The sequence below is a fragment of the Apus apus genome, chromosome 5 (genome assembly GCF_020740795.1).
Source record: "Apus apus isolate bApuApu2 chromosome 5, bApuApu2.pri.cur, whole genome shotgun sequence".
NCBI classification, from domain to species: Eukaryota; Metazoa; Chordata; class Aves; order Apodiformes; family Apodidae; genus Apus; species Apus apus.
The window spans coordinates 16991325-17568040 of record NC_067286.1 but is presented as its reverse complement, the minus strand read 5'-3'; the positions used below and the strand labels follow the sequence as shown (position 1 = coordinate 17568040).

The 576716-nt window shown below is 40.7% G+C and overlaps 4 protein-coding genes across 16 annotated transcripts; 3 read left to right on the top strand and 1 right to left on the bottom strand.

The window, feature by feature from the left end:
- Window positions 1-34870: 34870 nt before the first annotated feature.
- Window positions 34871-118310, top strand: MUC5AC (mucin 5AC, oligomeric mucus/gel-forming). The gene is made up of 59 exons (XM_051621064.1): window positions 34871-34943; window positions 36693-36764; window positions 38500-38571; window positions 39662-39923; window positions 40935-41049; window positions 41502-41592; window positions 42001-42113; window positions 42612-42828; window positions 43173-43298; window positions 44376-44493; window positions 45295-45433; window positions 47040-47150; window positions 47547-47616; window positions 47940-48077; window positions 48162-48326; window positions 49055-49149; window positions 51056-51182; window positions 51706-51961; window positions 52585-52634; window positions 53239-53339; window positions 53468-53619; window positions 54305-54443; window positions 54535-54648; window positions 54956-55135; window positions 55612-55851; window positions 56445-56601; window positions 57171-57299; window positions 57644-57785; window positions 59008-59051; window positions 59151-59354; window positions 59765-62213; window positions 62295-63026; window positions 63073-63239; window positions 63381-63830; window positions 63925-64930; window positions 65012-65473; window positions 65555-67137; window positions 67285-67645; window positions 67727-68188; window positions 68270-69496; window positions 69875-70360; window positions 70442-71173; window positions 71220-71386; window positions 71528-71990; window positions 72072-72591; window positions 72717-73078; window positions 73160-73608; window positions 73988-74205; window positions 75082-75256; window positions 75437-75687; window positions 77035-77218; window positions 77602-77800; window positions 78907-79085; window positions 82180-82214; window positions 82579-82698; window positions 83602-83730; window positions 84516-84570; window positions 85189-85294; window positions 118109-118310. Exons 1-59 carry the CDS (start codon window positions 34871-34873, stop codon window positions 118308-118310), a joined length of 17943 nt encoding a protein of 5980 aa, XP_051477024.1.
- Window positions 118311-119050: 740 nt separating this feature from the next.
- Window positions 119051-157475, top strand: LOC127385365 (mucin-5AC-like). The gene is made up of 39 exons (XM_051621063.1): window positions 119051-119069; window positions 122581-122628; window positions 123566-123631; window positions 124034-124295; window positions 124695-124809; window positions 125376-125466; window positions 126231-126340; window positions 126548-126764; window positions 127691-127816; window positions 128296-128413; window positions 129218-129356; window positions 130351-130461; window positions 131022-131091; window positions 131890-132027; window positions 132112-132276; window positions 132746-132840; window positions 133637-133763; window positions 134705-134960; window positions 135416-135456; window positions 135848-135948; window positions 137970-138121; window positions 138512-138650; window positions 138738-138839; window positions 139374-139553; window positions 140804-141043; window positions 141707-141863; window positions 142146-142274; window positions 142626-142752; window positions 143434-143477; window positions 143566-143763; window positions 144706-145264; window positions 145472-151922; window positions 152014-152785; window positions 153260-153424; window positions 153648-153898; window positions 154353-154430; window positions 156610-156732; window positions 156840-156938; window positions 157323-157475. The coding sequence occupies exons 1-39, from the start codon at window positions 119051-119053 to the stop codon at window positions 157473-157475; spliced, it is 12534 nt and encodes a 4177-aa protein (XP_051477023.1).
- Window positions 157476-169947: 12472 nt separating this feature from the next.
- Window positions 169948-200482, bottom strand: TOLLIP (toll interacting protein). 3 transcript variants are annotated; one of them, XM_051621056.1, is made up of 7 exons: window positions 200301-200475; window positions 189496-189645; window positions 186605-186787; window positions 184431-184583; window positions 183234-183324; window positions 178424-178444; window positions 169948-173380 (listed from the first exon to the last, which is right to left on the bottom strand). In XM_051621056.1, exons 1-7 carry the CDS (start codon window positions 200331-200333, stop codon window positions 173166-173168), a joined length of 846 nt encoding a protein of 281 aa, XP_051477016.1. In that variant the 5' UTR covers window positions 200334-200475; the 3' UTR covers window positions 169948-173165. The 3 variants fall into 3 exon arrangements, with proteins under 3 accessions (XP_051477016.1, XP_051477017.1, XP_051477019.1); XM_051621057.1 differs by lacking the exon at window positions 178424-178444 and having other exon boundaries at window positions 200301-200482; XM_051621059.1 differs by lacking the exon at window positions 189496-189645 and having other exon boundaries at window positions 200301-200476.
- A 45833-nt stretch (window positions 200483-246315) lies between these two features.
- BRSK2 (BR serine/threonine kinase 2) lies at window positions 246316-569909 on the top strand. 11 transcript variants are annotated; one of them, XM_051622556.1, is made up of 22 exons: window positions 246316-246767; window positions 406736-406830; window positions 456054-456139; window positions 470576-470716; window positions 483203-483319; window positions 493032-493065; window positions 493918-493986; window positions 496892-497038; window positions 506253-506284; window positions 511522-511686; window positions 512365-512462; window positions 518132-518282; window positions 522222-522287; window positions 526235-526258; window positions 532028-532088; window positions 536463-536670; window positions 537792-537840; window positions 543160-543283; window positions 545219-545399; window positions 546091-546180; window positions 554328-554375; window positions 566568-569909. In XM_051622556.1, exons 1-22 carry the CDS (start codon window positions 246674-246676, stop codon window positions 566789-566791), a joined length of 2304 nt encoding a protein of 767 aa, XP_051478516.1. In that variant the 5' UTR covers window positions 246316-246673; the 3' UTR covers window positions 566792-569909. The 11 variants fall into 11 exon arrangements, with proteins under 11 accessions (XP_051478516.1, XP_051478518.1, XP_051478520.1 ...); XM_051622558.1 differs by lacking the exon at window positions 526235-526258; XM_051622560.1 differs by lacking the exons at window positions 522222-522287; window positions 526235-526258 and having other exon boundaries at window positions 566616-569909.
- Window positions 569910-576716: the final 6807 nt, after the last annotated feature.

Genomic DNA, 576716 nt, shown 5'->3' with positions numbered 1-576716 from the left:
TCTTAATCAGGTTATCAGACAGCAGGGCTTTTCTTAATTGATATAGCCTTTTATCAAATGAGGGTGTTATCTCATTGGTGAGGTCATAAAATATGAGTCACACAAAGTCAATAGGATATCTAGCACAAAGGCAATGCTATGCATTATAGAGGCAACTGGTGAGTGTTGTGGCCCTCTTCAACCTTCAGGAAAAGTTTCTTTAACCTCATTTTAAGCTATGTCTACTATTCAGAGTAATTCTGCTAATCATGATTTGATATTGTTGCCTTGGCAATACTGTGTGACAATTTGAACCCAGGGCCTAATTTCTCACAAACAACTGTAGTTCCACTGATTTTCAGTTGCTCCATAGATGAGATTTGGATTTAGCTAAGCTGAATACTTTCTCTGAATACTGAGTTCTGTGTGGTCAAACTGGTAACCAACTCAGTGATCACTTTTATCACCAGATATAGAAAAATTAACATCATGAATTAAATATTTCTCAGTTTTACCAAATTTTATCTTCAGAAAGGCTTCCAGTGAGCACTGGATTTCTTGTCTTGGACACTTGGCTGTGATGACTCCTGTTTTTATACCTGAATTCTTGTATGACTTTTGTCAAGCAGCTGGCTTTGATTTTCTACAACTCTTTGGTACCTAATTCTTTGGTGTTGTACTCCTGCATGAAAAACGGTGCCTTAGAGTTTCCTTAGATTCCTTCTCCCTCCCCCCCCATAAATTAAAAGAGAATGAGTCCATAAACAAAACCTAGGCATTAATTGAAGAGAATTCTATCAAAGCCCACTCATAAAATAATACTGCCATACTAGTGCCATCATCTAGATGCCAATGCTCTAATTCCAGATAGAAGACTGGCATGCAAATACTTTTCTTTCTGAAATTATTTTTTAAACCAAACCAAAATATTTAGGTTAATTAAAACATCTTGTGTACATACTAGAAATGTTTTGCTTTATTTTCAAGCCCTTATTAAGGCTTTTAAATACAGAGTTATGCAAATAGAAAAGGCAAAAAGAAAAGGAATCTTTCTTATTATAGATTATCTCAAGGTGGAATGGACCCATAAGGATCATCAAGTCCAACTTATCGGTGTTTAATTAATCAGTGGTAGTGGTTAGTCACCCATCTTTCAGGAATTAATTTCAACCTGACAAATAGGCACAGGGCTGAATTGCCCAACCTGTTATGGTGTGCTGGGTTTCACTGTACAGCATCCCTAACACGTAAAGTGCTAGGGACTCAGCTTCCCTGTTTCATTACAAACACAGTCAGGGGTTGGTTTACCAGGTACACTGAGACTGTGACTTTTCTCACCTTTCTTCCCACTAGTTACTTAATGCAATAGTCTGGTCAGCCACATCAAGTATAATGTTTTTTCTTATGCTAGAAATGATGTTAAACATTATGTCCAATGCTCTGTTACAAAGGAGCAACAGCAGCAGGGGAATGCTTCCAAGCAGCAGAGCAACAAGAATGACCAGAAGAATAGAAGGTATCAGCTGACACAAGGAATCAATAAGCCTTAAAGATTAAACCAATTATGTTCACTGTAGATTTGCAAGGATGACATTACAAAATGGCCTGGAGCTTCCGCTTCAAGTAAGCAGAAAAAGTGCAAAAGACCATCTCACTTATTAGTAAAGCCAACAGGCTGCAAAGGAGCATTCACAGTTAACATAGGTGCCTTAGATCCCTGATTGTATTATCAGAGAACCAGAATGGACTTAAGACAATCAGAAACCCTAAGCAAGGTGCTTTTCCCTTAAGGGACACCTTAAGGTTATACTAAGCAAATTTCTACCCTTTAAGACAGAAAAATTATCCCAGCTATAATCTTACTGATACTAAACTAATTCTGTGCATACTACCCTCAACAGATCAGGTGGTAGAGCACTGCTTAAGTCATTGACATTATTGATGAAAATATTGTGTGCAATAAAAAAATAGATCATTCAGCCAAGAAGCCAAAGTTTGAATGTTGCTGCTTAGGTTTGAAAGCTCAACTGTATTTACAATGTCCCTCCAGTAAATTTGGAAATCAATTCCCTGATTCATGACATATGCATATGCACAGGAGCTCATTATATTACCGAGTAGCTGTGCCACACTGAAGTCCAGTGTTATAACAAATTTTAAAGAAGATTAGAAGAGTAGATTGACCTAGATGGGCTGGAGAGTCGGGTGGGGAGAAACTTGACAAAATTCAACAAGGGCAAGTATAGAGTCTTGCATCTGGGGAAGAAAAACCCATGTACCAGTACAGGTTGGGGGCTGACCTGCTGGAGAGCAGTGTAGGAGAAAGGGACCTGGGGGTCCTAGTGGACAGGAGGATGACCATGAGCCAGCAATGTGCCCTTGTGGCCAAGAAGGCCAATGGCATCCTTGGGTGTATTAGAAAGAAGGGTGTGGTTAGTAGGTCAAGAGAGGTTTTCCTCCCCCTCTATTCTGCCTTAGTGAGGCCACATCTGGAGTATTGTGTCCAGTTCTGGGCCCCTCAGTTCAAGAAGGACAGGGAACTGCTTGAAAGAGTCCAGCACAGAGCCACAAAGATGATGAAGGGAGTGGAACATCTCCCTTATGAGGAAAGGCTGAGGCAGCTGGGTCTCTTTAGCATGGAAAAGATGAGTCTTAGGGGAAAACTCATCAATGTTTACAAATCCGTTAAGGGGGAGTGTCAGGAGGATGGAGCCAGGCTTTTTTCAGTGATGTCCAGTGATAGGACAAGGGGCAATGGGTGCAAACTGGAACACAGGAGGTTCCATGTAAACATCAGAAAAAACTTCTTTACTGTGAGAGTGACAGAGCACTGGAACAGGCTGCCCAGGGAGGTTGTGGAGTCTCCTTCACTGGAGACATTCAAAACCCACCTGGACGTGTTCCTGTGTGATGTGCTCTAGGTGACCCTGCTCTGGCAGGGGGGTTGGACTAGATGATCTTTCGAGGTCCCTTCCAACCTCTAAGATTCTGTGATTCTGTGATTAACTTGCTTTGTTGGTGTTTGTGAGATAATGAATAAAGATAATATTGTCCAAATAAGAATTAATAATGTCAGAATACACAGGTTTATCCTGGTAATGAAGTACAGATATTGAAAGGCTTAGAGAATTAATACTGAAACCTAAAGTCTTATTTCTACCAACACTGAGGAAACTCTGCACCTCCAAGGAACTGCACTGACTGTGATTTGCTATCTCCTGAGTGCTAAGTGGTCCAGTTCCACCTATGCTGTAGTTCAGTGGCTTTCTATTAGGACAACTGCCATCAAAATACAACATTGCTTACAGCCTTCCAGAAAGGCAGGTCTTTATATGGTCATATAGAATAGCCTAATTTCCAGGTTTCTATTGAGGTGAAGGCAGCTGAGCCTTTCAGGTATGTTGATCAAACTGGTTGCAGAAGATTATAGTGTGAGATCTATTCAATCCACAGGTTTTTATGACACCATCTTTATTCAAGCAGGGTGTGTTTTTTGGAGAACTTCAGTGAGATTTTGAGCTCATTGCCTGACTGGAAGTCACACAGCCTGTGTCAATAATTCCTGCAATAATTCAGGTGATAGCAAAGCAAGACAAGAACAAATAACCCACTCAAACTCTCTTTCACCTCCTCATTCCACAGGCTTGAATTCTTCTCCCACTACCAATGGGACAAAGCATGCTGTTGCTGAAGGCTTCAGCAATGGTGTGGCTGGCTTGGTTGCACAACACTAGCTGTTAAGAGGTTCTAGGTTTGATGCCTTCTTCCAGCTGGCCAACACTGCAGCAGCAGTGAATAGTCACAAAACTCAACTTCAGGGTTGCAAATCAGACACCTGAGGGGGAAGACAAGGCTTTTTCATAGGCACTATATTCAGGCAACTAAATCCTAGTTCTAAGGTCTAATGCAGGATGTCCAAAATCAGGCTGTGCCTGGGAGTCCCCAGTGCTCCTAGACGCAAAAAAAAATAACAGTGCTGAGGGAGGAAGCATTTGTTCTCTTTCCTAAGCAATAACTAGTGTATCAAGTAGTTGGTAACAAGCGACACTTTCCACCGAATTTCAAAAAGAGAGAGGGCACAAGAATGGACAAAACTGTAAAGGAAAAATATGTGATGCATTATATATAACCATAAAAATGGTGCATCATCCGTCCAAGCCTGGTCACATCAGACCCACCATCAACAGAGTCCATGGAAAATTCCAGCTCCTGTTTTCAAGCCACACAGAAAATAACAGCATACATTTCCAAGCTGAAGTTATTGGAAGTCACAGGTACAGAATAATTTATACTTCTATGGCACTATACTTGCTGCACTAGAGGGTACAGCAAGAAGGGGAATCCTGCTTTTGGTATTCTGTCCCACTGGAAGGTATTGAGTGTAGAAGCATAGTAAGTTTCCATGGGCTTTGAAATCTGCTTTGAATTGGGCAGGTATGTCAATGGCTCATACCTGCTGAGCTCGAATTCTCATCACAAATACAAGCCCACTCCCTGCCGAGTCTAGGAAACCCCTTCTGTAGCCTCTAGCAGAAATGCAACAATATCCATGGTTTATTATAATTACCACACAAAAACATAAATCAATTCTATCTACACCATCAAAGCTTGCTAAATGAAATGACCATTCATGGAAAGCAAGCTGGCAAGCAATACCTTTTCCCTTGTCTTACACCAAGAATGTAAGACTATACAGTGTTCCATTATTTGAGCTGGTTGTTTCCGTTTTCATATTACATGAAATAAACAAAACTGAAGTATATTTCCCATTCTTTGGTGTATATTAAAATTTACACCATTAGGTAGCTAGCAGGTGCTACGATGGTATAACAAATTCAACACCTTGGTGTAAAAAGTCTCACATCAACAAAATAAGAAATAGCTCAACTACATGGTAAGTTTCTGTCTAATTCCTGTCAATTAATAATTGGCAGATGTTATGAAATATGGTGCATATAGCCTACCTAACAGAACTGAAGACCTGTTCATTGTCCATATAACTAACAATGAATGCCTTTCTGAATTCTACCTTACTTTTAGGTCTGCCTTTTCTATCATTACAAATGTTTTCCAAATCCTATCTGACTTCACAGTATGAAAGGGAACCTTCAGTTGCTTTAAATTATTTGTGTTAATGAATAAAATGCAATGTTTTCTTTTAGATTGACTCTTGTAAGTGTATTTTTAAAAGGAGGAAATAACATTTTATGGATCAATATCTTTATTTTTCACCAGCTTGTTATTTTTCCCTTATCTGTGTTTATTCTCCTCTTTCAGGAAAAAGATCTCATGAACTCCATATAACCACTCTGTGACAACATCTTCTGATGCGATAGCAAGGCAATATACTTGCTCCTGGTAACCATAAAAATCCACTGTCTCAGAAAAAAAACAGTCACATAAAACAAAGACAGTATTCCTATCTCTATGTGAAAGATAAGGGTTTCTTAAAGATCAGTCTAAGCAATTTTCTACCAAAATGCAGTAGCTTCAGCTTTTAGAAGCCTATCAACATTTCAGTGAGGTCTTCAACCTTACGTTCACGTGTAGCAGCTTGGGTCAATTGGGTGCTGTATCTGACTATGAACTTTTCTCATTAATAAAATAAAGCCTGAAGTCCAATATCAGGCACGAATATCACAAGCACCTCAAAGTTGAAATTACCATGAAGTAGTAAAATTAACATATCATTAAAGAAAAATAATTTCCTCTTTTTCTTTTTTTTTTTTCTTTTTTTTTTTTTTCAGGTCTGGTTGCAGGTAAGTTAAAGAAAAGAACACAACTAAGAAACTAAAGAAGAAAAATAAAGTTATGGTAAATTACTAGGAACAAGAGCTGCTCATTTCAAAACTGCTTGTGTTACAGAGTTGGTATGTTTTACCATGTTTGCAGCCACTAAAAAAAATAGACGTATGTGCACAAAATCCTACAAAACATCTCCCCATTTGCCTCCTCACATATCATGGACTTTATAAGGAAAACTACCCAAACTTTTGAAAGTAAAGCAGCATATTTTTCTTTACTAACAATTCAGAGCAACAAGCTGTTTTAAGAATCTATAGGTTCTCATTTTCAAGTTGTTTCAAATATTTGCTCGTACTTTGACAAAAAGAGATGGAGATTTCCAGGCAGAGAGGTACTTCAATAAACAAGACTGTGTTTAATGATTCAGTGTGTTTGTCACTTGGACAAAATCCACCCAGGGATTTGAAAAGCCCTTAATTACAGACTTAATAAAGACTAATAGGGCTCTGCAGGCCAACAAATGTTGACAGGTAGGCAGTCTGCCAAAAAATTCAACACAAAACAGAAAAAAATTAATGCTGAAAATACATATTGGCAAGCCTAATTGTTCTTTATCCCTGGTGCCCTGAACCTGGGAAGTCAGATGTTAGTTCCTCCCTTACTGGAAATCTAAGTTCTAAACCCTCATACTCTTTCCTAAGTCTTGGTTCCAATTGCTCACTCATGTTGCCTATGTGCCAGCTTACTCCCAGGCTCTTTTTGGAAACAGACTAGCTCTCCCCAGGGTGAAACCTGGATTTGAGGGATACCTCCATTCAGGAACTTCCCTCCTGAGGCAGAAAGGAGAACTCCATGGTAGGACTAACTCCCTCTGACTTACATGGTGTTTAAGCATTACCCACAAATGTTCTAGTTCCATGTCCAAGGTTCGCAACTCAAGTGTTTGGCATCATACTTAATACACCACTCTCCCTTCTCATTAATTTAGACTGAAGAAGGCACAAACTAAACACAGAATGATTATGTTTTAATGTCACAGAAGCTCCACATAGGACTCAGAATAAATCCAGGCCAAGAGTTTCCTAACATGAATGTAGCCAGAGGAAACTAACCTTAGCAGCTGGAGATTGTTCGGATGACATTTTTAGCTGTGAAGGCACAGCATAGTGTTTATGTATACAAACTATTTTCAGTTTCCTCTGTATTAATCACAGAACTAAAACTTGGCATTTCATGTTAGCTTTTCATCTTCTAAAGCCAAATATTTCACTTTTATTTATATTAATCTCTACAGTTTTAAACATGTGCACACACATGCACATACAAGCCTATAAAAAAATGAGACATCTGAAATTGTTTTCCACTGAAGTCCAACATGCTTTCATTGCTTCAAGCATACCTAGAAAATATTCTTTTGAAAGTTTCAGATAATCAGATTTTGTTTTCTTTTTTGACTTCTTCCCCTTCCCTTCCTCATCTCCAAGCACTTATTTTTAGAACAAACATGATATTAATAAAGCAGAGGTTCTTTTACTTGCGTATTTACTTTTGTACTTTTAGGTTTATATCCTGATACTGTTTTGCTCAGTGTTTGTGTAGTGATGTAGCACAGGAGTAGTTTCACTTTCCTTTTGAAGGTTCTGATAAATGTCAGTTAGAAAAAAACAATAAACAAGACCACTTATAATAGACTTTAGAATAACTGGTGGAAAAGGGCTTAAGAACTTTCTGTAATGAAATTAAAGTAATTAGTTTTTTAATATTTTGGTAGGTAACTGAAGCTAACTCTGTGTTCAGGCAGGAACTGCCCCTTGTGGTCTTTTGCTCCACAGGGCTCCTGTCTCAGAGATGGGTATGTGGAGTTGTCATTCAAAATCTCTTCTCAGGTCCCAGCCATGGAACATCTCCAGGCTGCCCACCAGTTGTGGCAGCCCTCATTTGTTGTCATGTGATCATGCACATGAGGAGAATTGATTCCAGCACTATTGTGCATGCCTTAAACCAGTCTGTATAGCTCACCATTTGTTTGTACAGGAGGAAGCATTATGTGGTGTGGGCATCTGTTACTTCCTGTACAGCTGCTCCTCGTCCCATCAAGGGAATGAAGCCAAATAGGAACAACCATCCTGCCAACAGGATGCAAGTGGCCCACTTCTGGGGACATGTTTTAAGTTTTTTTGCAAGGAACTGGTATATAGTCAGTATTAGCATAAAGGAATATGGCTTGCCTCTGGCTGTGGGCCCAGACAAGCTGGCCAGCTGACACCATGGGCTCTGCATTCTGATACCTGCATGGCTCCCAAAAGATTTCCACGTTCCTGTTAACCCCGGATGATGGGAGCTTTCTGTTGCTGGGCATGCCCAAGGGAATCAACATAAAAATTCTTACTGACTGCTTTAGAGAGATCCCCTAAAGTAATTGTAAAGGTGAAACCTTTGCTACTTTGAAGTAAATGAGAATAAGTAAGAGTCTTATTATTTATTTTCCCAAGGCCTCGCCTGGACAAGTCAAGTCAATACTTCATGGAGATGATTTCATTTCTCTGGTTAAAAAATAATGAAAATTTTTATCTTCTGGTGTTTTTTGGTTGTGGTTTTTTGCTTGTTTGGTTGTTTTTTGTTTTGTTTTGTGACCACAGATGTCTATTTCCTGTAATACATTTTATATGTTGTCAGGAATAGAGACTTTTAAAAACTGAACTGGAAGCTTGATTTAAGGCACAAGGAAAACATCTGGAAACTGCTAACTATTCAGTCCGAAGTGTGGTGGGCTCATCACCTTCCCTAACTATACCATTGGTCCTGTGAAGGGTACCATGTAGCTTGTCCCCCCTCACACAATTTACCCAAAAAAAGGTATGTTCTATGATGTACCTGAGTGCAGACTATTTTGCTGATACTCCCTCCTTGCTAACAGGAAGAGGCTGAATGGGCACCAAAAAAGTAGCTTAGGTAGCATTCCTTTTTCACCATACCACTGGCTTTGCCAAACTATGGTGCAAGAGACACAGTGTGGGTAATAAAACAATGTAAGTAGCAATGGGAGGTAAAGCAGAGAGAGGGGTTGGATGGGAGTTTTTATCAGGAGGGGTTGAAGTTTATTAGTTCTTACAGCCAGCGGCATCACATAATCACTGACACAGATTTGTTGAGTTGGAACATCATGCAGACATGGGTTTTGACATGAGTACAGGAAGAACTCAGTAACTCTGAATGGGTTGGTACTCTGGTCATTAACTAGCATTTGAGAGCTGCTAAATCAGTAAATTGTTAGCATATCTGGGTCTGAACTTAGCAAGCTTGACTTGCTCATCCAGTTACTGTTGCATGTGCTTTGCATCAACTTTAGCAGGGAAGAGGATCTGAACCAGGAACTCCTATAAACAATTTTTCTTTTAAATCAGATTACCAAGTCAGAAATGCCAAATAATGAGAGAAGACTTCCCTTCACAGACTTCCTTTAGCAGTCCTGAGCCAATGGCAACAGGAGGACCTAACTCTTCTTATTGACCCCAACAAGTAGAAAAGTTGTTTCACTGTCAACATGAAAGGTATAATTTTATCTATGGAACATAGCTAGAGATAAGCTATGGAACATAACTAGAGATAAAAGGGAAGAAAAAGGTATAATGTGCTTGGAGGTTGTTCACCCCAAATCTGTATGGAAAGAATAATTTGAAAATATATGGGGGAGAGAATAAAACTGTAATGTCTTTGCTTGCTGATTTTTGACATTAAGGTTCTTGTAAGGCAAAAAGTTAGCTGTCCAGGTAAGCAGATGGAAAGCTGCTTCTTTAGGCTGGAGGGGGAGGAATAGAGGAAAGCTGTTTGTTTTTTGGAGTAGACTGGTTGCTAGAAAGAGCTTGTAAGAAAAATTATCCTGGCATAATGTTGCTGACCAGTTCTTCTAGCAGCAGCCTGTACATTAATAGGAATCTAGGAACTGAGAGATGCTTAGTAAGAGAGAGAGCCCCTGTGTTATGGGGTGGTATGCTGACTACATAGCTGCTCATTGGCATCACACCTACAAAATACACTCCTTGAAGACCCAGAAAAACTGAGGCCTGTGGTTCTTCATCAAGCAGGCATGTAAGATATACTGAGGAACATGTGGTGAACATGTGGGAAGGTATTTTCTTCTTCTAAAAATAACAGCAGTTTCCCTTTCTTTTCCTTGTTCAAACTGTGGTGATAATGGCCCATCTCAGACTTGACATCTCTTCTTTGGGCTGGAGCTCCAGAATGAAAATTCAGAGTGAATGTAGGAGGATACTATAAGAAATTTAGGAACCTGCAAGTATCCAAATGTCTCTCAACTGAAAAGAGAGCTGTTCAACTTAAGAATTTCTGTCCTTAAGTCTGTTTTTCTCCATATTTCTCCCCCAAAATTACCTTACAAATATCTTCAGACCATTGCCATTATGAAAACGTTATTGTTACATTTTTAAGCTTCTCTATATAGTAAAATATGACCATAGTTACTCCAAAATGTAGGATATTTCTACTATACGCATCACATAAAAACTCTAGCATCTATGAAACTGGAAGTGTTATTTTTTAAGATGCATTTTTTAACATGCATTCTGGTTTACATTGGTCCAACAAAAGATTTTACACCTAGCCCAGAGCATCCTACACAAAATGGAATTAGGAATTAAACAGAGGAGCTGAAACACTCAGAGAGTGAAACGCACTTCACAGAGTCTCTTAAATCCAGCACTTAGTTTCTTGGTCCTCTTCTATTAGCAGTGGAGTGAGGAATCCCCGGAAGGTCATTCAGCTCATGTAGAACCTGGAACCTGTATTACAGCTATTCTTGAAGTTACTATTCTGTAGCAAACACCATTAAAGCAGCAGTCAGAAGAAGCTTCTGACACCTGACCCAAGAAGATCAGTGTCTTTCTACTTGATTACTTTTTACACAAAAGAGCACATTATACTGCTGGAAAAACTGAGCTAAGCTCTGTACATCCTGTTTTTTCATGCACAGACTCTAGATAGGCCTGTGATCTGTCATCAGTGCCATGTGTCATTAACCACAGGTATGGCATTTCTCCTGTCAATATTTGTTCAAGTCTGCAAATAAGTGTATATCAGCATGTGTATGTCTCTGCGATGCTTTGCATGCTAAATTTGGTATTATCAGATCACAGAGGGTGTAACACAAATTTGACTACATGTGTTTTGAAGAGCTAAGCTCCTTTCTCAGTCTGTTGATTTGTCATAGATTTTTCACAGTATTATCATCTCCAGGACAAAGACAAGATCAGAAGACATAAAATATATGACAGAGCAGGAAAATATTGTACTTATTTTACTTTTCTAGGTATAGTATACAACATATAGTATACAGTAATGTAGTTAGCAATTTCTCATCAGAATCTGTTTTAAAGATAAAAATGGCTTTTTGAGTAAATATTAATTCACTTTAAAAAACAACAGAAACAAACAAAATCCAAAGGAAATAGAGTAAAAAAATCAAGAGAAGTTACTTATTTTCCATTCTCATGTTTATAAACAACTGAAAGGTCAGGGACAACAATATACTGAAAACCATAGACTCACAAAATCAATTAACTGTTTGGATTGGAAGAGACTTTAAAGATCATCTAGAACCAACCCCCCTGCATCGACTGGGACATCTCCCACTATATGAGGCTGCTCAAAGTCCAATCCAACCTTGAACACCTCCAGAGAGGGGGCAGCCACAACCTCCTTGGGCAACCTGTGCTAGTGTCTCACCACCCTCACACTAAATAATTTCTTCCTAATATCTATGATCTAAATCTACCCTCTTTCATCTTAAAACCACTACATCCTTGTCCTACCACTACATGCTCTTGTAAAAAGTTTCTCTACAGCTTTCCTGTAGGCTCCTTCAGGGATGGGAAGGTTGCTATAAGGTCTCTCTGGAGCCTTTTCTTCTCCAGACTGAACAATACCAACTCTCTCAGCCTGTCTTCATAGCACAAGTGCTCCAGCCCTCCAATCATCTTTGTGGCTTTCCTCTGGACTTGCCCCAACAGCTCTATGTCCTTCCTGCCTTGGGAGCTCCAGAACTGGACACGGTACTCCAGACGGGGTCTCATGAGAGCAGGGGAGAATCACCTCTCTTGACCTGTTGACCATGCTTCTGATGCAGCCTAGGACACAGTTGGCTTTCTGATCTGCAAGCATACATTGCTGGACCATGTTGAGCTTCTCATCAATCAACATCCCCAAGTACTTTTCCTCAGGGCTGCTCTGAATCCATTCTCCACCCAACCTGTATTTGTGCTTGGGATTGCCCTGACCCATGTGCAGGATCTTGCACTTGGCCTTGTTGAAGTTCATGCTGTTCACACGGGCCCCCCTCTCAAGCCTGCCAAGGTCTCTCTGGATGGCATCCCTACCCTCCAGCAAGTCAACCACACCTCACAGCTTGGTGTTGTATGCAAACTTGCTGAGGGTGCACTCAAGTCCACTGTCCATGTCAACGACAAAAATGTTAAACAGCACTGGACCCAATACTAACACCTGAGAAATGCCACTTATCAGTGACCCCCACTGGAACATCGAGCTGTTGACCACAAGTCTTTGAATGCCATCATTCATCCAATTCCTTATCCACTGAGTGGTCCATCTGTCAAGTCCATATCTCCAATTTAGAGACAAAGATGTTGTGCGGGACAGTGTCAAAGGTTTTTTACAAGTACACCCCGTTCAGTTAGAGCTAGCAGTAGTGAGTATTCAGAGAAGCACTTGCATGTGCTTGCACCACATTATGATAGCATTGAATATGAAAAAAAAACACACCAAAACCTACTTAAAAAATAATCAAGTGAAACAGGTGAAGGAATGAGGGATTTTGAAAGTCTATATTAAAAAATGTATCTGTCATCTTTACTCCTGTACATTTAAAAAATATAATTGCCCTTAGTTTTTCTTTGTTTTCTGTTAATATGGAAGTAATGTCTTTCATAAGCCACTTCCATTAGTTTTGTTCCCAAAAATATTTATTTCAAATTAAACTATAGTTCTGTTTCTTTTAAGTGTTTTCTTTCCTCTGTCTATATTTTTCCTCCAAAAAAATAATTAATTTCTTTTTTAAATTTATTTTAAACCAGGCAACTTTCTGTTTAATATTTTCTCAGCTTATGCTAACTAATTTTTTTCCCTCATCCTTCTATGTACATTTTTCTTTTTATGAGCTTCTGGCTTGTTTTCTCCTGATATACATACACCTATCTCCAGCCATTTATTGTAATATTTATGGATTTCATATGTGTGTACTTTCTTTATATAGTTTTTGTGTTCTGTTTAAGGGAAAGTGCTTCTGTCTTTGCTTCTCCACACAGTGCTAATATTTGTACTGGCCAGATAGATAATATGACATCTACTTCAGTGTGTCAAAGGGAAGAGTAAATTAGTTTGCTTTTGTTTTATTAGATACTAAAAATGGTTTACCTTTTTATTAAAAAAAAGTTGACACCTTCTTTTCTATATGGCATGCAATTATACTTACCCATGAACTGTCCATGCTATGGCTTCATATCCTTTCTGGTCTGGTCTGCAATTCCAACATGCAAATGGACAATCACCTTAGTGCCAAAAATCAGGTGAAACAATCATAGCTGGTGGGCAGCATAACCTCTGTGTCACCGTTTGACTCAGGTTCCGCAACAATGCTCTCAATCACCTCCCCCTCCCACCCAGGTAGGGAAGGAGAGAGAGAAAAAGAGAGAGACTTTGCGGGGTTGAAAACTAAACTACACAGCTTTAATTAAACACTAATGATAAAAGAAAATATATACAATTATATACAAATATGTTCAGATATGTGCAAAAGCCTCTCACCTCCCCCCACACCCAGCAACTCCCACAGCACTCTCCTTAGCTGGGAACGGTCCCGAGAAGTCCTGGAGCTGCTGGAGAAAGCATAGAGTGATGAGGGTCAGGAGAACTTGAGCCTGGGGGTCGATGGTGATGGATGGATGGAGTCCTCCCTGGACTCCAGCCATGGACAGAAGAGAAGGGAAGAAGCAGGAAGGAAGTTGTCTTCTGTGATCTCTGACCTTCCTCTGAGCTTACAGAGTTATATGGAATGGAATATCTCTGGCCAATTTTGCTGTCTGTCTAACTCAGCCTCCTACTGGGGGGTCATAGATCTCCTCATAGTGTCTGAGCTGGCAGAGTGAAGATGCAACCTTGAAGACCCAGGAGTTAGAAAAACATTCCACCATTATCAATCTTAGCTGGAACACTCTGCTGCTAGTTAAAAGAAAGCTTACTGAAGAAAAAAAAAATCAGTAAAAGGAAAATTGGCTTAATCCTGTCTCAAGCCAAGACACTGTCTTTTTAGACATTTTCAGCACATCAGCAAAAACAATGGTTTAGAGGAGGAGGGTTTATATGCTTCAAGATTTTCTTCTGCTTTCTCTGTTCATCAGTACAGGGGATACACCTATCCCTCTGCTCTGGATACACACACAGAATCCAAACAGCAGGCCCAAACAACAGATGGGGAGCTGTTATGGGTGAGCTCCATAACCTCAGAGCAGCAGGGATCTGTCACTCGATGCTGTGGCAGGTAATAGGCTGAAGTGTTGCTTCTGCTCCTCTGCACTGTGGGTACAGAAATACAGCACAGAACTGCATTGTTTGGAAGGTAAAATTGTTTTATCAAGTAGCTTTGGGTTTTGGCTCACAGTTTTGGGAGGAGCTGCTGGTTAGGACTCACTAATTTTGGGAAATGCAACTATGAAATCACAAGGACTTCAGACATAGTTAAACTGGAGTGTGCCACATCTGTTAAGTTCCATGCATCTTTTTGTTCTATGTAGCATTACTTGGGGCGGGGTGATTAGAGCAAATTTGAAAGGGACAAACCACTTGCAGAAGCTCAGCTTCCTCCCAGAGAGCTATGTATGATCTGCCACACATCTGCATATGCACAGGAAAATAAAGACTTGTGTTGACATGGAGTAGAAATTCTTATTCAATCCTAGAATTGATATAATGGTATTTTGGGAAACCACTGAGCAGAACAAGGATCCCAAACACTATACACCTGGAGATGAGTTATTTCTTATGAGCCACTCTCATTAATTAATCTTTACCATTGAAAGGTATTGTCAGAGCTAACTGGTCATCAGTGAAGAAGGTCATTACAACATCACAGAATAACAGAAACATTCCTGTTGGAGAAGACCTTTAAGAGTCCAACCATTACCTAACTACTGAGTGTGGTGCTGAACTGTTTGTAAGTAACGCATCTACACGTCTTTTAAACACCTCCAGGGAGAGTGATTCAACCACTTCCCTGTTCCAGTGCTTAATTACCCTTTTAGTGAAGAAGTTTCTTTTAATAGCCAATCTAAACCTCCCCTGTTGCAACTTGAGGCACTTTGCTCTTGTCCTGTTGCTTGTTACTAAGGAGAAGAGACCAACCCCCACCTTGCTACAATCTCCTTCCAGGTAGTTGTAGAGAGTGATGAGGCCTCCCCTCCTTTTCTCCAGACTAAGTAGCCCCTTTTCTCTCAGCTGTTCCTCAAAAGACTTGTTCTACAGAACTTTCACCAGCTTTGTTTCCCTTCTCGGGACTTGCTCCAGCACCTCAATGTCTTTCTTGTAATGAGGGGCCAGAACCGAACACAGTATTTGACGTGAGGCCTCACCAGTGCAGAGTACAGGGGGATAATCAGATCCCTAGTCCTGCTTACAACACTATGATAGAAGCCAGAAATAGCTCATATCCCATTGGCTGTGGCAGGGTGTTTTGGAACAGAACTACCAATTTCAAACACAAGTCCACTCTCATTGGACCTGGATAAATCCCTGCATTTATTCTTTGAAAACGTTTAATCAAAGAGTTGTCCTCTGTACATGCTTCATAGAACAGTTGTACTATACCCTGCTTCCACACTTTCTAGAATTTGCACTTGTTTTTATCTAAGACCACTGCCTGTTTTGGTGTTTGTTGTTTTATTCTTTGGCTGCAAGACATTTGTGGCAGAGGGTAATATTTCCCCTGTAATTACATGCCTAGAAGAGTAGAGGTTTGGCCTGACACCTATATACATATATATGTATATATGACAACAGCAGTTCAGCTTCTCTTCATATGTTAATGACTTTATATCACCATCCACTCAAGAATCATCTAGTTTCAATCCCCCTGCATGGGCAGGTGCACCTCCCACTAGATCAGGTGGCTCAGAGCCCCATCAAATCTAGCCTTGAAAACTTCCAGGGATGGGGCTTCCACAACAACTCAAGGCTGGCTGTAGGTCACCCAAATCCTTCTACTTTTTTTCTCAATTCCTTGTTCCTGTACTGGTCCATCTTCCCTCAACTCCCAACACTTAATTTTTACTAGACACATGGTCTGAGACATTATTAAAGAATAACAGACCTCTGCCTACCAAAAATGTGGAAAATGTCTGTAAGCAGAAGAAAGAGAAGCCATGTGATCCAGACCCAAAATTTCTCAGGCTTTTGGAAGACATAAATGATCATTTAAGTGTTAATGTTCTGGTGTACATCTGAGTTGCTACAGTGCAGGCAGAGAATCTGCATCACTTTTAAAGAATACCTCTAGAGCCCACGTGCTTCTCTTTTATAGTATACCATGGACCAGACTCATAATTAAATCAACACAGCTAGGTTTAAGTAGAAGAGCACTGGTTTATAGTACCCAGTAATATACCTTCATTAATTTTTGGTAACAGAACAGAAAATTTCCAGCCAGGTTCATCCAAACAGTTGCTTTATATGATACTTGTTGTAAATATTTATTTAATCAATGTAAATTTTTTAGGGTTTTTTTTCACAATTTATACCAGAACAGTATTATAAGACTGCAGGACTAGGTGTAGGAATAACACCTGCTCTTCTCATTGGCTTAAATTTAATTTTCATGGACAGCAAAGAATACATATTCTGCTAGAATCCTGCTTTAGCTTAAATATTTAGAAGGCTTAAGTGTGAGGCTGCAGTGTAGTACAACCTTTATTCTGAAACTTCCTTTAAGAGACCAATGTGATTCTCTCTTTAGGGAGACCACATTAGAAATACGGGTCTTTTATACCTTCATGTTCAGATCCACTGAATCTGGGATAAAGAATTGCTATCCATCCTAAAGCATTATATCTGGCTTTAAAATTGCCTATACACTGATGTAATAAACATTCCCCTCTATAGTACAGCTTAAGTACAGACCTTGTTCTATGTGCTTGCAAATGAAAGTTGGTGGATTTATGCCTATTAATTTAAAAAAATTGAGTTGGTAAATAGTTATTCTGCCAGGTTTAACTTGCAAGTTTAACTGAACTTTACCTCAAGTCTCAGTTTGACTTTTTTTTTTTTTTTAAAAGATACTTTTTCAGTCTTTTCAAAGGACTCATCTAAATTATAAATATCTTTGTTTTATTTTAAAGTATTACATTATTATACAATTAAAATCTAAATTCAACTTTGAAAGCTGGATTTCCTCTGAGTCACTCTCTGCAAAAATTTTAGAACCAGTCTCCAAGGCAGCAGCTTCTCAAAGGTTACTGTCTCTTACCTCCTGGCTGAAGAGCCAGCACAGTGGCTAGATACCTCTGGAAGGCTGAATGTCAATGAAGATATTCAATGAGATCAGCAAATACCACAGGAAACAATTTCACAAATGCACCAGGGGGTCTGAGCTGGCAGGAAAAGATAGCTGCTCCAGGACACTGCCTTCCTTGCTTCAGCCTCTTTAAGGGTCAGTAAGCAAACAGCAGATGAACACAGAAACCTGAAGAGTTCTGCAAAAAAATCTACTGCCATCCCACCTACTTTCCCCTTCCATTGTTCTTCCTACTTATTCCCATATGAAAAATTGCTTTTCTATGCAATGCTTTTACATGCTTTCATATGGAAACAGCATTTCTCTAAGGTTTTGTTTATTCCCTTCATCTCACTTGAGACCTGAATTATTTTGTTTTCCTTGAGCAAGAGATCTGCATGACTGATGTGCTTTCAGGCAGACTTTCTTGATGCCTCACTGTCCTGGTTTAAGCCAGTCAATTTTCTTTCTAGTAATTTTTATTTCTCAGTTAAGTCTCTTCTAAGTAGCTGCACTTGCTGAAATTAACAGCATGATTTTCAGTCATTGTCTGATTCCCTTCCTTTCCCTTCCCTTCCCTTTCCTTTCCTCTTTCCTTTCCTCTTTCCTTTCCTTTCCTTTCCTTTCCTTTCCTTTCCTTTCCTTTCCTTTCCTTTCCTTTCCTTTCCTTTCCTTTCCTTTCCTTTCCTTTCCTTTCCTTTCCTTTCCTTTCCTCTTTCCTTTCCTTTCCTTTCCTTTCCTTTCCTTTCCTTTCCTTTCCTTTCCTTTCCTTTCCTTTCCTTTCCTTTCCTTTCCTTTCCTTTCCTTTCCTTTCCTTTCCTTTCCTTTCCTTTCCTTTCCTTTCCTTTCCTTTCCTTTCCCCTTCCCTTCCCTTCCCTTCCCTTCCCTTCCCTTCCCTTCCCTTCCCTTCCCTTCCCTTCCCTTTCCCCTTTCCTTTCCTTTCCCCTTTCCTTCCTTCTTCCTCTCTGTTTGGCATCATTTAATTGCCAGCCCAGCATTAAGCTGTGACACTCACCTTTTGGGAGACTAGAGCCCTCTTTCCAATGTTTTGTGCTACTGGCTGCTACAAGCAGCAAGAGATTGAGGTGTCTTGTCAAGTACTCCAGTGCACTAAGTATCCTTAATTATGTGGAGAGATGCAGCATTTTCAGGCAATTTGTCTTTTGACAGCAAAAATCTCTGCTGGGCTCCTCTGCTTATTTTGAATTGGATCTTACTGGTGAATCCTGTTTCCCTCTAAAACATCATTAAATGTTACTCTCCTGTATAATCCCAAGACAGCATTAGTGTGGAAAGCACCACTTCTACCCATTTTCCTAAATTAAGATTCATATTAGAAATATAACCTAGTATTTTTCAGTGATAAGGTTAGCATTATTTGCTGTACTTACCAAAAGCCACTTCCCAGCTGGCACCTTGAACAAATATGGAAACTTAAACAAATAAAAGTAAACAAATATTTTTTAACTCCCAAAGGTGGCAGATACAAACACATGATCTCAAAGCTGTTCATTGAAACAAATAATTGTGAGAGTAGAACCTCTAGCTACAGCTGTCGATCATTAAGTTCATGTGAATACAGAATTTCTTCTTTCAATGGTATTTTGAAATTGAATTTATTGTGGTCAAAAGGGTCAAATCCTTCTTCCCTTGTTTTCTGACTAGAGAAATGTCCCTTTTCCAGTTTGTGCCACAAAAGTAGTCTGTTTCATCCAAACTGTCCAGTTTCAACTCCCTCAGCATCATCTCTCTGTTATCACATCACCTTTGCTCCTTGAATCCTTACCAGTACAGAAAAGCAGCTAGAGGGAGATTCTGCCTTTCCCCAGTTTCAGATAGTCTTGCTGCTCCCCTGTAGCTAGGTGACATGGCCAGGACTCATCAGCCAAATCTCTGCCAGAAATCTGGGAAACAGGAGTTGGAACAAGGCTTGATTTGGACTGAATTTCACTGGAACAGCACCAGAGTATTTTCCAAATTTCTTTTCCAAGGAATGAAAATGCTTGATCTTGTTAACAGGAAGTCACACACTGCAGGTAATCATGTTCTGAAGCAACCAAGAAAACAATCAGAAGACATGGGATAATTACACAGATGTTTGGTATAATTAATTAAAAGGGCGACAAGACCAACATATTTCATGACTTCATCTGTAGATTTTTCTACAGTTAAAGACAGAATATACTTCACAATGTGGGGTTTAACCTGATTCTGATTATTTGGTTCAAAATAGAGGTAAACTTCCTGACTAAAATGTGTTGATCTGCAAGTGAATGAAAAGAATGGGGAAAAAGCCCGGGGCATGCAAGTGGAAAGACAGATCTCCTAGAACTCTGTTTATTTCCTACTGTTGCTGCACCCTAGCTATCAACCAGAACATGATCTTTCAGGTGTGTTGTTCCCTGTTCAGTCAGTTAAGAATGAAGCTCGTGCTGATGTTCAGGGTCATATCCAAGGACCCATGAAAGATACAGTAACACTTGTCTGTCTGTGGAAAAGATGCCACCTGAAGCCCACTCCAGAAGCCATATGCGAGCTGGCATATCCATAGCATATGGCATGCATAATGTAGGTGCTGGCTGAGTGTGATGCTCAGTTCAGTGTATTTAAATTCCTTATTACTTCACAATACCCACCAGAAATAAATTATTCTTCTATTTACATTAGATCGACTAGGAGACCCCTTCAGGTGAAAATGCAATTTGCTTTTTGCAGTCATTGCACGAACAGACTAACCTTGTACTGCTTGATATGTGACATTTTGGATGAACAAAAATTCAAACGATGGGACCTATATGATTATGGGCTGTACAGTTACAATCAAGAGAAAGCCTGGAATTTATATGAGATAAAATGGAGTGGGAAATCTGTACTTTGTTTCTTACTGAACATAAGAATTTTCAGACATCTTCTGCATAGCATAGCTTAATATTAAATGTACATTTCAAGGTGGAAAACAACTAACAAAGAGTATTCTTTGCTATTGTTTCTGTTCTAGATAATGGTTTGAACAGGTTAGTCTTTGTTTTCACAGATGCTTGGCTTGAAGTTGTTCATTTAGTGTTTTGGCAGCACAGAGAACAACTTTCTGGCAATGCTGTGCATTCTTTATGCAATGTACTTGCTAAATATTTTGTGATATTGTGACATAATAAGAACCTCTTCTTCACTCCAATAGAAAATACTGCCATATTGAAACAGCACATATTTTACACTAACTAACAAAACGGGAAATGGCTAAGATGGGAATTCTATAAATCAATAATTTATTAAACTAATATAACAAATTACTATCTTATACTAGCATCACAAATAATTGTAGTTCTTTGTATGAACATCATAGAATTGTCATCATAGAATCATCATAGAATCATCATAGAATGGCTTAAGTTGGGATCTGAAAGATCATCTAGTTCCAGTCCCCCTGCATGAGCACGGACACCTCCCATTAGATCAGGTTGCTCAGAGCTCCATCCAACCTGGCCTTGAACACTTCTAGGGATGGGGCTTCCACAACTTCCCTGGGCAATCTGTGCTGGTGTCTCACCACCCTCACACTATAGAATTTACTCCTAGTGTCTAACCAAATCTTCCCTCTTCCAGTTTTGATCCATTACCCCTTGTCCTCTCACTACAAGCCCTTGTAAAAAGTCCCTCCCCACCTTTCCTGTAGGCCACATTCATGTGCTGGAAGGCTGCTATAAAGTCCTTCTCAGAGCCTTATCTTCTCCAGGCGGAACAGCCACAACTTTCTCAGCCTGTCCTCATATGAGTTTCTGTTCTGGACATGGTTTCATTCCGTGTTTTATTTATGGTTTGGATAATAGCATTTCTTGATGATCATAGAATCACAGAACAATTTAGGTTGGAAAAGACCTGTGAGATCATCAAGTTCAACCTTTAACCCTACTCTACCATGTTAACCCCTAAGCCATGTCCCCAAGCACCACATCTATACAAATTTTCAACTCACCTAGGGTTGGTGACTCAACCACCTTTCTGGACTGCCTGTTCCAATGCCTGACAACCCTTTCAAAGAACAAAAATTTCCTAATGTCCAGCCTAAACCTCCCCTGCTGTACTTTCAGGCCATTCCCTCTTGTTCTAGCACCAGTTATTTGTGAGAAGAGACCAGTACATACCTCTCTACAATGTCCTTTCAGGTATTTGCAGAGAGAGATGAGGTCTCCCTTCAGCCTCCTTCTCTTCAGACTAAACACCCCCAGTTCCTTCAGCCATTCCTCATAAGACTTGTTCTAAAGGCCTGTCACCAGCTCTGTTGCTCTTCTCTGCACCTGCTCCAGCACCTTGATATCTTTCTTGTAAGGAGGGGCCCAAAACTGAACAGAGTACTCAAGGTGCAGCCTCACCAGTGCTGAGTACAGGGGGAGGCTCACTTTGCTAGACCTGCTTGAAACACTATTCCTGAAGCAGGCCGGGATGCTGTTGGCCTTCTTGGCCTCCTGGGCACACTGCTGGCTCATATTCAGCTGGCTGTCGATCGGGACACCCAGGCCCTTTTTTGCCAGGCGACTTTCCAGCCACTCATCCCCAAGCCTGTAGCTTTGCATGGGGTTGTTGTGGCCCAAGTGCAGGACCCAGCACTTGGCCTTGTTGAAGCTCATATAATTTGCCTCAGCCCATCGATTCATTCTGCCTAAGTCCCTCTGTAGAGCCTCTCTACCCTCTAAGCAGATTAACACTCCTGTCCAACTTGGTGTCATCTGCAAACTTACTGAGGGTACATTCTATCCCCTTACTGAGGTCATTGATAAAAATGTTAAACAATAGTGGTTCCAACACTGAGCCCTGAGAAATTCCACTAGTCACCGGCCACCAGCAGGATTTAGCTCCATTTACCACCAATCTCTGGGCCAAGCTATCCTGCCAGAGTTTTATCCAACCAGCCTGATCACCTGGTTCTTCTGTATATGGTACGTTAACAGCACTCAAGATGATCTAGTCCATGACTTTCTCTGGCACTGAGGTAATATTGACAGGTCTGTAGTTTCCCAGATCCTCCTTATGGCCTTTCTTGTAGATGGGTGTCACGTTTTCCACGCTCCAATCCACTAGGACTTCCCCAGCTTGCCGAGACATCTGGTAAATGATGGCAGGAGGCCTGGTGAGCACTTTTGCCAGCTCCTTCAGTACTCTTGGGTGCAACTCATCTGACCCCATAGGCTTGTGTGTGTTTAAGTGTTGCAGCAGGTCCCTGACCATTTCTTCTTTGATTGCGAAGGATTAATTTGTACAGAGGGCCACCCCACCACCTCTTTTTCCTCACCTATCCCTTTTGAAGAGTTGGTAGCCACTGAGTTAAGCACTCCAATTGTGTGAGACATCCCACCAGGCTTCTGTGATGGCAAATAGGTCATAGTTTCCTTGCTGCACAACGACCTCCAGTTCCTCCTGTTTATTGCCCATGCTGTGTGCATTGGTGTAGATGCACTTCAGCTGGGCTAATGATCCTGCCGGCATTTTGGGGAGAGAAATCTAATTGCTGTCTGACCATTCTCAGCCATTTCCGTGGTTACTAACCTATTAGTGAGCCTTGTGTTTTTGTTGCCACATGTATCTCCATCTCCCACCACAATTGAGATGTCAGACTGAAGGCCTTACAAGCACTGTCCTGCCACACACAGGCTTCTCTCCACTCAGCCCAGTCCCATCTTGTTCCCACTTTGAGTCTAGTTTAAAGACCTTTCTGTGAGCCCTGCAATTTATGCATGACGATCTTTTTTCCCTTTTGAACTGAAGGGAACTCCAGTTGAACCCCACCTGTTGCCAGTGTCTTGGAAACCTCCCTGTGATCAAAAACCCCAAAATGCTGTCAGTGATACTAACACTCAATGGGCAGCAATACTCTGGAAAAAAGAACTGGCATAAAAAAATTGTCCACATAGACCAGAAAAATATCTTAAATCAAGACCAAAGCATAAAAACTATTTGAGCAGTTTATTTTGGATTGGCAAAAGGAATTTAGGAATTGCAGAGGGAATTAGATGCCAAAAGTCAGCCAGGAAAGTGGCATACAGTTTGCTTTCATGTCCAGCTAGCACATTAGTAAAATGGCATCATATTACTTCCACTCAGTTATTCTCTGTTTACTGTTGAGTAAGTTAGAAACTCTTATCCCTCCCACTGCTCTCAGTGCTGCACAAACTTCTGTATGGAAGCTGCCAGGAATTTGTATTGCAGCTTCATCCTTATTGGAGAAATCCCAAAATCATACTTTCAATCTGTAAATACCAGTGATTCTTTTAATGATTATGTTTCCCACTAGTAATAGTAGAGTGTCAGGAATCCATCTGACTTATGACTATTCTCAAATAAAGCAGTCTCAATGAGACCCAGAATGTTGGGGACATGAGGAACAATTGTTAGTAAGCTGGATAGCTGCATAGCTCTCTAAAGACATTCTTCATTGTAAAGGGTAAACCTCTTTAAGGTCACAGATGTTACTTGCAGGGTATCATAGCGACACATAAAGAAGAAGTCTGAGGATATGGTTTAGGGGTAAACATGGTAGAGTAAGGTTAAAGGTTGGACTTGATGATCTTAAAGGTCTTTTCCAACCTAAATGATTCTATGAATCTGGGATTCTATAACAACATGTTCCATTCAGCTCAGCCTCTCTCAGTTGCACTTCCAGAAGGCGCTCTTTTATCTTACCTTAACCAGTGTTGTAATAATTTCAAGAAATGGTGCGCTATAAGCAATCCTCTTCTGTGACTGTAGCCAGAGCTGAAGTTGCAACATTACCATTTTGCCAGATACTACTAACAACTGTAATATCTTCAACTTTTCCTTTTTTCTCCCAAAAATCCCATGAGACGGACTCAAGACAATTCTCTGCATGCCTGCTGGGGCACACTGTGCCAGCAGTTTCATGAAGGGTGATTTTATTCTTTGTAGTTATTGGAATGAAGAGAAAATGCAATGTGGAGATCTTTAACTGGAGCTGTTTCTCCAGTACTATGTAGCACACCATTTCTTCTCTAGTTTGAATAGTTGCATGTCAAGAAGGCTGCCAAGAAAAGCATTGTTTAAGACTTCCAGTAGTTGAATAAATACTGTTTTCACACTATGGAATGTGGCTCTGAATTTTAAGTGCCTTGTTTTCAAGGAATGGCAAAGGGAAGCTTGATCTCATGCACCCAGAGAGTGGGTGCTTAATATCATCACCAATGCTCTGGCCTCCTCCCTTTCTTAGCACTTGGCCTGCCATCCTGTGTTTATAAACACTGAGTTTTGCTTTACACTGCTCTAGACAGTGGCTAGGCTGGTTGTGTATTTAAGATTTTAATGGGATTTGTCCTGACTAGTCTTATATGTTGAAATCATACAGTGTAATTGCTCATTACACAGGGAAAGTGTCCTTAGATCCCTTTATTTACCTGTTCATTTACAATTCTGGCTCTGCCCAGGCTTTTCAGGTGTTTCTACCTTATCACTTTTTTTTACCAAGAGAACCAGCACAAATCTCCATCCCTTCAATGCCTCTAATTTTAAATTATTAAGCTAGAAGCCAACTGCATATATATATACTTTTGCTTACCGCCCTCCCTCCCCTCACCCCACCATACCACACCTTCTTTTGCAGTGTAGAACTTACAAAGACTCATATTCCAAGCCCATGAAACTTTCGCCTAGCTTATCTAGTGGAAAAATAGATTGTCAAAGCAGATTGCTTATCAAGGTGGGTCATATCCCAGGACCACTGAATTTCATGCTCCGCAAAACACAGATGTAGTCATTGAGAACAGCATAATACATTTTGCATATATATGTAAAGGAATAATTCAGTGGACAAAGTTTAATTGAGTATTAGAAAATTTTATAGGTCAGATACACTGAAACCTGTTTCTACTGCCTAAGAATTTGTCTCTTTTATTCTGTTGCATGAGAGAAAACGTACAAAATTTCCATTATGAAAGACTTATAAGTTCAGCTTGGAACCAGTAGAGGGGAAAGAAATTTTAATAAGAAAACACCTTTCATTTCTTCAGCTATCTTAATCAGTTTAGATACAATAAATTAATGTGAGCCATGAAAAGCTGGTTCAAACCAGGGATCTAGCCTGATGGTGCTTCAAGTCATAATATACATAAATAGTTCACAAATTACTAAGTGTTATACAAATTGTAAGACAAAGTAATTTAAGCCTTTTGATAGCAGCAGTTAAAGCAAAGTTGAAATACACTACAAAGCATAAAAGAGTATGCTGAAATGACCACTGTACGGCTCCAATGTGGTCAAAACACCTCTGGTTACAGGTGACCCAAATAATTCCTAACAGTGAATTACTTCTCTCACTGTTTTCACCTATAGGCTAGATTTTGTCTTGTTCTGATTCACCTTCACTTGGTGTGGGAAAAAACTGAACTGAGTTCCTGGGAGCTGAAACTTGAAAACAAAGCAGCCAAACTTATTTTAGCTGAACATCAGCCTTTTGGCAAACTGACTTAGTGTTCAGCTAGGCAAGGGTTCAGCTGCTGATGTATGCATGCTTCCTCCCTTGGATTCTTACCTGAGAAATAAAAAGTCCCTGTCATTTAGCAAATTGAGTATATAACAAGTAGAACAACATACAAAAAGATGAAGTCATTTATCTGTCACTGGCATCTCTAAACTAAGAGCAGATGCATGCTTAGATGATTAGCAAATGTAAATTGGTAAGTTACATGAAAAAAGTACAGGATAAGAAGTGTATGAGAGTGTAGTCTGGGTTAAAGAGGAAGTCTGGTTCAACAGAAATTATCACAATGATCTCAGATCTTTGAGTCTTCACATGTATTAGAAGTTATTTGTAATATCATTAAAAGAGCATGGAATTCACATGCAAGTTTACTTCTGCACAACTTAACTGATTTACACTGAACTACTTTGAAAGTACATCAGTGTACAAAACTTGAGTTTCCTGGAGTCTTGAATACAATCCAAAACCTGTAAGAAAAGAAAGCGCTCCCCACCTGTTTGCAAGAGTGATTCAGAGAGAACAAATGAGCATACAAAGGAGTTCCAAAACTGCAGGATCCACACCATAAAAGCAAACTTACTGTTCCTGTTTCTCTTCTTGTTGGACAGAAACAGAAAATGGAGATGGACAGTCCTCAGGACTGTGCTTGTTTCAGAAAGCTTAACAGCTCACCGTCTGCTATAAAACATATGTAAAATTTTTCTATTTATTTCTAAGCATTGTAGTAGACTAATTTATTTTTTCCTTCTTGTAAAGACAGAAGAAATGTCTCCTCATTTCAATAAATTTTCTCTATCAAAAGCGTTATTGCATTGATAAGACTAATAACGGAAGACAACCCTTTCTGTCAATATTAATCTGAGATAAACTTCAATGAGAAATCCTACTACACTTTCAATTTCAAAAAAAGTTAGCCTTTTATGGAAATATGTTTTTCAGCCATTTTTATGATTCTATAATTCATTCTACAATGGAGAAGCTTTCTTCATGTCTCTTCAGCATACACTGCATAGAGTTTGTAGGATTGCAGTTCAGATCTGCATTTGATACATTATTTATTGCATATCTTATTTGCTCTAAAGCAGTGTTCTCTATCTGTAGTGTCAAAAACAGTAAAAATATTCCTGTTTTATTAAAAGGGGAATGGTTAACAGTATTGATCTTAATTTGAGTCCACAGTAAAAAATTTTCCACCAAATTTCTCAAACTTATTCAACAGCAGGGCTCCAAAAATCAGCACAATCAACTATTATTTCAGTCACAAAATGATAATTTATTATAGTATATATTGCAACCAAGAAGTCAAATACATTCTAGCACAAGTTATTCTTGTTCTATCACATAATATATTCTCAAAAGAAGGAAAAAAGTACAGAAGACACATGAAGAACTGACAGAAGGATGTTTCACTAAAGCTAGTCATGGGGTGATATAGACGAGATGAATGCACTTTCTTGTGCGGTACAAAAGGATTAATAGTGCTTCTACTCTGTACCTGGATATTTACTTCAGCCCACAAGCATGTATCAGAACCAACCACACACAGAATAAGTCTTCAGATAACATAATGTAGGACAAAAGTTTCAGGAAGACAAAATTCAACGAAAAAATTTCCACATATTCGACATTACTACAGTGGCCACTGTATCAAGAGACAGATGAGATACAGAAGAAGATCAAGTGCTTGAAAATCTAGAGAAGCAAAAGAAAAGACAAATCAATCCTTTATAAATTAAGTACTTGAATACCATTTTTATTCTAAAAATATTTTAACACTATTCAGGGAGTCCAGAAATATATATATATTTTTTTTTCCTAAGGTGACTATAAAAAGTTTACAATTTAGTCTTACTTTCTTCATCAGAAGCGCACTAAAATCTGATTTTTATCTGAAGTCTATGTAGGATTATGTCTGTTCACTTTATTACAAACAACACTGATTCTGCTTTCATTCAGTCAGTAATATTGTTAGCACCCAAAGGAGCTGCAGAATTAGATCTACTCTGTCAAAATCAGACAATGTCTACAGCAATCACTACCACCTTACAACATCATACTCCTGCTGAAGATTCCTTGACAGTTGAACTACCACTGATAAAGTTTGCTTGATTATGATAATAGAAACGAGCAGTATCATATTCTACTGCTCTGTAACTTTGGCAGTCATTTAAGGTGAAGGGAAGAAATTTCAGTCAACACAGTTCTTACGTACAGAACATAACATGCAGCAACAGTTTTCAGTCACTGGCTGCAATGGATCAAACCAGATAAGAATTTTCATAGTTTTCAGATCAATAAAGCTGGAAACTCTCTATAAAAGAGGTCAACAGACAGTTCATCCACTGACGTATTGAATGTTTAATACAGTACAAATCTAGCTGCTCAAGTTTGACAACATTCTTGTTTTGTATCATACTTTGACATTCCAAAATGATAAGGAGACCGGACAGCTCAGCTTAGCGAACCGTACAGACCAATTAGTCACCTCCATGATGCATATTTAGAGAAAGTATCTAGAAACCACGGTCTATGATAACTTGCAACATAGGGCCCAGACAGATCAGAATTTCTCATAAGAGTTCTCCTCTACCCACCCTGACTCACTGAGGAAGGATTACTTGTGTTAGCAATGAACGCAGGCTACCTGAAGTCATAATGTGCTGTCTTTGTGTATATGCAGTATTACACAATCTCTAAGTATATGATTGAATCCACTGTTTCACTGGGCACGTATCAAGTACTTGTTGTAGGGAAGGTGAACCCGGATTTAAGGCTGAATAAGACCATTTGAGAATGTCTTGGTTGTCCACAGTTCTCTCTTTGTCTGGATAATTGGACTGTTGCAGAGTGAATGTGGCACAGAGATGTCACCATGTTCAAAAGGATTCAATTTCTTCCTCAATTGTAATTTTTCAATGCTGTCCATGTCTGTTTAAACTGCATTTTTCACAATGATATGTTTTCTTGTAGATGCCATGCTGGACACTTCAGCATCTCAGCTACGTATCTGTGGGATCTTCACTCTAAACATGCAAACTATAAAAATAAAGCTGTGAAAAACAATTCTAGGAGTGTTAGACTGTTCACTCAAAATTACTAGATACCTGCAACTTTTCTATCTCTGACTAGCAATATGTAAACAAAAGATAATAAACTCAAAGTATTTTCAAACATATTTTCAATAGCAATATATTACTATTCATGAACTTCTCAGGTACTCCAGTGGTGGGCACCATAGAAAAATAACTGAGGAAACTCATGAGTCTGTATTCAGATTAAGGTTTGAATATCAGACAGTAACAAAGTGCTAGGACATACACTTAAAAATAATTGAATAAATTATTAAAAACATACTAATTATTTAAGCTCTAAGAAAAGCATGAACCCTCTAAGAAACATTTCACTCATGTAATTTAAAACTATCTCATCAAATTGGTAGTCTATAAGGTTTATATAAATATTAATGTTAATATAAAGCATCATACCAATAACCACATAAGTGAACAATGGGATTGTCTTCAAAGTACTTATGGTCCTGATCCCTGTGCTGCAAAAACGTCTTGCAGAACGGATGGCAATCCATTGATACTTACAAGCCTTATCCAAATTTCCAAGTTAAATTTAATTTGTATCCAATTTGTACCTCCCTGCATTTTGTGTAATATCTTCCATGACTAGAAGTCTTTGTACAGTTATCTAAGTTTGTAAACTGAAATAATAAATATAGAAAAGGAACTTCTAAAAGATATTTTAAAATAGAGATTCAGCGCACACGCACTCTTGCCCCCTATCCAACATATTTCCCCCCTCAAGGAAGATGACATAACAGAAACTTTAATTATTAAACTGAATGGCAATATTTGAATTGAAATAAGGAATGCCCACTAACATTTATACCACATCTACAAATTTAATTAATTTATCAAGTTCTTGAATCTTACATGGACTAAAGAATTTTGTTTCTCTCTCCATGTTTGTCTTTGTTTACATGTATTTGATTATATCTTCCATCTACTTTTTGGATAAAAAATTATTTATACTAGGGGTTTATTTCTGAGGCTTCAGGGAAGGAAGAACTGTATAACATCCATTAATTATAAGACTTCCAACAAAACTTGCTAGTGGTAATGGAATATGTATATCCAATTCTTGCCCAGTCTGTTGTTTATATTATTACAAATGTATGAGCGTGTCATTCAGCAGAATGGTGTCCACCAGAGCATTCTAACATGCAGACATGTTTGAAGTTGTGCATCACTAATAGGTCCCTTTGAGGGTTCAGATATGTTACTCAGCTCAGCACTTTTACACCCACTTTTTTACTAGCCATGCAATTTATTTGACCCTGCAAACAGCAATTGCTTCTAAGGAGTAATTTTTTATTATTATTTTTTAATTTTTAAATTTTTTTTTCCTGGGGGGATGGGCAGGGTATGACACTACAATACAGAGTCCAGCTTTTATCTTGCTTAAGACAGTGCTAGTATGACCATATATCACCGGATAGCTCTGGGCAGAGGTACCAGTTCAGATCCCAAGCACAATGTCGCAGTGTCAGTGTTCCAGAGAAAGGCAAATTCTCTTAGCTGTAATGCCATATCAATGTAGTGACACTATTTTCTATCATAAATTTACCTTGACTGTTGCGAGCAGAGGGATCTCTGTGACACGCACCACTGCACAATGTAAATACGTCCTCAAGTATATGTGTGTGCATCAATTTTTCATCTGTAACACCAATTGCAAATATTAGTACGCACAATTGCGGTGCCTGTGTTAACAAGTTATAAAGAGGCTTAAGTGTTTATCCCTTTTATACACAAAGATATCCTGGATGTGTTCACACAACATGTAAACCTCACTCTGGGCCCTATGTTCCTACTCCTCATGGTACAGGATGCACCTTATTTTTTCTGCAGAACCTTCTCTTACTCAAAGCATTGCAGGGATCTTTCTGCTAAAATTGTCTTTAAGATTTCCTGCTTTGTTTGTAGGCTTGTTTGTTGCAAAATTTAAATTTGAAGTGACTGAATAGGGAAAGGCTGAAAAAAGCTAGAGCAGTATCATCAAGCTGCTTGAGTGCCACAAAGTTCACTTGTCATGCCCGTTAAAAGATGTATATTAAATTATACTAATCTTTTTTAAGCTGTGCGTTCTTCACTTTGTAGACAATCAGCTTGCAACACTGAGACTGAATGTGTAGAAGAGCTGAACGCTCAGTTTCTGCTGAAGTCAATGGGAGCCATACTCTGAACATACAGAATTGTGTGTAATGCCAAATACTCTGAAAAAAACACAGACCCCAAGATGTCTTCAACTGCATATGTCAAGTAGAAGATAAAGGACACTGGAGGAAAAAGAGGAAGAGAACATTGCATTGATTGCAAAGAAACAGTAAGGATACCAGATGGCAGAAACAGCCAGTCATGAGAAGGGTTATTCTGTGGTTCTTAGGAACCCTAGTTCTTGGGAATGACAACATGAAATTTGTCACTGGGGTTGCACTTGCACTAAGCAGTGCTGTTTAACATCTGTTTCATTGCAGGGAAAACACCGCATTGGACCAGTGTAGGGTTACTCTGGGAATTTGTGGTAATCTCATATTATTGTGCTAATACTAATACTATTGTCCACTTGACCCAGTCAACACCAGTCATGACATTTCAGATCTTTCCCAGGAAAAAGAATCTTCTTAAGATAAGTGCATGGGTATGTTTGCCATGCAATACTTTTTTTTAAAGTACTTTGCATAAGTGGAGTGTCTTAATACAAGACAGGATATTCAGTGACTGAATTTAATCCCAAAGGAAAATTGTTCAGTAAAATGAGAGATAGTAGATACAATATATTTTACTTCCTAGTCATATTCGTGTAAACTAGATTTTAATTTTGCAGCTAGACAGCTTCCAGTGCTTGATTTGACGTGTTATGCTCTGCTTAGGTCTTCTAAATGGCATTACAACTTTGAAGATTAACAGATAATAGCAATAGAATCACAATCAGAATGCTATTTCAGCTGAATAAAAAGCCTAATGTCCCAGCACCAATTCTGGAGCTTAAGCTGAGCCTCAGAAGTGGGAAAATGACAAGCCAGAGAAAAGCCTAGTAGACAGATCTTTGTTAACTTGTATTTTAGTGCTGGTGCAGAGAGAGTGCCATAGTTTTTACCAATTACGAATATTTTTGTCCTTCCCTTGAAACAAAGCTGCTCCAATATAGCATTAGGTGAACTAGACACCTTCCACATGTCTCTATGTGTCGATTATTATATCTCTAAGATAAATGAAGACACTGATTTCAATTATTACTGCGCCTGAAAGTTAACTATGCTATGACATTTTAATTGCATTCTACAGAGAGGATGTATGAAAGTAAGATATGGTAATCTCGTGTTTTCTTGTGAAGAACCAGATTTGGAATTAATTAGTAAGATGCATTAATAATTTTATAACCATGGAGCATTTGATCAGGAAGCATTAAAAAGAATGGATCTGAAAATGTTAACAGCTCTTTCACTACAGTGTTTAATTCCATTTAATATTGCAGATGTAGGCAGTAGGAATATGATCCCATGAAGAGGAAAAAGAAGCTATAGAAAATAGTGTCAGGATTTTCAGATAAAATTCAATGTCAGAATATTTTGTATTTTGTTAAAAAATTAAAAATTAAATAAATACATACATATATATTTTTTTCAACTATATTAATACTTCTGCTTATGCAGTCAACTCTACACTGATTTGATCATAAACAGTTATATAAATCTGGACATGTTACTTCAAAACAACCTTAAAAAATACTCTCCAATGTCACCTATGTAGGTCTGTTGAGTAAATGGAGGTGAAATAAAATTTGAAGAGGAATTATTGCTTTGAATAAACAGTAATACTATTAAATTAATTTATCCTAAGTATTTTCAAAACGTTTTTGCAAGCCTCATATATTTTGACACATTTTATAATAATTTCTGATAATAATCACAGAAGATAAGGAAAGTTAACATGGCAAGAGGATTAATTAACGAAGTAACCACTTAGAAGTGTAATTAATATGATCCATGATATATGAGATAAGAGACTTTCAGCTGAAAATGCAACTGTAGGGAATCACTTCTGATGGTTCCATAAAGCTTAGTGAAAGGGGTTAAATTTAACTCTAAACCAGCTTCAGCCTAATTTGTTATGACCATACAAAGAGAATCATCAGTAGTGACGAAAGAGGGATCTCTTGAGAGGTTATAGTACTTCCCTGAACATGCAGGAAATGTTAGCCTGTGTATATGAAGCAGCAGCATAGCAACTGTTGATACGAATGGATTTTCAGTCGTAAGCAATGTAATGATTCATAAATTATGTTTTTCTTACCACCAACAGAATCAATGAATAAGCTTATGTATGTTATCCAACTGAGTTTATCATACTTTTTTTATAATTAACTTTACTTATGCACTGGTTATATCTGTTAACATTTTTCTTTTTTAGATCTTCATCCTGGAACTTTTATAATAACTGTTAGAGGCAATAACAATTCCCTTAAATTTTCACTGCATGTATTCCTGTATATACAAGTATCTTGTGGTCATCTTCTTTTCCTCACTTAAGTAATACTAAAGTAAATTCTGCAGACTTCTTTGTCAATGATATTGACAGATGTATAACTCCTGACTGAAACAGACTAATTCTTTTCTCAACGCTTCCAATTTTATTTAGTTATTATTTTTTTTAATATTAATAACCAGTTGTACTTTTAAAATGTTCAGAAAGGACACCAACTTTTCTTGCTTAGAGGAAAAAATATGCTTTTTATTTCCTTCTTAATATTAAATTTACTTCCTCAAATATATCTACTCCAGCAGAGAGAATACATGTTATTTTTCAGAAAAATACTAAAAAATCATATTTAGAGGAATCTCAAATAGCCACTCAGAGTATTCTATCAGTGATGGAAATTTGACAGTCTTCTAGGGCAACCTATATGAGTAGTTCACCATCCTTGCAAAAAGAAATATTCTCCCCAGTGTCTGACCTAAATTTTATTCCCATTTTTAAATCTAAACCTGTCTAGTCATCTTGCCAGATAATCTGGAGACCATTCCAATACCTTTGTATTAGCAGTAATTTTGATCGCATGTGGGATTATGGAATCTGTCCTCCTACTGAAAGACTTTTTCTACACCACATGGTAAAACACTATAGCAGGTTAATTGACCAAAGAAATATAGCTGTAAATAAATACACAAACATATTAATGAAACATTATTCACTCTCTCACGGTTCCTAAGATAAGAAACATTCTGAAGGGCATCCTTGCAAATCAGTCCTTTTTTGTCTCTATGAACAGCAGCCACAGAGAAAACATATTATTTATTTTTATTGTAAGTATAACCAATCAAATTTCCTATGGTGAAATCATGTTTACTCAGAAGGAAAACTGCTGAAGTAGCACTAAAACTGCCCAAGTGAGAAGAATCCCTCAAGGAAAGGTCCATATTACTGATACTACAATGCTGAAGCAGTCACTGCCTGACTGGTGGATAAATGCTGACCTTAGATTTAGTTTGATTTCTCCATTTTCACAGGCAAAGTAGTTAGATATACACACGTGTAACACCATTTAAAAAAATCTGTGTCAGATGGAACTTCCTTGGGTTTTTGAGAAATTAATTTCCTATCATTTACCATACGGCGGAAAATTAAAAGTAGTGAAGTGATTCATTCCAAGCTCCAGCTCAGAAATTACTCAGAAGTGCCTTCAGTTGTACATAATACATAATCTCATAATAAATGACAATTTGGGAAGACTAAGCCAGAGCAAAAATTCTTCCTGCTCACTTCTTGATATTTCATCAAAAAGACGTGTAGAAAGAAGACTCCTCCTAGAGTGCAAATACCTGAGGGAAAGTCAGAGCATCCTCTATTTACCTGTGCACCTGCAAAGGAAAACTAAAACGTCTGAAGCCCCACCTTTTAAGAACTTGTGAAACAATCTGGGAACTGAGCCAAAACCTACTCTTTCAGTATATAAGACTTGGGAGCCGACAGGTATTTCCTCAGAGGCAGGTTGTTTGGTAGTTTCTACCAGACTTCCAGAAGATGGGTAGAGGTGGTGGGACACGAATACCACTATGGATATCAATACTAGCACTTTCCTTCATACACATTAAAGGTAGGAAGATTTACTTGCTTGGCATTTTTACTGTTTTAAAGACTCTATAGCCTGCTTCAGAGTTTGAAACATTTTTTTTCTTGGCTTTGTGAAACGAATGAATCTGTTAGCTTTATGCAAGATTTTGTTCTCTGTTACAAATACTTTCCTTCCTAAGAAGAGGAAACTTAACTGTTTCAAAAATTTATATTGTAGCCCATGCTCTCATCCTTTTTTCTCCAGTTGAAATGTGGCTTTAGGAAAGAAAAATCAGTGGAGCCTGCCTGCATGCATTATTAAAGATTTTGCTTCTTTTATCACCTGATGATACAGTATTGAGAAAATTATAGACTTTTCTCAAAAAACATTGGAGAACAGATTTTAAAAGTTCTTCTATACTTGCACATGAGGTTGCATAAAAGCTTAGAGCATAGCGCTGTTTTTTGATGGGGTGAAAACAAATGGAATTGCCTTAAATATACTAAAGAGGCACTTAATACTCGTAAATGAGAGGAAATATATTTTTAAATCTGGTTTACCTGTTAATGTCCCTTAAATTTTAAGGTAATGATGATGTTAGTTTTTAGTGCATTTTGATCTCAGATGCCAATCTTGTTGTATTATTTTTTTTTTCCCAGTTCCATGTAATTCCACACTAACTTATGTTAGGAAGTGGTAATGTGAAAGAACATCTCATCAAAAGACTAGCTGTAGCATTACCACACTGGGGAACTGGGAATCTGTGATGCATATGGCCTGAGGCAGAGTGTTAGAGCCACACAGTGCATGGAGAGAGCAGCAAAAAGCTCTTCAAGGCCAGGCAGTGGAGAAGAAGAGCCCAGGAGAACTAAATAGCTCCTAGCTTAAAAACGGGCACAATGTGTGCTTCCAACACCAAAAAACGACTAACACAGTTCCCTGCAGCTCAGATTTCAGCATTAGCCCCTCTAGTGGTGCTCCCCATAGACTGCCTTTGTTGTGGGATGCAGCAGAGGGTGAACCTGCTTTTTTTATTTTCTCCAGTCAGCATAGCCTCCCCTGCAACCTGTCCTCTGATGAACTCTCATTAAGTGGTGCATTAAAAGCCCCTTGGGCGCCTGCAAATTTTGTATGTATTCCTATACTGATGCTGCAGTAGAAGTGAATGACAAATGATTTCTTCACTGGAAACAGACATTTTTGCTTTGGGGCAAAATCAACAGTCACAAATGTATCTATTGAAAAGGCCTTTTTCTTTCTGTGTGGCTTGTGCATTTTTTCATTCTGCTGCTTATTACAAAAAGTGCTTGAAATACAGAGTAATTTTGGCTTTCAAAGTCAAGTCCTCTAACTCTAAAATTAATTCTTCCTGTACAAAAGGCACCTATTTTTAAAGCCCTCTGGCTGGACAAAGCATTTTAGTAATGTTTAAAGCACACGCTGACAATAAAAAGTAAGAAAATTAAGTTCTTTATTTGAAAATTGTATAAGGGCATCCAGGGATAATGTGACAATAACAGAGTAAGAATCTACTCAAATTGTCACAGTATTTTTATTTTTTTGTACAGCTTCCCTGCAGCAATTTATCAGGAAAAAAAAACCCAACAAAACAACAGCAGAAGTTGCAGGAGCAATATATGGCCATCATGGTTGCATCTGACCTCCTGTACATGAACAGAGCTTTGCTGATTGTTTTTATATACTGTTACTGTTTAATTAGATATAATCAAGAAATGATGAACTGAAAAATTTAGACATTAACATTTTCCTCCTCCTCTCTTCTTGATGCAGTTCAAGCCCAGGATGATGAACTACAAACAAAATCAAACTATGTCTCTCCATCCATCCTGCAGCGACAAAAGCGTAAGTATTTTTATGATTTTCTATTTCTAAGATTTTGTCCCAAATTAAAGTAATACATAATAAGAATACTAGAATCTTCTTATTCCTAGCTAGAACACACTTCCCCTTCACTCCTGTCCCACACTCCCCCACTCTCCTCCTCCCCTACCCCCACAAAGGAGACTAATCCTCTGTATAACATATTCAATAACCAGTCAATCTCTGACTGTTCCAAACTGGAGAACTTTCTCTGAGAACTGGCCCAGTGGGTCTGGTCTACTGATATGACACAGTTATCTAATGTTTAACTTCACAAAAGGTACATACCTTCTATCTAAAAGTGTATTTTCAGCAGAGGTGTGTATGCATATCACCAAGGTACTTGATAGTAGGTAATAAAAGATACATTTTTGTATGCTGTATCAAGATGACTGCATCACTCACAAGAGAATAAGAAAACTCTAACTACCTTAAACATTATAAGAATTAAGCACTACAAGATTATGCATGACATATAACTGTACAGAGCAAACACCACAAATGTACAGAGCAAAATAAGGGTAGAAGGATACAACACTGAATGATACCTTAGTGATGACAGGCTGAAACAATTAATCATTATGCCTGTCCTCCAATTTTCAATTTTTAAGGTCAAATTAAAATAGTAACAAATCCAAACTGGAAGTGTACCACAAATTATTTAATAGGAGAGAGAGCATTTAATTATTGGAACAGATTGGCAAGAAAGGTAGGATGTGTGCTTTCCCTGAAAATCCTTGAATCAAGACTAAATGATACTGTCTTCCAAAAAACCATATTGGTCTTAGACATTTTTTGGTCTACATGCAGAAGTTAATGGCTGGTATTGCACAATCTACAGTTTGGAAGTAAACAGATTATACAATTTTGGTATTTTTAAAGGAGAAACTGCATCCATTCCTCAGACTCTCATGTTGTGAAAATCACATTGCAGGTTCTCTAAATATTTTATCCCTTCATTTCTGGATCCAAGAGAAAACAATTGGATGTGGACATGGAAAATTTAAGTCTGGATCCTATATTTTAGAATCCTTGATTCTAAAAGCTGGATTCAGTCAAAGTGTTGTATTTTTACATCCTTGAAGTTTCTATTTTCCATTAATTTTACCAGAATAGGATTCTAGTGAGGAATTTTTGATGGCTTTTGTCCTTGCATGAAAAACACATGATTAAAGTTTCATAGAATCTAAACTGCTTTTTAAAAAAAAACTACTTCTAGTTACTTGTGCAAAAGTGCTTGTCTCAGCACAAAAAAAAATATATATGAGCTTCAGATAAAAACCCAACAGTTCTTGTTTCTCTTCATCAGCTTATAATATTATTCAGTAATTTTCTGCTTCTAACTGTACTGAGAGACAAAGGTTCAGACACAGACATTAACACTGCTTCTTCTGTATCACTATTGCAACACTGTACACTAAGGATCAATTGCTGCTTTAGAGTTCAGAACAACAGGGCCAGCACTAGGTGCGAGTCTTCAACAAATAATGCAAGGAAGTACTACAGCCAAAGAGCATGGTCTGTGGGAGTTGCCTGGTTGTGAAATATATAGAAAGACCGAATGAAAGCATTGTGTAAAACCCACCAATAAAACCATGTTGAAGCTTCCCCCTAGAGTCTAACTAAAGTAGTAGGAAATGTTAATCACTAAAGAGACTCTGTAAACTCTATCCATTTTTAGGACTTCCAATAACTTGATTGCTTTTTCCCCCCTTAGATTTTCCACCAGCTTCAAATTCCAGAGAAGTGACAATCATTCCACCTCTTCAAAATGCATTGAAAGTAAAAGGTAAATTAAACCAATTCATGGCTCAGCTATCTGTGTTCTTGTTGATCACACAGGTAGAACACCGAGTGACTGAAGCTGTGTAAGGTGCTTTGGCATCATAAAATAGAAAATGAACAAGAAAAGTAGCCAGTTCATCAGGTAACAAGGATAATCTAAATGTGAATCCCATATACAGGTTGCAGTTTGTTAATATGATGCAGCTGTCAAAGAAAAAAAATTACTTATCTATTATATAATATATATTATATATATTATATATAAAATATATAACATATACAATATATACAAAATATATGAAATATATGTATATATTTCACACATATTACACACATAATGCTGGAATAAATAATGAACAATATTTCCAGTAAAGAGAGGGAAATACTGACATGTTCAAAGCACCAGTGAGATATCTTACAAAGGGTGCAGGCTACAGTTCTGACTAGCCATGTTCAAGCAGGATGAGTATAAATCTGGAAGAGATGTAGAGGACTCTGAGGATAATGAGGGAGATAAAAGAGGCAGCTTGTAAGGAAATGAAAACTGAAAAGGGATACGTGATTTCTATAATGGGCAGGGGTAGAAGCAGGGAGTTGGAAATCTGTTGAGGTGAAGCGTAATATTGGCACAAGAACTAGGCATACATGAGACAGGAATACATTTTAGAAGATGCTGGCAAAAGTTGTCCTGCCATTCAAAGGGTGTGACTATAAGTGACCTTCCCTAGTAGGAATACCAGCTAGTTTAAAACTGACTTTGAACTGGTTTTATGGTGAAACTTTAGAACTTCATACACATAGAAAATTGTTTCTAGAATATGGCTGTCAACAGAACCATATCATTGGATATAGTGAGCTGGTAGGTTTCTTCTGATTTTAGGTCCTATATCCCTGTGCAAAACAGATTAAACACAAAGGATAACTGAAAAAAAATAAATAACAGATTGATAAACAAATAGCTTGATAAGAAGAAAACGAGAAGAGAGGCTTTTCAGACAGAGGCTACTGAAAGAAACAGAAAGGGAAAAGCAGCTGAAGGGAGGGTATCTACAGCATATTACAGAAAATTCTTACTACTTATTTTGAATCCACAGCTGGCAACCCCTATCACAATGGCCGTGTGTGCAGCACATGGGGAAATTTCCACTTCAAGACTTTCGATGGGGACATCTTTTACTTCCCTGGGCTTTGCAATTACATCTTTGCATCCAACTGCAAGTCTCCCTATGAGGACTTCAACATCCAGATTAGGCGCACGAAGGTGGAAAATGCTACCATGATCACTCATGTCATCATGAAGCTGGAAGGCACAGTGATTGAACTGACCCAGGGTTCTGTTCTGCTTGATGGCAAATCGTATGTTCATAACTTTAAAATTACATCACTGCTCTTGTTCCCAGTGGCTTTATGAGCATCCTTTACCCTCATCTGATCTCAGATTGCTCTCAGGCAATGCTCTCAGGTTCTTCCTGAAGTATCAATAAAAGTAAGAGGGCCTGACAGTGAGATAAGCACCATCTCTGCAGATTATTCCTCTGTCTGTTTTGTTCAAATGAGCTGTATCACAGATGTTTCCCCACTGCTACAATTGTGTATGTATATATATGGTTGATTCTAAAAGCTGGATTCAGTCAAAGGGTTATATTTTTACACCCTTAAAGTTTCTACTTTCCATTAATTTTACTAGAATAGGACCGTTGTGAGGAATTTTTGATGGCTTTTGTCCTTGCACTGAACATTATGCAGTTAAGCAATGACTCCAGTTTGTACCTGTGCTCATTTAAATTGAGCTAGTCTGGAAACTTGCTATCTATGTAACAACGGTTAACACTGACTTTGGCATAGGGTGTGAAACTTGTTCAATAGGCTGAATAAATATTTGGGCAGCTATCCCACAGTAAGTTGTGTGTTACAGCAGCTGCATAGAGCAAGCAAGTCTAAAGGTTATCTTGAGTACACATTTGTGTATGGCACTCATGTCACACAAAGCCTAAAGAGTCTATCCCTTTATTATCAAGGGCTTTAAAGGAGTAAATAGCAATATCCTGAAGCATATAGCCAGCAAAACAGAACCTCCCAGCACTTTTTTGAACAATACAACCAAAGACACATGCCAACTTCTTACCTAGCAAAACACCATTAACAGAGATAGGCAAAAGGAACAGCAGGGAAAGCAAGGCTGATCCATTTGCACAATGAGAAACAGCCAAAACATTAACAAACTTGTGTTGTCTGTATTTAGTTACTGCTGTGACTAATTTCCTCATGTATGCATGTTAAACTTCTTAGAATAATAAAGGGTATCAGTGTAGATATTCATGGATATCCTGTCCCTACCCCTGCTGAATGATGCTGATCTTTCCCTAGGGTTCAGATGCCCTACAGCCATATGGGAGTCTTGATACAGAGAAGTAACAGCTATTTGAAAGTTTCGGCCAAGATAGGACTGACCTTCCTTTGGAATGAAGAGGACGCCCTCCTGGTAAAAAAACATCCAAAACATGGCAGAAACCCTGTATTTTGAAAATAGTCTCTTTACATCTTTGCAGTCTTTATCATCCAGGCACACATTAGTTACTTCTGGATTTGTGTCCATTTTAAGTGTACTGTTCTGTCTTCCAGTCTTCTCCCAGTTCCCCAGTTCGCCTTTTTTTTTTTTTTTTTCCTCAGGATCTGCTCAGGATCAATAGATCCCCAATGATAATGTTCCCACCTCACAGAGAAGTACTCCTCAGATTTCAAACAACCCCAGGGCTAGAAAACCACCAAGTCTTTCTTGGTGGTCACTGACTCCCCAGTGGTGCCTAACTTGTTACCACATGTTGCCACATGATACATCAAATTTTGAGTACATGAGAAATACTGATATAGGCTGCGTCACTATCAAGGCTGACATTACTATGAACCTAAGCTCTCTTTCTTAATTTCTTCTAGGTGGAACTAGATAAGAAATATGCCAATCAAACTTGTGGACTATGTGGGGACTTTAACGGAGTTCCAATTAGCAATGAATTTATTTCAGAGAGTAAGTAAAAAAAAATAAATCAAAACATTATTAAGTACTGGTGTTTTGTTTTCCTTTCTTTTAGCAGTACACTGTAACATAGGTTGTGGGTCCTACTAACTGCAAAGATAGTGATATTTCTTTATGTTTTCTATTATGTCAGTTATGTATAGAGTCAGGGCACTGCGGTGTATTAGGCTGCTTCCATCACTGTTAGATCACTGAAGACCTGCCACATGCAACTTTCTATTTGCTTTCAATAATTACCTTGGATACCTTCTTCATTTCCTTTTGCCTTTCATATTATAGTGATATTCTTTGGTAATCACTGTTCATGTCACAGTGGGTAGTGTCACAAGAGAAAATACCTCTGTGCAAAAGCCAGTAAACCAGTAAATATTATCCTACTATTTGAACTTTTTTTTACAGAGGTAAAACTGACTTCCCTACAGTTTGGGAATAGGCAGAAGATGGATGGACCCACAGAGCAATGCGCTGATCCTGTTCCTCCTGCTGTTCTGATGAACTGCTCGGCTGAATTTGTAAGAACATCTCAAAATCTGTTTTCTCACTATAAAATACATTGTTCCTGTATTTGGAAAAAAAATATGTTAGAATTGGAAAAAAACCAAACAAACATGACTATGACTCAAGTGTAGGTCTGGAAATTATTTTTGTTTTTCTCAACTTATTTTTTCATACTTGGCCAAAGTGAATGTTAATAAGTTGCATTCCCCTTCCAAGAGAAGTCAGGATATTTTAATGAAAGAGAAATTCACTGAAAATTTCATAATGCAAAGGAATTGTGTAATGCTTGGGAAGTCACCTGAGCTGAAAGTAACTCAAGATATGGGAAGATATAGGAGTTAACTGAAGGAGTTCTATGTGTACTTGTCCTACTGGTACACTTTGCATTTGCTTAGAGCTACTGCTGGACAGGTTTCTGGACCAGATGGACCTTTGGTTTGTTCTGCTACATGTCAAATAATCAGTTTAGTATTTTCTAAACACTTGTTTTGCCTTCTCTCTTTCCCTCCTAGGCTTCTATCTGTGAGACAGTATTAACCAGTAAAGCATTTACAAGCTGTAATGCACTTGTGAATGTTCAGGACTACATTGAAACTTGCATACAAGACCTATGCCACTGTGACAGCTCTATGGCTGACTTCTGCATGTGCAACACCTTTGCTGAATACTCCCGGCAGTGTGCTCACGCAGGTGGACAGCCTCTGAACTGGAGAACCTCAGAACTGTGTCGTAAGTGTCTTGGGAAAGGACTTTCACTTGTGTTTACTACCCATATCTAGTAAACTTCAAATATGCTTTTTTTTTTTTCCTGAAAAAGACAGCTGCTTAAATATGCATGTAATTTTCACTAAACCAGTTTTAACTTGAGCATACTCAAGACTTTGAGCATACAGAAGTTTAGAGGATTTTGCATTACTCAGGGTTTTCAAGATATATCAGAAAGCCTAAAATGTTGCAGCCTCCACATTAGGTTTCCTCATTGTATCTTCACAGAAAACATCCTAAATTGCAAATAATGTTTTCTCAACATTTCAAAGGAAATGTCAGCATTAAAATACTCTTTCTATTTTCAGCCAAAACATGTCCTTTCAACATGCGATACCAGGAGTGTGGCTCCCCTTGCTCTGACACGTGCAGCAACTCAGAACGATCTGCACTTTGTGAAGATCATTGCACAGACGGCTGCGTCTGCCCTCCAGGTAAGTCTGTTTACTGTCCCTTTCTCATAGTCAAAACCACATGTACATGTGTACATTTACATGTACACATTTCACAACTTTCCTTCTCTGTATCCTTCTCATCACATCATTTTTGTCCTTATCATCAAAGTAATAACTATATTTCTTCCTTGTTACACCCTCACCATTTCTATTTGGATTACTAAAAATGCCCTTTTAAACAATGAATGTGCCTGAGACATGATTGAACTGAGAATAAGACACTTCATTCCTAAGAGGAAGGGGAAGCCTTATAGTCTTAGCATCTGTATTCAGTTCACAGAACGTATGCAATACTTAATCCCATTTTGCCCACAATGGTAACTTCTGGCATCAGCAAAGCAGCAAATTACCAAACCCTTCCTATCCAGTGCTGAGTGTCTAAACAATAAAGAGCTGAGAGAGCACTTGGCAGTGTGTAAAATCTAGCATTTCAGACAAATTACGCATGACAGCTGAATACCAACATGAGACAAACAATGCAAATATGTTGTCTTTGTGCACCTCTCCTGTGAAAACAGGCTGAGAGAGTTGGGGTTGTTCAGGCTAGAGAAAAGAAGGCTCCATGTGGACATCATCGCAGCCTTCCAGCCCCTGAACGGGGCCTACAGAAAAGCTAGGAAGTGACTTTTTACAAGGGCATAAAGGCTTTAAGCTGAAAGAAGGAAGCTTTAGATTACAGATACTAAGAAGAAATTCTTTACTGTGAGGGTGGCAAGATACTGGAATTGGTTTCCCAGAGAAGTTGTGGCTGCCCTCTCCCTGGAAAAGTTAAAGGCCAAGTTGTATGGAGCTTTGAGTAACCTTGCCTAGCGGAAGTTGTCCCTACTCATGGGATGATCTATAAGGTACCTTCCAACCTAAATAATTCTATAATTAAGTAGAATATAGCCCTTACATACCTACATAGCTGAAATTATTAAATTTTTTTAAGCACTTTCTATTAATTTTCTGTGTAATACAGAAAAAACGGAACAGGCTTTCAGGCGTCTGCTGATACATGTACATAAGCAGGTTTTGCAGTGCACAGAATGAGTAACAGACCATTTATTTCCCTAGGAATGGTATTTGATGACATTAATGGTGCTGGCTGCATTCCCCGTAAAGAATGCCACTGTACCTATGAAGGTGAAACTTATGCTCCTGGTGCCTCATTCTCATCAAAATGCAGATCATGGTAACATACTCCTTTTCTTGTACTTCTTTTTTTAGGTGTATTACCTGAACAATTTGAAAACATACAAAAATTACTAATATCCCCTTAAAATGAAATGAGGAACTACTTATCAACCGAAATTCCTCAATTACACATTTTTGGAAGATTATTTATTCATCTTTTTTCTCCTTACACTTGGAAGCAAACATCTGAGTTTAGATAAAGGTGCTCCAGTTTCAAGACTAATCAATTAAAGGAGGCAATCAAATTCAAATACCAGGGTTGTTTGAAAACGTGAACTTGTGTGTTGCATCCTTTGCAGCACTACAGTGTAATAGGATGCTCTTGTAAATGCTATAGAGGACATGACATTTAGGGAAATGTTGCGTTACACAGAATGGGAGATCACATTTGAGAGGCATGTTTAAAAGATATTATATACATATATATATTTCAATAACATTATAATTACTGAAGTACTATTGCATAAGTGTATGCAAATGTACCTCTCTGTCTATGAATACAGGAATCACAAATATGCGTGTTATTTTCCAAGAAACACTTAAACGTATTCCTGCATATGATCCTTCACATGCAACAGAATGGATGCCATGTTCACAAGGATTGAATTCTGTCAAGACTGGAAATAAATACTAATATAAATGTGCCTGCCTCATATGTATTCTGAGATTTCAAAGCAATGTTGGCTTGACACTTCTATCAATGTTTCAAGAGGAAAATCAAGGCATCAGTTGCCCTTATGTCTCTTACTTCATTTACACTTGCATTACCCAAGGTTACTGAATGTCTTCTTCATTTCAGTACTTGTGCTGGAGGTGAATGGTCTTGTGTCACCCAGTCATGCCCCGGGACTTGCAGTATTGAAGGAGGTTCCCACATTTCAACATTTGATGAGAAACATTATTCCTTCTTTGGAGACTGTAGCTATGTACTAACCAAGGTAAAAATTAGTAACGATCCTTGCTAAAGCAATATCCCAAAGGAAATTTTTAAAATATATATAGAGAGAGTTGTTTAATTAAAACTAGTGACAACCACCTCAACTTCCTGAAACTTAGAGGGTTGACATAGAGCCTTAAATGGAATTCAAGGGGCCCTCTGTTAGGGCTATACTAAATAAACATAATGTAGTAGTTTTGCATTCTTTGATAATTGTGTAAGAATGTACTGAGTTTTTAGATTCTATGAAACAATGTTCATGCTTCCCATTAATTTTTAAACTAAATACTGTCTGTCTGGTATTTATAACTATTTCTGAGAAATGTGCTTATTACATCCATTAGTACTGTCCTTTTTGTCACAGTTAACTTAGTTCAATGGCTTATATGATTAACAATATTTATAATGGAATTACTATTATGCAGAATTCATGGGAGAGGTGCTATTTCATTAAGACAATCAACCTTCCAAACTGTCTCTCCCAGTAAACATAGAAGACCTTAGAGTTTAAAAGCAGAAAGCTAAGAAGTCATATATATATACTAAAACCTGAATTAGAAATTGATGACTTACAAAAATACCTAAAATTTACTGCAGTTTTTAGGTTAGTAGGGACTGAATTCTGAGTAAATATATCTAAAATAATGACTACAGGTTTGCAGATTTCAGAATCCCAGGTGCATTTGTTGGTTTTTTTTATTAGATTACAATTTTCCTAAAGCTTTCATATGAAATAAAATCTGTTCTCAAAAAGCTCAAACTGAAATCATCAAGAAAGATAATGTCAAAAATTTAGAAATGAGACAGAATGAGGTAATTTAGAAATAGAGCAATTAAACTTTTTGACAAGATTCACAAACACTGGGCTCAATCCGCAATGGAAGCAAAGATCAGATTTTGCTTGTTAAACTTCCCTTTTGGCATCAAAACATAAGATTAGATTCTTAGAAGTTCTGTAGGTACAGAAAACCCCTAAACTTGGACACAGAAGGTCAAAAAGTCCACAACTTTAACATTAGATTTCCAGATGGCTGTAATTCTGCATCTGAACTGTCCTCAATTTCATCTTCATTACACCAAGGAAGTGATAAGACATGTTCAGAATCACAGCTTTCTTTATGTGTGTCTCCCTGTAACATATTGGCCATTAGACACTCATGGATTGTAGTTCACAGAATACAGCCCAGTGAAAATCAGAGCCAAGAGAAAAAATGAATTTTGCATTTATGCAGTAGCTTAGTGAATAGTGATTTTTAGCTCAATTTTCTCCCATGAGAAGACATTTAAATTGTATTAAACTGGTATTATCTAAATATTAGGAACTAATATTACCTAAACATTAGGAAGTTTCAATCTTCAGCTTACGCTGTCTAACTTGCCCTGAAATGCCAAAAGTAACGGATGGCAACGCTGTGCAGGTTGCATGAATGCCAGTTTACTTTGTGACTGTAGACATACTTGTAAGAACATATGAGCAGGAAGAAAAGAAATAAAGGATATTTATTAAAATGTGGTTTACTAAGAATGCCATTTGAGCATAAATCTTTAGAACATAATATTTTAATATAAAAAATTCTTTCCTTTTTTTTTTTCTTTTTTTCTTCTAGCTCTGTGATAGCAATGAATTCAGTGTTCTGGGAGATATCCACAAGTGTGGCCTAACTGACACTGAGACATGCCTCAAGGGTATAGCCATCAGCTTAAGTGGAGGACAAACTGTAAGTAGCAAATGTAGACACCTGACATTCTGCAGGAATGTGTTCAAAGATAATTGGAAAAGTAGTTTGCAAATGACACATAACAGCACAGACAGGAAATCTGCACCGTTTATTTATTTAGTTTTTAAAAACATAATTTAAATATTTATCAAGAAAAATTAAGAATTAAGTAGGTACTTTGGAAGTCTAGATCCTTGTAGTTTTTTTGTTACTCAGTTATCTTCTGGTTTTTGCTTGTTTTGACAGTTAGTGGAGCACAGCAATAAAGACATTATCACAGCCTCCCCTCACCTGTTTTTTTCCCTTTATCCAGAACAATACTAGATAGAAAATATTTGGAAAGTGTTTTATCTGTTCTAAATATGTTTGATAATCATTGTCTTTTCTTGTGAACAGAACATTGTGATCCAGCCTTCTGGCAGTGTATTTGTGAATATGATCTACACACAGCTGCCATTCTCTGCCGGTAAGTTCCTTCAATAGACTTCTGTGATATTTCTCACTTTTTACTTTAAAATGTTATTTTGTTGATTAATCTAAAGCCGAATTCTACCGCTGTCTTCAGTCTAGCAAACCCAAGGTACTCTAATAGTCATAGTATCTGATTTTTAAAGTAATAGGGTTTGCCTATTCAGCTCCTATTCTGCTAGCAAAATTACGGTCTTATTTTAGCTCTTCAGAATTTATGACAATATAAAACACAGCTGTAGCATCACTCTATTTAATAAAGAGTTGTTTCAACTGCACATCTGATATGAAATTATAACTGTTATGTTCTTGTGTCCCTAGCAAATGTCACAATCTTCAGACCATCATCTTTCTTCATCATTCTGCAAACAACCTTTGGTCTTCAGCTACAGGTTCAGCTCGTGCCTCTCATGCAACTTTTTATAGACTTAGACCCATCACATAAAGGGCAGACCTGTGGTAAGTGATCTTACCATGATTACTGCCTTCATCCATATGCTTCATTCTACAGAAGACTTTCACAGTCCATCTGCTTACTTTTAGGTCTCTGTGGAAATTTCAATGACATGCAGATAGACGATTTCAAAACCACCAGTGGTGTAATAGAGGGTACTTCAGCTGCCTTTGGCAATACTTGGAAAATTCGGGCTGACTGTCCTGATGCCAAAAATACTTTTGAGAACCCTTGTACTGTCAGTATACAAAATGGTAAGTTCAGCATATAGTAACCTCTTCTACTCTCTTTTAATATGGAAAAAAGGAATAAGTTGATCAATCACCAAGCTTTTAGCCAAAATAACAGTGAACCATGTGCATATCATGCTATTTTCCTCAGCTGACTAGAAGTCCTCAATTAATAAATAATAATAATCAGGATAATATATTGGATCTTCAAAAATATACCTTGGAATTCAGAAGTGTTTTTGCCAACTTATTTAAGGAAAACTGGAATCATACAATGTATGAGGAATCTATTCCTGGAAATGAACAGTTGTCATACAGGAAAAACGCTGTGCATAACCCCACTGAAGGCTGGACCCAGTGTGGTCATTCCACTGCTAAACTGAGTACCAGACTTACAATTCAGAGCTTCAGAGCATTCAGGCTCCATTTCAGCCAATGAAGTATTTTCTGAGAATTCACAAGCCACTTTTCTGCTTTCTGAGATGAACTAGAGAATTTTTAATTCAAAATGTGAATTTTCTTTTTCAAAATTCAGCTAAGAATGTCTTAGTTTATTCCATGACAGCTACCATGAGTTAGGAGCATTCCGTTTGCAAAGAGTTCACATTTCTGCATGGAGGAAACGGAAGACTACTTGTGTTTCAGCATCTGCAGAGCTGATCTCTATAGTATATTTCTCTACTAGTTACATTGAGACAAGAGCTTAGGCAATGAAGTGGAATAGAAATTCTTATTGTGCTTTTGATTCACAGACCAGTATGCCCAACACTGGTGTGGACTGCTCTCTGATACCACAGGACCTTTTGCTGAATGTCACTCAACAGTGAATCCGGAAGTCTACCAGAAGGTACTTGGCTCTTAACTTTTTCACATTTAAAATAAATACAGTCAGATTTCTTATACTAACACCTGAGAAAATAACTTACCAACTCAGAGGAGATACATTCGTGATAGCTGTTTTCAAGCCAAGGGTTCCTTCTACACATCATAGTAATTACTCCTTAGTAAAGGTATATTTCTTTCCATTCCTAATAGGGTAAACTTACAGGCGTATTCCTACTGCCCCTATTTTTAGGTACTAACCTAAATGCCTAAATTATCAGGTTAAAGGACAAAAGCTGTCACTCCTGAGATACAAGGAAAGCTTTAGTCAGAATTTTAGCTAGCAGTTTGCATAGTTGCTCTGAATTACTGTCATGGTTTGGGCACAACAACAAAGAAACAGCCCCATGGCCACTCACTCATCTCCCCCCCTCACACTCTGGGATGAGGAGAACAAAGGCCAACTAGAAGCTCACGGGTCGAGACAAAGGACAAGGAGGGTTCTTCACAGATTAAGGTCCCAGGCAAAACAGACTCAGCTTGGGGAAAAAGTAATAATTTACTTTCACACTAATCAGATGCACACAGGACACAGACAACACAAAGAGCAGAGCTTACATATATTGAACCCACCCCTCCTGTCTTCCCAGGCTCAAATCCCTTTGTTCCCAGTTTCTCTCCCTCCTTCCCCCCAGCGGCACAGGGTGACAGGCGGTGGGGTTTAGAGTCAGTTCACAGGCTGGTGGTTCCTGCTGCTCCTTCCTCCTCAGGAAGAAGGATTCCTTACAGTCCTCCCCTTCTTCCCCACGGGGTCCCTCCCATGAGAGAGAGTCCTCCACGAACCTCTCCTTCATGAGTCCTTCCCACGAGGTCCGGAGCTGCTCCAGCCTGGGCTTCCCACAGAGTCACGGGCTGCTTCAGGAACAGTCACCTCCCGTGGTGCCGAGGTCTTCCACGGCTGCATAATCCAAGTCCACTGGCCACAAAATCCAAGTCCACTGGCCATGCTCACACCTCCTGACGCCTTCAGGGAATGTTCCACAACGTTCCTCCATGAGTGCAGAGGGACAGCCTGACATCTCGCCATGGGTTGCAGGGAAACTTCTGCTTGGGCACCTTCTTCTCCTTCCTCACCAACCACCAGCACCGCTCTGCCTCTCCAGCTCAGCTCTTCTTTTCCTTTAAGTGCTCACTCTGCTCAGTTCTTTCATATGTTAATCACAGAGGCACATCTATTGTCCCTCTAGTGGCTCCTTGGCTGGTTTAGTAGCTGAGGGAGCTTCTCAGCTTCTTACCAGACACGCCCGTGGGGCCCTTCCAAACCAGCACAATTGCTGTCAGAAAGGCTTTTGCATACATCCAGGGAGAAGGCAAGAAGTGTGTATAAGAAGCAGCAAAGAGATTTATATAAGATTTGGACAAAAATCTTCCAGGAATTCAAGGTGATGAAGCTCTGGAACAGAATGCCTCAGGACTTTACAAAGTCTGTTTTTATTCTATTGGAAATTTTTAAGATTGTTCCATCTTATGGAATGATAACATCATACTGACTTTGCCTGGCTTAGCAACACATTAAATGATTTTTTGTTTTCTTTATTCCTCTCCTATGTCTAAGCCTTAAAAGTTGGGTGGCATCAGATACTCTCTGCTTGTTGTCTTTATATATATGGTACGAACTGGAAGCAGTTGAGAAACTCATTAACACTTTAAAAAGTAAAAAAATGACAACAAAAAAGAAAGAATAGTATAAAATTTTGGACCTATAATTACTGTCTCCTTGCAAAGATTCTTTTTTTGAAGTGCTTGATGAAGTCTTCAAATCAAAAACACATAATGGATTTCACTCACTTTGAGCTCTAATGAACATGACACTCTAAAAAAGTATAGAACTCCATGAATTTGACACTAATAATAATATCCTCTGTCTCTAGAACTGCATGTTCGACACGTGTAACTGTGAGAAGAGTGAAGACTGCATGTGTGCTGCCCTTTCCAGCTATGTCAGGGCCTGTGCCACCAAAGGTGTTCTCCTTACAGGATGGAGGAGCAAAGCCTGCAGTAAGTTCTGCATCCCTTTACATCTTGAAAATTATCATCCAGAAGACACCAGCTCTTAGGGTTTCCCACAGTAAATGGTGTTAAATGGTGTTTTATGTGTATCATTGACTTTCAAGAATTTGAGGAGGAAGGGAATACCACAAAAGATAAGCAGTAAGCAGAGAGAAATATTAAAAAAAAAAAAGAGGCTTTGTTAGATTACTTGGTCAGAGTCAGCAGAAGCAACATGGACCTCAATAACCTTGCAATAGGAATAAAATAAGTAGAGTGTTTATCGAACTACTTTGACAAAAAATATTAAAATAGCAAGGAAGAAAACACACTATGCTTTAATATAATTGAAGTTTTTCTTTTTTTTAAACTAGACAAAACTTGTATTTATAACATATTTATAGGGGAAAATTGTGCTCTACCATACAACACAAAATATCACACTATTGAGAATTTTACCTCAGATGTGGCATTTATACATGCATTGATTCTTAAATTATTTACAAATATAATTTACCTTTTTACTCTCAAGCAAAATACACCACCTTGTGTCCAAAATCCTTGAAGTACACTTATAATGTCAATTCCTGTCAACCCACCTGCCGGTCTCTGAGTGAGCCTGATGTCACATGCAGCACCAAGTTTGTGCCAGTTGATGGTTGCACCTGCATAAATGGAACCTACATGGATGAAAGTGGCAAATGCGTCCCTGCTTCTAGCTGTCCTTGTTACTACAAAGGAATGCCTCTGTCTTCTGGAGAAGTTATGCATGATAATGGTGTTGTCTGGTAAGAGATTTTTTAAAAAATAATGAAATTGGATATAGGCAGTCATGAAAACATATACATTATGCAATCTATTAAAATAAAATGCATTTCTCTCCCAAATAATTTCAATACAAAAAATCACAGATCCTTAACATTTATGAGAGCAATTTTTGTTTAGAAGATTGTTCTTACACTACTACAAAAATAAAACATACCATACTGTGGTGGGTTAGCCTTCACTAACAGCCAGACTCCCACTGAGTCAGTCAGTGACTCACTCACTCCCCACCTTACTTTTCTTATCCCTGACTGTAAAAGACTTGTCCCATGTTGGAAGATGCTTTCTAAACCTGTTACATGTTATTGCCATTTTGAATGGAATCTGAATTATTCTGAAGGACACTTTTTAACCAGTCAAATGGTCAGAGTAAACCTCTGTTTATATAGAGTATACTTGTATTTTGGTTTGCTTTTACATAAAATATTTTTCAATAGAACAAACTGTTCTGATAAAGGATACATGTCCTCTGTTTTATCATACAGTATTTTTTTATTGTTTAAAATTCGTTAGGAAAGAAGCTAAAACTTAACAAGGAAAAAAAACCTATGTATTTTTTTATTTTATTTTTAATTTTTTTTATTAGCACTTGCACCAATGGAAAGCTAAGCTGCATTGGAGAGAAACCTGAACCAGGTAACACATCAATTAGTATTTTCTTTAATTGTCTCTTTTCATCTTCACCCTTTTCAGTTCTCTTTTTTTTTTTTGGTCATAGTGATGCATATTATACAAGTCTGAAATCAAACAAGAAAATGAACTGATAACTTCTGTAATGTAGAAGATGTTACAAAAGTAAAAAGAAACAGTCTTTCAGATGTCTGAAACAAGTCATAACCCCCAGGGTTACCAAGAGGAAAAGAATACTTTGTCATCTCACTGAATGTGAGGAGAAAACCATCCACATTTAAAAATAAAAGTAGTAAAAGCCTGAAAAACACAAGTAAACCAGGATGCTTTTAAAATATTTTTTCTTTTTTTTCTTTTTTTTTTTTTTTCTGAGACTGCTTCACAAACCTAATTAAACATTAATTTCTATGAGCAGTCCAAGTGTAAGCACAAAAAACAAATTAGCATTATTTGAAAAAAAAAAAATCCGTTTCACTTTCAGGCTAATGCAGAATCATGTATCTCATAAAGGAATATTTTGAATGATTTTTTTTCTTCAGTCTGCATTAAGGAAACACAGAGATTATAAAAACATGGTTGATCTCACCTTTCTCATGGTTTTCTCTTTCAGACTGCGTACCTCCCATGGTCTATATTGACTGTGGCAATGCCACTGCAGATGTGGTAGGAGCAGGATGCCAGAAGAGCTGTCAGACTCTAGATATGGAATGTGTAAGTATAGGCTCTTTATACTCAGTTGAATGCATATTAAACTAGATCTGTTTCACAATTATCAGATACAGATGGACTCTTCCATCAAGGAAATGTTTCAAATCATGTTTTCCATATGGTTCTTACAGTACAAAACCCACTGTGTCTCTGGCTGTGTATGTCCCCATAATCAAGTGTTAGATGGCAAAGGTGGCTGTATAGCTCCAGAAGACTGTCCATGTGTTCACAATGGGAATTTCTACAATCCAGGAGAATCAATAAGAGTTGGCTGTAACAACTGGTAAGAGTGTATTGAAAAATACAATTTTCAAGTATCTGAAATGGAATAGTGTAAGCTCTAGGTTAATTACAGCATTTCACTTTAGCAGTATCAAGACTTATAGAATGGAATAGCACATAAGATGATCCACTTAGTACCTAAAAAGTAGGCTCTGTCTGTTTTTTATAATGGGACACAGCATAGAAATTGCAAATTGTCAAAAGAACAATATATTTTGGATGATGTCATATCAATTTGAGTAAAGAAAGCTTTTTCCCTTGCAGGCAATCCCTACATTTCAGTACCTCCAAAAGGATTTGGAAATGTGAAAGATTTAAAGTGTTTCCTAACCCAAATCACAGAATCACAGATCACTTAGGTTGGAAAAGACCTTTAAGGTTATCAAGTCCAACTATAACCCAACTCTACCAAGTCCAGAACTAAGCCATGTCCCCAAGCACCACATCTGGACAACTTTTAAACACATCTAGGGTTTTTTTTCATGACGTCATGAAGTAGCACAGTCTTTTGGTAAATCCCAAAGCACTTAAGCTATGCTGCATTTCTGAGAATAATCAAACCTTATTTTTTCATTATAGGCTTAACACATTTTAAGATAAAATTGATGTACATGCAAGGATGTACATATAGCTGTATCGTTTGTCTTTCTGGTTTTTACATTTGGAATGCTTTTTGTCTTATGTAGCACATGCAGAAACAGAAAATGGCACTGCTCTGAGAATCCTTGTTTAGAAACCTGTTCTGTTTATGGAGATGGGCATTACACCACCTTTGATGGCAAACGCTTTGATTTTGAAGGGGACTGTGAATATGTTCTGGTCCAGGTAACAGTCCTTCCCAGATTTTGTATGTACCTTGCATTTTACATATGACCATGTAGCATAGATAACACTGAATATCATTCCTCTGTTTCAGAACTACTGTGGTCATCAAGGTATGAATCAGGGAACCTTCAGAGTCATTACTGAGAATATTCCATGCGGTACTACAGGAACCACCTGCTCTAAGTCTATTAAAGTTTTCCTGGGAGTAAGTATTTTCTTTAATATGTTGTACTGTGGGCCTAATGTGCCAGCAGGACTGAACAAACTGTCCCAGTGTTCTCCAAGACAGTGAAGATGTTACTACACTTCTTTTCTCCCTGCTAATGATTCTGATCTTTGCTAGAGAAAGTGAAGGAGGGAATTCTAAAGAGAAATCGCTTAACATGAGGTTGCTGAAGATAATAATTTTGATTATAATAGAGTTATTATTTCAATAAGAGTTACTGGCAAAACATATATGCTGTACCAAACAGGTGACTTTTTCAACTGGCCTCTAACTTTTTCTATCCTAGAACTATGAGCTGGTACTCAGTGATGGACGCTCCGATGTCATTGAGAGGACACCTGGAGGAAAAATGCCATTCCAAATCCGTTCCATGGGCATCTACCTGGTGGTCGACACTACTGCTGGCTTGATACTCATGTGGGACAAGAAAACCAGTATATTCATCAAACTTAGTCCCAGCTTTCAGGTACAATTTAAAATCCAAAACCTGGTTAAGGTTATTTCTGAAACATATTCATTTTACTTCTCAAAGGAAAAAAAGAGGAACTTTACACTGAAATGAGAAGATTGAGAGATCGGCAATGTTACAGTTGTAATGCTTGTAGTGCTGACTTAGATTCTGTTCTGTGTATTTTCATTAAATTATATTGGCATGACAGCAACTGTATCGGTAGCTTTCCTCATTAAAAGCCCTCTTTGCAGGGGTATGTTAGGGATTTGATAAAACTAATTAGCTCAATACTAAGAATGAAAGCCGTGCTTTGCTTCCTATGCTTATTCTTCCTAAAAAAGATTGAGACATCTCTTAACGAAAGGTATTTTATGGGCATGCCCAAGACTGTTATGGAAGAGGCCTAGATAAAAAAGATTCACTCTGAGATCTGTTACTTGCAGAAACTGTACCTTACTGATCTTTGCAATTTTGTGTTTATCTCCATGCAGGGACATGTCTGTGGACTTTGCGGAAACTATGATGGCAATGGAAATAATGACTTCACTACTCGCAGTCAGTCTGTGGTAGGAAATGTGCTGGAGTTTGCCAATAGCTGGAAAGTGTCTTCTAGTTGCCCAAATGCTAATCGTACCAAGGATCCATGCACTGCAAATCCATACAGGAAAGCCTGGGCACAGAAGCAGTGCAGCATTATCACCAGTGATGTATTTGCGAAGTGTCACTCCCAGGTATCACAAAAACTTCAGTCTCTTTAGCCAGAGATTACACTAATTTTTATGTGAGATAGCTGAAAAATACACTAAAATATAGTTTGTCATGCTTCACAAAGCAAAGTCAGAGCAGGTTCTAGGGAGCATGCATAGAAGGTATTTTCCCTTTCATTTTCTCAGCTTGTGCCTTGAAGTACATTAAATAAATTGATAATTGTTGGTTTGTTTGATTTTGGTTTTTTTGTGGGTTTGTTTGTTTGGTTTTAATAGAAGGGACAGTCACAGATAAATATCAGTATATTTTCTAATGACATAATTTTATACTAATATAAATATCAGCCACCTGATAAATACAACTGTGTGCAAGCTTGTAGTAAGGTAAATATTCTTTCTGAAAATATATCTTCAATATCAACTAGTTCTTAGTATTAAGAGCTTTATTCTACATTTTCCTCTGGATTTTTCAAAGCACTCTCATGGTTTCTTCCTTTCTTATTTTTCTCACACAGACAGACTTGTTACTTTCAGATATTTTATTCAGCTTTTTTAGGGCTGTGAATGCCTTTTCAAAGGGGTCAAGTGCATGAAAAGTCAAACATTTTCTCCAACAGGTTGAACCAAATGAATATTATCAAGCATGTGTGGATGATGCTTGTGCCTGCGACACTGGAGGAGACTGTGAATGTTTCTGTACAGCAGTAGCTGCCTATGCTCAAGCATGCAATGAGCTGGACATCTGCATTTCCTGGAGAACCCCATCCATTTGCCGTGAGTTTCACCCTACTACTTTTTGAAGGGATCCAGACGGAAAGGAAACAGAGAAGAAAAATAGAAAACAGAAGGATAAAATTGTATTTTTAAGAGGCACTACTGTATTCTAAAAACAGCAAAAAAGATCCCCACCACGCAAGTTAGTAAATAACTTGAAGACAACATATCTTCTTAAAATTAAATATAGTAACTTTACCAGTAATGTCTTTAGAGTCTGATTTACTTGCCAACCATGATACACAACTGATGACCTTTCATAATATAATACACTCCCACCTACCTAAATCAAGCTCAGTGTAAATAAATATCAGTGCATACTAACTAAAATCAGTGATTCAATTAATTGATTTTTTATGGTTAATGTGTAACTCTGTTCTATGCTTTATGCTTCATTGGTGTCAAAAGATGGTAAAGTATAACAATTATGTTAAATTATAAGCAAGAAAATACACTGTTTACGACCTATGTAACTATGCTGATCATACAGGATTTTTATGAAGCAGAATTGAAAGACTGTAAAGCAAAAAGATTAAAGTATTTTTTTTTGTCATTTCTCCCTCCTCTAGCTCTGTTCTGTGATTACTACAATCCACAAGGGGAATGTGAGTGGCACTACAAGCCATGTGGAGCCCCTTGTATGAAGACCTGCAAGAATCCAAGTGGGAACTGTGTTCATGAGTTGAGAGGTTTGGAAGGTAAACATAATTATGCTTACCTTATTCTACTTAGAAAAAGCTAAAATGCAGTATGATTAACAAAATTTATATTAGTCGATATATGACATCTTTATATTAGAAATTATAAGAAAATATTTTCTAATTAGTATATTACTCCCTCATGGATCATGAAATTGCTTGAAGTAAAGATGAGGACAAAATGCTCCAAAGCTTAATGTGCAATCAAAGGAATAGCAGTAATAGAATGTGAAATTCCACTGATCATATAGGATAATGTGGGGAAAGTACATATAAACAGAGTATAGAGTTATTTCTACTTGTGGAAGACCTGATGTCAGCATAACTCTCATTTTTTATTGCAGGCTGCTATCCACACTGTCCAAAGAATGCGCCCTATTTTGATGAAGAAACCATGACTTGTGTGTCTAATTGTGGTTGTTATGAAAATGGAAAAAATTACAAACCAGGAATGCAGATGCCTTCAAATCAGAATTGTCAGTCATGGTAGGTTTAGTACAGATTTTTAAATGCTGAGTTTCATCATGCATTAAGTTTTTTGTTTGCCAACAGGCACTAGGCCAGTCATAGGCTGCTGCAGAATGCCTAATACTCTTCTGTTCTTAAGGAACTTGACCAAATGGTGGAACATTTTACAGTAGAGACCTTAATTTACTATTTATTCTGTATTCTTGTTAAAGTACTTTTAAATTTGAATTAGCATCATTAATATTAAACAAAAAACATTAAAATAATGATAGTTACAGCAATAGCATGAGAATATTTGTTAAGACATCCCAATAATCTTGATGTGAAATTATTTAGAAGTTAGTAAGAAATTAATCTGAATTGATTTGAGCTTGTTTCTGTTCTTGCACAGATACTTGTATGTTTGCAACATTTAGCAAGTACTCCTGTGCATCATGTCAGAACTGATGACATGTTGGGACAAGTGCTGCTAAGCCTTCTATCAAATTGTACAAAGTTAGCAGAACCAGTTGTGAAGCAGTTAACACTTGCCCTGAGATACCTTTAATGTAGCTACACATGAATAATATAAGCAGTGCAGCCAGAATGGCAAAGATCTTAGCATGAAGCCCATCTGAGCTTACCCAACTTTCATGACATGTTTTACAGATCATACACAGGTTTACCTGCATCGTCTATGTCATTATCAGCACTAAACATAACCCATTAAATACATTACTATATTTAGTTAAGTTTATTCAGTGTACAGATGCCCTGAGTCACTGTAAATAAATATATCAAGATTCAGTTCTTAATAGATAAATAAATCCCCTTTAAAAACAGAATGCATTCTTGCATCTTTTGAAAGTCTGGTGGAAATTCGCCATGTAGAAGGCCTCAGCATCTGTGATACAGTGATTCTTTCTTTAATGCACTTTCCCTTCCAAATTAAAAGTCTACCTACCAGGGAGATAAGAACATTTTAAGTTACCCCTCTCCACTTCTTCACCCAGCCTTCAAAAGTACGAATAAGGATACCACATTGTTTGGTATGCTGGCATAAAAGAGCCGTGTTCTTGCCAGAAAACTGAGTGATCCCACATAACCTGGATTTATAAATCAGAACTGAATATCTAACTCAGAGAGGAAAGGGTATTTCTACATTTAAACACACAACGGACACACAATGATAGAAAAAATGCAACAACAAAATTATATAATGGACCAGTATATTCATAATCTCCTTTTTTATCTTTTCCAGTGAATGCACAAATCATGGCAAAAAATGCAAATATGATGAAAATGGTATGTTGACAAAGTTGTTTTTATCTGAATAGAATGCATTTGAGGTACTCTGCTCTGTGCTTCAGCTACCGGGGAATAACACACTATTTTTATTTACAGAATGTGTCTGCTTTTATGAGGGCCAGAAATACAACTATAAAGATGTGGTCTACAATACTACAGATGGCACAGGAGGGTGTATTGTCGCAACCTGTGGCCCCAATGGAACACTTGAAAGGATTGTATATGAATGTCCAGTCTCATCACCCACAACAGCAACAACATTTCACTTCAGCACTACATCACCCACCCCTTCTTCCACAGGTACATCCTTTATAGCCCATAAGGGCATATTCTGTTCATTAGTGACCATGCCAATATGCACAACATAAATTAATTAATACACTTCAAAATAAATGACAGTCAGATTAATTTGTTATTTAGTTTCAGTCAATATTTGGAAACCAAACTAACAGAAGGAAATCAACATAAAAAATAAATGGCATGCTCTTAGGAAGTGACAGTTCCAAGCATGTTAGTATACTAAATTGTTGGATAATGAATTTTCTGTTCTACTTCATATTAAATTATAAGTGCACTAAAGTGATGCAGTACTGTCTCACAATGCAAGCAAGTGACCTTAGGAAAATTTTCAGCCAAATTAATATAATGAAAAAGACAATATCTACGGGAATTCTTTCTAAATTTTGAGGTCTCTTCTTTTTCTGTTTCAGTGTCACCAACTACATCAGTGTGTGTTCATGAAGTCTGTGAGTGGTCAGAATGGTATGATGGAAGTTTGCAAACCCCTGGCTATGATGGTGGAGATTTTGAAACCTTTGAAGATTTGAGAGCCAAAGGTTATGAAGTCTGTAAAGCTCCACGGGCCGTGGAATGCAGAGCAGAGAAATTCCCTAATATACCACTTAAAGACCTTGGGCAAAAAGTAGAATGCAGTACAACATCCGGGCTTATATGTTACAACAAAGATCAAATTTCAACAATGTGCGACAATTACGAAATCAGAATCTTATGTTGTGTTTTTGTCCCATGCTCTTCCACAACACATTTCAGCACATCAAAACCAATCACAACTGTGGCGAAGACGACAGAAACACCAAGTTCCACTGAAATAACTACAAGGTTTTCAACCACTACATCACCAGTTACTACAACAGTAACAACTTCAACTATTACAGAAACAACCACAAGCACAACCAAAATTACATCTATCACTTTGTCACCTTCAACAACTACTCACTGCATTAAAGAAGAATGTCACTGGTCAATGTGGTATGATGTCTATTATCCAGGGTCTGGATACAATGATGGAGATTTTGAAACAATAGAGAACATTGAAAAAAAGGGATACGAAGTCTGTGAAAACAGAAAGGCTGTGGAATGCAGAGCAGTGAGGTTTCCAAACACCCCATATCCCCTCTTAGAGCAAAATATAACATGTAATACAGAAGAAGGGTTGATATGCTACAACAAACAACAACTGCCGCCCATCTGCTATAATTACAAACTAAGGTTTAAATGCTGCACAAATATACAAGTACCATGTCAACAAACTACAGTACCCATTATAACCACAAAAGAACCAAAAACAACCAAAATATTTTCAACAGTTAAAAGTACATCAACAGAAACAGCAACAACACCACACTTGCAAACTAAATATCAGACAACTACAATATCAATGCCGACACCACAAACTGGACATATTCATTCTAGATATACAACAACAGAGCCAAGAACCACAATGCAAAGGTCTACCACAGCAAGAACCTCGACCAGCGTACAACACCCAACAACAACGCAGTACACCAGCACCGCCTGCGAGCCCGAAATCTGCTCCTGGAGCGAGTGGTTCGACGTCGACTTCCCCTCCAAAGGGCCCAACCAGGGAGACTTTGAAACCTACCAGCACATCCGGGCCGCCGGGAAGGAAGTCTGTCAGCATCCAAAGGAGATCGAGTGCCGGGCGGAGCAATACCCCGACCTTCCCATCCAGTCCGTCGGACAGGTCGTGCAGTGCGACGTCCACTTTGGGCTGGTGTGCAAGAACCAAGACCAGACGGGCAAATTTAAGATGTGCCTCAACTACAGGATCCGCGTCCTCTGCTGCAGCCCCAACTACAACTGCCCCAGCAGCACAACCCTGCCCATCTCCAGCCCCACCACCACCACCGTCCGCAGCACTCCAACCTCCACCGAGGTCACGACCTCCACCTCCACGCCCTTCTCCTCCACCGCCACGCTGCCCACCTCCTCAGAAACCACACCGCAAACCTCCACCAGCACCAGCAGCCCCACGCCCACACCTACCACGCACTTCCCCACCCTGAGCTCCACCACCACCCAGTACACCAGCACCGCCTGCGAGCCCGAAATCTGCTCCTGGAGCGAGTGGTTCGACGTCGACTTCCCCTCCAAAGGGCCCAACCAGGGAGACTTTGAAACCTACCAGCACATCCGGGCCGCCGGGAAGGAAGTCTGTCAGCATCCAAAGGAGATCGAGTGCCGGGCGGAGCAATACCCCGACCTTCCCATCCAGTCCGTCGGACAGGTCGTGCAGTGCGACGTCCACTTTGGGCTGGTGTGCAAGAACCAAGACCAGACGGGCAAATTTAAGATGTGCCTCAACTACAGGATCCGCGTCCTCTGCTGCAGCCCCAACTACAACTGCCCCAGCAGCACAACCCTGCCCATCTCCAGCCCCACCACCACCACCGTCCGCAGCACTCCAACCTCCACCGAGGTCACGACCTCCACCTCCACGCCCTTCTCCTCCACCGCCACGCTGCCCACCTCCTCAGAAACCACACCGCAAACCTCCACCAGCACCAGCAGCCCCACGCCCACACCTACCACGCACTTCCCCACCCTGAGCTCCACCACCACCCAGTACACCAGCACCGCCTGCGAGCCCGAAATCTGCTCCTGGAGCGAGTGGTTCGACGTCGACTTCCCCTCCAAAGGGCCCAACCAGGGAGACTTTGAAACCTACCAGCACATCCGGGCCGCCGGGAAGGAAGTCTGTCAGCATCCAAAGGAGATCGAGTGCCGGGCGGAGCAATACCCCGACCTTCCCATCCAGTCCGTCGGACAGGTCGTGCAGTGCGACGTCCACTTTGGGCTGGTGTGCAAGAACCAAGACCAGACGGGCAAATTTAAGATGTGCCTCAACTACAGGATCCGCGTCCTCTGCTGCAGCCCCAACTACAACTGCCCCAGCAGCACAACCCTGCCCATCTCCAGCCCCACCACCACCACCGTCCGCAGCACTCCAACCTCCACCGAGGTCACGACCTCCACCTCCACGCCCTTCTCCTCCACCGCCACGCTGCCCACCTCCTCAGAAACCACACCGCAAACCTCCACCAGCACCAGCAGCCCCACGCCCACACCTACCACGCACTTCCCCACCCTGAGCTCCACCACCACCCAGTACACCAGCACCGCCTGCGAGCCCGAAATCTGCTCCTGGAGCGAGTGGTTCGACGTCGACTTCCCCTCCAAAGGGCCCAACCAGGGAGACTTTGAAACCTACCAGCACATCCGGGCCGCCGGGAAGGAAGTCTGTCAGCATCCAAAGGAGATCGAGTGCCGGGCGGAGCAATACCCCGACCTTCCCATCCAGTCCGTCGGACAGGTCGTGCAGTGCGACGTCCACTTTGGGCTGGTGTGCAAGAACCAAGACCAGACGGGCAAATTTAAGATGTGCCTCAACTACAGGATCCGCGTCCTCTGCTGCAGCCCCAACTACAACTGCCCCAGCAGCACAACCCTGCCCATCTCCAGCCCCACCACCACCACCGTCCGCAGCACTCCAACCTCCACCGAGGTCACGACCTCCACCTCCACGCCCTTCTCCTCCACCGCCACGCTGCCCACCTCCTCAGAAACCACACCGCAAACCTCCACCAGCACCAGCAGCCCCACGCCCACACCTACCACGCACCTCCCCACCCTGAGCTCCACCACCACCCAGTACACCAGCACCGCCTGCGAGCCCGAAATCTGCTCCTGGAGCGAGTGGTTCGACGTCGACTTCCCCTCCAAAGGGCCCAACCAGGGAGACTTTGAAACCTACCAGCACATCCGGGCCGCCGGGAAGGAAGTCTGTCAGCATCCAAAGGAGATCGAGTGCCGGGCGGAGCAATACCCCGACCTTCCCATCCAGTCCGTCGGACAGGTCGTGCAGTGCGACGTCCACTTTGGGCTGGTGTGCAAGAACCAAGACCAGACGGGCAAATTTAAGATGTGCCTCAACTACAGGATCCGCGTCCTCTGCTGCAGCCCCAACTACAACTGCCCCAGCAGCACAACCCTGCCCATCTCCAGCCCCACCACCACCACCGTCCGCAGCACTCCAACCTCCACCGAGGTCACGACCTCCACCTCCACGCCCTTCTCCTCCACCGCCACGCTGCCCACCTCCTCAGAAACCACACCGCAAACCTCCACCAGCACCAGCAGCCCCACGCCCACACCTACCACGCACCTTCCCCACCCTGAGCTCCACCACCACCCAGTACACCAGCACCGCCTGCGAGCCCGAAATCTGCTCCTGGAGCGAGTGGTTCGACGTCGACTTCCCCTCCAAAGGGCCCAACCAGGGAGACTTTGAAACCTACCAGCACATCCGGGCCGCCGGGAAGGAAGTCTGTCAGCATCCAAAGGAGATCGAGTGCCGGGCGGAGCAATACCCCGACCTTCCCATCCAGTCCGTCGGACAGGTCGTGCAGTGCGACGTCCACTTTGGGCTGGTGTGCAAGAACCAAGACCAGACGGGCAAATTTAAGATGTGCCTCAACTACAGGATCCGCGTCCTCTGCTGCAGCCCCAACTACAACTGCCCCAGCAGCACAACCCTGCCCATCTCCAGCCCCACCACCACCACCGTCCGCAGGCACTCCAACCTCCACCGAGGTCACGACCTCCACCTCCACGCCCTTCTCCTCCACCGCCACGCTGCCCACCTCCTCAGAAACCACACCGCAAACCTCCACCAGCACCAGCAGCCCCACGCCCACACCTACCACGCACTTCCCCACCCTGAGCTCCACCACCACCCAGTACACCAGCACCGCCTGCGAGCCCGAAATCTGCTCCTGGAGCGAGTGGTTCGACGTCGACTTCCCCTCCAAAGGGCCCAACCAGGGAGACTTTGAAACCTACCAGCACATCCGGGCCGCCGGGAAGGAAGTCTGTCAGCATCCAAAGGAGATCGAGTGCCGGGCGGAGCAATACCCCGACCTTCCCATCCAGTCCGTCGGACAGGTCGTGCAGTGCGACGTCCACTTTGGGCTGGTGTGCAAGAACCAAGACCAGACGGGCAAATTTAAGATGTGCCTCAACTACAGGATCCGCGTCCTCTGCTGCAGCCCCAACTACAACTGCCCCAGCAGCACAACCCTGCCCATCTCCAGCCCCACCACCACCACCGTCCGCAGCACTCCAACCTCCACCGAGGTCACGACCTCCACCTCCACGCCCTTCTCCTCCACCGCCACGCTGCCCACCTCCTCAGAAACCACACCGCAAACCTCCACCAGCACCAGCAGCCCCACGCCCACACCTACCACGCACTTCCCCACCCTGAGCTCCACCACCACCCAGTACACCAGCACCGCCTGCGAGCCCGAAATCTGCTCCTGGAGCGAGTGGTTCGACGTCGACTTCCCCTCCAAAGGGCCCAACCAGGGAGACTTTGAAACCTACCAGCACATCCGGGCCGCCGGGAAGGAAGTCTGTCAGCATCCAAAGGAGATCGAGTGCCGGGCGGAGCAATACCCCGACCTTCCCATCCAGTCCGTCGGACAGGTCGTGCAGTGCGACGTCCACTTTGGGCTGGTGTGCAAGAACCAAGACCAGACGGGCAAATTTAAGATGTGCCTCAACTACAGGATCCGCGTCCTCTGCTGCAGCCCCAACTACAACTGCCCCAGCAGCACAACCCTGCCCATCTCCAGCCCCACCACCACCACCGTCCGCAGCACTCCAACCTCCACCGAGGTCACGACCTCCACCTCCACGCCCTTCTCCTCCACCGCCACGCTGCCCACCTCCTCAGAAACCACACCGCAAACCTCCACCAGCACCAGCAGCCCCACGCCCACACCTACCACGCACTTCCCCACCCTGAGCTCCACCACCACCCAGTACACCAGCACCGCCTGCGAGCCCGAAATCTGCTCCTGGAGCGAGTGGTTCGACGTCGACTTCCCCTCCAAAGGGCCCAACCAGGGAGACTTTGAAACCTACCAGCACATCCGGGCCGCCGGGAAGGAAGTCTGTCAGCATCCAAAGGAGATCGAGTGCCGGGCGGAGCAATACCCCGACCTTCCCATCCAGTCCGTCGGACAGGTCGTGCAGTGCGACGTCCACTTTGGGCTGGTGTGCAAGAACCAAGACCAGACGGGCAAATTTAAGATGTGCCTCAACTACAGGATCCGCGTCCTCTGCTGCAGCCCCAACTACAACTGCCCCAGCAGCACAACCCTGCCCATCTCCAGCCCCACCACCACCACCGTCCGCAGCACTCCAACCTCCACCGAGGTCACGACCTCCACCTCCACGCCCTTCTCCTCCACCGCCACGCTGCCCACCTCCTCAGAAACCACACCGCAAACCTCCACCAGCACCAGCAGCCCCACGCCCACACCTACCACGCACTTCCCCACCCTGAGCTCCACCACCACCCAGTACACCAGCACCGCCTGCGAGCCCGAAATCTGCTCCTGGAGCGAGTGGTTCGACGTCGACTTCCCCTCCAAAGGGCCCAACCAGGGAGACTTTGAAACCTACCAGCACATCCGGGCCGCCGGGAAGGAAGTCTGTCAGCATCCAAAGGAGATCGAGTGCCGGGCGGAGCAATACCCCGACCTTCCCATCCAGTCCGTCGGACAGGTCGTGCAGTGCGACGTCCACTTTGGGCTGGTGTGCAAGAACCAAGACCAGACGGGCAAATTTAAGATGTGCCTCAACTACAGGATCCGCGTCCTCTGCTGCAGCCCCAACTACAACTGCCCCAGCAGCACAACCCTGCCCATCTCCAGCCCCACCACCACCACCGTCCGCAGCACTCCAACCTCCACCGAGGTCACGACCTCCACCTCCACACCCTTCTCCTCCACCGCCACGCTGCCCACCTCCTCAGAAACCACACCGCAAACCTCCACCAGCACCAGCAGCCCCACGCCCACACCTACCACGCACCTCCCCACCCTGAGCTCCACCACCACCCAGTACACCAGCACCGCCTGCGAGCCCGAAATCTGCTCCTGGAGCGAGTGGTTCGACGTCGACTTCCCCTCCAAAGGGCCCAACCAGGGAGACTTTGAAACCTACCAGCACATCCGGGCCGCCGGGAAGGAAGTCTGTCAGCATCCAAAGGAGATCGAGTGCCGGGCGGAGCAATACCCCGACCTTCCCATCCAGTCCGTCGGACAGGTCGTGCAGTGCGACGTCCACTTTGGGCTGGTGTGCAAGAACCAAGACCAGACGGGCAAATTTAAGATGTGCCTCAACTACAGGATCCGCGTCCTCTGCTGCAGCCCCAACTACAACTGCCCCAGCAGCACAACCCTGCCCATCTCCAGCCCCACCACCACCACCGTCCGCAGCACTCCAACCTCCACCGAGGTCACGACCTCCACCTCCACGCCCTTCTCCTCCACCGCCACGCTGCCCACCTCCTCAGAAACCACACCGCAAACCTCCACCAGCACCAGCAGCCCCACGCCCACACCTACCACGCACTTCCCCACCCTGAGCTCCACCACCACCCAGTACACCAGCACCGCCTGCGAGCCCGAAATCTGCTCCTGGAGCGAGTGGTTCGACGTCGACTTCCCCTCCAAAGGGCCCAACCAGGGAGACTTTGAAACCTACCAGCACATCCGGGCCGCCGGGAAGGAAGTCTGTCAGCATCCAAAGGAGATCGAGTGCCGGGCGGAGCAATACCCCGACCTTCCCATCCAGTCCGTCGGACAGGTCGTGCAGTGCGACGTCCACTTTGGGCTGGTGTGCAAGAACCAAGACCAGACGGGCAAATTTAAGATGTGCCTCAACTACAGGATCCGCGTCCTCTGCTGCAGCCCCAACTACAACTGCCCCAGCAGCACAACCCTGCCCATCTCCAGCCCCACCACCACCACCGTCCGCAGCACTCCAACCTCCACCGAGGTCACGACCTCCACCTCCACGCCCTTCTCCTCCACCGCCACGCTGCCCACCTCCTCAGAAACCACACCGCAAACCTCCACCAGCACCAGCAGCCCCACGCCCACACCTACCACGCACTTCCCCACCCTGAGCTCCACCACCACCCAGTACACCAGCACCGCCTGCGAGCCCGAAATCTGCTCCTGGAGCGAGTGGTTCGACGTCGACTTCCCCTCCAAAGGGCCCAACCAGGGAGACTTTGAAACCTACCAGCACATCCGGGCCGCCGGGAAGGAAGTCTGTCAGCATCCAAAGGAGATCGAGTGCCGGGCGGAGCAATACCCCGACCTTCCCATCCAGTCCGTCGGACAGGTCGTGCAGTGCGACGTCCACTTTGGGCTGGTGTGCAAGAACCAAGACCAGACGGGCAAATTTAAGATGTGCCTCAACTACAGGATCCGCGTCCTCTGCTGCAGCCCCAACTACAACTGCCCCAGCAGCACAACCCTGCCCATCTCCAGCCCCACCACCACCACCGTCCGCAGCACTCCAACCTCCACCGAGGTCACGACCTCCACCTCCACGCCCTTCTCCTCCACCGCCACGCTGCCCACCTCCTCAGAAACCACACCGCAAACCTCCACCAGCACCAGCAGCCCCACGCCCACACCTACCACGCACTTCCCCACCCTGAGCTCCACCACCACCCAGTACACCAGCACCGCCTGCGAGCCCGAAATCTGCTCCTGGAGCGAGTGGTTCGACGTCGACTTCCCCTCCAAAGGGCCCAACCAGGGAGACTTTGAAACCTACCAGCACATCCGGGCCGCCGGGAAGGAAGTCTGTCAGCATCCAAAGGAGATCGAGTGCCGGGCGGAGCAATACCCCGACCTTCCCATCCAGTCCGTCGGACAGGTCGTGCAGTGCGACGTCCACTTTGGGCTGGTGTGCAAGAACCAAGACCAGACGGGCAAATTTAAGATGTGCCTCAACTACAGGATCCGCGTCCTCTGCTGCAGCCCCAACTACAACTGCCCCAGCAGCACAACCCTGCCCATCTCCAGCCCCACCACCACCACCGTCCGCAGCACTCCAACCTCCACCGAGGTCACGACCTCCACCTCCACGCCCTTCTCCTCCACCGCCACGCTGCCCACCTCCTCAGAAACCACACCGCAAACCTCCACCAGCACCAGCAGCCCCACGCCCACACCTACCACGCACTTCCCCACCCTGAGCTCCACCACCACCCAGTACACCAGCACCGCCTGCGAGCCCGAAATCTGCTCCTGGAGCGAGTGGTTCGACGTCGACTTCCCCTCCAAAGGGCCCAACCAGGGAGACTTTGAAACCTACCAGCACATCCGGGCCGCCGGGAAGGAAGTCTGTCAGCATCCAAAGGAGATCGAGTGCCGGGCGGAGCAATACCCCGACCTTCCCATCCAGTCCGTCGGACAGGTCGTGCAGTGCGACGTCCACTTTGGGCTGGTGTGCAAGAACCAAGACCAGACGGGCAAATTTAAGATGTGCCTCAACTACAGGATCCGCGTCCTCTGCTGCAGCCCCAACTACAACTGCCCCAGCAGCACAACCCTGCCCATCTCCAGCCCCACCACCACCACCGTCCGCAGCACTCCAACCTCCACCGAGGTCACGACCTCCACCTCCACGCCCTTCTCCTCCACCGCCACGCTGCCCACCTCCTCAGAAACCACACCGCAAACCTCCACCAGCACCAGCAGCCCCACGCCCACACCTACCACGCACTTCCCCACCCTGAGCTCCACCACCACCCAGTACACCAGCACCGCCTGCGAGCCCGAAATCTGCTCCTGGAGCGAGTGGTTCGACGTCGACTTCCCCTCCAAAGGGCCCAACCAGGGAGACTTTGAAACCTACCAGCACATCCGGGCCGCCGGGAAGGAAGTCTGTCAGCATCCAAAGGAGATCGAGTGCCGGGCGGAGCAATACCCCGACCTTCCCATCCAGTCCGTCGGACAGGTCGTGCAGTGCGACGTCCACTTTGGGCTGGTGTGCAAGAACCAAGACCAGACGGGCAAATTTAAGATGTGCCTCAACTACAGGATCCGCGTCCTCTGCTGCAGCCCCAACTACAACTGCCCCAGCAGCACAACCCTGCCCATCTCCAGCCCCACCACCACCACCGTCCGCAGCACTCCAACCTCCACCGAGGTCACGACCTCCACCTCCACGCCCTTCTCCTCCACCGCCACGCTGCCCACCTCCTCAGAAACCACACCGCAAACCTCCACCAGCACCAGCAGCCCCACGCCCACACCTACCACGCACTTCCCCACCCTGAGCTCCACCACCACCCAGTACACCAGCACCGCCTGCGAGCCCGAAATCTGCTCCTGGAGCGAGTGGTTCGACGTCGACTTCCCCTCCAAAGGGCCCAACCAGGGAGACTTTGAAACCTACCAGCACATCCGGGCCGCCGGGAAGGAAGTCTGTCAGCATCCAAAGGAGATCGAGTGCCGGGCGGAGCAATACCCCGACCTTCCCATCCAGTCCGTCGGACAGGTCGTGCAGTGCGACGTCCACTTTGGGCTGGTGTGCAAGAACCAAGACCAGACGGGCAAATTTAAGATGTGCCTCAACTACAGGATCCGCGTCCTCTGCTGCAGCCCCAACTACAACTGCCCCAGCAGCACAACCCTGCCCATCTCCAGCCCCACCACCACCACCGTCCGCAGCACTCCAACCTCCACCGAGGTCACGACCTCCACCTCCACGCCCTTCTCCTCCACCGCCACGCTGCCCACCTCCTCAGAAACCACACCGCAAACCTCCACCAGCACCAGCAGCCCCACGCCCACACCTACCACGCACTTCCCCACCCTGAGCTCCACCACCACCCAGTACACCAGCACCGCCTGCGAGCCCGAAATCTGCTCCTGGAGCGAGTGGTTCGACGTCGACTTCCCCTCCAAAGGGCCCAACCAGGGAGATTTTGAAACCTACCAGCACATCCGGGCCGCCGGGAAGGAAGTCTGTCAGCATCCAAAGGAGATCGAGTGCCGGGCGGAGCAATACCCCGACCTTCCCATCCAGTCCGTCGGACAGGTCGTGCAGTGCGACGTCCACTTTGGGCTGGTGTGCAAGAACCAAGACCAGACGGGCAAATTTAAGATGTGCCTCAACTACAGGATCCGCGTCCTCTGCTGCAGCCCCAACTACAACTGCCCCAGCAGCACAACCCTGCCCATCTCCAGCCCCACCACCACCACCGTCCGCAGCACTCCAACCTCCACCGAGGTCACGACCTCCACCTCCACGCCCTTCTCCTCCACCGCCACGCTGCCCACCTCCTCAGAAACCACACCGCAAACCTCCACCAGCACCAGCAGCCCCACGCCCACACCTACCACGCACTTCCCCACCCTGAGCTCCACCACCACCCAGTACACCAGCACCGCCTGCGAGCCCGAAATCTGCTCCTGGAGCGAGTGGTTCGACGTCGACTTCCCCTCCAAAGGGCCCAACCAGGGAGACTTTGAAACCTACCAGCACATCCGGGCCGCCGGGAAGGAAGTCTGTCAGCATCCAAAGGAGATCGAGTGCCGGGCGGAGCAATACCCCGACCTTCCCATCCAGTCCGTCGGACAGGTCGTGCAGTGCGACGTCCACTTTGGGCTGGTGTGCAAGAACCAAGACCAGACGGGCAAATTTAAGATGTGCCTCAACTACAGGATCCGCGTCCTCTGCTGCAGCCCCAACTACAACTGCCCCAGCAGCACAACCCTGCCCATCTCCAGCCCCACCACCACCACCGTCCGCAGCACTCCAACCTCCACCGAGGTCACGACCTCCACCTCCACGCCCTTCTCCTCCACCGCCACGCTGCCCACCTCCTCAGAAACCACACCGCAAACCTCCACCAGCACCAGCAGCCCCACGCCCACACCTACCACGCACTTCCCCACCCTGAGCTCCACCACCACCCAGTACACCAGCACCGCCTGCGAGCCCGAAATCTGCTCCTGGAGCGAGTGGTTCGACGTCGACTTCCCCTCCAAAGGGCCCAACCAGGGAGACTTTGAAACCTACCAGCACATCCGGGCCGCCGGGAAGGAAGTCTGTCAGCATCCAAAGGAGATCGAGTGCCGGGCGGAGCAATACCCCGACCTTCCCATCCAGTCCGTCGGACAGGTCGTGCAGTGCGACGTCCACTTTGGGCTGGTGTGCAAGAACCAAGACCAGACGGGCAAATTTAAGATGTGCCTCAACTACAGGATCCGCGTCCTCTGCTGCAGCCCCAACTACAACTGCCCCAGCAGCACAACCCTGCCCATCTCCAGCCCCACCACCACCACCGTCCGCAGCACTCCAACCTCCACCGAGGTCACGACCTCCACCTCCACGCCCTTCTCCTCCACCGCCACGCTGCCCACCTCCTCAGAAACCACACCGCAAACCTCCACCAGCACCAGCAGCCCCACGCCCACACCTACCACGCACCTTCCCCACCCTGAGCTCCACCACCACCCAGTACACCAGCACCGCCTGCGAGCCCGAAATCTGCTCCTGGAGCGAGTGGTTCGACGTCGACTTCCCCTCCAAAGGGCCCAACCAGGGAGACTTTGAAACCTACCAGCACATCCGGGCCGCCGGGAAGGAAGTCTGTCAGCATCCAAAGGAGATCGAGTGCCGGGCGGAGCAATACCCCGACCTTCCCATCCAGTCCGTCGGACAGGTCGTGCAGTGCGACGTCCACTTTGGGCTGGTGTGCAAGAACCAAGACCAGACGGGCAAATTTAAGATGTGCCTCAACTACAGGATCCGCGTCCTCTGCTGCAGCCCCAACTACAACTGCCCCAGCAGCACAACCCTGCCCATCTCCAGCCCCACCACCACCACCGTCCGCAGCACTCCAACCTCCACCGAGGTCACGACCTCCACCTCCACGCCCTTCTCCTCCACCGCCACGCTGCCCACCTCCTCAGAAACCACACCGCAAACCTCCACCAGCACCAGCAGCCCCACGCCCACACCTACCACGCACCTCCCCACCCTGAGCTCCACCACCACCCAGTACACCAGCACCGCCTGCGAGCCCGAAATCTGCTCCTGGAGCGAGTGGTTCGACGTCGACTTCCCCTCCAAAGGGCCCAACCAGGGAGACTTTGAAACCTACCAGCACATCCGGGCCGCCGGGAAGGAAGTCTGTCAGCATCCAAAGGAGATCGAGTGCCGGGCGGAGCAATACCCCGACCTTCCCATCCAGTCCGTCGGACAGGTCGTGCAGTGCGACGTCCACTTTGGGCTGGTGTGCAAGAACCAAGACCAGACGGGCAAATTTAAGATGTGCCTCAACTACAGGATCCGCGTCCTCTGCTGCAGCCCCAACTACAACTGCCCCAGCAGCACAACCCTGCCCATCTCCAGCCCCACCACCACCACCGTCCGCAGCACTCCAACCTCCACCGAGGTCACGACCTCCACCTCCACAGCCCTTCTCCTCCACCGCCACGCTGCCCACCTCCTCAGAAACCACACCGCAAACCTCCACCAGCACCAGCAGCCCCACGCCCACACCTACCACGCACCTTCCCCACCCTGAGCTCCACCACCACCCAGTACACCAGCACCGCCTGCGAGCCCGAAATCTGCTCCTGGAGCGAGTGGTTCGACGTCGACTTCCCCTCCAAAGGGCCCAACCAGGGAGACTTTGAAACCTACCAGCACATCCGGGCCGCCGGGAAGGAAGTCTGTCAGCATCCAAAGGAGATCGAGTGCCGGGCGGAGCAATACCCCGACCTTCCCATCCAGTCCGTCGGACAGGTCGTGCAGTGCGACGTCCACTTTGGGCTGGTGTGCAAGAACCAAGACCAGACGGGCAAATTTAAGATGTGCCTCAACTACAGGATCCGCGTCCTCTGCTGCAGCCCCAACTACAACTGCCCCAGCAGCACAACCCTGCCCATCTCCAGCCCCACCACCACCACCGTCCGCAGCACTCCAACCTCCACCGAGGTCACGACCTCCACCTCCACGCCCTTCTCCTCCACCTCCACGCTGCCCACCTCCTCAGAAACCACACCGCAAACCTCCACCAGCACCAGCAGCCCCACGCCCACACCTACCACGCACTTCCCCACCCTGAGCTCCACCACCACCCAGTACACCAGCACCGCCTGCGAGCCCGAAATCTGCTCCTGGAGCGAGTGGTTCGACGTCAACTTCCCCTCCAAAGGGCCCAACCAGGGAGACTTTGAAACCTACCAGCACATCCGGGCCGCCGGGAAGGAAGTCTGTCAGCATCCAAAGGAGATCGAGTGCCGGGCGGAGCAATACCCCGACCTTCCCATCCAGTCCGTCGGACAGGTCGTGCAGTGCGACGTCCACTTTGGGCTGGTGTGCAAGAACCAAGACCAGACGGGCAAATTTAAGATGTGCCTCAACTACAGGATCCGCGTCCTCTGCTGCAGCCCCAACTACAACTGCCCCAGCAGCACAACCCTGCCCGTCTCCAGCCCCACCACCACCACCGTCCGCAGCACTCCAACCTTCACCACCATGACGCTCTCAGCCTCTCCTACTTCTTCTGTCCTTCCATTTACACCTTGTTTCTGTAAAATTGGCGATGCTATTTTTTCACCTGGTTAGTGCACCTACTTTACTAAATTATATATTTTATTTTTTGGTCTTTTTCATTTTTAGCATTTTTACTCTGAATTTTTTTATTACAATCTTATATTTTTTAACCTTTGTATGTTATCTTTTATTGTTTATCTTATTTTATGTTCTTTTTTTTTTAGGGGATTTGATTTATAACAAAATGGATAGTGATGGATGTAGATTTTATGCTATTTGTAGTCCAAAATGTACAGTTGAACGTCACACTGTAAACTGTAGCATCTCTACTCCTTCTACTACTACTTCACCTCAGTGGTCCACAACATCAGCTACTTTGCCTACATCATCTGCAACAGTTCCTTTTTACGGTTGTGTTTCTGCTACCTATCCTCCCTTACAGGTATGTAGTTTCTCTGGTATGATTGTTGAAATAATATGAATATTAGGTTGCTAACAGAAAGGAACATCTTACAGTCTTTAAACCTTATCTTTGGGGTTTGGCAGAATACATTTTTCTATTGATGGTCATTATATATTATATAAAATTTTTATGTACCTTCATTATAATTTTTTTTTTCAGACTGAGATATCAAGTTACAGTAATATTTTTTTTACTATAACTTTAATTCTTGTTAAATATTTTCTGTTGTACTTCATTTCACAGATAATAAACTTTCTTGTAATAATAACAATAATAATAGTGTATGTAGAGAGGATATTTTTGTGTATATTTTTTTTCTTCATTAAAGAGAAAAATTAGGAGAATAGGGAGGCCTGTATCTGTTTCTATTCTTCTGCCTTCTTACCTGTACTTCAATTCACATTTTTGAGAGGGTTTCTTTTATTTGATAGTGATGTTCTGTGTGGTACACACATGTACATGGAATTATGGTACATATAGCTAGTAAAAAGGACATCAGTTCCTTTAACCTAAACCTAACCCTCCAAACCACAGAAGACATCCTCATGCAGAAGAAATAACTGGAATTAAGGTTCCCACCTCCTTTTGGCATAAAAGACTGTACAATATTGACACCTTTGTACTATCAGTGAAGATTTTTATTTTAGTCTTTACCTCAGATTCTGAAAGCAAAATAGTTTTGTGCCTCCATATCATGATCAGAAGTATGAATACCTCTGGTCACACATTCATTTTGTTTCCAACACCAGCACTGCTGGAAATAATATGCCATTAAACTAAAAATATGAGTAAAGTCCATTTCTGTTTGCAAACTCCTGTGACAGCAATTTTTTTTTTTTTTTTTTCATTTTGCAGCCGGGTGAAAGATACAAATTATCCAACTGTACAGAACTCCTCTGTAAGGGAAACAACAAGGTAGAAATAATCCCAACACACTGCCCACCTGTAAAGGAAATTACTTGTGCGAATAAATATCCAGCAATACTGGTACCTGATGAAAACGGCTGCTGTTACCACTATGAGTGTCAATGTAAGCACCAGAAGATTGAGGAATATATATTTTTTAAAAAAGCAAAGCTTTGCATGGATTATATGGGCATTTTGTTTTCCTAGGGTTGCTATATAAATTACAGTGTATTCACTTCAGTTTCTAAATCTTTCTTCTACAATAATTTTAATGTTAATATTCTAAATATTTTTTCTCTGCCAGGTGTGTGCAGTGGATGGGGTGATCCTCATTATATTACTTTTGATGGAACCTACTATACCTTCCTTGAAAACTGCACTTATGTCTTGGTGAAACAGATTGTACCTAAATATGACAACTTCCGTGTCTACATTGACAATTATTACTGTGATGCAAAAGATGGACTTTCCTGCCCTAAATCCATTATTATTTTCTACAAATCTGCAGAAGTTGTGCTGACCCGTCAACTCATGAATGGTGTGATGACCAATGTGGTAAAACACACTTTTCATTTCTCTCTTTTTACAGGAAAGAAATAAGATCCATACACTTTGCTGATTCTCCTTTGAAATACAGTCCATAAAAATAGCATATCACAGAGCTGATGAGGGCAGAGGGTATCATTAGGAAAAAAAAACACGATTACACCAATTTCTAAGAACAAAATGTCAGAAACAGCTTAGCACTATGCAGATATGAATATTCCATGTGTGTATACATAAATAACACTACAAAACAGACTAATCCAGCTGATAGACAAGACAGAATGTTTACACTGGTGCTTGATTCGTGTTTCATAAAAACTAAATTATTTGTGCCATTCACTTATGTAAACAAGCACATGAAAAAAACAAATGCAAATCACAAGCATGATTCTTCTCTCTTTGTGAAGATGGATATGTAACCATTATCAGGTGGATGACTAAGGACTGCTTCATCTATATAGGGAACTTTAGGTACCAAAGAGATCCATGACATTACTTCTCCTTCAGTTCCCTGCTGGGAAGAGAGGTATAGCTGAAGAAGAGGGGTGATCGGAGGTGTCACTTCACCTTCATGATCCTAAACTAATGCTGGCAAACCAGTGAAAACAAAAAGTCAGTCCTGCCGTTACACTGGGAAATTTATTAGTTGATTAGAGAACATAAAGAGGTGGGAGGAAAAGTTTGTACCAATATGCACTCTCCCCTTACACAGCCATGGCAAATTCTCCTTAGCTAAAGTCAAGAAAGGCATGCAGAAACAATTAGTCTGGTGATTCTCTGTGGAAGAAAACTGTAACTTACAGTTTTAACTCTTACTTAATTCCGATTCAATGAGAAGAAAGTTACAGAATAATTCCTGGCAAAAAGTTGGTATGCAAGTACGTCCACCTTTATTAGATCATATAAGATACAGACTGCAAATGGAACAGATTAGATTAATAAATAAGTATGACCACTATATAAAACCGGCACCAGGGACATTTGGCTTAATTTTGAACAGAGACAACTCTTCCAGTGCCAAGCCATATGTAGCACAGTGTAACACTGCAGCAAAGTTATTACATTATAATGGCAGGAATATTTCTGTAATAAATAAACTACAACTCATTCTCATACAAAAAATATTTACAATAACCAAAATGACAAGGCATACAAAGAATATACTTGGATTTAGAATGCTGTGCATTAGCATATATATGCTGTTATTTCAATGCCAATGAGCATTGGATGTGATAGATAACAACAAGCAGTTATGTTCAGTAATGAAGATCAGAAAATACTTAATTTAAAACAATCAGGCAGAAGCAGTGCTTACTCACAAGTTGGTTTTGTTGTTTTTTTTAACCCTGTGTTCAGATGTACTTCAACAAAAAGATTGTCAAACCAGGCTTCAAAAAAGATGGCATTTCTTTCTCCACACTCGGCATCAACATGATTGTGGAAATACCAGAGATTGGTGCAACCATCACCTTTAGTGGGATGATTTTCTCTGTGAAACTCCCATTCAGCAAATTTGGCAACAACACCGAAGGACAGTGTGGTAAGATGAATTGGAGGTGGAACGCTTTCCCCAGCCTACCATGGTTATTCTCTCCCACTCTGGCTATGAAGCCTTATGATTGACTGAAATCTTTAAACAACAGTAAAATGGAAATTATATCAGCTCTGCTCTTCCACTTCTGTGGGATCAAAAGACCAAGATTTCAGCAACCTGTTCTTTTTCTTTGGGGCTGGAGTTTTAGGTTTGTTTAGTTTTCCCTAACCGTAATTATAGTTTGTATAATTATAAAGAAAGCACTCCCTATGAAGCAAAGCATCTTATACATTTCATGAGATCCTCACATGTAAACATAGTATTAGCACAATAATGTATTCTGCACCTCTAATGTGGCTTATGAGACTTACATAGCTTGTCTCTTCCAGGAACGTGTACAAATAATAAATTAGATGAATGCCGCTTACCAAGTGGTAAGATAATTTCTTCCTGTCCCCAAATGGCTCATCACTGGATTGTTGATGACAACAAGTCCTGTCATGGCATACCAATACCACCAGTTGTAACCACACCTCCACCAAAGCCGCAGTGTGAAACACCTCCTCTCTGCAAGCTTATCTTGAGCGAGTAAGAAAACAATTGACTTAATTAACTCATTCTAAAGAAAACTGTCTCCATATCTTACAAGAAGAGTAAGAACTATAGCCCTAGCATGTGATAATAGCTGAAAATGTTAGCTTAATAACAGAATATGTATACTAAAAGGTATTTTCGAAAGAAACTGCTCTTCTTTAATGACTTGCATGCCAAAGATAACTGAGCAATGAGAGGTGAAGTCAGAAAATCAGGAATGCAGCAAGCACTGAAATCCCTGCTCCCTGGTTTGTGACAATACAGATTTATGTTATCTTTCTCCCTCCCTACCTTCCAGGGTATGCTCATTTACTAGCTTAGAGGTGGACCTGCTGGAAAGCAGCTCTGAGAAGGATTTGGGAGGCCTGGTAGATAATAAATTATCCATGAGCCAGAAATGTGTCCTTGTGGCCAAGAAGGCCAATGGAATCCTGGGGTGCATAAGGAAAAGTGTGGCCAGTAGGTTGAGGGAGGTCATTCTCCCCTTCTACTCTACCCTAGTGAGACCACATGTGGAGTATTGTGTCCAGTTCTGGGCTCCCCAGTTCAAGAGGGACAGGAGAGAGTCCAGTGGAGGGTGCCAAAATGACTGGGGGATTGGAGCATCTCTCTGATGCGGAAAAGCTGGGTTAGCTGGGACTTTCTAGCCTGGAGAAGGCTGTGTAGAGACCTCATCAATGCCTATAAGTATCTAAAGGGTGGGTAGAAGGAAGATGGAGCCAGACTCTTTTCAATAATTCCCAGTGACAGGACGAGGGGTAATGGGTACATGTTGGAACATAGGAAGTTCCATTTAAACACAAGGAGAAACTTTTTTATTGTGAGGGTCACAGAGTACTGGGACAGGCTGCCCAGAGAGGTCGTGGAGTCTTCTTCTCTGGAGATACTCAAGACCCATCTGGATGCAGTCCTGAGTAATGTGCTCTAGGCAATCCTGCTTTACTGGGGGAGCTGGACTAGATGATCTCTAGAGGTCCCTTCCAACTCTGACGATTCTGTGACTCCGTGATTCCTTCCTGAAGTGCGAAGTCCTGTCTCATAGGAACAGATTTTCTATAAAGACCAGTTAGTATAAAAGGTGTTTTTTTTTCTGTGTGCAGGATTTTTGCAGAATGCCATGCTGTAATACCACCAGAACCATTTTTCAAAGGCTGTGTTTTTGATGGCTGCCGCATAGCTAATGAATCCATGCAGTGTTCCAGTTTGGAGATATATGCTACAGAGTGTGCTTCTAGAGGTGTCTGCATTGATTGGAGAGGCAAGACCAACAATACATGCTGTAAGTATTGCAGAACTCAAAAATGTATGTGAGAAATGGTAGTAATTAGTCTTTTATTCAGAAAACACATCTTACATCTAACACTTGACTACTGTCTACATAAATACAGCTATGTCTTTACTCACAGAAGCTGCAGAAGAAGGTAAAGATGCAGTCACTTTTGCTACAAAAATGCATTCACTGACAATTTTTTAAATATTTTTTTTCTTCTTTTTCCATATAGCATTTAACTGCCCAGCAAGCATGTTATATAAGCCATGTGGACCCATTAATCCTGCTACCTGTGACCCAAGGTACGGAAAGACAAAGAAAGCCACCCCAAAACACCTGCTTTCCTTTTTACTATTTTTACCTATCTACTTTCTTTAGAAAATGGAGTTACATCTTCTCAGTTTGAATAATTGATTCAAGATTTCTAAGTATCAGTCAGCTCTTGGAATATGCACTTCCTGCTGCACTTCAGAAAATGCACATTCTTTTGTCTCCCTTCTATCTGACATGGTGACCTTCTGCATACACTGTACTTTTTCCTGCTTCACTACAAAAATGTTGTACTCAAATACATAAATTCCTCCCACTCCAGGGTTGTTGAGCTTCCCGCCTATGGAGTAACTGAAGGATGTTTCTGTCCTGAGGGAATGATACTCATGAGTCAAGACAGCAATGTGTGTGTCACTGAATGCTGTAAGTTACCTGTAGCTGGTTTGGGGAATAAATTTTTATCAGAATTGATAGTCAAGGGGACTGTGTTCTACTTCCATCTTCTACATGGTCAGGTCATGGCCTCTTTAAGCTTCTTTAGACTTCCCATTTAAAAATAGAATAATACTAATAAATATTACCTTTTTTCCATCTTCTTTCCTTACATGAGACCTACCAAGATGGTAGAAGTCTGCACTTCAGAAGAAAAAATCTTCACAGTATTTCTATTTGAAACTGCCCAAATTTACTCCTTTATGTCAGTTTTTAGTGGTCTAAATCTCCATTATTTATTTATTTGTTTGTTTGTTTATTTGTTTATTTTTATTTCCAGCCTGCAGGGAACCAAGTGGAATATCCAGAGAGGTGAGTATCACAATCAATGTGGTTTGTCAAGCACAGACAAGTGAAGCTTGTATTGAGGAAGACTTTAGGTTTTTTCCAGATGTTCATTACCTTTACTCTTAAAAGTAATTATGAGTGTGAGAGAAGAAATCACGTTACTCCCAAAGAAATTTAACAGGAAGTGATGGAATTTTCTTTCAATAACCATCACCTCAAATACTGAAAAATTAAAATAATAATAATAATAATAAAAGAAAATTAAAAGAGAGGGGAAAAAAACCAAACCAAAACAAAGAGATAGATGGCAGTAGTGGAACTTTGAAGTATGTGCTGCTTATATTTCCACAAATTTGGCTTGCTAAAGTAGCTAGACATCCAGGGACAGACAGATAACAAAGTTTACCTGTTGCTGACGACATTGATAGTCTGCATTCTCGGTTCTTCAGATGCATACAAATTATAGAAATTTTTCTCTGGAATGCTGATGAGGCTGCTGATGGGTAACCTCTACCCTGATGTGAGCCGTTGGCATTCTGCTCAAGCCCCTGGGCACAGAGGACACAAGTGGCAGCTTTGCAAAGAGTAAGGAAAATGTTTTGGTTTGGCACTTTCCCCCGTAGGGCTCGGTAGACTTTTTCAACATTGACTAGCTGTCAGTTATGAAAGAAAGCTTTGTAGTTTTACTGTACATGGTGTATATGAGAAAAAGTTACCATAAATTCCTGCTCTTGATTAGCACAGTCCAACAGGATGGAATATGAGATCCAGTTGCTTATGAATATGCTTGTTGTGCTGTTCTTTCTCCAGCACGTGTTGATAGTCTAGATACCATTGTATCCATGAATAAGTCAACTAGAAACAAACAGAAATACTTTATTTTTTTTTCCTTCTTCTTCTTTCTTTTTATTTTTTATACAGCCAGGAGAAAAATGGACAAAAGATTGCCAGGAATGTGTCTGTGACAAAAATACACTTAAAGTGCGCTGTAAAAAACACCAGTGTTCTCTGACACAGCAAGTATTTTGTGATGAACCAGGTTACGTGCCTGTTCAGATACAGATACCAGAAGATCCATGCTGTACCAGGACTCAGTGCTGTAAGTACTGTCTTAGTTCTTTATTATGGGGAATATATATTCATTTTGGGGAACCAGAGCAAAAAATTACCTTTTTTTTAATACCTTGCCTTGATTTCATAATGCTTTTCTCCCTCATCCCACTTGCTGGGACCTCCTTGCAGAACATTTACTAGATGCCTGAAAATGAAAAGCTTTTACATAGTTAGACACAGAAATGTAAATAGAAATCTCCTATAATCAAACATTCAAAGCCTTTAATGCTGCCACCACCTGAAACAATATTTGAAAAATATTGAAAGCATTTTCTGTTTCAAAGGCCAATATATTTTTTTTTTCTTAAAAAAAATGTCTTTAACATTTAAAAATTGTTAAGATCAGTTCTCTAGCCTCTGAGTGTCATCATATTTCCCAGTTGGTACAAATTTATCTTTGGAAGTAACTTTTTCCAGCAATAACCACTCTATTCTTCTCAAACAATGCTTTGTTTCACAAAGATTATGAAAAAGCCCATTCACTTAAAAAATAGCTGGCTGGGGAAATTGGTCATTTGTCTAGCTCATGTAAATAACACCATGTTGGCCCCATGGAAAAACTTCTGCAGTTCATGCAACAAAAAATTACAATAATTTAATATTTCTGAGTTCATTATTTTCTATATTCTCTTATTTTAAACAGACTGCAACACTAGCCTCTGCCCCGAGGTCACACCCCAATGCTTTGAGGGACAGGAAGTAGTAACAATAATGCAAACTGGAAAATGCTGTCCTACCTTTGAATGCAGTAAGTACTATGCACCTTCTTCATGTGTTATCCACTCCTTTATTTTTCTAAGTTTCTGAATACAAAAACATTAAAAGACAAGTATGCAAATTATCTGTGTTATATTGGGACAACAAAGCAGCAGGATTTTTACATACTGCTGCTTCTTAAAACTTGCATCTCTACGACACCATCTTTCTTCCTTCTTTACAGGGCCTGGCTGTGTCATCAATGAAACCTACTATGCAGTAAGTACACAGAGTAACTCACTATAAAAATACACTTTTACATAGGTTCCCAATGCAAAGTTTTTGAGACTTCTATCACAGACCATATTTTGCAGAAAATCTGAGGTAAAACATCCTTAATTATTTAAACAAGGTTATAGAACAACATCCTCCTTACAAATGAAAACATTTTCTGCTCTCCTTTCTGCATTTAATTCCAAAATGGGTAATACCAAAACAGAAACTCTGATTAAATAAATTAGCTAAAATTGTATTAAGGATAGTTTAGCCCATACGTAATTCAGCTTTGTATTGTCAGTGATGTACAAACACAAAGTAAATTGCTTTACTGAGTAATAATGACTTTTATTCTGACTTCCCCTAGCCTGGAACTGTCATTCCATCAGGCCCCTGTGAGGAATGTACTTGTTCTGAATCCTCTTACTCAGGCCCTCACCACACTGTCAAGTGCAAGCCTGTAATCTGTGACACATACTGCCCAGAGGTGAGTGGTACTTTGCTGTCACTAATTCCTACCTGACTGAGCTCAAATATATGCCAATTAACGTCAGTGTCCTTACTCAATATCATTTATTCTCTATTTCTTTCACAACAGGGTTATAAGTATACAAAGCAACCCGGACAGTGTTGTGGCACATGCAAGGCAGAGGCTTGTATAATGACTGTGGGAAGCAACATTACACGTGTGCTCCAAGTAACTATCCCTGGTTTAGTTCCCTTTTGGTCATCTCTGCTAGTCTTTCCTCTCTTTCCTCTCCTTGACTTTGTCACATTTATTTGCTGCATCTTTTCTGATGTTAGACAAATGCTTATTCAGGCAGAGAAAGGACTTTGACACTGCTTGAAACAGCACCTCGAGCCACGAGACTTCCAGAAGCAGCTGTTACACTGAACAATCATTTTCAGAAACCAACACAGAAAAATACATAGGAGAAAGCATAGGAGAGCCTTCAGCTCTGAAGATAGAGCATCCATTTTTATCAAAGTATAATTTTATCTATATAGACAATTTTCTGCTCCATACAGCCAATCTCAAGTTGGCTGAGAGCTTTAGGACAGGATGTGTCAGTGAAGCCAGCAGAAATTCTGCCATGAATCTGAATGGACATGCCTATAAATTCTGATGACAAGACCATTGACACACATACTGATCTTTCCAGAATAGTCCACATACTTATCCTATCAACACAAAAAGTTTGTCCATATCCTGATAAAATATGGCCTCTTCAGCTGGTTAATAAAAAAGACTTACAGCAGTATGAGAATATGGCAATTGTTCAGAATAACCAAACCACAATAGACAACAATAATAAGACACTGTTGGGTTTTTTTTGTTTCATTTTTATGTAAGAAGATTTTCATTCACTTTAATTTTAACTATTTTCAGGTTGGAGAATTCTGGAACCCACCTGGTGATAACTGTACAACTTACTCATGTGAAAAACGTGATGACCAGTTCATTCAAGTAGTCTTACAGAAAAGCTGTCCTGCCTTTAATCCTGATGAGTGTGATCCAGTAAGTACTCTTCTACCAGTTCTCATGTTTGAAAAGGTTACAGTGGCTAACACAAAAGAAAATACTTAGTAGAAGCATCACACAGGATGTTGCTCTTATTTTATCCTCTCCAAATCTGGTCCTCATTAAATTTCATTTCAGAAAAGCAAATCAGAATTAAAATGGGTGATATATCAATTCTCATTAAGAACTGAGCACAAGAGAAAAGGATAAAGCATAAGGTTTTGGATTCCTAAAAGTGGCAGGTGACCTAGAGGCAAGAGTCTTATTGAAAGTGGGATTTTTATTACTAAATTATTTAAGATTATAAATTCTTTTTTTAGAATTAACTTATTGAGAGCAAAGGTAAAGAAAAATAAGCTACTTCACTTCACAACATCATTCAATTTAGTACAGCTCCAGGTAGATTAGAACCAGCCCCACATATCTGGGGTCAGTTCTTTCATTAACTGTGTAACCCTCTCTCACATAATCTTTCACCTACACTGACTTTGGTCACTCAGAATATCCTACATGTACTACAAGCTTTACAGCTGAAATTTTACTGTTGAACTCTGATGACAGCAAGACAGTTACAGTCCTCCTCAATGTCAGCTTTCAAAGAACTCTTTAATATTGAACTGTAGTAGTTATGTACCCTTAATATTTAGTCTTGCTTGAAATTAGATTCCATGTAAATATAAAAAAACTTTCTGGTGCCAGAGAAACTTAGAAAGCAGGGAAAGTCTTCTCTTCAGTATGCAAATATTCAACCTGACTTATCTTTTTGTGTTTTCCCACTCAAGAATGACATCAAGCTCTCTGATGATGGCTGCTGTAGAGAGTGCAAAAGGATAAAGAGTAAGTAATGGTAATTTTGTTAAGACTGAGTAATGATAATATGTGCCTTAGTAGGTATATTAGTCCATCTTGCATGGTAGATGCATAGACAGAAGAGGTGAACACACCAAGTTTGGGACCACTGCCTCATACTGAGGTAGAAAAGGAAACAGGTGGAAAAAGAAAGGAACAGAACATTTCCAGCATGCACTTTAGGGTCTTGGAAAACACTGATATGGTGAACTTTCCCATCTCCTACTGGTAAATGCTAGTCTTTTTGTGGGAGGAAGAAGATTATTAATGCTCTCCAACTTCCACAGATACATTCTCTTTAAGGGAGAAAATTAAGCCAGTCCTGGGAGGTCAGTGTGCACTGCACAGTTGCCACAGTACTGCTTTTTATTTCTGCATCCTGCACCTAAGTTGCATTAAAAAATGCTGAATTTTTCATTTATTAATAACACAGGCAGGAAAACTAATAGTTTAGCTCTCCGAAATTAAAAAAGAAATGCACTGCGACCTAATTTCTTGTTGCAGCTCCTTTCATCCCGATCTTCTACTATGACCTATTATACACAGATATCTATTTAAATACAGATATATTTTAACATATTTTCCCTTGGTTTGTAACAACTTCAGTTTGTCAGAAGCACAGCACTAGTATGGTCATCAAGTATCATGGATGTGTGTCTCCTGCACCTGTTGAGATGTCATACTGTGAAGGCAACTGTGACGCTTATTCACGGTAAGTGGCATAAAATACAATTGTGGTCTCTTGTCTTCTACTCCTTATACTAGTTACATAAAGCAAATCACAAGTAATTTTGTCATATGTCCAACATTCACCCAGTCATTGGCTCTTTCCATTGTGCTAACTAGGATTTTTAACAGACATGATGTTGTACTAGCTTAATTACTTCAAGACTCACAATGTTTTAATAGCCTGTTCAGTGTCATAGTGAACAGACCTAAGTTTTGATTTTGCTCATGTAAAAGTGAGGTTATTTGTTCTCACTAGTCTCTCATTTTGCACTGGCTTAATATGTTATCTGGATTAATTAATTTAGTTTTTCTGTGCCTTAATGAAGAGCTAGATCCACCCATTTTTACAATGAGGAGCAGCTTATACTTCATCACAATACTTTGAGAATGGTAATATTGGACAAGAGTCCCACATGCAAGGACACAACTTTTGTTTATATTTAGTCTTGGGTGGGAGGGGCAGTGGTATTTCTTCTTAAATTTCTGAATTTTTCTCTTTTATTTGTTCTGTAATCAGATATTCCCCAGAGGCTAACACAATGGAACATAAATGCTCGTGTTGTCAGGAAACTGAGACCAGCCAAAGAAAAGTGACTCTGACATGCAGTGATGGAACCCATCTTGACCACTCATACACCTATGTGGAGAAATGCAGCTGTGTGAGTGCTGAGTGCGTTCCCCAAGCCAGCACCCAACAAGAAACAAACCAGATAAAGGCTTCAAAGGAACAAGCAAATTAGAACTACAGAGAAGTCAAACGAACTCTAAACATAAGACTAAAAAAATAACAAACTTAATAAATAAGTAAATAAAATAATTTTTTTAAGTGTCAAAAGCAGCTAAAATTTGGGATGAACAGATTATATTTTCTCCCTAGAAACTGATTTGTATGTCTACATTATTTCAGTTTTCATTACAAATACATCTCCCATTGTTTTTTACATCTTTGCTTTTACACCTGCAGCATGAGATTGTTTTGACATTTTCTGTTACATTTTTTATCTTCTGAAAAGTGTGCTACCGTAAGACTGAAGCTGGATTAACACATGCACCAATAGACCAAGTCTATTATGAGAACAACATTCTTTGCTGGATCAAAGCTTGCCTGTGTTGACATAATATAGACACTTGACAATATCTAATATTTCCATTGATGTAGACTGACCTTTTTAATAACATTTTTAATTCCAGTTCATTGAGAAAAACAAACAAACAAAACCCAAGGAAAATTGTACCTCTCTGTTTCTTCTTTTTTTTTTTTTTTGCATTAAGGAAAACTTAAACTGCTGAAAGTCATACCTTCTCAAAACTCTAAATGTCAATATTTTAAACAAGTTATGATGGACATAGTTTCCTATATATTCTGGTGAGAAAAAGAAGGAAATCTGATCATAAGAAGCTGCTACACACTACTCTTTGTTTACATAACATCATCAGCATAGTAAGTGTATGAAACTAGAGATTTTTTTGTTTTGTTTGTGGTTAACTGTTTACAGAAGAAGTATATATATATTTTTTTTTGCCAACAGGGGCATATGAAGGATTTTTGTAAACAAATAATAATAATAATAATAATAATAATAATAATAATAATAATAATAATAATAATAATAAAAAAATTCTTTCCTAGGGAGCTTTTAAAAGTTGAACCATTGCTATTTATTTTGTTTTTGGAAAACTGATTTATTGGATCATTTTTTTCAGAATGAATGTTATCCCATTACTTAGTCTTAGTCATGTTCTCTGGGTGTGGTATGTTTTCTTCTATTTTGTTTTGGAATATTGTTTATGTTTTGTTCCTTATTAAACCAAGTAATGATGATTAATAAATTTTAAAGCATTTTACAGCATGTCTCCTTTGACTTTTCACTGAATCCCTCACATCAGAGCTGCTGGCCCCACAAAATACTTGTTTCCCATCATGCTACATTCATTTCTCAATAGCTCTACATCAAAAGTCAATCTAGACTGTGGAACTTAACCCCTTCTAGAGTTTTGATACTGCTTTGAATGACAGGCACTCAAACACAAAATACTGCAAGTGTTCCAACCACCTCACTTCAGATGCTAGCAATTAGTGAGCTTCCAGTAGGCAAGCACATCTTCGAGTCTCTACATATTTTGTAGCTCTGAAAGTTCTTTACCTGACAGACAGAAAGTATTCAAAGTATTCCAAACCAGTCTCAAAATTTAGATCCTATTGCAACATGCTTAAATCTCAAACCTGAAATTAGGCTGTTGTAAAACTACAAGTTTTGACAGTTTGCTATGAAGGTTCAATCACACTGTACTTTGAACCAGCCATAACAGATCTGGCTGTAGATTGTGTAACACCAAGCAAGATGCTTTACACAATTTACAAATTACTACTCTCAGATCAGTGGGAGAACAATGAAAAATTAAAGGATGACCTTTCTCTTTGCCTAAAGTTTGGACAGCTCAGTAGAGGGAGTAACAGGGTAACAACACAGGCTTTCTGCAGGTGTCCTGTAGCAGCTTAGGCTTTCTCACCTGTTTTCTTTTGCAGAACAGTAATAATGCAAATAATCTCCTATTCAGAGGTGAGAACTGAGTTCTCCTTGAGGATCACTAATGGCATCATACTTCTTGCTGGCAAAAATTCCTAACTCCTCCCAGCTTCCTGTTGACAAATTTTTAATTCACTGTTTTTTCAAGTCTTAAGGCCAATGAGGCCCCAGCTGGCATACTGCTCTGTTCCCTGCTTTCCACCTACACCCACCAGGCTTCCCAGTTCAGCAAATGACAGATTCTCCTGCCTTCCCAGGCAAACTAGAAAATTATCCTTCTCCCTCTTTCTCTGCCAAAGGGAAAATAGATTGTTTATAATATAAAAACAACAACCATGCACTTCTTTAGTCCTTGTCCATGGTTAACTTCCTGAAATAACAGATTCCCTGCATGTTGCTTCAGATCACTAGTTGTTTATCCATGCAAAGCCTGTATTTTAGCATCCCGGCAGCTACAGTCTACCCTGGAAAACTCTGTGTGTATTAAATCTGTGCCACCAGCCACTTACTGCAACTCACTAAAAAAAGGAAAAACTAATGTGATAAGGAAGAAGGGAATGAGAGACACATAGTGTGTGGCATGTAGGAAGAATGAAACAGTAGAATGACAGGGACAGCAGAGGCCAAAACCAACCTAGAGCTGGTGGCATAAGAAGAAAAAAGAGAAGCAAAGGGATGGATATACTTTGGTCCTGGCATGGGGAGACAAGAAGGCAAGGAAACAAGGAAGGGAAACATAAACCTTGGCTTATGTTTTCCAAGCATAATAAGACATTTATAAACAGAGAGTGGTAGCCTCACATTTGCCAGCCCTGGTGCCCATGGTGAATTCAGCCACTCCAATATCAGTTGGAGGGACAACACAACAAGGTATAAGCAATCCAGGAGGTTCCTTGAATGTGCTGATGATAACTTCCTTCTCCAATTGATAGAGGAGCCAATGAGGAGAGGTGCTATGTTGGACCCTGTTTCACCAACAGGAAGGGCTGATGGGGAACGAAAAGCTCAAGGGCACCCTTGGCTGAAATGACCATGAGATCAGAGAATAACAGACTCATCACAGAATCACAGAATGGTATGGGTTGAAAGGGACCTCTGGAGAGCATCGAGTCCAACCCTCTCCCAGAGCAGGACCACCACAGGATCTAGGGCAGGTCACAGAGAAATGCATCCAGACAGGTCTTGAAAGTCTGCAGAGAAGAAGACTCCACAAGTCCAGTTATATTTCTGTGTCTAACTATGTAAAAGCTTTTCATTTTCAGGCATCTAGTAAATGTTCTGCAAGGAGGTCCCAGCAAGTGGGATGAGGGAGAAAAGCATTATGAAATCAAGGCAAGGTATTAAAAAAAAGGTAATTTTTTGCTCTGGTTCCCCAAAATGAATATATATTCCCCATAATAAAGAACTAAGACAGTACTTACAGCACTGAGTCCTGGTACAGCATGGATCTTCTGGTATCTGTATCTGAACAGGCACGTAACCTGGTTCATCACAAAATACTTGCTGTGTCAGAGAACACTGGTGTTTTTTACAGCGCACTTTAAGTGTATTTTTGTCACAGACACATTCCTGGCAATCTTTTGTCCATTTTTCTCCTGGCTGTATAAAAAATAAAAAGAAAGAAGAAGAAGGAAAAAAAATAAAGTATTTCTGTTTGTTTCTAGTTGACTTATTCATGGATACAATGGTATCTAGACTATCAACACGTGCTGGAGAAAGAACAGCACAACAGGCATATTCATAAGCAACTGGATCTCATATTCCATCCTGTTGGACTGTGCTAATCAAGAGCAGGAATTTATGGTAACTTTTTCTCATATACACCATGTACAGTAAAACTACAAAGCTTTCTTTCATAACTGACAGCTAGTCAATGTTGAAAAAGTCTACCGAGCCCTACGGGGGAAAGTGCCAAACCAAAACATTTTCCTTACTCTTTGCAAAGCTGCCACTTGTGTCCTCTGTGCCCAGGGGCTTGAGCAGAATGCCAACGGCTCACATCAGGGTAGAGGTTACCCATCAGCAGCCTCATCAGCATTCCAGAGAAAAATTTCTATAATTTGTATGCATCTGAAGAACCGAGAATGCAGACTATCAATGTCGTCAGCAACAGGTAAACTTTGTTATCTGTCTGTCCCTGGATGTCTAGCTACTTTAGCAAGCCAAATTTGTGGAAATATAAGCAGCACATACTTCAAAGTTCCACTACTGCCATCTATCTCTTTGTTTTGGTTTGGTTTTTTTCCCCTCTCTTTTAATTTTCTTTTATTATTATTATTATTATTTTAATTTTTCAGTATTTGAGGTGATGGTTATTGAAAGAAAATTCCATCACTTCCTGTTAAATTTCTTTGGGAGTAACGTGATTTCTTCTCTCACACTCATAATTACTTTTAAGAGTAAAGGTAATGAACATCTGGAAAAAACCTAAAGTCTTCCTCAATACAAGCTTCACTTGTCTGTGCTTGACAAACCACATTGATTGTGATACTCACCTCTCTGGATATTCCACTTAGTTCCCTGCAGGCTGGAAATAAAAATAAACAAATAAACAAACAAACAAATAAATAAATAATGGAGATTTAGACCACTAAAAACTGACATAAAGGAGTAAATTTGGGCAGTTTCAAATAGAAATACTGTGAAGATTTTTTCTTCTGAAGTGCAGACTTCTACCATCTTGGTAGGTCTCATGTAAGGAAAGAAGATGGAAAAAAGGTAATATTTATTAGTATTATTCTATTTTTAAATGGGAAGTCTAAAGAAGCTTAAAGAGGCCATGACCTGACCATGTAGAAGATGGAAGTAGAACACAGTCCCCTTGACTATCAATTCTGATAAAAATTTATTCCCCAAACCAGCTACAGGTAACTTACAGCATTCAGTGACACACACATTGCTGTCTTGACTCATGAGTATCATTCCCTCAGGACAGAAACATCCTTCAGTTACTCCATAGGCGGGAAGCTCAACAACCCTGGAGTGGGAGGAATTTATGTATTTGAGTACAACATTTTTGTAGTGAAGCAGGAAAAAGTACAGTGTATGCAGAAGGTCACCATGTCAGATAGAAGGGAGACAAAAGAATGTGCATTTTCTGAAGTGCAGCAGGAAGTGCATATTCCAAGAGCTGACTGATACTTAGAAATCTTGAATCAATTATTCAAACTGAGAAGATGTAACTCCATTTTCTAAAGAAAGTAGATAGGTAAAAATAGTAAAAAGGAAAGCAGGTGTTTTGGGGTGGCTTTCTTTGTCTTTCCGTACCTTGGGTCACAGGTAGCAGGATTAATGGGTCCACATGGCTTATATAACATGCTTGCTGGGCAGTTAAATGCTATATGGAAAAAGAAGAAAAAAAATATTTAAAAAATTGTCAGTGAATGCATTTTTGTAGCAAAAGTGACTGCATCTTTACCTTCTTCTGCAGCTTCTGTGAGTAAAGACATAGCTGTATTTATGCAGACAGTAGTCAAGTGTTAGATGTAAGACGTGTTTTCTGAATAAAAGACTAATTACTACCATTTCTCACATACATTTTTGAGTTCTGCAATACTTACAGCATGTATTGTTGGTCTTGCCTCTCCAATCAATGCAGACACCTCTAGAAGCACACTCTGTAGCATATATCTCCAAACTGGAACACTGCATGGATTCATTAGCTATGCGGCAGCCATCAAAAACACAGCCTTTGAAAAATGGTTCTGGTGGTATTACAGCATGGCATTCTGCAAAAATCCTGCACACAGAAAAAAAAACACCTTTTATACTAACTGGTCTTTATAGAAAATCTGTTCCTATGAGACAGGACTTCGCACTTCAGGAAGGAATCACGGAGTCACAGAATCATCAGAGTTGGAAGGGACCTCTAGAGATCATCTAGTCCAGCTCCCCCAGTAAAGCAGGATTGCCTAGAGCACATTACTCAGGACTGCATCCAGATGGGTCTTGAGTATCTCCAGAGAAGAAGACTCCACGACCTCTCTGGGCAGCCTGTCCCAGTGCTCTGTAACCCTCTGTGGGAAACTGTCCTTTTCTTCCCCACATAAGTCTAAACAAAATGTCTTTTAAGCCAGCGAAGGCCTCTCCTGATTATCCCCAGCTAACGAACTAAAACAGACTTGCTTCTCAAGGACAACTGAACCCAAAACAACAGATGTGGCCCGGGACAGAAAGGATGGACAACAAGCCATCCTGTGCCCCTGGCAGTCACCGCCTTAAAGTGGGGCTCACGGATGCTCATTGGCTCTGGACAGTGACACTGACTGGACAGGTGGGTCAGGGGGTACAAAAGGTGGCGAGGGCAGCAGGTGGGCCCTTCCCTCCTCCCTGAGGCCCGTTCGGACGCTTTCTGCCTGGGACACCCCCCTGCTGCGGACACTGGTGCTGGGACCCTGCCTGCCTGCCCCGGGTCCAGCCTGAGCCTCAGCGCCGAGCGTGCCGGGGTCCCGAGCCCTGGGGTCGGGGCCGGAGCCCCCTCCCCGTGTTGCTGCTGCTGGAGAGGAAACCGACGGGAGCTGCACCCGCTGCCGAGAGGCTGCCCCTCCGACACCACGGACCTGCCGTCCTGCCTTCCGGCCACCGACCGACGCTGGACAAGCCGCCGGAGGGTAACATCACCTCACACACACACACACACACATACCCACACACACATATTCCTTTCCTCATACTTGCACACACAGCGCGACCTCTTAAGGAGGACCGGCGTCGGGTTTCCTTCCCTCCTCCCTCCTCCCTTTGATCCTTAATCCTCTCCCTTAAAAGCACCTTTGCATCGCCTCCCTAAAGGACACTTGCTCATTACATACATATTGATATCCCTGGTAGCCATTCACACCTGTATTGTCCCCGAACATCATCCCTCGGTTTGTGTTAACCCTTAATAAACCTATTAGTTTGTGGAGTAAATCTTGGCTTTAGAGGCAATCTCTGAGCGTGGTGGGGTGGGGGGGCTTTCTAGCTACCACCCTGAAACACGGTCCCGCGGCGGCCGTTCCTCCGTGAGAGGCAGCGCCGCGTGTGACCCTCGGGCTCATTCACAAACCCCTCCACATTGAGAGGGGGAGTCGCAAAAGTATCCTGACAGCCGGTAGCCCCCCGGTACCGGCTTGCGACACCCTCACAATAAAGAAGTGTCTCCTCATGTTGAGGCGGAACTGCCTGTGCTCTAGCTTGCATCTGTTGCCCCTTGTCCTGTCACAGGGCACGACTGAAAAGAGATTGGCTTCTCTTTCTTGACACCCACCCTTCAGATATTTGTGTACATTAATAAGATCCCCTCTCTTCTCTTGACAAAACAGCCCCAGATCTCTCAGCCTTTCCTCATAAAACAAGTGTTCCAGTCCCTTAACCATCCTCATTGCCCTCCGTTAGACTCTCTCAAGTAAATCTCTGTCCCTCTTGAACTGGGGAGCCCAGAACTGGACACAATACTCCACATGTGGTCTCACTAGGGCAGAGTACAGGAGGAGGAAAACTTCCCTTGACCTGTTAGACACGCTCTTCTGAATGCACCCCAGGATACCACTGGCCTTGGCCACAAGAACACATTGCTGTCCCATAGATTGTTGCCCACCAGGACTCCAAAGTCCTTCTCCATGGAGCTGCTTTCTAGCAGGTCAGCTCCTAGTCTGTATAGGTGCATGTTGTTGTTCCTTCCCAGGTGCAGGACTCTACACTTACTCATGTTGAACCTCATTAGGTTCCCCTTTGCCCAGCTCTCCAGTCTGTCTAGATCTCACTGCATGGCTGCACAGCCTTCAGGTGTATCAGCCAATCCTCCCAGCTAAACTAGACAGCTTTAATTAAATACTAATAATAAATTTAAAAAATGTACAAGCATGTGCAGCAATGTGCAAAATCCTATTGTCTTCCCCCACCCCCAGCAACTCCCCCGGCATCTCCTGAGCTGGGAGCAGTTCTGAAATGTCCCGGAGCTGCTGGAGAGAGCGGCAGAGCAGACAGGAGCTGAGGGGAGAGTTGTGAGGGTCAGGAGTGCATGGGTCTGGGGATCAATGGTGATGGATAGATGGAGTCCTCCCTGGACACCAGCCATGGACAGAAGAGAAGAGAAGAAGCAGGAAGGGGCTTGCATGGATGAACAGGGAGCTCCTGGACAAGCTCAAACACAAAAAAGGAAGCCTACAGGTGGAAGTAAGAAGAGGTAGCCTGGGAAGAACACAGATAAATTGCCTGAGCAGCCAGGGATCAGGTTAGGAAAGCTAAAGACGAGATAGAATTGAATATGGTCAGGAACATTAAGTGCAAGTTAATTTGCTCCCAATTTCTCTCCCTCCTTCCCCCCAGCAGCACAGGGGGACAGGGGATGGGGTTTAGAGTCAGTTCACAGGCTGGTGGTTCCTGCCACTCCTTCCTCCTCAGGAAGAAGGATTCCTTACAGTCCTTCCTTGCCTTCCTCCAGGGTCCCTCCTATGGGAGAGAGTCCTTCACAAATCTCTCCACCATGAGTCCCTCCCACAAGGTGCAAGCCCTCTGGAGAAAGCTGCTCCAGCATGGGCTTCCCATAGAGTCATGGGCTGCTTCGGGAACAGCCACCATCCCTGGCGCACGGTCCTCCATGGTTGCAGGTCCAAGTCCATGGGCTGCAGGTCCACATTTGCCCCTCCTGGCGCCTTCAGGGGATGCTCTGCCATGTTCCTCTATGGGCTGCAGGTAGACAGTCTGCTGTCTCACCATGGGCTGCAGGGGAACTTCTGCTTGGGCACCTCCTTCCCCTTCTTCCTCACCAACCTTGGGATCTCTGCTCTGGTGCTGCTCTCACCTCTGCTCTCCAAATTGGCTGCTCTCCTCTGCTCTCCTCTGCTCTCAGGTTTCCCCATCTTTCATATGTTAATCACAGAGGCTATCTCTCTAATGGCTTGGCCATGGCCAGAGTTTTGGAGCTGGGGGAGCTTTTTAGCTTCTTACAGGAGCTACCCCTGGGGCCCCTCCCCTGCTACCAAAACCCACACCAAACCAGCACAGTTGCTCAGAGAAGTTGTGGATGCCCCTCCCTGGAAATGTCTGAGGAGAGATTGGATAGGGCTTTGAGCAACCTGATCTAGTGGAAGGTGTCCCTTGGCCATAGGGTTAGAACTAGGTGGTTTTTCAAGTTGCTTCCAATCCAAACCGTTCTATGAGTGTACAGCAAACCATGGAGGCACATAGAACCTGTGGCTGAGGGTATGCTGGAGACCCTGCCTCAGAGAAGGAAGGATCTCTCTCACAGATACTGTCCCAATGCTGGGAATGAGCATATGGGAGCCCTCAATTCAATACAAGGAGAACAGGGAACCCCATGCTTTGGGCATGAAAGAACCTGTTGGAAGGACTTGCAGGGACTCCCTGAAACATTACACCAAGTAAGTGAAAAACAGAGAGCTGAAGCGAATGTAGTAGACCAGCTTTACAGGCTTCCTAAAGTTTTCCTTTCATAGGGCCTCTCTTTGCTCTAAGTTATTGCTATCCCAGGCTGAGCAATAGCTTCAAAGTAAGCTTTTCTAAAAACTGGGATGACTGAGATCAGTTCAATACCTGGGAAAAAAAAAAAAACCTGCCAGTTTTTAAAACCATACGTAAATAATGAAGTCAATAAACAGTTAAGTGGAAGAAAGCAATTGGCGAGGTAGCGCTTTATTGCTACAGGTTAGAATACTGTGCAGGTCACACTCAGTAGATAATTAATGTCTATCACACCAGCGCGAACACTAGAGGGCTCTCGGCTCACAGTTTGCAAGCCTGGATGAAAAGTTTTACCGTCCGAAGGGTTTCTTTAAAGGCACTTCAAAATGAGCCACATAACTATTGCCTTACTTTCAAATAATTAGATAAAGTTTGGTCCTAGCTTACTCCTGAATCTGCAGGCATCTGTTCCACAAAACATACCACGATTAGTTTATGCCTCACATATATTTTTTTTTAATCATATTTGAAAAACAGATAAATTGGAGCAAAGAAATAATTCCCTTAGGACAGAACTTATTCCAGCAGTACAAAAAATATTCAAAGGCTGTCAGCAGTCCTTCCTTGGACATTTGAATACTTCCTCCACACTCAGGACTCCTGTTACATAGCCTAACTACTGCATGGCCAGGTTTTGGGGTTGTTTTTTTTCCTCTTTTCCACGCAGTATTTTAAAACTCTGCCATGTAAAGTACAAACCACTAATAAACACTCTTCAGCTATGCTTTGTAGCTATCAGTAACATACAAAATAGAACCTGAAATTGCATGTCTATTCAGACTTATGGCCTAAGAGTCCACTTCAAGTAATTTATTTGACTGTTAAAACATGATAGCCCGCTTTTAAGCCGCAGCAAGCTCTGAAAACAGCTATGAAAAAAATTAGGATTGTTAATGGCTGTTTTGGGTTAGAGCAGTTGGGTTTTGGTAGCAGGGCCACAGGAGTGGCTCCTGCAAGAACCTGCTGGAAGCTCCCCCAGCTCCAGTTCCAGCCCTGCCTCTGTCAAGCTGGTTAGGGAAGCTGGATGAGCCTCTGTGAGTAACATACTCGAGAAGGGTAAAAGAAAGCTGCAAGACAGACCTGCAGGGCAGAGGAGAGAGGGAGGTGAGAGCAGTACTGGAGCAGAGATACCAAGGTCAGTGAGGAAGGAGTAGGAGGAGGTGCCCAAGCAGAGGTTTCTCCAATCCATGGGGAGAGGGCAGGCTGTCCCTCTGCAACTCATGGAGGAGCCCACCCACAGTATAGACCACTTGTTCATGTATCGGCTATTTCACAGGAAATTAGATTATAATTGCACTACATATGTGTTGGCTTAAGACAATGCAAAACAGTACTGGATCACATACCTCACAGCAAGGTGAAGTTGCATAGTATTCATAATAGAGAACTTGTCACAGTACACTTGATCTAACAGAAACATGTAAAAAACATTTACCTTTAGCAAGGAAGCTATAGGATTAATGTAATCCAACCCTCAGTAATGCTGGACAGGATTTTAAAGACCAGTATTTCAACAGTCTTTCAGTCTTAACTGAGATTCCATCAGAAGTAATTTTTCAACCCAAACAATTCTCAGATTTCCAGTATACCCTGCGCTTTTATAAAAGGAAAAAAGGTTTGTCAGTCACTGTAAATGTATATTACATTGCTAAAGATTCCATATATATATATAAGGGGGGGTGGAGTGTGTAAAGACAAGCAAAGGTATATGTGGTACAAACTCATCAAAAATGCTGCCTCTCCTTTATCTTTTTTCTTCAGTCTGAAATGCTTATCACCAGACGTTTCACACATTAGTATGTTAAGCCAGAGCAATTAGTAACCAGAAATAAGAGTAGCCTGCATTTTTTTTTTTTTCAACTAAGTAATCTGGAGGTTCTTAAGAAGGCATCTCTGCACCAAGCTTTCTAGCAGAACATAAACATTTAGCAGAAAATTCTCAAAATATGGCTTTCTACATAAACAAAGAATGGCCCCTTACCATGTTAGCTTATCATTGATTTATATGATCTGTTCTTAAATTCTTTCCTGAAGAATTCCTCTACATCACTATCTCTGTGAGCAGCACAATGGGCTTGAGGAAAAAGGAGTGCCACCAAAAAGGGCAATGAACTTCAGTCAGCCATCAGACCACATGAATTCACATGTGCCTTTCCATCGGTGCAAGAGCTTACCCATGAAAGGAAGCAGTTCCATAACAGTGGGTGACCAAGGCATCAGTTGTATCTATGTAAAACCAGCATAGTCATTGTTGAATCACACCCTGGAGAAGAGAGGAGACTTTTGTGAGATCATAAAAAACATCAGGTTACAGAGGGCATGCAATAAAAAGCAGACCTCATGGGAAAATGGGCTCTTACAGATTGCCTTTATAGGTTCAATGAAGAAGAGATTTACTTGTGCAAAAATTTTGGCCAAACCTTTGCTTATACTTAAATTTCTACTAGTTCTCCTGTGACACAAGTGCACTATAAAATGTATTTTAATCTGTAGCCACTTATTTGGCACAAGGAAGACTTCAGTGGATTAAAAGACTACATGATCTATTCTAATCTGTCCATTCTCAGCTCTCCAGGCCATCTCCACAGGGACAGGGTGAAGAACAGCTCAAGTCTCCTCAACTCTTGCAAACCTCACAAAACTCATGAACTCTTCTACCTCAGTATCAAATAAACCATTTTTGCACTCCCAAAGCAGAAAATCCCACAAAACAGTGATCCTAAGCTACAAGGCCACCAAAGAGAGCCTGCTCTCCAAGAGACACAGACAAACCCATCTGCATTACACTGATGTAACTACAGTGAACATATTAGCAGGATCTCAATACCTCTCACAGGAAAATAGAAATATGCACTATGACTAATCTCTGAAACTTTCAGGAAACTATGAAAATGGCTTGGAGACTCTTTTTTACAGTTCATCCACCCTAACTGAAAGAACATCCCAAATGTCTTAATAAGCACACCTCACTTACCCAGCTGAGCAAGTACATTTCAGCAACACAAAAGGGTTAAAAATAAATGAATAGATAAAAGTTCCCAAAGAGAGGCAGAGACTTTCTGCTACCTTGGTTCACTTGTTCTGGTATGGTCACACTGGTGTTAGTCCATGATTTTTCTAGCACAAAGGCATCAAGCCTTTGTATGCTAGGAGTCAAACACAAAGCAGAGCATGAGGATTACAATCTTTCTTGCATTTATGATACTAAAAATTAAAAAAAAGGGCCATCTTTCTAAAGGCAGGTTAATTTTTTCAAGTTGTCGATTCTCTTTAAGTGATTTGAGATTAACCTGATTTGGTGACATGGCTAAGCTAAACATTACTTCTGTCCTGGTGACTGTGTTTTTTAAAAGCTTGTATCAAAGATAGAATTAATGCAACACACTACAAATAATTTGTCACATGTAAGTTAGTCACAAATACCATTAAATAATAAAGAATCAAACCATTCTGCTCCATGTGATTCTTCAAAAACTCCTTTTACAAGGGCTCAGAGTAAACAGTATAGCATGAAACAAATTTATCTGAATGTGCCACAACCTGTTCATCCATGATGCAAGAGCATTTCAGGAGGAAGGAAAGAGAACAACCATCCAGTGTCTTCAGAGAGCTTTTCCTGTTTAGAACACCACCATGGCTGTCTCAAACTGCTGGAGATAATGCTACAAAAATGTAGTGGCACAGGAGTTGTGAGGAGTTGGGCAGAAGGAAGTTGAGTCCTTTCTAGGGCTTAATGCAAAACTCACTGAGCTCCAACAGTGTCCTCCTGAGAAATATTGAAATACACAACAGCAGGAGAACCACCTTCCTCAGGTAGCCTTCAGGGCCACTGCAGATTGTGGGGTGCCAGTGGCCAGAAACACCCTGTTTCTGGGTAGGTGCCAGTTGAGCAGCTAAGGTGGTCGCTTTGAGGCATGCCACACTTTCTGGCTGTCATCAAGGCTGGGTAAAGTCCCTGGGAATTATGTTCTCCCAGGTGTGAAATATCATCTGCTTTCCAGAAAAAATGCAGCTCTTTTCAGGGGCTGCCAGGCATTATTTACTGCAGCACAGCCCCCCAGATGGAAGGGTGACAAACGTCACCCAGGTAGTGCCCTGTACCACAAACACAGGGCACCTGCTGCTCCAGGGACAGCAATTCACCATAATCACCACTTCTTCAGGAGAAAGGCAGCAAGGTATATGCCTGCAGCACAGTACTCCTGCCTCTTTGGGAAACTGATTCTGAGAAGACATGTTAAGTTTTCTGCATTCTTCTCCTGGGACAGCAATGAAAACTGTGCCTGAAAGGCACTTCCCCCCCTCCACTTTTTTTTTAAAGTGTTCCATTTCATTTCCTTTCATTTCATTTGTCTGACAGGAATTTGGGTGGCAAAGCTCTCACCACACAGTATTTATTCAGGTGGTATAAATACACAGTATTTATACACAGGTGAACAAAGCAAGCTACCCCCCCATTCTTTATAAGGTCCAGTTTTTAACGTCACTGGGGTTTGGTACAGTTTCAGATTCTTTAAAGGTTAAAAAAGAAGAGAGGAAAAAAAATGGCTCCAGCTGTTTTTTTTATTGTACTTTTTCCAACATTTTTTGGTTTATCAGTAGGTTTTGCTCATTGATGCTGATTGTCTGGCACAGCAAATTTGGGTAGGTACTACATTTTAGAGCCATTTGTGTGCCTTAGCAAATGTTCCCCTGTCATTGCCTGGTGCACGTTTCTGCTCTGTTCACAGGGCCTTCAGGCAAGGCTGAGTATTTTGTTAGTTTAGACAATGGTGTGCATCAGGACAATATAGGAGAGGCTCTAAGCTGTACACATTCCTCTCTGTAAGGTGTGCCATACTGTGTTCTGGTCCCATTTCTGAGAAAGTGATGGGTCCTTCCAATAAACTCAGGTATCCTGACTGCAAAAGTAATGACTATCAAGATCAAACAGGTCGACAAGCAAACAGCAGAAGGTATGCAAGGATAGCCTGTTTGCCACCTTACTTAAAAGATCGAGTCTCTCCTTGCTTGTATTTCTTGAGGCTATGTCTGTCTTGTTATTTATTTTTTGTTCCATTCTTAATATCCATGTAGCCTAATGCATATTTGTTCTGATGATTATATTACATTTCTTCTGTTACATGGTATAGACTACTGACTGTTTCATTCTGTTTACTGATTTGTGTAAGTTTTCTTAAAGTTTCAAAATATAATAATTTAAGCACTTAAAAAAAATAATAAAAATGTGCATTTGTATTGTAAATGAAATCTATAAGCCTTACGTTTCCTGAAGAACCTATGTTATTAGTCTCTAGGAAATATAGCAAGCTGCTTTCAGAATCAAATGGGAAGTTTCACAGCTGTGCATTGGATTTATTCACCTATCAGCAGTTGCATAGAGGATCATTGGTCTACCATGTCAAACTTCAACTTGTACAATACAATAGCAAAGAGGGGGTTTTGCGTGAGGCAACATTTTGTTCCTTTCTCCCAAAAAGTTGTGTCATCTATGATGTGACTCAGATATTTCAGCTGTGTTAGGCAATCTGTGATGATATGTACATATGAATTCTCACATTCAGAATACTTTCTGTGGTTAGTGCACAAGGATCCTGACGGGGAAATAATCTACAGGGAAAGTGCAGATTTGTTGTCCATTGTTTGCTATTTCAACCATTTTTTTTCCTCTTATTTTCAGTAATCAAACTGGAGCTACTAGTGCTATTACTTCTCTGAAGTCTGTCCAGCCTTCTCTCTCTCAAATGAAGGTCATAAGTAATACACAGTTTGTAGGTAGAGATAATGTTTTATTGGCTCAGCTGGCATAATTAGGAAAATTAGACAAGCTTTTTGGCACTGAAGCCCTCCAATTAGCTTCAAAAAAAGGTGACTAAATATTTTCCCATCGGAGAGTTATTTATTCGATAAATGTACCTAAGGAAGTGGCGAAATCCAGCCAGATCCTACTCTCCTAGCCCATTCAACTGAAGCCAGGAAGACTGGATTTGCACAGGACAGAGTTTGGTCCACATTCAGCTTCAGGAAAACATTTGCATTCCTGCATGATTTTAGCAACATCTTTAAAGGTTTGCATTCAGCATCTACTTCTGCTCCACTAAAGACACCATAAACAATTATTACTTCTATTGTAACATATATTTTTGTTGCTAGATGTAAAAAGGACTTGTAGGACTCATTCCCACTAACTGCAGTGGCACGACTTCCTTTTTTTACTTCAAGTAGAGCATACTGTAGTGTTACGTTTACCTGTTCCTATTCTGCATGTAAGACATATACATAAGCAACAACCATGAAGACAAATTTTAAAGAAATCAGTATTTTCCCTGTAAACACATTCCAGAAAGGCTCATGGGTCTTGAGGGATTGTTCCCAGCAGAAAAGATTGGTCCCTCTGGTAATAACATTTGTGTGTTTGGGGCAGTGGTGGGTGCCTGTTTTACCAAATATGGTTTCATGGTAGGTTGTTTCAGAGTCCTCTGCTTCTATCCATGCGTGTGACACAGGTAGCTGCTGGTAGTGGGCAAAGTGCTCCTTCTAACTGGAAAAACTTCTTTGCCCTTTAGTTCTACAAAGGTTGAGAGTAGTTGTCATTTTATCCATGATGATAAATCTCCTATTCATTTTTACAAAGGCTGGGATATTTAACAGGCGTCACACAAACTGAATCCATACAGAACAAACAGTCAGACAGAGACTGCCATTGTAGATGGGTTGTATTACCTTCAGTGTTGTGCTAAAAATGTCCTTGAGGTGTGGTCTTGGCTCTACCCCAACACAATGCACATGCTGACAGACCAGAGCTTTGTAAAATAATTGCTGGTAGATAAAGTAAATCCTTACCAAAAATGTACTCTCTGATGAAAATATCAATATACATAATCAAGACAACCTTTTTGGATGCCATGTGAAGGCTACAGGAGCATGGAAAAAGGACTGGAAGTTTTCCGATTGCATTTCATTATGAACATTTCCATTTTGGGGCTGTGGAGTACTGTATATTAGCAGTCAGCTCAGCAACATCATTGAGAATTTATGAAACTCTAAACTCATTAATATCTTTGTTGCAACAACTGGGATTACTTATGTCTGGAACTTCTGTCAGATGCCATTTAATAGTTAATTCTATTCCACATACTTATTCAGAAAGGTAATTTAGGAACATCTGCATTTCAGAATAAACTAGATACTTGCTTTGGCATTAGTGTTACCCTAACAGCTAAGAACCCCACTCACATGGACCAGGATTTTCCTGTTCTAGTCACTACAATACTATGGTCTGGATCAATTCATTGAAATAGGTGCATACATACTTTGCTAAACTAGACTGGAGTTTCATTTGACTTCCATTGCTTACATCTCTCTGCATTGTCCTTTTATTATTTATCTAGATATTTTTTAAGCCATGGTGGTGCTTGAAGTAGAATGGCATAGAATTACTCCCTGCTGTGCAAACATGAAACGTGAGAATTCTTAGAAATAAAAGGTAATATGAAGGCACAGAAGGGAGGAGACACAGAATAGTAATATGCACCTAGGGTTACCTATACTTTTTATGAAGCTTAAAAGTAACAGACAACCACTTGAAACTGGGGTGTTTTAGTATTGTGGCCCCTGCTCTGCTAGCTTTAGAACAGCACTCCTGGTATTCATGGAGTAACCAGTAGTCATCAAACACTGAAGAGAGATCAAAGTTGACTAGGGAAAGAAACTTTAGTGCAGTAAGCAATGTCATTTAAAGGAGACTCTGAGATACAAGGATGTCCGTGCACCACCTCCAAGACAAATAAAATTCAGAAGCATGACGTCCTTTCCATGGCTTGCCTAGAACAGTGCAGAAAAGTAGCCTTTATACCAAGCTGTTTAACACTTTCCACCACAAAGGCCAGCCAGTATCTTCAGTTGTGTTTAATTTAGTTTACCTCCAGGATCTGGAGGTACAAATAATTATATTATCCCATCCATTTCTTCGCTTCCTACCTCACATGTAGTCTCAGCTTCCTTACTCGTGTATGTGCCCACCTCCTTCTGACACCTGTGTGTGTTCTTCCTCTCCCGTCTCCCACAATCAGTGCTCCAGTTTCCATCTACCTTGGGCATCTCTAAGAGGAACTTGACACACTCATAGTCCAGTGGCAGTGACTGCAGAAGGCAAAAAGGGGCAGTAAAGAGGAAGCTCATGCTTGCCACAGCTGAGCTGAAAGTCATAAAGACAATTAAATTGATATCGCTCCAAGGTCTTTTAACTTCTATTTTGTCATGGTTTGGGGCTAACATAGCAACAAAGAAACAGCCCCATGGCCACTCACTCAGCTTTTCCACATCCCACTCCACACATACTGTGGGATGGGGAGAACAAAGGCCAACTAGAAGCTCATGGGTCAAGACAAAGGACAAGGAGGGTTCTTCACAGATTAAGGTCCCAGGCAAAACAGACTCAGCTTGGGGGGGGAAATAAAATAATAATTCAATTTCACACTAATCAGATGCACACAGGACACAGACAACACAAAGAGCAGAGCTTACATACGTTACCCCCACCCCTCCCTTCTTCCCGAGCTCAAATCACTTTGTTCCCGGTTTCTCTCCCTCCTTCCCCCCAGCAGCACAGGGGGACAGGGGATGGGATTTAGAGTCAGTTCACAGGCTGGTGGTTCCTGCTGCTCCTTCCTCCTCAGGAAGAAGGATTCCTTACAGTCCTCCCCTTCTTCCCCACAGGGTCCCTTCCATGGGAGAGAGTCCTCCACGAACCTCTCCTTCATGAGTCCTTCCCACGAAGTCCGGAGCTGCTCCAGCCTGGGCTTCCCACAGAGTCACGGGCTGCTTTGGGAACAGTCACCTCCCCTGGCACCGGGGTCTTCCAAAGCTGCATAATCAGAGTCCACTGGCAGCAAATCCACATTCACCCCTCCTGGCGCTTTCAGGGAATGTTCCACCACATTCCTCCATGAGTGCAGGGGGACAGCTGCCATCTCGCCATGGGTTGCAGTGAAACTTCTCCTTGGGCTCCTTCTTCTCCCTCTTCCTCACCCACCACCAGGCATCTTCACGACAGCACTGCATTTACCTTTGACCACAGCTCTTCTTTCTCTACTAACTGCCTGCTCTGCTCAGCTCTTACCTCTTTCGTATGTTAATCACAGAGGCTCATCTCTTGTCCCTCTAATGCCTCCTTGGCTGGTTTTGGAGCAGGGGGAGCTTCTCAGCTTCTTACTAAAGCCACCCCTGGGGCCATTCCCCCACTACCAAAAATCCAGTCAAACCAGCACATATTCTAAGTTTGCTTCCTCACCATACTGACTGAAGCCATGATCCCTATGCCTTTTTAACTTAATGAACTACAACAAAACCACAGAGATAGTGAACCAAAGGCACCACATCAGGATCCCCTGAGCCACGTATTTGTAGAGTGGTAGGTAGGATGGTACTCTTCTTAGTTACCACTTTGTGCTTGCTCTTCTCTTTCCTTGACATGCTATTTCGGCAACTACTGCAGATAAGGTATTGGGTTGGATGTACATTCCTTCTCATCAGCTGTGGTCATCCTTCTACTAGATGAACAGAGTGGAAGTAGTTGTCATCTGGGTAAAACCAACATCAGCTTGCCTGTGGTTCTTGTTTTACATTCATGTTGGGGGGAAAAAAAAAGACCTCCAACATATTAGCAAAGCAATCATGTATTTATCAGAAAGCTTTGATTCTGTTTTGATTCTAGTTTACTTTTTTGCTGAATTACAGAAAGGTTAAGAGTTTGATTTGGCATCCATTAAATGCTTTTCCACACAATAGAAGTACCGGGATCTCTCTGAAGTAAATGTAACACGTTAGGATGGTATAAGCAGTTGCATGAATAACTATAATTACAGTAAATTCTGATGAACAGTGTTTTGCTTTTCAAGTGTAGTTGTCAAGACATGTTTTTTAAGCAGAAGCAAGATCCCCCAAATTCCCTTATGCTGCAACACATTGATTTGTTAAGTGACATAACAAGTATTCTCTTGCCACATTCTGAATAGTTGGATCACTCTGATTGAAAAATTTCCACCTTCTCCTTCCTCAAATACTTGGCACAAATAGATCAAAAGTCTGTAAAAAGTCAACTGAATTATTAAAAGCTTGAAAGAGGGTTTTAGCATGGAAAATACTGTGTAATCACATCTAGCAGTGCTATAAAGTAATGATATAAGAGAGATTCAGGATTAAATCAGAACTAGAGTCAATCATGTTCTAGCTAATGTGTAACTTATGGTTTGAGATAATAATTCATAGCAGTAGATATGCATTCATTCAGCTTCCACAATACATCACCTTGGAATTGGAAGTATTTTGCCCACCTAGTAAGCCAGCATGTGAAAGGATATAATCATTAGAAAAGTGAACATTATTAAAGGATTAATAAAATTCGTATGAGCTTCCATAGAAGTCTCTTCACTGATTTTAGTAGGATGTGAATAGTGTTCTGCATATGTTAAATTCTCACCTAGCTCTGAAGAACAGAGAATAACTAAGATTAGTCACTAAAATACCAATGCAAATTCTTACATTTTAGCAGAGCAGCATAATTTAAGAAAAATATTACTTTGCATAGACCTTTGTCATCACTTTCATTATCTGTATCTCTGGACCACAGAAAACTCAAAGCAAGAGTGCTTTTTCCAAGGTGTTCTTCATTAAATCAATTCAGATAATATTCTTGCCTGTAAGCCTAGAGAGACAACTTTCCCACATTAACGTTTAACAGCCACTGAATAAAAAAGACCTGAGGAAAATTATTTTTATAGTGAGTTTTGGTGTAGAATCTATCAAATTACCTGCATAAATATACTTGCATTCCTTTCTCTTTATAAGCAAATATTAGCTATAATAGTGATTAATTAGCAGGTGCGCCCAAAAAAACAGCCATGAGAGCTTTCTGACCTTCTATTCCATTCTCCTTGGTTTCAAAATATAACATACCAAAGCTTTTGCTCCATTCAGAACCTCTATATGGTTTTGATCCACAAATATCCTAGCAAATAATCCCAGAGCCAGATGTCTTCTTGGGTACAGCTAATATGTCTGACGTACAGAATGACCTCATTCAGTTCTTTCATGAGAAGTCAAACTGGAAATTGTTTCCCAAAGTCCTACTTGTCTTCGATCTTGATGTATACAGGATGTTGCTTCTTTTAAGAGCAAAGTAGCACAAAATTGAAAAACCCACTAGATCTGTGGTTCAGGTAACCTTAGCCTTCACAATTAAGGTGTGTCAGTTGTTAATCAAACAATATATTTTATTCCATACAAGAGTTTGAATAGGTTCCCTGACAGTTGACATTATTATGTTCAAACCTAATACAATGGGAAAACTCCTTATGAAACTGAAGTACAGTAGAAAAGAAGCCAATTCATCTCTCAGAATTAAGAAATGTGCCTAGAAAGTCCTTGAGCTGGCCACATTTGTGGCTTAAAACTGTAAACCTTAGTTTGAAATGATTGTGTGAAACGTCATGGAACCACTATACCAAACTTAGGGATCCTGTGATACTGACCTGTGAACCACAAAGGATTGATGTAAGGCATTGCATATGCCTCCATGTTTGGAAGGACAAGGTAGAGCAGATGTTTGGCTTAGGCTGAGCATTACTCAATGCAGTCAAAGCAGGAGGTGAAACATTGCTTCCTCATGTGGAACTAGAGGGCTAGTTCCTTTGCTCAGATTAAGACAACCTGAAAGGTACCTTATTTTGCTCCTTGTGCCAAGATACAGCAAAGTCATTGCAGGTGGAAGAGCCCATTCCTACCCTCTGCACACCATAATAAGGGAAACAGAGTTAGCATTTTGAACTAGTAATTTTTCTACAATTAGGGTTTATTACTCCAGTAGCAACCAGTATCAAGTTCCTGTCATGCTAGTATGTAAATATAGAATGTGTTAGTTCCTTCTTGAGACATTTACTTCAGGCAGGCAAAAGACAGAAGGGAAATCAGACACACAGGTAAATTTTGCATGTTGGCATTCTGCAAGGAAATCGTTAAGTTGAAAATAAACCCAAGGTCTCATGCCCATCAGCAAACTGCCATAGCTACTTCTGTAGTAGACTATAGTCCCACTGGATTCCTGTTAATGATTCCACCACTTCTTTGACTCTGAATTAGAGCAAATTTATTTGGATATATTTTCTAATAACAGTCATAAAATATACACCAATATCATTACTGTGAATTGTCCCTATTCACATTAATACTTGGACATGAGCAGAAAGACCCAGCTTTTGTTTCCTAAGTACTTTGAGTTGCAAGTGGTTTGAAACAGTTCAGCTGCTTTACCTACCCCATCAACATATGGGTTGGGAGATCTTGACAGGTTGTTTAAAACACTTTATCTCAGTCCTAAGTACTGGCTATATAAATTTAAATATTATGCTCTGCATAGACAATGAGTTACACTGTCTCAGGATAGTATGGGTATGGGATATCATAAGAAACATAAGAAGATCTGTATCATCATTTTTCATAATGATGGGACATATCAAGCACTTCCAAATATAATGCTATTTAATAAGCTTCTTTGATATTTACTAATGAATTAGATGCTCTTGAAAGAATAGAGTTAACACATCTGAGTAGTTACTTGAACAACAACAACCTACAACTGGGAATTGTTATTAGAGCTCAAAGAGATATCTTTATGGAACACAACTGTACTTCTGGTTCTCCAATTCCTTTGCCACTATTTCCTCTTCATTTATACCCATATTATACCTCTCTCCACTTCCCCTTTTCAGAAGGACAAGAAAATCTTCTGCAGTCAGAAACAGTGATTGATAAGAGCGGCTGCTTCTGGACCACAAGGCTAGCATATGTCCAAGGATTTTAGAAAACAGGCAAGGAGAATACTGGGGTACAAGTAGTGGTGTTGCAAACAGAACAAATTGAGTTTAAAAGGAGGTTGGAAGGCTATCTGGTAATACATTTAAGTACAAACAGGTTGGAGTTGCAGAGGAGGCTCTTTGCTGTCTGTGGGTAACAGGGGGATTGAAGGGCACAGGAGTGAGGATTGTTGAAGAGCATGCAGCTAAGGTGCATGGAAATCCACCAGTGAAGTAAAAATAGAGGGGTAGACAAAATTCACAGCATGTGTAGCCCTTCACACCATTGCCTACAGCTTCCTGACAGAGAACAACAAGTTCAGCAATAAGACAGCAGCAAGAATTATATTCCCAGGTACTGGTCTTTGTATTCATGTCTACCCTTCCTATATAGGTTCCAAAGGGGTCTATACTTTAACCCACAAATATGAAGAGGTCCTATGTGTAGTTACATGAGTTTCATAAAGAGCCTGTGATGACAAGATATTTGCATTATGACCTTCAGAATCTCAGATCACTTCTTCAATATTGTGTAACCCCTGTCTTCACTAAGCCACTTTAATACCACACTATCTGCATTTAACCTGATTCTCAAGCTTCTTATCCTTAAGCAGGGTACCTGAGTACCTTCAGCTGTGATGTACAAGAATGTAAATGAGATCAGAATCATGCTCATTATGTTAAAAAAGGTGCAAGGATGGTTTTTACTGTTCTTTGGAATGCTTCTACAGATCAGTCATCCCCATTATTGAATGTGGACCTAAAATACAGCTTCGTTTGAATGAAATAACATTGTTGAAGTTGTGAAGACTCACTCCCTTTTTACAGATGTATGTCACAGACATGAGAGGAATGAGGCCTGGTTCATTTCAAAGTCTCCTTGGGAATATGAAAGTACAAGTGAAGAAACAAACCCCCTTAACACCTATCAGGATCATCTCCTTCAGCAATTGCAATATATTCACTATGGTAAACTGGCAGAGCAACAGGCGTATACGGGCATACACCAAAAGGTTATGATATGTAAATAATAAATAGAATGGGTGACTAGCAGCCTCACCCAGAGTGAAGCCTGACTGCATGAGATCCACCAGCAGTCTGCTTTGACTGCCCCTTAAATACCATATGCAGAATAGTGATTAGTTTAAACTAAGTGCAAGTTGCTTTGCAAGTTCTTTCTGTTTGTAAGAAACAATACTTAAAACTCACTTCAGCAGTAAAATAATAAGAGTATTTAGTGGAGCTCTATTAATCTGAAACTTTTTGCTGCAATTAGAATCAGCTAAACAGTACAGTTGGAGAAACATCAACACTCTTACTGTGAATTGTGTCCTATCGACATTCATACTTGGACACAAGCAGAAATACGCAGCTTTTTTTTATTAAACTACTTGAAATGAGTTGGCTGTGGTTTAAAACTTAGTTCAATTGTTTTGCTTACTCCAGAAGTGCTGGGAAGCACTTTGCTGTTGCCATGGTTTGGGCCTAACACATCAAAGAAACAGCCCCATGGCCTCTCACTCAACTCCACACACACACACACACTCTGGGATGAGGAGTACAAAGCTCATGGGTCAAGACAATGGACAAGGAGGGTTCTTCACAGATTAAGGTCCCAGGCAAAGCAGACTCAACTTGTGGGGGGGGAAATAAAATAATAATTCAATTTCACACTAATCAGATGCACACAGGACACAGACAACACAAAGAGCAGAGCTTACATACGTTACCCCCACCCCTCCCTTCTTCCCGAGCTCAAATCACTTTGTTCCCGGTTTCTCTCCCTCCTTCCCTGAGCGGCACAGGAGGACAGGGGATGGGGTTTAGAGTCAGTTCACAGGCTGGTGGTTCCTGCTGCTCCTTCCTCCTCAGGAAGAAAGATTCCTTACAGTCCTCCCCTTCTTCCCCACAGGGTCCCTTCCATGGGAGAGAGTCCTCCACGAACCTCTCCTTCATGAGTCCTTCCCACGAAGTCCGGAGCTGCTCCAGCCTGGGCTTCCCACAGAGTCATGGGCTGCTTTGGGAACAGTCACCTCCCCTGGCACCGGGGTCTTCCAAAGCTGCATAATCAGAGTCCACTGGCAGCAAATCCACATTCACCCCTCCTGGCACTTTCAGGGAATGTTCCACCACATTCCTCCATGAGTGCAGGGGGACAGCTGCCATCTCGCCATGGGTTGCAGTGAAACTTCTCCTTGGGCTCCTTCTTCCCCCTCTTCCTCACCCACCACCCAGGATCTTCACCACACACTGTTCTTATCTCAGTTCTTTTGTGTGTTAATCACAGAGGCATCTATTGTCCCTCTAATGCCTCCTTGGCTGGTTTTGGAGCAGGGGGAGCTTCTCAGCTTCTTACCAAAGCCACTCCTGGGGCCCTTCCCCCACTACCAAAAACCCACCAAACCAAATCAGCACAGGTGTCCCATAATTCTTGCTTGATTGTAAAATAAAGGCTGCAGCCTGTTTGCTAACCGCTATTCCTGCATAGCTCCTTCGTCTGATTAGATTGAGGTAAGAGAAATAACACCAAATTCACATCCATTCTTTGCCTCTCTTATTCTGCAGAACATACTCAGAGAGCAGATGTTGTACTCACCACCAGGCTGGACACTGTGTTGAGCATCTAATCCTTACTAGTGCTTTGATGGATAACATACGGAGAGCACTGTAACAGGGTAATACAGCCACAGATAGAGAGCTCACAGCCCCTCTCCTCTATGGATATGGCAGCCCTTGTGATGTCCTATTTACAGGATAATGCCTAGGGATTCAGAAAATCCTACTTTTAGGAAGCCTGTGATGAAAAATTACTATAGAAAAAGAAATTGAACTAGAACACCGATTCCCTGTCCTTGAATATACAGAAGCGTACTTAACAGTCTCATGTCAATTTTTAAACATTAAAGTGGAGCTCTAAAATTAAAATAGGAGTGAGTAAGGAAAATAAAGACTGGAACAAGATTAGCAGGAGTGGGAAAAGGTTTACAGGTGCTCCTGCAACATGTAGATATGCTATGAGAAGAAATGGAGGGTTTTTATTAAGTCCTAGAAGCTCCCTTCAAATATGCAAATATTTTGCAAATATGCTATCTATAGAAGATGTGTTTTCAGTTCATGTACCCAAAGGTTTGGAGGAAAAAAATAGAAAAAATAGATCATAAACCACCAAAAAAAATTATTGGTTCCTATAATTTTTAAAACTTTAGAAAATAATTAAATTCATATGGATAATCTTGCACAAAAGGATGAAGTTTGAAGTCAGGTCATCCGCTAATCTGGTTCACTCTGGGGGTAATAAGAGTTGGAGCAAAAGAGAGAGTAGACGTGTAGCCAGTGCAGGGGGAAAGGAGATAGCAGCAGCTCTGCTTTAGGTAGGTGTGAACTTCTTGGGAACTGCTTCTTAACTCATGGGGTAGATCAGGATATCACAGAAGAGACCAGCAGGAGGAACCACTGTGGTCATCCACACCAACCATTAGCATCAGCCATCCCAAAACAGATGGACTGTGCTGCACACTTGGTAGCCCACAACAAAATACTTGTGTTGAGCTTTATTTGCAAATTGAGGTATTCCAGGAACTAGTGTGCTTAAGACTTTTCTCAACTTGTAGATTTGTCTCATACTCTCTATTGTTGATGGAGAGGGAAAAGGGAAGTATAAGACCTGTGAACTGAAAACTGAACTGTTACATTGCTGTTTCTCAGCTCAGGGTGTATGCCAGGTTCCCTTAATACAAAGAATAGGCCAGTCAAGGAGATAAGGGAAGATGAGCTTGACTTCCTAGGCAGTTCAGCTGAGTCTCTAAACTCAGTCAGTGCTGCAAACATGAGTTAAACTTAGAGCTTGGTCCCCATATACAGTCTTTAGACTGAACTTAAAGTTGCCTAATAATATGGGTATAAACTTAGTCTGTCAAGCATGGAGGATATGTGCAGCACTGAAGAACATAGTCAAATCTGAGCAGTTTTTTGTGGAACAGATGCATAAATGACTCATCAAGTATTACTGAAAAAGTCTCACCACACAAGGAAAAATACATCTAAATGAGTTCAACAGCAGGTTCTGAAGTAGGCAAAGAAATGCAAATTAAAAATTGATAGTGCTTTGGAGGAAAAAAAAAAATCATTAACATGAACAGCTACATGCAATTACAGAGGCAGGAGAAATAATTATGCCAAACTTGTGGAAAAGAAAAGGAAAAGGAAAAAATGAACTGTATCTAAGTTTCCCATTCAAAAGGCCAGGCTAATGAATGTTATTAGTATTCCATGGAACAAGCAATTTATGAAATGAAGAAAAGATGCACAGCAAGGCAAAAGCACAGTTACATACAGGACAGTGAGTGCCAGATAACAAAGCATGAGTGGCAATATTAGTCCAGAAAGACATAATCAGTACTATGAGGAAGGGGAAACCAAAACTGAAATCCAGACAGACAGATTAAACATGAGTTTTAAACACCATTAGCAAATACTGAGGGTGAAAAATCTATTGGTTCAGTTTTCAGATAGCATGTACAATGGAGAAGTTATTGCTTTCAGCAGAATTAAGTGCACAATTAACATAAGGACATTAAACCTAGTAAAAATTATTCACCGCATGCATATATGCATTTTCCCAACTTAAAAAAATGAATAATAGAATCATAGAATAATAGAATCCTAGGGGTTGGAAGGGACCTCGAAAGATCATCTAGTCCAACCCCCCTGCCAGAGCAGGGTCACCTAGAGCACATCACACAGGAATGCATCCAGGCGGGTTTTGAATGTCTCCAGTGAAGAAGACTCCACAACCTCTCTGGGCAGCCTGTTCCAGTGCTCTGTCACTCTCACAGTAAAAAAATTTTTTTGTGATATTCACCTTAAACCTCCTATGCTCCAATTTGTATCCATTACTCCTTGTCCTAAATGACAAGGAGTAACATGACACCAAACAATCAAAAACACTAAGACAAAACAAGGCATGGCAGCTTTCTGTCAGCAGAGTTATTAAAAGTTTTTCCAGATAATTTTAAAGGATGGCAATTAAATAAAAAAAAAATCACTCAGCCAGTACAGGTGAGTACTCACATAGTTAAAGCCCAGGAGCAAGAATCACAGTAAGAAAGAAGGTGTTGAGCTCACCTGGGTTATAAACTGACCATGTAGGAGTCAAGCAAATCGTGCAGTTAAGAAGAGCTACTGCATTTGAAAACCATAAAATGAATGACCACATCCAAACTGGTAGGACATGGATTTGACAGATGGACCACTTGGTGTCTAAGTGATTGCCTGGATGGGTGCACCCAGAGACTTGTGGTCAATGGCTCAAACTCCAAGTGGAGGAGAGTGACAAGTGGTGTTCCCCAGGGGTCAGTACTGAAACCATTGCTGTTTAACATCTTTGTTGGTGACACAGACAGAAGGATTGAATGTATCTTCAGCAAGTTTGCTGACAATAACAAGCTGTGTGGAGTAGTTGACACCCTGGAGGGAAGGGATGCTGTCTCAGACAGATACCATCAAGAGGAACCTTGACAGGCTTGAGAGATGGGCCAATGCCAACCTCATGAAGTTCAGCAAGGATCACAGAATCATAGAATCATAGAATTGTTTTGGTTGGAAAACGTCAAGTCATTTAAGACCAAGTCCAGCCATTAACCAAGAACACTGCCGAGTCCACCACTAAGCCATATCCCTAAGCACCACATCTACATGTCTTTTAAATACCTCCAAGGAGGCTGACTTCACCACTTCCCTGGGCAGCCTGTTTCAGTGTTTGACAACTCTTTCAGAGAATATTTTTTTCCTATTATCCAATTTAAACCTCCCCTGGTGCAACCTGAGGCAATTTCCTCCTCTTCTATCACTTATTAGTTAGACGAGACAAAACTAGTCACTGCTTTGCTGGCAGTTGTAGAGAGTGATAAGGTCTCCCATTAGCCTTCTTTTCTCCAGACTAAACAACCCCAGTTCCCTCAGATGCTCCTCATAAGACTTGTGCTCTAGACCCTTCACCAGCTTCTTTGCTCTTCTTTGGATGTGCTCCAGCACCTCAATGTCCTTCTTGTAGTGAGGGGCTCAAAACTGAGTGCCAGTGTCGAGTACAGAGAGACGATGATCACTTCTCTAGTCCTGCTAGCCACAGTATTTCTGATAAACAGGATGCTGTTGGTTTTCTTGGCCACCTGAGCACACTGCTGGTTCATATTCAGCCAGTTGTCAATCATGACCCCTAGGTCCTTTTCCCATGGGCAGCTTTACAGCCACTCTTCCCCAAGCTTGTGGCATTGCAATGGGTTGTTGTGACCCAAGGCAAGATCCAACGCTTGGCCTTGTTGAACCTCATACAATTGGCCTTGGCGCATCAATCCAACCTGTCCAGGTCCCTCTGCAGAGCTTTTCTACACTTAAGCAGATCAACACTCCCACCTAACCTGTTGAGAACTTACTGAGGGTGCACATGATGCGCTCCTTCAGATCATTGATAAAGATATTAAACAGAACTTGCCCCAAGACAGAGCCTCGGAGAACACCACTTGTGACTGGCCACCAGCTGGATTTAACTGTATTAATGCTACAAATTTGGGCCTGGCTATCCAGCCAGTTTTTTACCCAGTGAAGCATACAGCTATCCAAACCATAAAAGTCAGTTTCTCCAGGAGAATGCTGTGGGAAATGGTGTCAAAGGCACAACATCCACAGCCTTTCCCTCATTCACTAAGTGGGACAGTTGTCACAGAAAGCGATCAGGTTTGTGAAGCAGGACCTGCCTTTCATGCTGACTGGGCCTGATTACCTGGTTGTCCTGTATGTGTTGTGTGATGGCACTCAAGACAATCTGTTTCATAACCTTCCCCAGCAGGGGAGGTCAGACTGGCAGGCCTGTAGTTCCCTGTCCTCCTTTCAGCCTTTCTTGTAGATGGGGGTCACATTTGCCAATCTCCATTCAACTGGGACCTCCCCAGTTTGCCAGTACTGCCTGTTAATGATAGAAAGTGGCTTGGCGAGCACCTCTGACAACCCTTCAACACCCTTGGGGTATGTGGCCCCATAGATTTGTATGTAAGTGGATATAGCTAGCGGGGAAGGGTGTACCAGATCCTCTCCTTAAGTTAATGCTACCTTGGTTTACCTTAGTTACACACTATCATTACTTTACATTATTTTCTACACCACAATAAATATGCTCTTCTCTGATCAATCCAATTATTCATTCATTTTTCCAGTTCACACGGCAAGCAAAGGCTTCACATATCTGAAGCACAATATAGCTTTACCCAGATCCCAGCTAGACCTAGTTTATTGTACTTGTGAGGAAGTAGAAGTTCTGAACACCAGTCAAGTTGTAATTTGAACACAGAAGGCAGATGAATTTTGTTTTCATTAATAGCCTTAATGCTACCACTTCCTAACTTCTGAATGCTTGCCTTTGCCACCCTCATACTATATGATCTACTTCAGGTTGTAATCATAGTATTTATAGTGTATAAGATAATCCACATTGCTTCTAGCATTTGAAATTTTACATTAAATTGGTGTTATCAATGTCTCAAATATTGTCCCTACTTCTATGCAGGAAACCAAGAAGAAAAGGTAAAACTGAAGAGACTATATCCATTGTCAGAATTATGGCTCAAGTAACACATATTTGATTTACTGTTGTAAGAGGTACTTTTAGCGACCAATCCATTGGTATAGATTTTTGATACAAAATAAAATGTAAAGAATATTTTTCAGCCAGATACTTGGCTGTTGTGTTAATTTCCAATAACTTCCTATAAAATGAGCTTGTCTGTATCAAATCTACGTATCTATCTGAAATTAATTGCCATGTTATTTGAAGCCGAGATGTCAAGATAAGTTTCTGAGTTTCACATAGTATTAAAACTGAGAAAAACAGACAAAGATGCAGGAAAGAAACAAAAATGCTTTCAGCACCTTCCTGGACATTACCTCCTGCAAATGAAGTGCTTTCTTTCAGTGCCAGACAATACCAAAACTGTGGTCACTTAGTGGATTCCAGATGCACATTAACTATAAAGATATCTGCTTAAGTTTCTGTTATTAAAATATTTCAAAACTTGCTTTTGGAGTTACTTTCCCCTCACAAAACTGATGAGGAGAACTTACTCCTCCCTACTTATGTAGGTAGGTTCTTTTCATTGTACCTTCTAGGAAACTAAAAATCCTCCAGTTACTTTTTTTAATCTACAAGAACCACTTGGAACAACTACCCACATGAGCAATAAACATGTCTACTTAAACCCTTCAGGTTTTTGTGTTCCTCTCATCTACGGATATGACTCCCCCAGCAATCTCATAACCTGTTAACTTTCAAAATTTCAAAAGCCACCTAACAGAGTGACCTGAATTTCTTCTGTACCTCTTTTGTTATTACCAGTTCTGCTCACTTCTTGTGGTGGAGAGGGAGGAAGAAAAAAAAGGCTGTGTGGTTGGATAAGCTGAACACTGGAACATCATTTATACAACACTACTCTCTGGAGATCAAAAAGTTCAGTCTGAGCAGTTGCAATCATAAGAACTCCAGAATATGCGAAGTTTTGAGAAAAAATATCTGAGCAACATTTTTTTAAGAACACCTTCAGATAAAACTGGGACAACCTTCAGTATGGCTATATAATACTGTGCACTGGTAAATGCTTAGTGAAGTAGCATATTGAAGCTTGACATGCATCTTACTGATCACAAAGAATTGTAATGAGTGAAAACTAAAAACTACCTTGGAAGAAGAAAGAAGTTTTTCATGCTAGCACTCTGCTTAGCAACAAATCCAGTAAAGAGAAAGGGCAAAGGACATAACAGCCTTGACCCCACTGGCACACCTAGTCGTCCTGTGTACAGATACCCTTCTTACCTTCAGAGATAAGTGTGAAAAGCTCTAATTGACCTGTCAGGAAACTCCTCCCTCTATCAGCAGTCCCTTGCTCTAGTATACCCAAAGGGAAGCAAGAAACTCTCTCCAAATATTTTAAAGTAACACAAGAAGATCCTGGTGTTCTGTTATTCCTCTCATGCAGAGAGGTGTAGGTGTAACTGAGAATGGAAGCAAGCTCTGCTGCTTCTGACCGTCACATGTATCCCATTGTTAAAGGTGCGTGCACATCAGTTGCTGAAAGCCTCATTTGTTGGGTGGCTTATTTAATTGCTTAAGAGAGACTAGTGTATATTTATTTAATACAACTAACTGGTCACGTAAACAAGATATCATTTGCCTTCTCTATGTACTTATGAATTTATATTCATTATGAGTATTGGCACAGAATAAAACAACATTCTATGGGCAGGAAATCCGGTCATTTCTTTTCTCCTGGCCTGCTGAAGCATGAAGATACAGATCTAGGGTGTGTAAACAGCTTACTACTGATTATGAAGATGTAACTTCATTAAACATCCTGGATATTTTGATAGATAACATGTTGCATGCTATAACAGGACAATAAGGTGACTAAAGTATGCCAGCCTTCCCACAGTAAGCTACCACTGCTTTCAAAAAATAAAATCCAGGTAACACTTCATAAAGAATCTCTTTTTTGTTTATTTTATAAAATTAAATGAGTGAGGATGAACACAGGGCCAATGTAAAGTGTCTACCAAGTACTGGACTATGCATTGTATTTGCGAAACCTAGCAGTTTTAAAATAATTATTTCACAACCTTTAAACATTTTTATCCATCTTTTTCCATATGAAAGTCAAATCTATTGACCTTGGAAAGAGGCAAAAAGCTGCTCAGAGCAACTCATCCTACCGTCTCTGATGCCAAGTTAAAAAATGAAAAAGTGACATGAAGCAGCAATACTGTCTGTGTTTATTGAAGTATACATTAATTCTGCTTTTGAAATGATAATCCAGTAGAACTGCAAAAAGCCAATGTTCAGGGAAAAAAAGTACATTAAACATTTACTGGCAAGATTTATATGACTGATTCATTGCCTGTTTCTCTAATTTGTAGTCCTCATAACTCCATGGATGTGATTGGAATTAGACAAGAATACGGAAACAATGTCATCATGGTGGCAGACTATAATCCAAGGGCTTTTTTCTCCTACAAAGCTGGTCTAAGGCTATCTGACTATGAAATTATTCCCGACATTTTATATGAGCAGGCAAAATCAGATTACGCAGAGAATTCAGAAGTAGATTTGAAGGTTTAAGCCCACCTCTAATAAACATAGGATACAGTCTAGGTGAAGCTGTCTTAATGCTCCTCAGATAGATGCCAAACACTTGTCAGTGCCACACAGACAGGTTTCCATGGCATGCACACAGTGTAACTATGTGATAATGTAGGACTCTTGAAAGTTATTTGTCAGTTCTTTTTACAGGTAGATTAGCTGTCCCAGGAGTCACAGAGTGACTGCCTAATGCTGGATCCCCACGTATGAAATACTCCACACCTCCTCATAGCTCAGAAATCAGCAGGGGTTTTTGCCAAGTAGGTGCCTGGCATCAGGTACTGTATTGAAAAAAGAATAGTTACTTGCATGCCCACTGCAGAACTGCAAAGCAACACCAAATAATTTTTTTTTCCAGGACGTGTTGTTTGTGGAAGAAGAGTTGTGGTTTATTTGCAATCATGTTATTTTTCTTTATTATACTGAACCTTAACAAAATATACGTACATATATATATATACTCCTCCCGAAATGCAAATACCGTTGGCCCGTCTTTGAAGAAGGAAGAGCATCCTCTGTTTACCTGTTCATTTGCTAAAATCCCCCAAGCCACACCTTTATAGAGTCTCTGAATCAATCTGGGACATAAGCCAAAGTCACCTACTATATAAGAGTAACAGAGAACAGGTGAACTCGTCCTCCAGACCAACTTTAGACACAACATCCTTGTGCCAGACTCCACTCAAGATGAGGTTTGGCAGGGGGATAAGGGTACCAGAATGGGCTTTCCTGTTAGCAGTATGTTGTATCCATCTTACAGGTAAGAATTTAACCTTTTTATTAGGAAAAGAAAAAACACTCTACTTAGATCAAGTAATGTATTTCAAAAAAATGTACTAATTTTATTGTTTCGCCTAACAGATGGTTGCACTTAAACAAGGGGATTTTTTCCAGGTCTTGTTGAATACTTAATATCAGTCTATTAACTGGACTGATTTAATTTAATATTGCCACAAACTATGTTTGGAAGGTAGCCTTGAAGACCAAATTGAAAAGAACCATTATTCATGTCTTAAAATGCCAGTTTTCCAGTATTGCTTATGCCTTACAAAAGCATTTTATTCTGTTTGAAATTTGCATTAGGACTGATTATGAATGTTATGGTTTTTATGAGATTTTAAACACTACATTTTCCAGTTGCTAGATCAGACCACTGGCCAATCCTTTCAGTATCTAGTCACCTACTGGAAGCTAACACCAGATTCCACAAGATTTTTTGCAGTTTCTTTCTAAAAAGACACTAGAAGGGAATATTCATGTGGCAATAATTTTCAGTAACTGTGTATTTATAATACCCTATGCAAAATATTTATATAAATTACTGACATTGAGTGTGAACAGCACTAAGAGTTTTATATGACTCATGCAATCCATCATTTTGTATGGTTTTTTTTTCTCCCATCAGTATTATCTCCATCAGAGCTTGTCTTGGCAGTTTTTATTAATATGAATAGCCCTGTTAAGTCAATGAGACCACTCAAATTGAGATTACTTGCATGAGTACAAGCTTGCTAAATCAGTCCCATTCATGTACAGTAGTTACTTTCCTGTCAGATTGCCTATGTAAATGTATCCTGTATGTGATTTTCAAAACACTGAGAAGTGCAAATATAATTTTAGACTACTTTATAGCTTGTGAAATAAACACTGAAATACCAGGCAAGTTCATTAGAGCACAAAATTCAACAGTCACTTAGAGTATAAGCTTACATTTAAACTTACACGACGTCAGTCAGAAGTGTCTTCAGCCTTTCCTTGAACAGGAAAGTTGTTTGTATTATGTAGTGCCAACCTGATAAATTATTTTGAAAAACAAATAGAGGTTAGACACTGTTCAGCAAATCCCTCGTTGTAAAATTCATACTCTGTGGAAAATATTTTCAGATGTCCCAAGTTACTAAAGAATATTGGTCCAATCCCATGCCATCTCCATGAATATTCAGTGTCTGACTATATTTTGGATCAATTACTAAATTTTACAAGTTGACTGTAGTAATAATTGCATATGTGGATTGGCAGCTAGATACAGACTTAGCAAAAGGCACCCAGAAATATCCTTAATAATTAGGTCAGTTCCCAAATTATCAAAGCGTAAATTATGTTGATTATTCTTACAACTGAGAGATACTTGTTTTTATAATCGCCAGCAATGTGGGATTGTGCAATTTCTAAATAAAGCAATGCTGCTAGAATTTAATTGGGAATGATGTAGTTACTGTGTAAACAAAAGCCCCTGCTGTTTCCTTGAGAAAAAGTAACAGTCCAAAATCCATGTATTTACTATTTTTCTCTGATATAACAGTTTTTATGTTAGAATAAACAAACATTCTGTGATTATCTGCCTGCTGATATTCCTATAGATGTGTTGTGTGAGAGCAAATTCTGGCCTGTTATTAAGACATAAAGAGGCATTTGTCTCATCTGGTCAGTATCAAGCATAGTGATATGAGTACATTTACCTTATGGTATTAACTGCAATACTGAAAGACTAACAGGAAATGGAAAATGCTGAAACTCTGTTCTAAGTTACTTCTTCATACATTGCTAGTGTCATGCAAAAAGTTAAATAAGAAAATAATTACGTTTAGGTCTGAGAGAAACTGCAGACACTAGATGTGGTGAGGCTGGCCTGAACCCTCTTCTCCAAAGTCAGCATTCTCTTGGGGAACTCTCTGGGATTAGGGGCTTGAATCCTTTCAGACAGGCATCCTTCAGCTCTAGAATCAAGTACTCCATCTGCTTACATAGTTGGCACAGCTAGAAATTACATTAGAAAAATAATTTTTAAAAAAAGGTCTCTGGGCTGAGGTTCTTAAGTGGAAGAAATGCTCAGCAAGGAATGTAAGCACGAAAGGGGACTGGAGTTTCTGGCAAACCCCAGACCCCATTTTTCCCTCTTCCACCAATGTGGCTCCCTGCTCAGTGAGATGGGTGTTATGGATCCAGTTGTGAGTCAGTGAACTCTTCCCACCTAGTCTAAAGGGAAAAAGGGGGCTTAATTTAGCACTAAATAACATAGGCACTTCCTCTTTGACTGAGAAATTCTCTAATAATTCTCTCATAATCCCAATCAGGATTCGGATATTAGGCATTTTATCACCTAAAACCTCTGAGGATTTAGATTTGGTAGGTTATAGGTACATGTTAGTCAATATGTTCCGAGCACAGTTATCATATGCTAACAGGATTTAGTCCTTGACAAAATAAAGCTGTAGTCATTTTTCTTTTACAGGAAATGCCTGCCACATTTTCTTACAAAATACAAGAGCTTACTTAAGAGCTCAGGGTCAGTGTTTTTCTAGGCATAAAAGTGTTCAGGTCAATATTTGTCATCTTTCCATAGTCTTTGCCAGTACCTCCTTTGGTATCGGTGGGCCATGCATGGAAAGGAATTAAAAATGTAGGTGTCATGATGGAGAGGAGACCTCATTTGCAAGATGGCTCATGTAGTTGATCCAGTAAGTGTTTGACTGGGGGTACAAAAATAATCCATGAAGCAAGGCACAAGAATAGTATGGCATGATGTAGCCGAGTGCCTTAATCATGTCATCACTGTCACTGTCCCACTGTTTTCAGAACTGTGTCTGAGCTTTAAGTGGGGTAGCAAGTACCTGTGGTCAAATAAACTTACAGTATTATGCTCAATGTTTTTTGCAGAGATGTGATTTTAAAATGTCCTAAAACAAGAAGAGGGGGAGAACAGGAAACCTGGTTCTTCTGGTTACTTCTGGGTTACTGCTCAAGCTATGGGCCCTTGTATTCTCACTCAGACATACTTTCTTGCATCCAGCTGTAAAGCAGATCTAGATCCCTGATTGAAGTCTTTTAGATTTCCTCCAGAAGAAAAGGTCCTATGCTTAGGCACTAAAGAAACTGGCCTATAAATACCTGCAGCCATTATTGGATCAAGTCCTAAGTCCCTTGTTTCTTTTAACCAGTTCAGTACCTTTTCCTATTACCTAATGCAACACAAAAATTTTAATAAAGTACTCTTTCATTTTGTGAATTCTTCCTGTAATTGTTTCATATATATTAGTATATTTAATATATTAGTAAGATTTAGTGCAGCCAGTCTCTTTCTACACTTACCTTTTTGGAGAGCCTGTTTCATTTTCACTGATGTGATAAAGCACTCTTCTTACAGACATGTATCTGGGTCTTTTAATCCTACCTTAGTGCTTAAAACTTTGCTTTCAAAGTTCACATACAGGACATTGTACTTAATATGATTTTTACAATTTATTTACAGGAGCCCAGCTTGAAATCCGACTGGGAATAGGAAGCAAATACAGAAACAGTATGTTTGTTTATACTGTGTATTTGTATTTATTTACTACATCTCTACTAAAGAATAGAAATGCCTAAAAACCTTCTTAGCATATTGCCAGTAATGTCAAATAAAAATAAATGTGTATTAACAAGCCTTTCTTTATATAAGAAAAGTAATACCTTTGTTAGATACCAATAACTAAAAACACATAATATGGTTTTGTGTAATGATAGATAACTAAGAAAATAGGCACTTGTTTGTAGAGGCTGTGTGCACATGTCCATTAATATGTATATATAAAGTCAAAGTGAAACACAGATACAGGATGTTGGACTCCTTGTAAACAAGGAAATGAGACCACTTCAGCAAGCAATAAAGTCAGTGGCTGATGTTGGGAAATCGAGATAGCAACCCAACTTCATAGATTTTTGCCATGTAATTATTTGGGATCATCCTGTGCAACAGATTTGTGTCATCTCTAAGGGTTTTCAGCCCCTTTAAGAAAAAAATACTAAATACAGAGCAAAGCAGATAACTGAAGTTTTTATTCCCTCCTTAGAAAGAGGAAGTGTAATAATAAGACTTTGTACCAGTAACAGGCTACTTTAGTACAGCTTAACCTTTTGTATTGTTCAGTGTGTCTGAAGCACTCCAATATGCAGAGCTGTGAAGTCCCATCTCTCCTAACATAATACAGAGTTTCATAAAAGGGTCAAAATTAAGAGATAGAAAATGTAGACCATCTACTTGCAGAAGTTGAAAGCAATTTCTTATGATTTAACTACCCTGATTTTGAATTTTACTGTAGACTTTTAACCTGATCCATGGCCTGTATTAAACAAAACAGATGAAACATTTAATTGGATCTGGCATATTAACTTTCTAGTTCTTTTAAGGTCAATTTTAGGTGCAAATGTTGGTATTATTATGCTAATTTTTGTTTTCTTTCTTACTTTTTTTCTAGCTTCTGCTACAATTTCAGCCAAATTGAACATCATCCCACCAATGCTGACAAATCCAATAATAACATGTAAGTAAAGAAATGAAATTTATTCAAAGTGTGTTCCATTTTAGGGGATGTAGACAGAGTAATCTAATACAAATAGGGAAAGGCACTAGTAAAAGAATCTGTGGGTAATTAAGAGGAGAAAGAGGGTCATTTAGACACATAATATTTAACTGTTAGCTGAAATGTGGACAACTAATAAAGCTCTACCTGAACATAACTGCAACCATGTAGATATATGAACAACAGATATGAGTGAGGAATAAATCCACAGTTTTATAACGGATAGATGGAGAGAAAATAACAAATAGAGATAGGCAGGTGAAAGCTATTCAACGACAAAATTAAGCCCTGGAGAAGCTGATTTTCACCATGTTAAGGCTGGGAATTTTAAGTCGTTTTTTTACAGCTAGTTTTCATTTACAGCTTCCAATCCTGCTCACAACGGTCGCGTGTGCAGCACATGGGGCAACTTCCACTTCAAGACCTTTGATGGAGACATATTCTCCTTCCCTGGGCTCTGCAATTATGTTTTTGCATCCCAATGCAACACTCCCTATGAGGATTTCAACATCCAGTTCAGGCGCACTATGGTGGGAAATGCTCCAACCATCAACCGCATCACCATGAAACTTGAAGGTGTAGCTGCTGAACTAACAAAGGATGTTGTCATTATCAACAGCAACAGGTAAGTTTATTCATAACACTTGTTTGATAATCACATAACTTTTTTTCAAATTTATCAAGTATTTTGGTGTATTTTTTTGGGAAAAAAAATGTGTTCTTCAGTAACTCTTACCAAATTAAATAATGAATAAGTTGCTATTAATTCCTTTCACAGTAAATCAATCCTTTTCCTAAATGATAACCTCACAAATTTAGATGAAAAATCCTGAGAGATTGGGTCCAAATTCAGATGCATATTTGATGATGTTGGGCCATCTTATTTTTCAGTTGCTTTTATTTTCACACAACTCCATTATTTTAGAATTCCTACATATAATGGATAACACAACCCAATTTTTTTTTTCTCTTTATCAAACATCTGGATCCAAAAATACCTAACATGCTTTCTGTCTTTTCCCAGAGTTCAGCTGCCATACAGCCAATCTGGAATTACAATAGAGAAAAGCAGCGTTTATGTGAAAGTTGCTAGCAAAATGGGCATTCTGTTAATGTGGAATGAGGATGACAGTATCCTGGTAAGAATTGCTCCTGGACCTTTACAGACCAGAGCTAATCTTTGGTTAGGCTAGTCGCTGTCTGTTCAGGGGATTACTATTGATTTCTCATCTCATATTGTTGAGGAATTCTTCCTTAATATATACAGGTTTGGATCCAGGTAGCCCTGAAGAAAATTACATGGATTTACATCTAGTGGATAGCAGACGTCCGCTTAAAATAGGGTGAAAAATCACTTTCATGATATCATTGATATATTTGCATCATTATAGGGCTTACTTACCCCTTAAAATATAATACTCTTGAAGAATTTCACTCTCTTAGGACTTCATTATTTGCTGTGGATCTGATTTTCTTTCTGAAAAAAAACTTAAGCTTGCATCAATAGCATCAATAGCTTAGACTCAGCATTGAAAAATCAAATCCAAGCTAACTCTTCATTCTATCTTCTAGGTTTGAATTAGATTAAATTACACAGATCTGACAAGAAATAGTTAGAGGTTGTAGGTACAGGTGTTTGCAGTTGTCCGGAATAGGTTTTAGAAGGATTATACTAACTTTATCAACTTATTGTCTATCAATTTAGCTAGAATTGAGTGAGAAATATGCCAATCAGACATGTGGACTTTGTGGGGACTTCAATGGCCTTCCAGTTTACAATGAGTTCTATTCAAACAGTAAGTTTTTTAAATAATAAAAATTGGTTTGTGGAGTCTCCAACATGCTTTCTTTTATTATTTAAACTAACATCATCAGCATTTCTCTTCCCTACGATTCACTATGTTGAAAAATACATACTACAGAGATCAGATAATGTGATTTAATACTTTAAGCATAAATTTGGTACTGGTGCTAACAACTGATTGCATATTTCTTCCATGAAATGCCATAAATTTATTTATCTACGCAACTAACTCCATAAAAATAAGCCAGATTTTCACCAAAAACATAAATATAGAACTATATTAAATAGAACAAAAGGAAATTGTATTGTCTGGTCAGTACATTTATTGCTTTATTTCTGTCTGGAAATTAGCATATCCACATTTGCCTGCTAAATAGCATAATCTTAATAAGATCTTCATCATTTTATCTATTGTTAGCTTAAGCTTTTTCTTAAGCCTTGTCTCACAGAAGTCTCCATTGTCCAAATCCATATAATCTGAAAACAGTTTGTTATTCTTCGGGTAAAAATGTTATTTTGCATCTAGATGTAACAGGCTGAGAATTGTTTTCTAATTTGTACTTTTTCCAGTGCTGTGCAAGGTAAATTGAGACAGTGATGTCATGCTACATTTGGAAGGGGTGATGATCAAATTCAAAGATTTAAGGGAACTAGCTGCCTTGGACAGTCTTGAGCAGAATTGTTGAGAGGAGAAAAAGATAATGGGAAGGTGAATTGAAGAAAAAGCCCGATTTTAATTAAATGTCTTTTGTACAGATATTAAAATGACAGCCTTGCAGTTTGCAAATATGCAGAAAATGGATGGGCCAACAGAACACTGTGAAGATGCCACTGCTACCCCACCACCTACTTGCACTAATAATTTTGTAAGCATCTTTTGCCTATTTCCTTTCTTTCAAATTTATCTGTACCTTTCTACAGCTTCAGAGAAGTCAATAGGAAAAGCCCTCAGATGACAGCAACTTAAAGAGGGATAAAAGAGTCTATTAAAGAATAATTATACAAAGTAACAATACAAAAAAATTTCTTCTTTCTATTTTCTGGAAATTGTTGTTTTTTTTTTTTCTCCCAAGGATGACATATGCCAGAAAACACTGACCAGCTCTGCATTTGCGGAGTGTAATGATCTAGTTGATGTTAGAGAGTACATTGTGGCTTGCCAAGATGACTTGTGCCGCTCTAAAGAAACTAAAAATGCCTCCTGTATCTGTGACACCTTTGCTGAATACTCCCGGCAGTGTGCTCATGCTGGTGGGCATCCTCTGAACTGGAGAACCTCAAAACTGTGCCGTAAGTATCACTGGAGAGAGCCTCACTTTATGCTCAGTAACCAACAAGCAACAAGCTCTCAAATGATAGTGAGGATGCATGAAGAACTACAGCCCATGCAAGATTGTATTCTCTTAAGTGTTCTGTTGCTCCAGCATGAAGATTTCAGCAAAATATCTAAGGGTTTTAATGCAAACTGGATTAGACACTAGCAAACACACAGATACTCTAATTAAGAGTCAAAGTGTTACATAATTAACTGGGACAGTAAAGGGAGAAATTAAAGGAGAAAGAACGAGACATGATTGCTTGTTTGTATTCTTGTTTCTCTTCTCACGTTGGCCATGGAATTTTTTATTCTCAGTTAACTGATTGGGTCTTCACAGGTTTTTGACTGGTTAAGCACTTATTTATCTCCTCTTACTTGGTAGTGGGGAGTTCACACCTCTAGAATATTCATAGAAATTTGCACTGAATGAAACACATAGTGTATTATAGGGTGTAGCTGTTGATACTGTCACCAGCATTTGCTCCAAAACAAAACCCTAGGAAGTACAATTTGCCCTTCCAATGGTATCTGAAAAGATGTAAATATACTAAAACTTTAGGCACGTAATGTTATATTTCACTAGCTGTACAGGTGTTCATGAGAAGAGTCTCTTCAGTAGAAGCACAGGCCTTGCTGACTTTGTGGGGTCATTATCTTGTTGTCCCCAGAAATCCAGTCATTGAGCGTGTTCAACACCAGACAGTCATGGAATGCACATCTCAGCTGTAAAATATGCTTCTAAGTGACTGTGAAAATTTTGAGAGCAGGTAGTTGATTTGCAGTTTAGCATTCTTTTATATCTAGCTGGAAAATGTAAATCAATATAAATGTTTTAATATACGGTGAAATAGAAATAATTTTAATTGGAAAAAAAAAAATTTCTCCTTTAAAATATCAGCCAAGAAGTGTCCTTACAACATGGAGTACCAGGAGTGCAGCTCCCCCTGTGCCGACACATGCACCAACCCTGAACGGTCACAGTTTTGTGAAGAACACTGTATGGATGGTTGTTTCTGCCCTCCAGGCAAGTTCTTATGTACTCATCTCTTTGATTCCAAGGAAAACAATAGCTTACCTGGAGGATTTGGGCAGGTTCCACGGGGCTTAAGCCTCCTTTATTTGCATTTTTCACAGCTGCATGTGACAAGCATTTGTCATGTCTCAGCTGAGAAAAGGTATCTGAATTAATTGCCAGTACGAGTGCAACATTCAGAAAGCAGGAAAGCAGAACAGCAAACAAATCAAGACTAGTCTCTCAACAAGCCACCTGTGCTACAATAAGTCCCTCTTTCAAAGCAGGTGGAATATAAGAATACAAATGTTGAATCCATCACTATGCAAATTCTTCTAGTCCTACTGTCCTCAACATGGGTATGTCTGTTCATGACAGCTGCAGATCTATCTCTCAGATGATATTTAGTATTTGTAACAAACAAAAAAGGTGTATAGGAAATGCCTTTTTAGTTGATCAAGGTTTTGTTTATTTATTTATGTTTAATGTAGGGACTGTATTTGATGACATCAACAATTCTGGCTGCATTCCCCAACAGCAGTGCTCCTGTGTTTACAACGGCAACACCTATGCCACAGGAACTTCTTTTTCAGAGCAGTGCCATTCTTGGTAATCTTTGTTACTTTTCTAATTTACTACCTCCTCTCATATATTTAACTAGGTTAATGGTTTATTATATGCAATTGCATCATTGGTAATTTATATGTGTGTTTACTTGACCACTGCAGCTCTGAAACATTCCTAAAGAACATTCTTTGGTTTGTTTAGCAACAGCTTTAACTAGCTTTGCACTCAAACTGAAGGTGATCAAAGCAAGGATTTACAATATTTAGATTTCTCATCAGTCAATTAAAATCCTTCCTCTTTGTTTATTTTATTCAAGCATTTTAACTTCTCTAAGGTGAATGAAGTCCCAGTCATTTAAGTAACTGCAAATATTTATTTTCTCTGGAGAAAGCAAGGGATGACACAATACAACCTCGATTTCACAACTATTCATCCTTTTCCTGTGCACTACCACATCACCTTAGAAAACAGCTATGCTCTGCACCAGGAGTAGATGGGGGATTACATTTCTGTTAGTTTATGATACATTCATATAACAAAACAGAAGAGATTCTAATTCATCATTGTACTTTACGTTAGCTGCAAAAACCAAACAATTACTCATCCAATACCTGTCTGAAGATGGAAAACAATTATATAAGCAAAGTGAATACATACCAGAGTAATTCCTTTAATGCTTTGCATCACATATTCAGAGTGTCTTGGGAAGTCTTAAACCTAGATTTACTGTGCATCAAACCACAGCTTGAAGGGAAAACCAATAGCAAGATAGCTGAACCTACCACTGCTGTCATTTTACTCCGGACCACTGTTGCTGATTTTAGTTAATTGTTCTCTCTCTTCCAGTACCTGTAATGGAGGCCAATGGAGCTGTGAAGACATATCATGCCCAGGAACATGTTCAGTAGAGGGAGGTTCACACATTACCACATATGATAAAAAAAATTACAATCACCATGGAGATTGCACTTACGTCCTTTCTAAGGTGGGAATCTGATATTACTAGGTAATAAAGCCTTACATATTTATCAAAAGAAAAGCAACATTTTTTAAAATTACCTCATTTGACATACAGATGTTAAATTGCCCCTCACATAGACAAATGTTTACTAGAACATGTGCTGCCATTCAAATGACAGTCATTGGTCAACTAACAGGTTGTCATGCAACACTAAATGGGGGAATTTGCAGTTCTGTGTAATAATTGCTGAAGAGCGTTGCATTTTAAAGAACTTGCAAGTCTACATTGCTCAGTGTGATTAATCCAGTTTCTTACTGAATTGCCTAAATTTTGCCATGTTAGTCTGTTGTATGGTACTGCGTCAAATGGTACAAGTCCAAAAAATTGCACTAACAGTTTGGAAAAAATATTAATTCAAATTTATAAGACTAATATTTTTATTTAATTTCTGGGAAGTTCAAATAGAGAAAATTTGTTCAAGGCAACACACACATTTCATTTAGGTTTTAAACAGTTTACAGTAGATTTTAAAATAATTTAAAATAAATAGAAAAATTAAAAGTTAATTCTAATAAAATATTTAATTACAGCAATGTGCAAATGAAATGTTTTGGTCTTTTAGGGGCTTTTTCTGTTTGTTCTTTGCTTTTCTTTTTCCCCATCTGCATAATTCACTAAAAAAAAAAAATAAAAAAATCATGTCTAGCATTGATACCAGTTACAGAAAGATGACAGATACAGTAGAATCAAACCAAACATTTGAAATGGGCATAAATAAACCCTCCAGACATGGACATCCTCAATAGTATGCAAAACTAGATACTAGTTCTTTTGTTCTTTGTTATTACAAAAGGCAAAAGTGAATCTTAAGCCAAAGAAGCCTGGGATTTGGGCAAGTTATACCTTCTCCAGACACATAAATATTTTTTCAGAGTTGAGAATAAATGATACAGGGAAAGTTTCTGTATTTAGCCTTTCAATAAATAACTGTTGGTTTGGTTCTGTTTTGTTTTTTTAGCACTGTAAAGATGAATCATTCACCATTCTGGTAGAACTGCGCAAATGTGGCCTAACAGACACGGAGACATGCTTAAACACAGTGACCCTCAACCTGAATAAAGGACAAACTGTAAGAATGCAAAATAAACGTGGGAAATTACTATTAAAAATAGGGGGAGCAAAGAAGCTAACCTTTAAACAGTAAGGGACTCCATTTCATCTCAAACAGTCAGCATATGTGATAAATATATGTAATTTTTAATCCAGTAAAATGAAATGTACTTTGCTAAGAAAAAACAGCCATAAATCAGGCTTTGTGGAAGTTCTTTGAGGAAAATATACTCACAAAGCAGAAAAAAACTCTTCTGACACTTAGATGGAAAAAACATGAGGTTTTAGGTTAGAAATTACAACAGTAAGAGATGTAATTAATGATAAAGATGTGTTCAAAGAATCCAAGATGATGTAATTCCCTAAAGAGCTGAGAAAGCCTCTTTAGCAATAATTCTTTTATGGAAGAGAAAATCAGTAAAGTATATACAGCGGAAATAGGGAGTAGGTAAAGTCACAAAGAACTCCCCTTTATATTTAATATCTTTTTAATTAATATCACTGGAGTCATCACCATGATTACTTTCTGGATGATAGTTATCCTTCATACCCTTGCCTCTTGTTCCTCTTCCTCATCAGCTCATCGAGGTCAAACGGGATGGTGGTGTGTTTGTGAACTCGATCTACACTCAGCTACCCATCTCAGCAGGTATTTTTTTCTCTTAACAGTCCATAAGCAATAACCTCAGAACTTCAACTCCACACTTGCTTATTTTCTTAAACTATGGAAGATGAAAGGACTAAGGTTCTGAGGTTCAGAACCTGCTTGTTCACATCTCAATTATTTCCTAAGTCACACAAATGCTTTTGAAGTAGAATTGGGATGTTTGTTGTCGTAAAGAAATGGGAGACAGCACAAACATAGGCAAGTGTCCAGACAGAAGCAAACAGCTTTCACACTCTCCTGATTTAATCACTGTAAGGTTTACTTTCTTTACACAGCCCAAAATTGACCACAGAAGACATCTATTTACCTCTTCTACCTCTTCTTTTTCTTATTTTTTCCCCCACCACCCCTATGCTTATATTTCCTCAGAAATTTGAATTTTGCTCTCTGTCCCAATAACTAAGTATTCTATGCAGCATCTCTGACCTCCATATCTGTTTATTTTTACCTTTACATCAGAGGGAGGGCTCTAATGTATGCTGTACAAGCTTAGAAACAAAACTGGAAGTATTCTTTTTAGCACTCAATGCCATATAGTTTTTCCTTCTTATTCTCTTGGAAGGAGTAATCTCCAGCTGCTTAATGTTGAGACAGCAATAAAATTAACATCTTGGTAGCTACAAGTAAATTCTGAACTGTAATTTTTTTATATATTTTGGATTAATTTTAATAAAGATTGGCTTTATTTCATCTCAGTATTTGCAGCAATTGCAATAGAAATTCCAGAACAGTATCATTCGACCTCACTCAGAAAGTGATCATTCTGTTTTTCATCTGTAGCTAATGTCACCGTGTTCAGACCTTCAACATTCTTCGTCATGATGCAAACAAAATTTGGTGTCCACCTTGAAATCCAAATCACACCCATCATGCAAGTGTTTGTGCGACTGGATCCTGCTTTTAAAGACCAGACCTGTGGTAAGTGAATGATATGTAAGAACATCTTGTTTAATGTCTTTTGTCTAGCATGAGCAGTAAAAACTTTTCACCGTTTTTTCACAGGTCTCTGTGGAAATTTCAATAATATCCAAACTGACGACTTTATGGCCATAAATGGAATAATTGAAGGAACAGCAACAGCATTTGCTAATACGTGGAAGACTCAAGCTTCATGCCCTAATATCCAGCACAGTTTTGAGAACCCTTGTGCACTCAGCATTGAAAATGGTGCGTGGTCCTTGGAATTTTTTCAAGTTTGTTTTGGTTTTTTTGCTCTTCTGTAAGGAAAACACATCCATTGGAAAGCAACGATAAGAGAAACACACATCTGAAAGCAGAAAAAAATATTCAAAATGAAAGCACTAGAGATAAGTAACAACGTAGAGAGTCATAGAAACATAATAACTGAAGGAAACTGCATGGTCATTGAAAACAGAGGGGATGTCTAAGATGGCAACTTGGTGCCAGACGAGTGGATTGCAGGACTGTCTTTGGAAATCTTTTATTCATTCTCTTCAGCAAGTCCTCTTCTTTGGTTTTAGGAACCTTTACCCACAAGCTGAGTGCAAAAAAAAAGACAGAATAAGGAGAGATTTTATGTCATTTCAGAACTGGCTTCAGAGACCAGGACAGTGTGTTTTTTGTGACTCATGAAATACAAAGTAATGTGCACTTCTACTGTCTGTTCTCTTCACAGAAAAATATGCTCAGCATTGGTGTGGGCTACTAACTGACAGCAAAGGACCTTTTGCTGATTGTCACTATGCAGTGAATCCCTCTGTTTACCACACGGTACTTTGTTACAGTTTTCCTGTTAGAAAAAATGGAAATAGGATCATTACAAGTAGCTACCAGAAAAACAGTGTTCCAGACATGTCTCTTATGCAGTGTCTACATTTTCATTTCTGCACTGCAGCACTTCCTTCTTTCAACCTGTGTTTCTGATTGTATTGTAACATTACCTTATTTCAATTGTCAGTCTTGGCTTCAGGATCCTGAGCTTGCAAATGAAAAGGCAGCTATTTACACCTGGGTGGAGTACACAAATAGTAGGAAGTGTACGTAAAGGCATGTCAAATGCTTGTTTGAATATCAGTGAATTATTGTCTCATCAGCCTGATATCTCATTAGTGACTTGATACAGAAAGCCCATTAGCTAATTATCATCATTCTGCTATCAATGTCTTGCCAGTCTTCCTTCTCACTATGAGTCATTCAGGTATGGACACTGCAGAAATGACATGTCTAGGCTGCTTACTCTGAGTAGAGCTTTGTATGCTGTTGTGCAGCTTATTTATAAATATGGTTCAGAGGAACATGAATCTGTTAAACGTATAACAGACCTTAAGAACACTATTTCCCAACAGCAACTGCAGACATCAACTGAAGTTCCATTACCTTCATTCTCCTCTGCTAGGAAACTTTGTCAAAGACGGGAAAGTGACAAAGCTATATGAGAGTTGTCTATGTATGTCTATATATGAGCATATCTGTAGAATATTAATGCATAACACCAGAAAGTTCATGGGGTTTTTTAAGATTAACAAAATTACCAGTGCTGAGACCTTCTCTTTCTCTGCATTCTTAGAACTGCATGTTTGACACATGTAACTGTGAAAATAGTGAAGACTGCCTGTGTGCAGCCCTGTCTTCCTATGTGAGAGCTTGTGCTGCAAAAGGAATCCAGCTGCCTGGATGGAGAACTGATGTCTGCTGTAAGTACACTTAACTATCCCCTTTCCTGAGAACACACATCAATAAAAACTGCTGATCAGAGATTCTTTTATACTGATTTCTAGACCAATATAATAAGTGTTGAGGAAGGGATTTTGATAAGTGAAATCTTGGAAGTAACTCTGCTCTTAGAATCCACTGTTAGCAAGAATGAATATGGTTAGATGAGAAATGTATCTTGCTTAAGAAACAGACTGCTGTTATAGAAGTACCTCCACCTATTCCAGTGCAACTTTGGATTTCACTACAGCTTTATGTAATACAAGTTCTTGTAGAGAAAATGTGACATGTTAGAATAACAGTACTGGTAATGCTCATCAGAACACCTGCAAGTGAAAGGTCTCTGAAGCTGTATTTTGGGTTCCACTGATCCAGGAGGTCTGTTTTCAGCTTAGCAGAAGACATTTAGAATCATAGAATCATAGAATCCTAGGGGTTGGAAGGGACCTCGAAAGATCATCTAGTCCAACCCCCCCGCCAGAGCAGGGTCACCTAGAGCACATCACACAGGAAGGCGTCCAGGCGGGTTTTGAATGTCTCCAGTGAAGAAGACTCCACAACCTCTCTGGGCAGCCTGTTCCAGTGCTCTGTCACTCTCAAAGTGTCACTCATTTAGGGAGACATCTCAGACTTCAAAAAGTTTAGAAGTCTTGGCAATGAATGGCAGCACCAAATGGAGGTTTATTTCTGCAATCTCATTTGAAAAATTCTTTGCATAAATCACTTACTCAACATGTACAGAAGCTTTTCAGGTCTAACTTTGGAAGTATTCACAAATACATTTACATGACAGACACAATATAGCCAGAGGTGTACAGTACTGTTTACATATTATTTCTACTGTCTATGTTGTTTGGGCTTTTTTGCCCGTCCATAAATTACCATCTGGAATTAACAAACCTTTCTATTTTCCTCTCTCAAGCAAAATACACCACCTCATGTCCCAAATCCCTAAGCTACACCTACACTATCTCTTCCTGTCAACCCACTTGTCGGTCTCTGAGTGAGCCTGATGTCACATGCAACATCAAGTTTGTCCCAGTGGATGGCTGCACCTGCGTAAATGGAACTTACCTGGATGAGAGTGGCAAATGTGTGCCTGCTACTGAGTGCCCCTGCTACTACAGAGGATCTCCCATACCATATGGAGAAGTCGTCCATGAAAATGGGCTTGTATGGTAAGTGAATATTTTGCAAAACACTCAAGCAATAGTGTATGTATTTCCTCACTGAAATCTGCTAAATTTAAAACTGGATTCACCCTGCCTTGCCTGAATTTTAGCACAACACTCTCATCTTTTTCAACTCTATTTCCAACTTCTAAGAATGGTACATATTCCCCTGAGCTGGAAGACAGGGATGGGAAGCAGAGTGAAAACCCTTAAATTCCAAGGGGAAACAGTTAATGACCTGCTATATCACTTAGACACACCAGTCTATGGAGCTGGATGCGATACCCCAAAGGTCCTGAGGGAGCTGGTGGAAGAGCTCACTAAGTGACTTTTAAACACTCATTAGCAGCCCTGGCTAACCAGGGAGGTCCAAGTTGACTGCAGGTTAGCAAATGTGACCCTCATCTACAAAAAGGGGCAGAAGGAGGAAGAAAAAAAAAATGTTTTTCCCTCTCTTACAGCACTTGCACCCAGGGAAGACTCAATTGCATTGGAGCACCCAGTCCAAATCCAGGTAAAAAAAAAAAAAAATCTTCCACTTATCTTCCTTGTCCTCTGTGCCAGGTTTTGGACAAGAAAAGTTGTTAGAATTATTTTCTTAATGGATTTTTTAAATAATAGAAGTATTTCTCATTTAGTTATCACAAAAAAAAAAGGAGTGAACCTAGATTAATGATAAGACCAGTTTCATAAAGGTTTTTATCTGAAATACTATGGGGGGTTTTAGGAATTAAGTGCTCTGAAGTGAGCATTTAGCAGACTGCATAGCAGTAACAATCCATACTACTTGAAATACATGATTTCCCAAGAATTTCTAAATGGTTTTAATGGCTACAGCTGTGGGATAAACCCTGTGACATTCCTTAGTGCTCTCACTTCTTTCCTTCCTCTAGTCTGTGAATCTCCCATGGTCTACTTCAACTGTAGAAACACCACCGCAGGAACAACTGGAGCAGAATGTCAAAAAAGTTGCCAGACTCTGGATATGCAGTGTGTAAGTATGTCATGGCTGGATGAAATGGTGCTTCCAGGTTTTCTGTGCGCTCTTGGAGCTAATGTAATTGCTCTATCTGATCTACTCCAAATTTACGACACGGATACTGCATTCTTGTAGCAAAAGCCTGAAACCATGTTATGAAGCATTAACAATGGGACTCTTAGACCAAAATATAATACAGAAGTATCCAAATTAATTAATAAGACTAGTGCCTGTATTTCATTCTAATTACTGCAGCTAACACTAATTAGAATGAAAATATCTGGGGCTCTGCCATACATTTTACTTCTATGGGAGAGAATTACTGGTTCTAAACTGGCTAGGAGAAATAATTCTTTCTCATACCATGATGCAATTGTGAACTTCTTGCACATCTAATCGTATTACTCCACCTAGGTGCCTGGTAGCCACATGCCATTTCACAGATAAGTACCATATGAGATAAACAGGTTTGAATGTAAATCAACCAAACTTAAAAGAATACTATTATCTTATTAAAGCTCCATTCAATCTCAAATCACACACTACAAAGTGCAAGGCTTCTTCAGCTATCACAGAGTAAGACTTAAGACTTAATGTATTTCAAATTTCAGACTCCAGCAGAGCAATCAGGATTGGCATATATAAAACATTTATCTTTAGTATCTTTACATTCTATTAAATCACAGAATCACCAAGGCTGGAAAAGACCTTTAAGATTATTAAGTCCAGCCTATGACCTAACACCACCACATTGGCTAGACCATGGCACTAAGGGCCACATCCAGTCTTTCCTTGAATACATTCAGGGATGGTGCCTCCACCACTTCCCTGGGCAGTCCATTCCAATGTCTAATCACTCTTTCCGTGAGGAAGCGCTTCCTAAATATCCAACCTAAACTTCCTGTGGCACAGCTTCAGGCCAAGCCCTCTTTGTCTTGTTGCTAGTTGCCTGGAAAAAGAGCCCAGCCCCTGCCTGACTACAACCTCCCTTCAGGTAGTTGTAGAGAGTGAGAAGGTCCCCCTTGAGTCTCATCTTCTCCAGGCTAAACAACCCCAGCTCCCTTAGCCTCTCCTCGTAAGACTTTCCCTCTAGTTCCTTCACCAGCTTCATTGATCTCCTCTGGACCTGCTCCAAAGGACCTAAATACCCAGAACTGTACACAGTACTGGAGGTGAGGCCTCACCGGTGCCGTGTACAGGGGGAGAATCACATCCCTGCTCCTGCTGGACACACTATTCCTGATACAAGCCAGGATGCCATTGACCTTCCAGGCCACCTGGACACACTGCTGGCTCATGTTCAACTGGTTGTCAACCAGTACTCCCAGGTCCCTCTCTGTTGGGCTGCTCTCCAGCCACTCTTCCCCCAGTCTGTAGTGTTATCTGGGGTTATTGTTGCCAAAGTGCAGGACCCTGCACTTGGTCATGTTGAATTTCATGCCATTGGCCTCGGTCCATCGACCCAGCCTGTCCAGGTCCCTCTGCAGCATCTTCCTATCCTTCGCCAGATCAACACTGCCCCCCAACTTGGTGTCATCCATGAATTTACTAAGGGTAGACTCGATCTCCTCATCCAGGTCATCAATAAAGATGTTGAATAGGACTGGGCCCAGTACTGATCCTTGGGGGACACCGCTGGTCACTGGACACCAGCTGGATGCAGCTCCATTCACCATCATTCTCTGGGCCCAGTCATCCAACTAGTTTTTAACCCCACAAAGGGTGCACCTGTCCAAGCCATGGGCTGCCAGTTTCTCCAGGAGGATGCTGTGGGAGACTGTGTCAAAGGTCTTGCTGAAGCCTAGGTAGACCACATCCACAGCTTTCCCTTCATCTACTAGGTGTGTCAACCAGTCATAGAAGGATGGCTAATAACATGCTTTTGTTCAATTGTCCTTTAAGTACTTCCTAGTCCTCTCCCATTTCAGCTGAGCTGCAACAAGACCATATAAAGACATTTTATGAGAATTTAATCTTCCTTTATCTATTGTGATGACTATATTCTGAAAATGTTATCTTCCTCTTGACTTTTCCAGTATAGCACACAATGTGTATCTGGCTGCGTGTGCCCAGCTGGGCTTGTGTTAGATGGGAATGGTGGGTGTATTCCTGAAGAGCAGTGTCCATGTATTCACAATGAAGCTATGTATCAGCCTGGGGAAAAGATCAACGTTGACTGTAACACCTGGTAAATATTTCCTTAGTTCCATCATTTGCCTTTCCAAAGATCTTATATTAGAGCAATGAGGAAATTTTCGGATTGCACAACCTTTTCATTTTATATTAAAAAGTATAAGCAGGTTTCCTTCTAATGTGGGCAGATGGCCAAAGCACAGATTGGGAAGAAACCTTTGGGACTACAGTGTTCATTAAGTATTTTCCTATTTTGCAGTTAATGCACTCAGAGTAGCAGAACAGAGCTTTGCTGTAATTCTTCACATGAAAAATGTAAAAGATATTTTAACTTCAGAATCAATGTAACATTTACCAGGGATGAGTTGCCAAACAGATACCGAGTTGTTGGATTATGTCTACAGTGAGTTGTATTATTATTAACATGTTTTATTCTCATTCCTAGTGTATGCAAGAATAGGAAGTGGGAATGTACCAAAGATCAATGTCTGGGTACTTGTGCTGTTTATGGAGATGGTCATTATAATACCTTTGATGACAAAAGGTTCAGCTTCAATGGAAACTGTGAATACACTCTAGTCCAGGTACTGATTATGAACAATAGTAAATGAGACGTAACCTTGATAGTGTCTTAAAAACTAATACATTTTTTAATGTTACTTTGTACCCAGGACCACTGTGGGACCAATGGGACCTTCAGGGTTGTCACGGAAAATATTCCCTGTGGCAACACTGGGACAACCTGCTCAAAATCTATCAAAGTTTTCTTAGAGGTAAGAAGATTTTGCAGTTTTGTTTTGTGTATGTTTAGGGCTTAGGAAAAGCCTAGATATCCATTGCTTCAAGGAAGCTGGAAAAATATTTTTGAAAGCAAAAAAAACACAACTTGTATTTAAGATGAAAACAGATTCAAGTGAAATATTTAGTAGAGCTTCCCAGCTCTCCCTTTTTTAAATTTCCCAGTCTATCTTATACCAGTCTGGGGCAAACTGCAGATCTACAGGAAAGTTGTCATTAGCAGAAATTTAGCCTATCACATCAGAAGATTATTTTGTTTAGTGCAATGCAGTTCCTCCATGACTACCAAAAAACTTTTTTTCCCCTTTTTTTTACCTAAGCCATTTAAAATACCTTTTAGGTCTGTTCCAGGAATCAGAGATCTGAACTATAATTTTTTTTATCACCTTTGGATTATTTACTTTTATTGTACAAACTATTTGTAGTATTCTTAAAAGCAGAAGAATTTTTTTGAAAGCACAGCTGCAGCTAGTGAGTTCATTTCTAATCACCTTTTCTTCCTGTTTCAGGGCTATGAACTGATACTTGGTGAAGAGCATTTCAGTGTCATAAAGAGAGGACAAAATGATAAGGTGCCATACACAGTCCGCTATATGGGTATGTACTTGGTAATTGAAACCATGAGTGGACTGATCCTTCTGTGGGACAAGAAAACCAGCATCTTCATCAAGCTCAGCCCTGACTTTAAGGTGCGCAACTAGCAGTTAAATGGCTATTTACAGTGCAGATTTGGACTAGGTGTGAATTTTGGTGAGACTGCCAGTATCCCAACCAGGTGATGTCTCTAGTATTCCTGCAGGACATCCCAAGTTGTTTTTCATTCCTGTGGTGTCTCAGGAAGCCATGTCATCATCCTGCTGCTGCTCTGAGCTCTGAAGTGCTTATTTGGCCTGACAGAACTTGAGTTGGCAAACCCCTTTTTTGGACTTGGCTTTGTTAAAATTACCCACTGAAACCTTGGTAAAAGTTATCAGACTGTATTAAAATTACATAGGTACATGTTTAGAAATCAGTTGAGTAGTCTTGATCTTGAAAGTAATCCATTGTTTCCCATTCCCACTGACACACAAGTTAAACTATCATACTTCAAGAACAAGGAAGTGAAAGCCTCTTGTAAAATACTACCGTGTATTTTTCAAGCATATATCTGCACAGATAAGGAAAATATAGTCACATTGTCATACTTGCTCTCCTAGCCTGTACTAACCACTGTAGTAAATTAGGAATTTGCTATTTATTGCATACTGTAGACACATTTCAATTAGGTATATAAACTAAAAGCAAATTAGAAACAGATATACACACTTCTTTTAGTATCATAGGTTCTTTTGCTGCCTCATCCACTAGCACTTGCTAAAAATAATAGTAATATGGAAAGTATGCACATTAGATTCATATAGAAAGCATAGACCCTATTGTAGCCTATCACAGTTTTACAAATCATTAAATTTAGAGTGAGGAATATTTCTGGATGTGCAAGGAAAATGTCAGTTATTTTTATATCTGTAAGCAGCCATAACAGTAAAGACTCAAAGAGTAGACTATGTGGCAGGACTGGTAGTATTCATGACAGCTTTGTAAGGCTGTTTTTTATATGCACATCTATTGTATATATATTGTATAAAACAAGGCTTAAATGAAAAGCTTAGTCAAATAAGTGTGAGTCCTCATTTGCTTGTTAAAGACATATCTCAAAGATGGAAGGTTACAATGACAAAGATGGTTTTACTTTGAGATTTAAAAGAAGAAAAGTCAACAGCAAAAGTCCTTCTAGCCTTACTGGTTGTGTTGTGTTGCTGATGAAAGAAAGGATGATGATGTTAAGGAATGTTAGAATGTCATGGCACCATAAGAGCTGAACTTCAAGTATTCTTTCAGTCTCAGATGTTGTTTCAAGTTTTCTCCCATCCATTATTATTTTATTTACTTCCTTTTGCAGGGCCAGGTCTGTGGCCTCTGTGGAAATTATGATGGCAATGGCGTCAATGACTTCACTACAAGGAGTCAGTCTATGGTAGAGAACGTCCTAGAGTTTGGAAACAGCTGGAAAGAATCTCCTACATGTCCTGATGCTTTCAGCATAAAGGACCCATGTTCTACCAACCCATATCGGAAGTCCTGGTCAGAGAAGCAGTGTAGTATCATCAACAGTGATGTCTTTGCTGCTTGTCACTCTCAGGTATTACCAGGGCAGAAGTTTACTGTGTGAAGACTAGGTCTGTGTATTATTGAAGATGTTATCTTTGTACATTTTAATATGCCTGCCTAATTCATTTGTATATTTCACTTCAAATTGCATCAGCAAAACTTGGATCTGAATCCCACTCAACGGTACAGCTTTCTAGTCCTGACCTGTAAGAAATAAAAGGACATTTAGTCAATAGGAAAAACTGACCTATTACAAACAAATAATAATTTAATAATTACTATATATTTTTTGTAGTGTGACTTGAATAAAAATTCTCCTATACCATGTACAGAACACAAGTTAAATGAAATACTAACATAGTAATGAAGTATCAGCATAGCCTTAATCTGACACTAAGTACACATCAAACAATACAGGATAATTCTGTGCTCTTCCTATTACTTTAGTTGTTTCCATTGGCAGAGACCTTAATTTTCAAGTGCAGTTGCCTAATATTGCTTGGGAACATGAATCTAATCTTCCCCTGGGACACAAGTATGGCTGTCTAAAAACCTGCCAATAAGTGATTTGGATGTATCATCTGGCATCACCTCTCATGTTGAACAGTGTATATAAACAAAACTACTGATGTAGTAAAGCTGAGAAATATTTAGAAGGCAGTATATATAGTGTTATATTTCTTTTTAATAACAGGTTGAACCAGCAAAATATTACCAAGCATGTGTGACAGATGCTTGCGCATGTGACACTGGAGGAGACTGTGATTGCTTTTGTACAGCAGTAGCTGCCTATGCTCAAGCATGCAGTGAAGTTGGTGTCTGCATAGCCTGGAGAACTCCATCAATCTGTCGTGAGTTTTATGTCACAAACCCTTATTCTGAGAGTGTGGTTAAGTGTACAGTACCTTGCTGATGTCCTTGAACACACACCCCAGGCAATCTTAGATATGTGCAGTGTAAACCCACTGTGTATCCTTTTCACACTAAGGTGTTTCGATGGTCATACAATTTCACATATTAAGTCACAGTTTTCAACACTGTTCAAGTAGCATTGCAGGGATATGATGAACAGACATAAGTCAAAAAAAGCCCTTTTTTTTCCTGAACATGTCCAAATTTCTGTTTCTCCTTAGCACTGTTCTGTGATTACTACAATCAACAAGGGGAATGTGAATGGCACTATAAGCCTTGTGGAGCCACCTGTATGAAGACCTGTAGAAACCCAAGTGGAAAATGCCTCCATAACTTGCCAGGTTTAGAAGGTAAAAAGAGCTGCAAGTACTTTTAAGTGGGTACATTTTGTTGTATTTGTAATGGTCTGTAATTGAGTGTGTTTCCCCCATTATCTGCATTTGCACCATTCATTTCTTTTCAACATCACTGCATTCACATGAATGGAGGCAGAGTTTGCAAACTGGAGTTAAAGCATTTCTAAGACTAAGTCCTTGTGGTTGGGCTCTGCTGATGCTAATACTCTGTATTCATTCCTAGAATTATTTGGGACAATTAAGTATTAAAAAATAAGACTATTGAAAACAAGACGCGCAAATACATTCTGCACAACCAAAAAGTTTTGCTGACTGTATCTCATTCTCACCTTTTTCTTCCTTCAGGCTGCTACCCTAACTGTCCACCAGACAAGCCATATTTTCATGAGGATCAGATGAAGTGTGTTAGTCTTTGTGACTGTTATGATGATGAAGAAGGAAAGATATATAGACGGGATGAATGTAAATTATGGTAAGACTTAACATAGCAGCCTAATCATGTACAAGTAAAAACAATCAAAACAGCAATGGGAAATTGCACATTTCACTAACATGACAGGATTAGTTTATGTAGCCTGTGTAAAAATAATGACTTATTATCTAATGCCAGTTTTCTTCCTACATTATCAGGAAGATGTTCTTATGTGATTTTATGTTCTGTTAAATTTGTTCCTGATTATGATGTCAATCCTCAGAATATAGGTACAACAAGAACAGTGAAATCCTTTATGACCAGGTTTTCTTTTCTTTCAATGGCGGGAAAAATATTGTTCCAGGAATACCAATACTTAATAGGGCTCTGCTTCCAAGGATTTTATCACATTCTTATACTGCTTGAAGTATTTAGACTCTTTTCCTTTAGTAAGAAAACACTGAAAATGCAAGAAAAGTTATATAAACAAGTCTTCATTAAAACTTCTACCTGTAGCTTTGTGCAATATTCAGCTGTATTTCTTTATTTTAAAAGTTTGGGTTTAATAAAAAATGTTGGAAGACAATGGCAAAATAGAAGCCAACATGAACTGGACAGTCAAGGAATAAACACAAAGTGTCCTGTCTTTTAATGCTAGTGTCTGGCAGAAAAATAACTAATACAATTGCCTCGTAATAAAAAAAAAATGTGATTTGTAATATTGATTTTTTTTTATTTCAGTGAATGCACATCAGAAGGCTTGCAGTGCCAGTTTGATGATAAAGGTAGGACAACTAGGAGGAATTACTAAGAAAATGAAATACTGGATATTACCTTTTCATAGATGCCTGACAATAAACTTCTGAATTACAGCATGCAACTGCATTTATGAAGGGAACAGCTATAAATACGGTGAACTCATCTACAACACCACAGATGGAAATGGATGGTGTTTCAGTGCAACATGTGACATCAATGGGACAATAAGCAGAAATATCTTCAAATGTGGCATCGTAACACCAACAACCCCATTTGTATTTTCCACAAGTCAGCCCACAACTACTGCTTCAGGTATGCAACCGTTGCACCCTGGAGAACCTTCTAATTTCCTTGCAAACAAAACCCAGCACTTCTAAACCAACAATTACTGCCATTTTAAAAATTACCAACAATGTTAGTGCAAACTGAAAATAAGAAAATTACTTTGACAAATAGATCAAAATATTTAAAACTGTTCTTTGAAACTTTTCCTAAGTGCATTTAATAACAAAATCAAGTTTCCTTCTATTCCTGCAGTACATGTATACATTATTCCTGCAGTTAACTCATTATAGCCACCAAGTAGCTATGAGAATTTGTGAAAAACATTTTCACAAAATTTCACAATGTTACAGAAAAAACTAAATATTCAGCTAGAAGTTTTCTGTTAAGTAACATTCCACATGGTTATCTTCATAAAGCTAAGAATATGAAAATAAATCTTACTAGAATAAGTAGAATACACTTGATAGATTATATATTTCATATATATGCATAAATGTATATTCTACATTATAATATAGTATATATAAAAACATGTATGTTAAAATCATATTATATACATATGAATGCATTACATGTTATAATATCAAAATAAGTAAAAAAGTCATTCATCTGCAAAAATATTTTCAAGCCTGTGTCATCATGCAGTTAAGTGTAAATAAGTGCAGACATAAGACCAAGGAGAAAAAATCCCTTCTCCTACTTATACCAGAGCCATCATGAGATCACCTTATCCTATTAATTGACATTCAACACAAAGGCACATTAAGTAGCACTAGAAAAATAATCCAGACATGAGATCAAAACATACCTTAAAAAGAAATTCAAGAGTGTCAAAGCAATTAATCCAAATTAAAATACTAAATTAATATATACAGTATTACAAACAACTTTAAATGCATGAAAGATTATTAATTTTTTCATGGCATTTTCTAAAATAAAACCCCATGTATTTCCTCCTTTTAATTACAGAAATCACAACTGTAACACCAGTGACAACAGCATGTGTGAAGAATATGTGTACATGGTCTGAATGGTATGATTCCACACAGCCTGAAAACCAAGAGGACAGTGGAGATCATGAAACATTTGACAATCTAAGATATAAAGGACACAGACTGTGTGAGGACCCAAAAAGTATTGAATGCAGAGCCAAAGAACATCCAGATACAGATATAAGGAATCTTAATCAAACAGTAGAATGTAATATAAGAGAAGGCTTAATATGCAACAACAAAGATCAAGAAACTAAGAATTGCTATAATTACGAAATCAGAATATTATGCTGCAGCTACATACCATGTTATGAGACACAACCCACCACACCAGGAACCACAAAAGAATTCACAACAAATACTGCTGCAACATCAACAGCATTTACATTACAAACAAATATCAAACCAACAACAGAAAACCATGAAAGACAACCTCAAAAATCTGAAGCAACTACAATCCCACCAGAGGACAGAGAACGAACAACACCTCTGAGAGAAACAGCAGCTACATCAACGACAACAAAAGAAACAACAGCGTACAAAACCAAGACAACAGCAGCAGAAACCTCCACTGTGGCCACGCAGCCTCCAACATCACCCTCCACCACCTCCACCGGACCTAAAATAGGAACCACCACTGGCACCACGGTTGCCCCCACTACCACTGCCCCACCAACAGAAGGCACAACCACCGCCGGTCCCACCAACAGCGCCAGCACCACCAACACCTCTCCTCCTCCAAGACAACGCACCACCTCCATCACACCCACAACTACAGTGCCCACCCCAGCCAGTACCACTACCAGCACCTCCGTCTCCACCAAAGAAAGCACCACAGTGTCCACAACCACACCTGCTCCAGCAGAAACCTCCACTGTGGCCACGCAGCCTCCAACATCACCCTCCACCACCTCCACCGGACCTAAAATAGGAACCACCACTGGCACCACGGTTCCACCCACTACCACTGCCCCACCAACAGAAGGCACAACCACCGCCGGTCCCACCAGCAGCGCCAGCACCACCAACACCTCTCCTCCTCCAAGACAACGCACCACCTCCATCACACCCACAACTACAGTGCCCACGCCAGCCAGTACCACTACCAGCACCTCCGTCTCCACCAAAGAAAGCACCACAGTGTCCACAACTACACCTGCTCAAGGAGAAACCTCCACTGTGGCCACGCAGCCTCCAACATCACTCTCCACCACCTCCACCGGACCTAAAATAGGAACCACCACTGGCACCACGGTTCCACCCACTACCACTGCCCCACCAACAGAAGGCACAACCACCGCCGGTCCCACCAGCAGTGCCAGCACCACCAACACCTCTCCTCCTCCAAGACAACGCACCACCTCCATCACAACCACAACCACAGTGCCCACGCCAGCCAGTACCACTACCAGCACCTCCGTCTCCACCAAAGAAAGCACCACAGTGTCCACAACCACACCTGCTCCAGCAGAAACCTCCACTGTGGCCACGCAGCCTCCAACATCACCCTCCACCACCTCCACCAGACCTAAAATAGGAACCACCACTGGCACCACGGTTGCCCCCACTACCACTGCCACAGCAGCAGAAGGCACAACCACCGCCGGTCCCATCAGCAGTGCCAGCACCACCAACACCTCTCCTCCTCCAAGACAACGCACCACCTCCATCACACCCACAACCACAGTGCCCACCCCAGCCAGTACCACTACCAGCACCTCCGTCTCCACCAAAGAAAGCACCACAGTGTCCACAACCACACCTGCTCCAGCAGAAACCTCCACTGTGGCCACACAGCCTCCAACATCACCCTCCACCACCTCCACCGGACCTAAAATAGGAACCACCACTGGCACCACGGTTCCACCCACTACCACTGCCCCACCAACAGAAGGCACAACCACCGCCGGTCCCACCAGCAGCGCCAGCACCACCAACACCTCTCCCCCTCCAAGACAACGCACGACCACCTTCACACCCGCAACAACAGTGCCCATCCCAGCCACTACCCCTACGAGCACTTTTAAAACAACAGACAGATGCCAGCCACAGTGTGCCTGGACTCAGTGGTTTGACTTAGATTCCCCAAGACCGGGTAGCGAAAATGGTGATGCAGAAAATGTCGAAAAAATACAAGCTGCTGGGTATGACGTTTGCAGCAAGCCAGAAGACATCAGGTGCCGTGCAAAAGATTATCCTGACTGGAGTCTGGACACACTAGAACAGGTATTTCAGTGCAGCCTTGACAGTGGGCTTCTGTGCAGAAATAAGGATCAGATTAAAAAATATCCCATGTGCTTTGACTATGAGATCCAAGTGCTGTGCTGTGACCGTAAACACTGTGAGACAACATCAGCAACACCAGGAGGCACTGCAGCATCCACCACCAAAGCGTCTCCATCAGAAACCACCAACGTACAAACACAAACACCTGCACAACAAACTACTACCACCTCCACCGGACCTAAAATAGGAACCACCACTGGCACCACGGTTGCCCCCACTCCCACTGCCCCACCAACAGAAGGCACAACCACCGCCGGTCCCACCAGCAGCGCCAGCACCACCAACACCTCTCCTCCTCCAAGACAACGCACCACCTCCATCACACCCACAACTACAGTGCCCACGCCAGCCAGTACCACTACCAGCACCTCCGTCTCCACCAAAGAAAGCACCACAGTGTCCACAACCACACCTGCTCCAGCAGAAACCTCCACTGTGGCCACACAGCCTCCAACATCACCCTCCACCACCTCCACCGGACCTAAAATAGGAACCACCACTGGCACCACGGTTGCCCCCACTACCACTGCCCCACCAACAGAAGGCACAACCACCGCCGGTCCCACCAGCAGCGCCAGCACCACCAACACCTCTCCTCCTCCAAGACAACGCACCACCTCCATCACACCCACAACCACAGTGCCCACCCCAGCCAGTACCACTACCAGCACCTCCGTCTCCACCAAAGAAAGCACCACAGTGTCCACAACCACACCTGCTCCAGCAGGAACCTCCACTGTGGCCACACATCCTCCAACATCACCCTCCACCACCTCCACCGGACCTAAAATAGGAACCACCACTGGCACCACGGTTGCCCCCACTCCCACTGCCCCACCAACAGAAGGCACAACCACCGCCGGTCCCACCAGCAGCGCCAGCACCACCAACACCTCTCCTCCTCCAAGACAACGCACCACCTCCATCACACCCACAACTACAGTGCCCACGCCAGCCAGTACCACTACCAGCACCTCCGTCTCCACCAAAGAAAGCACCACAGTGTCCACAACTACACCTGCTCAAGGAGAAACCTCCACTGTGGCCACGCAGCCTCCAACATCACTCTCCACCACCTCCACCGGACCTAAAATAGGAACCACCACTGGCACCACGGTTCCACCCACTACCACTGCCCCACCAACAGAAGGCACAACCACCGCTGGTCCCATCAGCAGTGCCAGCACCACCAACACCTCTCCTCCTCCAAGACAACGCACCACCTCCATCACAACCACAACCACAGTGCCCACGCCAGCCAGTACCACTACCAGCACCTCCGTCTCCACCAAAGAAAGCACCACAGTGTCCACAACCACACCTGCTCCAGCAGAAACCTCCACTGTGGCCACGCAGCCTCCAACATCACCCTCCACCACCTCCACCGGACCTAAAATAGGAACCACCACTGGCACCACGGTTGCCCCCACTACCACTGCCACAGCAGCAGAAGGCACAACCACCGCCGGTCCCATCAGCAGTGCCAGCACCACCAACACCTCTCCTCCTCCAAGACAACGCACCACCTCCATCACACCCACAACCACAGTGCCCACCCCAGCCAGTACCACTACCAGCACCTCCGTCTCCACCAAAGAAAGCACCACAGTGTCCACAACCACACCTGCTCCAGCAGAAACCTCCACTGTGGCCACACAGCCTCCAACATCACCCTCCACCACCTCCACCGGACCTAAAATAGGAACCACCACTGGCACCACGGTTCCACCCACTACCACTGCCCCATCAACAGAAGGCACAACCACCGCCGGTCCCACCAGCAGCGCCAGCACCACCAACACCTCTCCCCCTCCAAGACAACGCACGACCACCTTCACACCCGCAACAACAGTGCCCATCCCAGCCACTACCCCTACGAGCACTTTTAAAACAACAGACAGATGCCAGCCACAGTGTGCCTGGACTCAGTGGTTTGACTTAGATTCCCCAAGACCGGGTAGCGAAAATGGTGATGCAGAAAATGTCGAAAAAATACAAGCTGCTGGGTATGACGTTTGCAGCAAGCCAGAAGACATCAGGTGCCGTGCAAAAGATTATCCTGACTGGAGTCTGGACACACTAGAACAGGTATTTCAGTGCAGCCTTGACAGTGGGCTTCTGTGCAGAAATAAGGATCAGATTAAAAAATATCCCATGTGCTTTGACTATGAGATCCAAGTGCTGTGCTGTGACCGTAAACACTGTGAGACAACATCAGCAACACCAGGAGGCACTGCAGCATCCACCACCAAAGCGTCTCCATCAGAAACCACCAACGTACAAACACAAACACCTGCACAACAAACTACTACCACCTCCACCGGACCTAAAATAGGAACCACCACTGGCACCACGGTTGCCCCCACTCCCACTGCCCCACCAACAGAAGGCACAACCACCGCCGGTCCCACCAGCAGCGCCAGCACCACCAACACCTCTCCTCCTCCAAGACAACGCACCACCTCCATCACACCCACAACTACAGTGCCCACCCCAGCCAGTACCACTACCAGCACCTCCGTCTCCACCAAAGAAAGCACAACAGTGTCCACAACCACACCTGCTCCAGCAGAAACCTCCACTGTGGCCACACAGCCTCCAACATCACCCTCCACCACCTCCACCGGACCTAAAATAGGAACCACCACTGGCACCACGGTTCCACCCACTACCACTGCCCCACCAACAGAAGGCACAACCACCGCCGGTCCCACCAGCAGCGCCAGCACCACCAACACCTCTCCTCCTCCAAGACAACGCACCACCTCCATCACACCCACAACTACAGTGCCCACCCCAGCCAGTACCACTACCAGCACCTCCGTCTCCACCAAAGAAAGCACCACAGTGTCCACAACCACACCTGCTCAAGGAGAAACCTCCACTGTGGCCACGCAGCCTCCAACATCACCCTCCACCACCTCCACCGGACCTAAAATAGGAACCACCACTGGCACCACGGTTGCCCCCACTACCACTGCCCCACCAACAGAAGGCACAACCACCGCCGGTCCCACCAGCAGCGCCAGCACCACCAACACCTCTCCTCCTCCAAGACAACGCACCACCTCCATCACACCCACAACCACAGTGCCCACCCCAGCCAGTACCACTACCAGCACCTCCGTCTCCACCAAAGAAAGCACCACAGTGTCCACAACCACACCTGCTCCAGCAGGAACCTCCACTGTGGCCACACATCCTCCAACATCACCCTCCACCACCTCCACCGGACCTAAAATAGGAACCACCACTGGCACCACGGTTGCCCCCACTACCACTGCCCCACCAACAGAAGGCACAACCACCGCCGGTCCCACCAGCAGCGCCAGCACCACCAACACCTCTCCTCCTCCAAGACAACGCACCACCTCCATCACACCCACAACTACAGTGCCCACGCCAGCCAGTACCACTACCAGCACCTCCGTCTCCACCAAAGAAAGCACCACAGTGTCCACAACCACACCTGCTCCAGCAGAAACCTCCACTGTGGCCACACAGCCTCCAACATCACCCTCCACCACCTCCACCGGACCTAAAATAGGAACCACCACTGGCACCACGGTTGCCCCCACTACCACTGCCCCACCAACAGAAGGCACAACCACCGCCGGTCCCACCAGCAGCGCCAGCACCACCAACACCTCTCCTCCTCCAAGACAACGCACCACCTCCATCACACCCACAACCACAGTGCCCACCCCAGCCAGTACCACTACCAGCACCTCCGTCTCCACCAAAGAAAGCACCACAGTGTCCACAACCACACCTGCTCAAGGAGAAACCTCCACTGTGGCCACGCAGCCTCCAACATCACCCACCACCACCTCCACCGGACCTAAAATAGGAACCACCACTGGCACCACGGTTGCCCCCACTACCACTGCCCCACCAACAGAAGGCACAACCACCGCCGGTCCCACCAGCAGCGCCAGCACCACCAACACCTCTCCTCCTCCAAGACAACGCACCACCTCCATCACACCCACAACTACAGTGCCCACCCCAGCCAGTACCACTACCAGCACCTCCGTCTCCACCAAAGAAAGCACAACAGTGTCCACAACCACACCTGCTCCAGCAGAAACCTCCACTGTGGCCACGCAGCCTCCAACATCACCCTCCACCACCTCCACCGGACCTAAAATAGGAACCACCACTGGCACCACGGTTGCCCCCACTACCACTGCCCCACCAACAGAAGGCACAACCACCGCCGGTCCCACCAGCAGCGCCAGCACCACCAACACCTCTCCTCCTCCAAGACAACGCACCACCTCCATCACAACCACAACCACAGTGCCCACCCCAGCCAGTACCACTACCAGCACCTCCGTCTCCACCAAAGAAAGCACCACAGTGTCCACAACCACACCTGTTCCAGCAGAAACCTCCACTGTGGCCACGCAGCCTCCAACATCACCCTCCACCACCTCCACCGGACCTAAAATAGGAACCACCACTGGCACCACGGTTGCCCCCACTACCACTGCCACAGCAGCAGAAGGCACAACCACCGCCGGTCCCATCAGCAGTGCCAGCACCACCAACACCTCTCCTCCTCCAAGACAACGCACCACCTCCATCACACCCACAACCACAGTGCCCACCCCAGCCAGTACCACTACCAGCACCTCCGTCTCCACCAAAGAAAGCACCACAGTGTCCACAACCACACCTGCTCCAGCAGAAACCTCCACTGTGGCCACACAGCCTCCAACATCACCCTCCACCACCTCCACCGGACCTAAAATAGGAACCACCACTGGCACCACGGTTCCACCCACTACCACTGCCCCATCAACAGAAGGCACAACCACCGCCGGTCCCACCAGCAGCGCCAGCACCACCAACACCTCTCCCCCTCCAAGACAACGCACGACCACCTTCACACCCGCAACAACAGTGCCCATCCCAGCCACTACCCCTACGAGCACTTTTAAAACAACAGACAGATGCCAGCCACAGTGTGCCTGGACTCAGTGGTTTGACTTAGATTCCCCAAGACCGGGGTAGCGAAAATGGTGATGCAGAAAATGTCGAAAAAATACAAGCTGCTGGGTATGACGTTTGCAGCAAGCCAGAAGACATCAGGTGCCGTGCAAAAGATTATCCTGACTGGAGTCTGGACACACTAGAACAGGTATTTCAGTGCAGCCTTGACAGTGGGCTTCTGTGCAGAAATAAGGATCAGATTAAAAAATATCCCATGTGCTTTGACTATGAGATCCAAGTGCTGTGCTGTGACCGTAAACACTGTGAGACAGCATCAGCAACACCAGGAGGCACTGCAGCATCCACCACCAAAGCGTCTCCATCAGAAACCACCAACGTACAAACACAAACACCTGCACAACAAACTACTACCACCTCCACCGGACCTAAAATAGGAACCACCACTGGCACCACGGTTGCCCCCACTACCACTGCCCCACCAACAGAAGGCACAACCACCGCCGGTCCCACCAGCAGCGCCAGCACCACCAACACCTCTCCTCCTCCAAGACAACGCACCACCTCCATCACACCCACAACTACAGTGCCCACCCCAGCCAGTACCACTACCAGCACCTCCGTCTCCACCAAAGAAAGCACCACAGTGTCCACAACCACACCTGCTCAAGGAGAAACCTCCACTGTGGCCACGCAGCCTCCAACATCACCCTCCACCACCTCCACTGGACCTAAAATAAGAACCACTACTGGCACCACAGTTGCCCCCACTACCACTGCCCCACCAACAGAAGGCACTACCACCAGCAGCTCCGGTATGTCTTTGTCTAGCTTATGAAATTTTACAGAAAGCTTTTTCCACAGACCAGCAATTGCATTATTTTTTCTTTGTTTCGTTCCACTATCATTTGTTTTTCTTTCAACACATAAATCAGTTTTAATCTATTTCACATTATGCTACTTTTATTTGCATAAGAGAAATGTCCGAGTGGTCTCCCAACGTCTGTATTACATATCCTTACCTCTGGATACAGTTTTATCTTTGAAACTTTTGTAAACATTAGATGTAATTTAGTAGCATTTGTTTAAACTCAGATAATATTTAGTGTAGAATATTTAGTGTAGAACTTAAAGATTTCCACAATCTCCACTTAGCAGTCGGTCTAATAGTTGAATGGAACAAAAACATCATATGAGTTGCCAGAATGTTTAACAGTCCTCTCTAGTATGTTATAATCATGGTATCAAAATCCTTATCTGCAAACTGAACTATGTCTTGTGCTCTACAGTAGCTACAACGGGTACCTCACAAGCAAGTCATATTACAGCAAGCACTTCTGTAGTCTTCAGTTCTACCCCCAGTGTACCTGGCACAACAGAAACGCGTGCAGATGTTACATCAAGCAGAACAACTCCATGTTTTTGTCACGTGTTTGGTAATTTTTTCTCTCCCGGTAAGTGTCTTATTTTACTGTTATGAAAATGTTCATAAGCAATATAAACCCTTATTACTCTATTCAGCTCAAGATAACCACTCAAAATCATCTAAATATATAACTTGAATAAACTGATAACATGAATACACTTTATATTTTCACAGTGTTTTCTTGGTTGGTTGATTTTTTCCCTGTGTATTTCCATTGGTCTTTTAATTTCTCCTCTAATTTTCCTCTGCAGGGGAAGTGGTATACAACAGAACAGATAAGGCTGGCTGTAATTTTTATGCACTTTGCAGTGAGGAATGTGAAATTGACCCATTCCAGGGGCCATGTCCTTCAACAACTCCTTCCACTACAGTCACCTCAGAAACTACAACACAAGTTGCCTCATCCACAGAACGTGTATTTTCCTCTGTCTCACCAACCACAGCAACATCCCTCACACGTTCAGTGGAAAGAAACTGTACTGATGTCAATCCTCCACGAAAGGTGGTTTCCCTTGTTATTTTGTAATATATCACTATTGCAAAACTAGCCCAATTTCTGTTCTCTAGTAGGCAATTAAAAATAAACTTGCATGTATCTCAATAACAAAGTTGGTCATGTTCCAACTGACGTGATAATGCACAATTCTTCAACCTGGCATTACCAGGTTCTTAGGTTATCTGTAGATGGAAAGGCTCACTAATACCACAGCAGAGACTAATAAAGGATATTTAAATGTCATAGAAATAAGCAGACCAGCTATGAAATGCTAAAATCTAATTCTTTCAACACAGAAGAAAATTCTGTGATTGTTCTCAACTTGTCTGCTCTTCAGGCCTGAAATCATATGATAAGGAAATCCTCATCTGAACTCCCAAATAATTTTAACAGTCTATTGTAACTTGAAAAAGAACAAGTAGGGTGAGAAAGCACTTAAAAATAATTTACTTCTTTTCAGCCTGGAGAGAAGTGGATAAGTGAATGCCAGAATTGTGTTTGTGACCCTCTCACTGGTACCGCACAATGCCAGCCACTTGTATGCCAAACAGATCAGACAGCAATTTGTGACCCAGGATTCCTTTCTATGGCTGTCCTACCAGCAAAAGACCCATGTTGTCCTGAATTTAAATGTCGTAAGTATTAAAAATACAGATAAAATACCAGGCTCTGGTAAATGACACTTGGGACTTCTGTTAATGTCTAAACAAGTTTTTAATGCATCACAATAGCAGCAAAACCTTCCTTAAATTGTTCTGACTCAGTCAACATGCATTGATTTTTGGCTAAATATGTATGAAAAGTTTTTTAAAAACAAAATGTTATTTTCAATGAAGGCTGCTGAGAGAATTGGAATGGATGGGAGAGCAGTCTACTCTTGAATTTTCAAGTGGTCTATGTAGCTCACCTATCTCTATATCTGTAATCATAAAGGTTATTAATGCATTTTATTTAAATTTATTAATTTAACAGCAGAGCACATTAACATTAGCCTAACTTTAGCTAAATTAAGATGCATAAACATAAGAATAAGCCAGCAGAAAGCTTAACATGTAAGCACAAAAGCAAGTAACATGACACAATAATACAAAGTAAACTGTAATCAGTAACTGGATTGTCAATGTATGAGAAATAACTATACTTAAAGTGTTGTTGGATGCTCATGAGAATATAAAAACCAGCAGTTATAAATGCATATATATATATATACACATAATTTTTTATATACATATATTTGTGCACACATATATTTATACAAAAGAACAAAAAGAAAAAAGGTTGCTGTAAATTAAGTTTGAAATGGGAAGGTCAAAAGAAAGGAACAGCCAAGTTTGAGGTAGTTCTGTGAAAGACATGCATGTGTTCCATCACATTGTCAAATTATATTACCACAGTAAGAATACCTTTTTTCCACTTGGGAGTCAATCTGCCATCCAAGACATGTTCTGAGAGGTCATAAAGAACCAATAACAAAGGCATCTTTGAAGGTTACTGGGCTTCCTAGGGTTCAAAGGGGAAACAATTAATTTAATTTGAAGTGAACCTGATATTGAAAGGGCAAAAAATAGGTATTTCATGCATAGCTCAAGTTTTAGGCCATTCCTCCTCAACTCTTCTAGATAATTGCAAAGATGAAACTTTACTTAAGCATCCATCAAAATTAAATATGAAGTCTAAGCATGTAAGGAGGACTGAATTCAAGTTTTTTATAATCTCTGTGCTACTATCAACACTTGATAAAATGTTGTCTTCTCAGGAGATCTCACAAATTGTGTCTACTCTGGAATTAATTTTTTTGTTTCTTTTTCAGAACCTATACCTAATGTCTGTGTGATTAATGGTACAGTACACACGGTGAGAATGCTATACTTATATTGGTACATTGCTGGAAGTGAAATGTACACCCTTTCTATCAAAATAAGCCTTTCAGAAAGTTGTTGTCCCAGTGCATGGGTTTTTTCTCTAGCCTTTAACTGGAATTTTTTTTTTTGGTCATATCAAAACCAAAATTGTCACAGACAAGTTCATAAACACATCGCATAAAACAAGAGTGTACCGTTTTTAGTGATGTACTTTCTTATTAAGCTCTCTCTCACTTCTGGAAAGAATTTATTTTCCCAATGAGCTGATACATAGCCCAAACTTAACCACTCTGAGATAAGCACAGAGAACCTTCAAAAATAAAGCCAGGATTTTTGCTTTAATTGATACCTAAACCTTTGCTAAAACTGGTATTTAGTTTATTTAGAAAAATTTAAATATTAGCACTGGAGCCTTTTGGGGATACATTTCACAAAGTCTAAAATCCATGTGTAAATTTGTATCTCTGCTTATGTATCTGCATATGTATTCAATTATTTTAAGCTCCATTTGTAAATTATAATTGTTTTATAAACACCTAACATGACTTACAGGGGAAAAAAAGCAACTAAATGGAGCATTGCAAAGCTGGTAAAATAATGAGGCAGTAGAAGCCACTCTTACCTGCATTTTATTAATTTACTTTTTTCCTTCATATTGCTTAATTTTGTTTCCTCCCATGTGTGCTTTCTTGCAAGTTACCAAGCCAAAGAACTTTATCAAAGAGAGCTGGACAACTCAGTGACACAGTTGCATTTCAACAACCCTAATGCTTTGCAGCAGTGCTTTCAACTCTGCCTATACATTATATATAAACTGCTGCCATTTGAATTTTTTTGTTTTTTCCTGTCTTCCAGGTTGGAATGTCAACAGTAATCGATTCATGTAAGACATGTACCTGCAGCTCTGAGAAAGATCCAGTGACTAAGGCAAATATTGTGCATTGTGAAGCAGTTCAATGTGAAACATCTTGCCCACTGGTGAGTTCAGAATCACCAGGGCTGCCCAGTCAGCCCTCAATTACAGGAAGACTAGAATTCTCCATCACCAACTCAACATACTTTCTCTTTCATCTTTTTGTGAATAGGGTCATCAATATATGACTGAGGAGGGAGAGTGCTGTGGGAAGTGTATTGAAGTAGCTTGCAAAATCAAACTAAGTAACAACACCATTCATGTGCTCAATGTAAGTATTCTTTTCATTTTCAGATCTATTAGCCAATATAGGTTAGAATAACTAAGAGTCAACTAATGTCCCTTACAAGTAAAAATCCAATGAATACCAAAATTGCTTTGAAAGCTGAACACTTACTTGGAATAAAAAATTCATCATACGTGTGGTTAACTGAGCAATGGTTTCTGATTTGTGGTCTGAGATTTCAGATCTAGGATTTACACTTTCAAGCTAATTACCACTTGCAAAATTTTGCTTTTGCCACTTCAAAGTAGTTCAGAAGCATCTGAGAATCTCTTGAGATGTGAGAACTTATTAGCTCAGATATTATTGAAGCAATCAGTAATACTATCCCTAATCACAATGAAAAAAAATGTTTTTCTTTTAATATCTTAGGTTGATGAGATCCTGCCACTCGATAATTGCAGCTATTACAAATGTGAAAAAATTGAAGATCAATTTGTTGCCGTCCAAACTAAAAAAGTATGCCCTGTGTACGAACCCGGAGAGTGTGATCCTGTAAGTTTCAATCAATTTTTCATTGATTGAATGTAGTTTAAAAGAACAGGGTGGGTGGCAAGGAAGAATACAATAAATGACTTTCACTGAAGTTGCAGGAATGTCTTAAGCTTGCTGTAACAACAGTAATAAGAAAAGCTTAGTATTTTTACATGGGGCTATAGCAATTCAAGACTTCTGGGGTGGGGATATTAAGTCATCCATCATTTCATTCAATGTTCATCAGAGAAGACTTCCGCCCAGTATCAGTAATGTTAAGTCAGATCCTTACTCATGATTGTCATCTGTGTTACTACAAATCCTTCTTCTTCACTTTTGCAAAGGACGAAGCAGAGACTACGTCTGATGGCTGCTGCAAAATATGTAAACGTAAGTAATGCTACGTTTCCATTTTCTGCCTGAAGAGTGCTGTATTCAACTTCTAACTATCTTTAAGTGGATGAAAAGATTCTTCACTCCCCCGAGTTCTCACACATTCTATTTATCAAGACTGTGGGTTTCATTATTTATTCTAAAGGGAAAGCAAATTTGTTTTCCACCAGTGCTCAAGCCTCTGCATTATCTTCCAAAGACACTGTATAGCCAAGATCAGAACATAGCCTGAAAACTCCAGACATGTTAGAGTACCCATCTTCCCCTGTTATGTACTGCAGATGCTCAATCATCAAGCATCATGAACTCTGAAATTGTTTTAGCATTCACTGAATTCTGAAATAGAAATTTGAAGTATATTTCTTTTCCCCCTCTTTTTTATGAAGCTGCGAAGTGCAAACCTTACAGCAAAAAAACAGTGATCCACCATGGTGACTGTGAGTCTCCTGAACCTGTTGAGCTGGCATACTGTGAAGGAAATTGTCCTGGCTTCTCAGCGTAAGTTGCAAATACTTCATTTACACTGGTTTCTCAAGTTAATCAACCACCCAGGGGTACTGAGGAAGCTGGAATAAGTGCTCGCCACGCCTCTTTCCATCATTTAACAGCAGTGTCTGCTAACTGGGGAGGTCCCAGTTGACTGGACATTGGCAAATGTGACCCCAATCTACAAAAAGGGCTGGAAGGAGAATCCAGGGAACTACAGGCCTGCCAGTCTGACCTCCCTTGCCAGGGAAGGCTGTGGAGCAGATCACCTTGAGTGCCATCACATGGCACCTACAGGGCAGCAAGGCTGTCAGACACAGTCAGCATAGGTATATGAAAGGCAAGGTATGCTTGACTAACTTGACCTTCTGTGACAAGCTGACCCCACTTAATGGATGTGGGAAAAGGCTGGGGATGTTATTTAATTGCACTTCAGTAAAGCCCATCACACCGTTTCCCGCAGCATTTGCTTGGAGAAATTGGCTGCTCAGGGGTTGGATGAGTATTCTCTTTGTTGGGTATAAAACTGACTGGATGTCCAGGCCATGGTTGTTGTGGCGAATGGAGTTAAATCTAGCTGGTGGCCAGTCACACACAGTTTTCACCAGGCCTCAGTGTTGGGGCCAGTTCTCTTTAATATCTTTATCAATGATCTGGACAAAGGCATAGAGCACACCTTCAGTAAGTTTGCAGACAACACTAAGTTTGGTGGGAGTGTTGATCTGCTTGAAAACATGTCTCTACAGAGGGACTTGGACAGGCTGGATCCATGGGCTGAGGCCCCAGGCAATGCTACAAGCTTGGGGAAAAGTGGCTGGAAAGCTGCCTAGTGGAAAACAGTGTGGAAGTTTTAGTCAACAGCTATCTGAATATGAGCCAGCAATGTGCCCAGGTAGCCAAGAAGACCAGGTGGCTTGTATCAGAAATAGTGAGGCCAGCAAGACTAGGGCAGTGATCTTAATTCCCCAGGTACTTGGCCCTGGTGAGGCCACATCTGTGTTCACTACAAGAAGGACACTGAGCTGCTGGAGTGTGCCCATGAAGGGCAACGAAGCTGGTGAATGGTCTAGAGCACAACTCTCAGGGGGAGCCTCTGAGGGAACTGGGGTTGTTTAGCCTGGAGAAAAGGAGGCTGAGGGGAGACCTTATTGCTCTCTACAACTACCTCAAATGAGATCATACTGAGGTGAAGGTTGGTTTCTTCTTCTAGGTAACAAGAGATAGGATGAAACTAAATGGCCTCAAGTTGCAGCAGGTGATGTTTATACTAGATATTAGGACAAAGTTATTCACTGAAAGGATTGTCAAGCATTGGAACAAGCTGCCCAAGGAAGTGGTGTTTAAAATCTGTCTGGAGGTGTTTAAAGGATGTGTAGAACATGGTAGTATTCTGTTTACAGTTGGACTCCATGACTATAAGGGTGTCTTCCAACCTCCATGATTCTATTATCATAGAATAGCAAGAAAGTTAATGTGTTTATATGATTCCATTGAGTGGAAGCAGACTCAATGGAAGCAAAAACAGTTTCACTGTTCAAGAGAAAGGTAATTAGAATTACATCTATGAGTGTGTGGGAGAGAGAGAAGAGAAAATGTAAAAATAATCCCACTGCCAAGCCCCCCAGCAAACCCAAAACCAAAAGTCACTGGGGAGTCCCTGTGTGTCAGTTTTAATGAGAAGATGTATTTTCTTTTCCTTGTGGAACGCAGGTATTCTCTCGAAGCAAACCAGATGGAACACGAGTGTAGTTGCTGCCAGGAGTTCAGCAGCCACATAAGAGAGGTTACCCTGACTTGCCAAAATGGAACAAGCATAAATTATAACTACGTCTACGTGGAACAATGCCAGTGTACAAATGCATGCATTTCGCAAACCCCTGCGCCACAAAGCTCACAACTGAAAAAATCTGCATTTGGTATCAAATAGAGTCGGAACAGGAAATAGATGATTGGAAAAAGAAAGCAGAGACCTAAGAGAAGCTGGAATCATGTTTTCCCCAAAATAACTTGTGCTCCTTCTTGAACAGATCTTATGTCAGTATGTGTTACCACCTTTTCTCATTTCTTACTTGTAAAAAAATAAAAATAAAAATAAAAGCCAAATAATTAAATCTTTCTGGTTTTGTTTTTTTTTTTTGAGCAATAAAATATTCAAGGGTAAAAATAGATGACTGGTGTAAATTATGGAAATATATGAGTATGTTTCCATTTGATCACAAAATTGACATTTTGGGGAAAAAAAATATTTTAGGGGTCTCTAAAAAAAACAACCAGAAAGCATTGTAGCTACATTGCACTTAACTCTCACACATACAGAAAGCTTTACTGAATATGACTTTTATGAATGCAGTGGTTCTAACGGAAATCACAGTGACAGGGAGAAGGCTGTTGTTCAGTTTGTCTCTTATTTGATCAATAAAACTTCCAACATTTTTCAACTTTGGTGACTGTTCAATACCCACATACATTATCTCTCGATCTCTCCACCATTTATGATGGAAAGTTGAATGGCATCAGGAGTTTTCTAATCCAGTAGGATATATTCTCTAGAAGCATTTGGAAAGACATTCTCAAAACCCTTTTGCTGGAAAAGGTTAAATTCCCTCAGCCATGACTGGCATAAAAGGTACAGAGATAAAAAAAACCTAATTTGCTCACTGCAATCTAGTTGCCAAGATGGTGGGGTAACAGGCACGTTTTAGCTTGTTTTCTCTGTAATTAGTGAAGAGGTCCAAAAGATACGTAGATAAAAAACGAAAACTTTATTAATCACTATAATTTCACATTCTAGATCAAAAGGTATTGGGCTGTAGAATTCAACATTTGCTTATTCAGTTGAATAAACAAATTTAGATGTGATTGAAAGCTCTAATTAGTTGAAGAACACGTAAGTCAATGAACTTAGTACAGTCAGAAAATTCTCCTGTCCACAATTTTTTAAAAAATTGCAAATAAGTTCAGGATATGTTTTAAACTGTGCATTTGTTTCTGGTGCTGTCAAAAACATTTTTAATAGATATACACCAGAGAGAAAACTGGCTGCCTGTTTGCACAGTAGTTCATTATGATTACCTGAACTGTTCGGACTGCTTACCTTATCAGTAGATGCTATAACACAAAGGCTAAAACTGGCCCTAAAGGCTTGGCTGAAAAATAAAGAAGGAACTGTTTGATCAAATAATTGTACATTTTATACATGCTTCTTTAGAAGTGATATTCAATCTGAATGAAACCAGCAGAGCCGTATCTCTTGGCCTTCACAGGCATGACCTGATACCATAATAGGATTAGACAATGGGGAGAAGTAGGCAGTAAGCTTCATGTTTTACTGTTGAACTCCATCCATCTCTGGACTACCCACAGTTGCCTGTCCCACAGCAGGCATGCAGGCTGCAGACAGGCCTACCGCCTGTAACAGTGGAGCAAAGAGCTGTACCACTCTCCCCACCTTCTCTGTTCCAGTAGTAAGTCACATTTCATTGGGAACCTGGGCTGAAGCCAGACCAGCTGCACACCATCAATTTTGCAACTGTGTCCTCAGCCCCTGAACACGGTATCACTGCAAGGAGACATCCAACAGGCCTGCACAGACTGACCAGTGGGTCAAACAGTTTAACGGATTCAGCATAGCTTTCCAGATTTTTAGCTTCAAGAGAGGGTTAGCACTTTGGGCACAGCACTATGACAAAAGAGGGACTCTGATGCGATCAAGAACTGTAGCATAGTGAAAAAATGGGATCTAGAACTGTACTGCAGTGAAGATCCTGCTGGCTGTAGGAGGGCTTCCTAAACATCAGGCATTCATGCATGCCAGCTGTTAGGCCTAGTATGTTAAAGCAGACCTAGCAAAATTAATATAAGGTAGATAAACTGATGCCTGCAGAACTGATAGGTCAGGGTGCAGAGCACAAAACCCAGTGATACTTATTTGTTACATGTAACAAACAAACATCTGTAAACACTCGTAAAGCTGGCTTTGAGTTCAGACTGAACGCAATTAAATCTGAATGCTCTTCCCCCTTTCTAAGTCCCCAGTCCCTTTATTCTGAATACTTAGTATCATGTTGACCAGTAACAAAGCTTACCAAGGATTTTCTGGCCTGCAGGTTTTCCTTAACTATTTTAAGCACTGTATTTAACATGTTAACAGTACATTCCAGTTTAAGGCTTAAACTGCCCTCTAATGGTCGTTATGTGCTTCTCAAAAGAAAACTAACCTAGAGACTATCCTCTCACCTTTCACTGTAACTTCCTGTTTTCTCTTCTTTTGAAATAGGCCTTGAGGGTCACTGACAACCACCTGAGCAGGCTGGAGAACTGGGCAGTGAGAAACTTAAATTCAACAAGGGCAAGTGTAGGGTACTAGTACATGTATTAGTACAGGTTGGGGGCTGACCTGCTGGAGAGCAGCTTTGGGAAAAAGGACCTTGGGGTCCTGGTGGACAACATGCTAACCATGAGCCAACAATGTGCCCTTGTGGCCAAGAAGGCCAATGCCATCTTGGGGTGCATTAAGAAGAGTTTGGCCAGTAGGTCAAGCAAGGTTTTCCTCCCCCTCTGTTCTGCCCTAGTGAGGCCCCATCTGGAGTACTGTGTCCAATTCTGGGCTAACCAGTTCATAAAGGATAAGGAACTACTGGAAAGAGTCTGGTGCAGGGCCACAAAGCTGATTAGAGGAATAAAGAATCTGCCCTATGAGGAAAGGCGGAAAGAGCTGGGTCTCTTTGGTATGGAGAAGACTGAGGAGGGATCTCATAAATGCTTCTAAATATCTAAAGGGAGGATGTCAGGAGGATGGGTCCAGTCTTTTCAGCAGTGTCCAATGACAAGGGGAAAAGAGCACAAGCTGGAGCACAGGAGCTTCAAATTAAACATAAGGAAAAACTTCTTTACTGTGAGAGTAACAGACCACTATAACAGGCTGCCCAGAGATGTTGTGGAGTCTCTTCCTCTGGAGATACTCCAAACCTGTCCGGACATGTTATGTGATCTACTGTGGGTGACCCTGCTCTAGATGATCTTCAGAGGTCCCTTCCAACCCTGATGACTGTATGACCTTCAGACAGTGACTTAAGGAGCTATTTTGTTTATTTTGGCTTCTGACTTTTGTTTACTTCTCCTCCCTCCCATCCTCTATTGATATTTGATAGCACTTCCCATGTTTTTAACACAATAGCTTTGTGTCTTAGGAGTCTGATCTGTTCATTCCTCAACAAATTAGTTTCTGCATTGTTAATTTTGCTACTACACATTAACAGAATTCCATTTTTTGAGAGAGCAGCTATTCTGTTCTCTAGGATGCAACATGCTTTCTGGCAATGAGTTATGGATACCTTTACTTTTAAATCTCCTGTCTTCACACTTTGATTTCCTGAGCCTCAAGAGTATGATGCCAACAGGAGGATAAGTCACTAGTCAGGGCTCCCAAATACTGAATCAGCCACTAAAAGAAGTACATGAAGTTCACTTACTGTAATCCTGAAAATAGGAGGTACATGCTAAAAGGCTTACCTGATGTACAAGTATCATGCAGAACACTGACCTTTTCATGATCTTGGCAATCTAGAACTTTATAAGGAGTTGGCTACAAAACAAAAAGCACCTCCTTTCTACACAGTGTCAGAAGAGACCATTAAAACATGGTATGCCTGCATTCTTTAAATGACCAATCATACTTAGTTTTTGTTACAAAAATCATAGCTACACTAGCTTGGAATCTAAAAAATTTGTACTTATTGCTCTTTCTAAAGCTTTTACCTTTTCCTCTGTAGAGAAGTAAGAGTATGTTAACTGGACTTTGTCTTCAGTACAAAAGGATTAAGAATTTCTTGTGTAAGCTGCTTTCACCCATCCAACCTAACTTACACAATAGGACAAACAAGCATTTTTATTTAAAACATAAAGGTGATGAACCAACAAAAATGCTGTGTTCTACCATGTAGTATCACAGCACCTCTGATTTATACAGGTAAGAAAGAGACATAACACAGTCCTTAAGTTCATGCTGTTGTTCAACAGCACTAAAGTAATTAAGCTCCTCTGATTTTCCCAGCTGCTTTCACTGTTTATTTATTCCCCCCACTGAAGATAGAAATAATAAATAACTTTCAATATAATAATTTTCAAATTAGATTAATGGGCTGAGCCACTTCTGAGGTACACTTTAGCACTTCTGCTGTATTTCAATACTGAAGATACAGATCATGCTTATTTTTTCTGAAACACTCACTTGACATGAAGGCTGAGTCCTGGTCCTCAGGTAATCGGGCTCTGTATCACATTAAGTCCTGAAGTATGTCCAAGTATTTAGCCACTTCTTGCTCCCATGCTGTGTGAATGTGCTGAAACCCTAAGAGACACACAAATGATCCTTCCATTTCTTTTAAAAAGAAATGTGCTCCAGAGAGGTTACCAGATTTGTCTTACCAGCTGTTTCAAAAGAACTACTTAAATTACAGAATCATTCTCTTTGGAAAAGACCTTAAAGATCACTGAGTCCAACCATAGTCTAACTCTACCAACCATTAACCTAATGCTACCAAGTCCAGTGCTTAAAAAATTTTCCTGAGCACCACATCTCTACATCTTTTAAACACCTCCAGGGATGGTGATTCAACCACCTCCCTGGGCAGCCTATTCCAGTGTTTTATTACCCTTTCAGTGAAGAATTTTCCTCTAATAACCAATATAAACCTCCCCTGGCACAATTTTGGGCCATTTCCTCTTGTCCTATTGCTTGTTAATAGGGTCAAGAGACTGACACCCACTTCACTACAAGCTCCTTTCAGGTAGTTGTAGAGAGCAGTAAGGTCTCCACTCAGACTCCTGTTCTCTGGACTAAACAACCCCAGTCCCCTCAGTAAGTCTTGTTCTACAGACCCTGCTTCATTGCTCTTCCCTGGACTCATTCCAGCACCTTGATGTCTTTCTTGTAGTGGGGGGCTGAAAACTTAATGTATAATTTTAAAGTATTCTCACAGTACCCTGTGTCATAAAAGAAAAAAAATAAACCGTAATTTCTTCTGGCATCATCCTGCTAAGGTTTTCCTTTTTCAGACACCCACATTTTAGTAGTTTAAAGCAACCTTTTTCAAATGAAGAAAAACAGCAACTGAAAATATATTATTTAGGATTAAGAGGGACAGAATTCTCAATTCTTCTGCCACAGGCCATATGCTAATTTTCAATCTGAGCTGAAAAAAAATAATGTCTCTTCACATCTTCCTACCATTACCATAAAAAAATCCAAGCAGGTACCTGGAAGATTATTTTCTGTGCAACCATCTCAGTACCAGTTTCTGCCAGCAGGAGCCCACAGGTTAGACTAATTCATAGCCTATTAGTAGGACTTGAACCAAATTGAAACATTGAAACTAATGTCTATTATAGCTTTACATATATGGTTAATAAACAAAGAAATGCAGCATTAATTAATAAAAGACATCTGAAAATGTAACAATAACTGAAAGCCTCTCACATTCAAAAGCTTAATGTGACCTATAACAAAACAGAGACCAATCTAACAATTTAATTCAGTGAAAATATTCCTGCTGGTATCAGGAGGCTCTGAATCAAACCTTGCTTTTATGGAAAAATGCAGATAATGTTGTTTACATTATTTTAAGTACCTCGCTCATAAAACCATAGCCTTTGTCTTATGAGTGCAATGATTAGGTTTGCTAGTCCCCTGCCATGAAAGAGTTTCTTTTTAAACACTTTTCACACTCTTCAGAAGCATTGCCAACGCTAACTCCTTTCTCTCTTCATCAGAGAAGGTTCAGGGGCACATTACAGAACATGTAAACGTGGCCGTTTCCCTCCTTTCTCCAAGTAAGCTGTGTGTCTTTCCAAGAGAATATACTACTTGCCCCACACTTCAAGATCCAAGTGTATTCATGGAGAATACTAGTTCTCTGACAGCCCACTCCTGGTATCACACCTAAGAGCAAGGTAACATAAGTCCAGTTGATGGTGAGTCACAAATGGTGTTCCCAAGGGCTCAGTGCTGGGGATGCTCCTGTTTTAACATCTTTATTGATGATTGTGATGAAGGAATAGAATACACTCTCAGTGAGTTTGCAGATGACACTTTGTTGGGTGGGTTCTCACTCCATTTATTATGGACTTTTCTACCTGTATGCTGGATATTTTGTCCAAAGCATACTCTTGACAGACAGTATAAAAAAGTTCTGCTAAAATAAAAAACACACATCTACTGGCTTCCCTTGGCCAACTAGATGAGTGACCTTGTCATAAAAGGAAATTAAGTTAGTTAAGCAGGACTTTACCTTCATTAACCTGTGTTGGTTGTGACCATTTAGTAGTCTCAAGTGTTTCTCAGTAACTCAGAGAATAACCTTCTCTGTAATTTTACCAGGCATTGAAGTGAGACTGACAGTCCTGTAATTGCCAGGATCTTTCTTTCCCTTTTAAAAACCGGGACATTTGTAATCTTCAAATCAACTGGGACCTGTCCAGACACTCAAAACCCTTGAAAAATAATTGAGAGGGGTTCCTCCCTAACATTGGCTAAAAAAAATGGGAGAGGGGTTCCGCAATAACATCAGCCAGAACTTTTACTAAAATCTTTTAGAAAAGTGACCATAATGCAAGAACCCAGTGCCTTCAAAAGCAGATTCCATACAGACCTTACTAAGTAGCTCCTTCAGCAGCCTGAAGTCTGCTTTCCCCACAACCAGGGTTGAAGTTTCACTAGCAGTTTTTCCCCTATTGACAATGATTGGCAACTCAACTACTTTGTAGTCACTGCAACCAAGGCAGCCACCAATCACCACCTTGCCCGCAAGTCTCTCTCTGTTTACAAACACCTTTTCTAGTCAGCTCCCTTAGAACCAGCACCAAGTTTTCAATGTGCCAGGAATTTCCTTGACCTGTTTGTGTCTGCTGTATGACACTCCCAGCTGAAGTCTAGGAAGTTATAATCACCCATAAGAACACAGGCAGCTGATCTAGTGATACCTCTTAATTCCTTGGTGTCATAGTTCTAGCTATATGGTCAATAGATGCCCAAAACATCCTTCATCCTTACCCAGTCTCTCAACCATGTCCTTGCCAACAGTAAGTGCCATACAATCCAACCCTCTCTGGCATGCAGGGCCACCCTCTCACCTCACCCGCTCTGCCTATCCCTCCTGAGCAGCCTACAACCATCCACTATAAAACACCAGTCACAGGACAAATCTCACAACATTTCACCTAAGCCAACGATGTCCTGGGGACTAGGCCAAAGCTTCTAGCTCCTTTTATTTCTTCCTAATGCTGTATAACGACATTTTTTACATTGATTGCCTTCCATGACAAAGCAACCTGCTCGGTTGATGCAGGGCAAGAGGTGGACATCATCTACCTGGACTTCTCCAAGGCTTTTGATATGGACCCCCACAGCCTCCTCCTGGAGAAGGTGACTATGACAGCCTTGACAAGTGGTCTCTGCAGCGGGTGGGAACTGGCTGATAGACTGTACCCAGAGGGTGATAGTAAATAGTTTCTCCTCAAACTGGCAACCAGTCACAAGTGGGGTTCTCCAAGGATCAATATTGGGCCTAATGCTGTTTAACATCTTCATAAGTGACCTGGATAGAGCACCCTGATGAAGTTTGCTGATGACACCAAGATGAACGGAGAGGCTGACACTCCAGAAGGGAGAGCTACCCTCCAGGATGACCTGGACAGACTGGAGGAGTGGGTTAGCAGGAACCTCATGAAGCTCAACAGAGAGAAGTGTAAGGTCTTGCATTTGGGAACATAAAACCCATGAGTGCAGTTCAGACTGGGATCCACCTGGCTGGAGAGCAGCCCTGTGGAAAGGCAGCTGGGGGTCTTGGTGGATAACAGGCTCAACATGAGTGAACAGTGTGCTGCAGCAAAGAAAACCAACAGGATGCTGGGCTGGAAAATCACCAGTAGAGATAAAGAAGTCATCACCCCACTCTACTCAGCGCTTGTCAGACCACACCTGGAGTATTGCATTCAGTTTTGGTCCCTGCTTTACAAAAAGGATGTAGACAGGCTGGAGAGTGTCCAGAGAAGAGCCACAAGGATCATCAGAGGACTGAATGACCTGCCATATGAGGAAAGGCTGGGAGAACTGGGTTTGTTCAGCCTTGAGAAGAGAAGGCTTAGGGGAGACCTTATTACAATGTTCCAGTATTTTAACTGTGGCTACAAAGAAGATAGAGACTCCCTACTTACAAGGAGTCACATGGAAAAGACAAGAGGTAATGGGTACATTACTCTCCTGGGGAGATTCCAATTGGACACAAGGTAAATTTTTCACCATGAGGACAGTCAAACATTGGAACAGTCTCCCAAGGGAAGTGGTAGATTCCCCCACACTTGACAGTTTTAAGTCTCAGCTTCACAGGGGGCTGAGCCATCTCATATAAACTATAGTAGTACCTAGGAAGGTTGAACCAGATGATCCTTGAGGTCCCCTCCAACCTGGCATTCTATCTTTCTATGATTCCTGAAGGTCTAGGAGAGAAAGCTGAAGTCTTCAGTAGGGTACAACTTAAAACTATAGCAGAGAAGAGTGTTAGTATCAGTTTTCATTTGTTCTACTTATTCTAAGAAAACACATATTTGCATTTCTTCCTAGAGGCTCTACTCTTACTGATGTACTTAAGTTTTAATAAATCCAAAATATACCGATGTCTCTTTACACTCCCACACATCATCACTGGTTGATTAATATTGAAATGAAAAAGCTAATCATATTAAAATGGTAAATAGATGCTTTGGGGCCAAAATAACACCAACATTTATTCAAGTAAATTAATTCTCACTCTTCTTAGCTCTCACAGTACACTGGAGAAATGTGAAAGCAAACTGTAAGCTTTAGAACATAAATTAGGATAGAAATTGACATTCAATGGCTAGGATAAAACAGAATTTCAACACAATTTAATTTTACATTAGCTACTAAGTAAATTAAGGAAATAAATTAAAAGAACTTCAGTTGTGAAAGATTCCTCGCAACTAAAAAAATCAACTCCTGATAAAAAACATAGTGAACTGGACAGTCAAACCCAAAATATTAGCTTGATAATACACTAATACTAAATAATAGCAGTTAATTAATAATCACTGAGCATAGCAATGCTGTTAAATAAGAAAGAGTACTTAAGATATCTTTGCAATCAATCACAGAATTAAAAAAAGATGCTACGTAACCCAGATCTTTAACTCATTAACTATAGATTAGCAAACAAAGCCAGCTTTTATTGTAGCTAAAATAGTACATAACAATGTCTGTTTAGTAACTCTTCCCTTTGTCATCACTCTCATCTAGAGAGTTCTCAATCCCTTTACACTACAGAGCATTTCCTCCATATCCACACTCTACTCTTCCCTCCTCCCTTGACATCCAACCTTGTCCTTTGAACAATGCAACCTCACTACTGCCTCATTCTGTCCTGTAGATCTGAAATACTTGAACATTTTCTTGAGAAAGTAGCACCTAGGAGAAGTAGAAATAGGCATCTACCTAGCAATGAAAATACTTAAAATACTTTGAGTGCTTACTGTACACTTTTGTACTGTACACATTACTGTACACTTGCTGTACTGTACACATTTGAGACAGACTGAAATTGTGGAGCTCTCCAACAGAGACATAATACAATTTAATTTAGATGATACATTTATTAAATTAGAATGAAAAAGTTAATGTTCTTTAGAGTGCAAGAAACACATTTGGACACTGGACCTCAATACAGAGAAACAATGTCTTCAGAATTATTACAGCAAAAAAACATCCTCTGTATGGTATTACATATCAACCAAACAAGCAATAACATTTGTAAGGGAAAAAACATTGAGAACCATTAGCAGATGCAAAGAGCAGTACAGAAGAAAGCAAGGATCTATCTAGACAAAAAATGTTCCTACCTTTAGCACGTTTAGGCTCTTGGCAGGACTCAAGCTAGTACTAAGAGCATTAACTTTTAGCAGATGCTAACTGGCTTTGGCTCCAAGCTGCCTGAAACTGTTGAGCAGAAGAGCAGCATCAAACACAGTATTATTCCATTAGCATTTTGTCAAAACCTACAACCATAACGAATGACAACTTGTTTGTCAGACTTTCAAAAGTTCCAGACTTTCAGTTCCAATATCTTAATTTCACAGATTCTAGGATAACTAAACACTCCGGTTTTTTTCTATCTCTCCAATGCGAACCTGACAATGAACAGTTTGACCAAGATGATATGTATGCTGAAAAGCTGAGTGGGCTTATGATCAGTGTTTTATTCTTTTTAACAAGATAAAGTAGCACATTCTGACACAGTTTCAGCTATAACACTTAATTAAATCAAGATTAAAAATCCACAAAACAATATTTATGTATAATGTAACATTCATCTGAAATCCATCTACTGGCTGTACTGCTCCTACATATCCCAACTTCAACTCATACACCTACCCTATTTTGCATACGATTTGCCTGGAACAAAACAAAAAAACTAAGAACAGGAGCCTCCCTCAGAAGCCCAGACCCTAGTTTATGAATAAACCTGGCTAATTTAACAATTGCACTTACCCTTCCTGGTGGTTAGGATTGAAAGCTGTTTATTCTGTGCTTGACATTGAGATGTAACAGGATGCAGTACAATTAACCAGCCATCAAGTTGAAACATGACTACTTCCTTTTATAAAAAGCTGTATTATGAATCTCGATGCTTTAATATAAATATTTAAATATTTATTTTCCGCTAATTTCTCCATCACCAGCAATTTATGCTATCTGTGTAAAAGCTAGAGCAAGTGACTCTTCTTGGAGATATCTAAGCATTAAGTCTTTACCAAGATCTACCATTCTGGGAGACGATGACAGAAATCAGCATACTACATAGACCAAACACCTTTACATCTACTCAATCAAGGGATAAGACTAGTTTCTTGAAGAGCACCTGTTTTATTTTAGCAAACACAAATGTGGTGACTCTACAACTAAAGCACAGACTTGAATTTCATTATTGAAAGGCCAATTGGATGATACAGAAAGACACCAATGCTTTCAACAGTAAATTTAAGATGGTAAGGGATTAATACAGAACTTAAAATGGTACATTGTGAAAAAAGAGTTTTAAAAGGTAGAAACTGGGATGATTTTTCCATGCTGTATTTTAAAAGTTTCAGTATCGCTTTTAATCATAAAAAAATAAATACTCATGCTCTACTGCCAGTGCTACCTAAAGGCTTCTTGATGAGGGGTGAACAAAGATAAAATCAACTTTTCAGCAGATTTAAATAAAGAAAACATTTTAAAAGTGGGACATGAAATAAAGTATGGGGAGGAAGAAAATACGGGTCCTTTTCCCTACTCCAAGCCTGGCTTTAATGTTCTCATTAATCACTCAAGAGCCTAGATTTCAGGTGTAAATTCATTCCAGCTCTTGAAAACATACTGGTCTATGGCTATCGTAGAAAGTATTTGAAATCAAACATTAAAAAGATAAAACAGCAACATTGCACATCACTGGAAAAATAAACTGGTGCATACTATTTAAAGTGCATTGCTTTACCACCTACAAAAACAGACACTGCAGAAATTTATCCAACAGGTCTAACTGGTGCATAATGTAAGATTCTGCAACTCCAAAATTAATTGTTATCTGAAAAAGTAGCACTTAACAGTAAATACAAGCAACCTCCAACTTCTTCCGAGGTTCGGACTGTAACTCAGATATGATAAATTTTCTTTCACAAAGAATGTGACTCCATCTGCAACAAATTATAATAAATTCACTACAGCAACCACAGTTTAGGAAGTCACTGAGCAACTCAGAATACTATTCAAAGACTCTGAAGCTACTTTTCATGCTTCTTACTTCAGATTACAGGAAAAATAAAATAGTTTTTCCACTAATATGAAATGGTAACTTTGCTGAAATATAGGTGCAAAGAAAGAAGCCTTATAACCAGATCACAGATTTCTGCTTTTTAATGCAAGACAGAATCTTAAAAAATTGTTTATGGCTTCAGTAATTTTTCAGGTACAAAAATCTTTCCTTCTGCACTTATCCTCTGATACAGCTGTGGGAACGCAGAAGTAGTAGTAAAGAGTGCAATTACCTGCGGGAGTACAACAGGGCTCAGTTCTGTTCTCTGCTACAGCAGTACATACTGTATTACTTATAAGTTACCTTTGAAGATTTTACAGATACATAACAATACTGTACTGGAAGATTAAGCCCCAAATGCACACCACAGTATTGCTTTGGTGCCCGAGATTGAATAGAAGATGCTCATTACAAACACCAACAGCACAGCCTAAGAAATTTAGCTTATTGAATATAAGATTTTCAGTCAGAAATGGTTGACTATATCACAGCAATAACTAAACACTACAGGACAAGAAAAGGGTCTTTCTTTTAATTTCTGGCAGAAATAGGCTACGTGATGAAACCTAAATATTTCAACGAATCAGTTCTGCTTAAAGAGCAAGCTCTCCATGGAAAATAATTTGTTTTCAATCTGGCAAACAGTAGTAAATCTTGTACTGCATAGAGTTACTTTTTAAGAACAAGTTTATGGAAAGGGGGAGAGAAAGGAAAAAAAAGCAGCATTGCTCTCCAGCCCATCAGAATATAGCCACACAGGGCACAGCTGATAGTAAAGATGCTTCAATGCGATACTGTAGGACATAAGCTAAACTGAGTATGTACAGATTGAGAAAGAACAGTGAAAAAGATCCAAATGTCCAAGGAAGAAGGGATATAATCTTTCACACAAGATGTGCTAACAGGAAACTGTTGGGAAATTCTTCCTCTAGCTAAATCCCTGGCTTGGCAAGTAAAAATAAGTGGCATTGAGGACGGGGACTATGCAGAAAATAGGCATCTATGATTCTTCAGCCATCTGAAGCAAGGAGTTGATAGCTGCATCCTTGTTCCCCCTCTGAGCTTCTAGCACTGAGCGGATTACTTCCCTGTCCATGTTGGGAAACATGTCCTGGATAGATTTCAGGTCCTCTTCATTACATAGATGCTGAGGGTTGACAGCAGGAGGTGGTATTGCCACAGGTACCATGCCCGGATTACAAACTGCAGGCATTCCTGCAGGCAAAAAACACAAGAAAAAACAAACCATACATGAGTGGAAAAAAAAAATACACCAAAAAAACCCACCAATAAACAAAAAGCAAGAAGAAAGCATCTCATGACTCTTTCCAAACTACAACCTTTTAACATTTTTACTTTTCTTTGTTTTTTTAAAGATGCACTCCAAAAAAGAAAAATATTCTAGAGATTATACCTAGACTGTTGCAATCAGAGTATGTTTTTCTGGAATAGATTCTCTGCCCAAGCTATGTTTCAGAATTAGTAAACTACAATATGGCAACAGGTACAGCTTAAAATTAGATACAACTTGCATTAACCAGGTTGGATTTTCTTCCCCTGCTCCCATCATATTTTAGTTCCTAGTGCATCTATATGGTGATAAAAAAGATGGTTTTAAATCAGTAATATACATAACTGTTACTCAGAAATTCAATTAATGCAATCTCCATTGTATTCAAATTACAGCAAAGTACTTAAGCCCACTAGAAGCCTGGACCACACTCATAAGCAAACTTTAAGCAAATGATTTTTTCTGGTTAAAGTTCCGTACAGTTCAGCCTGCAAAGTCATAAAGTGACAAAAGGGCAATTCCTCTTATGCCTATAGGGGTGCACGCTATTCCCTATTCCTCTGCCAGAGGACAAAATTAATCTGAGAGTTTTCATTAACTTCTTATATATCTGTGTAAAATTAAAACCATTGTCAGTATATAAAGACAGTTTTAGAAGATTACTTTTCTAATTCCTGTGAAAAGGAATTAAGTGACAAAAGTTCCTTTTCAGCACTTAACTTTAATCATTACTTAAGCATCGCTGAAAAAACTAGCCTGTTTTTAAAAAACTGAGACCAGGTACAGTATACATCATTATCACTCCTGAAAATGGCATACTTCACTTCTCTAAGTAGTTCCATATCCCTCATTATGTTAGTCCCATAGCTTTGTTTGTTACTTTTCCAGTTCTGCTATATTGTTTCTAAGGTAGGGAAAGGAGGACTACCTGCATCTAAACGCAAACATGGCACTGCTTCATAGCGCAGCATGATAAAAGTTTTTGTATTTGTTCCCCTACTGTTGCAAACTCTATTCACCTGGTATTTTCATAGAATAGTCTACAGTAATACAAAGATCTTTATGTGCAGTAATGAGAATCAAGAAATCATCACTAAGTATGCATTAATTTTTATCTTAACACATAATACTTTAACACCAGCCTTAATATGCCATTTTCTTTCCCATTTACTGAGATACTTTAAAAATTGCTAAGACTTTGTGGGTTGACAAATTGTTTATTAGTCCCCTTCCCTTGATTAGTTTTTTAAAAATACAAGGCACTCTACCAAAGGCCTCCCTCCATTAGGGGTTGACTCATCACTTTAATCTGTTCACCAGCTTTTCAAAATAGCTACTGAATCACAAGAGAACTTTTATCATATACAGAATGTCATATTATAGGAAGAGTCCATAGCAAATAACATTTTCAAAATGCAGCTGACAAGGTGATATACACAGATCACATCATTACCCACTACCTACAGTTTCTAAGATATGAGCTTTCCTTACCTAACCACGTCACCTCCTCCTAAATTTATCGAGTTGTTTGTTTTAAATCGGCTTATTCTAATCCCAGTAAGTTTTAGTCAGCTTATGCAATAGGGAAAAAACAAGTTACTTCAGAACTGTTCGTTGTTTTTTTTTAAATTCAGTTTGTTACCCTCCAGTCCTCTGAAAGCAAGACTAATTAAGCAATAGGTTACATACAGCATTTGTTAAAAAAATCCAAAATACAAGACTCAGAATAAATGTTATATTACCTTATTCATCATCTTAGTGTTAAAACCGTAAAATTATAATTTCTTCTCCATAATAAAGCATTTCTTCCTAAGAAGGACAAAACCAAACACTTTCTTTCTTCCCTCATTACAGTCTCACATTTCAGCTGAGGTTTTTTGTACTCCCTTACATACTTGTATCTTTACAGTCACAAAATTATCTAAATGATTTTTGGTTCTCTGCTTCTTTAAATTAAATAGTTTTCAAGTCTTATACACTTGATCTTCAAAAGCTTTGTTACTTAACCTTACTACCAGTTTAGACTTAATACATAATTTAATTCTACCTTTTTTTGGCAGAAACTTTCTCTATTGTTTTAGTGCAGAGAAGTTTTAGGATTTTCTAGGAACTCTTTTTTTTTTTTTTAATTAGGCACACATTTACTTTGAGCATTGCAACCGTGACTTTACCTAAATGTACTCTTGGCAACTTAATTCCTCAACCTGTCCTTCTGTTCTATCTGAAGGGAGCATACATTACTGAACTCTAAGCACCTCCATACTTATCAATGTTCTCCAATTTTGATTTTAAAATTCTCCTTGTAATCTTCTTAAGTTTTATTAGAAGCAGAAATGGAACCTAGATGCTTTAAGTCTAATGTACAGGCTTCATCTATTTTAAAAGTTTCCTGCAACTAAAAACATTCCTCTCACCACAAACTTATAACCTACACACTGGAACAATGTCTTTGCCCAGCCATTTGCATCACACCACTACCAATGATATCTATCACATCTTCCACAAAAACCTAAACCTTAACTCTGGAACTTCTTATGCCATTTAGACCACGGTCCCTGGAATTCTGTCTGGCACTGTGTGTTTGAACACATGGTAAACCAGACCATGTGTGCATCCTGGAGGCAAACCACTGTGCAGTCCTCACCAACACTGCAAATCCACTTTCAGCAGCATTTCACTGTCTCTTCTATAGTTTCAACAAGCCTCAACTCATTCCTCATACTTCCTACAAGAAACCTCCAGGCATTTACAAGACATGAACAAAGATACATGGTCTCAAAAAATAAAGTTTCAAAGTACCTGAAAGAACAGAGGGATATAAGTTATGTTTCACTTCTAACACAAGCTTCCTAATATTCTTCAGTTAAGCCATCAGCACTCTAAGATTATCCAAGTGTCAACCTAAGTTGTGTAGGCATTGTCCACACAAGAAGTCAGTTTAAATTATTATTATTCCAAATGAAACATAAGGCCCACGTCACTAGTACCACAGCATCCTGCACAGGTTTTCTTACTGCTTTAATGAAAAAAATATAATTGTGAAGCCAGACCTCTGCACAGGAAGCATTAAGGAAGTATTTTTATTCTAAATATTCAATTTAAGAGACAAGAAATTTCTTTATAGTATTGTTTTTCAATAGTGATTTTCAAAATCCATCTTCTTGGCTCTTACAGTTCTAGAATTAGTTTATGCTGTCTACAGCTATACTGTATGCAAAATGAAGTTAGTATCACAGTGATTTTTAATAAAGACCTCCATGACAAATGCTTACTTTTCATGAAATTCAACATTCAAGATACACAAATACCAATTTAAAGAGTACCCTGGATTTTTGCTTTGCTCTGTATTCAGGCTAAAAGCACCCATAATTTCTGAATTATAAAACAGTAAGCAAGACTTAAGCATAAATTGAAAGAACTATGAACTAAAATTTATCAAATATACATCTATATATGCAGTCATTAGATAAAGTTATAATAATATTCAAAATTATCACTGTTCAGTAAAAAGCTGCTTTGCATATTAAGCACCGCATTTCACTGACAGGTGAAAACTGAAACTAAACCACATATGAATCAACTGTCAATGGAACTGTACATTCCTGTGCTGCTCTCCAACGCTAGTTATAAATCAGAAAAATGGAGCAAGGTTTTCCAATCCAGTGAAATGGCAAGGCAAACATGCTAGCATAAGCAGTGACATTCCAGTATGTGAAAAAAAGTATGTACAATAGCAAGTCAATTGCTACGAGCAGCATTGAAAGCATCAAAGCAGAATAAACAGGTCATACTTTTTCTAACTGCACACAAGGCATTACACACGTTTTAGTTTCTCATTCAGTCCAGCATCCTATGTTTAATTTCTTAATGTTATGCTGTCCCATGCATAGACCTTCTCAAAGTAAACTCAAGAACCTTCTCAGCATCGATTCTTTCATTTAAAGAAAGAAATCATTACTACCTTTTTTTAAAATACACAAATAGGTCTTAATGATATTTGCCTCAGGAAAAAAAAAAGTGCTATGATATGCATGACACCATCTAATTTTTTATTTCAAATGTTGCTTCTTCACGAACCACTAGAAAAGTGAAGTGTATGAACCCACAAAAAAATTCTACAATTGCAATGCTCTGAATAAGCCACATAATTGTGACAAGCACATTTATATTTTAAGCATCTTTCTGAATTTCAGAGTATCAAGAAATGACATTTTATCTCAGAAGAAGTAATTCCAGAAGTTTCTGAATGTACTTGATACCAAAATCAATGCTTTTATCAAAGTTAAGGATGTCACAGTATCTTTGCACAATTCAAAATCAAAGGTGTCATAGTAAAGTCAGTCTAAATTGAAGGAAAACTGATTTCCTGTAACATAATTTGCCTTTAAGAGTTGTAGTCAGATGTTTAACCTGACATGGATCTAAAGCAGATATACATGAAAGATACACACTGATAAAAAAAGTGTTATCTTTTTTCAAAAAGGCTCATTTGAAGATTAATAGAAGGCAGGCTGTCTTCTCAATGTCGTTTCAGAAATGAGTTCTTTGCTTTCAAGACTACAAAAAGTCAAGCCACTACTGGCTTCTTCACAAACCTTGTAGTGGTAGAACAACTGCAAGATTAATGTTTCTCTTTTAGGAAACAAGTACTATCACCTGGGATAGCTAACTGTCATATAACCGTTTCAGAAGAATATTAACACCACATTTTATCCATCAACACCATTATCACCAACTAATTTAATAATTACAGCTTGAAGCTCAGCAGATGCCTTTAAAGACTTTCCAACACATTAGAAGGGCTTTAGCAATTTCTGGTAGATGCATTAAATTGTTCTATTATGACATCCAAGTGGCAATACCTTGTGATACAATCTGCTGTAACATATAAAGCTGTTTAGATGAGCTCATGCAAAGACTCTTGAGTCAACAAGGATGGGAGTGAGAAAAAAAGCTTGGAAACTTACCCAGAGCAAAGTACTCAAGCCCTAAAGACAGGTGAAAATGAAGGGGCAATGGGAAAGGAATAAGACATGGGAAATAAATATTAATCTATTTTTAAAAGGAAATTAATCATTTAGCATCCAAAGGTGAAAGCTGGATTAACTGAGACAACTGGGTAAAACCTAAACTACCCAATATAAAAAAAAAAATGCTGCTAGGATTCAGTCTCTCTGAACAAGTTTCCTGTATGTACTGTTTTTACAAAAGAAACAATTAGAAGGAATCTTTTTAAAAGAAGTAGTAAACCACCAGGTGTTTGAATCAAGGATTGCATTTTATAACCCACAAAGGACAACTCCCATCCATGGTTTTCTAGAAAAATACCAATAACACCACAAGCTAACCTACGAAACTCAAGACAGACACCTAAAGGAGTAATGTACATAGATACACAACTTTTCCTCAGTGAAAAAATTATACTCAGACTCTGACAGGGCCTTGAAACACATGGGTTTCTAATCTATTTTTCACAGGTGTTTGTAAATACAAATAGATTCCCTATTTATCCCATGTATAACTGATCAGAAGTACAGTCTGCTTAGTGAAGTAACTTTTCTAGCTTACTGTCTTTGATACACTATCAACATGATTGGATTGGACTGTATTCAACTACTATACCACAATGTTCTACAGCCTAAATGAAATTGTCTTTAGGAAAAGAAAGAGGAAGAGAAGGTAGATAAACCAAATTTTTAGAAAAGCAACAGGACTGACAAGCTCAAATTTTCCCAAACCCAATCCACATATATATATATAATCTATAGCAACTATAGTTTGTGGCAACTACTGCTACTGTTCAAAGCTTTTAATTTTTAAAACTTTTGAAATTATTTAACTTAGTGTAAGAATATACTATGGCTATTTCTGCTGACATCACAGTTCTGTAACGTCTACCCTCAAACATGGGGAAAAGAGCATTACTTGTGTTGGCATTTCAAGCTTCATCTGCTTACGACAGTGACTGCTTGCTACTAGTAATTACCTCAGCTTGTATGAGAAGAGATAAGCGTGACAGGAATTAATTGCTTCAAACTTAAAAAAGTTAACTGCATCTATTAAGCCTCAAACAGAAATTTTGTTACATAAAAAGCAGGTTGGCCTTTGTGACACAGCCAAATTTGATTTAACACCATCTCTCTTTAAAACACAATTATTCTGGACACTTAACTGATAAATGTTAAGCTGTCTGAATAAGCAATTTAGTCCACCCACTGTACTTCCATCCTAAGACTTAGATTCTAATAGTCCTATCCAACAGCAGAATCTCCTCCATTTCAGATGTCATGAAACAACGAAATATTCACTGCTGTTCTTCCACTCTTCTGAAGGAAACAAACAGAACTTGCTTATTAACTACATTCATATAACTGGATAGGTGAAAAATTTGAACTAAGAAGATGGGAAGAAGGTAAACATACTCCCGTGGAGCATACTGATGTCCTAGCATTGCCCTTCCTGAAGCAGTATCAGAAAGAGAGAAAAGCCTGTATAGTGTTCCAAAGAAAGTATAATATCAACATTTTCTACAGATGATACAATCAATTCAGGTGCACATGGAAGGCCAGTATTTTGCATGCACCATTCTAAAAGATTTTACAGAACCCAGGAGAAGCATCTAGTCCAGTATGCGGAAAACATTCTGACAATACTCCATTTCTTCCAAGATGCACTATTGGTTCCTTTTTTTTTTTAATGCTATTAAGCCATACAATTAAATGTATGAAACAGTAAAAGTATTCTGAAGTTAAGTCACTTTCCAAGTCCAAACCTAATCATCCATCTAATAATTATTAGTGGGCCATTGATAAGTGAATGGGCAAAAGCTTTAAAACTCACAATGCTCTGAGAAATGTTGATGGTGCCCACAGAAATTCTGGAATAGTAAAACATCAAGGACAGTAATATTAAAATATTAAAAAATAAAAATAAAACAAAAAAAAGTTCAAAGGAGGCATGTATTAAGTTCGGCATTTATCAGTCAAGGAAGTACATTCAAGGTTTCCTACAATAAAAGAAGAGTTCAAATTGAGGGGTGGGACATGACAATGCTTCATAATTACAAGTCATGGAACCAGGAAGCATTTTTACTACAGAAGATTATCATAGCAGTAATTCAAACAAACATGCTAGATCTTTGCAGAAGGGCAATGCTCCAATATACAGATCAACAGAATTGTTATATCCTGAAGTGTCAGGCAAATATTACCTGCCTGCTAATTATTGGTTATTTCTTCACTTGTTCAATACTAAGTATTACTAAAAATATTCTCAAGATAATACAGAATTTACAGAACAAGATACCCCACTGTACTTGTGTTTCAACTTCAAAGGTCTAGTATCAGTTTCATCTGTTGAGTTCTATGTCTAGATTTAATTATAACTGAAATTAGTCTTGTCCTAAATTTATGCTGTTGTACTCCAGCTGGCACAGTAATTTGGCAATACAAATATTAACATTTTCATTTGTTCAAGAAATCCTATAGCATCTTCCACTACATTGCTCTATGTACCGCCCCAGATACTGTTTTTATTTTAACCATACGCAACTATGTTTGAGGTTCAACACCTGCTTCAGTATACAAGTGTGTGGTGAAACCACAAGCAAAGATATGGCACTTAATTCAAACACAGAAAAGCTACACAGAAGTCTGGCTTACCACAACAGAATCACACTACAGGATGCACATACGAGCTGAAACTATTTAAGCAACAGAGATAAAAGAACTTTAAATGAAGCTAACTGCATGTTTTCATCAGGGATTAAAGTATGTAACCAAACTTTTCCAGATTTTGCTGTAACTTAACTGTATAAAAATGAAACAAGAGATAGGATTACTTATGTTACAGGTCCCGTCTTCTTTTGAGGTTTGTTTTGCAAGAGAATGATATTTTCAATTCAATCAGGAATCGAGTCTTATAAAAAAATATTGTAATTCCATCCCACACACTCTATCACTCATTTGTATACTTGTATGCAAAGAAATTAAAAATATGTAATTTTTTAAAAGTACACATATTACTTAATAAATATCCAGACAACAAATTGGAGCTTTTAAGAGCTAGAAGAGAAACACACAAGAAAACCCAACTGAACTTCATTTACAAGTTTTCTAAGTAAGGCCTTGTTGAACAGCTTACTGTTCTAATTTTCCAGCAGATGTTGGGGTGGTTGAAGTCGCCCAGCAGGATGAGAGTCTGCAAGTGTGATGCCTCTTGTAGGTGGAATAAGAATGCTTCGTCAATAAGCTCCCCTTGATTGGGCAGCCTGCAGTAGACAGTTCTTACCCATAAGCTTTCAACCTGCTTGTGGCTGTTCTTCAGAGGCACCTCTTCACACTATATCGATTTCTTGATGTAGAAGGTTAATTACTCCACCCCTCCTTTCTCACCCGTCCCTTCTGACCAGTCTGTAGCCATTGATAGCCACACTCTACTCATGAGATTTGTCCTATTGATCAGTAGTGGCAGCTAGGTCATAGCTTTCTAGCAGCACAGTGGCTTCCAGCTTCTCCTGCTTATTGCGCATGCTGTATGCATTGGTGCAGAGGCACTTCAGCTGGGCTGTCAGATGTGTTACTTTCTTAGCTGAATGCCCCTTAATTCCTTTGAGGTATTTCACCACTGTTTCTGTGTTGGCTTCTATTACCTCAGGAGCCCCTGGCTGTAAGACTTCAAGTGTGCTCCAGTGTAGCCAGTACATCGCAGAGCAGCAGGCTGAGGGTCCCCACTAGTACCCTGTCCCTTTAACCTTGGTGTGCCATCCCAGAGCTTGCCACACATAAGCCTGATGTTATCCCTGCCCCCCTTGAAGTCTAGTTTAGGCTCTGACAATCAGTGCCCTTTCCTCATAAGCAAAAACCCTTTTACCTCTTTGAGAAAGGTAAATCTCATCTGATGCCAGCAAGCCTGGTTCCGTGTAGGCCATCCCATTACCAAAAAACCCAAAACTGTGGCAGTGACATCAGCCACAGAGCCATGTATTAATAGACCAGGTCCATCTGTTTCTTCCAACGTTGCTGCCTACAGCTAATAAGAGGGGAAAAGACAGCCTGTGCTCTAAATTCCCTTACTAACCATACATACTTAAAAATTTTCATCTTCAGTTGAAAAATTACAAAGCCTGTGCTAACACATCTTTCTGTGCAAGTCCAAAACTTAATTTGCACAGACCAAGAGAACTGACAACATCTACTTTACATAACTATCTCAGAGCTCCCTAGCATTTCTCATTCACTGTGCTACACACTTCACATGCTGTGTATTAAGTTTCCAACAAAGCATCTTCAAAGAACACAGAGGAGTCAAGCCAGGCTATTTAAAAAGCATCAACAGGCTATTTAAGCTGCAGTTCTGACAGCACAAGTTATTTGGTGCACTTAGTCTGAACGGTTTCACACATGGATTGCCATAATTTAAGTAAACATTACTAGCCTAACAGAATGCAGCCAGCTAGATACCTGCTAGATTCAGTGAACTAAGTCTAAAACAAATACACAAAAAGAGAAGCCTTCAAGATATTTGTTCCAACACAATAGTAATTTTAATAGATTTAAAAGTCATGCAGCTCCCTTAAACAGGGTACAGGACTGAAACCAGATCTACACTTAATTTGCTCACTCTTCTCCTCCCAAAACCTATAACGGGAAAAGTGGTTAAGGACAAAAATAATCTCTGGTTTCCTTTACATTCTGATAAAGCGGAGAAATTTGGTGGTTATTTCTGCAAAACCCTTCATCTGACAGTATTAGAAGTCTTCAAGGAGAGAAAACATACCTGCTATAGGCACATATCCAACTCCTTGCTGATATACAGTGGGCATCAGAACCACTGGCTGAGGCTGCATCATCATGGCAGCTGGCAAAGACTTGACACAAAAAGCACAGATTAGAATTACTCAAGAAATAGAAAAAAAAAAAAACAGCAATTAAAAAAATTAATACAGTATCTGTAAACAAATTATCACATTGCAAATCCATGTTCCATGTTCAATATTGTAACACTATGGTAAGTGCTAATATATATTAAGCTGAATCTCTGGCAGATTAACTGGACTACCATCCCTTTAAATGACAGTTACTTTGTAAATTAATATAAACAAAAACCTAGGTCTCATCTTAGAGCAAAGTTCAAATCAATTATTTTTTAGGTAATCCAGTACTTTAGATATCAATTTAACTCCATTCCCCTTTACTACCACAATTCCTGTTCTGTATAATCCTGGAAAATATCAAAAGGTCAAATTTTACATTCTGTACATTCACAGGCAGACAGTTTTAAAGGTTAATTACAAACTAATTTCTCCTACAGGTAACGGAACAACTGATCACACTTGGGGCAGAATGCAAATTTCAAACAGTAAGGAACATCTTTTCCCAGTTGTTCACTCAAAAGCAACTTGAAACTTTTGATGATGCATAGTAGGAAGCATCCAGGGCTGCATATGCTATCCAACAGCTACTTAAGAAAGGTGACAAATCACAGGAATGTAAAAAACAAAGTAATCAGAAAGACCATTCAAACTATGCAAGAAAGATGCAAGACAGACAAGTTTCCATTATTTTTGCTTTTCAAATGACAGGAATTCCTGAAGATTCAGGGGAAAAAATAAGTTATTGTAAGAGTCCATGAAACTTTAAAAAATTATTATTAAATTAGAAACTACAATGTACCGACCATTTGACTGAAGATTTCTTCTTTATATTTCTATTAGCACAAAAGTAAGCTGAATTTTTGTAATTAGAAAACTAGATAAATAAATACCCATTTTTCACCTCACCAACAAGTATTTACTGCATTAACTAATAATTTTAGCTGCTACTCCTAATGTTAAGAATATGCATTTTAAATACTAACACACAGAAAAACTCAGTAAGGTACAGCGGAACTACTTCTACTTCAATCTAAAACACCTCCCTTCCACTAACCAAGAAGTTTGTTTCCCTTCCTCATCCCACCTGAAATTTGGCTTACCGTATATGACATAACCAGATTAATCATTCCTTCCTTATCATCACCCTGCCTTCCACTCAGGCTATACCATTCATCCTCCACATTTCCTTGTTTCAGTGACTCAGGAATTGTAATGTGTGTCCAAGCAATGCGATCATCCATTGAAAAGGCACGCTGGAATATATACAAAAATATTATCTAGTTAATTGTCCCAAAAATAAAAAAAGCTTAAAATTATTCTTGACTAACCCTTCTGTTTTATGCTGTTTCATTTTGTCAATTTTTTGAAGCTACTCCTTTCGAAATACTTAAGTATTGATACATATTTTAACCACCTCCTTTCCAACAAGGTTGAATTATGCTTTAAGTGGGATTATAGATCGATTGCAGATATTTGAAAACAAGAAATTGAAAACCTGAAGCCGAACACTTCTAGGAATACAACACAGTAATAACAGCATAGTCTGTGATATCTAGTTATATTGTAGCAGATGCCATTAAATGAATGTAAACAGCTTCTATTTACACCACTGTAACAGGCTGTGGATTCTAGTAATTGAAGAGCAGATACAGGTATTGATCTGCCACCCCTGTTGGAGCAATGCAAGACACTTCAACAAATCAACCAAGCCCACAAAAAAGCACTCAGCCAAATTTGTGTAATCACCACACAGCTGCTGCAGTGTCACATTTACCAAACACAGTAAGAGAGGTAGTAAAAAAAAGGGAAACAACAGATTTTAGCCTCAGTTGTAGCCTCTTAGTTTCTGCCAATAAATCTTAGTGACTACAAAGTCTACATTTGACAGTTTTATTCTCAGCATTTCTGAGCTTGGGAAATTTTCCAAGCTCCTTTTGGGTTAGAATAATACTGAAGAACTTCCGAGTAAAACATCATTATAAAAACAGGCTATTTTTAATAGGGACAGTACAGAATATATGGCTGTAGGGCATTTTAATAGAAGGGGAGCTTAAACACCACTCAGACATTTTTGCTTTTCTTCCTCTGCAGAGAACCCTGCTGATGCCTCTTACTTGCTATCAAAGGAAAAGCAGCTCTGATATTCTTGAGGAAGACTGAAGCCTTACACACTGCTGCTCTTGGGATTCTGAAAATTTAAATCATCTCCCAGAGAGCATAGCTAAGTCTAGAATCACGAAAAGAATAATTACCTCAAAACAGTGGCCCTGACTAACTGGACATTGTGGTAGGGGCCTCATTGGATAACCACCTGGACCCTGTTCTCGCAAGGAGAACCCCTTGTTTGGTAACCACCCTGATAAACTGGACACTGTCCTTGAAAGTGGACGCCCTCCTCTGGCAGCCACCCTGATAAACAGGACACTGTCCTTACTTGATAAGGTACAGTGGATGGCAAGATGAGCCCCATGGAGGCACCATGCCATCTTGCAAAAGACCACTCTGCCGCTTACGGACAGAGCACATGTGTGAAAATAAAGGTAATTGCTCAGTAAACCCAGATGTGAGGCTGGGCAAGTGATCACCTGGACCCCATGACCCACCAACTCATTTCCAGAATGTTCCCAAATCCAACACTGAGTCTGTGCAAAGCAGGCCAAGCCTCACTAAGAGAGGCAGAGCCAGGTGCCATAAGAGGCGGACTCAAAATGCTTAGGGTGCACGCCCACCATCCAAGGACCACAATGGCATGCCGAGATCATCGCTGGACCCAAGAGTGGTGTTATCTTTCCTATCCACTCTTTCTCATTCTCTCTCTCTCTGTTTCTAACCTTATTCTCAGCACATAGGGGTAACAATTTCTAATTTTGCCGAGTTTTTCCAGTCGTAACCTGTTGTTTTGAGAGTACTATTTTGCTAAGTTCTGCTCGTCATAATCTGTTGCTTTAAGAGTGATATTGTTGTGTGTTTCCTTTTGACAAGCTTTATCATCTTACTCAATATTAAGTAAAGGTGTGAAAGCCTCCTGGGTAATGGTCTTACTCTTAGAGCACCACACAGAGAATTCCCAAGCTTAACCTCACCGAATAGGGTTTTTCAAGAAATATTTATATTTAGTATGGGTCGCCAGCTCTGGGGAGCTGTGTCCACTTTGTGGGACATGATACTAAGAAACAGCCTTTAGTAACTCAATCCTTTCTTGCTAAATTTTCCTAAATCTCAGCCCAAACGGGATGGGGGAAAAGGGAGAGCAGATATTTATCATAGTTCTGACCTCATCAAATATCTCTAGATAAAAAGAATCCACACCCGGGGGAACAGTGCACTGAATAACTTTGTTCCAGCGAGGGTTTTTGGCTCCATTATGCGCTGTTGGAGTTTCATACACAGCATACCCCAGCCGTATTCGGCAATATGGATCCATGCGAGTCATTCCATAGTTCTTTGCCAATTTTGCCTGAAAAGAAAAAGCCTGTAAGTCTGTAATTTTTACATAACCATGAAGTTATTTACTACTGGTTCACAAAGAGAATCAAATATTGAATTGAGGACTAGGTGCAATTATGACATAGAAAGGAAGGAAAAAAATAATCAAGGAAAACAGCATTCAACTTAAAACATATGCCAATGACACCATTAAATGTCTGAGAGACCTGGAAAAGGGAACCTCTTTTTAACATGTCTGTTGTAGAAAATATACAGCTTCACCACAGCCAAAGCAAGTTATCTCATACCAAACCAAAAGTTAAATAATTACAAGGAAATAGTAATAAGTTCAATTTTTGCCTGGGTATCTGCTCTCCAATATACAATCATAAACTTGATGTGATAGGTAGTCTGTACATTTTCACTGAAGTACTTTTAAAGGATGAAATACAGAAATCCAGTGGCTTCAGGAGTATCACACAATACAAAAGCACCAACTGCAAAAGTAATTCAATTCAGGTAAAAGTTAGTAGATCATACTTTACAAAATTATTTTAAAACTTACTTAATTCAGTGTTTTTGTATTTGAAGATGATCAAAGGGCTTGAGACAGGCTGAGAGTTGGGGCAGTTCAGCCAGGAGAAGAGAAGGCTCTGGGGAGAGCTTATAGTGGCCTTCCACTACCTGAAGGGCCAACAGGAAAGTTGGGGATGGGCAATTCACCAGAGAGGGTATTGATAGGACAAGGGATAAGAACTTTAAACTAAAAGAGGGTAAACTTAGGTTAGACATCAGGAAGAAATTTTTCACCATGAGGGTAGTAAGGTGCTGGAACATGTTGCCTAGGGAGGTTGTGGATGCCCCCTCCCTGGAGGTTTTTAAGGCCAGGGTGGGTGAGGCCTTGTGCAGCCTGGTCTAGTGTGAGGTGACCCTGCTTATAGCAGGGAGGTTGGAACCTGATAATCTGTAAGGTTCCAACCTTAACCATTCTATGATTCTATGAAGATTTCCAACATACAGATGTATGTAACAACAGAGAAATAGAACAACACAAGTTGATGACAACACTGAGCGCTGTTGCACAGCTAGGTCAAAGTAGAAATTGGACTTTCTGGACATGCTGTTTCTCTGACCTGTACTAAGCAGCCTGTAGTTCTGTGTTTATAGGTATGTGACAATATATGGTGCCTAGGATGCCCCACACCTACAGGACAGTTAAAAAGCTGGAATGGCTTAGACTTCCATAAGATTTAGTCACAATGGCTGCAGCTCTGGCCTGGAAATCCCTTTTCTCCTTTAGGGCACCTGCTGGTTCAAAAATTCATACATCAGAGCTGCTGAGAAAGGTCTCAAACTGTTTCTTGTAAATGCGGGCTTAACAATTCAAGTAGGGTAGTTGGCACTGAAATTATAAACTGTCTAGACTGTGAAGTCCTGAGATTAAGCAGTTTACCATAAAACTTCACCAAAAGAAAAAAGATAATATAAATTGTCTCTAATAATTTAAAAGGATGCAATCAACCCTCCTTAGAAAAACTCACCACCACCATTCCTACATATCTGCAAGAAAAAATAAGCAGTGAATTATCTTCCCAAAAACACTTTCTGATCCTACACCAGTTTATTAGTAAGAGAATTAAGGCATGTTGCTCTATATACTTCATCAATGCATATTTAAATACAAAAGACTTAATCAGCTTTTCACGTTCCACCGGTTAATTATGCCACAATACGTGCCCTAATCCAAAATGCCACATGCCTCAACACACAGCCATGATTCACACACCATTCTTGCCTAAATTCCAAGACAGGTAGAGAAGACCATCTCTTGGGACACCACAGGGTTCTATTGATATTCAGAGAGACTGTGACAGACTGAAGAAGTTCGCAGGATCAGTACCCCTTTTCCTGAGAGACCCTATATAGGTTTACTCCCCAATAAGGACCTCACCATGGAAGCTGTAACCATATGCCTACTACTCCAGGCTTGGTGCTAAATTTGAGGTTTAAGATGTCTTCCATATGTCTTTACAAGTGGTGTGTTCAAGTAATTCTCTAAACAGATGAGGTGTGTTAATTAATATGAAGGACATCTGGTGTGCTAATGTAGATAAACAGAATTTTATTTAGCAGACAAGTTTTAAGACCTGAAATCTTATGCATAATGAATGCAGTAATACAGTACTGCGAAGAGGTAAAAGAAAGGATAGCAAGCGAAAAGAAGAAGTGGAAAATAAAGAGCAAGGACTACTCACATGTAATTAAAAAGAAAGCCTGCAGAAAGCACTAGTTAAAACAGCAAAAGCATTAGAGGAAAAGGGGATGGAACAGAGAGGTCACATAAGGAAAAAATACGTAAGGCAACTGCTGTTCCCTGCAATCTTCTTGAAACTGCTAAAGTTTTCCAATAGTGTTTCTATAGGAAGCCTTACCAGAAGTTTTCAGAGAAACCTGTTCACTGTAAAAAAAAACACACGAGTTTATTCGATTATGTACTCTAATAGCAAGCTCTACAGGAAATTCTTGCACCATGCACGATGCAGCTATCAAACTAGACAAAATGCTGATATACTAAAACGTGAAGCTACAGAAACTTTAAAAATTACTGATTACCTATATACAAGTAATTTAGTAACTCAGATTCTATTAGAAAATGTTTTTGTGGCCACCAACCAAAAAAGATTAACAGTATTAATCAATTACAATTACTTAATTGTACAAAGACGGTACAATTTATACCTGTACTACAGTAATGCTGAGTCTGCCTACTGTACCCATTGTCCCTCCATACTGTAGCTGTTGAGCTGCCTGTGCATCCAGCTGGATTTGCTGTTGCTGCTGAGTTGGGGTAATACGAAGAAAATCTTGAGGAAGCTCACCAACGTACACCTTAAAAAGGAGAAAGAAAGAACCTTCAAACTTAAGTCTTCCACTTTCATGATGAAAAATGAGTAATAATGAAAAAGAAAGCAGAATATAAACAAAAGCTTAGCAAAAACATTCAGCAGAGTTCAGTCTAGGTTTGACAGCATAAACAAAGACAAAAATGTCAACTCACGTAAAAAATGTTCTGATACTCACTTTCAAAAACTCTAATTTCCAACATAAGCTTCTGAAAAAAAAAATATGACTACAGAACCAATGCTGCTCTGCAACCAAACATTGAAATAGTCCATATAGAAGTCACATACACCATCTGATGGCACCCAAGTCTTTCATTTATTCATCACTCATGTTGCATTCAGTCATTCCTGTGGCAAGACACAGTACACTGCTTTCATCTGAAATGGTCACTTTCACAGTCACCTTCAAGACAGATCATAAGGGCAGTGTCTCATATGAACCGAATCCTTCACCATAACTAAGAATCCTTCAACATACAAATATATCCTAATGCTTTTTCAATATTAAACACGGCCAGCCTGCAACTAACCTTTGGAACAAAATCCCACCACTGAAAACAATAATGGAAGATCCAAAACAAAATATTCAAAGCAGAAAAACACTAGAGGAACTCCATCACGAGCCAATATGAATCAGCATGTATTAGTATGTATTTTTTGTTAGCTTCACAATAAAGGAAGAAAAAGTTTCTACCTATTACTTGTCAATTCTACTATTGGCAATGCAACAACTCAGGTTGTTTCTAGGTTTTCAATGCTCTGTGAACATTATCAGTACCACATTTAGAGAGATTATATCATTAAAAGAACAAGCACACCAGAATAATAAATTTTAAAAGGCAAATAAAGTAGCATAGAAAATATATAATTAAGCTGTTCTCATTTATGTTGTCCATTGAGTTGCTTACATATTGAATACAGAACTGCCCACCACACTGAGACAAAAGACAGTGCAATTTCTTATGTTGCAATTCCAGGCAAGATTACTCAATTGTGTATCTGGCAGATGCATGCCTACAGAACGCAATTTAAGAAGTTAACAGGCCTCTAGGATACAGCTTTTGAAGATTAGATAGCTCTTGCATGTCAAGATTGCATATTGGAGATAGAAACTGCAGCTCTTGCTAAATCACATTTTGTATTACTTGTTATCTGAGAGACTCAGGATCCTTGCAACAATATGTGTTATATGCCAGAAAGGAAGTTTATCAAAAAAGCTAAGGAGAAAGTACGGAATGCCTGCTGTTGCATATTGGGAGGAAGAAGAGAAGCAGTTTTGCTTATCTGTATAGTTTTAGGATGCTTTCAAGATTTTAAAACGTGGGAGGAGGAAAAGAAGAAGGCAGTGAGGGCAAAGACCAACCTAAAAGGTAGCGGTAATATTTTTTAAAAAGCTTATTGAACTTAGACTGGAAACTAGATACATTCTTGTAACAGCTTTCTCATTAGAATACATTTTTAAAAAGGAGCTAGTTTTAAAATAAAACATAATCCACTTAGGAAGGATTTGAAATGGCACCAGAATTAGCAAGGCAATGGCATTTACAGCACAGCATGTCCCCTCCACCTTGACCTCCAGGAAGTTTCAAATCTGGTATTATTAGTATTTCTAAGAATCAACATCATAAAGATTTCCCATAGCCAGAAGTGGTAGCTGCAGCCCTGAAATTACATTCTCGTATGTGCAAGCTCACTCTATCAACAAAAAACAGGATAGAATATTTTGTCTCCATCTTAACACAGATATTGGAGACCTTAATTCATTCACAACAAGTAAGAAGTCTAATAATATCTTTCATTTTTCATATTTTATTTAAGTCACCCAAATACTGCTTCAGAATATATAAAGTAGTCTCAATATTGAAGTCCAAACTGGACAAACAAAATCTGTAAGGTAATGGAGACCACAGTTTTCCTAGCATTTTAGGTCGTACAGTTATCTCACATAATACTACATTCTTATCCTGGAATTGCAGAGCAGACATACAGAGAAACTGAAAACAGCTACTGTAACTAAATTATTAAAAGATTCAAGTGGTAAACCCCTCCAGAAGAAGAGTGGGGAACAACAGATGCATACACTCCCGTCATAAATGTTCTGCTCTGACTGAGATCTGGTACACAAGTCCTGGTGAATAATATCTAGGAGAGATGCTTATTGAGGAAAATACACTACTCAGGAAGTTCTTATGCTAACTATTAGTTGATTGTATAGTGATGGAGACTAATCAGTAGGGCTCGATATTTCTTTCTCTAAAGAAGACAGGATAATTTATGTCTTCCTTAAAGCACTTAAAAGCAGACACACAATTGCCTCCTCCAAACCTGAATGAAAAATAGAGTTAGATAAGAGTTCAATGACTATTTTTGTTCTTAAGGCAAGGGAACATAAGTGACAAGCTTGTAGCACTGATCCTACTCAGCAGCCACTTTAAGACAAATGCACTTTAAATCAGATGCACTTGACTCTACTGTACCAATATTTAAGGAAGAATGTGAAACTCAAACCTGCTCTGCCATTAACAGCAGAACAAAAAATTAATTCAATTTAACATTTGAATTTTACTAGAACTCTCTTTTCAAGCAGGACAGTGCTATAATAGAACTACAATTTGGAAGACAAATGTTGAGCAGGTAGTCTTTATAAAAATGGTAAGACTGCCTTGTAATTACTTGCTAATAAACTTTACTGACAGCATTACATATCAAAAATACATGTTATGAACATAGCTAGTTTTTCAAAGAAAAACACTGCATGTATATAAAAAAAATCAACTTACTCAAATTGAAGGCAGTGTGATGTTCTACAGCTATTTAAGCTAACTTAGGACTGAGCTGTTTCAGGCTCACCTCTCTATTTCTTTTCAATCCACTTTCTTGTCCAACATTAAATGATGCCAAGCCAATTGTAAATTACGCTAGTGCAGAGGGCTGATGAGAATAAAAAGAAACAAGTGTTGGAGCTAAAGGGAAGAGATGAGGAAATAATCAGGACCCTTACCTCAGTAAATGATCAAGTGCTGGTACCTACATAAGAGGGAAAAAGGCAATGCAAAGCCAAGGACAACCACAAACGCCCTCATTTAGGGAACCATATGCTGAGATACGATACATTCAGGGACCTGTAAGTAAGGTTTCCACACTAGCAATTACCTAGAAACTCTGAAGTTTCTAGTGAACTAGAAACTAGTGAAGACACTAGTCTTCAAAGAAGTTTCATTTTAAAGAGTTTTAAACATATAGCTACTAAAAAAAAAAAACTCTAACCATTCTCCCCTTAAATGTTTTTGCTGTTTTTAAGAAAGAATAAGTGAATGACAGAGAATTTTGAACTATTATTCTATGCTTTGCTCACTAAAGAAAAAAGTAGGACCAGATAGGATGCATCCAGAGGTCATGAAAAAGCTAGATGAGATTTTTTCAAGGCTCTATCATCTTTAGAAGGTCACAGAGATCAGAGGATGTCTCCTATAACTGGAGAAAAGGCAGATTTCATACCCAGCTTTCAAAAGTGCAAGAAATCACTGGTAGGTCAGCTTCACTTTGGTTGCCAAGAAATTCATAGAGCAAGTCTTTCTGGAAGCCATTTCTAGACACACAAAAAAAGGGGACTAGGAATAGGCAGCCTTTACCTATGCTTAAAAAAAAAAAAAAAAAAAAAATTTTAAAAAGCCTAATGAGCCCAACTGCCTTCTACACTAAAATTATTAGAATTTGTAAATACAGAGAGAGCAAGGAACTATCAAAGCTGGGTCACTACAATCTAAAGAGGTGGATCACTAGAAGGATGAAATACTGGCGTGGTCACTGAGCGCAGAATGTGAAGTTCAGTGGTTAATGACACTGCAGGCTTGTTAAAGCAAAAGATCTGTACTGAGATTAATTTTTGTGTCTAATACTTTCCCTTCTCAGTAATGAGAGGTGAAGGCAGAATGTACCCTCACCCATTTTGAGGATGACACCAAATTTGAGGGGAAATGACTGGTATACTTAAGGACTGGACCAACAATCAGAGACAGAAGAATTCACTAGAAGGAATCTCGTAAGTGCGAAGTCCTGTGCTTTGGACAGAAAAATCCCTCGCACAGGAACAACTGGCAGGGCTGTAGCCCTACAGAGAAAAAACATGAGGGCCCTGGTGGAGAGCAAGCTAAATGTGAATGAGCAGAGCACTGTCATAACAATGAAGCCTAATAGCATACTGCACATCAACAAAAACACTAGCCAACAGGCTGAGGAAAGTGATTGTTTTCCTTTACTTGGCACTCATTAGACCACATCTGGAATACTGCAACCCATTTGGAGCCCAGCAGTACATGAAAAATTATAAACTTGAGTCAGCCCAGCAAAGATCCACCAAGATAGCACATGAAAAGGGCTGTAACACAGGATTCGTGATGACTGGCTGAGGATTTGCTTAGAGTAGAAGAAACTTGGGATGAACCTTACAGTGGCTTTAAAACTGAGCCAGGTTCTCTCCTGAGATGTAAGGAAGGAAGACCACCTCCACTGTCAAACTGAAACTGAGGTTTGACATGAAATAATGAGGACACCACAGAGACAACCACAGATAAGGACAAATTCCCCTCAACACTGCAAAAACTCTTGTCTTGGAGGTTTTGAAGATCCTGCTGGACAAAGCACAAGCAACATGGTCTGAACGAAAAACTGACCAACTTTTTAGCAACAGGTTGGACTATGTAGCCTCCTCACACCCCTTCCAACCTAAACTGTTCTATGAACCATAGAACTCTTGCTACAGCACCACACATCCCTAGTCAAACTCATGTAGAATTGTAGTCAAGGGCTCTACTTCAGAACTACAATTGAGAGATGGACAAAAGAAAGGATATAACAGCTATTCGGTTTATTACCTTTACAGATTTTTGCTGTTTGGTTACATATCTCCTCATAGGCCCCGGCTCTCAATACCCCTAATCAGCCTAGCTGCCCTTCTCTGCACTCTGTCCAGCACCTCAATGTCTTTACTATACTGTGGCACCTAAAACTGCATACAGTGCTTGAGGTGCAGCTTCACCAAGGCCAAGCATAGGGTTCTGCTGGTCACCTCCCCGGTCCTGCTGGTCACACTATTCCTGATGCAGGCCAGGATGCCACCTGGGCACACTGCTGGCTCATGTTCAGCCGGCTATCAATCAACACCCCAGGTCCCTCACAGCTGGGCAGCTCTCCAGTCACTCCTTCCCAAGCCTGTAGCTGGGGGTTGTTGTGGCCAAACTGTATGACCTGACATTTGTCCTTATTGAAACTCATGCTATTTGCCTCGGCCCAATGGTCAAGCCTGCCTAGAACCCTCTGCAGACCCTCCCTACCTTCAAGCAGATCGACACTCTCACCCAATTTAGTGCCATCTGCAAACTTACTGAGGGTGCACTCTATCCACTCTTCCAAATCAGCAATAAATATGTCAACCAGGAGCAACCCCAGCACTGAGCCCTGAGGAACACCACTTGTGACTGGCCACATCATTCTCCACTCATAACTCCACTTATAACTGGCCACATCATAACTCCATTCAACACAACTCTTTGGACCCAGCCGTTCAACCAGTTTTTTATTCAATTAAGCATGGGCACATCCAAGCCACGAGCAGCCAGCTTTTCAAGGAGAATGCTGTGGGAAACCCAGTCAAAGGCCTTGCTAAAGTGAAGGCAGACAACATCCACAGGCCTTCCCTTCAATAAGCATGTCACCCTGTTGTAGAAGGAGATGAGGTTAGTCAAACAGTACCTGCCTTTCATGAGCACATGCTGACTGGGCCTGATCACCGGGTTGTTCCGCATAATGGTACTCAGGATGATCTGCTCCATCAGCTTCCCTGGTACTGAAGTCAGACTAACAGGCCTATAATTACTCAGATCACCCTTCCATCCCTTCTTGCATATGGGAGTAACACTGGCTGACTTCCAGTCTGCTGGTACCTCCACAGTCAGCCAGCACTGCTGAAAAATGATGGAAAGTGGCTTGGTGGCACCCCCACCAGCTCTTTCAGTACTCTCGGTTGCATTCCATCCGGCCCCATAGATTTGTCTACATGGTGTAGCTGGTCACTGACTACCCCTCCTGGATTGTGGGGGGATTGCTCTGCTCCTGGTTCCTGTTGCCTAACTTAGAGAGTTTGAGTCCCTCAACATAACTGGTGCTGCTACTAAACAGAGACAAGTAAGTCATTAAGCACCTCAGCCTTTTTTCTCATCCTTCATCACAGTTTCCCCCTACATATAATAGGGGTTGGAGGGTCTTCCTGATCTTTCTTTTGCTGTTAATGTATTTATAAAAGCTTTTCTTGTGATCCTCAACCATGGAGGCCAGATTAATTTCTAGCTGGGCCTTGGACCTTCTAATTCCCTCCCTGCAGAGTCTCACAGCATTTTTGTAGTCATCCTGAGTGGCCTGCCCTTTCTTCCAAAGACCATAGATTCTCTTTTTCTCCCTAAGCACCAGCCAAAGCTCCCTGTTTTGCCAGGCTTGTCTTCTATGCCATTGGCTCACCTTAGAGCATGTGGGGATGGTCTGCTCCTGCACCTTCAAGACTTCCTCCCTGAAGAGCACCCAGGCTTCCTGGACTCCTATATGCTCCAGAACAGACTCCCAAGGGATTATGGCAATCAGGGCATCATACAAGGTAAAGTTTGCCCCTTGGAAGTCTAGGATGGCAGTTTTGCTGCCCTCCCTCCTGGCATCTCTAAGAATGGAGAACTTCAACAATTCGTGGTCACTGTATCCTGGAAGGCCTCCAACTGTCACATCTCCTACCAGCCCATCCCTGTTCACAAAGAGCAGGTCTATCAGGGAACCTTGCCTGGTTGGTTCACTCATCAGCTGTGGTCAAGAAGTTATCTTCGACACATTCCAGGAACCTCTGGGACTGTTCCCTCTCTGCTGGGTTATAGTTTCAGCAGACATCAGGAAAGTTGCCCACAAAGACAAGTGCAAATGACAAGATTTCACCCACGTGTTTATAGAACAGTTCATCCACCTCACTGCCCTAGCTGGGGGGCCTACAGCAGACTCCCACAGCAATATCAGCCTTGCTGGCCTTGCCCCTAATCCTGATCCAAATACACTCTACCTTGTCATCATTACAGTCTAGCACTAGACATTCATCACAATTCCTAATACACAGGGCCACCCCACCGCCTCTCCTTCCTTGCCTGTATTTCCTAAAAAGCTGGTAGCAATCAACACTGGCACTCCAGTCGTGTGAGGTATCCCACCATGTTTCTGTGATAGCCATTATGTCATAGTTTTTCTGCTGCATCACGGCTTTCCACTCCCCTTTGTTGTCCATGCTGCGTGCGTTCGTTGGTACATATGCACTTCAGATGAGTTAATGATCTTGACACCTTATTGTGGGCACAGGCCATGCCGGACCCTTCCACAAGCTCAATTTTATCCCCTTTCCCCCTCAAATCCAGTTTAAAGTCCTGACAATGAGTACTGTTAACTCCTGCCCCAGGATCCTTTTCCCCCTCTGGGACAGCTGCATTCCATTTGTTGTCAGCAAGCCTGGTATCTTGTATAGTAACCCATGCCATTAGAGGAATGGAGGAGAAGACAACTTGCTCTTCCAATCCCTTCACCAATTGCCCCAGAGCCCTGAAATCTCTCTTGATGGCTTGTGACATTCTTGTTACCACTTCATCACTATCCACCCGAAAGACCAAAAGTGGGTAGTAGTCTGAAGGCCTGAAGAAGAGTTCCAACCATCAGAGTAATGATTACTTGGGAAATGAGGAGCAAAAATACAATTAGTCCTAGCTCGAGTACTTGATCTAATTTTGGAGGACATATTTGCCAGCATGATGAATAACCACTAAGATTAATTTTGGGTGTGCTTGGCTAGCTAAGGAATCACAAATACAAGATTTTGGTGTCTCAGACTTAACCAGAAGCCTGATCAAACTGTTTATTAATACCTCTCACTTGGTAAAGGTATTCTTTAGCAGCCCTTATACATTCAGCTATAGTTCAGATTTCAAAAGCTGTTTGGTTTTCAAAGGATCACAAAATGTGAATACACACTAATTCCATAGCATCCTGAAGACAGCCAAAGCAATCTATACTCCAACAGAATATTTACAAACAGGATGAACTGCAGTTCTATTTCACCTGCAAAACTTAATTACAATCAGAAAGTTTAATTACTCAACAAACATGATTGCAAACTAGAAAGCACAAGTATAAGAACAAGACTGACAACAGTATAGCATCATACTTCATTTATTTACACGCAGGAAACAAACTTGAGTATTTTCTTGCCTGTTCAAACAGAATGAGACAGAAAGGTTCTCTGCAGCACTGAAGAGAAAACGTTTACTAAACCTTTAGCACCATTTAGCGTCAATTCATTCATAATGCAGATGCATATCTACAAACAAGTAGAATGCTATCTTAAGCTCTAGAGAGAATTAAAAAGGCTGGCATATACCATATCCATATAATCACCTTGGAATGGCAGCTTAATGTTGCAAAATTTATTCATAAATTTGAAAAGATTCAAATACCTGAAGTGGTTAAGACAAGAAAGAAAAGCTTGCACAACAATGTTAGGAATACCTAAGAAAAAAAAAAAGCCACAACAAAAGCCAACCCCCCAAAAAAACACAAACCCAAAGTCACAAAAAAAACCACACAACCACAAAACAATAAAAACACCCACAAAACAACCACAAAAAAACAGCAAAAAACAACCCCAAAACGACAGCAAAAACCCACCAAACAACAACACACAACCCCGCCCAACACAAAAAAAAACCCCACAAAAGCCCAAGTTGTACAAGATAAAATTGTAAGATGCTTCTGTTTTCAGGCTTCAATCAATTTTAAGTAAAAAAAGGTTGCAAAGACACTGTAGAGGAGTACATGGGTATTTCTAAAATAAGACTTCTAGAACATTAACATTCTAAGCACTGAGATGCAATTCCTTTACAACACTTAGGACAGACTAGGCAGTTTATGATATTCAAACATCTGCAAGATTATAGCCATGTCCAAGAAACCCAAATCTAGTCTCAATCCAGGAAGATTTTATCAAGCTAAAACAAACAGATATTGAAAATACCCCACACAATATCAACAAAAAATTATCTCAAAAAGAAATGCCACTCCATTTCAGAGATAGAAATAGCTGAGCCATTTAATCTCGCCGCAAAACAGGACTACTGTTCAGCTTCAGCCAAACCACTTAGTTTGTTACTAATTCCTTCTATTCCTACTCCCACATCAATTCCCTCAATCTCCCCAACGTTCTTCAACCATAAACTAAAAAGTAACTACAAGTGAAGTTACTTTTAAAAAACGAACTCTAATTATTTTTTAATTATTTATATTATTTTCAGCAAAACCTGTTACTTACTGACAGAATTCTATTTGGGTGAAATCATGCCATCAGCTCTCAAACACCCAAGCCTCCGGGGATAGCAACTACCGACAGACTCAACCAGAACAGCAGCTGCCTTTTCATGATACCACCAAGAGACAACAAAAAATTTATTTCACTTTTTTACCTTAATTCTCCACTTTTAACTTTAATTCCAGCCATTACCACAATCCACTATAAAAGGAATCTACTATGGAAGACTAGACAAAGAAGGCGTTTTAAGGAATTAAATTGATGATCAAACAATATTACCGTGAAGAGATAACAAGAGCCAGTGAGGCAATTTTTCAAAATCAGCAGTTTAATAATTCATCAAGGCACAGACACACATAAAAAGTAACTGCTTCTAGGAGATAAAGCAGTTTAAATTGGTTGTTAAAAAAACCCCGTAATTCACCTGCAAAGCAACACGATACTGTCAATTACTGCAAATCCTTCCAGACAGGAGGAGCAGCACGTCAACTGAGAGCTGACGTTATATTGCAATTACAAACCATACAGTAGAACAAGATCATTGTGGGGCAAGATTATCACAAAGTAAAACTAGACAACAGAACATTCCTAATAAACTATCAACACTAATTCCTCGAAGCCTGTTAAATTGGTTTTACGAGTTCCTCCTCAGCTCCTCCCCCCGAACACACGCGCCTACATAGGACCGTTGAATGCGTCTTTCCGCACGTTCCAGGAGCATTCAGGTGACAATTTCAGAGACAGCTACCTGAATCTGCCCAACCCAACCACGAAAAGAGAGAACTACTCTGCTTCAAAGAGAAAAAGGTTTAGGTTTCGTTTACTTTAAGCCGTTCCCTCCTTTGGAAGACCCTTAAACCAAGAATAGGAAGAACGGACTATTCAAGCCCCTACAGGCAGGCAGGAACGATTTTCCCCTCCTCTTTCCCAAAGCCTCTTCGGAAGGCGGAGAAGCAGAGGCAGACTTTCCTTCCCCCGCCCCTCTCCCCGTAACCCAGCAGTCTGGAGAAGAGGGATCTTTTCTTTCCTCTCTCCCCTCGGCCACGGGCCGCGAGAGGGGGAAGGGAGTGAGACAAGAAGGGTGAGTCACCCTCTCACCGAGGCCCACTAGCAGGAACCGGGCCGAGGGGCACAGGGACAGGAGCTGAAGCACAGAAGGGTCCATCAAGTCGGGCCTCACTGGCCCAACGCGCTGCAGCCACGAGAACTGACAGAAGAAAGCCTTCAGAGGCCCCTGCGGCGGCCCCTCACCCGGCAGCACTCACCGGGCCCCGCTGCGTAGTGACAGTGGTCGCCATAGCGCCTCCCTCGGGCCGAGCCCCCTCCTGCCGCCCCGCCAGGCCGCCGCTCCCGTTACCGCCGCCGCAGCCGCCGCTAACCGCCGCCGCTAACCGCCACCGCCCCGGCTCCCGCGTCAGCTGACCCCGCGCCGGGCGGGCCCGCAGCAACGCACTCCTCCCCGCCGCGCCGCGCGCATGCGCCGAGGAAGAGGAGGCAGACCCGGCTCTTGCGCAGGCGCCCAACGACACAGCGGGAGGGGAGGGGGCCGCGAGCTCGGCGCCTCTCGTGCGCATGCGCTCTTCTCCTCTGCGGGCGCCGCAAGGGAGCTGAGCTCTGTGGAGCGCGCCGCGGTCGCTGGGGGGCGCTGTAGTCATTGGGGGCGCTGCGGTCATTGGGGGGCGCTGCAGTCATTGGGGGGCGCCGCGGTCATTGGGGGGCGCCGCGGTCACTGGGGGCGCCGCGGTTATTGGGGGCGCTGCGGTCACTGGGGGCGCTGCAGTCATTGGGGGGCGCTGCGGTTTTTTTTGCTAGGTTTATTTGTTTGTTTTTTAATTTAAGTCTCTTAGCATAGGTTTGTGGGATTTGCTTTGTGGTTTTGGTGGGTTTGTTTTGGGGGGGCTTTTTTGCAGGGAGAAGTACAGTTTCATGGGCAAAACTTTAGGGAACAGGGTTTTTTTTGCCTCTTGCCTTTCAGCAGAGATAGTGCACTATATGACAGGGCAATATCATGTAAAATTAAGCTAACTGATTAAGAAAATTCAGCACTTAATAATGTCAGATATATACCCTGTCCATACAAAGCTTGTGTACTGATAGTGTTTCAGGAAACTCAGTTTTTTTGTACTGTGCAATGGAGTTTAAGTTGCTATGGCCAATATGGTTAAAACAGTAAGTAAATTGAAGAAGATCAGTGCTTATCTCCATAATTACAATCTTGACATCATGAGAGCAGTTTGGAGGGAAAAGGCTGTTAACAAGCTTCAAGGCAATTCTTATGTCTATAACCACACAAACTAGCAAACAATTTTTAGGTAAGCGACAGACAGTTACAGTTTTACATTCCATGGATTTAATTCTAAGACCTGGTTTAGTCACAACAATTTCAAAGAGATTAAACATGAGAAAACATTTTTGTCTCTATAAAATTTATATAAACAGAAAAAAGGTAGCAATACGGAGATTCTTGAGATATGTTTTCCTCAGGCAGAGTTACACAGTGACTGGAGGGAACAGTGTGCTTTCCTAACAGCACCATCACTTTCTTAACTGCAGCTTTTTGTTTTCCTGGGTTTTTTTTTATTATTCCCAGGAAATTCACATATAATCTAATAACATTTTTTGTCACTCTTTGTAATACACGCAGTAAAAGATCTGTTGTTAAAAGCTCCCAGTCTCCCCAGGAAAGCTAGCATCTGAAGGTGGCCTGGAAAGGCTGACAAAATCCCAGGTTTGCCATCTGGTGGCCATTCAGAAGAAGAACAAGGAGCCTTCGACGAGGAAGGACAGGTGTGTTTGTTTCCCCAAGTGCGAGATTACCACAAATAGCAAGCACTGGTGCAAAAACACTAGGCAACACATCTGATGTCGATGTAGTAATTCAAGTGGGAATTTAAGCCATGGGAAAGGTGGGAGATTAAAAGTCCTAAACCCCTCTTTTTTTGCAACATATGAGCATCATTTTTTTTAAATTGAAATAAAAGAAGCTATAATTATGATAAATGGCAGGTTCTCCTGTATCATTCTTTCATTCTGATTCCCAGTCTCTTATCTGATCTACCCAGAATCTCCCCTACCCAAATCTGTGGGTTTTTTCCGTTGCCCAATCTGCTCTTTCTTAAATGCTTCAACCCCTTTTGCATCTCCTTTCCGTTTTCTCTCTTGCCTTGACACTCTCTTTCATCTCCTGTATTTTTTATGTTTAACTTTGCTTCCAACAGATTTGTTGTAAGCCCCGTATTTCCTGATATGTAACCTGGAGCTCTCTGTTCACATTTTTTAGAACCTTGTCTCCTTGCTCCCAGCTGCTGACTGCGTAAGAGGAAGCAGAGGAAGTTTCTGAGCTCTCTGTGCTGCTTCCCCAATAACAGGCCAAATGCCAAAAGTGACTGTTACCTTTGCTGAAACCTTTGCCTGGTGGCGTCACTAATAGGGTTTATTTTTTTGTAACCAGTTGCCTATTTTTATGAAATTTTGAAGAGCTTAATATTTCTGAGGACACTATATAAAAAATGATTGAAATCAGACAGCAGATTGGAGAGTGCAAGGACAAATATGATCTGCACACAGTGTGGTTGCTTGAAAGTTATCTAATAGGCATTGCTCCTTGGCTGTCTTCAGAATCTGAAAGTGTAGATACCACCTATGTTCTTCCTTATAAAAGCAAACTAATGCCTTATGGCAAGGACAGTAATGCACATGATGCAGATTTCCTACCAAATTAATTTTGTGCTTTTTTACAAAACCACAAGGGACACTTCAAAGGTTGAGTAGAGTCTGATGTTATATGGGGAGTGAGGAAACATGAAGTTCAGTGAGATAACATCTAGCTTTTGGTACATATTTATTTAGTACTCAGCAAGAGGTTTAAATCTGAAACTGAAACCCATCAGATCTACAAAAATGTAAACAGCAGTAATTAGTATAGTTAGAGGACTACATTTGCACCTCTTAAACAGTACCGTTTTAGGAAGGGCAAGCCTCTCATTTCATTTAGGTAAGATATATAGTAGAATCTTTCAGTTAGTAAGTGAACTTCAAACTGTTTCTGAGTGGGTCTCTTTCCCAGGGAAAGCTCACAAGTGAATTGGGTGGTTACATTTTATGCCATTTTTTTCTGTAAATAATGAGTATCTGTCAGGATACTGTGGGAGTTCCCACAGTAATTTAAACCTCATTTGTTTATTGTGGCTTACAAAGACAGTGAAGTCACTGAAATATGTTCTAAAATGTACTCTTAGCTGAGCTTCAAGCTGGTGCTTAAAAGCAGATAAACAAATCACACCTGCGATTTGTTTAGTTCAGAGATCTGGCCCTGCAAAGATTAAAGGAAGATGTCACAGAAAATAAGCAAAACAAGTTTGGGGTTATGTTCTGTAGGTGTTACAAGCATATAAGAATATTGTGGCATGAATATGCATCAATTATATCAGTAACATGGGTCTTAGGCAGCAGCAGCCCTTTATTTCATGTCCCCGTAGGACTCTAGATGCCACACAAAGGTACAACTAAACCACATGGGAAAAAGCATCTTTTGCAAAATGTAGAAGAAATTCCAAAATCAATTCTTATGCATTCTTCCTGTCCTTGTTTGAGCCAGGATAAATCCAATTTTCTTCCTAGTAATTTTATTTATCAGTGAAGTCTCTTTTATATAACTGCACTTGCTGAAATTAACAATATGTTTTTCACTCAGTGTCTGTTTCCAGGACTGATAACACTCAATGTTTATAGTGACTGCTGGAGAATAGCATGCAGAACCAAGGTGAAGAGGAGCAGACCAGACAGGTCACAAAAATTAACCAAAGTATTCCATCCCATTCACATCATACTTGGTATAAATCTGAGGGATCACAAAGGTCACAGTCTCTTCATGCATGGCCGGTGTCCTGAGAGGATTCAGTCTGCTCATCCACTTTTGATCCTGATCTGTGCATTCCTGCATCCAGCTCCTGCCTGCTGCTGACTCCGGGAGTCAACTCTGGGACTTTCCCTTGGAGTCTTAGTGTGCTAAACACAGCTTCCCAGGATGTATGTAGCCTTATATAGGTGCTGCAACCTGCACCAAACACACAACAACAGAGTGCAATGCTAATCTTTTGTTAATGGTACCAGCTAAAGCTTGGTGATGTACAACAGAGCTGAAACAATAGCATGGAAATCCCAGATGGCATTCAGATTGGCTGTAACAATAATTTCCATTTCGGTAACATGCAAGGTACTCACAGAGCACTGCAAACTAATAAATCCTCACAGTCCAGTTGGAATACAGAAGGATTACATCCCTCATCATGAAGGAAAGATAGCTCCACCATGAAACATGCAACCCCGAAACAGCACACAGCAATGTTCCTCAGGAATTTCAGCCAGGATGCTTGATGCACTGAAACTACAAAGGAACTCAATTGGATAGACTGAAGACAGAAATAATAAAATACAAACTGAAGCTCAATCAGTATCAGTATTGCATCCCTCCCAACACCAGGCCGTGAAACAGAGATGGTAGACAGCAGGCAACTTACCACCATCACAACCACTGCATCATTTTGTACCACAGTGTTATTGATTGAGCTAGATGAGTATTGGCAAGAGTGTTGTTTGAGTAATGGCCGAGATTCTAGCAGAAAAGCTGAGAGCACTGCTGAGCGGCTAATAAGTGGCTGTTCTTCAGTCACACTACACTCAAAATAGTTTTCCAACAGAGGAAAAGCAAATTCCATTGGCTTCAACACCGGTCTGAGCAACTTAATAAAGACAAAGTTGAAAGTTAGAGCTGAATCATTATTTACTTTATAACTACATCTTCATCACACAGTCCACGCCAAAACAGGAGTTATTTCATTTCGAACTAATCTCGTGCCAGGATTTGCTGTAGGCTTATTCAGCACAGAGGTGAGGAGAGAGTTCTTTGAATACAATTTCAGACAGCAGCTGCTTTAGAGGAGGAAAGCAATCTGCAATCACAGGAAGATGTTTTCCCTTTTCTCCAGTTCCACTATGTTTTTCCTAAACTGTTTTTCTTAAGTCTCTTTTTAACGCACCAGGAAGATTGTAGCAGTGCGAAGACTGATTATATGCAAACTGTTATTTGGGTAACACGTAGATTTCCAGACTTCAAAAGAGATGAGCACAGTTGAGAGCAAAATGTCTCTGTCCTGTCCCAAATAGACACAGAAAACAGCTTGTTCATGTCATTAAGATTACTTTCTATGTACTTGGAAACTGCTATTGTTTTACCTCTCGGTTTTTTCTCTGAACTTCAGCTATTCATTAACAAGTCCAAACTTAACCCAGTTCCTTCAGCCTCTCCTCGTAAGTATACTTTAATGAAGCCTGATAATTATGGTAATCTTCCTCTGATTTCTTTTCCCAATAGGACCATACCTTCCTTGAAGTATCCAAAATTGGACACAGCATCCCAGCTTAGGCACAGACAGCTCCAAGGAGAGCTGAAGAATTAATGTTTTGTAGGCGATAACACTGGCTATAAATTGCAATAAAGGTTTGCCTTTTTTTACAGTAACATAACGTTGTTTGCTCCTGTTCAACCTATGGTCTATGGTAACATCCAAATCTTTCTCTGTCATACTGTTATTTAGCTTGTCCTTCCTTGCCTTATGTTTTTGCAGTTCATTATTCTTGCCTAAGAGTGGTGACCTCTTTGTTTTGATTGAGTTGCAACCTCTTAACTCCTCCTGAATGTATACCTTAGATTTTGGCATTCTAGTCATTCTAGTCTCACAGGAAGAGGACATGCAGCAGTCTCAGTTATAATATCCATATTTGTACCTAATACCATGCCAGTCTGTGAATAGATATTGTAGGACTCCTGTTCATGTGCTGTATGATTTTCCATGCATTTGTTTAATCTTTTCTTCTCTTCCTTTTCTTTTGTTTTGTTGTTGTTGTGGGTTTTTTTTTTTTCAGAAAATGAAATAAATATGTAGAAAAATGAAGTTGTTTTTGTCCACTCACCGAATTTCCCCTCATCACAGTATAAATTAAGACAAGGAAGTAGAGAAATGTTAAAAACAAGAGTGAAGTGACACAGAAAGAAGAAATAACTTCCTTCAAGAAGTTAAGGATATTCTTTCAGAGTAATGCTAACAAGCCCAATTTTTTTCCAGATTTCTTCCAAATACTTCGTACTCAATTTTTTCATAGGTCTCCCATCTGATCTAATGTTTTATGTAGGCACAAGTAGTGCAAATGCAAATCTCTACTCAACAGAACAAACATTTCCTGCTGGGTCAGGTTAAGTACAGTTTGCCACACTCATAGTAATGGGCAGGAATTCTTCCTGTCCTATTCCATCCCCAGGTATGCAGCCATTGATCTCCTGCTTACTCAGGTTTATTATAGAAATCTTTGCTTATATGAAGCAATCCACAGTTTTTCTTCTTTGTAATTTAGCTAATTTGATGTTTCTCCTTGATAACAAGATATACCTGCAATTTAATATGCTTGCTCTCTCTCGCTCCAACTGCTGGTTTATACAGAATAACCACTGATTTTTGTGTGTGTGTAAAGGACTGAAGGGAGGAAGAGTTCTGCAAGATAAATGTCATACTTTCTCCCACTGTGTACTTCAGTTTTATAGATATTAGTTTTTATAATTAAGAGTTAATATTATGAGGACTCCATTATAATAGCAGCTTTCAATAGTGATATTTAGCAGGTTCTTCCTCTGTTTGGCTCTCATTCTGTGTATTTATATTTGGTGCCTAAGTGCCAGCCAGGAAATAATTATTTTCTGTTAGATGTTTAATCACAAAATTTAAAGGAAACTTGCTGTTTTTCAAGCAGTGCAGAACTAACTTCATTACCACTTTGACACACTAGATACACTTGTCAGCTCTAAGGTCCTATCTTCTTAAAAGTACATAGCCTATATTCAATTTGGAAAACATTATTTTCAAATAATGCAATAGCCTGATTTATTACTTCCATCTTTTCTTAGAGCCTTTCATGCTGAATGTGACAGGTTATGGGAAATATGGTAAGTTGCACAGAAATACACTTGGTGCCTGCAGTGAAAGGATTCTGATACATACTGGCTCATGTTTCTTTGAAGTCAGCACTGGAGTACAAAGAAAATCTGTATCTCTGTCCAGTGAGGGACAGTGGTTTTACTTCTCTGCAAAGCTGCCTTACCAAAGACTCAGGGAAGTCAGTAGGAGGTGAAGGAGTGCAGCACCTCAAAAAATGCAGCACATTTGGCAAATTTTAGCAGGTTTCCTCCAGCAACCTCATAGTTGTTAGGGTACTAGAGACAGTGCTGAGAAAAAGCAATTAGATAATGAGTCAGCCATAGCTTCAGAGTTCTCAGACACCTTGACTGGATGAGTCTACATGTGTAGCTAAATATTTAAAGCATTTCCTGACTCCAGTTCACTGATCATTAGGTGTCACCAAATAACGTGTCACCTTAGTGTTCAGTCACAGAAGTACCTGAGTGAAGAAGAAAATTAATTTTCTCCCTAGAAGGGAGAGTTCTAATGAGGTATTTTTCTTTTGTTTAAAGCTAACTGCTTTAAACACAAGCCAAATATTTGTCTTGTTAGACTGGTTAAAGATCTAACTTCAGTTTCCATGGGGTCTGCAATCTCAATAAGTTTCTCCTTCTCTTTTGCCCTCTTTACTTTGCTCTTTCAACTTACTTTTATCTTAAAATACTGTCCCTTAGTTCTGTAAAATTATTCTAGCCTAAAACAAACAAACAGAAAACCAAACAAACCAATTATCTCAAGTATGAAAATAAACACACTATTTAGTATTACTGCCTCATTATTCAGTTAGGGAACTGAGATATGGAGAGATTAAATGACTTGCCAGAGGAAAAGGAGGAAAGAAGTAGGAAGAAAATTTTTTTCCTCTGAGTCACAGTTCAGCATCTTAAATAGAAACCTTCTTTGTTCTGACTTCACCTTACCTGAGCATTGCCCAATCTCTTTATGCTCAAACTTTCCTCTTCTAGACTGCATCTCTTTTGATTTCAAAGGGTTACTTGTCACACAGGACAGGTACAAGGGAGATTACAGGGTTGCTCTAGGTTTTTTATCTCTGGAATTTTTCTTCACTGGCACAACTACAAGCTACAGTGAAAATGATGTCCTGAAATCACAGCTTTCCCTTCATCATCTAAGAATTTTCCCCATCTATCATGTTTGTTCAGTGTACTGTTTGTTTTCTGGCTCCTGCCTGGCAAGCCTCATCTACCAGCTTTCTTCATAAATGTCCGGGATAATTCTGAAGGCTCAGCATGATTACCAGTTGGCCAGCTGCCATGTTGGTCTTTAGGATTTAACTTTCCATCCACAAAATGGCATGTATTTATTTATGTATTTGTATTAAAAAGCTTGCTGTGCCTATTGTCTCTAGATGCACAAACAAAAGCCTTTAGCCAATTGCAAATATACATTCCCTCAACTGATGTCTGCTAGTGAATGTCCTTCTTAACCAACCCCAACTAACCTAACTAAACCCTCCCATATCTTTCAGTTCCTCCATGCTCTTCCTCAAAGTCTAGAGAAAAGATGCACTCTGCAATATGACCCATAGGTGAAAAAACCTAGGACCTGGCAGTCTAGTAGGAAAGTGGATTCTAGGATCAATTACTGCACATTGCACACTTTCAGTCCGATTAGCACCAACTGCAATTTTTTTGTCTCCTGAGGCAGTGAGTTCTTTGTTGGGTTTTTACTGCATGCATATATGTACTATAAAATACATTTACAGTTACCAATCTAATTTAAAACAAACAAACAAATACTTCTAGTGTACCCATCCTTCAAATCTTCACTTTCTTTCATTATATTCTGATTTTGAATATCCAGATCTGCTACTGTTTCCCTGAGGTGCCATCTTTGATTTTGTAAGTTTTCATTTGTTAAAGATTGTTTATTAACCAGAGAGGAGGGTTTTTATGTTGGAGGGAGAAAGCATGGCCAAGGTGGCAAGACACTGCCTAGTCTAAGAGCTTCCAGCCTGCTCAGATGTCACAATCCCATGGTTCCCAACTGCCTGCTCTCACTGGCTGGCCACGGTTTGCAAGATGTTGTGATAAAAAACATTTAAAAGGTGTTATTAAGAAAACTAAGACCTTGAGGGTAAAACGCTTTCATTAGTTAAGAATTAAACAGTGAACAGGAATATATCATTTTTCAAAACAGCTAAACATTCACTGAGAGTAGTGAAAGGCACCGTGCTGAAACTGATGTTTCTGATATATTTAGTAAGTAAACATTCTGAGAAATGGTATGAACAGTGAAGTGACTCCATTTTTAGATGACATAAATTTAAAAGGCACCTAGACAGCTGATATGATGATAAACACATCTTTTATAATAAGAAATGCTGTATGTTAGAGCAATTCCAACTGAACTATACACCTGATTCTTAGATAATGGTAACCATCTAGAGGACAAACATAGGAACCATGGTGGATAGATCATTAAAAAAGCAATCCTCATAGCCTTAGCAACAGCAGGGAGAATTCATGTTGGATAAAAATATATATATATATACACACATATAGGATTAGCAAAGATTTGGTGGGGCATTCTTGCAGCAGAGCTCCGCTGCCCCTCTTTCCTTGGTTCTCCCACCCATCTCCTGATCCTGTCCATGGGAATTGTCCTCCAAGTTTTTTCTCCAGCCTTAGCCTGTAGTAATACACTCTCTTTTCTTGGATAATGGCATCTTTTATCCATGCCTCTACTGTGGCTATTTTAAAGTGAAGGAGTATCCTAGAATAGCTGTATACAGCACTGAATGTCATTGTTATTCTCACTTCAGTCCCATCTTCACATATAAAACAAGGACAAGCAAAGTGGGCTGTATAGGACTGTCTATTCTACAGTGGAGATCCGTGGCACCTTTAAAGCATTCATATGTTGGATTAATTAAAAGGTTTCCCAGTCCAGCTCATCAGCTGTCAAAGTTTCTTCAATGTGGCTTTCAGCAGTTCTTTTGCATTGCTAATGATGTCCTTTCTGGGGCAGAGCCCACAGCTTCTATTAACTCAGCACACTTGTACACCAAATCCTTCATGTGTTATGGTGTCTCTCCCAGCACTCAACTGCACTGCTCCTGTTTGATGTTACTTGGAACAGTCTGTGCACATCACTATGCTAAATGTCTCATTCTACATTCTCAATGACTCAAGTACACCAGTGACCCCAAATATACTGCTTTCATAGAATCATAGAACCATTCAGGTTGGAAAAGACCCTTGGGATCACCAAGTCCAACCGTCATCCCTTCTCTACAAAGTTCTCCCCTAAACCAAATCCACCAACACCACATCCAAACAACCCTTAAACACATCCAGGGATGGTGACTCAACCACCTCCCTGGGCAGCCTATTCCAGTGTCTAACCACTCCTTCTGTGAAAAAAAAAAATTCTAATGTCCAGTCTAAACCTACCCTGTTGCAGCTTGAAGCCATTCCCTCTTGTTCTGTCGCTAATTGCCTGTGAGAAGAGACTAGCACCAACCTCTCTACAATGTCCTTTTGTCATATTCTGTAATGCTACGCAAAACAAAAGGAAAGAAGGAAAAGCAGGTGTCAATGAACAGAAACTGGGGAAAAAAAGGAGGATTTTATTCAGCTGCAATATACCTTTTTGTCTGAGTGCATTTAAGTGAGCTGTATTGACACCAGGATTTTTTCCTCCTCTTTTCATCCGCTTTTTGGCAATGTATCTCCCTGTTGTTTGAAACCAATGGCCAAGTCTAAGGCACTGCAGAACCAGCAACATGACTTTCCAGAGGATTCTCACTATCTCTGCTGATTCTCCTTCAATACCATTGCATAATCCCCTCCTTCTGGATGAGTTATTCTTCAATTTTATGCTGTTCTAGCATGAAATTACAAAGCCCCACACTGCAAATTAGATTTCTGTAGGGATATCAGATGTATCAAGAAAGGCAATTCCAAGTGGCCTCAAAAATCTGCCCTTTTAAAATATCCCTTGATTGGGAATATCCACTAATTTTGTAGGGAAAATGGGAAGAAAAGGGAACAGGGCCAAGAAAGATAGTGGTACATTTAGAATTGTAAAATTTGAGCTTGTTAGCCTGGTTTTCAGTGTGCAAAGTTCTTACTGTTTTCAATAAGTTTGGGACATGCAGCAGCTCTCTGTATAGGATGACTCACTTCTATTAAAATATTTTTGAACAACGACTCTTTAAAACACACTTTGCTAAGAACCAAAAAGTGTACAAGAAAAAGGAGATTCAAAAATGTGCAATGAATTTCTACGGAAGGAAAATCTTCTTTAAGAGGACATGATGTTATGTCCCAACTTCCTTTAATCCATACAGGTTTCATTCATCATAGCTAACATTTCCTAAAGCGGCACTCTACCAGCTGCACAAAACCCACAGGAGAATAAGGAGTGTAATAATTACTGAAAAAATGCTGCTGCTGACTCTTCACGTAACTTCAGGCTGCCTCTTGAAGACTCCATGTGGCAGTTTCAGAAATGCAGCCTCCATGGGTGTTGTATATTGATGCAGGAGAGAAAGACGAACTCCTGTACGAAACAGTATGGGAATATTACAATTTGAGGAGGATAAAAATGTTCAGCCTTCACAACCAAAAGAAGATTGGACCTCTGTGGCTTGTCATAAAACCAGGAAAGAAATGTCTGCATTCTATATAAACTGATCTATTGGTAGTACTAGAATGGAAGTTCAAAATTCTAACTTTTTATTTAAAAAAAAAATTGGAAAGCCAGAGAGTTCCCCCGAGTCAAACTAGACCTGCTGTATTTAAGGGAGTATCCAGAAGGTTTTGAGGGAGAGTGGAATAAAATGCACAAAAGAAAAATGCTGCGTTGAATAACATGAAAATACTCCATAATAAGCAAAATAATAAAGTCCTCATATATTTTAAACTCATTCCTCATTCAACAAAATCATGTCAAAAGGAAGTTGGTGAAGGAAGGAAATAAAGATTTGGCCCTAAGTTAAATTTGTGCTCCCCTTGCTTTGGAATGATAAGCACCAAATTAACTTTATGCTAATCAAGAGCCTAAAAAACATTAATGAGATTGATTATTTCTGCTGATTATGATTTTTTTAAAAGTATTTATGACATTCAGACAATACAGCAGTGCATAACCCTTAAAATAATTAGTTTTAAAATATTTCAAACTTTTCATGCACAGAAGTAGAGGGTCTCGAGAAGCCTTTTCTTTCTTTCCCCTACCTCCCTCCTCGACGCTTCACCAGATCAGGAGGAAAAATCAAAAAGAAAATAATGTTGTTCTGCTTTCCCTTTTATCATATTCAACACATGACCCAAGCAATCAGGAAACAATTAAAAGCTTCTGTGTCAATTTCCCATCCTGTTCAAATTCTTACTCTCATTTTACTTGTCTGAAGCTGTTTTTTTAAAAGCTTGCCAGTGTGTATGTGAGAATGTGCGTGTGTACTTAAAGACATAAGTTTCCCCTTATTCTTTCAGTCAAGTGGTATTACAAAATGTCTTTTCATTTCTAACAGGGTTCAGTCATCTCTGTAATAAACACATCCTTTAACAAAATTCTCAACCTTAGTGCTTTTCAAAATGTCTCTAATTATTTCTAATTTACTGACATTTTCCCTGAGCCCCTCATAAATTTAACTATTCAAATTGCTAACACTGCTCATAATTCCTCTGTCTCTAGCAGACCCAGCGCAGACCTCTGCTGCCTCTGCAGACAAGAACACATCTGGCTGCGGATCCATACCGTGCTGTATCGGAGTACTTATTAGCCTGGCAGCGGAGTCTCACCCCCATGCAGTATGATAATGAAAGCTTCATTTTCACCATTGCTATCCAGAAGGGCCTCTCACGGGGCCATTTCCTCCCCTCACTTCTATCTTACAGTGGTGTAATTCCACTTATTTCAGCACATGGAGAACAGCGTTAGCATGAGGGTCTGTATTTCTAAGGGTTTGTGGGTAAGATTTTGAGAAACACTTGAAGCTGCATGCCAAATTGCCTTCTGTGCCTTTGAAAAAGTCTGGATGTCTGTACTTTGGAGGAGATTTGAAAGAGAAGCAGATGCAGGCTGACCTTTCTTCAGACAAAAACCCAGATTTTCAAAATGGCCTGATCTGTTGCTACTTTAGGAGTGAAGATACTGAAACAAGCTAGGCATGACCTTGCTGCACATGAGTTGAACATGTGCTGATTGCTCTTACCCTGTGGTATATAAAAAGCATTCAAAAATGACTCATCTGTCAGAGGCAGTTTAGGCCTTGGAGTGTTTTGCATTCCAGCTTTATAGAAAAAGCTTCCATGCAGAGGTAGCTTTTTAAGTGGCTGACCTCAAAATTTCCTGGACAGAAGTGCTCATTTCTATAGTGGTGCACATGCAACTAGCAAGTGATACGTGATGGTTCCCTTAAAGACACCCTCCTGCTTGTACATGCAGAACAAAGAGATGAACTGACTCTGCTGTCAATGCCACAGTCAATGACAATAGACAAACTCAGCCAGGGATTGGATGGTCTGCACGATGGTTAGCCAGGAGAGCAGTTCTAAAGTAGCAGTGCTTCAAGGGAGAATCCTTTCCAAAGTGCAGCCCAGTAATTAGAGCATGAGGACTTCGGTAAAGATTTCTAGAGCCTCTCTTAACCATAGACTTGCTGTTAACCAAGTTACTTAAACCTTCTGGGTCATGTTTTCTTTGTGAACTTGCAGTTGAGATAACCATCCTGGGGCAACGCAATTAGCTTATGTTTACAGAATGCTTTGTGATACCGCAAGGAATGTTACTGGCTACATGCAAGGATTGGTTTTTTATGTGTGAGTTGTTCAGTCTGTCTTGATAGGTGTGTCATCTGTTAAACTAGAGTAATAAAATTTACTGAGCAGCTTGCATTAATGGTCTCAATGCCTCTGGAGTTACTAATAACTGCAAAAAGTTATCCACAGGAAGCAGAATTCTTGTCTCTGAATAGTGTTTGCTCCTTGAAAAACAATTTTGCTTGCTTCTGTGGAAAGCAAGCTTAGAAAAAAATCTAGGAAACAATTGCAGAATTAACTTTCACATCTCCTCTCACGTAGCTTTGTGAGGAAGATATAAATATTATTTTGTAGCCCTGATGACTTCCTGTGTGAACTCCGAAGTTCTTAATGAGACCCTAAACTAAAAGTCCCTACGTGGAACCAAATTAATCTGTTCCTGTGTAACACTTTTGAATTACATTATATAGGAGTAATTGAAGCAGCGTTTGATCCTCAATCAGATGTTTTATGAAAATATAGAGAGAGAAATAACGAACTTCATGCCTAGATCAAAATCTAATAAAGTTGCCAAGCAAAAAAATAGTAAGTTAAAGCAGCCACACCTTCAACATTAGATAAGCAAGGCTCTGAGCTGTGAAGGAGCCGCTAGTTGTTGTATCAAGTTGTTGTACCCTGTGCTATTCTGATGTATTTAACTTCTTGGCAAGGCCAGCGCTACCAGTGGGGCTGGCAAGGGCAGCAAAACATTAGGGACAGGTACTTGTCCAGTAAAAATGTGTAGGTGATGCCACATGGGAGATTTGCTGCCTTGCCTGGGCCAACAGAGCCCTTACAGCTGCCAGCCCTGCTCCTTTGCATCTTTAAATCTCAGGTGCTGCTGACACTATTGCTGAGAGGATCTGTTTCCCCATATGTATTAATTTGTAATATTAAAAATAGCTTCTGCGTGCATAAAGGCTGAGTGAAGCAGGAGGCATTTTTCTCTTTGGTTCCACAATCTCTGGAGATTTCCCATAGCCACAGGGCCTTTTCAAACAAGCTCAGAGCAACTCAGAAACTTATCCTGACAATATAAGGAAGCAGTCAATATAGCAGATGAACACATCTTAGGAAACAGATCAGAGTTTGCTCTGATGTTGCCACTGCATTAGCACAAGATCTTGATTTGAATCCCTTATTCTGCCAATTGAAAGGAGAAAAGAAAAAGGTACATTCCCTGCCACTCCATGTTGGCCACACTCAGATTGTGTCTCTAAAGACACAAAGGAGTAGAATGCTAGAATCACAGAGTCATTTAAATTGGAAAAGATCTTTAAAATCATCAAGACCAATTGCAAACCTAACACTGCCAAGTCCACAACTAAACCATGTCTCTCAGTGCCACATCTCCATGCCTTCTAAACACCTCCGGGGCTGGTGACTCACTTCACTGGGCAGCCTATTCCAGTGCTTGATAGCCCTTTCAGTGAATAAATGTTCCCTAATAGCCAACTTTGTTCCCTAATAGCCAACTTAAATGTCTCTTAGTGCCAGTTGAGGCTGTGTCCTATCACATGTGACTTGGGAAATGAGACCTACATGCACCTCACTACAACCTCCTTTCAGGTGGATGTAGAGAGCAATAAGGTCCCCCCTCAGGCTCCTTTTCTCCAGGCTAAAAATACCCAGTTCCAACAGCTGCTTCTCATAACACTTGTGCTTCAGACTTTTCACCAGCTTTGTTGCCCTTCTCTGGACATGCTCCAGAACCTCAGTGTCTTTTTTGTAGTGAGAAGCCCAGAACTGAACACAGTATTCAAGGTGCAGCCTCACCAGTGCCAAGTACAGGGGAACAATCACTTCCCTAGTCCTGCTGCCTACACTATTTCTGTTACAAGCCAGGGTGCCATTGGCCTTCTTGGCCATCTGGGCACACTGCTGGCTCATATTCTGCTGTCAGTCAACAACCCCAGGTCCTTTTCCACTGGGCAGCTTTCCAGCCACTCTTCCCCAGGCCTGTAGTGTTGCATGGGATTGTTGTAACCCAGGTGCAGAATCCAGCATTTAGCTTTGCTGAACTTCATACAATTGGCCTTGGCCCATCAATCCAACCTGTCCAGATCCCTCTGTAGAGCCTTTTTACTCTCAAGCAGATCAACTCTCCCTCCCAACTTGGTGTGATCTGCAAACTTACTGAGGGTGCACTCGATGTCCTTGTCCAGGTCATTGATAAAGATATTTAAACAGAACTGGCCCCAGTAATGAGCCCTGGGGAACACCACATGTAACTGACCACCAGCTGGATTTAATTCCATTCACCACAACTCTTTGGGCCTGGCCAGCCAGCCAGTTTTTTACCCAGAAAAGTGTACACCCATCCAAGCCATAAAGCAGCCAGTTTGTCCAGGAGAATGCTGTGAGAAATTGTGTCAAAGGCTTTACTGAAGTCTAGGTAGACAATATCCACAGTCTTTCCCTAATCCACTAGGTGGGTCAGTTTCTCATAGAAGGGGATCAGGTTAGTCAAGCAGGACCAGCCTTCCATGAACTCATGCTGACTGGGCCTCATAGTCTTTTTGTTCTGTATGTGCCATGTGATGTCACTCAACATGATCTGCTCCCCACCAGGGGAAGTCAGACTGACAGGCCTGTAGCTCCTCAGATCCGTCTTCCAGCCCTTCTTGTAGATGGATGTGATATTTGCTAACCTCTCCAGTTAGCCAGTGGTGAGCATGTCTGGCAGATCCCTCATTACCCTTGGGTGGATCCCATCCAGCCCCATAGACTTGTGTGTGTCTAAGTAGTGTAGTAGGTCTTTAACCACTTCCCTTTGGATTATGGGAACTTTACTCTGCTCCCTGACCCTGTCTTCCACCTCAGGGGCCTTGGTACCCCAAGCACAACTGGTCTTACTACTCAAGGCTGAGGCAAAGAATACAGTAGATACCTCAGCCTTTACCTCATCTTTTGTCACTATGTTTCCTCCCACTTCCAATAAAGAAAGGACATTCTCCTTAGCCCTGCTTTTGTTGCTAATGTATGTATAGAAATATTTTTATTGTCTTTATGGCAGTAGCTGGATTAAGTTCTAGTTGGGCTTTGGCCCTTCCAATTTTCTCCCTGCATAATCTCACAATATCCTTGTAGTCCTCCTGAGTGGTCTGGCCCTTCTTCCAAAGGTCATAAGCTCTCCTTTCTGTTTTTTTTTCCTGAGTTCCAGCCAAAACTCTCCATTCAGCCAGGCCAGTCTTCTTCCTGGCTGGCTTCTCTTTCAGCACCTAGGTAGGGCCTGCTCCTGCACCTTTATGATTTCCTACCTGAAGAACATCCAGCCTTCCTGGACTCCACTGTCCTTCAGAATAGCTCACAAGGGACTTTGTCAACGAGTCTCCTGAACACACTAAAGTCTGCACTCCCAAAGTCCAGTGTAGCAGTTCTGCTAACCCCCCTCCTTACTTCTCCAAGAACAGAGAACTATCGTTTCATTATTACTGTGTGCAAGATGGCCTCCAACCATTACATCATCCACAAATTATTCTCTGTTTGCAAACAACAGGTCAAGCAAGGTGCCTTCCCTAGTTGGCTCCCCCACCAGCTGCATCAATAAGTTATCTTACACATACTCCAGGAGCCTTCTAGACTGTTTCCTCTCTGCTATATTGTATTTCCAGCAGACTTCTGGTAAGATGAGTGCCCTGCGAGAACAAGGGCTAGTGATCACATTTGTCCCAGCTGCCTATAAAATAGTTCTTCTGTCTCTTAATCCTGGTTGGGCAGTCTGTAACAGACTCCCACCATGATATCTGCCTTGTTGGCCTTCCCCTTGATTCTTACCCATAAACATTCAAGTCTGCCATCACCTTCATCAAGCTCTACACAGTAACACACAGGGCTACCCCACTGTCTCTCCTTCCTTGCCTATCCCTTCTGAAAATGTTGTACCATCTATTGCAGCATTCCAGTTGTGTGAGTCATTCCACATCATGGACAGTCTGAAGGACCTTGCTAGCATCTGAAAGAGCCATGGTGCCCCCAGGCTTATCTGTAGTGAGTCTGATTTTATCCCTCCTCCCCTTCAAATCTAATCTCAGGCTCTTTCAATGAGGCCTGCTAATGCCTGTGCAAAGATCCATTTCCCTCTTTGAGACAGGTATGCCCCATCTGTCACCAGCAGGTCTAGTGTTGTGTAGACCAAACCCATGATCAAAACCCACAAATTTCTGTCAGTGACACCAGTCTCAGAGCAAGGTTGGTTCTTCTTGTTTCCTCCCTGGTCATTCCCTGCAATTGGAAGGATAGAGGAGAACTTGTGCTCCGGATCCCTTAACCAGTTGTCCCAAGGTGCTGAAGTCTCTTTTGATCACCCTTGGACTTCTTATTGAAACTTCATTGATGCCCAGAAAAATCAATCATGGATAGTAATCCAAGAGCTGTAGCAAAGCAGGAAGTTTCCTCATCACATCTTTAACCTGTGGCCCAGGGGTGCAGCAGACTTCAATAAGGAGTGGGTTCCTCACTGAAGGGAGTCTCCTATGACAATAACTCTTCTTTTTTCTTTGTGGAAGTAGTTTTGACACAGTGCCTAGGCCAGCCTAAGCTTGGTGACAATCTCCAGCCTATATGAACCTTTGTCCTCGTCATTGTTTGGTTCCACTTGCAGAGCATCATACCTATTCTGCAAGGGAAGGTGAGGTTGTCATGCCTGCTGTGCTGGGCAAGAACTTGTTGCCATTGACCCCTATACACCACAAGAATACATAGGGAGTATTTATTTATCTATATTAGGATCAAAAAGGCAGGGAATGGAAGAATCAGGCAAAGAAGTTTATGCCTCCAGTAGGTGTAAGCTACTTCAGAAAAGGAGCAAAGCAGCTTACTTTATAGGAAACAAAGAGGAGATTGTCTGGTATTCAGAAATCAGGCCATGATACACTAATGCATTTAGTTCATTGAGTTGAGCAGGCTGCCAAAGCGCCATTGGGAATCTCAGCATACATATATATATATGTAAAAGCTATTAGGAAAGGCTGAGGGAACTCAGGAAGAGAAGGCAAAGAGGGAATCTTATGGCTATCTACAACAGCCTAATGAGAGGGTAAAGAAGAAATGCCTCCCTTTCTCAAACTGAGGGGCAACCACCCTGGCATGCTGTGGTAAAAGATGGGGACATTGGATTTTAGGTTACTGACTCCCAGCCACACAAGGTTCACCTGAAAGGAAGATGCGTCTCTGTCTTCCTGTTTCTGACAGCCATTCCTTGCAGACCCAGTGAAAGTACTCTTCCTCCATTTGATTTCTAAATTTCTGTAGAATTTGAAATCAACAAGGGGGGCCTTTAGACCAGTTCACTTTCCCTTGCAGGGTATTTTCTCAATTCCCTTTTACATCTGAGACCTTCTGCACTCAAGCTAATTGCAACATCTACTTTACACTACACTCAGCTCAACTGATTCAGCATTTCAGGCTTCACAGCTTCTTGCCCATATCCTGACTCAGGAGCACAAACCTTAAAACACAGTCCTCAGTATTATAGCTGAAAAGAGTAATTATCTATGATTTTTTATTCTGTCTCTGATCTCTGGACCTTGGTTTTATGTCTGTAAAATAGGACTAATAAGAACAACTTTAAAAGTGAACTCAGCCTTGACATTAACAATGAGAATGGTCCTTGTCATGATTAAGCATCTTGAGCTATAAACATGCTGCCACCTGCACATGCCAAACAAGTAACTAAGAAATACAGTATAAAATTCTGTAGGACCTGTCTCTCTTAGAGACCACTTTGATGCTGTGAAACGTTGGGTAAATGTCAATGGAAAGGGAAAGAGAGCACCAGTTCTATTGCATATGACAGAAGTGACAATAGGGGCTTGAAGTTTAACAAGCCTGGTCTACACAGGAAACTAAAGTAATTCTAAATTAACATAACTAATTAGCAGCCTTAGATAACATAATTGCTATGCAGAACTTCCCAGTTTCAGTTAGCATTTTGTATTAACTACTATGTAATTATTAAAGCACTATCCTCAGCACCAGCAACTTAATTATCATTAGTATTGCTCCAGTCTCAAGCTTGAATGCTGATGATTAATAAAACACAACTATTTACATTGTAATTGTGACATTTTAATTAAACTGAAAATGTACTTTATTTGCTTTTTGGCACAGTGTTATTTTTTTTAATTAAGGTCAGATCTTTTTGTCAAGTTTTTTTTTAAATCCCTTATTGCAAGTTAGATAGACTGATCTCTTGTCATCTTGCGAAAACATTGTGACTGTTGGTGACAAATGAGTCTTGGGGTAACAAAACAGCCTTATTGCTCTGTAGTTACGTAATCCCAGTGCTAATGAACAATATCTTAATATGCTCTTTTCATGATTCTTAAGTTACTTCAGTGTATGTAAGTACCATTTAATTTTCTTTTAGAAGTAGTCTTTGCAAGGGTCAGTGTGTTATTACTTACATTCTAATAACACTTAGAAGGTCCTGTTGAGTCCAAAGAATTTACAGACCAGCAAGACCAAAGGTGAACAGGGAAGTGTTGGCTTACAAAAGTAAAATGATCTGTTCATTGTCACCTAATACGTCACTGTCAGAGCCAGGAATAGTCAAGGCCTCCCCAGCTCTCACATCTGTGCTCTTCCTACTAGATAATTTTGCTCCTCATTTTAGCAAGTTTAGAAATGCCAAATACACTGACAGGCAAAAGCTTAGTCCCTATTTTCATAACAGGGTTCCTGGACTTAGTAATATTTAAAGATTTTTTGTGTGTGTTTTTGTGTAACTCCTCTGACTTCACAGGATTTCTTTCTCATTTACACTAGTATAGGATGGACCAGGTCCAGGACTAATAGCTTTTCTCAGAGTGCCTGAGCACAGTAAGATTTGCTTATATAGAGGAAGAATTACTTCCTAGCCATTATCCAGAGAAATTTACTATGAATTTGCAGCAAGTTCTGCCCCATTTTTTTTCTCTGAGAGACTCTCAGTGCTAGCCGTTAGAAACTGTATAGGTAAACTTCAGTTTCTTTTTATATTGCCAGAATTTATCTTCACTCAAACTGTCAATGTGTTTGCCTTGAGGAAGAATAGGAAGGAGAATTACCTAGTCCATCTCAGGAATTAGTCTTACTTGTTCTTGCATTATTTCTGTATCTTCCAAGTTACAGGGCTGGAAGCCCTGAGGTGAAGTGGCTGAACACTGGATCAAAAGCCGGGTTTTGGGGAGTACAGTGAGAGTGGATTTGTCAGCTTAGAAAGAAACAGGTTATGGAAAGGAGGATGCTTTGGGCTGGGCTACTTTAAAAAGAAGCAAGGAATTAGCAGACTTTGGAAGCTAAAAAAGGCTGTGTAGGAAGAAAACCTGGAAGCTGACAAGGGGGAAGAGAAGAAAATATTATAATTGCAGTGTCACTTAATGTAATGTAATCTCTGGCCTGGGCAAATCCAAGAGCTATGTGTCTGCTCAGCCCAGCACAACAGTGAACCGACTGACTCCCAAGAAAGTAGAAAACAATTGCCTCTCTATAAAGATAGTGCAGATATCTTTGCAGCTGTACATTTGTCATGGTTTAATCCCAGTCAGCAACCAAGCACCACACAGCCACACAGTCACTCTGCCCCCTGGTGGAGTGGGAGAGAGAATGAGAAGGGCAAAAGTGAGAAAGTCTGTCGGTTGAGATAAAGACAGTTTAATAAGTAAAGCAAAAGCTCCGTGTCCAAGCAAAGCAAAACAAGGAATGAATTCATTACTTCCCAGGCAGGTGTTCAGCCATCTTCAGAAACAGCAGGGCTCCATCACGTGTAAAGGTTACTTGGGAAGACAAATGGCATCACTCTGAACATCCCCCCTTCCTTCTTTCCCCAGCTTTACATGCTGAGCATGATGACCTACGGTATGAAATATCCCTTTCACCAGTTGAGGACCAACTGTTCCATTTGTGTTCTCTCTCAAATTCTTGTGCACTCCCAGACTACTCGCTGGCTGAGTGGTGTGAGAAAAGGAAAGGATCTTGAAGCTGTGAAAGCACTCCTTGGTATCATCAACACTGTTTTCAGCACAAATCCAAAACAGTCCCATGCCAGCTACAATAAAAAAAATAACCCAAACCAGCACAATGTTAAACACTTGATGAAACCTGGGCAGGTAAATAAGCTTTCATTCTATAAGCAAGAAAAGTCTACGTCCACTATGCAGATTTATAAACGTGTCGATCATTTCTTGCTTTTATAGAGGTCTAGGAAAAAGGCTACCCCCCAAATCTTTTCCCCATATGTGATGAGTAGGTCCATAAGGTAAAAAACCCCAACAAATGAACAAACACAAACACCTGTGCAAAAGCAGATCAACTGGAAACAGGAAAGATAAGAGCCTTCTGTGAGAAAACACCCATAAGCCTTTCCATCCACTTTCAAATTCCCATTTTACACTGGAAAATGCTACTTTTTAAAGATGCATTTAGCAATAATTGTAGGGCTGGATGCTCTTGTCATTTGATTTTTCAGCTGTTGTAACTTCTTTGAAGCTGCTATGGACTTATATAAGCAAAAGGATAGTCACAAAGCCCCCTGCTCTAGGGATCACTTGACTGTTGGTTTTGTTGCAGATCTCTTAATCTCTGGAGATTATTCTTCAGTTACTTAAGCATTCTAGTTGAATTTCAAGACATTGTAATAACGAGCAGGGTGAGGACAGAGGATTTCTAGGCATTAAGAGAAGCACTTTAATTTTGTCCTGAAGCAGACACATAAAGTTAGGGATGACAGCTTGATTCCTGAAGCTATTGGAGGCTTTGTGGATGACAGTGCTTCCTAATTTTGTGAGGAGGTAACAGAGGTGATTTACACCAGCTATAGACTGGGCTAGACTCTTCAGTGCTGCACAACACACAAAAGTGTCCTACCTGATGGCCTCTTCAACTTGAAAAAATGTCAGCTGAATTCTGCTGCTTAGATAAAACAGAAGGATGCTAAAGCTCTTCTCAGCAAGATTTATTATCAATATTCTCACCTGTATCCAATGCGAAGAGTGTGACTTTGTCTTCCAGAAAGTAATCCCTACTTCTATCACTTTAAGATTACTTAGCTTCATTACATTTTATCTTAATGCCCCTGGGAAATTCAAGGTGAGGAACAAATCTGTAGCCAATTTACAAAGCAGCATAATTATTATTACACCAGTATTTCTGGGTCTGAGGCAACTGCCACTAGGTTTCTAAATGGAGTTTAAAAGACTAGGATCAACCTGTAAACCCCTAAGTTTATGGGATATGGTTACCAGAGGGACTGCCTCTTGATCCCTTTGCAACTGTCCTGATTGAGATTTCTAGGGGAGCTTCAGTGAGAATTATCTGACTATAAATCAAGGAGGTCACGGACAGAATGCTTTTCTCAGTGATATGGTAAGGGCTGGAAATACTTGGATAAAGTCTGTGTTTTATAAAAGAGAAAGGAATTGGTTAGTGCAGTTTTAGTACAAATTACATATATCTGTAGTTTATAGGGTTGGCATGAGCAGCAGGGCATGAGTCTCCCCTGCACAGGGACTTTTATGAACTTATATCCATTTAATTACTGCTATGTATTTAGTGCTTTGGGGCAAGAGGCAGAGTAATGCTCTTCTGGCGCAAAGCACTGTTACCTGAAAAATTCCTGTTTAGTTTCAGTGGCTCTAGATCAGACCTATGAAAAGGAACTGCCATAGCAAAAAACCCTAACAAGAAAGAAATCCAAGCTAGTTAAATGTCAACAACTGCTGTACAATGCTTTCATAAGGCAGACTGAGTTACAGAAGTATGATGTCAATGCAATGAAATAGATAAATTTTGAATGCTTTGCATAACTGTTCAGTATTTTTCTATTACTTCCATTTAAAGAGCTTTTTATTATTGTTACTTTCACCTCTACATATTGTCTTTCATCTAATTTTTGAGATGTAATATACTTCTGATTTTTTAAAAACCTAATACTAATTAAAAGCAAAAATAAATAATCTCATTACATGGTTGACCATATTCACCTACCATTTCACAGAGCTTCTTCAGAAGAAGGAGCATGGCAAAGGTCTCAAGATCCATGTTTCATTAGACGAGTAAATACAAAGACAGTCATACTAGAAGTGCATGGAATAGTAAGGTAAATATCTGGAGTTGTCATGTAAACTGTGACCCATCAGAGAAGTATACACAGTCTCATGGTATTTATACCCAAATGCTTTTGCTATAGTTATTTTCTTCATTAATTCTTTTTTGGTGAATTCACAGAGAAAACAAAGCAAACAAGCATCCCTCACCCCTCCACCATTATGGTACTTTATTTGTCTTTAATTTAGTTCAATTGATATTTATTTTAGTTGGATCTTTCCTACTTTTCACTGATTTACTGTTCCTATTGTCTTGGCAACACAGCAACCCTACCCCATCTTCTCCAGGTAGCCATAGAGAGCATTAATACTAGCCATTCTCTTCTTTTGCATTCAGTACTCCTCAGAGAATGTGGTAGAAGTCAGGAGCTGAATATTCCTGGGCCAGGTTCTCACAGCCAACACAAACCTAAATGAGGCATAATTCAATGCATCTGTTTCAAAAGATATTGTAGACCAATTCAAGCAAAGATATGGACCCTCTTTTGCAATGCAGCTATTGGATAACATGTGAAGTGACTGGGGAGTAAAGGACTCTGTCTGGTTTTAGTAACTCTAATAAGTTACTTTAATAAGTAATCCCGCTGGATTCTTTACAACTAAGTACCAATTTTTCCATTCTCTGTATGTCTTCCAATTTGAATTTCATGGCTGTTTCTTGGTTCCACATGACATTCCTCCATTTGTTGCCAAGGCTGGAAGGTGAGTAGCAAATGGAGCTGAGAATGTTAAGAAGAGGACAGGATGGGCTCATGCTTAAAGTAATCATTGATACCCTAGGTATTCTTTCCCTGCCACTGTGATAGTCCACAGATAACACACTGCAAGATAAGATGTTACATATTTGACATGAGTTCAGTAATTGCTTCCTACTCTTTAGGTATCTGATCAGATCTGCTAAGAATTAGTACCAATGAGAAATATTTAATTTATAATGTCCAACACAACGTGAACAAACAATCTGTATCTAAATCACTTTGTCTTAATTTCCATCAGGAAAACGTGAATAAAAATAACTAATCTAACAAGAATGTTGTGGGGAAATAGTGTGAAATATTGGCATGCTACAGGGATGACTGCCCTAGGAAAAGCCACAGGGAAATTGATAATTGTATTTTTATAATGGTGTGATTAATATTCAGTAAAAAAGTAAGATCTGCTAACTAAAAAGTTAGCAATGGTAATAAAATTAACTTTTGCTAGGTAAAATTAAACACTCTTCCTTTAAAGAGGTATGTTCACCTGGAAAAAACCAAAAACCTGGTATGAAGTTGTCTGGCACTACAATCAGCTTAAAATTGGGAATTTCCCAACTTTAAAGCTGTCTGGCTTTGTAACCTTAGTGATGCAAAAAACACCAAAACCACTGCTGAAAACAAAATATTGCTTTAAAAAAAAAAAAAAAAGGAATCAACCTCTGTGTAAAAAGATTCCATACATAATCCCCAAACTAAAAAAAGTAAGCTCTGTGTGAATTTTCTGATAACTTACAAGTAAATCCATTAAGTAGATTAAGTGAAATTCATTAAAACCAGAGAACTCTCATCTGTAACACTTTCAAATTGGACTCGAATGACCTTCCTGACAAATAACATATAGATTCAACTTTTCAGATAGCAAAAAACTAACAAAATCCACTCTTTGAAGATATTAAATGGAGGCTAGCAATTGTTATGATTGTTTAGGTTAGCAACAAGCTTGAGTCAAGTTAGCATGTGTCAGCATTTGTGGAGATCAAGCAAAGGAAAATTAAGAAGGGGTCTGAATGTCTTAGTCTGACTGGGGAAAATCAACTCTAAAACTGTTAGCTGGCATGAAGACTCACGAGAGAATGAACTGGCAGTTTAAATTATGATTAAGCTGAATAGTGTCTGCCACGAAGACACAGAAAGCTCTGTCACCAGGGAAGAAAACCAAAACTCCTGCTTAAGAGACTGACAGCTCCTCATACCAATATCCTCATATTGTCTTTTCTATATCCCCAGAAGACTTAGGAGCAATGCAGGCCTCCTTAGAGCATGCTGGAGGAGGAAAAACCTAGATTAAGCACAATGTCTGAACTGAATATCCCAAAAGTGATGTCCAAGTCTGGAAATTGCTCTGACCAAGCACTCCAACCACATAATTCTAAGCTTACCCTTAAGTGTGTTACTGAACTTGTGCCTGTGACTCTCTGGATCCTGAGCACTTTCTTATCCTTGAAATTTTTGTCTAACTCCTGAAGGAGCCTTTAGAAAAAAGCACAGCGAAGATGACTCTCTCTAGAAAGACCAAGGAGCTCCAGCTTGCTTTATGTATTACCTGCTTTCTCTTTACTCTTTCCATTTTGCATCTTCCATGTGTAAATCTTTGCAAAGATTCCACTCACTGTATCATGCCCTTGTGACTACATTGTTGTGTTGAGCAAAGAGATGGACCGTGCCGAAGTCTCTAACGCTGCAGAGACACACCAGCCCGTTGCCAAATCTCAGAGGCTATGGAAAAGGTCCTTGTTCACATGCCAGGGCTACCAAATCATATTTTTAATTATTTGAGGTTTTGAAGAGAGGGGTTTTTGCATAACATGAACTCAATTTTGTTTTGTATGAAAGCTGCAGAGGAGAAGTAAGGCTGTTCTTGTTCATTACTGACTTGTTGGCCACAGGTCTGCTCAGAAGTGATGAGGTATGTGAGCTTTACTGACACTCACCTAGCAACAGCTACTCTGAAGAGAATGACAATATGCCTGTGTGTTTGTCAGTTTGACTCCCCAAAAGGAAGCCACTTTAGTACCAGTTTACAGACTGGAGCTGAAAGCATAATTTTTTCATGCAACAGAAACAGAGGCCTTGGTGCTTGTCTTCTTTCTGTCATCAGAAATTGGTGGGAACAATACGGTGCTGTAACTCAGAATAAATTACTAATGAAGGGAGATGGATATTTTAATAGACAAGTTCTAATCTACAGGGTAAGTCAAAATTCCTGTAAATGAGCACAGTGGCTGCATAGGTTCATAGAGATGTAAGGTTTAGTTCCTCAATTTGTATACAAACACTAAATCAACAGGATTCCTGTGTATGCAAAACTCATTCAAATATATTATCTCTGTTGGGTGTTAAATGAGGCTGCCCGCAAGACAAATTGTATACATGTTGACTGAAACCCAAACCAAGACTACAGTGAAATGGACTTTGAAATCTAAGATGCCACATAACTGAAGAATGAGTTTACATTTAAAAGGCAACATGATTAAAAGAACTGTCATCAAGCACTGTATTGATAAAGATAACCTCTCCTGTTATTTGACTGGCATCTGTCCACTTACACTTGCATTGGTATTCTATCTTTGTTCCTAAGTAATGTTGAAATGCAAGACTTCCATATTTATCCACATTTCTATAAGACATTGTGTGAGCAACTGAGGATGAAGGAAAGGTGACTGTTGTAAGACAACTGAAAGCAACCGGTTCATAAGCTACTCCAGTGGTCTCTATTTATGTCCTTTTAAGTAGTCCCTCCTCACTGATCTTAAACTCCCATAAAGCAACACCACCACCTGCAGCTCAAACATCAGACTCTCCACTATATGCTAATTGCACCTCTCTGTCATGAGCTAAAGCTGTATCAGACCTAAGAGTAAGAGATAACTTTTTTTGAAAATAGACTGTATTACTTGAATTTTCATTATCCAAAACTGGAAATTAAATACCTCAATGGAACTTGTTTAAAAGACAGATTCTACTCTATGTCTTCATCCTTCACTCTGACTTCTGTGGTACAGGACTTCTCATGAATCATAGAATCATAGAATAGTTTGGGTTGGAAGGGACCTTAAAGATCACCTAGTTCCAACCCCCCTGCATTGGCAGGGGCACCTCCCACTAGACCAGGTTGCCTACAGTCCCATCCTGGGAGGAAATGCCTTTGTGCATTGTAAGCAGAACATGTTAGTTTCAGAGTAATCCAAGTTCCTCATAAATTGGTGCTTCTGCATTTCTATGGAAGAAACCCCTTTGTTAGTGATGGGAACTTATGAGGTACATCTTACAGAAAAAGTCTTTTTTTTATTCCTGGAAATGGATAACACTGCATAAAAGTCATTTCACTACAATAATTTTCCAGTGAGTATTTCTTACTTACATTCTTTGTCCCATGATGTCAACCACTCTGTGTCTTTGGAAGGCTGAAAGGGATACTTTGCCCTTGGTTTCACAGAGGTGGGTTCCAGGTTGCATCACTCAGTTGAGGAAACCATGGTCTCCACAGTGACCGAGATACAGAAAGCTAAAATCTTGTTACTTGCAGTTAGTAGGAGTTGAAGGGAAGTGAGAAAGCCCACAGATGCTATTCTGTCCCACAGTCTTTACTGCAAAATAGTAAAGTCAATTGTTAGTGGCTTTTGACTCCTTGTCTGGCCTAGAAGGCTCTGTTAGCACTTTTTTGAACAAGGGTAGTCTGGCTGTTAGAGAAAACCACAAAAGTTTCAATATAGAAAAGGCCAGTGAATTTATTATTACACCTGAATTTGTTGTCTGAAACCCTGGCTGTGGCTGTTTTATGCACCATGTTTGCTGCTGTCACCAGATGTACAGTGATGCAGAATAATGCATATAAATTGTTCTTTAAATGCAATCCTCAGCCACTAACATAGCTTTATATATGTTTTATACCTTTGGCATTAGTTCAGTCAAGAAAACTCTGTTCAAGCCTTTTGTAGCACATTTTCACATGATTAACAAACTCATGGTCAAAGGAGGCTTAAATTTGCTATTTAAGTATTCAGGGAAATGCATGTAATAGCCATTAAAATTTTGAAAAGTGAAGAAACAAGTGTGTGTTAATTTACTTGCAACTTTGCTTAAATAGAAAGCTAAAAGTTCACTGGACAGGGGAGTTTCTTTAATGAAAAGGCACAGGAATCTTAATAAGATTTCACTTCAACTAATATGATCCATGAGGTCAGTGGTTCTGATAGTAATTTACAGCTTGGGTGTTTATCCTTCCAGACTCATACAATATTCATGCCATGCTATATTACACTAATGCTTAAAGGAGTTAGAAATTATAATAGAAAATCACTGCTGCCCGTGCTGAAAAGTGATTGACTTTTCAGTCCATGATTAATGATTAGATGCAGCCACAGGGATCTGTTTTACAAACACCTAGGCAATCAGCAGAGAAGACCCAGAAAAGTTTTGAAGATGCCATTCGCAGGGGCCTTGTTTTCTGAGGAGCCACAGATGTAAGCAAAGAGGACTTTGTGGCTTGTTTCAACTTTACAGTTACTACCTGTAGCTCCACTGTATCCTACCTACCCCTGCAGGCTAGGAGAACTTGATCTGCTGACTTGCTTACAGGCTTCAATTCTGTCAGACAAATGCTCTTCTGAGTGGATTCCAGCTGTATTAGCTGCAAAACCTCTGCAATTTGAGATCAGGACCTTCTACCCCAGCCGTCTTTAGTAGGACTTTCAATTTTGTCATGTTGACCACTAGAGGGTAGTAACATACATTTGCACTAGGTACCTTATGAGCAGGAAAATAAGAGTACTACGCGAAAGAAGAGAAAAAGGAAATCTGGTGTACAAAGAGGAGGGGCCATACCTCAGCAATGTAAGTGTGTTGTGCCCTTTATACATGTGTCACTAAACAATAATTCACTACTGTGAATCTGTGTAATTAAGAATTATTGGCCAGACTGGGAGAACCATCTATGTAACTCCATGCTTGAAGTTAGTCATCCACATATTTGCTTTCAACACCTTGACTTAGACAATACAGAATGCAAAGGTAACACGCTACATTGTTTTCCACAGTTGTATGGGTAGGTAGGAATAGTTTAAATGTATTGTACCATAACTAATGCTGGCAGAGTTACCAGCATGATTTCTGCATGAGAGGGCAAGAAGTTTTTGACTTGTAGTTATTCAAATATTTATAGGTGGGGTGGAAATTTTTAAAAGTGATCTTGGTACTCAAACACCTGACTTAGGTTCACACAGACCTGACTTACTGTCAAAAAGGTAGCCAAAAGTCTGCCATATATAAAGAGGTAGATTTTGCAGAAGCCTCTCTCAAACAGGACAATTCAGTATAGTTTGTCTATAGACCTAAATCTTTTCCTATATTTATGTATCTTATTCTCATCTGTATTATCTGGGAGTCCTTGTTTATGTTTATGCCACCGACAGATCTGCCCAAAGCACCTATACGTAGCAAGTGTCTTCAACTGTTGCTACTGGTAGCACCATTTTTGCTCTAATGGGAACAAGAAAAGCATCTTGACTCTCTTGGTTTTCAACTCTTCTGAATTCTCTCTGTTTTGCAACAAAAATTGTTTCCTCTTCTTTGAGATAGCCAGCTTGATTTCACATCATCAATAATCAGATGGGCTTCATGATACGTATTAAGTCACTAAGCTTTAGCAGAAAGTACTCTGGGTTTTTGTTTGTTTGTTTGGGGTTTTCTTTGTTTAATTCTGAGTGCCCAAAGATGTCATGGCTTTTGGCAAGAAATAGAGAAAGAGGGGAAAAAAAAAAAAAAAGCTGCCTTGTGGCTGCTGCATTGGGACTCAAACTTGTTTTCAACTCTGCTTCAGCTGTAGACCTCACAAACGATTCCAGGTAAGTTATTTTATGTCTCTGTCCCACATGTCTGTCTTTGTGAACTGGCGAGAGTCATCACTGGGAGGGGGATTTTCATATACTTACATCTCACCAGTACTTCTAAAGATATAGCTCTTACTCAGGTTTGGACCTCTGCATCAAATTGTAATGTAGAATGTAATAACCTGTAAATGCTGTCATGAACAACACACACACCAGAAATTCCCCGTTTTAAGAACATGTTCTTTTTGTAAAAATGTCCACCAGAATGGAAACAGTGTTAAGGTCAGGACTTGACTCTTCCACCACTGATGTTTGATTACTTGGTACATTTTTTTAAATTTATTTATACCTGCTCAGGACCTGGCCTTTGGATTTTTAAAAGACAGAAGACACTATTCCCATCTAAGTTCATTACATTTATTTTGCGTACTTCTGCTATTCCAGTTCAGGCTTGTTCCACTAGGTTTCGTTCCATGTGAGTTGTGTGTTCTTAATTTCAGTTACATTTTATTTTTCTTAATAGAAATTGGATAAAAGGAAAACCAAATTAAAACGTCTTCTTTGGCCTCTCTCATCCTCTGCCTTGCAAGTTCTGGGACAGCTAAAGTCAGTCTTAGTGATTTATCTGCTGGGGTGAAGGTGTTCTGACCTGCAATAACAAAATACATAGTTGTTGGTTTGCATGTTATAAAAGTGATGCACAATACTTGCATCTAGAAGTCAGAATAAGCCTTTTGCACAGCTCTTTGTCAGTTCTACAAATGCTTGCAGTTAATTGATGCTATAAAACTTTCCTTCAGGCACTTGCATTCAGCTTTCACCTGGGAAATGCAGTTTGACTCTGACGTTTTAAATACCAGTGAGTGGTATTACCTAACAAAATAACTTGGGGTTTGAAAATTCCCATCAGCAAAAAAGCACAAAACTGCTGTTGAGTTAGGGCATTTAAAACAACTTTTGGAGCACTGGGGAAAAAGGATTCATTGTACAGACACTATTATTTTGCTACTCTTCTCCTGCAGATCAGGAGTCTACTGTCCCATTTCTGCATCCATGTAATTTCCATCAATATTAATCGGAGCAATGTGTGTGAGCTAATGAGGGCATGTAAGGAATTAAAAATGCTTTTTTTCTTTATTATCAAGTGTCATGCCAGTTTTGTCATGAGATAAGTCCTTGAGGCCTTTTTTCTACCCTGCCATAATGAACACTGTAGATTTAGCAAGCATTTCAGGATTTCACCAATATATGTTTTTGCATTCTATATTTTATAGATTTGCCATTCTGAAATCAACTAGCTCCATCTCAGGGCCTGTGCAAAGAAGAGTCGAAGGAAAGAAGAGTCTCACAGGTAATGACACCATATGGAAATTCCATATGCTTTTATCTTATGTTTTAGTAGTGAATCACTGGATAGACATTTTCTTGCATTGAGGTATATAAAGGCTAAAGACGGCGTTTGGAATTTTGCTCATATGAAGCTCTCAAAGAAACAACATTCTGTCTATCTAGGCCATTTTCTTAGCACTTCCTGAAGCTCCGGACACTCAAAAAAATGATGACATAGAGGAAAGATGTAAAAAGATCATGGTGGAAAAGACAAGGGAGAAAAAAGCCTTCTGGGACTCTCATCTTATGGTGCTCACTGTACTGTATCTGAGGCAAGCCCATGCCTAGAGGGCACAATCTATCCTTAAGTGTATGTGACCTACTAACCATAGTGAAAAAAGGAGCAGGTGATCTGATTTACTGCTTTTCTGAGAGAGTAACTTCTTCCTTGACAGGAGAAATTTGAAGGCAGCACTTGTGCTAATGTCTGCATTGCTACTCCCATGGGGTTCACAGACCATCCCTCAGAGCAGTTGTGTCCCAGCTTTTCAGCAACATTGATGAAAAGGTCAGCACAAACTGACCATATTAAAAAAAGACAATTCTTCAGTCCTGCTGTTGGAGTGTTTGTTGTTCCTATTTCTAGGCAGGTGAAAAATACTAAGTAATATGCAATGACTGCACTTCTGATAAAACTTATCAAGAATCTCAGACTTTTCAAGGATCCTCTTCAAGGATCTCCAAGAATATCATAAAGAGCAGGTAAGTTGGAAACATCTGAACAGGAATGAAAGAAAAGGAAGCAATAATGGGATTTTAGACATCTCAGCTTTGGGCTGCCTACTTTAGCTAATTTTCATAGGACCAATGTTTAGGACGGCAGGGGCTCTGCACTTTTTGGTAACTGGGCCCCTGTCAATGGAGTGGAAAATATCTCTGACATATAAAGTCACTAGTCAGTTTGGCAACTCTTGGTCAGAATTACTTGCCCAATGTCATGCTGTAAAACAAAAGCAAAACCTATACAACAAGACAGAGTCCTATTTTCCAAAGTTTGTTTAATCAACCAGTTCCTAACACTTTCTTCCTGTTCCAGCTGAATCATTTATACAATCCTATAATTTGTTTCAGCTTTTTATATTGCCAGCAGGTGCAGATTTAAAAAGCACTTTTCTGTTCACCTTTTGGTAATTAGTAAATACTAATTGTACTTTCATGTCAGCTGCATTAGCACACCTCAATTGTCTAAATATTTTTCTAGTATCTAGTAATATTGTTCTAATATATAATAAATATTACATCTAGTTCTCCCACTCTGAATGTGTTTGGGCCTCTTTGCTACTGAGCAGAAAGGCTCTGAAGAAAATCAGTTAGTGAGCAAGGTGTCAGTACTTTAGTGTATGGTTTTGACCGTTTTGTTGGACTTTTGTTTGTTTTTTTTTTACAAAAATGTAGGTTTTCCTTTGCAATATCAGAGATATAAATCCAGTATTTTGACCAATATAAGCAGCCACCAATTAATAGACCTCAGTATGCAAATCTTCAGAACAGCCTCTCCCTTCTTGCCTGTGCAACTGGTGGTAGAATAATCCTGTAGCTGCTTTCCTTTTGATGAGCAATATCTTGTAGACCCCTCAAATTGTTCTTCAGTTCTTTACTTTCTTCAGATTAATCTCTTCCTTGTTGCTTTATGCTTGATTCTGCTGTCAGGTGGGATGGCTGTTTCTAACCTACACCTGTCTTGCAGTCTTCATCCCAAATACTGTCCTAAGTCAGGAACTACCTCATGTGATCCATCTTCCTTAAAAGGTTATCTTTTGCACTTGCCACTGCTATATGTGGCAATTTGATTAATAGATCCAGATCTGCTCACTCGTGCACAGTGGCCCCAGGTTCTTGGCTCCTCTGTTCTATTTGCCTATTGCTTAGTCTCCTTTTATTGTTTTTTGAGTAATGATTTTTTTTTAAATTGTGAGACTGCTGTGAATACAAATAGCAAAGTTCTACTTTCCGCCTCATCAATCTCTTTGGTCGTCTTTCACCAAATACCTGAGATAGTGTATTTTTATGGAGCAGGGGACCCTTTATCATTTTGCCACTGCCATCTGTTGCTGGCCTTTCTTTAACTCTCCAACATTTTGTGGGAACCTAAGGCTAGTTGTGCTCTTCTCAGATTCCCAGTGGGTGCTAAATTGCTACAAACCTGTGTACTTTTATGTTTCCCACTATGAGTCAAATACTAAGGTAAACCAAGGTATTCCAAGAGATGTCCATGCCCAGCTGACAATTCCTGTTTGAGGGTCATTTCTATCATTCTCCCTGTAGTAGGAATGGCAGCCTATCATAACCAAGAAACCAAATGCATATGTCATCCAACAGCATAATACATATAGTGTTACATTGTGTAATAAAAGCCCACAAAGGAGCTCAAAGAGGCATTATTTGGGAGGTACACTGCTGGCCTACTCCCAGAACCATCAAAGGGCCCATCAGAACAAGCTCAGAGAAGCACAGGGGCACAAGGGCTGACAGAACCCCAAATCAAGGACTCTCTGATCAGCTTTTGGACTAAGGGGCTCACTGCCTAGACATGGGACACATTATGGAATGCAAAGGAAAAGCAGTTCTGGTTCACAGAGGATTAATTATGGGATGTTAGGGAAGGAATCAAAGGTGGAGAAAGGGAAAGGTTTAAGTAATTTGGGGAGGGACAGGAGTGAGAAAATAGTTGGGTAAGCAAATAAATGTGTGCTTGCAGCCCAGAAAGCCAGCAGTGTCCTGGGCTGCATCAAAAGAAGCATGGCCGGTAGGTCAAGGGAGGGCCATGAAGATGATGAGGGGGCTGGAGCACCTCCTGTATGAAGACAGGCTGGGAGAGATGGGGCTGTTCAGCCTGAAGAAGACAAGGCTCTAGGGAGACCTTATAGAAGCCTTCCAGTACCTGAAAGGGCTACAGGAAAGCTGGGGAGGGTCTTTTTAAAAGGGTATGTAGTGAGAGAACAAGGGGTAATGACTTTAAAATGGAAGAGGGTAGACTTAGATTAGACAAAATTCTTCACTGTGAGGGTGGTGAGACACTGGCACAGGTTGCCTAGGGAGGCTGTGGCTGCCCCCTCCCTGGAGGTGTTCAAGGCCGGACTGGATAGGGCTTTGAGCAACCTGATCTAATGAGAGGTGTCCCTGACCATTGAAAGGGGTTGGACCTAGATGATCTTTAAGGTTCTTTCCATCCCAAAGCATTCTATGATTCTAGGATATAAAGCTCTGGTTGCATATATATAAATGGCTACTTAGAATTATCTGCTTATGCCCTGTGCCTGATCAGGGCAGTCTTTCCTGTGTTCTTTTTAAATTCTTTAAATTCTTTCCTGGATGAGAGGTCTCTATTCTGTGTGCACAAGAGTAAGCAGGTTTGTCTCAGTTTAGTCATCAGGATGAACTAAAAACCAGAGGACAGAATTTCTCTCTATTACCCTCCTCTGCCCTCCAAAGGGAAGCTAAAAGGGGAATAAGGGAGACTTAAATTTTGGACATTAAAACTGCAGCAGGGCTCTTCCCAGTATCCAATGGACTTGGATTCTTCAGAGCACGTGGCTAACTGATGGAAAAGCAGAAGTCTCTCTCCAAGACTTCTGAGCTCAGCATCAGCTAGAAGGAAAAAAGAGGACAGGCTTCCAGTGCTCCAAGCCTTTATGGAGTATGGCAGGAAATGGGAGGGAATACTGGCCCCTCTTTATTCTGCCCCTCCTGGATCCCTAAGGGGATCAGACCCTCTCTCTACATCCTTGTATCTGTACCAAAAATTAGTCAAACCGTAACAGGGTGTTAGTCCAGCAGCTGGAGACTGGCCACAGGCTGGGGGGCCTGTATATCTGTGGTGCAGTGACTGATCAAGTGTGGGTGTGTGAGTAGACATGTGACAGCTATCAAAGGTCAAGCTAAATCAGCTGGTGAGTAGGTGAAAGGACCTGGGAACACAGAATCATAGAATCCTAGGGATTGGAAGGGACCTCGAAAGATCATCTAGTCCAACCCCCCTGCCAGAGCAGGGTCACCTAGAGCACATCACACAGGAATGTGTCCAGGTGGGTTTTGAATGTCTCCAGCAAAGGAGACTCCACAACTTCTCTGGGCAGCCTGTTCCAGTGCTCTGTCACTCTCACAGTAAAGAAGTTTTTTCTGATGTTTACGTGGAACATCCTATGCTCCAGTTTGCACCCATTGCCCCTTGTCCTATCACTGGACATCACTGAAAAAAAGCCTGGCTCTGTCCTCCAGACACTCCTCCTTAACATATTTGTAAACATTGATGAGGTCACCCCTCAGTCTCCTCCAAGCTAAAGAGACCCAGCTCCCTCAGCCTTTCCTCATAAGGGAGATGGTCCACTCCCTTAATGATCTTTGTGGCTCTGTGCTGGACTCTTTCAAGCAGTTCCCTGTCATTCCTGAAATGAGGGGCCCAGAACTGGACACAATACTCCAGATGCAGCCTCACCAAGGCAGAATAGAGGGGGAGGAAAACCTCCCTTGACCTACTAACCACACCCTTTCTAATACACCCCAGGATGCCATTGGCCTTCTTCGCCACAACGGCACATTGCTGGCTCATGGTCATCCTCCTGTCCACCAGGACCCCCAGGTCCCTTTCTCCTACACTGCTCTCCAGCAGGTCAGCCCCAACCTGTACTGGTACATGGGGTTGTTCTTCCCCGGATGCAAGACTCTACATTTGCCCTTCTTGAACAAGGATGTGAGGAGGTCTGTAAGGGCCAGCTCTAGGTGTGAGAAGACCTGTGCATCTCTAGGGACATGAGCACAGGAGAGGCCAGGGAGGGAGTAGAGGTGTTAGCTTCATGGGCTTGTATGTGCAGGTGCCAGCAACTGAGCAGATGGGGATCCAGAGGCCAGCTACTGGGCAGACTGACCATAGGAGTGCAGTTGCTGGAGGCATCCACCTTGTGCATATGCATACATATATATTTACTTATTTATTCTCACTAATGGACTTCCATCCCTCTCAAAGAGGGGAGCCTCATCAGTGCTTCATGTCTTCATGAGTGCTCCAAGCATCTGTCTAGGGATTCTGTGTCCAGCCATGTGGATATGTCATGCATATGTCATTAACTCAAACTGTACATCTTACTTTCTCTGGTAAAAGTTCCCCTGTGGTCTACAGAATTAGTACCTTAACTTGTTCATCCCAGTCAAAACTTTTTAGGCTACTTGAATTCTCTGCAGAGAAAAATACAGGGCTATTCTAGTATGTTGACTGGATGTTCCACTAAACCATCTGTGATTAAATTTAGAAAATCTGCTTTATTCAGTGTATTTGACATCATAACACTTCCCTGCATATTCTTATAGTGCCCATAAAACATCCATGACAGCTGCTAATAGATGCTTAACAGTCACTTCTTTCTGAAGCCTGTGATCAGGCTGGACTTATATTTTGTGGCAGAAACTGAATTGCTGAAATTGCTCTACAACAGAAAAGCACATCCAGAAAATGTATTTCTGTTTACACATACCTGCTTTCTTTGTCTTAACCACCAAATGCTCTGGTCTCTCAGCTCTACTCTTTCTAGGCTTCCTGAGCAGTCACCATGAAGCTGGAAATGCTCCCATATAGCTGCCGGATTTCAAGAATGGTCCCTCATATATAATTTTCTATGCTTTTGGGGTTCTTGAGTATTGACCAATGACTGTTACTTGTCTCAAGAATTCACTGTCTTCTGAGAAGTATGCACATAATCTGGGGATAGCTGGCCATCTGTCATGGGGTCAAGTTTTTAAGGGAAGACAAAAACAAGCTCACTAAAAAAGAAATCTATTAAGAACTACAGCATACATGGAAACAACATCTGGGTCAGAAAGTCCCTGAGCTGAAAACAATTGTATCCTGAGACAGTACTGCAGGGAAGAATCATCTACACTTGCTTTGGACTTATTCTTCCTTACATTTGTGTTTACAGACATCTTTGGAGACAAAATATTAGGGTAGGTGGACAACCCAAGATCCTTTTGGTCTCTTGAACCTCAAAGACAGGTTAGTTACCACCTCACCCTGAAGTGTCTGATTGCTTTCAAATTTGGTTTCCACCAAGATCCAGTCAAAAGCACCACACATTGAACCTTTTAATGTGCCTGTAGAGAGTTTTCATGTTTTTATGGAATACAAAAATCCATGTAAAAGACTTCCCACGGAGGTTTTCACATTGACTTATTAACCTCAAAAGTGCTTGTTTCTTAATAGTTTGACAGTTCTGTGAGGCACAGGTAATGACAGCAGCAGGCTTGAGAAAAGGACTGTAATATTTCTAGAGGGATAAAGACAGTATACAGTACAGAGGAAGCAATACTGTGAAAGCAGTTATCAATTTTGTTATTAAACATTTTACAAGTTTTTACCTTAATCCTGCTTGAAACAAGGGTGATCTGTAGATGATGAGCTAGCAGTTCACTTTTCTGGGTGAACCTTAAAAAGAGGTACTAGAACATACAGAATGCCAAGAATCCTAATAGTAATAGCTAAATAAATAACAACAGAAAAATTTCCGAAGTGTCTATCTAAATTCTATTACCATATACCTCTGCTGAGCAATGTGGACCAGTTTAGGAGCTGCTTATGTGGGAGTTTTTGTGGAAGCACTGTCTTCCAGTAACCAACATTAACTAGTTCAATTCCTCAGCACTTGCTGGCTAGTAGAAAAGTGTCTGAACTCTGAGGGTGTTCTAAGAATTTGAAACATGATCTAATTGCTGAAATCCTATCCTTTCTTTTCTTAGGTTCTACCTTGGCTTCATAGGAAGATGGGAGAGATCTAATGGAAAGGGGTTAAGTTCTCAGTTTTACTGTTGGCATTTGTTTTAGAGATATTGCAGGTTTATATAATTATCCTCAATATAGGTATTATCAGTTTGTCAACAGTATTGATGCCTAAATGTCCCTCAAATACCTGGTTCCGTTTATTATGGAGCACCTATACAATGAGGTTAATTCCCAAAATATTTGTTTCCCAATGCCACTTAACAAAGGGGTATGATGTATCCATAGGTGTAAGGATGGAACATACAGTTCAAGGTATAATAATGGATCCTGACATTGCAAATGCTAATTTTTTTTTCTTTATTATCTTTAATATGTCCTTATTGTTGGTATTAGCAATTAGGTTATTCTGATTGGAAACAAACTCATAGTTTATAAGAATTCTTCTCACCATAAGAAGACTATTGATTCATTCTATGATAATTACACAAGCTTATTTTTGCCTTTTCTTGGAAGCTTTACACTTCCTTTTTTAATTATTAATTCCACAAATAGATTCAAGTGAACAAGTGAAAAATATTGAATAAAATGTCCTTGTGAACCTGTTTTTACGTCTAGCTTCTTGCATCATTTCATGATCCATCTTGACCCTGAAGATTCTCATGGGAATGAGAAGAAAGACATAGCATATCAGAAAACAAATGAAAATGAAGACTTTCATTAGACACAAGCTTGTGTCAATATGAGTGAGTGAAAAATGCAAAAAAATAAATAAAAATAATTTTGCTCTGCTTTGTTTCAGAAGCATGGTAAAAATGAGCAAAATAACCTATCTAAATTATTACTTTTATTCACTCCTTACTTAAGCAAAAATTTTGCTGTTATCTGTGTTGAGTCTTACCCGAGTGTGCTAGTTTGGTTTGGTGGCTTATTTGGTAGCTGTGGAAGTGCCCCAGGGGCACTCCGGTAAGAAGCTGAGAAGCTCCCCCAGCTCCAAAACCAGCCAAGGAGCCATTAGAGGGACAATAGGTGAGCCTCTGTGGTTAACATACGAAAGAACTGAGATAAGAGCTGAGCAGATCGAGCACATAAAGGAAAAAAGAAGAGCTGAGCTGGAGAGGCAGAGCGGTGCTGGTGGTTGATGTGGAAGAAGGGGAAGAAGGTGCCCAAGCAGAAGTTTCCCTGCAATCTATGGCGAGATGGCAGCTGTCCCCCTGCATTCATGGAGGAACGTGGTGGAACATTCCCTGAAGGCAACAGGAGGGGTGAACTTGGCCATTGGACTTGGATTTGCTGCCAGTGGACTCTGATTATGCAGCTGTGGAAGACCCTGGCACTAAGGGAAGTGACTGTTCCTAAAGCAGCCCATGACTGTGAGAAGCCCACGCTGGAGCAGCTCCAGACCTCGTGGGAAGGTCTCATGAAGGACAGGTTCGTGGAGGACTCTTTTCCCTGAGAGAGATCCAAAAAGCATTTGACATGGTTCCCCATAGAACTCTCATGAAAAAACCAGCTGCTCATGGATGAGCATACGATCTGTTGGATCAAGCACTGGCTGGACAGTTGGGCCCAAAGAGTGGTGGTCAATGGAGTAAAATCCAGCTGGTGGCCAGTCACAAGTGGCCTCAGGGCTCAGTGTTGGGACTGTTTCTGTTTAACATCTTTATTGATGATCTTGATAAGGACATAGAGTGTATTATCAGTAAGTTTGCAGATGACACCAAGCTAGGCGAGAGTGTTGATCTGCATGAGCATAGGGAGGCTCTACAGAGAGACTTGGATAGATTAGATTGTTAGGCTAATGTTAAGGGTATGGGCTTCAACAAGGCCAAGTGATGGGTCCTGCATTTGGGCCACAACAACCCCATGCAATGCTACAGGCATGGGGAAGTGTGGCTGGAGAGCTGTCTGGCAGAAGAGGTCCTGGGGGTTCTAATTGACAAGCGGCTGAATATGAGCCAGCAGTGTGCCCAGATGGCCAAGAAGTCCAATGGCATCCTGGCTTGTATTAGAAATAGTGTGACCAGCAGAAGTAGAGAGGTAATTGTCCCCCTGTCCTCAGCACTGGTGAGGCCACACCTGGAGTATTGTGTCCAGTTTTGGGCACCTCAATTCAAGAGAGATATCGAGGTGCTGAGGCAAGTACAGAGAAGGGCAACGAAGCTGGTGAAGGGCCTAGAGAATAAATCTTATGAAGAATGCTTGAAGGAGCTGGGAATGTTTAGTTTGAGAAAGAGGAGGCTGAGGGGAGACCTCATCAGTCTCTATAACTACCTGAAAGGTCATTGTAGAGAGGTTGGTGCTAGTCTCTTTTCACAGGCAGTTAGCGACAGAACAAGAGGGAATGGCTCCAAGCTGCAACAGGGGAGGTTTAGACTGGACATTAGGAAAAAAAAAAAAATTCACAGAAAGAGTGGTTAGACACTGGAATAGGCTGCCCAGGGAGGTGGTTGAGTCACCATCCCTGGATGTGTTTAAGGGTTGTTTGGATGTGGTGTTGGTGGATTTGGTTTAGGGTAGAACTTTGTAGAACAGGGATGATGGTTGGACTCAGTGATCCCAAGGGTCTTTTCCAACCTGAATAGTTCTATGATTCTATGGGGAAGCAGGGGAGGGCTATAAGGAATCCTTCTTCCTGAGGAGGGTGGAGCAGCAAGAACCACCAGCCTGTGACTCTAAACCCCATCTCCTGTCCCCCTGTGCCACTGGGGGGAAGGAGGGAGAGAAACTGGGAACAAAGTGATTTGGGCCCAGGAAGAAGGGAGGAGTGGGGGTAACGTATGTAAGCTCTGCTCTTTGTGTTGTCTGTGTCCTGTGTGCATCTGATTAGTGTGAAATTGAATTATTATTTTTTCCCCAAGTTGAGTCTGTTTTGTCCAGGACCTTAATTGGTGAAGAACCCTCCTTGTCTTTTTTTCTCGACCCATGAGCTTCTAGTTGGGCTTTGTCCTCCCTATGCCAGCATGAGTGGGTGGGGGTGGGCAGCTGAGCGAACAGCCTCGGGGCTGTTTCCTTGTTGTCGTGTTGGGCCCAAACCATGACACTGAGTAAAATTTCTGGGATTTTATCTTTTAATAAGAAAAATAAAAGAAAAATAAACTATGGGGAAAGAAGAAAAAGTATTGAAGATAGTGCCAATACATTAACAATACACTTAAATTTACACTGCTTGTTCATTTAAGCGCAAGATACAGAATAAGGTCAGGGGAGATCATCCTATATGCATCCCCAAAGATATCCAATGACAGCAGAGCCCTGTTTATTCACAATACTTCTGGAACATCAAAACATTTGGATAAACAGGCCTTCAAATAATTGAGGGAGTTATTGTATATGTAATTCATACCAAGGGGACATAACCTAGATTCAAAGAGTGAGTTTCAGATCAAAGGGGTACAGATAAATGGGATTTTGCTCTATATGAACAAATGAAGTAAACAGCTTTTGTTTATTCAGGAATCAAGAAGTATCCAAAGATTATTTTTTAAATTTTCTTTTATAGCTTAAAATAAGTGGTCAAAATTGTTGCAAAAGGTCATAGAGAAGTATATTCCTTTGGAATCAAAATAACAGATAAAAGAGACCACAGAGGTGTGGGGTTGTTTTTTTGTGTGTGTGTGGTTTTTGTGTTGGGTTTGGGATTTTGTTTATTTGTTGTTCATTTGTTTGTTTGTTGTTAAACTTACCAATCTTACAGTCAGGATCATATGAACTTTACCAAGTTTTTAATCTTATTACAGCTCTGACACTGTCACATATTTTGTGGTGAAAGGTGGGGATTTGCAACCTCTGTGTCTCTGTAACTCATTTTCTCCACTACCCAACAGAAGCAAACTGTAAAACACACAAGTTGGATCTTAGATGGACAATATTGTCTGATTGCTCATCTTTCTAATAATATAATGACAAAGATCTGGTTTATCTACACACAGACATCATAATCTCATATTAAATGCCCATTAAAATACAAATATTGGAATTTTAAAAGATGTTAAGTGTAAAGATCTATGCTCATATTCACCCCCTTAATTGTTAATATGGTAGTGTGGATAATTTGCTAATTTAGACAAATAGTCTTTTTCCTTTTTCTGAAAGTTCCACTTACATTCCTGTAATTCAGTATTGCCCCTTATTCTCTGTGTAGGGATCTTTTAATATTGGGGGTGGCAGAGGAGAAAACAGAATGAACATTTAAAGGGCAGTTAAAGGTCTGAAAAGATGACACATTTCCATTCCCTCCAACACCTGATTCCTATGGGCAAAACCCTAGCCAGGAGAGTGCTTCTCCCACCATGGTGTCTCACCTCAACCAGCCCCCTCCTGCCTCATAAGACACAGGGAAAAGAGGGCGCCTGAGGGATGGTGTGTGTGGAAAGTGCCTTCTCCCTCAAGTTTCAGTGGCACTTTTGCAACTGTGTCACAAGACGTACCAGATCACCCTGCTAACTCCATCCTGACATTTCTGGGACTTCTGGTTGGTTTTTGAGCCCTTGGGTCTGTCAGTGCTGCCAGGCCTGGGGTCTATGCCACACCTGGTGCAGGTCATCTTCATTCCATGGGCAGGCCTTGCCTCAACCCTGGGCTGTGGGGCAGGTCTTTGTAGACCTGTCAGCTGCCCATTTAACTCTTGGTGCTACCAGCCTACCCTATGCCTCTCCAAAGGAGAAAAGGTCTTCCCTCCCTGGGCCCAGAGCCCCAGCTCACCACTTTTGGTGGGAAGAGCACGGCTGCACTGCTGACAGGTCATCCTGGCTGCCAGCAGAGCCCACTGCCTCCTCTTTCCTTCCCCCTCCAGTCCCTTGGCTCTGCCAGGGGCTGCAGGGCTCAGGGAAGGAGAGCACAGTGTGGGGAAGTGCTGCCCTGGTTGTGGTGTCATTTTTCCCAGCTGCTTTTCCTCCCTCTGAGGGACATGCTGGAGAGCAGGGATGCCATCCAGAGGGACCTGGACAGGCTCCAGAGGTGGGCTTACGCAAACTGCATGAAGTTCAGCAAGGTCAAGTGCAAGGCTCTGCACATGGGTCAGGGCAATCCCGAACACAAATACAGGTTGGGTAGAGAAGGGGCTGGGAACAGCCCTGAGGAGAAGGATTTGGGGGTGATGGTTGACAAGAAGGTCAACATGAGCCAGCAATGTGCACTTGCAGCCCAGAAGGCCAACTGTGTCATGGGCTGCATCAAAAGAAGTGTGGCCAGCAGGTCAAGGGAAGTGATTCTCCCCCTTTACTCAGCTCTCGCGAGACCCCACCTGGACTATTGTGTCCAGTTCTGGGGCACCCAAGATAAGAAGGACATGGAGCTGTTAAGCAAGTCCAGAGAAGGGCCACAAGGATGATCAGAGGGCTGGAGCACCTCTCCTGTGAGGACAGGCAGAGAGTTGGGCATGTTCAGCCTGGAGAAGAGAAGGCTCCAGGGAGACCTTGTAACAGCCTTCCAGTACCTGAAGGCCTACAGGAAAGCTGAGGAGGGACTCTTTACAAGGGCATGTAGTGATAGGACAAGAGGTAATGACTTTAAACTGGAAAAGGATAGATTTAGGTTAGACATTAGAAAGAAATTCTTTAGTGTGAGGGTGGTGAGACACTGGAACAGGTTGCCCGGGGAAGCTGTGGAAGCCCCATCCCTGGAAGCATTCAAGGCCAGACTGGATGGGGCCTCAAGCAAGCTGGTCTAGGGGGAGGTGTCCCTGACCATGGTAGGGAGGGTGGAACTAGATGATTGTTGAGGTCCCTTCCAACCCAAATCACTCTATTATTCTGTGATTCAATGATTCCATAATTCTGTGATTCTCTGATTCTATAATTCTATTACTTCTGGCTGAGGTGGTTTAGAAGATGCAATGGGGCTCTGAGGGGTTAGGGGTGGGAGTGTGAGGGGGAGCAAGGATGAAAGAGAAGCAGTGTTCGGCTTGCAGCAAGGTAGGGGAAGAACAATGCTTAATGAAAGATTTGGGGGAAGGAACGTGGAGAAATGGTAATTAGGAGCTGAGTTTAGTAGGGAAGGAAAGTAGACACCTGTGGGGACTGGATGGGGCAGAGATTGCTGTTGGAAACACACAGAGGCAGTCCACTAAGCTGAGAAGGAGTCTTAGTGGGTAGTCATGCAGGGTGAGGTCTGAAGGCTGAAGGAGAGGAATGATGATGGTTCGGAGTTTGCTGGCAGGTTGCTGCAGTGGCAGTCTGGAAGTGAGTAAAGATAACACATAAAGAGAAAATCAGGGGAAGGTCAAAGCAAGTGTTGGGGTTTTGTTTCCTGAGGAGGATAGCTTCAAACTGGTTTAATGTTTCAGTCCACTGACCTGCTTTTCTCTCACGTCCTCCTCTTGTTACTCCTCTGAAACCTGTTGGAAGGGACTTGTGTTGTCTGTGATACAGGTAAAGAGGCAGTTTGTAGTTTTATCCTGACTTACATTAGCAGCTGCTGTATGTAGATACAGGTGTTGAAAGAAAGAAAGAAAGAAAGAAAGAAAGAAAGAAAGAAAGAAAGAAAGAAAGAAAGAAAGAAAGAAAGAAAGAAAGAAAGAAAGAAAGAAAGAAAGAAAGAAAGAAAGAAAGAAAGAAAGAAAGAAAGAAAGAAAGAAAGAAAGAAAGAAAGAAAGAAAGAAAGAAAGAAAGTAGAAAAAAAAGAGGTATATTTCCCTCTTAAAAAAAAAAACAACTGAAGAACAACCAAACAGACAAATCAACCACAAACCTGAAATAAGTCTTTTCTCTCAATGAGTAACAGATAATTGTAAGGCTTGTTTAAGTTTTGCTCTGTCTTTACTCTCCCTTTCTTTTACAGGTTTGTCAAAGCTTCCTCTCTGGGTGCAGAATCCTTGCTCTGTGTTGTGTCTCAAGTTGCAACTTTATAAGAATATCTTGACCAGTTTTCTGTCTGGAGTGGAGCAGAGAAGAGAAGGTAAAAATTGAGCTTGTGTGTGGTAATGGTTTTAGCTTACTAGCCATGGAGTCTGGCTGAAACTGTTGTGTGGTCCTGATCCCAGAAAGTACATAGGATTGTGCCTAACTTGAAGCATATCTGCAGAATCTTTTATTTCATTCAACTCCTTAGGCTAATAATTAAATACAGACATAAGTACTTGGGCAAAAACAGTGGAAGCTTTCTTATGCTGCTAGTATAGGGCCTGTGGATCTGGGAAACAGTTTCTATTACTATCCAATACCTGCCTTTTCTACTGTGTTTCTAATTAAGATAGTGGTCATGCTATTTTTGATCTGTTCATCTAAGGACTTGAAGCCTATTTGCTCCCATTAAACTCAAAAGCAAGTCTGTCACTGAGTTCAGTAGTTACAGGAATGCCCCTGCTTTATTCCTATTTTTTTTTCTTTGCCCGCCCCAAAATACACCACAAAAGCTCTCTTTAGACAGTAAAACCTGTGTAGCTCCTCCAGAATCAAACAGAATCAATTAATTTCTATTTCTTGTGACAATCTTAGCCTTTTATTAATAGTCTGGAATGACAGCTGCATAGTGGAGTAAAATTCAGAGAGAAAAAAATAATAGTGTATGTTTGGGTCCTCTAATATTACCCTCATTCATTTATATTTAATTGTGCTTTATCAAAAGACTGATAAACTTCGGTGTTTGCTGTTGCCATTGATCATGATGTTCTGTAGCAGACAGAAGTGACTGCTGCTGATGGAAAAGAAAAGGTAGTGGAAGGAGGTGGGGAGAAGGATGTAGAGAACGAGAGGATTGGCTGCTTTTCATGTCAATCACATCTGCAGGCCCCAGCTCTTCCGCTGCTCCAGCTCTGTCTCTGCCTTGAACAGCTCCTGGAGAGAACAGGGCGTGCGGAGCTCGGATCACCAGCATCATGCTCCTTGGGCTTGGATCGTGGATCCCCCTCTCTGAACATTAAAATAAATCCTTCGTCCATCAGCGTCCTAGGCAGAGTCAGCGAGGAAATATACACGGCAGAGAAAGAGGAAAGACAGAGAAGGAAGAGAAAAATCTGCAACCAAGTGGACTAAAGCAAAGAAAAAAGGGTGCTTTGCTTGCACAGCTGCAAAGTGGGAATTTAAAGAACTGCAGAAAAAGAAATTGCATCTCGTCAGCACATACTCTTTGCAGAATTACAGATCCAGGTAGAAATGACATCAACAGGGAAAGAAGGCAGCGGAGCTCAGCATGCACAATATGTTGGACCCTATCGTTTGGAGAAAACCCTAGGAAAAGGACAGACAGGTTGGTTCCTTTGCAGCAGCACCGGCGCTAGGTGGAAGGTGCTGTAGCAGCTAGTGAGGTGTTGGGGATGGGATATATGGGGGTTCAGGTTTTCTCATTTGCTGTTTCAGTGGATATAATATTTGTAGGGGATTTGTGCCTTTATTTATTTTTAGGGTTTTTTTTTCCTTTTTTTCCTTTTTTAAAAAAAAAAAACACCACAAAAAAAAAACAACCCAGGATGCTTTATGTTCATTACTCCTGCTAATGGGTGTTGTTCTGATGACAGCCAGAGTGCATGCAGAGGAAAAAATAGATGATCTGCTGGTGCTGAATTTTCACATCAATTTCTTCACTGCCCTCCTTAGGAGCATTTTCTTTTTAATCAAATTATATTGAAATGAAAGGTTCACAGCCTGTAGTACCGAGAAGGTGGTGGTGGTGGTAGTGGGGTAGTCATCAGCAGTATTTCATGACATCATGATTGAAAAGGGTGTAGTCCTTAAGGTGCAGTTGGAGGGGTGGAAATATGTATAGTATGTCTGTGGGTATTTAGCAAATATGGATGGATGGGCTGGTGTTTTTTGTAGTTAAGGTCTGAAATAAAAGAAAAACAGAGGGTCAGAAGCAGAATTCATTTTGATTATGCTGTGGTGTTTTGGGAGGGACTGGGGGGTGGGGGGTGGGGAGGTTATTTAATTATTTTTCTTAAAGCTTGTTTATGGAACTCACCCCCAGCAGATTTTCCTGGCTGGAACAATGGTAAGAAATACTGAAAAGAGGAAACTGAGTGGAGAGAATTAGCAGAGAGCAGGTGCTTCTGCCCTACATGACATAATTAGATCCCCTAAATGCGTTGAAGATCTGGACTTACTGTTGCTTGCTTGGATAGCATATTCTTTTCAAGGGCAGGGGAGCATTCATTGGAAGAAAACCCCTTAAAAAGAACATGTCCTTTATTTAATTTTTTAATATATTTTAATTTTATTTTTTTTAGTAACAGCTGTAATAAGCAATGATATCTGGCAAATTCATTGGGTTGAGAGTCCCCAAAAAGTGGATTGAGACTTGAGATTGTAATTTAGGGAAAGGGGGACATCAGCCATTGTGGGGTTTCTTTGGGCATGTGGGTGTTAAGTGTTGTTCATTATGGTGGGACAATAAAACATGATGCATTGTGATGTAGTTTTTTTTTTGTTTGTTTAGGTTGTGGTTTCGTTGTGGTTTGGGGGGGGCGTTTGTTTTTTTTGTTTTTGTTTTGGTTGGGTTTTTTTAATAACCCAGCCGAGCTTTGCCCATCTGTTGTCTAAAGGATTTAATAGGCGTTTCCATCCCCAGCTGCTGCCTCTGCTCTGCCTGCTTCCTGACTGCCCTGCATGGCAGCAGCTCTGCAGTCCGCAATTTTCTTAGGGACACAGTCAAAATCCAGATCTTTCTCTGTAAGAAGCAATGCTCTTCTGAGATGATTGATTATATACCCCCCCATCCTTCCCCTCCTCTTCACAATCCCATAGCAACCGTCCAGAGACATGGATGAAAATGACATTGTCTTTTAATGACAGTGACTTTTATTTCTGTTTCCTTTTTTTTTTTTTTTTTTTTCCAATCTCTTCAATGTATCAGCTGCTAAAGGTGGCTCTCTGTCACAGTTTTGGTTACCACCTTTATTAATTGTATTTCTCTATCAGCCCTTACTTCTGCAGCTGTATTCTTACTAAAACCCATTCTAATGATGATGATTAAAATACTCTACCAAAAAATAGCAGTATATTGGTAATAATCGGCTGTATTTCTGCTGAAAATCCTCTCCTGGATGCTCCAGGTGATCAAAGAGCCAGCTGTGGATGACATTCATTTTTGTCTTCATCACCATTTCCTTTTTTTCTTTCATACCTCCTTGGCACCCCTCCCTCTCCTTTAAGTACAATTGTGTCTGAGACCTTTTGCTGTATGTCTCATAGCCTGATGTTGTGGTCTGAAAGGGTTATCTGCAGCTTTGGTTATTTTTTTTCCCTCTCTGTTAATCTTCCTATCTTCCTCCTAAGTGATTAGAGACGTGGGGGTGGAGGGAGAAGAAGAGGAGGTATTTAGAGGCTTGCTGCTGTTAGCCTCTGCAGTTATTCAACCAGCTGGACAAGGGTGAAAGTTTCCTTTTGTAGTTTTACCATATAACTGATCTTTGTAGATAAGTCTCTGCTGTTTGCACACATGAATGCACATGAAATGCACAATGCCTGGTGTCATAGAAGCTGGAGGTGGGGGAAGGAGGAAGAGAAATCTTAAAAGTAGCTGATGTCAGTCTTTGCCTTCCTTTCTATACCTGCCCTTGATTAACAGAATAATGATTCACTGAGGTGAAATCTAACTCAGTATTAAGCAGGCATGGCTAAATATGGGATGATACCTTCTGGTATTCTCGCATTTTCTGTGCTAATCACATTTAGGAGCATGCAGAATGGCATGAGCAGTGCACGGTACATAATTAGTCCTTATCCTGCTTGTTTTGGAGGGAGAGCATGCAACCTGCAGCATTTTAGGGAGAGGACAACAAATGCAGTATGAGGGCCTGATACACCACATGTTGTCATGGCCTGTAAGTTGGAATTGGGGATGTAGTGACATATGGCTGAAGAAAATAGTGGTTGTGGTTTTTCCTTTATAGCTTGACTTTAAAGCTTGGCGGTAATGGCTTAGATTTTTTTTTTTTCCAATGGAATGGGGAAGAGTCAGAAATAAAATCTGGCAAAATGTAATGGTGAATAGAAGGAAAGTATAAGTTGTGTTGCAAAGTCCTATCCATTTTGCAGTGATCTTCATATCCATCATTTTTATTTTGAAAAAAAAATAAATCTTGACTCTAGAAACTTATTTCAGACAGGCATGTCTAGCTTTGCTCCCAGATACATTAATACTATTCAGATACATTAATCACTTACCTGCTTTTACTGAGACCATAAGAAGGCGGTTTTGGGAAGGAGTGTGGGTTCATAGCTAAGGGCAGACCTAGAAGGGCTGCCACAGAGGAAGAACTTAATGGTAAGTATAACTCTCACTGGCTTTCTCTCAGTGAAGTTCTCACTGATTGTCACCTTAGTATCTGAAAAAAAGTGGTTACCAACAGTAGCTTACTGGTCCCTGCAAAGAGGTCCAGTTAACCTGTCTGGGACATTAGTGGAACCTGGTGACATCTGGCTGTGGATGGGCAAAAGTGACACAGGAAAGCATTCAGTTCAAATTGGTGAGTAACAACCATTGTTGAAAGTGTTGATTAGAATTAGAAATCGGGTATGCAAAATTTGTCTTAAGCAGCCTTGTCTGGTGGTGCATCAAGATTGCTGAGGGTGACTGATGCCACAAAGAGAGGATCTGGGCCTCTTAGATGGAGAAGTTGGAAAGGGGCTATATGGGGCAGTGCTGAAAAAGGTGTGTAGTGAGAATGCTAGAGGAATGAAGGGAAAATATTTTTAATAGTGTAACATACAAATTTAATGTATAATTTAAGTACTGTAGTAAGATGGTTTGTTTTTGTAATAGATTGAATTCAGAGTACCTCCTGCTACAGCTGGAGGAATAGCTCATGGAAATCTGCATTTGAATTATTTTGCAAGAATATAAGAAGCATGATCTTAATTATTGTAACAAAAAATATTTTTTATAGAACAGTAGTATAAAATAACATTACTATATAGAGGTGTGTGGGGAAAGGTTGGTTTATCTGAGTTTCACTGATACATTTTTCTGCAGTTAATTATAGGAGGTTTTTGTTGTTAACAGTAATGAGCAAAGGATGTGTGTCACGTTACCATAACATATGTGGAAACAGTGTGCCTTGAAAAACCCCACTCATATCTGAACATGAAGCACTGTCGTAGTTTTAGATCAAACAGAGGCTTTTCTCTGTTTGCCAGTAGTTCTGTGTGAAATCAGCTTCTTGTGTATTCCTTTATTTTATTTTTTAATTCCACAAATATCTTTGTTCATGTTTTTATTTTGGCCTCATTAACCCCTTGAAAGAGTAATTCAGATTGACTGTGTAGTGAATACTTATGAATGTGTGTAAAGATGAGAAACTGAAGTATTTCTTGGGAACAGCTTCAGCATTTTGGAAGCTTGTGTTTTCACTCTACAGTGATGGTGTAGGCTTCAGCATCATTTCTTGCTGTGTCACCAGTTCAATGACTAGTTGAAGTTTCCAAAATGCTGCTTTGTCTATAGTCAAGAAGATGTTGTCTTGAAGTGGGAGTTACCCTATTCACTTTGAGTTAAAGTTGATGAAAGATTACATGTGGCTGATCCATTTTGTCTTGATCCTTTCATTCTGTTTTAAGCCTTATTCTGCAGACATTCAGTACAAAGGATCCTGCTTGAAACTCATGGCTCTTTGACCTTCGCAAAAAGTGTAGGGGGTCCCTTTTCTGCGTTATACACCAAAATAGCTGTAAGTTGTATGTTTCTTATATATACACCATCAGTGAGGTGTTCAGCAGTATGCTATTTGGTTATGTAAGAATAGAAATCATTAAACTTGGGTCTTAGCCAATTTAATAGCCTTTTATTCAGTGAGACCTTAAGCAAGATGTTTCTTTACAGCCTTAACCACCTGTTTCCATGACACCAGCAAAAACTGAAATTTGTGAATTTTTTTGTTTGTCTCTGTCAAATCTGGTTGAAATTGAAAGCCTCAGTCCATTCAAGGGTTTGGTAGATACTGTGATCTCAGAAGCCTGGTTTCCTTAGGTAAGTAGGCTAATAAAAGTATATCCTTTTCATTCATATAGCTGCTTTTTTTTTTTTTTTTTTTTCTGACCCAATGCATTGGATCTACAGAGAATCTAAAGATTACAGCTTTATTCTGTTCAGCTGTCTAGATTAATATATTGTTATAGAGGTGTAAATAGTTGTAGTTCCTTACATAACATTTTTAAACAAAAATGTACTAGTATATATTCTATTAATGTTTTCATCAATGTATTTTACTTTTCCTAAAAAAGTTTCTTTCAAAACAGTGATTCCATAGCCTTTGTCGTGGTAGCCTGTGAAGACTTATATGGATAATTAATAATCAGAGAAATAAAGTACTGCCAGCAATTCTGTGGGCAGTAGAGATCTTAAGAGTGAAATTTTGCTGAGTGTTGTATCACAGTGGTTTATAGTTACGGAAATTTCAAGTAATGGTTATGAATTTTCAGAGTTTTTGTCTTTCTTAACTTTATATAACTTTGATCTGATTGTTCAAAAGTGCTGTGTCTGCGTTACTGACTGAAGTAAACTAGTATTATCATGCCATGTCTGAACTGCAAAGTTCAGATAGCCCTTTTATGACTTACACTCTTTGTTGTTGTTGTTGTTTTTAAAGCAAATTCCTGCTTGTTAACTACAGTTAAAATGATTTTTAGCTTCCATCCTTCTGCAAGGTTTGTAGAGCCATGTATTAGTGTTGTATAAAATTAGGCATTAATATTTTACCCCAATATCAGTAGCAAAATTATTATGGACTTGTCAAAACAGGAGCAAGCTCTGAATGATTGTATTTCTTTGTAAGGCACAGTAAGGTTTCTTACCCAAGAGTTGTTAAAATTCAGATACTGTCAAATAAGTAGGACTATATGATTATTCATATACCTGCATTTCAGACATCAACAGGAAATACAGAAGCAGTGATTTCACAAGTAGACTTCTTCCATTGCTTAAGCACTTTTCTACTTTTCATCACGGCTCTAATGTCTTTTTGTGCAGCTGCAGTAGGAAGGACTTCATTAGAATGATGAGAGGTTGAAGAAATTAAAAAAGCTTCTCAATAGAATTTACCTCTTGAGAGAAGTTCTTTCTGATCTTTAGATAACCTGTGATTCCATGAGAAGAGCAAATGTAGCATTTTAAGTAGATTTTTGTAAATTGAGTGGAGCAGACAGTGTATGTTTTGGATTTTTAACATTGCAGTATTTTTCTGTGTACCATAAAGTAACTCCATATATCATATTTTCAGAAGTCTTTAACATTGTATATTTCAGAGAGTTAAACAATAATTTAAATGGTGATAATTAATGTTGATATCCACCTCAAAATTAGTAGGTAGGTAATACAGAACAAATGTAGATGGTAAAAGAATTTTGGAAGAAATTTGAAAGGAAATGAGAAATTTTGAAGTAATGCCCTCTGAAGTAAGTAAGAGGCATTGCATGAGGAATGCATTATGTGTATAGAACGGTGAAAAGAAGTGGAAGCCTAGATACAGATTTGCAGGAAGGCAGAGTAAAGACAGAGACATAAATGTATGCTCAAGGAATGCTCCTCTTCAAATGCTGAGATACTGTACATTGCCCTTGAGAAGTCAGTCAGTGTTTTAAGTTGAGCTGACTTCAGTAGGAAGATCATCAAACCCATGATAAATAGGTAAGGGTAGAATTTTTTTTGTTTGTCATGGATTTTTCTGTTAAGGGATATCCCAAAGAAATTTTCTGACTTTTTTTTAAACAAATGTGAGATGTTTAGCAATCCTAGTCAATAATGCTAATATTTTGCTTATGGAATATGAGAAGATTGTTCCATGTTTAGTTCGTGCATAAACACTACCATTTTTTTATTTACAAAACATCCTCAGTCATCTGTAGAGTAACATAAATAATTTGTTGTAAATAGTATTCTTTAATGAACTTGACCCATCTTCATCTTCAGTGTCTGTAAGTGCAGGGTGTTTTCCTTCAAGTCCTTACTTGTTCCAGTGTTCTGGCAAACAGCTATTTTTATCTGCTTTCCCCAACTGTCTTTAGCTCACTTATGTATTGGTTGCACTTAATATTCAACTATTTGTATTGTACTTTTGAATATAGTTTGTTGGATATGTTGCATTAGTATTACATTCTACTTGGGTTGTAGAGTTGTGTGAGCACTTCCAACATAAATGTTTGCAAGTGCAAACTGAAAATTTTGTTCTCTTGGATGGTTTGGATATGATTCTCACAGGTGCCATTGCTTGGAAGATGTGAAATTTTTAGAAAAGTTATTTTTAAAGGTGCACAAATATGACCAAATCAAACTTACTTAATTTCAAATGCCTACCTTTAGAGCAGAACTGTAGTGCTAATCCAGTTCCATTTGACTTACTCTATATTTAATTTTGATTAGGGATATAACATTTGTAGTAATTTGTTTCATTCTTTTTACAGAATAGAAGCATTACTGATAAAATTTTGGTAAAAACAATGCAAAAATCCACACAGTAATTTTTTTTTTTTCATTACTTCATAGTTTTTGAAAATAGGGTTTAAATGGAATTTAGGTGGAAAAGAGGAAAATGTATTGGTTCCTTTCATAAAAATGTATTGCTTGCTATTGATGCAGCTGCAAGCATTTTTTTCTTGAATGTATCATATGTGGAAGAGATGCCTATGAGACTGCCATTGTCCTGTAGACTGTATAAACAGGAATATACCATTTCTTTTGCAATGACCTTGGCATACAGTTTTTAAAGGATAATAAATGGAGTGTTTTGTGAGACTGAGGATAAAGAACAATATGGACGAAGAAGGTAAATGATGGTGTTTATATTTAAACAGGTCCAGGTACATTCTCTTACGAATGGTACGGTTGCCTCCGTAGTACTGCAGAGTAACCTTCAGGTTGGTGCAGGTATCTAATGGATAGCTACTCAGTGTAGGAGTGGGTAGAATAGAATACTTATCTTGAGTTGTTAGCTCTCTCAGATTTATTTTGAGGAAACTATTTTACTGTTTCCTGAAGGCCACAGAGATCATTGTCAACTGAGATAAAGTAGCCCTAAAGCTGCCCTAAATAATTCTTTTGCAAAGTTCTAATGGCTGAGCTTCCTGTTTTGCACCTTGCTGTGTCCCGCAGTTTCTGCCCTTTAGACTTCTGCTATTCCTACTCTGGCTTTCTTGCATAAAGATTATTGCATACTTCAGATGAAAAAAATATTTCAAAATTCTTCTTCATGTAAGCGTTTCTCATTTAGTCTGGCGAAGGGTGTGAGGTAGCATTCGTTGTGTAGCGTACCACTGATAATTCAGGCTCCAGCTTCTTATCTAACAGCCATCTATTGAAAATCAGCAGTTTGATAATTCAGGGGTTCAGGAAAAAGTAGATAAATTGCCAGTTACTGACAGGAGAAGGTTATTGCTGGTAAAGGCTTTGCACCAAGATTTTTAATATCAACTGGCAGTAAATGGGTTAATGCAGGGTGCAGGGAGGAATTAAGGAGAGAAGCAAACATTAAGTGGCTTAGGGTGTGCAAGTAATCTATCTTTTTTGATTTTGTTTTTTTTTTAGTGTTCCAACAATATGTGGAAAACATAGGCATGCAAGTATTTCCAGTGAAGTACTTTATTTTAAAAAAAGATGGAACATTGTTTCCAGGCATCCATTTAGTAAGTGTTCTTCTGTCTGTCTGCTTCTACTTACAAAACATCATACTCTTGTTATATTTTGAGACTCTTGCAATTTTGATTTGCAGTATATGCTTAATGTGGGAGAAAAAAATCAGCATGATCATGTATATTTTTTAATACTGTCTATATTACAAAGGTATTAACAAACTGGGCTTTTGCAGTGTCATTCCTCTGTGTGTTTGGCCTTATGTGCCATAAGCTGACTGCCTTTGTCATTTAGCTATTAAAAGCACTATTTACTTGAACAAGAATAATTGAGGAGCTGGTTTCTGGGAGAAGCAAATGGGTCTGGACCAAAAATTTGTCAGTTTCATACTGTCTGTCTAAAAGGTACTCTTAGAATTCCAGCTGCAATCTGTCAAAAGTTCAACAGCATTATTTCAGCTGTAGGTAAGAATGTACCAGGTCTTCATACTGACCCAGCAGGGAATGTTGTTGGAAAGCACAGTGTAGCCCAGGTTCATACTGTTGGCTCATCTGCCCTAGGGTAATATAATAAATGAGGAAGAGGGACCAACAATAAAGTATTTGGAGCTGAAAATGAGCTGGTGATGTATGATTTCTTTTTAAAAAATTATATATTTTTAAAATTTAGAAAAATAATTATAATTCATAAAACTGTATTTTAGCTCTGATAAGGTCTGAGCTAAGCTAGTACAAGACTTTGCTGGGACTACCATTTTCTTGAATTTGAATTAAACCACAAGTTTAAATAGGAAAAGAAGACTTCGGATCACAGATCCTGCTGGTATGAAGTGCACTGTGTGGAATTTTTAAAGATTTCTCATGTCTTTTGCGGACTGACTGTCAGCTGAGTTACTGTTCATGTCAGCCATTCACCCTGGGTAAGTTTCATTCAGTCACTGTGTAAATTCCTTTTAATAACTGCGACCTGTCCCTACGATTACTTTACTGGAATCTCCTAATCTCTCCCAGTATTCTATTCCAAAATTTTCATTTGATTTTCAGGTTGTAAATGATGGGTAGCTTGACTGTCATGTTGAGATTACTTGCTATCAGCAGTTACCCGATTGGTCTGTGGTTTTGCTTTTGAAGTTCTGGTCATCTGTGTTTTGGTTTGGTGGTTTTGTTTTGGTTTGAGTTTTTTGTTTGTTTGTTAGTGGTTTTGGGGAGCATGTGTGGTTATTTTTGTTATTTTTATTTTAAACTTCACAGTTACCTGGTCACTTCAAACTGGAAACTAGTTCAAGGTTTGGCATCCTTATCTAGAGGATGCTAGACAGGTGTTTGGTTCTTTATACAGTGGCAATCTCCTACAGCAAATTAATGAAGACTTAAGGAGGATATTGTCAGAAAACTTTTTGGGATGTTACAGTTTCAAGACTGAGCCCCTTAATCATGTCAACCTTGTTTAAATAGGTTGATGGTTACTGCTAGAAGACCTAGCAGAAATACTTAAAGCAAGAAAACAGCTTTCAAGATAAAGCCTATCTTAAAATAAGTATACATTACTGCTAGAGGCTTTTATTTTTTTAACTGTATCATCATGGTAGACTGAAAAATAAGGTACTTCTGTGGTTTTCTCCTACTTCTTATACAGATACATTGTCTTTGAAATTAACACTAATGCACTGTGTCTTGCCAAGGTTGTGAACTGAAAGAGAATTTGTGTTACATGATCTGCACATAATCCCTTTCGTGCTAAGGCACTAATCTTAGTTGGGCCTTTGTGTGTGTGTAGGAAGCTCCTTTTAAAAATAAGAAGTTTCTCCACCATGAGGGTGAGTTGAGCCTGTCACAGATTGTTGCCTGGAGATGCTGGGAAGTCTCCACCCTTGCATACATTCAAAAACAGACTAGATGAGCCTTGGGCAGCCTGCTCTAATTGACTCTGCTTTGGCCAAGTATGTTGGAGTATATCCTGAGATCACTTCCAACCTCACCTCTGCTGCTATTCTATATTATTCTGTGCAAGTAAACCATAACTGTTCAGTGAACTGTGAAACTAAGGCACTGTATTTCCTCCAATTTTGTACCATATATTCCACTCCTCCTCCTGCTCTCTCTCTGTGTCCATTGTCTCTTGAACCACAAACACTGTCTTCACCTAGCCCGCTTGCAGCTGTTTCTGCTGCCTCTTCATCTGTTTTCTTTCTTTTGGATAAAAGTTTGAATCTTCCCCCAACCACCCTCACTCCCTTCACACCCCACCCCCCCCCACCCCGACATCCAGCACTTACCCTGAAATTTGTAGAATCTTCCTTTCTTCCTTTGCTCTTTCAAACTTGGTTATAACTTGCTAATCCATTCTGGTGTTATGGGGAAATTACAGAGAGACAGCCTGAACCGTTAAATTTTGTTTCATTAAGAAATCAGGCTAAATCAAAGCTGTCCTAAACAGCACAGCTTCTCTAATCTGCATTTGATTTTGAAGGCCGTGAGATACTGCTACAGCAGATTTGGATTGCTGGAATACAGCTACTCTTTAGATATTGCCCTCACCATGGTTATGGTTTACACCAAAGGAGGAAAAAATGGAATTAAACCACTCTGTGGTTCCCTGATGCTGGGGGAATCCCCAGCCAGTTTGATAGACTGGGTTCCTGCCTGCTTTCTGCTACTGGAGCAGTGCAAAGCAGGGAGAATGAAGGCTAGAACTTGGTCCTTTCTGTTTTGGGAACTGAGCTCAGGGATTGGGGAGTGTGGGAAGAAGCAAGCCCTCTCTGTATTTCCTCTGTATATCCATTTTGGTACAGTGGCAGTATTTGAAGTAGTCCTTTCCTGCAGAAAGCTGAGAGGAAGACTGAGAGCTGTTTGTGTGTTTCCAATGACTGTACAAAAATCATCACCAAGACAAAGCCAAGTATTATATTAGAACTTGGCAATGACACAAGTACTATAGCCCTATTAAATGTGGGCATTTGTTTTACTGAAAAGACGTATCTATGAGTGGCACAGCTTTTAAGATATCTTACACTTTGCAAGCACCAGCCTTTAACAGTTTTTCATTAGCTCATTTAATCTATAATTTTTCCAAATTTCGCACTCCTGTAAATCATTAAAGCTTCATTGAAATCAGTAATCATTGACAACAAAGAAAGATCTGTCCTGGTGTTTATGGGTTTTGTCCCATGCTGCTTTTCTTCTGGATCTGTGGTTTATTTCATTACTTGTATTTGTGAAATCACATCTCTTTTGCTTCTGCTTGTTTCCTGATTGTGGGGAAGACATTAGTCAAATTCTCCATGCAGTTACATCTATGCAGACCCAGTGACTTCAAGGCCTTGCTCAAGCTTTTCTAAGAGGGGAGTTTGACCGATGAGCAAGCTTCTTATTGATGGCAGCAGAGGCAGACCTCTGGAAGTGTTCTAGTTAAGAGCAGCCTAGGAATACGTCTCCTCTGCAGTGAGCATTCAAGCAAATTAGAGCACAAAGCAAAATGATACTGTAAGTGAATTAAATTCGAACTGAAAATACAGGCCAAGCATTTTACAAATTATTATAATGCATCTTTAAAGTGGAAGTCTGTTTGCTCAGCTAACAGACAAATTAAGGCAAGCGAATGTTTTAATACTTGTAGCAGTAATTCTTCTCTGGTATTCAACACATGCTGAAATCACCCCACCAGTTTGCATTAAGCTTCAGGATGTAAATGGTGTCCTTACCTTTATCATTACTGGAGCTTTGGTAGGGAAAGCAACAGCCAGACTACTAGCATGTTTGGAACACTTGCCTTCTTGATAACAGATGGCTCTTCCTGCTCAGAGGTGTTGAGCACCTGTGGCTCTGCAAAGTGAGGTGGTCTGCAGACTGCTTCTCAAGAATTCATAGAAAAGATTGGTTAGAATAGCAAACTTCACATCATTATTTACTGTGGAAGTGTCTACTTCTACTGCAGATTTCTAAAGAGTCCACCAGAGGGGAGAAACCCACACGTATAGGCCTTTTTCTGCCCATTGAAATGGTGAGAACTGACAATGTGGCAAGGCAAAGGATCCTAATCAAAAGGTATGTCTGCTTTGCAATTAGAGGTGTAACTCTAGCACTGGTGGGTAATAATATTATCTCCTGGCACAAGCAGCAGTGAAATGATGGCAGTGCAGGCTGTGTGAGGATTGGAGAAGTGTACTAGAGGACCTAAGAACCTTATCCTGTGTAGAAGTTCAGTCTGCAGAAAATCACAGAACATCAGGGGTTGGAAGGGACCTCTGGAGATCATTGAGTCGAACCCACTTGCCAGAGCAGGAGCACCACAGAATCTAGGGCAGGTCACTCAGAAATGCATCCAGACAGGTCTTGAAAGTCTCCAAAGGAGACTCCACAACCTCTCTGGGCAGCCTATTCCAGCGCTCTGTAGCCCTTATAAGTAAAGAATTTTTTCCTCATGTTGAGGTGGAACTTCCTGTGCTCTAGCTTGCATCCATTGCCCCTCATCCTATCACAGAGCATGACTGAAAAGAGATTGGCCCCTCCTTCTTGACACCCACCCTTCAGATATTCATATACATTCATAAGATCGCCTCTCAGTCTTCTCTAGACTAAACAGCCCCAGGTCTCTCAGCCTTTCCTCATAAGGCAGATGTTCCAGTCCCTTAACCATCCTCATAGCCCTCCATCGGACTCTCTCGACTAAATCCCTGTCCATCTTGAACTGGGAAGCCCAGAACTGGACACAGTACTCCAGGTGGGGTCTCACTAGAGCGGAGTAGAGGGGAAAAAGAACCTCCCTTGACCTGCTGGGCACACTCTTCTTAATGCACCCCGGGATACCATTAGCCTTCTTGACCACAAGGGCACATTGATGTTCCCTGGATAACTTGTTGTCCACCGGGACTCCAAGGTCTTTCTCCATGGGGCTGCTCTCTAGCAGATCATGTCCTAACCTGTACTGGTGCATGTTGTTGTTCCTCCCCAGGTGCAGGACTCTATGTTGAACCTCATTAGGTTCCTCTTTGCCCAGCTCTCTAATCTGTCCATACCTTGCTGAATGGCTACACAGCCTTCAGGTGTATCAGCCAATCCTCCCAGTTTTGTATCAACTTGCTGAGGATGCCCTCTGTCCCACCATCTAGGTCGTTGATGAAGATGTTGGACAGGACTGGACCTAGCACTGATCCTTGGGGAACTCCACTAGTTACAGGTCTCCAGCTGGACTCTGCTCCATTGCTCACTACCGTCTGGGCTTTATTGTTCAGTCAGTTCTCAATCCATCTCACTTCCCATCCTTCTACCCCACACTTCCTGAGCTTGCTCACAAGGATGTTATGGGAGACTGCGTCAAAAGCCTTGCTAAGGTCAAGGTAGATGACATCCACTGGTCTCCCTGCATCTACCCATTCAATTACAACGTCGTAGAAGGCTATCAGATTAGTCAAGCATGATTTCCCCTTGGTAAATCCATACTGGCTACTCCTGATAACCTTCTTCTCTTCCATGAGCTTAGAGATGACCTCCAGAATGAGCTGCTCCATCATTTTTCTAGGGATGGAGGTGAGGCTGACTGGTCCGTAGTTTCCTGGATCTTTCTTCTTGCCCTTTTTGAAGACTGGAGTGACACTGGCTTTCTTCCAGTCCTCATGCATCTCTCCTGTTTGCCATGAACTTTCAAAAATGATGGAGATTGGTAGGGCAACAACATCAGCCAGCTCTCTCAACAGTCGTGGGTGCATCTCATCGGGGCCCATGGATTTATGCACGTTCTGTTTACCCAACTGATCTCTAAGCCAATCGTCACTGACCAGTGGAAAGTCTTCCTTCCTCCAGGCTTTCTGTTTTATATCTGGGATTCACAAGGGCTGGTCTTAGGAGTAAAGACTGAAGTGAAGAAGGTACTAACTAATTCTGTCTTCTCTGCATCCTCTGTCACCAGTGCTCCCACCTCATTCAGTAGTGGGCCCACATTTTCCCTATTCTTCCTTTTAGCACTGATGTATTTGAAGAAGCCCTTCCTTAGCCAGGTTTAGTTCTAAAAGGGCTTTTGCCTTCCTAGTTGCCTTCCTACATACCCTGACAACATTCCTGTAGTTCTTCCACAAATTGTAAATTGCTTTCTTCCATGAGACTTTCTTCAGGAGCTCCTTGCTCATCCATACAGGTCTTCTTCCTCCTCTACCTTATTTTTTACTCAAAGGAATGCATCTGTCTTGAGCTTGGAGGAAGTGATATTTGAAAATTAACCAACTCTCTTTGGCCCCCCTACCTTCCAGTCTTAGCCTATGAGACTTATGCAAGTAGATCCTTGAAGAGTACAAAGTTAGCCCTCTGCAAGTCCAGGGTTGCAATCCTGCTTATTGCCCTGCTTCTTCCTTGTAATATACTAAACTCTACCATGTAATGATCTTGTACCAGTCCTGCCTTTTTTTTTTGCACTCTTGGTAAACCTTGCATCATCTACAAATCAATGTGCTATGTCAGATGTGGATAAACTGAGCATTTATAGACATCATGCACTGTATACTTTGTGTATGTGTGATTTCACTTCAGGGTTAGGTTTTTTTCTGTGTGCAAAATACCAGCCTTGATCCTGTAGAGTTCTAATTCAGGTATAAAAATTATTCTGTACTCTCAAGGCCTGTTGGATTAAAGATACTTAGTTTCTCAAAGGATTCGGTCCCTGTTTGTACTCTTTTGGGCTCTAAAATGCTACATGGTCCTAGCCAGGACATGTCTTGGGAGAAAAGTAATAAAAGCCTTTACAAAACAGGCTTAGGTGTGTTCATGTCACTGTGCAGTTAGAAGGCTGATTATTCAGAAACAATAACTGTGTTATCTTCCCTTTTGGGACTGACAGGCTTAGCCAGCTAGTATTGATAACTCTTTCAGAAGTAAAAAGCACCATGGAAAGGCCTGGGATAACCCTACTATTTAAGCCTAGTGATTATTTTTTTTTTAAATTCATTTTTTTAAATTACTATTTTTGCTAGAGTTTTCTTTTGGTAGCTTCATTTTATTTAATGTACCTCTGTGGATTTTCATCTGAGTATAGACCAGATCATACAGCCTGGTCTGTCCAGGTGATGATACCATTTTATGCTTTTCCTTTTGATTATTGTAATATAGATACATAAGTGCTGAAATTTCCGTGGCTACAATTTAAAACTGAAGTTGTTTTAACTGTCTAACACATTAGAAAAATTGCTTTGGTGTTCCCATTTTGAGAGTTTGTGGCTATGTTGACTTTAATTGTTTCTTTCCTTAGGGATATTTGTCCCTGATCTTTGAAACAAAATGTCACTGAGTAAAACTGTGTTTGTATGATGGTGTGTGTTCTACTTAAAAAATATTTATAACTTGGTCACTCTTATATATGCTTCCATGAAGCTGGTAGAAACACACTTTGGTGCCAAAATGTAGCAGTTTCACTTAAACTCATCTTTGGAAATTCTGACAGGCTGATAGAGAAGCCTTTAAAAATGCCTCAAATTAAGATGCCACAGAGTCCCATATCTTCTCTCTTTTCCTTTCCAATCCTCACTTCATCACCACTCCCACCTAAATTTGGAAGTAGAATGTAAAAGGCAAAGCAAAGTTAATAAATGTACCCAGTTGATAATACCAACAGTCTTACTTGGCAAAATTATATTTACCAAATGCTATTTCAGTAAGTTTCAGCTTCCAGAACTATTGCCTAGAAAGGGTATAGGTCGATGTGAAGTGGGTGGCAGGGCTAATGGGTTATTCCAAAGACTGGCTGAATTGTTAGGAATGTAGGCATTTCTGAGGAGGCTGCTGGTGAACTTGAAAATGGAAATATCAAAGAATTTTTTGAAGGGATGACCTTACTACTCTGTTATATGGGCGTTAGTGATAGTTATATTGCAAGTTACTGCCTGGAAAAAATGTTTTGCCTAATGGGGAAGGAGAATCTTCTCATCAGTGCTCTAGGAGTGAAATTTACCCTTTTGCTAGTACAAGATTTAGCTATCACTTGAGTCACACTCAAAACCTCTTTGAAAGTATGAAGTTATATACTGGGAGGTAAAAATGGGAGTTCAGCCCTTACTATTTTTAAGACAGTAAGCCACAGTTAGTGCAAATGTTTTTTGAAATTATTAAAGCTGTGCCAGGGATACATTTGGCTTGTTCCCTTTCCAGGACTACAGTAAATGTCAACATCATGCTGAATTTGCATCTATGTTACTACATAAATTCTCTGTCTTTGTAGTAAGACAACCAGTTCTGTTGTGATTGAAGCCTGAAGTTTTTTGTTTGGAGTTTTTTTGAAAAAAGGGCAGAGTGGGGGGGAAAGCACAAGCTTTTAAATAACTGAAGCTGCACTGAAATAATAATTTCTGCAGTTGCAATCTTCAGGCCAAAATAATTACAGTTAAAATTAGTTGGTTTAAAATGCACTGATTTTTGACTGTGATCTTTGAAACCTGCTGTGTGTCAGTAAAATGAAACAAAAGTTACTGACTAGGTTCATGTGTTTGGTTTTTTGTTTCCTTTTCTGTTTGTTTGTTTTAAATAAGGCTAATGGTATTGATAAATAGAAAGGATTAAGATACAGACTAAATTATTTTTAAAAAGGGTAGAAAGGAGGACCTCTGTGTCTGCAAAGATCATGAAGGAGATCCTCACAGGACACATGCTAAGGCATATGAGGACAGGGAAATTATTCAGGACAGCCAACATGGCTTCACTACGGGCAAATCCTGCCTGACCAACCTAGTGGCTTTCTACAATGGAGTGACTGCATCAGTGGGCACGGGAAGACCTACAGATGTCATCTGTCTGGATTTCTGCAAGCCTTTTGATGTGGCCCCTCACAACATCCTTCTGTCTAAGTTGGAGAGATAGGGGTTTGATGGGTGGATTGTTCAGTGGATAAGGAATTGGCTGGATGGTTGCATCCAGAGAGTAGTGGTCAATGGCTTGATGTCCAGATGGAAAACTGTGACAAGTGGTGCCTCTCAGGGTACTGGGACCAGTGTTGTTTAATATCTTCATTAATGATATTGATAGCATTGAGAGCACCACCAGCAAATTTGCAGATGATACCAAGATGGGTGGTGCGGTCAATACAAGATGCCATCCAGAGGGACCTGGACAAGCTGGGGAGGTAGGCCCAGGTGAACCTCATGAGGTTCAACAAGGTCAAGTGCAGGGTCCTGCACCTGGGCCAGGGCAACCAGAAATATGACTACAAGCTGGGGGAAGACATGTAGAAAAAGGCCTGAGGTATATACTGGGGGTATATGCCCAAAAGCTGGACAGGAGTCACCAATGTGCCATTGCAGCCCAGAAGGCCAACCACATCCTGGGCTGCATCAAGAGAAGTGTGGCCAGCAGATTGAGAGAGGTGATTCTGCCCCACTGCTCTGCCCTGGAGAGACCTCAGCTGGAGTACTGTATTGAGCTGTGGAGCCCCCAGCACAAGATGTGGACCTGTTAGACCATGTCCAGAGGAGGGCAACAAAAATTATCAGAGGGCTGGAGCATCTGTCTTGTGAACACAGGCTGAGGGAGTTGGGGTTGTTCAGCCTGAAGAAGAGAAGACTCTGGGGGGACCTTATAGCAACCTTCCAGTAGCTGACAGAGGCCTATAAGAAGGTTGGGGAAGACCTGTTCACTAGGGCATGTAATGACAGGACAAGGGGTAATTGTTTTAAGCTAGAAAAGGGTAGATTTAGGTTGAACATTAGAAAAATGTTCCTTAATATGAGGGTGGTGGATCACTGGAACCGGTTGCCTAGAGAGATGGTGGAGGCCCCCATCTATGGAAACATTCAAGGTCAGGCTTGATGGAGCTGTGAGCAATCTGTTCTAGTGTGAGATGTCCCTGCTTACTGTAGATGGTTTGGTCTAGGTGACACTTAGAAGTACTTTCCAACCCAAGACATTTTAAGATTCTATGATTCTATAGTTATATTACTTTAAGTGATAGACAGTAGCTGTAATGTTTGAGCCCTTCTCAGTATTTGGTTAAATTTCATGCTGTGGACAGCAGATAATATTATTTTGTGGCCTTACTGGATGATATCACTGGCTAGCAAGTATTGAGACATTTATGCCAGCAAAGACATAGGATACAAAAGTATTATTTCAGTTCTGATACTTTTGGGAGCCTAAATCTTGACTCTTTTGCTAGGTTTACCTCAACTATGGAGGCTGTCAGCCTAGTGCTTGTATCACTTGCTTGGGGTCAGAGCCTGATCCATGCAAAGAACTCTCCATGCATGTAGCTTATACATTAAAGGAGTGGTGTCAACTTCTGACTTAATTTTTGCAGCCAACATAGAGTGAAAAGGAAGTAAAATTAAAGGGGAAGCTAAAAAGAAGAAAACTCCCCACCCCTGTGCTCAGTTATCCTGTCAGTGATCTTGAAGGTGAAATCTTACTTGAGATTTTCTTCCTCTTAATTGTAAAGAAATAATTTTTTGAGTAAATCCACTGAACTGAGTGGAGGAATTTTGACATAAAAATAAGCTGAACAAAGAGGGGAACTGACATCTTTAAATGTTAAAGATCCAGAGCTTTTGTCACATTGGAGCTTTTTTTAACATAAAAAAATGGACAATCGTAGTAGAGTTTAAGGCATCACAAGTTCTTGAGTAACCCACAGTCTCCAAAACATTATTTTATTTTTGCTTACTCAGCTTCTTGTTTGTGATTTAAAATACACAACACTGTACACATGCTGGTCATTTTTTGGAGGCAGAATAAAAATGGATTTTAAAAAATGGAATAAAAATGAGTTTAAAATTCTTATGCTGGACCTGTAGTACAGAAATTACTTCTTTCTCTGTCAAGACATCTTGACAAAAATCTATATACCTAGGTTTATTTTATCTGTTGGCAGCAGGAGGTGGTAAGGAAGGGGAGGTCACTAGTTCAATTCCTTGCAGGAATTAAATCCCTGAGAAAATAAGGACATTCTTTTGAGGTTTACTCTGTTCATTGCTTCCCAGTACTTAGCTTGCTCTATGTCGGATTTGATAATTTTTGTACTTCATTTTCTTTTTATTAGAAGGCCTAGAAGTTGTTAATTTTCCATTAATACCCATTGATAAATAGTCACATATGCAGAACATGAACAGTTAAACAGATATACTGTTGGTTACAGGTAAAATTTTAAATCTGAGGTCTAAACATCTTTGAATTTCAGGAGAATGCTTGTAGGGAAAGTGGATTTTGTTCTAGAACTGAACACAGTTACAGACTTGCTTTTCAACTGAGTAAGATGCAAAACTGCAAAAAGGCCTGTCTTTTCAGTCTGTTTTGGACGTTGTCCAAAATCTCATGCCATTTGTACTGTCAAGTCCAAACATCAGCCTAGTTCAACTTTGTGCATGTCTACACTGCAGTTACTAGCTAGTCAAGAAGTAGGGCTCCAGACTGCTGTGATGAGTCAAGCTGATACCTGAATTTGCTCATTTGAATTTCCCTTGATTATCTTTGCTCTACACTAATATCAATTTTAGACAACTTATTTCTTGATCACAACAGGAATGTTATGATAAAACAACATTTTTTGTCAGACCAGTGTTCTCTCATGTTACATTATGGTGTAGTTGATGTTGTTTAGTGGACAGTTTTAGAAATGCTGTAGCAACTGACTTCAGAATCACCAGTAGCAGGCTTATTTATTTTCCTGCCAGTATTTGTTGGTTAGTAACTGCCTTCTGTCTGAATGTGTCAAAGCTTATTTTTGATTGGTTTTAATTCTATTATAGGGATATGAATCTATTTCTAGGTTGCTATAGTTTCAGATCTGTGTAGTAGTGTATTGCATAAACCTGCAAATGAATGAAAAGGAGCATAAAAATATTTTTCTCCTTTTACTTCCTTTTCCATTTAAAATATTGTTCCCTTTAATTTCTTGAGATACTGGTATTAAGGGGGCCTTCTTAAATGTATCCTCTCTATACCTTTCATCATCCTATGTTTGTCTAACATTATTTAGTAGGTCTCTTTCTACTCAGGTCTTAACTGGCAATCTGGATATTCTCATTCTACCCTGATACGATCCTCATGCATTCATCACTTTTGTTGCTTGTCTCTTAATGTTACCTATTTCTGCGATGAATTTTCAAGGTCAGTATTCCAGCTGAGGATGCAGTGTTGTTTTACACATTGGCATTATTTCATTCTCAAGTATAATATTTAATTTCATTCTTTGACACTTTGTTGTCACTTTTTATTACCTATATATGTCAAGTTATTATTTTTATTATGCTATCTGAAGTAATGGTAAGTTGTTTCTTGAATGACTCCAAATAATTTGGAAGTCAGAAATGTATGTTACTAGTTCACATTATTCTCTGCATTATGCATTTGTCAACACTGAATTTCAGCTACGGTCATGCTGTCCATCCACCAAGCTTTGATATTTCATTGCTTTCAGTGCTTTAGTGGGACTTAGGTAATACATTGGTCTTACGCTAGCCTACTGAGCAAGGGTAAATTTCACCCTTTATGAACTGATGCATCCTGTCACTTCAATCAGGGATGTACTGTGTATTTCCTAGGGCAACAGAAAGGATCAAATTTCCTTATTAACCCCTTCAGAACTGAATTAAGTGTTGATGCCATATCTAGAATGGGCACCACAAACTTGATGTATCATGATCTGTAGTTCTGGTGATCTATATTAGTACAACCACAGGGGGAATACAGAAGTAGCAATCTGCTGGATACTTGAGATATCCTGAGACTGAAAAGGGGTTGCTCCTTGTATTTGCAACATAGTTTTTTTGTGGGGTTTTTTTGGTTTGTTTTTTTTTTTTTTTTAAGCAAGTCCATAAAGGTTTACCCAAAACCTGAAACATTTAAGTGAAATTTTGAAGAAGTGACTACTTTATGGCCATCTACCCTTCTGCTTTTATTAAAAGGAATTTCTTCTTTGCTGTTTCATGAAACATTTTGTAGGTAGGTGAGCAGAAGGCTGGACTCAAGCTTAGAAGTTTTGATTTATTTAGTTCTCTCTGATTTTGAGACTTGTTTCTTGGCACTTTCGTCACCTGTAATGTTGGTAATATTCCTTACAGAAAGTACTTTGAAAGTTGGAGACTCAGTGTTCTATAAAAGCTATGTAATTTTTTGAAGTGTAGTGTATCAATATATCCAACAGGATTTGCTGTTGTCTGATTTGCCTTTCTTTTGGTCATCAAAAGTATCAACAAATTGATAGAGCTAATAAAATGTCTGTACTCCATATCCCCCAAATAAGGGAAAATATATAGCTATAAAGATAATTCTCCTCCTTCCTACTTCTCAAAGATATTCCCAAAAATTAAAAGTGCAGTATAAAGGGTGTAAAAAATGTCAACAGAAGGAAGAATTTTCTTTTTCATCCCTGTGCTGGTTTGGTTTGGCAGGATTTTTTGAAGTGGAGGAAGGGCCCCAGGGTTTGCTCCCTAAGAAGCTGAGAAGCTCCCCCTGCTCCAAACGCAGCCAAGGAGCCATTAGAGGGACAATAGATGTGCTTCTGTGGTAACATATGAAAGAACTGTTGTAACACTTGAGCAGAGTGAACACTTAGGAAGAAAAAGAGGAGCTGAGCTGGAGAGGTGAAAGGCAGTGCTGGGGGGAAGATCCCAGGTAGTTAGGAAGAAGGGGAAGAAGGAGCCCAAGCAGAAGTTTCCTTGCAACCCTTGGTAGAGATGGCAGCTGTCCCCCTGCATTCATGGAGGAACATGGCAGAACATTCCCTGAAGGTGCCAGGAGGGGTGAACTTGGCCAGTGGGCTTGGATTTTGTGGCCAGTGGACTCGGACCATGGAAGACCCCAGCGCCAGAGTAGGTGACTGTTCCCGAAGCAGCCCGTTACTCTGTGGGAAGCCCAGGCTGGAGCAGCTCAGGACCTCGTGGGAAGGACTCATGAAGGAGAGGTTCGTAAAGGACTCTCTCTCATGGGAGGGACCCTGTAGGGAGGCAGGGGAGGACTGTAAGGAATCTTTCTTCCTGAGGAGGAAGGAGCAGCAGGAACCACCAGCCTGTGAACTGACTCTAAACCCCATCCCCTGTTCCCCTGTGGTGCTGGGGAGAAGGAGGGAGAGAAACCTGGAACAAAGTGATTTGGGCCTGGGAGGAAGGGAGGGGTGGGGTAACGTATGTAAGTTCTGCTCGTTGTGTTGTCTGTGTCCTGTGTGTGTTTGATTAGTGTGAAATCCAATTATTATTTTTCCCCAAGTTGAGTCTGTTTTGCCCAGGACTTTAATTGGTGAAGAACCTTCCTTGTCCTTTGTCTCAACCCCTGAGCTTCTAGTTGGGCTTTGTCCTCTCCATCCCAGAGTGTGAGTGTGTGTTTGTGTCAGGGAGGAGCTGAGTGAGCAGCCGCGGGGCTGTTTCTTTGTTGTCGTGTTGGGCCCAAACCACGACAGACCCTGCAAGTTGCTATTATTTTGGTGCTTCTGGTTTGGGAAGAAAACTTAATGTTTTCAGTGATCACTGATTGCTTTAAGATTGACAAACTGTGCCCAGATGTTCAGTGGATGCTTGTCTGATCATGGAAATCCTGCTTATGAAGGATTAGAGCAGGGAGAAAAAGAAAGGAACATGTTGGTATCTTAGTGGATTTAGTTTTACACATTCACATCTGCTAAACTTGCAGTGACTCTTTTTATTAGCAATTTAGACTAAACTCCATAATTACTTAATAAGTTAGCTCCCATTTTCTCTCCCATTTTTTCTGATCCTGGCCTCCAAAAGTACTGTCTTCAGTATATCTATAAAGCATGGCTTTGTCTGTTTACATTGTTTTGATTTATTTATTAGCCTTTAGTTTTTAATCTTTCTGAAACTTCAGGAAGGGAGGAAACAGGACCTTTCAATGACAGACCACGGTTTCTATCAATTAGTGACAGATGCTTTCTGAGATTACATTTTAGGGATTTTGAGGGTCTTGAAAATAGTATTTGTGGTTCAGGAATAGCCTTGCGTATCAGAAGGTCTTCACTTATGCTGTGTGGCACCGTGAGTTAAATATTCTGGCAAAACAGCACAAAATCAGTAAGTGCTGTGTCTAAGGCTCCTTCAGCCTCTTTATCCGCTTATCATGTTTAGGAAGGGAAATAAAAAAGGATGTATCCAGAGAATAAGGAAAAATTGTTGCTGAAGGAAATAGCTGTTTGTGTGGGCTGGTGCTACAGGCTATGCTGGTACTTGACTCAGCTGTGGGCAGTATAGGAAACAGAACTACAAGAAGTGTGGTATGAAGCCAGTTGAGAACCTTGCAAACAAAGTTCTGGACTCAGTAAATCACTTATGTTTTAAGCTATTCTAGGTAAACTAATTTTGTCTTACTTATAGTTACATTTTCATAATAACTTATTAATGGTGCTAGATGGGGAGCCAGGTGGAAGTTGCATTTCAGTTTCCAAAATCAACAACTCCAGCTTACTAAAACAGATCATGCTCATTTGTGCCAACATCACCGTTTGTTACTGAGGAGGAATAGTTTTGTCATCAGAACTTAGATTGTGATTTAGATTCATCAGCATCTGGATTATGTACAAATCTATTTTGTATCTAGAGATTTAAAGTTCTAAAAACAAGACCTAAAGGGTTGAGTATTTCAAATGATGCATTCACTTATAATGAGATTTTGATATAACTTATTAATGTGTTTTTTTCCCAGTGTTATACTGTGAAGCATTGTCCTGATCATGCTTCAACTTTGAAATGAGTTCCCACCGATGTGAATTCCTAATCAGAGCCTTGAAACCAATCTCTTGAAGTCACCACATTGACTGAAATACAGTTTGTTTTGTGTTAGATTTGGGCTTCCAAACTTTGCAAGTGCAAAAAGGCTATTGCTTTAAGAGAATGGGTTTCCATACAGGAACCTGATGATTGGCTGGTGAAGTTAAAAACGTGAGACCAGTGTAAGTACAGCAGATGAGCCCAGAAAAAGATGTATTAAAGGGACATGCAAAACTTATTTGCCTACAGTATCCCGGTTTGATTATCACAGGAAGGGATCTTCAGTTGTCTTCTCTGTGTGACTTATTTTCTTCTCCAGGTAGAGGTAAGCCACAATAGAGAAGCTGCCCTTCAAGACAGCCACTTGTGTAGATTCAGTGATGATGATCTGGTTTTCTAAGCAAAGCTGTGCTAGCTCCTTGAATGGCAGGGAAAGCTGAGTGAATCAGTAATTCAGAATAACCCTTCTCTTGAAAACAATTTACTTATGTTGAGACAAAATGGGATTTTTTTTTTTCCTAGGTTTCCCTTCGCTTCTCTTTTGTATTCAGTCATGTGTTGGGAAATTATGATACTTTTTTTTTTTTTTCCCCTTCTCACTGAAGACAGCAGGTGAGTGAGGATTTAGTTGCACAATAAAGTGTAACTCGTAGGGAAGTCATAAGCCATGTATCTATCTGATTTAAATTAGTGTAGCTCTGTTGAAGTCACTATTGATTTAAACTGGCTGGTGATCTGATCAGCTGTGGCACATATTCTTAGCTGTCATTCTGCTATCTCTATTATTTAGTGTGCTTATCAGGAAAAGGCAGTGGCCAATGCAGCCAACATTTTACAGTGATGAAAAGTACATGGAGTCTAGCTAAAAATGTTAGGTATTGCCATTTAAATCTCAAACTCTTGATGTGAGAAATTCTGTCAGCTTGAGAAATTACGATTTAGACCTTGCTGTCTTTGTAGATCTTATCTATGGGTGTATTGTCTTAGAACTATACAGAAGCCATACTGACAGTCAGTGTAGACTAAGTCCTGTTGCTTGGCTTCTTTGAGTTTGGGATTTGACAACAACATGCAAGAAAACATAAGTTTCAAAAAAAGTTAGCACTTGCCATTTAGGAATGCTGATAGGTAAGAATCTCCTGACCAGCTCACTGTTTTAAACTAACATGATCTTGCTTCTGTCACTACAGTATGCACTTAGAGTGCTGGAGTGGATTTTCCTTTGACAGAAGAGGAATAATATAGAAAGAACTTTTTAAGAAGGATAAATCTGCTCTTCAGTTTCCTTAACCCAGTTTTTAAAGTTTTGAAGCTGCTGAGTAATTGAAGTATTTACTTAAATCTACATATTTTTTTCTTGTTGTTTTCTACCACTATACAGGAACTTTGTTTACTCTTTCTAGTTAATTCTCTTTTTGTTGCATAAATACTACTCATATTTCTGTTAAGTCCTCCTTACTTAATGGCATTGTGAGTCTGATGGAGCCATCAGAATACCCCTTCCAATCTGACACTTAAATCTCTTTCGGGGATCATTGGTATGCTGTCTGTCTTTAGAAATACAATAGGAAGAAACACACGCTTGCTGCTGATGTTGACTGCCTGGTCTGAAGTCCAGGGAGCAACTATGAAACTTGTAATTAGATCTACTTCTTGAATTGAGACCCTTAGCACTTCGTGCAGTGGTACCATTTGTTATCATTGCAGGGGTTGGTAAAAGGCAGGTTGACTTTATTTTTCACTGAAGTTGAAATGACGGAGGAAGTCTATGTAGATTCCTAAAAATCGAGCCACCCTCCCATCAAATGGATAGTCAGGTAAGAGATTCTGCTTTTCTCTATATGTCATGGATTGGGAGCAATAGCCATCTTGAAAACACAGCAAATATATGGAGAAATATTATGAGAGGCAGAGAAGTCATTGCCTCCCTTGGTAGATGTGGACTTGCTTCTATTTTTGCCACTCTGGGCAACTTCATTTTTGTACCTGCCTAGGTAGGAGCAAGCCATATTGAAATGATAATACTGAAGTGCATTACAGGCCAGTTCTCCCCTTCACTGGATGTATATAACCCTTTCTGGACTAGGAGTAATTTGGTATTGTGGGAGTATCAAAAATAGAACAATTGGATGCCTGTTTTTAACATGCCTTGAGCGCAGCTCTGTAAGCTGATTGTAATAAAATTCTTATCAACTTGATGCAATGTGTAGAAAGGTCATAGCAAATGATATAGTAACATGGATACATGATTGTGAAGTATGATCTCTGGCACAGGCTGATAGTGTAAGTCAGCACTTCTTAATTTCTTACATAATTCTTAAACACTTCCAGCAGCAGAGATCTGGAATCAATTCATTAAGCTGAGATAAACATCTGATTATTGTTTTTACTGTTTTCATATTATATTAAATACCTTGGGAGCCACCCTCTTAGGGAGCTTCATCATGGCTGAGCAGTTGCTACCCTGAGAAATCCATATTCTGAGTATTAAACTTTATGGATATTAAGTACTGCCAGAAGTCAAGAAAAGTAATTTAAAAATTAATGTATTTTTTATTCTTTCATAACACATATATATTATAAAAAACCCACCATGCATATTGATGCCCTCCTCTGCTAAGTATTTCCATAATACAAACAATACAAATATTTTCATAATACGAATAACTGACAATTTTAAACTGTCTCATTTCACATATTTGGTAACAGGAGTAAATTGGAAAATTGCATGTTTGTGATAAACCCTTTTTCTTTTGCCTTTGTCAAACTAAATATATCATCATAACACTTTTATGGTAGGACATTATTCAGTAATAATTGTTTCTGAATTGCAACAGCTATTCTGAGTGTACAGCAGAACATAAAACTTCTTCACCATTTTTTTCAGGTGGTGTATTCTTTAGTCAGAATTTTGTTTCTGTTTGTTGGTCCATGTTGAATACATACAGAGCATGAATACCAGTCATATACTCACAATTGTTTAAAACTGACCTAAATGTATGGGATGGTATCATAGATACAATTTATGGATTCTTAGTACAATAATAGGTTGCACTGCATTTGTTCAACTCCCAATTTGACATCTATATTCTTGATCCTGAGGAGCTAATCCACCTATATGATTTTTTGCCATAGGAAACCCACATAAGAGTAATAAATCATTGTTTCTCGGAAACAAAAGGAACTGTCCAGCATTTTCCCAGCTGAATGTATTAAAACACAAATAAACTTGAAGTGGCTTATAATGTTGTCTTTCAACACTTTAAAAGTCTGTCATGTATTAAATGTTTTTCTATGCACAGAGTATGTAAGTTTACATATCTGTATTTCTCTGTATGTTGAGAGAGACTGTGTAAAGTCACAAAGATAAATACTCTTTGTAGTCTAATTCTAGCTGTTGCAGTACAAAAGTGATGCAGGCTTTAACTTCTGACTATCCTCACAAAACTTACAAAAACTTCTGAGTTTGTGAAAAGATACTAAATTAAGAATTTTTTTAACAGCAAGGATGAACTTGGGTGCCTCTAGGTATTCAGACTAAATGATAAAAAATTGTGTCTAAATCATGGCACAACTGAGAATATCAGTAAGGGTAAAAGGAAAGCGGAAGAGAGGCATAATACTCACATTATTGATTTGTTTGGTATTTAAAAAATATCTTTAAAATTTCAAAATTAATGAGAGAAAATAATCTCCCTCCTTTGCAGCTGACTCATCAACCAGTTATAAAAGAGCTATCCTAGGAGAAGAGAGAATATATAAGCTGTTAGTTCAGAATGACTCTGCAAAATATTCCTTAAAGGTTTGCTGACATCTTTCTGACAATCTCCTAAAAGTCTCAAAGCTGCTAGTTGCTGGAGTATATCAGGCTGTCATCAAACCTGAATCTGAGTTGTATAGCAGAAATGTCCTTACTCTGCAATTTGCTTTAAAGCAACAGTCTCTTAATAATGTAACTCAGGAAGATATGCTTCCACAGGAGTCATCTGAATTCTTTGTTGACCTGTACAGCAGTGAGGGCTATAAGTTTACTACTAACACAGTCTTATTTTCTGGCAACAGGCTTTCCAATTGGATCTCTACATTAACATTGTATAATTTTGTTTGTAAAAAATTGATTCAGACATCGCCACTGCAGAGCAGTACTTGCTGGCAAGTCTATTTAGTGACTTCCAGTATGCAGGCTGTAATATAGTATATTGCTTCTGGAAGACTTTTTCTTACCTGAGAATGTCTTTCACGTATTTAACCTTGAGTGTTCCAAGCTGCCCAACCAGCAGTCTTTCATTACACAGATATTGATCATTTTGATATCTAAATTTTCATTACTGTTGTTTACTGAACTATTTATTGTGTATTGCATACAAATTATGTTTTCTTGCGGTAAGTTACAGCTGGGTGAGAAAAAGTCTTCCAAGTGCTCAAAACCATGTACTCAGTTTTCATCCTGAATAGTTAAAAGGCAGTTTTGGAAACTGTAACCACCCCGACTCCTCACTTCATCTGAGCCAGGTGTCATGCAGGCAGCTGAAGACCAAAGTTTCCATTAGTGCTTTGCCAAATGCACCACATTATCTCAAGCACAATGAGCCCATTTTTGCTTCTCTTGTTCTTAGACTGACAAGGTTACACTTTGTGATCCTTGTGTTTTGAGAATAGCCTTCCAGTCATTCTGAATTGCACGTGTTGCTTTAATACTAAATTTTCATGTTATGAGTGCCATTGGAAATAAATGTGTTTTCTACCCCCTGTAGTGAAATGTTGGTTTGTACCACAGCAGTCTGAGAGCCAAATTGGCTCCTTATTCAAGAATGTCTTAATGAAGAGGTGTGAACCTAAGTATCTTGAATTGTATGAGCAGATTCTGTGAAGACAGCCAGCTATACTGTGTTACTGTTGCCACCCAGAAATTAGCCCAGTAGCCAGAATGACTGAGGGTTCTTTATTGTACATTGCTGTTTGGTGCTGGTGAGAAAGTGGGGGACCACTAAGAGGAGAGGACAGTGCTACCCACGTGTAATTTTGGGTCACAACAGTTTTTGGTTGTTCTCCCAGAATGTGAGTGACAAGGGGCAGTGGGAGAGAGAGAAAAAAGTGACTGGAGTGATGGTGACATCTGAAAGGGGTAGAGCCTTGTCAGAGGCTTGACTCTGTGTAGATAAGAAATATATTTTATGATTGTACAGAGGTTGGGAGAGGCTGCTGCACTGGGCAGATAAGAAGTGGGGTTACATGCTGGTTTATCTGTAAGAAGATGGAGTGTTCCTCTTAAACTTGTGATGTATTTAATTTAGACCAAAAAATCCTAGAAGATTTACAGCTAATCATAAACCAGCCTAGAATAAGAAAAAACCTCTGAAAAATATTATGAGAGATAGTATGTTGTGTATATATTTGTGGATGTAAGTAAGTATACATAAATATGTATTTTATGTGAATTAAACGTCATTCTGCTGTGCTAGTGAAGGGTATTGTAAATGTTTCTTATGGGAAATTAAATGTATGTGTGTTAGGGAATCTTGCTGAATATAGAGCAGGGCATGTCCTTTGGCTGTAGAACTGGCTTGTGCATGGGCAGCATGCTTGATGACATGACTTTTTTCAGTGCCAGGCTGATCTGTGGTAGAACCTTGCCAGAACTCTGGGCTGCTGTAAATTACACCAGACCTCAGGCATCCCTCAGCAGTATTTGGGATTCAGAAGATACATACTTTGGCTCTATATGTTGTTTGTTGGACTTAGTGAAGGAGATGATAATACTTCACATGGGTTTTAAGTTTTCATGTTCTAGTTCAGAGTGTTTGTGACAATTTTTCTGTGAATTCATCTAAGTTCTAAACCAGGTACCATATGGGCAGTGGTAATACATTTTTTTGTCTGCTGCTTACTAACGTATTGGAGCGAGCTGAGCCCTCTTCCCCCCATGCCTCCTGCCCCTCGCCACTCCCCAAAAAAAACCCAAAACAAACAAACAGAACAAAAAAAACCCACCACAAAACCCAAACAAAAAACCGAAACAATTTTTAAGCTTGTTTCCCTACCTGTCTTCCCCCATGTCCTTTTAGTGATTTTTAGTGATTTTTCTGCCATGTGCAGTACATCTGCCATGCCAGAGGAGCTATGACAATCTATAGGCATCCTTAAACTGTCTTTCATCTTTTTAGGTCAACAGCCCATAGAGAGAACAGCCCATTACAGACCTGGGCTGGTTAAACTTGCTCAGAACTTCAAGTACTTGAATCAAAAAACACCAAACCAGTCCTGAGTCCTGTGCTGCTCTTGAATTGCTACTATTGTGATTTTGCTCAGGTAGGCAGATACCTGCCACAGTAGAGATGCAAGATGCAAGCTTTATGATGCTACGTGTTGAAAGTTGAGCTCTGATCATGTTTTGAATCATGAAGGCTGACAAAGAGCTACTTGTGATGATGCCTTTGGTTCTGTAGGCATCGGTGAGAGAAACAAAGGGCTCAAATGGTACTACATTTTTGGAGGGAGACCTGTATGTTACATGACAGAAAATGGGGTGTTTTATGTGCATATGATTTAAAATTATCTTTTTGCTTTGTCTCTCTATTTGCATATGTTTTGTGATATAATACCTTTTAACATGACTCACAGACAAAGGTTTAACTATGTAGTGGTTGCTAGACTAATGAACCTTCACATGGTGAGCTGTTGGAGCACAAGACACACTCCTACTTGAATAAACATCACAAGGTGAATAATTTTAGTGAGATAGTGGGAGAACAGCAACTTTGTTTACATAAAACCTGAATTTTGAGAAGTCTATGATTCAGAAACAGATCTTAAGCAGCTTTCACAAAGCTGTCCCAGATGAGTTATGGAAAAACAAAGCAGTCTTTCAAACTTACTACTAAGAGACTGATGTAAGGTTTAAAATGCATATTTCTAAGTTATGCTTTCTTTCCAGTCCAAGCATAAAGAGGAAGTTTGTCCTTCTGTGTTGCAGTCTTCAGGTGCTGGGTTATGAATGCATCAAAGAATTGTCATGGAAGGATTCAGTTGCCTGTTGGGAGTTTCACTGACTTTTCACTGATTCCATTTTGACAGAACGGGGAACACAAGTTTGTCTTTTGCTGAGACCTTGATGTGATCATGTTCCTAAATGCTGTCAAATGGTTCAGACCCAGTTGCTTTCACTGCATTTCAAGTACACATTGTGGTGAACCAGCTTTTGTTCTTTGTACTTAAAAAATAATTGCATTTTAATTCTATCATCAACATACATCATAAACTTCTAATGCTTTTCTAGCCTTGAAATAGTACTAATCTTTTCCTTTTTGTAGAAATGGCTGTATTTCATGAGCTAAGTCACCACATTTCTTCTATATCCTCCCTGCTGTTTCTAGCAATCAATAAAAACTTAGAGTTATCTTTTAAACTTTTCTATCTTTCGAAGATAAATTCTTATGGATTAAGGGTTAATATATTTACTGTGGCCTTCTGTGGGAGCTTGGGTTTTAATTTTTCTTTTTAAAGAGGTCAGAGGTTGAGCATGCAGGACCGGATGGTCACATTCTGGTGATGAAGGCAGCAAAATATGTCTTGAAGTTAGGTTAATATATAAAAACATTAATTTACAGAGTTACAGAATATCCTGGTGTAGCTGTCAGGATCCCCATCACAGAAGCAAAGGTAGAAGGATTGTGCATTCTATTGCATTTCACAAATACTCTTATCACTTTCTAATTATGTGGGTTGCTTTTTGGTGTAAGGAAGAGAGAAGAGGGCATCCGGGTTCCCTGCAATCTGCACTGTTGCCTGTTCTTTGGGACCCCACTAGTCAAAACAAAGGGGATTCATATGTTGACGACAGCTGAGATACCAAAGTATGACCAGATGGCAAGGGGGAGCTGAGCTGAGCTGTCTGTTTCTGCAAGCGATAGGCACATTATGGTTATTCTCTTCTGGGGATGAGGGGGTGGAAAAGAAGGGGAGGGGGAGAGAGAAAGAGGGAGATATTAGATAAACAGACTGTAGCCTGAATCCATATGACATGTGGGAGGAAAGCTTTGTTAAGCAAGAACTGCAGGCCTCACAGAGCATTAAACAGCACTGCCAGTGCACTGAACAGAGGAAAACCAGAGCACAAACCTGTAAAAGTGCTGTAAGGCCAGCAAGGTTCACCAGGCTTCTGCAGAGGTGCCTGAAACCCGGAAGTACTGGAAGGTTTTACTGTTTCCTTAGATCAGTGTATATTTTTTCGTAGGAGGGAAGGGTCTTTTGGCAGCACATATACCAAAGATGTGTTTTCCTTAACTTTATGATGTGCAAGCTATGTTTTATTTGAAAAAGTTTATTCATAACTTCATTGTGCTAGACTGTTTATCAGCTTTATACATAGGAGATGGCTTTATGAGGTTCTGGGTACATGCAGTTTGCTAGACTGAAATTGAGTCTAGGCAGTGATTTTTGCAGGTGGTGCTCAGCATGCTCTTTGACTGGAGAATGCATCCTTGATCTGCATTACCCTCAGCCTAATCTGGAGCCTGCTGAAATCTATTAAAAAAATTTCCCACTTGACTGTATTAGGATCTGGATTACGTCTTATGAATGAAACTGAAGTATACTTTTCTTTTATCAGTTATTGATAGTAGAGCTAGAAATCTTTCCTTCCTGCCCTCTCTGGCTCAGCAGCATAAGTTGTAGTGTTTGTCCCATTTTCTTCTCCATATTTTTCTGACTGTTCTGTGAAACTTGAGTGAATGAGTAACTACAGCAATTGTACTTGCATTGTACAAAAACGGAAAAGGGAATTTTCATTATTTTGCTCCTGTGAGGACAGTGTCTGACTGTCTAAAAACCATAAGAGACCATAGACAGCATTTATTTGAGAAGAGTTTTATATTATTTTCCATTTACTTATCATATGCTTTTTTTACCCTCTCTGTTTTGACTTTTGCTTTTCTGATTTTCTGACCACTGAGTAGTTCTTTCTGAAGGAAGGGGATATGAAAGCAGCCACATACTGTTGTTTTCCTGATGAGCCGCTCTGAAGCACTCTGGTTTACACAGGGGGAAACACAACAGATTTGTTGGACTGTGGCACCTAACACCACTGCTCAATAACCTCTTGGAGTGTTTGAACATAGTCACCAGCTTGGCTTCCCTGCTGCTCCCTAAATAGTTGCTTGCAACATTGATCTGTGGGGGGCGGGGGCAGAAAGCTGATGTATAGATGTAGCCTGGAGGAGTGGGTTATCTAAAATTGCGTTCTGCCTGGTTTTGATCACAATAATGAAATTATTTGAAGGGCTCTTTGCTACACAGAAATTGGGGCTATAAAATTTAAAATTTTGATACTCGCACTTACATAGTATAAGCCTTAAAAAAAATTAAAAAGAAATGAAACAAACAAAACAACACAAAACCAAAAACACTCCCTCTAAAAAAACAAGCAACCAAACAACAAAAAACAACACAATCAGCAACCAAAACAAAAAAACTCCCCAAAACTTTTAAACTCTTTTTTGATAGATCCTGAGTGTCATATGCCAGTTTTCGGTTAACTTCTTGGGAAACCTTTTGCAATTCCGTATGGAAAACCATTTTTTTAGAACACTTATTTTATTTAGTGAACCAAAAAAAAAAATTCTGCTAATGATGGTTGCTTCTCTAGCTATGCAGAAGTCCCTTTCACTGTTTGATACTGGTACAACATATAATCTCCAATACATTGCATGTATTACTTTTTAAAATTATCTTATTATAATGGCTGAATCAGAGATGCCAGTAACTTTTTGTTGTCAGCCTCACTGATCAGATAATTTATGACCCTGTCTGTCTGCAAAAGTTCTGCCCCATTATCAGGACTCATAAACCAGTCAGATATATCCTAAAAGTAATGCTAAACAAATGCAATTAAAAAACATTCAAAAACATTTTCTAAAAGTTACATTGAACAAATGCAATTAGAAAACCTTGATACATGGTTTTTAAAAGTGTTGTTCTTCAGCCTGAAACAAGCTATTTGTAACACATTTTATTGAGTCACGTTTATCTTATATTTTTTCGTGTCTCCCATTTGATTGAGTCACCTTTATCTCATTGTTAATTTTTCATGTTACCATTTGTGTGACTCACACACTTGAACTCTCCTATATATATTTTTCTTTTTCCTTGCAAAAATCAGATAACTGAGAGTAGAGCCACCTGCTCCCTGAGGTTGTGTTCATGATGCTGAATGTAGTTCTGTTCCAAGGTACTGAACAAGGTTCTGTTTGCAGTGCTGAATGAGCACCATCTGCTGATTATGTACAGTTGTCCTGGCAGACACTCGGCAGTGTGTAAGTGTCCAATGGACAACTGTCCAGTGGCGAGTTGTTTGCAGAGGTCAGTTGGCAGCAGACAGTTGGCCTAGACTCTGGTGTGAGAAGCAGAAAAGGCCTTGAGGCTGTGTAAGCACTGCTCAGCTTTAACAAAAACATATCTGCTTTATCAACACTGTTTTCGGCACAAATTCAGAACATACTCCCGTACTAGTACTATGAAGAAAATTAACTCTACTCCAGCCAAAACCAACACAATATTATAGCCCATTAATGTTCAATTTAATTGCCTTTTAAGCACTTGTACATAGTAAATAAGTAAATAATGGACCTTAAAATTGTGCCTGATGCGTGTGAGCATAAGTTTTCTGTCTGTGTAATAAAGTTGAACACATCTATCTCACTCATACATTGCAATGCTAATGTGAAAATTGAAAAATGCTCTGCAATTATCAGAACAGAGCTGTCCAGTACTTCCAAAAATCACAGGACACACTTTGAGTCTTGTCTCTGTGTTTTTCCTCTTTGCTTCTCTTGCTTTTGGAGTTTGCTGCCAAATACGCTTGAATGTCACTGTATCCATGCTGTTACAATCTGAGACTTTTCATCCTGTGAATAAACTGGCAGCTATTAATGTCAATTAAAATGTTTTTAATTTCAGCTCTCTGGTACAGCACTAGGAGTTCTGAACATTATTGACTGTGTTTTTGGGTCCATCCATGTACTGAGAGACTAACCTTCTTTCACAGTGATCAATTTTCTGTATAGAAATGTCAGCCATAATTGGGACTTGAAACAGTTCTTAGAGATGGCTACTTTGATAAAAAAGTGGTAGAGTGAAATCAGTAGTATATGGCTGGCAGGTTTGAGGTTTTTTGAGCAAAAGACAGGCTACTAAAACTTTAATTTTCTGAATGCAACCTGACTACAGTAGTTTACAGTATTTAGTTAACTGCTACAGACTCATACTGTAACCTGTCACCAATTAATTACACATACCTTGCATGAATACAGGTGTATGCAAGACGAATGTGTTTCTATACTGTTACTGAGTTCAAATAAGGATTTCCTGCTCTGTGCATGAACACTTAGTCATTACATTTTCAGGTTCTTAATCACAATTAATAATACACTACATATGTTTCTATAGCAACTTCTACTCAGGGATCTCAAAGCACTTTAGAAATGTTAGTCTTGATTTCATAAAAGGCCTCAGATAAAGTGTTTATAATTATTCATATTTTGCAAGTGGAGAAACTGTACTGGAGAGGTTGAGCTGACATACAGCAATTGATGACAGAATTAGGAGCATTATCTGGAAATTTTATTTGAATTGCATCATAGACTTCTCTGTCTTTTGTAGCATTGTATCCAAAAGATATATCCGAGCTTGCTTCTGTGATGAGGCAGCCTTTAATAAAAAATCTGTTTTCCCATAGGGCTTTTGTTTTTCCCTGCTTTACAAGTTTTCTGAAACAATCACTTTTCATGGTTGCAGATTTTTATATTTTAAAACCTACCTGATGTTGGAGGATATCCGTATGGGAAGGGAAAGAGGACAGGTAATTATCTGAACATTTTGAGCATTTGTTCCAACTGTGCAGACAAAACCAAGACTTTTCTCAGATAGCTTCTCAGAAAGTGAATAGATTAGTTTAAGCTGATGTCCTTTGTGCAAAATCATTGATTGATATCTCAGTAATAGTTGTACAAGAAGTGGTAGGAAATGGGGGCATCTTGTTGCTTTTTTTTGTTCCCCTAGTGCACTTTTCTCTCACTATCACTTTATTTTAACTTCATTTGCAATTAAAGCTAGGTTGAATGTTGCTCTCAATAAAATTACAGTTCTTTCTGAACTGCAGTTGCTCAGCTTTGCAGAAGCAGAGATAGATTGGGACAGGTAAAAAAAAAATCTTGATTTTCGATTCCCATTCAAGAATAACTGATTTCTCCATTTTCTAACTGAAATGGATTTAAATTTGTTCTTCTCCTTACTAACTCCCTCAGCCTCCCCATAGCTTCAGAAGAGTTCTCTACTTGCAAAAAGCTTCCCTCTCCCTAGTTATTTTGTCCAGTTTCTTCACTTGTTACTGAAGATTAAAGGTTAGGGTCAGAGAAATGGAGGGAAGAAATTCTACAATTCATCTTCATTTTCATGGCAGTTAGTGTAGATGTTTGTCTAAAGTTCCCAGAACAGCTTTAAGGTGTAGAGCACAATGATAGAAGTTTTTATTTCAGCTCCTGGCAGAGTGTATGGAGATCCAGTTAAAAAACAGCAACAACCAACCAACCAAAAACAAAACAAAAAAAAAAAAAAACCAAAAAAAACACTAAACAAAAAAACCCACATAAAACCAAAAGAAAAAAAACCACAAAACAAAACAACCTCCCTGCAATCACAACAAAACCCCAGCCTCCCTCTATCTTGCAGACTATACATATCTGGAGAAACAGGAGGAGTCAATAGGATGAAACTTGACTGTTTTGCAGGGTGTGGAGAAGTTGAATTGGTTTTTAGGAGCTGCTAGCCTGTAGCCTGTAGCTGCTAGCCATTGAGTGTTCATATGGGCCCATTCTATCTTGTATGGAGCCACTGCTTTCCTGGATATTTTAAAAATTGGGACTTTTAGCCAGCTTCATGTTTTTTAGAGAGAAGAAGAATTATTTTGCAGTGTCATTAACAAATGGAGTAAATCAGTGTAGGAAAGGAACAGTTCAAGAATATTTTTAGTGTTAATGCACTTGGGCACTGCTTAATTACACACCCTATTTAGTACCACTTCACAGTATTCAATTTATGTTGTTCACTCTCTGCACTGGGATTCGAGAATTTCTATCAGTCAATGTAAAGTTTTGGCATGTCAGTACTGAAGATGAGCACCTTAGTGTAAGGGCATGGATGGTACTTGCTGTTGACTGGAATAGGTTCATATTACTGCTGTCAATATGAGCTGTGTTACCGAGTTGGATCAAATTAATCTCTTGTGCTGCTGAAACAATGTGATTGTGCCTGTGATAAATTTATTTGTTGTGTCCTTGTGATGTGCAAGCAAAAGCTTGTAAGCTGGTGACATATGGGGAACACCTTTTGCTACTCCAGTATAGATAGTACTTCAGCTGCTTTTTCCTAGTATAATTTTGTGGCTTTCAAAATTTCCCTTCCTGTCCTTTGCAATCTATTTTTCAATAATTGTAGTATTTGTGGTACTTGGTTCATGTTCAGTACTTTTTCCAGGACTTCTGTGACATCTCTGAAATACTTTCCCATGATTTGGTATAAGAAATACAGCTTTGTGTGTGCCTTTAAGTTATAAACATGTTGGCTAGTTGCACAAAGAGAGGTAGTAGTGTCATGAATACTGAATTTCTAAAAGTTTGTTGAAAACAGTCTCTTGGTTATAGGAAAGAAACCAGGTTAGTGCTTCATTTAAGGGAAATACTGTATTGGAAGCTCAGCCTTTTCTAGGTACCAGAGAACTGGTATATAAGAGAGATACTTGGCTCAACTACAGAAAAGTCTGATACAAGCTTGCCCCTTTTAGAAACTGAAGAATCTGGTATGAACTGAATGCCTGGTGAAGAGCAGGCTTCTTTAGTTGTGCTGCTCATGCAACTACCTAAACAGCAGGTAGACATGCAGTTTGATGTGATCTAGTAGAGCACCTGACCCATCTCCGCAAACATTGAGGCAGAGTTTTTCAAGGTAGTAACTTCTTAGTTTATCTGATTATATCATGTTTGATCTAAGGAAAATGAGGTGCTTAAGAAAGATACTGGGATGAGTTAGGAATGCCTGCTATCTGTAAAACAGTAAGAAATGCTCTGTATAAGCTTTGCTCTACCTACTGAAAGTTGGGAGTTGTGTCAGTTTGATAGCATTCAAATATAATTAATGATTTTTGATGAAGAAGGATCAGCAGTTGCTCTTGGCTGTGACACGCCATTGTATTAAAACACGTAGTTATCCACTGTAGACTCCCCAGGAACTATTGGGATAGCTTTGCGTATTTGGCAATGAGCAAGGAGATTTTGCAAAAGTTGTCTCTTTCCACTTAAACATTTCTGACTTATCCTTTCAGGCTTGGTGGCTGCAGTTTCTGTTCCTGGCTGGCTACAGAAAAAAATATTTTAAAAACCCAATCATTACTGTTCTTTACAATAATTAGGAAAATAAATTCTCAGTGAAGAACTTCCAAATGTCAGTGTTGCTATTGTAGCTGTGGGCGTGTAGGAGTTTCCCACACTTTTGGTGTGCAGGTTTGCCAGTGTCTTCAAGAACATCTACAAGGAGTCTGGCTTCCTGTTGAGCTTTCATATGAGAAGAAGCAATCAAACTTTGAAGGGCCAAAAAAAAAAGATCTTTGTCACTCTAAGTCAGCTGTAGTGTGTAAATATACTTTGGCATATGAAATACTAAGTCTTATTTCTGGGCATCTTCACTGCCAATGCTCCCTGTAGTTGTTGGGGCTTGTTCATCTTCAAAAAAACCCAAACCAATCAAACAAAAAAGCTAAAAAAAAAAAAGGAAAAAGCCCTACCAAAACAGTTGACTTTGAATCAGTACCGCTTCCCTTAGTACTGAATACTGACACAAGCAATATGGTTAAGGGATGTTTCTGATCAGAAGGTTGGAAGTTTGCACTGGAATCAGGCAAATCAGTTAACTTCTGTGATGTGTGGGATGGAGGTGGGTGGGGGATTGCCTTCAAGCTGAAAGCTTGCTTTTGGCCCAAGACAATGTTGCCTCTCCCCACTGTATAGCCTACACAGATGAGTTCCAGTACTTCACTGGGTTTATGAGATCTTTGCTCTGCCCCAGTCATAAACAAGGTAGATAGGACAGATTGGTGTTACTCTGTTATAGGGGAAGGTTTACAGACCAGCCTATATCTATATTTCTTTGGCAAATTGCAGTTGACAAAACCTAGAATAAAATAATAAATAATTTTTTCATCTGTGTATATAGCTGTGAACAGATTCATAGAGGAAATTATACAAATCCAGTGTAACTGTTCTTAGGAAGTGTTGCAAAACTTTCCTACTTTGTTAAAGCTTTTCTATCATAGTCATGTTCACAGTATCAGGTAGGCATCTATCCTCTTTAATGTAAAATGCATATACCACTTTTATCTCTTGCATCCTTGAAGTCTCCAAGAGGCCTTTTGCAAATATATAGAGAAGAGATGGAATCTGTTCAGATGCTGAAATAATGGGTGACAGGAAAAAGCCAAATACAAGAGAGTCAAGACGAATACAGTGAATATGTGTTTCTAGCTTCCTGTTCTGATTGGTAGAGTGTCTGTTGTCAGACTGGACCACTGGTCTAATTTAGTATAGCAATTCCTGTATGCCCAAAGAAGTCACCTAGTAGCTATAAGCTTTTGGCATCCAAAATGTTCTTTTGCTCTGTGCTCTGTCCCTTCAACTGCACCTTACAATATCTGCAGAAAAAATCAGCACTGTATGTGTGAGTAGATTTAAGAAATGAAATAGCCCACCAAACCTCTTTCACTTTGCTCCTTGTTTTCAGAATAAAACTGTGAAATTTCTCTCATTTCACCATGACTGGTCTGTGAAATTGGGCATCACTCTCTTTGGTTTACTGAAGGCCCCAAATATAAGATCAGGCTCTGTGATGGTAAGCTTTGCCTGGCATGGAAATTTTGTTTGGGAGTGATTTGTTTGGGTCTATGTATGCACAGGATGCAAAAGCTTTTTCATACTGAAGGTTTTCTCTGAAGTAGAAAGTCAACTGACCTTGAGATAGAATTCTTGTACATAAATGACCTGAACACATACATGCTGATTTTTCTGGAGGGTGTGCATGTTTAAAAAGTCATGATATTACTGTAAATGTTCATATTTGTTCCTACCCACCATTTAACTATTATTAGAAGATAGAATAATATGGAATCATAGAATCATAGAAGTATTCAGGTTGGAAAAGACCCTTGGGATTACCACATTCAACCATCATCCCTACTCTACAAAGTTCTCCCCTAAACCAAATCCACCAACACCACATCCATGTGACCCGTAAACACATCCAGGGATGGTGAGTCAACCACCTCCTCGGGCAGCCTATTCCAGTGTCTAACCACTCTTTTTGTGAAAAAATTTTCCTAATGTCTAATCTGAACATACCCTGTTGCAGTTTGAAGCCATATGAAGCCATATTATGCATAACAAGACACGTGACCATAGGAGTGATTAGCACTTTTTCTTCAGTAATCTTTAAATATTTAGCCAAAAGAGGTATTACTTAAGGCCATTTTGCAGCTGTTAATGGGATATAGAGGATCTGAACCAATGACTGATCTTGTAGAAAGCTGCAAAGCATTTGCGTGTTGGTGACAGTTGTTTCAGAGTATTGACTAATGTATAGTGAAATAAAACGCCTGAATTGTCTATGTAGTGTAGATGTCAGGGACATGGTGTTAACTACTTCAATCTAGTGATCTATTCCTGTTGCAGCAGGTTACTTGCAAATATAAGTCTAACCTAATCTTACCCACATCACACAGGGTAACTGTAGGAGATGGGAGGATACCACTTCCACTGCCTGAATCTGTCTCCTGTTTTGATCTCTTTATCTCCTTCAGTGAAATGTGAATATTGGAGCCCTGGCTGTATCTTGCTAATCATATGCTAAGTAAGATTTCTATTTCAGACACACATTCAGACTTCAGTGATTAAATTGAAAACTGATGCAGTTATCCAGTACAACTGGTTTCATGTGAGTTTCTGGTAATTGCATTTCACACAAATAAAGCTAACTTTTCTGTGACCAAGTACTGATCTGAAGGATTTGGCTGTGTTTTGCTATTTTGTCCAGGTTGTTATTCTTCTTTAGTCAAGCCTTGCCACCACGACTAAATCTGCTGAAGTTAGATATTCTCTGTATCTTAGCTGTATTACTAAAATAATTTCCATAGGGGTGTGGTTGGGAAGCAAAATATAATCTGCTCTGTCATTTTTAGAAGATTGCAGGAGGATTATTTTTACTTTCTATTTATATGGAGATATATATTTTTTTTAATTTTATTTTTTAAATTAAAATGAAGGAAAAACTATGAATTGCTGTAGAGAAGGATTTAGGAGTTGCAGTCCTAGGTGTAAAACCTTGCTTACAGCAGTTACAGGTGACTGTGGGAATCCATTGAGAACCTGAGGACTGTAACATATGCAACAGACATAGTGATTTTGATGTCTAACCAGTAGAAAATAAATTTAGTGGTATTTTTGAAATTAATCTCAGACAATATTGAGTTCTCTAAAAGCAATCCTTGGAACAGAGTTTGTGAATCCCCACAGAAGCTGTGTTTCACTATCTTTAAAATATCCCTATTTTTAAATTCTAAATACTCAAAACAAATGCAGACTATTAAAAAGCACTGATTTGAAAAGTGTCGCTAGAGCTGTTTATCCAAATAGCAGGAAATTATTATTTCAGATAACCCTTGCTGTGTATATTTTTAGGGATATTTTAATCCTTCTAAAAATTTTTTTTATCCCTCTATCTGTCTATTAAGTATTTATTAGTATCTAATCTATCTATTAGATATCTATTAGTATGTAACAGATATGTTAAGTAACTATTTATTTCAGATGCTTTTCCTTTCTCCTTAAGGAAGGTATAGTGTTGCAGTGTTACTGGCAAGCAGATCAGCTGTTGTGAGGTGCTTTTCTTGAAAATGGGCTAGAGTGTCAGATTTTAATATTTTCAAAAAATCAAAGCTGTTGAGTAAGAACATAGCAGCCCATGCAGAAGGAGAGAAGGCAAAAGATATCACCTGTGAGTGGGCTACAGGTAACTACAAAATAGTGATTATTTAGGAAATGCTATTAAGATGAAAAGGCTGTCTCAATCTAAACTGGTTTTGATTTAGATTTGTGGGTTGATAGTGGCTGATGTGGGAGCTGCAGGGTATAAGTATCACATGATGAGGAACTATGTGCGATTCTATCCCTCCCTTGGTTGAAGGTATTTTGAACTGAGGATAGTAGGGGCTGGTGTGAGGAGGCACACATTGCAACTGTTGCAAGTTTTTGGGATTGTTCTAGATTTTTTTGCAGCACAGTAACAACATGGAGTAGTTTTGGCATTTTTTGTGCTTCTACCCCCTGTCCTTCAAGAGACACTGACCTTCTATTTTTAATTCAGCCATTGCTTAGTAGAGGTACATTTATCTTTTGTATTGTTATTTTTTTTTAATTTTTACTACATAAGTACAGGAGTAAGTAATAAGTAAGGTAAGATGTCTTGAACAATATATGTCGTATCTAATCTCTTTAGTGCCTGGTGATAGGAAAACAAAAACATTATTTGTGTCTGAAGTCTCAGAATAAGTAGACTCAAAGGCTTGGCAATCTGATATTATCTTGTTTTTTTGCTATGCTAGTGAATAAATTTCACAGATGGCTTTACACCCTGTGTTACTGAGTCTTTGAAATACCTGGTAAATACTTTCTTTTTATAAAATATGGAAGGGTTTTAACGATTTTTTTTAATTACTCATGCTGCATTAATAGAGTGTTTTGATTTGCGTTTTACTATATCCAAGAGAGAACCAAAGATTGAGAGGGAAAATACTTGAGAAAAGACAAAATTAAAGTGAACAGAGCTTAAACCAAGATGTTGGTACAGACATTAGAGTGTAAGATAAGTTATGGGCCAGCTGGTGCAGAAGTAGAAATTTTGGTCCTGAATTTGATCATTTAGGTAGCCTCTAAGGCCATGTCAGATAAGAGTAATAATTCATCAGAAATGAGGTATTTTTTTGCTAGTGCTGTACTCAAGCACTGCTGAAGGCTGTTTGACAAGGGTGCAGTTTCCTGAGAGATGCAAATTTGTAAGATGTGATTTCTTTTTGTTGTGACAGAAGCTGACCTGTCTAGAGTTCTGGCATGGCATCAGAAATACTCAGTCTGTTTGTAGAATATTTTTTTCCCCATGTCACTGATAAGGTATTTTTTCTCTTTGCTTACCTACTAGGGTAACACTGTGAATAGTGTGGGTTCACACACCAAACTCAGAGTGATTTCCCCTTACCTTGTAATGGAGAGAAAGGATGTGTGGAGGAATAAGCCTGTGTGCAGTTAATCTCCGCTCTGTTCCTACAGACTCAATCCATGCTATGGATGATTATTGTATGTGTGTTGAAGTTGCAGATTATTTCTGAGGAGCCAAGCATGGTAATTCATGCTGGCTCTACTACAAGAAACAGGAGATCTTATAATCATCTTTATGCTGAGTGGCATTCTTGGCTCATCTAGGAAACCTTCTCTTTGTAAGTTTATCTATTAACAAGGCATTCAGATTGATTCAGTCTCAGGGCCCACAAACTGTGGAGACTTGTTCAGTAAGTTGCAGTGAACTGCATTCAGGTAAGGGCAAATGGACAGTTATATTGCCCCCAAATCTGGCATCCTTGGATGAGAGATAAAAAGATGTGTGTCCATGGGGTTAGTCAACACAGTCTCTTTATTTTATGCAGTCCTGCTTGCTTCTGAAGTGTTGACGCTATTTTCTTTCTTTTTCTTTTTTTTTTTTCCTTTTTTTAAACTTATTTTAAATGGTGGCAAGGGAGACACCCAGTCTCCATCTACAGATGATGTTTTCATTTATTAAGTTTCCTTTTATGTCACAACAGAAAGATTGAAAACTGTTTTTGCTGCTTAAACCAACTGAGTTGCATTTTGGCTGTCAGGTTCTGCTTGTCGCTTGCTTGCTCCACATTGTAACTGTAGCTTCACCTCCAACTCAGTGAGGGGGTCAGAATGACATTGCCTCTGAGCTTGGAAATGCAGAATCATGTAGGAAAACCTGAAAGACATCTGACTGTGTTAATTGATCTTCCTTGTTTCTCCCATTCCCATAATTTGATTACCTTGCTCTGAGAGGAAATACAAGGAGCTTTTTACTCTGTTGAGGGAGAAAAAAGCAGAATCGTATTCAGTTTGGAAATTGATGAAACGTGTATGCAAGACTGTGACCTTCCTCTAGGCTTCATATTTACAGGCCATTATCTCCAAGTACACTGAGTATTTAAAATACTCAAAACCAAAACCAATGACAAGTTAGAAAGCAAAATAATCCCTTGGAGTTTAGTTAACCTACTTGTACTTGTTTTTTGCCACTATGAGGCATGCACGAATGCTAGAAAAAGAAAAGAATTTATAAATTGCAGTCTGTCTCTTTTGTGTAACTACCTCTGTTTAGGATTTCTAACCCTGAAACTAAGAGGCTATGGTATAGGGACATTCAAAATCATGGAGTATGCAACTTTAAAGTCATTTATTTGCTTTTAAAATACAGCATCTCTTTATTTCAAAAGGAATATGTACCAGTGTATGGTATTATCACTCTATTTTTCAAGGTTTTTAATTTATTTATATATGTTCCTGTTTTTTGCATCTATGCATCCTTTTTTCCCTGTCTTTGTGTCAATCTTTGTAAAGGGAGATACACCTAATTTGAAGCTGGAGTAATTGCAAGATTTTTTGTTGTTTGTGAGGTTTTCTCATGTTTGTTACTATGTATGTGGATTCCGTTTGGCTACCTGAGGGTTCTCAATGCCACTACACCTCACACCAATAATCAAGAAACCAGTGGAAGAGTTGATTTTAATGTGTGCTTTTTTCATTGGGTTTTTTGTTGTTGTTTGTTTAGTGAGGAAGCTGTGTGTTATAGCCTTTATTGTCCTTTCGAATTTTTAACTTCAGAAGATTTTAAAGTGGCAAGGGTTTTGGAGGGTACAGGAGTTAGTCTTAGATGTGCGTTCTATTGTTGACTATGTCTACATTTTACATTATTTTTTTATTATGGGGTGTACTGTGTTAATACATTGCAATTGAAAACCTAACCATGGAGAAGAGGGGAGGCACTGTTGACCTAAGCTATTTTCTTAACCTCGCCTGTACTTGACAACATTTATAAAAAGAGCTGTGGGAAGCAACTGCTGATTAAAGAGGCTTGTAAACTAGTGCTGTTGGTATCAGTAGCACAGTTTCTCAGTAGAAACAAGAACAAGTTCTACATAGAAGATACGGCCATGTTTCGGACACTGAGTAGCATAATAAAGTGACGTGCTGTTTGGCATGTGTGTCAGAGTGACTGCATAGATCATAAACCAGGTATTAAAAGTAGATGCAGTGTTCAGTAAACACTCTTTCAGTTGTGAAGCCCTGTTGAGAGCAAAATTGTAAATCTCTGAAAATTTCCAAGCAGTCTGCCATGTTTTGCCATTGCTTTGAAAGTTTGTTTATGGAGTTTTGTGACCAGGATGACACTGAGAGAACCGTAGTGAAAAGTGGGAATGTGTGTGTCACGCCGTCTGCTGCTGAAGTTGTACTGGTCAGGTAAAACAGGCAAGAACTTTAGGATTTTGTTCTTCACTTGTGGATTCCCTTCACCCCCCAAAATTTTTCCAATACTGAAGACCTCTTTGAAATTTACAGACTGAAGAATTAGGAATTACAGTGGAAATGAAACTCTGATGGAAGAGAGACCCAGTCCAGAATACTAATTTGCCACAAAAACATTCCTTGACTAATAACTCATGCACAAAGGCAAGTTCAGTCTTTAAATTATAGTGATTCTTGGCTTAGCTGAGCTGGTGAGTTCAGGTTAAATTCCAGAAGCCTGATCCAGATCTTAATAAATGCAGTGGAGGTACTGGAGATCCAAAAGGGTTTGATTTGGATTATGCTCTCCCATTATGAGAGAAGCTGAATAGTAGGTATTGTTCCTTATTTATTTCTCGGCATGGGAGCTTGGATTTGCAGTTGTGGACATCTAACCATAAAGAGTACTCGAACAGGTTGTGTAACTGTAAAGTATCTTTGCCTCCATGTAAATACATCCTTTAAATAATTCACACTGCCATTGCCAGTTCTGTCCAGCACCTTTACACTTGTATGTAGTAATGTTGTAATTCACATAATTCTTACTATTAGTAAAACTTTAAAAGTGAGCCTAGCATCTCAGTCTAAGGTAAGCCTTTGAAGGTTATAGGAAAGTAAGTAATAGTTTCTTACACAGGCTTGCTAAAACAAATTAATAACCTTGTTTCTCTGCAAATCCCTCCTCCTCCCCCCTTCTCCAGGTAACAGTGCTTTAACTTTACATAAATAGCTGGAATACTGTGAAGGGCCTGATAAGTGGATTTCTTTATCCAAGCTGAGTCTCCCTTATATCATATACCCATTCCATTATCTTTTGTGAAATGCTTATTGCAATTTCTTTTATTTAGTTTCCTATATACATTATCTATAATGCATAATGGAGTATGTGTATGAATGAAAGATAGTATCCCATAAAGCAAGAAAATTACTTGTAAGTTGCAAGCAGTGGATCCTTAATGGTATGATCTCATTATATTAGGAAAAAAAAATAATCATTCTATCACCTTTTATACTATAGAGCTTGATATAATTTTCTCTTTCTTTTTTAATCTTCCACATGTTTAATCTAGCTATACGATAAAATAAATAGGTAATAATGTTGAAGTAAATTATAGGGTCTATGCCATTAATTCTTTTGTAAATCTGCCCATTTAAAGGAGCATTATAAACCTCCAGTGTGACTGTTAGGTGGGAAGCATCAGATTGGGAACTTTGACATAATATAATAGTCGTACTAGTAGTAATAATACCATTTTCCTCTTCAAGAGATGTGTTCTAAACTTTGAAATATGGAGTGCACTTTCATTTTTGAGTGTACAGTTTACTGTATTTTGAAGTTCTGAAATTATTCAACATTATTTGTAAGAGGGAAAGAACATTAACCTAAGGACTTAGCAAGTACTGGTGTTCAGTTGCATTTGTGTAGTCTGCTCTTATTTTGAATCAAATTGTAATCAGCAAATAGGTACTAGAGAAGCTGCCTTAGGTTATCCAGACAACATGGCCATTGGAAGGTTATTATGTATTGTACACTGAGACATTTCTTGTAGTGATTTAGACATTTTTTGGGCCTACGCTTGTTAAAAATGTTGAATATTGTAACTTTGTTCTTTTCCTCTAGAGACTGTTCTGCAGTTTCTCTTTCTTTCCTAGATATTATAATTATCTGTTTTGCCACATTCTTCATTTTTTGTCTTAAGTGTCATTCATACTTGCATTTACTACAGTAAATAATTCCTTTCCATCATTGGTGCATATGTTTTCATATATTTCTAATTTTTAAAACTTTTTTTATTATTTCATTACTCACTATCTTTCTTTATTTGTTACTAGGCAAGCTCTGACTATCCAGTCACTTTTTTGTTTGTTTCATTTTAAATATGGACAGAATAGTACTTCCAAGCAGATATTATATTCCATAATTGATATCCTTCAAGATATGCCAATAAGTCTTGCGAATGGAGTGGCTGGAACCAGATTAAAGACCCTAGGCCATGTCAAACACAGGCTCAACTGAACTGTGTCAACAGTCTCTGTGGGACTTGCTGCCCCAGAACATGGCAATGTCCTGGGTAGCACTAGGACCATGGTGGTGCCTCCTCCCCTCACAAACTGGCTCTATGGCTGGAAGAAACGGCTTCAGGGATCAACCAGACAGAGACACCAGATGGTACCAACAGCTGCAAATGCGACACAGCAAAGGCTCGAGCACATGCAGGGGGCAGCCTGCACTTCTGGCCAAGGTGTTTGCTGCCCTGAGCTTACGGGTGATGTGCTCAAAACTTACCTGTTTCTCTTTCTCAATCCTGTCTGTTTTCACTGTCCTCACTTTATATCACCTTTTCCAGGCTCCTCCCTTCACTTACCTTTGTGCTTAGCTGTTCTCTTCAAAGTAAACACTTTTCCCTCCACACACACATTCCTCAGACTGTCCAGATGGTTAAAAACCCTTGCTGTGCTCACTGTGTCTGTCTTCAGCCTTTCCTCTGGAGTGCTTACTGTGTTCTTCTGTTGGACTTTGAGAGAAATCCCAGCTACATTTCTGTATCTGAGAGTGCCTAGTGCTGCAAGCAAACACTGTCACAATTTTTTTGTTAACCTTTAGGAGCTGCAAAAATAAATACAGTTGTTAATACTGCTAGTGGTAAAATTGGAGACATGTCTGATTTGTGGTTGGCTGTCTCTGGTAGATTTAGCAATGTGACATATAAATGAGTGTCTGAGTTTGAAATTATCTCCTCAGTACCTATCTGATTTTCTTTCCTCCTTTCCTTTTTCTAAATTACTTCTCATTTAACAGGTTTTGGTGTGTTGCTTCACCTTGAAGGCCTGCTGTTTATGGGTGTTGGTGGGCAAAAGCTTCCAGTAGATTTTTGCTCAACGCCCTTAGTTTTGGTTTTGTAATTGTGACCAAATTTCTGTCAAATATGTGCTTAAAAATAAACTAAAATAAATAACTGTCAGGTACTACTTCATATATAGTAACATTTCTGTCGTTGATGATCAAAATTACTATCGCATGTGCAGCATTGTTACTTTTGTGTAAAAAGAAGTATGAAAATAAACATAATTACAAAAACTGAGGACAGCTAAATAAAAAATGTAGCCTCTTACAAAGTGTAGCTGCTTTAAAACTGTGAGGAGTTTTTGAAGTAGAAGCTGCTTAGTGATAGGTCTCTTCATGGAAACATGAAGGTTGGGAAGTAGTGGTTGTACTCAATGGTAGAAGTGTAACAGTGCACCCTTAGATGTATCCACCTATTTGACTAGAATTAAGCTTTTATGCTTTGATGTTTTTGAGGTAGAGCAATATGGTCTCTTTTACTATTAAAATGGGGCATTAGTTAAAAGGGGATTAAAATATTTGTTTTAAGACACATTTCATACAGCACCAAAGTTTTATCTGCAAAGCTTGTCTAAGTCACTGGTTTCTGTATCTGTATGTTTTGTTATTGTGCTGTGATGGAATAAAAAAAAACAGTGCAATGTGATTCCAGCTGAACTGTTGAATGAGAAGAACTGGAAAAGGCTTCTCAGGTTTTTATTCCAAGTAGAACCCTTCAGTCAGATGGACCTGCCATTAACAGCACATTTTAAAAATTAAAGGGAAAACTTCCCCAAAGATAACTGCGGATTTCAGTGTCACCTCCAAAAAGAAGCAACAGCTTTTTTGGGGTTGGGCAGTGGGGAAAATATGGGTCTCTTTGGGTCACAGTTCGTTTCTGTGTACTCTGTTATGCAGACATCAACATCCCATCTATTTTCTTAGCAGCTCAGTTTTCAATGCATTTGAGCCTGGTGCTATAAATGTATAAGAAGGAAATAAGAAGTCTTTATCCATGTGCCTCTTTCCTTATTTCTCTCTCACTCTTTGTGTAGATAAGAGCATAAGTATGCTCTTATGCATAAGAGCATAAGTATAGAAGTGCATATTTAAATGCACACACATACACAAAATCCAGGTATAACGCACTTAACGCACTCACCTAACATAAAAAGCTGAGAGAAAACTGAAGATTTGGGAACTGTTCATTTGTTTGTTAGTAGAGGAAGATAATTTGGAGCTCATGAAAAGGAAATACTACTGTACTTGCACTACACTGAAATGCCAACAACAGGAATAGGTAAATGCAATGCCTTATTTTTTTCTGTTTTCCCAAACTTTATTTTCTGTTCTGTTTCTAAATGTTTTCAATTAAATACTGTTTTGAGACATGTGACTTAAGAAAATTTGAACACAAACCAGGAGTCATTTGGTATGTTTAAAGACTCTAAATTTATTTTTGTAAATAAAATGATAGTAATAAAAAGGTGCTGCTTTGTCCACATAAAACTATTAGTGAGCAGCACATTTAAGAAGATTAAATCTGTGTAGACTAGAGAAATACTTCAAAGCTGCTGTGTTATTAAAGTTTCTGTTCATGAGTTTGGAGTAGCTTCTTTCTTAATTGGATATAGGAATGACACTTTGTTGGTGGTAATAAGTGGGGAGGAGTAGATGCTCAGAAAGTAGTGTTTTTCGAGAGGAAACTAGATCATCATAATTTGCCCTTCTTATTGGGGAGATGAGAATTGTGAGGGTGGGAGTAATACCTTCTGTGAGCTCACTACTTGGAGAGCAGAGTTTCTGAATGAGGTGTGAATATGTCCTGTACAATCCTAGGAGGTCCTCACAAAGACACAACACTTTGTGAGTTTCTTGCATTTCTTTTGTTAATAAAATATATGTAATTTTCCCTTTTTATGTGACAGGAACAAGGTCATCTTCCTAGGTACACTTGTTAATCCACTGGACTTTGAAATCTTGTGCTGAATCCAGTCGGTTTTGTTCTTTGTCTTTAAATACAGTTATCAAAGGTTCAAGTCCCATTTCTGTGATGTAAAACTAATTTATAGGCTTATGCTTTGTGAGAATTTCCATCCAAATGTTAGGATTGTACTGAGAAATTGGGACTATCCCATTGTTTTCACAATAGAAGGGACCTGTTGTGTCAAGTATGCAAGTTTGTACCCTACTCTCTGTTTTTACAAGCATATGTTGTGTTACTGCCTGCACTAGGTTTAAAGCCTAACACTGAATTACAGCAGAAATTAAGTGCAACGCATTAGACATTCATATGACTGGCTCTAGTCTCAAAAACAGTTGCTTCTTGACTTGGTGAGCTTCAGAAATTGATTCAGGTACAGTGAGAATTGATTTGAGAAGTCTCTCTGGCCTTGTGGGACAGCAGGGAAAAGAAAGCTCGATAAAAGGGTGTTGTAAAAGTCATCTGGAGTAATAGGCAGTAGCAAAGATAAAGGAAATGGAAACAGGTGAACATTCAAGGGGGCTACCCACTTTGAATATATATTGTAACTGTTGAGGAAAACAACATGATAGTAAAGGGTAGTTTTAAGGTAGAATAATTTATATTTATTTTTTTTACTATTAGAATTTTTTTTTCTCTTTTATGCTAGGACTTTTAGAAAGATATGGAAACAACAAAACCAAGACAATTCTCAGGCCTGTTCTTCCTTTGTTCTTCTTCATTAAATCTATCTTGCTGAAATGTCTTCTGTCTCACTTCTTCTAGTAGTATTTTTTTATTAAATTATTTTCTGGTGCCTGGGAAAGGATATGCACTACCAAAGAAAATGGTGTAGCTGGCTACACAGAAAAAGTTGCTAAATATGCCAGACAAAAGAAGAATGAAAGGTAAGGCAATAAAACAAATTTAAAAATCACAATACATCTTGTATACCCTCTTCTGGTTAATAATCTTAGTAATTGCAGGAATAGCTTTTCAACTTTCCTGAGGTAATGTGATTTTCAAATTTTTGCAGTTCTTTTTTAATATTTTGGCTTGCTTACTGGAGGTTAGTAGAAGGTAAATCTGAAGGAGATTATAGATAACCATTTGAGATAGATCCTGAGCTAGAATACTAGACTTTAACATGGAAAACCACTGTCAAAAATCTGTCTTCAAATAACAGAGAATTCCCTTATTTGGGTAAATTGAAATTCATGTTGTACAGGGCAACGAGCAAATTATTGCTAGTGTGGCTAATCAGAATAACTGAGAACTGTTGTGGAGATCTCTTGATTTCATTCCATGTATTACTTTAACCTGAATTGTGTAAGAGAACTTGACTTGTTTGCATGTCTTATGTGAATGATTGGAGACTAGCAGAATTTTAAAATTAGATGGAAGATTTATGAAAAATTTCCAGCTCCAGGGAGCCATGTATCCCAAGGCAATTCTTGAGTTCATGTTGCAGTGCACGCCCTCCTCTCCTTACAGAGGAGACAGTTGAAACCCAAGCAGGTAGTTATTTCTGTTGAACATGGGTTTTTTCTATAAGGAATTAAATTGATTAGAAGGACATAAATAGACACTAGTCACTTAAGGCAACGGATTCCAGCATTGGCAAAAATGCATATGGTTCTTTGGAAGTGTGAAGTTAACTAAGATTTAGAATAATGGATAAAAACATAGCCCTGTTAAATCTGGTATATTGATGAAGAGTTGTTATTGTTTCCCCTTTATCTTTTCTTACTTCTCTCCTGGGATTGTTTTTTGAAGTGATTTTCTCCACTGAGCATGCAAGCGCCCTTGTTAGGATTTGCTATATGTAAGCCACATACTTTATTATGGTGGATGTGTTTGTATAGGATTCTTATTGATTTTCTTGTGTTCTAGTCAATGATGAAGTGAAGCATATGTGCTGTGTTTGTTTTCCTTACCTCTGCTGTGACTTGGAAAAGCCATTGTAATTCTTTTAGATATGCCAAGTGCAGGGGAGAAGTAGTCTTTCTTTCAAGTGAAACAATGTAGGATTACAGCAGTAACTGCTGCTGACTGCTGCATGTGTCCTTTGCAGCTCACTGTTGCGTGCTGTGAATCCTCCTTGCTTCCTTTTTGTATTTTACATCATACAAAGGTCTTTCTGGATCTTTGTTCATAAAGGACTAAATCCCGTTTCCAGTGCTAAAATTCATATTGGTTGAAGGGATGGTTAGAGACAACCATCTAAAATTAACTGCTAGTTGCTGCTTATCAAATAATGCTGTCATGAAAGGTGCTGAGTATTCAGGCTAGTGATTACTCATTTTCATGTCAATACCAGTAATTTCAGATTTGTGTAGCATTTATGTATGAAACAAAACTTCTTATTGTGGTGCACATTTTCAGCCTCCTGAATGCAAAAAGGGAAAGTGTTAACCTGTTGTGTTCAAAGGACAGGGTTAAAACATTTGCTTTCAACTGTGTAATCATTAATCCTGCATTTCCAGCTTTTCTGACATGTTCGGGCTTCCAGATAAATTCCCTGTTTTGACTGAAAGCATAACTTTAAAATCTCATTAAAGAATAGAATATAAAATAGGAAACTTCTATGTTACCTCAGTTAAAAGTACAGTCTCACAGAGGCTGGTGATGTATATATGGAAATATGGATATATGGAAATACGAATATAAAGCAGGCTGGGGTGTGACAGTCACTGTCACTGAAGACCACAGACAATCATGTGATAAACTCGTATTTATTTGCACTTTCTGAGAAGGTGCCTTACCTAGTATTAATTAGCACATTGCCATTAAAATAATAATGACATAGCTAATTACCTAAGAATATTTTCAGGCTCTCTAAAGACAAAAATGTCTAAATCTGGAAAACGAATAATTTAATTTGACCAGTGGAAACTCATATATTGTCAAGAAAAGAAAAACCACGAGGACAATGTAAGAAGACTGATTGTGTGTTACTGTCTTCTTGAGGTTTGCATCAGTAACCTGATATACTGGCAATGCAGCTCTGCTCCAGATGAATCAGTACTAGATCCATGAAGAATCAAAATGTTCTCCTCCACTTGATCATTGGAGGCTAGGCTTTACACTTCCTGCCTTTCTTGAACTTATATAGTTGGGTTTTTTCACCATTTTACTTTGTTCTGTATCTGAAACTTTAAAAGAGATAACATAGCAAGTTTTTATTTCCTAATGAGTGGACATTGCATCTGTCCTTCTGGGGCTTGCTGAGGGTCAGTAACAGCTTCTGTAAGAATGATTTATTGACTTCTCTACTCTGACCAGAATTAAAACTGTCACCATAGGGCCTGTAGTCCCTAGACACCAGCTTGGCCTTCTCAGTCAATCTGCCAGAAAGATGGCTTTAGTTACATAGCAATTAAAAGACTTATTTCATGGTTAGCAACTAGAGGGAAATGGAAGGCAGAGAGAGAAGGGCTAACACACAGAAATAGTGGACGATAAAGCACTAATTCTGTGCCTATACAGAAGTCTCTTCCACCATCTCTCCCTGCTGTTCATTTTCCACTTCTACATTGTATAGGTCTCTTGAACCATCTGTGAGAAACTTAGATGCTTTATGAAAAGAGTTAAGATTACTGGGCTAAAAATGCTACAAATTTGCTTCATGACATCTTAAACCTACCATCATGTGGGATTAAGGCCTATGTGATCATGAACAATTTTACCATCCTTGGTTGTCTTCCATATTTTTCCAATTTCAGCTATGGCCCTGTTGGGCAGTTTAAACCAAATTTGACAAGAAAGCTAACAGCCTCCACAGTGCAGGAGAGAGAGTGCCCTCAGTGGTCTACTGAGAAAACATCATAGGTATAACCTTTATTAGGAACTAGAAACTACAAGTGGAAAAGCTCTCTTGTGAAAGGAAATTTTAAATTCAGGTTTGCACCTCACTGGAAACCAGCTGGCACACAAACCCATAGGAAACCTGACTTCATCGCTTCCTCTTCTTATGATTATACTTGTTTTGTGATCAGCCAGCTGCTTAACTGAAAAAGAGCTGTCCCTGTGGAAATTAGGGCAATGTCTGTGTGAGTATCAAAGGCATTTCATTAATACAATTCCTGTTGTTGGAACCAAGCTCATGCAGAATTAAAGCACTGGGATTCCACTGTGTTGCCTTTATGGTGGTTTTGGAGATTTAAAGTCTTCTCATGCTGTAATCTTCTGCACTGTGCTATGCCAGGGAGGAAACAATTCTTTCTGGATGGCTGGTTGAAATTATGTGCTTTTATTGCTGCTTATTGGCTTGTTGTCTTGTTGCTTGATCAGACCTTCAGGTTGTACAGAACTGTCATTCTAGCAGCACTTAGTTCATTACATTAGGTACCTGATGCTGGCATTGTCAATGTTACCTTGTTTTGCTGCAGGGATGGATTGTATCAGGGACTTGTGCAGCAGACCCGAGTATCTACATTTTTTATTGATAGGGCGGCCAGTTTTTAATGTGGTTTGTAGAAGGACACTTGCAGATGTATTTTCTTAACTACAGCTTCCTTTTCTAGCTGACTTCCCATGGTGAAGCACTGGTGTCAGAACTCAATCCTACAGTGGTACTGTGGGGACTGAAAGGAGATTCAAGCTTTATTTTGCTAGATTGTATAGCAAGTGGCTATGTTGTCAGACCAGAAATAACACCTGGAGTTACATTGTATCCAGATGTTTCCTATTTTTATTGAGGCTGTTTGATATGCATTAAAGTCCTTTGGGAACTAGAAATTTCCAAAGCTTTTTTTCCCCCACTTCCCTGGGGAGCTTGTTCCAGTGCTCAGCCACCCTCTGGGTAAAAAACCTTTTCCTGATACCTGACCTAAACCTCCCCTGATCCAGCTTCCTGCCATTTCCCCAAGTCCTGTCATTGGTCACAGGAGTGAAGAGATCAGTACCTGCCCCATCTCTTCTTGTGAGGAAGCCATAGACTGCAATGAGGTCACCCCTCACCCTCCTCTTCTCCAAGCTGAACAATTCAAGTGACCTTAGCTGCTCCTCATAAGTCATCCCCTCCAGACCTTTCACCATCCTTGTGGGTCTCCTTTGGATGCTTCCCAATAGCTTGATATCCTTTTTGTATTGTGGTGCCCAAAACTGCACGCAGTACTCTAAGGTGAGGCCGCACCAGTGCAAAGTAGAGCAGGACAATCACCTCCCTTGACCAGCTGGCAACGCTCTGCTTGATGCACCCCAGAACATGAGTGTCCCTCCTGGCTGCCAGGGCACACTGCTGGCTCGTCTTCAGTTTGCCATCAACCAGGACCCCCAGGTCCCTCTCTGCAACGCTGCTGTCCAGCGACTCATTCCCTAGTCTGTACTTACCACCAGTGTTGTCCCGAAAGAGGAAGAGAATTTGTAGAGGTTGAAGAGGTACCAGAGAAGGCCCACAAAGATGATCAAAGAGGTGCTGTGGCACATATGCTATGAAGACAGGCTAAAAGAGTTTGGGCTATTTAGACTGGAGAAGAGAAGGCTCCAGGGAGACCTTATGGCCTTTCAGTACCTGAAGAGGGCCTACAGGAAAGCTGGGGAGGGGCGCTTCACCAGAGAGGGTAGTGATAGGTCAAGGGGTAATGGCTTTAAACTGAAAAAGGGTAGATTTAGGTTACACATCAGGAAGAAATTCTTCACCATGAGGATAGTAGAGTGCTGAAACAGGTTGCCTAGGGAGGTAGTTGATGCCCCCTCTCTGGTGGTGTTTAAGGCCAGGTTGGATGAGCCTTTGTGCAGCCTGGTCTAGAGTGAGGTGTGCCTGCTCATAGCAGGGAGGTTGGAACCTGATGATCTTTAAGGTTCCTTCCAACCTTAACCATTCTGTGATTCTGTAGGTGGCAGGATGTTGAGTCTTGGGACCCTAGCGACCCCTCTAAATACTGTGTGTCAGAAAATATGAAAGTTCATGCTAGCTTTATCGTGTCTTTCTATGTCATGGAGAGTCTATCAACATTTAACTCTGCCTATAATTATAAAGAAAGACTCGATCCTGGTTTCTGCTTTTATTATAGGCCTTTCAAAGACTGTATTCATGTGCTAAAAGGCCATCACCACCCAAATTGGCACGGAGTTCAGATAAATAATTTGGTTTTCATTTGAGGACACAAAGCTCTGTCAGAATTGTATGTTAGAACAGTTGTGTAAACTGAGGCTTTTTTAAAAATGGAAATGAAGACTAAACAGCACTTTGGGGGCATGATTTGACCTGAAGTGAAAAACAGATTATATAAAACCCACAAAACCCACCAAAATTCCCCCCCCCCAAAAAAAAACAAACAACAAACAAAATCCAAAATCAAACCACACCAAACTAATTTTTTGAGAGAACAGAGCACGTCAGAACATTCTTCAGAAATTTTGTTAGAACAGTTTCTGGTGGAGGGGATTCCTAAAGCAGCACATAAACTGAGAATCAAACTCAAAGGATAATTTATTAGTGCTGACTTGTAACTAATTTAGGGATTATTGTGCAACTGAAGTGTGTGATGTAGATGATGCTACCCGAGATGCTCTTGCCTTTCCCAGCTACTCCTTGTCAGCCTATGAGTACTGCTTTCTTTTCTGGACTAACAGCTAGGTATTTTTGTCTACATTTCAGGTGTGTTAATGTGCATTGTACAGGGCCCTAGAAAGTCAGCAATTCTTCATTTTCAGGCTCCAACTAAAAAGTTGGTAGATAACCCTGCTAGAGGTGAGGTAGATTTGCTATCATCAAAACAGTCTGTAGGATGATGTAGACAGTGGTTCTTACTCCAACTCACATACAGCTTGATTTACTGTGGAGATAAAGAAGGTAGTAATTGGCCTAAAATTCGGTGGGTTTTGAGCCTTGTTACTGCTTGTTTATTCATTTTCACAAGTGGTATGCATGGGCCCTCAAATATGAATCCTCTCTATGTATTTGTTTCTACTAATTCAAAAAAAGGCAGGGCAAAGGGTAGAATTAATGCATTACCATAAAATGTAGTAGTTGAGAGAATCCTCTAACACTTGTCTTGAAGTTTTAGAAGGCCCGCATTCTTCATTGCAGCGCTGGATGCACAAGAGAGTTCTCAAAGTTGTACATGCTATGAGTGACAACAGGTGAGACTTGCATATGTATCTAGTATGCATAGATACTAGACTAATGTATCAGGTTTCCTGGAACTCATTGCAGTATTTGCCTTTTCCTTATCAATGCACTTTAAGCCTCTCATGTGGGGGTCTTTGGTGGTCTTCCACCAAAGTCATTCTGAGGTGTACTTTGGTTAATCTCTTCTCCAACACATGCATAATTTTGGGCAGCAAGTCCGGCTGGTCTCAGCCAATTTCCAACTGCAAGGCCCCTAGTTCCTTGAGTTTCTTCTCTCATGCAAAAGACTTGGAGACTGCTCAGGTAAACACCAACCAACATGACCATAAAAGGGATGATGGAATATTGCCTATTGTTTAAGGTTTCAAAAGGGGAGTTATAGGATCGATTCTGATCAAACCAGACTTAAAACCAAAACCAGAAAAGCTCTGCTTTGAACCTGTGAAAAGTACTTTTCTAGCTTCAATAAACACAAATCTACCCAGCTTGTGGTTTCCTTGAGCTTCTGTCATTTCAGCTACACTGTCAGGTAAGACGCAAGGCAAAATCTCTCAAAGGGACCATCCAACTTACTAATAAAACTAGTTGTACTATAAAGTTTCTTTTAAAATTAAGACATTTGAAATTAATCCTGGAAGTGGGTGATTATCTTCCTAAGCAGTCTCTAAATGAAATATGTTTCCTGTTTAAGTGCTACGTCCAGATTCCTCAGATTTTAATTAATGGGAAATACAGTTTTCACTTCTTTTGATAGTGGATGTGACATGTAATGATTTTTGTGCTTTTATGACACTCTTGCTCCTCTAAATTAATAGATGACAGAAGAAAGCAACATTTTTAATTTGTTATAAATTTTACTCTGAAATTATTTGTTATCAGTGATAACCCTGCAACATAAAGGATTGTTGGCAGCAAACAATAAGAAATGTCAAGGAAAAGGCAGAAGTGGGGAAGGGTTTTTATTATACTAATATCATCCTATGTCTTCTTTTTTATAAGCTATAGTGACAGTGTTTGTCAATGATGTCAGGGTAGTGAAGGGCCCTTCTTGAGACATATCTCTCTATTATTGACAGGCAAGGAAAAGCGTCTGTATGTGTCTATACACGTGTATGTGGAGGGATAGAGTTTGATTCCTTTTATTCTGAATCAGAAGAAAATATTAAATACTAAGTGATGTTCTGATTCTCATTTCTAATTATTGTATTTCCACAAATTCTTTGGTGCTGTGTGCACGGTCATTTCTTCTACATCTGTGGTGTAATACTAGGGAGCTCATGCAGTTATAGATAAGCTAATGGGTATCTGTTTTTTTATATATATTATGTAAATATTTCTACTATAACCTATACCAGTGAACCTTTACTTTCAGTGTCCTTCCAGAACTGCTGCAGTAGAATGTTCCAAATTCAGATACTATCAGATTTCTAATGTCATCTGAGAGTGGGAGAGTTTTAGCATGGACGCATACTCAGTACCCTCTCTTTATGTTATGTCCTAACTTCATGAGACACTCAGTAATTAATTGAGATACTGAAATAAGCAAATGCTTATAATGTAATTGTATTTGGGATGAGGTCTTTGGGCAAATTGAAATAAATGAGGGATTCTGTCGAAGTCTAGACTTTTTTGGTTAAGTAGATTTGCCAGTTCCCTACTACATCCATGCCCTGCCTTTTAGTGGCTCAGTGTCCTTTGTTCTCTTCTTTTGAGGGTAATACTAAAATGTTCTCTGCTGACATAAATCCATGGAAATGAGAGAATCTGCAGGAACAGTTGTCTTCTATTTTTTGGTAATGTCAGGGAAGTGATCTTGCTAGTCTTGAACTTCAACTTGTAATCACATGAGATGAAAGCACCTGGCCTTTAATTTTTAAAATAACTACAAGAATAGAAGTCAATGGACCACAGCTATTTTATTTTACTATTATGGTGACTCCAGTGCTGTACAATTGGTTTTTTTAAATGTTTCATTAGAAATACAGCTTACATTACAGTTTATTCACTCCTCTTACAGGTTAACTGTATACAGATCTGAAAGAATAGTATTTGTACAGTTTGGCAGCATCAGTATTCATGTTCACTGGCAGAAACCCCCCTTGAAACATTCTGTTTGATGGCTGATTAGTCATAGAATTTCCAGCACCTTGTAGAAATGGGTTCAGTTTTTTCAGTGACTGCTGTGGCCTTCCCATTGTATCCTGGAGCCCTAGTCATGAAACTGCTGTGAAAGATACAGAAGCTAAAGTGCAACAGTGATACTGCTGGTCTGATTTGCAAAAGTAGCATCTTTAGCTCTCAAATTATCAAATACTTTTTAGGAAAGCTGGAATTTTTTACTCTTAATCCTTTGGAAATATTTCCCCTAAATCAATTCTCTATTAATTCTGCTGTTTGAAAGCTGCTGAAATGGCATTCCAGAATATATTTTTAAATGGGAATTTTTCTGTCTCTGCACCCACCCTTTTTTTTGTTTTTCCTGATGCTCTAACATAATAGTTTTGAGGAAGAGCATGTGGAACTGCATGGCAAGATTTATAGACTAGAATGCATGGGAGATTATGCTATAGCTAAAACTTGTATGATCAGATACTTGTGTTTACAATGGTGGTTTACCAGGTCCTTTGGAAAGTACAGCCAGAGTAAATGCAAATGCAGAGAATCACTGTGAGGCCCCTAGTGCAGGAGAGTGACTTAACAGTTGTTTAATATACCTTTTTTTTTTTTTTTTTTTAAATTAGAAACAGGATTTCATTCTGTGATGATTTCCCTGAACATTTCTTTATCTTTCTGGACTGTCATTTGGCCAGCAGCCCTCCACAGTAGAATCATTCAGGCTGTGAAAAGCTGAGTGCAATCTTCATGTTGCAGTAATGTGGAGGGCACAGGGAATGGAGAGAGTTCCTCCTCATCTCCTCTTCTGTAAGGTAAGACTGGACTGGCAAAGCAAGGATTCCTGCTGCTTATTGTGTAGCCTAGCCAGCCATCTTCTGCCTGCTAAAACACAAACAGCTGCTGTACGTCCAGGGTGTTCATATTCCTGCTGCTGCTTAACAATACAGCATGATATGCAAAAGCTTGAACAAGTGTTTAGAACCCCACCACTTAGCCCACCAGACCTGTATACGTAGAGATAAGATCCGATCCCTACATTAAGCATGCAAGGGATTTGGGTCCTTGCTAACCATGAGGAGTGGGAGATGTGTCTAAGGTTGTGGTTGATGGTTTGCTGCCTAGTTCAGAATGTTGTTACATCCCAAATCTGCAGTCCAAAGGCTTGGCTGGAGTGCATTTTACATTTCATTGTATGCAGCTGTACATATCTGATGAAACCAAATAGTACAAATATTTCTTGGCACTACAGCCACTGGTGGAGCAGAAGGCTTTTGTCCACGGATTCTAGCTGTTGATGTTGGTGCTGTAAAAAAGGAATAGGTGCCTCTTTGTCTAGAAAGAGCTTTTACAAACAAAGCTCTAAAACAATGCTGATGTAAGCAGATAATTTTAGAGGTGGTAATTAAAGTAGGTTTTGCAAAAAAAAAAAAAAAAAAGGCTGTTAGAGCTGAGTGTACCAGATTAAAAAGGTGTTTGGTGAACTAAGGACATGTACTGTAGATGCTAAGTTGAAGGGGATCACCTGTCATCCTAGAGATTTTTATGTACATGAAACTTAACATGGAATCCTCTCTCTTTTGAGAGTCTGTTCAAAGATCTTTGGCTTGGTTCTAAAATTTTGATTTATGTTTGAGGGGACAGTAAACATATTATTGATTATAAATGTATTTGCAGGCACTGTCACACAGCAGAGCTCTTGAGAGTCAATCAGAAGTGTAAGCTTTAGATGGCAGAGTGAGCATCTTTTAACTATGAGCTTCAATGTTCCTTGCTACCAGAAACCTTCAGTTAGTATTTCTTCTGTGGCACTGTTGTCAGTTATTAATTGAAATAAGTAATATTTAGGGGAAAAAAATCACATTTGGGAAAAATCACATAAAAGAGAACATAAGGGACATGCAGATTTAATACAAGGCCTAGACAACAGTGAAACTAAGAATCAGACAAAACCAGATTCCAGTTAGAGAAAAACACCCCCCAAGTAGTCACCAGTCAGCCTTGAGACAGGTCTGCAGGACAGACAGAAGGTATTGAAAGGAGCACTCTCCACAGCTTATCTTGGTTACACCCTTGAGCACTGGGGAAAAACACATTGAATAATTGAAATCACCATATTAGTACATTAATGATCCATTAGTATACTAAAATACACACCCACAGGCTAGGGGACCCCTACTAACAACAGGACCCCCACCCTCTGAGCACAAACAGTGAAATTCCTGAGCATTGCCACTTTAAATGGAAGCGAGGGATGACTTGACCGATCGTGTGTGTGAGTGATAGAATAATGTTAGAGATCGAGTTCTTCCTCACATTTTTGGGTATAAAAGTAGCACTTGTGTTTCGGGACACTGAGCTTGCTTCATGAAATACCACTCAGCTCCCTTTTCTGTGCAGCAATGCATATTATAGCAAATACCTCAACTCTGTAGATCAGCTTCTTGCACACCGAGTGACAGACCCCGCTTTTGGGACAACAGTGCTGACACCTAAAGGCTTGATCCTTAGACCTGTGAAGTCAGTGGACCAGCACTCAGGGAAAACAGTGATGTTGATTCAGCCCTGAAATGGCAATTCCCTGCCTTACTGAAGGTGTTACCGTATCAGCTTCTGCTGCAGTCTGGTTCTTAGTTGCTGAAGAAGATAAGCTGGACTGATTCTGTTTTGCATTTGTTTTTTGTTTGTTGAAAATAGTATTGTATGCTTATAGTTTGGAAGAGTAACACTTTGATTCCTTTTAATAATGGAAAACATCTATCTGAACCCATCATTTAGATTTAAGTTACCAAATATTTCTATCTCTCTCCATCCTTTTCCTTGTTCTGTTGCCACAGATGTTACTAGGCTAAGGATGAAGAAAAATGGTAAGTTGCTGAGTAGTCAGCCTGGGGCAAGTTAGTGAATTAAAATGCATGTGAAAAAGAGTGTTACACCAACATGTTCTACATTATTAAAATAACAGGTTTTAATTGGCTGAATATATCTACACTGGAGTTTGTATAAATAGCTGTATTCCCATATTCTGTTTATAAACTCATTACAGCTTAACATGGCTTTTGTTACAGTGCTGGTTGTTATTTTAATATGGTATGTGGGGAAAAATGAGGAAGCACAAACACTCAGAGAAGAGATCCTTAACACTCAGCTAATGCAACCATAGCAGGATGAGAAGGAAGAGTGTTTGCAGCCTCTTCTGCAGTTTATGACATAATTTGTTACAGAAACAAGATTTTCTTGCTCCCCATCTGATAGATAGGCCAGATAAATGAGAGAGAGAATAGCTCATTGTTTCCTGCTCTCTGAATGACATTTCTGTATTGTCTTAAAGCGTCAGTGGAGTGAACTTAACACAGTGGGCTTTGTTGTGACAAAACCACTTGTGCTCTGTGTCACCAAGAGAGTAACAGTGGAAATGCTAATTTGATAGCACTGAAAGTGCTTGAGGTGGAGCCAATGGGCTAAAGATGAGATCCTCAACATCAGATGTTTACAACCTTTGGTTTTCTGTCCTGAGTGAAAACCTGTTTCATGGGAACATAAATTTTTGTACCTTGTCATTTCTCCAATTGCATCATGCAGGTAGATTTCAAATGCCTTAGGGGTAACTGTGATAACTGCAGGTCATTTAAATAAGCTGAAAGAAAAGGAATTCCCTCCATAATAAAACACTTCAATCAGACTCCAGGTTTACAGCAAGATTTAGATTCTCTGCTGCAAACTGGCGCTGCTCCACTGGGTTTTAATAGGGTTCTGTGGATTTGCACAGGTTGATCTGATTCTGAAAGTATCTGCAGAGCAAATCCGAGTTAAGTGGGTGTAGCTTCCACAGGAAGCTGGCACAAGGTTCAATTTGTGTCTGTGTATGTGCCTGCCTGTCTGCTTAGACAGGGATCTGCCCACTGATTCTCTTCTCTGCTCCTGAAAAATGCCATGTTTTTTATCTGACACAGTCCCACTACTGCTCCTTGCAAAGCTATGTCAAAGCCCTTGGTTTTACTTTGATAGGGTTTCTGCAGGCAATTTAGGATGGATTATAAACATAATCTGAAATGTTCTGAATCAGAATTTTAATGCAATTGGGTATGCCCCATTCCAAGTGCAACATGATAAACTTGGCCATTGTTTAATATCACAATGTCATCCATGCAATAACACAAAGGTTAGGTCACGTTTGAGCTTTTTCTTACGTCAAGGAGAAAAATCTAAATTTTCCTTTCAGTTTTAACCTAAACTTAACTAAAACTCTTACATTTTGCCTGTTCCCTTTGTTTAATAAAATGAAAATCAAGGTGCTGTGTGGTTATGGAGGCTCTGAATGTTTTATTGATAGGATTTATTTATATGTTCACTTGTTGATTCATTGAATAATTCTCCCAGATTCATGCTAACATTGATTTCAGTGAAACATGATGCTGGTGATTCTAAATGTTAGTGATTCTTACATTTTCTTCTTTAGGAATGTCTTCAACTTTACTCTTGAGTTTATAATGCAGCAGTATATATGCACGTAATTTTGTTTAATCATTTAATTATTAACTTTTCTGAAAAAGACAAGGACTAAGCTAGATAAAATTCAAGTAAGCAATTGTTCTCAACTCTTGAGGTGAATGTGCTAGTGAAGCAGCTGTGTACTGACTGAAGATTTTTATATCTGTGCCAGTTGTTAAGAAAATCTGCAAGAATAATTGAATTTTCTTGTTTGGCATATCAGTGAGAATTAATAACTAGGCCAAATTTTTAGTTCGTTTATAGATTTAATAGGGAATACTCTCTTCCAGCATCTTTCATTCAATTGTAGTATTTTAAATCTTAGTGGTTCTAAATTATCGGAGTTCCAAAAAGCAATTTGCTAATAAGGAGTGATTAAGAAACAGATTTAAATACTGATTGTTAGAAGCTTATTGTTTGGCCTTATGGCATTAGCATTTTCTGCTCTTTGGAGACATTTGGGCAGTTTTTGAGGGGCTCACACTTAAAGCCTCTTATAATACCCGTACTGAGATAAAGGCATTCTCATCCTTTGTTATGCTAACCTAGAGACAAGTTGTATGTTGATTGAATTTTTATTAGTCTCTTTCCTTTGAATTTGGCCACCACCAAAACAGTGTGCATTTTTGTTTTGCATCATTCTTTCCCAAAATTCTTCTAATGCATGATTCTCTAAATCCGTTCTATAATAACACTTTCAGATAATTTTCCTGCCTATGTTCCAGTAGTTGAGTACTCTTCATCAACTAGCTCTTCTCTAGAGGACTGTCATCAGCCCCTTCTACCTTCTTGCAACAATGGGATTTCTGCTGGCTCTTTGACTTCAGTACCAATGCAGAGATCAATAGTTTCTGTGTGGCAGTTTGCTGAAGAGGCATGTTTTGGAGTAATCCCAGGAAGAGGGGTGTATAGCTTCCTGACCTTGTGTAGACAGATAAGGAAGAGAAGGTGACATTTATACCTTTTGAAAGGGAAGTGGGAATAAAAAGGAAAGGTAATACGTCTTTGGGACATCTTGATCAACAGTTACAGGAAATCTGAATATGAGTCTCATTTTTATTATGTAAAATAATATTGTGATCTTTCTAGCTGTGTATAGGTCATGTTTGCTGTCCTCTTATGACTTCAAAACTTTGCTCAGTTTGTGATTAAGCTTTCTTTTTAGGTTATTTGTTGTTCCATGTATTAGAATTTTTCGTAATGTTAACCTTTTTTCCATAATCTACTTGAAAAAAACGACCCTATATTTTAAGTTTTTCAATTGTGAAATATTACCAGCAACACCTATTGAAATAAATCCTTTTCCACTCTATCCTCTGTTTTATAACAAAATAGGGATGGAAAAATTAATCTTTTATTAGGGTACTTAAGTATAATTATTCAGTGCTGGGTCATTGCACACACAGTCAGATTAACATCAATATTATCCAAAACCTCTCAGAATCAGTGGTATGAATTAATTTAGGGAAAAACTGAAGTAAAATACCTGATAGGAGCTTGGATACAGCTTCTCTGGAATCCTGATCCACAGCCATTGGTCTCAACAGATAGTGCTTTACTGACTTCAGTGGTCTTTGGAGCAGGGTAGCGAAGTCCTATTTGGCAGTGGTGGGACGCAGGAGTCAGTTATAGCCCCGACTGCTGTATAAGCAGTGAAGATGTTAGGGGTTAGGAAGAGATTTCATTGTTTTGAGAAGTGGAGAGAAAGTAACATTTCCTTTCCTATATTTCATAGGTGGGTATCTCACAGGGATAGCTTGAGACCTGAAGTGATCTTGAACTATTTCATTTAGTATTTAGAGAATTTGAATCCATCTCCAGCCTCTTCCCTCTAAAGTGAAGTTTATATTTTTGACTACTCTCCGCAATAATGTATGACTTCTCTGAACTACTGGAGGCTGGCCAGTTGTGGAGCAAAAACATGAGATTGAGAACTTACTCAAGAAGAAAGTATTTGTATAATGGGTATCAATACAGATATACCATGCACATTTTGATAGAGAAATAAAACCACACGTACACACTTTCAGTCTCTGATTTTTTACAGCAGTGATTTACAACCCTATTAACACTTGGCAGTCCAAGTTCTGGAGAACAATATCAAGCCATCTGCTTGTGTCCCTGTAGGGCTGCTTGTAGCCATGATGCTGTGTTGCAAATACATCACTGTAACTCACATGCTAGAAATCTTGTTGAATATTTTTGCTACCTTTTTTTTTTTGCCTGCAGCATGGTGGCAGATGTGCAGGGTATACATGTGTTTTTCTTGGAATTAGCTATGCTGAAATAACAAATAACATTAACAAATAACAAATATGAAATAGTTGAAGTAACAATCTGAGATATTTTTGGCTGGTTTTGGTATGTAGCCTGAGAACATGGGAAAGGGACCTTCTAGGAAGGGCTGGCAAGCACTGGAAACAAGATAAAATCTTTTTTAGAGAAAATAAATGCTATTTCCCATAAATAGTTTTTGAGCTAATAAATACTTACAATTTTTATAATTCTTCTTTTCATCATATATTGCTCTCTTATTGGCATCATACTTGGATACAACACATACCAATTTGGGACTTAACTGACTTCAGGCTGAATTCTTTGCTATGGATGCTATCGATACTACTCTGCAGCAAATTTAAGTTCACCAATGCCCTACAATGAAAGTCTCTCCACTATTTTATGTTTTCCTTCTCTCTGTGGCAACTCTGAGAGGACTGATGCTGTTCTTCAGCAAGTATCTTCAGAAAAGAAGATAAAGACAGATTACAATGAATGTTGGTCTCACGCAGATTTCCAAATCAAGTTTTTGTTCTTACCACACTTCCACAAACTGGTGAGATGTGTTATCTCTGGGACTAAGTTTTTCCATGACTGACCTGTGCCAAAGAGCACACTATTGTGAAAAACCTGAGAAACACCCTTTCTGGACTGACAAGGTTTAATGCTGTGCTTGCAGTTAAACAAATGACAGGTGCTCACTATTAATCCCTCTCCCTTCCCAGAAAGAGAAAGGAAAGAGAAAAAGGGAGAGAGACTTAGAGGTTGGAAACAAAACTACACAGCTGTAATGGAACAGCAGTGATGAAAAAGAAACTAATGAAATATATGATTCTATGATATACAAAATACACAAAACCAATATTGCACTTCCCTCAATAATGCTCATGTCATCACTGAAGCTGCAGGGCAGGCCCTGGGAAAATCTGAGACTGAAATTCTGAGCTCAGCAGCAGATGGGAACTGGATTCAGGAACTCACGGATTGGGATCACAGATAAACAGATGGAGTCCTCCCAGGACACTGGCTGTGAAGGAAGAGAGCTTGGCCCTCAGCTTTGTGGTGACTATGACACATATGGAATGGAATACTTTGATCAATTTTGAGTCACCTGTCGTATCCACTCTCCCCCACAGGAGGGTTGCAGGGGTGACCCCTTTACCCCCCTTTTGTGTCCAGCACATAAGAAGTGGCAGAACCAAGCAGTGGCCTTTGTTCTGCGTACCATTCTCCAGCAGTAATGTAAACATAGATCCTTATCAGTTTTAGAAGCAGACATTAACTGAAAAACATGCTGTTAATTTCAGAAAGTGCAGTCACTTACAAGACACTTAACTGAAAAGTGAAATTACTGAAAAGAAAATTGTTTCTGTGTTGGCTCAACCCAGAACACAGGCTGTGTAGTTATTGGGGAAGGCCCATTTACAAAGGGGCTTTGTTGTAGTTCTTAACTGGAGAACACTGCTGGGATTGCGTTTTTAAGCAACATGTCACAACTTCAAGCTGTAGAGGGCACGTTAAATGGGAGTAACACTCAGAGAGTGACTGGTGTCAGCAATGCTATAGGTAATAAAAGAGATAAATGGGCAGATGATAGAAACCTCTGTTCTCTGGTCACTAATGTGATATACCATGTAATCTAGCTGCTTTTAATTATTCATTATATTGGAAAGGCTTACAGTAGCAGACAAAAAGACAGCATCTTGGAGCATAGATTATGACCATTTTGAACTGAGGAGTATCCAGGAATTTGCTCTTCATTTTGCCTACTTGTGTTTCTCCACTTAATTAAGATTTGGTCTGTAGAATCCCAAATGTATCTTGTGTTACTATCATTACTCATTGATAACCAACTGTATAAATGAATGTCTGGCAAGCAGAATATTCCTTGAAGAGCTGTGGACAAGAGCAGGAAATTTCCTTTGGGATGATTCTTGTTATGCCTTACGTATGACTAGTGGATTGTTTTTGAAAGTGCGTTTTAGTTTTAGGGGTGATTTCCAATGCATGCATGATTTATATGTCTAAAACTGGAATGTGCTTTTCCTGACTGACAATTATACATACAATCTGAGATCCCACAGTGAAACTTGTCACATTTGTATGTTTTTTTACATGACAGGAAGGTTTGAATTCTAGTGGCTTCAGTTTCAGATGTAGATAGTGTGTTCATGTCAGAGATGCAATGCATTTGGAAGGGTTATGCTGGCAGAGTTTCACTTAGCACTTGTGTGATGAAGAAGTTCTGAATGTTGCTGAGGTTTACCCTGGTTTCCTGCAAAATCTTCAGACTAGATCTGCCAGGCTAAACTGTTCAGTTTTGGATACTGAACTCAGCCGGTCTTATTTTCTGTCAGAAAGTGGTTCTGTTTCCTCTCAATGTCTTGTTCTAGGAATGTGTCAGTAAAGCTATGGACATACTCTGTTAAATAAATACGAGTGGCTTTCATGGGATGCATCTATTTTCAGATATGCAGATACTGGATAGAAAAATAAGGATAATGATGAAGAGAGGCCAGGCAGAGACTTGGAACAGAAACCTCAAGGGGCCTTACAACAAGGACAGCCAGCCCAGCTTCCTAAACATGCTTCTGAAAAGGGATTGGATGGAGAAACCATGCAGGATTTCAGCTGCCTATGTGAAATTGGTGCTGGTGGGATGTCTAGTCCTGTGGGAAAGCACCATCTCACTGCAGAGCTGTTCACAGCCCTATGTTTTCTGTTACCCCAGTGGGGAGCTTGAATAGAAGTAAGCATTTAGATGCAGCTCAAAACCATTCCCCGCTTCTGAGTACTTGCTTTGGCATGCATGGCAACATGCTGACCATAATCCCATATTAATGATATTGCCAACCAAATTTTATTGGCTTTTTCACAGAGGAGTTGACAACAAACTTGGACAAGAAGCTCGTATAAAATGTTTTTTGTTTATTTTTGCAAATCTGGTCTTGGAATCTATATATGAAACTATTGATCTTACTGCCGCCTCCTCCCTGTATTCATCCCTCTGGACTTCTTCTGTGTTACAGCAAGTTTTCTTCTACGGATTCATGGGGCTCCTTTCTTATTTATCTGGTGTATAAGTAAATTCTCTATTTGAGGGCCAGGTGGTGAGGAATATGTAGGAATCACAGCAGTCCACATTTGGGTGTGATGAAAGTGTGATCCACAAGATTTCTTTTCATATAAACTGTATGTTTCAAGTTAGCTAAATGTCAGAACAGCTACACTGAGGTATGTTGCTATCTGCTGGGGAAATGCTGTCCATTTATATGACAGTATTGTAGCTGTAAAGATTATATATTTTTATATAGCTTTGTATTTATATGTGAATGTATGCATGTATCTCCTTTCAAAAATTCTCTCTTATTTCAAGTCTGGTATATTAATCTCATCAGTACTTCCTCAAATGTTGCAGGTCGGGAAAGGTATACTGTCCATCTTACTCTCCAGAAATTAAATCTGAACTCCCTGCATCTGTGACATATCTCAGAACCCCTCTGAATAACTGTGCTTCTTTACAGTGTAATTGAGAGAAGGATTTGACAGCTTCTGGGATTTTTTAAGCATATGGGTGAGTAAGGTATCAATTCTTATTGAAGGGCAATGGCCATAGGGGTGCTTAATTTCCTTAAACTGATTTTAAAAATCTTAACCCAGTGTGAAAATTAACAATTAGCTAGGAAATAAGGTTGAAATTATAGTGCTCAGTAAACAAGATTTGATTAAAAACTTAACCATAGGGAGAAAAAAATGGAATAACATACTTTGATACAAATTGGTAAAGTTTTGTGGACTTAAGTGGATCTGTAGTGGTTTATACCCTCAGTCATTTAGCTTAGAAAGTTTAATTTTAAATGTAAAGTGTGTCCTCCCCTTGAGGCATTTCAGAAATTAAGAGGAGATCAAGGAGATGGGAAATAGAAAGGGAGAAGGAGGAAAAGAGGAAAGGATGTATTGGTATTTTTCAGACATTAGAATTACCTCCCACACTCTTGGCTGGAAAAAAAAATATAAAGGAAAGCACAGCAAAGCTTTGAAAGGTTTTTTCAGTTTCTGTTACTGTTGTGTTTTTTTTGGTTGGTTTGGGTTTTTTTTACATGTATTAGCACAGTGCTAGTTTGGGATTGCCATCCACTAATTAAATAGTTCAGCTAGACCATTTTACTGTCATCGTGCTTTCAGACATGTAAAAGCCTGCTCCTTAAACTCAGATGTTTAGTAGTCACCCCTGTGCTAACTCAGCTTTCAGATCAATTGCACTTAAGTAGCAACCAGCAATGGCTATGTAGGGTGATAATTGGGATAGACCTGCTACTTATTTGTAAAAGTATTAACTTACACAGCTAAATCAACAACGTGTTAATCAGTTTAGTCAGGTGATTTTATTACCTATATTTATTTTTTAATATTCTCCCTGGTGTTTTAGTTTCTTGATGACTGGTTTCAAATTACTGATGTTTTCATGAATGTTTTTCAGAATTTGTTCTTGCCTTTTAATTTTTTTTCTGCACATGCAATGGGTGCTTGTAGGCAAAGATGAGACAAGTTAATGTTCAGCAACAGCTTTTAGCAGAAATATATTCACAAAATGTATTCCCCCTGCACGTGGGAAACAAAAGATGATTCCTTGTGTCTGATTCAGTCATGCCTAACAAGCAGAGCAGATCACATCCTAGGTATGGAATGTCAAATCACAGAAAACAAAAATAATGAGAAAAAACACTGAATAGGCAATAAATAAGATAGTAAAAATTACAAGACACAGACAAGTGCAAACTTAGTGAAGTGTCTCAGCTTTTTGGAGTTGTTCACTCAGGTCTGTTTACAAGAGGTTAGTGTTGCGTGCCTTGTGGATTAGCGGGCTTAAGAGGCTCTGGTCTCTCTGGAGGTCTGTTATCTCATGCAGTCAGCTGTGTGTCTGCTTTGTGTATCTGTATGAAACTCATCTGCTGTAATGGTGTGACGACATTAAAAAGTGGAGCAGGAGAGAAACACTGACTTTACAGCTGCAAAGAGCAAAATGGAAAACAAACCAGATATAGGAATTGAGGACCAAGCAGGGGAGAGGGGACAGATACACCTTTCTGTTTGCAGCTTGCCTGCGTAACCCTTGAAACCATAATGATCTACCTTGTTTTGTGTATTCCCTTGTTATGCTACATCTGCAGAACTGTAGGGACAGCAGTGGGAAACCCTGCGTTGCTGCTGCATTGTGAATAAACAGTGGGTTTGAAGCGTTAGCATTTTGACCTATTTTTGGATATTTATTTCCTTGAAACCACTAAATGACTCTGAAATAAAATTATTTTGACTTCTCCAAGCTGTTAGTACTGAACAGGTTAAAAAGGGAAACAAGCTAAAAGCTCTGTTTCCTTTGCCTGAAAATCCACTGATGCGGGATGAAATTAAAGGCTATAAATAGCTCCTGTCCCTTCAGCTTCATCATGCAAGCTTCAGCTGTGTGCAAGGATTAGCAGAAGACAGAATGGATTTCTGTGTGGCGTCAACAAGAGTCCAGGATTATGCCCACTGTGCACATCGTATTGTGCATATCTCATGGGCCCTTGCAGCGAAATTAAATCCCTTCTGATGTTCAAGGTGCAGAGAGCAGAGTCTGCTTTGAGCTGGACACATGCATTGCAAAGCGATTTTACACAGCAGCACTTGGTTTCCCATGGGTCTGCAGCATCAGGCCCTTGGCTTTGTTTTCATACAGGCAGACAACCCAGCACAGATCATAGCAGCAGGCGCTGAGCCTTTTCAGACTTCGAGCTGGAGCTAGGATCAGTGAAGTTCAGTGGTACTGGACACATTTTGAAAATGCACTGTATGTTTGGATCCTCGCATTGCCACTCCCTCTGTTCCCTTCTCTTGTGCAAATCCTGTGTTGCAGAGCGTTGCACTGTAGCAACTAGTGTTGGGTGACAGAAGGCTTTCACAGAGTTAATTTCAAATAGACCCTTGTGATGCATGTGTAAGGCCCTTTGTCACGACCCAGGTAGGGCAACCCAGGGAGATTCAGATTGGACCCCCTTGCTTTCTAAACTCCTCCTCCGAGAGGAGCTTAGATGTGGCTGGATCCAACCTTAGCCTCAGACCTGGCCCTTCCAAGGAGAATGATTAAAATATTATGGTCCAAAGAAATGCTTGAACATCCAACACCCCAAAACAAAAATTTCGGAGCTTCCAAACCCCCTTGCTTTCTAACACTCCTCACTGAAGTGGGAGGCTGGGTGTGGCTGGGTAAGGATTCCGAGGTCATGACCCAGTAACAACAAACAAGCTGTTACTGAGCAGACATTCTTTATTGCAGCGCTGGGCAGCACTGGGGATTCTCCACCATGAGTGCTCCGATGAGTTAGTGAAACATCCCAACTAATATACACCAAAAACTTGCATATTCAGTTCCATGTCAATAAATTCCTAGAATTCTTTTACACAGTCATTTTATTTCCTGGAATTGGCTATCTTTGTAATTTTGCGTGCTCGAGGGTCTCCTGTGGGGGTCTTTGTTGATTCTAGTCCTTTGTCTTTGTCCTGGTCTCTCATCCTGGTCCTGTCTCCAGTCTCCTGCTGGTAGATTGCCCAGGTGGGTCAGAATCAACGTGTGTTGTCTGTAGGCGCCACAGGTTCTTAGAAGACTTGATGTTATCCCAACCTACAGGATGCTTGGCATAGTTGACTGATAGTTTCACAAAGCACCTTGTTTTAAAAGCAACCCTTAGTATAGCAAATTCATTATTTTAGTAAACTTTTATTAAGCTATATTTCTATTGAATTTACTAACGAATATCCTATCATGTATCAACCCCTTGATGAGGTTAAGGTGAAATGACACTTAAGGTATGTATTTTAATATAAAGTGTAATTAAAACTATAGAAGGAATACTGGTACTTCAATTATTATCTCGGGCTGCGTGATTATAAAGGCTGGTAATTTAGATCACAACAGTCACAAGATATACATGTTCAAGCTGCACGACCTGAGAAAAAATCGTGGTTAGACCTTGTGTTTCTAAACTATTTTAGGAAGGAAGAGAGAGAAAGAGAGAGAGAATAGAAGAAAAGTTAAGAGGGATAGACAACAGAAAATCACCAGTCCTGGATCCAGAGTTGGGCCAGCCAACAAGGGAGAGTTGGTGTCAGTGAAGCTCCCAAAGCCCACCATCACAGCTCCTCCTTTTATAGGCCTGTTTCACTTAAGTTTTGCAATGATGAGTAAGCCTGGTTGAGAAATGCCACCATTGAGCAACTGGACTGAACCTCAACCCACCGCTCCTCCATCCTTATCTTGCAGGCCGAAGGCCATATGCAGGCCATTATCGTCTGCTTCCTCTCAGGCAGTCCTTTTGGAATGCAAACAAGGCTTTTTTCTAGGGCTTGCAGTGGTGTTTCAACACCGTTTCCCGCAACACTCTTGAAGAAAGGCTGCCATTCCCGTTCTTAGATGAGCGTTTAAGGTTGCTGTGATCTAGGCAGTGTGAAAAGTTACTGCACATTTTCTCCTCATTTTTTACACCCATGCATTCTGTGTGTAATTAGAAGACATTCATTTAAAGGAGGAGGGTTGCAGTAAGTTTCTCTTTATTATTTACCAAAAAAAGCAGTATTTGTGCTGAAGGTAGACATCTTGAGTAGTTTACAAAACTTTTTCGTTTTCAGATTCTTACCCTTTGAGATGCAGAAGCCCACTTACTTGCAGTTCCTGTAGTTTATGAGCTGATAACAAGATTTCATCAACCTGTTATTTTTTCTATATAACAGATATACCTTGGAACTGCTAGGATTGTAACTTTGTTGTGGCAACACTGTAATTTTTCCACTAAAATGTCAGCAAGTCAGCATTATAGCAGCATGAGAACTTGTCACAATACTCAAACCTCTCCTAACAACCTCCCTAAAAATTAAAATTGTCAAGGATGTAGAACTTGCAGTAGTCATAGAAAGCAAGCAAAAACTTTTTCGATCAAGTAAAGCAATTTTGTTGTTAAGTCTTGTGGATACATCAAACATTACAGTGTACATATTTAAACGGCTGCTTCTAACAGCTAAGATCAAGAAAGACTGGTCCTTTGTTCTGAGTCTGTAGTCCTGTTGGTCCCCCCTGCTTATCTGATGGAAATCATATTTCTATCTCTTACTGTAACACCAAGGATAAGAGCATCAATCCTCTGAGAAAACACTAAGCAGAAGGGAAAACCCAATCCTATACTTTGAAATCTAAACAGATGTGTGCTAGCCATTGGACTGTGAACCTACAGCATTTTCAGAAATGGGATTTTTATTTTTCATTTTTCCCTGTTGAAAATATTAGCACAACAGAAGAAGACAGAATGGATGTTGGGACTTCCTATAGTGGGACAGTGAATGTGAGTCTGATTAAGAGAGAACTCACTGGCTGGTAGATCTCAGGGAGATTCAGTCAAATTCCTGACACTTTTTTTTTAAGCACATCCATTGTAGCTTTTCAGTTATAAATGCATATCAGTGATTGTTTTTCAAACATTAAAAAAAAAAAATAGGGAAAAAAGGAATGCAGAATTAATGTTGTATATCTGAAAAGAGATTGTAAAGCTATTTCTGCCTTGAATAAGCAATGAGAAAAGTTTTTGCTACTATGTTCATTTGTTCACATATAATGCCATCAAGCACCACTAAAACAAAAAGTCTTTATTTGGACTCCCTAGTTACTATGAAGAAGTTGGGAAGGCTGATGGATGCAGCTGTTCCTTACAGTTGGGCTGTGTTGCCTCTCTCATCACCCTTGAAAAATGGAAGCTTACTAGGGTCCTGCTGACCTTTTCTCCCTGATACAGCTTTTCATTGCAAAGCAGAGTAATCAAAATAGTTATCTGTCTAACAGCCAGATCTGAGCAACCATCCTCTGCCTCACTGAGGCACTGCTTAAAGAGACTCCAGTCACGCAGATTCAACTCTCATTTGGTTCTGTCAATGATGGCTAAACAGCTCTTTTGCCAGCTACGTAAAAAGCCTTTACTAGTCCAAAGTTCTGCAGCTTGTACTTTGGAAGTTCTAGTGATTAGATCTTTATGAATATTTTTGTTGTAATATATTAATTGATTACTTTTCCCCTTGGATAAGCTAAACAACATTTTATCTCCATGCTCCATGGCAAAGGAAAGTTTATTTCATCCTCTCCGGAGTTGCTGCAAATGTCCTAAGGGTGACATGTGATGTACTGACTGCAACAGACAAACGAGAACTATGTTGTCACGTGTAAATGAGAGGAAGGGTAGAAGGGCAGGAATGATTTATTCCAGTAGTTCTGAATGCTACCTGTTTAATCTTACCATATAATGTAATGCTATAAACCAGGAGTTCTAATGGAGTAGAGTAGTAAGTGCTTTAGCCAGAGGCATGTAAGGATATAAATTAAGCATACACTTGAAAACATCCATTGGGAAAGTAAGGTTTAGTAGCTGCCACTGTAGAATGTTAACCTCCTTCTCTCCTCCTTGCCCTCACATCTTCTCAGTTTTTCTTCCAGGCTCCAGCTCCTCACTCTGTGAGTTATATCAGAAAGGCAGTTCTCCAAAAAGACCCCTCAAGGACTTGCTGTTTGGGGCTCTATTCTGCATCAGTGTGGAAATTTGCTTGCCTGTAATTCAATTGGTGTAGATGACTACCACCCTGTTTAGTTCAGTGAATGGGAACAGATTCAAATTCTTTAAATCGTTTTACTTCCAGAAGATAAGGCAGGGACTATAAGTGTGACCACTCCCTGTGGGGTGAATGTCCAGTGGTGAGGGCTCAGTGGAGCCCAGAACTCATTGTGTATCACACCATTCTGCGTATCTCTGATGTAAAGATGTGTTCCTGAACAGGCAGATGGTATCACCCACCAGGGGATCCTCAGGTCCTCCCCTATGGAAGTAAAAATCTACATTCAGCACTTTCTGAGAAGAGGGGGGAAAATCATACAGCCAAACTCCTGAAGAGACTAGCCACCTGCTACCTTGCTATTTTTCACCCCATCCTTGACATAGCTCTCTGTGAAACAAATAGTGTAAAATGGCATCATTTCTCCCCAGTGAAACCTTAAAATATGTAGGATGTGGGCAAAGGAGTCAGAACTATTGCTATTCCTAGACATCCATCCAGTCAGACGAGCAGATGGAAAAGCACAAACTGTTCTAAGAGAGAGTATGAAATATGGACCAATGCCTATAGCTTGATTTTTATGCCAAAAAAACAGTGTGAAATCAACAAGGGTAGGGATCCCAGTAGACAAAGCCACCAAATAATGTTCAGTATAGTATCTAGTAGAGGAAAAGACCTAAAATACCTTGACTTGCAATATAATTATATAAAGTTTGTCACCTGAAAAAATCTTCTTTGCTTTTTGAAAAACAAAAGAAAGTCTTAGTCTGATGACTGCATAAATTTGACAGGTGTCCAGTTTGTATAAGCTGTAATCAGGACACTTTTATGACAAGGAAGACTTGACTAATTCTGCAGCACACTAGACTGTATATCTTGCATGTTTGTGAATTGAAAATTATAATAATGAGAGCAGTTCTGTTGCTTGTGTGTAGTGTTCTTAGCTGTGTAAAGAGAGGTGGTAGGTTGAATGTGATGGACAAGGGTTGTGAAGAGATGATAGACTAAAAATAGGAGGCAACCGACAGTTTTTGCAGTTACTGAAGTGAGAAGCCTTTGATAGGCTGGTTACATTTTGAGATGCTTCTTAAGTCAACAGAAGGAAAACCCATTGTATCATAACTTGCTGTATTGCTAACAAGCTGTGCTACACAAGGTGGAATGGAATAAAGGAAGAGTGAGAAAAGGAGTTGAAAAATGCAGAACAGGCTTGACAAGAAGGCATGGATTAACTATGGCCAGCTGTCAGGTATTTGTGGAACTGTAGTTCTTGCATGGCTTGAATAAGATATCATTGAGGAAGGGTAGGTGACTGTGAAGATACAGCTAGAAGGGAAAAAATGAACAAAAAAAGAGAAGACACTTTTACAGAAGGCATGTTCATAACTCATGTCACTGCTTCTTTACAGGGCTGACCACCATCTTTACATTTTCTGGAGAGTCTGAAGCACACTGAGGAGGTTTGAAGTTCTTGTTTCAGGTGGACCATGCAGATACTAAAAGTTGCATTGAAGAATTCCAGTATGCCAGCCATATTATGCTGCATGAGCATTGCTCAAGTGCAGTCAATTAACAGGGCAAGAACATACAATGTGAAAGGCAAATTGAAAGAACTCACTTAAGGTTTGAAATAGCTTTCTCCACAGGATTATTTTCTAGACACAGTGTAATCCAGTGCACTGTCCACTTGCTCATACCAGACTGGAGCATCTGAATGTGTAGCTGGCAGGTCTTTCCACGTGAAGCAAACAAGAAGGCAAAGTAATGTTAGAAAAGAAATATGTTAGATCATGTAGTATGGCTCTTAGTGAGACCATGGACAGAACTGTGGTACTGTTTCCAGTAAAGTAAGGTAAAAAAGTCCATCAACTGTGTTTCTGAAAATCTCAAACTAACTAAAAAAAAAAAAAAATAACCTGTGCAGATGATGTCAGAGACGTTCCACTTTGCCTACATAGAGCTGACATGCTGATAATTCTCTGTAACTAAATATTGACTTTAAAGAGGGGGAAAAAAACAACAACCAACAGTAGATTTGTTTACCAGTGAGCTAGTAAGCAAAAGCAGTCAGTATATTTACCTGTCAACCTGGCATAAACTGATCATAACATGACATAACTTGTCCATAACATGCAAGTGCCTGAAATGAGCATTGCCAAAGCTACATCAGAAACCAAGTTTTACACTTGGAAAAGTCTGAGATGTTTCCTTAAAGCAATGGGATATGCTGGCCAGAGCCAAGCATTTTGGCATAGAAAACTGACCGCTTGATGACCAGTTTTCATCGTTCGACTCAGTCTTTTTTAAAAAAAACATAATTTAAAAATAGTTGTCAAATGTTAAATCTTAATAATTCCTGTTGCATTCTATCAAGCCAAAGCCTTTTTCAGGCTACTTTAAAAAGGTATTAATATGTTTACTCAGTATTTATAGTTGTTTTATGATCTTTGAAGTGAGGAACAGTGGAAATGTTAATAGATAGTGAGGAAGGTTACCTAGTAATTTTGCTTTAGAGGATTTCCTCTGCTGAGACTCCTTAAATCAATCATTTATAATGTATATTTGTGCTTCTGAAAGCAGCAATGCCCCACTGTGAGACTGTTTTTTCCATGTGTATGTTAAAGAGTAGATCGTAGGCAAGAATATGAAGTCTCATAGCTCCTGTTAGAACTGTACTTCATTTTTTGGGATAATGTTTTGAGGAGTTGCAGCTTTTCATCTCAGAACAGAAACTAGTCAGTACTCACAAAGAGAGCAAGACCAAAGTTTATTTTTAAATCAAGCCAAGGCCAGTGCACACCTCTTTATTCCTATAGGGGATCTATATTTCTAGATTCTTTCACAGAATTGCCATTAGGGTTAAGTTCTTCCATTAGGGTTAACTTCTTCCTAGACACATGAAGAATGTATAGCTTGGTTCTCTCTCATGGTTATTAAGTTATGCCTTTTTCTTCCTCCCTTTGTACGGCATATCATGTGAGGTATGGCCACCCTGACACTGGATTTCACAGGATTCTTTCCTTCATGACTTGTGCTTTTGAAAAAGATTACCTGCAATGCAGAATTCCAGAGAGGTCTTTGAATTTACTTTTAATTTCCTTAGTGGTCATCTTTTTGCTCCTTGGATCTATGGTTATAGAGAATGAGATAGCCTACATACTTCATTCTCAGGCTTCACTGACTAGAGGGAGCAGGTGAGAGCCACATCAGTGGATGGGCTGTCTTTCCCTGGTGTCCAGCAGATCCATTTTGGGATATACTTTTTTTCCTTTTTTCTCTTATTCACAAAATCTCAGACCTTGAAGGACATTTAGGTATCCGTCATCCATGGAAAACAGTGAGATTCAACTGCCTAGGACACCTCATTCCTTGTCTGTGAAAGAGTGAGTAAATGTTAATTCATGCTTATTATGAGTGTAATTAAAGATTACTAAAGATTGTAAGGCACTCCATTACCCTAGCAATGGCAGGGAGGAGTCCATATTTATTAGAAGAACAGGATAAAATAAATTTCATACCCTATTACACTGCTTAAGCCAACTCCTACCTCAGTTCATAAAGTACTGGAACAACAGACTGTCACAGGAGAATGAATGGATTGTTGACCTGTTACAGGATCGACCTTCTACATTATTAAAAACATAATGTTTCCGCTGTTTGGTGGGCTTAGCAGTTTGGGTGCAGAAGCCAGGTAACCTTTTGGGAAAAGAGCTCTTCTATATGTGTCCAGAAGACATTTTTAGAAACAATATAATCTATTCTTATGGTCTCTTTTGCTTCTTCAGACAGTGCCTGTCTGCTTTATGTGCAATGTCCATTGCATTCTTTTTGTTTGATTTTGGTGGGGTTTTTTTTCAAATAGCACGTTTACCAATAATTTTTTATTTACCTGGAGATGGGACCTTTGCCCACTTGGAATTATTAAAAAGCCCTTCTATTCATTAAGCAAAAGAGGCTCAGTTTTCCAGGTGGAATTCCAGGTTGGGAAGTCATGTTTTTCATTCTGTTAATTCCTTCTCCTCATCTACTTAATACCATGCTTTTCACTCTGTTTTAGGCAGTTTTGTACTATTGCCCCATTTTAGTAAATAGCTACCACATTTTACCATAAAAGACACTGCATTTCAATGATAGAAAAAAAGTCTAACATTGACCTTTTGAAATGTGCTTTGGAATTGGGATTTGCTCAGATCCTGTATGAATACCTCTACTTGCATAACTCCTTCTCCTTCAAATTAGAAAACTTGTCATGTTTCCAAGATGAGGTGCCAGGTATGACTTCAGGCTTACACATCCCACTGAATTTGAGATCTTTGTTCACTGACTAAGACTATATTTGTGTAGGTTTTAAATATTGCCATGTCTGTGCTCTGGGATTATAGATATTTCTGTTAATTAATTGCCAGTGGGCAGCCAAACAATATTCAGTCTGAATTTGCTTGTGCTTACACATTCAGAATCATTGCTTTGTCTGTGGGTTGTGAGTGATCTGATGCAAAGTATGCAGGATCCAAAATCTGATCAGATTTTTTTATTTTACTTGGATACTTAAATCACTTCATTTATTCTAGAGTGGGATTTATCTTCGCTAATGAAACATTTTAATGAAAGTTTAGTTGAAGGTACTTGTGTAGGCTCCCATGAATAGAGAGAAACATGGAAAGAATACACGCTACCAGGAGAACTACTTTATAACAATGAAGAGACAATAAATCAGAGGGGGAAAAGAGAATATTTTATTTCACCCTCAGCTTTGTCCTTTATCTTTTGATTGTTGGAGGCTGGGGTATTACTTTAAGCAATACTGTGCAAGATATTTTTAAACAGCAGTGAGATATTTAATCTGATGGTGTTTAAAAATGTTTATGTCCCTTCACTTCTATGCTTAAGATTTCTGCAAATTACTATACTTTTTCTAGAGATGGAACACAAAAGGATGAGGAATATGGAAGGGCAGAATTCAGTTTTTTTCATTTGTGTGACTGTAAACGCCACACCTCCTTATGGGTGTACAGCTGGCAAAATGTTTCCTTTGCAAATAAACTGTGCAAATTGATGTATTGTTTTCTCACTTTGCCTGTAATTGTTTTGAATTAAAGGGTGGATGCAGCTCTGGAGCTAGAAAAGGAAACTTGCAGGTAGAGATGTCCAGAGGATGGTTTTTTGATCTTTCACATACAAGAATGGATGATCAGAAAAGAATACTGCTGCAGCAGTACTGTGTACTGGTTTCTGTGCTGCACGTCACAGATGGCTGCAATGTCTAAATCTTAATAGTTCTAGGCTTTACTTTCTGCTTCCTGTCTCCATAATCCATTTGGATGTTTTAGCTGGAGCAGAGACAGCAATGTTCCTGTATTAAACCTGTATTTTGGAAGAAGCGCTTAGCAGTTGCTGTTATTTCTAAACTCAGTAATTCAGGTGAATAGAAAGCAGAGGGAGAAGGTGGCTTTGCCTGTGTTGCCATCTTTCTGTGCAGGAGACCCTGAATGAGGAAACAAGGGAAAGTGACAGCTGTGCTAGCCTGTTGTCACTGCCATCGCTAATAGAACACAATGATTTCCATCTTTTCCCATCTGCCTATGGAGGGAGAGGCACTGAGAAGGCCTTGGGATTGGTTACAATCTACTGAAATCACAAAGCAGATGGATATTGAGCAGATAAGCATTAATCTGTCCTGGGAGAGGATTAATCGGGTGAAAGATGGCAATCTACGTGTGCATGTGCGTGCGTGTGTGTGTGGCAAAGGGGCGGGGGTGGGAATGGTGGGCAGCTGGTGCTGCTGTCATCTCTTTTGGTCCTGCTTTTGTCTTGCTTGTGTGCTATGATAGGAAATAAAGTCTGTTTCCTCCAGGAATCTTATTCCTCTGGTTTTCACTGAACCTTGAGTTCAGAAGCTGGGGAGAACATCTTACACATGTTTTTCAACAAGCTAAGTCAGCTTGTTTTTCAGCTATTTAGCTGAATAGCTCAGCTCTCCTTTCTTCTCATTGCTGAAACAAATTCTGTAGCATTTGATTGTCGATTTTTCATCTTTTTTTTTTAGCCGACATACTCTTTCTTTGTAGTTTGTAAGCATGGTCTTTTTTCTAAAACACATTCAGTAGACTGCATGACATTTGAGTTAAATTATTGTTCTGATGTCTACAGCATTTTAGCTGAAGTATCTCTAGTCATTTTACAGGCATTAGCTAATTAATCCTCACAACATCCCAGAGAGGTTCCATAAGCATTAGAGACCTAGTTTCTTTTTTATTTTTCCCCCAGAGCATTTGAATACCTGTAGCCCCTGTTGCCTGAATTTAGAGTTGCAGTGCTAAGCACTTGTAAAATTCAGACCTTATATCCATTATTAGTGGGTAAGCTGTGACACAGGTCTGTGGGATCAAAACTGGAGGTGAAAGTGTATCAGCGACAAAGATGGGAATAAACCAGCGAACCCTGCCTTTTCCTCCTCAATCTCCTTTTTTCACCAGAAAACACAGTGCTTTTCTGATGCTGTACATTTAGTGCTAGTCTTGTGTTTCTTTCTGAAATATAGCTGTGACTTTTTCTACGTGTCAGTTGTGTTTCACGTGGTTCCTTTTTCTTCATATCCCTCTCTCCTAGTTTGCTTTTGACTGTAGAAGAATATGCAGTGATGCTAGTGTCCCCTCACAGCTACCTTCTGGCACACCTGTTCTTTTCACTGGCTTCATTGCCAACATTTATGAAAGATCTGGCAGCTGTTTATAAAGCCAGAAGATTATAAAACTACTGGGGTTATGTGGAGTGAATAATGGCAAATTCATCCTGTGGTTCAGCCTTGGGGTTAATTTGTAGTGTCTACACTCACTTTACTGGTGAGTGGTTGAACAGCATGATGTAGTGCATATATGAAAGGTATAATTGCATGCCATGGCCAGAATTTCAGAGGGGCCCTAACTCGGTGTCTTAATTTTATGCACTCTGAACATTTATTTATGTATGTAAATGAGCTCAATCACAAAAGCATATAAGAAAGAGCCTTTAGTAGATTTAAAACTCAATCAATCTGTCTATTTCTATAGCAGTAGCATGAACCATGAACACTATCTTTGATAATTTCTGTAAGCATTTAGGGACTTGCTTCATTCATCAGGTCTGCAGAGTAAAGATTCCTGAGGGCCTGGAACCAGGTATCTCTATAAACAATTTTCTTTGGGTAGATTGAAGCAGACCAAGCAATGCACAGTATCTTTTATCAGTTTTGGGTTTTCCTCCTTCCTCCCTTGAAGATGATATACAACATATTTTTTTCAAAGCAAAGTATAGAGGTTTTGCTGTCACAAGCCTGGGATGAGTGGCTGTTGTTACTGGCTCTGCAACTAGGTAAGTGCTGAGGTACGCTGCGGCCCATGCCCTGGCAACGTTAGTGGCATCGCTGGGGCATGGGCAACAGCAGCAGAATTATTCCCACTGTAAAGTGAGCAAAGGCCTTCCTATGTCAGCTGAATCAAGCCTTCTGTTCCTTCCAGAAGCTAGCCCCAGGAGTAAGCAATATTGTATTTTTTGGGTATAAATTCAGGTCTCATTTAGTATGAATCACCGATATGTAGAGGAATGTGGCTGAAATTTTCATTTTGCCACAGTTTTGTAATCAACCAGTTACTGTGGCTAGGACAGGTGTGCTCGTTATCTTTGTTCCATCTTACTGGGGAACTTGCCATGAGAAGGCATGAGAAAACAGTAAGAGTCAGACAATCATGAACAAGGAATAAAATGCAGGTTTGATTTTTATTTCCTTTTACAATGATGATATTTTATCAATGATAGAAGTTGATATGGAGGAGTTTCCTTCTCATAAATGAAGACTGGATATCTTTTAAAATAGGTAGCCTGCAGTCTTGACCACAATTTGCAGACTTGTTATGCAGGAGAGGGGTTGAGTTGATTAGAATGGTTCTTTCTGGCCTCAAATATCTTACTTAAGCGGTGAAAAGACAGGGGTCTCCAGACTGGAGATGCTGTTTTGAGTCACCTCATGATCTTTTTTCCATGTATTAGGGTAGGGAATGCATTCTTTTGTCTTTATTCTTCTTCTGATTTGTAATTCTTGACAGAGTTTCTCAAAGTTATTTTCTCCACCTTACTTTGTGCTTTTGTTTTTACTTTTGATATTTTCTCTTATGCTCTGTGAGAGATGTGTCACTTTTTTTTTTTCCTTGTTTAGGTTTGCTTTGTTATTTTTACTGGTATAAAGAAGAATATGAAGGAACGGAGAATATCTGTGACCAAAAAGACAAGAACTCAATTTGGCATTTTCCGTTCCATGAAAGTGGCAGTTTCCATTTGCTACAGTTTTTTTTTTCAATATGAATCCTTTTTTTTCCTGTAAAGTTGCAAGCAAATCTGTTGAGAAAGCTGCCAAAGTACCTGAAACAAGTACCTTTATAATTTTCATTTCTTTACACTGATTTTTATGCCCCTTCAGGTGGTGATATACCTCTTGGTTCACACTTCAGGATTACCAGGATGGTCTCATCCAGACTGGAATAGGAAACTTGATGAATGGCCACTCTTAGGCCTAGGAGTCATGTTTTTCCCTTAGAAGAGTGCAAAATCCTAACTTAAGGAATTTTTACTTGTCAGGATACTTCCAGTCTGCTTTTCCCATTCCTCCTTCATTTCTTAATGTAATTGTTTCTGGTTTTCTGCCTTCTTATTGTTAGAATGTAATGTTGTTCAGTTACCAGCATGCTCATTTGGAGAAGTCTATTAAAGGTGACACAGAGTTTCTGACATATTAGTGGCAGAAAAGTAAAATTAATTTCATGGCTCATTTGGTAAAATACTCCTTTTTGAACTGCTAGATTTAATGTGACTGTTGTCTGCTTAAGAAAATTGTTACCCAAAAGAGACATAGTGTTTTGTGTAAAAGTAGTAATTAAGCAATATGGAGTGGAAAAGATGAATAATGTTGTGTGAGATGATTTAAAGCAAGTGGAAGTTTTCTTGTGTTACTAGAACTACACCACACTTTGTTGATTTGTAATTTGCACAGTTGAACAGCTTTCAGGTGTATGGTCCATCTGTGTGGTTTTACTGTCATACCTTAAATAGTTGGAAATGACAGGCCTTTCCTACGTATGTGACTTCTGCTTTGTCCCTGCACTGGGTTTCACATGTGCAGCTCCAGGAGCTGCATCCTGAAATGCATTATTTAAGGGTGCATGCCATCAGTGCTTTCTAGGATGTTTGTCTCAGTCAAGCAGAAGAACTAGGTGACTGTAGACAGCTTTTATTTCAAGCCAGGAATTCTCAGTTCAGAAATTAGTCCAAATCTTTTCTTGCTTTAAAAAAGCAAAAAATGAGACGAAAAGCCTAAATTTATTTGCTTAAGAGCATCTACTTTTAAATGTTGTTGCGAGAGGGATGGGGGGAAGGTTTTTATCTAAATGCATAATGGATTAAAAAAATTGGAAGAATGGGGGAATCTTTTTCAAAATACGCATTCTTGTTTGAGGGCAGCCTGTTTTCCAGTATTTTTCCATAAATCTTGTAGTGAATGAAGTTCACACCTGGAGGTGGAGGAGGGAGTTTGGTCCTGCTTGGCACAACTCCTCAGAACATTTTCATAACATTTCTCAAGCAGAAGTTTCTAATCTCTGTCAGAAACCACTTTACCAAGTAATGTACAGCAGTGGTAATAAAATTCCCATTAACTCTACCTACAGAATTAGGAGAAAAAAGGAACTAGCATAAATACAGAAAAGACATTATGAAGATAGCTGGAATTTCCCACACTAACATTAGACCATGATGCTTGAAAGACACACAAATGAAGAAATCCCTGTCAGGAATCCAGCTTTGTATCTCATGAAACTGCATGTCTATAATCTGAATAGTGATGTCTGTTGTACAGAATGCCTCTACCCTATGGAAGCCCTGGATTTCAGATCCTATGCTGAAGTACTAGCTGGGTATTTATTGTTTGTTCTTAAGAGAGTTTGTTTTGGTGGTGATGCAGAAAAAAATGCCATTCTTTAAGGCAGATCCTGTCTTAAGGCATCAATTAGGGAGGTGACGAGGAGGTGGAGGAGAAGAATTCTGCTGCTGTTGATCTGGAGAGAGCAGCTTTGTTGAGATGACACTGGAGTGCAAAGAAGTATGGTCTTCGATGAGTGATGTGTGAGGCCTGAATATGCTTGTGTGCATGTCTGAACTCTTCAGTCAGGAGTTATTCCTCTCAAGATGCAGCACAGTGAGCTATGGGCTGCAGAACTTTGCAGCTCCAAAATTGTCTGTAGCTGCCACAGCTGACTAAGTAGCTTCTGCTGTGGACTGCCCTGTTTCCAGCTGCCCCACAAACAGAGGAGTCATACTTAGTTCAGGGACAATTTGGAATGTGTTTGTATGTTTTAGTAAAAAAATGGCAACAAAATAATGAACACTTTGCTATTTTTCTGACACTATTTTATGGTTCAGTGCAATTTTTCTTTTTTTTTTTCATCTCTTATTCTTAGAATTGATGCAGTCCTAAATGTATTGAATTATGGGCCTCTGTTTTCAGGATTGGAAGAATCATCCATGAAGATTTGAGAGGTGCCTCTCAGTCCATGAAATGACAGTTTGAAAACTCATATTTTTGCACGAGCAGATGGTTGGGGTTTGTGAAAGTCTAAATAATAATGGAGGGAAAGAACAGGTTGCAAAAACTTACTATGAGTATTTTAGAAATGCTTTTTCTTTTAAATAAATACTAAAAGATAAATTAAAGCTAATACTTACCTTCAATATTTGGTGTGTTGAAGATGGTTGCTATTCTTGGTATCCAGACTTGGAAAGTGACAAATAGTCATGTTTTCCTGCAGCTAATGGCCACTATTCTGAGTTTTCTATTAGGTTGAGATGAAGGGAGAAATGGTGACAGAACAGAGAAGTACAGATGAACACAAAAAGTTGCAAATTTCTGATCTCCATTGGTTTGTATGAGGAATGGTGAGAACATTATGTTTTATGTACAGAATATGAATCAGACCTTAACAACCATTCTACTGTACCAAAAAGGAGATTAAAAATGGAAAAGCTGTCATAAGGAAAGTGCTTGGAGCACTGGAGTGCTAAGATGTGTTCTGGCAAACAAAGTAGGCTATGCATCTGTGTGCTGCACTGGAAAAAGCTGTTAAGTCAAATAAATAAATTTGGTTTATGTATGCAAGAATGTGTGTGCACACACACATGTATACATGTGGTTGTGTGAAAGACAGCTAGGCAGAATAGCTGTGCAGGATGGTTTCTAGCTGCTGTTTCACTGTGGTTAAATGTGTAGTTCCAGCCTGCCTGGATTGCTGATTATGATCTTTGCATTATGTGCTAGCACTTGAAAGACTGAAGAAGAGCAAAAGAAAATGTATTAAAATATGTTGAGCTTCAGTAATAGCAGCAGTGATGCTTCCATGACCTCCATTTTGGGAGAGTATAGGTATTTCCAGGAACAACTGTGGGGCCTGAAGGCATATCTACAAGCTTCTAAGACACAGTGGAGGCTGTGTGTGCAAGATCTGTCATTGTTCTTCCCAAACAGTGATGCATGAATGCAGGCATTTGCATGGGCTGTCTTCTGCATTTAGAATTTATTATTTTGCTTGAAAAGTTACTATTTCTTTGAGATATTATTACTTCTAAAATGCATAGTTCTACAAGAATATATACTGCTTTATCAGCTCTTTCTTCTCTCAAGTCATATAACTTTTTCTTTTCTTGCAACTGTTTACTGTTTTTTGAAGAGGAATGGCCAGCAAAGCTAATTTCCTTGGAACAGGAATTGGCGCAAGAAGAGCCAAGCTGAATGGGAGTGCTCACCTGTATTACAGTTGGCTCATATGATAGATGTAGAAAAAGCTGAATGTTGTGATTCATTGTGAGTTCAAATAATTGTGTTTAGTTTATTCCTGTCCTCAAGGAAAAGCACTTTAAAGAACATTTTGCTTTTTGGGCAGTGAAGGTGGGAGAGGATCTAAGAAGAGACCAGATGTAAAAGTCACCTAGAAACCTAATGGCAGAATCACAAGAGGAAAGCAGATCCCATGAGGCCCAGTCTGTGCTTAATATAATCTATTTTCATTGCTCAGAGTATACTCTAAAATAGCAACTGGAGGAGGAAATACACTCCCTCATTTAGTCTCAGTTTGTAGTCTGACGCACAGTTTACCGCATCTGATAGTGACTGCTTTTATTTAATGTTTTATCCTTTTTTGGTATATATGTGCCCTTTCAAAATGTTTCAGGATGGAAATAGATTTGCCAAATCAGAAGAATTTCAGCCTGCATCTTGTCCTTCCAAAAGGCTTTTTCTCAGATTTGAAGACATGTTTGCAGAAAAAGTAGTGAGGAATATATAGCATGTTGGTAGAAGTTGTGACAAACATTGCACACCCAGGGCAGTGTTTCTGAAAGAGTCTTTCAACCATTCCAAGCCTCTTTACCATAACAAAATTGACAATAATTAATAGTGTCCATGGTGTCTGATTGCCTTGGAATCATTGAATCATTAGATTTTACACTCACCACTCTGTGTTATGGGAAGCCATTATCTGCATCACACAAAGAAAGAACTGTAATAAATTATGGAACTTGTTCAAAGTCACACAGAGAATCATTAAGTGAGAGAGCTTAAACCCAGGTGTTCTGTATCCTAACCTCATGTCTCATTCACTAAGCCACCCTTGATAGCAATTAATTGTCTCCTGTCATACAGGGCTCTGCCTTGAGGGCTTATGAGCTCTAGCCTTTTTGTAACAAAGCTGTTCAAGTAAAAATACTGTTTTTCTTGGTTAAATCTGGTCTCTTCAGTACTAGACTTTTGGATATATGAAATATCGTTTTTGTTAGATCAATACATATATGCAGGAATATGAGAGGAATGCATGAACACATGTAAATATCAACCCATGGAAAATAAGTTGTGCTCCTCACCTGGCTGAGGATAATTTAAAGTAACATTGTCCTTACTATGATTCATGTCATTGTTTCAGTGAAGCAGACTAGCATGGAGTCATATTAATAATTTCAAGAGTCTTAGCCCTCAACCTTCTTTTTCTTTAGTGGAAGGATTAGCACTTAGCAAAATACCCTTAATTTAGCTTTTGAAGACTTCAGTTGGTGTTTCAAGGAGTGTGACCCCATTCACTCACACAGCATTTTTCATTCATTTCCTTTTCATAAGTTGCCTAGAGTTCAGGTTTGTTTGGCTTTTTTTCATGGCTTTCCCCCCATAATTATAAGTAGTTTGGTTTATAAAGGAATTAGAAAGTTGCTATACTGTCACCTCCCCCATTATCCATTCAGGTCCAAAGCCAGTCAAAATAGTTTAGAGCACTACTGTAGTTTTATGCAGAACTGAATTCCTCAAGATCTACAGAAGCAGTGATTAGAGACACCTGATTTTTCTTTGTTTCAGTCTTTTCTTGCACCCATTTCACTCCTGTTTCTCACCTTTCTATAGCTTCATTGCAGTATCTGAAAGCGACTTTTGTTGTTACTCTATCCCAAACATCTCTTGAGCAGACAAAAAAGTGAAGATTGTTCCATGCAATATTTTTATAAGAATAAAATATTTGAAAATTACCTCCTGCAACTGAAAAAATAAAGCTTGAACAAAAAGTCACAGGTTTGAAAACACAGAACCAAATTAAATTATGTAAACTAGTATCTTTTCATTGATTTCAGGCATGCCATCCATGCACCTGTATCAGTTTTAAATATTTAACACTTTAATACTGAATTAATTTTGCAGAGTAGAACATCTTTATTGAATCCTGGAATTGAGTACCATATGAAAATTCAGTGGATGCTAGTCAGTGTCTTTTTTCTGATGTTTGCAAAGTAAAGCAACAGTTTAGACACTGACTACTACTGTCCTGATCCCTGACTCTAACCCTAGCCTTGAATTTATAGAAAAAATATTTTTATGCCTAAAAACTAGGATAAAGATGCATGAATTATTTTACATTAATCCTCAGCTTACTCTAAAAAATAAGAACATCATTTATGGGTCTTAGGGAAATTTTCAGACCTTTCCCTCTTGATATCATAACCTATTCCTAGTGTTAGCTGTCAGTGTAAACTAGTGCTCCAACATTCAAACTATGATACACAAATTAAATCCTTGTACCCTCCAAAATGAGATTATAATTGTAGGTTTTGTAGCCTGCCATACTGAACCTTAGCAGTAGATGTGGGTATGAGTTTGATAACAGCCTGATTATCTGAAATTAATGGTCAAGTGTAAAAAAAAAATAATCTTCTGACTCCTTCTCAGAGAACCTGGGAAAATTTAATAATAATTACAATACCTAGTTTCAAACCTTAATTGTAATTTTTTTAACATAAATTCGAATTGCTATAGCTGACCCAAATTTGTTACTCAAGTCTGCTGATGTGAGCTCTCCATTTGGAAGTTTATATTGTGAAAAGGGAAAGAATCACTTCAGCTTTGTAGTTCTTGCTTAGAGGTAACCCTAAGTTTTAGTATGACATCAGTAGCTGTTGCTAAATGAAAACAATCAACAAGGCACTCAGAATTAAAATACTTATAATTTCTCTCTGCGACCTACAATAATGCCAGGTGAGCAGCTGCTGTGACCTGCTGTCCTAACCCCCAGACTAAAATCTAACCGTGCTGCTACTTGGTTTAGTGTCACAACCCTGGAACAAAGTCACTTGAATCCTGGTCTTTTCCCTACCATCCTAAGGACTAAGAGTTTGCATTTCTGTCAGTTTTCAGCTGACAAAACTCATTTATTGGTACCATAGCTTCTGAGTTAGCAAGCAGTTTGCTCTAGTTGAATTACTGATCTGTGGTGGGTTTATGGGGTTTCTTAAGAATATTTATGCAAGTTACTGGATCAGTAAACAGAGGTTGCTCTGCTAACCCAGTAAGTACTGTCCTTTTGCTCTAAAATAAGTAATTTAAACTGTAAAAACCTCATTAGTGCATGTATCTTGCTTATGCAGATGGGTTAGAAATCAACCTGTGGGAAGCAGCCTAGGCTTCTGTTCCAATAGATGGGTATTAAAATGTGCTTGGAGCTATATTGTTGGCTCCATTGTTCCTCTGTTTACTAACTCAGTTCTTGCATATTGTCTCTCTGTTCTCTTTTGTTATCTCATTGTCTCAGGATTTCTTTCTCCACTCTGCCCGATTTACCATTTTTTATCTTGGCTTTCATGAGATCATCTCTGTTTCACTTGCTTCTTTTTGTCCTTGCTTGACTGCTGTTACCTTTTCTTTTCTTAACCCACCCCACCAACTCCAACCCTGCCCCTCCAAAGAGCTGGATCTGGGAGGGCAGGAAGGAAGTAATTCTGTGAGCTCTTCCAATAGATGCTGCTGCTATGAGGGATCTGAACTCATGAAGAGGGGAATGCCATTTCCTCAGGCTTAGGGAGAAAGCTACTAGATGCAAGGACACAGAACTGGAAGGGAGCTCTCCCTGGTGTGGAGAGACTGGTGAGGTCTAAGTTTAGCACAGAGGTGGTGTGAAATTAACCTGACATTCTCTCCTGTGCACCAACAGGACTCTTGGTAGTGCTGATTATATATAGGAAATAGGGTCTTTCTTTCACTGTGAGTCATACTTTGAGAGCATGGGGCTTAACCAAAATTCTTTTGAACGGTGTAGCCGTCCTCCCACTGTGGGATGAGAGGTCCTTGGATGAGATGTGTGGCAGGATGGCTTTAGATTCTGGTGACATTTAATGTTCAAAGTGTTATGGTTCTTCATAAGAGAGCAGGCAGCTGCAGATTTTAAAATCTATAGATTAAGTGAGGTTAGTTGAGGTCAGTAGTGGCTGAGAATAGTTATCATCAAAGAAAACTCTGCTTTGGGAGTGAGGTCACTGAATGAGAAGGCAGCACTTTTACACAGATTCTGACAATCTGATACAGGAGCCACAGTACTTTAAATTACAAGTTCAGCTGAAGCACCGTCTCTTCATGGGAATCAAAAAGTAGTGTAGCTTTTCTGGTAAGTTACTAACTTCAGTGTCCAAAAGGAATCTATTCTACCTGGCCAGACTCCCTCAGTTTTTAAATGACTGTGTTGTATTGCAGCACAGTTAAATACTTGCCATGCTTCATCCCTGTGATCGGAACCCGTTGTTGTCTAGGGGATTGTGTGCGTAGTGGCTGATAAACCAGTATGTTAATCCTGTTAATGCTTGTGTGGATCCACTAATTTTGACAGTGTTGCACTGTCTCATGGTAACAGCATTGTATGGGTGACCCCAGTCCGTACCTTGGAGAATTGTATTTTCAGTTAAGGATCTGTTTTTCCTCCCAAGAAATTTCAGTGCAATTGTGGTTCTCCTTATGCTTCAGATATTGCATTGCATGTTTTCTGAAAAATCACTAGAGACAAGAGCCTAAGCACAATTCTTAACTGGGGTCAAGAACAGGATCAGTTTCACTAGCAAATAAGCAGGGCAGCTTACAGCAGACTCAATAACAGCAACAGTAAGAATTCTTCATGCTTGAATTAGCACTGTATCTGTAGTTTTTGAGGATTTTTATAAATATATTACATTTTCCAGATTATAAATGGAAGGTAAGAGTAAATAAGCTAGAGAGACCTTTGGGGGAAAGGGTATTAGCCAAAATATTCCCTTCTGTCACTTTGCATTTTCCCCCATGCCATAAAACATGCTAGTAGTATACTCCAGTCTAACTTTCCATTCTCTCCACACTTGGGTCTCTGTCCCGGGTGGTGTAAGCTGGTGTAATTTCTCTGAAGTTGGTGGTTTTGCCTGTACCACGTAGCTCTTGCCTATGTTTCTATTAACTTTCCTCAAGGTAATTTCTGTTTCATTGTTGTGTTTACTTTGGAACCATTTTTGTGCTTCCTCTCTGCTTGTGCTGTTTCAACAGCTTGGAAGGATGGATTTTGTTTAAACTCAAGAATCCCCTCAAGGTTTGTTTTAGAGTGAGGGAACCTGTAGGCATGCTGCCTTTGAGTTGGTCTTTGCAACCATCTCACAGGACAGATGTGCCCCTGTCTCCTTTTCATTCTCTCTGCAGACTCCAGCAGAAAAGATCCCATTTGTGCTTTCCCCTCTCATGTCTGTGTGTTTTGTTCCTAGTGCAAATGCAGATGGTTAGTACTGACAGACTTTGCAAAGACATCATTGGATTTCACATGGCTTTGAATGCTAATGAAAGGTTTGTTTTTTCATTTCCGAGTCTTGTAAGTAAACGGCTCCACCACAGATGTAGAGGATGAAGTTGCTAGTTGTATCTTCTGCCTCCCTCTCCCCTTTGGTACCAGTTTCTCCCTCCTGGTTAGATGCTGTTGATATAGCAATCAACTGTTTATCTTGCTTGAGGATGTATTCATACATGTGTGTGTTTAGGTGGTGGAGATGTATAAAAGAAACTCTGAGATGTCAGGAGCTGGAAATGTATCCAGCACTGTCAGTAGGGTGTTCAGATGAAAACACTTCAGAGGTCTATTGTAGGTGAAAACTTTTTTCTTGCATGTGATAACACAGGAGGAAGTCTCCTGGATTGGTTTTGTCTTGAGATTTCTTAGAATGGACTGAGAACTTCCTGTAGCCTTTCACAGGTTTTCTAAGTGCCTACTTAACCCTAAACATTCCTGCAGTGTCAATTCATTGTATGAGCATAGGAACAGGAAGGAGATTTTGCTCTCTATAATGGAAATGCGAGATTGTCACAGAAGTGTTCTCTTCATGTGCAAGACCTCACTGGTTGTTGCAGTTTTAAATAATTGCTTTAGCATAATCCAAATTTCAGAATATTATAGTAACAATCTTGTCTATTCTTACTGCTTAATCTTTTCATTAGTCCCAAAGAACGAAACAGGAATCTGTTCCCTCTGTGTCTCCATGTAATCTTTGATCTGGAAAGAAGTCACACAACAAAATCTTAATTCTTTATTTTCCAGTTCCCAGAAGGGTGGGGTTTGCTGAATTAAATATGTCTCGTGTTGTCTCCATGCTACCTTATCTTCACACATCTTGTAGGAAGTTGTGAGGCTCCCCAGATTTTTATACTGGCACATATTAATAGCCTTTGTATCTTTGCAGCCTTCAGAGAAAAGAAAGTAAATATTCCAAGACTGTTTGATGTATGGACAGGTTATGCAGAACTGTGGCAGTAGAAACATGTACTGAGCTACGTCCAGTCACTCTTTAGATCTGTTGGAGTGAAACAAAGGGGTCTTCTAATATCCTGCTGACATTAGAAATGTGCTTCATCAGTTCACAGAGAGTTCCTAAATACACTCAGAACAATGGCTTTAATAGTATTGCTTATATGTATTAGCTGAAAAGGTAGTTCTCAAAGCATTCAATATGGAAAGCAAATACTGTTAATTCCATTCTTTAGACAGAGGAATGGAATTATGGAGGGGAAGTGAAGTAAATCACAAAGATGATGTAGTGGGCCACTGACACAAGCATATATGAAGTTTAGTAGTTTAGTCTCAAGTTTAGTGTTCTGCACCTACTGGCAGTGCCGCATTACTGTGCTAAGAAACCAGAAGGTTATGAGGTATATTCTACTGTAGCTGGGATATGTGTGTTCTTAACCACTGTCACAAACATCTGAGCCAATTGTATAGCCCATTCTGATAGATTCAGTTTAGTATTGGGATGGGTTCATCATTGCTCTTGAAGCTGTTGTGTACCCAGACTCTATCCCAGATTCCAGGATAGAGGCACATGACTCCATGGAGATCAACAGACTGTACACATCACCCTAAAAAAGCTGTGAATTTGGCCTATCCTCTTGAGCTGCAGAGCAGCACTGATACTTGCACTGTCAGCCTAAAGTATCTGTGTGGCATGTGAAGAATGGCAGTCTTCCAGTTCTTCAGCTAGTCTGGACAATGTGCTATTAAACTGAGTGTATTAAATAGTAGGAAGAACATGGCTCTTAAAGGGCAGAGTGCAGACACATTATAAAGTGATCTACTTATGTCAGAGAGCTACACCTGTAATAATACAGTGCTTCTGGAAGGTACCAGTCATGGCTACTCTCCCATTAAAAACATGCAACAGAGACATATTCTGCAGTAAGAATTTCTTCTAATCACTTAAAATAAATATTGTGTCCCGTATGTCCTTCCTTTTGTACTTTTTAAAGCATTGCTGTTGAATTTTTGTTGTCTGAGGGATGATTCCAAGTGAAAAATATTTACTGTAGGTCTTTGCAAGGTCAGGCATATAGTACTGTGAGCAACTACTGTGCAAATTTCTTTGCATGCTGTTCTGTCAAATATGTACTGCCTCCTGGTCCTGCAAAATATCTTCGGTTATTCAGCCTGGGTCCTTCTACTCTGCAGTAATAGCAAGTGTTCATAGTGAACTATAGAATTCTATCAAAAAGGTCTCTCTCTCTCTCTCTCGCTATCTCACTGTCTCTCTATCTCTCTGTATCTTTGAGGGGAGGTTGGACTAGATGACCTTTAAAGCTCCCTTCCAACACAAACCATTCTATGATAGGTACACACATTCCAGGTTGCAGGTCAGTGCCTTCAAGATGCATTTGAATTACATTCTATGGCAAATTGGAAGGAAAGGAAAGCATTTAGTTTACAGATATTTCAAGGTTTCTACTTTAGTCCCCAGGCTGTATTGATGTGGACAATGAATAGTATGTTTGCAGTGTTAGTATGTCCATGCCAACCTCAACATACCTGCTGGGACTTGTGGGACAATGAGCACACGGTTGTGCAGACTGTGCTACAGTCATACTTTCATTATTTTATGTAGATGTAGCAACACTAGATCTAGACAGAACAGTGAAGTATTGAAGCCCACAAAATTCATAAGTTACAACTTTAATCCATTTGCTTATTCATCATCATCCTTTTCTGTACTCCTGTGAAGTTTAACTTGATACATGATGACCTCTTCTGTTTTCTCCTTTAAGCAGTTACAGCCTTATACAAATGTGCATGTTATATCCAAACAGATGTTGATAGCTTTATAGAAGAAAATAATATTAAATACATTGTTCATGGCAAAGGAATGCAGAAGGCATTAGTTCCTTCAGAAGATTACATGCAACTATTTAGGACAGCAGAGTACAGTTAGCCTGTACAGCTTTTGACCTTGGTTGATCCTTTTATGTAGTTAAATTTTTATAATTATTTTGCTTGCAATAAAAGCCTGATAGCGTTGGAATAAATCTCTCTGCCTGACCAGTGTTCAAAGAATACTGCTTGATTTTTATAGTTGATAGTAAGGACAAAATAAGTGATCATCAAGCTACAAGCTCCATCTGTTGCCAAAGTTCTAAATTAAAATACACAGTTTATTTGGCATCATTGGTCCTCTCTCCATGCTTTTGTGCAAAAAGTGCCCAGCAAAAAGTGGTAGTTTCAGGATAAGAAACCAATTAGGTTGCCAGTCCTCAGGTGGTTACCCAGGGAGTATGGAGCCCTGTAAGATCCAAAGCAAGAAGCTTTCCTTAGAAAGAACATTCCATTCTCTGTCCTGAAGTGTACTGGCTGCAGATACTGGTTGGTGACCTGGAGAGGATCCTGGCTATGAGATTTTTATGCAATAGGTCTATTTATTCTTATGGAGTCTTGTAGGGGAGTTTATATGCTGAAAGTCAGCTGTGTTGTACATGGATGGTGAAATAGCCACACCATCTCTGGGAAAAAGTGCAGAGTCAGGTGCTGTGAGCAATCTCTAGGTTTTGTAAGAACAGTAAGTGCGTGTCTTGAGGGCTTGATCTATGAATGGTGCATTTCATAACAAAGAAACACCTGTGGAACGAGCTCCCTCAGAGCACGCGGCAGCGCGGAGCGGCAGCGGTGAGAGCTGCTCCTTTAATTACTGAGGATCAGAGAAGGGGCCGGGCTTCCCGGAGACGGCGAAGCCGGAGCAGAGCGAGGAGACTCGAGTCTGAGCGGGAATCCTGAGAGGAACAGGAAGGCTGACGTGGCGGGGGGTGTGGCTGAGAACGGCGGCAGGTTTAACAGCGGCCATCTCGGCAGCTCCTCAGAGCGCGCGGCAGCGCAGAGCGGCGCGAGGGCGGGCAAGGAGCTTTCTCTAACAAGACAGGCAAGTTAGCCTAATAGATCATGGTCACAACGCGCCCTAAAACTGTACTGAAAAAGAATGTGGGGACTCAGACGGAGGTTCTGAGCAGGCAGGCAGCCGTGCAGGTCTCTGGCTGCAGCGAGTGCCTGAGCTTGGCACTGGTACCAGAGGGAGCCAGTGGCACCGCGTGTGTGCGGTGTGAGCAAATCAGTGATCTCCTCAGGCAGGTGGTTAGACTGAATAGATTGGTGGAGCCATACCCTGAGGCAAGGGCAGATGGCAGAGGTTGAGGTAATGAAGGATTCCCTCCCCTCCTGTCATCAGACAGAAGGAGAGGACTTAAGAGACAGGGAGGAATGGAGGGAGGTCCAACCTCGGAGAGGCAAGCAAAAACCTTCCCAACCCCCTCCACCCTCCCAGTTGCCCTTGAATAACAGGTATGAGGCCTTGGAACTTTAGGGACAGGAAAATGAGGCTGGAGGGGTAGATCCATCTGGTGAAGCACCTAGGACTTGTGAGTCGCCCCGATGCCTTAGGACTTCTTCAATCAAGAAGAAAAGGAGGGTAATTGTGGTGGGTGACTCCCTTCTGAGGGGAACAGAAGGGCCCATCTGTCGACTGGACCCATCCCACAGGGAGGTCTGCTGCCTCCCTGGGGCTCGCATTAGAGATGTTAAAAGGAAACTCTCTAATATTGTAAATCCCTCTGATTACTACCCACTGCTGATTTTTCAGGTTGGCAGTGACAAAATTATTACAAGAAGTGCAAAGGCAATGAAGAGAGACTTCAGGGCCCTGGGACGGCTGGTTAGGGGGTCTGGAGCACAAGTCGTGTTTGCCTCCATACCTCCTGTAAGAATGGGTGGAGAGGTAAACAGGAAGAGTTTACAGATCAATGAATGGCTGCGAGACTGGTGCCAAAGGCAGGGCTTTGGTTTCTTTGATCATGGGCTGCTATATGGGACACCTGGCCTGATGGTGGCAGGTGGGATGCACCTGTCCCAGAGGGGGAAAAGGCTTTTGGGGCAGGACTTAGCAGGGCTCATTGAGAGCCCTCATCTTTAAACTAGATGTGAAGGGGGAAGGGGAGAAAACTGTGTCTGTCAGGGATAAGCCCAAGAGCAACATGCCAGGGCCTGAAGGAAGGTGGTCTAAGGAGGATTTGGTCCCACCAGTGTGCTCTACTTGCTTCCTGAAGTGCCTGTACACCAATGCACGCAGCATGGGGAATAAACAGGAGGAGTTAGAGGTCTGTGTGCGGTCTAAGGGTTATGATCTGGTAGCAATAACAGAGACATGGTGGGACAGCTCACACGACTGGAATGTGGCCATGGATGGCTATGTGCTTTTTAGGAAAGATCGGTCGGTGAAGCGAGGTGGTGGAGTTGCTCTTTATGTGAGAGAGCAGCTAGAATGTATCGAGTTTTGTGCAGGGGCTGATGAGGGGCAAGTTGAAAGTCTGTGGGTAAGAATTAAGGGACAGGCTGGCATGTGTGATACAGTTGTGGGGGTCTACTACAGACCTCCTGATCAAGATGAGGAAGTTGATGAGGTTTTCTACAAGCAGCTGAAGGCAGCCTCACAATTACAGTCCTTGGTCCTCATGGGGGATTTTAACTACCCCGATATCTGCTGGAAGACTTACACAGCCAGCCTTTCACAGTCTAGGAGGTTCCTCCAGTGCATTGACGATAACTTCTTAATGCAAATGGTGGACAAGCTGACTAGAAGAGGAGCGCTGCTGGATCTTGTGCTCACCAACAAGGAGGGCCTTGTTGAAGCAATGGTGGTCAATGGCAGCCTTGGCTGCAGTGATTACAAGATAGTGGAGTTCAGGATCCTGTGTGGGAGGAATAGGGTACCTAGCAAGACCAGAACCCTGGACTTCCGCAGGGCCAGCTTTGGCCTCCTCAATCAATGGTTAAGGGAAGTCCCATGGGACAGAGTGCTAGATGGTAAAGGGGCTCAAGATAGTTGGTCAGCATTCAAGGACCACTTCTTGAAAGCTCAGGATCAGAGTGTCCTGATGGGTAGGAAATCTAGTAAGGGAGCTAGGAGACCAGCGTGGTTAAAAAAGGAACTGCTGGGCAAACTCAAATGGAAAAGGAAAATCTATAGATCATGGAAGGAGGGGCTGGTCACTTGGGAGGAATATAGGACTGTTGTCAGAGGACGTAGGGAGGCAACTAGGAAAGCTAAGGCCTCCTTGGAACTTAACCTTGCAAGTCAGGTCAAGGATAATAGAAAGGGCTTTTTCAAATACATAGCAGACAAAACTAACACTAGAGGCAATATAGGCCCACTGTTGAATGAGGTGGTGACAGAGGATTTAAAGAAGGCAGAGGTGCTGAATGCCTTCTTTGCCTCTGTCTTTACTCCTGCAGGCTTTCCCCAGGAGCCCCAGATTCATATAGCCCTAGCAGAAGTCAAGATGAAGGAGGAGTTTGCCAGGGTAGATGAGGATTGTGTTAGGGATCAGTTGTGTAATCTGGACATCCATAAATCGATGGGTCCGGATGAAATGCATCCAAGGGTGCTGAGGGAGCTGGCGGAGGTCATTGCTAGTCCACTCTCCATCATCTTCGGTAAGTCATGGGTAACAGGAGAGGTGCCTGAGGACTGGAGGATAGCAAATGTCACTCCAGTCTACAAGAAGGGCAAGAAGGAGGACCCACGTAACTATAGACCTGATCAGCCTCGCCTCCATCCCTGGAAAGGTGATGGAACAACTTGTTCTTGGCACTATCTCTAGGCATATCAAGGACATGGGGGTCATCAAGAGCAGTCAACATGGTTTTACCAAGGGGAATTCATTTTTGACCAACCTTATAGCCTTCTATGAGGAAATTACTAGGTGGATAGACGATAGTAGAGCGGTAGATGTGGTTTATCTCAATTTCAGTAAAGCATTTGACACTGTCTCCCACAGCATCCTTGTAGATAAGTTGATCAAGTATGGGTTTGATGATCAGGTAGTGAGGTGGATCAAGAACTGGTTGAAAGGAAGAAGTCAAAGAGTTGTAGTCAATGGGGCAGAATCTGGTTGGAGGTGTGTGACTAGTGGAGTCCCTCAGCGGCTGGTACTGGGACCGGTGTTGTTCAAAATCTTCATCAATGACCTGGATGAGGGTACAGAATGTACCCTCAGCAAGTTTGCTGATGACACCAAGTTGGGAGGAGTGGCTGACACACCAGAAGGCTGTGCTGCCATTCAACGAGACCTAGACAGGCTGGAGATTTGGGCAGGGAGAAACCTGATGAAGTTCAACAAGGGGAAGTGTAGAGTTTTGCATTTGGGGAAGAACAACTCCATGTACCAGTACAGGTTGGGGGCTGACCTGCTGGAAATTAGTGTAGGAGAAAGAGACCTGGGGGTCCTGGTAGACAGGAGGATGACCATGAGCCAGCAATGTGCCCTTGTGGCTAAGAAGGCCAATGGCATCCTGGGGTGCATTAGAAAGGGTGTGGTTAGTAGGTCAAGAGAGGTTCTCCTCCCCCTCTATTCTGCATTGGTGAGGCCGCATCTGGAGTATTGTGTCCAGTTCTGGGCCCCTCAGTTCAAGAAGGACAGGGAACTGCTTGAAAGAGTCCAGTGCAGAGCCACGAAGATGATGAAGGGATTGGAACATCTCCCTTATGAGGAAAGGCTGAGGGAGCTGGGTCTCTTTAGCTGGAGAAAAGGAGACTGAGGGGTGACCTCATCAGTGTTTACAAATATGTACAGGGTGAGTGTTAGGAAGATGGAGTTAAGCTTTTTTCAGTAATGTCTAGTGATAGGACAAGGGGTAATGGATGCAAACTGGAGTACAGGAGGTTCAAGGTGAATATCAGAAAAATATTTTTTACTGTGAAAGTGACAGAGCACTGGAACAGGCTGCCAGAGAGGTTGTGGAGTCTCCTTCACTGGAGACATTCAAAACCCGCCTGGATGCATTCCTGTGTGATGTGCTCTAGGTGACCCTGCTCTGGCAGGGGGGCTGGACTAGATGATCTTTTGAGGTCCCTTCCAACCCCTAGGATTCTATGATTCTGTGATTAACTTTCTCTTTGATCTAAATTAATGGTTATCATTAAAAGCAGATTTTCCGAAATGATGAAGCACCACAGGTTTGCTTTCCCCTTCAAATCTTTCATAAAAATTATACTTTTATTAAAAAAACAACCAAAAAAAACCTAAAAGTACAACAAAGTCTTGAAGCAAAACAAAACAAAACCCAACCCTCTTCTCACTCATTTCAGCAAAAAGACTGAAGAGATGTGCTGTGTTTCTGTGTATGTCAGTGAGCACTGGCAGGAGAACTAGAATCATAGAATCCTAGGGGTTGGAAGGGACCTCAAAAGATCATCTAGTCCAACCCCCCCTGCCAGAGCAGGGTCACCTAGAGTACATCACATAGGAACGCATCCAGATGGGTTTTGAATGTCTCCAGTGAAGGAGACTCCACAACCTCTCTGGGCAGCCTGTTCCAGTGCTCTGTCACTCTCACAGTAAAAAAATTTTTTCGGATATTCACCTTGAACCTCCTATGCTCCAATTTATACCCATTACCCCTTGTCCTATCACTGGTCGTCACTGAGAAGAGCCTAACTCCATCTCCCTGACACTCACCCCTTACATATTTGTAAAGACTGATGAGGTCACCCCTCAGCCTCCTCTTCTCCAAGCTAAAGAGACCCAGCTCCCTCAGCCTTTCCTCATAAGGGAGATGTTCCACTCCCTTAATCATCTTAGTAGCTCTGCGCTGGACTCTTTCCAGCAGTTGCCTGTCCTTCTTGAACTGAGGGGCCCAGAACTGGACACAATACTCCAGATGCGGCCTCACCAATGCAGAATAGAGGGGGAGGAGAACCTCTCTTGACCGACTAACCACACCCTTTCTAATGCACCCCAGGATGCCATTGGCCTTCTTAGCCACAAGGGCACATTGCTGGCTCATGGTCATCCTCCTGTCTACCAGGACCCCCAGGTCTCTTTCCCCTACACTACTCTCCAGCAGGTCAGCCCCCAACCTATACTGGGACATGGTGTTGTTCTTCCCCAAATGCAAAACTCTACACTTCCCCTTGTTGAATTTCATCATGTTTCTCCCCGCCCAACTCTCCAGCCTGTCTAAGTCTCTCTGAATGGCAGCACAGCCTTCTGGTGTGTCAGCCACTCCTCCCAGCTTGGTGTCATCAGCAAACTTGCTGAGGGTACATTCTATACCCTCATCCAGGTCATTGATGAAGATGTTGAACAACACCGGTCCCAGTACCGACCGCTGAGGGACTCCACTAGTCACACACCTCCACCCAGATTCTGCCCCATTGACTACAACTCTCTGACTCCTTCCCATCAACCAGTTCCTAATCCACCTCAGTACCTGATCATCAAACCCATACTTGATCAACTTATCTACAAGGATGCTGTGGGAGACGGTGTCAAATGCCTTACTGAAATCAAGACAAACCACATCTACCGCTCTGCCATCATCTATCCACCTAGTAATTTCCTCATAGAAGGCTATGAGGTTGGTCAAAAATGAATTCCCCATGGTAAAACCATGTTGACTGCTCTTGATGACCCCCATCTCCTTGATATGTCTAGAGATAGTGCCAAGGACAAGTTGTTCCATCACCTTTCCAGGGATGGAGGTGAGGCTGACCGGTCTATAGTTACCCAGGTCCTCCTTCTTGCCCTTCTTGTAGACTGCAGTGACATTTGCTATCCTCCAGTCCTCAGGCACCTCTCCTGTTACCCAGGACTTACTGAAGATGATGGAGAGTGGACTAGCAATGACCTCCGCCAGCTCCCTCAGCACCCTTGGATGCATTCCATCTGGACCCATCGATTTATGGACGTCCAGATTACTCAACTGATCCCTAACACAATCCTCATCTACTATGTCCTCACCTATCTTGACTACTTCTGGGGCTATATGAATCTGGGGCTCCTGGGGAAATCCTGCAGGAGTAAAGACAGAGGCAAAGAAGATGTTCAGCACCTCTGCCTTCTTTAAATCCTCTGTCACCAGGGCTCCCACCTCATTCCTCAGTGGGCCAATATTGCCTCTAGTGTTAGTTTTGTCTGCTATGTATTTGAAAAAGCTCTTTCTATTATCCTTAACCTGAACTATTGTACATTATGTCATGATAGGGGAGAAGGGAGGTCCCGTCAGGAACAGGAATAGGTTGGCACTACAAAGGTATTCTGGTGAATGCATGAGGGGATGGGCTAGGGTGAGAGAGAGGGTCAGAATAAGAAATGCAAAATAGGTTTAAAAACAAAATTAAACAAAATAAAAACATCGCAAAGTCCATTGGGGGATTCTGTGCTGGATTTCCTGTATGTGCTAGAGTATTAAACATCAGGCCACGCTAATGATGTTGATAACAAGCCTTTTGATGTTTCTGAAAACATCAAAGTAAATGTCCTGGAAGGCCCTAGGCTCCTGGTGTCAGAGCTGTAAAGAAGTTATGCAGATTACCAAAAATGCATAAAGTTAGTGGAAAGAGGTAGAATGGATCTTGTAGTTGGAATGTCTCTTAAGATTTCACTTCATTTTGGTAGCCAGTGGTTCTAATTATGTGAATCACAGGCAAGATACCACTAGTACTTGTATTTCACAGAACTTTAGAATATCAGGAAACTATATTAAACTCAAAATTGGAAGGCCTCTGCTAGAAGTGAAACCTCTGGCATGTATAAATGTTAATACTCTGTCCCATGCTGTGTCAGTTTAGAGGATTTACTGTCAGGTTCAGTATTTTCATGATGGGCTGCATTGCCGTGAGAACCCACGAGCTCTTGTTAAGGGTAATATGGCAGAGGAACAAATGTTAATCACTGTTGGACAGATGCTTCTAGATGCTCGTATGCTTGTGTTTTGAAGCTGAGGGGCACTTTTTACTTTTAGTGGTATAATAATATATGGTATTTTCTTTCATAATTTAATTCCACAGATTTAGATGGACTTGTCATGAACTGTACTGCTCTAGCAGTCCTTTCTGAAAACTGATTTCTTCTAGTGCTTTGAAGTCGTTACACAGGAGACTGGACATAGAGGGTGCAAGTCCCCAAGACAAGGACAATGCTGCGCTCTTTCATGAATCATTAAGTCAGTGGATTCAGGGGCACACTCTCAAACAGCATAATATACATCTATATAACCCTTGTGTGGAGAGGATGAGAACCAGTTTCATCTTACTTCTTGACCAGGATAGAAAGGAAGTATGGTTCTGATTCATACTCTGTCTTGAGTGATAATCTGTGTCTGTGAAGGTCACAGCAGTACAAAACTCCAGAATCTAGCTGTTAATCTTTAGGATAAGAACTGGCATCAGATAGAAGCCTAGGGATGCTGTATACAGGGTAGAAAATTACATACTAGAAATTTTTCATTCACTGAAATTTTACCACTGACTCTTCTTTCTGCCCTTTTTATTGCAAATTTCTACCTTTTTTATATTCATGGCTGGCAGCAGTAAGCACTACTACGTGTAGATGTAAATAATCACCTTACAAAACTCTCACTTCTCTCTGTGGGTTTTTTTGTTTGTTTGTTTGTATTTTTGTTTCTTGTTTCTTTGCTGTAGATTAGGCAGGCTTAACCAAAATGGCTTTAATCCACCTAGTTTGACCGTTGGAAGCAGTGAGGAGTACACTGAGCACAACTTTTCTGCTGTAGTTGTGTTCTCCTATCTGATAGCAGTGTGGAGTGGACTGAGTCTGGTCATCATCCCCAGTGTGCTTGAGCACCCTGCTGCTTCCAGAAGAACAAGGAACTTCATATCTTTTCTCTGGTAGATACTGCCTAAAACTCTGGACTGTGCAAAAGCTCCACACTGAGGCTGATAATGACATGTAGACTCCTTAAATTTCTCTACTGTAAAAGGAATTGTAGACTTCATTTTCCTATGAACGTTTTTGTACGTACCTAGGTGAGAACAGTGATAATAATTTCTCAAGATGTGACTAGAATAATTGTTGACTGATGACTGTCCAGTGTCTTGCATTTGCTTTCCTTCTTGAGGAAAGCAACAGGAATGTTTGCAGACTTGTTGCCTGGGGCTGTGTGGGTGACCTGGCTGCTTCACTGTTGGAATTTCTTCTCATGTGCACTGATATTTTTTTGGTATTTAGTTTAAATGCCATCCCATCAACAGTGTTAACGGAGGCTGAACAGCCCCTCAGTGCAGAAGATCTACGGTTGTGGATGGATACGTAGATGATTGTGAGCATGACATATTCAGATAGGAGTTTCAGAAAGAAGAAAAAGGGGTTTAAAAACAAATACATAAGATATGCTATCCAGAAGTCCCAGACACATACCTAGAAAAGACACTTAAAATCATTGAGCTGTTAACTGCAAGTTTGCCTCATTTCATCAAAAGCATCAAGCACAGTGCTTCTGGGAGATAAAAGATAACATTCATGTTGCTCACCCTCTCTTGGATTTCTTTTGCCTTTCTGGGTGTTCTGTTCCTTTGCTTTCTTGTGCTGTGGTGGGGGCTTGGGGAAGAGAAGGAGTGCTGTTTCTTCTGAAAGCAGTTTTAATTTGGTGGTTGACAAACTCTAAGTGAGACTAACTTAGCTGAGCTAACCAATTAACTAGTTAAAAAGTCAGTAGGCAATGGTTTGCGTTCTAGAAACCTTATCACAATGGAAATTATTCTAGTGGGTATAACCAGTGACTCAAACAGCTATTTTAAGCCTGTCAAAATTCTGTTGTTTTTTTCCATAGGAATTTTTCACCATCTGAAAAGGGCGTGTAATTTAATGCACCAAGTCTGAAACTCAAGGTTCTACTGCACCCACACTAAATAGTATGTAGTACAGTAAATAGTTTTAAAATGAAGAAGCAATGAAGAAGCAGTGAAGGTGCTATCAAAACAGGAGAGGGAATCAGAATCAGACAGACCCCACTGAACTCTCATTTGTATTAATTTCTCCTGAGAGGTTATTCCAGGTAAATTTTTTTACGTATCTGTGTTACTGTCTGTCTTAGGTGTCCATTGCATTTGCTTGTTCTTGCAAAAGCCAACATTAAAGTTCTTGTGATTTCTGTGCTCTTACTGGATTGGGTACGGATGAAATTGTTCTCTTGGCAAGTTTATATTATGGGAGAGAAACCAATGTTTGTCTGCTGCTTCTAGCTGTTACTCATATTCTGTCAGTTAAAAACAAGAAGGCATTTGGTGTAGTTGAAATATTTAAGGCTTGAGTAAAAGGCATTTTGTTTCCTATATCTTTATGTACAACTTTTGAAACAGCTCTTCACATGTAAGTTTGTTTGTTGAGTTTTTCAGATTTTCAAAGTACCCAAAGAATATGCCTACCACCAATTGAAAGTTCTACCTTTCTTAAGGTGGTGAGGAAATCGTGACACGGAGGTCTTCTTTAAAGTGCCCAGTGCTTCTCATTGGAGAACATAATTAGGCAAATCTAGGTAGCTAAACTCTTGAGGAACAGCTTTTGACTTTCAGCTGCAAATCTTAACTCTTTAGTATCTGCCTGCACTGTTAAAATCATGGTTCTGTTTTCTTCCTCCCTGCCCCACTGCTTCTTAATCACAGAACCCTTTTCCTTACTGGTCTTTCTAAGCAACTCTGCCACCCCCACTTTTGTCCATGTCTGCTAAAATAGTCTTAATTGCTTATAATCATGGCACAGTCCCTGGTTCTTCCAGTTACTCTGCTCTATTACTGTATGGAATCCAAGTTTCTGGTTCCCACCTTCACAGCCCATTACTTTTCCTCCTCCTGATTTTTTTTTTTTTTTAATCGCTGTGTTGTCTGTGTCTTCACTGGCTATGACATGATGTCCTTTATGCACAGTTGACCACCTGACATTATCTCCCCTCCTTTAAGATGTCCTTAAGGCTGACTCCTATTTTGTGTCTGGAAGCAATCAGCTTGCTAATGATGGCTAGGTTTAGCAGCAGACTAGGGTTTGGTAATGGTATTTATTTATTCATGCTCTTTGTGGAAGAGAAAACATCCAGTTGATGGTAATTAGCTGATCTAGCTTATCCTTATTTTCATCTTTTCTCACAGACTTTATCTGAGTCTTTTAATTTGTCTTGTGATTCAGTTCTAAACTTCTGAGTCAGTGGCCTGTCCTTTCCAAGCTTTATACTGCAGCTTTCATAGAGAGGTCCTCTTAATAACATAAATGGTAGCTATTGCTACTACTGTACAGTTTTATCCTGGGATTTTCAAGAAAAGTCAGGAATGTAGGTGTGCATGTGATTTTCTGGAATCCTAAATAAACTGTAGCTATAGTTGTTACATATAATGGGGTTTTTCTTTGTAATTTTTCCAGTTTGTCAAGGGGATACTTGTGGTGTGTGAAAACTGTCATTTGAGGTGCTTGGTGGAAAATAAAGTCAGTCCTTGCAGTGGAGGTGGGGCTATGGGACGCCACTATCAGAGAGTGCTCTGCTGCAAGAAATTACATGGTTCACCACTTCTGATGGATAACAGAAAAAAAGGTTTAATTCCTTGATGTTTGTATGCTATGGTCATTGTTCATCAACTAGTTGGATTTAGTTACAATTTTTCTAATCCATTTGTGTCAGAATGAAAGCAGTGCTGTTTTAAATTTCTTAAACTTTAGTGCTTGTGAAAGAGGACCTGAAAGTGCAAGTTAAAGATACTGCATTCAGTCACTGCTCAGAACTTTCAACCCATAAGATTTTCATAGAATGGTTTATGTTGGAAGGGACCATAAAGATCATCTAGTTCCACCCTACCTACCATGGGCAGAGACACCTCCCATTAGACCGGGTTGCTCAAAGCCCCATCCATCCTGGCCTTGAACACTTGCAGAGAGGGGGTAACCACAACTCCTCTGGGCAACCTGTTCCTGTGTCTCGCCACCCTCACACTGAAGAATTTCTTCCTAATGTCTAACCTAAATCTACCCTCTTCCAGCATTACCCCTTGTCCTGTCACTACAAGCCCTTGTAAAAAATACCTCCCCAGCTTTCCTGTAGGCCCCTTCAGGTACTGGAAGGCCACTATAATGTCTCCCTGGAGCCTTCTCTTCTCCAGGCTGAAGACCCCCATCTCTCTCAGCCTGTCTTCGTAGGAGAGGTACTCCAGCCCTCTGATCAGCTTCATGGCCCTCCTCTAGACTTGTTCCAACAGCTCCATGTCCTTCTTATGTTGGGGTTCACAGAGAAAAGGACCTCAAGAGATACCTGTTACATTCTTTATTGACACTGTCTCTGGAAGACTTTGCCTGACTTGTTCTGAAAGACCTCCCAAACGTGGAGATTCTGTGTCTTTTCCAGTATTTACCTGATCTCAAGATTAGTATTTTTCCTGGATTGAAAATTTACTGCTGCAATTAATAACTTCATTAATGTCTTTTGGGATTCCTTTTTACTCCTTTGAATTCACTCAAATTGATCTATAAGCTTTGTGAAGTAGATTTGATGCTTCTGAGTCTTTTGCAGTATAAAATACATAGGCTGGACTGCTGCTTAAAGAGCATGGCTTACAGATGGTGCTTCCATTCGTGCCCATCTACTATGATGTAGCAAGTGGTAACTGTGGGGGGCTGTATGTAGCTCAGCCCTGGGCTGCCACATATGTTTCTGGAATGTAATTTGAGCTTTTCTGAAAGACAGTGAAAACCATCCCATGTTGTGAAGTAGTTTTATAATATGGCCAAAGTCATTCTTTTCCAGTCTGGACCATCTAAAAGTATATATGTCATGAAACAGATGTGAGCTCATTTTCTACACTGGCCTTATGGAAATGCCATTGGAATTCAGTCAACAACTCCCAACTGTGAATCATAGATGCTGTATGAGCAAAACTGGCATCATAAATAAGAGCAACAGTCCAGCCCTTAGCTGAAATAGTTTTTGAAGAATGAAATACCTAGACATTTTGTTCTTTATCTATCTCTGTATCTGTTTTAAACTTACTGCACTGGTAATCAGGCTTAGGTTGTCTACTGCTCTGGAGCCTCACTGTGAAAAGTGTGTTGAAAAGTAAAGGATGTTTTGAATTAAGTCACCTGCTGATGTATCATTTTGTTTACAGATACGTGCACATGAGCTGTAGCTAGCTCACAAAAGCAGAAAACCTTTTTCCCAATATACATTTGATTATGGACCCTCTCTTTATCCTTCAGTTAGTTACTTGTAGTGTTGTGCTGGTTTGGTTGGGTGGGATTTTTGGTACTGGGGGAGTGGTCCCAGGGGTGGCTCCTGTAAGGAGCTGAGAAGCTCCCCCTGCTCCAAACCCAGCCAAGGAGCCAGTAGAGGGACAATAGATGCGCTTCAGTGATTAACTTACAAAAAAATTGAGGTAAGACCTGAGCAGAGCAAGCACTTAAACGAAAAAAGAAGAGCTGTGCTGGAGAGGGAGAGCAGTGCTGGTGGTTTATGAGGAAGAAGGGGAAGAAGGTGCCCAAGCAGAAGTTTCCCTGCAACCTGTGGTGAGATGGCAGCTGTTCCCCTGCATTTATGGAGGAACGTGGTGGAACATTCACTGAAGGTGCCAGGAGGGGTGAATTTAGATTCCCTGCCAGTGGACTTGGATTATGCTATGCAGCATGCTCCCCAGTGCCAGGGGAGGTGACTGTTCCCAAAGCAGCCTGTGACTCTGTGGGAAGCCCAGGCTGGAGCAGCTCCAGACCTCATGGGAAGGACTCATGAAGGAGAGGTTCATGGAGGGTTCTCTCCCATGGGAGGGATCCTGTGAAGAAGCAGGGGAGGACTGTAAGGAATTCTTCTTCCTGAGGAGGAAGGAGCAGCAGGAACCACCACCCTGTGAACTGACTCTAAACCCCATCTCCTGTCCCCTGTGCCGCTGGGGGGAAGGAGGGAGAGAAACTGGGAACAAAGTGATTTGGATCCAGTAAGAAGGGAGGGGTGGGGGTAACGTATGTAAGCTCTGCTCTTTGTGTTGTCTGTGTCCTGTGTGCATCTGATTAGTGTGAAATTGAATTATTATTTTTTCCCCAAGTTGAGTCTGTTTTGTCCAGGACCTTAATTGGTGAAGAACCCTCCTTGTCCTTTGTCTCGACCCATGAGCTTGAGCTTTGTCCTCCCCATCCCATAGTGTGTGTGTGGGGGTAGTGGGGTGGGGGGAGTGAGCGAGCAGCTGTGGGGCTGTTTCTTCGTTGTCCTGTTGTGCCTAAACCACAGCAAGGGTTCTGAGTAGCACCTGTGGCAGAGCAGAACAGATTACCAGAGACCCACAGCTACTGAGTTTAGCAACTCAAGCCAAGGGAGAAAATACAGCAAGAATCAGTCAAAAGATGTAGCCTTAAGGCATGAAAAACTTCTTTAAACATGGTTGGTTATTGTTTTTTAAAAAATTTTAAAAAGCACCAAGTGAGACTGCATTTTATCTTTGTGAAGATTTAGAAATTGCCTTATGCTGAATTTTTTTGCAGGAGGCTAATGGACTAGTTCTTTCCTTAAGAGTAAAGCTTCTGGAGTGAAACAGAACAAGCTCTTAATTTTTCGTGAATGCTGGAAGATTTAAACTGTAGCAACCAGATTTGATTGAGCACGTCTCTTAATACTTTGATTTTTTTTTTTAGAGTCCTGTATATCCAGAATAGAACAGACAGCAAAAAGGTTGTTTAAGACTTGCACACTTACTGGTTTTTAATCTTTGAATGCTAATAATATTTAATTTTGGACTTACTTCATTTTACCTTCTCTGGTTTTGCTGTGCTTGAAATATATGTGTGAAATGAAAATATCCCTCTTAGTGTCTAAAGACTTTTAAAAAATGTGCTGCTTTTCTATGTACTTACTTAGACTAGAAATTGAAACATCTAAATGCTTGTGTTTTCTTACCAAAGTCCTTCTGTGGTTTACTCTGTCATTTGTGAAATGTATTATACAAAATTAAACACCTTTACTTTTAAAGGAGGGTGATCTCCTCTTTGTATCAAATAGATCTTTGTGATGGCAGGGCTTAAGACATAGCATCTTCTCAGCCAACTTTGATGTTTCCTTTATTCTTGGTGTAATTTCTGCATTTATTCCACAATGATCATGGACAACGGACATGTCACAGAAATACCTTAAAAGCTGAATTTTCAAGAGAAGATCCTAAGGTGAGGTCACTACATTCCCAAAGGCCCTGTCACAGGCAAGCTGTTACTGTATGTTAGTTCACATATCCATGAACTTGTGCAGTACATGGAGACAGCCATCCTCCCCTGAAGTGCTCACAGTTGAACTCTGGCAAATAATGTAACACAGGCCTAGGTGGAAATATGACTGTGGAGATGATCTGCTTAGAAAATTTTCTTTACGAAAGACCAGGCCCTCAGATTGACAAGAATCAACAAAAAGTTTCAACAGATGTAAAAATAATGAGAAATTATCTGTGTCTCCAAGAAAAGCCAGATAAGGGGATGTACATGTTTTGGAACAAAGTCCCTATGTTGTTTATATGGTTGATCGTGTCTGGATGGAGCATCTCATCCTGTAATGCTGACTTTTCTGCAATTTCATTTGCACATGTGGTCCCAGGAGGGCACTGATCTTACACTCTAGAGTCAGTATTGGAAGATCAGGCCCTTTGTACTGGGAGAAAGATGGAGTACCAGGCAGAGCAGGTGTTGACCATTAATTGACAAATTAGAAGGAGAAAGTCCTAAGGTCATAATGTCCCCCACTGTGCTGTTCATATGCTTATAGAAAATCTTCCCCATTTCCCCCTGCTGATGCAAGGCAAAGGGAGGTGTAGAGCTGACAGGATGAATGATGAAGGCTTCCCCCAACCCATTGCCTCACTGTGATGGAGTGACATATTTAACCTTCCCTGATGCTACTGCTGCAGGTGAAATGAATTATGCGACCCTCTGAATCTGTTACCAGTGCTACACTGTCTCAGGGGCTGGATGCAGTTGCTGTAATTTTGGACTTCTTTCCCTGCTTTAATGCCAAGTACAAATCATGTACATTTCTCTGCTTGAAGACCCCAGGCTGCTTTGAATATGGAACTAGTCTCCCTAGGGGATACGAAGGGGGAGGGGAGAACGGTGACAGAAGATAAGAAACCTGTACAGAATTGCTAATCAGGCTCTGCCTTGTGTCTTCCCAGGCTGTAGGTGGCTTCTAGTTGTGCTGTGATCCTCACAAAGCCAAACATTGTCAGACTCGAAGAAAATGCTTTAAGTGTCTGCTGCGAAGGGTGGGTGGAGAATGGATAGCATGATTTTTAAGATTGCTGAAGAAGCCTAATTAAGCTGGTGATTTTCTTGTATGTGAAGGGGTCACTGACAGGTCATTGATAGTCTTAAAGGTAATGAAGTATGTTGGCATGAACCACTTTTCATCTCTCTGGAGCAATGAATTTTGCTTGTCAAATGTCCATTGCCTGTTTTACTCTGGAGGGTCAGAACTGCGAGTCTCTCTTGGCTTAATTCCCCTTTCTGTATCTGCATTGTTTGCTCGTGTCTCTTACTTTCTTTTACAAAGAACTGTGAGCTCTCCTCTTTCCTGCATGTGCTGCCAGATAGAAAAATTCTTCGTTTTAAAAAAACAAAAGCAAAACCAAACAAAAAAAAACAAAAAACCCAAGCCTCAACAGCAGTACAAAAAGACCTTCACCACACTGAAGAAATAAGGACTGTAGCCCTGCAGGACAGGGTAATATTTTATGCCCTGAAGCACTGAGAACAAATACCTCGAAATACAAGTTCCCTGGTATTGCATGATTAAAGAACCCGTGGGTGGGGATGTAGAGAAGGTGCTAATAGCACACCCAGCATTTAATTATTAATACAGTCTATAAATTGCAATGGTCTGTTTCTACTCATTACACTCCTCCTTTGGCTTCTCTTCCTGTTGAGATCAAGCACTTGAGATGCTAGAGAGCTTTCCTGTAGAGTGCCATGGATAGTGGGCTCTGCCATACATACTCTGTGGACTGGAACTTAGTGAAAAATCTAGAATAAAAACAAACTACAAAAATTGATTAAGATGGAGAGCAGGGAAATGCTCACAAATAGTCCTGTGCACAAGCAACAATTTGTGTGTGTTTAGGACCTTTTGTCAGTATTTTCTGTTACTGCTTAGTAACAGAATTGAGATTTGCTAGCTGTTGACTACTCCTAACAGTGAATTGGTCACTAGGCTGTCATTTCAGGTGTTTTACGAGCTACCTGTGTTGTGTGTGTTATGTTGTTTTTTCTCAGTTATTTATGAGACTTACGTGAGATAGTCTACTGATTGCTCAGTCATGCAGTGCAAAATCTGTGTTCTGAGTAAATTCAATCTTTTTCATCTACGAAAAATATTTAGGATTTTATTTTATTATTAAAGACAGTTTAGGAACAGAGAAAAAACATAATTACTCATTACTTCAGTTGATTTATTTTGGATAACCTGTGTAGGTCTAGATGTTTATTAATTTTATTTCAGGCTATTTGTATAAATTTTAATAAGGCTATAAATTGCCACACTCCTTGAATACTTCTCCGATTCCTGACATAGGCAGATTTTTACTGATTTAAATAGTAGGAATTGGCTTCAATGGAGAAACAGTCAGCAAGAAACAATTAATATCCACAGAAATCTAAGCAAAAGGAAGTGACTTAGGATTTTTTGTTAATGAGCACTTCTTTTATCTGAAATGGGTAATTGCTCTTTGCTCAACATTAGAAAATGCAACCAGAAAAAATGCCACACTTCTGAAGTGTATTACCTTCGTTATTTTCATGATTCAGAAGGGTTTTTTTCCCATTAGCAACAAGTTTTTGCTGACTTTTGCATCCAATTTAATGTCTGCTGGATTTCCACTAAATATTTTTTAGTTGTTTTAGCATATTTCACATATTTTCTTTCCATTAGTGATGGAAGTTTATTTCGCATCGTATTTTGGTTATTTGTATACACTGATCTCTGTTACTTCACTCAGTTGTTTGGCATAGAAGAAGGTTTGTGTCATGAAATGTTTACTTGCTTTTCATGGAAAACAGCAGAAGGAAATAATACATCCTCTTCAAGAAGAACTGTAGGTTTTCTTCCCTTACTTTTCTGGTGTTACATCTTACAACATTCTTTATGGTTAGCATGTTCCATCTTGCTGCTCCTGCTAAAGGATAGTCGTGGAGAAGACTCAAAGGTGTCAGTTCTGGTTTCTTTTCCAGGAGAAAACAGGACCTCATTTTGTGTATATGGGAATAAAGTACCTCATAGGATTCCTGCCAAACCTAATAATGTTCTGTGTTTTAGTTTTCATGTCTTACACTGCAAGAGACATTGTGCAAGTGTAAAGAATTCAATCAATAATAATAAATAGGTACCAGTTTCAGTTTTATAAGTCCATATCTCTTTCCTATGAACTATATAGGGAGGGCATTTTTTTCCTGTCAGGTTTAGGGAATTTGCTAGATTAGACTAGTCAGCATTTCCTAATCCTTCTATACAACTGTTGAAATTATTAGATTAAGACTTTTAAGACAGATTTACTCATACAGTCTAGCTCCTTTGTGTTTGCTGAGTGAAACAAGTAGATCTGAATATATCACTTCTGCTTCTCCTTAACGTTTCTTTGTAGCTTTCATTAATCGTCGGGGTTTAAGGTTACTCTTACGAGCTCCTCTTGTTCCAAGGCTGACTGGAATGTGAGCAAGCAAAAGTGGAAGGGACAGCAGCAATTCTGAAGGCATCGGTACACAAACTTCTCAAGGAGGTGCTGTCAGTTATCAAGAACTGAAGCCTGAATGTTAGTTTCTAGGTAGATCAGTATTCACACACTACTCTTTTGTCTCTTAATAGCTGCATATGTTTCCTTGGGTGCAAATCAGACTGGCAAACCTGGAAGGCTTTGTTTGGAAGTTGGTGCTGTTAGCAGAATATAGTAAAAGAATCTGGATGACTTAACATAGTGTTTAGGATCAGTGGCTCCTTGTCAGTCACCAGATGTCTTATCTCTGTGCTAATAATGGCAGAGCTGGTACCTGACAGGCAGTCTTGCTGAGCTCTGACTCCCCATGCTCTGTACACTGGCAGCAGGTGGCCTGGGTGAAGCTGTACAGCTGTTGTGGTGTCAGAGCTGCGCACCAGTTACCTTTTCCCTCACTGCTGTGGTCTGCTATGTTTTGTGATGCCAGTGCTGCTAACATAGGACACTCCTTAACTGCTGGATGCACCAGCAGCAAGGATGGGAGACATCAGAGCTGTGTTTGTGGTGAACACATTCGTATCTCTGCTGTGCCCTTCCTCCATGACTGTTCTAAAGCCTCAGCATACATCAGGAACTTCTCATTCACCCTATCTCCTAATGTGCTGGATATCCTGAATAGGTCATGTTGGAAAACCAATGCAAAGGTTCAACCTCCAAGTAGTTATACAAACAGTAGTTAATCAGGACATAGTATACCAGCATCTTCTCATAGAATCATAGAATAATTAAGCTTGGAAAAGACCTTTAAGATCGTCAAGTCCAACTGTCAACCCAACCCATGCCGACTAAATTATGTCCTGAAGTGCCATGTCTACATGTTTCTTGAACACCTCCAGGGATGCTGACTCCATCACTTCCCTGTGCAGCCTGTTCCAATGCTTGACTACTCTTTCAGTAAATAAATTTTTCCTAATATCTAATCTAAACCTCCTGGTGTAACCTGGTGTAACTGAAGGCACTTTCCTCTCATTTTGCCACTTTTTAATTAGGAAACAATACTGGCACCCAGCATGTTACTACCTTTCAGGTAGTTGTAGAGAGCCTCCTTCACTCCAGACCAAACAACCCCAGTTCCCTCTGATGCTCATCACAGGACTTGTTCTCCAGACCCAGCTTTGTTGCCCTTCTCTGGACTCACTCCAGCACCTCAATGTCTTTCTTGTAATGGGAGGCCCAAACCTGAATACAGTACTTGAGGTGTAGCCTCACCAGTGCTGAGTACAGAGGGACAACCACTTCCCTAGTTCTGCTGGCCACACTATTTCTGATACAAGCCAGGATGCTGTTGGTCTCCTAGGCTGCCTGGGCACACTGCTGGCTCATGTTAAGCCGTCAGTCCACCAGCACCCCTAGGTCCTTTTCTGCTGGGCAGCTCTCCAGCCACTCTTCCCCAAGCCTGTAGTGTTGACTGGGGTTGTTGTGACTGAAATGCAGGACCTGGCACTTGGCCTTATTGAACCTCATACAATTGGCCTTGGCCCATCGATCCAGCCTGTCCAGGTCCCTCTGTAGAGCCTTTTTACCCTCAAGGAGATCAACACTCCCACCCAGTTTGGTGTCTTCTGCAGATTTACTGGGGGAGCACTCAATCCCCTCATCCAGATCATTGATAAAGAGTTGACAAGGACTGGCCCCAAAACTGAGCCCTGGGGAGCACTACTTGTGTTTTCCCATGTACAAGTAGAAACTAGGGTGAGTTCTTGGTTTTATTTGTTCATATTGACATTTCCTTTAGATCTCTCTCCTCCTCACTTTTAATACTACATTTGAAGTTACACTGTGATCCAAGCCCCATACAGCTTTCTATATTATTTTCATTACTATCTTTATTTATCTTCCTGGTTTTTCTTCTCTCATACTGTTAGAAAAAATGGGAAAGTTTGAGTAGGTTGTAGTGTGCTTTCATTTCATTGTGCAGAGTGGAAGGAGATGTTTTGGCATCATGTATTGTAAATGATGGAACAGGAGCAACTTTCAGCATTCTGGGGCACAGGTGAAATAATGTCCAATTCATTTTGAATATATGATGGATAGACGTGGATGGCCTCTAACTTCCTCTGAAATCCTCCTCTTGTGTAGTGTCTAACACTTTTTCTGTTTCATTAAGTGTTGATTCCTTGTCTGTGCTGCTGCTCGGAAGTATTGTGGCCTTTTCTGGCAACCAGATGTATTTTTCACTTTTCAGCAGACACCAGTGTGTTTCAGGATTTATTCCTGTACTGAATGTGTGAAAACTCTCTTGTTAGTATCTCTGAAACAATGTAAGATCAGAGTCTTACTAACATATACGACTTTATTGACATACATGGTTTTGAGCAGACTGTAAATCAAAGGAACTTTGTGTATGTTCAGTATTGTTTTCAAGTTTTAAGCTGTGGAAAACAGATGTAAACTTCTGAGAGAGTAACACTGCGTTCCCAGTATTGCGGGCTGAGGCTGGAGAACTGCTAAATAATAATGACTTTGGTTCTGCTTTAGCACCTGTTCCTGTGTTGTGTTTGATTCAAGACAACCAAAAACTGTGGGGTACTGTAATATCCCAGTTCTTTATATTGTTAAAGAACAAGGTAGTAGGATATATGAGGTTAATAAGGTAAATGAGGGATAGAAACATCAGAGAGAGAAGCTTCTGTTTAAGAGGATCTAATGTTATTGTTTCCCCTAGAAGTGCTCTCTGTGCAAGAACAGCTGTAGTAGAATTTCAAGATGCATGAAAACCCTCTGCTGTGGTTGAGAAAGAGCTGTGATTATCTGTATCAGCTGGTCATAGCCTGATAGAATGAACCATGGTCATGACTACTTTTATTCACACCTTTGTTGCACCTTGAGTCTAGTACCATGATTAAATCTGCCAAACACTGCCTTCACAATATTAGTCAAGATGTCAACTGCTGCAGCCATGACCAGGCAATGTGTCTAGAAATTACGCTATAAGGAAAACAGGATGACTTTCTGTCCATGTGGTGTGTTGTGCTGGTGTTCAGAAGCCTCAGACCTTCTTAAAAAAAAAAAAAAAAAAAAAAGCTAACTCTAAAGCGAATTTGTTTGAAAGGTAGTAAGTATAAAAGAGCTGCATCAGGAATATCACCAAGCCATAGTTTTATACTCTCCCATTCCATACACTCGAATGAGCACTGTTTGGTTTCATTTTCTGTTAATGGAAAACAAAGAAGTAATGGTCTGTTCTTTTCCTGGAACAGACTTCCTTGGGTTTAATGCAGTAGAGAATTACAGGTTTATAAAGTGATGCTGGTAAGTGTGGGAAAAGAAAGAAAAGAAAGCTTTTGAAAGAGGAAATTATTTCTGTGACTATGAGAACAACTTTCTGATTGTGGACGACAATCATTTTAACTTCTAAGTTCAGCTTGGTCAGTGCTGCAGTGAAGGTCCTTCAGTATCAATATGCCTTGTAGTGTGATATAAGGTAGGAGTTTGTAATATTCAGACCTAAGCTCTTTGTGATACCTTTGCATTTTGATTTAAGATGGCAAATTCACTCATATTAGTGACTGCCAGGTGATTAATTACATTCCTTAACATTTGGCAAGCTGCAGGATAAAACATTTGTATCACCATTAATTTTCTGTTGGAGTTTTTCCCCTGTTTGAAGGATATCATGCTCATATTCTACTGTAAAACATAAAATGTGCTAATCAAGACTTAATCTTTTTAGTTATTAGAAATTGCTTGGGTAACATTTTTGTTACAAAACTGAAAACAAAACATAAATCCAACCAAAAAAACAAACCTCTCAGTCCTGTTAATGAGTTATTTGGGTCCAGGAGATAAAATTCACTTCATTAATTGGATAGGGATATGGATATTTCAAGCAGGATATTTGGATACCTTGTTATTCAAGGGTCAGCTCTTGATAGTAGCATTTAGCACCACCCAGTGCTCTAATTTCTCCACAAAACAACTTTAATTCATCTATGGAGTGAAATCACTGAAATTGTTGGCCTTGGACAGTCTAGTTTATTACAACCAAGGGATGAGTCCTGTCCTTCTCATTCTTTCACAAGTACTTTACTTGTGAGTTCAGCAGTGCATCTTAGAATTGTGTGTCTTTCAGGTTGCCTGAATTGACAAATGAGGGATGCAGGGATGCTGCACAGGATCCATGTATCCTAATGTATCCTGCTTCTTGATGTACCATGTTATTTCAAACATTTCAGTTTTAACCTTATTTATTCCACTACCAAATGGTCCTCCTTTCCTATTACTTCCAATCTATGTGTAGAAGAATAATTAACTATAGTTTTAATAGTCCTCGAAGGATCAAATCTTAAAACAAGCTCAGCTGGATTTTTCACACTCCCACTTGCTCACATCTCCTTAAAACTGTTAATGGTGGCTTGTGTTTGAATCTTTTATCTCAGTCAATTATTGTGTATTTGTAAAGTTCAAAAATAAGGTTCCAGTTTTAACCTTTTACTCCTTATTTTTGGAAGCTGGTTTTTAGAATAACTAGCCAAGAGGACTAGGACTAAGATTTTTCTTTCTCTGTAGCTTTCAATTCCCTTTCTTTTCCAAAGGAAAGCACAAGAAAAAAAATATTTATCTGTAATAAAGCAAGTGCATCTATAAATAACAGCTCATGCTGTCTCAGCCCTTGTTGTCTGTGTGTCCTGGTTTGAGCCAGGATTAAGCCAATTTTCTTTTTACTGATTTCTTTTTTTTTTTCCTCAGTGAGCTCTCTGTTAACTACCAGCAAGTTTTCCAGCTAGTGAACTGATAATGATGGAATGTTTATGTTACTGCTGAGACACCAAGGTCACTTTGCTCTACTTGTTGAACCTGCAGCCTCAGATGCTACAGGAGAAGAAGAGTCGTATCTGTAACCCTGCTGTAGGGAGATCACGGATCACAGAAGTCAAGCCCTTCTTCCTGTTTCTTCTTCCCTTCCATCCATGGACAGCATCCAAGGAGGACTCCATCTATCCATCACCATTGATCCCCAGGCTCATGCACTCCTGACCCTCACAACTCTCCCCTCAGCTCCTGTCTGCTCTGCCACTCTCTCTGGCAGCTCCAGGACATTTCAGAACTGCTCCCAGCTCAGGAGATGCTGGGGGAGTTGCTGGGGGTGGGGGAAGGCAATAGGGTTTTGCCCATTCCTGAACACATTTGTATATAATCGTACATATTTTCTTTTATTATTAGTATTTAATTAAAGCTGTCTAGTTTAGTTTTCAATCCAGAAAGTCTTTCTCCTAATTCTCTCTCTCATTTCCCTACCTGAGTGGGAGGGGATCAAGAGCATTGTTGTCACTGGTTTAATTGCTGATCCTGAGTTAAACCAAGACACTATGGAAAAGAGATCTGTGTCTCAAGCAAGTTAAATAAAATAGTCATTAAGTAGTAGTGGATTCCAGCTCCAGTGTGTTTCCTAAGGGCCTGGTGACTTAGATTTTAGGAACTATTAAGCATTTTGGCATCAAACTGTAGCATTTGCAAATGAGATTTTAACCAGCAGCCTTTATATGTAGGTGTCTCTTCTTCTGGTTTGAAGCATGGCAGTAGGTGACAGTTCATCCCTCAATCAGCACTGGTGCTTACCACTGTCTTCTGTCTGTACATGGAGCTGACAGGATCAGAAAGTCTCTTAAACCTTTTTGGTTGGGTTTTCTTTGCATCTCGCTTCAAATTTTTATGCTATAATTAGCTGCAGATGCTGTAGAATTTTCCTGACAAAGACATGTTTTTCTACCCAGTTTAATTGTGTATGCCTTCTCCCTCACCTTAAAAGAATGCAGATCCAGCCTGTTTTAAGCTCAGAGTAGCTGAATGATGTCTCTATTGATGACTTTCAGCAGAAATCCACAAAATGCCTGTCTTGAGCGAATGTCAGCATCTGAAGAGAATTCAACCTGAGTTTCAATTATCACAGAAATTCCTCTAGAATTTTTGCTCTTGCAGAGCAAGAAGAGGATTATGTTTTCAATCACAGAATCACACAGAATCACACAGAATCACAGAATGTTAGGGGTTGGAAGGGACCTCCAAAGATCATTGAGTCCAACCCCCCTGCCAGAGCAGAACCAAAACTAGGGCAGATCACTCAGAAAGGCATCCAGACAGGTCTTGAAAGTCTCTAGAGAAGGAGACTCCACAGCCTCTCTGGGGAGCCTGTAATGTCACTGTTCTTATAGGATCCCGTAGTCATTAAACTATCAGAGCTTAAAACAAGATATTAGAAGGAATCTTCTAACAATTGAAGTTATTCCTCTGCTTTTTTCAAACAACAATGCCAGCTAATCTTTTCCCAAACTTTTATTAAGCTTAATCTCAACTGCCATTTGCTTACTTGGTTATCCACACCAGTGGAAAACTCTTATAAAATCTGTACCATCCTTCCTTACATTACTTTGAATGTTAACTGTACTATTCACTCTGATTTCTTTGTTGTTCACTGTTAAATTTGATAGCTTAGTATTATAAATTATTATAATTTGAAGATATGATAAATAATTTTGAGGGACACTTGTGCCTTAAGTACCCTAACAATAGAGAGATCAAAATGTCCTTAGTAAAATATTTTAAAGTATCTTCTTCGGCAATTTGTTCTGCTGTTTTGCTTGAGCTAAAATATATTGGTTGCTTTTTTTCATTAATGATGCAATCTAGAAGCTGTACATTTGTTTGACAATTTTTTACTCTGAAGTGACCACTAGGGGACCACTGAAAAGTTACCTGTAGTGACGGGACTCTTAGTCCAAATTTTAAAGCATCCTATTTTAGTCATGGAAATCCACTGGGAAAAGCCTTTTAAAAAATGAGTTGGGGGATACACACAAAAAAACCAACCAAACAACGTATTTTTTTGGCTCCAGAGAAAAGCACGAGAGACATGAGTCTTCTCACCAGGAACTGAAACAAAAACTAGCATTGGGATGCAATAACTGTGCATCTTTGTAAGACCACTGAGTACATCTGTGTCACTGGACACCCCTATGAAGAGAGCAGCAAGTACATGCCATTGGTAACCTCCCACGACGTAAGCTCTCAGAGTCCTCTGAACTGGTGGCAACATAGCAAATATTCTTGAATTTGTCATATGTGACTGTGAAATAATTGCCAACTTTTTGTTAAGCCTTTGTGCAGTTTAGAATGAAACAGTTTTAAGTTCCTCGGAGTCAGGAAAGAAAAATATTTCTGATTTAAATAGGACTGTGAGGGCAGCTGCTGCTGTGGACTTGAGTCCTTGCTCCACCTAGGTGGCATAGTCCCTAGACTTTTGTGCAATTTGCTCTTCTCCCACCATCTAAGAGCAGGTTGCCCCATCAGAGCCTGTTTCCTGTGTTCACTGTGGTGTGCAAGCACAGGAGTGTTTAAGTTGAAATCTTTTGTAAATAATCAAGACCCTTTATTACAGTAAAAGGTCTGTAGCAATGGGAGTTCCTTAAGGTTCCATTGCAATGGAAGTCAGGATTCATGGGTTTAGGAGGGCAGATTGGAGGGGTGTGTTTCTAATATAGAATTTCACTTACAAGACTGTACAGACATTGCCAAGAAATATGCTTTGTTTGAATGAGGAAGGTCTTTCTACTGCTCTCAACTTTGACTACAACTTTGACTACAGAAGCCTATATTAGTAGCAATCACCACTTCTCTATTGTGTTGTTTCTTATTTCCAGTAAGTTCTTTTGCTACTTTGCAGTCTCAACTGTTAGTCTTAATGTAAAAAAACTATAAAGCAAAAAAAAAACAACACATTTTAAATTGGAAACTAAATAAATGCAATCTAACATATATACCCAAAGCACTGGGAGTCAAAATTTTTAAATATGGGGAAGCAAAAATTAGACAAAATCTTGGAAGTGTGTCACACAGCTGTATGGTGAGCAAAAGGAGCTTTACAGTGGAGAAAGCAACAATTCTTTATTAGTGCATGTAGCACTGATAGTGCTAATGGAAGTATCTGTATCCTGCTGAGTTTTACTGTATTAATATTGGCATGCTAATAGTTCTGAGATCCAAAATGGTGAGTGTTGTTAATGTGCTACATCCAGCCTGTAAGAAAACAGTAAATCTCTATGGTTCCTGCTCTCAACAAACATGCCATATGAGCACTTAATCCCGTTCTTTATAAATATAATCTGGAGGCTGCAGTAAATACTCATAGTATTGATGTATTCCTTTTGAATTTTGTTATGTGAGGACTGAATTCTTTCATGTGGGCAAATAATACTTTTGGTCTTTTTTCTGTCTCTCCTCAGCCAGCAGCCACTTCATTATTTTGTTATAGTTATGCTGTAGCAATGCTGTATTTGAGGTTGAGACGCCGTTTTCATCAGCAACCTTATATTCTCTGTCATTTATAACTTTCCCAGAACCATACCTTTCAAGCTGAAAACTCCTTATTTACTTTCTGCCAAAAAGTAGGGGTCTGGAGAGATGAGAAAGCTGTTTTTCTTAAAAATAGCTATGGAAATTTCTTTGAGTGGTTTGTTGTTGTTGTTTTTTTTCCTTTTTCTTACTCATGAAAAGGTTTGACTAATGCAGAAAATGTCAGAATTGTAATTCTGCAGGAAGATGACCACCTTTCCTTTCTGTTAATATGCTTGAAAATTGCTTGGAGACAGCTCTTACCTGGTGCTGTATAGCTGTACACATGTACAGGAATGAATGAGGAGTGCCTCTGTGCAGCCTCTGGTATAACTTTTTGTATTGGGGTTTTCCATATATGTGAAAGTTGCTTCAACTGCAGAGCTACACTAGGAATAAAAGTTCATAGGAATCCCTGTTTCCATATGTGTTTGCTTCCTTCATCTTTGGGATGGAGCATGCCTTTCTTAAATTGGGGAGCATACGTGAAGGAATCTGGTCTAGTTCTCTCTAGGTTATTTCCTGTAACGTCTGAAATCTTCATTTAACATGACAGCTGAGTATAGTCTTGGTATAGGGACTGTACCCAAGCGCTTTGCTGAATGAGATCTTAGTACCTATTAAAGCCTGGCAATTTTTTTCCTTTTACAAATAAGTTTGTCATTCAATAAGTAGAAAGAGGCAAGGAGTGGGTGGAGAAGGGTAAAATAGTTTGACCTAACTGAATTTCAGATCAAAGAACTTCAAGCAGCCACCATATGTACTTACAGATCTAAAGTGTCCTATGGCTGGTCTTTAGAGGCTAGGCTCTGTCACTCATTTGTTGTCTGCTGGGATGTTGATGCTTGAGAGGTGCAGATTGCTGCAAGTGAAAAGCAAGAGCAAAGGAGTGTTTGACAGAATGAGACTGTGGTTTGAACATCTCTGGTTTCTATTAGTTACAAAAGAAAAGCAATATCTGGTCTAGACAGTACTTGGATAAGAAATCTGTAAGGTTTAAGAAGGAGTCTGTTAATATGTGTTGCTTTTGTCCCTCCTTTTTGTTTATGGGTCTCAGACAGGTCTCTTACCAAATGAAAAAAGCACATTTATCTTTGTCCGATAGGTTCCTTCACTGCTTTTGAATTCATGGGTCATGGTTCATTTTCTGACTGGAATAGACTCTTTACAAACAAGAATAATCCTTCATTTGATTTTATTTACTTGGTTACCTCTTAGAATGCTTCTCTGTCTACATCACAGTTTGCCATTTTTATCTTTTCAGGATTAAACGCATCTAACAGGTTTTCATTATGGTTATGCTTGAGTTGACGTTGTAAGTCTGAATCTGTAGGTTTTGTGTCTTCAGCCACTCCAGAAAAATGCTTTGATATCTTGGCATTTTATTCTGCTCAGCAAAAAAAGTGAATTTTGCTTTTTTTTTTAAAAAAAAATATTTTTAGGATGTTGGAAGAGTGCTTTCCCTTCAGTGAAAGCAAAAGAAAATACTTAATCATATATATTTTGTTCTGTGATGGCAATGATTTAATTAAACAAATCATCCATCTGACTGATGCCACAAGCACAGCTTTATCCTCTCTCAAGCATGGAAGAAGGTACAGCACATGAAAGCAACTTCCAAGTCCACCCCTAAACCTTGTCCCTAAGCACTACGTCTACACGCCTTTTAAATACCTCCAGGAATGGTGACTGAACCACCTCCTTGGCCACCTGGGCACACTGCTGACTCATGTTTAGCTGGTTGTCGGCCAGCACTCCCTGGCTCTTTCTGCTGGGCAGCTCTCCAGCCACTCTTCCCCAAGCCTGTAGTGTTGCCTGGAGTTGTTGTGACCAAGGTGCAGGACCTAACACTTGCCCTTGTTAAACCTCATACAATTGGCTTTGGCCCATCAATCCAGCCTGCCCAGGTCCCTCTGTAGAGCCTTTTTACCCTCAGGGAGATCAACACTCCCACCCAATTTGGTGTCGTCTGCAAATTTAAGATGGAAGAGTACACTCAATCCCCATATCCAGATCATTGATAAAGATATTAAAAAGAACTGAGCCCTGGGGAACACCACTTGTGACATGCCACCAGCTGGGTTTAGCTCCATTCATCACAGCTCTTTGGTCATCTAGTCAGTTTTAAACCCAGCAAAGCATACACCCAGCCAAACCATGAGCAACCAGTTTCTGTGGGAAATGGTGTCAAAGGCTTTACTAAGTTCCAGGTAGACAACATCCACAGCCTTTCCCTCATCCAATAAGCAGGTCACCTTGTCATAGAAGATCAGGTTGCTCATGCAGGACCTGCCTTTAATAAACCCATGCTGGATGAGCTAGATTGCCTTGTTCTGTAGGTGCTGTGTGATGACACTGATGATGGTCTGTTTGATAACTTTCCCTAGTGTGGAGATCAGATTGAAAGCCTTGTAGTTGCCGAAATCCCTAAGGGTTCAGGCCCTTCTTATATATGGGAATCACATTTGCCTGCCTCCAGTCTACTGAGACCTCCCTGATTAGCCAGGACTGCAGAGAGATGATGGGAAATGGCTTGGTGAGTACTTCTGCGAGCTCCCTTGGTACCCTTGGGTGGATCCCATATAGCCTCGTAGACTTGTGTGCATCTAAGTGGTGCAACAGGACATTAACCATTTCCCCTTGGATTATGGGGGCTTCATGCTGCTCCCTGTCCCTGTCTTCCAGCTCAGGGGCTGGGTACCTGGAGAACTAATAAAGACTGAGGCAAAGAAGGCATTATGTACCTCAGCCTTTTCCTCATCCTTTGTCACTATGTATCCTCCCCACATTTAATAAAGGATGGACATTCTTCTTAGCCCTCCTTCTGTTCCTAATATATTTATAGAAACATTTTATTGGCTTTTACCATAGTAGCCAGACTAAGGTCTAGTTGGGCTTTGGCCCTTCTAATTTTCTCCCTGTGTTTCTTAACCACCGGATTTTCTATGTTACAGTCAAATTCAATATTGGGTTGACCATGCATAGTAAGAATTTAAATAACTCTGCAGTATCCTTGGAAATGTTTCTTAATGCATGTGGAAATAAGTGGTGGTTGCATAGAACCTGAGGAATTTGGAAGATTTTAGTCTAAGTATTTATCTGCAAAACTGGAAATACAGCATAATGCTTAAAATTCAGTATGTTGTAAACATGAATGTGGCTGACTACTTCCATTGTCTAAATTGAAGGGAAAAATGATAAATAATCAACTAGTAGCAAGTAAATGGTAAAGCATAATTTAATCATAATAATTTTCATTTTGATAATGAAATGCGAGGGTTGTAGCTGAAAGCAATTTTAAAAATACAGGCTTCCTATCATGACAGTTTTATAGTTAAATTATTTTGTGGTTTGGAATTGTGTAATAAAAACATTGCAGTACAAATAAAACCCTAAGTTGTGAGTGAGCTTCATCAGGCATCCACAGCAGTAAGAGTTTGGTATCTTGCCCTCACTGGTAGCATGCAATTAGGGCAGCTAACTAACCACCAACAGAGGGTAGCAGCATAAGAGCAGCTTAGCTACCAATCAGGTAAGTTCTTTGAAAATACATAGTTATTCAGCGTTTATGTCAGTGATAGAAGAAAGTGGCTAATTTTTGGCCAAATGACCATAGATTAAAAAAAAAAAAAAAGAAAACCAAAACCAAACGAACAAAACAAAACAAACAAACAAAAAAACAAACAAACAAAAAAAAAGGAAAGTATGTGGCTAGTTAAAGATTTTGTTTCAAAGGACGACATTAAACCAGTATAATATGTTGATGTTGTGCTTAGTTTTGTTTTTTCTTAATTTTCAGAAACTGAAATGACCCTCAGTGCTGAAAACTTACAATGTATAGGTCCTGAAGGCAGGGTGCAATTAGTATTTTTTTAATGTAAACATAAGAATTTCCAGTACAGAGTACCGAGTCTTTTTCCTTGTAACTCACAGCCCTATTCAAATTTGCCATCTTGCCAGCACGAAAAAAGCCAAACAAAACTCAACATGTTTTTAAATGCTAATTTATCAAAATGTTTTTAAAGACCATTTCTATTGCAGGTCTTGTTACTTAATATCTCTTTCCTTATGCAAAAGTTATTAGTGAGTTTTGCCTGTTGGTGATGCTGAATTTTCACGTAGGAGTGTTGTACTGGTTGATTACAGGGTGAATGACTGTGGCTACTCAACTCACATTGCTCTTAAATTAGGAATGGCGTTTCTGGTAGATGGTCTCTTGTGTGCGCCAACTGCTGGGTGACCTCTTGCACAATTAACTCCTGAGAATTGAGAGACCGAATTGTAGGGAAACTGACTTGGAAGCATGCCTTGACATGTTCACCACTCTATTGTCACCTACAGCTTTGTGAAATCCTTTTGATGGCACGAGGTTTAAAACAGCAGAGAAGCAGGAGTTTCTTACCTGCCCCTAAGTTAAGAAGATGATTTGGGGGACTAAGGGGATGTGTTTAAAGAGAGTTACGAGAAGGTGGCTCAGTCCTGCAGTTCCAGCTGTGCATTGTGTAACCTGACTACACACGATTCTGAGATGATGTATGGTGGTCCCTGTGGGCATTTCTGGAAGCTAGCTGCAGGCCTGACTTTCTCCCTTCATCAGCAGTTGGAAAAACACACTTCTGGCCACATCTTAATGCTATTTCTGTGGCATCATTACAGCATGAAATTACTTAAGGTTGATTACTGTGCTGAGTGAAGCTGTAGCTAGTTCCCTAAACCCAGCTCATGCCGTGGGTTATCTATTGCAACATTAAAACATCAAACAGTTTGGTGTTCTGTGAGCTATTTGCTGCAGTAAAAGGCTTATCCAAAAAAAAAAGGAAAACCTATAGAATTTTAGTCTTGCATAGCAATTTTCTTACTCTGTCCTTCAGTACCCAGAGGGTAGTGGTGTCTGAGCCACTCTGCAGTAGTTAGCAGAGACTTCTCTGAGTCTGTTTGTGTCACAGTTTTCTAAGCTTACCCTACAAGACAAATAAAGAGAAGCTGTAGGAATGCAAGTCAGCTAGATTAAGGGGTTCATTGTACATGCAGAGCTTTTGTGATATAATATAATACAAAACTTGGTAGCCCAGGTTTTATTTCCCCTTGAACTGTAGAAAGTGGCCACGTGGAATGACAGGCTTACATAAACCTCCTGGAAACAGATCTTGAATTACCTCTTACCTGCCCCTGCTGCTTCAGTTACAAAGCAAATGAGTAACTAAAAGGCCTGGCTGTTAACAAGAAAAAAATATCCAGTGTATTACAGTGGTAAGAGAGAAGACTTCAGTGTAAGTTGGTTTGTTCTGCTGATGACCTGTGGAGTTCTATTTTGCCATCTTCTTTCCCCCATTTCCCCTCTTGCATGAAGTCTTACCTCATGAATCAAGACCATTTTTTGCACAGTTTTATCAGATATCAAATCTATTTCATTCCTGTTGTACATATTGATGCCTTTTTGGTGAAAAGTATAGTTAGAGAATCTCCAGGAAAATATCATTGATTACTAGACCACATTGATTACTACCACACTTAAGATTTGAAAAAGAAAAAAAAAAGAAATTTCATGGGAAGGAAGGAACGTGAAGGTAAGAACTGAGACTCTAGGGGTCTAGATTCTGTTCTTGCCTCAGGCATTGACTCCCCTGGGCAGCTTGCTTTGACCAAGTCAGCATATGCCTCTGTGTCTTAATTTCTTGGCTTCTGTAATGCTGAAAGTCACAAATCCCTTTGGATGGAAAAAATACAATGATTTATTGATTCTGAGTACTGTGACAAACTGAAATGCTATGCTCCTGAGTGTAATAAAAGCGTAGATAGAAATAAATTGGATATGCTTCTAACTACACATGAATCTTTGTTGCTAGCTTTAGAGTATGGACTTGGGCAAGGCATCTAATCTTTCTGAGCCTGCAAAATGAAGGTGAAAATTAATATGGCTGTTGTGGAATTAGTTAAAATCTGTTGATGAATTTAAATAGTTTTGCACTCACACTGCAATATTATTTTGCTCTGAGAGATGACTCCATTGTATTATTGCTCATTTTAGGCATGTTTTTACTTATTTAATGAAATTCTTTAGGGTTTGAAAAAAGAACATTTTTTTGTAGACTCCCTCCATCAATAAATCAGAAGACAGAACAGGGCACCTACAGCAAGCACATGATATATAATTTAATAAATAAAATAAATACATATAATTGAATAATATATATGTGTATATCACATGTACATGTATAGTATGTTGATAATTCTGTGAGCTTCTTATACAGAAGGGCCCCAATTCAGGAGACCACAACAGGAATTCTGTCTCTATTTGGCATAGAAGTTAGAAAGAAGCTTAAGATGATCTCTAAGGTTCTTTCTAAACCATTCTATAATGATAGAATGTATTTCCAAAAGGCTTTTCTCCTTTTGAAATGTGGATTGCTCTAAGAGGTAGGAATGGCAGTTGGTTTAGGTCACCTTTTTTTTGCAGGTGGTTCCTTATGTTATATGCTCCAATGTCATCATCTGTCCTGTTTCAAAAGTGAAAAGGATGCCACGTTTTTTGCAGTGAGTTTGTTTTTTTAGTCTGACAGATCTTGCTGTTAGGAAATGGTTCCTGGTACTTAACCTACATTTTCTTGTGCTGAATTCTATCACATTAAACTGAGTTATTACTCAAGGCATGCTAAATAATTATTTTCTCTGTCCCTACTTTGTGCTGTTTTATTTGAAATTGGTTTACAGATTATTCTGAATACAAATAACTGTAAAATGATAAAGTTAATAAACAACTAGGCACCTAGTAGGAGGAAATAATGAAAGCGGAATCATTTCTAAAGCCTTCTGTGTTATTAGGTGCAATGACACAGGGAGAATGTAATGGGGAACCAAGCTGGAGCTCTCTAATACACCTCAACAGTTTAGAAAAAAGATCCTTGAAGCATAAGGGAGTTAATGGAACTGGAAATTCCTTCATCCCTCTTCTTTCTTTCTTTCCTTGAATGGTAGCTATCATACATCTTTGTTCCGTTTGAAACTTTCTAATTTTACACCTGTTGAAAAGGTAAGTTGTTGGGCTAGGAAGAATTTAGCACTGAATGTAAAATATTTTCTTGTTTGCCCTAAACTTTATGCATTTTTTTATTTGTCCTCTCACCTCTATAATAAAATTATAATACAGACTGTTGATGCTAATTATGTTTTCTGGGTGGCATGTTTTTCTATATAAACAGGATGTTGGACAGAGAGTATCAGTCTATCTGTACGAACAGGTATTGGGTAGTGAGTCAAGGCAACCTTTCACTATGCCCACTGCTGTTGGCTCCCTCATGTTCCACTTAGAAGAACTGTAGATGGAAACCTCTGATAGTAAGAAGAGTTTTCACTGTTTTGTGTTTAGTAAAGTCTATATATTAAACTTCTTTTTGCTATTCTTTGGATGTTTGTAACAAGCTCAAAATGCAAAGATCCTACCAATTCAAATGTCATTACAATTATTCTGTGAGCACTTCAGTTTCTTATTAGTAAAAACTAGAAAATAAATAAAATGTAAATATAATAATGAGAAATACTATTTTCTTTGGAAGCTTTCTTCAATGGCTCTGGTTTCCTTTTATTTCTATCTCATGGCAGAGGACGTTGACATTATTGCTGTACGGAGTGTGTTGCCATTTCAAGTGAAAAGCCATAGGACCCGTTTGTTTCCCATTTTGAATGGGAATGGCATTAAGTGCCCATCAGTAATAGATACAGGGAGGGAGTCTGCCTGATTTCTGGCTGGGACAGGTTGTGTGCCCTCTGTCACAGGGTGAAATGGTGACAGTGGCTTTCAGCCTCACCTCTGAAGAGCAGCAAATTCAATACCTCCAGCTGAGTCTCCATCCTGGCCTTCCAAAGCAGCACGTGCCTGCTTGAAATATGGTGCATGAAGTGCATAAGACTGTGAGAAGTAAAGCTGTTATTTCCATGCCTCAGCATAATGACCAGGACTTGTAGAAGTGCAGAAAACTTAGGGTGTGAATCTTTTACATGATTTATCCCAAGGGACCTTTGGTGGAAACTGGAGAGGCTGTGATGTAGCCTCTACTCTCTGTACATACCAGTGTAACCCTAGTTTCCTTTTGTGTTGCCTTTATTTTTTTTTTTTTTTTTCTGAAATGTTCTGTCCACTGAGGAAGTGTCACCCAGATGACCTATTTCATTCTCCATCTAATAGATACCTGATTTCAGCATTGGCTGGAAAAGCACTGACAGGTGAGGCTCTGTGTTGATTGTTTATTAATCAGGATTTTATTTAAACTGTACATGGCTATGTATAGCATGAAAACTGATATAGTTGTTGCAGGATTCTTATTCCTGTCACTAGTTGACTGCTGTAATAGTTTTGTATAGTAAGATAATGCCTAAGCATTCAAAGGGAGAAACTACAGATGTGTTACATTAGGAGCTGTATGTGTATTTAATGTTCCTGATCCTATTTAGTCATAAACTACATTGAAGTTCTGCAGCATTTTACCTGCCCTTTCTGTCAGCCAGGGTAAGATGCACATACAGGAAGGTAGGTTAAAGCTGTACTGGACAGGTGAGGACTCCATGGTGCATATTGTGGGTGAACAGACAGTGTTGGGATTTGCTTGTAAATGTTTCGCTTCTCTAAACTGTTAGTGTTTATTTTGCTAAAGTGCTAGGAGTTTGGTGTTAATTCTGTTTCTTTTAAAGCACCATTGAAATGAGTTTAGTTTAACTCTGGGTATGAAAGTTGTGACAATGCCTCAAGCTCTGTGACAGTGACACAGGAGAGCAGCACAGAGATACTTGCTCAGTGACTGGCGCATAGTATTTGCATGGCTAACTTGTCAAGACCAGGTTCTGCTACCCTCAGCCCTCAAGCATCAGCCTGGCTCAGGAGAACTGGGCTTCTGTCTTCCTGTTTTGTACTTCATTGCCAAATAGCCCAAGGATGAGTGAAAAATAATTTGGGATTGCAAATCATTGCCGATCAAGACATAGAAATTCAAGATTTTAGAAATCCCATTCGGAGAGCTATTGTATCCTACAGGAGCTGCAAGAACTGCACAGGCAGCTTGGTAAGACAATTCATTCCTTCTTCCTGTTAACACACTTATTTTTGCTCCTGTTTTCTTGTGTCTTTATAACTAGTATTGGAGAGTTTAAGATACTCTTTTGGGTAACGGGAAAGGTCTACATCCAGATTCAGTGCAATCCAGATGTGTATGATCCAGCAATGCTTAGAATATTGCTTGCATGGAAGCAGCGTTCACCTTTTTGGGTATTAGGAGGCAAAGTAGAAAAAAGAGCTCTTCTGCCAGCAGAGTGATTTCCTCCCTTCCCTCCCTTCCCTCCCTTCCATCTCTATTCCTCCCTCTTAGATCTATCTGTGCTTTCTTTCTCTGTGTGAATCCCTCTGAGTTGTTAGGAGTGAGCACTGGTGACCAATTTTCTTGTTCTGAGGAAATTCCTTTTCTTTAAACTGAAGCCATCGCTATGCAGTGTACATAAGCAAATGCCACTCCAGCACAATGCGTGCAAGACAGTTCATAAAATAAAATGAGAAGTTGTTGTATGTATATTGTACTCATTGCCCCAAATCAACCCAGTTGATGTTGTGTTGTTGTGTTCTGCTGACTAGAAGCGTTGAGGGATCAATTGGTCACTTGAGTTGTTTCATGGCTGTGGACTTTCATGTGTTCCTGGGTAAACACACACCTAGATGTTTTTCTGGATCAGGGTCTGAATGCTTTCTGCCTTTGTTGGGGTTAGGATCTCAGATCTTAGTGTCTGTCAGTCATAAACATTAAAATTGGCATTTCAGATGTTTAGCAATTTTTTCAGAAATTACTCCCCAACTCTATTTTTCCCCATGTGTATGTTTGTATGCCTGAATAATTTATTTGGACTCCTTTGCCACCCAGTTTCAGTGGCTTACAGAAAGTGCCATCCAGGTCTGAAGAGCTTCTGTCTCTGAACTATATTATTCTCAATGAATACATTGAAAACTTTTGCAAAAATATTTATCCCTTCCCCACCTTTTTGCTGCTAGCTTAGTTTATGTGTATGTACCTTGTGTCAAGAAAAGGCCTGTGATATGTCACAGTCAAATTACATGAGGGGCTGATCTCTGCTTTCAGCTGCCTGTGGTGCAGGGAGGCTATAGTGGTGCTCAAGGCTGCCTGGAGAGCTTCAGTTCTCTCATCTCTTAGTTCACCAGATCTGAGGTACTGGGCTGTGAGATCCTCCTCATCTAACTGATAGTAAATTCATGCTGCTGAGGGCTGAAGAGGGAAAACTGCATCTTGGTCAGATTGTGTCAGAAGAGTTATGTGTAAGGAGTGGGCAGAAGTCCCTACTGTATACTTCAAAGAGTTTCTCCTCTAATTTGTGAATATCCTTTTGAAGGGGAAAAAAAGAACAATACTGCTACCACAAACATAAATTCCCACAGTGATAATAGAGGTCCTTAAGCCCCCAGTGTATTAATTACTGAAAAGAAAAAGCAAATTATGCATTTATTTCATTTTACATTAAGTTTAGGAAAGTATACAAAAATTGCATTTTGAAGAGTTCCTTTTAATATTATAGACTGTCTATGGTTCGTTACTTATTGTATATTTTTCAAACCTTGTTTGGGTTAAATCTGGCGAGTCTGAATCTGCCTTTTGATAGGCAAGTGAAAACAAATAAAGCAATTATATACATATATATGTATATTTATATATATATATTTGTTTATATAGATACAGATGCAGTTTGTTCATGTGTAAAAAAGCAAGCAACTGAGATGTGAAGCTCAGGCTATGAGCTTCTTTTCAATAGAAACTGTATTTTTTATTTCACACCTAGCAGATTGGCTTTTAATGCCGGGAGGTCTTATGTACTCTCTGTACAGAGAAGGAAAATATGGTCTGTGCTCCACCCAGGAGCTTACAGGGAAAAAAGTGACTACTTGATGTGAATTTCTTGTTTTGTTTGTCAGAGCAAGGGGAATTAAAAAAAACAGTAATTATTCTCTTAATCAAGGCTGATAATTGGCCTGTTCCCAAAGTGGCTCAAGCAATGCTGTCCTTTACCCAAAGTGGTCTTAACAGTGCAGTCCAGTCTCAAAGTTACTGAAGCCTGCAGGGACCCTCTGTCCCCAACGCCATCCCTCTGAGGCACATTCTTAGGAGCTGTATTTCTGACTAGGACTATGAATGCTGCAATGTGGGTGCTTCCTGTCCATCCTTATGCTGCTCTGTACTGTCTTTGTGTCTTTCTGTAATTAATTGTGCTAGACAGCAGTGTGAGCAAGAGCGCTGTGCGTGCCTGATCAATTACTTTGTGTCTCTGATGGAAATGGTGACAGAAAACGACAAACCAGTAAATTCAATAATCCACATAGAATGTTTTAAGATGGCAGAGTTGTCCGTGAGGCTCAGAGGGAGCCCCAGCACAGAGGAAATTTAATGGATGTGTCAGTTATATAAAAATATATTTGAAGTTGCAACTGCCTGCGTATATGAAGTGATTTTAGTTGCAAGAAGAAAACCTGATCTATATTCTTTTTTGATTGACAGCATCTTCTTATAGCTTGGTGGTTTTTACAGTTTGTGTCTTGGGCAAGGCAAAGGTGACTAAAAGGAAGAAAAGTTGAAAGTACTTTCAAATCCTTAACATGGCATTGTTTTCTACTTCTTCCTAAGTTGTAGCTTTCTGTGAGAAGTCCAAAGGCCAGAAATTTCCTTCAGCCCTTCTCCTAACTTTGAAAGCTATGCTCAGTTTACTGGGGGAAGTAAGTTATTATTTTATTGCAGTGTATGGGGTCTAACTCTTAAGATAATCACAGCTAACCAATATCTGTGTATTGTTTATCCAATTCTTGCTGCAAATTATTTTTAATCTCTGTGAAGTGATTTAAAATTGCTGAGAAATAATACAGAGCTGATGTTGATATCTTCAGCAGTGCTTGCTTACCATCATTCTTCAATAGATGTCTCCAGGGATCTACTGGAGCTCTCTGTGGAGTGAAACACTGATTCATTTTAAGGCTGGCAGCTTGGTTTTTTTTGGAATAACTTCGAGTAATAAATAAATAGGAGCGAACCACGATCTCCTCTGAAAGTTTTGCAACATTCTGTAAGGTGGTAGAGAGGCTACATGTCTTGAGTTGGTTATGCAGGTGAATTACTCTAACCTAGTGACTAGATGGTGATACCTTTGGTTTCTGGGTCAAGCAGTCATATATATGCAGAGTGAGCAGGCAGGATCTGTCTACATATTTTTTCTTGTGTCTGTATATGTTTGTTTACAATCTGTCTCTCTAATGAATTTATAACCTTGGAAGAACTGCATCCAAATTGTATGAGACAGGATTATGTGACCTAGATTTCTCCCACTAGTATTTTGTGAGGTGGTGAAGAGTTGGAGGGCTTGTTTTTGAGTCACATTAGAGTCAGATGGCCCCATGACCTAGAAGAAACACTAATCTTTCTAGGGAGAATGTTAATCCTATTGCATGTCACTTTAAAACATTCTTGTGAAAAGTCAGTGGCACTGAGGAGCACATTCTGGGCAAAAAGAAATATAAAAATAGATTTCAGAAATGATGTTTTTCCATTTGTTGTTTTAAATAATTGGCTACACTATTTGGCAGAAATATGTGAATTTTAAAACATCTTACTGTTACCAAATCTGCATATTGGATTGTGAAAAATAATCTCAACTGAAATGTTTTGTCCATCACTAACTATAGATCTCCTTCTTTGTTCTGATTTTAGAAAAACAAATCTATTCATCTAAAGGACTACTTACCTCTAAGTACCATTGATTGATATTTGGCTGAGTTAAGCTCACAATTATTCCTCAGTGGATAGGAGTCTCCCAGCCATTTTTATTAACATCAGGTCAGAACTGGAAAAAAGTTGATAACAGTAATCTGCTATTATCTGTCACTTCTACTTGATATTAGAGTTTCTAGGCACTAAGTTCAGAAAGAGATTCTTAATCTACTGTTTGATTCAAGTTAATGATGTGATAATTTTACCCCCTTGTTCTTCGATCTTGCATCTCCACCTGTGAAACTCAATTCCTTGTGGGCACTTTCTGATACTGCAGTTCCCATTCATCCTTCATTGTCAAGATATTTGATAGCAGGCTCTTTTAGTTTGAAAAGTAAAATTCTGAAAAATGGCTCAGTTGGCCATTCATCTCCCTGGCAAACTGAACTAGATTGTTTCTTTCTGCTTCACACTCTGTTTATTAATTGGGTTTTGTGTAGGGTATGTATGGTAAGATTTGTAGATAGGTGGATTAGCCCTGTTACATCACAGGCAGTGAAATGGATGCTCTGCCTCTTTGCCAGAGGCAAATCCTTAATTCTGCTTTGGCTTAAAGAAATCTGAGTTTGAGGCAATGAGTTCTGCTTCCTTTTCATCAGGTTCTGCAGCACCACTGTAATTTATTGTTATGATTTACACCTTATGTTATTACTTAGCTTTTCTTTCAAGGATGCCTTTGAGCTGCTCTGAAAGCATCCAAAGTGTAACTGGGGCAAAGGCACTAGTGTCAGAGTATAGTGGGAAAGATAGGAACTGTTAGAGATTTGTATTTGTAGAGATTGGAAGCAAGATGGTTAGGGAGGGGAGACAGAAAAATCCAATCTCTTCAAAGGACGCACAGATGTGCAGCCTCTGGTTAAGAGCAAGAAAAAGGGGAGATTGTGACTCCTGCATGATTTTTCATGCTCTTTATCTTGGAAACTTTTCATAGATGCCTCTACTGTCTGTTTACTGGCTTTTACTGTTTAGGCATTTTTGTAGAGAAAACAGTGAGCTTGGTAGATTGACCAAAATATGCTGAGTGCTACTGAGGTCTTTAAGCTGTGTTTGCCTGAAGGGGAAACTTCCCACCAGTCTGATTTGCTTGAACTGTACATAGATGGAGCAATGCTCATATGGTGTCATACACAGATCAAATGTAGCTCACCTAAGCTACTTTAATTTCTTGGCAGTTGTACCTGGTACTTGACAAGTAAAATGACGTTACCAGAGATTTAGATTTTGTTTTGTCTTCTTCATCCTTTTTGTGTATGTGTGTGTAAATATTGTGTTAAACTGGCCTGATATAAAAGAATTTATGGAGAATTAAGTGGTATGCAGAATAGTGAAATGATTCAAGCATGACATTGGTTTTCAGCATAACTTCATCAGCACATTTGCTTAGAAGTGGAAATTCAACTCCTTTTAAAATGTTTTTAAAGGTGCTCTCATATAATGCTTGCTTCCAAATGCCATTAATTGTGTGAGGTTTTTTATTTTCTCAGCAAAATCAGGTGGATCTGGGCTGAATTCTGCTTCCTGAAATCCAGACAGGGTACCTCAGTGAGAAAACGCTGTCTCTTCTGTGGCAATTTACGTTCTTAATGCAATGCCCAGTGATTTACAAAGTAGTGTATCTTACCTTATGGGCTTTGGGTTCATCTGGCTTGCAGTCAAGGTGTTCTTTCTGCCAGATCCTGATAAAATTCTCTGGAGTCCTGTCTGATTTTGACGGATTTGAGACAGAGCCACTGGGCTGAGACACTTCACTGCAGGGACCTCATTCCTCCATGCGTTCAGATGCTGTTGAAATCAGTGGAGAAGACTCATTCTAATTCTTACAGGTTTTGAATATGACAACATATACCAAAGAGAAATCCTACATAAAAGAGGTTTTGGCCTCAAAACTATGAGTGCAGTAATATGCTTTGGGGCCCATCAAGTAAGCCGGTTTATGAACAACTGCAGCTACTAGAACACTGACATCAAAACACTGTGATACCTGAGGCTGGAGAGAGTTGGCATGGACATTTAAGATCTTTACCCTATCTTAGCCAATAAGAACTGTCTACTTTAAAGAGACAGTATGTCTACTTCAGAGAGACAAAAACTGGAGGGACAGATGACTTGGATGCTCAGAAGCCAGAGAACCTTCCCCAGATCTTTTCCCAAAATGAACACCTTTGATGATGATAGAAGAATGTTGCATGCACATGGATGTTGTAAATTGAACAGAATTTATATGAAAATCACTGGGAGGAAACAGGGAAACCCATGATACTGTATTTGAATTGGTGTAATGCTCTTCTTCATAAACTTCCATAAGCCAGTGATTGCAGTTACTCCTGCTCTACATTGGTGTAATTCATAGTATATTTTGGCCCTTATTGCCTCATGTTTGATTGTAACTGTGGTGAAAATCATGCTAGGCTGCTAATGGGTAAATGGCCTTTGAGCTGTGTTTGCAAGTTGTTTGAGATGGGATGTGTGTGTAACCATAGAACCTCCTTCAACAGCTCAAAAATGATGAAATTTTATTCTTTTATTTAGTAAGAGTTGAGTTTAGTGTGATGTGTGGCTGTCATAAAAACTAATATGAGCCTGTGTGTAGCAGAGCAATTTTTGTTTGCATAATATGATATTTTATAATTTGCATAATCTTTTTTGTGCATGCATGCACTCCGTATCCTTCATAGAAAGCTTAGAGCTTGACTGTCTCTGGTAACGGGATCCCAGTTATTAATTGGTGATTCCTTTCTGCTCTGTAGACTGAAACATACTTCCTGTGAAACTTTTAAAATTCAAAATAAGCTTGAATAAATTTGTAGACTGGGCAATGGGAATCACAGGTCTAAAAGTGAATTTCCCATTCTGTAAGTGAATGGAATATATGCTTTCTCAGTTGGATAAAATCTCTGGCATAGTTTCCTTCCACTCAGGAGATGAGTTATCAGTTTGTCAAGCAGGGTGGTGGTACTGTCAGTGTTCTCAATTGATTGCAAGGGGTGACTGTAGTCTTCCTCCATTTGTACTGATTTTATTCGTAAATAGTTCCACTAATCTCAATTAGCCTTCTCCTTCTTCACATGCTTTTAACCAAGATCAGATTTTGTGTTTTTTTTCAGTCGTATCTGTTTGTTTATTGACTTGAACTCATTTTCTCTCAGTGTCACTAACATAAATATGTGGGTTATGAAGGCTGATACGTCCTTCAATCTAATTCTGGGGTGCTATTTGGAAAGGAATTGTTTACTGTTTCCCTAATAGGATCGTAAAAGACAAATGATGAGAACATTTGCTGTAGTAGTAAGTTGCACAATGTGGTGATGGTTTACATCATAACTAGGGAACTGTCAGCTGTGTCTGAAGGATAAAGGAAGAAGACATGTTTCTGTCTCATGGTGGTACATGCTCATACGTGCTAGCCAGCATAGACTGTCTTTTTATGAAATACTCGTTTATTTTTAAGAAGCAACTTTGAAAATTAATCACTAAAGGAAACAATTAATCAATTTGAGCAATTGCAAATGGCATGTGTATGATTAGACCCGATTTAGCCATGTTTAATCTAGCTGTACCTCTGTGATTTTGAAAGGAGAATAACTTGCTTCAGTGAAGGTATAAATTTTGCAAGAAGAGACCTGTATACTTACTCGATTTGCTGACCCACTCTAGTATTAATGGGCACAATACATTCTGCAGGGTGTGATGTGTTATGTGAAGACTGAAATATGACTTTGGGGTGAACTGACTGGTCAGTGAGAACTGGTGGGTTCTGTACGTCTGCCACTGTAGAACAGGAATAGCAAGTTCAACAAATTGTCTTTCCTGCTCAATTCTAAGGAGGAAGAAAAGAAGCCTTTACAAAAACACCTTAGAAGTACTTTTGACATTTTACCAACCTCAGTACATTCTTTTTTGGTATTCCTGTGTGGTAGATTAATATTACCAATGGAAAAAACAAAGGCACAGGAAGACTGAGGCCTAAATTCAAAAAGACCTTGAGGTAGTTAGGTCCGTGTTGACTGGTGCAATTATATGACTGCTCCCACAGGACTGCTTCCATAAGGTTGGGAATTTAGGTCTTTTGAGTTCCTGTTTTGTGCCTTAGCAGGGTAAATATCCCTGTTTGTTGTGAGCTGCAGTCCAGAAAAAGTGCCTTCTCTTACTTGACACCAGAACAAAATATGCAATAGACAGCTATCTCAGTCATATTCAATTCATTAAGTTATTATGGCCTTCAATTATGAAGACACATAGCTGTCAGCTCTCCTTGTGCTGTTGTATCTTTATTGTAATACCACAGTGCCTATACTGGCACTGGAATTGGACATGTTTTTGTACTAGTTGCTGTACAGATTTGTTTTGCTGCTGCTGAAGCCCCTATGCTCTGAGTAGATGGAAAGAACAAAGGAAATTATGTTGCCTCATGTCATTGATGGGGAACTGAGACCTGGGGGGGCCAGGAAAGTTTCATCAGTGATATGAAGTCAGTTTATAACAGAGAAAGGAATTGAATTTGGACATTCTTGAGCTATACTTGTAACACTTACATGTCAGTGTGGCTAAGCTGGCATTGCTGTTAGAAGTGAGCGCTCTTGCCTTGCAGGTTGTGTGGTTCTGTGTGCTGGATTAACTAACTTAGAACTGAGTTAAGTTAGCTAAGCCCCTTTTTTCCTTCCCAGACTGGCATTCAGCTGCATCAGTTCTCTGAGCTGCTTTACTACATGGACAAGGAAACACTTGCAGGTGGTATGTGAAGGTTGAACTGTTGTTTGTAGCGTTAGTATTAGCTTCTGCAAGTTTAAAGTGTATGAGAAACTACAACACACGACCCTGTCCAAAGTTTGGGTTGCTAAGCCATTTTTTCTCTGCTTGAATGCATATCTTATGTACTGAAGTACTCATCCCCCATGGAAACAGGCACCTGATTGTCAGTAAAATTCACTGACATTTTTGCTGCTGCTGAGGATCACCTAGCTAATCCTGCTGGCAGAGAGCAGGGATGCAAGGAGAAATTTTACTTTTCTGCCATCTCATGTGTTCTGAAGATACATGCTAAGCACATCCTTCCATTCCCTACATGATAATTTACAGAGAACTCAGTGGTGGCAAAACCTCTTTGAATTTGAAGCAGTAACAATTTTTAAATTATTCCCTGAAGTTTAATAGCTTCACTTCAAAAACAAACAAACCTCTTATAGATACCTAAAGGAAAACCAACCAAACCCCTTAATTACAAAAGAAGTCTCTATATATTCAAGATATTTGCCTTGTTTTCCTGTCAGGCCTCATTTCCTCCAAGGGATCTCCTCCCTAAAGGCAAGCAGGACTGTGGTGATGTAGGAGGAGATAAATATATATATGACAAAGAATGTGAATGGGCAGAGCCCTGCCTTGACATTGACACCGATAATTGAGTTATTGGGGAATAACTGTAAAAGTTGAATGTTTCTTGGGACAGATGTCATATGGCGTTCTGGTTGTGGGAATACTAAGTATCCTCTGGCAACACTTATACTTGCCGTTTTCCCACTTTCAGTTAATGCTTCTAATTCCTTTTGGCACAATTTCCAGCAACTCTGGAATAAATGTTTCAGAAAAAAATTCTAGATGCTTTGCAGCATATGTCATCTGGTCAACTTGGTAGAAATCATTGGCAAGTGGAGTCCTTCAAGACATTGTTATTTATAACCAGAAAACCAATTCATATTCACAAATGCTTGTGTAGGGTTGCCAGAATTTAACCTTGTCTCTTGACTCTGTTAGGAGTATTCAGATACATTAGCCAGCAGATGAAATGGAAATCTGTTATTCCTATATGGAAAAAAACAGTTTTGTTTTGGTTTGTTGTTTTTTGGGGTTTTTTTTTGTATGAAACTTGCATGCTTTGGATGTAATATGCACAAAAGTGCAGATATAAATGTTTGATGTTCTGAGTAGTGCCATTCATTAAGGCATTCTGTTGTATACTAGTAATTACAGACATTAATTATAGAGGAGAACTGAGTTATGACTTCAGGTGCCCTTATTAGGAGGGGACAGTGTATAAAAGGTCCTGGGAGGCTTTGTTAATTGGAGAAAACTTGTTTCATGGCATCCTCTTGGCCTTTTTCATCAGGAGCTAGTTTACTACCGCTTACACAAGCAGCAAATGAGCAAATTGGTAAGCGCAGTGAATGTGACTCAGCTTTGTTGGTTCATTTCCAGCCTTTCCCCACCTTTTGCTCTCTTGGTCCCTGCTTTGCTTCTGGTTTCCTGAATTTGGTTTGGGTAGTCTGTGTCGAGGTGTGTGCATGCCTTGGTGTAGGTGCGCATCCTGTGACATTTCATCAAAGACTCCCTTGTAAGACATAATATTCACAAAGGGCTTCTTCTGAAGTATCAAATATACCATATGGCAACTATTGACCACTTTCCATGTTTCTTTAGGAACTGAAGCATATACACTTGCATGGGCACCTGTAATTCTGGACGGATATGTTAGGTGCAGTTATCTTGCGACTGGGAGGCCTTTGCACTTCACAAAACTCAAATAACTCTTCTGTATCTTTAAAAATAAAAGTAACCACAAGCCCTCTGGAACTCTCAAAGTTGCCCGTGCATGCAGCTGATTATTTTGGGATTGAAACAACACCTTTGAAGCGTGTCCATGGAATACATAATTAAAGTATCTTGTGTTTGATCATACTGTTGAACAGCTAATTGAAAATCACATTGTGTCTACAAAATGAGACAAATAATATACGCATTTGTGCATTGATGAAACTACTTGTCCCATAGTCTCTTCCCCTTTAATTGCTACTGTGGCAATTGGCAGAAAAAGAACACGTGCTAGGATGTCCCTGATGAGCAATTCTAACAGACACAGAGTTACTGCTAGGGGCTCCCGTGAGTTGAAATAAAAGAGGATCTGAAGGATGGGACTACTGCTTCCAACAGTTTTTGTACAGCTGTGTAAGTTGGGCAGAACATGTTTGGTTTCACACTCTCTAGGAAGTCAGTGGCTAGCCCAACATCTGCCTAGGCTTCATAAATGAGCAGAGCATATGTATTTATGATGGTGAATAATGGCTTGGATGGCTTTGGCCTATGTCTGCCCGTAGGATCATGCCATTCAAGACCTTCTGTGATACCCAGTTGACTTCGCTACAGCAGAGAGTCCCTGCAGAGCAACTGGTATTTCAGCCAGTGGAAGTCTGGGGCTTGCCAAACTCCAAGTAGCATCCAGAAGTCTTGCAAGCGGTGAGTTGTCCTCAGGCAGTCTACTGGGGATCTGGTGACTCACAAAGTATTATTAGCAATGAGTACAGTACCCTCTTAGCCACTTGGCTTGTGTTTTTTTTTGTTCCTTCAGTATCTATCTTGCTCCCTGTGGTAGGAGAAGTGATATGCTATGTTTTATCATGCCGTGAGCATGTTTCTTGGAATGTAAGAACACATGAATGATTCCTTTGCCCTCCTCTCCACCAGATACTGTATCTTTGTGGAAGACAAGTATACCCTGATCAGTAAAATAGTTTGTATATCTTTCTTGCTGCAGTTTATATATATAGGGAGAGACAAGAATTGTTATATTATGCTGTAGATTTATTTGCAGGAACTAAGGTTGCTAGAGAAATTAAAGATAAGCATACATGAGGAAAATTTCCAGGCTGGTCCTTCCCACTGAAATGCACTTGTGGCAGCAGCTGTAGAAAGAAGAATGTCACTTCTTCCTCAGAAGATTCAGAGCTGGATAAGGCTTAACTACAGTTCTTCTGTCTTATTTTTACAGTGATGACTTGCATTATCTCCCTCTTGTCATAGCAAGAACAGCTTTCCAGCTTACTGGATCATTTATTTGGTGTAAATTTGCCTGGAAAGAGCTAGTTATTTCAGGTTAGCATTTACACATACATATGTTCATGTATATGTTCTTTATATGAAATAAAGTATTTTTTCTCCATCTACAGTCACATAACCAATCATAGCTTTCCACTGTAGCTTTTGTACTTTCTGACATCTAAAAAAATGTCATAATACATTAGTGTTAGGGAGACAAAGGCAAGGAAGTCTGCTGATGCTGCTTTTACATTTAAAATCACTCAATATATCCTGGGATTTTGGATGCATTTTCTCAGACAGTTCCTATGACCTGAGTTTGCTGCTGATTACCTTTTGCAGTCACAGTCTTCTAATTATGATGCCAGTTTTGGAAAAGGCTATAGTTCCTTCAAGTGGCTTCAAACCTTGTTCTGCAAGATTATGTTCTGCTGCTACTAATGCCTGACAAAGATCTGGCTTCCAAACAAAGGCAGAGGAGAGAATGAAGCAGCAGACCTTGCAAGAGGTAGACTATTGTTTGTGTGATTAAAGCTCTTAGGTTGTGGTCTGTAATAGGAAAGAAAAAGCATTATCTCACTGATCTGCATTTTAAACAATGTTGAGTATTAGCAGAGGGGCAGCAGATGCACCTAGTGAGCTGTAAGGGGAGGGATTCAGAATAATCAGTTGTGCAGATGGGAGATTATTGTCCCGTACCTCTCTACATGTGCCAGTCAGTCCTCCTGCTGCTATGCAGAGCTGGCACTTATCTCCATCAGCCTTCCTTGTTCCAGGGCACACATCGCATGATGAACCTGCCTTAGCCCTGCTGCCTCACACCAACCAAAACACAACCAACCAACCCAAACAAGCAGAAACAGAGCTGTGGCAGCCATTCTGTTGCTGGATCATGATACGGGCACTGGGTGATTGTTACTTCTCTCCCTAACACAGTTTTTCAACCAGCTTAACCCTTTCCATTTGAACAGCCTGGACTAATGGTGCTGCCTATAATTTTGTGACAGACACCTCATTTTTCTAGAGCAGAGTGAGTAAAATGGTAGGCGAGAGGAGAGAGATTTTACTTCTTGTTTTTTTTTTTCTGTTTTCTGTCATTGCTTCCAAATATCAGCATCCTTTCTCCTACCTAAAATACAATGTTGCAATTGAATTATTGTTGTTTTTGTTAAATGGATCATAAATTTGAAAGCTCTCTCACCAAATTTATACCTTCACGTATAACCTAGGAAGCACCCCACTTTTGCTGTCAGGTTTAATGCTCTAAGGCACAGAACTAATGGAACAAATGGAGTTATTCTCCTTTTACACTGCTGTAGGGGGAGATGGATGTGAGGTTTGTCTGGAATTTAATAAAAATGATGGTATAGTTACAAATTATTTCTGCTCTAGCATGTACTTTGTAGTTGAAAATACATTAATACTGGTTTTCTAGCTTTTACCTACTCCCACCAACTTAAAATGTGGTTGTGGCATGTGCTTGGTGTCCAGCTCTGCCACAGGGTTTCTGTGTTACCTTCAGCAAGTTACCCGATTTCCTCATGCTTGAAGTCTTTCTCTTCAAACAGAGAAACAGTGTATAATTAGGTATGCTCTTCAACTATCTTATCTGTTTGGATCATAACTATCTACCCAAAGGCAAAGCCTAGCACCCATTATGTGCATGTGTGATGATTATCACAGTAGTCCTAGTCTTGAGCCTTCCAATATAAACAGCAATTGTAATTCCATAGGGCTCTCGCTTGCATAATTAACTGTATGTTCTGTTATGTATTTTCTTTTTAAAAATTTCCTCTGTAACGCTGAAATATTTTCATGAGGCTTGAAAATGACTGTAGAAAACCATTATTTTGTGCAGCATCGTATTGTTATTGTGTTAAATGTGTTAAAAGTTGGGCTTTCTCAATAGCAGCCTGGATATTACCTCATGTTGTATGCTTATACATGAGCAGGAGAGAATGAAAGTTCCTATATATATGTATATATAGCTGTTTCTTTACTTCCTGGTTAGCACTGATTCTACCTGATTTACCTCAGTAGTTCCACCACAATGTAGAGTTCACTGACTTTATCCTAAAGATTAACCTCTTCTTAAAGGTGGAACCCACCACAAATACTGACATACTTCGCATAGCCCCCCTAAATGCCTGAGTGCCCACATTTGACAGAAGATTTAGAAACGTGAACCTCTAACCATGGAGCAAGGCTCTAGATACCAGTAAGTGCAGAAGTGGAGAGGATCCTACTGAGGAGGTAGGGTTTGGCTGCAGCTGTGCACTCTTGTTTGGACTTCTGTCTGATCTAGCTGTGGAGAGAATTATTATCTGAAAAGCAGGATTGATGACTTTATGTAATTTATATTTAAATCAAGGCAATTTAAAGAAATATTTTTAATTATAGTTTAAATCAACAAGGGCAAAACTTCCATTTATTTTATTGATTCCATTTTTATCATTTTCCATATTTATCATTTGCACTTTTTAGCTATTTTCTTAAAGAAATGTTGATTTTCAAGTTGGTACCCAGATATTCTCTTTCCACAAAATCTAGTATTTCTTTTCTGTGGTTATGAAGACATTCTTTACCACTACCCACTGAAGTCATAATGTAGTTAATGTGCATTTACTTTCATCCTTTCTTTAAATTTTTTTGCTACATTTTAGATTGACATTTTCTACTCACTGTAGATGGGTAGATATTCTTTATAGGTAATTTGCATCAGCTTCTGTTTGGGTTGGAAATGGAAGTGAAAATAAATAGAGATTTTAAAATAATTGTTATTTATTTTTCAGGTATGCTGGTTCCATTTATAAATAAAGGAGAAATTTGTTTGGTTTGTACAGTTACAACAGCATGTGTGGTACCTTTAGGCAGACATTACACAGAGCTCTCCTGGTGTACCTCACTGCTCACATCATATTCCTAGGCTCTGGAAAACAGGTTATGTGGAACTGTGATCTGCAGCAAGGGGGATCCTCACTTGGAATTAGAAAGAGACTAAACATGCCTTAAAACCAGGTCTTTGGAGGACCAGTCTCAGCTTCAAATATGTGTATTGTTGCTCTTCTTCCTTTTAGGGATTAAAAAAAAATAGGGATTGATTGTGAATGTTTGAGGTAGGGATCAGGCTGGCAGATAAAATACACCAGAGTGGAGAAAGGGTAAGCTATCATTATTGTCAACAACTTAATACTAAGTGCCACGGTGGCTTTTTACTGCTTCTTTGGAAAAAATAGAGAGCAAGTCGTATGGCTGGATGTCTTTTGAACATGTGTAAGCTGAAAGAATCAGGAGGAATGTTGAGGACAGGAAGGAGAAGACTTGTTTCACATGTCCAGCTAATAAAAGCGTGACTTTACCACTGCAGTGGCACGTTCACAACACTGCCTGTAGTCAGAGCAGAAGCATGTGAAGTTACCCTTAAGCTAATAAGGTCTCTGCTTATAAGAGGTCTCTTGTGAATGGACCTTGGCATAGCTAAAGAGAAACATACAGCTGGTTCACATCTTTCTTTCTCACTCCCTCTTTGTTCTATAGCTTCTGGTTTGTTTTGCTTTGGGTTGCTTTGTACTAGCTAGAAAACTTAAGGATGAAGTTTTTCTTTAAGGATAAAATATGTAGAAAATATAAAGACTTATACAGAGTAATTTAGATAACATTCTTTAAAGCGGCATTATTGTTCCATTAAACTTCCTTAAAACACTCTGAAAGTGTTCCTTGTTCATTAATACCTATAGAGACTGAATGGAAGGAAAACACTGCGTGAACAAAATTCAATACACTGTATTTTTGAGATCAGAATCAGAAGGAATGGCTGATACACCAGATGATTGTGCTGCCAACCAGGGATACTTGGATAGGCTGGAGAACTGGGCCGGCAGGAATTTCAGAGTTCAGCAAGAGGAAATGCAATGTCTTACACTTGGGAAGGAGTAACACTAGGCACCAGTACATGCAGGAGACCAGCCAGCTGGAAGGCTGATCTGCAGAGAAGGACCTTGGGGTCCTGATAGACAACAGGCTGACCACAAGCCAGCTGTGCATCCTCTGTAGCAAAGGTGGCCAACAGTATCCTGGGCTGCAGGATTGACTAGATGGAGAAAAGTGATCCTTCCCCTCTGCTCAGCCTGGGTGAGGCCACAGCTGGAGAGCTGCATCCAGTTCTGGGCTTCCCAGTACAAGAAACATATGGACTTACTGGAGTGAATCCAGGATAGAGCCAGAAAGATTAAGGGACTGAAATATCTCTTATGAGGGGAGAGGTGGGACTATTGAGTCTGTTGAAAAAGCTTGAGGGTTTCTCATCAATGTGGATTAACACATAATGGGAGGAATGGAGAGAGCTGACTCTTCTCCATAGTGCCTGCTGACAGGACAAGAGGCAATAGGCATAAATTAAAACACAATCTGAACAAAATAAAACACTTTTTTTTTTGCTGTGAGAGTGGTCAAACAATAGAACAGGTAGTTAAAGAGGTTGTGGCGGTATTCAAAACCCAGCTGGCCATGATCTTGGGCAGCCTTCTCTAGCCCGCTGTGCTTGAGCAGGTCCTCAGACTATATGAGCTTGAGAGGTCTCTCCCAGCCTAAGTGACTCTGTAACCAGCAGCAGATTCTAGATTTAAAAAAAAAATTTCTCCTCAGAGGTGGATTCTTGACCTCTAACACAAATCAGGCAGCATGTTTAGATAAAACTTGATTTGTTTCTTTAACCTTGTTGCTAAAAAAGCCAGCCATCTGCTGCCCTCATTTTCTCTATGCTGTTTCCAGTATGGTGCCATCAAGTGCAGTCTGGACATTCCTGCTCTAGTATTCACTCACCTGGTTGCCTCTCTACTTTCCGAAGGCACCTTCTCTTCCCAGTACAGTATTAGGTACAATATGCAGCAACATACATATATATCTGCAGAGGCAGATTTTGAGTAGAGTACACTGCAGAGAAGAGAGAGAAAAGTTTTCAAAAGAACCTTTATGTTAGGCTTATTCACATATTTGTTAGTGGGATTTATAGTTGATGCTGTGGGCAGAGGGATTCTCCCTCATATCTGACAACTTGTAATCACAGAAGGCCACATATTTGCCTTAATTCTTAGTCTGACCAGAGGTGAGCACCTTTGTTCTTTCTCACTTCTGGTTTTTTCCACTGTTACTATGAATATAAGCCTGTGTTTAGACAAACATTATCTGGGGAGTAAGCTGCTCTTTCTGTGTTTCTCTCTCTCCTGGACTTGCTGGGGCTTCTAACCCAGTGAAAGGGAAGGGAAGACATCTAGTGTTAAGGACTTTTAAAGTTGTCTATATGCAAGTAAAAATGGCCCCTCAGAAAACTTAGGACAGGTCCTTCTGCAGCTGAAATTCATAGGGCTGAATCTCCTACACACTCTACTGTTGGTAAGGTTCCCAGTACACATGTGCTTTCAGGCATGCCTGCTTCTAATGTATGTAGCCAACTCTTCTTGAGCAGGAGGCCTCACTGACCTGAGCTGGGTATCAGCAGGCAGATCCTGTGCTTATGGCAGTACTGTTGCATCATTTTGTGACATTACATAGGTCACTCCAGCTCACAGTGTTTTACATATTGGTTTTGTTTGTCTAACTGACAAACCACACTTGTTCGTTTGCAGATTGAGTTACCAGAATAGGACTTTCCATCTCTGGAGATTGAGGCTTTTCTGTATTTGTCCTTTGCTACAGCTCCTGGTTCTCTTTTAAAAGTCTTTTTCCATCCTTGCTGAGAGTTTTTTTTAATTATTCCCGTAATAAGATTTGGACTGCAACCTCTAACCTTTGGTGTCTTAAGCATGGAGGACCACAGACAAATAATGCTTCTGTGGGATACCTATCCTGCTAGATAAATGCTATTTAGCTGATGATGATTATTGTGTTCAGGAGAGACTCCTGGTACCCCACCCTATGCATCTTGCACACAGCCTTAATGTGCAAGTGGCCTGACCTTGTAGTACAAATAAAGAGTATCATCGTGGTTTATAGTCACTTCCAAGCTCATAATACAAAGCCAAAGAATGTGTGTGTGTATAATGTTCATAAGGGCAAGGCAGTATTTTCCTGTGCTCTTTACCAGGAGTATCCCTTAAGGCCAGGGCCTTTGCAGAAAAAGATATGTAATTTGTCTAATGCCATTATTGCTAGGTAGTACTGTATTATCTGAGCACTTTTGTCCTGTGTGTCGGGGCACTGAACAGGCACAGCAATCTCATTTATGCCTTCTCTTCTGAACATGAGCAGCTCTGAGTCAAGACTGAGCTCCTCTGTGGCAGTTCTGGGTAGATTTTGCTGTGTTGTTTCACCTCCTTGGAGAGGCTGTGAGGGCTGCAGCACTCCTTGGTCGGTAGAAACAATTTCAAGGAAGCCAATGGGATCACACTAGTGTATGTTCAGGGAAAACCAGGTCCTCATGTGGGAGTGTTGTTCTTGAGGGATGGTATTTTTAACTTTTGGCCCAGATTTTGTAGCATGTAGGGAGAAAATGCTTATTGGTATTTTGTTTGTTTCTATATACTTGTCCAGGCTTAAAACTTGTCCTTCTTCTTAAGGTGATTTTTTTGATTGAACCTTCGTGAGTCTTCTGACACCTCATAATAACTATATGGGGCCAAGAAATACAATAGAATAGAAAGCAATTAGAAGAAAAAACATTGGAATGAGGTTTCTCTGTTGACATCTAGAAAAATCATCCACCTTTGCCCTTCTTGGTCGTGGCTCTGGCCTTGAATTAGTGTTTGTGGGGAGCCTAATTTAAGGATTTTATGCTGGTACTAAAAAATGAACAGTCTGACTAAAGGCAGAACCCTTTCCTTTGTGGGGTATTGATGCAGTAGGAGGTGCTGTAGATTCAAGAATAACAATGCCTGTAGATTTGTTTTGCCTTAGTCATAGTTAACACATACAGGGAGTTGCATACTTTGGTAACAGTTGAGAACAGCTGGTTCTGGCATAGCTATAAGGTCTTCTACAGACAAATCTTTCAGCACTTTCATCTCATTCTCTACAGCAACACCCATTAGAGGAAGTAAGATTTGGATAGCTGAGACCTGCTGCTGAAGAAACTGGTCTTCAAATTCCTGAAACAGAAAAGCCTTTGCATTGTCTTCAGTGGGCTTTAGATCAGACCCATGGGGTTGTTCATCATCCTCCCCAGTCAATTTTTCCAAAAGAGAAAAATTCACTGTGGGATCTTACATTAACCCAGGCAAAGGTTTTTGTACAGAAAATCTGGAACTGAAGTGTGACACAAAAATATATTTTGACAGAACAGTATCTCCATTAAATAAATGTAATTATATTAACATAAAGGTCTCACAGTCTCAAAAATCTTTCAAGGTAATGAAGTCCTTTCAAGCTTCATTGGATGCTGTTGACTTGAGTATGGGACAGAGAACCAAATCTGAAAGGGAAATACGAAGACAATTCAGGTGTTAGATATTCTGTTTGGTAGGGAAATTCTTATGAGGAGAGGCTGAGGGAGCTGGGGTTGTTTAGCCTGGACAAGAGGAGACTCAGGGGGGACCTTATCACTCTCTTCAACTACCTGAAAGGAGGTTGTAGTCAGGTGGGGGCTCAGCTCTTTTTCCAAGCAACTAGCAGCAAGACAAGAGGGCATGGCCTGAAGTTGCTCCAGGGGAGGTTTAGATTGGATATTAGGAAGTACTTAGTTCCTGTGAGTACTTTACTCACAGAAAGAGTGATTAGACATTGAAATGGACTGCCCAGGGAAGTGGTGGAGGCACCGTCCCTGGGTGTATTCAAGGAAAGGCTGGATGTGGCACTTAGTGCCATGGTCTAGCCAATGTGGTGGTGTTAGGTCATAGGCTTTTCCAGCCTTGGTGATTCTGTAGATGTTGGCTTACCAACAAGACAATGTGCTCGCAGATCTGGGCTAGCCACAGCATCTGTTGTCTTCTACATGGTAGAAAGGAGAGAGTAAGCTGAATGGAAGGAAACTATGCAGGTGGTAAGTGAACTGCAGGACAAATGGATGAAACTGCAGAGAGTGTTTCTGTAGGAAACTCTACAGGAGACATAAGAAGCTAATGGGGAAAGAGGTATGGGAGGAAATTGTAGGTGTTACAATATGGAGAGGAAAGTAGGATGTCCGTAGATGTGGTGAGGACCTGTTGGGATGGGACTGGAGATCTCATTAGCAAACATGAGGAGGATTCAGGGTTTTGTGGTGGGCAATGAAATGAAATTTAGGGAGTGGATCTTCAGGACATCAGCCTCTATTAATTATACTAGGTGCAGAACAATTTGTCTTTGGAAAAACTCTGTAGCTTTAGAACCATGTGTGCAGTGGCTATCCAATTCATTTCTCTCCTGGCTGATTATGGGCCCTTTCTCACTGCCATCAATTAGCTATTCTGAATTTCATGGGAATTGGGATGTGCTGCATTTGCTTGTGACTTGCTGTTTGGTATCTTGTTCATAGCATGAGTGCAAGTGTGGTTAATTCAAATCACTTCTTGAGCCTGAAGTGCAACATGCTGACAGTCAGTGAAATTCCTGTTAAGAATCTATCAGTGGGTGATTAAGAGATGACAGAGGGCAGAGTAAGCTGTATCAATACTGAGCCGGGTAGATGAAGTTCTCTGAAGATCTCTCCTCTGAAGAAGAAGAGGTTCTGTGGTGAGCCTAATCTTGTGAAGAGCATGGCCTTTAACGTCTGTGTAAAGGTTTTCTGTGGTTAGCCCCCTTTTTAATTAAGTTCTTGGTATACATATAACCTAGCTGAAACAGTCTTGGCTGATGAGGAGGTCAAAAAGGTGTGAGGGCATTCCTGATAGAGGGAGGGTGGAAAGGTGGAGTGAAGAAATGAGCATAGAAAATGGGATTAACATCAGCTAAAAGCACATGTGAAGAGCAGTTTATCTGCTGTTTCTCCTCCTCCTTCCTCACCTCCCCTTTCTCTGTTGCATGGTGTTTCCTCCTTGTTAGTGCATCAATGCTTCTCAATAGATCATTGGACCAAGTTGGGGATGTTGTGGCTCATTACCCAGATGTTACCTAATTATATCAACATGTTTTCTAAAAGATATCTTAGGCAGGATAGACAGAGATCTGATGGCTTCCAGCTGTTTCTTAAAATAGCTGTATTTGGTCATCTCCTGACGAAGGATTAATGAAGTCTAAAGGGGTACATGGATTTCATCATTCACCAGAAAGAGGTTTTCAAGGAGATGTACAGCTCTTGGAAAGTGGAAAGAAAAGCTTTTGACTTGAACAGTTTCCCAATACCCATCCAAAGATGTAAGAAAGGGTTTTGTTTTGTTTTGTTTTTCTGGTGCTTTGATGGATTTTAGTTTCTCATTTTCATTTGAAAACAGTGAAACCACTCCTCTCTTTCCCTGTCAATGGGGGATTGGAGTGCTGCCCAAATGCTTTCAGATGTACACCTTAGAGGCTGAAGTCTACAATTCTCCCATGGCAGCAAAATCTTAGTTTCCCAAGTGTTTTCATATGAGAACAAAGACTTGATCTGAAATAGGAGCTCAGCCCACTAGACATCACAAGCTGCTGATAAATCCCAGAGGACTTCAAGGGTTTGTTAGAGTTTGGCCGAGGAAATAATGGCATTTTACAGAAGCAGCATCCAGTGTGCTCATCAAGGTTTGTGTCCTGGTTCCTCTTCAGACAAGTGAGTGTGTATGGTAAGATGCGAGAGTCACGTTCTTTGCTATACTGAGAAGACCACGAAGGGTTTCTGAGAAGTATTGATTTATGAAATACTGTAAGAAAGAGACCAAGATAAAAATCAATAGAGGTGATGTTGGTTCTGTGTTTTTTGATCCTGCTGAGCTTGGAGGATGATCCTACCATGTAAAACCTGCTCCCAGTGAGCTGCTGTGTGTTTCTGTGTCTCTTGTTCTCTAGTATTAGGCATGTGGATCCAATCACATCTGAGCTGATGCATTGTTATCACCAGTCACTGAGCTTAGGAGTGTGTCCCTTTGGCTGCCTGAGCCAGTGTACATTTGACTGCTCATAGCTCAGGGAAATAAGTCTTGGCTATAGCAATTTAGTGTGCAGCTTCCCTGTGTTCTGAACTGAGGCACGTGAATCCCAGCACTGACGAACATCTCCTTCCATTCTCCTGCTGAGCATTAGAACTCTGGTTTTAGTCCTACTGTAATTATAGTTTATTCAATTTAGAAACAGTTATTGCATGAGCCCTCAGAGCATCCTTTTAACACTAGAATCTTTCTGTAGAAGAGCCCATGGTCAAATTATTTCATTACAAACGTGGGTAGCTCCATCCTCATCCTTTCAAATTTCTAGACAACCCTATACCTCCTTTCCCTTTATGCAATTATAAATTGATACTGTATAATTTACCTGTCACTTGATACAAGTCTGTTTATTTCAAAGGCAATAATTAGAGCTAACAATTGCTATAGAAAAATAAACATCTATTCAATGAGAAGACTGAGTAATTAAGGGAAATTTTTGGTTTCCATAAGTAGGATGCTCAGTAACCAACTTATTTGCAGTGCACCTAAGAAGAGAGTAAGAAGCATATTGTAGGGTATCGGAAATCTATGTGCTAGAAGAATTGGGAAATGAAATGGAAGTTATTAATAAGAAATTATCTAGACCTTTATTTCCAGCTTGTATTTAAGATGCAGTTTTCCTGGTTGTAATATGTAAAATTTGCATAGGGTTTATTTCCCTTTCCAACATTCTTTGTAAGGATTAATCAATTAATCCTTCTACAGTCCTAGCGATATGTGTAATATTATCCTTATTTTACAATTTTTGGGGAAATCATGTTGCTGTGGGCCAAGTTTTAATCTGTTTTCTACTCTTGTAACAACTTCACTGCAGTCAGCAGAGTTAGACACTGTAACTGAACTGATTTAACCCCAATTGAAACTACAATGTTTGTGAAGATAACTGTTGAGAATAAAGAGCAGATATATTACATTTTAAGCATTGTTTTATGCTCCACTTGATTTTTATTAATGATTTTGTTTGCTTTAAGGGTTGATTTTCTAAACTGTCATGCTTGAAGGTTTGCAGATCTTGCAAATGCTAGTACATGTAGTTTCCTGGAATGAGCATCCATCCATAAATACGTCTAAGATTTACAACAGCAACCTCCAATTTGTGGGGATAAATTATGTTGCTTGCATATAAGGGTCATATATACAAAGCTCATATACAGCAAATGTATACTAAGCTGTTTTAAAAACAGTGTACTTGGGTTTGTTCAGCCGAAGATTTTTTTCCTCCTTTAATCCAGATAGTTTGTTACTAGTACTAGTCTGAGCCTTGAAGTAAACCACAAGTGTTTATGTCCTGCAGTGCCTAGATTAACATTTGCAGAGTATTCATTGACTTGAATTAATTGGCAATTAGCTAACTCAAGTCAAAATAGAAGTGATACTTGTCTCTAGACATTCTTTTTATTGCTTATCCAGGCAAAACAGATACTACTGACCAGACTAGCGCTTTTGGCTCAGATTTTTTTTTAAGTTCTTTGACAGGGAAGTGCAAGCAATGAGGTGTGCACATGATCTTCTGAAATCAGTGCCTAATTTTCCTACTACAGAAATTTATCAATACTTATGAATGGAGCACTGGGTTGGTTTTATTTCAAAAGAAAATTAAAGACCTCCGTTTACCATCGGAAAAATCCTGTGTATTAAATGTAGCAAACATTCCTAATTTTTCATTCTACTTCTTAAAGTAGTTATTTGCCTTATGGTTAAAAATCAGGATAATGAGTTACTTGTGTTTAACATTTCTGAAAGACTGTGGGAACCTTATTCATTAACAATGAGTAACAATAAGTGCTGTATTTAAGCAACAATGTTGTTTCATTATTTATTAGTCTTTCTCAAAATGATAATTTGTTTCAGATCTTTGTCTTTAGCAGACTTCAACTTTGGGTAGGATTGAAAAACTGTTCTCTCTTGTTCCCAGAATGTTTCTTTCTCCAATGAAGAGTTGTAATAATGGGATACGGTGCTACTATTCATACTCATGCTGCTGTTGACCCAACTGTAAAGCAAATATGAAATAACACCAGCTCCAAATTCTTAATGTTGTATTCAGTCTGTGATAGAAAGAAATGCTACACAAAATGCAAGGCAAAAGTAAATCAGCCCTTTCTGAAATCCTGTCATTGAGGTGCCAGTTACAATATAGGCCACTGAGATGACTTTCAGGGATTCACAGTGAATATATTGTTTCAGCTGGAGGGAAGCTTTTGTTTCTCCATCCCAATAGTACATTTTTCTTGGGCAAAATAAAGAATTCCTCTGTGTACTGCTTCAGGATGGGGTGCCCATCTGTCCAGCTGATGTACATCTGTCCCTTGCTCATCACATAAGCTCCTGTACTTTTCAGAAAATATCTCCCTATCTTAAGCATCAGCAGACTGTGAGTTTACCAGCAGCAAAATGCACAGGCATGATTGTTAGCAGGTCAGTGCAGCATTAGGCCCTGTCAGGCCTGTGCACTTCCCTTTGCTTTTCTTCCTTGAATGGCATCTTTCTCTGTGTCCTGTAGGGTTCCTCATATGCATTGGTTTTCAACTCATGGGTTTTAATTATAAATTAAAAAATAATGTTAACTAACATCCTGGTCATGTTTTCTTATTTACTCCCCAACCCGAAATTAGAGGGCTGGTTCTGGTGCAGTTCAGTGGTTAAGGTAAAAGCAGTCCCAGTGTTTGCAGCTCATAGAATCTGATGGCTTATTTGAATGCCCCAGCATGTCAGTGGCCAAGAGTCCCCAGAAACCACCTATAGATGGAAACCTGAAGTGCGTCTGGAAGAGTGAGTGTGTGTGACTGCCATGTGGGTGTTTGGGGGGAACCTCAAGTGCTCAATTCCCACAGCATTGTAATTTTTTTGGCAGGACAGTCCAAAGTTAACTTCAACTATAATGAAGATGACTTGCCTGCATTTGAGGGGTTAATTACTCATGAAGCTGACAAATCCAAACTCTATGTGTTGACTGGCAGACTTACTTCAAGCCAAGCCAGTGCAAAAATGTCCTTAGTGGCATCCGTGTTTGTTTTCCTTTGGGTGCCACACAGGTACCCAAGGTGCTGGCCTGACTGTGTAGATAAGTTTACAAGTAAAGGTATAACTTATTCATACATTCATATTGGAGGTTTGCTGTATATTTGAGGTGCTCATTAATATCTGTGTATAAAGGAGAGGAAGAACTGGAAGATCCACAGTGTCTTCCACAACCATGTGAACATACCTTGAATACTTGTTTCTAAGTGACCATTTTTGCCACTTCCATTTCACTAGTAGATCAAGAGTTTACTCACATTGTTGCTTCTTATTCTGTCTAAGGGTATGTCATTATGCATAATACATCTCCAATCGTTTATGTTCTCTGTGTCAGTTAAAGGTCTTCCTAAGCATCAGAAGCCCACAGGAGTTCAAATTCCCATGTAAGTCATCTCTGAGCAGTTATACACTAGACTGGAATTGTAGGACAGAAATAGAAGTCCTGAGTACGAACCCTTCCTGTCCAAGCTCAATTAGGATTTCCTCGTAGTAGCAGGAGGGCTTTATCCTATAGATGAACTTGGAAAGCATTGTGTTTTTTTGTTAGGCTGGCATGCAAATGTCAAAAAGAAGTGGCGTGGGGAGAGGAGGCAAGACAGAGCAACATGTTATTTTTATCCTAAAATTACATTCAGTGAATTTAGTAGACTGAAAAGTGCTGTTTTGGGCTTTTCAGAGAGTTGTCTTAAAGTTCTGTCTCCACAAACCAGACAGTGATGACAGGGCATGTTTTTCTTTGATTTTTAAAATACGAATCAGGAGAAGATGATAAATATATTAAATCTGACATTTGTTTTCTCATTCTGTCCTCTGGTACTGTTGTGTAAAGCAAGAATTACTTCTCGGGGTGGATTAAATTAATTCAATATAAAATCAGTGTTATTCAGCATCAGTGTGATTTTTGCAAGGTGTGCAGTATCTTATACCAGTTGATTAACCTTTTAATCATAGCAATCAGAATGGTTTAATCTTAATTTTTTAGTTTCTGTGATAGGTTAATAGCCAGAAGGACAGAGAACACTGTGAAGATTTTGTGTACAGCATAGTAGTGTCCCAGAAGTACATGGTTAAAACCCTTCTATGAACTGATGACAGGGTGCTTCAGAGAGGAAAACAGAAAAATATTTTACAGATCTGCCAAGTTCGGTGGATCAGATGTTTTGATTTGAAAGCAATAATATTTGAAGTCAAACCCTGAAGTGTGAGATATCAGAAACCTTTATATTTTCTTCAGGGTGAAGCACCAGTTACCCAAGAGCAGTTGTTTGTCACCTTTATTGACCTCTTAAAATAATTTGGTCTGCACCATGTTACAGTACAGCACTGTGCACAGATCCTGGAATTCTAGATAAGCAGGAAAGCTAGAAGTTCTGCCAAGATTTGAAAGCGTAACTAAGAATGATGTGAAGATTGATGCGGTCATTCTGTAAGAGTGATGTAGATCTGTGATTTGTGCTGGAAGCAGGAAGTAAGCAATTGCCATGGATTGATACTGTGCACACTTTCAACAAAGTGGTGCCAAGTAACTGCTATCCAAACACAGAACAAAGCCAAAGAGAAGAAGCATAAATAAGTCTGCAGCTGCTATGAATGATCAGCACAGAGCCAGTCATGCTATGGGTAATACTATGCATTTATTGAATAGACAAAATTCTGATAATAAGGGTGAGGACTGGTCGGACATGACAGCATCTTCACCCAGCTGTGTTTCTTGGCCCCTTCAGGCAGAGAACAGACTAATGCCAAACAGAGTTTCAAATGGATTTGTCAGTGCGTAGCATTCTTAATTTTTTACTTGTTTATGTCATGGCTGAAAGTAACGATGTCAGCATTTAACCAGATGAGACTGAGAAATTATGTGACTAGAAATATCCAGAACATTTAAGCATGCCATAAAAGAGATATGACTGGAAGAAAGTTAGGAATTTATTTCTCAGCATAATAACCAGTGATTAATGGTTCCAAATTTATTATTAACTGTGTAGCAAAAAGATAGACAAGTATCTGTAGGAGATTGCTACAGGGACAGTTTGTAGTACAGCAATAGTCTATGTATTCATCCTTCAATAAGTGTGAAGTCCTGTGTTGATTGTACTGCTGGACTGCAGATCTGTTGTGTTTCATTTGCTGATAAAGCAACATGTTTGACTTTGTGGTTTGTGTTAGGAGGGGTCTTTACCTGCAACCTAACTTATGAGCACAGAACTGAACTAGAATTTTTCTTACTGTGTAATGTCATTGCTCATAAATGTTCTGTGAAGCCCAGCAGGTCTCAGTGACAACAAAGAAGTGCCATTTCTTCTTACTTCAGTTATAACTGAATTAAACTAAATGGGAATTTGGAATATTATATGTGGCGTGGGATGGGATTTAGCCTATCAGGCGTTGTGCTGCATGTGCACAGGGGACTATCTTAAACTCACTTGTGGAAGATACCTCAGTGTGCTTTCATGCAAGTCAACAGATTTAGGTCAAAATTTTCAGAGTTTTCATGCGTATTACTTATCTCTTTTAATTCTTGGTGGTTTGTTCCATATTTTTGTGGTAGCTCAGACATCCTGATGCTGTCAGGGCTCTCCATATCCTTTTGTTAATATGATAATTTACCAGCACTCTAAGTTAGTTGAGGACAAGGATTTAGTAAATAAAAACAAACCAAAAGAAGTTAGAGTGGTATCAGCATATGTTCTTTTTCCTCCATGCCACAATTGCATTAATCACAGTGTTAACTTCATCCAGCAGGGTAAGTTAAAACAGTAAGGGAAAGCAGCTTTTTATTTAAGTACCTTTTTATTATGATCATGAAAGCTTTGGAAGGAGATAGAAAAAACATAGAGGCCATGTTTACGCTGTAGACATTTGACCATCTAGTTTGTTGATTTCTGAGCTTTATTGGTATTAGGTGTCAGCAAAAGCCCTTAGCCTGGTTTAGCTGAATTGGCAGAAGTTTACTTCTTACTGGTAGAACACACTTTGAGTCGTGAGAAGTGGAATGCAGTGCTTCAACAAAAACACAGCTTTAATCACACAAAATGCAGCAGCAATAAGGGTGTTGGCAGCTTTACTGCCAAATGGTCACAATGTGAGCTGCGGGGTCTTCATTACTCTTATCTGGCTGGCGAAGGGACTAGTGGAAATTAGTTCGCTTAGAAGTTGCCAACTGCTGGGTGCCATACTAAGAACAAAAATCTCAACAATGGGTATCTCTAACCAACCTTTTTGTTTTGCTCTGTTTCTCCTGCAGGGCTTGTGAAGTTGGGGGTTCACTGTGTCACATGTCAGAAAGTCGCGATAAAAATTGTCAACAGAGAGAAGCTCAGCGAGTCAGTGCTAATGAAGGTAATTTTCTAATGGGAGATTTTAAAAAAATAAGTCCTTGGCTCTGTGTCTTCTGTTCTCTGCAAAACTAGTATCTTTAATTACATATAACAAACATCCCTGTCAGTACTAGGATTATGCAGAGCATGATAACAGTAATTTCATTAAGGGGGAGACTAGGGCTGATGTTAAATGGGAATGTCTCTGCTTTGTGAGCAAAATAAAAGGTCAGCTGCAGAGTTCCTGCTTCTCTGCTGGGGCAGATGTGTGTTGGGCATCTTACTTCGATTGCTGATAGTTGTGGTACATTGCAGACTGCAATTTACAAATGTCAGTAGGAAGAGATTTAAGAGAGGCTGTTGAATGTGTTGTTTGAATGCTTCTACTGCTTGCTCTGCTGCATGGGTTTGTCATGACCTGATGCACCAAGGCCCGTGACTGTTTAAAGCTGATGTAATTCTGTTAACAATCCGCAGAGCTGTGCCATTATAATCCACAGAGCTGTGCCATTGGAAGCCGTTAGTGTCTGTACAGATGATCCCAATGACTGCAGTGTTCAGAAGAGCTTAATTCGTTTCATACCTGGCCTTGTGATATCTGTCTCCTTTCATGAGTGTCATTCATTGATCATGCAAACCTGAAAAGAAAATACGTGCATAAAGCTTATTAATGTGATATGGTGACTAGAAAGGCTAAGTTTAGCTTGGCTGGAGTGAACTCACCTGCACTGCAATCTACAGAATTCCATCAAGCTGCAAATGATGCTGACAGGTTTGCATGCAGCATAGAGCACTTTATTGAAGTAACTTCCTTACAAGCATATGGAACATATATTTTTACACTGCTGTTTCTTATATATATTTCTGTGTCAGCTGTTTTCCAGGACAAGTATAGCAACCTTACTAAAAGCAGAAAGAAAATGGGGTTTAATGGCAGGTGCTCTCACTGAATGTTACACATACAAAGTCAATTTATTTTTTTCAGAGAAGGATTCCTAAAGTTTATATTCAGTTGCTAATGTGTTTGAGAATTTCATTGAAGCATTCCCTTTTCCACAGTATTTTGTATTCAAATAGTTTTCTGTAACAGACCAAAACTCAGAAAGTTAAATAAATAAGAAACCTGAAACTTTAAAGGGAGATTCAGCAGATGAATGGAACACAATGAAAGTAAACAAAGTGTGTAAATGGTAAAATATGAATGAGACTCTAAACACACTCAGTATTTTCCAGAGAAAACAAAGTAGGAATATTTTTTAAAACCATGAGCATTTTGTTTGCTGAGAGATAATGTCTGATATCTGTATAAAACATTTTACTTACCTCATTGATTTTCAGAGTAGGAGGCAAATCACTTAGCATAGCAAAGTGATCTCTCTGCTCTAGCTGTGTTGCATCACCTTAGTTGTAGTATGAAATCTGAATAGTGAAATGGTGTGTTAGGCCTTTTTTTACACAGCTGCATGCTGAAGCATACCATGTTTTCTGTAAGACTGTACAGCATCCTTCTCAGGAGGAAACTGCATGCTCTATTGTGATTCTCATTTTCAGACCATCCTTGGTGAGATTTTCTCTTTCAAAGATTCTGTACTCTGTGCTCAGGAGGTTGGAAAAACAGATGGGATTGAATTGGTTTGCCCGGTTCTTGCATAAATGTAGTAACCAGATGTCTTTCCAGGAATGCTATGTGTCTGATGGTCACAGACAGGGCCTGAGACTTCTAAGTGAATTTGGAATTGACTATACTGGTAGCCAGTTTAATCTGGCCGAGCCAAAGGGAAAAAATGCTTGCAGCTTTCAGCAATCCCAGTGTGACCATTGCCAAACATCTAGCTGACAGCTTGCTGCATGAAGTCTGCAGCCACAGGGAAACAGCCAACAGTGAAGCCAAGTCATGGTGTGGTGGCATTCCTACTTTGCAGACCTTCCCACTGGCTTATCAGTTCCAGCGACTGTCTGTGCAGAACAATCCCTGGAGCCAAATGATTCAAGACCACAGCTACTGTCCCAAGCCACGCCCAGACTGATGGATTTTGCTTTAATCTATCCTGGGGCAGAAAAACTGGATCTGACAAATACGCACACCTGCCACATGAAGCTGTAACACTACAGTGCTGTTTCCGTTTATCCTAGAGCAAAAGGAAGAAGTCTGCTCTCAGTCCTTCTGACAACATCTAAAATGCCAGGCATAAGCATATACAGCAAGCTGCTTTCTCTGCCATCATTATTCTGTTTTGACTTGCTTCTTATAGCCTTCATTTCTCCAGTGTATTTGCAGTGTTTTTATTCTGTATGTTCAGGGAAGTGTACCTTCTTTCTTCAGCTGCTCTTCATCTGAGCTGTACAGAATTGAGGGGCATTTGGTAAAGTGCTTTCTAATAATAACATCATTGTATCAGTATTTCTGGAGAGAAGAATTTGGAATTGAAGCAGCTGGTCTCAATTAGCAGAATTGCTGGTGTGGAGATGATACACATGTAGGCACAACGCAGCACAAGCTGCAGTAAATGTATCATCAAAGCACTTGCTGACCTATCAAAGGACAGGGCTGCTCAATGCTCATGTGAGACTTTTGCTTTGTCATGCCCTCACTTGCTAGACACAGGCTGGGGAGCAGTGTTCCTTTCCCAGCTCCAGCTTGGGACCACTTGGGAGCCTGCTTTTTCGGGCAAGGCTACAAATGTGCTTTCACAGACAAGAACAGAAGGGCTGGTTCTGTTCTCAGTCCAGCTTTCACACAACTGGTAAAAGCTTCAGCTGGGTTTCTTCAGCCGCACTGTGGCACACCCTCCCCTACCGCCCCTCCTTTCATGGTACCTCTAGCTTGCTCTACCACAAATCAGCAGAAAGATTTCGGAAAGGAGTGTATTTTAGGAAGTGTCTTGAGATTGAAATAGGGTTCATTAATTCATTAATTACTTCAGTATCACTGAGAGGGAAATTAGGCCGAGAATACAAGACCAGAATGTGTCCATAAAACAGTAAGCTCCATGAACACACAGGTTCACTATTGATGTCTGCATTTTCAGTTCCAGAAAAAAGTGTTTGATGTTTATAACTTCAAAATGTAAAGGATAAAGCAGATTTTTCCTCTGAGGCAGCAAAAGCTTGTTTTGAAATGTTGAGGCACCTCATGAGATGTGCTCAGAAGAGTCCTGTCCTGGTTATCTCATCACCAGTTCTCTTCCACTCCCTCCTTCCAAAGAATAAATAACAACAAAAAAAGCTTTTGGTGATTCATCAGATGAAATTCTGAATACAGTGGTAGTAGAAGCAATGGGAGCATAAAGGTGAAGAGTGACACGGGGACAGCTAGCCTTGGACTAATTACTTGAACACACAGGCATCCTGAGAAAGCCACAAATGTCCCAGGCTTGATGACTGGAGCCCAGAGCTCTATATGTGTGCCTTGTATGTATGTACCTTTTGTTTGTTCTGAGTCCTCCAGTGCTGAGCCTTGAAGTGAGGCAGGTATTTCCAGGATGGGGGATGGGAAGAGACACAGTCCCTTCCACTTTTTTCTTGTGGAGCTTTATTGAAACATGGGTAGTAGGTGTGGGGCAGATTGGTTGGTTGCTTTAGTGCCTTTTGGTGCTAATGAGCTCTGCTTCCAAAAACATCTTCAAAGGTGTAGTGTGTATTCATAAAGAGGGATGGTCACGCAATTATAACTGCCAGAGATCACCATTTGCCTGAAATCATTGAGTGGAGGGGTAGGCAGCAGGATTGAGCATCAGCTTCTTGGAACAGTCAAGATAACTTACAAAAGCATCCATGTAAATAGCCACTGCTTTGCATAGTCTTTTTGTCATCTCTTGCTCCTTCCTTAGCTTCTTTGCTTTCTTAGCTTCTAAAGCCTTGTCCTACTTTGAGTCTTACCTTTCTCCTCTCTTCTTTCAGTTGTTATTTTGCCTTTCATTCTTCTTTTCTCTCCCATTTTGTGATTTCTTTCCTTTTTCTCTCTTTTCCTGTTTTGCTACATAGTCATGTAATACCTGATACTGTTTTGTTGCAAAAACTATTGACATGCAGCATGTCTGCTTGATGTGCTCATTCTTCATTAATAAAATTTAGAATTTGGTCAAAATTAGGAAAGCATCTGAGAGAGTAAGTAAACATTCAGAGCTCATGTTTTATGAGAGACTGAAGGGAGTGAGTTTACCTAGTTTGTTAAAGAGAAGGTTAAGAACTAACTTAATCACGCCCTGTAAATACTGTTAAGGAGGATAAACCTTTGATAAAATAGGATATTACAGTCTTGGGGACAAAAAGATTATTGGAAACTGATAGTTGTAAACTGTAGGTAGACAGATTAAATGTAGAAATACTAGTCCTATTTGACCACTGGATGAAGCTGCATATTGGAACAAGCCACGCAAAGCTATGGTGACTTTTCCCTCTGAACTGTTGTGGTTTTTTTCTAAAACCTAGATCCTAATTCATCTTCAGTCGCTGGACTTGCAGTGGGAATTGTTGAAGATGGTTTCCTAATCCATAGCATGCATTAGCTCTGACTAACTCATCAGTCTCTCTGGCCTTAAAATTGATGTAGCTGTGAATTTCTAATCACACACTAGAAATCTGTAAAAAGTCACTTACCTCTTTCTGGATCATAAAGACAGGTGCTTGTGCAAGGCATCTGCAGAAGCAGAAATTTAGGCTCCTCCAAGAAAGTTTAAGAAGGGAACACTTGAGAGCAGCATCTTCTCTTTGGAATACCTAATTTTCAGACTTTGAAACAAAAGACTGTAATATTGACTGAACTAGCTGTCCTTAGCTGCTGACTGGAGGCCTGGTCTGCAGCAGTCATTACCAGAATATCGGAAGTGTCAGGGAGAAGCTAAATCTGAGACAGAGACAGAAACAGAGTGAATAACATATCTTTATTAAAATTCAGCTTTGATCATAACAAGGCCAGTTCCCTGATATTAGCAAAGCTAACCTCATCAGCACCAAAACTGAATTTCCCCAGATATTTTTTTTTCTTAAATAGTGGCATATTTAGGAGATTGCAGTGGAAATGGTGTTAAGCTGCTGATGACGCTGAATTCCCCTTTTGTCGGGTACGAATGATCAAAGAAACAAGACCATATGATTTCACCAGTGAGATGTGTTTAGACTAATCTAGGATACTGGCACACAAGATTTTAGAAATGGTCATTTTAAATATAGCAAATAGGAGGGAAAGAATTTCCTTTTATTAAACAGAAGAAGGCTTAAAGGCATTAATCAAACTTTCCAGGACTTTCTGATTAAGAAACGCTGTGCAAACTTACTGGTACTCATCTGTTATTCTTCTGATTGATTGGCATATTGCTGTGAGAGGAGAATAACCCAGAGGACCTTTTATTCATAGCAAAAAAGATGAAAGGACAAAGGAAATGAAATCTCCCCAAAGGATGTATGTACTCCCCGATACTCATATTTTTTCTTGCAGTTGAACTTGCAGATTGCAGTCTACAAATGAATACGTTAAAACACAGATTGTCCCTTTAACATGTGCTTGTTTAGAACACATACGATCATCCCCATTGTGGTGTATCTTTAACTTTGAGAATTACCACAAACTTGTCTGCTTTTAGCACTGGAAGAGACGAGATCAGAAGTGTGCATGTGTCTGTGTGTCTTTTTGACAGTGCATAGGTGGTGAGCAAATTGCAGCAATGATTGGCACTCATCAAAGAACACGAGTGCACAAACACACATTCATCCCCAGCCTCTGTGATACTAGTTAGTATTCCAGTAGAAACTCTGAGACAAAAAATCACCTTGCAATATTAAAAATGTGGGGAAATTAAAAGATTTTTTTTTTTTCCCTGGCTCCCTTCTGCTGTAGGGAGTTTGGGAGCAGGGATCTGTCACTGAATGGAGAATGTTTTCTTTTAAACTGGAGTTGGTGGGAAGCATTGAAAGCCTGTTCACTTGTCATTTGAGCAGTTAAAGAAGTTGGGTAATTGTATTTCCTTCAGAGAAGAATCATTCTCCACCTCCACTTTCTACCACACCCACAAGTAACACAGTTTGAGGTATTCTTAAAGAAGGAAATTACACAGGAATCATAAGCACATGAAGTACCTGTCAGAGGAACAAACCTGTCAAATGTGCAGAGTACCTTTTGCTTTCTAAAGCTAGTATGATCAATTGAGGCATCTAGGCAAGCTATAAAAATAATTTGCCCTATATTTTCCACCCTACTTTTAATTCCATAGATTTTTTTATAGCAGTCTGGCTCAAACCTTTGTTGTACCAAACATGTTCTACCCACAGCCCTGTGTGTGCAAACACATAGACATAGCCTACTATCCTCATGCACTGTCTTGGTAATACAGCAAGAAATGTCCCTCATGAGACCCAGCTAGAGTCAAGGAATGTTTTTTCCATTCATTTCACTTGATCATACCCATAATGCCTGGATAGAGCAATAACTGCTCCCAGAGATGAGATGTCTAAATGTGCTCTGCCATCCAGTCCTCATCTACCTGTGAAGCTGCTGTCAATAATTAGCCTGTAAAAACCCTTTCTGTTCAGCTTTAACTGTTTTCCGCCGTAATTGCACCATGCTTGCATTTGGGGTGAGACAGACCATAGTTTGACTTCACATAGCTTTCTCTACCAAAGCGTTTGGGAATTCTCCTCTTCCTTTGCCAAAGCTTAGTTTTCTCAAAAGATACTGATTCACTAAAATTATTTTCTCTGAAATAACTGTGAATAAATGAACTCCCAGTATATCAAGGACTAGATTTCTTTTGAACTCTCTCTGGATTTGTAGCAGGCTGTGAGGGAGTCCTGCTTGCTAGCTGCAAAGCAGAGACTGTGAAAACCCGTGATTTAATTAAGGACCAACGTTAACTTGGCAAGTGTGGTTTAGGTTGTTGTATATTTTCTTTTCTATCCTAAACTCTTCTTTCTGCGTTGCAGATGAAAAGACTTCTGACTTAGTTTTACATTGGTTAGTATTTAATTTTCCAGAATCTTGTCTGAAAACCTTTTAATTCTATCTTCTTTGGTCTTGGAAAGAGAACTAGCATTACATCAGAAGAGCTCTAGCAGTAATGGGACATCAATCCTTAAGTAGATTGACTGAGACCAGAATTGGCTCAGGTAATTGACCCTGCATCTATCACGTAGAATAAGCACTATAAACATCAATATACTGATTCATCCCAATTAAGAGTCGTAGTCCATCCCTGTATATAACAGGCAGCCCATTTGAGCAAAGGCTTTGTTCAAAGATTATCTTAATTTTTTGCTGAAACAGCTGGGTGTTGCCTGTACTGTACCAGCAGTACATCTCTGTTAAGAAGCATTTCTTAGTCCCATGTAGCTTATGGGTTTCTCAGCTCAGATGAGGTGTGTCACCTAATGGATATTTAACTAGTACAGGTGAGAGCCACGGGCAGGCATTGCACTGTCAGTTAGTGCTCTTTTTGTTTGTTTTGCATTCTTCTTTCCAACATGAGCATTTTGTTGGTCATTTGTTAAGTGTAAACCAGGTGTCACTCGGTCTATCCCTGCAGTTCGTGCTATTAAGTGGTTGGCACAAATTTAGGAAAAATCTGGGAAGGCTCAATCCCAGTGCAATTAACTCTTAGTTCCAGAACTGTCAGAGCTGGATACAGTATGGCACGGGTTTGCTTTGCTGCTGTTAGATCATGTTGATCTCTCTAGCAGTAAGATTTTAGGTATTTGGGCATTTCCTCTTTTACCAGTTTTTATCTCTGAACTTGCTGCCTTGCCTCCTGAGATGCCAAATCCATGGTTAGCACATGTTTAATATGTTGGTCTGTTCATGAAGGGCACTCCTATTGCAATAAACCACTGTTTGCATTCCCCTACTGTTCTTCCATGGATGCACACACCACACATACACGCAACTTCACAGTTTAGTTCATTTTGAACTAAATGGAACACCATTCCAACTCCCAGAGAATCTTCGGGTGCATTAATACTAAAAGAACTGCAGCCCTTGCCCTAGTGGTCCAGCTACCATGTAGTGTCAAAACTGCAGTCATAGCATGGATGATTCTGCTGCGATGTGGGAAAAGCAATCACTGTTTGTTCAGAACCCTGTACCTTGCAGTGTAACATAACATGGTATGCTCTGCAGCTGCATTGAGAGGCAGGAGCAATGCCTTTATGCTGTGAGGCATAATGGGGGTGTTACCTCAATTATCTATAAACTATAGGAAAGGAGAGTTTTAGTTTAATGTTGAACTTCATCTGTAGCAGTGTCTCAGCATGTAACAATTGCTCAGCAACAACTCTGGTCTGTTACCTTCCATTCCCCCTGGTAGAAATAGGGACTTCTGAAAGTGGCAAGGACTTCTGGAGTGCAGGCTGGCTTTTTCAAGAATGCTTAGTAATACTGCTAATAGATTACATTTTACAATGTTCTGCAAGTCTAGTCACACTGTGTCAGAAACCTGTAACCGTGGATCCTTGCAATTCACTGGAATTTACTGTTGCTCCATGGGCAAAAGTCTTGCATGCATGTCTAGATTCCTGTGTGTGGAGATGGTCCAGCAGAAAAAGCTTGCTGGCAATACAGACAATAATTTTCCCCAGCTGTGAAATACTTTAGCATTAAGTTACTTTTTTGAGATTTTTCATGTAATATTTCCTTCATAATACCTTGAAATAAACCCCATCAGCCTAATGTTCTTATTGCTTTTCTTTGGGGAATTTCCTCTCTTCCCTCCTGCTCTCTCAGCTGTCACTGAGTTTTCTTCCTAAATCCCTTCTATCCTTTGCTAACCTCCTGTTGTCCCTCACTGTCCACTTCAGCACTTTCGAAGCAGAAAGGAAATACACACACAGTAAAATAGTGCATTTTATCCTCTAGGTAGTATAAATTCATTTTATCCTCATTTCCACCTCTTAAATCAATCCTTGATTTATCAAATCCAGAAAATAATGACATTTACTTAAGAACAAATGGCTAAGGTCATTGGACACAGGACAGAGTGGCACACAGCTGTTCTCACAGTCATCTGGGGTCATGTTTTCACTTCTTTTTCAGATAGGGGTGTAAGTTGTGAATTTGGCAGCCACAGAGGAGCTGGAATTAGGGAGTAGTCTCATGGGGATACCTAACAGTACCAAGTCCCTTCTGGATAGCAATGCAGTGCAAATTGTAGATTTTATTACTCTGGATTGTACCAGAATGAATATCCCCAATATAAGAGACAAGGCATCTGGGCCCTGCCAATTGCCTAGCAGAACAAAAAGATACATTCATCAGAGTTGTATTAACCTTAAGCCTTCATGTTTGAGGGAAAAGGTACCCTTGCCCTCCTGTATGGCTGAGCAAGGCTGATAGTGGTGAGAACACTTTAGGTAAAAGCACAGCTGAAAACGGCTTCACTTAGTGTTGAGAAGAGAGTGGTACCAATTACCAGTGACTGAGGACTGTGTCTGCTCAGTGCTGGGTAATAGCCACTTGCTGGTTGTGTACCAAAAGGGCATGTAGTTTATGGAGCCATCCTGCCCCCTGGCAGCATGTCACCTGTTTTTTGGCAGATACCAAATTCAATGGCTCTCTCCATCCATTTGGCTGCAGATGCATCGCAATACAGATTGAACCAGAGTTTGTACTGTCAAGTGTCAAGACTGGAGCTCATGACATTAGTGCTTGAGGAAGAGAAGTGATATCAAGGATGAAGAAACCTGAACTAGTCAGAATGTTACAGCATACAGGAGTGAAATACTGGACAAATATGTAGAATCATAGAAATAAGGGTTAGAAGATTGGAAACCCTCTGAGGGTTTATGTAGTCCATTGTCCCACTCAAACAAGGACTGCTGTTGGTATTAATCCCTAATGTCTAACCTGAACCCCAGTGCAGATATGAGGAGAGAGATTAACCAGCTATCATGGCTGTTGCATTCAGTAATTAACAAGCTTGCATCACTCATCAAATAAAGACTTAGAGCAATTTTTTTTTCTAAATCTATAGGAGTGGGAATTAAAACATAATGCCTTGGAGAACTTGGAGACAGTATTGAATGCTGCAGCCTCATGGTAGGAACAACCAATCAGTGAAACAGATTATTAAACAGGACAGCAGAAAGAAAATTGATGAGTAAAACTGAGAATCAACAGACTTGCATTCAAAGAATGGGGGCTCAGCAGTTGAAAATAAACATAACAGCAGTAGCACGAAGAGGGTTTTGGACTCTGGTTAAATGGTTGCTTTACTGAGGGGACTCAGAGGCTTTTGCAGGCTAAAGGAACCCATGGGAAAGCTCACATCTTGTTTGTGATTTGAATAGCAACAAGAGAGCAGCCAAATCAGCAGTGAAAGGAGGGATGATTTCTTAGACCATGCCTGGAGTCTTGAGATCTCAGTATTATGTAGGAGGGAGCACTAGAAATGGGATCACATATGCCCTGGGATGGAATAAAGGACATAATTACTGGATTTCTGTGATTTAAATGTTATGTATAAATCAAATTTTAAATATAGATCAAGTTCTGTAACTATAGTTTGAGGAACAACTTGCAGATGATAAATGAAATAATGAACATATTGGCATACCTTCACTACACTTCTAAAGAGGTCTTAGCTATTTCTGACTCTTCAGTTTCTCACTCTCTCAAATTGCTGGTTTGCACAGAGGCTTGACCTCCATCCTCTGATATAATCTCTCCAGCTGTCCCTTTCATTACAGTTTCTATTTCTCTTCCACTTGTTTTCCAGGTGCAGATCCAGTTAGAGATGTTTGGCATCTCTGCTTATTTTTACACATCTTTTGAACAGCGATACCATTTGTATCATCCTTGATTTCTTCCTCCCTGTTGCTATAACTGTCTGCTACTACTGCAAACATATTTTGCTTCTATATTTTGATCTGGTTCCTTTATGTACCTCTCTTCAGACTATCCCATAGCTGTCCTTTTTTACAGCTACTGACATTATAACCCCTCTGGTAGTTCTGTATCCTCAGACCTCAGTTCAACCTTTAGCTGCAGTATCCATATACCCATATGCCTTCAGAGGTGTTCATTTATCTTTTTATTCAAAAACTTATTAAACTTAAGCAAAACATGGGTCTATTTTGTGTGCATTCTTATCTTGAATAAAAGGCCACAAATTCTGCCATCATGTCTAATGGTCTGATACTAGGTCTGTGAACTTCAGTGTGACTGAATACAGAATTTAACATAGCCTGATTTAAAGAAAATGTGGTTAATAGCAAGTCAGAATTATTAGCTTCTTTATTTGCATATGCAGACATAAAAATTTAAAGTTACGGTATTTCAACCAGTGTATATGAACAGGTGAATAATTCTTATGATCAGGACTATGAATACCTACACCTGTAGCACACATTGTAACTAGAGAAGTGAGAGATCTGAGCAGAACTGAAGAATTCAGGACCTGGCAAAAAGGTTTAGTGCATTGATTTAGTGCATACATAGAGGTTTAGGTATCCTAAGCTTAAATCCTGTACCTAACTCCTGTAGAAATTAAGAATGTGTTTCAAGGTTTTATAGGCCAGGCATATCCCTGAGAATATGTTTTAATGAACTAGTTTTGGTTATGAGATTCAGGAAGCTGGTGATGTATTAGTTCAAAGATCAAGATTGCTCCAACATGCATCACAATATATTGATACTGGATGGGAATTTTTTATTGATTTAGTAGACAATATAGAACAAGGTATTTGTTACCTGGTGAGTAAGTGGCATATGATGTAATTCCGCTAACCATCATGAAAATAACTTTCATTAATTTTCAAGCAAGAATTCTGTAATTCAAAACGTGTATGAAACATACTGGCCTAAGCTCAGAGTTATCATGAGAGGATTCTACTCCTGTTGAATTCAGCAGAACTGCAGCTATTTTCTACAGGTCTGGATTTGGCCCTGGAGTTTTATTTATACTATGTTATCCCTGAAGTAAAGCTCAGAAGCTCCCTGATCCTCTTGCTGTGAGAAATAATTTTTACTCACCCATGGGCATTTTTACTCCACCCACTACGTTCTTCTTCTCAAACAGATTCTTTTTTTTTTCTAATTTTACTTTTAAGTGATTTCCTGGGGATGGGGGGGGATTACTGTGCATGCAGAACAACTGTTAAACTGAATCCTCATTATTGTAACATCAAGTGGCTGGTTTAAACTGCTGACCGCCCATCTGAGTCAGTATGTTAAATGTTCTTTGCTTCTGGGCACCTCCCTCTCTGTGTGTGCCACAATGATGTGAGGAGAAACACAGGGGTTTCTGTGGGATCTTGACATCTCACCCACAGCACCAAAGGGCATGGAGTGCATAGGTTTGTAAGTTAGTCTCTTCCCATAGACTTGAATTCACCCCATGGGTCTACTGATACAGGGCAGTCACAAAAATACATAGATCAGAAAGCTAGAGTAGAACTGGGGTAAGTTTTATTCTGTTGTTTATAACTGTATTACATATACCTTAGAAATTATCCTTTGAAAAAACAATATGCAGGCAGCATGAACAGTACGTTGGCTCCTAAAATATACTGTGATACAAAACATACTCAGCCTATTATACCTATAAATACCTGGGGAGGACACGTCTGCCTTGTGAAAAGCAAACTTTGGAGGTGGCAAAGATCACATAATTTTATCAGAAGGGCTGTTGCCCTTTAGCTGCCCACAGCTGCAAAAGCTAAGGTGGCAGGTTTTTCCCCTCTTTGTATAGAAACCTGTCTTTAATTCCTCTTTGCTATATTTATCAGGATGTGTGTTAATGGTGAAGAGGAAGGTTGAGGGATGAGTGAGTATATGCATATAATGCTTTTGTCACTGCTGTGTTAGTTTGTGTTTTATTAGATACAGAATCTGAAAGGTCACTACACATGTTAGTGTGTAGAGATGTTAGGCAATGATACTAATGGATTCCCAGCACTTCCAGGGAATTAGCTCCACAGAATAGGTTACTTGAAAAGTATCTTTTCCTTCAAATGAGAACTAGAAACCCTAAGGGAAAACAGACTGTGGCAGCTGTTTTTCTCCCCTGACTGTTCTGTTTTCACTTTGTACTCTCTCTTGCCCTCAATTAACCAGTTCTTGATACCTGCCTGCCATTGCAGAGTCAACCACTCAATAATAGACAAAGGCTAAACTTCCTTCTTCCCTAACATTTTAGCCTCTGAACCTTATGTTCTGTGTGTCTTTCTCTTCCCATGCTCTTGCATTTCCCCAGTTCTGCAATCAAACTTGTCTTAAGTATCTGCAAGTACACTGTATTTATTTTCTTTATTATTCCCTATGAAGATAAATTAGCGTGAGTGGAAAATGAGGCCAGTTTTCTGTTCACATGTTAGGACTCCTAGGCTGCAGCATTATAAACTATTTGTTACATCAGAAAACTTGGAGATGCTGGTGGGAAGACCATACAAGTTTTGGATTTGAAGCAGAATGAGACTTCTTTTTGCCCTGATTTTGGAGAGCAAGATAGCAGACCAGTTGAAATGGCTTTGTTACAGGATTCCTATCTCTCTGAGAAACAGGAAAAATCTTTTCCCTTTGTCACCCTGGACTCTGGTTATAGTCTGATAGCACATCCACATCTAATTTCCAGTATTTTCTTTTTCATCGTTCTTCCATTACAAGTTGAACAAATTATATACTTAATTGACAGACTGTTTAGTCCTTTTCTGCAAGCCTTACTCTTTTTTGTGCAAATAACAGATCAGACTTTCCAAGTAATTCTTCATGTCACAACAAGGTCAGAGATACTGTGAGTGACTAATTGCACTACCAAAACCCTTTTTCCTTCTTGGGCTTCATATGGTAGTTTCATCTCAGCTAAGACCCCCAGTTTCAGAAAACAATGTTCTTCTGAAGTTTCATTACCATTCATTTACCTGTAGTGAATTTTCTTTCATTTTTTGCTTTCCCTCTTCATTGACTAACTTGGACTGGTCCTTTCTTCCATTTTATTGTTTTCTGGGGCTCTATTTCTGCATGGTACTAAGTACCTTGGGACATATCTCTGCTGTGGATATTTTCAGCTGAAAACCAATTGACAGCTGAGTTACTGCAGGTTGCATAACTTTCAGTATGGCTCAATATATCTTTTCCTAGGAAAAGTAAAGAAAGCAGATGCCCAAAACAGGTGGTCGGTTCTGTTTTGGTAGAGTCCTGAGCTTGAGCTGGGGAAGGAGTGATACCCTAAACTGATGTGAGACATCAGGCCAGCAGTGCTGTCCTCTCCTCCTTTTCTATGCTGTTGTGGGGTTGTGTGCTTTCCTATCCCTCAGCTGCTTCTGGACGTTGAAGGCTACAGTAAGTGTTCTTTGCTGAACTGAGGAGGGTAGGCTTGGTGCTGAAATAACAGTGATTCATCAAAGCACAGCAGTGACCAGCTTTCCCTTTCCACTTCTCCTGTTGTGTATGAATTTGAGTCATAGGGCTCAATAAAGCTCTTATTTATGTACACTGTTCATACAGCTTGCTATTTGATTTAGTGATCTCCTCGTCATCTCATCTACAATACAGGCTCTACTTTGCAGAGTTTAGCACTTACCTAAAAAAAAAAAAAGCCTGCCTGTGACCTTGAATGTTCTTGCAATTGTTAAATGCTTCTGCAGGTTTTCTGGGGAGCTGGAACATCCAGTTTTGCAGTATGAACTCACTTCTAAATATGTCTGTAAAAACCAATGCTATTGTATGTTTTCTTGTTTGGGTTTTTTTCTCTCTCCTTGGCTTGTAAATCAAATATATCCAGGCTTGCAATTGAGAAAAAGGATTTTCTAACTGCTGGTTTCAGAAATTCACTTACTTAAGATACCTGAAGGTAAAGCTTCTGGACCGAAGGTTAGTTGATTAGCTTTATTGATGATAAAGGAACCTAAGTAGATACTACTTCTTTCCTGGCTGTGCTTACTCTGCAAGGATGATAGAAGTGTTAAAACTTTGTTTTATTTGGCTACGCAGAATTCTCTATAAATACAGAATAGGGAGCAAGACAAGGGTTTTTGTTGATACCTGTGCCAACTGCACTGTCACAATTCTTATGCAATGCCAGCACAGCTGTTGGGAACGTAGCTTTACTACTTACCCTCACTCTACTTAAGGCAAGCTAAACCAATGAAAATTGTGTTTTCATGCTGTCATAGAATCATAGAATCATAGAATCCTAGGGGTTGGAAGGGACCTCGAAAGATCATCTAGTCCAACCCCCCTGCCAGAGCAGGGTCACCTAGAGCACATCACACAGGAATGCATCCAGGCGGGTTTTGAATGTCTCCGGTGAAGGAGACTCCACAACCTCTCTGGGCAGCCTGTTCCAGTGCTCTGTCACTTTCACAGTAAAAAATATTTTTCTGATATTCACCTTGAACCTCCTATGCTCCAATTTGCATCCATTACCCCTTGTCCTATCACTGGTCATCACTGAAAAAAGCTTAACTCCATCTTCCTGACACTCACCCTTTACGTATTTGTAAACATTGATGAGGTCTCCCCTCAGTCTCCTTTTCTCCAGACTAAAGAGACCCAGCTCCCTCAGCCTTTCCTCACAAGGGAGATGTTCCACTCCCTTAATCATGTTTGTGGCTCTGCGCTGGACTACTTCAAGCAGTTCCCTGTCCTTCTTGAACTGAGGGGCCCAGAACTGGACACAATACTCCAGATGCGGCCTCACCAATGCAGAATAGAGGGGGAGGAGAACCTCCCTTGACCGACTAACCACACCCTTTCTAATGCACCCCAGGATGCCATTGGCCTTCTTAGCCACAAGGGCACATTGCTGGCTCATGGTCATCCTCCTATCTACCAGGAACCCCAGGTCCCTTTCTCCTACACTGCTCTCCAGCAGGTCAGCCCCCAACCTGTACTGGTACATGGAGTTGTTCTTCCCCAAATGCAAAACTCTACACTTGCCCTTGTTGAACTTCATCAGGTTTCTCCCTGCCCAAATCTCCAGCTTGTCTAGGTCTCTCTGAATGGCAGCACAGCCTTCTGGTGTGTCAGCCACTCCTCCCAGCTTGGTGTCATCAGCAAACTTGCTGAGAGTACGTTCTGTACCCTCATCCAGGTCACTGATGAAGGTGTTGAACAACACCGGTCCCAGTACCGACCCCTGAGGGACTCCACTAGTCACACACCTCCAACTAGATTCTGCCCCATTGACTACAACTCTCTGACTTCTTCCTTTCAACCAGTTCTTGATCCACCTCACTACCTGATCATCAAACCCATACTTGATCAACTTATCTACAAGGATGCTGTGGGAGACGGTGTCAAATGCTTTACTGAAATAGAGATAAACCACATCTACCGCTCTACTATCGTCTATCCACCTAGTAATTTCCTCATAGAAGGCTATAAGGTTGGTCAAACATGACTTCCCCTTGGTAAAACCATGTTGACTGCTGTTGATGACCCCCATGTCCTTGATATGCCTAGAGATAGTGCCAAGAACAAGTTGTTCCATCACCTTTCCAGGGATGGAGGCAAGGCTGACCAGGTCTATAGTTACGTGGGTCCTCCTTCTTGCCCTTCTTGTAGACTGCAGTGACATTTGCTATCCTCCAGACCTCAGGCACCTCTCCTGTTACCCATGACTTACCGAAGATGATGGAGAGTGGACTAGCAATGACCTCCGCCAGCTCCCTCAGCACCCTTGGATGCATTTCATCCGGACCCATCGATTTATGGATGTCCAGATTACGCAACTGATCCCTAACCCAATCCTCATCTACCCTGGCAAACTCCTCCTTCATCTTGACTTTTTCTGGGGCTATATGAATCTGGGGCTCCTGGGGAAAGCCTGCAGGAGTAAAGACAGAGGTAAAGAAGGCATTCAGCACCTCTGCCTTCTTCTGTCGCTGCGTGGATGGTAAGGGTTTCTGTAGTCAAGGCTTTTTTCAGTCATATGTTGTCATGCTACACTGTCTGATACAGTCATGTTTGCAGCACCCTGAAGTGCAACCACCTTTCTGACTGTATGTATGCTTTTAAGCTCACCTATTAAGAAAGGTACCATCCCTTGGAGCAGGAGACAAATCTTTCCTGATTGTCCTGAGAGTACCTAAATTGTTTAATTTGGGAAATGAACAATCAAAATAAAATACTGCATGGCAATCAGAAAATTTGGTCCTGCAGTGCAGATTTATGGAAGGATTAAAAAAAAAGCGGGAGTGTGTGTATGTGTGTGCGTGCGTGCGTGTGCAGGGAGAGAGGGAGAGAGGGAGAGAGAACAGGCCTGTTGTCTCCCTGCACCATGTAGGGGAATTCAGAGCAAGAGAACTGTGTATGTGGGTCATCTGAGTCCTAAAGGAGAATTTTCATGCAGTCTTTTCAATCCATGTTCACATGGTTGCTGAAAATGCCAAACCTTAAAGGGGTAACTATTAATAAAAAATAATCCTATAATTGTAAACCATCTGTTCAGTTGCTGCTGCTCTTAATTTCAAAAACAACTCAACATAGAAGCTAGGGTATGTCTACATGATGCAATACAGGGTCATGCAGAGACAAGTTAGCTCTGAATATTGCCCATAAGGGGACAAAAACATTAGAGTTGTATCAGGGCAGCACTCAGCTTGGGCTCATTAAGGCAGCTTGTTTGGAACTAGCTGAGACATCTCTTCCCAGCATGGAAACTTCTTAGTTCTTCTCCTGATGAGCTTAGGCTTTGTCTAGGCCTGATCCACAGCTCACTAAACTGAGAGATTTCAGTGGACTTTGGAACAGACCTGGTCATCATTTTCAGGAAGGTGTCCCTCAGCTCAGGGTTGGGCTCGTGACTGCTGTGTAGGGCACCTCTTCTGAATGGTGTTCTGTAGGGTCAGAAGGAGATAAAACCAACTCACTGCAGACAGTGGGAATGGTCAAACACAAGGAGTATCACACTGAAAAAATATCACATCAGTAATAAAGATGCTTAGTGTGAAGTGATCTTCTTGCATGTCCTCTGTGTGAAGTGAGACTGAAGTAAAATGCTCATTCCCTCCAGTTTCTTCATGCAATGCCCATTATTCCTCCTTCATTTTAATAACTTCTGCTTTGCTACTTTTGCTCCTCTTTGTCCCAGGCATTTCACACTTGCCCAGGATGCTCTCTGTACTACCAGTGCCATGGTCAGTTCAGCTTGGAGTGGTCTGTTCTCTTCCAGATCCAGCTTCAGTGGTTTTAATCTAAATTTAAGAAATACAGAGAGAGCAAAGGCTTGGCCACATCTCCTGTTTGTAATGACCACTTTTTACAGCAAACCAGAGTGCTCCCCTCCAAAACCCTTCATAAAAAATATGAGCATTTAAAATAAACAAAACTTTTTACAGGAGGAGTAGCGAAGAAATTCTTTTACTTTGTGAGGGTATTGAAGAATAGATTGATGGTTGCAAAACACTGTTTTCTAAAACTTGTGTTGCTGTGCATCAGTTAAGCAGTTTAGCTTGTGTGTGTTTTTAAAGAACAGCGACTTGTTTGGTTTTTTTCCTCATTTTCAGCCTGAGGGATAGAAAAGCATGTTTCTCCAATGTATAGATCATGAGGTCCTATTGTGGTTTGGGCCTAACATGACAACAAACAGCCAGCCATGTGGCCGCTCACTCAACTCCCCTGCTCACACACTGGGATGGGGAGGACAAAAACCAACTAGAAGAAGCTCATGGGTTGAGACAAAGGACAAGGAAGGTTCTTCACTGATTAAGGTCACAGGCAAAACAGACTCAACTTGGGGAAGATTAATAATAAAATTTCACACTAATCAAACACACAGGACACAGACAACACAAAGAGCAGAGCTTACATACGTTACCCCCACCCCTCCCTTCTTCTCGGGCCCAAATCACTTTGTTCCTGGTTTCTCTCCCTCCTTCCCCCCAGCAGCACAGGGGGACAGGGGATGGGGTTTAGAGTCAGTTCACAGGCTGGTGGTTCCTGCTGCTCCTTCCTCCTCAGGAAGAAGGATTCCTTACAGTCCTCTCCTGCTTCCCCACAGAGTCTCTCCCATGGGAGAGAGTCGTCCATGAACCTCTTGGCACTCTCTTGCTGCTCTCTTAGAGCAGCTCTCTTAGAGCAGCAAGAGCATTTGTGCTTTTCCTACTCAGAAACTGCCATAGTCAGCTTGAGGTTTTGGTATAGTTGTACCTCTTCCTAAGGGCCTGCCATACTTGCCACTGCAGGAATATTGAACCGGACTTTAAAATAGCCTATGATGTGTCTTTTGCCTGGTGATTAATTCCTTGTGTTTATTACCACAGTGTCTGAGGAGCCACACTGTGCTTTGCCTGCTTTACCAAATAGCCTAACACAAAGTGAACATGAAGCAGCACTGAATTAGTCCTGGAGATTATGACAGTGGAGCTAGGGGTAATGCATGTATGTGAACTGCTTGTGATTAATATCAAGTGTGTCTTTTTTTAGCAAGAAGCTGTCATCTTCAAAGTTCCCCCCCACTTCATCTTGCTCATTAATTTTAATTTTTTTTCCAGTCTTCCTGTTAAAAATGAATTCTTAATGACTGCTTCTGCTATTTAGAATGCCTCAAATTCCCTCCATAATGATGCCTCTCCATCAAACTGAAAACACATTTTTTGTAAACAAAAAACAAGACCTTATGGCATGAAATTTGCATACTTTCTGTGGCATCTTTTAATTTATAGTATTGAAATTTATTTTTAATTTCTTTCTAAATATTTCATTCTGGCTACACTGAGTGAAAACATTATGTTGATGGTTAGTTATAATTTATTTTTTTACTTGGCCTCTGCTGAAAAAATCTTCCTATAAAAGCAGCATTTATAGTCCACATGTCTCTGAAGTTTGAATAAAGTTTGACTTCGTAGCAGCAAATTACTCTTCTTAGCACTGTGTTTTGCTGTTGGTTGGAGCTTTAGAAATGTTTTCTAATAATCGTTTTCAGCATTTTAAAAATCTGTTACTGCACTTGGACAGAAGATTTAATCCCATTGACATGGGCAGGAATAAAATAATTATCCAGTAAATACAGCTCTGACTGGTATCAAAGTAACATTTCCAGTTGTCATCTTTTTCTGTCATTACATACAAAGAAGAATCAGTCTCTTCGTAGTAAATTTCTGATGCCTTTGGATTACCCACAATGGCCATGAACAGCAGCACAAAAAAAGAAGACAAAGCCTGAGAGGAGAAGCCAGCAGCATACTGCCACCTTTCCATGGACATGGACTTTATAGTTGGTGCAAAGGCACACTAACAGTTCCTTAGCTGTACATGTCTTACAGCCTATGCCCTTACCATGGTGACTGGCTCTATGCCACAGCAGCTGTCAGTAAAAAAAAATACATTGAATGTAGGAAGTCTCTCTACAGAGCCTTGTGCTCCCTCTCTTCCTACCTGCATGTCATCTTCAGTCACAACAAGTGAACAAAATATGATTGACTATCTTTAACCCTGCTGCAGCCTCAAGATTGAAGAGGAACAACATTAGATGGAAGTTTACCTTTCTCCATTGAGTTTGGCCTTGAAAGTCTCACATATCTACAGACGTTATTGAGTCTTATGTTTTGGTCACCCAGTCCAAAAATTACTTTTTTCAATGAAGTCTCAGATTGAGGGTGCAAATACAGCAGTCATTTTTTAAGATGCTCTGCTCCAACACAGAATCACAGTCTTGCTTCCTTAAATAGGTTATTCGTCCTCCAAGGCTAGCCAATCTTGAGAGATACCAACATCTATCATAGCTAAATAGGTGGCTTAAAAAATTACCGATCAGTTGAATGGGTGTTCTCCACGTTTCTGACATGTTCTTCACAGCCTTTGTCTCACTGCTTGCAGAGTGTCCACAGAAATTTTACCTGTCTTATTTTCAAGAAGCCTTAGGAACTAAAATCTGCTTTTCTGAAAATACTGTGCTTTGAACTCTTGAGCTAGAAACTCTGTTACAGGTGAAACTATTAGACACTTTGCATGGGAAGGAACTGATTTCCAAAGCTCCTTTTGTGCCAGGTCTGCTAGTCCATTGTTAACTGTCTTTTCTTGAATTTATAACCAGCAAGCAGGAGATATTCTGCCTCTTGACACCAAGAGTAAACCAAGGCCATTAGGGGAGAGAGCAACTTTCCATGCTGTTAAAAAAGAATTGTTTGTACATCAAAATAGTGATAGAAATGGAGACCATTCCTAATGGAAGCGCAACAATTATTCATGTAGCAGAGGATGTAATTTCCAATCTGAAGCGCTTTATAGGCCTTCAGCTGCCTTTTGCTGTGTACTGGCTGGCATCTCATTTCCAGGAGTTATTCTGCTTCTATCAGCACAACTACTATCTGCACTCACTGCTGTGCTAGCCTGTAAGTCACTGCAGCCAGTTATGTGCTCCAAGTTATTGTGCGCAGTCTAAACGCACTGCTGAGGACCCTGCCTGCCAGCACCCAGCTTCCAGGAAATGCTTTTCTGCTTTTTCTCAGTTAGAATTTCCTTTCCGGTTTCCATCTTCGTTTCAGAGATCTACTGCCTGGTAGTAGAAGGCTCCGTACAACAGAATCTTCTCCTTGCTTGGCAATTGCTTTTGTTATAATATACCCTCTGTAGTATTTAGGTAGGATAGATACATGTGTGACGTTAAGTTGTTCTGGAGTGAAATGGGAAGTGCCTTTTTAGTATCTCTTTTGCTTTCTGCTGACCTAAATACAAAGTTCCCTGAAGTATATTCCTCAGCAAATTTGGTTATGATATTAATTTCAAAGTAATTTGACAATAAATTTAGTAAATCTAGTTTCCGATTCCAAGTTCATGATCAGGATAGTAGTTTGTGAACTTGATGAAGTTTACATTAATCCATATGTCAGTATTTCAGTGACTCATTTGGAATTAAGCTGTTTTTTGGGAACAAGTTATTAGCATAACCATTCATATTAGTTGCTGGTTTATAGTCACTGTTTCTAGTTCATTTGCCTTTTATCTTGCTTATGTGGGTTTAAAGCAGGCAAGAGAAGAGGTTGTCATAGTAAATTATGAATAGTAAATGCCCCTCTTCTCACATAAGTAGTGGGTATGCATAAAAAATAATGCAATCCCTCGGTCAGTGGAAAAACATCTTTGCCTGGGGGTCTTCAGAAAGAACAGAAAGAAAGGGGCACAGACTTAGTGATCAAAGTGACCAGTGGGTTCTGCACAGGCACTGTTTGACTGCTTTATTCCTACATCATAACGGTGTGTGTCACTTACTCAAAAGTATCTCATAACAAAAAAAAACAAAACCCAAGCAAAAAGTGGGAACTACAAGCATGCACAAGCTTGATGAAGATGGAAAGGCTACTACAGAGCTCATTATTACAGTGGCAATATCACATTCCTGTCAGTGTCGTTGTGGCCCTTGTCTTGCTTCTTTTTAATAGTTTCTTTTCTTTTAACTGCTTAGCAGCAAACACTGAATGAAATAATGACTAAAGCTGAAGAAATAGCCATGTAATGTGAAGGATGAGGGTAGCAAGCAGGAGAGAGAACTGCAAGCTTTCCCTCGTAATTCATGGACTCTGCTGCTTAGAGGGAGTTAAGATCTCTTGCAGTCATATACTTTCTGGTGGCATTTGGCTTTGGTATGATGTCTTGAAACTTCTGCTTCTCAGCTCTTCTTTTTCTCTCGTAGATCCATAGTGAATTAAATTAATGTATGTTTTTTAAGGATATTCTTCTCAAGACAGAGAGGCTGAGTGTGGGAGAAAAGAAACTATCTCCAGATTTTTTTACTGATAATCCAGTTTACCAGACAGCAGTTAGAGCCTGCTCTTCACAGTCCTCACCAGGACTAGCAGCTCTGGCCTCCTGCATCACTAAGCAAATGGCTGCAGTGGTTTCAGGTATTAACAACCTCTTACTGCTCATTACTGTTTCCATTGTAGAGCTGGCAAAAGAGAAGGTCCATCAGGCACTGTAGTTTACCATTATCTGTGGTTTAAATTGATAGGCTGGACAGTGAATGGGAGTGGCTGAGGTGCAGGCAAAGGGCTCTCTTGTGTTGATTCTGCTGAAGGACTACAAGGAGTAAAGTAGGTACATGGGTGCAAGTACAGTTGACAGATCACTGAAGGTACGTGGGAGGTCCTTACAGCCTAACCTTTTTATGGCCCTCGATAGTGGCTGGTTTTGGGAAGGCTGGGGTGGGTTTTTTTTGACCTTTCTGAAGGTCAAAAAAAGAAATCTGTCTGGAGTCTTGGCTCTTAAGTCTATATGCTGATTACTGGTGTAGCACAGTGGCAGGCAAGAATAATATTTCTCGTGTCTTGTTTGAAATTTTGTGAGCTTACCTATAGGACTTTTGCTGTTGAAATATGAGCTTCTTGCAGCACCTCAGAACTAGCTTTGCATGTAGAACATCTCATTCTGGGCCAAGAATTTGTTTTTGCTACAGAATTTAATGTCCTTTCAAACTTCTGCTGAATGGGAAAAGACAGTTTTTAGTTCACTCCCTCTGCAGAGCAATTAAAGAATACTTCTTTTAAGAAATTTGCTCTCTTGCATGGTTAAGGAACTAGACATGTGGATGTGAGGGGAATGTGTTTTGCCCTGTAAATTCTAGAGGAGAATGAAACCTGCTTTACAAGATTAAATCCAACCCCTGTAAGAAATCAAAGGCAAATTCAAAGGTACAGGAGTGTAAACACTACCAATTGCAAATGAGTGGCCTTTTATGCTGAGTTTCAGAGCCTGATATTGTTACATTGCCAGTTCATAAGTGCAACCATGTGATTGCAACTACATCATGTGCCTGGGAGCACAGAAGGCACATTGAGAGGTGCTAATCAGATGAAGGGAAGGATTAGGACTGCAGTTGCAATTACAGCCCCTTGTAAATCTACTCCTGGTTTTTGGACCACAAGGTTATTTATCCTAAGGACAGAATAGGCTGTTTCCTGTAATCTGTTGTGAAGCTCGAGGAGAGTGAATAATGTGGGGGGGAGTGCTGCTTGGAGCAGAGAAAGTTGGGCTTTACTTTGTGTCACCAGCCTTCTATTTATTTGACACATTTTGGTCTATGTATTTTAAACAAATGGAGAAATGTATTTAGCTGAGCTTCTTCCAAAAGGCAGGAGCAATCTCTGAGCACAGTCTGTGAAGTTTTGTCTTCCAGTATTGCTAATAAAACCCACAGCTGCAGCATAATGCAGCTCTCCTCCTCTACTTTTCCTGTGAACTGAGATCAGCCATTTGAAGAGTCCCCAGCACAGTCTAAACCTGATTTCCCATCGGTGCTTACTGTTTCTGTGGGCTATGAAAGGCACATCTATAGCATGCTATGGGGATCTGCCTATCCAAGCCTCTGATGCATACGTAAGTGTCATTCTTATTAAAGCTAATCAGTTATAGGCTCTGTCTGTCACTGAGGGCAGCTGTTTGTCTCCTAAATGAGAATACCCACACCTGCGCCTGCCCTCAATACAGCTACATCCCCACCATGCTTCCTCCTGCTCACTTCCTTCCTGTCCTGCACCTCCTTTAGCTGGAAGTCAAAGATTCCTCTGGCCTGTAGGTGTTGTGTGCACCATATGACAGTTCAGAGGGAAGCCTTATGGTCAAATGGCTGGAGCAAATGTCCATAGGACTGGCAGTGCCTGGGATGCAAAGCTAGCTAAGCAGCTGACTGTGTGGCCTTGGGCAAGTCACTTGACCTCAGCATGCCTCAGTTAACCCAGCTGGAAAATTGGGTAAAAAGCAGAAACCTTAATGCTGTGTCTGAGCTGAGTTCTCCTGGGGAAAGATATAAATGGCAGGAAGGTGGGTATTTACTGCTTTAGGCTTATGAATTATGTGAAGTATTTGGATGACTGGAAGTGCCAACTGGTGTAAATAGCTGGTGCCCAGGTGCATATGGAGAATGGTGACAAATGGATGGCAGTGCTCCCTAGGGAAAAGCACTCAGATTTTGTCTCAGGCCATGCACATGCCATGTTTGCATGGGAGGTGGTGGCCAGCTGTGACTAGAGGTTAGTGAATTACTGCTATGCTTATGCTACGATGTTTTTTTGTTGGTCTATTCCTTAAAGATCTGATCTTCTCTGTTTGGGGTGCCCTCGATTTTGTTGGAATATTGGGACACTGTGAAATTAATTAGAAATATATTGGACAGAACTCAGTAGACTCCATTCTCGATGATTTATCTGTCACTGTAAAGTGAAAAAAGGAAGAAGGGAGAGGAGGGAAAGGGAGTAGATGCTACAACTCAGCAAATCTCAGGAGGAAAAACAAGTAAAATAATTCAGACCCAGTGGCTGCTATTACCTTTGAAATAGTCTGGCAGACTTGGTTGGCTTGTGATTTAGCTAGAGCTAGACACACCATAGTCCATAGATGCACAAATTGCCTTCAAACAACTTATCTTGTAGCCTTGCATCAGGCTGTGGATCAGTAACTTCTCCATGACTTCAGCCCTGTAGCTCTGGGCTGCTGTTGAACAGCCTCCTGCAGTCTTTCCCAATTCTCTCACTGAATTCTTGAATCTCCCATCAACTTGCATCACGCAAATTTTTTTGGTAAATCAAGGTATGGGCTCTTTGCATCTTGCAAAGAGCTTGGTAGATGCATCTTAACCTGTGAAAAAGAATAAAAGGTAAGAAAAGATCTTGCACATTTGAACAGCTCCTCTCCACACTCATTTTCCTCCACTTTCTTCAAGCAGCATGACCAACTTGGATCTGCTGTTTGTTTTTGCAATAGAGAGGTGTGGTATCTGGTCCAGAGAAGAAATCTCTTCAGCATGAAATTCAGGCATAAAATTCAGCCAGAAATAAAATTATTTAAATGGCAGTTAAGATTCATTCCACTCCTCACAGATTCCCCCATGCAGCCTGAGTGGCATTTTTCACAGTTCCAGTCCAGAGGGATTTGTATTAAGAGCAGACTCAAATGTGCTGTAAAGCAACATTAATCATTGGCCAAGGTCAGCAGGACAGAGTTTGCACTAGTGGAGTCTGTTTAGCATGTATCGTCTTTGTCTTCTTTTTTTTATCTGTCCAGTTTAGTTCACCTGCATGTGTTCACCAGCTTGTGTCATCCTCGCTCTCTCCCTCCATCCCTTTTTAACTTTGTGACAATTTACATTGCTGAATTCAGAGGCAGGCACTTTATCTTGGCAGCTGGCTGCCAGTTTTATCTAATCCAGGGCTGATGCGTTTCACTTAATGCTGTGCTGTCGATTGTCCCTGGCTGTGCATCTGTCTGAGGTGCTCCGTCCATCTCATTTGGACTAGCATCCCCCCTTTGCCAAGGCTTATTTCAGGTTGTCTGCTATGGATAAAGGAAAGGAGAGCCAATGTTAGAAAGAGTTGGCATAGAGGGGAAAGAAGAAAGAAGAGCAAGGAACAGTTAATAAATTACTCACAGTCATCACTGTGAGCCATCTGCAAAAATCCCCATGACAATTCAGACACTGGGGATATTGCTTGTAAGCAGTGCTGTTAACACCTTGTGCAAAGGAAAAGCTTTGTGAACACCCACTGATCCCAGAGAAAGCACCCACTGGAAGCCAAGTTTGCAGCAGGCATTAATAATCCTATAGAACAATATGTGCCAGTTAGAAATAGCTGAGCTATTTATCTCCAGAGCTCTCCTTGGGCAGCTGCAAAGGGGCTGGCCTCCTATATTTCTGATTGACAACTTGCTAATCCAGTATTTTTTTAATCTAAAATCGATAGAAAAATTTATCTAGAATTGATACAGGCCAGATGATAGTCTTTGAAATTATATGTGTTGTTTAGCATAGACTTGGCTGAAATGTGAATGTGATATTGTACAAACAGAGAGGAATAGGTAATCCTTATGCAAAAAATTAACCATCTCAATAGTCAATTAAATGGTAGATCAAGTAAAGTGATGTACATGGCATCACATGCAAGGTAGATGGGAGAGGTAGAGAAGATACGAGGTCTCCTTGCTCCTGGCTTAAGTGCCATTCCTCTGTATCACATTGTGTAAGCACTGCTTTTCAGTAGTTTCACAGGACTTTGCAAGAAATTGTGAATGAATCTCCACCAGAATCCCATGAAAAATTCATTAATTAAACTATATCACAGTCCTACAAATTAGTTATTATTGTTCTCAGTTTGCAGGGAGGCAGTGCTAACCAAAAGTTAAACAGCAAACAAACTCCCAAGGTTTTTACTTTAGACCCTTTTCGGGTATTACTTTAAATATTATTAGGTGATGGTAGACCTCTCTTTCATGTGGAAGGAGTCAGTCAGCAATAGACTACCATTATTCACATTTAATATGTTCTTCCTTACCTGGAAAACTACATTGACACTAGAGAAGATAAAGAGCCCAATGACGAGGAGACACAGGTCTGATGTGGCCCACATAATTCAAATGAAGCTTCATCCATCCATTGAAATCTTCATAGAATCATAGAATGGTTTGGGTTGGAAGGGACCTTAAAGATCATCTAGTTCCAACCTCCTGCATGGGCAGGGACACTTCCCACTAGATCAGGTTGCTCGGAGCCCCAGCCAGCCTGGCCTTGAACAATTCCAGGGATGGGGCTTTCTACAATGTCCCTGGGCAACCTGTGCCAGTGTCTGACCACCCTCTCAGACTAAAGAATTTCTTCCTAATGTCTAACCTGAGGTTAATCTCCCCTCTCCCAGTTTTAATCCATTACCCCTTGTCCTCTTACTACAAGCCCTTGTAAAAAGTCCCTCCTCTGCTTTCTTGTAGGCCCCTTCAGGTACTGGAAGGCCACTATGAGGTCTCCTCAGAGCCTCCACTTCTCCAGGCTAAACAACCCCATCTCTCTCAGCCTGTCTTCGTAGGAGAGGTGCTCCAGCCCCCTGATAATCTTCATGGCCCTCCTCTGGACTCTATACAGGAGCTCTGTCCTTCTCATGTTGGGGGCTCCAGAACTGGACACAGCACTCCAGGTGCTTCCCTAATCTTCCCTAAGACTAGGACTGATTTTTCTTCTGCTCACCTTCCCCATTCTTGTTTTCTGCTGTGAAATCCCCAAACTTTTGTGCTTTTAGGCTGCACAAGAGCTCAAAATATTTTATGGCATTTTGACTAGTGAAATGTCATAAAGCCCTAAATTCAAGGTATGCAGCTCAGCTTGGCCTCTGTGCCTGCTGTTAATGGATGAAGGCAAACCACCAGCTATCACTGAAAGAACATACTTGGAGACAAAAAGGTGTAGATCTTCTCTCAAAGAAGATTCTTCATACATGAATAAATGATGGTCAGGTCTTCCCAAACAAATCAGCTAGTGGGTTGAAAAGAGCAGGGCTGGTGCCTCCATTTATGTCAGTGAATGTTTATTCAAATAGATGTACTTCCCAGGGAAAATGCATGCTATATAAAACACCTGACATCTGCTGAGTTCCAGGTCCCTGGCAAATTCCTCCCTGTCCCAGGTGTGCTTATTCCCTATGAAGTTTATTGCTGCCAGCACAGTGACAGCATACCAGAAGTAGAAGGGAAGGTAGTGATGATCACTCCCTCTGATAGCTGTATCGGTTGAGTCAAATTGTGTTGCCATGCACTCAGTCCCCTGCTTATCACAGGATGCAGCTGTGTGCTACTGGAACCAGCTCTAATTGTGCTTGTCACTGTCTCTTGGAGGATTTTAATAAGGCCTGCAGAGTATGTAGGAATTAGACAGTGTCTCTTTAAGCAATTTGTAAACCCCCTGGAGCATTCATGATTTTTCTTGCAGAAGCCACCAGAACCAATCCACGTAGTGGTTCATGTGGGTAGCAAGGCTTTGCTTGTTTATATCCAGCCGAGACTGTAATTTTGAATGGAACAGTGACCATGTGACTTCTTTATATTCCTGACATTGTGTAGAGAGCAAATACACTATCCCCTGGTGAGAAGCCTAGTCTGAAAAGGTCTGCCTGTATGTCAAAAGATGTGCGGTTCCTCAAATACACTATTACTGTTTTGCTGGTGATCTTCCTTGATGCTATCATCCATAGCACTTTCCGCTGTAGCCCTCTAGGGGTACAGCATAGAACTGACCTTTTTCAAATGTAGCACCCTTTAAAAACTGTTCTCATATATTTTAATTGAAGTAGAAGAGTTAATTTTCAGATCATAAAAGCCAACTTTAATCCCAAAAGAAGCTACAAGCAGCAGATAGTAAGAAGAACTAGATCTTTATTGCAGAGCACTTTAGGTAATACATATGTAGCAATTTAATTCACTGGTGTAAATATTAGCTCATCTTTGACTTTTCTCCACCACTGTTCTTCCAGCTCAACTAGACACAGTATTTACCTGTGATTCATCTGTTCACTCCATTGTAATCTGCTACGGATTACAGAATCTTCTTTTCAATGATTACTTCTCTAGAAAAGCAGCAGTGAAGAAGGCTAACACATTATCATTCCCATTAATTAATGGAAAAATATTTCTCTGTCCTTATAGGGAAAAAAAGAAAGACAAGCATATACAGTGATTTATTGTGTAGTTTCACTTAACAGAGCAGAAAACAAAATTATTGCTTAAAATTAAGAAAAACCACATAATGAAACTGCAAAATAATGGGAGCCTGAAGCACATATAGGTTCAGGAGTTAAAGATAAATGGCTGGATAAATGTTCCAGGTCAAGTGGCCCTTGCTGATTGCCAGAAGCAGAAGGAGGTAGATAAACTAGGGAATACTCACTTCTTCATTGCTCTGTTTGGTAGTGTGTTTCCATAAGCCTTGGCTGCCAGCATCTGCTGGGAAACCTCTGGACTAGCCAGACCCCTATTCTAAGTTCCATCTATAACTTCCTTCGCAGTCTTGTTAAGGCTAGAACTGTCTATTTTTCTACTTACATATATCAAAAGAAAGGCAAGATGGAAAATGGTGCCTTAGAAAAACACAAATAATTAAAAACATTTTAACAGCACAAAGAATTAAATTATAAAACCAGACTTGGTTGAGTTAATAAATTCTACTTTTTGTATGGCATTGGTAAATTTGAGACTGACTTTTCACATCCAGGTTACAGGTACTGCTGGTCTGTTTGACATTAGCTTTAGGCCCATTGTGTCTGTTCAGAAGCCTCAGAGGGATGCACTGGGATATCCCATCATGTGCACAACATAAGCAAGTAAAGCAGCTCCAGCTGTGAGGGTAGGAGAAGGTGCTGTGTGTCAAGTGAGATGAGTGTAGCTTCTCTGTGGTTTCTCTATCTTGGTAGGATGATACAACTCCTTGTTCACTTTTAGTGGAACAAGTATTGAGTACACATGCTCTTCATCATTATGAAACTGCTCTGTGGAGCAGCTGATCATTTGAAGATCTCCTTTGTTTGATAAAATGTGTTTGGGGTTTGGTTGAGCGGAAAATGTATTCATTGTTGATTAGCTTTCAGTCATAGCTTTTTTTTTTTTTTTTAAAGCTGTTGGTGTATGGGAGCTGGGCTTTGTGTAAAAGCTTCATTTTCTGTCAGAGTTCATTGGAAAAAAAATAAATTTGTGATTTCCCATATGTGTTGTCTGAATGCAGTGACTGCTGAAAATCCTGGGGGCTGTTCCTGTCATGCATTATGAGAGTTAGGGTGTTGTATCCCAGGCAGACAAATGTCGTCTTCCTCCCTTGCTGCTCTGCCTGGGCTTTTCAGCTTTGCCTTGATCTCACATCCCAGGATACTCACAGGGAACCACAGATTTGGTTCATATCATCCCTCTCATCACCTTTCCTAACTGTCTTCCTTTTGCCATTGCACCACCTGAACAGCTCGTTATTGCTTGGGATGTTTTATCTCTGATTATGTGACTGAACCTCCTTGTATGCCTGGCCATAAGATCACCCAGTTAATTTTGTTAAGGTTGAGGCTGCACTGAAACCTGTAACTGCAGCAGGTAGAATGTGAACAGATGAGGCTGATACATCACCAGGGCCTTTTATTCTGCTTTCCATATTTTACAGGCTTCTTCCTGTGATTTGCATTGAGCAAAAACCAGTATAAAAAACTTGGTAATCAGTTACAAAGAGAAGTATTTAGATTCACTCCTGATCCTGATGTGCAGCATTTGAAGAGCAGAGAGGAAGGAAATAGCTATTCTTGTAACTTGTTTTGTTCTTGCAGCTTCTGTGAAGGAACTGGAAGACCCTTTACAGGGGCTGGGGGGCACTACTCAGTGCTTTCCCCTCCCCCTGGTTCTCAGATGGTGGATCGCTCGGCTGCACATGTGCTCTCTTTCTCTCTCTGATGCATTGTTACGTTATTAGCCCTGTTCTGGAGAGCGGCAGTATTTAGGATTGGGCAAGGATGCCTTTAGGATGCACGTTTATTTGCTTATAATAGCAAATGGAGGGATAGAGGGACTGAAAAGTGAGGGAATGAGAATTGGGTCAGACAAAAGCTTCCAAAAAGCTTAGCTTATTTGGAGAGGAGAAGCAGCAGCCAGAATAACAAACCACAGGACAGTGAAATTGATTCCCTGTTCCCTCTGCATCAGACACTCCTCCGGGTAAACCTGTTTCGGTTGATAGTGAATATTTCATGCAGTGCTGAGCATTTTCTGAACTGTGATGTCCTAGTTTTTCCACCTCCAGCCCCAAAGGAATGTTTTTACATCAAGGAGCTTTATTTTTGGGAAGGGGAGGAGGGAGTGGGGGCTGCAGGCTTGCAAAGAGACGGCAACAAAGAGTAGTTCAGAGAACAGCTTGGCTCTGATGTCTTGGCTGAGAATCTCACCTCTGCTCCTTTGCTCTCCCCCCTTCCCAGAAAACTCAGTGAAAGGGGTTGGCTCCCAAGGCACTGGAGCACAGTTCCAGTTGGAATAAAATAACCCTAAAAATGGCACCCTGTCTCTGCTCTCAGCGCACTGCCATTGTCATAGTTGCTTTGTTAGCTGACATCAACGAGCTGTTGCTACTGTAAGCACTGCAGGTCCATACAGCTACCGAAGGGGAGAGCTGTGTCTGTTCTGCCTCATGCACCAGCACCCAGAGGACTGCCTGGCTCCTCGCTGCATGTCAGCTGTCCCTTCAGGAAGGGGGAGGCACTGAGTAATGTCCCTCTTTACAGCCTCCCCTCCATGTAGAAAGCACGGCTAAGAGTTTGGAGGTGTGGCAGTGCAAGTCAGAAAGTCTTGCAGGTCCTGATCCAGTGCTGCCCAGTGTAAGTCTTTTGAGTTAGTTGCAGTAGGCTTTGGGGTTACTGGGGGTTTGGCACTTTGTCCTTTAAAGGAAACCCTCAAATCCTGTTGGGTACTTAAAAAGCAGGGTAGGCATCATCATTATGTCCCAATGTTTTATTCCCTCTTTTGTAATCAGTCTTTTAAAAGATCCACATGTGTTTTTATGAAGCTGGTGGAAGGTGCCTTCTTGAAACGGAGACCTTCCACACCACACTGCCTTCAGTTGCCTCTGACAGCACCACAGCAGAATAAACTACCCAACTAATCTACCAAACACCTCCAAGTCTCATGTTATTGCCCACCCCAGCAAACTCTGAAGGAGACTGGTATCCCAGAGCCTGATGTGGATTTGCGTTTCACTAGTGCTTCTTACCCTTAGGATAGGCAGAACAGCTATGAAGCCTGGAAGAGTCTCAGAGCCTCAATATGCTTGCTGGTATTAGACTCCTAAAAGCACACTTTACCTGACGAGCTGAATTAGCATCTTCTGTAACCAAGACAGCAGCAGAGCAATTCAGAGTCTGACTCACTCCTATTATGGACTGCAAAGCCCAGCACTCATGTTGCAAGATTCCCTAGATAGGCTCTTTTCTCCTACCTAGTCATGCTTGCCCCCTATGCTCACTGCCCATTATTAAGGGGCACAAACTGGCAGAGTTTTTTCCTCAGACCACTGAGCAGCAGCTCTAGATCCTCTGCCCCCCTGACGTTAGTCCACAATGTGAAGCATTTGCTGTGTGGCTTGTTAGTCTGCAGCAAGCTGTGTTCTCACACCCTGAAGGACGTGGGGCAAGAGTGAAGCATGAAACTGCTTAGTTAATGCTTTAGACTTGCAAGATTTTGGTTGGTGCAAAAAGGCCTGAAGAAGGTGATCACATATCTTTCTTCCTTGGTGGTTCTTGTCCTTTTACAAGAAAGTATGGGGGAAGGGAAGGGAAAGGAAAATTGTTCTTTTTTGGTGTGGGAAAGGCAGGGGGAGAACAGTGGAATATCCCCAATGTGTTCTCCGCCTCCACGGTGTTACAAAACAGTTCAGCAGGGGACACAAGCATTTAGGGAAACTGCAGCTGAAACTAAGCAAACCTTTCAGTCTACTTATCACAGCATTTTCAGTCCCTGCTTCAAGGAGAAACAATAATAAATAAATAATAAATCTTGCAAAAGGATCTAGTATTCATCTAGAGCATTGGATGAAATAAAAAGTGACAAACAAAATCACCAGCTCCTGCTTTAGAAACTGTTGCTAAAAATAAACCATCGTTCACTGTTGCAGTCCTCCCAGTTCCTCCCTGCTGAGAGCTGGAGTCCCAGAATACTGCCTGTCTTTACATTCTCTGCACATGTTGTGTAGTTTAACAGCTCTCTCTGTTGTCATGACAAAGATTCCCTGCTTTCAGCACGAAGCTTGGTCTATTATTTCTATTTTACCTGTAATGCTGCCTGCCCTCCTGCACAGTTTATGAGGCACTGTACTTCCCCGTGCTCAGAGAGTGTGCAGTGTCTCTGCTTGCTTCTGACTCCCAGTTCCTTGCATGAAGCCAGGGCAGTAGAGAAGAGCACTTCCACCAACTACAATCAGGTGCTCAGCTGTGACAGCATGCTTTGAACTTGCATTTTGCTCCATATGATATATTGCAGACTTCACTCCCCACAGCTTCATTCTCTGCAGGCTGTAAGTTGAGATAGTGGTGACCTTTGAAACTTAATTTTTTGTCTGTGTTTGTCAGAGGGTGTGTCTTAGCACATGTCCTAGCATGCTAGGCACTGTAGATGTGTTTAAAAACAGCTCTGGACCATCTCTGACCTGAAGCAATTACAGTCTAAACAGGCAATGCATGTAAAAGAGAAGAAAAATATGGAAAAAGTAAAATATTTTACTGTCTTGATTCTCTAGTGGACTAAGGCACAGACAGATTAAGTAACCCATCCAGGCCAAAATAAGCTACCCAGAAAATCAGAAAATTAAGGTGGACTTTCTGAATCCCAGCTCAATGCCTCAACCTCACACACTCCCTTGTATACCCTGTAAGAGCAAGTCAGTATTGATGCCATATCCCAGGGAGGTTTGCCAGTCTTTCCAGACCCAGTGAATCCAGACTAAGTTATGAGATCCTTGGACAGTTTCATGGCATCCTTTGGATGTAATTTTAGACAATAATTCCAACTTTAACCCCACCCCTTATTACATCCAGTTTTTGAGTACTTAACATTTTGTTTAGAGAGACACCAAAGGTGGGTTTGGATGCAGACTTCATACAGATTCAAGTTTGGAACTGTGTATATATATATGTTCTAAAAGGTATTGCACCTTGCATTTCATTTGAATATGTTTTATATGTGTATTTATGCCAAACAGTATACCCATGTCCAGTATTTGGGGTGCATTTCTTCAGGAATATGTAGAAGATACTTGCTGTAATGAGACTGACTATTCCTGTTGCCACTGGGACCCCACAGCAGCCCCCAGCACCTTAAAAATTTAGGGCTTAGGCCCGGACTTTTCAGAGCAGCTCAGCTTCCATCGTTAGGCCAAATTTTTATTAAGCCTTGTCAACTATAGTGTCTCAGCAACTTGAAAATCCTATTTTTATATTAGACCTAATTGGAAAGAGGATTCTTCTTCAAATCTTAGCTGCTGGGAGTTTGGCAGCTGAAAATCTGTCTCTAGAGTGCTTAAGTGTGGAGAGTCCAAAATTACTGAACCTTTTGAAAATGGGGGCATTAGCTGCTGCTGCCACCTACAGGAGAGCTGCTGGGGAGGAAACATCCTTCCTTAATGAGATTCCAGATGGGAGTTGTTGATAGCATCTGATGAAGCTCCCACTGCAGTACCTGTATTCCCAGAGGGAAAAAAAACACTAACTGTAAGCAGTGTTACTGAAAGCTTTTTGGTGTTTCTCAATGGTGATTTAAAAAAAAAAAAAATTGGTGATTGTACTTTTGGGGGAATAAATGCATCTAAGAAGGGGCTGAAAGCACTTTTATCCTGATGTGAGGAAATCCAGAGTTTGAAGGAAATCCACGTTTTTCTTGGGAATTAAAAGGGTACTAGAACATATTGAGGACCTGAACCAAGTTATGTTAGCACCCAGAGACTGCTTTACAGTGACTGACAGCAGCCCATCCCCAGGGAGGAAGATGTGCCAGTGAGGTGTTCAACACTGATGCTTTCTAATACAGCCTCCTTGTTCACATGTGCCCTGCAGGTCCTGGAGCCACCATCCATGTGTTAGTGACACTGTTCTGAAGTGACTGCTTGTTCCAGGGACCCAAAGAAAAATTGGTTGGAAGGAGCAAAAGAATGAATTACAGAAAGCATTATGATCATTCTTGGAAAGACCATCTTGTGTCTGACCATACCCAGAGCTGGTCTGGGAGGAGGGGGCAGGGGTTCACTGAAGACCAAGAAAGGGAGGCAGTTAGCACCAAAGGATCATGAAATCCTCTCTCACTGGGTTTGAGTGGAGCTGTCATACTGGCTGAGTCCTGTGTGAATGTAGAAGCACCCCAAGTGCATCAGAGCTCCCCTAGGAGTCTATAGAAAAGTAGTTAGTTTTCTTAATTTATCTCTGGATTCCTGCTTCTTTCTCTTTGTCCTGCAGGACAAAATACCCACTTTGGAAGGGTTATCTGCAGCAGTGAAGGGGTTATTGTTGTTGTTTGTGCTCAGCTAGTGCTGCAAAGTGAATAGAACTCTGACATCACTGCATCTGCTTTGTACCAGCACACCAGGTCATGTGCAGCTCCCTCATTTTTTCTGTTGATTAGTTGAAAAATGGAAACATGCCTTACATTTTGGAAATGCTTGGCAGTCCTGTTCTGGCTGCTGACTGATCTTTGGTTTGGAAAAGCTGTTACTGAAAGCAGACTGACTTCACTTTTGCTATTGCATTCTGCATTTTACCAAGCAGTTACATTTGTTGGGAGCTTGAAGGGCACAGCCTGCTTTCTCAAGTCTCTCTGCTGCATTAGAGGGAGTAAAGATAAAGATTTTGGTCTCTACGCGTAAGTTAGAGTAGCCTCACAAATGCTTTGAGCTCTGTTTTGCTTTGCATACTTTTGTACTCCAGGGACTGAAGGAGAATAGCAGTTGTGCTTCACCCAACTGCTGGCACTTAGGTGTGTCCCTGATATGTCTGGATGGGAAACTGGCATAGAGTATTTAGTCCAACTCTGCAACCATTATTGGCCTTTTGCATGATATGTTGCTTCCATGCATTTTAATGCCTTAACTCTGCTGGAACATGCTGTAACAGGGAGCCAGCCACAGCCCCCATGAAGACTGCAGTACAACTCTTTTTCCTGCTTTTAAGGTCAGAACCTATATTCCTGTGTCGCAGCACACACACAAACGGTGTGTTTCCCTTTAAAAGCAGCTGGGTGAGGGAGAAAAGCTTCCTTTAGCAAGGAGGAGACACCATCCTCAGTCTTTAGGTGCCTGCAGTGATGGCAGTAGCAGTTGCATCCCGAATGATTAATGAGCTGGCAGGCTGGATGTGAGGAGCAGAACACAAACGCAGTTGCAGAGCTGGCTATGGGGATCCCCCAGGGAGAGGTGGGCTGCTCGGATACAGCAGAGGGCTGAAAGCAGCTTACAGAGAGCTGACTGCACAGAAGGCAGCAGCCCTTAGTGGTGCTGTTGTCTTAATCGTGGGTGGCTTCAGCAAAGACTTATCTCACGCCCCCATACTGCTGCAGTGAACAAAGGACTTGAAAACGTAGCTTGACCCCTTGACATTAGGTGTGTTTGGGGCTGGAAAAAGCAACTCTGTTTAAAGAGGTGTTATAAGGGGAAGAGAAAAGAAAAGAAGGGAATTCTCTAGCTTGTGCTAAAAATGAAATATAAAAACTCTTAACCCCTTGCTGGATAGATTCTGCTGGTTTAGGATCGCTCCGGCAAAATGTGGGTGGTGTTTCAAACAAAATGAGGGCATTTCTTGAAAGGCAGCCTGATTTTCTGTAATAGAACAATGCTATATATATATGCCCTCTCTAAGCTCCACAATAAACTGTTTGGCAGTGTAACATCAGACACTTCTCCCAGGAAGAAGCCTGCTGCAGACTGAGTGGTTAAGTGAATCCTCAGGTTTAAAGAAGATCATCAGCAGAGTGATCCCACTGAAGAGCTGAAGGGATATGCTGACTCCCATCCAGAGGCCGTTACAATTCAGGTTGAGGAAAGCTATGCACTACACATTTCCTTTCCCTCTACAAGAAACCTTGTTTTATTTGAAAATATTCAGACCACTTTTAATAGAGGGCTGTTTGTTTGTGTTTTTTTTCTTCTTTCATTTATTTCCTCTTTCAGATTTCAAGAACTGCTTAATATTTCCACAAGGAGAGTGTATCTGAGCTGTATGCTTGTATATATTTTCCCTAAGTGAAGCTTCTGCTCATTTCTTTGAGGTCAGAACTGGAAAACTCAGGTCTTCAATAGACAGACAGGAACCCTCTCTCCTGTGGACTAAAAGTGACTGATCATTTGAAGATCATGAGCAGGAGAAGGGTTCAGAGAGAAACAACAGTGCTTCAGCAATCTTCGTATGCCTGGGGAGCACTAAATTATACCCTGTGGAGATACCTCAGGTTTCTCAAACCTTCCTTCCCAGAAGGAAGAGGGACAACAGTGCCTAGCTCCCTGTGTGCATGATGACATGTCAAAAGAAATCTCATTTAAAAAATAACTCTGAAAAATGTGTGTTTAAAGAGTCAGAAATCAGAACTATCACCAAATCCTGGCTGGCCATGGAGAATATTCACATTGGAGACCAGGAGCTTTCAAACTGTGTTACTCTCCTATAGTTTGCTAGAAATTACAAGGTAAATTTTTTTATCATCTTCTTTCTTTACTGTCTTTCTATTGTTTGCAGTTAGACCATAGACTATGGAGTAGTGATACAGACTAAAGTATGCACTTCAAACACTTTGTTGAAATGAAAGTAGAACATTTTCTACAATTTCATGTCCCCAGCCACCCTGAAGAAAATATGGAAAAGGTCTGGAAAATTGCAAGGAAAATTCCTTCTGCTTCAGGAAAAAATAGTATGGAGCAGTAAAGAAAAGTTTAGAAATGTTAGCAAGCATAAGAATGCTAAACCAGAAGAGGAACAGTCAGAAAAAAGCTCTCACAGTCCCTAGGATTGCACAGAACATGGTTGTTCTTGAGTGGCTTCTGTGGTAGCATAAGGAATTCAATCCAAAATAAAAAACAGGCTCCCAGGTTGGATGTGTAACATACTCTTCTCTAAATACAGGAATATGTAGGCAGCAGAATGATACCAAAGGACATGACAGAACTTTAGATAACCCTCAAGTCATCCACTTGGGATGGAGTTAAGCTGTTACTGATGGATGGAAAATTGCCTCAAGTCTGTTTAACAATTTCACAGATCTCTGCAGAGAAGAATGTTGGCCTCCTAAAAGCACCTCAGTTCCTTATCAGCTGCGTTCCCAGCCTTTCTCACTGGATGGCCTTCAGCAGTAATTTTAGGACTCTTAGAAACAAAAGGAACTCATCAATGTGATTGTGTTCCTCTGGTAAACAAGAGGTAAACTGGGCTTGGAGCAAACTCTCTTAGAGCTTTCCTGAGTAGTCTGCAAGGATGCTTTGTAGAAGTCTTTAGATCACCTGTGCTACTAGGACCTGGAAAAATGGGTCCAGCACAGAGTAGCTAAAAGAAAATGCTGCCCTACTGTCCTATGGTGTCTAGCAACAAAGCCCAGATTAATCCTTTACCTAGAGTGCACATGTCCTACTCAGAGGAGGAACTGTGAATATGAATTATTTCTATTTTGATGCAAGAATGAGCTTAAGCGTAGGAGGCAGTACACAAATGAAACTTCCGACCCACACACAAATTCATATTATACAGCAGTAGGATGAACTCCAATCCTTGCCATCATACGTGTTAGTGTAATGATCAGCTAACCCTAAATAGCTGGAGTTTTTACATCCAAACTCACTGAGTTCGGTACAGTGCAAGGAGGGCATTTCTATGGTACTTTCCTCCCCACTAGGTTTGCATAAGTCAGGATGCAACATACCTGCCTTACAGCACAGGCACTGTTTCTCCTATCTGAGGTTACTGCTGGTTTGCTCAGCATGACATCTGCCTCAGCAAGATTTAGGTGGGGGTTGTGTCTGTCCCATGTTTGTGTGGAAGGCAGTATAAACTTTTCATGGAGGGAAAGGCTTTCTCCATTGGAAAGAAGGGGGCTAATTATGTCTACTAGAAGGAGATGTAATTGGTCTTCTTTTCTGTAAAGAGGATGACATGAACAGCATCCCTTTTCATTCCACAACTTTGTTGTGACCGTATTGCAGAGTCCTGGAAAACTCCCCTAATTCACAGGTTGTTTATCACGTTCCAAACATCTGTGAACAAGATTCAGCTGAGTGATTAATGTGATCTTTGGAAGAAAATGCTGCAAAACTGGGGAGGGAGGGGGTAGATCCAGCCCAGCTGTCCATTTCAGATATTGCTGGTTTAAAATTTAGCCTGCCAGCTTCTTAGTAAAGTATTTGCGAGCACTTTTAAATCTGCATATGTAAGTGTTATCGTAAGTATTTGGCAAGTACAAGGGATTTTTAATTAGATTGTGAAAGGAGGATGCCTGTGTATATGCCAATACATCTCAAGGTGCACAGACCTAAAAGTTGTATAATTTAACTAAGACCAAATTTTCACATTTTCATCTCTTTTGGAATGCTTGCTCTGCCACCTTCAAGAATGGCTGGAGTAAGCATGTCCAGGCAAGTCCTTTCTTTTCAGAGAATTAAACTAATTTGCTTAACATTAGAATTTTCCTGTTGCTTCCTCTGTGTAATTTCCGAATCATTAGCACTTTCTTTAGCAATGCATTATCACCTGACATAACAAAGTTGCCCTTCATCAGGATCCAAACAGCTTTGAACTATGTATTAGATGTGTTGCACAGGGCAGATACAAAGGAATGGGAAGAGACTCAAGTAATCAGTGGCACTTAAGATGAATATTCTGAAGATGCCAAACCAGCAAGAGTATCTTCAGAAATAATGAAACTGCCACCTTTCTCAAGTTTAAAATGCCTTCATTTCTTTGCCCTTCCTGCACTCCATGCAATAATTCTGTGTTGGTGAGTGTATCTGCACTGCAGTACCACTTGGCATAAACATAAAGGTTGTTTTGGAGAGACACAGGTAATTCAAGGGAGAATTTTTCTATCCTGGAGAAGTGATTGTCACTATGTGGAAAAGATTATGTGTTTCAAAGTTGGGAATATTTTGGCTATGGTCTCGTTGGCAAAGCTGAAGAGTTCACCGTTAGGACTTGGAAAGGCTCTAAGATACTGCAGGACCTGGGAATGTTCGAGGTATAGAATAATACATAATGAGGCAGGCCTCATATTATGAGACCCCCCCTCTAGGAAATTAGAACTAGAAGATGAAATTTGCTGTTCATTGCTGGCTGACTCTGGTCTCATTTAGTAGTGCAAATCCCATGAACTTTGAGTTAGAGAAACAGACCAATGCTAAGTACTTCTGAAAGTCCAACCAGACTGAACAATGTATTTGAAAAAATAATGAAGATATGGAAAACAATTGTGTTCAGCTCCAGAGAATATGCTATACCCTTCTTTAAGGGCATGGCCAGAGATGTCTGAGCCCTGCGTTCTGAAGGAGGTTAGGACAATGTGCGTCCTCATAGCCTGTTCTGAGATGCTTGAGAGCCTGTCTTTACAATGTTGTTTGTAAACCTCCCTTGCCAAGAAGATTTCTTGATCCTGATATTGATGTTGATAGGCTGCAAGATGTCATCAGCACCTCCAGCAATAAGGGACTGGTGTGTGATGTGAAGGATATGAGAAGAGCAGAGATAAAATAACTGAGAAACAAAATGTTCCTTCATTACTGTCTTTGATCTCTTAACTCCCAGCTGTGAGAGATCCTGAATGCTGATGGCAGCAATCAACTAATTTTCTGCTTGTTCTGATGCTTGTACAAAGCAGAGGAAGATGTTGTCTTCACTGAGGGGAATATAAGTCTTGCTATAGTGTCTTCTGTTTCAGGCTGAACCTGAGGAGAGACAGGGAGAGAGCACAAGCAGCCTCAAGACTGGGACCAAATACGCAGTTTTATTTCTTCCTCTTTTCTCTCTTTCTGCCTTTTGCTTTGTGCAACAATTTCTGCCTTATTAGCCATCCTTTTGCAGATTAAAACCCAGTGGAAAGCTCACAGCCAGTGTTGCTATCTTTGCTGCATCCCAGATGCCAAAGCAAGAAGAGGCAGGCACCATGGAAAAAGCTGATGCATCAGGGCTTAGCATCTTGAAACTTGAGTCATTTCTCAGCAGTGATGTGCAGCAGTTGAAGAGAGGGGACAGTTTTACAATTGCCATTTAACCATGTACCAATACTTTACTCCTGGGTCTGGGACTGAGACTGAGTCCACAGAGCTAATTTTGCTGTCTGAGTTACCAATGAGCTTAGAGTAACAGGTTTTGAGCCCACCTCCTGTTGGCTAGATTCAAATAGGTAGCCCAGAGATTAAGATATTGAGAGGTCACTGCTTATTTTCCATGCTGTTCAGTCCTGTCGTGCAAGATATGAAAAGACATGCTTGCGGTTGAAGACGGTCTGCATAAAAAAATTTAAATCCCACATACAGAAGGATGGGCAGGGGTGTCTCAAACTGAAGTGCTAGTTCACATCAATGTAGAGACTCACCAGTTATGGTCATGTCCTGATAAACAGGCTCGGAACAAGTGCATTCCTCAGACACAGTCTGTGCTCAGAGTGCTGATTTTATGGACAAAGCAGAATAATCTCAACATCATAAGAATACGTAGTTCTTTGGATCAGTGTCCCTAAGATGGGATGGACATGGAAGAGCTAATGCAGAGCTGGTGCATATCAGGCAGGAGCTGCAGTTCGTGCTGCAGAGTAATAGAAGCTACTGTTGTCTTGCTGTGGTAGAAGAGCTGGGCTGAAGGCTTGCTTGACCTCCCAGCGTATGCAGCCACTGGCTCCAAAGTTTGGCAGAGAGCTAGCTGTTGATTCCCCTGCTTGCAACTGCCAGGCCTCCCCTCAAGGCTCCCAGTTTATTGCAACGTGAAGTGCAAACATGAACTTTATGTGTCTGTGTTGCCTTTGCCTTTTCCATAGTTCCTGGATGAGGTTCATGCTGCTGTTTGTCTGGCGCCTGTCCCTCTGGGAGGTACAATTGTGCTTCAGCAATGCGTTTTGAAAAAGGAAACAAAGGGGAGAGCTGTGGGTTGCTTCAGTCTCTGCTTCCATCACTGCCAGCTGTGAGAGACTATTGGGATGGAGAATCCCTTCTAGATATCAACCATTTGTATCTTGCTGAGTTTATTAACTCGGTTGAAATAAGATTGTAATACACAAGTACATACAAATATTCAGCTAAATAGACAAGGGGCACCCAAAAGTGAAGCACAGGAGAATATAATAGAATAACAAAAATAACATTGTCTGTTTTCCATTCATTTTAATGTCATTAGGCTTGTTGTGGAACTGAGCAACATGGGGATGGAGACTTGCATTCAGCCTCTGATCTCCACAAAGCTCCAGCAATTCTGCCCTCTCCTGGAGCCATTGTTACGTGCCTTATTTCTTATGGAAGCAGAGATGGATGTTAAGGAAATATGTAGAGAAGGAGACAGCAGCAATCTTATTATTTCTGGAAGAGTATTAGGGAGAAAGTGTGAAGGACTTTTGAGTAAGACAGTGCTAAAGAGCTAAACAAGGCCAGTGTGACTGATGGAGAAAAAAAGGAAGAGGGGGAAAGAAGCTAGCTGAGACACAGAGGAAGTGGTGGAGAGTTTATCCTTTGAAACTTTTCCAAAACTGTGCTTTAAAATTTCTCTTTCGACCCCCTTAAGGATCCAGTCCATGGTACTGTCAGCATCCATTCACTCTCTCGGTCCCTTTCCTGGATGTTCTGGGGAACCCTTCTGCCTTATTGTATCCCCAGCCAATGCTCTCAGAGGGTCTACACTACATTTTTGGCACAATATTAATCTATGCTGTGGTGTATCACCTCCTTCGTGCTTGCCAATATTCCCTTAACAGGATTCAGCATCTTCCACCCACTCTTTGGCTCAAACATTCCAGTGTTGTGTTTGGGGCTGCCCGTATTACATCTATGTCTCAAATCATAAAAGGAGTTGAAGGAGTTGAACTGTCCATACCCCTCAGTTTTATAGCTTTGTTTCTCCCCATGTGTAGTGATTGTTTTTCTGTAGCTGAGCATTGCAGCCCACAAGGCACTGAGTGTTTTTGAAGATACCTTCTACCTTCAGTATGAGTAACTTCTACTGGGGACGAGTTATGAATTGCACTCCTTTCCTGTGCTTCTGCACAGGTCCTGTTGGCTTCCTGCTATTGTGTCTGTACATATCCCTGAAATGAGCCAGGCATTAAGTTTGCTGGTCCTTTGAGGGGGGGGAAAGGCTGCAGGTGAGTACTGCCTCCAGCACTGCTTGTGGAGGCTAGATTTGAATTTCTTAAGTTTGAGGTGAGCACTGCACATCTGGCACAGCAGGCAGGGCTGCTCACACAAGAGGGACTGAGCATGCTGCTTTGGAGCAGTATGTATTTGTGTCCACACAAGTTTGGCTGTGGCTGCTGTTTAGGGGTGGTGGGTTTCTCATAAATGCTGTGCTAGCTGCACATGGGTCAGGATTTTTTCTCCCCAGCAAAACCAAACCAAACCAAAAACCAAAAAACAGCTGTGTAAACATTCAGCTCCAGGTCAAAGAATGCAATGTGCATTAGCATTAAAAACCAGGATAAAGAGAACCAGGAGAGAAAAAGAAAGACAAGTCAAAGATCATGTTACTTCTGCAAAGTGGCTGTTGGTTTGTGTCCTGCATCCTTCACTACTCAGTGATGGCAGCCAGGATGTGGCACTCACAGAAGGTGACAGGCACAGGGACGCTCTTTGCCTTTCTGTGTAAGGGGCCAATTCTGCTGACTGCTGGCAGAGGCTTGCATGTCAGTCACTTGTTAGTTGTGTACTACCAGGCAGCAGATAATCTCAAGTGCTGAATGAATAAATCCACTCCTTGTCAGCTCCCATCAGTGTCTCTTGCATGAAGTCCTGATGCTTCTTAAAGAAGCATACGCTGCAGATAACCCTATGCTTCTTAAGGAAGCATGCACTGCAGATAAGTCTAAGTGCTGTCTTTACTCTGTAGCCTATGGCAGAGGGCTGAGGAACACTGCAGGCGTTAACTACCAAGTTAAACCATGAAGTTCCTGGGTAGAATTTTTCCATGGCTAGATAACCTGTAGGATGCAAACGCTATCACTTCAAGATCTTAGAATCAATATGCTTGGCCAGGCCAGGAGTCCTCTCCTATTGTGGGGATGCGTTGGCACCAGCAGAAAGGACTTCTGAGAGAATCCTCATGGTATCCATTCAGCTGACTTTCAGACTTTATGCCAAGGTTTAAAATTCAGTGGACTTTTTGAGTTGCAGTTTTGAAAGGACTATGGAAAAATGTTTGTTTCAATAAAGATGAGTAGAAGCTGACATTATGTTGCAATAATAGTTTGTGGAAAAATAAACTTCCCTACTAAAGCTTCATAGTATAGAAATTTGAACATGCAAATTTTAAGATCAAATATGCACCTTACTTGCTACTCACACATAGCTGTTTTTGTTTTCCTTTAGGAGGAAACAGCTTTGAGAAGCAAACAAAAATTGTGGTGGAATGAGCCAATAGTAGAGCTTTCAATAAAAATGAGGAATTGCTTGGCTTTCCAGTAATTTTGTCTGTTGTAAGCATTTTGTACAGCATTGTCTAGCTGCCTGATTCTGTGGAGATCTAAGTGTAGGTTCCCCCTCTTTTATCCACTTTTTATAGAACTTTCTTGCAATTACTAGTACTTAAAAAACCTGAATTCATGTTAAAAGCATTTAATTAGTCAAATAGTGCAATAGAAGATTTCTTCCAGATGCCACTTAATGATAATTAGAAAGACTGATTCAAAGCAACTGATTCAAAGCCCACTTAAGTCAATAGCTGTCTTTTTTGACTTAAATATATTTTTAATCTGGCTCAGTATATGCAGAAATGAGAAGTTAATGGCTACAACAGCAGCAGGAAATACTCTCCATAGATGGACAGCTTTGGTGGTTTTCTGCTTCTGTAATGGCCTGCTGAAGAAGTTCTGGATAAATATAATGAAAGGCCACATTAAGTGAAAAATCAACTGACTTAAGAACTGCAGAGCAAGATACTTTAGTGCTTAGTAATTTAAAAACAAATTTTTTTTTTGCTTCTACTGTATATATGCTCTGACTGAAATTAAGGATGCAACTGATGTAATGTGGTATTGCTTGGATTTGGTAATGGCTTAAGTTTGTTTGGAAGAGTGGTATCCCCACGGCAGCAATGACCCTACAGGACATACTGAGCCTACAGTCATGGCTGTATAAAGTCACTTGTTGTATAAAGCCATTTCTACTTTAAGGCTGTTCTTTGCTAATTTCAAGAGTAGTCTATTTATTCTGCGAATATGGGAAAGAGCAAACCAGGTGAACTAGGTTTTTAAAACCTCTAACTGGCACCTGCAAGGTTACAAGTTAGCAATGTGTTTCCATTTGCCTTGCAGAGCCTTTCACAGCTCTTTTTCCCCAGCTTCAAGGCTCCAGAGTGCTGGCAACCCAGGCTGTAATTGGGACCCTGATATGACCGGGCATTTAGGGGACAGGGAAAGCTTCACGATTTTCCTTTCTCTTTTAACTATCATGCAAATGTTTCTTCATGTTTCCTGTTTATCCCAGACTCTCAGCCTCCCTAGACAGGCTATTCTGAGCTTGGCCTGCTTTCTGATAGTTGTATCTGCATTAAAGCAAACACCCCTGCAGGGTTTCTTCATTCCTCTGTCCTTGCCAGCTCTGAGCTGGACAGCACTTCCTGGCTTGCAAGCACAGGGATGCAAAAAAAAAGGCACACCAAGGGCTGGCAAAGCTCTGGAGAAGAAGGTAAAGCTGCATGCTATTTCAGGCTTCCTTTATTTTGCCAGTGAGTTCACATACTTTCCTTTGATAATGACCAGGTGCCTGCTAGGTCCTCCTGAGCCACACATGAGTAAAATCACTATTGAGAACTAAAGTCTATGTCCAACCCATATTAATTATTGGCTTCTCTTTGGGATTATAAGTAATGAATAGGATCTGGGAGAATCACCCATCAGTAATGACTGTGGTAGTAGTCTTGAGAAGATGGTCCCTTGCATGTTTTTGTGAAATGTTTTTCTTTGGAAGGGAGAAGAAGCAGGACCCTGCTGTAAGATTTTTGAGAATGGTCTTTATCAGATTGCTGTTATTGATTGCTGGGAATCTCTGCTTCTTGGAGTAATACAACCATTAGCGTCTTGCTCCTCTGTATGGGGGCAAGGCCTGGATTATGAGAAGTACATTAATGACACTTTTCCTTCATAAAACTTTTTCATTGAAGGATTATAGAAAGTCTTACTGAGATGAATAGATTCATTTTGTCCTTGGGTTACAGTTAGAAGAGGCAGCAGATTTTGGAAAGCTGAGTGCCTCCTTGGCTGGAGTGGTGCAACACACCACTGAACTAAATGCTTTGTAGTGAAATACCACCAGGCTGAATTCTTTCTGCATACCTGGGATTGAAATCAAGACGTGTATTTCCCATCAAGATTTAACTCCCAGGAAGATTAAATTATGAACAAAACCTTCCACATTCACATACTTAAAATGATGAAAGCAAAGTAACTTGGGTTATTTATTTTTTGTGGGGTTTTTTATTTTTAAATTGGTTCCTAATGTAAATCTGTAGGGAGGAAGTAGGTACTTGCTCTCTGGTCTGATTTTCTTCTATTGAACATAGGCCATGCAGTGTCATAACTGAATCCCCTCCTCAAGTGCCAGTCATAAACCACTGCCTCTTCTTATGCTTTAGGACAGCAACCAAGCAGGACCCTGACTGGAAGCTGCCATCTATCGTGCACTTGGTCTGAATGCACATTGCCACCCCACTCATCAAGACGTTTTTCAGAAGTTAATCTCCAATGCAATTAGACAGCACACCTGCAGGGAATTTCATCTTTCACAGCAGGATATCCTTCAGGAGGGAGAACAGAGTTGGATGATCCCTGCCATAGCTAGTGTAATGGTCACATTCCCTATGATCTCCCCTATCCAAAGGGAACTTTTTTGGAGTTCCAGTGTCTGAGCAGCTGTAGTACATAGTGCTGATGGTGAACCTCAGTACTATTGGAAGAGTATTATGGGACTGGGTGCTGCTTCTTCTTTTTCCTCATTCTTGAATCAAATCCAGCTTTATTAATTACAGGGCTGAACAAGCCCCCTGCAAATATCAGTGCGTATCTGTAAGAGAAGACTCACAGGTCTTTCTGAATAGGAGACAAGAATGGAATAAACTAGCGCTGCCCCTCTTTTTTTGGTGAAATAGCTACAGAGATGAAATCTACCCAAGTTTCATTTCCTGCTTGTGTAAGCAGCTTTCATCTAAGTGCTGGTCATGAGCAAGTTACTGCTTCAGAGCTGCCAGCAGCAAGTACTGTGTGTCACTGCATTCACAGCAGTTCTGGCAGTGCTGAGCTGCGTACATACGTGTTTCTGTGCATACCCACCTTCTCTGAAGGAGCTATTTCCAGAGATCCCAACAAATGTCAAAGTGGATCTCTCAGATGACTTTTGACTCTGAGAGGAGTAAGTGTCTTTGAAAGACTGACATGTGTACACACACCCTTTCCTCCTTGCTGATAGGCAAGGAAGACGTGGTGATGTATACAAGAGTTACTTTTGCTGTTGTAATAGTGTTTTGTGGTGGTGTAGAGGAAGAGAGATCTGGTGTGATAACCAACATGCTGGGATATCCTCCTTCTCTGCATAGTGCTGGAAAATTACCACTTTCTAATTTCCTGCTGAGTATCTTATTGGCAATCAGTGAAAGTTGCCTGTGTTCATGTTTAGCAGAGAATAATCTCAGGAAATTAAAGGACATGAACAACTAAAGGTGTACTCGGACAAGTTCCTGATTACTCATCCGATTCCAGCAGGGGAGATGTTAAGAGATGTTTTTGTAGTTTGTTCATGTTTTGTTTGTTAGCATAGTGGCTCCAGGACAATCAATTATTTGAAAGACTGGAAAAAATTTACCTAGTTGTCTTTGTTTGCATCTTTAGATCCTTTTCCTGCCTTTGTGGATTCCTGGAATTTTGTCATGTCCTGTTGCGCAATGCTTAGACTGTGTCTTCTTGCAGAGTTTATTTCAGTTATCTACAGTCTCCACACTGCTACAATAACTCCCTTTGAGTTAGTCTAGGTCAAATCAGAGTGGTTACAGTGTGGCTTTGCGCAGCACAGAGCAATTTTGCTAGCAGCTGAGGAATTGCACTCATTTCATCTGATGAATAACCTTAGTAAATTAAAGTTAGAAGCACCGCAGCAGTCATGATAGGACTTTGGGTGAGAACAGGGCTGGCGCTAATTACAGGGACTTAGTCACAACGTGTTAACTCTGTGTTGAAGACATGATCTTAGAAGTAGCCATGCTTGAATAGAGTGGGAATTGAGAGAAAGCACAGTCTTATGTTTAAGGCTCTGAACACTGCATCTCCAGTAATGGGGTTTAATTTCTTGTTGTACCTTGTACTTCTTATGTCACTTCTTATATTTCTTTCCCTTTCACTGCCTCAGTTCTGCAGCTATAAAATCATGTTGCTGTCTGTCCTCTGCTCTTTGTCTCCCCTGCATACACTGCAAATTCTTCAGGATGGGGATTTTCTAAGATTAATTATGTACGCAATATGTAGTGAAGCGTGGCCACACCTTTGCCTGTTGCAGTTCAGGAGAGCCCTAAGTGACATCTTAGAATTTCTGTGCTTTTAAAATATGTCAATGGCTTTGGATTGTGAGGCAGGAACAGCCTTGAATCTTTGTATAACTCCTGCAGCTTTGGTAGATTTGGGACTTTTCTTTCAACCTTGAAATTTTGCTGGTTTTCTATCCTGCAGGACAGGGAGTGCTGAGGCTGAAAAAAATTGAATCTTTCTGAAATTATGAGTGTTAAATATGATACATTGTTATAAGTTGCTGTATCCTCTGCAAATAAAGAGGAGCAGAAAACGGATAAATAGGAAGAAAATGTGTAATGATAACTCGTATTCTAAGAACAAGCTTCTAATCTATTTCTTTTTTTTTCTTCCAGGTGGAGCGGGAAATAGCCATCCTGAAGTTGATAGAACATCCTCATGTTTTAAAGCTGCATGATGTTTACGAAAATAAAAAATATTTGTAGGTATTACTGGCTTTTGCCTGAGAAAGGGGAAGGAGAAAGGAAGGGAGGGAGAGGATAGTTTTGGAACTTGGTAATGTTTCTGAGAGAATGGAGAAGGGTGTATTTTCATCTTCAGCTGATGTCCATGTGATATATGATAGTTGGATGATGAAGGAGCACTTCTTATTTCCTTGGCTTTTCTCATCTTCTTCTCTGTACTTTGTTTATATGCTGGTTCTTCTCCTACTCAAAATGGAGAGGAGAGGAGAAAGCAATGTTTTCTATCAAACTGTAAGAGGGGAGGAACATTTGTACCTCTAAGGTCTGGAACTGTTTTGGATGAAGACTGTAACAGACTGTTAAAGTGGATAGTTTGTCTAGTAGTTTTCATTGAAACCCTTGACTCTCACTAATGGTATTTTGAATTTGCCCCATAAATAATGATTTTTTATTTTAAGGGTGATGAAATCTGAAAATTGCAGTAACAGGTAAGGAGCATAGCCTTTTTTTTTTTTTTTTTTCAGATCATTGCCACTGCCAGATGGGGATGTTGTCCCCAGATGGAGTTATTTAAGATTGACAGGGTACTAGATACCTTGAATCTTCTGTCGAACAGGCCACATTAATCTTGGCACAAGAGGAAAAAAATAAGATCTATGTTCTCCAAATGGAAAAGTGTAATCCAGTAGGGAAGTCAGTGTTATTTTCAGCTTTTTAACAGGTTATTGCAAGTAGAAAAGAGTGGTTAAAAAAAAAAATAAACTATTTTTAAAACCCACCATCTGTTAGTGACCTCTCCCTCATGTCACAGTACAAGAAGGGAAGGACTGTTTACCCAAAGAAAGTGTGTTGAATAGAGGTGACAATCCCTCATGGACTGTTCAGCCAGTCTTGTTGCTGGAGCAATGAATTCCTCTTCCAAGAAGTGAGACCTCTTCACCTAAGGGTTAGCTTAGTGGAGCAGGCAGTAATTTCTTTTGGATTCCCTGTCCTCTTCTGGGGCAGAGCCTGCCACCCACAGTGAAATGCGGTTACTAGAGTGAGCTTGTGCAGGCACTGGGTGGAGGCCAGCTCAGATGTTCTCTGAGCTGCATGCTGAGTGCTCTATCCTCAGTGGCATAAATGGTCACAGGTCCATTAAGCACAGTTTGCCCCAGCTGAGGACAGAGGCCCAGATCTAATGCAGCTTTCTCTGTATGCAGGAGAAAGGTAGCAGAGGGAAATGAGGCTTTACAGCCAGAAAGTTATCCTTTAATCCTGAAAAAAGAGGCACTGTTTGTAAGCGTACATTCCACTGGATTGTGCCTTAAAGGAGGGTAGGATGACGCCCCAGGCTTTCTTTTGGTGGAGAGGAAGGGTATATTCTTCTTTGTGATCCTTGTTTTTTTTTTAATGTTGTGTAATGTTAGGTATACACACACATGAACTCGTGCACACTTGCATAAACACAGCATACAGCTGATGTGGTAGAGGTAGGTGTAGTATACCTGGGTGGTGGAGATAATGTATGAATAAATGATGAAAGGCCATGATCATCAATTGGGGTGAGGGGATGTGTTATAGAGGTTCTGAAGCTTTCTTCTTGTTCTGAAGGCCTGTGAAGCCAGCAGATGAGATTATCTGGGCTGTCTGTCCTTCTTTACCCTGAAAGACCTGGGGGCTCTTTTGCTCCATGTGAAGAATATCAAGTGCTCAGAGCAGTGAGGATGCTCTCACACCAAGATTTTAAAAATAAATAAATAAATAAAAGATAATTACTGCATTCCTTGACAGGAAAATATTTTCCTGCTGAAAATCACCTTGAAAAGGGAAGCATCCAGTAACTTCAAGCTATATCTGGATATCCTGGCTTCTAAATAATATTTGGCTCCGAAGTGGACTCAGTTGGTGACTGTGTAGCTTTATAGCAATCACTGAGTCTTGCTTGTGATGTAGCTCCTCTGCCTGTAAGATTGAGCTGTCTGCATCTCCCTCTGCTGAAAGACACTGACTCGGTGAGAGAGCCAATGACTGTTAATTATGCTTCCTTTTTCATCAGTCACTATTTTAAAGAAAGGGCACAATGCAGAGCTTCTGCCAAACCTCTGTGTTCAAAATTAGAAACACCCATGGCCTTGGATAAATTGAAGAGGTGGAACAGTGCTTGTGCAGGGGCAAAGTGTTTTAAGTGTGAGATGGCTGAGTACACGTATGCATGTACTTTCCCAAATAATAAGACACAGTGACCTCTAGTTCTGACAAGCATCAAAAGAAGGATTGCTCTCTGGTTGTGATAGTACCTTTCCATCATGCCTGCCATCTCAGCAGTAACAGTAGTGGCATGGTTTCAGAGAAGCTTGTGAATTATGGGTGATATTTCAGATACCGGAGACTATTAACGATGCAGTGCTCGGGAGTATTTCCTCGATAAATGTTAATTTCACAAATCATGTTTGACTTTTGGTTTATGACTTAATTTTTTACAAGGGGCTTTGGTTGAGTAGGTTGCTAATGCAACCATGAATCAAATCCTTTTTCCACAGTTTATTTAACACTGAAAATTAGTTTTTAAAAAAATATCATAGAAATCTGTTAGCATATCTGTGTTAGCCTACCAGTCATTTTCTGTTTGTTTTGGTGGGTTTTTTTACCAAGATGGTTGGAGAGAATGAGATAGCTGTGGGCTTTAAGACATCCAGGTCTTTATCTAGCATTTTGAGTTCTCTTATTTAGTAAGAAGACTGTGTACTGCAGTTCTAGGTACATAGAGGAAGACACAGCTGCATTTTGGCTCTGTGTGTGTGTGCAGGTATACCATCAGATATACATTATGTTGGCTAAACTAGCAACATTACTGACAGTTGAACTATTTTGTATTTGTTGTATGATCACACTGGTGGCCTTTAAGCAAGATTGAGAGTCCACAGTGATAGGTAATTTAGAAATAGCTGTAGACAATCTATGCCTCTCTCCCATTATATAATGTTAATAGACAAAAGAGCCAGAAAGGGAGGGATCATCCTCCCATTTGAAACATCAAGAATGAGTAAAAGTAGCCTGGTATGAGGTAAGCACAAAGTTGTTTAAGAACTTAGATTTCTGATTCATAATGGGGAATGATCAATAAGCTGCCAAAATTTGTGTGTGCACTAGACATTTTCACTAGCCAAGTTCAGACAGTCATGAGTTTTATTGAAATGTAAATAAACAAAGGGCGTGAGTGAGGCAATAACAAAGCTGATAACAAAGTTCTGTCATGCATATTGGGGGGGAAGTGCTGCTTTGGTCGTATGGTTTCTGCATTGCAAATGAACTTTGTGAACCTGGATGATGGTGATATGTATAGAAGAGAACTTTCCTGAGTTGGCCCTAGACAGTTTGTGTAGCAACTGGAGAGGAAGATAGAGTTCATACACTGTTAGCAGCACTGCCACTGTGAATTAGCAGGAGGTTCTCATTAGCAGACTTGTTGAAAATTAAATATGAAGAGACATGCAAAGCCCACTCCTTCTGGGAAGTGGTTGGCTTGGATTTTTTCTAGGAAGCAATCTTATGCTTTGTTCTTAAATCTCTGGTACATACATTTACTGCACTTTATGCAGTAAATTCAGCTTTCCTTTTGATCTTAGAAAAGCAATTGTTCCACTGTTGGAGGAGCTGTTAGCATGGAAACCTAAATGCTATCACATAGCTCACAGGAGATGAACTTTCCCTTTCTAATCGGGATAAAGCTGACTGATACAGTTTTGTGGGAGACCACTCCCTGACCTTTTCTTTCAGATGTTTATACTAGTATTTCTTACTATATTTTCCATCAGCACCTGTATGTATATGTAGATTTCTATTTATAGGTGCATACATATATTTGAATATGTATGTAGATGAATTTTTAAATCTTCACACTTAAGATTTTGTATTTTCCAATTTGGTGGGAGCAGTTATTTTAAATCTCTGTGTTGTCCAACTTGATCAGCATTTTAAACACGAATCTGTTTTGAGAGAAGAAGTGGACATGAGAATATTGTTCTTTGAAATACGTTCATCAGCTCTTTTTCCAAGAAAAAGTCATTGCTTTCTCATCATTCAGCAGCACGGTGCTATCACTGGGCAAGTGACCAAGCCTCCTTTTATTGTACATATCACACTGCTTCCTGATTTCAGAGGTGAAGGTGCTTCCCAATGAGCCAGATAACAAAATTAAAAGGTCTCCTCACGTTTCTGACTTGTACAAGATCAGCTGACAGCAGGAGTGAAAACTTACATCTTGGGTGGTGTCTGCAGAGGCATTCATGCTGCCAGTCTTCTCCTGCAGAATTTTCCTTTACTTCTGGTTATCTTTGTTGAAAACTAATTGTGAGATGCAAGAGGATAGAAGAAAGATAAAAAGTGTTCTGTGTGTTCTTCTGTTATTGGTAGCCCAGGACTTTGATATTCAGTCCATCTGCAAGGAAACCTGTATAAAGGCAGAAGGAGGATTCAGAAAGTTGGAGTGGCTCTAAGAGCTCAGTATCAGCCCATTTTGTGGTAGATGCTTCTTGGTAGTCTGGTTGTGGGGTGTCAAATGCTGCAGATAATAGAATAGGACTGAAAGACAGAGTTACATTCTACTTGAGCATTGATTTGAATTAAGAGAAATATTCATAGTGAGCGACTTAGACTTCTTTTCCTCTGCTGTTGACTTATTTTAGTACTGTCATGAATTACAAGCACATGTAGCCAAAGAAAAGCGTGTCAACTGTAGGAATGGAACCAGCCCACAGCAGGTTTTGAGTCAAGGGTGGGCCTGGAGATGCAGATCTAGCGAGAGACCAGGGGAAGGGGATGGGGTGCTGCGCTAAGGACAGGTACCACTGCTTGCAGGAGGAATGCCAGCCTGGCACAAAGCAGGGCTTGCAGAGAGGTGGTGGTGGTGGTGATGATTAATGCTACATCATGTGCAACATGATCCTAATAAGTTCTACCCAAAAGCCTGACTGTATCTTCTGCCCTCTGCTTAACACATGCGTTTGCATACTGTCCAGGTCACGATGCTGGGCTTGGCAGAAAGCAGGCCTGTAGTGAAGCAATTCTGTGATGTGAGCAAAGGTCAAGGGGAGCTGTAGCCCCAGAGCCACAGTATTTTTACATGCCTAATTTATCTTCCAGGCTTTGGTAGGCAATGCTGCGTGTGTCTGGGTCCTGGTTTTTAAAGGAAAAGCCACTTAGCTCTGAAGAATAAACCCTGAATGTATAGAGTCACTAGCAGAATTGGCAGCAGTGATCTGATGGATGTTGTCTCAGCTCTATCTGTCTTATCCTGAGGATCCCTCTGGCTGGATCCATCCCATATCATGTGCCCAAATAGAAGGCTGCTGCACTGCCTTGGCATTCATGGCTACACACCATGAAGGCACTGCTCAAAACACCTTTCATCCTGAGTACATCAAAAGTACAGAGCACAACAGCATAATCTCCAGCTAACTCTCTGTCATGAGCTGATGCCAGGGGGGCTCGTGACACCCTCTTTTCCACAGAAGCTGCAACGTGTTCATGTCTAAACATAATGAGCAATCAAATGCAATCTCCATTCAAACAAGCAGATGAGTTAAAATTGTCTTTTGGAAAAAAACTAACCAAATAACTAACGCATGCACATTTTCTTGTAGGTGAGAGGAAAAAAAAAAAGTTCCTTATCTGGTGCCAAATTAGAGTTTAAAAATTCATGACAGCCATTAGAATTTATATAACTTCTGAATAATTTGTAGGCTGCACCAATAACAAGGGGCTTAATATCTGATAGAGGTTATTTAATCAATAGAAAACAATGCAACGAAAAAGCCGTCAAAGAATTGAAACGTCAGTCTTGGCTGGGCAGCTTTTAATCTCTTTTCTGCTACATGTGTGTTTGTTCACTTTTAGGGATGGAAGCACATTTTGCAAGTAGGGTAGTAGCATTGAAGAGGAATCACCAGGAGTTGTGTTGTTTTTTTTTCATCAGTCTGCTGTTCCAGAGAGATCACTTTTTGCTTCTTCAAAGCTTTGAAATGTAATAAGTTTACTAGCTCTTAGCTGAGTTGGTCAAAGGGAGTAGTTTGTTCCTTGTGAATAATCTGCTGGGGATTTTGGACTACTGTGAGACAGTTCAGAGTTCATCAAGATTGGTGCAGCCGTTTCCATTTGTGTTGGATTCCGTGGCCAAACTTGAAGAGATGCTTAATAATGGGTGGGTACCAATAAACACGGAGACAGAAAATAATAGAAGACCTACTGGTCCTTATAAGGGAGATTCCGACTTGACTTGTGTCCCTGGCCTCAATAATTGCTTAGACATCTGGGTCAGCTCCAAAGTATCCTGACCAGTACCATATTCCCCAGTTTTAGAGTTATTCTCATTTTTTTCATGCAATAATTAACTATAAAATGATAAAACAGAGCAGCTGAGTTTCTCAGCAGGTGCGGTAGCTTCATGAAATGTCTTACCCATAGGCATCCCAAAGCATTCAACTCTTGAACATAGGGGAAACAAGAAGAAATTCTCTCAATTTTTTCTTGTCTTTGTGTGTATCTCTTTCTGTATGATTGCATCTGGGTTTTGCATCTTGCTTGGAGTGCACGCCTTTAGTTGTACATCTTAAAGGTTGCCCAGTGCTACATGAATATCCAATCTAATTTCTCAACATAGTAAAAGTCCTAGAACTTCACCCACTGGTGTGTGATGGTACCCAGTGTTACATTCAAGCTTATGTTGAAAGCCAACCTACTTGTTTAGGTTTAAGTAAGATTGTGCATCATATGTGTAAATATCATAGCATTTAACAAAAAACAGAATATAAACTGGTTCCCTAATAGACAGATAATCACATGCCCTGATGAACAAACCTTCTATTGCCTGACCAAAACAAGGTGTGTTAATTGACTACCATTCCTAGAGCATCAGGGAGTATTCCACTTTTTTTGGTATTTATAATACTTACCTAAAATACTTCAGGTTTCAATATGAGCTTTTATCTGAAGACCTCTATCTATTTAACACTTCTGTAATAATAAATACATGTGTATTGTCCCACAGGACCTAATTTGTGTAGCTGTGAATATCTCATAAATTGTCTTAATCTATAAGGCTGAGAAAACAGGAGCTGCATACTCACACTGGCATGTATAGTGATGGGGCACCGTGGGCAATCCCATCTAGCAAGAATTTTAGTATTTCTTTCACACCATCCTTGCAAATAGCTTAAAGACAGCTTTTCATTCTTTACAGATCATAACTTATGTGTGTGTGTGTGCTTGATAGGGCACAGTCCTGGTGTTCTCTTTGCCAGTTAGTCTTCCTATAACAGCATTTTTCTAGGCATTGCTCAGAGCCAGAATAGTTTTTTTTGTCACAGTCCTGCTTTGAAGGTAGCATGTAGCTGCCTTGCCTCAGTAAGAGCTCTGTGAGTTACTCCTCAGAGCTCCTTAGGGCTTGGTCGAAAGCACCCTTTAATAAGGTATAGCATAGTCCACCAGATGGGAAAGATTCATCAGCAAAACTTACCTTCATTGCTGTTTTAAGTGATATTTTCATAGTATTGTAGTGCAAAGACAATCTGGTCATGCAGAAGACTTTACTGTGCTGGCAGTGAACAGGAATGTGACAAAACCAGAACCTATAGCCTGTGATGGGGAAATCCAAACTGTTGTCAAGCATCACATCAAAGAACAGTCTGAAAGGAAGGACCTGAAGAAAATGTTGATGCAGCTCTGGCATTAACTGTGTTGCTCTTCCAAGTGTAGGTAGAGTGTTTGAGAGTACAGAGTTGTTTTCCTGGATATTAAGTGGATGGTGCAGTCTGGCTTTGGAGGCTGGTCAGACAGGAGTCAACATCAAAAGCCAAGAAAGGGATCCTAGATTGGTTATAGAAGGGGTTATCTGGTATCTAGAAGTGAAGGCAGTTAGTTGGTGTTAGATATAGTATAGAAAAACGAGACAATGGGAGCACAGAAGGAGTGGTCAAAGTGGAAAGCTAAGGAAATGATATTGCAGTGGTGATCTGACATCTCCTTTGAATCGCCAGCAGTGGGGCAAGAATGTATTTATCAAAGTGAAAGAGATGATTAATTAATTAATTTAGATACAAGACTTCTAGCTAAAATTAAACAAGAAATTTTAGCTGTGTGGGTGAATAGGAAAACCATTATCTTAGAAATATAATAAAGAAAACATCTAGAAGATACCAGTACAACCAAATTGTAGGGATCTGAGGAAAGCCTGAGTCAAAGGTAACACCCACACTACAAGCCTGAATCAAATAAATGGTGTTGTCTCTAGTGGTAAAGGAAGAGGTGGAATATGGTGGTGAGGCTAGGAGTTCTGTTTTACCCTTGCTGGATTTGAGTTGATGGTAGGACAACCAAAGACATTAGAGATTAAAACTAACATCTTAATTTATTCAGGAGAAAAGGAAGATTTTTTAGCCAAGTGCCTAATTTTTGCCTTTTTTGTGTGTGTTTTGGGGCAAAATCACAGCTTTTTTTTTCTTTTCTTTCTTTACTTTTTGTAGTTGTATCATAAATCTTCGCAGCCCTGTCAGATAGTTAATGTAGTTCGATACAACTAAAAATATGGTGATTCTTGACAAAATGTGTTGATCATTGGATGTTTATCAGTTGTTCCTGGGGGAAAACAGACCATCCTCTGTCTGTCCTACAGACATGGAGGATTTCTAAAAGACTAAAATGACTTGAAGGACAGCGTGTCAAGTGCAGGAATTATGTAAATCTGGGCTGTCACATCTTGCGATCCTCAGGCAAGTTGGGGTAATGATGAGACGAGGCACAGTGCTTTTTTGCTAGATTTCCAGTCTAAGCTATAGCACAAGCCATGGGGAGGCTGCTGTGAATTAGAGAGCTCTGGAGTCTGTGCTGGTTCCTGCTATAGTCAGAATCTTGAGGGAACAAAGGTGGTTGAAGTCCAGATTTATCCACATTCGTCTTGGTTACTCCATCTCTTTCACATGCAGAAACCATCCCTCCTTTGCTATATCGTTTATTTTATTATTATTATTTCTTTACTGTTTTGCTTCCTGGAAGAGTAAATTAATAAGAAAGAAAGAAATGAGCTTAGGACTATCTTGCTTTTATAAGCTGCATGCACACATTTGATACAATATCTAGTGGATCATTTGAGGGTAGGATCTTAGAACTTTTACAGGGGAGGTGGTGGTGATGATGGTGGGATGCAGATGGAAAAATACCACATGGAATAGATAGAATGTTGCTGCACACAATCTCTCTGCTCCTCTCAAACAGAGGAAATTATTCTTGTATTAAGCATTTGGCTTCTTTGCCTGTAAAGATAAAAGTCTTGTCTCCTTCAAGCTTTAAACTTAAACAGAGATTTTTTTATTTGTGTCTTGACTTTTAGCAGAGACATGACATATCATGCAAGGCGTGGACCTTGGTGTCTTTTTGAAAGCAAGCTGTGACCTTAAAATACTTCTACAGCCTCTTAAAAAATACATCTAGTGAGAAAAAGACATAATCAAGTATTTATTTTTAACACCACATTCACTTGGCTTCATATTAGAGTGGCAGAAGCTGTTGTTTTCTTGCTTTTCTGGCAAGCAGAGAGGAAATTGGTGGTGCGGACAGCATGGAGTAGAAGGCATAAGGGACCATAGGTGCTAATCCCAGATCTTATACTGGGTGACTGTAACCCTGGGCAAGTCACTTTGCTTTGCAGTTCCCTGTCAGTAATGAACAGGGGTTTAATACTTGTGATGCTTCCCTCATGTGAAATAGGATTAGAAGAGTTGGTGTGTGTCCCAAGCATCCAAGATGTAAGAGCTGAGTGTTCTTACAGAGTCTTTTTCCTTATATAGCTCCTCTCTGTATTATCACAGCAGATACTGCACATGCTGCCAGCCAGAGGCTGTCTTTCCTTTCCTTGAACCTCCCTGCAATGGCTTTTACAGAGCAGGGTTTTCCATGTTTCTACAGTAGGAAGACTGATGCTGTAAGTCTTAGACAGGATTTTTTTTAAAAAAAAAAAGCTTAATTCACCAATAAGTTACTTTTTATCTCCAAATGTAATAGGAGACTAGTTCTGGCTACTGTTCTGGGATTGTTAGAATTCACTCCCTTGCTTAGAATAAATGGGAAAAGTAGTACCATAGTGAGATGAGGACTTGTAATACCTGGGAAAGATAAAAGGGAAGGAGAAACTCAGGCAAACACTTTATGTTTTTCTGTCCTGAAGACTGTTTTTTACCTTCTCGATCCTCCAGGAGTTGGCATTTGCATACTTGCAATCCTATAGCACTTTGCTAAGCTAAAGGATTTTAAATGCTGATGTGTACTTAGGAAATCTGGATTCACTTCTGTGCCACAGATTCAGGAAAGATGTAGGAACTGAATGCCTTATTTTCCAGCCTCTGGGATACTGCTCTTTTTTTGCTTTTTTCTGTTTAGCATTAAGGGTGTGTATTCTTTTATGGAGGCACTCAGACACATGCAGAGACACAGATAGATTCATAAATATACAGATACATCTAGCATTTGCTGGGGATTGTGTAAGGTATACAGTGGTATGTAAAACTGGTGCAACACCTGGAAATTTTTAACCCCTCTTGTTGGCCTGTTTGGAAATACCATACACTACTACTGTGCCTTGTAAAAACATGCACCAGCAAAACATTGGCTTGCAGAGTTGGGGGCAGGAGCTGAATTATGCCCTTGTTTAATAAAAAATCTCTTGTTGGGGGCTATCCTAAAAAATCCAACATCATACTGGAGGGAACAGGTTGGCAGGTGACCAGCTGCAAATCCAAACTCAGAAATCCTAGGTGAAGTGTGACATAATCATGTAGTATTTGTGGGATGATCCCCGCAGCATTTGTTTGTTGCATTTGATCACTGGGGAGTGTGTTTGCCATCCTTCTCACTCCTGTCACGTAGGGGGTTTTGTCAAATCAGAATATGTTGTCACTCTGCAACTCTGTGTCCCCTGACTTGTCATAGGCACAAATATTTTTCTAATGTTCTCCCCTGTTCATTTCAATTATTATATCTGGTGCTTCTAGGTGGCAAACAGAAATGAATACCGTTGTAAATGCTCCTTGTCTTTCAATTTGTTTCATTTTTCATGCAAGGTGTCAGTGCATTTTTGTTGAGCATTTTTAATAAGATGAAGTTGATGAAAATAAATTGCTTTGCAGTTCCTGCTGTGGGTGACAGAAATGCTGGGTCTGTCATTTTCCAAAACTCTGCATTTGAAACCAGTGTGAAGGGTGTTCTGTATGCCTGTAACTGCAATCATCTTTGTAAAATACCTCCCAGGAAAAGAAAGCAGCTATCAATTTGAATTTTGGGGGCAAGATACACTGCTGTATCCAGCTTCTGCTGGGCACAGTTGAGAGAGGGAGCTGTCAAGAAGAATTTTATGATTGATTCTGTGCCAGGCTTGGGTCTGCCATATGGGATAGTTAGCCAGATCCATCTCTAGAGTGACAGGGAGAATGAATTATACTGAAAATCCTCTTATCAACATATCTGTTAGCCAAGGCTTGGAAAGTGAAGATTGGGACTTGAAAATGTGGACACCTCAGTGCCCATAGCTACTGCACATCAGCTTTCTTCTGAGTGATTCAATGTCTTGTTCAAAAAATGTAATGCAGATACAGTGGTCTCCATATTACCAAGGTATCCTCATTAGACAGTCTGGTAATGACTCATCTCTTCTTGGAGAGAAGATAACCCACATACTCCAAATGTGATTTTCAAGTCCAGAGTTTTCTCTTTTTCACTCATTTTGATGGGGGGGGGGGGAAAGTCAATACCATATTTCTTGTAACTGTTTCTATTTTGTAAAAGTTGCAGAAAATGCCATTTTAATTCCCTAAACTTTAGAACTTCATTTTGTTGTCCACTCTTTTTGTCCTTTTGTACTACTTACTTAACTGGCAAAACAATATTAATGTGTGTCTCTTACTGCATTCTCTGCTGCATTTCTGTAAGGCTGGGAGACACTTTCTCCTTGTGCTGCCTGGGAGCTGGCACATGGAAGTCGCACAGGAGCTGATGGTGGACAAGGAGCTTAGGTCCTCTTTGGAACTTCAAGGCTAAAGCTTTGGTGGGAATCATACCAAACACAGAGTTGGGAGGAGGGTACAGAGAGTACACACCAAATTTGGAAAAATACCTAAGTCTTGTTTGCACATTTTCTGGTGATGTCTCTCAAACAAACTGCACAAAGTTTGAATGTCCTGTTCAGCCTTGCATTGTTGCTTTACAGAAACCACCTTTCATATCAAATCCCTTGCCATTTACCTCTGAGACTCACTTCAAAGGAGTTAGGCAGTAAGGGAGGAGTACAGGTTCTGCCTCTCTTTTAAGGTTTAAACCACCTAACAGAACCAAAGAACAGAAGGGGTTTTTCAGTAAAAAAAAAAATAAAATAATTTGTTCTTAATGCTTGTCATTTCAGATTTTGAGTAAATAATCTCACTGTATAATTTCCTCATTCTGTATAAGAATAGTATATGTTGGGTGAACAAGGAAGGAGACAGTAGAGCCCAGAATCAGAGCTAGAAAAAGGCTGTGGTGGTTTCAAGCAATCCTCTTGCCAGCAGAAGTCTGTGGCTTAGTTCATATTATATCTGGTTTTTTTAAACAGTTCAGTTGATCATCTTCCAGCCACTTCCTGGGGAAAATATTTCATTCTCACTGTTAGGCAGAATTTCCAGAAATTTATACTTAGTTTTCTTCTGCTTGGCTACCTTTCATTATCCACGTTTACAACAACAAGATGGTCCACCCATGGCAAGTCTTTTCCTTCAAGAAGGTTTCACAGAATAGTCATGGTTGGAAAGAGATGTGACTCTGAGATCACCGAGTTCAACCATCATCACAAAAAAAAAAACCCAAAACACCACACAACACACCCCTAATGAGAGCACCACCCAAAAAACCAACACACACAAGACCCCAAATAAACACAAACACCACACACTCCACCAAATAACACCCATAAAAAAAACCCTTACAACCTTGGCCACTAGAGCATGCCCTGAAGTTCTACGTCTACACATTTCCTGAATACCTCCAAGATTGGTGACTCCACCACCTCCCTGGGCAGGCTGTTCCAGTGCCTGATCACTCTTTCAGTAAATAAATCCTTCCCAGTATCCAATCAACCTCCCCTGCTGCAACTTCAGGCCATTTCCTCTGGTCCTGTCATTATTCACTTGGGAGAAAAGGCCAATGCCCACCTTACTACAACCTCCTTTTAGGTAGTTGTAGAGGGCAATGAATTCTCCCCTCAGCCTCCTCTTCTCCAAAGTAAACCTTCCTAGTTCCCTCAGCCACTCCTCCTATGACTTGTTCTCTAGACCCTTCACCAACTTGCTGGCTCTTCTCTGGACACACTCCAGCCCCTCAGTGTTCTTCCTGTAGTGAGGGGCCCAGAACTGAGCTCAATACTCAAGGTGCAGTCTCACCAGTGCCAAGTACAGGGGCACGATCACCTGTCTACTCCTGCTGGCCACACTCTTCCTGATGCAGGCCAGGATGCTGTTGGCCTTCTTGGCCACCTGGGCACACTGCTGGCTCATGTTAAGCTGTCCGTCCACCAGCAACCCCAGCTCCTTTTCTCCTGGGCAGCTCTCCAGCCACTCCTCCCCAAGCCTGTAGTGTTGCCTGGGGTTGTTGTGACCAAAATGCAGGATCCAGCACTTGGCCTTATCGAACCTCATACAATTGGCCTTGGCCACTCTCCTCTCTCTGACTCTCACTCTCTTCTCTATGACTGCCAGGAGTGCTATGTGAGGTCTGGGGTTTCCTCTTTTGCACCTACCTCCCTGTTGTCCTGCATTTATTCACTCAGTGTAACATTTTTCACATGTAAGTTGCAAGAGGGAGCAGCTACTCCAACAAATCACTGGTGTTCAGCAGCAGAAGTTGAAGCCCTAATGTAAGCTGCACATGTACTATTTTTTTTCATAATGTAAATATTCACCCTTATTTATTTATTTATTTATTAAATTTCCCTCTAGTTTGTTGACATTTGTCTGGTCCTCAGGTGTCCAAGATGGAACAGTATGTGAGTGCAGCTTTGCCATAGCTGTTTTTTAAAGGAACTGTCAGCTTGGTTGAGGGACCTGAAGCTTGGGAGTATGGAGTCTTACTCCACAGTAGCTCTAAGAGCTGCTGTGAAAGCTTATACTTGATTATTCTCTTCTTCGCCTTCTGGTCTTCTGGGTAATTTTTGGCTTCCAGGTCATCTCTTACTACTATATTGGACAATGAATCCAACAGCAGCTTGTCTGAAGTTTGTAGAACCCCTGTTAAAAATATTAATCACTCCTGATTTTAAAATTCTGATTGACTTCCACTGTTCTATTCAGAAATGTTGTCCTCAGTCACATGTAAATAGAGGTGTTTGTATATAACTTTGGGTGTGTGATGGGATTAGTATGACCATGTGCTTACAGAATCCTGCCTTTATTATTTTCTAGGTATTTGGTGCTAGAACACGTGTCAGGTGGGGAGCTCTTCGACTATCTTGTAAAAAAGGGAAGACTGACTCCAAAAGAAGCCAGGAAGTTCTTCAGACAAATCATCTCTGCTTTAGACTTCTGCCATAGTCATTCAATATGGTGAGTACAGCCACCTCCAATGGGAGTTACCTGTTACATGAAAGCACAGAATAAAGGGATCCAATTTCTTAATACTTTTACTTACTATTAAGTAATTGATGTTGTAAAGCTCTAAAGGCATTGTGTAAAGTGCTGATGGATTTTTTCATTCTTGGCTATCTGAGAGACAGTGTGCCAGTCACAGATAGACTTTTCATGGGGGAGGTTACCTGTCTTTTGTAACTGGAGGAGTGTTATTATAGGATCATAGAATGGCTTGAGTTGGAAGGGACCATAAAGATTATCTAGTTCCAAACTGCCTGCATGGGTAGGGACACCTCGCCCTAGTTCAGGTTGCTCAGAGCCCCGTCCAACTGGCCTTGAACACTTCCAGGGATGGGGCATCCACAGCTTCCCTGGGCAACCTGTTCAGTGTCTCACCACCCTCATGCTAAAGTATTTCTTCCTAATGTCCAACCTAAATCTATTCTCTTCCAGTTTAAACCCATTAACCTTCATCCTATCACTACACACCCTGGTAAAAAGCCCTTCTCCAGCTTTTCTGTAGCCTCTTCAGGTACTGGAAGGCTGCTATAAGGTCTCCCCAGAGCCTTCTTTTCTCCAGGCTGAATACTCAGCTGAACCCAACTCCCTCAGCCTGTTTTCACAGGAGAGGTGCTCCAACCCTCAGATCATTTTCATGGCCTTCCTCTGGACTCGCTCCAAGAGCTCAATGTCCTTTTTTTGTTGGGAGCTCTAGAACTGGACACAGTACTCCAGGTGGGGTCTCACAAGAGCAGAATAGAGGGGAAGAGTCACCTCCCTGGCCCTGCTGGCCACACTTCTTTTGATGTAACCCAGGACACTGTTGGCTTTCTGGGCTGCAAGCACACATTTCTGGCTTCTGTTGAGCTTTTCATTGACCAGTTCCCCCAGGTCCTGCTCCTCAAGGCTGTTCTCAGTCCGTTCTTCTCACAACCTGTATTTGTGCTTGGGATTGCCCCAACCCAGGCGCAGGACCTTGCACTTAGCCCTGTTGAACTTTGTAAGTTTGTCATGAGCCCACCTATCGAGCCTGTCAAGGTCCGTCTGGATGGCATCCTTTCTCTCCAGTGCGTCAGCCACACCACACAGCTTGGTGTCATCAGCAAACTTGCTGAGGGTGCACTCAATGCTACTGTTCATGTCTCTGACAAAGATGTTAAACAGCACTGGTGTCATGGTTTGGGCCCAACACAACAACAAAAGGAACAGCCACATGACCGCTCACTCAACCACCCCCCCCCACACACACACACTCTGGGATGAGGAGGACAAAGTTCCTGGATTGAGACAAAGGACAAGGAGGGTCCTTCACCGATTAGGGTCCCGGGCAAAACAGTCTCAACTTGGGGAAAAAATGATAATTTAATTTCACACTAATCAAACACACACAGGACACAGACAACACAAAGAGCACAGCTTACATACGTTACCCCACCCCTCCCTTCTTCCCGGGCCCAAATCACTTTGTTCCCGGTTTCTCTCCCTCCTTCCCTCCAGCAGCACAGGGGAACTGGGGATGGGGTTTAGAGTCAGTTCACAGGCTGGTGGTTCCTGCTGCTCCTTCCTCCTCAGGAAGAAGGATTCCTTACAGTCCTGCCCTGCTTCCCCACGGGATCCCTCCCATGGCAGAGAGTCCTCCACGAACCTCTCCTTCATGAGTCCTTCCCATGAGGTCTGGAGCTGCTCCAGCCTGGGCTTCCCACAGAGTCATGGACTGTTTCAGGAACAAACTTCCCTGGCACCGGGGTCTTCCATGGCTGCATAATCTGAGTCCACTGGCAGCAAATCCTCTGGCCACAAAATCCAAGTCCACTGGCCAAGTTCACCCTTCCTGGTGCCTTCAGGGAACATTCCACCACGTTCCTCCATGAGTGCAGGGGGACAGCTGCCATCTCACCATGGGTTGCAGGGAAACTTCTGCTTGGGCACCTTCTTCCCCTTCTTCCTCACCAACCACCAGCACTGCTCTCCCTCTCTGGCACAGCTCTTCTTCCCCCAAGTGCCTCTCTGCTCAGGTGTTATAGCTGTTCTTTTGTATGTTAATCACAGAGGCGCATCTATTGTCATTCTTATGTCTCATTGGTTGGGTTTTGGGGCAGGGGGAGCTTCTCAGCTTCTTACAGGAGTCACTCCTGTGGCCCCTCCCCCACTACCAGAAAACCCACCAAACCAAACCAGAACATCTGGTCCCAGTACCTACCCCTGAGGAATGCCACTCATCACTGCTCTCCATCTGGACATCAGACCATTGATCACTGTGTCTGTGACCATCCAGCCAATTCCTTATCCACCGACACCATCCATATTCTTCCAATTTTGAAACCAGGACGTGATGCAGGACAATGTTGAACACTTCACACAAGTCCAGGTAGATGACGTCACTTGCTCTTCCCTTGTCCACTGATGCTATGACACCATCATAAAAGGTCACCAGATTTCCAAGGCATGATTTGCCCTTGGTGAAGCCATGTTGGCTGTCACCAACCACCTTCAGGAAGATCTGCTCCATGATCTTGCCAGGCACAGAGGTGAGAATGACTGGCCTGTAGTAGCATAAGTCTTCTTTCCTTCCCTTTTTGAAAATAAGGGCTATGTTTCCCCTTTTCCAGTCCATGGGAATTTCATCAAACTACCATGAAGTTTCAAATATGATGAAAAGCAGAGTTGCAACTTCATCTGCCATGTCCCTTAGGAGCCACAGATGGATCTTGTGAGGTCCCATGGACTTTTGCACTTTCAGGTTTGTTAAATGGTCTTGAACCTGCTCTTCTCCTACAATGGGGGGATCTTCCATTTCCCAGTCTCTGCCTTTCCATTCTGTGACCTGAACAGTGAGGCCAGAGCCCTTACCGGTGAAGACTGAAGCAAACAAGTCGTTCAGCACCTCAGCTTTCTCCATATCCTACGTGACAAGGTCTCCTGTATCCTTCTGGAGAGGGCCTACATTTTTCCTTTTCTGCCTCTTACTGCTGATGTACCTGTAGAAACCCTTCTGATCACCCTTGATGTCCCTGGCCAGATGGAACTCTTATCTGGGCTTTAGCTTTCCTAACCTGATCACTGGCTTCTTGGACAACTCCTTTGTATTTCTCCCAGGGTACCTGTCCCTGCTTACACCCTCTGAAGACTTTCTTTCTTTGTCTAAGAGTGTCCAGGAGCTCTTTGTTCATCCATGCAGGTCTCCTGGCATTCTTGCCTGCTTTCCACTTTCTTGGGATGCATTGCTCCTGGACTTGGAGGCAGTGATCTTTGAGTATTGACAAGCTTTCTTGGGCTCCTCTCCCATCCGGGATCTCATCCCATGATACCCTACCAAGTAGATTCCTGAAGAGACCATTCATTCACAAGGAATGTTTTAACAAGGAAAACCAAAACCACCAAGGAAAAGCAGTTTAATTTCCACCCTTCTTGGGGCATTTGTGAAAAACTGAAAATTACATGCACTGTATCAAAATGAATCCCTGAAGAAACATGGGACAATTATGAATACAGAAAAGTAATTTTATGGTTTCCATCAGTTTTTTTGTAACCTGCTGGCTTTTGGCAACCTTCACTGAGTCCCTGCTGGTCATTTGAGTCACTGTTGTCCTTAATTTTCTTTCCAGTAGGGAAGAATTTCCTTGATCTGATGCTTTTGATACTTGCTAACTCCATTGTATGGAGTTAAACCATCAAGTGTGGTTTAACCTGTGCTTTCAGGTGGCGTTTCAAATGGGACCAGTTCCTCCTTCATGTTCAAGTTTAGACAATTTTAATTATACTTAAATCAAGTTGTTACGATCAATCTGAGCTCAGTTTCTCTATAGCTGGTGACCCATCCATTACTGCCTGCTTATTTCTCAGAAATGCAGCTTCTCACAGTTAGAATGGCTGGGGAAGACCATTTACATTATGTCTGCATGGTTGCTTCTCCATAGCCACAGAAAGTTGTAGATTCCCTCTTCCAGGAGGCCCGGGGCCACTGATGGCTTCTGCAGTAGTTGGATTTGCATAATGACTGTATGGTTACTTCTCAGTAACAGTACAGTGATTTTTTGTACAGTTTCATGCTGACAACTCTCAAACTAGATGTCTACAGCAGAAATGGCCACAGCAAAAACAGATGCCAAAACACTTAACTTGCTCTTCTACCCCCCTGCCTCTACGTCTCGGACTCATTTCAACAGAAAATATTAATGTGAAAGAGAACATATTTCTAATAAAGGGAAAGGGAAATAAGAAGCTTTCCTGAGGATGTATTACAAAGGTATACTGTTACCAGAGGAGGCAGTTCAAAGGTGGTGGATCTGTGTGAGAAGTTCCTAAGGACAATGCCTACCTGGCACAGACAGGGTTATAGTAGTCAGAAATTCCCAGAGGAGCCAAGATCTTAGAGATCTAAGTTTTCTCTGTTGGTAGAGACCTCTGACAAGTATTAATCTGTGAATTTCACAATTTTTCCTCCCTGCTAATCAACTGGGTTGGGTGATCATGACCTTCTGAAAATCAGCAGAAGCCCTGGCAGGTTGTACAGCTGTTGTTTTTCATGCACACTGGAGAATGTAACTACTGGTGGATTGCATACATATGTGTTTCTGTTCCCTACTTGGCTTAACAATGAGAAACCAAAACCAAGAAGACTCAAAAATGTTTAACTGAAGAGGAATTACTTACTCTTCCAAATGCATATTCCAGGGAAATACAAATCTCCACTGGGACAGAATTTTCTATGAAGCATGCATATATACACATACCTACTAGACATCTGGGCTTGTGATGGCTACCTCTTAATAAGGCAGACTTTAATAAACTTAGTGAAGATCATGGTGACTCATGGTTTAAATGATATGTGGAATTTCCAAGGCAGAGTGCATCTGCCACCTGAGGAATCCATTTTCCTCTGTTACACGTATTGGATTGCGGGCAGTAGTTTTGTTTAGAAGTAAATCCTGTCTCCTTGCCAACTCCCACTCCACTAGCATCTAGTGCTGAGTAAGTTAGCAGTTTGTCATAAGCTGTCCCTCCTTCCAGGTGACTCTGAGACTTGTGTGGTCCATGATATATTAGACTCTGTTTTGTATTCTGGACAGTTACCATTTTCTGAAAATGAAAGCACACGTAAATGTGTGTGTGTGTGTGTGTGTATAAAAATTAATGTGCTTTCCTAAGCAATGAAGCCTGACCTTGTCCTGTTGTGGGCCAGTGAAATGACAAATCATCTTATCAGCCAGGTTATCCAGTTATGACCACATTGAAAAATGAACACTTCTGCTTTGGTTAATGACTGAATGTGGATGCCTCTAACCTGCTGGCAGAATAGATTGATAGCCTGTTATCCCCATAGCATTGTCCCATCTTCTTTCTGTACCTCCCAAAACACTGAAATATCTGTACCTTTCTTGCACAGCTGCATGTAACCACATTTAGCTTTCACTGCTCAAACTGTATCGATACACTAGGATTCCTGGGTCAAAGAAACAGAAGGGATTCCCCAATCCTTCTGACAGTAAAAGGCTTCTACTGCTACTGTGTGAAGAGATCACCTGTGTCTGAGAGGTGTTTTCAAGCAAGAGCTCAGAACAAGGAAGCAGTACAGGCTTGGAGCCTGAGTCTTTGTGTTTTGCTTTTATACTCTTCTTATTTTATTTAATGGAAACACTGGGGGGAAGATTTGATGTACCTCACTCCGAGGTGCAGTCACTTAGGGGTTTTGTGTTAAAGGTTGGCCATGGGGGAAAGCTTATAGATAACCCACTGTAAGGTTCCCTAAGGACTTTCCTGTGTACAATAGTGCCATGCCATGCTAGCAACCCACAGGCATCCAAGGGTACAAACAGACAGCACTGTGCAGATGTTTTATGTGGGATCCTGCAAACAGTGTATCTGTCTCACCTTGCTGCTTTGCCTTGTTCCTTCTGCTTCCAGCTCTTCTGTGTGCTAATTTTGATGGCTCTGCATCATGCTGCAGTGCCCGGAGCAGATGCTCTCAGCAGTGATGCAAGAGATAGCAGAGGAACCTGGGGTTCCTTGGACATCAGTATAAGACCTTCCTAGCCTAGGATGTTTTATTTGGATGTAACTGATTTTTTTTTTCCTAAGCTGCCATTTGTGTCATGCTGGGTGTCTACTTTCCTAAATTCAGAGCTTTAAAGATTCTCAGCTAGGTGAACCAAATGAGTAGTCCCTTTTAAATATCCTGCCCCCGTGCTGCGGGAGAGCTCTCAGCTAATGCTGGCTATATTTTCTGTTGGAAACAATGTAGGAGCACGGATCAGGGGACGTCACAAATCCTTGCTTTCCTCAGGAAGAGCCTCTTTTATCTCAAGCGAGGGAATGCTGCAGAGCCAGCAGAGGGTGGGAGCGGGTGAGGAGAGCCGGCGTCTGCCTCATTGGTTGCGTGTGACATCACTGGTGAGAGCTGGGATTGGTATTTTGTGTGTTGGGTTTTTGCTTTGGTCAATCTCATATTTGGTGTCTGTATCTCACAAGCTGACAAATAAAAATATGATTACAGAAAATGCCCCGTGGCAAACCTTATTATGGCTTCAGAGATAACAGATAATGCCAATTACTGTACAGGGCAGTGGTGACATTGAGAGGAAATCCCCTGCGGTAATGAGCAGCAAGATGATTATTTAATTTTATTTTTATTTTGGTTTGGATTTCATTTTGTGTTTGGGTTTGTTTTTTTTTTCTCAACCGTGCACAAGAGGGGGTTAAGGCAGAGTCTTTATGAATATTGATAAATGACAATTATGAGGGTCCTTTCTCCTTTCATTGCCTCAGGCTGTGCCTGGGTACGGCACAAGGCTCTTGCTGAAGTGTGTCTGTGCATGCGTAGGAGTGGGGGTGTGTGACTTAAAGGACTGAAGCAATGAATAAGAGCTTTGTTTGACTTGCCTTGTGTTCTTCCTGTGAGTGCAGGGAGGGAGGGGGAAGGGCTTCTTATAAAAAAAAACGCTTCAAGATTTCACAGCAGTAGTGCCAAAATCTCTGGTATATTCCTGCAGACAGGCACTGCAGAGTACTGTCAGTAAAGGAAGGATGCTTTTAGAGAGAAATCTGGGGTGTCTTTGAGAAACAGAGAAAGAGAAGAATGCCAGGTGCCATGTTCTGTCATCTATTGCCACTCTAGTGACTCCTGCCTTGCATCATTTATAAGGAGCATGCTAAAGCGTTATGCAAGAATGGTCTGTCAAGCACTTTAGATTGCAGCAGCTGGACTCATGGGCTCTAAATGTGAAACTGGTTTAGAATTTGTGGCATTTAATAAGATTGTTTTCTAAATTGGTTTGGGGATTTTTTTCTGGTTCTTGAGTATTCAGGTTTTCAAGTGTTTTTTTCAGACCATCAGAAGTGAGGAAGGTACCTTTTTCCCCAGTTGAGGGCTGAGATTCACCAATTGTTGCCTGAGTCCAGGAGTTTCAGATGTATGATTGAGACTTACTCTAGAACAATGAGGAATTTTCAAATTTCCCTTGTACAGGGAACTGGAGAAAACCCATCAAGTACAGCAACTGCAGTGCCAAAGGCAGTTACCAGCTCAGCTGAAGTCAGAGGACACGTATTTTTTTGTAAGTTTACTTCTTTATATAAACCACTGGAAACTAAAAAATGGCATAGTCTTATTGTATGCATAACCAGGTAACATTCTCTGCCAAGTATAGCACAGGTGATCAAACCTGACAGTCTGTTCTTGGCTTTGAAATACATATATTTTTTTTTTTTTTTTTTTGAGGCAAGGTTGGTAGATAATGGAAATAATTGTTGAAAAGTAAGCAAGGTTTTATGCATAAAAAAACCTTCTCCAGGTCTCTTTTTATGTTTATAGATGTGGTTCTTTTTCCTAGCTATAACTACATTTATTTTTTCTTCAGAATTCTATGAAAACTTACTAAATTTGAGCATAGCAGCCATGGCTCTAAAGAAAGATTATTCCGTAGGTAGGTGCAAGTTACACATGCAGATCTGATTTGCAGAAGCAAGAGAAAATAAGGTGAAAGGCTTTTCCTGCTCAAGAAAATTAATAATATTGCAACTCAAACTCTTAAGTTTTACTTATAAATTAATTGCATCACATCAGGCCCTTTTAATAAGCATACTGCAGAATAATTATTATATGGTCTGGCCTTTCTGAGAGTTTGGGGTCACTAAGAAAAGCATTGGCAAAGTAGCCAACCATTTGATAAGTACAAATGACATGCAACTACTTCAATGAGGAGGTTTTGTTGATGACCTACAATGAGTTGTCATAGAAACTGATATGAACATTTCAGCTCAAAAATCACTTTAAAACACAAGGGGTTAGTTCATAATTTTGTGCCAGGTGACATAGCTCCTTTGAGTCCAAGATCTGGAGTCTGTCACTACACCAAAAATCTTCTGCCAACCCTGGGTGAGAGGAAGAAGGTGCTTTACTTTTTTATGTATGCTGCAGTTCTCTGCAGTAGAGATACAGGGATATTACCAGAGCAGGAATACAGACTAAAAGTGCAATGGAGGGAGCTGCAGGAGGTGTCTGAACAGCATCACTGCGAGTGACCAGAAAGCAAGCGTGGCCAGTGTCTAAGTGGGAAGCTGGAACATGTTAACACCTATGTGTGTTTTCCATTTCCTATGCACCACCACCAAGAACAGTGCACATTTCCATGGGACGATTTATTCAGACCTCTTGCTGTATCCATCTTGCTACAAGGGAATTTTAAAGCCCTTGTTGAAATGTCTAAAAGAGGAACGTTTGGGAGAGTGACAGTGTGTGCTTTACTTGTCATGGCTTGTTTAATGGCTGCCATTCACTCAAAGCTCTCCCTTCAAAAGCCTGCCAATATGCAGGCTCCTGGAGGGAACTTCTCACTCCGTTGTTTTGGTTGAGGAGCTCTAGGCATTCTGTGGCCACCCTGGATCAGGGTTACACTGACTTCTTCTGCAGTGCTGCATTTCTCTTTCTATCCTTTCTCGGGTATTCAGAGCTCAATAGGAGAGTTTGCTGTGTTTGTCACTAAAGAAGCTACTTTCTTTTCTGATTTCCCAGCCATGTGATAAAGCCCCTACAGCTTTACAGTCTTTACAACAACAAAAGGGTAAAGAGTCCTCTGTTCACCTGCAGAGAGAGGAGTTGATGCGGTCATAGAAGACATGGAGAGCCAGAGAGATCAGCAGGAATGGGACCAAATTAAATGCATTTACTCTGCAATGTTCCATGAATGCCAAGTAATTACCACATACAGTGGGATTTTTGTTTTGTTTTGTTTCGTTTTGGCTCTAGAGAATTCCTTACCAATATGAATGCATGAGGCTGTCCAGGCTGCTGGGCTCTTATGTAAATTATAACAAGCCTTCCCTATTCCCATATGTTTATTTCCCTTCCTTCTACCATTTGAAAAGCTAGCAATACAAAGATGGGAAATGCAAATGCAGAGAGGAAGTCTCATTCCCAGTGGCAGTGATGCTGGTTCTGCCACACTGGTGCAGTTTCCTGGCTTGACATCTATCACCAGGATGATCCCTTGGTGAATTCAAAGTGGTCCAAATATGGATAGCAGAGAAATGTTCCAGTTAGAAGAGAATTTTCACTGGGGCGTAGAATTCTCTTGAATGTGCAAGTACTGCTGATCACACTGTCACCCTCATCTCTGAGAGGAGTGCTGCCACAATACAAAATAAATACTCAGGCTGCCATGAAATTCCTATGCTAACCATCCATACTGGGCACTAAGGATTGTGTTGGAAGAGGGATGGAGAAGGGTCAGAGAGATGCAAAATTGCCATATGACAAATTTTGTATTTTAGGGCCCAGTCAGCAATAAGTGTAACAAATTTCAGTAAAGTCCATGCTCTCCTCTGTGCTCAGTGGGATTTAGTGAAGAGCTAATAATTTTCATTCTTTTATTTGTGTGAATTTTCAAAGGTGTCCTCCCTTCCTTAAGCTTTCCTGGCTTGCCTGAGGACTGTGGGCTGGGGCTGGAGCATGTTCAGATTTGGCAGATGTTTACAATCTTGCATTTGTCCACAACTGCTGCCCTTGGTAGCATTGAGGGGTTCTTTTTGTGGCCATTAACTGGTCATTCACTGCTGCTGCAGTGTTTCCTTGTCACTCATCTCCTGCTTTTTTGTCCGTTAAGTACAACTACTTTTATAGTTGTTATTATTAGGCTAATAAGTCTTCTGTCTCTAGTTACCTCAAATCTTACATTTCTATGAGAAAGATGGATTTGTTAAAGCACCGTTTGCTTTGTCAGATGAAAGCATGCACTAATTTGAATCATGCTCCTCCATTATCTACTGACTTGTTTTGCCCTTGGTTAACTAGGACATTTTACCATGCAGGGTTTATCATGTTTATACAAGATCGGAGATTAAATTGTATGCTCTTTAAAAAGGTGAGGAGGAATCTTAGGACTTAGTGATAAGGTAAATGACCAGTACCTGCTTTCAGTGGGCAATATTTTGCTGGAAGTCTCCTTTGGAAATACCTGTTACACTCCCCATGTGTAATATTATAGTGTGCTTTGGTTTTGCATATAATTGACCTGCATTATTGACAAGTTGTCTCTAACTGGTCATTCCGGGTACTCGTCGGATCAGAGGAGATAATTTCCAAGACATTATCATGCTTCTCATGTTTCTCTGAGTGGGCAGAGACAATCCTTCTTTACAGTGGTGTAGAGATGGAATTACACTGGCGTGCATGAGGAATGCTAGAGGAATGTCTTAAAAAGTGAAGAGGAAATTACATGAAGGTAAGGCTGCCTTCCATTGTGGGTGTTATTGGACTAGACTCTCCTAAAGGTGATTCTTTTGCTGAGCTCAGTTTCTGCTCAGGGTAACAAGTTTCAGTGAACTGTTGTTGCAAATGGCTGCTGTTTGCCTGACCTGAGCACAGGTCTGCTGGCCATTTTCCACAAGTTTTGTGTTCTGAGTGCATCTATTTGCACCTTTTCTTAGCAAGACATCAAAGACTCCTTTTGCCTACTCATAACAAGAAAAGACCTGCTTCTTTAGTCTGCCTAAAGTGCTTCTCTCATCTCAGTGACTCTTCAAGAGTTGCAAATAAAAGAAAAAAAGCCAAGTCATCACATTTTTTTTCTGCAAGATTTTTGTCTTTGTATATAAAATCAAGTACATGTAATAGTTGCACAAAAGCACCATAGTTCTAAGAAGCAGACATGGGTACACAGTGGCGTTGGTTGTGGGTAATGGGGATTAATAAATTAATCAATGTATGTTACCTTTGATTTAAAGCAGTAGTTGCCATCCTGAAGATCATGGCTGCCTGGCGCTTCCCATGTAGCCAAATCATAATAGAACTGAGCTTTGATGGAAAGGAGGGACTCCTCTCCCTTTCCACTGCTGGCCCCCTCAGTTGTCAGTAGTGTTGGATTGAAGGTATTTCTCCATCTGAGCTAATTACCCAGAATTATTTCAAAGGCATATGCCTATGTAAACAATTCCTAATAGGACCTTTTTGCAGTAGCATTTTGTCCTGGTTTAGTGATCAGGGTGAACCACAAACTGGAGAGTGGAATTGCTCCCTATTACCATCCCCCACCCCCCCCTCCACCCTTTCAAGGAAAGATTAAAAGAGGAATAAGGAAGAGAGACTTAAGGGCTGGAAATTGAAACTGGAACATATTTACTGTAACACAGAAAAAGGAGTAACACATGGGGGGAAAAACATATATAAACTCATATACAGATACATAAAAAACCGATCTTGATGGTGGCAGGAATAGGTGGATGACAGTCCCATGCAACAAGGCTGCTTTAGGAGGGGGGTCCACAGCTCCTCACAGCACCTGATGGAGTTGGATTCTGGAGATTATGTGACAAGTTGAAGAACCTCCAAGCAACAGCAAGGAAGGAAGGTGCAAGAGAAAAAGAGGCTGAGGTTCTCTTGGCTGTATTTTGTAGAGTATGGCAGGAAGTGGGAGAGACTACTGACCTTTCTCTGTTCCAACCCTCTCAGGTCCTCTCTCTAGTTCCTCTTAGAGGTGTCAACAGCCTGCCAGGGTCACTTAAACCATAACACACTTACACCAAGGTTTTTTATCTTTAGGTATCACTCATTCTGTTTCCTGTTGCTGACAATATATTGATGATGTTGCCTCCTAGCTAAAGGAGCTGGCATTATCATGAAGTATATCGGACCTAAATCCAAGCTGGAATTCTCCTTCTACCTATTTTCCTCAGTCTCTCCCCCAGATTTTGTTGGTATAACTGGAAGCTGAAGATGTTCATTTCCTATCAGGGCACCGCAGGCTCAAGCGTTGTTTGCATTCATCAGGAGCAGGCATTTGGGTTACATTTGGGAGTATTGCAAAGACTGGATCTTGGATGTGTGTGTTCTCCTGCCTGGGAACAGGAAAAAAAAAATCAATTAAAATATGATGGGTTGGATGTTATGCTGGTTAAGAAAAAAACAAATTTTGGAGTGAGAAAACTGTTGTGGATAATATAACTCACATTTTAATCCTCTCTTTACAGCCACAGGGACTTAAAACCAGAAAACCTACTGCTTGATGAAAAGAACAACATCCGGATAGCAGACTTTGGGATGGCATCGCTGCAGGTTGGGGACAGCTTGTTAGAAACCAGTTGTGGGTGAGTGTCTCAGAACATATTGCAAAAATAAGTTATAGATTCCAGGCATAAAAGCTGTCTATAGCAGGTGTCAGTAAAGACCTGCAGATTTACACCATGCATTGTAATTTCCCAGCAAGAGAATAAATTGATAGGATGCATGGAATGTGTAAAACACCTAACGGAAGTTTTTAAAGTGATTCACAGTGAAAGGCAAGCCACTGTAGGTGTCACATATCAACACAAAAATAAAAACTTTTGGGGTTTTATTCATCCCTATATGCTGGTGTGTGTGTGCTTACGTTGGTTATATAGTTTTTGGGAACTAAAAGCAGTACTGTTGGTTGTTTTAAGAAGAGGCTTTAGAAATATGAGGGAGTAAGACAAAGACAAATCTAGGGGATCTGAAATTAAATTTGCATGTCTGGACTAGGCTTCCTGCTTGCATCTCTTCCTATTCATGCTCCACACTGCTTTATTTCAGCTCACATGCAGGCTTGATGGGGAGTCAGCAAGGTCCTTTGCAATTACAAGCAGGGCATGAATGCAGATACAAAGGAGACTGCTTGGAGGAATATTGCAGGGACAATAACATTTCCATGGCAATTCATTTGCCAGCAAGAGCTTTCCAGGATTTTCCAAGTGAGCCAGCAATAAGCCCAGGAGCTGAGAAAAGCCCAGGTGCCTTGCTGAGGACAGGATGTGCTCTCTGAGGGCAACGCCCTCTTATCACCATCTCCTCTACAGGCTCCACTGGACCGTACTCCCCCAGCCCCCAGTAACTATGACTTGGTGCTTTATTGGCTGTGCAGGGAGGAGGCTGGCGCAGTCAGCTGTGGCAAGGGCAGCAGCTGCATCAAGTTGATGCAGCCTGGCACCAACCACTGCACTGGCTTTTAGCTGTGTCTGAATTTGTTACAGTAAGCGAGCTCAGCAACTAGAGTTGCGGACAGTAGCAGCAGATTCCCACCTCTCCCATACAGACCTACTCTACCTGGCCCTTGGTAGCATGAATCTGATTACTCCAGCCCCATCTTCAGCTGCTTACAGTCAATGCTTTTTCAGCCTGTGCTCTGAGCCAAGGCAATTCAGGGCAGATGTGGAGCCATCCTGGTTCCCTGGACAGGCCAGCCACTGCATCTCAGTCATGAGCTGTACAGCTCTGCTTTCCAAGTAATGAATAATGAATGAATTGCAGAGTGTGTTCAAATGCTGGTTGATGAATACACTGAGACCCACCCATTCCTTCCTGTCCATGTCAAGTCAAGACTTGACCTTTTAACAGCACAGATGGAAAGCGAGGACCTGTGAATCTGCACACCTGTTGCTTGCATTTGACTTCAAACCTTCCCTCTAGATTACAAAATGAAGTCCTCCCTGCAGTTAATCCAAAGTCTGTGTATTCTTTAGATAAAAATTTCCCTCTTCCTTCCATTAAGAAAATGAGAAAATATAAAAACCAACCCACGTTGCCCTGTAGGATTTTTCAGACTCCTTGGGAACCTCTCAGTAGGATTCCTGTTCTTGTTAGCACCAAGATCTGTCATCCAGGTCTAGAGTCATAAAGGAAGACTTCCTTTCCATAAGCTGTGGTGGAATTCAAACCCTCATGCTTCAAGCAGAGCCAGCCCCCATGCTGCAGCCTTAAGACAAGCTAATAAAGAAATCAATGGAATGGAAGAGATGTGCCTGTAATAAACAGAACACAGCAGCAATGCTATGATCTCCTGCCTTGCAGATGCATTTTAAGTGTGGTGCCAATCACTAGGCCTCCGTGAGCTATAACACCACTTCATTAATTCTCCTGGCATGGAGCCCAGCACGTCTGATACTGGTGTCTTGTGATCTCTCTGTTTTGGGGGGTGAAGGGAGGAAGGAAGGAAGCAAGGAAGGAAGGAAGGAAGGAAGGAAGGAAGGAAGGAAGGAAGGAAGGAAGGAAGGAATATGTAACAGTATGCCACACTGTTCACAAAGAAAGGCAATCCAGTTACAACACCCTTTCCCTTAGAGCACACACAGTAACCAACCTCAGAGCTTTTCAAGACAAGTTTTACCTACCTGTGTAGTTGGTACTTTAAGCCAGCATGAAAAGGAACAAACTGGAGTGAATCACAGCTGAGATACTGAGTTTTAATTAGATACTCCTCCATGCACCCAGAAGTTAATTTCCAGAATGGTTTTATCTGAGCTGTGAACACTGATAATGAGATTAAACTGCAACGTTTCCATTGACAGTCACACAAGGAGTCTCCAGGTATTTCTGTCAGAGTGGGAGGATCAGATGGGATTGAGCTGTGTGATGCAGCTAACTTTGTCAGTACAGCAGACTTGTCAGTACAGCAGACTGGTTAGAATACAGTCAAAAATTCTGTGCTATCACAAGTGAACTGCTAAATTTAGTCCAAAGTTTAGATAGGCTTTAGGTGGCCACAGTCTTGACAGGCCTCATGAAGATAATCACATAGCCTAAAGTATGCTGAATTGCACACCTAAAGCCACTGTTACATAGGAGCTAATCCTTAGATCTGCATAGTTAGTTAATTCTCCATAGCACTGATGGCTACCTGGAGAAAACAATAAAAGCTCAATTCAGTTGTGTTTGTTTAGGAGAGGGAGGTAATGATGGACTTGCTGTTTCATTGACATATTTTGTCACTGGCAGACTGCATACTGGGCCCTGATTGCAGTGAATCCCCATTGCTGCAAATGTATATTGTGCAAATCCTGCATATACACAGCAGAGAGGAATAAGCCTATTTTTAAACAGCTTTAGACCCTTGAGAGGAAGAGGATCTGTGTGTAGGAAGGAAGAAGAAGATGTAGTAGGATGCTGTTTCTGTTATTTTAGATCTCCTTGGCTCTTCCTCCTCTTTACTCATCCAGGCAATGGCATGCTGCCTCGCAGTGTTTCAGAATAGTAGATATGTCCAATCCATCCTGAACTGTCACTAGGCAAGAAGAGTGAGTGCTTTATGGTTGAACTTCAGGACTGGGACCCAGGTCACCTGAGCTTGATTTCTGCCTCTGCTGAAGGCATTCAGGGGGGTCTTGGAAAAGATGCGTTACCTTTCTTTGCTTCATTTCTCAGTCTTAACAAGTCATTGTACTGCCCAGGTTGCTCTGAATGTAAATTGCAGTCATTTCTACAGGGGGCTTTGAAAAGTAGGATGAACTGGGGCATTCCCTGGAACTTGTTCTCTTTTCTTGAGCTAACAGGGCTTATGGCTAAAATGAAGGATTGACAGAGGATACTGTTGAGTTACAATCCTTGGAAGCTTGTAGAGATCCTTCCCGTTCCCCATTGCTCCTTATGTGAACCTGGCAAAGTAAATTTTTGCTGTCTCTTCACTTCTCCCTGTTTCACTCATCACAGCTTCAAAACAGTGAGGCCTACTGGATGGAGATTGCTGCAAGCTGCCAGGTGAATGAGAACCCACAGCAGTGCTAGTGCCTCTGCTGCCTCCCTCTAAATCACTCTGCCCCAACCAAGAGCTAGGACAGAGTTGACATATAAATGTAGCTCAGTCTAGCACCAGACCCAATCCCAGCAGAGACAGTCACTAAGGAGACTGACACCACTGCTGACAACTACACAGTTACCAACTGATTGTACGGAACAGTGCCCCCATAGGGAACCCCTGGCCTGATCCAGAAAGCTGTGTACATGTAGGAAGAGTGATGCTTGAGCTTGATTATTATAATGAAATTTATTGAGAGTGAGAATAAAGCCTTGCACCTCTTGGTGGCGTAGTGAAAGAAAACAGCAGCTTCCAACCCTAGCACAGTTGATTCCTCTGCTCTCAGAGGCGCTCCTAGCAACACTTCACAGACCGACAGACTGCATGAATCTATTGAAAAAATACAAATAAGCAAACAAACAAAACTCCCAAACAACCCAAAAGCCAAACCCAAACAAAAAAAACCTGCACATGTTCTCACTATGACTGATTACTGACACTTTTTGAGCTTAGAGTATTTTTAGTGACCAATGTACTGTTTGTTAGAAATGCTAGCAGAGATCATCTAGCTTCTGACTGCCTCACATCTGAGTTTGTTGTATCAGCACACCTACGATGAGCAGATGATTCAGAAGAGCATTGTTCAGTTGTCACACACCTCAGTGTCCAAGAACCATTTCTGATTTTAATGACAAGACGTGATGCTGCATGTATTCTTTCCTCTTTACAGTAGAGTGCATATTATCTAAATTATACATAAGTGTCCTACATCCAGTTATTGTTAGGTTTCTGCTCCATCTTTGGCTGCAAATCCCAGATCCTTTTCTCTTTTCCATTAGGTTCCAACTCTAATTACTCCTACCTGGTCATCCCAGTCAGTTACTGTCAGTCCTACATTTATTTCCCATTGGTTTTGCAGTCACTTTGTTTTCAAGTTTGGCACCTTGTGATAACCCCAGCCACTGCAGCTCAGAGTATCAATTTTAGGTAGAAAAAATGTTCTTTGAGTGTTACCAGTGCAAGTAGAATTTTAATCCTGATGCTCTAGAGAGTTTCCACTAGTAAATCCAAATTGCGTTTTTCTAGTCACAATTTGAGAAAATTTTTCTAGAGAATGCAAACAAATATTTCAGTTTTCCTTTTGCAGTACAGGACACTAGAAATATTCCTTTTTTATGTGAAAAACATCTAATTTAGATCAGACAGTGGAAATTTTTCAGCCCATTCACACATGAACATGAAGCCAGATTGAGGCAGACAAAAAACTCAAAAAATTGTTGTTGTTAAATTGATGGTAAGTCATAAGCAACTTAAAATGAGGATTTTAAAGTGAGCTACCAGACAACCTTATTAAAAAGCATTAATACTAAACTTTGTATGTATTGCACCATGATTTTGAAAACTGGGGAACCTGCAACTCCAGCTGCTTCTATCACAAGATTGTCCTTAGTGACACCAAATTTCCCTCACATTGCTACAGACTTTCCAACTTCAGCCACAAGTGAAACAGAGGTGTTGGGGACAACAACCCATCCACCTCCCCACCCTGATTACCTGCAGAGTACAGTATAACCTCTTCAAGCTTTATTTTAGCAATCCTTAGCTTCTGAATATTTAACTTTTTAATACAGGGGTTTGTTTAATTATTTTTTTTTTAATAAGACCTATTAAAGGTTCCAAGTCTTAATAATTTGAACTGATAGATTAATTGATGAATTGATTCACAGATTCCTCAAAAGTGTTTTTGTGCCCAAGGAGTAAACATCTGTACGATGTCTGAGGACTAGATACTGAGTTTTCTCATAAAAAGCTGAATGAGATGAAGCTTTAATGGCAAAACAGCATTCAGCTTTAACTACAGTGACAGCCTTCATTACAGCTTTACCTGCAGCTACTGCCTTCACTGCAGCCTTAACTACCCACTGCTACTAGGACTATTTCTTCAGTCTCTCCCTGTGTTACTTTGTGGTCTATGGCTGTCACTTTTTCCACTCAGGATGCTCTACCATATGTCCTTCTCCTGAAGAATTCACTTGATTTTGCTACTCCTCTGGCCTTCCCCTTCATCTTAGCCCTTTGCTACCCAGCACAGGGGAAAGCACAGGCAGCCTTTTATGCTAGTTGGTAGCTTCTGTCTCTGAAAGCTGGCTTGGACATGGTGATGAACAGGGGGGAAGAAGGGATTCTGTCATCCAAGGAAGGTAACTTCATGCATAAGAAAAGCAGAGGGAAGAAGACTTATTGTTCCTCCCTCTCTGCAGAAACTCTGAATCCAGCTGAATGGCACTCAAAGAAGTTTTTCTTCTTCCCCAAGTAGTACTGTCTTAAGGCAAGGGACTAAAGAATCCAGGCATGGACACTCACCTTTGATGGGACCTGGGAACCCATCGAGCTGTGTAACACATGATCTGTCACACTGTGGAATAGGATAACACAGCTTTCCCTTTGCTTCTGGATCAACCAACTGCTCCTGGGGAAAAGCAGTTACCGTCTATTGCCAGATCCACCATAGATGGGCAGCTGATTTGTGTGTGCACAGTGCAGGTCTCTCTTACCTACATAGTGAGATCTGTAAAACACATGCATATCACATCTACAGTGAAGATATGGCTCTGGTTGACTCAGAACTACTGCAGCTGTGCTGTATCTTGATATGCACAGATGAAATTCAGTATAACTGTATGAGGGATATGTACATTTCTTTCTGAATGCCTGTCTTACCTGTCCGAGGCTGTCCTGGATTTCACCATTGCACTCTGGTTTATTTTCTCTGGTTGAAATCCCACATGATGGTTTGCTAAGGTACCCTGAGATTCTTAAGATTACTGTGTCCTAGAGTAATAGCTGTGACCATTCAGAGAGCCTTTCTGGCTCCAGGCAGACTAGCCTGGGAAAATCCATATTACCCTTGACATAAACACTGCCAGCATTGGTGGAGTTTATTTTTGCAGGAGTACCCACATGCAGCAATTGCATTTTGATCTTGTGGAGTGATATATTTGTTATTAAGGGCAGATTGTGGCTTCTGCTGCACAGAGATGTAGCTGAACCATGAGAAGATGGCCTAGGGGAAGAGGCAGGGAATATTGCTCTTGATACACATATCAAATAATTAGTGATAAGAGCCAAAGAAATATTCATGACTGTGTAGAAAGATAAATAGTTTTATATTTTTAATTAAATTTGAGTTTTTTCTTTAAAGCAGTTGAAGTTGCTCTGTGGTTGGCAGCATGAAATTGTACCAATTCTGGCTGGCTGGAGAATGTCTTTTAGAGCTGTTAGCCAAGACACCTAGCTAGTATGTGCTGGCAAGAATTCAGAATGGCTATCCCAGAAACATGTGCTCCCTGGGCAGTTGCAGTGTGGCTACTGGATACGGCATTTTCTCCACCAATTCTCCTAGATTTTAGCAGAATTTCAGTGGTGCCTTGTAAGACACCTAGCAGATTTCACTACACCCCAGCTGACCTCAGAGAAGTAAATGCTTTAAGTGCATTTGCTACTGGGACACATATATAGATATGTACTTACCTTGTGTTCTTCACAGCACCTACATTATTCTTTTTAAGGATGTTAGCACAGGAAACCATCAAGGAGATTGCATTGCTCAGCATCCACAATTAAGAGTTTCAAGATCTTTGTTGGAATCATTGTATACAAATAAAAATTCAGAAGCACTCTGCAAAAAATACTGATTCTTCCAGTGCACTCCAGATGGCATGACTGCCCAGAAAGTATTGTGCTCAAGGATGATGCTGAACTAACTCTACAGGGTACAGTGCAGGATTTGAGAGGTCTAGCTTAATTTTCTAGCTCAGCCACAGACACCACCTGTAGTAGCCATTTGATATCTTCATAGTTTGCCTTCTGTAGGAACAGCAATGGTAGCATCGTACCTGACAGAATCATGAAAGACTGAGAAACTCAGACATGCTAAATGGCAGGATTGCAACAGTTACCTAGATTTGCATACCCCCTGATAAGTTTTCCAATAAACCTCATGTGGCTCAGTTATATAAAACATGCTAGAACTGGTCTTTATATTCTGAGATGACTAAACTGAATGAACATCCATGATCAGGTATAATTCCTACACTCTTTTTCCTACCATGTTTTTTTCCAAATTATAGTTGCATTACTACCTTCCCTACAGCTTCCATACTGCCCTCTTTCACTGGTCTGTCAACAATCTGGCACTGGTGATAGCTGAATTCCTGTTTGCAGTCCCAGTTCTGGTGCTGCTCCTTAATTCTAATTTGTATGTACTGTAGGGATGGATACACCATTTGTATGATATGAAAAAAGACACCACTACTAGTCAAGCATTCTCATGAGAATAATTTAACTTGTCTTCTAAAAGCTTGTAAATCTGGAATTAGTCCAGCGATATGACTGTTAGTGTTTAAAACTTTTGGGTATTAAAAAGAAAAGGTGTTGGATTGCTATAAAGAAGCACATTCAGAGAGAATAATATATGTTGGAGGGCTGGGAGCAAGTAAATGACATTAAGCAATTCAGTGTCTCACTCTGGCCTTACTTTCTCTGCAGCAGTAACCAACAATGGGTTGCAAGTCCCCCAAATTACCCCCCACTTAGTCAAGAAGAAACAGTTTTATTAACGTCACTGACTGTGTTAGCTTTACTTCTTTGTTGTTGCCATCATGCCTTTTGTTACTGTAGAAGCTTTTGCCCTAAAACATTAAAGCCTCATACAAATCCCAGTGAATTCAGCCATACAAATGTATGTGAGGTGTGAATGCTGTCGTGGCATTGCTCTTGTTTTAGTTAGACTCATGATGTGGTTCTGATCACCTTTTTCAAACTGTGGCCATCTGCTGCTTTAAAAATTTTAAGTAACCTTGTCCATGTCCATATGGCTGCTAGTGACAGAGCTGTCAAGAGAGCTCAAGTCCTACCCACTAGGCACAAATCCATTCTTTTTGGTCTTCCAAGGGCCAACTCTGGCTGTCTTTCTGAGGAAAGGCTCTGGTTTTCATTATCTGTTTTGACTCTCAAATCAAGGTTTGTAAAATCCAGTCTAAATTAAGGCATTTGGATCACTGCTGGGCAGACAGACATGGTTAGAATACCTGTCATAACCTCTTCAGTGGGGGAGCAGGGGGATATTAATAATTGTACAAAACTTCTGAATTCCACCCTTCTTAAAATTTGGGAGTTATCAGCTGCATTTCTCTCTCTTTGCTTAAGCTTTGCTGCCAAGGTAGCTGCAGTCCCAAGTGTACCTTGAGTCTATTATCATGGTCTGCCAAAAGCTGTGATACCAAATCAGGTTGTTCCATGCCCACGGGATGTTATTTGTCCATAAGTGTACTGTGTATGGAAATTCAATTAATGAGCTGTCTCACTGGGCATTAATGTAGCATCCTAGCACAAAGCTAACCTTACTGTGCTTCTGTTCTACTCATTAGTTTGTGGGACAGGTATTGCCCAGCCATGATTGCCCTTGTCACAATAAACAAATGCACAAATGAAGACAGGTTCAGGGACTGCTGGGAGGTGTCAGTATAAACAATAGCATGATTTGCACACAGGTCTCAGGCAGTTTGCATCCCTTTTACTTGTCAAGTTGCTTTAATGAAAGCTATAAAATAAATAGCTGTGGCTATAATATTTAGGAATTAAAATTATTACCTGGCAAGTTGAAGTAATTAACTATTCTCAGTCAGAAATCAAACCAGAGGTACATGGGTAGAAGGATGTGAAAAGAAGGTATTAACTCACTAGGTAACAGTGCTACTGTCCATCCTTTTTAGGTTTTATTTAAGAAAAAAATTTGCATGTTGGAGTCATGTATCAGCAGCTTTTTATGACCACTGGAGTAACTGAGAGCAATCTTAGCAGAAGAGATGCAAGATATGGTTTATGGATGCATGTCTTTGGTCTAAAAATACTGCTGTCTTTTCTCTTATGGAGGGCTATCCAGTGGGGACCTTCCTTCTAATGAGATACAATGCTAAATTACAGAGTGGGATCAGAGGGCTGGAATTCTATATAGTCACAGAATATGCCTGGTCCTCTCTTCCTTCCTCGCTTTTAAGCAATTCGTAGTAGGGCTAGAGAATTTTTATTTATACTAGTTCTTGACCATTTTCTCTTTGAAATACATTCTCATTGGGGTAAGGAAAAAAGTGCTGGTGTTGCACGCTCACATCCTATATGTGAGCCAAACATGATTCTGCTGAACAAAATGGAAATCACATAACACATAAATACCAAGCAATTACATGCTTATTTGACTATATTTTTTGTTTCAGATCACCACATTATGCTTGCCCTGAAGTCATCCGGGTAAGTTGGTTAACATTAGTGTGTATACTCATATTTTTTAAACTGTCAGTTATTGCAAGTACACAGCTAGACCCTCTGTACAGGAAATTTGTCCGATGCAGACACACTGCAAAGGAAACAAGGAACCTATCTACAGTTTTATTTGTGTGGTTCAGCCCCAAGTCAAGACACATTGACCATATGAGGGAAATTATCATATGTTATTCTCACAGTACTCTTCATGCCATGTGTTCAGACAGAAATACAATAGCCTTATTTAACTTGATCTTTCCACCCAGGGATGCAGTCCCTTACGCTTTCCTGTCTCTGATGTAGCTATCATTTCAGTAGAAGAAGGCTTGGCTGTCAGTTGGTTTCAGTTAAACAATAAGAGCTATCGTTTCCCTCTCGTCTCCCTTTGTCCTCTGAAAATAAGTATCAAATATTTCTCTCCTCTTTTAAAGCCTAACTTTAATGAAAAGCCGACCAGGAAGCATGCAGATGAGACTGTCCAGACAATACTATGAGTTTGCAAATGTGACTGGTGACAAGCTCCCTGAAGAGCCAGGGAAGAGAAAAGCACACTCTTGATGTCCTTAATGCACCTCTCACACTGTCTAAGAGCCAGATTCCTGTACTGTTCCCCACTTCTGAGTCTGTTTTTGCAGGTCTTAGATAAGACTGTAAACTGATGTTCATAAAAATTCAATTCATGGGCTGTGTCATGGCCTCCTAGTTGGGAAGACCACCTTGGGAAGCAGGTGACAAAATTGAAATGTGGGGTTTCCCATTCTCCCCTCTCCTGTTCTTCAAGGATAATTAGTTCATTTACTAGTGAGCAGTCTTTTGAACCTCTGTGTCGTTGCTCCACAGGGAGAAAAATACGATGGAAGAAAAGCAGATGTCTGGAGCTGTGGAGTCATTTTATTTGCGTTGCTAGTGGTGAGTCATCTCCCTTGCATCCTTTAAAAATAAAAGAAAAATCTAAAAATGCTGCTGTATTTAATGGCTATTCTACTGACATCACATACAGATGTCAGGTTTTTTTTTAGTTCCCCTATTTTTGTATCTCTCAGTTGCATCCTTTCCTCTTATTTCTACAACAGTCCCAAAGGAAATGCACAAAGAATATTTCTGTTTTTCTTTGAAATGCTCCTGCCCTGCCCAGGAGAGCACAGACAACCATCAAAAATTTGTCTCCATGAATGCTCTTTGTTGTGTTGTAATTTTGCAGCACACTTTTTGACTGGAAGGGATGTGCAGGGTTACAACTCCAGGTTACAGACAATGTCAAATAAGTTGTCCATCACAGGATCAAAATATGACTGGGTTTGGGAAGGGTTTGTTATTTCTGTTGTATGGGTATATGTGGTTTAGTAGGTATGTGTATACATGACCTGCACTGTTTGATCAAGAGAAGATGAGTGTGCAACAGTTTTGTTTCCTGCAAGTATTGAGAGACATTTTAATTTTATATACTTGGGAATATAAAACTGAGCCAGTAGTCCAAAGTTTAAATTAGTTACCATCTGGCTCAGTAGTACTTTCTTTAGTGCTCAAAATGTGGTATTTTGTAACTTACCCTTCTTTTGATCAAAGCTTCAATTCTCTGCGGAATTTATTCTGATTTAAAACTCTACATATAGCAATTGGATGTCCAGCTGGAGACAGACAGGCTTGGCATTTGTTATCAATTGCCAGAGTATAATGTAGGGTAATATAGCTTATGTTCATATAGGCATATAACATGTGCAGACTAAATATTGGATATGAGAGCAGACTTTTTATGCATGTTATTTATATCTGTAATAATTCAGCTGATCATCTACAATTATAAAAATTAAAAAGCCTGAAGTAAAATTTTCATTTCCCTGTACATTTATTAGTAAAACTAATTACTTCACCTAAATGTTTTCTTTTGGCAACAGTACTTGTACAATGTACAATCAGAGTTAAATTCTGCAAATTAGTTTTGTTTCAAATGCTTGAAAATTTTAAAGGCTTTTTGTTTCAATAAATGTGCTGCTAATTAATTTAATTACCCAAATCAAAATGCCTTGAAGAAATCTCAGTATGATGTTTGAATTCACCTTAACCGATCTTAATGTTTCTTTTTCTTTTCAGTCATTACAATTCACTGACATTTTTTTAATTTTTAGGCTTTTTTAAATCTTGATGTTGCAAGGGAAGATTTTTAAATATCTCACTTAGCACCTGGTCATATGTTACTCCTGAGCAGCTTATTTTCGTGGCTGATAAAACAGATCTGTGTAACAAGTTCCTAATGTGACTTCTTGAATATGTAAAAAAAGAAAAGAGAATGTGTCAAGATGGTTAAGACTTGTAGGGGTAGGCTTTTCATTTTCAGGGCTATTCTGTGTCAAGATTTTGTGTCTTTCTGTTGCTGCATCTTCATCCATCTTTACATATATACACGAACCTGCAAAATGATTGAAACAGATATATTACTGACAGAGAGTGCAGAACTCTCCAGGTAATTATTTCAGGACAAACCCTACAAGTCTCAAGCTATAGTAGCAGGTGGTAGTAATAAAAGAGCTGCAGTTGTTACCTTCAGGAAATGACACTAAGCAAACTTGCTGACTTCATCATGGCTTAAATTGCGTTAGCCAAAGCACTGAACTATCAGAATTGATTTTCCTTTAAGTCTAGAATGGTTAGGAAAAAAGTGGATAACCTGGGAGATCAGTTACAGAAGACAGGGAGGCTCTCTGTTCAAGCCTGCTAGAATGAGCAAACAACAGTAAATAGTACCCAGTAGCCCAAAGTTGACTTTCTTAGCCTTCTGCAAATGAAGCTGTTGATCTCTGTAGACCATAGACACAGAATTACTTATACAGATGCACTACTCACTGTAGTAAGAGCAGTGCCAGAACTGACGACTTAAAGCTTCAGTATCACAGCAGCTGACAGCTTGCAGCTTCCCACAAACTACGCTGGAAATCAAGGAAGCTCGGCACCTACTAGAACTAGGCAGTGAAAGAAGGAAGTGAGAATATCTAGGAAGGTGCAGACTTGCTATAAAAGGGTATCAGCTAGCTTCAGTCGGTGAAGTTATCTTAAAGATTTCAATGTCTTTTCCTTTTTGTCCTCACAGGAAGGATAGGTCTTTTGCTGCTTTTTGTGGCAAGCTGATGATCTATTAAAAATGCAATTTCAGCTAAATAAAACTCAAGCCGTTCATGTCAGTGACGTACAGTAGGGAAGCAATATGAACTGATGACCTGACCACAGCATGGGAACTGGATGGAGTATATTAAACAGGAAGAACGGCTGCTGCTTCCAAAGGCTGATATTGGCTAGGGTTTCTTTCAGCTGTGTGACTTCACTGCTCCATCAGAAAGAGGATGTTCTTTACTTAAAGTCTCTCAAATGCTGTTCTGTCTGTAATAAACGTGTCTTAGGAATATTAAAACAAGGAGACGATAAACATTGCTGCTGTGGATGTATGCCCAGGAGGAACACCAGCAGATCAAAAGCTTGAGCTGAATTTAAGTGAATCCATGCATCTTTGGTGAATTTGCCTGGAAAGGCAATTTTATATTTTGTATTATGCTTTATACTGGTAATAATTTTCTAATTAAAGGTCTCATAAAAAAACATGTGTCCTCAATTTTGTGTCCTATGTTGGAGAAAATACAGCAGCACTAAGAAATTATTCCATTTCAATGGATAAAAATGTTTTCTTTTTCCTTATTGTAACAATTAATTATTAGCTGACTTCTTTTCCATTCTGTCACCATGTTTATCCTGGCTTTTTTCCTTTTGTCCTCTCTGATTACCTTTTGCTCTTCTTTCCCATCCCCACTTTGTCACATCCCTGCAGGGTGCCCTGCCTTTTGATGACGACAACTTGCGGCAACTGTTGGAGAAGGTGAAACGTGGAGTGTTCCACATGCCACATTTTATCCCCCCAGACTGTCAGAACCTTTTGCGGGGGATGATTGAAGTGGATGCCTCGAAACGTCTCACGGTAAGAAGGCGTTTGCTGCAAGTCATGTGAGCAAGGCTTCATTTGTCACCTTGTTGCAGTTACGGTTGAATAGCTAAGGTAACTTGTTGATTTACTGCCACTCCTGAGCAAAGAATGAGTGGAGTTGGTGGAGTCTTTGGGAAGAAGTTAGTTACCTTATATTTTGAATCGTGAGGGCATATTACCTTTGTGTCTCTTCTCTAGCCTCATCATTCTCCTTCATATGTAACAGTGGCATTTAGAAGAAATCCCTCAAAATGTCATCACAATGCTGCTGACCCTTTGGGACATTTTGGAGTCGACTTGACTTGTCTGGCTGTCCTGGCTGGTACAGCAGTTTGTTGGGGATGTGATATAAACGAAGATCAAAACTGTTAGGACTGTTACTTGAGGCTTTGCTATTAAACAGTGTTTGCTTTTCTTACATTTTTGACAAAAGTCATGGCTTCTCACTGCCTGCCACACAGCCTGCATTGTATTCTGTCGTTCATTCACTCTGGGTTCCTTTCTACCAGCCTTCAGAGCAAGTGTTTTCCAGTCTGCTCTTTCATCTTGAGCTCTGTGGTCCTGGGCATGATTGGGCTCACAGTGCTGAGCTCCTGGCATTTGTCACTGAGTTTTGCATCTAGGATACATTCAATCACTACAACAGAGACCCTGCAAGGGTGAGCACTGTGTAGTGATTTTATCCTTCACTAACACTGTGTTAATGTTATGGGAAATTAAAAAAAATAGCAATTAAGATAATTTTGGAGAGCAAGGTCGCCTGCTTGTTGGTGGAGGCTTCTGCCTTTATGGGTACATTGCCCTTGTAAATCCTATTGTCAGGCTGTGCTGATGATTTTATACACATTTACTAAGCTCACAGATTCTGAGTAGGAGTATTTACAAAGAAATGTAAATTTTAAACTCCTCCTGCTTCTTCAGACTGCTAAAATATTTATAAATAAACTCTCAGATCACTGCTTGGCCTCTCTGCTGAGATTGCTAACAACAGCATCAGTCTGTGCCAGCTGTGGTGGTGCTTCTGGGATACAGACACCTGTCTGCTAAGTCCCTTCATGACTCTCTTTACAGTATTACCTGACAGCTGCAGCTGGGTCTTGCTTACATTCATTATGAAACCTCATCATGCTCTATTTGGTGATGTAGGTGAAAGTTGTTCATGCTGTTATATTACTAGTATCACTGCTTTTGCAAACCCAGTAGCCATCACATTTGCAGTACATAAGGAGCACTGATTGGAAAAAGAAAAAGTTAGGCACTTTAAAAGGCTTTTTAAAAAGATCTTTAAGAAAGTAAGAATATGGAGCTGTTGGAGAGGGTACAGAGGGCTGGAGCACCTCTGCTATGAAGACAGGCTGAGGTGTTTGGGGCTGTTCAGCCTGGAGAAGAGAAGGTTCTGGGGAGACCTTCCAGTACCTGAAGGGGCTACAGGAAAGCTGGGGAGGAGCTTTTCACCAGAGAGGGTAGTGATAGGACAAGGGGTAATGGTTTTAAATTGAAAGATGGGAGATTTAGGTTAGACATCAGGAAGAAATTCTTCACCATGAGGGTAGTAAGGTGCTGAAATAGGTTGCCCAGGGAGGCTGTGGAAGCCCTTCCCTGGAGGTGTTTAAGGCCAGGTTGGGTAAGGCCTTGTGCAGCCTGGTCTAGTGTGAGGTGACCCTGCTTATAGCAGGGAGGTTGGAGCCTGATGACCTTTAAGGTTTCAACTTTAACCATTCTGTGATTCTATGATTCTGTGATTTTTCCAAGTATTGTCATGGAATGAATACTACAGAGCTTAGGGCTATCCCCTGAGGCATGAGACAGCTGTTCTTCATGACCAAGAAAATCACAAAGTCCATCTCTACCTTTGTTTCCTTTCCATAATGTAAACATCACGGTTTTTCTGTTGTGGTGTTGTTGGTGTTTTTTTTCTGTCAAAGATCTTAATGCTGATGGTTTGAGTGTGCCTGGGAGCAGATAATCAGATGTTAGATCTTCTTTTTCAAATTCTACTGACTGAGTTTTTCAGTTTTTCCGTAGCTCATAGTCCATAACTGTTTTGAATTGTGCAATACAGCAGAGAATGCACATACATAAGAGAGAAAACTGTTAAGGTAAATCTGTTAAGGTCCCAGAGTGACAACCCCCCACCTTCCTTTTCTAGATCAAAATTAAGCTCTTATTTCCTTGAGGAGGTAAAAAACCCAGGTCAGATAGTTATTGACAAGGAAAGGATAGCTCTTTGTTAATGTCTGCAATCTTAGTTTCATTATTTTAATGTCTCTCAGTTTGCTGTCCCTGCTGCTGTTACATGTGGATACTGTTAGTGAGCTGGTTGCTTAGATTGCCAGGCAGAAGGGAGCTCTTTGTTTACCACACAAGAGCTGAGGATGTATGGTTCATTTTGAGGAGAGATCTGAATTCTATTTTAGCTGTGTCCTGTGAAAAAGGGTATAAACACAGGGTTTTTTGAAGCCTGTATTCCTAGGAAATGTCTCACTTGAATAAATTTGATATTTATACAAAGATCTGAGTGAAATTGTGACTTGGGTACAATAAGTAGCTGTTACTGATCATTTGCTCCACATCTCGGTGAATTCAGTAGAAAAATATAGTGAACTGTATGTAAGGTCACTAGAATTTTTTTCTTTAATTTTTCCCTTCCCCTCTCTGCTTTGTTCTTTTTTTTGATTTGTATCTCTTTTCCTTTTCATCCAGCTGCATTTCCCTCCCTGCAGTAATTGCCATTTCACAGCACACCCACACCTTCCCCAGTCCATCTGTTAAAGTGATCAACAAAAGCAGAACTAGCATTCATGTTTAACTGTCATGATTCCACTTCAATGTTAGAGCTTTAAAGGATTAATGGAGAGGAGGGTACTCAGAGTTATTGTTGCTGACCCTTTCCTGCCTTAAGAAATAGGCGTTACCTATTTATGGAAAGAAGACTTTATTATGCCTTATTGGAATGTTGGCCATGCTCACCATATATTACATAGCCTTAAATATGATTAGTGGGACATCCTTGACCACTCTTCTTACTGGGCCTGTTGCATGCTTTAAAAGAAAAGAATCCATGTTTTTATTTCAGTAGATTGCAAAAGATCCTAGTTGCTGCTCATGAATGAGCATTATCAAAACTTTGTCTGTAGAGGAAGGTGGATCAGAGCAGATATTGTGGAATAAGGTATTCCAATAAAGATGTTGTTGTCCCAGTGTTGACATTTGATCCCAGGGTAGAATGACTTGAGTTCTACATTGAGTGTCCACATAGCCTGAAATACCTATCCCTGAATAAAATGCAACTGAAATTACATGTATTTTCAGAATCTCCTTTTCTGCTCTCTGATTTTTGTTTTTCTTGGGTCTAATGTATGCTGTTGATGGACTACTTTATCTAAAGAGTGTTAAAAAAGTGAACAAGGGAAAACTAATCTGATTCCTTCTTCATTTTTCTAGAAGGTCTTGTGGTAAGGTGTCTGTCACATCATTTACATTATCTCACTTCACCACCTGTAGAATAGAGGTAATTGTCTAGTTGATGTATTTAGGCTGTAATCTTTTGGCTGCCAAGGGCCTATTCATGCACCATGCATGTAGCGTAGTGATATGTTGCCCTTGTCAAGGTCCCTGGAGACTGCTGTAGTGTGGCTCCTACTACTGACACAGATAATGATTCTACCAGTGCTATTTGCACTCCCAGCTTGAATAATTTGGTGAAGAAATGCCCCTATTTTGACATTGCATAGCAGGTTTAAAACTCAGACTAGAGGCTTCGTTCCTCTGTGTGAAGAAGATTCATCAAAGGTGTGGGTCAAACTAGTGCACAGAAGGATTTGAGACTGTTCTCTTTTTGGACAGGGAAGTTAGAAATTTTACAAGAGTTTAAGCCCAGAAGCACTCTTCCATATCCACAGACTTTGAGGAAATTTTTCTTCAGGTCAGAACTTTTTAGCTTGGCAACCGCTCCGCCGAGATAAGGGCCAAGGATGTAGACAGTGATGTCTTGCTTTCCAACTGCCTGTTTGTCTCCATCTGTTGTTCCCTGCCTTAGAATTCAAACCTAAGTTCCTTGGAGGAGGAGACCTCTCTTTCTGATGAGCTGGCACAGCTCTGTATCACAGTGGGTCTCTCATCAGCAAGTGGGGTTCCTAGATGTTCCTTCAGTATACAAGTCTAATATATATTGGAAGTATTTTACACAGAATCATGATAAAGGAATTCCCCCTTTCTTTCCGTTGCAGCATTTTAGCTTGCAGGAGTCTCTCCCCTGACTGTGCGTGTGCAATGGATCTGAGTATGTGTTCTTGTCTCAGAGATGGTGTCATGAGACCATTGCCTGCAGTGGCTAGGAGATATTAGGAAGCAGCATTTTTATAACTTGAAATAGCATTAAATTTGGCAAACTCATGCAAACAGCAAGAAGAACCCTCTGGGAAGGACTGTTAAATGCTTTAATCACTTAAATGCATTGAAACCTTGTGTTTAAAATGCAGGCAAGGGAAGTGAGATTAGCTCCCACTGTGTGTCTACCTCCCCTGCATTGCATGGTAAAAAGCATACAGACTTCTTGTCAAAACCAGTCACCCTCCCATAACCCTCCTGTCACTTTAATGCAGATGAAAAGCAACAGAGCATTAATTAATTCTCTTTAAAAAAACAGTGAAGATGTTAGCAGCAGCAAGCACACTTGCAATAACATTTCAATGTGATTATGTTTGAATCAGAATAGAAACTGGTTTCCTAGAATACTTTTCATATATGGGATATCCCTGTGTACTTCACAGCTTTGGTTTTGATATGGATTGAATGGCAGATGTGTAGGTAAACAGCAGCCACAAGAGCTCTCATACTCCTTCAGATGTATATCAAGGTGCTATGGGGCTTTCTTTCAGAAAAATGCTGTGGGCTCATTAGCTTGGTTCATCAGGAGGTTGATCAGCAGGGAAGGACAGAAGTAATTTCTCTTTGAGATCTTCACTCTGAAGGAGCCCAGAAGTTCTGTGACTAAGACATGAACTGGTGACCCTCCTTTCATCCCCCTTTTTGACTCAGAAAATGAAATGCTGTTGCCTGCTTTGCCATGGCATTTCTGCATATCACAGGCACAAAAGAACAATGGGACCCATGGAGATAGAAAATGCAGCAGTAGAAGCAAGCATGAAAGAGGCTTGGACATCGCTTAGTTCTATCATCTGCATCTTGTCTAAAATCATTGATGTCCCAAACCTACCATATGGTGTATAGGAAATAACAAGTAGATCTGCATCTCATAGGCTTTACCAAGCAAAGGAGGTACAGTACATTCCTTAGCAGATCCTCACCGTACTATGAACCTGATAAGTAACCATGCTAAAATCCTGTCTCATGGAAACTTTAGAGAACAGGCTATTCTTATGTTCTGTGTTTGTACCTCAGCTTACAAAGAACCAGGAGTAAGATGGCTAGGTCCAGGCTGTTAGGGGAACACCCATAATGTGAATCTTACATCCTTGAGTTAAGCTGGTTGGGGAGGTGGCAGTGAGTTAAGAATCATATTCTACATTTTTCTTAATGGTGCAGGAATGAAAGGACTACCTAATGGAAGGGAAATTATGATGAAGGGGAATTATTGTGGCAGAGCTGAGGCCACAGCTGGAGACTGTGAGAATCTGCCTAAGCCTGTGGATGTGTGTGCAGCACCTGGGCTGGATAGAAGACATCTCGATCTGCAAGTACCAACTACACCTCTCATGGCAGTGTTGGTACAGTCTTGGGTTTGAAGAAGGCTGTTTTTCTCTCATACTGATCCCTTCAGCCTCCTGTCATGCTTTTCTAAGCTCATTCCCTTCTTTCTTTGTTTTCAGGAAAAGCCCTTTCTCACTTAAAAAATTATCTCCTCTAGAGCCATCCTCAGTTCTTCCTGGTTTCCTAGGCACAGAGCCATTGTTCCATCACAGAGAGGCCTCTGATTCTTTGCCCTCTGTGGCAAACACCTACTTTCTATCTCTGACATTTTATAGTTTATCCGTTCCTCTTTTTTTTTTTTTCTCTATGATTCTCTTTATTCTGGAATTGAAGTGGAAAGTAATAAAAGCAGGACAGCTGTCTCCGTTCTTCCTGGCTGGTTTAATGGGTCTGTGATTTCATCTTATAGCTGTTAGCACTTGAGTTTCCTTCCAGCTCTCCCCTGCCTCTCACCTGGATGTTGCACAGCACAAGCCTGTGTGCAGTGAGTGTGCGTATTGTTTAAAGGTGCTTCATAATGAGGAATATGAGGAATATTGTCCACATAATGAATAATCTCTGGGCATCTATGAAAAGTTATTTTCTACTATGATAATGCTTAAAAAAACCCACAAACAGATTAGGCGGGTTCTGCTATAAGTATGTCATATGAACAGTTTTTCTCTCTACTGTGAAGAGTTTTCTCTTGGAAAAAGCCTGTTAGTTTATTTTCCCCATGCTTGTGGAAAACATGGTCATTCTGTAACATTTCATAGAGTCATAGAATCATAGAATTATCTTTGAGTTGGAAGGGACCTTAAAGATCAAATAGTTCCAACCCCCCTGCATGATCAGGGACACCTCCCACTAGATCAGGTTGCTCAGAGCCCCATCCAGCCTGCCCTTGAACACTGCCAGGGATGGGGCTTCCACAACTTCCCTGGGCAACCTGTTCCAGTGTCTCACTACCCTCACACTAACGAATTTCCTCCTAATGTCTAACCTAAGTTTACCCTCTTCCAGTTTTGATCCATTACCCTTTGTCCTCTTACTACAAGCCCTTGTAAGAAGTCCCTCCCCAGCTTTCCTGTAGGCCCCTTAAGGTACTGGAAGGCTGCTATAAGGTCTCCCTGGAGCCTCCTTCAGGCTGAACAGCTCCAACTCTCTCAGACTGTCCTCACAGGAGAGGTGCTCCAGCCCTCAGATCGTCATAGTAGCCTTTCTCTGGACTTCTCCATGAGCTCCATGTCCTTCTTATGTTGGGGCCTCCAGAACTGGACACAGTACTCCAGGTGGGTTCTCATGAAAGCTGAGTAAAGGGGGAGAATGACCTCCCTGGCACTGTTGGCCATGTTTCTTTTGATACAGCCCAGGACACAGTTGGCTTTCTGGGCTGCAAGTGCACATTGATGGCTCATGTTGAGCTTCTTGTCCACCATCACCCCCAAGTCATTCTCCTCCAGACTGTTTTCTATCCATTCTCCACCCAGCCTTTATTTGTACTTGGGATTTCCCCACCCATGAGCAGGACCTTGTACTTCGCCTTGTTGAAATTCATGCAGTTTTCACTGGCCTACCTCTCAAGCCTGTCAAGGTCCCTCTGGATGGCATCCCTTCCCTCCAGCAAGTCAACCTCACCTCACACTTTGATGTATCAGCAAACTTGCTGAGGGTGCACTCAATGCCAGTGTCCATGTTGCTGACAAAGATGGTAAACAGACCAGTGTGAGTACCAGCCCCTGGGGAACACCACTCGTCACATGTCTCCTTTCGCTAGGATCTACTTTCCTTTGGTGGACAATGCCACTCCTTCATTAAGTAGGAAAATGCTCATGTGTGAAACAGGAAAGAAAGAAGTTGGAACTTGTGCTTTGATTTGGCAGGATTTTTGGTAGTGGGGGAGAGGCCCTAGGGCTCCTCCCCTGGTCTCCACTAAGAAGCTGAGAAGCTCCTCCTGCTCCAAACCCAGCCAAGAAGCCGTTAGATGGACAATAGATGCACCTCTGTGGTTAACATACGAAAGAACTGAAATAAGAGCTAAGCAGATAAAGGAAAAAAGAAGAGCTGTGCTGGGGAGAAGCAGAGCGGTGCTGGTGGTTTATGAGAAGGAGAAGAAGGTGCCCAAGCAGAAGTTTCCCTGCAACCCATGGCAAGATGGCAGGTTGTCCCCCTGCACTCATGGAGGAACGTGGTGGAACGTTCCCTGGGGGCACCAGGAGGGGTGAACTTGGCCAGTGGATTTGCTGCCAGTGGACTCAGATTATGCAGTCATGGAAGACCCTGGTGCCAGGGGAGGTGACTGTTCCCAAAGCAGCCTGTGACTCTGTGGGAAGCCCAGGCTGGAGCAGCTCCAGACCTCGTGGGAAGGACTCATGAAGAAGAGGTTCGTGAAGGACTCTCTGCCTTGGGAGGGACCCCGTGAGGAAGCGGGAGAGGAACTCTTCTTCCTGAGGAGGAAGGAGCAGCAGGAACCACCAGCCTGTGAACTGACTCTAAACCCCATCCCCTGTCCCCCTGTGCCGCTGGGAGGAAGGAGGGAGAGAAACCGGGAACAAAGTGATTTCGGCTCGGGAAGAAGGGAGGGGTGGGGGTAACGTATGTAAGCTCTGCTCTTTGTATTGTCTGTGTCCTGTGTGCATCTGATTAGTGTGAAATTAAATTATTTTTTTTTCCCCAAGTTGAGTCTGTTTTGCCCGGGACCTTAATCAGTGAAGAACCCTCCTTGTCCTTTGTCTCAGCTCATGAGCTTCTAGTTGGCCTTTGTCCTCCTCATCCCAGAGTGTTTGTGTGGGGGGGAGATGAATCAGCGGCCAAGGGGCTCCTTTGTTGTCGTATTGGGCCCAAACCACACCAGAACTAGATGGTCTTTAAGGTCCCTTCCAACCCAAAGCATTCTGTGATAAAACAAATTTGCCGTCTAATGTTCAGGTGCTGGATCAATAAATGGTATTATTTTGATATAGAACCTTATTCTAGTTGGTCTTTAGTTTTTCACAATAAATGTGAAGACAATCAAGAACAGGTCGTTGGAGAAGATCATGTCAGAGATGCACCATTTCTTTTGGTTTTTTTCACATTAACTGTTTGAACCTGTTCTGTTTCCTTCTCTCTCTCTTCTTTCCCCAAACAGAACTAGAGATGAACTTTGTATCTAAAGAATCATCTATTATGCACATACAGAAAGGAGCAGTTTGTTAGCATCAGCCTGGTGATAGAGGGGAAGGGCTTAGGAAGGGAAAAACTTAAATTGCCAAAACGCTTGCCTGTGAAGCCTTGTACACATGCATTTTCCTGGGATTTGCCCCTGTCTAATTCCCTATGTCTGTAATTCTAATCTCATTTCCAGTGGAATGGGTGGGAACAAGCATGGTCTTTATGCAGCATAAAATTCCTGTCGTTTGCACAGGTCCATCTCTGTAATGTTGGACTTACTTGAATAAGCCTTGAATATAGATGCCTCATGGAGTTACCTTTTCTGTTTTACAGCACTAATTCCTCATTGTCTTTTCCTTTACAGCTAGAACATATTCAGAAACACATATGGTATATGTAAGTAACATCTTTTAAATTTACTTTTGCATGCATTCATTATTGGTTCTATTACAAGAGCAGATATTCCAGTGATCTCTGAAGAGAGAGACTGGAGTTTGAAAGCAGCTTTCACATAGGTGAAGAAAGGGGCAGAGGAAGGCATCTATATGAGGGTTTTTTACCCTTTGCTATTACAATAATTTCATATTTATATATATAAAGCAAGGAACTTTTTATACAGTAGCTAACAATTGTTTGAAATAAGACATTCAGTCCAGCAACTTGCTGTGTTAATACCTGCAAATGATCAGCTAAAAACTGCCAACTGACAGCCACATTTAGTTTGCTGTCCAAGTGCTACAGGCAAACCTTTGTAGTATCTTCTTGAACAAGGAAGCTTTCATATGTTCCTTCTCGGCATCTGGGATTTTCTCCGAAGTAGAAACAAAAAATGCTGATATTAATAAGAAAGCAGATGTGAAGAAGAGCTTTTCTTTCTCATAATTCCTAAACCTCCGCATCAAGCTAAGAGGCTGCTTCTGACCTTTTGACCTGTTGCTTGAGAGTACTTCTCTGACTTGATTAAAAGCAGCAATATTGACAGCGAAACAGGTCTGTGAGAAAAGTATGCACCTGTCTAGTGGTTTGGGTATAAGGAAGATTAATTGCTTTTAAAAGTGACTTTGCACTTTGTGTAGCCTTAATACTATTTCAAGAAACTTAACTAAATAACATTTTTTATATTTATGATAACCTAATCAAACTAAGGAGAATACTTCACATATTAAATAAGAAAATGATGCTTTGATACATGTTTCTTGGAGCAAGCATAACTACAGGTTCCCCAGGTGAGTAATAAGAGAAGTTCTGCCTTCATAACCGAGGATGATAGGAGCCTGATGATTTAAGCCTGTCACCAGAGGGAAAAGCAAAGCCTCTGTTTTGATTTGTTTTGTTTTCTCTGTTTTTTGAACAATGTTCCCTTCTGGATTTATCTGACTTGAATAGGACCTGAGGGCATTCAACAATTTGTTGAGTAACATTTTTTTTTCTTATTTCACCTGAAATGGTGGCAGCACTCTGCACATGGCTTTTTCATGATCTCTGCGGTTACCAGTTGACATGGCACCTTTTTAAACCAAAGGACTGGAGTGTTTGCTGCAGGTTATTTTATTTTTTTAAACTCTCATGGATAAATGTAGGAGAAATGGAGAAGAGAAATATCTAATTGGAATCTCTGAAATACCCCCTCTATAATGACTTACTGGCAGTTCCAGAAGTAATTGCTGTTTACATTAGACTGGACAGCTGATACCCTTTGTTTCTTCATGGGCTGAAATCAATTGACTTTCTCTGTGCTTTGATCAGAACTGGAACAGGAAAGAAAGTGGTATGTCATTTTTCACTTACATTATCATTCTGGCCCTCCCCAGGTCTGGAAGTTTTCACCAGCCGAAGGACTGTTGTCCCAGGCTCACGTGTACAATTTAGGCAGGTGTTACTTCATTGCTTTATTCTAGAATTAGAAGCTGGAGATTTTTTTATTTGCAGACACAAGTATTTGAAACATTTTCATGTCCTTCCCAATGAAGCTCAGACTCTTTGATGACTGACACAGTAAAAAGGTTTTTACCCCAATGGAAATAGCATCTGGTGCTGTTTGTAGGACTAGAAACCAAGTTTTGTAAAGGCAAGTCTCCCCAGACTCCCAGTGTACTCAACACAGAGAGAGTAAGGTTATTCCTGAAGTCCATTCAGATTGCCTAAAAGGAAGTTTCTCCTCAAAATAGCTTTTTTAATGAGTCTCTTTGTCCTTTTCCTTACACTGGCCATGACTTGACCTGACTAAGTTAAACTCCTTTGGTTAAATTTAGTCTGTGAATAACCCTGCCACCTCCAAAACTAAACTGCTTTCATCTGGTGATGTTTCACAGCCTCTTTGCATTCATTTTGCCTGGAAATAGTGATGCTGACAGAGAAGCAGGGGTTAAAATTGTTTTATTCTATTACTGTTTTGCTTACATCTTTCCTTTTTTCTTTATTTTATGTAATACTACTATTCTATGTAAAATCTTCATTTGTTGCTATATACAGGTTACTGACCTGAGATTTGTGCTCAGAACATATAAGTGATTTCACTTAATTCTTCAAATAAATACTAAGACTACTATAAAACTGAGGAAAATATTTAATTGCAGAGTAGGCAGACAGTGAATGAGGTCTTGAAAGTTGAACTCATGGTTCACAAACCTAAAAAAAGGAAAAAAGAAACCAAAAATAAACCTTTCATCACCAACCTCCAGTTCTTCTTGCTCTCCCACCCAAATTAACTCAGTGAGGTTTTTTAAATATTTTTAAATTAAAATAATTTATTTTTACCTCAAGCACAGGTTAGCATAACTCAACAAATAAACAGCAGTGATTTTCACATTTTTTTAGTAAAGCAAGAAGGCATATAAAATTAGGTATTACGGCAAATATAAGTTATTGCCCAAATTGTGAAGGTACCCAATTTACTAAAATCAGAAAAAGAATTACTATTCCAGTTTTGCTTTTCTTTGCACTGTTGCAAATGTGCATCTTGGTGAGATTCACAAGGGAATTTCATGAATTGACGGAAAAAATCCACCTTGGTCTGGAATCACAGGCATTGTATGCACCAATCATCAGAAAAGAGGCTGGATTTTAAAGCAGCAATTACATTCATGCAGGCCTCTATAATATATATGTGATTTGCAATACTCATCGTGTGATGTTGTTTCATGTCAGTGTGGGCTGATATGCATCATATTTGTGACTCTGTTAGACTCAGAATGGAACAGGCAACACAGTCACGCCAGTCACAGCCCAGACCCAGTGATTTTCATTTTCACAAGCACTGAAAATGTGTTGCCAAATTATGAGGTGCCTCTTTGCAGGTTCTGCATGTACCTGATGAGGAGGTGTGAAAATTCCTGGCCAGGTCTGAGGATGACCAGGTGCAGGGCATAAGGAAACGCCACTTTTCAGTAGATGTCAAGCTCTGCTCTCTAGAAATGGCTTCCATGCTGATTGATAGAAATGAAGCTTGCAGGTGATATTCTGCTGCAGATCAGTGCGACTTGTAGGAAACCCAGAATGTCTGGAAATTTTCCAAAACAGTAATTTGTTTTAATCTCTTTAAATTAATCTAATAACATCTGCTTGTGACACAATGAATGATTAATTAAGTCAATATTTTTTAAAAGTGAAATGCAGATCATTAAAAACCAAAAACACTCAGCTGCTGTTCAAAGGTCCATCCTGCAAGAATATGTCTTAATGACAAGGTCATCACTGGCTTTAGTAGTGCGAGGTTATGATCTAATAATTGCTGTTGCCCACTGAGAGCGAGATCCTGATCCTAAAAGATAGGAATAGCTACCTCTTCAAGACAGGACACTCAAGTAACAAGGTATTTCTGTAGTTGAAGACCGATTTTGGAATCTAGCCCTTAGATTTAGGACCATGGTGTTATTGCAGAAGACATGGACACTTGACCCATGTAATGCACACCATAAGCTGACTCCTTGACATGTACCCGGGAAGGGTCTGAACACATTTTCACTGCTTCAAGAGAAGATAAAATTGTAATTTCTGACAAGTCTTTCTGCAAGTCATGTCCCACAAACATGTTTAACAGAGCAGGTGCCTCACAACTTCATTTCTACTCGCTTAAAATAAGTTACAAGTAGTATCCAGCAATCTCCTGTGATTGAGGTGTAGCAGGTAACTGTCCAGTCCTGGCAGCAGAGCCCTGGCTGCAATGACTTAGTATTGCCTTCATGCCTTGGAGGAGATACTCTGCATTGGCTCTCTTTTTGGTACACTGGCTGAGACCTTGATCTTATACATATGATCCTAACAGAGTTGCTTTCTAACCCAAGAAAAATAGGGGCATTTGAACTGGTGCTCCTTTTTCTGTGTAGATACTTGAGTAGCTCATATAGCATTATATAGCATTTTAAGCTGCATGAAGAATTTCACAAGGTGTGTTCTCCTTATTTCTGCCAGCATTAAAAGAAAGAATCTCTAATGCAGTGTAAATATTCCTGATTCCTATTACTCACCTTGGGAGCCTAGACTGAATAGTCATGCATTTACATTACATAAAGGAAAGGACACACAGTAGGAAAACCTCAGCACTGGAACTCAACCTCAACTTTCCTATACAGAGTATCTCACCCAAGGAGTATGGAAACTCTGGACATTGCACAAAGCATCCATTGAGAAATACTGAAGATTCAGGGTAGACAGTTTCTCCAACCAAAATACCACCACTTTCAAACCCACCTCTTTGGGTGGCCAGAGTTTACCGAAGTTGGCTCCTTGCCTACCTAAACAAAATTGAAGGATATTCAGCTTGCCTGCAATATATATCATTCAGTTGGTTATAGATACCCTGACACCTTGACCTGTTTCTTACAGTGAAGGCCTTTAATTGTGACATTAATAAATATGTCCTGAATCTAGTGAATGGGATGAGATAACTATGCAGAAATCTTGTCCCAATTGCTTTTAAAAGAGTAATATGCTCTCCCACTAATGGTGTATTCCTCTGTCTGCCATTGACCTCAGTCTTCACACTTGGGCCACAGTTTTCAAATTAGCACAACTGAAGAGGCTGTCATATTTGGGTGTGTAAATAAACAGCCTGGTTTCCCCAAAAACCCTTTAAAGTGTGTCAAGTGCAGACCTGAATACTGAGGTCTCTTAATCACATTGGAAGCTTTGAAGAAAGAAACTGTTGCAACACTGGTTGCAATCAGAGTTGGTGAAAAACAGTGATAGCCTGTACACAGCTCCTTCTTTGAAAGAGAATCGTTCAGCTTGTACTCTTCAGCCTGATCGCCTGAGGTCTGGCCTGCTGATGAGACAGCATCTCTAAAACCACGTAGTGTTTTATAAATGTTTGGCATTAGGACACTGAACAGCTGTTTAAATGATGAGTGCACTGGTAAGTGAAGTTCCTACTGCCTTTCTGACTGAATGCAGACATTTCTTACTCAAGACTGAAATCCACCAGATGCTGGTCACTTTTAGCATTCATGGCAGTTTCTTCTGAAAATAATATCTGTCTGGTTGCAAGCTCTGGTCTCTCAGTGGGACTTTAACAAGCTATTTCCATCTGTTGCTGCAGGCTGTGTTTCAGAGTATGGGTTCATTTGTGACTCATGTTTCTTTTCTCTCCTTCCTTCCCTGCCCCCTTTCTCCCTCTCATCTTCTTTCCTCTGCAGAGGGGGTAAGAATGAGCCAGAACCAGAGCAACCAATCCCTCGAAAGGTGCAGATTCGTTCTCTCCCTTCCTTGGAGGATATTGATCCAGACGTGTTAGATAGCATGCACTCTTTAGGCTGCTTCCGTGACCGAAATAAACTCTTACAGGACTTGTTGTCAGAAGAGTAAGCACTTGCTCAGTCTTCATATCAGTTGGGTATCCACGGGCTGGGAGGCTTATAAACCTGGGGAGAGGTAGAGATCGTGAGCACTGAGCCTTTTGTGCATTGTGTGTCAGAAGCTCACAGCCTGACAAGCAGCGGAGGCATGATGCTGTCTCTTCCCTTGCTGTCAGGCAAGGTCACTTCATGAAAAGATGGGCCATGCAGTCCTGATGGGGAAGTATCATTGCTGTTATCTGTGTTGGATATGCCTTTGTTGGCAGGTTTTTGTTTATTTCAAGCTTACACCTGAGAGCTGCTGTGTTTCCTGAGATGTTAAGAGGGAAATGTAGTGAAAAGAGCACTTACAGGCTCAGGAGACGTGTCTTGCTGCCACTTTTGGTTTGGACTTTCTGTGGACATGTTACTTCGTCTGTCCTGTGCATCTGTCCTGTCCTTGTCTGTTCTATGTGTGTAACATGGGAATCATATTTCCTTTTCTCACTAGCTGCTTGTTGGAGACAGCAAGGTTCTCAAAAGCTTTGTGGGCTAAGTAACTAACTGGCAGGTGCTTGACCATTTCCAGCTTATTTAGAATAGCTGTTACTGGTTTTTTGATGAGAGGAGTGACTCTACATGTGGATGGTTTTTCCTCTACAAATTTAAAGATGATTTCTTTCTTTCTTTTTATTTTTTTTTCAGAGAAAACCAAGAGAAAATGATTTATTTTCTTCTGCTTGACCGGAAGGAGAGGTATCCCAGTCATGAAGATGAGGATCTTCCCCCTAGAAATGAAATAGGTACTACAGATATGACCTCTGTCACTATGAACCCATCTCAACTAGTTTCTCTTCACCTTTTTTTTTTTTTTCCCTTTTTCTTTTTTTCCCCTAATATATACCCAAACCCCAGCATCACTGCTACCTTCCTACTGAAATCACAGAATCACAGAATGTTAGGGTTTGGAATGGATCTCTTGGATCTCTTGAGGTCATCGAGCCCAACCCCTCTGCCAGAACAGGACCACCTAGGGCAGGTCACACTGATAGGCATGCAGATGGGTCTTGAAAGTCTCCAGAGAAGGAGACTCCACAACCTCTCTGGGCAGCCTGTTCCAGTGCTCTGTAACCCTTATAAGAAGTTTTTCCTCACGTTGAGGTGGAACTGCCTGTGCTCTAGCTTGCATCCATTGCCCCTTGTCCTATCACAGGGCACGACTGAAAGAGATTGGCCTCTCCTTCTTGACACCTACCTTTCAGATATTTCTATACATTAATAAGATCTCCCCTCTTCTCTTCTCTAGACTAAACAGCCCCAAGTCTCAGCCTTTCCTCATAGCCCTCCATTGGACTCTCTCTCATAAATTCCTGTCCCTCGTGAACTGGGGAGCCCAGAACTGGACACAATACTCCAGGTGGCGTCTCACTAAGGCAGAATAGCAGGGTAGAATAACCTCCCTCGACCTGCTGGACACACTCTCCTTAATGCATTCCCAGAATACCATTGGCCTTCTTGGTCACAAGGACACACTGCTGTCCCATGGATAGCTTGTAGTCTACCAGGACTCAAAGGTCCTTCTCCACAGAGCTGCTTTCTAGCAGATCATGTCCTAACCTGTACTGGTGCATGTTGTTGTTCCTCCCCAGGTGCAGGACTCTATGTTGAAACTCATTAGGTTCCTCTTTGCCCAGCTCTTCAATCTGTCCAGATCTTGCTGAATGGCTGCACAGCCTTCAGGTGTATCAGCCAACCCTCCCAGTTTTGTATCACCAGCAAACTTGCTGAGGATGCCCTCTGTCCCACCATCTAGGTCGTTGATGAAGATGTTGGACAGGACTGGACCCAGCACTGATCCTTGGGGAACTCCACTAGTTACAGGTCTCCAGCTGGACTCTGCTCCATTGCTCACTACCCTCTGGACTCTATTGTTCACCCAGTTCTCAATCCATCTCACTTCCCATCCTTCTACCCCACACTTCCTGGGTTTGCTTACAAGCATGTTATGGGAGACAGTGTCATAAACCTTGCTAAGGTCAAGGTAGATGACATCCACTGGTCTCCGTATGCCTACCCATTCTGTCACACCATCATAGAAGGCTATCAGATAAGTCAAACATGATTTCCCCTTCGTGTATCAATGGTGGCTACTCCTGATAAACTTCTCTTCCATGTGCTTAGAGATGACCTCCAGAATGAGCTGATCCATCATTTTTCTAGGGATGGAGGTGAGGCTGACTGATCTGTGGTTCCCTGGATCTTCCTTTTTGCCCTTTTTGAATGATGCAGAGCATTGGTGAGAATTCTCAGCCTGAAACAGGCAAGTCTGTTCCATGGTTAAACTCGAATTATTCCTTTTTCGGGACATGTCTGTCTCACAGTTCAGAAACATCCACTTTGGTCTTGAACTCAATCTTAAAAATATTATGTGGACCCACAAGCTGGCTCTGTGCAAGCAGATGAGGTTTAAAAGCAGTGGAGTCTAGTGGCAGAGTTTTCTATTTACTAATCTACATGCAGTTTTGCAGAAATGCTGCTTCTGGACTTGAGCAAGTAAGACTGTAGGGTTGCATCCCTATGAAGTTCTATATTTACAGTCTCTTTTCTGCAGGCAAATACATAAACTCTTGAAAGTATAAATAATATCACTTGCCTGTTTATAGTACCTACATCAAACTTCTATGTTTTTAGACTATCTTAGAAAGATTTAGAAAGCTTAATATGCAGTAAGATTATATACCTTATAAAGCTCTTGTGATACCACTTTATTCCTGCAGAATTGGTCATTAGTCTTTTTAGGGTACTACTAATTGCCAAGGACCTCACCAATCTAGACTACAGGAAAAATGTTTCCTGAGGAGCTTACTGTGGAAGTGACCCTTGCTGTGCAAAGTGGCAAAAGTTTAACTAATAAGGATCAGTCGTTTCTATAAATGACCTGAAATAGCATTGTTACATAGTAGAAGTGTAGTTTTTAGGTATTGTACTCCAGCACTTTGAAGACTGGCTTTCACTGGAAAGCCAGAAATCTCCCAAACCTACAGGGTAGTGGAATACTGAACTGTAAGTTTGTTAATACTCTGTTGAATTATTACCTTATCCAAGTTCCAGGCTCCACATCCATAATTTTGGAAGGAAATATCTTTTTTGGGAGAAGAGGTGGAAATTCTTAGTCAACATGGTAATTTTTAAACTCTTACCTGGATGGAGCTCCAGAGAGTATGGTATCAGAGGTCCAAATGAACATCAGTATATTTGCCAACTGCAGGTCCTGTGGTGAAAAGGCCCTTGCTCAGTGCGGTTTGTCATCTAGCACTTTACTAATCAGCTTTTGACTCAAAAAGATTATCCTGCTGTGTAAGAATACCATCATCTTGCTTTAGAAAAAAATTTTGTCATAAGAAGCAAGGTGACTTCAGAATCTTCATATCCAGCATGTAAATCCATACAGAAATACACCTTGAATATATTATACATCTCTATTCCGCATGCCAAAATATTTTCATGGTTTGAACTGAAATGGTATTCTCCACTCTTGTGTATTTTTTGGTACAAGGAGAGAAAAAGTTCCTCAACAGGGCAGCACTACTCTGAATGTTTCCTTGTGCCTCGTTGGCACACAGAAGATTGGTTGAGCAGTATATTTTCGGTATTGTTTGCAGATTGCATTTCATCTTCCACAGGGGGTTTCCACCTCCCCTGTTCACAGCAGTATCTCTGAGGACATGGGGCAAGGTTTAATTAAGAGCAGTCATGCTTCTGATTAATATCTCATCATTAAGCATTACCAATGGCTTAGCACAAAGAAGAGCAGAGAAAAAGTAACAGATTTAATAACAGCAACTTGAAGAAGCCCCATTAATGAGAGTTGTGCATTGCCTGAACTCTTGCCAAAAAAAACCCTGCAAAGTTGCATCTCAGAGTATTTTGATATAGCCTCTTCCTTTGCATGTTAGGTCTCCAAAAGGATGGATGCAGGTAAAAGTATGGCCAGCTCAGACTAACATTCTCTTCTGGTGTCCCTTTTGTCTGTTTCTGCTATACGACTCTTAAAGGGCCAGGGAAGGGCCACCTTTACCACATTTGAATCCAGCCCCATTTTCTTAACCTGTAAAGAGAAATGTTAAACTTCTCAGTAAAATTAATGAGTGTCAACTAGTGTGTCCTTAATGAAAAATATTTTGTGGGGTGGAGTTTCTTAACAAGCCAGCAGCCATAAACTGGCTACTGTCCTCTCAAGAATTCTTTCTGATGGCTGCGCAAAACACCGTTATTCAAGTTTTTAGCTAATTCCTGTTCAAATTTCTTCTTTGTTATCTTTTAACGTCCACTTTATATTTGGCCTGTAACTTTTGTGTCACTCAGCTGAATTTCCATTTGCTAGTCTTCAGTTTTCAACATGCTTGAATCAAATTGCCTTTTAAAAGATCTGTTCATAAAATGTTTTTCTTGCCTTTTTCCATCTTTCTTGTTTAGATTTTTATTCCTAACTAACATTAATGCAGTCTGAGCTTACTGATCTCCACTATTTTGACATTAGCTGCCTTCTTCATCTTCTTTATTCCTTCTTTCTCCTTTATTTTAAACTGCTCTCTTCCACCTTCCTTTCTAATGTCTAATATTTCTCTGCAAAATTTGTATCCACTCTCTGTTGTAGATACCAAATATAATTACATTGTCATTATGTGTCTTGGCTCTATTCATATGTCTTGATACCAGCAGTAGTCCTGTGAGATGAATCTTTTCTTGTTCTTTTAACTTGTTTGAAGAAGTAGGAGTTTGGAATGTGTAAACCTTGTCCCACCTTACTTTTGACCACGTACATGCGTGCAGCTAAAGTCACTCTGTATAACTGCTTTATTAGGTTTATGTCCCTTTGTTTTTCCCTGAACTTTATGCCCTATATATTTTTCCTAAACCGCAGATCATTGCCCCTGTTAGTATTTTCTGATACCTTTTTATTACTGGACATAGTTTGAAATGGAGTGAGCTACAACTGCATTTGTTCTAATGAATTTTTAACAGGAACATTATTACTAGTAATGCAAACAATACTTGGGTTATACATTAGAGGGGTCAGTTGTTATCACTATCCCATTTCCATTTGAGCCGTCTTTGCTCATGCTTGTTGTTTCAAGAATAAGCCCTGCCTTAAAGGGGTCTTAAAATATTACATGAGAGAGAGAATTAACAAGCACGTAGATAGGGGGTGTGAGCAGGGCAGAATAGTAAAAATAATACCATCAGACTAGGCAATAGAGATAGAATTGTCAAATGTGTTATTTCTGGTGTTACAGTGGAATCCTGGCAGAGGAAGAAGCCTTAGGGGCTGGGCACTGAGAGCTGCTTTCTAAAATCAGGGGTGAAGGATGCCTTTTTTTACATGTGGTCACTGTCTACTAAAATAAATAAAAAACTTGTCTGTACAGAGACAAGAGAACTGAAGTAGCCCAAACAAAGAAAAGAAAGGAAAGAAAATCCTTCTATATTTTTTTCTGCTTTTCTCCTTTTTTCTGTTTTGATGCCAGGAGAGACACTAGTGATGAAACAGCTCAGCAGGTTTGCATTTGGTTCTGTGCCTCACCATGACATTATGGGTGGTTTGGCCAAGTAACCTTCTTGAAATGTAGTTTGGTATCTATCTAAAGACTTTCCAATTTAGATGTTCCTCTGAACCTCAGTTAAGGTTTGTCAGGACCTTTAGCAATTAATTGCCTTTATGTAGCTCATTCTTATAATTCAGTTTTTCTGCAAAGTTAAAGTAGCACTTCAATGCCTCATAGAAATGTTACAATAAAAAGTGCAAAGCACTTCAGTTGCTATCATAGTAAAAGCTGTCTGATGACCTCTGTGATAAACTTCAGTAGCTTTCATTGGAGATTCATCTCAGGTAGACAAGTATCTTTTAATTTGTAGTGCTGAAGGAGAAAAACTATAAAGCAGTGGGGAAAATATGAAATGTAATCTTAGAGATGCAAAAAAGGGTATGTTTTCAGAGAATAATGCAATTCTGAGTTCAAAGTGCACACATATCCCTATGTCACATTTAATCTAGGTAGTGGGGACATCAAAGACAAGCTTTAGCAACCTGAGTATATACACAGGATCCCTCAATGGCTTATACTCTGGCTAACAGCTTGTGCTTATAGCCCATGCTGACATCTGGTTATTACTATTACCAGCTTTGTAAGGTAATTTCTGCAAGCTATGCTATAGTTATACCTTTCTTTTACAGTCCTCCTACATTCACAGCAGTAGCAGTGCTCCTTCCCTCTGTAGATGGATTGGAACTTCAGTCTTACGTTTGCAGATTTGGAGGATGAGAGAAAAACTGCAAACGTTCACCTCCATCATGAAGATATCTGTCTCTGTAGGGGAGGTGTGAAAGTGAGATTGTGGAGAGAGGATTTGACCAATCTGCGTGAGGTAAATCACAGCCGAATTCAGCTGACAGTGTTTTCTTTTCATAAAGATCCCCCCAGGAAGCGTGTGGACTCCCCAATGCTGAACAGGCATGGGAAGCGGCGGCCAGAAAGGAAGTCAATGGAGGTTCTCAGTGTGACAGATGGTGGCTCCCCAGTCCCTGCTCGCAGAGCTATTGAAATGGCACAACATGGACAGAGGTGGGTCTCTCCTTCACCCAGGAGTCCTGCCTGCCTGGGTTTTCTACCTCCTTTATGTTATACACGCAAAGGAGCTGTGGAGCCTTTGTGTTTGCATCACCACTCATTAGAACTTCAAAGCACATCTGCAAGATGATTTGGCAGCCAGCAGCACTTATGCACACAGGACCAGAAGGCTTGCCAGGGGTTAAGGTTCTGCATGCTTGCAGCTATTGCTCAGGAAAATGCCATGTCCTCTGGGCAAGATTCATCTCACCTCTTTTTAATTGTCAAGAGCATAGGTATTCAGTCTAAGCTTGTGATACAGCCTCTCACTCTAGGTAATGGGGACAGACAAGTGCTTTGGAAGGTCTCAGGTATATATGACCTCTGTTCCAACAGTCTTGGATAGGATAATTACCCTCTCGTTGTTCCTCTCTGTCTCCATAGCCTACAACAGGAATCTAGATTACTATCTTGGGTTAGGGGCCTAGCTTCTGGGCACCCAAAGTTAAATGAGATGGACCCCACCTTCCATGTAATCAGAACAGCTTGAGTCTGGAAAGCTCTGTCCATCTGTAGATGCCCTAAAATATACTGTCAGAGCCAGCAGGCATCTGACCCACATAAATTACCACAGAATCACAGAGTAATTTTGGTTGGAAAGACCTTGAAGATCATTGAGTCCAGCCATTAACCCAACTTCACTGAGTCGAGCACTAAACTATGTCCCACCTACCACGTGCCTGTAAAGTGATGGAATATGTCTAATTTTGCCTCTTTTCTATCAAAGAAAGTGTCAGTCTTATGGAGAAACAGCAGAGCAAAATGGTGTCTCCTCAAGGCAGGTTCTGGGACAGTAAGTGAATGGTGAAAGGACATTTACATGAAACAGGGAAGTTATTTCCTCAGTCCCTACAACTAGCCTAAGAGAAGCACATGCATTTGGATTCACTCCTGCAGAAATCAATCAATATTAAAAAACACTTCAGATATATGTATGCTGATGATGCTGTAACTTCTGTTTCAGCTTTATGACATTATTTTATTGTTCAGCTGTTAAGATCTGCTCAAAAAGAGCCTGCTGTGCTCAGAAACTCCCATTGCTGATAGAGAACTGAGTGAAGAACGTGAAATAATTTAATGTCCAGAGGCCCCTAGAATTGCTGGAAAGTTTTACTGGCAATTGTTATGGTTCTGTCTGCAGCGAACAAAACTTGGTAATTTCCAGAATCTGCTAGGAATTATTTCAGACTGGATATGTGGCCTTGAGATGCACTGCCATAAACATTTTTCACTGTATTGTAGGTTGGAAACCTGTCTTGAGTGTATGATTTGCTTTGATGTGAGGTCTGGGCAAAGAAAGTGTTCAGAACAGGGTGTGCTCAGTGTTCCTCATAGGCTTCAAAGTGATAAGGATGAACACAACACTGACAAACAGGTGCTAACTATTCAGCTTGCAGTGGTTAATCTGGTACCCAATAGATGCATGGGCCACGAAGCTCTCAGAGCCAGAGGTGAAACACGTTCCCTCACCCCAAGGCTGCCTGTGAGTTGCTGTACTCTGCAGCTATTTACAGTAAGCATCCAACTTGGCAGGACAAATAGGAGGTGTTTGATTCATCCTGGAGTTTTCTGAGAGCTGAAATCTTCTCTTCCAGCTCTCAGCTTTGACTTCAGATTAAAAAGTCTGAAGAGGCAAAGCTGTCTCTTGCTATCCATAGCATTTCTTTTGCTTTTAAATGTCTCATTCGGTTCTGCACATGAGGAAATGATTGAAGTCAAATGGTCTGAGGTGAGTTTAGAACAGAGCCATATCCAGACTTACATATCAGTAAAGAAGGGCTTTGGCTTAAGGAGGAAGTGAAACCTGCCAGGTACAAAAGAGATACGGGACAATGCATACCACAACTCAAAGCTGGACATAAAGGTGTGATTAAGGGTGGAAAAGGGGATGTAATAACACCATGATGGATGGTGGGCTTAGTAGTGTTTGTTTTGGAAGGGATTAAAGGGAAGATGTAATTTTACTCCATGTGTGAGCTTCCATAAGTCATACCATCCACATTCACAGATGACAACAGCACATTTTGTGTTGCTGGCAGCACAGTCATTTATAACATGAACTGGCTTCATAAATGAACACCACTGCATGGGGATTATCTGGGGATGATGTATTTCTGATGGGGCACCATCTGTCAGAACAGTCAGTAAAAAAATGACAAGTGTTTCCACCAAGAGTGAGGGATTTTTAATGGCTAGTCACATATTATATCCCATGAAATGACCACTGAGAGTGGATACAGCAGTAGGAATTAGATCCCAGAGGTGGATACTTTTTTATGAACAACATTTTTTTGTCTCAACAGATGACTATTCTGTGCTTTTTATCCTAGGAAGACAGGGAGGTGGACCAGGGAAACAGATCTTCTGCTTAGGCGCAGATGACCTGTGTAAACATTTGGACATACTCAGCCATTGCTTCTTTCTTGAGCTGGCAGAGATACTCTTCTAACCAATGGGCAGAACACACATGTGTCTTGTGATTTAGTCCTGTTGTCCTCTTTCCTGGTAGTAAACAGATGTCTGCTTGCATAAAGGCAATTTGTGTTATAACCTCTGGTTGATGTGTGTGTGATAAACTGTGCTTTTGGGAACCATGTGGGGACCCTACAAGTGTCTGGTTTTGACTTGTTTAAGGGCATATCTTTCCATCAAGATTTGAAACTGGGAAGCCTTCAACCCTACAGGCTGAGATAATATTAAGTGAAAAACATAGTCCTTCAGTGACTTAGTTTTGAATACTGGAGGAGGGGAAATCAGCACAAAGGCTGCTTGTTGAACTTACAGACTCCTGGAAATACTTCATATGACCTCTCCAAATGTTCTTCAATGGGTCTATATATGGCAAAGTTAGTATGATGCATGAAGACCAGCCACCCTAAAACTGGTGACTAAGTTTGGTTAATTCTTGGTTTGCCCTACTAGTTGTTAACTAAACAGGCTCATAATTACATCATAATTGCTTCTGCTGTTGAGGTATCCACACTACTTAGACTATCTGATATTTCATTGAAATGTCAAAGCAGAAGAGGTAGAATCTGAGCTTAGTTCAACACCAGCTAATTTGTCCCCTGTGCCAAAATCACATAGACTAGGAATAATTTCTTGGGAGCTAGAATCCCTCAGGGGTATGCCAGAAATTTTCTGCAGCTCTGCTGTAAGAATCCAAAACCTGTTCTAAAATGGGCTTCATTAACTATTCATTTTCTTCTGGTTATTAAAGTAGATAGCTTGCATGAAAGATGAGCTAACACAAGGAAGCAGTGTTCTGTGAATCAATGAAGCATATTACCAGTGAAACATATTGCAAAGAGTTTCCCCTTTAGGAAAGCACAGGGAATTTTGCTTCTAAGTTTCAGGGATTCAGACCCAAGATGGTAAAGAAGGCCATTTCTCTATACATTGAATATAGGGAAGAGAGTTGGGAGTAAGTGGTAATGGACCCTAAAAATTAGAATGCAAAATGGATTACTATTCCTCTAAGAGGCTTTATGGCCGGATTTTAACCTTTTCCCAGTTTCTGCTTAGTATTGAGGTCTTCTGGAGAAGTCTGAGTAATGAGGTCTTTGCAATTGTCGCCCTCAGGCATGTTCTATTTTCCCTGGACAATGTGACAAATTAGATGGTACCTGAGTTTTCAGTTGGATAAAGGAGAGCAGGTTTTACAAGTATGTATGGGGGAGTTGTCCTAGACCTCAGAAATCATGGGAATATAATGAAATTCAGCACTGTGTAGTCTTCAGCCATAGTTGGAAAGCAAAAGAAAGGTTTTTCAGAGCATTGCTTAAAAAGGGGAGGGTGGGTTGGGGGTCTGGGTGTCCAGAATTGCTTCAGGTGACTCTCTTTTATAAATGTCCACACTAGTAACTCTGTTTTCTCGCTTTGTTCCTGCCATAGTAAAACAATGTTCAGTAAAAGCCTGGATATCTCTGAAGCCAATCCCAAATTCAACAAAGAAGAAAGGTATAAACACTGAAAATATGTTCCTCTCCTCTACCTCACTGCTGAGACCTTAAAGATGCAGTACTTAACCTTCTCCGTGTGGGGACACAGCTATTGTCTCTTTAGAGAGAAACAAAGAGGGTGGGATATTTACAGCCCCACATGACCTGTATTTTTGGACAGTGCCATTCATTTGAGGCTATCCCCAATGCAGCTTGTGATCAAACTGTTTTCCCCACTAAAATTTCATCCTATTGCTACTTCTGGTTCTGTTCTGCCATGAGTGAGGTTGCCCAGGGTAGAAAACATATTTGTTAAGTCTGGTTTGGAAAGTATTGAAACACAAAACACAAGGAAATCCCAGACTGCTCCAATCACAGCACTAAGAACAACACTGACAACTGAGTCATTGACAACAACAGTAGGAAACTTTGGTAATCCTGTCTGACAGAGCTAAATGCTATGTGCTTGTAGGTTATAACCAAACTCCTTCAGACTACCCTGGATGCACCAGGCAGCACAAGAGGAAAAGATGATCAAAGATTGAGTTTTTAGAGGGTGTTTTCAATCTAGCAGTTCAAGTGACAGATGGTGAATAACGAAAAGGGTAACTCCCAAATGTGAGTAGAGGCAAAATAGAAGACCTGCAGGCCACCAGCTTTTGGAAGTTTAAGTGGACTCATATCTGTCCGTGAACAAAACAAAATAATATCATAGGGGGGGAAAGTTTTTAGTGCACATGTTGTTCCTAAAATTTCAATCTCAGAGGATAGTATTTTTTTCTCTAATGTTAGAAGCTGGCATCCCAAGGGATAATTCTTCATCAAAATGTAATTCTTATACATTTTGGACAAACAATTAGCTTACCCAAAGGTTAAGAGTGTTCCATATGATTATAAAAGAGGGATGCAGGGAAGCATTGTGTTCCTTAAAGGAACCTATGGACCTGGGAAGCCACTCTTCTTTCCATTTCCTTTTTTAATAGAAACCTTTATATTTGAAGGTAAATGTAGCCTTTAAGCCTCAAGAGTCTTGTAGGATGTGTGAGGGACAGCCCCTGGTTTAGCCTTTTGCAGGCTGAGGCAGTCCTTTTTGGGCAGTGTTTCAAGTCTGGAACTTGGCACAATGAAGAACATTGTGCATCTGTAGGAGAGATTGTGCCTCACATGGTATGTAAAGCAACTTCTTTAAGATGCCAAGATAGGAGCAAGCATTGGACCTGAAATACTAGAAAGTTTCACATCCATGAGGAAGTAGTGGTTATACAGTGGATGGACTTTCCTGGACTGTTACTGTAGACATGGAAATTCCTGTTCCTTTCTCTGATTCCTCCTCTACATAAATCTTGTTCTTGAACACGTGGTGTGTGCCTTAAAAGTTAGTCTGAAACTACTCTGAAGAGAAGCTGTTCCACAGTAATCAAAAGTGACGCTCACTAAGAGAAGTGCAGAAATTTTATCTGTCACAGAAGGATCTTTCAGCAGACATTCCCAGCACTCTTGTGCCTCTGTCCCTCTCTAGCAACTGCTCCAGCTGTGTTAGTAGCAAAGGAAATGACCGTTCAGCAACCACTGGGGGAATTTCTTAAATGCAGATGGGCATTTCTTGTCCTCTCTCAAAGGTTATATTTTTCAGAATACAGGAGGAGGAAGTTAGAGCACTGCATGAGGATCACACAGGGTCCTTCTCATTGAAGGACCAGGCTGATTTTTAAAGGATCACATTCACTGAGGTCTTGCCTCACTCCCACCTCTAAGAGTTAGGATGAAGGACCTCAGTGGATGGGAAGGTGAGAGGATCGGGATCCTGGATCAGCACACAGCCACATGAAAGGAATGGACAGGCAGCAAAGAGAACCCCAGCAAAATGGGGCCAACTAATCATGGTCGCCATTAAATTTTTGCCCAGTGTTTAATTATCCAACTTTATGATGTCTTTTTTAAAGGAATACTGCATCTTTAAGGGTCCCTTCCCTCTAGATGCACATGGTTGTCTTAGTAGCTGAGGCCACTGTCCCTTTCTTTTTCTTTCTTTCTGACTTTCTATTTCACCCCCTCTTTCAGTGCTTCTCTTCTTCTGTATCTGGGTTGCTGCAGCTCCGTAGTTCACTTGCTTCAGTATTGTAGGGAATGCACATGTCTGCGCTTCTGGGTATCCTGGGATTGTTCATTTTTTTTAAACCTCATTTCCCTTTTCCTTTCCCCTGTTGTCAATTTGCTTTCCATTCTCTTTTGTTTACCTCTTCAGTGCCTTCCCTGTTGGGAAAATGACTTGAAAGAAAAATTAATCAGCCTTCTTGCACCCATTCTATTTACATGTTAATATTCTGCATGTGTGCATATGAGTGTATTTTCTATATAAATATACACAAAAGTTCCAATATACAATGGGTGTCAATTTGTCTTCTCAGTTACATCACTGTAGATAGATTTGTATGGGTACAATTGAGGACAGTGCTTGTCCCTAAATATATACATATGTGTGTATGTATATGAATTAGATCTTACCCAAATTTTCACTCCAGGCAAAAATACAAATGGAGTGTCACTCAAACACATGAAAAAGAACTGACTGTAATGCTTCTTTCCACTTCTCTATCAATGTGTAGCACAACAGCTTTTTCTTTCTGTTCTAACTATGTTTAATTTTAACTTTTCTCAATACTGCCTTGTGTTGCCCAGCCCAGCATTTGCAATGTTGATGTAACTGGAAGCATGGCTAGTTGCACTGAGCAGTAAACTGTGAAATCTATGGGGCATATATTAAATTTGGCATTTCTGCTGGTGACCATCTTGTGGAGAATGAATTTTCCTCACCCAGCCGGAGGTAACTCTGGCAGCTTGGGAGCCTGTTACTGAAAATTGAGAAAATAAGAGAGAGAAAGAGACAGAGAGGGAAAAAAGCACTCCACCTGACTTGAAAATAATTTGGATTAGTAACACACCATTTTTATTATTTTATTTCTAATCTAATCTTTGTTAATGTGAAAAGGTGGTGATACTTTCCTGAATTTGCTTACCTGCACCCCAGAAAACTTAGTAACCTGACTATTCTTTTAAAACTTGAATGCTTTGGTTAGTAGTGAAAAATTCAGAATACTGAAGTTTTTTATTGTTGCTAGGCTTCAAAGTCAGCATGCCAGAGATTCATTCTGCTTTTAGAGCTGCTATTTCAGGCTCTTTTTGGCACAGCATTGATTTATTCTCCATTCACATTTGAAAAATTTTCTTTGCAACCTTTAAGACCCAGCGACTGAATTTATTTTAAATGAAAAATGAGATCCTGCAGCACAAGATGGCTTCCACAGAGATAAGTGCCAGGTTGCTGAGGCAGTATGTTCTAGCTGATCTGAATTCCTGACTAGAAGTCCATCATGACTAATAAGCCAGTACCAAACAGATTCACAGCTTGAGCTACAATCTTGTACCCTGGGCTCCCAAGCTGGCTCAGAAATGCATGCTTTAATAACCAATATGTTTCACAGTTCATTCGTGACAAAAAAAGTACTTCTTACCAGGCCAGCTTGGGGGACAGAGGGACACTACACTGAGCAAACTGGGGACAAAAAGGAAAAAATGTCCTTGATAACAGTCTGGCATAACTGCGCCTTATGCAAGAGGCAAAAAAGAAATGAAGTATGAACCCCTTTGCTCTGCTGACTGCTTTATTTGGGATTTGGCTGGGAAATTTTTGTACAACCTTAGTATGTCCCTCTCCATAATCCCCAGTGCCAAAGTTGGATGTGTCTGCAAGATTGTGAGCAGGACAAAAGTTATTTTCTGGTGAATGAAACTGTCCCCCTAGTGTTCCTGGTCTCAGAAGACATAGGCACTGGTGGCAATAATTATGACCGTTTAGTCCTCCGAACAGTATTTCACTCTGCTTTTCCTACTCTTCTTTCCACCTGCCTCCACATCCCTCTCTTTTTCTTTCTCTCTCTCCTTTTCTCTTCATTTTCCCATTCCAAGGATGGCGAGTGCTGATCCGTTGGGGTAAGCTCTAGTTTTGGATTATTCCTGTTGCAGTACCTGTTGTATCTTGTAGAGAAACTTATCATTTGCACTTTATAAATACAATCCAGGCTGAGATACTTCAGTGAATGAGGATTCACAGTAGGGAGAGAGAGAAAGAGAGATGTGGGAAGAAGCATTTTTGGTGCTTTTTGTGCGTGTTTGTGTGGTTTTATGTTGTAGTCTCACTCCATGTGATTTATTTTGGGGTTCTTTTTTGTTCTCTTGTTTGTCTCTATATTTCAATGTCTGTGGGCACAGAGAACTATCCTCAGACACTGTGCAGGTACCAGGACATCTGAGAATGAAACCCCCTTCTCTGTTGACTGCTTTTTGTATCTATTTGGTATCCTCCAGTTATTTTTTATCCTAATTTATCTTTTTTTTATTGTTTTGGTTTGGCTTTTTTTAGGATGAAACTGAATCCCATCCGTGTTATTAAAAAAATGCTGGATATTCCCTCTCTCTTTAGTGTATGTTTTCTTAACAGGTGAACAGATGGCCCTAGAGACAAATACTCAAAGATCTTCTTTTTCTATAGAGGATATAGGTACAACTAGGAATGTAGTTATGCTTCAAATTAAAGTTCCATTTATAAATACTTAACAGAAAGAGAATGTTTTATTTATAAATTATTTAACAAAAACATTTTAATAGATCACTACAGACTGCAGCAAAATATTGAGAGGGTACATATTGAGAAAGCACCAATAACATTTATTTCTCATGTTTGTAGCATGTATTACTATTTATTAATTATCTCTGAATCATTTATACATGGAACTTCAGTATAACTGACTAGTTATGGAAAGTGGTGCTGTTTAATATCACCCTTTATGTGTGCTGAAAGGAAGAAGAGGTGTGTTACCAACACCTGTGGTCCTTTCTCTAGACTCTTTCTAAGACTTCATCTTACAAGCAGTTATTACCATGAGTAGACCTTCTGACTGAAGCATAAGCATTCCCAGCAAGAAGAGTTATAGTTAGTATCATTTGCACAGTTGGGACTGTAAGACAATGGAACATCAAAGTTACTCTATTCATATTGCCTGTGTCAAGGAGCAAGGAAGCACGTTTGTATCTTTTGGACACCCAAGAGTAATAGTAATGAAATGTTGTAACACACGATGCCTTACTGCTCACCTATTCTATGTTAATTCAAGTCATTTTTGAGGCCACTCATACCCTGAAATACAGTTTAGAATTTTTTTTGCTTTATTTGAGTGAGCAAGCAAAGAGGAGTATCAAATTCCACCCGATTTATGCTTGAAGCAAATAAAGAGGTTGGCTAGAAATTTTGGGAATTACTTTCAAAACAACACATAGAATCAAGACAATTTAAAATTTCTAAGGCATTTCACCCAGGGACACAAGTCTGATGCATTACTGCACGCTGCATGCATGCTGCAGGCTCCCCATCTTGGACGCATGGCTCCTGCTTGACCAGCTAAAATGTGTTCAGCATCCTGGTAAAACTGTGCGATGAAAGCAAGTTCTGCTGGGACTGCAACAAGTTACCACATGCCCCATTGTCAGAAAAATTTCTGTGAGATGGTTATTCCAAGAAGAAACAAATGCCAAATTCAAGCCAGATGTTTAATGCTGGTTGTGAAGCCTTTATACTCTACCAGTGGTACTGGTAGCTGCAGTGCTTAAAGCACTTGAAAATTAATCTGGGGGAAGGGCTATACAGAGGTGCTCTGCACATGTGATATATGTGTAGTACAGTTACCAGGTCAGATGTGCTTTTCCTTCTTGTACTTCTCTCTGCCTGTACCTCAGCAATGTGAGGCTTCAGCCTTTCACCTCTTACAGCTCCCAAGAAATTCTGCAGTTCTCTGAAACCAGATGGAAACTGGATTCCAGCTCCTCAATTTCACCAGTGAAAGACCACTTACCTAACATGAAATTGGCCTCACATGCTTCCCCTTTGACAGCAGCTGGCTAAAATGAGTAAAAAGTTAAAACAAATGACCTTGTAACTTTGATACTTTGAAATATCAAAGAGATTGAATAAGGCATAAAATCATCACATTTACAAACTGCAGCCCCCACATGCACATATTGTTTCAGTCCTTGACCTCTTTCATAGCTCAGATGTCTCCAGGTTATTGTCAATCTGTGAGATGGGAGGAATAGCCTGCAATGGTCTCAGTGCCCACCTTCTGTTCAGAGTGCCCTCTACATCTTTCCCCTCCTAAACCTTGGGTCTAGCTCCCTTACATGTTTTTTTTCCTAATTCCTCCTTCAAGACTTGGCAAAACAGCTAGGTCACTTTGGAAGGGACTGAAGAATCTCTTCTTGTGTCTCCAAATCTGGCAATTGTGTTTGAGGGAATGCTCTTTATCTGAGTAACTGCATTAACTTTTCTGCTTGTATTTTCAACAACTTTTTGCTGGCTTCCATTGAATTAGTGCCCAAGCATGTAGCAAAGCAAAACACAGAGCAAAATGAGTCACACACAATGTTCGTAGTTTCCTAGATTGTTGCATTTAGTATAAAGTTATTGGAATAATTACGTACTTCAGACTTCCAATGACATTTATTTTAATGCCTTAAGAGACTCTTAGATGGTTACTCACTAATAGGTATTTCCCACTAAATAAATTTAATACATAGCCATAGATAAGATTATGCAATATTTTTTTCCTTTTTCCACACTTAAGATCAGCCATAGTCTGCCATACTAATGTGCTGCCTGCAACACCAGACACTTCCAGTTTCTGGTGAGGGGGATAAACATTTTAATTCTCTTTGTTCTTTCATTGCAGCATTTCAACATAATGCAACATTTTCATTACTTTCTTTTGGCCTTGTCCCAGTTCTGTCCACCTAACTCTGAGATACAGGAGCAGTGTATTAGTGCATGTGGGGTTTGTTGTTTTTTTAAAAAAAAAACCTGAACTCTAGCATTTCCCAGCTCGGGTAATCTTTATGGGAGAGACAAATCTGTCATTTTTGCTTGTTAGCATTTTTCTACTGAAGTACAGAACCTGCCATTGTACTGAGTTTTTATGGCCACCTTGGGAACTGTGTCCCATTTGTAAAGGTATGCTATGAAAGATTTGTTGAATTGAACGAGATGTAAGGAAGATCTCCTCATTCTGGGTGTCATATCCCATACCAGCACTCTCTTGTAAACAGGAAAAGGTTTGAAAATGCACAGCTCTCTTTTCATCCCAACATTTAAAATTATCCCAGGATTCTTTGAACTCTTCCCACTGTTCCTGTATACGATTTCCAGAGTGGACAAACTAAAACTTGCTCTAGGGCCTACTTCTACATATTTTGCATGCAAATCAGCAGCAGAAATAAAGCTAACTCAATAGCAATCGTGGATACCGAATGCATTTCGAGGAGGATTTCACACTAACTCTCTCTTCTGTCCCCTACCTCAGGCTCCTAGGCTGGATGAAAATACAGTACACAACACCTCTTTTTCAAATATTGCTTCCAATAAGGAACTGGGAGTTGGGAGGTGGGGCCTGCTGTGCATGTGATTGTTTTTGTAAAAAAAAAACATAGGAGGCAATGGGTTAGGGAGGGGAGAACTGAGGACTGTTGGAAACAACTGATTGCAAAGAGGAAATAGCAGATTGGAACTTAAAATCAAGTATCCTGGAATTCAGGTGAGTGTCAGAGAGGAGTTTCCCACCACGATTAAGAGTTGGTGGGAACAGCTCCTGGTGGGAGTTTAACTCCTAAGCAGATGTTTAACTGCTTCTCTGGGCACCTAAATGCCTTCCACATTTGTCCAAGATAATCTATAGGCTCCTCATTTAATTTATGGTTTTGAAGAAGCTTTTCCTGGTGACTTATACAAGGGAGATTTTAACTAAATGAACTTCCCCTATACATGACACGTCTGTGTTGCACTCAGTTGCACTTCAGTTATAGGAGAGGCATATAAAATAGCTTTTCAAAAGCAGAAAAGACAGTTTTCCCCTTAAAAATACTTTGCATAAACCTTTATGAGTGCCCCAGATCTTGATGGTACAAGTTTAGATTTAATCTAGTGCAAAAGAATGATGACACCAAGTTTCTAGATTCATACTGCTGGACAATGATGGGCAGAATGCAGCAGGGTATGAGGAAGAATCTAAGTGGGGAATTTCTGCATAGAATGCAATAGATTTTCATGGTGGAAATTGACATTTACAAGAGCATGCTGAAACTTGGCTCCTGGGTTTCACCTACTTACTCTAATGGACAAACTGCAATGAGATACAAAGAAAACCAGTAGTTTCTGCAGAGGATACAAATACAGAGAACAGGGCCTGCAGTTGTGTGCAGTTATAGCTTAATCTTTCCTTGGAAATACTTCCTCTTTTGCAGTTCACATTTTTTAAAGTAATTCTACTACTCACATTTATTTAGTAGTATATGTCTGCAAAACCATTCTAGAAACTGATATTCTTGTTTTATTCTTCTATAACAGTAGAAGAGAGTAAAGAGAGACAGTTTATAGTCTAAATTTGGTTTATATTCTTTTTTTGTATAAGCTCACATTAACTGTCTGACCTGTACATGTATGTACCCACATAAACACATGCACTCTGTTTGCCAAGCCTCTATAGGATTTCATCTTTTCATGTTTGTTACCTGAAGGCAAGGAATTGCTTTCATGGCATTTGTTATAAGTGAAGCATTGGTACGTTTTCCTATATTGACATGTTGCATGGTGGTGGTTGAACAGCTACATTCTTAGTCAAGTCCTCTCCTGTAGAAAGTTTCAGTAATCAACTCAACTTTCTATTTAAAAAGGATACAAAGCAGCTGCTTTTGGGACTTACTCACTGAGTCACACTGATGGTTGGTATTTTTTTTCCTACTGGCAGCCCTCTTCCTGGAAACTTCTGCTGCTGAAATGTTTGTGCATTTGGCCTGTCTGCCCTTTCAGCACATTTAGCATACCACGTTTGTACATTTTACTGTCTACAGCTGACATTTTCATTCTTCTCTCTTTGCTGGAGAGCGTAAGAGCATTACAGTATAGCTGACCTTGTCAGCAAATAGAAGGACAGTCTATTATCCCTTGACTGGCCTATTTTTGAGGGCACCTGGGGTATTACCTTGATATTAGTAAGGTCATCAACAACAGCAGAGCTCGTTATCCATAGAGAAGACCTGGCTTCTTTAATGCAACAGCAGCAGGTCTTACTGGAGAGCAGATATGTGAAAACCAACAGTGAGAAGCTGGTAAGAGTTATGCCAATGTGAGCTTTGATTTCAGTAGGAAGTCATCACATAGGAAATGATTGTGTGCCTGGGTCAAAGAGATTTTGGTTATTTCTTAATAACTGGAAAAATCCCCTACCTTTGTGCCTTGTATACATGGTGCTTTTCCATGTTGCTTGTGACAGAGAACATCTCATTCTGTCTCCACCACCGCTGTGTAGAAGATAATTCTCAGCACCAATGTGAATGTCTTGACAGTCCTTTTTGAATTCAGCAGTTCAGCTTGCAGAGGTCAGACGTAGTAGCTTCCATATCCTTGATGCCCAAAAAGAAGGTAGCAACTCCTGTAACAAAAAGAGATTATAGTGTCCTCACTGAGCAACAGCATTTCTTTGTTCTGATGATAGGACAACTGGAAAATGAGACAGTAGTGAAAGGAAGGAGTCATGTTCCTTTACAGTGACAGCCTCCCTCCTCCTCTTCAGTTCATGCCTGTGCCTGTGGTGGCTGGTTTTCAGGGTTCTTGCTTGGCCAAGTTTTCTGAGGGGTGTTTTCCTTATTGTGTCCATTCAGGTCTCGGTCAATCAGCGGAGCGTCGTCTGGGCTCTCCACCAGTCCTCTCAGCAGTCCAAGGGTAAGTGGTGCTGCTTCAAGATCTGTTGGTCGAATTCACTCATATGTGCTGGATGCTTTTCAACATCTGTTGCTGTAGAGCAAGGCTCTTAGCTGGGATGTTTTGTTTTTTCTTGGCAGCTTGTAAATTTTCATGGGTGCTGAGGGAAATGCTATTTACAAATGCAAGCCAAGAATTTCTCATACATGTTCCCTGCACTGTTAGCAGGGATCTCACTGTGCCCCTGCCCTTTTTCAGTCTCATAAGCACATAGAATAATGTAGCTAGGACTAAACACTGCCATACCTAGCTGAGGTCTGTATATGGCGTGGCTTAAGACCAAATGTCAGGAACCATTTCACAGCTACCTTCAATCAGGTCACAGTAGAGCACCAAACCATGCCAGTTACAACCAGCTTGATTCAGTTTGCCTCAGAATAGCTTGTGTTAGGAGTCTGAGAAAATAAAAGATATAAATTTGAGCTCTAGAAAATTTAAAAGGAAAGAAGTTGACTAATGAAGAAGAGAAAACAACACTTAACCTTGTATAAATAAGGTACATTCACATGCTCTTATTAAATATATAGTCAACTAAATGCCAGTACTCAACTAATACTGTCACTCAGCTAGTACAAAACATGCCTGATAGTACCTCTGTTGCAAAGTTATTACACTTCTTGAGTGCAATGACAGAGGCCTCCCTCTCCTTGATGACTTCTTTAGGGATAAGAGTGAGTATTCCTAATGTGTGAAAAGATCAGTTTAGTCACTTCAAGACTTCAATCCTTACAGAAGTCTAGACCTTATCAAGAAGTGTGTAGGACTGTGGCAATCCATGTTACCTACTTATCTGGCTCAGTCTTCGAAGAATTTCTACATACTTTTCCTTATTTCATGAGAAAACTCTATCTTCCATTAGAAATTTCTATATTCCATGTGTTGGGGTATGGATGCACCAATGGATCTACTCTTAGGTATATGAAGATGACATCAGTATTCCAAATATTTAAAATTGTAACCCTGCAGTAACTCTGCGTGTAATTCTTATGCATAAAGACACACTATCAGGTGTAAGTTTATATACTACTAAAGCTATAAGCTACTAAATCCCTGCTTGATTGAACTATTTTCTGAAACATATTCTGGGTTCCTATTGATTGTTACCCTGTTTTGCAACTGACATAAACATGTTTGTGGTCTCCTCTGCATCTTTAAGGTGCTAGGAATCAATGAAGATCCATTCCCTTTTTTCTGCTCTGGGACTCCTGGATGTCAGTGAAAAAAAACAGAGGTCTGAGAACTCTCATGCCACTGAAAAATGCACTGAAAAAGAGCATGGAAACAGTTTTGTGCCCAAAACATCCAGTGCAGAAACGTAAATCTTTATCTAATTAATTCATCTCTTGAGATCAGTTTCAGTGGGACCATATCAAAGAATAAGGATGACAAGATCTGTTGCATGGTTGGTGTATCTTATAATTTTTACTGAATAGGCCATTAATGAAATAGTCTTCAAAGGAAGTTAGCAATCAGATGGCATTTTCAGCAGATCATAACAATGTTAAGATGGGTCACATTTGAGGCTTAAAAAAACATGTTGGAATAAAAATAATATTTCTTTTACCTTCCTTACCTAAGCTTCTAATAGCACCTTAGATTATTGGAAGAAAACATACTTGAAAAATTAAATACTTATTTCATTCTTTGTGCTGCTTAAGTTCAGTTCTATGAGGAACTGAACTGGACAGTAACTAAGAGTTCTTCAATCTCATGAGATCTGGCTAATGGTGTTCCCCATTGCACAGCTGAAATGCAGATCTAATCTTGCACTTTTATTTCAGTACCAAAAAAGTGGTAATTAATGGTGCCCCTTCAGATTCTTAATGGCTTAAGTGGGAGTTGAATTTGACTTAGTTTCTTTTAAATTTGATTCTCAAACCATCGTAAGATACAAAAATTGCAAGGAAACATTTGTAATCAACAATCTTTGGCTTATAACCATTGGTGTAATTTGCAAATGGCTAATATTCAGATGCTGATAGTGACGTCCATAAATTAATCACTTTCCTAATCTTTTTCCCCTTTCTTTCTAATGGGCAATCAGAATTTACCAGCATGGCACACTTCAGTTTAACTTTACAATCCTTTTGATGTCGTGGTTTTCTTTTAATTTTGGTGACCTAACCAAACCCTACATTCTTTAAATTAATTACAAAACTTGGATGCAAATAATTTTAGGAATTAAGTCTGAAATACATTTCTGCATTTTAAAAAAATGGCAACATTGTGCTAATCCATCAAACACAGGAGGTAAGCTCACTAGCAAGTGTGCTTACCTGGGACTGAGATTTGAGGCATGGTTACATGTAAATGGTATATCTGGACAGTGTTTGATAACAGCTTTTAGGTGTCAAGGATGGATGATGATAATAATAATAATAATAGCAATAATAGCAACAAGAACAATAATAATAATAAAAATAATACTAATGGTGATAAATAATGTATCATAGTTAATAATTTATAGAAATCAGAATCTGAGTGCAGATCAAAGCTAAAGATCTTGAGTAGTAACTTCATTTTTTACAATTCTGCCAGTACTTGTAATCTAAGGTGTCAACAGCAATGTTTTGTAAGGACATAAGTTTTGTTTTAAATGTGATTTTTGGCTTGTTAGTATCCCTTTAAAAGGCTTCTATCCTCCCAAGTCTGTGTATTGATGTTTTCTGTTGATGTATAAATAGTTTCCCAAAATGCCTCTCACACGTGTAAAAGTTTTTGTTTGGGAAAAAAAACATTCATAATCCCTTCTGATAACTCAGTGATGGATTATGATCTTTGGTTGTCTTTTTCTTTTTAAACTGTGTCTTACAAAACAATGGCTCAACCCACCCTGTCCACAGAACTGGGACTTAATGGCAAATATTGCTGAGACTTTATGACAGAAATTCTGAATACTGAGCTGTCCTTTGATGCAGTGATGTAGGTTGCAGGAGGAGCATAAAGTCTGATGGAAAGTGTCATCTCTTCCCAGATAAATAGATTTGCCAGGCCTCTGAAGTTTTTGCTGTAGATGTTTACAAATCAGACACCAACCTGAGTTGATATTTTTCTTCTGGTGGTGTGTGCTCTGATGCTTCCAAGTGAATGCTGTGTGGTTTAACCTTCGAGGCCAGGGGATGAGACCAGAGGCCCACATGGCATCACTCTCCCTTTTCCCCCTTTCTGCAATGGGTGGCTGCAGATGGGGTGTGCATTAGCCACAGTCAGGGCTAAAGAGGAAGGAAAGAGGTTCTGACTGGTGTGTGCAGTAACTTGTGTGCATCACCTACCACTCCGTATGTATCACACACCTGTTTTGAGTTTAATTTCTCGGCTGGGTTTGCATATGGGCACTTGGAACTGAAAGAGGTGGTCCCATTCTTGGCACATCTCAATTTGTCTGTGGCTTGAGTGGTTCTTCTTCCCCTTCTTCACCTCCCTACAGCATTGTGCTTCTCACAGTGCAGGGCAATCAGAACAATCCCAGAGAGATGGCATTTCTCTCTTCTTTTTTCTTGGTTACTTGCATTTTGGTTGTTTTTTGTTTGGTTTTGTTTGTTGGTTTGTTTTTTTTTTTTGTTTTTACATTTCCTTTGGTTTACTTCTGTTTGTGTTAGTTTCCTTTGCTGACACGTGGTTGGTTAATATGATGAAGCCTGTTATGACACTGTTGTTCTTGCTGCTGCCGCTGCTGCTGTTGTTGATTATGCTGTGTTCCCAGCTAACTGCATGTCTTTTTTTGTTTTTTGTTTGTTTGTTCTTTTTTGTTTCTTTGCAAAATCCCTCCCCTCCACTATCCCTCCACCTCCATCTCTTGTGTCTCCTTGTGACATGGTGCATCTTTGTGACTTGGATGGATTTTATTCTGACTTTCCTTTCTCTGCTCGCCCGCTCTATGCGTATTTCACTGTTTTTGATGTGCATGGACACTTTGTGTCTGTCTCGTAGCCTATCAGAAAGTTCTTCATCCCCCCTCAGACCTCCGACCTCCCTTTCTCTCCCCGACCCCAAGTCTCCTTGGACCCTGATGCTTGTAGGAACGCCTCCAGGCCTGGACATGTACTCCAACCAAAGCCAGCACTTCAGCCCAACCCAAAGACGCAGACTTTGCCATCCAAGAGCAAATTGGCCGAAAAACCACTCCAGTCTACTAAATCCAACCCACTCCCTACCAGCAATACCAGCGCCTCCTCTTCCCACAACACTCCTGTGCAGAATGCTCAGGGCCGTTTGCCTGCTGCCAGCTTTAACCCACAGCTGGCTGTTCCTAAAATGCAGACCAACCCTATGTCTCCTGTTAGATTGCTCCCTTCTAGTACTGACCCAAGCACCAAATCTATCCCCATCATACAGGTCACCCCTCACCCCTCTCCAAGGGGAAGTCCCCTCCCTACCCCCAAGGGGACACCTGTCCATACGCCAAAGGAGAGCCCAGCAGGCACACCCAACCCAACACCACCATCCAGCCCCAGCATTGGAGGAATGCCATGGAGGACAAGGCTCAACTCCATCAAGAATAGTTTCCTGGGGTCTCCTCGCTTCCATCGCCGGAAATTGCAAGGTGAGTACTCACCCAGTCATACAGTGTGGTTCTGATTTGGGCAGATATTCAGTGGCAAATTGATACCTGTTTGTGAGTCTCCAAATTTCATGTACTGACTAGTGAATATTGGTACTGAAAATGCAAGCAATAGTGTCAGGCAGCCCTAGCCCAAGGAAGGTGTGAGTAGGTTCGCTGTGCCACTGTACCTGCTTCAACAGCATATCCTGAGCCCTATTCACGCTCTAGCCATACAGCTCTTACTATCCCTGTTGTGTCTCTAGAACATAAGAATAGTTTATCTTCAGCTTCTCCACTTACTTTGTCAGGGAACCTAGAGCTCTGCCATTCCGCTCTGGCTGTACTCCACTGCCTCTCCTTGGCCACAGGCTGAGCTTTTCTGCTGAAAAAAGGGAGCTAGTGGCAGTAGGCTGAAATTGTCCTTCTGAATCACAGCTTGTTTCATCTCAGTTAATGATGTTTTACTTTCTTTGGTAACTGGTGTAAAAATCTCTTTAATACTATCGATGGTTTCTTATCTGCTAGCCTCTTTCAATTTTCAGAGTCTGTAGAGTGTTGAGATGTGCAAAAATTTCTTCTTCAAACTCCAGGTGGCTTTTTGCATTTAAGCAAAGGGCACCCAAAGTCGCATGCATTAACCTCAGATGTCATCAGCAGCTATCCCAACACCCTGTGGTTTTCCAGGGAACTAGGATGTGATTACAGAGAATTATTGGGAGAATTACAGCCATAGAAGAGTTAGGTTCTGAACTGTGATGGTCAGAGACATTGTCTCTGAGATGGTCAGAGAGCTGTGGGGAATTGCAGCAGTGACTGAGCTGCATACAACTGGGCTTTGAAGCAACTGTAAGGCAATCAAATTGATGCAGTATTTGGGTCTGAACCAGAAACCCTTGAAGCCATTGCAAGATTACATGATTTAAGAAAGGGTAGGGTGAGCCTTGAAATGCACCACTTGATTAGATCCAGTGATCTAGAGACAATATTCAAATGTCAGAACTAGTCTGCAGAGGCAGTGGACAAATTCAAGGACTTCACTGGTATACAAGTAGAAAATGAAAGATGTACTGAATTATCCATTTCTTTTTTCCTTCCCTCTCTTTGGCTGTGTGCACCGGCAGTACCTACACCAGAGGAGATGTCTAATTTAACCCCAGAATCATCCCCAGAGTAAGTAATTTTCCGGTACACTACTTTTTTTCCACGACATACCAGTGTAATTTCCTTGCCTGAATGTCACAGGGTGACATATTCATGTTCTGGATCAGTGTGTGATTGTAACCTGTTATCCTGTGAGTGTGATAAAGATGTGAAGTGGTTCTTCTACTAAGCATCCTGGATAAAATCTATACTTCAGTAATGGCAGTGGGCTCAGAAGGTGATGAAACAGTCTCCCAGTAACCACGTCATTTTAGAAACATAGAATCGTAGAATAGTTTGGGTTAGAATGGACCTTAAAAGATCATCTAGTCCAACCCCCCTGGATTGAGCAGGGACATTTTCAACTACATCATGTTGCTCAGAGCCCTGTCCGGCCTGGCCTTGAATGTTGCCAGGGACAGGGAATCTACCACTTCTTTGGGCAACCTCTTCCAGTGTTTCACCACGCTCATTGTAAAAAAATTCCTCCTTAAATCTAGTCTAAGTCTGCCCTCTTTTATATTAAAACCATTACCCCTTGTCCTATCAGAAGAGACCCTGCTAAGATGTCTGTCCCCATCTTTCTTATAGGCCCCCTTAAAGTACTGGAAGGCTGCTGTGAGGTCTCCCCAAAGCCTTCTCTTCCCCACACTGAACAACCCCAACTCTCAGACTGTCTTCATAGGAAATGTGCTCCAGCCCTTTGGTTGTTCCTGTGGCCCTACTCTGGACTTGCTTCAACATGTTCATGTTTTTCCTGTGTTGAAGACTCCAGAACTGGGCACAGTACTACAGGTGAAGTCTCACGAGAACAGAGTAGTGGGGCAGAATCACCTCCCTCAGCCTGCTGGTCACACTTCTCTTGATGCAGCCCAGGAGGTGGTTGACCTTCCAGTCTATAAATACACATTGCCAGCTCGTGTCCAGCTTTTCATGTACCAGAAGCCGTAAGTCCTTTTCCACGGGACTGCTCTCGATCCATTCATCCCCAGCCTGGACTGATACAGCAGGTTTCCCCAGCCCAGTACAGGACCTTGCATTTGGCCTTGTTGACCCTCATGGACTTCACATGGGCCCACTTCTTGATTTTCTCATGGCTTGCTGAATTTACTGGATTTGTAACATGTTCTTTCTCTCTTCTTTCATTTAGTTGTCAAGCAGATCATCAATCTTGGGGAGTGGATATGATAATCAATGGCTTATACTGTCCCTAACTATGCACTAAAAAGTCTTCCTCTTAATATAGGAGAGTTTCGTCTTCAGGATAACTGGCTGCAATATTAAATGCAGTGTTAATTCTGGGTAGCTGCACTGGGACATGCAGAATCTGTTTCATATTCACCAGACTCATTCCTAAAAGTTAGGGTGCATTTCAACCATCTCATTGCACAAATATGCGTCACTGCATGGCAGGTTTGGAAGACCCTGCCAGAGAGTGCTGCTCCAAGCACTTCCTAATATATGCAACAAATGCCAAGTTATTTCTTTTTATTTTCACAGCTTGTGTTTGTGCACCCAGTGCCCATAGACTTGCCCTGCCAACCAAAGCAATTTGGTCTTTTGTCAAGATACTAGTGTGAAATATTCATGAGTCGTAGATGGAAATTTTGGGCCCAAACTTTTGTAATTGGTGATAATGGTACTGCCTTCACAACTTTCCCCAGACCTGCCATTCATCTGCTGTAAGATGGGCATTCTATATCTAATGCTGCAGAATGGAGAGGGATAAAGGCTTCAGGAGAGGGAAAAGCAGGGAATAACAAAGGTTAGTAAAATAAGTCCAGGAAGAAAAGTGGAATAAATTGTGTTTTCAACAATTTGGAGCATTTACTAATAGAGAGGCATGAGAGTATTTCATACAATGCACACATCCTTATCAAATAAATACATTATACTCTCACCTCAATTTTTTTAAAGCCATTAAAGCAGAAGAGCTTCAGAAATAAATTTATCCCCTTCCCTCCCCTTCATGTATATATGTTAGTGGAATTTCTTCTGTTAATTTATTGTCTTCTCTGCTTCCAACTCACTCTTTCAAACCTAGTATAGAAAAGTAGTGCCCGTCATTTGAGGCAGTTTGCATGCAAGTCAAAGCCTTAAGGCCCTTTTTTTCTCTTTCTCTATAATTGCCAAATTAATGAATTCAGTTGGGCTGCACCCTGCAGTAAACATAATAAAAGCCATAAAAAAAAATTAACTGGATTATATTTTAACCATAGATTTCTTGTTGCTCAGTGCCCACTTCCACATCTTTTTCTAGTATTTTCTTCCTTTCTTTAAGAAATAATATATTCTTATGAAGAGCTGTGTTGACCTCGTGGGTTGAGCAATAAAAATATATGTCCTTGCTCTGGTACAGCATTCTTTAAGACTATGATTCATTTAACAAACCTGATGATTAGGTAATGCATTTTGACATGTCTGGGTAATGCTATTCTTTCTCATATGAAAAAGTCCTAGAAAATGTGTTAGGGGTGTTATATAGAGAGACATACCTCCAGCTGCTTTAAATCTCCAAAACTTCATTTGCTTTAGTAGAAATGCTGTTATTTAGGCCAAGCAGGTAAACCTCTGGAGATTACAGCTCCGTGCACTTAGGGACAGATAGGGTAGACAGTGACACCTCTTTAGAAGACAATGCAGTCAGACACTCCAAAGTAGGAACAGGATCAACATTATAGCAGAGAGAAATTCAGTGTGAATCAATAAAGCTCCAGCCTCCATTTTCATGCTAATCTATTTGCTTTTTCATCAACTGACACCTGATTAGATTCCCTAGAGTAATTTACATACCCAGCCTCCTACACATATCTCCAGTGTCCCTGCCCCTTAGGAGTTTTCCATGACAAGGGAAGATTGTTAATTTTAAGTTCATTTTTTTACTGCTTACAGCATGATCTTGTGAGATCTACACCATCTTATTCAGGGTGCTGAGAATCCTGGATTTATACCCATTTTTAACCCAAGTTAGTAGCACTTAACACCCTCTAAGAGGAGGGAAGCCTTTATTGTGTCATTTTACACCAAAGCTTCCCCCTCTTCTTCAGTAAGCGTGTTCCCCAGGTGTATGAGCACAGCTAGTTCTGCTAATCTTGGAGAGAAAAGCCAGTGACTGTCTGCTATATCTTAATCCTATTCGTTCCAGAAACAGGAGAGGCCAGTGACATCTCTTCCATCTTATGCAACACAAGCAAAATTATTTAGTGAATTGCAGTGATTTACAAGCTGGAACATAGCCCAAGCAGGCTATCAGTGAATCTTCCATTTTCATATGGCAGACCTGTAATTAAGTATGCACACGTCTTCCAGATCCAGCTTCCATGTGTGGAAGCTTGGGCCCCTGGAGTCTAAAAAGGCAACCCCAGTTCTGATTTTAATACATACAAGTCTAAAGCAACGAGCCATTTTAGATGGATAACCAGGTGCTAATTTACTAATGAGCACAGACCCTTTACATGCAGGAAGCTATTGCCCCAGCTCTCCAGGGACTTGCGGAGTTGTTATGGTGTGTGCAAGACACATGAGCTAATTAGCATGTAATTTCCTTTCACACTCTAACCCTGGCTCCTTAACAACCCATTTAAATGAGAGGCCCTTTCGCTTTAAGGCTCCCTATGCTAATCTCTGGCTCTCTGGCTTACTTACAGCTGCCTATGAATATTTTAGGGAGTTTCAGTTTTCCAGCCCACTTAATTGAGTGGGGGGCACTAGTTTACCAAATTGTGAGTGAATCTTTCTGTATTTTTGTTTTTTGTTGCCTGCAGTAAGTAGAAGCAAATGATTATTTGCACAGCCAAGCTGTCCTACAGTTGTGCTCTTTCCTACTTTGTGCATGAAGTGGGCAGTGAGATGACAGTTCTGTGATTCATGGAACACTCTGGAATGGGGAGTGAGTGCAGATTGCTGTGTGCTGCTGAGGTCAAGCTTTAGTCTTCATCCCAAAGGTCTAGTCTTCAAATTAGTTTCCTAGTTTGCTTTACTCCGTCCTCATCTCTGCCCTTCCTCATTCCACCTCAGTCCGAGTCTGGAAAGTGAAATGGAAAGTGGATCTACTAATAACTCTCCAGCTGTGGAGAATTCCAGCTGGCTTTGCTGGAAAACTGATATATACTGATCCTCTTTGCAGATGGGTTTCCTTGTCTGGAGAGGTTGTCTTCTTCCATTGAGTGGTGTATGTCCACCAAAATAAATGAAAGCCTCTTGGTTGCCACAGTGCAAAACGGACTTATCAGGGCATTACGAAGTATCTTGTGGAGGAAAAAACCTGCAGTCACATGGTGGCAGGTCTTTTTATTTCTGACATCTTCATGCTAAATTCTTCCTTATGTGAATATGGCTAATTTCAGTGGAATTTCCCTGGGGTTTAGGTTGGTCCAGTAATTATTTCACTGTATCTCACAGCTGACAGCATCTTCTCTCCCCTCAAAACTACTCCTGTCAGAGGTGCTACCTTCAGGTTCTGGGTAGTGTCTCCCAATAACATTCATGTCCCTGCATTTTTCCCTTAGCCTGTTTGAATTAAAAGGGAATGTCAACAAGATGCATTGAAATGGTGAAACAATAAGCAAAACTGAACATTTGCTGAGATGATCAGTGTGAGAAAACAGCAGTTTCATTTTGTGATGAAATCACCATCTGATGCTGAAAGGAACTGCAAAGTTGTGCTGTCAGTGGAAAGCCTGAATGTGTTTTGCATGGTGTTGATACCTTCTCTATTAGTGCTGAAAATTCATGCCTTCATACAATGGCTAGAGTGCACTCATTACATAGTCATGCTGAATGGGACTAATGAATAGGACAGTCTTTGTTCTGGGCCTCTGTGTAGGAGTGGATTTTACTCACTGACAGGTTGGAGGTCCAATGAAAACCTACAGCTTGCTTTAAAAAGCAAGATCCTGTGATTGTACTGTCAGCCCAACAGGAGACCTTCAGAAAAATGAGCTTTCCAAGTCCTAGAACACCAAAGAGGTTGAAATTGGTTGCAAAGGAACTTAAATCTCCATGTTACCAGCATCCACATAGTGTCACATGAAATTGAGAGATCTCTGGAGGCAAGCCAGGACTATGTCCTCTGTCTTATATGCACTGTATCTATGCAGTATTAAGTGGTATATTGGCTAAGTCGAAGGAGTTACCATTGCTCCTGATTTTTCATTGTTGGCCACAGGTGTTGCCAGACTAAGACTAGGTGGTCCACCATTTTAACAATTTTCACTAAGGGAAACGTTGTTCTTCATGCCACTGAGTGTTAGCAAAACTTCCTTCTGTATTTTTTAGTGTTTTTCTATCTGGGAGGGTGTAAGAAATACTGCTCAAAATTCTAAATATTATTTCTTTTCATCACATCAGGCTTGCAAAAAAATCCTGGTTTGGTAACTTCATCAACCTGGAGAAAGAAGAACAGATTTTTGTGGTCATTAAGGACAAACCACTAAGCTCCATTAAAGCTGATATTGTCCATGCTTTTCTCTCGGTAAGTCACTCCAGCTGCCTCTTGGGGGCATTGCACACTGGTCAGTTCCAGGATTCTTTGTGCCATGTGTTTCTGGGCAGGGTCTCTATTCCTTCAAATGTATCCTCTGTGGATTTATTTTACATGGCCTGTCAGTTCAGACCTCCACTGGACTCTACCTGAACTTCTAACTGTAAATAGTACCCTCTAAGGTGGGAAAATATTTCAGGCTTCTTAACAGGGTCTCCAGGTTTCCAGTGGAACGTCACTGCAGTTAGGGTGCACTGCTGGTTGGTATCAAGCAGCCATTTGCTGCTTAGTCACTTCTGGACATCAGACTGAGTCTCCCTCTGCTGGGCATGCCCTCCATCACTTTAGTCAGACAAAAATCCTGTCTTACATCTGCATTTGTTACTTTAAATCTTCTCTTCAATGCCATGTGGCAGAAAATAAGGTAATTTCCCCTGGTGACTGGAGTAGCAGTTGTTGCAGATGTGGTTTATTTACAGTCTGGGAAAGCGGAGGGAAATTGTCTTTTTTTTTCTACAGAAAGTCCTTTTTGTCACTGTCTAGAAGTACCAATGAAGAAAAGTTAGCACAGTAAATTTGAGAGATTTCTCAATGCAAGGTAGTTCAAAACATAACTAGACTTTTTTTTTCAGTAGAATGAAGAGAAGGAGACTTAATTTCTTACATTGTTTGTTGAATTAATAGCGTTTTCCACAAAATGTTGCACTCCTTTTTGGTCTCTATGATGCTGCAATCAATTTCTTCCCCCCAAAAAAAACCATAATCCTGTTAACTGCACAGGTGTACAAGGAGCAAGTGCAGCACAGTAGCATCAGCCACTGGCATCCCTCTCAAATTGGTTTGAAGCAGCCATGTTACTGTATCAGTTTCATGCATTTAGTTGTGCTTGTGGGGTTTGGATTGTGGCCTAGTGTGCCCTAGTGTCTATATTGATGATCCTGTGCATGCCCCATGTGTATAGGTTGAGGTGTGATGTAATTAGTGATTTATGTGCAAACTCTATGAATCTCTTAGAGCCAAATTCAAACCAAAATGCAGTGTCACAACCTGCTAAGTAGGTTCTGAAATTCAGCTTCTCAGAACTCATTTTGTTTTCCCCCCTAAATTAGAGGCGAGATTTCCAAGTGATTTGGTTGTGGGGGATTTTTTGGTTGGTTGGGGTTTTTTTATCTATGCCTTTATGAAGTGATGAATAGAATGTCAGTATGTTAAATTTTGGCAGGAGCTGTGAACAGTAAATGCTGGAACATTAGGCAATTAAATTCTACCACAGGTCTGAAAATACAGGTATTGGATGGTACCAGAAAGCTTCTCAGAGTTCTGTTATGTATTGATAGGAGTTGTGGTTTGAATAAATTCTTTGCAGGCATACTTTCTCTGTGAATATCCCAACCACTAGGTGTCTGCTTCGTGTCCTGATGCCTGTTTGTTGTCAAAGAATCACTAAACAGTTGAGGTTGGAAAGGACTTAAGGAGGTCTGCTCAAAACAGGATCAGATCAGGCTACTCAGGTGGTCCTTTATTTCCAGTCTCATCTCCCACTGACTTTTCTGCCTCTTCCCTTACTATCAGTTTTCACTCAGCAAAAGACATTTCTCAGAAGTGGTAGATAAGTAGCAAAAGAAAGACTGAGTGTATAAAGTGGTGCAATATGTCTAAATGTATAAGCATACTGGGAATTCCACCAATATTCAACCTTTAAATTTAGTTCTGTCCTGTAAGGAGCAATGCAGTCTTCTGTGGTGCCAAGCAACCTACAATCTTACTGATTTCACAAGAACAGTCTGTGCATTATAAAATCTGGTCCAGAAGCAAATCTAGCAAATCTTACCCACTCAGGAAATGTGTATCGTTCTAAATTGAATTTGGCAATTTTGTTCCCTTTGTGCTCTGGTTCTATTATCTCCTTCTACCAACCTGTTTCAGATTCCAAGCCTCAGTCACAGTGTCATCTCACAGACAAGTTTCCGTGCAGAATATAAGTCCACAGGAGGTCCTGCTGTCTTCCAGAAGCCAGTGAAGTTCCAGGTGGACATAACATACACAGAAGGGGGAGAGGCACAGAAGGAGAACGGGATCTATTCTGTCACTTTCACACTCTTATCAGGTATCTATGGCAAAGCTGTAAAATGGGTGCGAGCTGTCTTTGTCCTTGCTGTTACAGAGGCCTGCAAAGAGAGCTCTGCCAGGAGAACTAATGTAACTGTCTTGACATCAGGGGAAAATTCAGATAGGGTCAAGGAAGACATCAGGAGCAAAAACGGTATTGGTAGTGATGGAAATGCTGGGAGGAAAAGAGATTCCTAAAAAGGCAAAGTTGCCACCACCATGCTAAAATGGCTGCTCTGTACATCAGGTTTCAACAGCTCCCTGTACTGTTTCCTCATTTCACTCAAAGGTCTCAGTTTCTCAGCTGAGCACTGTGAGGCCACTGATTTCTTCCTTCTGACAGAAACCTGCAGTTACCCTTTTCTTCTGGGTGGCCACATGACCCTGGCAGGGGTTATAACAAACAAGCAAACAAAAAACCCAGCTTTTTTTCTGTCTTCACAATAGGAGCCCAGAAGCCATCCTTCCTCCTGTTAAGTCCAGGATACCACAGTCCCTATGAATGTGAGGACTGCATGATAGTTCCTCAAAGCTGTGCCTTCAGCTGAAGGACAGATATGCTGTCAGTATCCTCTTGGGGACAAGATTGAAAGGAAGATGCTTCTGATCCTTCCCCACCCTCCTGGGTTTTATGAGGATTTGGCTCCCATTCCTCTCACAGCCATTTTGTGCTTCTTCTCTCCTCACAGGTCCAAGCCGTCGTTTTAAGAGGGTAGTAGAAACCATTCAGGCACAGTTGTTAAGCACACATGACCAGCCTTCAGTGCAGCAGTTATCAGGTAAGTATTTTCTACTGTTGAGCACCTTGCTTTAGCAGGGACAGGAAGGTGAACTGCCTCTCAGTACCAGGAGGCTGAGGGAGGCCATCCCTCTGATTATAGCAAAAAACAAGCTCCATTCAGACAGAGCAGTAATTCCCTACACCCACCCTACTGCTCCCTCTCTCATTCCCACTCCAACACATTCCCCAGTTGAACAGCTTCTGCCCTTCTCCCACCCAAAGAGCCATTTGCTCACTTCCCCATCAAAAGCTGCATCATTAATAGGTCTTCCAGATTTCTCTGGCTCCAGAATCTCCCAGAATAGACACAAGGTCTAGAAAATACCTGATTTTCAAACCTTTCAGGCATGCTTTAGAAATATCAAACTTCAAAGGGTCCCAGCACAAAGTTGAGAGCTACTTTTAACTTAGCCATTAAGAGCAGCATTTTCAGATGGTCAGAAGGTGGCTAAGAGTTTCCAATAGTGTGGTAAAATTCTTGGCCTAATACTGCAGTAGCACAAATCATGTACTAAGGTTCTGCAGAAGCTATATTTTATCTATTTTTAAAGAAAATTTCAATTCCTCATGATAGTAAAGAATGCCTTACATGTGTGACCCTGTGCAATGACATCAGTCTGAATCTGCAGGCATCCTGAGTATTGTAACTAGCTTCATCCCATCATTATGTAGCAGATGTTCACTCTGAACACTAGTGGTGACACAAACAAAAAATAAATCATCTTAGCTATTGGGAGTGCTTCAGGGAAGGACAAATAGGGTGAAGCAGAAAGAATGTACAGATACAGGGGAGAAACAGGAGCAAGGCAGAGAGCAGAGGCTGCAGGAAGAAGACAAAGAGGCAGGAGGATTGGGAAGAATCCGTTCTTCTTTCTCCAGTCACTACATAACAGAGAAATATGCTCAGTTCAGGAAATACTATTTTCTACTTTGCTTTTTCCCTCTGTTGGTGCCTGCCCTTCTGCATGCTGGACTTCAAGGATGCCCAGCACATGGGTTATTCTGCTAGGAAACAGGAAAAGTGAGGTTTCAGGTTTTTTGCTGTCTGTACTTTTGAAATGAAGTAAAACTCAAAGAAGCAACCAGAATTTTCTGCCAGCCCTTCCCCTCTTGGTGAATGCTAGGGCTAAGCAGGAGTGAGTGGTATTAGACAGAAAGGCATCCTTTGAGTCTAGAACATGTTACCCCTGCTGCATGAACAATGTGCAAATAGATTCCTTGTTTCTTAGGGAAAGAAATGTATCCTTATTTTCTAGTGAGGAAAAAACTGTTTAAAAAGTAAATATCATGGTGATCTCTCTTAACTTCTTCACCCTGGCATGTTTTAGCTAGTGAGCACTCTAGAAGGACTTGGACCCTCTTGCATACTTGCATTTGAAGCTGAATATCTCCATGAGAGCAGGAATAAAAAACATTCATCTGACTAAGGCTCAGACAGGTGTTTAGTGCAAACTGTGCTGTGAGAAATAGATCTCTTTCTACTGCCTAAAGCTACATGAGAGCATATTAGGGAAAACCCAGCCTGATCTTTAATGCCAAAGTGGAATGGATAACTCTACATGAAGCAAAATGAAAATGAATGGTCTCTTGAAACTTAAAAATGATAATTCCCATGCCCAGGGAGTTATCTAGACAAGACAGCTTATGAGACACTGAATGCCAAACTGCCCTGTATCATATCACCTGATCTGATCAGGAATATGCAAGTCTCTTGAAAAAGAGACAAAGAATTCAACCTGAAAAAAATAGTTTGGAGCAGAGTACAAGAAATAGATAAAAGGAAGGGGAAACTAAATTGTTGCCAAGAAGAGACAACCTGAGCATCAAAGTAGGGAGGCTCTGTGGTTCACAACCCCAACAAGCAAAAAAATAAGGGAAAATAAAGGGATGAAAGGACAGCAAGAAGTCATATTCAGCACCTTGCTTAGCTAGGTAGCTGTGGTTGGCAAGATGTGTGCAAGAGCTTCCTTGAAATTGGCACAGAATTGCTCAGCATTTCTTATGAGAAACAAGGCAAATTATTTTTTCTTTCTCTTTTTTTCCCATATTCTAAGCTCTGAAGACCTCACGGGAATTGTGGTGGTTTACTCCTATTCAGGGTATGGTTTGCAGATACTCTGTAGGCAGCACATTGCTGCAACAGAACACACAGTTCACTTTGACTCTCCTCCACCATGGCTCTGAGGCTTCTGCTGGGTCTGACCTGCAATACTGGCCCAGCACTGGAGATTTTCTAACTCACTGTGTACAGACATATCCTCAGTGTGATTGTCTCCCCTGTCTTTTAGTTCAGATGCCATTACAGGTGGGATGATTAAAGCCATCTGTGAAAGATGCATGCGTGTAAAATGAGACCCACATAAGAGAAAGATTCAGTTATCATTTTGTAAAGCAAAACAGCAAGACCTAATAAGCACATGGCACTGATAGTCTTTCTCCTGCTTCTCTTTGATCTGTTATGCAGCATGCCAGCCCATTAAGCAAGCTTGCCTGGGTTTCAGAACACACTATCCTCTTTCTCTTTCCCTCCAGCTCACAACAGTGTTTGTAGATGTCATGTTGCCCATGTATCTGTGTGTGTGTGTGTATGTATGTGAGCCTGATATCTACCTGATCTAGGCAGATGTGTTTCTGTGTCACACTTGAGCACCTTATCTCCCTTTCCCCTGAATATCCCTCAATTCACTGCCATTTTTCCTTCCTAATACTGGCCGTGCCAATTTCTTCTGACATATGAAGCAGGAAAATATCTTCCTCCCCCTTACCTGAATAAGTGTGTAAATAAATGAGATCTATCCCAAAAGCTAATGTAATACTTCTAAAATCCACTCCGTAGTTGGCCAAATTTTAGTGCAACATATCGACCTTCTGCCTTAATGTTTCAGGACATTAAATCCTCTGTGGTATAACTGCTGAGACAACACTAGGTCTACAGGCTCATGACTGGCATAGAACAAGTAGCTAGCTGTGCTCTTCCCAGTGAAAGAACTAGAGGCCATGATATGAAACTAGTGGAAGCCATGTACCAAAAAAATACTGCAAGGTGTGTCTTCATGTAATGTAAGATCTGTGGAACTCCTTGCTGAAGCTGGACAACTCCCTGGAACAGAAATATTCATGAGGATTACTAAACAGAGAAACCATAGCAGTCTCAGGAAATCTCTGACCTGAAAGTGGTGACAGAGTGAGGTAGTGTTAGGAGGAGGTGTTCTGTATGCTTGGCCTGCAGGTGCACTCCTGCATATCTATGTGTGGCTGCTGATGGGGACAGAGCACTGGATGGTTTTGGCCTTTCATCTGAACCAGAATGGCTATCCATGTGTTCTTATTACTGGTATCACAAAACCCAGTAAACCCGGTGAAGCCATGAAAGGACAAGTCCCTCTTTGATCCAAGAATGAGTACTGTTGTCTATGAGAGGAGCTGGTCTTGTCTCTCATCCATATGTTGCTCTGTCCAGGAGCCTTATACTCAGAATCTTTGCCTTTTGGTGGGATAAAAGGATCTCTCTCCATTGAATCATGTAATTGTTTAGGTTGGAAAAGACCTTTAAGATCAAGTCCAACTGTTAACCTAGCACACTGCCAAGACCACCAGTAAATCATGTCCTGAAGTATATCTACATGTCTTTCAAATACCTCCAGGCATGGTGACTCCATCACTTCCCTGGACAGCCTGTTGTAGTAAAGAACTTTTTACCCTGTCAATAAAGAAATTTTTCCTAATATTCAATCTAAAGCTCCCCTGGCACAACGTAAGGCTGTTTCCTCTTGTTTTATCACACTACCTGGGAGAAGAAACCAGCCCCCCCCTTGCTCCAACCTCCTCTCACGTAGTTGTAGAGAGTGATAAGGTCTCCCCTCAGCCTCCTTTTCTCCAGACTAAACAACCCCAATTCCATCAGATGCTCCTTGTGAGACTTGTTCTTCAGACCCTTCACCAGCTTTGTTGTCCTTCTTTGGACACACTCCAGCACCTCAATAACCTTCTTGTAGTGAGGGGCCCAGAACTGAACACAGTACTCAAGGTGCGACCTCACCAGTGCTGGGTACAGGAGGGCAATCACTTCCCTAGTCCTGCTGGCCACACTGTTTCTGATACAAACCAGGGTACCATTGGCCTTCTTGGCCACCTAGGCACACTGTTGGCTCATAGGTGACCAGCTCCCCCAGATCCTTTTCCTCTGGGCAGCTTTTCAGCCATTCTTCCCCAAGGCTGTAGCATTGCACCAGGTTGTTGTGACACAAGTTCAGGACCCGGAATTTAGCCTTGTTGAATAAAAAAAAAATAGTAGGAAACTTATGATTTCCAAATGTGCAAAGGATTTTATCTTCAAGACAGACAAGGGAGTAAGGAGCAAATGAAGTGCTTTGCAAGGTAAACTGTCTGCAGACTCAAAACAGGGCTATACAAATGCCAGTTTGGAATTGGACTTCAAGTCAGTTTTATCTGGGGCTCACCCAGGTCTCAGCTTTATCTTTTTTCCTGCATTCTTGTGTGAGCCTTTATGTCTTACTTCTCTTGTAGTGTCTGAAGCAATCACTTCATCTTCTGTCATGGCTCCCGCCTACAAAAGGTGCCATATAATGCCTGATTGGATTGGCAGAGCACTGTTTTTTGGCTAAACAGCTCTAGTATTAATAGTGAACAGATGTAAGAAAAATTAACTGAGTAGTCCTGAAATGAAGCATATAGAAAAAAAGTACAAGCTCTCCAGAGTTTTGGTAGAACAGTGCATTTCAAATAAGCACCCAAACACTGAGGAATTCCAATCTAAATGATAACTGCCTTGAGGCAGAGGAACTGGTGACTCCCTTGACATCATCTCCCTTAATGGAAATGTTTACTGGGGACTGTGATCATCTGGCAGGAGATGTTCAGTGCTCTCTGGGATCTAGCCCTGGATTTGGAGATCTCAGAGGTGTAGCTGCTAGGGTGAAATTTCCTGGGCTGGGACAAGTCTCAGTGTCAGAGATATCAGGAGGATCCTAAACAGGCAGTTTGACTGTGAAATTTATATAGGATGGAAACATAGAAATTAAAGAAAAAAGAAAACCAGGAAAGAAAATTCAGCAGAACACTAGCATTTTTCAATGAATTCAGAGCTTGTTTGGCTTTTTGAAGGAAGGTCTTATTTTAACCAAACCATTTGCCATCTGTTCATGAACTGAACTGGGTGTCATTTATGAAAATGTCTTGGTCAAATCCAAAGCACTAGTGACCACCAGCAGTCTCTAGGAAATAAGGAACTGCTTTATCATCAGAAGGATTGAAATCTGACACTGCCACTATGCTTTAAGTAAAAGAATAAACAGCACACATTAAAAATACAGTTATGTGATCCATCAGCGCTTCTTAGACAGCTAAAGGCCCTTGGACCTTGGATTTATTCACCTCATATAACACCTGGTTCCCACAATCACTGGGTTATGGATGATCCATAAGCAGAAGCTGACTGCCAAGAATCTAAAGCTTTCTAATTAGAATGAAAAATCTACTTTAAAATTATTACATATTTTATCATATAGAGTATTTACTAAAGCAGATGCTACAATATGATGGAAATTAAAGTATAAAACTAATTATTATAACAGATAAGCTGAAGGCATATTAATTCTGTTAGTCCTTCAACAGATGCAGTATGAGCTGCTGTTTCTGGTGTGCTCATGTTTGCTATTCCTTAGGATTGGGGGAAGAAGAACCTAATCATGTCTTGGATAAACATTAAAAATAAAAAAGGAGTTCTGTGCAGTTCCTGGGACTGGCTATGGTGATACAATGCAAATTGTAGTTATGCATAGAAGTTTTAAGAAAGACAAATTAGAGGTTTTATTAGCATTCCTTTGATATTTTTCATGGTCTTATTTTTTTTTTAAAAAGGGTTATGTTTTTCCTTATCCATCAAAACCAATTCTATAACCTGCAAATTTAGTTTTTTACCCCAAGATGTTACACTCTCAAAAAGCCTGTTACAATCCTTTTTTCCTGTTGAAGATCTACCAGTTTATATTCTAATCACATGATTAAGGTATGAAGACCTGTTACAAAATTAGCTGTACATTAAATACTAAAAGAGCTTTGTTGACTGCAAGTGACTTCGAAAAAAGACAGCATTCTGAAGTATTAATTTAAGGAGACTTTTTATTATTTGTTAAAATTAACAAGGAGACAGAAATACCAATTTCAGGGGACTCTTAGGAGACCAGCCAGTTTACCTACTCTGACATGAGCCAAAAACTACCTTTTTTGTTTCCAGCCTGCTAGTTACTGTGTGGCCAGCCAGTCTGGAAAAGTTCAGGGAAAAGTTCCCGCTGTTAGAGGTGGAAGTCAGTAACAATCTTGCAGTCATATTTGAGACTTTCCTTGCTCTATGTGTTTTTTCAAACAATAAATTCTGCTAATAATTGGGTAAATGCTCTGAACCCTACCACCATAGATCTGTATTACTCTGCAGTACAACGAGATGTACTTGACTCTGAGGGGGCTGGACAGGAATCACTAGTAGGAATGAGACAACAAACTTCTCTAAGTTGTTAAAGAAAAAAATTATACAAACTCATGACTGTGACTTCTGGTTGTTGGCTCAATCAGCAGCAGTTCTTAAACCTGTTATTCATCATCGGGGGAAATGTATTTGGTGAGCTTAATCTGCCTTCACTCAGTCAGATGAGCCAAAAGTCAAACTCCTGGGCTCTTTGATACCTCTTATGCCTTGTTATAGTTCTTGAACTCCTCTCTTCTCCTTCCCCTCCCTTCTTATTCCCCTCTTTCTCTCAATCTTGAGCCTTCCCGAGAGACTTTCCACAGGTATCATCTCCCATTGACCTCTGCCAGCCCACCTCTGGCTTTAAGGATGGAGAACATAAAACTGCTGTTTAGATGCTTTGACCAGTGTCACTGGACCAAGAGCCTGCCCTTTCTATGCCTTTCCAGATAATGCATGCAGCACAGGCCTGGCTGCATCAGAAAACATCCATATCGATGCTCTTCTACCATGGGTCCAGCTTACCTAAGCTTATCCAGCATGCTCACCCCCTTTTTTGAAATTATTTTTCTTTGTATTTAAGAGGAGGAATGCTGAGAAATTATTCTTCCCTCTCTCCTGCAGACTCTTCAGCAGATAGGGAGCAATTAGAGCTTCCTAGCTCTAGTTAGGGATTTTCAGCATATATGTGCATGTTTCTAATATGCCTATTACTTGAACACCTGAGCATTCATCGAGATGCCAGGCAAGAGGAGATCTGAGAGTGAACTGAGTGCTTTAACTGTTAGCCACTTGCTCCACATCGAGTGGGTGTTCCACATTGCCCGGCACTCAATTATGCAATGATTTAGATCTCAAAGGCAAGGGAATCCTGGCTGACAGCAACAGACCCGGCTTGCCAGCAGGTTGCAGATGGAAGCATCCAGCAGGACTGGTCCTTTCTGCTTTAGAGTTGATATGTAGAGCTCCTTCTGCTTATCGCACCTAAGTAAGAAACACTCAGAGGCTGTGGTAATGGGAGCTATACGCAAAGTGGACAGCAATGTCTTATGGCCAGATTCTGCCACCCTTTCTATTGGTAATTCTGTTGCCTGTGAATAGTGACATTAAAACCAAGAGGAGCAAGACACTACACTTGAATGAGAGGTAGAGTTATGTTGAGGACTTGGACGTTATCCTTTGGGGGTCTAACAGTTATTTTTGAGGTATGTAAGTAGCCTTCTCATGCCATGTCCAATATGCACAGCGCTGCACTTCCTCCTTCTCTCCAGGTTTTTGATGTACATGGATCAGCTGGCTGGGCATTTCCTAACTTGCAGGCTAACTTGCAAAGCTGGCCAGGTGAAACAGTGTACCCAAGGCTTTTAGTTGGCTATGAGGTAGCAGAATATTTCCCACATCTCATAAATACCTGTAACTATGATAAAGCAGTGTGTGAAAGCAGTGGGACTGAAGCAGCATCCACTCACAGTCACAGAACCAGGTTTGCACTGGCATACAGTGGGTTACAGAATTTGGCTGGGGTTGTGTAAAGGCCAAGATATGTATATGTTTCCTGCTTCAGGTAATAATGTGCTAAGTTACTACTTTATGCACAGAGCTATGGAAACCTTTTTTTATGTTTTTCCCTCCCTCCCTCCTCTTTCCGTTCTGTGATCCAGACACCACTAACTGTATGGAGTTGATGACTGGCAGACTTTCCAAATGTGGTAAGAACTTCCTTCCCTTCTGCCTTTTCTCCTTCCCCAGCCCGTGCTGAGCAACATAATAATGCGCCGTCCCGTCCCTTCCACCTGTTCCCCTTCCCTATCCCTGCTCTCTCACGCTCTTTTAAAGACTACCCACCCCGTAACAGCCCACTATGTCACTTACCTGGTGGACACAAGCACATACCCCTTATTCTGTTCCTCCCCATCCATGCACAGATGCACAGGCTCTGCCACAGCTTTCCCCTTCATAGCACAAGTGTGTGGTGTTGCACTTCAGATTGCCTCCCTCACTGTTACCCAGGCCAGTGGTTTTCTTTCCTGTTGGTTTTTTTCCCCTCTTTTGTTTACTTGCTGCCTTTGATTCATGATTCTTCAGTCCCTTTTCTGCAGTGAAGCTGAATGCTCCCCTGCTAGCTGCTGTGTCCCTTGGTTTTCTGCTAGTGATTGAGACAGGATTGTTAAGTTATTTATTCCCTTTTGCATCCACTCCCTTCTTCCCCAGATGTTCTTGGGGTAAGAACCATTTAAATCTTCCATAAGACATACTGCATATTATGTCAGACACTTAGCTAATGTCAATTGTCATAGTTCCACTCTGGTCTTGGGGAAGGATGTTGTCTCTCCAGCTGGAGAAGTAGTGAACCTACTAGAGATTCAGAATGTTGCTAGGAGTGAGAATAAAGAGAGTTTCCTGCAAAACTTGCAGCTCAGTTAGCTTGGGGTTCCATGAATTTTGTTTAACTTGTCCCTTGCCTTCCCTCTCCTCTATGCACACAAGGACTGTATTCTTCCTTTCACTACCTGTGCCCCCACTGAGTCCTCCTAATACAATAGTGAAAATATCCAAATCCTAGAAGAGATATTTTTCACTTACTACTTTTATCTTATATAGAAAGGTTCTGTACAAGAGAACTCCGTTCTCTATAGATTTCCATTCTGGTATCTAGGTTGAATTCAGATATCTATGTGAAAGGGAATACAAGCTGTTGAGGAAGTGATCACTGATCAGCTAGTACTGCTCTCCAGCTGGACCTGGGACTCCTGTGTCATTTCTTGGTAAACTGAGGAAGTTGTTGTGAAGTTGCTGTGTAATCTGTAGCAAGAGAAAATTGTCACTGTGGAAATAATACTAGCTTTATATGTGTGTGACTGAGGCAGAATTTAGCCCATTTCTTGTGTTTCAGAAGTTCTCTCTAACTTCACTTGCAGCTTTGCTGGTGGGAGATTTTTCCTTTACCCTTAAACGAGCTCGTTTGATTTCTTATTGGAGTTTTATGAGTTACGCTATTTCTGATCTCTTCTTGAAGACTCATTTAAGTTTTAGGCAGACCTCCAGCTTCTTCTTGAAGGCATCAGACAGCAAATCCCTCTTCTCCCTCAAGCCTTTTTTTCTTGCCTGGATCCTGCATTCTCATAATTCAAAAATATTGAAATGCTGTATCTACTGATTGCCTGAAAGTTAATGGAGCTACATGGATAACCAGCCAGTACTCTGCATTCTGTAGGAATAGAGAGAGCAGGCCCTGCCACAGTGTCAGCATTAATCCAACAAGGGACAAAGAAGACAAGGTAAAGGCCAGCAGGGAAATTATGTTTATAAGTTACCACACAGACCGAGCACAAATATATATCCAGAGAAGAGAAAGGATGGGTTATAGGGGTTTCATGGAGCTTCTTCCTTTAAATCGTATTCTGTTGGTGGGCTCACACACAACATAAACAGTAGTGACTGCACCATGCAGAATTCCACCCTCTGAGATGAGTGAAGAGCTATTATGTGTGCAGGAGAGTTCACCCACAGTTTAGACCGGGGATCAAAAGGGAATGATGCCAGCTTTTAGCATATTATTGGCAAGCTGTCCTCTGAGACTTTGAGGACAGGGAACCCTCTGTGAAGTTGACACACGTTTATTTAGTAACAAAGGGTAAGAAAAGCTATACTATGTGATTTTTTTCACCTTGTAATTGTTCTATATTCTGAGAGTGAGCACAGGGGGTAATTTTTGCCAAAGAGTTAACAATGGAGGAGGAAGAGCTAATCAGATGCTTTTTGCCTGGCTGAGTCATGTGAAAACTCTGGTGGGAATATCTTTTCACCCACTAGAAACCATTGAATGTTGTAATTAACCGCAAGGCAAATTTATTTAGTCCTTTAAATATTATCTCATGTTCTGCTAGCAGTTGTCATAAATCTGAGTGATTTTGCATACAGCCATTGGTATTGAAAAAGAAGTTTATGTTGAAGAGCAGAGGTATGTCATAGGAGCTGCTCAAATCCAAATGACAACAGCTGCTTTATCAACTCTACCTGTGCACACTAGAAGACCACTGCCAACTCTTAGTAGTTAACAATAGAAGAAAATAATTTGAACTTGAAATGCACATTGGGGTGGAATATTTTGTTTATGTTCCCACTCATTTCAGCAGGGGAATGAGCATTTTTCATTTTTCTTGCCAGACTAAACTGGTTTCCATTAAGTTTTTCATATCTGTTCATAAGATTAAATTTACCTTGTAGAAATTAAAACCTTTACATCTAAAATGCAGCTGTAATCTGAAAACTGCCTATAGAAGTAATACCTTCTGACTTCCCCAATCTATTTATACCTTTTCTACATATAAAGCCAAATCAGTTTAGTGACAAATAAGCTTTACTACTTCATGATAAAACTGCCGTTAAGCCTTATAAGATCAACACAGCTGTAAAAGACTGAGCTGGATTCTGTTTCTTTTGAGGCAGGATTGAGAGAACTGTTTACTACCATCTAATCTGGTATTTATGTCTTTCTTACTGAAGAATAAATTATATAATTGACAATGAGGTTCTAATAGGTTCTGCAGAGCCTTTACATTAAAAATAAAAATCAAGATGATACACGAACTGGAAAGCCACCCAGCTTCAACCACAAAGCTGGGAATTAGGAAGCATCACTAGAAAGCAAGCTGATTGAGCATATTGGATCTGGAGCCATTTTTATACACCACACAGAAGCCCACAGTACAATTTCAGTAATCCTTGTTCAGAAAATAATGTCTTTACAAACTTGAATGGCTTTAAGTAATCAGTGGCACTTCCACGGAACTGAGTCATCACTCAGTACGAGAAAGGAAAGATTAGTATGTATAACAAGTACAGCTCCAGTCAAATCATGCTGTCGTGTTAGGCAGACATTTCTGCAAAGTCCTAGACCATAACCCTGTGACAACAGGCTGGCCAGAAGATCTTGTGTTTATTCTTAAACATCCTGTCTTGCCACATATAATCTAAACCTTGATTCCTGGCACCGGAGTTAAACAAAAAGCTTTATGTATCCTTCTGAGTTCCAGTGGCTGTCTCCAAAATTATCTGATTAAAGCAGAAGCCCAACAAATCAATTTGCCTTTCATATCTTTCCAATGTATCTCAGTAAATATCTCATTGCTTCCAGTGTTTAGGACTGGACATAGCTTCCTATCCAGAGCCATCTAGCCTTGTCCCCTGTGGTCAGTCATTCTCTGTGCAAAGACAGCAATTGCATTGCAGTAAAGATTTCTCTTCATAGGTCCTTGCAATCACAGTTTGATTCATACAGATGCAAGCCCATGTCAATAGCATCCCGAGCTATTTGAGAATTTAGGAGACATTTTGTAGTTTAAGACAGATTACATATCATTAGGTTTGCAACTGTAGCATGTAGCTTTGTGAGTGCTTATTTAGAGACTGTTGGTGTTACTAGCAGCAGCAAATATCTGGATTTAGTGCTCTTGGAAGTGATCCTGATCCATATTTGCCTTAATTAGAGCAATCCTTCTTCTCATGAACTAGCTATTTGATGGAAGAGGAGATTGGTGATTTGTATTAATAAAGTCATAACTGATGGCACTGATGCTGAAACCTGCAGAAAAAAAAACGTGCTGCCCTCCCAGCCGAAAGGCTCTTGCCACCACTGGGAGGCAGTAAGAACAATAGGTTTTGAATTGGCATTTCTGAAAAATATGCTGCCTGCTGGTCTTTCTGAGCGTGGCTGATTCTTCAGTCTAAATTGTGACCCAAAGGAGAGATAAAAGGAAATCATAGAATCAGAATCATCAAGGTTGGAAAAGACCTTCAAGATCATCAAGTCCCACCGTCCACCCTACAACCCCTAACCACTAAACCATCTTCCAAAACATCAAGTTCGCCTGTTTTTTTTAACACCTCCGGGAACAGTGCTTCCATCACCTCCCTGGGCAGCCTGTTCCAATGCCTCACCACTCTTTCCGTGAAGAATTTTTTCCTAATATCCCATCTGAACTTCCCTTTGTGCAACTTGACCCCATTTTCTCTTGCCCTATCGCTGGTCACCAGGGAGAAGAGGCCAACACCCGCCTCACTACAACCTCCTCTCAGGTAGTTGTAGAGAGCAGTGAGGTCTCCCATCCGCCTCCTCTTCTCCAGGCTGAACAGCCCGAGCTCCCTCAGCCTCTCCTCATAAGACCTGTTCTCCAGACCCCTAATCAGCCTAGCTGCCCTTCTCTGCACCCTCTCCAGCACCTCAATGTCCTTCCTGTACTGCAGTGCCCAGAACTGCACACAGTGCTCGAGGTGCGGCCTCACCAAGGCCAAGTACAGGGGCAGGATCACCTCCTTGGTCCTGCTGGTCACACTATTCCTGATGCAGGCCAGGACACTCTTGGCCTTCTTGGCCACACTGCTGGCTCATGTTCAGCTGGCTGTCAATCAACACCCCAGGTCCCTTTCTACTGAGCAGCTCTCCAGCTACTCCTCCCCAAGCTTGCAGCCCTGCTGGGGGTTGTTGTGGCCAAAGTGCAGGACATGACATTTGGCCTGATTGAATCTCACACAAATAGCCCTGGCTCATCGATACAGCCTGTCCAGATCCCTCTGCAGAGCCTCCCTGCCCTCAAGCAGATTGACACACTCACCCATTTTAGTGTCGTTTGCAAGATCCACCTGGAAGATCACATATTCATTCATAATTGGTGGATCGTGGTAAGATAAGTTAGATTTTTCAGAGTTCAGACCACATTTCTGTTATGGTTGCCCATTCTACTGGTATGCTTTGCTGTCCAAAAGGATGGCTGACTCCCCCTACACTATGGTCAGATCTCTTCATTCTAGTGTTGGGGACACTTTTTTTTTCCAATTCATGACTCGTGTTTTTGTACTGTAGAAAGAGGTAGCAACAAAAATGGCAACATGGCACTAAAGATTAATTCAGATATATTAAATATTTGGTTCTTGTCTGATCCTGTTTTGACACCTATGACTAGATTTTTACTGTCCAATACAAGATCTTTCCCTCTTTCTCTGTGATAATATCTACTGCAGATAACACAGATATCTCTCTCTTAAGATCACAGAACTTTATTTATGGTAGGCAGTGCTTCAGGATACTCCAAGTGAATGTTTGCTTGCAGTATTAAGCTAAATTTGAGATGGACTCTGCAGAATATTAAACTACATTTTGAAGGGATTGATTCAGAGGAAATGAGGAGGCAACATTTCACCAGCATACACAGGTTGTTTCTCTCCTTAGTAACAGGTCAGAGAACTTAAAACCCTTAAGATCATACTTGAACATCCATCTGGCAGGAAAGGACAAAATCATATTATTAACTGCCAAAACCTTTCTTCTGACATTTTTATAGACAGAAAATTGGAATGAAGCAGCAGAAGTCTCTGAGAGAATGTGGAGCAGCAATACTATCATCTGCTGTGGCTTTATGAATGTAGGTCAACAGCTTCCCATCTCAGCACACACTTGTGCAGGCAGATCTTCATAAAAGGACAGGCAGATACAAAGAATTCCGGGGTTGGTCCTTTACCAGGAATTTGCTGGAACAGCATGATTCCACAACAGAATCTGTCATCTCTTCATTCCACCACTATCCTTGCCTGCTCTTTCAGTGCCACCAGCTGTCCAAACAAATGCATGATGCCCTTTTTTCCTGTCATCATGTCTCTTCTTTTTGAATGTTGTGTGTTGGTGCTGGATTGGCCAGTAATGGACACTTGCTTTCTAATCAATTATTTAGCTCTGCAGAAGGTAGCAGCGAGGAAATACACCTCATTTATTTGGGTCTTTGGTGCCTTTGTTCACCATTCTCTACTCATTACCCAATAGCTACCTGTCTCATTTACATTGTCTGTGACCAGAGAGGCTGTCATCTCAGCTTCTCTGTGTGAGTATGAGAGGGAGAGAGAGGGAGAGAAAACGTGCAAGATAGAGGCAGAATGGCCATCTGGATGCACCTTTCTAGTCACAAATAATGGGCCACTCTCCTGGAGAGGAAACAGGATGTTTTAGGGGAGTAAGAACAAGGGTGGGTTACAGAGGTTTTAAATGTCAGGTTGGTTGTTCAGATCTACCCAGGTGTGTAGCAATTGAAAGTTCCCACCTTCTGCTGGTAGCACAGACACCTGTGCTCACAGTGTGTGATAATCTGAGTAATTCCTACCATCAGTCTCCTTCTGCAAACACTGTTTTCAGTTGGCATTTTTACTGGCAGAGTCTGTGGACTTGGAAAATAAACTATGGTTACCTTTGGAAGTCACTTTATGCAGTTGCAGTTCAGGTATTCTGCAAAGAAACTGGAGTTGTTTTATGGACTCCCTGTCTGCATTTTCTAGTCCTAAACGGAAATGAAACCAAAACAACTGTTCCATTAGGTAACTAACTGGGGAAAAAAGTTAATGGGAAAATGTGTTGTGCCAATTCATAAATCCACTAAAAACCTCAGCCATGTCTCTTGAAATGCTGTCCTGACTTCCTGTGTTTTTAGACAGGTACCCATCTTGGGACTTTTGCAGTTTCTTCAGCTCATTTAAAGTGGCCTAGGATGGGTCCGTAGACCAGGAGGAAGTTCTGTGTGATGGCCTCCAGCAAGACATTGCACTGGCCTTTCTGTCACCCTTCTCCAGTCTAGAGGGAAGCCTCATACATCTAACCATTAAAGAAGAAAAAAAAAATAAATTTCTAGCCTCCTTGAGTAGTCAGTGAGGTTACTGAGGCATCTCCCTGAATTGTATTTGTACAATGCCTAGGCTAGGACTTGTAGTTTGGAGAAAGACCCCAATATGATATTACAACTAAACAAAGAGGAATAGGCCACTTCTATCTTTCTGACATCCCTTGCACTGTATGTACTCTTGGAGTAGGTTCTATATTTTAAGTCTTCTGCTTTCAAAGGCAGAGGGGACTGTGGCAACAGAAACACAGCAAACAGGCAAAAAAAAAAAAAAAAAAGCATAGTCTTAACAAAAAGGGCTAGAACTCTGTCAGAATAGCAAATTCTTTTTAAAATGAATGGATTATCACTCATCAAGACAGTGTTTCAAAGCTTTGTGTTAGTTGGGTTTTTGTTACATGAATCAATGAAGCCACAGCTGCTGTTGAAATACAGAGCAAGGCAAAGATGAAAAAGACAAGGGGTAAAAACAGGAATGAGTATAGGAAGAAAATTTCATTTGGAGAGGCAGGCGGAAGTCAGACGGGATGCAAAAGCAACAAGGGAAGGCATATATGCAGTCAGGTTGACAAAGGGTGTGTCTGTTTCCAGTAGAGACCTATCTTTTCCTATTCACTTTCTCCTAAACCCTAAGCTAAAAATGCAGAAACTCAAAATTTCTCAGGCTATATGGAAAGGAAAGGCAAAGGATAATCCCACAGATGGCGTATTTGTTTTGTGCAACTGTGTTCAGAACCACAAAGATTAGTGCATTAAAAATACATAGACTTGAGAGACACAGTTTCACAGGAGAAGTGGTGCCTCAGCATTTCCTTCCATTAAATAAGTCAATGGGAATGTTGCTATTTGCTTTAATGAAAAGAGGACCAAGTCTTTACCTGACTGTCTTAAAATGTTACAGAACAGCAGGCTCTAATCAGTGACTGAAGACTCCAGGCTTGTCCTGAAGCTGCTTGTTCACCACCTGTCATTTTCCGTGGAGGACTCTGAGGGCCTTTGAAAGGTTAGGGGAGAATTTTTGTAAGGTTAGATAAGGGTCTTTGCAATGTGCATCCTCTTCTGGTGTCACTTCTGGTGCCTGGGCTGAATCACCTTGTTTTCTCTTTCCTCTCTTACCTGGGTGATCCACTTCCACTTTGGTTCTCAAACACCAGTGGGGCTAGGTCAATGTCAGCCAGACTTCCTAAGAACAGCAGATGAAATACTGTGAGGGTTGATAAAAGCCACCTTTACCCAGCTTCCCTTACATTTCTTTGTCTCTCTCCAGCCCTGTTTCTTCCTGACTTCTTTTGTGATACTTGGCTGTGACAGTGCTGCACAGAAGCATGACCCTTCCATAAGTTCCAGTGCTTGTTTTCAAACCCATTCCCCTTCTCCATCTTGCAACATACAGCTTCTTGGTCTAACTCAAACATGCACAAATCCATCTCCTCCTAACAGATGTAAACCTAAAGCTCTGAACCTCCCCTTCTTGCCTCTCTGAGCCTTCTCTTCATTTTTTCTCACCCTTGCTACCCTTCACATCTTCTTTGCTCTGTCTTGATGAACATTTGCTCTCAAATGGAAAGAAAACCTAAGTTACAGATGCATGAAATACCAGGAAAATGTGAAGACTCAGTGAGCTAAACCTTCATCCCTGTCCACAGGAAATGGGATGTCATCTCACTTTGGGAAGTAAGAGAGGCAACCTTTCTGAGGCTCCCAGATGGACTTACAGGTCTAAGAGCCTGTAACACATCTTGCACTGAATGCTAGGAGTGGAAGATTGCTGAAAAAGCTACTCTAATCCATCATCACTTGCATTTTCAACTCTTGTTTTACTGGATATATAAGCCCAAAGGGAACTGAGAACTAAGAGGAACAATGCTGCCCACCATTTTCATGCTTCCAGCATAACTGACCCATGTTTATGTATCTCCAGAGGAAAACATGAGGATTTTTTGTCTACCCAAAGACCAATATCTAGACCAGCCCAGGAGTGGGCTAACAAGCTGTCATGTAGACAACATCAATGCAGAGATTGTCTGTATTTGGTGTAGGACAAATTCTGTTTTGACTCCAGGATATTACAGCATTATTGCCTAGTATTTAATTACAACTCCAGATACTATAAAAGGCAAAGGAAAGAAAGGGTTAGTGAAGTGGCCCATTTTATTTTTCAGTAGCTGTCTTTAAACATCCCTACGGATTTCTTATGTTCCTTAAAAATTTTACCTGCAAATGCTGATTGTAAGGAATCCAGTAGTGATACAGGGAAAGAAAAGCAGACTGCTAAATACTTTTGCTGCAGTAAATCTCCAGGCATTTGAAAGCCAGTAGGGCATGGGGAGGAGAAAGGGTGGATGAAACAGGGGTTGTATATTTTAATAGAACAATTAAAAATCCTGCATCATGATGCAGCAAATACAAGATATATAAATACAACTTTCAAAATGTTTTATTGCTCCATTCTTGCAAGTTGTACTTTTGTCTATTGTCCCTGCCTACATGAAAAAAAAATATTCCCCAATTCCTGCAGAGCCCTGCTTGCTCTGCCCTCTTCTTTCCCTGTAAGCTTGTTGAATAAACTGCTCAGCTGAATAACTAGAGATATTCCCCCTGCCCTTTTCTTCCAACCGAGCAGTCTTTTCCTCTCCCGCATTTTTTTTAGTGCTCTTTCTCATTCTCTCTGCTGACTCCATTTGCTTATGAAGATGAGAGGTCCAAAGCCACATAAGAACCAGATCTGTCCACACTCCTGCATTCAAGGCTGAGTGTTTGCTTTCTTTTTTTCTTTCTTTCCATTGAAAAAGAATCTCCTAAAAATAAACAGAAATGAGTCTGTGCAGATAGAAATTAGTCTGAGCAGAGCATGTGCCCACAAACCTAAGGGAAGTCTCTGAAATAGAAGTCATAGATGTGGAGCAGATACTCCCTTTCCAAAGCATTGAATGCATGTGGAAGTAAGCAGGTGGAGCTTATGGAGGTCTGACTCCAAACTGACCTAGAGTTTAATAGCCCCTCTCTTCTTAGCCAGAAATGGAGATACGTGCTTTGCCTGGCTTTTTGGATGCATCTCTAAGGCTTCAGTCAGTTAGGTGAATTATGCCCTTCCAGAAACTAACAGACATTTGCTTGTAGGACTGGTGTAACTGAATGCAAAGACAGAACCAGGGTTAGTAGTAAGTTAACCACAAAGCAGCCAGTAGATGAAGAAAAGGAATTAATAAGATTGAAATCATCCTTCACTGTACATGCCAGCCAGTTTATTTTTCTCAGTGCCTGTTAACATCAAGAGGAAAGCATAACTACCTGGTTATCACAGGGCAGGAGGAAAAATAGTAACGTAATACAGTTTTGCAGGGCACAAATACTATATATTTCCTCTTTCTTTGTATAAAAGCAGTTGATGCCTGACTAGCATTTACCATTAGAGAATAAGAAAGTACTCAACAAGCTCTACAGACAAGTTACCATGCCCAGAAAGTACTTGCCTGCTGTAGCAACTGCTTTGCTTACATTTGTAATTAAGTGAAGGGAAATATAATATCGCCAAGCCACCAACTGTGGACGAATGTCAATCTCTGCTATGAATAAACCTCTTTCCTCCTGACTGAATGTTCCCATCTCAGGGAACAACGGTTCCACAGCACTGGAAGGCAGACACAAGGAGCTTATTTCCTCCTGGGAGCTATAGAATTAAATTACTTATGTGGAATATAAATTATTTGAATTTGTTAGAAGAATGGAGAAAACAGTCCCAATATTGAGAAAAGCACAATGGGGTTTTAATGATCATGAACAGGCATCACCTCCATGGTGTATGATAAAAAACACCTTCAATATTCATGTTCAGAGAATTTAGTGTGACCCTCCTATGTCTGATCAGGATTAATCCCCTAATCCAAGAAAATTAAAACGAACTAGAAATGCCCCCAAAAGGCTACCTTTTAAGTAGTAGCTGGTCCCTTTCCCTCTGTAGCACCCGAGAGCCTTTCCTCAGGTGTGCTTCCACACATCCTCTGACACAGAACTAGGTTGAGCATACACCTGGAAGTCCAAACAGCATTAAATTGTATAATTGTTTTAATTATGTATAGTGCCCAACCCATGTTAATACTGCAGCCTGCTCTAGTGGCTGGCTTCATGAGTTTCCTGTCCTACTAGGATGCAACCCTACACGCCTCTCTGGCTCCTAACTCCACTAGAGTGAATGTCAGTGTCCTGAAAGCTGAATTGTAGAGAGAACATAAACTCAGGACAACAAGGAAGTAGTTCTTGACTCTGGTAGGTTCCAGAAATAGCTAGGTGCATAACACCCAGCTTCCACAATGCATTTGGCATATTCATTTCCAGGTATGTCTTGTAAGAAGGATCTGAAGATGTTTAGAAGCTTGCAAGTACAAGCCACAAACCACACATGCAGATGGCAATACTCATGTCAGCCATCATTCATTTTTCTAAATTTGTTTCTCTTGGAGCACTCAGGTGCTTCAGAATTAGGGACTGAAGGTGAGTAAGGAGATACTCAGGAAGAAATAAAATGCAAGCTAAGATTTTAATGCCCAGTGTAGCCAGAGAGCTTGGCAAGGCTGCAAAACATCAACTGGCCACCACATACCCATACCCCATGTTTGTGACAGCAGCAGTAAAATGGGATTTGTTTGTATCCAGCATTGCGTTCAATGATGTTTCAGAGTGGAGTGGCCAAGTGACACCAAGTGACAGATTGAACAATTCGGCCACACACTACTGTGTCCTGCTAGGTGAGACAGTAGTGCTCCCCCGCCAGGAGGAAACTAGGACCTTCGGGCTTTATGCTCCCTCTTTATTTCTGTAGGTGTTCCATCCCAAACACTCTTCCTCTTCCTGCGCATTGTCTCCATCCCCCACACACCCCCACGCACGTGGCTCTGGATCTCCTCATCATGTTCTTCTCGTTAAAAACCCCATTGTTCATTTGTTTGTTTGTTCTCTCTCTTTCTCTCTCTCTCTCTCTTCCTTCCTTCCTTCTTTCCTTCCTTTCCTTCCTTCCCTCCTTCCTTTCTTCCCTCCTTCCCTCCTTCCTCCCTTTCTCTTTCTTTCTCTTTCTCTCTCTTTCTCTCTCTTTCTCTCTTTCTCTCTTCCTTTCTCTCTTTCTCTCTCTCTCTTTCGCTCTCTTTCTCTCTCACTCTCTTTCTCTCTCTTTCTCTCTTTCTTTCTCTTCTCTCTCTCTTTCTTTCTCTTTCTTCTTTTTTTGTCTCCTCTGTTTTGTGTACCCAGGCAGCCCATTGAGTAACTTCTTTGACGTAATTAAACAACTTTTTTCAGACGAGAAGAACGGGCAGGTGAGCCATCCCCCCGGCACGCCAACCAAGCATAGCGCAAACAGCAAGCGGAGCGATTCCGGTTCTAATGACTATGGGTCTAGAGGAGAAAATAAGTACCCTGCTGGCAAAGACAAGGCAAAGATGGTCTCATCAGTCGGCCTACAAGACCAACCTTAAATAAACACATAAAAAATTAAATAACTTAGAAAAAACACAAAAAAAAAAACCAACAAAAAAGCAAGAAAGAATTAAAGAATATTCCTTAGCAAGCTAGCCTCTAAACTAGAAGGATGTATATACCTTGCCACAACAGTACAAAAATGTCTATAGACAAATTTTGTATGAAGGAATGACTGTATATATATACATATATATATTTATATATGATATATAATATATATCTCAGAAACAAACACAAAAACAAACAAATGAAAGAATGAAAATAAAAGAAAGAAAAGGTAGCACAGTTGACAAACCCAGTTCACCAGATCTTGGGTTGTGTTTTTTTCAATTGGTTTTTTTCCCTCCCTTTTTCAAATGCTTTGCTTTTTTTCTCCTTTCTGATTTTTTGGGTTTTTTATTAGTAGTAGTAGTATTATTTTTTGTTTTCTTTTGTTTTGTTTCTTGTTCTGTTCATGCTCTCTCTGTGTTTCTGACAACACCACTTGTTTCCGCTCTGCTACCAGGAATTATCCCGAAAAGTTAACATGTCAGCCACGGCTTCACCTTCTGTGCTCTGCGGACACTTGTTGACGGAAGGCAACCGATGTAGACTGTCCAAGGACCAGTCCTGTTTGAGGTTCCCAGCCTCCCCTCTCCCTTCAGGAAGTGGGATTCTCCCCCACTTCTCCCTAAACACCTCCCTAATGCACGCCATATTTTTTTTCCCCCTCTCTTTTTCTTTTTTGGTGCTCCACAAGAGAGATCCGCTCAGTCACGGGATTGCAGAGTCTGGGCTGAAAGGAGGTTGCAGATTGTTGGAGTGAAACCTCTACCCTTGGCAACCTCTGTCCGTGCAGGTGAACTCAGCCCAGAAGGGGAGGGTGTGGGGAAGGAGAAGGGTGTAGCAGGAGCGCGGTGTTCCATGAATCCAGAGCACGTTCTCATGAGAAACCAGCCAGGAGCAACTCAAAAACTAAGCATTGAACCAAGACAATATTGGGGAGCTTCATCATGGGATTTTCTTAACCTTCTTTTTCTCCCCGCCACCTTTTCCTTTTCTTTTGCCGCCTTTTTTAAATATATATACATGTATATGTGAGTGTATATTTCTCTATAAATATACATACATACATACATATATATATATACAAAATAATTGGTTGTTTTTTTTTTTTTGTACTGTATCATTTTGTTTTTTGACCTGCTGGAAGGGGAAAGGAATAAACTTAGGAGGGAGAGGGGGTTCAGTGAATAAACACATACAAACAAAACATTAAAACTTAGGGAAAAGGCAACTTCTGGTAGCAAAGAAGAGGGACAAGACTCTGCCAAGGACTGTCTTTCCCACCACCAGGCACAGTTGCTGCTGCTGCTACTGCTGCTCCTCCTTTGACATCTTCCTCCCCACCTCCCTGTCAACTCCCTGCCAATGTGCCACCACGCTGGGACCTTCTTCAGCCAGCTGGATCCTCCACCACACCCTGCATTTAGAGGCAATTGTTGTGTTGCTAGTGCTGCATTGATATCAGTATTATTATTTATTTAAGTTATCAGTTTCATTTGTTGGCTTGGATGATTTTTTTCTAAGGAAAAAAAAAGGAAAAAAAAAGGAAAAAAAAAAAAGAAGATTAAGCAGAGGAAGAAAAGAGACTTATCTTGGGTTTTATTTCCTGTGTGTGTGTGTGTGCAAATCACTGGCACTTAGTTCATCAGAGCAAGAAAAGGTGGAGTCAGGGCAATGGGAGACTTAATCACGAAGCTACTGTAAACTTTAAAAATTACTGCAAGATATTTTTATAAATTTTTTGTTTTTTGTTTTTGAAGGGGAGGAGGGTGGGATTGGGTGGATGGGGACCTTATTTTTTTGTGTGTGTTTCAGTTACTAGGTCTTGGTTATTTATATATATATATATTTAAAAAATAAGCTGTTAGATATATCTTCTGTTTAATAACTGTGTAGAGGCAACATTGATTCTTATTTATTTTGGGGAGGAGGGGGAAAAATGACACAGAAACCCTGTAGGTGTTCATCTTGTGACTTTGAGAAAGAAGAATTGCTGCCTTTTTTCCTCCTCCTCAAGAGTTATGTGACCAAGTGTAACTTATTCTGGCCCAAGTTCAAAGGTTAAACAAACAAAACAAAACGTGGTTTTACCCATGGAAGACAAAACCCAGTGAGGAGTACTTCTTGACTGAGATTTTAAGAATGTAGGCTTAGCATTAGTGTTCAGCTCTTTTATGACCTTCAATTGCTGCTCGTTGGGTTCCTATGGGTGTATGTTGTATCGCAAGGTTATTTTTTTTAAATTATAATGTTGGATGAGTTCTTTTTTGTTGGTGGTGGTGGTGGGTTTTGGGTTTTTTTAAGCATTTTCCCCTTCTTGGACCAGTTTTACTTGTACATAGGTTTGAAGATTAAAAAAGAATTTTTAAAGACACAACTGGGGCAAAGACCTTTGACTTTTGCCTCATTTCCCCATTCCCCAAAATGGGAGGGATTTCTTGTATTTTATTGTTTTATTTATTTATTTATTTATTTATTTATTTTCCCTGGTCTTAAACTTTTCTCTCTTGTATTGCTGTGTGCATGTCAGACACCAGGGGGTGATGGCTGGGGAGGGGGGGAGGCAAGGGTGCAGGAGAGGGGGGCAGTTTTAATTGCATGACATTGCTGTAAATTAGTCTCTTTTGCTTTTGTTGTCTTTCCTGCCTCCGCCCTCTCTCTGCTTCTCCTCTGAGCTCCCCTCCCATCACCCCCGTCCTTCTTTTCCCTCTTTTCTCTTCCCTTGTGTATAGATTTTGATGCTTCTGTTACATTGTACCTCTACAAAAGGCTGGGATTTCAATACAAAATAATAATAATAATTTAAAAATACCTATATCAGCAAAACCCATCTGGTACAAGCAGGAAGGGGATGACTTACACAAGATATAAGAATAAATGAAAGCAATACCTCTTGTTATCCTTCCTATTTTGTACTTTGAAGACACACACGCGCGCACACACACATATACAGACACAAACTGACATTATTAAATGGTTTAAAATGGACAGAAAAATCTGATGTATCCCTTGTTAAATAACTGTGAGCAACTTTAGTTCAAAAACCAATAAATTCATTCAGTAAAGATACTAGCTGTTGAGTGTCCTGTTTATGTCCATGGAAAGGAACTACTTCTTGCCAGTGCCAGACCCAGTACGCACCGTATCCCAGCTTTCTAAGCCAAAGGAGCTGAAGGTGGCCAGCACATGGGGCAGTGTCCTCCCGGCCATGGAACCAACACGTTCTGCTCACAGCACGGGGGTCTGCAGCACTTTGCCCAGCGTGCTCCAGCCTCACGGCGCAGATGTGACACCTGCAGGCAAAGAGCAAGGAGAGCTCAACCCTGTAGGCCTGGTTTTCCACAGTAAGCATTGAAAAACATTCAAATAGCAAAGCAATCACACACACACCCCCTAGATCTCACCTGGATGGAAATCACTATCGAAAACTGCTGCTGCTTGTGATCCTTCTCACCTCTAACCTGAGCTTCTCGCGTTGCTTCCAGATTCAGCACAGGAAGAATTTCACCACCTGCAACACCCTTAGTCACGTTCACTGGCTTGCGTTGGTTTAGAGGGGTTTTTGTCAGTTGACTGATTGCAGCCGGTCACACATCTCTCAGCTTTTGGGTGTTCACCTTTATGCTGGATTTGTAACCTCTATATCGCACAAGAGCCTGGCAATTTGCCCCTTGGGCTCGGAGTTTTTTGGCTGGTGCACATCCCGGGACCTGCGTGGCAGATTCCCTGCAGGGCCAGGTAAAGGTGGCAGGCCCAGGCAGGCTTGCGGAGCCTCCCCTGCGGGCATCTGGGCCCCCAGCCCCGCGGTGTCCCCGCCACCTACAGCAGCGGCCCCGCTCCGTCACACCATGGAAGGCCCCAGCAGAGCTGCCCCGATATGGGGCTGTCCCACCTGCAGCGGCGGGCGCTGCCAGGGGGCAGGAACGGGGCCTCGGCGCCTGAGGCAGCCGCCGGGGCGGCCACTGGCGCGTCCCCCTCGCGCAGCCGCGGGGCCGGCGGCGGGGAGCGGGGAGCGGGGAGCGGGGAGCGGGCAGGGCCGCTGCTCCGGGCTGTGGAGTGCGGCAGGTGGGGCCTGCGGGGGAGAGCCGCGGGGCAGCCGGCGGGGCCGGGCCAGAGCAGCGCTCCCCGGGGAGCGGGCAGGGCTTCACACCTTCTGTCGCTCCCCGGGGAGCGGGCAGGGCTTCACACCGAGGCACCTTCCGTCAGGTGCTGCCCGGCCGCAGGGAGCTACTGCCAGGGGAGCGTGCTGGGCCGGGGAGATGGAAGGCACGGCCAGTGAAGCTTCCCCGTTGTCACAGGTGGGTCCCCGGCGGCTGCCAGCAAACGAGGGCAAGGTGTGGTGTCTCTTTGCAGGCCCTGTTAGAGTGCACAAGAGGAATAGTCACCACCCGACCACCTCTTCGTTGCAGCGGCACGGTTCGAGGCTGTCACCCGTCTCCACGAGGTGCAGCTGGAGTTGCTCCCAAGGGCTTGTTTCCCAGGCCTGCAGACAGCAGCCTCTCCCACGGGGCAGTCTTTTGAATAGTGGTGTGCAGGAAGGGTGTGTACACTGGTAGGAAAAGGGTACTAGGAGCATCGCAGTAGCGATCGTCTTTCAGGGGTGTCGTGGGGGTGGCTGTGGCCTGTGGCATCTTCCACAGGTGTGTTCATCAGCCTCTGGAGCTCTGTATTGGAATAGTACAGATTTTGACAAAGCTCTGAAGCTTTCTAAGTAGGGGTGAAAGAGGAGGTGCCTCAAGAACATCCCTGCTGCACTAATATCTCAGCAGGGCGCGAGACTTGCGGCTGTAGCAGACTGTCTTGTGGGAGGTTATGGCTCTGGCAGGCCTCTGGGGCCTGTCTCTGGGGGTTGGTGTTCTTGTTGGCACCTGCGGCAGTGGTAGGGTCTGAAGGCTTGCAGTGCAGATGTGATTGCCCTGTGGTTACAGGAGGGACACAGGTGCACTGCAGGTCCCGAAGTTGTTTGTGCTGGAGGGGCAAAACGGGACAGGAGTGCAATTTCTTCTGTGACATGCACGCTACTAATACAAAATACACTACTATCTAGGAGAAAAGCCAGTGGTTTTGAAGATCTGCTAAAACCAAAGGTGAGGGCGGTGCAGAAATATGGGGGGAGTGGAGAAGCTGACAAAGACCAAAGATGAGGAGAATCAAAAGTGTTGCAGGATTTTGTCTCTGTAACACTGGATACCCTGAGCAGGGAACTAGCTGTGTATCATTTGGAGCTCTGAAAGTGAAAGGGTGTGCTGGGCTGAAGTGTAATACATGGGAATTGGATTTAACAGCAATGTGGCAGTGGGTGTTTACTTCTATATCTGTTTCTCTCTTCCCATGTTTTCAGAAACATTAATTCATAAACTTATATGATCTTTTTATGTCTGTAGTGGTATTCACAAGTAGGGTTCCCACTATTGCTAATTATGTCCTCCAAAAGCTATAAGAAAAAGAGAATGGGTTTGCAAAGTGAAGGACCTCATGCTTATGACTTACCCACTTTTTTCTGCCTTCTTGTTTGACCATGTTATAACACAGTCTCTATCTACCTGATGTTACACTAATAGATGTAGTGCATAAGAAGGACTGTGCTTCTGAGTTGAGTTTATATTTAAACTGTTCTCTGCAAAACACCCTCTCTATTTTGTAGCTTAAATCCAAAGGAAAGTAGTAAATGCAGCAGAGGATTTTGGTATGCCTCTGTCATTGAGGTAGCTGGGTTATCTCTGCTCTCAGGTGGTGGCTTGTCCAAACCTCCTAGCAGCTGATAGCTCCTGAGATGCTGTCACCTGTGACACCTGTTCTTCATTTGCTGTGGTTCTGACCTCTGTGGTGCTCTGATTCTCTTGGAGAGCCCAGCTCCTCAGACTCAGTACCTAAAAAGTATACTACATTTAGTGTGCAGTTGTCTGATTTCCTTTCGGGTAGAACAACACAGCATATGACCTTCTGAGTGTCAGTTGAAGGCAAGAGTGTAAGACTGTAGTTTGTCTGCACACGTGGATATTACCTGTGTTTAGATACGTGCATACATGAAAAAAGTACTTGTGCTCAAGATGAACTGTTATTAATTGAGCCAGTACATGATGTGCTATAGAAGCAATAAATTGTATGCATCAAATGAGCAGCTGAGCCCATAGTCATGAAGGTAATCCTCACTGCCACATGTCAGTGAACAGTCTTGATTGGGGCTCAGAAAGAAGTCAGTTGTGTTTGGGAGCACTAATGCAAATTGTTTAAGCCTTGCAAGTGCTGCATCAGTGGTCAGGTTGGCTTTAATGAAAATCACCTGATAAATACAGCTCAGTTTTAATGGTGCGTGCTCAGGATAAATCTGGTCTACAAACCAATGTTTGTAAAGACATGGAAACTTGCATAAGGCCTCTAGATAGTGCTAATTCTGGTACCTACTGTTGCAAGGTAAGGCTTTTTTCCTGCTGATTCAGACAATGCATTTATGCCCAACAGGCTTGGACATCTTCTTAAATACTGCAGCAGAATGCCACAGGGATTGTCTGCAGTACTGGTCCTCCTACCTTTGCTTCCTTTGCAGCTGTATGCAACCAACTGTATGTGAGCTTGTGATAGAAGGGCAGAGTGTTTTGGTAAGGAAGCAGATTTAGCTCTGAGTTTCCTATTATAGAAATCAAAAAGGAGGGAGAGAGAGACTTGTTTAAAAACTGGAAAGTATCAGCTCTTTGTTGTACCCTTTAATCTTCTTATTTTATTTAAAACCACTTAAACAGCTGCAGCTCCTGTTTAATTTTGGAGAACAAAACCCTAGCAAGTCCAACTGTCTGGGGATACTTGAGGCCACAAGTGGAAGGGAAACCCACATTGAGGGCAAGTCCTTTCTTCTTCTAAATGCACAATTTATTGTGTGGGTTATTTTTAGTGCGCTAATCTCACTGCGTGCTGCTGAGAGAAACTGTGCCAGGCAGGCTGGCAGGCTTTGAAGGGCTTAAGAAATGGGATTTCCTGTTCCACCCGCTCAGAGCTGACTCTTGCCATTGTCGGGAGCTATTATCGCCTTCTTGCAGCCAAAGCAGATAACACAGCTTCAAGGTCAGGGAAGACACAAGCTTTCATCAGAAACATTAGCAGAAAGAAGAGTTTGCTTGCAGACAGGATGAATATATCTGTAGCTGGTGTAGTCAGGGATGTCTGTCTGGGCAGAGGGTCTATATGTGGATCACAGAACAATGAGGTTGGAAGTGACCTTTGGAGACCTGCTCAAAACAGGTTGTTCACTGCTCCACTTGGGTTATCAATGTCTCTGAGGTGGACGCTACACAACTTCTCTGGACAGCCTGCTCCAGAAACAGTTGCTGGGGAGAGAAGGTGAATTTATTTCTCTGCTCCTCAGCTTCTCACTGACCTGCTCTTTCTTCTGGCTTTTTTGCTTCTGCTGAGTGTTATCTCTGTGTGGACATACCTGGGAATAGAAAGCAATACTAGTCCAGTCCTGATAGTGTGGCACGTTTCTCTCTGTGTTGTCCAGAATAGAAGGGAAACAGGTTGGTCTAGGGTAGTAGGAAGCCTTGGTATAGGAAGTACTTCCAGCTATAAACTGTCAGAAAAAGCAGCTATGTTTACAGTAAAGTCTCATATTCTTGAAAAGTATTCAGACTGAGACGATGGCTTCACATTGCAGTGACTGTCACTGGGTAGTTATGCTGTGGGGCATCCTTGTTCTCAAAGTAAAATCATGTTTCAGAATGGATAAAACTAAGCTGAAACAAGGCACTCCTGACTCAATAGCAGGGTGTGCATGCTGGAGTTACCTGAAATTAGATTCCAGGATTACGTTGTTGGTGACAATTGGCTCAGTCAAGTGCTGCTATTTATAGAAATAGTACAGTAGAATAGTGATTTCTCTCCTGTCTGAAGCAAATTACTTCCATGGTTCTGATACAGTTTATTCAATTATGCTGCTCACAATTAGGTGCAAGAATGTATTGGGGAATGTATTTCAGCTACGTACATTAGGGATACTTTGCATTAGGGAAAAGCCATTTTTAGGACTGTGTTACATTTTGATGTCTGACTGAGACCTCAAATCACTTTATGGGAGCCCTCATGAGCTCATATTCATGTAGGGCTCCTGATCTACACTGTTGTGCATTAAGGCAGTGTAACAAGTTGTTTCTCTCTGCTTAGGGCCTCTGCGTAGGATGGTGAAAACAGGGTTAGGCTGGGATTGTATGGTCTGGCTTTGGCTTTGCCTGCTGTGTAGCAGTGAGCAGCTCACCTTTCTTACCACTGCAGACATAAGGGAGCTGAGGAAGGCAGCAGCAATTCATTTGCAAAGAGCTTTGGGGATCACTGTTAAAAGTGCAGCATAAGAAGTAGGTAATTTTGTTACGTCGTTCCTGTTTTACTGCAGTTGAGCATCAGAAACTGGGCATCAAATAGGAAGCTAATGTTTTGTCTGAAACACAGCAAGTTTGCCATGAGTCCCTGAAGTTGTTATACTTCATGTGAGAGTTGGACACGTTCTTTTGCTTGCACTGACATAGCTCAGAAATGTCTCTACAGTGACCCTGTGGAGGGGACATCTGAACCCAGCACAGGGGTCTGTGGCACACAGTGAGGCTTGGCAGTGTCCTGGTCTTAAATTTCTGAACTTTATTCTTTATAGGGAATGAAATATAGATTAAAATAATAATTAACCTTAACTATTCAGTGTGAAGGTGTTTGTTTTCCACCTAGTTGAATGGCACAGTGATGACAGCTTTGTCAGCACTTTACAGAGGGGAATACTGAAATCTTAATTGAGCTAGATGACAGCAGTAAAGAAGGATGATGTTGTGAGAGCTGTTATCTGAGAGACAGCACAAGTCTCTTCCCTTCTCTGCCCCTTGCCTTGTGTTGAATGTAGAACCTGGTAAGTGTGTGTGTGGAGGCAAAAGAGTTTGTAACTTAGTGCCGTAACACAGACTCTGAGCGGTCAGCAGTTTGCCTTCCATCAGAGCTGGTGGTTTTCCCAGTACTGGCAGCACTATTCTTGGGTGTAACAGAGCCATGGGAGGGTCCCAGCAGCTGCATCTGACAAAGACTTATATTGGCTGAATTGAGAATTGCATTCAAAGGAGGCAAAGGTCCATGCTGGTATTTTCTTACTTCTATATTTAAATTTAGTTTCACTTGCTAGACTTTGGTGCTGCAAGTGATACTGAGAGTCAATGATGGAGTATTCCCTCAGCCACACTGCAATGGTGGTGAGGCCTGGCCAAACAAAATGGTATATCTACTGGCTGCTCCAGTAGATTCCCTGCACATCATTTTTTTCTGTGTTTTTCACATGTGAAATGGCAGATCCTTTCCTGTCCCCCACACTGGGAGGGGTGACCTGTGGGGGCTGCTATCCCAGTGCTGGGCTGCCAGCCAAGAGCAGAGCTGCATGGGAGCACGCACGGGGGAGCACATGCAGTGCAGATATGTTGTGTTCAAGTGCAGCATGCTGACACTGACCTCTCTGGGGAGCCAGGTTCTGCAGTTCTGGTTATGTCAGTGCATTGCTTAGTCATAGAGTTGTCAGGTTTGGAAGGGACCTCTGAAGATCATGTAGTCCAATCCTTCTGCTAGAGCTGGGTCAACTACAGCAGATCACACAGAAACATGTCCAGACAGTTTTTAAATGTCTACAGAGAAGGAGACTCCACAACCTCTCTGGACAGCCTGTTCCAGTGCTCTGTTACCCTCACAGTAAAGTTCTTCCTTATGTTTAACTTGAACCTCCTGTGCTCCAACTTGTGCCCATTGCCCCTTGTGCTGTCATTGGAAACTGGTGAAAAGAGGCTGGATCCATCCTCCTGACACTTGCCCTTTAGATATTTAGAAGTGTTTATGAGATCCCTCCTCAGTCTTCCCTTCTCCAGG

Coding starts and splice junctions, on each gene's coding strand:
- MUC5AC (XM_051621064.1), top strand. CDS start 34,871: ATGGGTAGAGGTGGTGGGACACGAATACCACTATGGATATCAATACTA. Junction 44,494..45,294: donor TCATCAAAATGCAGATCATG/GTAACATACTCC, acceptor TCTTCATTTCAG/TACTTGTGCTGGAGGTGAAT. Junction 75,688..77,034: donor ATGGTGTGATGACCAATGTG/GTAAAACACACT, acceptor CCCTGTGTTCAG/ATGTACTTCAACAAAAAGAT.
- LOC127385365 (XM_051621063.1), top strand. Junction 122,629..123,565: donor AGGAAGCAAATACAGAAACA/GTATGTTTGTTT, acceptor CTTTTTTTCTAG/CTTCTGCTACAATTTCAGCC. Junction 130,462..131,021: donor ACCTGAATAAAGGACAAACT/GTAAGAATGCAA, acceptor CTTCCTCATCAG/CTCATCGAGGTCAAACGGGA.
- TOLLIP (XM_051621056.1), bottom strand. CDS start 200,333: ATGGCGACCACTGTCACTACGCAGCGGGGCCCG. Junction 184,584..186,604: donor ATCTAGAGATATTTGATGAG/GTCAGAACTATG, acceptor TATATATTCCAG/CGTGCCTTTTCAATGGATGA. Junction 173,381..178,423: donor GCTTGAGTACTTTGCTCTGG/GTAAGTTTCCAA, acceptor TTTTGCCTGCAG/GAATGCCTGCAGTTTGTAAT.
- BRSK2 (XM_051622550.1), top strand. CDS start 246,674: ATGACATCAACAGGGAAAGAAGGCAGCGGAGCTCAGCATGCACAATAT. Junction 536,671..537,791: donor CCATCGCCGGAAATTGCAAG/GTGAGTACTCAC, acceptor GTGCACCGGCAG/TACCTACACCAGAGGAGATG. Junction 546,181..554,327: donor TTCAGTGCAGCAGTTATCAG/GTAAGTATTTTC, acceptor TCTGTGATCCAG/ACACCACTAACTGTATGGAG.